Here is a 430,766-nt window from a genome sequence, read left to right as displayed (position 1 = left end):
TTGAAAAATGCTACAGAATTTTTCACTTCGATTTTTGTGATCTATCCAGCGGTGTAGTTCAGGGTATTTTTTAACACTCTGTAGAATATTTAAAATTTTGAAAAATTCCTATAAATCCTTCAGCAATAAAAGAATATGGAATAAGTTTTTTCCGATACGATGAAACCGTAGAATTTTTCGCACGTCAATCATTTTGAGCCGCAATGAAAGAAGTTGTTCACGAAATCGTCTAGAATATCAAAAATTTCCAAGTTTCTTTGTTTCCCTCGGAGATTGACAGCCACGTGAACGAACACTGCCGACTGTTTCTTCTTTTTACGATTGCATGAAGGAAGAAGTAAAGGATACGGGGCGAGGACAACCAATACTGTTTTACGAGAAGTGCGCGTATCAAGGTGGATCGTGAATTTTATTGCGGAAACCATTGGGGACAATCGATCGTTTCTTCGTGGAAATCCATGCGAAACGTCTTTGTAGTACAAAGAGTTTTTTTTTACATTGTTCTTCAATGAAATATCTCAATGTCGTGTCTGAAAATAATATATAATAAAACTTACCCCAATTTACACAAGGTTTTTATGAGAAGAATTTCTAGAACGAACGAATTCAGTTTTTGGTTGTCAAACTCATCTGTCAATTAACAGAGTTTATCTAGAGATAATTTTTGATTCTGTAATTTGGGAATTTTGCAATTTTATTTTTTTAATAATACTGGATTTAAATTAAAGATTACATTTAATAGTTAAATAAATTTTTTATTTTACTGTAAATTGTAGTCAAAAATTAAGGCTTCTAGGTGTCCACGTGTTAATTAAAAATTTTAGAATTAATTTCTAATGCACGTAACGATCGTCCCATTAATTTTGATCGATTGTTATAAGATGAAAATGGATGAAGATTGATGGAAGTGGAAAGAAAGCTTGTAAGAGTGTTTAAGTAGACAAAGAACGTATTAAAAATCCAAAAGAAATACCAAGAGGCCAGACGTCGACATAGAGAAACGACGTCCACCGAATTATCCCTCATCTACATTCCTTCATCCCATTAATGAACTTTCTACTACAGAATAAGTGTTAATATAAAGTGAAGAAATATACATCTGCCCTGAACTGTTATCTCTGAGGTAGGTTTTTAATTACATGCTGGAAAATAATTTAAATATCCGTCACTGCTTACAGTTAATATGAGTATTATCTGTATCTTCACACTGTGAGTGTTTTATGAAATTATTTTATTTTTATCTTATTTCTTCCAGGTAATTGTTTTGGTTTGGGTGGAAAATATTATTATTGCTTTATAAATTCTAATTAAAAATCATACAAAATTAATTTATTTTATTGGTGTCATAGTAATGCTATACAAAATGATACCTAATTATTAATCAATTATATTTCATTTGTCTTGCTAACCAATTGAAACAATTTTTCTTCGACAAATTTTCTAAAATATTAATTTCATAATTACTCCAATCTCTCCCTTTTCACACAGTGTCTTACTTTAAATCACCACAATAATAAAAAAATCAGTTCGATAGGTGTTGATCTCCGCCTCATTTGCTTACGACACGCAATTAATCACTGTTTTTTTTTTGCAATCTTTCTCATTACTTGAGGTATAACTTAAAAAGCGACCGAAAAGTTGGCAAGGTCAGCTATTATTCCAATGTTAATTGCTCGAGAAGAAACAAGGTTGACAGTTCAGGGTCGTGGGAATGAAAGAAGATACCGTAAAACGCATCGAATAAGACGTAGGAATCTGTTTGTATAAGTGTGTCTGTGTGTGCGCTCGCATGAGACATGATTTTATAATTAATACTTTGCCAACAGCTTAAATCAGAACCATTGTTAAACTTCGTGGTAAACAATACTTTTGATACAATAATTTATCTGTATTAATATTTATTTACACTAAATGAATGAAATTAAAATTGCAAATATTCATAAATTTTATACATAACACTTTTTTTCACAGTGATGATATTAAAAATTTCTTAAGAAATAGAGTTGCTTGATATATTGGTTGGCAAAGTGTTAATAAAGTAAGGGTAACAGATAAGAGACGAGTGAAGCTGTGTTACCTTTCCACATCCTCTCAGCATGTATTGTTTTCACACGATTCTCGACGCATTCTTGTACATAATGTTTTACTCTTGTAAATAAATTATCCATACGATCCGGACGAGTCGATTGATTCGCCGTCTATCAACAAATAATTTTATTTTATTCCATTTTGGGTAGGTAAAATGTGAAAATACCAGCTTAATCCTTTTAGCGAAAAAAGCCTTTATACACATTTCATGAAATTATAAAAGGGAAGAATTATTCGATATCCATAGAATCTCTACTAGATTGTTGATCTAGGAAAAAGCCTGAGAAGCGACCGCGAAGAAACATTCCATGAAGAGACTATTACCAGAGAAATAATTTACGCGTTTCAAGGCTTTGTTTCTAGATTTCGACTTTAAAGGCACCTCAGAGGGCCGATTGTGATTCGAAAGTAATGGGAAGTAGAGCGAAGGGGTAGGTCAGCAGGATCGATAGATATGACCTCGATGTGCTTGAACTTTTCTTATTTTTCAAGATATTGCAGGATACATACCCGAATCATCTTCGATTCAAAGTCTTTTCGTTGATGACCATAGTTATCAAATAAAGCAGGCATCATTAAAAATAAACTAAGAATTTATACTTAAACAAATATAAAATAATTTTTATATTATAACTATAGAGCCATATTTTAAAAAAATATACATTCTTTATTCCTTTTAATTAACAGTAATAGGTATTATGAATTTTTAAATGAAACTCTCATATCTACAGAATATATATCACAATGATATTTCAATAATTAATTAGACACATGACAATCAAATTTCATCTATCAATACATAATAATAAATTTTGATTTGCTCAAATATAGATACCCATTTAGTAACAGGTAATTAATTTTGAGTGATTAAATAGAAATTGTTAAATGATACTAATAGCGATTGAAGACAATAAATAATACGATATGAAAAGTACCACATAGTAGAAAAATTTTTTAGAAGAAAATTTCAAATCATTTTTACTGATATCAGGCGAAAGGTAAAAAGAAAAACAACAATATTTTAATACACATATAACGTAGAAACATTTGAAGTCAACAGCACCTTGCGTGACCCAATTCGCAACAAGGCTAGGTGAAAAAAAAAAAAGAAAGAGGAAGGGTAAAAATCGTCCAGAGGCATTTCCAGCAGCCGTGGATGCGAAACAGGCTGTCGAGAGAAGCGTTCCACGCACCGAGCACAAAACCAAACGAAAAAGCTCAACGAGCCGCGACAAGGGGGCGACAGAAGGGTGGAGGAGAAGCCGGCAATGAAATATTCTCGCGCACAATGAGCCGCCTTAATTATTCCAGCCGCGGTGGGTGCTAATTCAACATTTTCCGCGAGCTCGAAAACGCGAGACACCGCGTGCTGATTAACCCAGAAACTCGAGCCCGGTGTATCCTAAATTTTCGACACTGCAACCACCGACCTATCATTGTTTGCACCCACCCTTTACTTAATTAACGACGTTAATCAGGCCGCTTCACTTTCTCTTACTCGATCGTTCTTCCCTTCAATTTTCCATTGACAAAATAAGGTAACAATACAACTAATTGCGTTCCTTGATGGCTTGCTAATTCTAAGGATTGTATTTCTATTTGATTTTTTAATAAATCGATATGCCTATTTGGAATTTTCGAATTTCTGAATATTAGAATTACTCAATTTTCTAATTTTCTAATATTATACCTTCCCAATTTTCAAATTATCTAATATTAGAATTTTCTAATGTTTAATTTTAGAATTTCTCAATTTCCTAATTTTTTAATATCAGAATTTCGAATGTCCCAACTTTCTAATGAATTTTCCAAAAAACCCTAATGCGAAGCTTCAACTTGAATAAATCTTAAATAATGGAAACTTGCATACCCGGTTGGCTTTGAAATTTTTCAGAAACAGAAAAACACATAGTTCCATATTTTTCAAAAACACACACGCAGACAAAATATCCTATTGCAAAACATAAACGTGCAAAGAATGCGCTAGTTAATGGCCGCAATGGTCCAAAATGGAAGCAGCAAAATCCAGTGGAAACGTGTACGTGAATCTTGAGCAAACACAAACACAGCGCAACGAGGGGGTCGTTTGAATAAAGAACGATTGAATTTTTTTGTTGGTACCAACGTGTGACAAACTGTTGGTTGCTTTGCGAACCGCGTCCATCTCGTTTTCTAAGTGGACTCATGGTCGACCGGTTGCCGGACCTACGGTGAAAAAGTAAGAAAAACACGCGAGCGTGTTTTAAAATTCAACAGCCAACACGACCACCAACGACAACAATACATTTGCATGTCAAAGGCAGCATGGATAAACTATGCGGAAGGAGGTCAGAAATCTTCGGCTCGATGCACTGGAATCGTTGGAGAAATATGTATACCAAACACGAGGTACCTGGCGACTATACTTTGGTCCAAATGTGTACAAGGCCTTTGCCTTTGCCTTTGCCTTGAGAATTGAGTGAAAAATTCGTCTCGGTACACGGTTATACTTCACTTGAGATGCTAAAAATAATTTCTTTTTAGAAAATGATATTCTTCTTTGATCTAATTTAACAATTTCATAATGAATTCAGGAGTTGTGTGTTTAATGATTGATTTTGGAACATGGGAGTTTCATTTAGATTTTCATGACATAAAACTATTGCGAAATAGTTCTTGTGATATATTAAATTAAAGCTTAAAGTCTGTAGAAAATTACTGTGTAAATGCACCTTTTCTTAGTTTTGTTAATGCAAAATAGTTGAATGCAGTAAACGATTAACGTGAAAGCAATGATTTTTGATAGATTAGGTTGTTATATTTTGAATTTTCAGGCAAATTATTGCATTAATTATCTAATTAATCTATAATCCTTTGATCCAGAAAAAAGAAACATCATTGGAAAACTAGTAGAACCGTCGTGAAACTTTCAAATGGTTCACATATAGGAGCGTATCAAAGCAAACGATATTTAAGGCCATCCACAAGGTTAGTCTCGTTACGTGCTCGCAAGCATATAAAGGTGCTTAGCTAACCATGCGATTTGCCATTCGAAATCAGTAGGGAGAAGTGATCGCACAGGTTCAAAACGACCCAGACACTTTGATCGACGAACCGAGACGCACAGTGTTACGCATACCTCTTCTGATGTCTCCCTACTGGGAATTAGATTATAACGATGCCCGACAACGTTTAATTAAAGAACCAGGATCTCGCTGCGTATCATCCTGTTCCTCTCGAACCGACTTGACACGGTTCTCTAACGCTTCCGTTTCAGGGGATTTTTGGAAAGGGTGGAGAAGAAATTGTTCATATTTTGCAGTTGCAATTTAATGAACTATAATACTGGTGAGTTGTATGTGGTAAATTTAATAATAGAAAGAAAATTTTATAATAATTATGGTGCAATTATATTTGTAAAATATCTCTAATTACTGATAATATTCAAAATCATTTTCTCATAATTAATTTTACCAAATTAATTGTTTCAATCGACTGTGATGTATCCTCTATAAGTACTTTGTGAATTAACAATACAAATAAATATTTATCTTCAGTCTCAATTAAAATTTTATGGAACAGATAAATATGAGATAAGCTTTAATCACGAATATGGAAAGGAACAGTCGAAAGTTCGATTAATGAAAATAAGAAAAGGAAGAGGTAGAACTGCGTTCATCGGCACTTGCACGATTTTCCCTAAGGGCGAGGAAATCGTGAGCAGAGGCGAATTGGACTCCTTCCAATTCGCAAAGTGGAACGAACAACGGAAGTACGCCGTTTATGGAAGTGGAACGTGAAACGAGGATGGAATTGAGTTAATTCGATTTTCGGCCACGATTTTGCGACATCTGCCCGCTACTTCGAACCACGCAAGTTTCATTTCGCGAAATCGTGGTACAAACATTGCGGTATCGAGTTCGTTACATTTTCACTGATGATTTTCCAAAACTATTTAACTATTTTCTATTCTAATCAAGAACTAACAATTCCATTCATGCAATTTTCAATTATGATTTCGGTAACCGTTTAAAATTATTAATTCATAAATGAATTTATACAGAATCATTATAATACATAGTTTATAAATTCGTATAATTAATTAGACGAATATTGCTCATTGTTCTTGATAAAAAAAAATAAATATAAAATGAGAAGAGTGGAGATTTGTAAATAGAATCTCTTTTCTATCAGCTGCTTTTTTTTTAAATACATTCATTTGATTTTTGATAAAAATATCTGTATGCCAAGAAGAAATTACTTTTTCTTTCATCTTTCAACCTCACTCAGACCGAAAAACGAAGAAATATGGTTAGATTTAGAGAATCGATGATAAGATTGCTACCGACCATCGGAACTCTGAAGTGTTGAAACGAACAGGTGAAAAAAAAACGATAGAAAGGTAGAAGATTATCTGACAAAGAGATCGACTAGGTGCTGATCGTGCTCGCAGCCGATCGCCAGAGCCGGTTTCCGGTACATTCGATTTCCTGCACGCGAGTCGATAGGAAATTGATTCGAACGATGCGCCCTCATCGTCGCTGCATTTCAAAGTTTGGCTGGAAAAACGGGACCAGAGAAGGGAATAACGTTATCGAAGTCGGACGAACCGGAAATGCTCTCGTTCCTTCATATTCCGACACATTTTTATCATCTATTTAACTCTTTGAGTTAATATTCAAACGTTACTGCGATAAATCAATCACAAATTTTATTAGAATCTTCTATTTCATCTTCGGCAAGTTTAATTTTTGCCATTTTCCTTTTTGCAGTATTTAATTTTATATCGTAAAAATTTGATTCATTGACTATATGTGAAATTAAAAATTGTTAATCAAAAGTACATTTTTAACGCGAAATTAAATGTTGAATTTAAAACAGATATTAAAATTAAGGTATCTTGAAAATTAATCGCCTAAAAGCAATTGTAGAATGTTGAATAGCAGTTTATCATAGGTTTTTCTGCTTCTACACTTAATTTACCTAATTACATTTTAATGTACTTAGCTTCAATGAAAGGTTCAAAGAATTTCTCTTAAAATTAATGAAACAATAGCAATTTATTTTCTACAATCTGTTTTATTTTGTACAAATGTCTTCGACAATTTTAGCAAATTAATTCTAAATTTGTAAAATCTCCTTTTTGAAATATAACTCATGAAAGTCACATTAAATGCACCCCGTTGATCGACGAATATCACTTCTAGAAATTGCAGTAATGCGATCACATTAATTACCATCATTAAATATTGGCACGATGCAAATTATTTATTAATTGTAAACAGATATATCTCCAATACGATTCGTGATCAATGAGGATAAATTGATGATTTGCTTTCCACTGTACGAATGATTGAACAACATTGAGTAATATTCATGTTATTTACATGTACTGTAAACTAAAGTGAAGAAATAAAAATGTAACATTTTTTAATATCAAAATATTAAAAAATATTAATTTTTAATATAATTTAATTACTGCTGACAAAATTTTAAAAATATTAAATTCTCATACTTTTTAATTATTGCTAGCCACACTGATGATAAAATATTCCATTATTATTTTATAATTAATTAATTCGAAGTAAGAAGAGCTTCATTATAACTAAAAAAGATCTCATAATTTTTACACAATTTTCTGCTCTATAAATGTTTCCCTTATCACCGTGCACCCTTATTTTTTTGCCATTCTTCTCCACCTAATAACTGTACCCCTCATCTACATATCTATGACCCACCCTCCTCTCTAGCCGCGATAAAAAGTGATCAGAGGGTAGAAAATTGGCTGCAACTTGAGGGAACTTCATAAACATCGTTTTTACAAGCGTTTGAACATAATCTTATTCGTAATTCATTTTTATACCAAAACTTATCTTTCTTTAAATTTTTTCGAGAAGAAAGAAGAATCCTAATTTTATGATAGGCTATAACTATTGTATATTATCCAACCATCGTAGAGAAAATTCCATGGTGAACAAGTATAGCTTGTTTACCAAGCAATCGGTCAATCAAACCTTCCAAGTATTAATTGATGTGCAGAGAAAGCGAGATAAACAGAGTAAGACAGTTACACCTTAATGAATATTGATCCCCAAAGGTGCCCAATTCTCTATGCTAGAAGAAACTAGATCAGAATAGAGAATTTTGGTCCCTAGTGAGTGTAATGGCTCAGGCTCATCGACCACCCTCTAAGTAAGATAAATGAACCCCTAATATCGGTATTCTGATACGGATACAAATGGAACGATATAAGTACGGTATACTGTTCAATAGGGAGTCATTTTCGAAACGTAATTACCGTGGATGATTAATTCTTAAAAAAAGAAAGTTAAGTAAAGGTATTACAAAAGTTATATCCAATATTCTAAATGGAACTGTTTCCACCACTTGTTAATTTTTTATCGACACTGTACCTTGACCCTTTTTCACATAGAATACCTATTCTGAAATAAAATTCGAATTTATTTCTCTTTGTAGACATGATTCATACAAATGTTTGTTTAAATGGTCCTCGAAACAATTACATGTATTTATAAGTAAGGAAGATGATATCATCAGCATGAATTGCGAATGATGTCATCTACCTAACACGATTCAGTGACTACAGACCCAACAAGAGTGTAAGTACATGCTTTTGTTTTCAAGGAGTCTTGAATTTGTGCCTTGAAAACGGACGCCATCTGATCTATCTTAGTATAAAGATGTGAAACGCACGCATTGCACCAGTTTAACACATGTTGACGGTAACAGCAGATTACTGCGATATCAGCGACTATACCTCGCCGTTAGTCAGTAAAGTCTCGAGCTCAGCATTGCCATATTTCAGCGACAAAGGTATGTCCAGTCTTGTTGGGTGATCCAACCCTTTCTCCAACACTATATTTGGTGGCTTCACCCCCAAAAAAGGTGAAGCCGCCAGGGTCGCGGGCGTCGGGAGTGGGGGCTCCAGACGCCCTTAGGACGCGGCCTTACACGCAGCCTGAGGAAAGGCGACACCGGGTACGACTCCCGGTGTCCCAGAGCCCGTGTCGGTCGCCGTGGGGTTTTAGTCAGTAGGAATCTGACACTCCCCCGCCGTCCTCCCCCAGGGGACGGTGGGGGGTCTTATGCAAGATTTCCCCACGTTAAAAAAAAAAAAAAAAAAACACTTATTCTCTTACATCCCTACATCCTTTACATCCCTACACCTTTTACATCCCTACACCCTTTACATCCCTACACCCTTTACATCCCTACATCCCTACATCCTTTACATCCCTACATCCTTTACCTCCCTACATCCTTTACATCCCTACATCCTTTACATCCCTACATCCTTTACATCCCTACATCCTTTACATCCCTACATCCTTTACATCCCTACATCCTTTACATCCCTACATCCTTTACATCCCTACATCCTTTACATCCTTTACATCCCTACATCCTTTACATCGCTACATCCTTTATATCCTTACTAGACAGTAAAATTTGTGCAAAATTTAGTTCCTTTTTCTGGCACCAGATGGCGCTGCTTCGACGTTCGAATTTTAGTTCAAATTTTTGCCGCTAGAGGGCCAAAATTTCGGCATGATTTAGTTCCTTTTTTTAAAACCAGATGGCGCTGTTTCGACGTTCGAATTTTAGTTCGAATTTTTGCCGCTAGAGGGCCAAAATTTCGGCATGATTTAGTTCCTTTTTTTAACCCCTTCCCGTGCCATTTAGCTCGACGAAACTCGGGCCCAAGCGGTAGTCGTCAAAGCGCGCTAAACAGACAAGACGCTCGAGAACAGTCGCAATACGTGCCGAAATGTAAAGAGCTTTGATATCTGATATATAGGCATTTTTACGCGTTACCACTGTTGAACTCACGAGTCTGTTCGCGAGTCTGACTCGTGATATTCATGTTTCGCCCGACTATCTGTTCACGAGTCAGACTCGTGATATTCATGTTTGGGCCAAAATCTTCATCACGAGTCAGACTCGTTAAAGTACGGGAAGGGGTTAAAACCAGATGGCGCTGTTTCGACGTTCGAATTTTAGTTCAAATTTTTGCCGCTAGAGGGCCAAAATTTCGGCATGATTTAGTTCCTTTTTTTAAAACCAGATGGCGCTGCTTCGACTTTCGAATTTTAGTTCAAATTTTTGCCGCTAGAGGGCCAAAATTTCGGCATGATTTAGTTCCTTTTTTTAAAACCAGATGGCGCTGCTTCGACGTTCGAATTTTAGTTCGAATTTTTGCCGCTAGAGGGCCAAAATTTTAGCATGATTTAGTTCCTTTGTTTAAAACCAGATGGCGCTGTTTCGAGGTGTGATTTTTAGTTCAAATTTTTGCCGCTAGAGGGCCAAAATTTCGGCATGATTTAGTTCCTTTTTTTAAAACCAGATGGCGCTGAGAAATGCAGAAATTGCAGAGATAAAGAATTCAGGAATGTAAGGGATGCAGACATCTAAGGGATGTGAGGCTGTAAGGGATGTAAGGCTGTAAGGGATGGAACGCTGTAAGGGATGTAAGGCTGTAAAGGATGTAAGGCTGTAAGGGATATATGGCTGTGAAGGATGTAAGGCTGTGAGGGATGTAAGGCTGTAAGGGATGTAAGGCTGTAAGGAATGCAAGGAATGTAACAGAAACAGAGATGTAAGGGATGGAGGGATATAAAAGATATGGGGTTGAGCCCCGTGAGGTCCTCGAAGACAAAAAAAATAAATAAATAACTGGAAGGGATGTGCCGAGGCCCATAAAGAGAGATAAAATAATAGAAGACTTGGGAGGGTGGTTCCCGCGAAACCCACAAATAGGACTAAAATAATAAATAAAAAGATAAAATAATAGGCAAGGCAGGCAGAAGGAATAAAATCATCAATGTTCATCTCCTCAATAAGTTTATTCAATAAAAGAAGAAGATGAATACAGCAAATTATATAAACGCAGAAAATAAAATAAGGGTGTATGTATGTTTAACAGGTAGATCCGCACTCCTCGGCGGTCGCTATGAGACTGTGGAGTTTTCATCTCGCTCTAGGTCGAATGGTTGACAACGGTGCCGCAGCCAGCTACCTTTACTGAAATCAGTGTCTGCAGATTTTTTCGTTTAACGTGGGAAAATCTTGCAGAAGACTCCCCGCCGTCTCCTGGGGAAAAGTAGCAAGTTTACTAAAGTGGTCATTCCTTTTCTGTAATTAGCAATCAGTCATTTTGTATTAAAAAAACCAACGAAGCGTTTATATGTATAATTATTTTCAGGAAACTTTAAGCTTTAAACTAATATAGTACAAGTAGAATTTCGCAGTATTAATATAAATTTTTATGTTATGAAATTATTTAAAACTCTTTATAAACTTTACAACCTTCTTAAGAATCTAATAAAGTCCACAAAAAATGAACATTGTATTTTTCTTTCTTATTTCATGATATTGAAAGAACTAAAGAAATCAGAATTTTCACTCAATCGAACGAGCTATCGGTTTTTCGACCGAGAAAGTAGGAGTTATCGAGTGATTCGAGAGGGAAACGTCAAGCTCGAAGCAGCTAATGAGGCTCGTCACTCTCGTTTCCTCCGATCGTTTGCTTCGACAAGGTACAAATGAAAAACAACCTAATACCTTAGATAAAGTTCTATTTATGTAGTGGTACAGAAGAGCTAGGCACGCGAATACACAAGCACTATTTCTTCTCGTTATGAATTTGTGCGACTCGAAGGAACTGGATATCTCGAGAATGATGCCGTTCAATTCTGACCACTTTATCGAAAATTTTTAAACGGGGAAATGAAAATCGTAGACGTCAAGATGTAGATGTGAAGAAATATTTTGAAATGTTTTTAGAATCTTGGAAATGTTCATTATTTTTAAACAAATTTCAATAAAGAGGAGAATTTATTTTTAATAAATTTGTAGTATTTGTTATTTTCTTTAATCCCTTACTTTTCGATTTTTCTAACAATTAAATATTCTGAATTATTTTTATTTGGAAATTTTCCAATTTACAAATGGCATTCGGAATTTTAATTAAAATTTACTTATCCAATCATAAAGCAGAGAATATTTAAACAATTCAAAGTGAAGTTGTACTTTGTAGAATTTTCATTTTATTTAACAGAAATTCTTCGCACCATGAGTAATAGCATAAAGTTCCGTTAGAAAAAAGGAATAGAAGGGAACGAAGCAAGAACAACAGGAAATTACACGGTGAATTAATTACGTGAACAAGTGACCGGCAGTCCTAACGATCGACCGCAAAAACCACAAATTTCTGGGGTGGTGTGTGGTAATTGCGCGAGTAAAATCGCATAAAATCCACGCGTTGACCAAGAACGAAGTAACAGCATGTCGACAGTGCGGCTTGCACAGACTGTGACGATCACCAGAGATCATTTGAACCAGATCAAAATTATTTAACCCTATCTAAATACTTTTAAAATAATGCTTTCTAAATATATGCTCGATTCTGGTTCGTAGCGAAAGAGTTAAATTATTAATATTCTATGAATTCTGTAAACGTCGTCTAATTTTTTTAAATTTTATCATACTTGCAATATTATTTTGGAAATATGGTCTCAGTTTGGAATGCAAACACTCGAATACTATTTTCAGAAAAAAATTGTAACTTAGTTTATTCATTATTATAATTTCTAATTTTTCAATTTCCATACAATAATAATTTTATTGCAAATAGCGAAGTTTTATACTCAATATGTAAATCTGCCAGCAGTTTTGTACCGTTTTCAATATGAGTATAGAAAATCGTGCAACTTGGGAAATTCTAAAAGTTCCATTATTTCATGGAAAAACTGATAGACAAGATTGTAATAGAAAGAGGAGATGAATTCTTTTTAAATTGCAACGTTCCCTATCAGTTTCTATCATTCATCGTTATCTAGATTCACGGATCTAAATATTTTTCTGAAAACGAAATCTGTTAAAATTTTCAGTTTTTCGCTAGCGAACGCATTCCACTCTCTGCGCATTCAGCGAAATTTGATGCAATCTTTGCATATCGAAAACCGTGTTTCGGGAAAAAAACGAAAACGAGACGGACGTCATGACAGGAAAATACGGTATTTTCGGTAAATATTTTGAAAGGGAAATAAAAATGTGTTGAAAATTGTTTTATGGAAATTCTTTTTTCTCTAGTTTAATTTACTTCAGATAGACTTTTAATACAAACTATCTATTGATTTTGAACAATCCTCTTTTTTAATTATTCCATTAGCACAAAAACTCCTGTGAAAATGATTAAATTTTAATTAAAAATTCTATATAAATCGAACTGAACAATCTTTTGATATATCAAACTTTTAAAAAGGAAATGAAATAAATGAACACATCAAAAGGAATAAAGTGATAAATAAATTCTTTATAATCGAGATATTTTTCAAAAATAATGCACCACTGAACCATAGCATTCATCAAGCATTCATCATTCTTTGAAAATAGTTCACGACACGGTTATAAAAATTTCTATGGATTTTCTTTCGAAACACACATTTACCTGGGTAGCTTGTCCATTGTTCCACTGAACTTTTCATCATTCTATTGTTTCTATCTTTTATTTCTATACAGTAACCAAAGAAATTCTTGCAAATGTATGGATTAAAATCCATAAAAATGTGTTTCAATGAACAGAATATTTCATTAATAACAATCTTTACAATCTTAGATCTAGATTAAAATATTTTTCAGATGAATAGATCATTCAAAGTAGAATGATAATTTTTGCAGAAAATTTACAAAAGTTGCAATAATAAATTTGATAAAATTGAAATGTGTCGAATTTTATACTAGGGCTTGGATTTATAGCAGGGACTGCTGGTTTTTCTCAACCTGGTCATTTGTACCATCCTGAGTGTCCTGACTTCGGATGGTGCTCGTGATGTTAAAAAGTAAGTGACAATAGGCAGTCACCCGCTGTAAATCTAAAAGTCTAAGTGGTGTCTCAGTCACCACTTGGATACCCTGGCAGTTGACCTAGGGCCAGGTCAAAACTTTAGTTATTGAGGGTCACATTCGCCCACCCAAATGAGTCTCGTGTTCCCCTTCCAGAATGGGAACGCGCTAAGGGCGCTCAAACACTGAAATTCAGAAAAAAGGGACTTCACTTCGTTTTCTTGTTTTGTACAAATGGTTCCCAAGTTTTTTTTTTTAATTATAATTTGTATCTTTTTGAATAACTATTACAGCTGTGCTATAATCATTGCATTTATTAATAATTAATTACATACACTGCAATTTTTATAGAATTTAAGTTATTCAAAATAGAATATAGAATTTTAGTTTAGAATTATATAAAATATTAGTTATTCAAAAAGAGACAAATTATCATTAAAAAAAAAAAGAAAAAAAAGAAATGGGAACCAAGGATTTGAACCGAGAACCTTCAGATTGCGAGTCATGTGTTTAACCACGGTGCGGATCCATGACTCGCAATCTGAAGGTCCTCGGTTCAAATCCTTGCTTCCCAAAAATTTTTTTTTTATGATGCTAGCAAAAATAATTTTTGTAATTGCGAGATATTTTTATTTTTACAAATATTACCAATATTGCCAATATTATATTTTTCCAATCATTTCAATTAACGTAGAATTATGATTGGAAATTACATTATTTGCGGTTGTAACGAGGTACGCTGATGCACAGAACCATAGAAGATGGCTCTGTACATCCTGGAAAATGTACAACGCAGCAGGCTAATTATACCATAACTAGGAACACGGTGCATCGCTTGTACAAGCCGATAATACAAGCGCGTTTGTCTTTACGCGATTAAAGACAGTGTCAGTTTCCGGCCGGTTATCCTGTAGGCGAACGATAAATCAACAGTCACGACTGGGGGCAACGGTGCGAATGACGGAAACGGAAGTTTTCCCGTGGCTATTGCGATCAGAGATCAGGCAACTTTTCTTGCCAAGATACTGGCCCGGTCCTAAAGTGATTAAAGTTTTTGTTTCGACTCGAAACCCTGTTCGACGTCTACTTTTAATTAAAAGAATTGTAGAAAATTCTTTAAACTACAGTCTTTGTTACTGACAATCAAAAGAGGCTGAACTTCTTTTTCAGATGATTAAAGATTATATTAAAGTTTTGTTGATTTAGGAGTTAGTGATAGATCGATGATTATTTTTAATTGTGGAATATTCTATATTATAGAAAATACAGAAAATTTGATAAAATTTAATAATACAAAATAGCACTTATGGAACATTCATTTGAATTTTAAAAATAAATTTTAATCCTTAAGATACCAAGGTGGGTTTTTGATAATTTAATTTGAAATTAATAATTTAATTGAAATTACTATTTTTCCAATCTATGAAAATTATGGTACAAGATTAAAAGATTGCATTATCCTTTGTTTAAAAATTCTCTTTCATTTGATGTGTAGACTAGGACTAATTAACGAATCCAATCAAATTTGTTTTGTAGTTTTAGACATGTACAACTGGAATTACAAATCGTGTGACGTTTCTTCGTACGTGAACATAAATTTACATCTGCACGTCATTACTATACAAGACCAAGCACACGAGATGTATCAAGTGTAAAATTAATGGGTCGGTTTTAACATCGCTAAAAGCACCAATTTGTTCCCAAAATTCGAATGCATTTACAAAGGAAACGCATTGCTCTGCTGTTTACCTCTCTAATATGTTTACACCATGTGTCTTGATAATGAGTTATTGTATTTGATTGATTAGACATCGTTGAATATCTTTGAAATCAACTATGGATATTACACTACAGTTAATAAATTTTAGGGTACTTATTATATTTAATAAAATATAAAATTGGAATAAATTGGAGATTAACTTTGGAATAAGAAAAGAATAAATTCTAAAATTAATTACCACCTTGATTGCTAATGGATCACTGGTGCCTCAAATGTAATATAATTTAATAATCAAAAAGAGAAAAATAATTTTGAACAGCATTACTGTTACATAAAATTACACGTTCGAAACTAAAAGTTAAAAATAATTGAAATTTGTAACACAATTTCAAATAATAATTGTTACATTGCATAAATGAAATCTGGAACATTATAAACGACTGGAATTGTTTTATTCATTTCAATAATTTTAAAATACCTCTAATAATTCACTTGTAAAGTTTAAATAAATTGCTTCTAACATTTCAGACATTGTTTTCGATAACAATGACGATATTGATAATTAAATTTTTAATTAATTCTTATTCCAATTTTTATAAATTATGAACAATAACAGCATCGATTACCTTTCTAGTATATCATTTAAATCGTACAAAACTGCGATAAAGAATTCGACCTCCGACTGCGTTTACGAGATGAATATTCGTTCGATAAACGGTGCAATTTAAAAATCAACATTTACTCACAGGAAATACGTACAGTGTGAGATAATTCATTCTGTTGACGTGCAACGCGTTCATTAATACTAGAACAAACGGCGATAAATGTATGCTTATATTAAAATTGAAAAATAAATAAAGAATGAAAAATCAATTAACATCTACAATTAATTTTTATCTTAACAAAAAACAGTATACACTTCCATAAAGGCACCTTAATAAATTCTCTGATTTAAAATAAAAATTCATTATAACCAAGGGAGTTTCCCTATAATATTAAAATTGTAGAACTGAATAATTTTCAGATACAATTCGTAATTATTTTTTTCATTCTACACATGAAACATTTATTTTCACAACAAACGACTGACGTATCATAAGCACCACGTTCTTATCAATTAAGTGCTCTTATCAAACGTACACAATAAATGCGTGTAGAATTCGCAACAGTCCTCTCGATAACTATTTACTTAGATAGTATACATTCTGTTAATTAAAAGGAATGTAAAAAATATTATACGTTTGATATAAGTTTAAAACAGATAATCATTTGTTAAATGATATTATTAGCAATAAACGTATTGCAAAGGTACCTCTCCGAAAATAAATAATACAAAATAATACAGAATATAAATGATAGGATCGTATCACTTCATTTTCGATTCTGAAAATTGTACGCTTATCACTATCAATATCGTTTAAAAATTTGATTATCGTGTTCAATAATGTGCAACATGGTGCAATGTTTATATTCAAGTAATACGCATTTGATTTATCAAATTTGTGATTTACAAAAAACTATTAATATTTTATCAAACCACATATTTGCATGCACATCCACACTCTATAATATTTATTACAAACAACGAAACTAACAAAATATGAGCAATCTTTTTTTTTAGATTGTGCGCACAGATCAAACTTCACAGCTAGATCATTTTACGGGTAAAATCAGAGATGAATAAAGAAACAAAAAAATGCAATACCATTTTATTCTTCTATTCATTCGATCTACCAACGTGATAGTTAATACCTTCAGAAAAAAATTTCGATTTTTTTTAGAAGCACCTCTCCAAAAACATAGAAAACAAAATCATTATATTTTTGCAAATATGACTTCAATTTTCTTCTAAAATAAAAACGTTGGCAATGAAAATTAAATAATCTGATAAGAAATCTTGAAAAAGGAACAAATGATGTAATTAACAGAGTCGATAAAATCGCAATAATCAGAGTCGATAAGATCAATATCTGCATTAACTTAATAAAACGGAATTATATAGTACGTGAGTAAATATTCTATGAAGTAAAATTGGTGGTTAAAATAATTGCAATATCTGATCGAGGTTGATTAACCCTTTGATGGATTAAATCATTGGCATTGATGGATTAAATCACTCCCAGACCTCTAAACATCTGGTCGCCATTTTAAAACTATAAGATTCTAAGATCATAAGGTTCTGAAATTCCAAAATTCTAAAATCAGAATTAAACATTCGCCACCGCCAAAAAATCCGAATTACGCCAATGATTCCACCATGATTAAAATCACCTCAAGTAGACGACATATCGCGAGACGTCACGCCTTATCACCTGTTAACCGCAGATCACCGGTGTATCAGACACGTTGCTGCTACATAGGTGCAAATCTCACGGTTATCTCTGGTGATGCGTCGTTATCAAGGAAAAATCGTGGCGTTCGAGTCGAACAGAAGTGTGCAAAACCGATCGCAACCGGCAAAGGGGGCCACCGTCTACAAGAGAAACGAAGAAGGGAAACAAAAGAGTGACGAATGATACACGTTGAAAGGAGATGAAGATAATGTAAAGGGAGCCGGAAACGAAGGGAAGACAATAGACTGTCGAATCGTCGCGTCAAGTCAACGGTCTTTTGTCTACGTTTCACGGTGTCCACGAACGTGCCACGACGATCGAAAAGAATCATAATCACGGAAAATAAATCGTATAAACGTTTCTGAGATCCATTCACCATCAAGAATCGATGATCCATTGTGAGGAAAAGTGATCGAACGACTTAATAGTGAAATAATCTCGACGACCACATCATTTTTGTATTGTAAGTATTTCTTTTCTTTATTATTTTTCTCGCATTCTACGCTTTAGAGAATTCTTCGTGGTTATTGGAATAAAACGTATTATTGATAGTCTTTCTTTGAAAGTGTTGATCGTTCTTTTTTAATTAGAGGTTTACTTTTCAGATGGATTTCGATAATATTTTAAGGTTATTCTTTGCTTTTTAATCATTTTTAATTTTAGCCATGAGAAACTGATATGTAATATGTAATCAAACTACTATGCTATACTATGCTATTTACTTTTATAAATGAAAGTTGATGTTTGCCATAAACTGATTGCTTTTTTAATATGTTTTTATTACTATCCATATATTTTATTTTAATAAACAAAAATTTTCATTTCCTCTGAGCACTTTTCAATTTCATCAAAATTTATCCATCGTTGCAAATAAAAAAGGCGTTACTATACATAGTTTCGAAAACGATAAATTAATGGGATGTTATAGGTCGAATACAGTATGTATACGTAAGAAGGTATTTCAATGTTTCCTTTCGTTTTTTTACTCTTTCAACTTATTTTTTTATTCGAATTCCAGTCGTGTTACTTACTGTTAGATACAAAATATACACCGCAGAGTTGGCCAATATTTATTTGAATAACGAATAAAAAACGTGGTATGGAATAACTGGCTATCTGAAATAAAATGCTATTTCCCCGATCAAATAATTCACTTGAATCGAATGTTGTTTTATTTGAGAAAATAAAATATTTTACTTCAAATAATTTCTTGTTTCCAGGATTAATATCAAAGTTTTTAAAATGACAATATCATTAATAAGATAAAATAATATTTTTTTAATTGTATAAGGCAAAGATGAATATTTTGATAAAAATTGCAACCAACTTTCTTTTTTAATTTTGTGAGAATTTAATAATTATAAATAACTCTGAAATTCAAATACAATAAATAATTATTTAAAATTACAATCATAGAAATTTCAAGTCAATTATTTGAAGTTTACAGCAGATCAAAAGTTATTTTTCTACTATTCGGCTATTCGATAAGATCTAAATTTGTTATGCTAACACAATGAAATCAATGATGTCATCAGGATACAAATTCAGTCATTTTTGTCCTCGACATCAGTTCTTCGCACGTGTTCCAGTCGAATTTCGTTGTGTCAATATCTACTATCAAAAAACAGAGATGACCGAAATAGCGAAACGAAGCTCGGATATTAACCGAACGTGAAATATTTCGAGCGCGTTTTAATGTTTTTTCACTATTTGTATGGGATTTTTGCTTTGTCAGCTGTCGTAAAAAACGAAATCCGACACTAAGAGAAAGCTTTCAACGAGGTTAAAATTGTAATCGATTGCTTTTATCTTATGAAAAAATCTGTGCATTTCACGATTGTTTTTTTTTTTCTAAATTTTGACATTCAATCAATGTTACATATTTATCGTACATGGTTTATAGGAAAGTTATCATTTTTATAATACTGGACCTATTTTGATTTTTTAAACATCTAAAAATTTACAAACAATTTACGGAAAAATTAATGTTTTATTCATTCTGTTGATTTCAAATTTATAAACAATTATATAGATAGAAGTTCAATGCTAAACATTGATACGTGGAATCTATTTTCATAGCTGATTCCACATTTTATTTGCATCATCACTCTTATTAAGTCAGTAACATTTTATAATTACCAAGAAAAAAGCAGCAATAAAAAGTCAGTTTGTACATCTAATTAAAAGCTATGAAAACCAATATTTTTGTGTTAAATCCTACACCAAAATGCTTTCAAAATTCAGCTATTTTTTAACATGTCAACAGTGCAAGATATGCTCTGTTACAACAATTTTTAACCATTATATACCTTCGCACAAGCAATCAAATATATAGCTAATATTTGACGACATAAAAATATCGCAAAATAATATTTATTTTACATCGAACTAAAGCTTAAAATTTCAATAAAATATCTACACAACGTTTCCCTGATGTTTCTTAATATAAATTATCCGGCTGCTAGTTATAGGAAATAATGATCAATTTTGGAACTTATAAAATCTGATAGAATTTCATGACATAAAACTATTATAAAATAGCACTAATGGTACATTAATAGAAAAAAGCGAATTTATGACCTAAAAACTGTAATCGAAAATTACTTTATCATTTCCAAATATAGGCAACTGAAAATTGGATATTCGCGAACAGATTGTTTTATAAAGAAATAACCGCACTGGGTCAACCATGACCCGGACCTACAAAGCGAATATATTCGTTTTATAATAACATTTAAAGGACTTTAAAAACAGACTTTAAAATGAAATAACCATTATGACCGTTTCAATGGTCTATCGTTCAAGGTTTAATTAACACATTGTGACCGAGGGGTGTAGATCTACGCTCGGTGAAGAAACGTAAATCCTGATAGTATAGATCTACCGTCTTAAAAATTCAGGCACCCAAAGTACATTAAAAAAAGAACCTGTAAAACTTAATGCATTAAAACATACCCTTTGATAAATACTGTGGACCATCCCTGACCCATATGATAGTAAAAATATTGAACGGAAGTATCCTCCTTATAACCTTAAACACCCAGTCAATTTACTAGATGTAAGAACCCTGACTGCCATTAAATCAAAATAACGATCGCCTCGAATTTATTGTACGCGTGCAACATTCGCGTAATTACTGCTGCAGGATATTAATCTTAGCGGTATACATAACCCCTCCGCGTACCCGGTAAACGTACATCATAATGGGAATTTAATCGTACAAAAAATTCATTAGAAGCATAGTTGGCTCGGCCAGAGGGTTCTCGCCTTTCGGTTTTCTTCGGGTTAAACATCGCCGAGAATTTGATAAATTCCAGACAACTAGCGCGGCACAAATGCCGTGGATAAAATGAAAGAGGAAAAAAAAGAGAGAGAGAAAAGGGGGGGAAAAAAGAGGTACACCATGGCGAACGTATGACCCAGTTGAAACAATTTATCAGCGCTACAAAGCGTGCGACGCGCTCTGAAAAAGGATAAATAACAGATAACAAGAGATAAGCTGCGAGCCAATTTATCGCTACCGTCAACAATTTCGCACACTGAGAACGGAACTTTATGCAAACGCGTCGCAACAGCCGATCAGTGAATAAGAAGCACGATCGTCCGGTTTTGCTAATGAATTTTTCCGAGAGAATCGCTTATCAACGAACCCGCCTGGAAACTGTTTTATTTTTCCATTAGTGGAATTCGTGATTTTCTATTAACACTATATGTATATCAAACCGATAGACGATCTTTTCTTAATCTAATTTAATTTTAGAAATTAATAGCTTTAAATTAGTACTTTAAAACATTTTATTATTTGAACAGTATCGTTACTGTTACGATTGAAATAACGAGAAATTAATTCGTACGGTATTTCAGTCGCGTTCGATCTCCTTTAAAGGAGCTCGATATACTGTATCGATCATCGCTCTTCGAATCTCAACTTACGGCTCAACATACGCGTGGAACGATTCAAATGAATCGTTCCCCTGTTCGTCTCGTCTAACGTTCGCCAAGGATCCATGATCGATGAACTTTCGATCAAAGAGCAGCTTCGATATTCTCTAGAAACGCGAGAAACGAATAAACTACTCACACGATTCAATCGCGTACTGCATTAGACGGTCTACTAAGAGTCGCAATTGTCACGGTCTCTCCTTCACCCAACAGTGACATTAGAACCACGTGATGGTAAGATCTAACGCGCATGCGCGGTCGAGCGAGCGGGCGGTTTACTGCCAAGCTCGCACGTGCGTTCAAATGAATCTAGTTGCGTTCCAGTAGTTTCCAGTATCTACGAAGGATTTACAGTGCCGTCGTCGTCCGTTACGTCTGTCGCGGCAAGAAAAGTAACGAAAAAAAAGAAGTGGGAATTTAGCGTGAATCACGGTGAGTGATGGCGAACGTATCTAACGTTCGAACGCATAATAGTTGGGAACGAAAATACCGAAGACTGTAACCACGAATACGCGACCTACCCACGTGTGATGAGAATATCTGTTTTGCATACATGACACGATTCACCGTGCAGCGATTTGTAACGCGTGTCGCGTACACGTCACGTAATCGCAAAAATTCACGCAACATTGAATATTCTTATTGGTTGCCTTGCACCTGACGTGAAACGCGATAACCAGCTGTTAGACTGTCATTTCTTTTTTTGTTTGCACTATCGTTAGTGGCGTAACCAGTGTCTCCATAAAAAATTTTCCTCGCTGTCTATTAATATTAATAATTTTGTACAGTGTTTCTGTGTTACGTTATCTCTGATTAATATTCACCTACGTTTCACACGTTTTCCTTGTCTTTTTTTGGACACAGATACAAACGTAGGAACGGCAGTTACCGTGTGATGGTAGATACATTTTTGTACGGTGAATAATTTCTAATATAATCGTAGAAGGTAAGACGGTTATTATTAGACGTATCTTCAGCTATTAATCTTTTGTTCCCAAGTATTTGTGTACTGTATTGAATTTCAAGGTCAATCTTACCGATACACAGATAATCTTACTCTACGAACGTACCAAAATATCTCGCCCTTGTACAAAAACTCTCTGCTAAATCCAAACATTCGTTAGAGTAACGTTCAAGTTTGAAACGTAATTTACAAAAGAATTTATACGTATAAAATGTTTCGTATACGTTCTGTACTAAATATTTATTCCAATTTTAATTTTTATAAAAATATATTTCTATCAATATCTGTATTTGATGAATACCTGAAAGCATCTTTACCATTGCTTTTCTCTCTGTTGATAATAAAATAATAATATACTTTTTAATTATGTTATTAATGAAAATTTTTATACAATGTTTACAGATCAGTATTAAAAAATGGTCTCATCAACAGTAGTGGAAAATGGAAAATCCAGCCCACCAAGAAAATCCTGTGCAGCGGGTATTGGTCCAGGCAATTATCAGCTAGTTGGCTGGGATATGGATACCACGGGAAAAAGAGTTATAGATGAAATATGCCAGATAGCTGGCTACACACCTAATTCCTCGTTTTCTCAATACGTAATGCCATATAAAAATCTCAATCCTCCAGCCATGAAGAGGCATAACATGAAAGTTGTGACTATTGGCAAATACAGAGCACTCAAAGATAATAAAACTAATAAGGTATTGATAAAGTTTTGCTATGTGCTCCTGTTTTCTGTATTTCATTAAATTTCATTAATGTTTCTAGGTAATCAAAACTAAGAGTGAAGTGTTTGCGCTCACAGACTTTTTAACATGGCTAGAATCTATTAAAGGAGATGCAACAGATGGAATAATATTGGTTTACCATGAACCACGAAAAGTTATCCCTGCTATGTTAATTGAATCCTTGAAGAAATATAATTTATTGGATGGATTCAAACAAATTGTGAAGGGTTTTGCGAATGGATTCAATGTTGCTGAAATGAAGTGTACAAACAATACAGTTCATTCATTTTCTCTTAGAACATTATCTAAAACTTTACTTAATCAAGTAAGGCAATTTATTGCATAATTTTATATTTAGTATTCCAAAAATACATAGTCATTCTAACGTCGATCTTTATACTTTTTTCAGGAAAAACAATTAGATAATGCAAAAAACAGAGCATACCTGGCTTTACAAATAGTACAACACTTAAGTTCACTTGAAGGTACAAAAGAGAACGAAACGAATGGTAGTGGAGATGGTGATAGTGCCATGAAGAAAACTATAGAATTTATTAGGGAATTTGTTCAACCAGTAGAAATGGAGGAACAAGAGTATGCAGGTATATGAAATAGATTATAGAAAAATGGTATTGTTCAAGTGCGTAACACGCGTTGCCCTTGTTTCAGAATTGAAAATAGTGTTTGAACGTCAAAATAGTTTAAGACCTATCTTTGGAGTCTACCGTGAAAATCGCCGGGAACGACAACATGCTAGTCCTTTACGACGATTACTCGCCGAAGCAGGAATAGAATATACTCTGTTACAAGTTCGTATATTAGAAAACAAAGTCAAAATTCACATATTTACAGCAGTGAATCTGTGAATGATTAACGATTGATTCAAATTCCTTATGATACAGGAAGCGTGGAATAACGAGAAGAAGGAAGGTTTGGAGAAATTAATTAAAATGAATCTAACAACAGTTGATGAGAAGCAAATAGAAGATCTACTGATTATTCTAGAAGGCCATTTTGATCCTGATAAGAAGTCGAAATTAAGAATAACGGGAGACAAGAACGAAATAAAAACGGAGAATTCGAAAATTATCGCCGATAAAGAAAATAATAATAAATGTGATTCTGGTGCTGAAAGTTCAGAAACCAGTTCACCGATTAAAGCAAAAACCGAACCTCCTGAGAACAGTTCAATTTTAACCCAAGAATAAGAACTGAACAATTTAGTTTTCTCCTTCAGTGCCTTTTAACTAATTATAAGGTCAATATTGTTATCGGTAACCGAGTTTACGATCATTCCGTTCATTCTTATCATAATGTTATTCAAGTGTGATAAAAATATGAGTGTTATTTGTTGCAGTATTGTATTTAAGTTTTTATTTTCGTTATAACAAAAAATTAGATATCGTATCCTTGTAGGATACCAAACGCTAGGCTTAGTTTAACAAACATACGTACAAATAACACATTAATTATCATTCTTTTTTTTTCTAGTTAACGATAAAGAAATATTTAATGATTCGTTTTGGTTTAACGATTAATTTTATGATAGTTGATTTTTATTTAATCAGATTAACGTTGTAACAAGTGATTATTTAGAGACTGGTCGACATAGAAATATATTCAGACACCAAATAAGTTTTCGTTTTTTTCATTATTTTTGAGATTAAGTGTATTTTTGTTTTCTTTTTTTTTTTTTTTTAATTTGCTACTAATGAGCTTGCGTACAAAATACATAGTGATATTAATAAATGAGTTATATACAAATATATACTTATATATTTTTGTACCGCAAGGTTTGTTAAAACGAATAATGCACTTGTTGCATTTAAATGTTAAATTTCATTGTATTGAACAATTCGAAAATAAAGAATTGAAATTGATTTAATTTCTCGCCTCGATCTCTCGGCACAATCCTGCTGTACGTACTGTTATGAATAATATGTATGATCACGAGACTTAATTTGCAAGCGATTAAAACGTTCCATTATCCATGGAATAGGATTTTACATAAAAGATGATAACGGCACGTTTGAAGGGAAAAACAACAGAAAACTGCAGCGTGACTTCTCTCTGTCTGTTATAAGGCGTATCTGAAATCTGTGCAACCATTGAGATAAAGCGAGAAATGAATTAAATATATGAATGCCTATGCAGTGGACCGTTGTATCCGCTTATGGACTTCCATAAAGCATGCCGGACGCCTCGGAGCGTAAACAGGCTGGTGCACCGTGTAGAACTTTAAAGAAGAGTATTTACTTGCTAAGAAGAAGAGTATCGACGTAGCTCTCTTTAAAACTAGCCAAGGTTTAAGTATTCCACGAAAACTTGCCCTTAAGCGGCTTGTCGCGTTCAACGGAAATTTCTGACTATCTAACAGAGCGTGAACCCCGAGGATTTATTTCCTATCGTCCTCTTTCTATCTGTTGATTGATAATAGACTCTACTGAGAGATAGGAAACTCTATTTGTTATATTCTATTCACCTGGGATAATTATTGCTAAGAATACTACTATAATTATTGACGAGGCATATATATAATTTTTTAGAAATTTTCTGAATGGAAGAAATAATTTCTAATTAGTCCACTTCTATGATTAACAGTAATTTTTCATGGGCTATGAGAAGATGATTCTATCACTATGTTATTTGCAAGGAAATTAGAAGTTGCATTGAAGAAAAAAAGAAAAGAAATGCTGTCATTATGGCAACAACCTTTGTGTAGATTCTGAGTTATCAGACAGTAGAACTGTTTTTATTAATTTTTATTTTTTCCACGTACAACGAACCATGGAGCACAAAATACTGGCAGTGCATCACGATTACTGTAAGAGGCAGCGAAAAGGAAATTGCTGTTACTGAGAGGCTCGTTAATCGAGTGCCCATGGCCGCAAGAAAGTATAGCGATAATTAATAATCCGTTCCTAGTAGAGGTTGTCTTTTGTTGTTGGCCACAGTCGGGATTCTAATAGCAGAAATAAATTCGACTACGCGATATAATAAATATCAGTGTCCGTTAGTTGCACGTGGAACGCCAATGGTGTTTTTAATCTATCATCGTGATTCCGTATAAACTTTGAAATATATGCTTAATTAGAATAAATATATCAGTTTATAATTGAAAATACGAAATGTATTAATTTGTTGAGTATCAAAAAGTCGATTTGGGAGCACAGTAGGAAGTCTAAGACGATTTCATGACATAAAAGTATTACCAAATAAGACATATAATATATCAATTTAAAGCTTAAAGATTAATAAAAATTACTATACCGCAGTTCATCAGAGTCCATAACTACGACGCGCAAGTTGGAAGATGGTGGGGGAACGCAGCGAGCTCTCTGCCAATCGCTTTCCACTTCGTTTGGGAGTATCGCCAATCAGGGCGAAGATGCGTACTGGAGATGCGCGAAGAACGAAAATTGGTCTTTTCGTAGTTATGGACTGTGGGGAACTGCGGTATACATCAAATTTTTATACAAATTGACTGGTTATTTATTGAACATTGGATATTCGCAATGAGTTAAAAATTGGTTCATTTGTAATTTTCTTTAAGGATCAGGTTGAAACATTTACCATAGTCATTTTTGTTCATTTTTAAGCTTTCAATTGATATACTATAAGTGTTATTTTATTATACTTTTATGTGACGTTTCAGTATCAGCTGTTTGACACACAACAACGATACTATTTAAATGAGCATCGTCGCGTTATTATTCAACGAGTTCCCAGGAAGTGTTCACAATACCTAACGTCTTTTTATAACAATTTTATTACACCGTGATCCTCCATTTTTCACGAGGTCTCGGATTTCTGCGTCGACGGAATTTCCGACTTCCGAATACCTGTCGTTCAACCGTTTCAAGTTCAACATTCACGGACAGATAAATAGATAAGATTACACAGTTTCCACTGTAATTGCATATATAATAATAAAAAATCACGTAGATTCTAATCTAAATTGATTCTTTAAAAATTATACCTCCTATTAACGTTACGTTAAACGATAGAACATGTTATCAAACGGTTTAACCGTCTCTCTTCTCTGGAATTTTTCTAACGCGGTTTTCGAACATAGAAAATAAAGATAAAAGAGGAAAAAGCAGCGTTTGGAAGTACAGTTTCAGTTTCCATCGTCGACACTTTCGTAATGTACAACGTTGTAACGGATATATTTTCCGTTTTGAAGCGTAACGAACGATAACGGTGAACGATTATTGCTAAAAAGCTCTGATAAGCAAGCTCATGTAACATACATAATTACAAAGATCGCGTGTAGCCCATAATTGAACTCGATTACCCGATTAAGGGAACAAGGTACGCGTTGTAACGTGAATAAAACGATTCGAATTTTATTAATACTCTAATAAAAGATTATTACCGATAAATTTAAACGAGAAATTTGATATGCCAATCTAAAGTAACAGGGTTGCATGGGGGGTTGAAAAATTGAAGAAAATCGTAGAGGTAACATCTACCTATACCCAACACTGTAGTTTTCTTTCCTTTTCGTTTGATCTTTTTGCTTTCTTTATTTTTGCTCGTGTATTTGTTCACCTACACAATCGAACAATTATGTGACGAAAACTAACGGAGAAGCAATTTTCCCAGAAATCTCAGACACGTGACATCGCGCTTATTAGTCGTTCAGTCAGTGACATGTACAGTAACACAGCGTGAAAATGATGACGAGCAATGCACGATTGTCATTCTCACTTTTTACACAGGCATCTGGACACGACTGATGAAAGCAAGCCTCGTGAAAAATAAACTGCAAAGCAGACTGAAATTTTGCTTCGAGATCTGGCGGGATCAAAGAAGAGAATCGATCTCAAGTCGAGGTCGCAAGAAAGAAAATAGACGAGAATTTTGGCACGTTTAAAGGGGATACGATGGCGAACGCGTGAAAAGTTTACACGTTCACTATTTAATAAAAATAACTAGACCTAGTAAGACATACGATATAAGTCATAAATACCCTTTTAAATTTTCTATGTTCCTAATATAATAATAATAAAATTATTTCATTAGATAATTTTTTTAAGTAAACGTACAGAAGCAATTTCTGTCACAACGAAAGGGTTAATAGAATGATCACATATTTAAGAGGTCCATCAAAATGAAAATTGTTAAAAATAAAAATAATTATTGTAACGTTGCGCATAAGGGTTAAAAAAAGATTTGTTCATCGTTTAAACACATAGGTTTGAACGTGTTTGATCGAATACTGGCATTGACCTAAAATCAACGCACCGGAAAAGTCAGCAACCGGCTAAGCAATTCGCCTTTTATGCATGTCAGAATCACGTAATGTTTCGCGATTCCGTCAGTTCACTGAGGCTTCCTAGACGAGACTTCATCGGCGAGCAAAAGAAACCGAAATGAAATTTTGATTCTCGGTAAAAATGCTTCACGCTTAATGAACGTACTCGTTAACGAAAGAATCCTCTTCCGACATGATGAAGTAAAGAAAAATACATAAATAAAGACTCACCATTGTTGCATCCATAACTCAGTCTGCTTTCCTCGGCCAGGATGATCAACACTCCTTGATCACCTGAAAAAGAAATAAAATATGTTAGAAAAATTTAATATTTTTTAAGATCAAAAATATAATAGAAGAGTTAATTTTGAAATACATGCAATTCATAGAATATTTGAAATTAATTTAATTAAACAACATTAGCTTTTTAAAATGTAATTAAATAAATTTAATTCTTATATTAGATAATAAAGACTCTAGAAAAGGGATAATCAAGAGCTTAATAATATTTTATAATTCCTTTTATCAACTATTAGTTGTGGATCGTTGCCTTCAAACTCGATTCATATAATTTTCTATAAAACTTCCGCCTATAATATTATCTTTCTAATTGTTCTCATCACAATTTTCTATTTAAAAGATACTAACTGTAATTCAATCAATCACAGTCTTACCATAAATATTATAGTAACGATAAAAAAATTTTTAAATAATCAAATATTTTTATTGTAATAAAATAATTTTTAATAAGGAAAGCCTATCCTTGCTCTTACCTTATCGCACCAATGGTCAAATCCAACCCTTTAACAGTACTTAACCCTCGGGCAGCGAACCATGAAGAGAGTTCAAATTTTAATGTAATTCTATATTTCATATTACTTTAATTTTCTGATCTTTAAAAATGATTTTTCTAACATATGAAACGCTTTCGTTTAAAACTTATACAATTAACTTTAGGCTAATAATTAATTAATCTCTTGAAAATTGGACTTTCTTCAAAATTAATTTCTCAGAAATAAAGTATTAATACCTATTTCTGGTAAAAAGAAAAAGTAGGTGTTCAACTTATCTTGAAAAATGGAAAATAATAGAACAGTGTCCGTTCGAGGCCGTCACTGGTCGCGAAGAGGACGCGGTAAGGATGGTTGTTAGCGGAGGCAGCAAGCATGCATTAACAGTACTCTGGATGGGCCGGTGGTTCTCTGGTTCCCTGATTTCCGTTTCTCCCCTCCAGGAGACTTATACCCGTTGGAGGAACATCAACCACGGAGGGAGAATTCTTGCGTGGTACACGCGCCTCAGTTCACCGGAAATCTTCGTGAAAATTGCATCCCTCTTCGTGTGATCCCTTGCAGCCTTGCAACTGTGTTCTCGCGTGTTATCCCCCTTGCAATTAAGTGCAACGATAAGAAAGATGTGGACCGTCCTGATCGCTGGATTTTGCACGGTGAGTGATCGACTTCTAACGTTTCCTTCCTTCGTGCTTGAACGTTTTACCCTTTGACGGCGCTTTAATGATTTCTTTGATTAAAAATTGTCCGTAGAGAAGAAGACAGAAATTGTCAATAAATGGTGGAAATTTTGATAAACATAAAATTATGTGTTGCTGATTTTTGTATTATTTATTTATTTATTGTATCTTAATAAATTTCTAGAAAGTTGATTGTTATTTTTTCGCAATTCAAATGACAACGTAAAAATTTTACGAGGTTTCCAGAGGAAGGAACTGGGTATAATCTGCAGAATGCATTTCATATCGAAATGTTAACTCAAATCCCCTTAATACGCCCCATGAAAACGGTATTCTATCTAACTTTTTCAATTCCGACTTCTCTTTTAAACTATGCCTCTAGAGACCGCGGATAATTTAATCAAAAGATGAAATTACATTCTGGAATGTGAATTAAAAATTAAAAACAACATTCGTTGAATTAAGTCAATCTTTTCTAACCAGACATTTTGTTTTTCAATTTTCTTCTAGCCTTTTGAAACGAAGTAAATAATAATAAATAATTACACGAGAAAAATTAAAATCAGACGTAGAAATACGTACATAAATAGATTCTAATGATTAATAAAGGAAACAAATGAATTATTTTATTATTTTTCTAACACTTTGATGATTGCAAATTTTATAAATTTTAGGTGCCTTATAAAAAATAAATAATTCTGCTAATAGAATTTTCAAAAATGCAATTAATGTGAAAGTACCATTTTCAGATTTATTACCCCAAAATCAATTCTAATGTACCAAAAATGATCATAAATGAACAATCTCAAAGTTCCTTGACCGAAATAAAGTTTACGAAGCTATTAAATGTACAGGCTCACGCGTTTCCGATGTCGTCCAGTCGAAATGGCACTGGGAGACGAAATTTACGGCGCCGTAAACATGCGGTTGCGGTTCTTTCGTACAGAACGAAAAAAAAAAAAAAAATGTGTACGTATAGTTATCTAGGAGGCAATCTCTGAGAAGAAGCAAGCTTGGGAGGCCCGTTTCACGTAACAGATTCGGCTGTTTGTCTCTTCCCGTTAACTTTCCGCGCATCAATCAAATCGGAGCGCACCGCATGCACACGTAACACTTTGCGTAAACTCTTTCACACGTGCGTCCCTACCTGTCCTTTAATTTCTTTCATTTATAATTATGTGTAACAAAGGTATTAATTCTTCACTTACATATTTACAAATTTTCAAGTAGAGAGAAAGGAACAAGACTTCGTTGACAAATAACAAGATAGTATAATGATAAGGGATAAATATTAGGATTTATAAAATTTCAAAAATTTATTATTATTGTAACTAGAAATTTTTAATAGGAATTATTAAAGTCCTGCAGAATTAACTTTCTTCCTATTTTCAATTACCAGTGTAATTTTAATAACATTTTTTTGGTTTGCTAATTACTTGTCTGAAATTAATTTTGTAACACCTGTCACTGACGACCCCCCCATGACAGTTAATTTTCATTTACTATTATACGTGATATAAAGACTGTTTAACTCGTTATTCAAATTGTAAAGTTTATCTTAATACACCTGATAACGTAAATTAATTTGTCACTACTTGTTGCTTCATTTGTTTCGGTCAATTATATTTCAAATTTGTTGGGACTCCTCTTTAAATTTTGCATTTTATCTTGACTATTTTGAATAATGTAAATTAAAACATCGGTAACTATTCTATCTGTTCCGTACATTATACTTGTTAATGAAGAGAGCAGTTTGGTAATTAGTTTTCAGTCAATACTTCCTTGTATCAATAACTACTAATTGATGTATCATAAGTGTCATTTTATGATTATGTTATGAGATCAGTTACTGTTCACTGTAACTGGCAATCGGGCATTTTCTATTAGGAATATCAATAAAATGTTTATATAGTTATTTTTATTAAACTTTATACTTTAAATTCACATAACATAAGTGTTATTTCACGATACTTTTATGTCATGAATTTGTGTCCGACTATCAGTGTCCTGAAATATGCAACCCAACCCAACGAACTTCTTAATTATAAAATAAAAACGATCGTAAAAAAATAATAAAAAAAATGAAATAAAATACTCGAGATACCGTTACTCGGTTAACTACCCACATATTAACTTCGTAATACGATTCTCGAAAGAGTTGAAGTTAAAGAGGTCTGCTTCGATAACAAGCAATTTGTACGAAACAAACACAAACACAGTTCCTGTTATCGTCAGTGAATTTCCCGTTGCTATTACCCTCGTAATCGTTTCTATTACTATTCACAAACTAAATTGAATTTCCTGACACAAGCTGGTCGTCGAATAGTCGATCGAAAAAAGAAAAAACATTAACGTTTCGTCGAAAGTCCCAAAAAATTGAGACGGCCGATAGTTTGCCGCTCAATTTGAAGCAAGACTTGATCAAAGTTCCATTTACTTGAATTTCTCTTCAACAGCAAACACTTATTTTCTCCCTTCGAAAGAGGACCCGTTACTTCTTAACGCGAGTACTTATCGCTTAACGATTTGGAAATCATCGTCGAACGTTCCAATTTCTTCGAAATTATATCCATCTTCGCGCGAGGAAGAAGGGCTTTATATCTGACTGGTTTTATCTTTGCTCGCTTAAAGGACTGTTACAGTAACAGCATTTTGATCTTTAAGCGAATTGTAAATTCCTTGCTTCTTATTTTTATTGCTCTGTGAGATCTTGTTAAACTTTAATTATTTTAATTATCCTAATATTTCATTTTCCAATTCCCTGATTCAAAATTCCTATTTCTAATTTCTTAATTTTCTTTTTGGAATATTCGAAAATATTAATGCAGTCATTATTCTACTTCCATACAGTGCTTACATAAACTTCCCTCTTGAATTATTACATAATTATTATAGCGTTCTTAATTAGAACATGTCTGGCAAGAAATGTTCATTATCACCGGGACAGTGAGCGCGTTAATATTCAGATTTGCCGTATCTCATCGTTATCATTCAAAGACCGACCTCGAAAAACTCGAATGACCTACCTCGAAGAAATAACCATGACCTGTACCACGATTATCCGTCTGGCTGACCGTGCGATGGGCAACCAGTATGGTATATACGCATGTAACGAATAACTTAACCAACCACCAGAGCGTTTCTTTACACCGTTACTTGGTATCGAAGTTTCTTCTCCTCCCGTGTACGCCACCTTCTTTTATATCGAACTTTTCCACCCAACAGAAGCTCTCATAAACAACGAGCGTATATATATGTATCGTGGAAGAGGATCAAGATGACTCGCGTTAATTATGAAAATCCACCATGGTTCGAATGACACCGGGTCAATTAACGCGCTAACTAGACAGTTGAAGAAGAAGAGGCCGTGTCCAAGACTGTGACACGGTTGAACAAATGTTACTTCGCGACGAAATAGTTTCGAAGTTCGTTAGCGAAACACGTTAAATCGTTAATGCACCCCGATTGCACCGAGACGCTCGGTCAGCTATGAAATTTCCGCATTGTGTACCGTTTTGTTGGTACGTGACGTGCCACCTGGGTCATCGATGATCCACCGTGTTTATTAAGGGATGCACGAGTTAAAGAAGGTTTTATTGGTGTAAAGGTCGTCAGTGACTGATACCATGAATTCAAGTGATTTGAATTGGAAAATTTTTAATAAAATTCATATTTTGTTGATATGTCACGTGATATAGAAAGTCTATGGTATCGTGTGTTAATTAGTGTAAGACTTATTAATTTCACGCGTTAATAGTATTATGTTAATAATATAATATAGGTCTATGTTCATTGGAGTGAAGCTTAGCAATGACTAATCAATAACAATATTAATTTATTATTGAGAAAATATAATATTTGCAAGCATTGCTTTTAGACACGAAAATTTAAATTACCAATTTGAAAGATTGAAATTAAGAAAAAATTGATAATTTTATAAATATTGATTTTCAACATTAAATCTCAAGTACATGATCATAAATGATATATATTTTTAATCTAATTGTAAACTTTTTGAAAGCGAAGTAATAAATCAAAGATATTATTATCTGAATTAAATACTTCAAACCTACATTGTGGAAATATACGTAAAAGATAATGATACCGTGATAAATGACGTAAAAGACGATCCAAAGTGATTCATCCCTAATTAATATGATAGGTGATAAGACATCAATTATTATATATTACATCTTTGATATTCTAGAATCAATTTGACGTCATAAAAATCATTGATAAAATCTAAAACCTAAATATTTTATCAATCATACGATGATAAAATATATTGATAATAATTGAACTAGTCATACATTTTTAATTGAGCAATCGGTAAATTAATTTGCTGTTTTTGTGTCAAGAACACGATTACTGTATCAGATAACGTGTTGAAGGAAGAAAAAACGGTATGAATCCTTGATTCCATCTTATCAGTTAAGAGCTGAAGAAACCGTTCTTTAAACCAGGACACACCGCTTATTTTTGGCGTGTAAAGTTCAGATACTATGTGGAACAGGGTATGATCGCAAGCGAAACTGAACGACTTTAAATTGCCATGAAAAAAACATCGCGAATTTCAATTGTACATTAAATTACATTAAGCATAACGATTACATGATAAACTAAGCGACATACTTTTTTGCTGTTAAATTATAATAGCTTTTATATAGGCTTATTATTCTTAAGAGTATTAAATATATGATAACCATAAGTTTCTTATTTAATAAAATCAAAAATATATATAATTACACTAAATTTTATATCAACCAGTGACGTAACTAAGTGGGGACCACGATAGGGATTGGCCCTCTCCATTAGAAATTATTAGAATAATTTAAAAAATCATTTGATCTAACAAGAGCTTAATTTCTGAATTGCAATTAGCATTTGAGAGAACAAATAAAAATAAGAGAGAGAAATAGTAGACACTTGTTTCAGCCCAAGTGACTAAAGTCATCTAAAATGACGAAAACCTCGCCATCGATGAGCCATCAAAGGGTATCAAATTCTCGGTATCAAAGGGTATGACGAATAATAAGAAAGAGATCTGTGAGAAAAGGAAGATATTGTAAGAAGAAAAAAGAAATTACATACCAGACGTCTCCAAGTGTCTGTCAGGCGTGGATGAATGGCGGTGGTATTGTTTCAGGTTGCTGCCACTGTTGCACAGGATTACGAGGTCTCTGACATTCAGTGCAGCGGCGCAGGATCAGCGGCAGATCTGCTGACAGCGAAGATCAAAAGGCCAGTTGGATTTAGAGGTGCGCCGCTCTTTGCCGACGACAGATCCGCCAATCCTCTCACCGACATTCACTGCCAGATCAGGCCAGATCCCAACGATCCTCAGGAAGATAACTACTTCCTTAAGGTGACTGACTTCACCAGATGCGGCATCCTGAAGAGAAACGTGAGTCATCGATCGTGATTTCGTTTCGATTTCCACACTGATTCAGTTTCCTTGTTCTGATAAGAACTGAACCACTTGTGTTGCATTCTTGGTTCGATCAAATATTATTCCATTTAATTTAGATTGTACACTGTCTAGGTTCCCTTAGGGATGATGGATGATGTGAGAACGGAAGGAGATTCCATCAGTTGCCCCGATACTTGGAAATTACTGAGTTAGATCTGATTTGGTTTGGTATTTGTTAGAAATAACTCGAGGGGCCTAGAGCCTAAGAAAAGCTAAGGGAGAGCCAAGGAGACCTAAGGGAGACCTAAGGGAGAGCCCAGGAGACCCAAAGGAGAATCAAGGAGGAGCACAATTTAGACATTCCTTCTCCTCCACTTCCAACAGAAGTCTACTTTGCACTCTACTGTACAATCTAAACACTGGAATCTTATCTGATCGAACCAAGAGTAGATCGAGTGCCTAAACGAAACCAATTCCACTAAATTTTATATAAGATATTGGAAACGACAGTGATTCAATTATCGTTCGTTTCTCGCAATTGAAAATCATCCGGTAACACGCGATATCTACTGAATGGTCATCGATAAGATCGTGCCGATTGACCTGGTTCTGAACGATATTCATCTTGATCCTTGAATTATTTGCAATTAACATTTAGATGATCGATAACATTGAAGCGCACAAAACAGAAATTTTTATATTTTGATTTATTATCGGAAATGATTAAATCTATCGACCTGTTCAATAGATAATCGACAGCATTGATTCCAATAAAAGAAAAATGTTGAAAATGAAATTTTAATTATCATTAGGGTTTCATTCACCTGCGAATATGGTTCCCGGCGTTCCCTGGTGTTGTAATGCTGGCTGATCAAGAATTGATCCTGATGTGTCGTCCACCTGAACCAACGTTACTCCGACACAAAGCTGCTGGTTTTGCTGGAACCTTGTAAGTCATTATACCACTTCGACAAGGTCGCGTGGTATTCTAAAACACACGTATACTTGCAATTATTCAAATAGAATAGCACTAGATATTCTGAAACTAAAATAAAAAAAAGAAAAATTATAATCTCGATTATGTTTAATGATCTATGATACATTAATAAAAACTGTTTTTCAGTGATAACACATGGATTACTGTAGAACAAAAAAATGAGAACAAGTTATTAAATATCTTATTTCTGTCGAGTCACCTGCATAATTAATTAGCATTCCGTTCATCAATAAGCAGGGAACAAAAAGAAACTTTTAACATAGTGACAATTTCTTGCCACTGTAAACTTTCATTATCAATAAAACTATAGCTATTGAATTTCAATACTTGACACCTTGATGGTCTATGTCACATATTCATTATTACGATTAATGGACTTTTTAAATTTAAATTAATTATCACCTGTACCCTTAAATTTAATCGATGCATAATTATCAATTCGAGAGTTTATGATACCACAGGGTGTATACTATAATAATATTTCAATCCATAATTAGGTAGAATGATAATAAAATTTGATGAAATATACATAAGACCATCAAAGTGTTAAGTTTCACAGACAATTTCATAAATGTCAGATCGAATAGATAAAAACTGGAAATCGATTACCTCCATGACCCCAGCCTGAAACGTTTCTTTCAGTCCGCATGGAGCGAGGGTGTCAGGAGTGGTCGAAGAGACACCGGGTCGTCTGGAATACGAAGTAGCCCTTTATCGGGAGGCTACAGGCAATGTATCAGATGCATCGGGATCGCAAACGGTCGATCAAGCGGTTCCCATCGGTACAAAGCTTCAGCTGAGAGCTCGAATCAGCCCGGACAGCGCATGGGGATACATTAAGCTGTTGGAGGTGACCGTTAGCCCCGATCCCGATCAACCTCACGCACCAGGAAGTGTCGTCCTGGTGAAGGACGGCTGCAGAAATCGGGATTTCGCGTCGATAATTCCTCATCAACCGGCTCGTTACAGGGAAAGAAAGAACGAGGTTTTCTTGGATTTCGAGGCATTTCTCCTCAGCTCCATGAGGGAAAGATCCACTCTATGGATCCATTCTCAGATCAAGGCATGCATGGAACCACAGGACTGTCAACCGGTAAGGAAACAGTATTTCTATCCTTCCTCCGTCGCGTCCGGCGACTGAATGACTGGCTGTCGACTTACTCGAGCTTCTCCATGTAAATAATAACTTTTGAATTCGTCGAGCTTCCGTTAATTCTGTTACAATTTTCTTGAAGAACTAATAGAGATATTTTACAAATTATTTGTAGTTTTAATTTAACAAAAGCAACGGCGGATCTTGTTTTTTAGAAAGTTTCTTAAAAAATATTATCTTCGCTTTTATATTTGCAATTATTTTTTACTATGTAAATAAAAATTCTTCCTCGTTTGTTTCTAATAATTATTTGAAAAATAAATGTATCCTTTGAAATCAATAATTTCAAATAATTAATGTCTATAATATTACATTTTATAAATTTGAAATGATTGTTTTTAATGAATGGAGGATAGAGGTTTTTGAATATTTCAATGGATACACGTTTGCAGGATTTTTGTCTGGATCTGTTCGAGCCATCGGGACACGGGAAGAGAAGAAAAAGATTTTTAGAAGAAACATCGAACGATTTTCTTCCCAGGGTCGAACGTTTAATAAAAGAGTACAACGATTCGACCCCTTACACGAAATTTAAAGAAAACATCGAGTACACGGTGATGATGCCCGATGGTAAATTACAAAACAAATTCCATACATATATCTTTAAATATAAAATTGATAATCTAACGGTACTAAAATAAAAATTACTTAACCGTAGAACGGCGGATACTTAAAGAGTTAATATAACAAAATAATTTAACGTTGAGAAAATGAATAGAGTGTAAAATTAAATTCAAATTATCATAGTTGTCCGCCGTTCGAAAGTTAAAACTTTAATACATAAAAATACAACGTAAAACTAATTTTATAAACATTTTTTCCAGAATTGTATCAAAAAGTGGCTGCTGGATTGGACAACAGTTGCGGTAGTTTCCTTTACGTCGCGACCGGTTTAGGTGCGCTTTTAGTACTATCAGCTCTTATCATGTGCTACCTGGCTACACGTCTTCACAATATATCAACGACAATACCACAGAACAAAACGATCGACGAGTTGATACGAGATCGTGCTAGGAAATATTCTGAAACGACGCCCGGTTATACTGGCCGATCAACGGTGCAATAGTAAATTATCGCGGACGCTGCGCATTATTACGCTCAATCAAAATGATCCAGCAGGTCTAGCATAGCTAAACGAGATACCAAAATTGCTGATAACGCGAGCAAGCGAAGCACAGTAATCGCTTATCCAGTAAAATTATATTTTTACACCGGTGAATTTGTTCGTAAATTTAATTACAGAGCTCCAGTGTAATATATTTATTTTTAGAACGAATTTACTAGGATCTTGATAGATTTAGCGTATAAGCAGGCTACAAAGATGACAATAATAAATTCACACTGATTTGTAGACATTAACGAAATGATAAAACTTCACCGTTCTCTCTAATCGCTCACCTTGCACGTTTCATACAAACAATCGCACGGAAAAATTCATATTCTTTTATTTTACACAGTCAATATTTACGACTGTACTATTCTCTCTCTCTCTTTTTCTCTCACTGTCAATGTAATTGTTACTGATAAATTTATTGAACGTGCAGTGCTATTACGTGACCTGAATCAGTGCGTATGTAATCTCTAGCGGTAATAATTAGATTAATTGTAGGATAATTATCTTAGGCCCGTTGCAAATAATGACAATGTATCGGGTTTTCCGCAGGTGGTTGTATAACTTTGACTTATTGTATATACACAGTAGAATATTATTATTTATTATTTATATAACAAAACCTTGATCATTTAAGGACTTCAACTAGATACTCCTTAATTGATCAACTGAACATATAGGTAAATAAATACAATCAAGTATTTAATTATACATATGAACGCGTGCAATAATTATTCACCGCCGTATTTTTAAAGTATTTTTGCTTTGTAGAAAATACAACACTAAGTAGCATATTATATTGTTGCATTTCTATAAATACATAACGCAGCATGTTTCAGAAATGCAGCTTAAAATGATTATACATTGATCATCTTGATTAAAAATTAAAATATGAAAAGCATAATTTCTACATTAAAAGTAGCTAATGTTGCACGCATATACATATACAGTATCGAGCATGGTAGATTTGCCAGATTTTCTCTTCCCTGAGCTCCTGATACATTGATGATGTATCGTCATTTTAACAATGACAATGGCTATATCGTTATTTTCCTTCAGAAAGTCTACTTTACTCCATACTTTACAATAGAATGAAAATAAATACATGACACTATATGTACACCATATGTACGATCAAACTTTGGCTTTGGTTAATGTGATTAATTTATGCTTAAATAAGAATAATGTAATAGTAATGTTACAACACGTGGCATTTATTAATTGTTTCATATCTTTATCTTCCGTAAAAATGGTTTTTAGATAATCAAAATTAATGAATATAGAAGTTTAATTATCCTTCAAATGACTCTATAATCTGAAACATAGCATTCTTTTATCTCATAAATAATCATGAAAAATTATCGTAACTTCATTTTAATTTGTATTTTTATATTAAATATTTTATAACAAAGAAAAAGTGATGTTTTTGAAACATCACTCTGTTTATTTGTATAAAGTAAATCATATTTAGAAAATTAAGCATAATATTGCAATCAACCATTTAAAAATTAGTAATATTTACATAACTTTCGTATTTATAAACTTATTTGCAGTTTACATTACATTTTTATCTTTTACTTACTATACGTAAAGAAGCAAATTATAAATTACATTATATAAAATTTGTTGACGAAAAATTATTACGGCTTTGGTTTTAATTATTTTATAGAATATACTTGTTAATTTATAAGTTTATGAAAATTATTCTCAGCGCTAAAGTAGTAATAATTATCCGTAATTGATAAAACTTACAAAATTTGTATAATAATAAATTAAAAATATAAAATATATGAATAATATCCATATTTAAAACCACAATTTGCATGTAACATAAAAATGTAGTGTTGAAATTATTTCCTTTTAATACAAACTTTATAAGTAACAGTAATACCAAATATATAGGCGTCCGTTTATAAACACAGTAACATATCTTTTCTTAAGTCTTTCTAATTAAAAAATACTTAAGTTTACAGATATTCACAATCTTTTGTATACCTCTATCGTTGCCTTTTATCCTTCGTTGAGTTTTCGGGAGTGAAAAATAACACTTCAATGTGTCAATACTTCAGATACCACCATTACTATAAATATTTAAACCACATATATTTTTCGAATAAAATTAAATACGTAACATATCGGTGTGATATCGTATTTACAAGTGTATTCTATAAAATATGATTATCACACACTCTGAGTCTACAGAGTAAATTATTTAGTCCTTTCATTTTTCTGAGACTTCGAAAGGGCTTCGAATGCTGCCAGTTCTTTCTTCTCTTTTTTTAAATTTCTATCTTCGAATTCCAACCTGTAATTAATCACTAGATCAAAACATGATTGGTTTGTCTTAAAGACTTGGGATATGCAAATGATTTTTAAAATTTCCATTGTTATTCTAAAATTACATTTCTTACGAAATAAAAAAACATACACTTACACAGACTAAAGATAAATGAAAGTACAAGATGAATCCATGATGTGTTTTATTAGCATAAAATTGCATATCCCATTACAAAAGCATGAGTTGATGAATGATGAAAAAATTATAAAGTAAAGTAAAAAAATAAGTGTTTATTGCAGGTGAAATAGGAAATTACAAAATGCAATATGGCAAAATTGGACGGATCAACGGTTGTTCAAGTTCTTAATTATTTTATGAAGTTCGTTTGACCTAGGAAGATAAAATACTGTATACAGTATCTTTTTTGTTGTACTATTTAAAAAACGTAATTTCATACTTTAATGAGTCATGATCTCAAATGCAGATTAATGTCATTACTCAAGTTAGATTAAAAAACAAAGTAATTATGGTTTTTTGGTACTGACAGATGTAATCTAAGAAAGCAGTGGTATTCAATTCTAACATAAATGAAGATTAATAAAATTTTTACATAATCTAAGTATTATTATACATGAACACAACATACCTGTGAAGAATAATACGTTCAACAATTTTTTCTGTTGTCATGTCATTACCACTGTCCAAAAGTTTAAATTTATTTTGTCTTTTAGGTTCAGCATATGGATCTGAACCATCTTCACAAGGCATTATAGAAGTCTGACCATGACAAACAACAGATACATCAAAATGTTCCATCAGATCCTTTGTCACTTCATATGGTGCTCCAATTACTACTTCATTAACATACTATGTACAAATCAAATAACAAGCTTTAAGTATACTGTAATATATTTTACTATGATTTCAAATTAATTTCTTACCTTGCATGCTAATACACTAAGCACTCTTTCATGAAGATTCATGATTGGATGATTACCACATTTGTACCGATTAACTACTGGATCTGTATGAAGTCCAACTATAAGATAATCTCCTTCTTTCTTTGCCACTTCTAAGAAATCTAAATGACCAACATGAAAGAGATCAAATGCTCCTGCTACATAAACTATTTTATCTCCAGGTTGTGGACTTTTTCCATCGCTAAACTGAATAATTTTTTGTGTAGTAGGTAAAAACTGTGAACAGCCTGTCCATGGACTTCTAGCTGTTCTATCTTGACCCATCCTTTTGCTAGGTTCTCTATCAACAGTATATTCGCTATCTCCTTGCCTAAAGTGTTGACGTGTCATTAAAAGCATACGTCCTACTAAATCGGTTGTAGATACACCAGCAGTCCTTTGAACCTCTCTATAATAACGAAGAGTCTTTGTAATATATTTAAATTTAATTTACATAATTATCATTGGAATATTTGATGTGTACCTATAACGACCTGCTGATTTTACCAAATGATATGTATCTATACCATCTGCTGTCATAGTAATATCATCACCATGTACACAAAAGTCACAGTTGTATTTATCTAATGTCTCCAATGTTGTAACATAAGGTGCGCCTTCTACCACCTCATCTACCCATTTAATTCCACGAACCATTTTGTACCTAACACAAATATATCAAGTTATACAATAGTTACTGAATATATTATTCCAAAAGTACCATATTCTCTAATAAAATATTGTTAAAATGAAATTCTATAAAAATTTCAAATTCAAATTTCTTCTTGAAATAAAATCATACCTTTCCTGTTCCATGAACACTGGAGGTCCTTTATGTTTAGTAATTTCTTCATCTGTATGTACACCGACAACTAAGTAATCACCTAATGCTTTCGCCTGTCGCAAAGAATTCGCGTGGCCGAAATGTACCATGTCGTAGCTGTATTAAAAAATACATGTATAAAATAAAAATATTTCTACGATTAAAATACGGAATGCCGGTAAGTTTTAACAAGTTAATGCAATGGTGTAATTCACCGCTATTAAAAGTTCAAGATAGCAAGAACTCGATAAATAATCTCACGCGTGAAATAGAACATGTCATATAAGTATAAAGGACTTTTTTACTGTACATAGCACTGTATTACACATATTAAATATTAACGATCGGCACGTTATTAGCGAAAAATCAAAGTCATCCAGAATTTCGAATAAGTATTTACACGAAGTTCAAAGTAATAACGAAGCTGATTTCATCAGAACTTACCAACCATCGCACCATACTCGTACTTCCTTGCGGTCTTCTGTCATAATGAAGGTGCTGATATTTAAAAGATAACACTCCTTTTCGTTCAATAAATAACAGCAGAGGACTAGTAACCGCGCCACAACAGATCTTGGAATGTACTGCGCGCGTCACCGCCTCGCGCATCATACGTCTTCTATCAACCGCATCCCCACCACTTTCGTCCCCACCTGTATTACAATTTATCCTTGTAAATATTTGATAAATGGAACGTTGATCACTAAATTCAACCATGGGATTTGCATAAAATAAATATTTACATAACTTTACAGTTACATTTGTATATTGACTGTGTGAAATAATGTACAGTTATATGTGCAACTTGTTACCTAAAAATTAAGTACCTCATTTCATAAAAAGATTGAACTGTTTTCACTTATAACTACTTGTTATAAGTAGTATGATACATTTCACAGGTTTCATTTTATAATTAAACATAAAATCGAATGAAAATACACTAAGCATGGAATAATAATACGCAATGATACAATTATAGTATTGTTATAATGAAGATGGAATACTTCCGTTATTTATTGGACAACATTGTACAATATAAAAATATTATGATGATTTCAGATCTACAAAATTTAATCATCGACAAGACATTAATATTTTCTGTCTAGAATTTCGATTTAACAGTTTTTTCCATTTATTTAACCGACATCGAAAAATATATTCACGCAATATTATGGAACACTGAAATATACACATTAATATATTGTACGTTAAATACTATAAAAAGAAATGATGATGTTACAATGAGAATTCTACTAGTGCAAAAAGCAATCAATCAGGCACGCATAATCGCCAGTTCTAACAGGTCTAGTAATATCGCAAAATTGTAACTGTACAGAACATTTATATATGTTGGAATGAATCAATAAACTCTGACCTGATCGCATGACTTCTGATAACCACTTCAACCAATGAATGAGAAAGGTATCTCTTTTTGAAGAATAGCACTGATTACTCGTATCAGTATCGATCATCATAATGTATATTTTGCCGGCGATCAAAACGTTAGACAACTAAAGTCCCAAATAATCATATGACAATATTATTTCAACGAATAAAATGTAATTTACCATTTCTGTAATGAGATCACAATGTTAATATGCTACTTATATACGAATTTGTAATTTGAAATATTTTTAAGTCGGATTATGAATTTTAATGATTCAATTTACTTTCCTCGGAAGAAAAGCAAATTATGGTAATGAAATTTTGTATACAATTATTTAGGTTCCATACTTATACTATTTTATTAAATTTTTAATACTACAATACGCTGGGTGTCCATACCCTCTTAAGTTTAATACAGTGCAATGTATTGTACGTTTTTAAATAATGATTCATGCACTTACAACTTAATAAATTTCTATTACAAAACAATTTATTATAAATTATTTTTCAAGTTAATATAACTTTTTGCTTCTTAAAGGTGATTTACTTTAAGGAGCAAATACCAACTGGCATTGCTGTTGGATCTTGCAAAATAAAATTTCTTCTTCTTTGATGTATACAAAATAAATCGTAAGTTTTATGAGACCGATAAACAATAAATTCTGTTTTGAGCGAATAAACAGTTGCAGTTGCAAGAATCATAAATGAGAAGTTGTCATTAATAATAATCTACCTACTGTTACACTTATACATATATATTTTCTTTTTTCACTAAAAAAAAAGAGAATGCTTATGAATGTCCTTGAATCGACATAACCGAAATTGTTAATATGATCAATTATCGGCAATAATACCACATGTATTTTACTTTGTATTCAAATAAGAAGCATGTTATATTGAAAATGTTCTATTTCAAATAAGACATTGCTTCTTCTGTTTCTTTTCTTTTTTTCACTATATTACATAAAACTTTCATTTAAAATTAATTGTTTTTAAATTAATAACCATTTTGTTGCCTATAACTACTTCCACCACCTCCTCCCCCACTTCCTCCATACCCACTGCCATTCTGACTGTAACTGCTGGAGCCACCACCAGAAGCTCCACCATAACTATTTTGTGAGAAAGTTTTACTACCGTAATTGCTTCCTCCTATACCACCTAAATAAAGAAGAAATACTTAACGATGCAAGGCAAGAGATAAACAATTTTAATTAAATTATAAATATATTACAATTTTTATTTGAAGCTAAACTGCTATTATTTCCATTCCATTTATTTCCTCGGTCTCCGCCTCCGTTCGAACGATCAAACCGTCCACCTCTGTCTCCATCGCGGCCTCCTCGAGAACCTCGAGAACCTCCACCACGACCTCCGGAACCACGTCCACTACCACCTCCACTACGTCCACCATAACGACCTCCTGCAAAAAAAAAATTGTAACATACAAATTAGCGATACTGAATTAAAGAAAATAAATTATGTAATTTAAATAAAAATGAATTCGTACTTTTATAAACGCCTGGATTCCTTGATAATTCGTATAGTTTAGGATTCACAACTTGTTTTGCTTCTTCCAGAACTTGAATTAAGTCACCAGCCTTATGTGCGTTACCAGGTGTGAAAAATGCGTACGCGGTTCCTGTACGCTGTGAACGTCCCGTACGTCCGATACGATGCACATAGTCTTCAGAATTGGACGGATAATCCAAATTTATCACAAACTTAACATCCTCCACATCTGTACAATATTACAAGTTATAATCATCGAAAACGTAAATAATTTGAGTCTTTGTGGTTCAGTTAACTTACAAAGCGAATTAATTAAAGCATTAACAAATATAATACCATGTTTAATATAGATGGAATTAAATGTATAATGGGAGTTCATTTGTTCACGTACGATTGGGCCTGTTGATATACAATTTAAAATATGAACTATTATTAGAAATTTATATAAAATTCTTAATTCCATCTACAATTTTTACATGAAGCACAGAAACGAATTGACCACAAAGAGCAGGTTTATATTATTTACCTGTGGTTGCCAAAAGCTGGAAACGTAAATACATTTTTGGAAATGTAGAGGAATCAGAGCTCAGATGGTTCTCATGGAATTCTCACTTTATGCGTTAGCGAGCTGTATATTTACTCTTAGCAACTTCACACCCTTCTCTCCCGCACCAAAGTATGGATCTGTGCTGGTCTTTCAAAATTTGATCCTTGTGTATTACTTCCGTGAGGTTGTAACATTGGATGAGCACCGTGTGCATTCTCCGATCAACCCCACATGCATTCCATTATATGCGTAATTGAAACAATTGTTTTGCAATGTTGAGAATTCATTAACTTTGTATTGTAAAATTTAAAAATTTCTACGTGCTGCCAAATGCATTACGTATATGGAAATATAAACATTTGCTTTTAGTGTTTCATCACTGCAAAACAATGTAATCTCATTCCCTATCCCTCTAATCTAAGAATGTAAGTGGTAAAACATCTATCCGCTTCAGCAGTCCTTGTATGCTAGATACCCTAACTCTATGACTTCCATACTTTGGACCGTCGCAGGTACAGAGTGAGAGTGTGTTTTTTCAAGTGGCACGGGTGGGCCGAGGCACAGCGTTAGGTTAGCTTGTTGTGCGGGGACAGAGACCAGCAGTCACGCCCCATTCAATTATATATTCCAAAGCAAGCTCTCCAGAGTTCTTATCATTGATAAAACTCCGTCGCATGTGCCTCTGAAAACACATAGAACAGCACGTTAATACCAGACTGACAAGACTTTTCTCAATCAGAACAAAATTTAAAGAGCCTTCTATCATCTTACCTGTTCACCTAATCTAATTTTATACACTGAAATATTTTGACTTACTTTTAATTTTATTAGTCACATAGATTTTTAGTTGAAACATTACTAAATTTCATTAAAAATATATAAAATTTATATACTATTATAAAAAATTAAAAGTACGTCAAAATCCACCTAAGCTATAATCAAACTGAACAAATTATAAAATATCTCTACTGTTGCGCTGAAAAGATGAGAATAGCATTAATTTCTATTTTTATGTTTTGTACAATGTATCATTAAGTTCCCTACGTAATTTAACGAAAATAAATGAAAATAATATTTTAAATAAAATGAAAAAAAGCGTGGATCGCTGTGTTAATTAATTGTTCTGAAACCTATGCTTCTTTTTAAAGATAATTTCCATTCATACGAAGACTAATGTCAATAATCAGTCTGGCACATGCCGTTATCCGTTGCCACGTCACAATAATACAACTCTTACAAACGTGAAATAACCATCGCAGCCTGACCCTTACATCATACCCACTAATGTGTGAACGGATTCTTACCTAATCCTCTCGCTGCAACATCCGTAGCTACTAAAATGGCAGATCTGCTATTCCGGAATTCTGAAATAAATTCTCTGGTATTGAGCTGAATATATTTATATGTATATCTAAAAGTATTCAATTAACACTTACGATTTAATACATAATCTCTTTCTTGTTGACTTTTATCTCCATGGATGCCAATTGCTTGCCATCCGTACCTATTAATTGCACGCGTTATATCGTCCACTTTCCTCTTGGTTTCAACAAAAATAATTGTCTTATTTTCTGGCTCGTTTGAAATTTCTTCCAAAAGTTTCATAAGTTTACCCTCTTTCTCAAACTCTTCGCACACGTCGACAATTTGAAGAATGTTATGATTAGCTGCTAATTGCAGAGAACCAATGTTAATTTGTATATAGTCAGTTAAAAATTCTTCCGCAAGGTTACGAACTTCTTTTGGCCACGTCGCTGACCACATAAGAGTTTGTCTATCGGGTCTGATTTGTTCTACAATTTTCCTAATTTGGGGCTCGAAGCCCATGTCAAGCATTCTATCGGCTTCGTCTAGTACTAAATATGTACATCTACGTAAATTCGTTGTACCACGTTCTAGGAAGTCAATAAGACGTCCTGGTGTTGCTATACAAATTTCAACACCTCGCTCTAAATCCCTAGCTTGAGGACCTTTTGGAGCTCCACCGAAGATACACGTGTTTCTCACTTGAGACGAAACACCAAAGTCTGATGCAACTTGTTGAATTTGCTGTGCAAGTTCTCTCGTCGGTGCTAAAATAAGAGCTATAGGTCCATCGCCACGATTTAATCTAGGTTGCTGATTTATATGTACAATGGCTGGTAAAATGTATGCTAATGTTTTGCCAGACCCTGTCTGAGCAATTCCAACCATATCACGGCCAGACAAAGCAATAGGCCAACCTTGTGCTTGAATTGCGGTTGGCTCTCCGAAACCTTGTCTGCGAATTTCATTTAAAACATATTCTGGAAATCCACCTTCTTCAAAGAATATATTCGGACTTGGCACGTTTGTTCCTTTTACAGTAATCTCTTTATCCGAACGATAAGCTTCAACTGCATGTGTAGTTCGGGTGGATACATTAGGATGCGGCTGATAAAAATCTTTTCTAAATGGCTGTAATGTATTCATATCCCATCTTGGTTTACGAAGACGTTCACCAGGTTGACGATTTTTAAAGTTATTGTTTCCAAAACTATTATCTCTATTGGAACTGCTACCAAATCTACTACCTCCACTACTTCCATCCCGACCACCAAAACGACCACCTCCGCGTGCTCCACCTCCTCTTCTGTCACCACGTTCGCGATCACGATATGCCCTTGAAAATAAATGTACTTTTAGTTAGATACGAACAGCATATAAGTTTCTGATAATACATATATAATACTTTGGAAGTATGTTTAATTGCAAGAAATCGTATTAAATATATAATTACAGTATTCTACAAACGGTACATTACATTATTTATAACATATTATAGGTTTAAATTGTATCTAATTTTATTAATATATATTAAACACGTGCTATGCGTTTATAAAATTATAGTTATAAAATACATACATTTATGAATTTATGTAAAAATATTTTTAATATTAAAATACTCAAGTTAACTTTCAACTAATTATTTCTAATAGTAGAGATCTTTTCTATATTATGGAAGCAAAAAGTTTCGTTAGTAAAGAAGCAATATGGAGTAAAGCATAGTCAATCATAGACGTTAAAATGTCAGTAAAAAAATTCACGTAAAAGTGATAATTTCACGTAATTTTAATAAAAATCTTTTTCTACTTACATTTTCATGCAGATATGTAGTACTTTTAATTTGAAAATAGGTTGATATTCTTGAATAAATCAGTATTTTGAAGAGCAGAATTAACGAAAAGTACGTTCCACTCCTTCCACGATCTAAAAGGGATCTGCGAAACTAATGTCATGGCGTCGTGACGTATCAGGAAATAGTCCCTCTTTACGTTAAATTACTTTATACTTCTTATTACTGTCATTATTTATACATGATAATACACAAATAATATTATTTATTAATGTTTTACATTTGAACAGTTATCTCTTTTTCAAACATTAATTTTCAATATTTTGATATATGAAAAATGCCGGAAATAATGACATCGAGTAGGGGAACATTTACGGAAATACATATAACATTAAAATTAGAATTAAATTTCATCACGTTTTCATATCTTTCGACCTTTATAACTTCTATTTTATTGTATAAAAGAAAAAAAACAATTTTATTAATTGAATTTACAATAGCGAAATATTACAAAATCAATTTTCTTACAATTTCTTTATTTTTAGTGTAGATTTAATCTCTATGAACTGTATTTTTGAAGTCTTTACAAAGTAAAATAAATTGAAATGAATAAATTTTATCCCTTTTATACATTGGAAGTGACAGCACAACTTTATTAAAATTTATATAAAATCGTAACTTAATAAATTAACAATAATTGATATATATTTTTAAGAATTACCTTACTTAACATGTGTTAATTTTCAGAACAGTAGTTTCATTTTAAACGCTTTTTAAAATAAAACAAGTTTTATAATATAACATAAGATATCGAAATATATTATAAATACAACACAATATATCCATTACCATTCAGAGTTTTTAAGTATTATGTATTTAAGTAAATTTTAATCTTTATTTCTTGATTGTTTAATCATACATATACATTTAACAAATTTTATTTTGACCATTATCACACTAATTCTATATATATTCATTAATTGCATATATATTTTTTGGTTCCAATTTCATGTTCTGTGTACTTTTTATTTTATTCTATTTTATGTTTAACACAAATTTAACTAAGTGTATTACTATTAACACTGTTTAATGAAATGTTTTTTTTTTTAATACTGTTAACATAGTTTTAATACGTTGTACCTCTGTATTGATAGGTATTTCCATAACTATCTCCTCCATAACTTTGAGCCAAGCTACTTTGTCCATATGATCTTTGTGTATTGTAACCATATCCTGAGTTCTGATGAATTGTGTTGCCTTGTTTTGAATTATTATAACTACTGTAATCTGAACCTGAATAGCCATTTGAAGTAGATTGATAAGTATTTCCACTACGACCACCGGCAAGACCTCTTCCTCTTGTAGAAACGCCTCTTCCCCTATTATCATTACTACCGCGTCTACCATTACTTCTATCAGTACCCATAAACCGTTTTCCACCTTTTATATTAAAAATACACGCATTATGAAATTGTATTAAACAATAATTAGAAATAGTTTGAGAGCATACTTCTATTTCCAGGATTCCCAGATTTAGCCAATTCCGCCATTTCAGTAAGTCGAGGATTTATATTTTGTCCTGCTTCTCTTAATACTTCTATTAGGTCTCCAGCATGTTTCATATTATGGGTTGTGAAAAATGCATAAGCAGTTCCGGTCTGCCTTCTTCGTCCGGTACGACCGATTCTATGTATGTAATCCTCTGATGATGATGGATAATCAAAATTTATTACATACTTGACATCGTCCACATCTGTGACAAAACGTAAAAAACGAATGGAAGCATTCCCGTTGTTTAAAATAATACATATTATTCATATTATTTGTAATAATCATCACCCCATATGTTGGTTGCATTGAGCTCATAGAATGATCTTCAAACTTGGGAAATTACTTATATAAAATGCTTAATATTAAATGCATAAAGTGGTTGAGAACAAATTGTAAACATATTATATGTTTATATTGTACATTTTCAATAACTTTTATTAAATAGAATCTAGATTTTTACTTAAAAATAAATTTCTCTGAATATCAGGTTTGAAAACCACCCACCTTTTAGCTGGAAATTCCATTTCAAAATCAGCAAGAACAGCCCCAATTACTTTTAAATGTGGAGCTATTCAGTTGGTTTCATATGGAAATGTATTGTTGGCCTAGAGATTAGACAGACACAGCGTGGTGTCTGGTTTGGGATAAAGGCAGCATTTTAAGGTTTAAGCCTGTATGCATTAACCTTATTAGGCAATAGATAATAATTTTAAGAACTAGAGGCACTAGAAAACGCTTGAGGATCAATCATTGTACCGATAAATGAATAAATAAAAATAAAATAATTCGAGATACTTAGAATGTAGAAAGTACAGATTAAGTTATACTAAAATATACAATTATCTTATCACGAACCCTTAATAAAATAATAATTTTTTTCTCATAAAACTGAAATCTTTGTATCGAATTCTTTAGTTTCATATTAAAACTGAATTTAATGAAAATTCTCAATTTAGAAATATGCTCTTTAAAATATGTATCAAAGTTAATATTATAATTATTAATACAATACAAGCAAAGAAAAATAAAATGTTCACTGTGTCTGCCCAATACTGGCAGTACACCGCGTTCACTTAGGGTACTCTGTGCCTCTGAAAAAAAAAAGTAGACAGTCTTAGTGGTAGCTTTTGTGTGTTTTGTTAGAACCCTTTATATAAATTCAATCTTATATATTCGATTAGTATACAATATAAAAATACAAACCTGTTTAAAATATTTAACATACTATAACTTAAAAGCAAATTAAAAATATAGTCTGATCAATGTGCATTTTCAGGGCTCTGCTACATGAAACTTTTAATAAATCACACATTGCTACATACATAGCTGTCCACTGGTTTTATTAGTAACGCATCACTGGCTAATCCAATAAGTGTTGCCGATTCCCAGATTCATTCGACTTCGAAATATTTAAATACTATATATTAAAAAATAATACATACCTAAACCTCTAGCAGCAACATCTGTTGCAACTAGAATAGGAGCCCTTCCGCTTTTAAATTCTTGTAGTACGTGATCTCTTTCTTGTTGATTTTTATCACCATGAATACTCAATGCTTGCCATCCATCTCGCCTTATATTTCTCGTAATATCATCAACTTTACGTTTCGTTTCAACGAAAATGATCGTTTTGTTCTCTTTTTCGTTTCCAATTTCCTGAAGTAATCTATATAATTTTAAATCCTTTTCGAATTCTTGGCAAACGTCCACGATCTGAATAATGTTATGATTAGCTGACAGAGTCAAAGAACCAATATTAAGATGCATATAGTCAGTTAGGAAGTCCTCTGCTAAAGCTCGAACTTCTTTCGGCCATGTAGCTGACCACATTAAAACTTGTCTATCAGGTCGGATTTGTTCAATTATTTTTCTTATTTGAGGTTCAAAACCCATATCTAACATTCTATCAGCTTCATCTAGTACTAAATATGTGCACCTAAGAAAACATCAGATTTAATTGTACCTCAAAATACACGAATTACATTCGCTTTTAATTAAAATAATAATTATACCTGCGTAAATTTGTAGTTCCTCTTTCTAAGAAATCAATAAGTCTACCTGGTGTAGCAATACATATCTCAACACCTCTTTCTAGATCATGTGCCTGTGGACCTTTGGGTGCACCACCAAAAATACAAGTGTTTCTAACACCTGATGATTCTCCAAAACAGTTAGCTACTTCTTGAATCTGTTGAGCTAGTTCTCTGGTAGGAGCTAAGATTAGAGCAACTGGACCATCACCAGGACTAAGTCTTGGCTGGTGTATGATATGTACAATTGCTGGTAGAATATACTGAAATGAGAAAATTTTGAATCTTGTATACACCATAAATGGTAATTAAAGAAAGACTATATATCTCTAATCTCACTCCAAGTGTTTTTCCAGATCCAGTTTGAGCAATGGCAACTAGATCTTTGCCACTGAGTGCAATAGGCCATCCTTGTGCTTGAATTGCTGTAGGTTGAGAGTATCCTTGTTTATGTATAACTTCTAACACATAAGGTGGAAAATTTCCTTCTTCAAAATATTGGATAGGATTAGGTATATTGTCACCTTTCACAGTTATCTCAGCATTTTCTCGAAATTGGCCCACTTCTTCTTTTGATCTAACATAAATGTCATATATTAATTTTCCATTGAAAAATTAGATTTTATAATTTATACCTGTTTCTAACTGAAGGATGTTCAATATAAAAATCTTTACGTAAAGGTTCTAATGACCGTACATCCCAAATGATTTTTCTAAGAGTCCCTCCAGGTTGTTTGCCTTTTATACTACCACGAATATTATTTGTAGTCCCTCTACCACGTCCACCAAATCTACTAATACTGTTTCCACGAATATTTTCAACACCTCCTCTAATGCTACCTCTGGAAATACCACCTCTACGGCCTCTATTATGTTCTCTATCACGAGAAAACCTAAACACATAACATAATTGTAAATTTATAACAAATACAGTATATTAATTGTAAAATCCTTATTTTACTTATAAATAAAATTAGTAATCATAAACTTAATATTTGTGAAAAAGAAAAGATGTAATTTTCTAATGATGTACAAATATATTTATTCAAAGAGAAAGAAATAAAAATGATATCTATTTATATAAATAGAAGTGAAATACATTTTCAATAAATTTATTTGTTGGGATGATTTAAGAATTGTCTTTAACTATGATTTAGTCTAGTAATCATAAATTTCTCACGAATGTACAATAAAACAAATATAGGTTTAACAATGTATTAAAACACAACTTCTTTTTATCGTAAATTTTGATTATTGATTAGCACTGCCTGCAATACGATTCGGCGCTACTTAGTGCACATCAGAAAAAAAGGATTTAAATCAAATATTTCTACTTCGGACAATATATATATAAAAAAGTTCGATATAAACTTGTATTATGTAACATTAAACTTAATTGTCATGTTCCACTTACATTTTCAAATAGGAATACCTTCAAACACCAACGAGCAAATAGATTATTCTGCTTTGCAGTCACTCACGAACGCTAATCGATACTTCGGTAGAAGCAAATATTATAATAGTTAGTAATCTGGTTTTAAATGTTTCACTGAGCTTAATGAAAAGTTCGAACTTTCTTGTTGAGCGAAATATGAATACAATAATGGAAATGAATTATGTTGCTTATCTTTAAACTTGCCGGTAAATCCAGTGGATCAAATTGACAAGTGAACTTCCGAAAGTAGTTCCGTATAAACAGTTTCCATGACAGCACCGGCGTAGTAATACGCGAATGCGAAAAAATTGAAACAAAAAAATGTATAATAAAATCAAAAATTTCAATAGAAGATCATTATAAGTTTAAAGTAGAATGACAGCGATGTTTCTTGTAAAACTCAACTCATTCTATGAACATGTTACAAATCCTGTAGCTAGCTTATTAACTTTGAATAAAACTCACATTCTAATTAATAAATAATAATCTTTTAATTAAGTTTCTGTCAAAACTAAGATTAAATGAAGTCTTAGTTTTTATCAGATCAAGAAATAGTAAATAATAAGAAATGTTCATGATTAAATCTGGCGCGGATTCAGTAATCGCTGTACTTTAAAAAGATGACACTAGAGTTCAGGTTCAAAATCGAGCATGAAACTACAGCCGGCTGTGACATTAGTAAATGGCAGTTTTTGTTGCGGAAGAAGAAGGCGATCGATGAGAAGCAGCCAGTAACGTACGCGTGGTCCGGAGCGCTTATTTTTAACGAATGATTTCATCAGTTACTTAATCTTTTAACGTCATGTCAATTCGCACCTTTTACTGTTAATTTCACATTCATGTTTGTGACATATGATTGTTTAAACCACCGGCAAACTGATTACCATCGAGTAATCAATCATTTTTTTATGAAATGAACAAACATGAGTCAACAAGCAGTTACGGACCCCTCATCGGTGCAATCGATGAAGGGACAAGTAGTGCAAGATTTTTGGTACTACAATTTTACTTATTATCTGTAATAAATTTGATACTTTGTAATGCACATGACACATGTGTTAATACCTTTACCTCCTTTGGTTTCTTGTATCAGGATGTACAGCCTTCTTACATTTAAATAAATATTTTAGTAATCCATATATTATTATTGTAGGTTTTTGCTGCAAACACAGCAGAAGTATTAACATATCATCAGATTTCTATACCTCAGTTATGTCCAAAAGAGGGATGGGTTGAACAAGATCCGACAGAAATATTAAAAGCAGTCAGGGAATGCATTCGTCAAACTATATTTAATTTAAAACAACTAGCCATAGATCCTAATGATATAGTTGCAGTCGGTGTAACAAACCAAAGAGAAACCACAGTTGTATGGGATTCTGTTACTGGAGAGCCATTATATAATGCTATTGGTAACACCTGCTTTTATCTGAAAATACAATAAATAAGATAAGTAATACATTTTATAAATGGATTTTAATTTCTAGTGTGGATGGATATGAGAACTACTTCCATTGTAGATGATATATTAGACAAGATACGTAATCGAAATAAGAACTATCTGCAGCCACTTTGTGGCTTGCCTATTAGTCCTTACTTTAGTGCTTTAAAATTAAAATGGTTATTAGATAATGTGCCTTCCGTTCATGCAGCTCGGAATCAGAAACGTTGCATGTTTGGCACCATTGATTCTTGGCTGATTTGGGTCAGTTTAGTAGCAGATGTTTATTGATACATGTTCTACCAAAAGGTTTTGAAGAATTTTTTTTTTTATTATAGAACTTAACTGGAGGAACAAACTCTGGTATCCATGCGACAGATGTTACAAATGCTTCACGAACGATGTTAATGAATATCTCTACCTTGAAATGGGATCCAACATTGTTATCATTTTTCAACATACCATTAGAAATTTTACCAGAAATTCGAAGTTCGTCTGAAATATATGGTTATATACAGGATGAGATTCTCTCCGGCGTACCAATATCAGGAGTATGTTTTATTTTATAATTAATAAGTAAATGACTATTACTTCGCCTAATATATTTATTTCATAAAAATATGCGTTTATACTTAGTGTTTAGGTGATCAACAGTCAGCATTAGTAGGTCAGATGTGTTTTCAAAAGGGCCAAGCAAAGAGCACGTATGGAACTGGATGCTTCCTTTTGTATAATACTGGAACTGCTGTGAGGTCAACTTCTGTACTGGAAAAATATTTGTTCACATATTAGATATTAATAAATAGTTTTTTTAGATTGTTAAATCAACTTATGGTCTATTGACAACAGTTGCTTATCAGTTTGGGCCACACGTACCACCTGTATACGCCCTTGAGGGTTCTGTAGCAATAGCTGGAGCTGGTATTCAGTGGCTAAGGGATAATCTCGGAATAATAGAACATATAAAAGATATTGAACCTCTTGTTGAAACAATACCACTTGATAATCGTGTCACGTTTGTGCCTGCATTTTCCGGATTGTATGCTCCATATTGGAGAAAAGATGCAAGGAGGTAAATAGTATAATAATGTAATGTCACGGTCACGTTATAATAGAATTAAAGGTCTTTATTGATGTTACTTTCACATATCTCTTGCAAAGTATTGATATTTCAGCGTTATATGCGGAATTACTGAAGACACTAATAGCACAAATATTATAAAGGCAGCTTTGCAAGCTGTTTGTTTTCAGACAAGAGATATTTTAGACGCTATGAAAAAGGACACTGGATATATTTTATCTAAGCTGTTGGTAGATGGTGCTATGACTACTAATAATTTGTTAATGCAAATGCAAGCTGACATATGCGGGATTCCAGTTGGTAAACAAAATATTTTTTTTATCAAGCATTTACCATTTTATGTGTAGTAGAAATAAAATGAGTAAATCAGTAATGTAAATATCTGATCAAATGTAAAATTTCACAAGAAAGTAAGGCCTATGATGTGTGAAACTACTGCACTTGGAGCTGCGATAGCGGCCGGAAACGCAGATGGTATACGGAAATGGGATGTGAAAGTAGATTCTGCCGTTCCAAGTGATACTTTTTTACCTTCCATAAGCGAAAATGGTATCTTTAATGTGTTTTTTTTTTTCGTTTTTATATGTACGTTAATTCATGTATTAAAAATATAATGTTTTTTTGCAGAAAGAGATATAATGTACGCGCAATGGAAAATGGCTATTGAGAGAAGTTTAGGTTGGGATCTACAAACTGATACCAAGGGTAAATATAATTATAAAATGCAAATAGACTAGCAGATAATAATAACATATTATTCCAGATTATACCAGTACTGTCCACAAAGTAACTGCCCCTGGCATTTTTGTGATAAGTACAATAATTTTACTTATATTCGCGGAGTATTATTCTACGTTATGACTGAACGAGCACATGTACTGTATGTTCCACCAACAATGCATTTGGGCAGGTCCTGTTTACTTAAATTATTAATTATTGTACTAATTATTAAATTTATAAAAGTAACGTTATTTATAAATAAAGGTGCCATAATACTGTGATAATTTCGATGTGAAATGAAACTAGGAATTTATAGTTATACGATCTATTTCAGGTACACACAGTTATTATTTTGATCTATACTTAAATCGGATGATTTTCGAGCTTTAATATCAGCATGTTTGTTTGGTTTTTTATTCTTTTCATTCACTGTTATTTCACTAGCCTTTGGTAATGTATATGGAGCATTCTGTGGAAGAATATTAAATAAATATTAACAGTTAATTAAGCAAAGAAAGGTGATGTAAAATCTTACCACGAAGGTATCGCTAGTAGAAGTTTGAACTGTGACAAGCGATTCGGAAAGCCAAATATCATTTCTTATATTATCAATGTGTAACCGTGTTCGTTGCGGTACAAGTATTCGGGCGATAAGAGAACGGCAAGCTTGAGACACCTTCGGTTCTTTAGGAAATGTAATCTTATTTTGAACTTGCTAAAATAATGTAAACTAATGTAACTGTAGTTTTCCATAAACAGTAATACATTCTTCTTTCTCTTAATGTACCTGGGTACCTTTAGAAGTTGGTTGTAATTTGTGTCGTCAAATGGTAGCCGACCGTAAACCATAGCATAAAGTACTACACCCATGGACCATACATCGGCAAGTTGAGGTAAATATGGGATTCCTTTTAATATTTCAGGCGAGGCATATGCATAACTTCCACAGAAAGTTTCACTTAGTGGATTTATACCATTCTTTGGTTTCATACGACCACGCGCAAATCCAAAGTCAGACAATTTAACATTGAAGTTGGAATCCATTAGAAGGTTTTCGCATTTGACATCCCTTAAATAAAATTACAAATTATTTCATGATAAATTATTTTTATATACGCTATAAAATTTACCTATGAACTATACCGCGTCCATGACAATAATCGATTGCTTCTAATAATTGCCGAAACCATCTACGACTACGGAATTCATCGATAAAAGTATCTAGTCTTATTATGTCTAATAAGCTACCATTTTGGGCGTATTCCATGATAATATATACGCTAAATATAAAATATTTATAATTATTATGTGAGGTATATTTTTGTTTATTCGAGGAATATAATAAATTGACAGACCGATGGGTTGTTTCAATTGCTTGGAGGAAACGGATTAAATTTGGATGCCTTAAACCTTTCACTACTTCAATTTCACGGGGTAAAAATTTCTTTAAGTATTCGCCGGGTGCTTGAAACTTTGAAACTATTTTTATTGCTACATGGCAATCATGTCGACCAGATTTAGCAATCTTTTACGATAATTTTGTTCAGTATCTTTTTTTATAAATACTAATTCTTAACAAATTGTTTTCTTTTATATAACATACTTTTACGGTAGCATATGATCCGGATCCTATTGTTTTTCCAAGAGCATAACCATGCGTTTCAAGAACAGTTAATTTCTTTTCCGTTTTTTCATGTTCATTGTCTACGGTTTTTAACAATGATTTTCGGGAATTGTCTCTTATTGGAGCGCTTGACATCTTATGTATAAATGGTTATATTGGCTGTAAATTTTTAATGAATAAATATAATATATTATACATTATAGATTACATCTTTACTTTTGTTCGGTGCTTGAAGCGACATTGTATTTATTGAGTTACATGTTTCAAAGAATTTTATAAAAGTGTTGTTGATGTTGTATTAATTTGATGATTTTAATTTGAAATTGGCCATTCGAGAATCGATTGCTAACATTTGAAATACGGTTTGTGATCGATATCTCAATGCATCGAGGCCGAACTCCGAATTCCGCGTTGGTAAAACAGTCTACGTTTCATCAAAAATTAGGTCGCACAGAAACTGATTTAAGCGCCACCTCAGTTATTGTACAAATTAACGGCATGCTATATGATGCTATATACGCCACCATCCGCATAATTTACGTGCCCAAGCGGTAGTGTTTAAGGTTAGAAGAAAGCAAATATAAATTAAACTATGGCAGATGTATTAGATATTGATAATGCAGAAGAATTTGAAGTTGACGACGAAGGCGATCGTAAGTTTGTGTTTCGTTTTATTGTAATTTTACACGTTTGAAGACATATCGCTTGTTCTAATTTCCTTTACTCCATTTCTATAAGTACAATTCTTTATATGTTTGTGAGGATTCTTTCTATTTATTATTTCAGAGGGTATCGCGCGCTTGAAGGAAAAGGCGAAGAGAAGAAAAGGTAGAGGACATGGGGCAGAATTAGTTTCTACTCGTGATGACGTTGGTCATTACGAGTCGATGAATGTTGTTGAGGAAGATGATGACGAACCGGGTCCACAAAGATGTACGAATAAAAACATTTTTAATATATTTATTATCACTGCATTGGCTAAAACTTGCTTTGATACTTTTTAGCTGTTGAAGGATGGATTCTTTTCATAAACTCAGTACACGAAGAAGCACAGGAAGATGACATCCAAGATAAATTTTCAGAATTTGGACAAATTAAAAATTTGCATTTAAATTTGGACAGAAGGACAGGGTTCTTGAAAGGATATGCTTTGGTTGAATATGAAACATTTAAGGAAGCACAAGCAGCAAAAGATGCTTTAAATGGAACAGAAATCTTAGGACAACCTATTTCAGTTGATTGGTGCTTTGTTAAAGGACCAAAAAAGTAGGATTTCTTTTGTTGCAAATATGAATAAGTTGTTGGTTTATATGAAATTTTAACAAACTCAATTCTTATTGCAGGATAAAGAAGAGAAGTCATAGAAGACGATGAGAAAATTGTAATTAATAGTTAAAACTTTTACTTTCCCTATGTATAATTATTTCAACTAAGAAAGATTGTTTTTTATTTTACAAAAGTTGTAAAAAACAAATAATTAAAAATAATATAGTTTGTACCGAAAGCTGATTAACCATGTAGTGGAAAATCTATCCACTTGTAATCATAATATACGAAAATAATAAATTTATATTGATGAAAATAAAGGGTTAGACGTTCTATATGTATGTATGAGTCCTATAGTCCTAGTCCTAGAGTTTATAATAAAATTATGAACATAATTTTACATATCCATGATATGTTAATAAATCAAAAGTAATATTCAGATCAATTACTTTTTAAGGTTGAGTTACGTATTTTATAAACAATATTAGCTTTTTATTAAAACTCAATTTTGTTTGTTATCATTACAGTCTCTACTTGTATTTAGTATAGAATATATATCTTAATAAATAAATCATTGAATAAAGAACCTTAGGCATAGTAATTAAGATTTGCTTTCTTCTTCGCTTGAACTTCGTTTATAGCTTCCATTAAATCTTCATGCGTAACTGCAGTTGCGTTACGCCTTAACGCTATCATACCCTATAAAAAAAAAAATAGGAGAAATTAATTACGAATATTTCGATCAAATTGCAATTCTGAAATGTAATAGTATTATGTACCGCTTCCACACAAACGGCTTTACATTGAGCGCCATTGAAATCGTCAGTAGATCTCGACAGTTCTTCAAAATTAACATCCGGTGACATATTCATTTTTCGCGAATGAATTTGCATAATACGCGCTCTGGCTTCCTCATTTGGATGAGGGAATTCAATTTTCCTATCCAAACGACCTGACCTAAGCAAGGCCGGATCTAATATGTCTACTCTGTTTGTAGCTGCTATTACTTTGATATCAGCAGTAGAACTAAACCCATCTAATTGATTCAACAATTCTAACATAGTACGTTGTACTTCCCTGTCACCAGCTTTCTCAGAATCAAATCTTTTTGTACCAATTGCATCTAATTCATCGATGAAAATAATTGCAGGTGCTTTCTCTTTAGCAAGTGAAAACGCATCTCTGACTAATTTTGCACCATCTCCAATAAACATTTGAACAAGTTGTGGACCTGCTAGTTTTAAAAATGTGGATTTCGTTTGAGCAGCACAAGCTCTAGCCAATAATGTTTTGCCAGTTCCTGGTGGTCCATACAAGAGGACACCTTTAGGGGGTTGAATACCAAGATTCTCAAACTTCTCTTTGTGGGTCATAGGTAAAACAACAGCCTCTATTAATTCCTGGATTTGTTTGTCCAATCCACCAATATCTGAATACTGTTCTGTAGGTCTTTCATCTACCTCCATAGCCTTCACTCTTGCATCATATTCAGCAGGTAATGTTTCAAGAACAAGATAACTGTCCTTATTGACACCTACCAAATCACCTGGCTTTAATGCTTCTGCATCAACTAATCCAATTACAGGTAGGAAGTATGTCTGTCGAGTAGAGGTTTTAATAACTGCACACTTTCCTTTTCTTTGCGCATCTAAATCAACAACTGCACCATCTTCTTCTCCCATATCTTGGGGATCAACATCTAACAGCTCTATAACATTGGATACTAAATAAGGTAAAGTTTTATTTACTTTAATCTTTTCTGTATTTTCCTTGATCTTATCATTTTGTGCTTGAAGTTCATGAGAGATTCTCATTACTTCACTTTTCATTATTTTAATTTCATTGTCTAATAAACGTGTACGAGACACAATTTCATCAGTAGACATTCTTAAAACATCCTCACCCAGAGCCTCCTATAAAGAGAGATATTCCCATTATATTGTTATTAGTGATATTGTAATTATTTTATGCTTGTCATTCGATTTTAACCTATAAGAAATTGACTTGTATTTAATACCTCCACATCTTCCCAGATAGATTTATCCTCTAAGGTAGCCATTTATTTCAAAGTATTAATTATGTTTAAAATCTAAGAACTTTATATCCTTTTGTAAGCTTCTATTTATCGTAAGTTCTGTCGAGTTCAAAATTTCACTGATCCTACATTTACTGAATGAATAAATGCCTAAACTATTGACTACAGATAAACACCAAACTGCTTTTAAAATGGCTGAATGCCTGATTTCATCCGGGGTGTCAGGGACCCCGCAGTACCGGTGCCGCTCTCTTTATACCAACCTGATGTCATCTGGGGTACCCGGGACCCCGAAGTACTGGTCCCGCTCTCTGCACACCAACCTGATATCATCTGGGGTATCAAGGACCCCAAAGCTAAAATATACCATACTTTTTATAGAAAAATTGAAACCTCTGTAACTTTTGACTCCGATCACTTAGGCATACAAACGCAACGGTTTTGAGCTAGTCTCAGTGAGACCTTTCTAATGATCTTTAAATAAAAAAATTTTAACTCTTTATTTTTATTTTAGAAGAAAGTACTTACGTCCTAAAAATAATTATGCAAGGGACATATTACAGAGATCGGAACGAGGTATAAGGCTCCTGTTTCAAATGTTGAACAAAGACATACTGATGACTGAAAATTAATGCATCTTACAATAATAATTTAAACAGATCTTTTAGTTTTACGTTGCAAACTGAAAATGCATAAACCAGTATTGTTTACAAATATAATTATTTATACAGAAGTTTCTGAACAATCATATTAAATTGTACAACACTGATATAAATGAATGATGAATAAAGAGTAACAGTACAAAAAAGTTCATATACATGATCTCATGGTTATAAAAAATAATTGAACCCCTTCTTGATTTTAAATATATTTTATTTAATTATCAAAAAGCAAACGATTATTTCTCTGCTTTTTTCGATTTCGCTTGTGCTTTCATTACTTTAACGACGATCTTTTGTTCTTCGATCAAGAAAGCGCGAACGATCCTGTAAAATTGTATAAAACAATGAGAAATTTTTATAAACAAAAACGAAACAATTCTATAGAAATCAAAGGGTTAAGGTATACCTTTCTTTAACGCATTTGTGACAGAGAACACCACCGTAAACGCGTTTAACAGTTTTCTTACGTCTGCACATACGTGATCTTTCCATAGGCCTGGCAGGCTGGATACCTCTAAGTTTATCTTTGCACTGCCCACATCTGGGTATCTTTTTTGGCTTCTTAAGATACTGATATACTAATTTTCCACCAGGAGTACGCACCCTGCAAAAACAAAAGATGGTCAGTACCATTGTTGGGTACTTTACTGTAACTACAGGAATAATAGTAACATGTATAATTTTAATAAAACGATCAAATATAAATGGATATCAGATTAAACCATGTTAAAATGTAACGCAGTTACTTGAAATAATGAACTCAAATGATATTTACACTGCTGAAATGTAAACCAAAACATAACCTCAAACGATAAGAAACTTATGCACTGAACATCCGAAAAAAATTTTTCATGTCGTACAAAAATAAATAGAGAAATAGAAACGCACGATCAAAAGGTTTTTATTGCTTTTCCACGAAAGTAACACTCACACACGTCTCCTGTTGCTTTTTGTGTTGTATGACAACCGTCGTCGATAGGTTAGTCGCTGTACCATGTTGATTCTGAAATAAACGTTCCTTCGTTAGAAAAAAGGTTCGTACATATTACACTGTATTATATCGCCAAAACACCAAGTATCTGAAACGAATGTTTTAACTCCTTCACCTTTAATGATTACCGCGAATAATACCGATACTTATAAACTATACAAAATTCGAACAAACCTTTTACAGAAGCAAACGGAAAAGGAAGCGACTACCTCGAACAGGGCTTATTGTGCGCACGCGTGATCTAAAATAAATTTGCCATCTAGTAATGAACAGTTGAACTATGTTTCCGGAGGCGATTATGGTCGGATGGTATTACAGAGATCTTTTTATCCAACTGTTTTCGCGCTCCACCGTAAGGGCGGGAAACTTTGCGCAATTTTAAATTATCTTACTCGAGGCGCAACAGTGAAAATTGATGATAAAGTTTCTAAATAAATACGAGGTAAAATGATAGAGGTATTTTTACATCGTATAAGGTATATTATTTATTATATCTTATTTACATTCAACATCGTCTTGACAACACCATAGGAAAAATGTTTTTAGACACATTCCAAAATCTGTTGACATCAACTCTCTTATTGCATCTGTTGCGCTTTGTCGCTTTGTTTTATACAATGAATCGAGGACACACGGTGGCGATTCGTTGAACCAATTCTATAAAAACTCAGTTCGACGAGTATACATAAATTATGATGCGTGTACGTGATAGTAGATGAGCTATTTATAATATATACGGGACGGTACCTGTGTGCTTTGTCATCTCGCGAATTTCATATATGCTTTTCTTTCTTTTTTTTAATTCATTTTGTTTCTTTGCTTTTCGTTTTCGAAGCAGGTACTTTGACAAAGTTCGCTGTAAACAGACTGACAGAAAAGAAGAATGATTTGTGTAAAAACAAAATTAAAAAAAATTTAAAAAAAAAACGGCAGAGAAATTGAACGTGTGCACGTAGGTCGTTTATAAAAAAACGCTTAACTAATCGATAACATAGCTGCTTAGAGACTCGACGATCGTATCTATGATGTTGCGTTACGGCATTTCTTTTCTTTCCTTAGTCTCTTCTTTTTTTACACGGCGGCAGTATTTCTGGAAACTCTAAGGTTAAAGAAAACAATGCACATATCTTTTTTCCTTCCTTTCTCTCGTCCCCTTTTGCACAATTCTAACAAGGTGAATAGATAATCTACCACAATTAGAACGTTCTTTTTAATTTAGTCAGATCTCTAAACAATAAATAAGACTTTGTTTGCTTTTAATAAATAGTAATACAGAAGTGTTAATCGAATACAGGTATAAAAGTGAAGGAATGATTCGAGGAGGTACCTCGATAGAAAGAATAATGATTATTAAAAATAAAAATTAAAGAGGAGGAAAAAGAGAAAGAGATAGACAGAGAGAGAGAGAGAGAGAGAGAGAAAGATAGAAAGAGAAGAGAAATGTAATTGACGATATAAAAATACATAGTTAAGGAAAAAGGAAGACGACAGGAGGAGAAGCAGTCAACCGATGTCTGTTCGCGCGAATCGAGAAGAATTTTCATTCGATTAAGATATTTTCCTATCGTTGTTCCTTTTTTCTCGGTATTCTCGTTTCTCGGATCCCCGTCTCTTAATAAAATAAAAAGCATGGAAACAGAAGGGAAGAGACAGTGTTTCGTATGTGTGAAAAAGAGAAAGAGAGAGAACGAAAATACGTGGACATGAAGTACGATCGAAAGCTTTGAAAGTGTAAGCTGATTAGAAGTTAGAGGATGATAGGCATCGATTGGGAAAAGAGGAAAAAGGAAACAGAGGCGATTATTCGGGATAAAGAGGGTCGCCTTTAGCTGGCAGAACTCGAAAGACTAAAATGGAATCGAAAAATGTTTCTAATAAGATATCCTTTACGCTCTAACTAATTATCATCTGCTCGTTTCGTGTCTACGATCGTGTAATATCGATAGAGATCTATGAAATCTAAATATTATTTTGCTGAAACTATCGACATTCTCAAAACTTCAGGTCGCACTCGCAGGTTCGTCGCTAGACACAAACAGTTACAGCTGAAAGTTCCTGAAAAACTCTTATTCTTCTTCTTCTTTTTTTAAATCTTTTGTTCTCTTGCGGAGTCCCGGCCGAAGTCTGTCCGGTCGATCGCGGGAAATTAGAATTATAGTGCGACAATGCTGCTCTCTCTCCTCTCTTCTCATACACGCAAACATACTCTCTCATTCTTTCTCTTTCTCGCTGACTCGCATTCGATCTCTCTCGATATCTTGGCGTTCGGTTGGGACTCCACGCGAGTTCGTCGCTCCTTACGCTTTACCTTATTTCTCATTAACCTTTAATACGAACATTTAGGAAGATAGTTTTACGCTATCGATAATTAATATTTTCTGAAATTTGTTAACATTCTCTATATAAAAATCTGCATTTGCATGTATTCACTTATTGCTTCTTAAATCGTCGCCATTTTCAGTAGCTTCCGGTCTCTTTCTCCCCTAACAGAGCACTTTACGTTCGCGACGCAACCTTCCAGCCCCTCCGGTCACGAAACGCTGCGCTTCGAACGAAAGCCCCCACCTCCAGGACCTTCCTTTACATTTTTCGAACGCAAAAGGAACGACCTCCGAGGGAGGATCTCCTAATTGGCAGGCTCGTCGTACCGATCGATCGATCGAGGGTGATCAACGTTCCCTTCGTTCGCACCTTCTCCTCTCGTCTATCGGAACGTCGACCTTACCAACTGTATTCATAGCGTAATTCGTTAAATTAAGAATAAAAATTTCCCGTGGCTCGCCCGAGGTGCTTGGAAGCGTTCGAGTTGTCCGTCGATCATCGATTTCAAAGGTTCGGCCCTGTCGCGGTCAACGGGCCCTTTCCCTCCCCGATTTCAGTCTGCCTGGGAAAGCAGTCTTTGCGATCAGCGAACGTGGATGTGTAAACGAGATACAGACCATCCATCCGAACGAAACGAGTCTTCTTCCTTCCCTCAAACGAACCTAAACGTCGTCGTTGCTACACTCGCGGTACACGCTGTCTTTGCGGACGTCGCAAACTGTTCGAAAAGATACTCGATCGTTTCGAAACAGCCGTCAGAGTTTCGTTTAGCTCGTCGAGAAATTGTATCGATACGCTGGTCGCGCGTTCGAACACCCTTCCTCGCTTCGTTCGTTTCCCATTTGTCCTAAATACGCCTTGATATGTTTTACGTTACGTCGAGGGGCAACGCACGCGTTCGACGATTTCCTCGAAACCCTATTTTCTTCGCCTCACAAATTATCCACGATACAATAATCGCGATCGACGTTCGCACCATCCTAATTTCCCTCTCACGCAAACATTTCCCCTCGTTCACGCACACGTTTTCACCCTTCCCTTCGCATTATTGGCACATATTCCTGCTTCTTTATTCGTCCTTTTTTCCTTCGTTTAATCAACAGGTACCTATACTTTATTTTCTCTCTTTCTCTTATCAGTTTAATCGTGGTATATGTATACTCTAAGTTGGTAATTTCGATCGATTTCGCGCTATCGTTTCCTCGCAAAAGCCGGATCAAATTGTAACGGTGTGGGTTCCTCTGTGGCTGTGTATCTGTATCACAATCGCGTATATCAATCGTAGTTGTACATCGACTAAGCGTTATCAACAAGAACTACAAAATATTCGCTGTACGGGACGTAAAATACGGCATTAGGCTCGTTATCGGAGACTTTTCGTTTTCATCCGCTTCTCTGTTGCTCCTTCTTTCGTTCGAGTCGCTTACAAGTATTTCTCACAGGGGTTTGCGACGTTCTTTGAACAGAGTAGAGAAGCGAGACGCGTTAGGCTTTGAGAATAACTTTAGGCCGTCTATTTGTTCGCGCAATGATCTGTACCGTGAACACGTATGAAACTGTGTACGCGTGTTTGAATTAGTGAGCATATCGCGGAGAACAAGTTAGGAACGCTGCGATATTAGACTGATCTCGGTGTCAGTTTCGAGTGAAAACACAAGATGGTGTGTATATGTACGTGTGAGCAACGATTCAGTGCATGAACAGTCTCGACGGTGAGCAGGATTCGCGTTGGACTTCGTATTATCCATACTTTCGTACGTGTTAATTTAACGGCAGTGATTATACAATGGCAGTTCCATTTCTCTCGACGCGCCGACGTTCCGGACATTTCGCGAAGAAGATACGCGTTAATTTTCGCTAGGCCGCGTTCGGGTGGATCGTCGTCAGGCGCGGCAGGTTCGTCGTGTCGGAATCGATGGGGGGATGGGAAAGGCAGAATTCGAGGAGAGCACGATTGTCGCGCTGGAATGTTTTACGATACGCGTGTAGCTTTCCCGTTTCCTCGAGGCTGAGATCGCCGATGGGCGACGCGGTACTCGAGCTGAAGACGCGTACATTTCGTGCGAAAAACGGCTGGTCGTCCTGACTAGGATGCCGCTAGGATCCTAGCGTCCCTCGAACGAACGCGATCGGACGTATCGAATCCCGGCGTCGATCGCAATAGATCAAAGCTAGCTTTTTCGCGTGAAACAAGTATGTCGTTAATGATTCGCAGAGAGCGCGCGAATTAAACGAGAAATCCCTGCGACGTGGCGGACATTTGCGCTCGTAGCGCGGTCACGCTGTTCATGATCTTCTTCTGGTGTCCAACAAGCGTCACCCCGAGTGCCGTCAGCTCTTGAACGGTCACCCGCGCGGCTGCCTCCAAGGTGGTCACACCGGACCTTTCAAAGTTTTCCGCGTACCGTGACATCTTGATGGAGTTGAGCCATTCGCTGACCGAGGTCAGCTGAGTCAAGTCCACCGCGTCCGGCGCCAGTGGATTGGTGCCCCTGTTGAAAATTTAACGTTACATTAGATTTTGAATTCAAGTTAATTTACTCCTTTTACGAGGGGGTAGATTAGAAAGGGACGAAGAGAAGTACGCTACCGCGAAATCGTGGGGAGCCGATCGTTGAAAAGGGAACTACAGATCGTCGCGTCGATCGAACATCTAAGGAGAACGAAAGGAACGCAAACGCTTCGATACGTCCAAGATTGAACGTGTCCTCTCTACGTTCAAAGCACGAAGCGCTTTCGTGTCTTTCGTGGTTCAAAGATTGCAGAGAGAGAGGGTGGTTTCAAGTTCATTTTGGATTCTATTAGAGAAGTACGTCTAGCGAAAGGGGGGAAATCAGTCGCTTCGACGGTCGCTCTTCCCTCTGATCATCGATGCGACTGGACTCGTACACTGGTCCTGGATCAATGGTACACGAACAACAGCTATCTATCAAGATACGTGTACAAACGTTGTAATGTATTTACAGAAATGTTCGTTGGCTGGTAAAATGATAAAACACACATGGATATTCTCGTATAATATTCCGCTCGTAGAAAGTCCTGGGAATTCGTCGAAAAGTCGGACGATAAAATCTACAATCGCGTTCTTTACACTCACACGGAGAACTACACTGCATACACTGCAATTTTTATAAAATTTAAGTTATTCAAAATAGAATATAGAATTTTAGTTTAGAATTGTATAGAATATTAGTTATTCAAAAAGAGACAAATTATCATTTAAAAAAAATGTTGGGAACCAAGGATTTAAACCGTGGATCTCTAGATTGCGAGTTGTATGTGTGAGTTTGTCATACTTCAGAATGTAAGGAGTAACTAACTGTAATTGTTAATATCTTTTAAACAATTAGCCGTCTGCCCCCAAAAGGGACTATAGACATGTTCAGCTCGACGAGCTCTACAAGTTGGCAAAGTTTCATTAATAAGTGAGTGTAACACTTGGGTAGTTCCCCTTGTCAGAGGACGTTGTACGAGCAGATATAAAGTTGAAAGTAAAACGGGTAGCTGGTTCGGGTGAGCCACAGTGTCGGGCACCGACAGTTCACTACTATATAATTTCTAGGAGAATTTACACGGTTCTTATTCGCTTACGGAATATACACATATTTATACGGGTATTTACGGGTGTATACGATGTATAAAACGGATCTTAGCTTAAAGAGGGATACGGTAATGTATCTTTATGTACACTTTCAGGCTCGATTAATTTCCACAATTCCGCCTGAAGCCCTTTATGGTCCAATTGTGACGAGCGAACAAAAGGAAATATGATTTAACAGCAACGCGTACCGAGATGCCGCAGGCGAGATCGTAAAAATTCGAACCTTTTTTTGGATCGTTGCTAGTATTGGTGATCGATGGTGATGACGGTGAAGAGTTGCTAATGAGAATAAAACGAAAAAATTACTAATGACGGTATGATCGTGTCGACGATTCGGGTAGAGTTCGGCTGGATGTGTTACGTTGAAATTGTGAATGGATACTGGTGCGTATGAAGCAAGCAGTGCGATACGAACTAAGAGGATAAATACAAGCAGAGCAAATGCTGTCTACATGGCAGCAATACTCGTGGTGATTCCAACGAAACGACCGGAGCAAGAAGGCAAATCGAATCGTTCCGACTGATTTCTTTTTTTCGTTCCTTTGACTCGTAGGAGAAAAAACTCGCAGGACCTGGATTCTGATGCCTTATTACTCCTCGCTCGTATCGTATATTTGGTTTACTTTTGGTCGACTGATAGTTGTTCTTGATTTGTTACCTTTTCCTTAAATGCACGTTGGAGGATGTCGACGAGGCGGGTGGGGGTGGGGGCGGAGCACCCCTTTCTCTGATTCTGACAATTGTTAGCATTTGTTAGTGCGATGGAGATCACACACTCGAACGTGTGCTTGGGTGTTTCTGTGTGTACGTTTGTAGTGTGTGTGTGTCTGTTCGTGTGTCGCTTCTTTTAATTGATCTCGAGTACTCGCGTAATCAGCTCGCATCGATTCGATTTTCGCGAGGGTAACGTATCTAACAATAAGCTGATTGTCCGTTTTGATTTTTCGTCTCTGTTTCTCTCTCTCTTTTATTTTTCCTACCTTCCTCTTGGATCGATTGAAAAAGAATAAGGAAAAACCCGAAGCCCTCGTAACTTCGATCGATCATTTTTCCTACAATGGTGTGTCGCGACGTTATCTCGCGTATGCTCGATTTTCCGAAAGATTCTACGTGAAAAACGTATACTCGCGCGATGTGTCGTCGCGGTCGATTGCACGGCGTGGAAACGGCCTGTTGCACGGTTTTTCCTGTACGGTTATCCGATTTTTCCTTGCGTTCAAGTAGAAAAATACTATTCTAATATTCTGGTCGAACGATCGCTCATATCGTGTTACATGCTAATAAGTCTTTGCACAGTTTCGTCGCGGTAAAGTCGATCACGTCGTGAAATATTATCGTCGTAAATATATATATAACTATACAAACTGTACTTGTATAAATATCTATACATTTACGTAAACACTTGCGAAATGCGTCTGTATTACGTATATGAAGAATTAGAAAAAACATCTGAAAGACTATGACAACGCGTGTTGCGATTATTAAAAACCCTTTACTGCCCTAAGCTCCGAGCTCAAGTCCATCATTTTTATCCTATAATTGCTATTCGTTGGTTCGATTTATCCTCTATAAATTCTCGTTATCTCTACGAAAAAACAGCAGGGTACATATATTATTTATGTATGTATATATATATTATATGTACGTATATATATATGCTCTCTTAAAATTTTCCATTTATGTAAATCCTTCTAACTAGAACGATAAATATTTTTCTAAACGATTTCCACGTGGCAGTTAAAAATCGATAAAATCTACCGCGCCTGGCGTTCGATCGAACATCACGATAAAAAGCTTCTCTGCTTTCGATATAAATGGAAATCGAGAAAACATCTTTCCTACTTATTCGACGACTAATTCGCTACCGTTTTTACGCACATCTAAGACATTTTCAACGGAATTCGATTGCCTAAAACAACTTGACTCGACTCGCGATTCTCTAGAGAAACGCGCAAAAACGATCTACCCGATTTTTCCAACTAAAAGAGAAGAGCGTTCCCGCGAAATTTCCATCTACTTTCTCGATTAATCTACGTCGAACCAAAGCCACGCGAGGATTCGTTCGAAACCCGTCGATCCAATTCAAAAGTTTCACTTTTGCTTTTGAGAATATAACAAATACGTATTTCTGCAGTCTTTGGTTTCGTCTCGGACGAAACGACACTCGCGTGGTCTTGGAACGAGGATGCTAGGAGGAAAACGTTGGAAGCAAAGGGACTTTTGATTATCGTTAGCTCGTCGTAACGAACCGATTCAGTCGACGCTTTAAAGGTTGATCGTTTGACGATTTACAAAAGAAAGGATTAATTGTAAAACGGTTGCTTTTCGCCCTTGCGACGTTTTCCCCGTTAGAGCAATAATTGCAAGCACGAAGAACGCTCGTCTCGATAATAAGTCTAATGGTACGAAGGAGAGAAAAACGCGTGTGTCTTTTCGTTAACCGAAGTGCGTGAATGGGACCCAATTGGGGTAGGTGAGCGGTGGCTGTTGTGGCAATGCGTGTGTCGCTGCGTGTGTGTGATAGTGTAAGCTACGGCCGGCTCCTGGTGGCATTACTGGAACGGCAATCGTCGACTGGGCTTGATGGCCAACTACGTCTACGAACGGGCCGGTTGCCGCGGCTGGAATGGTTGCGGCCGCTGCCACGGCCTGTGCGGCAGCCGCGTGGCTTGTGACATAGTACGGATTGTGTGCAGGTGGCCTCACGCTGTTCTTATTGTTGTTGTTGTAGTTGTAGTTGTACGGTTGTAGAGTTGTAGTTGGTGGTAGATGGTAGTTGTCGCAGTTGCGTTGGGTTGCAGTTCGTAGTCGGGTACCAAAGACACCACAAAACCAAAACCACAAAGAATTAGCCCAGAAAAAAAGGACGTTGTCGATAGGAGAAACTGAAAATCGTTGACGGAACAAGGAAGAGAGACGGCGATGTAGATCGATTAATCGGCATCGAACGGGTCGAAAGGAAGCAGGTGTTCGTCGTCCTCGTCGTCGATGCTCGATGGATCGATCCCTGAGAGCGGGAAAGAGAAAAAAAAAAGGAAAGGCGACCTATCGGCTCCGGTGACCTGTTCCGTTTCACCGAAAACGCTTTGATCAAGGCTGCGTCTGAAACGGTGAAACAGTACACGGTCTATCCGTGTGAAATCGATCGATAATCGATCGGTCCCGTGACGCGATCCCTTCGATTCGCCTCGATTTCGAATTCCCGTTACGATTCGCTTTTTCTTCCGCTTCTTCATTTTCTTTTTTTTTTCTCTCTCTTCTTCGATCGACAGAAAATTGTGATGGTTCTTTTTCTTGAGCGCGTCTTTCCTGGATTCTCTTATTCTTCATTAACGATCGGCAAACGATAAAGTGGAACGAGGGGACGTTCGTTCGATTCTCGATTATCGTTCGATCTCGCCTTTGTACGCCTTTTTTCTTGCGTTTCCTGGATAGAAATAAGTGGAAAGGAGAAGAAAAAGAAGAGGAGGGTTTAAAGGCTGTTGGAGGATTACAGAAACGATAAGCGCTAAAGCGATAAAAGCTCAGTGAAAAGCCACCGCAGTACGATGCGCACTTTTCGCCGTTCTCTTGAAACACGCGAACGAAAAAATTGAAACGCGGCAATGATCGCGCACAGACTTTCGTCCATAAATTAATTTTCCTCCCAACAAGCAGACGGAAAGAGAAACGGTGGCTAGCGTCGTTAGATCGTTTTGCATGTTCCAAAGGGAAACTAAGCAGTATTCATGAATTAATTAACAGCGGACGGATCACGCGTGCAAAGCTATTCAGTTATCGTTGAGAACTTTTCTCGCGACGTTTTCTCGCGCCTCGTATCACAGAGAATCCCCCATAACGCGATTGCACCTCGAGATTCGTCGAAAATGTGTGCTGTAAACAAGAAAAATCCAACAGAAATGAGTTCGTATCGCGGACCTTTTCTCTTTTTACTTTGTTCCTCGCGTTTCGCGATTAACGAGATCTCGCGTTCATCCGTCTGTTTTTCTTTTTTCTTTTTTTTTCATTTTAAGTCGTTGAATTTCGAAGAGAACGAGAAGCGAGGAAGCGGATGCGCTGTACAAATTAATTTTGACAACTTTGCGCTACGGGAAACGTAAATAATCAAAGATGAAAAAAAAAAATTAAATAAAGAAATGAAGTAAAACAAAAAAAAAAAAAATATAGTAGTGATTAAACCAATGGTACAGCTTGAAAACAGAAAAATGTTATGTGTCACGAAATGAAAGGTGCGAGAAAGATCATCAGTCCAAGTACTACATTATATGCCCGTTTCCAGTAATGCCAATCAGGTCGGGGTATCAACGATGCCTCTCGGCTACAGACGTGCATACGAATCTCTCCGTCGAGTAGGCGCGCACACACACACACACACACACGTTCCTGATTATTCCTGGACTGCCAAAATTCATCGTGTGTGCGTAAACATCCTATTTTATGAATGAGCAGCAACATCAAAGCCCAGGCTAACAGCGTACGTAGATAGCGCAGAGCGTGTGAGCTTCTTTTAGTATTCAGCGAGAGAACGGAAAATAAACCTTTGGCTGTCGAGAGAAATTAATTTATGGACACGAAGTGTGATTCGCGTGGCATGCGACATGATTCGTGTTAAGAGAGATGATGAACGAACGAACGAACGAACGATTCGGTGATAATACTGCAAATGATTTCCTTTATCGTTTATCGTTTATCGTTTATCGTGTTCTACGTTCACCGAATCGTTCGTACGATGAAGGCAACGACATCGTAGGTTTCCTCTATTCGTACTACGTTAGATCGGAACAGAAACCTTAACGGTAATTGTTCCGCGAGGAAAATTCTTATCTCGATAACGTATCGGACACGAACGATTCGAAGAACGGTTGTAGCACGCGAACGACACGCGCGGAGTCGCGGCTCGGATAGATTTTTCCCGTACGAAGGTTTACCTGTTCTGCGCGATTTTCCTCAGCGTGTCCGGGCTTCGTATAAGCTTGTCCAACGTCTGAGTTAGATTGGCGAAGGTTGGACGATGGGTTCGTTCCTTTTGCCAGCAATCGAGCATCAGTTGATAAATCGCCTCCGGACAGTCCATCGGCGCCGGAAGCCTGTATCCCTTCTCGATCGACTTTATCACATCCTGATTAGACCAGTTCCAGTACGGCCTTTCGCCGTAAGACATCACCTCCCAGCAGACGATGCCCATGCTCCAAACGTCCGAGGCGCTGGTGAATTTTCGGAACGCTATCGCTTCCGGAGCTGTCCATCGTACCGGGATCTTTCCACCCTTTTTGCCGGAGTAAACACTCTTTCAAGATTCAAGTATTTGAAAGTCTAGGTTCGATCGACGAGACCGAGTCTCGTCTCGTCAACGTACGTTAAAATAATAATCAAACGACGAAAATGAAAAATTCGATGATAAATCGCTTACTTACCCTGGTCGTGTACGCTCCCTCGGTAGCGCTTTCGATTTCTCTGCTGAGGCCAAAGTCGGCGATCTTGCAGACCAGGGTGGCGTTCACCAACACGTTCCTCGCCGCTAGATCCCGGTGCACGTAGTTCATTTCAGCGAGATATTGCATACCGCTCGCGATACCGCGAAGCATGCCTACAAGCTGAAGCACCTGGAACTTGCCGTCGTTCGCTCGCAGGAACGTGTCCAGGCTACCGTTCTCCATGAATTCCGTGATTATCATCACCGGATTGCTCTTGGTCACGACACCTTGCAGGAATATCACGTTCGGGTGCTCGAACTGGCCCATGATCGAGGCCTCGGTTAGAAAATCGTTGCGTGCCTTATCCGCGGAACCTGGTTTCAGCGTCTTGATCGCCACGTCGATCTCCGTTCGACCGTCGGGCGGCAATTTCAATTTTCCACGACAAACGTCGCCAAACTCTCCGCCACCTGTTGATCAACCATATTCAAGGAAAGGAAAAACGACGGAACGAGAGAGAAAAGCGAGGAGAAGTGTAAACTCGAGAGACGGCCTAAGACCTAACAGATAGAGAGAGTGCGAGTATGTGTACCAAAAGGATGTTTACCTATGATGGCTTCTATCGTGATGTATCCCGCGTCGATCTCTCGAGCAAACTCACGCACAGCTTGATTCGGATCCTCGTAGGTGTGAGGATCGACGTAGCTCCTTGCGCCTCCACCGCCAGCACCTCCGGCACTCGCCGCCGCGACACCCACTGCAGGCGTGAACAGCGGCGTGGTCACTGCAACGTCACCAAAACAGAGTTCATTATATTAACACGAGGGCCGGTGTGTTAAATTTTGACGGAATATCTCGGAGCGTTAGAATAACGTGATTCATTCGCTCCGTGCCTGTCAACCGTTTCATCCCGTGAAAACACTCACACACCCTTCCTCTTTAAACGAGAGACTTGGAACACGTTCAAGATAGAATACAATAAAACACAATTATTTCATAATTTTGAATACTTTCAAACAAGAACGTTGAAATCTATCGTTGGGTTACTTTAACTATTTCTTATATTAAAAACAAAACGTTCAAAACTAACGACAAAAAGAAAATAACAAAATGGAATGATTTGTAACTTCGTTTAATGATTAAAGAAAAAACAAAAAAATTAAAATAAACGAGATAAACAAACAAAAGATCGCGTATAACTAATCATCATGCTAGCGTAGAAATTCTCGCATGCCTAATACGTAAAATGATCTCAATTACGATGCATCAGATTGAATGGCGTTCGTTAGTCATAATGTACGCGCAGTGCAGAGGATGCTTCGGTCAAATCGAATTACTTCGTCGCCCGTTAATTCACATCCGCAAATGCATCTGCGACTCCGCGTCGCGTCCTGCTAGTATCGTACTCTCTAAGCGAAGTTAATTCGATTTTCCACCGAAACATCCAATTTATTTCACGCGGCTCCACGATCGAAGAGATTTCGACGACTGGCTGAAAAGAAGAACGATGCAAGAGACAGGAGAACAAACGATGCAAACGATACACACGCTCTGAAAGTGAAGAAAGGAATTTTCATGCTTCTCTCGTGCTTTTCGTCTACCTAGTTGTTACGATAGAATGAAAGTGAGAAAGAAAGTGAGAGAGAAAATAAAGAGGAAAGAACGGATCGTGGTGAAAAAGATAATAGAAAAAAAAAGGATAATGTGTCGTGTGAGAGTATGAACGAGTACAGAGTTCGGTCGATCGACAACGTAGTATACACGCGTTGCACAGCTTCCACCGGAACGAATAATTTCGAACGAGCTTCATTGATTGGGACTGATTAAGGACTTACGCGAGGACTTGCTCTTGTTGTTGGTGTGGGTTGTCACAATCGGTGAACTGTCCATTTTGCAGTGCACTGTGAACAACACAACAACCAACACGCTAATTGACAAACAGCAAACAAAAAAAAGGAAACGGTGAGTGTTCGATGATGAGTTTAATGAGTCGAAGCGTTAAGAGAATAGGCTCGTGAGAAAATAATTTTAAAAAATGAATATAGAGCGACGCAGGAAACGCGTTCGACTCGTTTCCTCGATGTTCGGCGAACGGTTTCATTTCGTGTATGGATAAAAAAAAAAGATGAAATAAAATAAAATGAAATAAACGTAAAACGACACAGGGAAGATCGAACGAGTAAACTGCCAACGACAACAACAATCTAACAATAGGCATGCATATAACGTGGAAACACAGTAACGACGCAAGCATAAAGCACGTACACGCATGTCTTTCGAGTAGTATCGTGCACGCGTGAATGTATTATGTATATATTTGTTTCGACAGAGATACACGCGAGTGACGTGGAAAGACGTTGCGTGTTTGTGCGTGAAAAATTTTTGTCACGCTATGCGTCAAAGAGATGCATGTACAGGGGGTGCAAAAAGTAACTACGCAAAACCGAGTTCCTAGAAAAAAAAAAAAAAACTTGAGGTGTTGGAGAAGACTTACTGTAGGTCACAACTAGTCCTGTAGTAGCAGGCGATTGTGTACATTGTTTCATTGGGTTTTTTCATGGATTTTTCATGGAGGCAGGTTCGATAGATTAGGGGAATCGCACATGAAAAGAAAGAATCGAAAGAATTCGGTTAGAACAATGGCAGTTGGGCTACGGGCCGGATCGGTATTGAATTTTTCATCGAAAACGATCGTCTCTCATTTTCTTAATCGTTTCCTGGTCGAGTCGATCGAGACAATGATAACTTTCATTTACCACGTTTCTTTGTTCTTTCGTCCTACAATGTCTTTGAACAAACCACATTTTCAATAATCTTTCTTTCGACAACGAGAAAAGACTTCTAAAGTACTGGGTGTTTAGCGACAAGACATTATCACGGGGTACTGTATACGTGAGAAAGGCGGGGGTCGATACTTGCTGGGTCTAACGGGGTTGGTGATTTCAAAATATTAGTCACAAGACACGAGGGCGTAGTGAGACAACTATGAGAGTGACAGGGGGTAGTAGCGATAATAAATTTATAAAGAAATTAAAAAATAAAAAAAAAAAGAAGAAACGAGCCTGTTGGCATCGGGCACACGTACCTTCACCGTTTCTATACTCCAATGTGTCGCAGTCACTCGGCTGTTTCTTGTTGCATTCGTCCGAGGCCCTGCTGCATCGAAATCGTATCACATCAATCGAATGAAATAGATGGTTGAAATGAAAATTTTAATAAACGTTTCACAGTCTGCTAATAAATCTGATATCGCTATTAATTCCTTCTACGAATTGAACGCTAAGAGCGATTCGTTTACCTTCTAAGTATCAATACGGTCATGATGATGATGATCACCAGAAGAACAACCACGGCTACGATAGCTCCAGCGATGATTCTTACTTGCATATTGTCATCCTCTCCGACGTAATCTGTAACGATAACCCAGGATCTCCTTGAAACATCGTAAGCGATAGGAATTTCAAAGAGGACCGTGCCGAAGGAAAATCTGACGATTACCTAGACCCATAGCGTGCGGTGTCTTTTTATACACCACCGGCGTGTATTCGCCCCAGCCGCGCGTCGTTTTCGCTCGCACTTGTATCGCATAATCCGTCGAAGGTTTTAGCCCTTTAAAGGTGGCGGATAAATCCGACGTTTGGATGACCGTGGCGTTGGTAGCGTCGTCGTAGCGCGGATAACATCTCACTGGAAAGAAACGAAACGAAACGAGTGGTCGTAAAGATTATTGTCGAAAATGAGCCTTGCTTATACCGGCGGTGTTAAAGGGCGCAAATTGCGCTAAAAATAAATCCACACTCCAGCAGCCACCATCAGCCAGGTGGCGCGGGGTCGGTAAAATTCCACTCATGGGCTGACCAATCATCGTAAGGGTACGGAAGACCCAACACTTGACTCATTGTCTAAGGACGAACAAGCTAACCTGAGTGGGTTAGCGACTACACCCACCAGGCGCTTAGCGCCCATAAGTGGTCGTAAAGAGGAAGAAAGGATATCGTAGCAATCGAGCGGAATCCTCACCTTCGTATCTTTCGACGAGATCGCTGTCCCCGCCAACTTCGGTTACAGGAGCGTCCCAGCTGATGCTCAATTCGGAGCTCTTCACGCTCGTGATCCTGACGTTGCTGACCAAACTAGGCACGCTTGCTTCGGTGGTGACCGTGATGTCCACGTACTCGGATTTCCCAGCCAATGCCGACACTCCGTTCTCGGCGAACACTTGGAAACGATAGGTGGTCACCGCGTTTAGGCCCGTTATCGTGATCTTCGTATCGTTGAAGACCTCCTGCGGACAACGTCGAAGGATTTAGCTTCCGCTTATAATCTCGGTGAAAAGGAAACCGTGGAAAGGAACTTACGGTGTTCGGAATGTATTTTACACCCGTGCTACAAGCGTCGCAAACCACCCTGTAAGTGGTGTCCGTTCTACCACCGAGCATATGAGGCGCGTTCCAAGACAAAATCACGGTAGATTGGTCGACGAAATTCACCGTGAGATTTTGCGGTGCCGATGGTGGTTCTGTGAAATAGAACAGAAACGATTTAGATGTAGAAAGAAATATCTGAAAAATACATCGTCTACTCGATGACTCACGCGTGCAGGGCATCTTTTTCGGGTCCTTGTCGGCTCTGTAATAACCAACGTCGCAACGGCATTCCGTGAATCCGTAATCGGACGATTTGCTGTAAGCCGGGCAGGGTTCGCAGCTGTGCGATCCCGCCTCGTGTTTGAATTTCATGATCGGGCACGCGGTGCATTTTTGTTTCTCCACGTCGGCCTGATATCCAGGTTTGCAGTGGCATCCGCCGTTCGATAGGTACCATTTCCCGTCGCCTTTGCAAAGGTAAGTGGGTTGCTCGATCACCTCCGCGTTGTCGACGCAGGTGCCGATTGTTTGTTCGATCAGCGCGACTTCGCGACCCGTCGGGGTGGCCGGGAAGTGAGCAAAGTTGACGGAAATCTCCGGGCAACTGATGTAGTACACTTTAATGGCCAAGATGGATATGCATGCACCTTGATCGCGGAACGCGAAATACACGCCTTTCTTCGTCACCGGGATCGACTTGACCTCCGTGTTGATCACCACCTCGGCGTTCGTGTTGAATCTTCCCTCACCAGCGGCGATGCGACCTGCGAATCAAACGGGTCATTCGTCTCGAGTTCAAAGGGAGAAGAAAAAGTATGTTTCTGCGAATGGAAAAGCAGGAAGACGTTTGGCAAGCTCACCGATCAACTTGTAACTGTCCGTTTCCCATGGCGGTGGTTCCTTGGTGGCCGCGTCGAACTCGTAGTAAAGGAGACTGAAAGTTTCCTTGCAACTGAGCGCGTTTCCGGGGAACAACGAGCAGTCGCGGGTGGTGAATTTGATTTCTATGTACATGCGGTTCGCCGGTCCCCTCTCGATGAACGGGGTCCACAACCAATTGTTCACGTTGTTGTAAGCCACGTCGCAGACGACGTAACTCCGCCAATTGATGCCCTTGTCGAAGTTCGTGAACGACTCTTCCACCCACTGCAATCAAACCAACAGGGGACGATCTTAATTATCTGCGATGCATTCGCCAACGTTTTTTCTTTTTTAACCTACGCGCACGTTCGAATCAATTCGTGATAAGATAAAACGCGAAGATTAAATAACGCTAGGAAATCGGTTCTCCTTTGAATCTCCTTTCGGCACCCTCGAACCAGCTTTCGCTGTTTGCGTTTGGATTACGCGAGATTCCAGCGAGTCAGCATCTACGAAATCAGCTTTTCTCGAACCCCTCGTCGACGTCGACGTCGGCGTCGCCGGCGTCGCGGGTTCCTTCCAAGCAGTTCTTCCGCTCTACGCTTCAAGGTCTTCCTATTGATTTCAGCCTGCCTTGATGATATTTACAGAAACAACGAAGACGGATTACCGGGCTCTGGGTTTCGAGCTTTCTAAAGAATCCGAGGCCAGACGAGACAAAGAATTCAGGGGGTTTGCCAAACAGATTTATTTTAGCCGGATATTATTCCATTATTCTATCGGTTCCCGTCGCTAGAACGCGAACAGGGCGATGGGAAAAGAATAAGGACGAAAGAGAAGGAAGGAAAGAAAGAGGAGGAGGTTTACGCTGGTCCATGTCCGATCCAAGGAACCACTTGTCCGTCGACGTTGGACGCGGTATCCACCCTGGGCAAATGACGAGGCGGAGAGGCCAGGTCGTCGACTTGCGACAAACAGACCGCAAGGAATTACCGGCGCGCGTTACCATTAGTTTTATTGCCCCCCTCGGCTTGGGCTCGTCCCGAGAGAGACCGCAAAAAGTTCCGACCGAGCAAGAAGGACCCGTCCTCGACGTCCTCCTCGTCCTCGTCGTCCTCCTCGTCGTCATCCTCCTTCTCTTCCTCTTCGTCGACAGACTTCTCTCGTTCCCGGCTATCCTCCTTCTCTTTCGAGGCTGGCGGAGGAAGGACTAGGTAGGTAAGAAGGGGCAAAAAAACGGGCAGATCGAGAAGACCCGGGCTTCTTACTCGGCCAGAAGATTTCCTTGCGGACGTGTTTCCGGCAGGGAGGCCGCAATAAATTCAGCCGTACGGTTACTCGGTAGCACAAAGAGATTATTACGGGGAAAGATGACGGCCGAGCGGAAAGAGGAAAAAACGTTTTCGTTTCGGTAAATGGAGAGAAGAGGAGAAAGAAGAACTCGTCAACGTCCAGCGATCAGAAAAATCGACGCCAGCCAGTCGGCCAGCTCGTCGCCGGGCAACGTTAACGAACGCGTACGAGAATCGTAAGCCAATTGCAATTACGCGCGAAATGAGTCTTCGAGGAGCGTAAGGTCGAGCGACGCGGCGATCCCCTCGGCTTTTCAAGGGACAGAAGGCGTGCGTTAATATCGTCGTGGCGGCGCAAACACTATTAGAGGAAGGAAGAAAACTCCTAGAGATGTTATTTCGACGCCTACGCGGCAGCTTTATCGCCTGGGAAATTGCGTTAGGACGGTAAATTCCACCCCCGCTTTGCTCTTCTCCTACCCTCTTTCATCGTACCGGCACGCCGCTTTCTCTTCGCCGTTTTCGCTTCCATTCTTTCGCCAGAAACTTTCGAGGAAAGGGAAAAAAAGACAGAGCACGTAGAGTCGTTAACGCCGCGGAATTTAATTGAATCCCGCCGGGACGTCCTCTTTTAACGCACCGCGTCAATTTTTCGGCGTGCCGGATTTCCCAGCGGCGCGATTCTCTGCCGTGAAAATGACTCGTCGCTGGTGGATGAACGAAGGTAAAGGGTAGAGAAGGAAAGATGTGTATCGAGGTTCGAGTTACTTTCACTCTGTTCGCGCGATACCGAGATTTTAAATGAAATTAATTACGCCACTTGACGCGTTTCGCGCCTCGACTTCGTTAGCGTGCTGCATGCGAGTTTAGTACCGCCTCTTCGTGTAGAGGGGTTTCCTTTTTTTATTCCGATGCATTTCGCCTTGTGTTTCTCTCGATTAATCACGATCGATCGGTCAACGCGACCCGACGCGGATCTATCAGCCACGTCGACTCGAATCGATCCCGTCTTCGAAATCGCTCGGATAATAAAACGTTCCATCCGGGAATGATCGCGATCCGGGTTAATCGAGAGGCAAATGCGTCGCGTCGCGAATTCAGTCGAAACGCGGCCGCGAAAAAATATTTCCACTCGACGCTTTTAATTGCTCCGTGTGTAATAGCCGTGTGCCACGGCTCTCTGTCCACGACCACGGCAAAAATACCCTGCTACCGCGTCGATCGATGATTATTAGTTCCCCCGGAAATTATGTCGAACCCGAGCGTTTTCGATGGCTGTCGACGCGCCTGCTGCTACTGCTCCTCCTCGACATACCCCCTTTTCAATCGTATCGCCTCCATTCCCGATTATATGGATCAAAAATTCACCTACCACAATACGGTATATATACCGCGAGAAACGTTGACCCGACAGAAAAGCGACTAGAATAAAGAAAAAAAGAAAATTCTCTCGTTCTCGTTCTCCGATGAATAATCAATTTATTACGCGAACGAATTCATCAAAGGGTACGAACACTTCCGGCCACGGCAGCTAGGCTAGTTTCCTCTATTTTCTCTTGGATCAGCCAGGCACCACTAAATAGATACGAACTGCTGCTTTCGAAATAAAGCCAATAAGCTTTGGGAGGAAAAGGAATGTCGGGGAAACGGAGCCCTATGAACGGAGAGAAGGAACGGTACAAGAAGAAGAAGAAGATGAAACGAGAGAAGCTTCCTTCGTCTCTTGTTCTTCTCCTTGTCCCGTGGCTATGTAAGCTATGTGTACTCCGACAACGAAACAGTTACTCTCTCCCTCGTTCAACGTAATATTGCCACCATAATCGCAATTCCGATGGTGTAGCTTCGCGGGTATGGGGTTGAAAAAGGACGGAGGAATATAGAGAGAAAGGGAGATAGAGAAAGGAGGGTTGCAGAGACTCGGTGGGAAGACTTAGGGGGTTGCGTAGGGTGGACGAACTTTCAGTCTGGCAGAGGGGTTTGCGGATCTTAACCCCTTCCCGTGCCATTTAGCTCGACGAAACTCGGGCCCAAGCGGTAGTCGTCAAAGCGCGCTAAACAGACAAGACGCTCGAGAACAGTCGCAATACGTGCCGAAATGTAAAGAGCTTTGATATCTGATATATAGGCATTTTTACGCGTTACCACTGTTGAACTCACAAGTCTGTTCGCGAGTCTGACTCGTGATATTCATGTTTCGCCCGACTATCTGCTCACGAGTCAGACTCGTGATATTCATGTTTGGGCCAAAATCTTCATCACGAGTCAGACTCGTTAAAGTACGGGAAGGGGTTAATATATATTGAGCTCTCCTGGCCGACCACCCCTCGCCGTTGGGGTTGCTTGCAACCGGGCGCACGTAGCTTCTTCCTCGAGCTACGTGCATCACATTCTACCGGCTGTTTCAGGCGAACACGCGCCGCGTCGAGCCGCGAATTACGCGACTAACGGAATCGCGAAAGTTAAATTAACTCGAGGGAAAGTTGGGAACAGCGAGCTTCGATCGATCGCTGCACTTTCCTCGATTTCGCAAACTTCTTTTCAACCTCGAATTGTACAGCCCTTTTGCATGCTTTTCGCTCGATAATCGTTCGAAGGGAAGAAAGAAAATTTTCTTAACAACGTGTTTTTCCTTTTTATTTGGTAGTAACGAACGGTAGAGCTTTGGCACGTAGTCGAAGGAGGGTGGGTTTGAACAAGTGCGCGTACGTGGGTGCAAACGAGCTGACCACCCTTGGCACGATATAAGGGTGGTTACGCCGCGCACCAATCGCAAACTTTACGTAGCCGTTTATTCGGTCACCCTCGTCCCGATACAACGACGCCTCGACTGAGGAAAGTGGGTAGAAACACCATTTAAGGAACGTTTCCACGACTCTGAGGCGTTACCCGAGATTTTTTCTCTCGCTCGGTACAGCGCCGAGGCGAGAATAGGGAGGGAACGGTAGGGTGCGAATTTATTTCTGAATTATTCGTTGGGGGAATCCTGCGTCCGGAATTGGACAAATGGTCGTGCTCCTTTTCGGGGCTGGAGAAACGAGAAGCAATATTCGGCTAGTCCGGTTTTACGATCGCGGGATCAACTTCTGATCGCAAAATTCCTTTACGACTATCGTGAAATAAAAACTCTGAACTGTAAGTTTATCGAAAGAAACATAACCGTCGATTTTTCCTGACGCAAAAGGCACCGATTCGAAGGATACCTGTTCGTTACCAGCGCTATTCGTCGAAGAGAGAATCGGTATATTGGAAACTGGTCGGGAAGGGAATTTACTGGTTGTCTCGCTGTGGGGTGTCGGCGACGAGGACTCGTGTCCATCGATAGCCATCCATCCATAATCAGCCTAAGCGGCGTCGTAATATTTCGAGTTAACTCGGCGTGTCGTCAGTGTCGCGTGTCGAAAGGGCTGAACGCGCCAATGACCGTCGCCCCTGACGAGACGGCGCGGCGCGTCACGCTGTAACGAGGAGGGTTGTTCGCTCACGTGCATTCTTCAAGCTTCGACTTTTCGGCCGACTCTACTCTCTACCTTCTTTTCTGACTTTCCTCGACGAGAGGTCTGTCGATTCTCGAGACGGGAACGTTTGGGAACGCAATTTAACCCTGACGCGTCGGAACCGAGGACGACGTAGACAGACAGGTCAGGCGAATAAAACGAGCGGCGCGGCGCGGCGCGGTGCAACAAGAAGAAAACTCGGCAAGATGCAGCCGAGTTGCACGCTGTTCGGGAGTGTGAATGGAGTCTGGTCCAAAGATACACCGAGCGATATCCCGGTTCTATTTCGAGTCGGCGCGTAAGGGGCGTAGCCGGGCAATGATCGTGAAGCAGACGGTCCGGCACGTCGCTACGTTCGGCTCGTTTCAACGAGCCTCGATCGAACTCCTGGCCGAAATCATCGATTGTATAGTAGATGCAATTTTTCACCCTCGTCAACGACGAACGAATCTTATGCTAATTCGAAAAGGGAGATGAAGAGAAAATTCGTGTCCCGTTGCGTTCGTTTGTTCTCTCTGTCCGTCTGGTTCGCTGAGAGCGAGAAGAGGAGATCGTCGGCTTTATAAAATCGTCACGAATTAGCCCCGAAGGGTCAGGCCGAGGGGGGTTGGCTTTAATATCGAAGGATCTGCTCGGAACCCTCGACGCACGCCCCTGGACCTGTCAGTTTGACGTATCGCAGTCGCGGGAATCCATTATATAGTCAATTACTCGCCGTGACAGGGAACGCGCACACGAACCAGGCATCTGACGCCCTCGAATGCACTCGCTCGCGACATCGATTCTCCTACCGCAATCCACCTCGCGCTTCCATCCGCGCGAAATATCCAACCGACCTACCCTGTGCGCCTCGACCTTTTCTCACGTGTAACTCAAACGATTACGACCATCTTTCGGAACCCTTCGAGGAATTTCGATGGTCCGACTAGCCCTTCGGCTACAAGAACAGGCCATCAGCAGCCTGTACGGGATGCGTTAATTAAAATTCGTCGCTCGAGAGTCCGCCGTAAAATCGACGAAATATCGCGACAGCTTCGAAAAAGGCTGCAACAGTCGAACGATTTTCCCAACAAAGTTGCGCGACAGGTTGCGAGCCGCGAGCGGGACGCTTCCGATCGAAGCTCGGAAGTTTGAACCGGTTAACAGGGCGCGATATTTGGATAACGATCCGGTCCTCGGAATATCCCCTTGGTACACGAGCCGCATAATGGACGTCCAGATGGTACGCGGCAAAACGATCTTCACCTGTCGGCAAACGGCTTTCCAACCGACCATTGTTCCGCTCGCCTCCCTCTTTCGCCTCGCGACCTTTGACGTTCCGAAAAGTTATCCCATCGGCAGTGTATCGAAACGCGACAAGACGAGATTATTAAATTTAAAAAACAATTTCCCGCGTAAGCGACCGCAACTCGACTCGTTGGTAAAATATTTTTCTATCAGCTTAGCCGAAGAACAATGCCGTTTCGTCTTGAAAAGATAACTGAATATAAGCCGTAAAGAAACGCCGCGACCAGGATAGCGAGAATAAAGTTGAACGAAGAAGGTGGAAGTAGCAATTGGGTTTGCAAGTTCGTTTTCCTTCGGGGATGCGGTCTTCGCGATCTCTTCGACGCCTTGCTACCTTTATCGCGCTGATGAAACTGTGTTTATGATAATCCAACAATGGAACAATGCGGGTAACGCAATGGCCCGCGGCTACGCGCTCTCTCACCTAGGAAGAAGTCGAGAAGAGAAAAGGGAGAAGAAGAGGGTCCTCTCTGCTTCGAGTCTGCCGAATCTTAATTAGGAATTTCACGAGGGCACGAGCACCCTGCGCTCTAAGGAAACGGTGTAGGGTACCGGGTAAAAAAAATGTCCTCTCGGCACCCTGTTCGATCGTCGAGGAGATAAGGTTCTTTGGAGATGGCGCGATCGCGAGGGAAGAGAAAGGGTCTCCCTTACCGCCTCCGTTTTCGGTTCTTCTGCTCCGTTCGAAGCACAGTTCAGTTTCCAGCCCGTGGACAGTGGAAATAAAGTTTCGATTAAGAAACAACCGCGTGATTTATCGCGAAACGCGAGGCTCTTAATCGAGGATGGTGGTCTGTAAATTAGAGAACCTCTGTACCTCTTCGTGCTTCGAGGCGCAACTTTATGTTATGGATTCCTCGAGCACCGTTATTCGCTCGCAGCAGTTTCCCGAGGGAGCTGCAATTTCCGTCCTTCTACGGATACGAAAGTTTCAGGAAACTTTTCGACGAGATTAATTTGAAAATTTATCATCGATGCCGGGGAAGCGTTGACCGCGACCGAAATCGTTTCGCGATACGTCTATAAAAATGATCAACAGCGATACTCGACTGCACGGTTCGCTGGTAGAGGCAAGAAATCAACGACCCCTTTTGATCGATGCTTTCGAGGAAAGTTTGCGCGAGGCTTTTTCGAGATTCGAAATCATCTCCTAGCCTCCTTTTGTTCTGTATTTATCCGTCCGTTCGAGTCGATTATCGGCTGGATCTGACGGTACGAAATTCTCGGCGGAGAAGACGCGCGTGGCGCCGATCCGCACCGTCGAGATTTCAACTGGAGGAGCGTACTTTGCCGAGGAACTTTGCAGCAGGGAAAGAGGAAACGCGATCAGCCACTCGTGTCAATAAACAGAGTTCCTTCTAACGACGTGGCCTGGATGACAGATATACGGGCATCTGGAGTGGCGGGATAGAGAAAACGGGAGAGAATGCTGAGCAAAGAGAGAACGAAGAGAAGAAGAAGAAAGAAAGAGAGGGTGTAACGGGCGAGTAAGTAAGAAATGGTGGAAGAAGAACAGAGAGAACGGATTCGCAGGCAACGGCCTGCAGAAGCCCCGAAGGCCGTTCACATGAATACCAGTCTTTCCATTAGTACTCGAACGGAGGAGAGCCCTAGCCGATGCATGATCGATACTCGCAGATCCAATCTCGCTCGGGTCTCGTCCAATCGCGATCGAGGACCACCGCGAGATACAATGTAAGCGAGCTACGCGTTTCACCCCGCGTTGTTTCTTCGAAGCAGCACGATATCCTGGTGCAAAGGGATCTTTCTAGCCGTAATTTCGTTATCGCCATGGCCGATTCGCCGGTCAGAGTGCGTTGCGAACAAAAGGGACGAAGTTTAGGGATGCCGCAAGCTTCTCGTGTGCGAGCGCGAAAATCACTCGACAGCGAGTACCGTCGAGTACGCGAGGGCAAAAAAAAGCACACACACAGAGAATGGAAAAGAAAAAGGAAAAGTACGGAGAGATAGGAAAAGAGGGCAATTACGAGGCGACGAAAGCAGGCCACGGTTTCTCGAAATACCGAGTGGACAGTAGTTTCTACTTTACCGCGGTGGATTCTCGTTCCCGGTTCCGCTCTACCCACTTTCCATCCACCGGCTCTTCTCGGCAGGCACGGAATATTAATGTCCCTCATATTTTATAGAACCACTCGGAGGGCAGGCTCTCCGTGTGCGTGCCGTCCTCCTCCCCCGCTTTATAAAGGACTAAAAATATAGGTATGTACGTAGGGTGTGCGCGAGCTCGGTAGATCCTTATCCGCCGGGACAATGACAAAACGAGCAAAGGTCGAAATACCTAGAGAAGTTAATTCGGTTGTCGGCTCGCAGCTCCTCTTCCTCCTCACCCTCTCCCTTCTTCCCACCCTTTTCCTTCGCTCCCTCTCTTTTTCCCGCTCATCTGTGCCACAGCCTTATCAAGCGGGACTCTTTTCTTTTCTCCCTTATTTTTTTTTTTCTTATTTTTCACCCGATTTCTCTAACCGGGCTGCTTTCCTCGCCGGTGCCGTAGATAATTTTAACGAGCGCCACATTTTTCTCTGGGAAATGACCCCTTTGCGGATTAAAAGGACCCGCTCGAGCGGAGAAAGATGGAGAACGCGGGAGACAGGGGTATTTTCGATCTCTTTTTTTTTAGCGACCACCGACTACTACTCTTCTCTTCTTCTTTTTCCTTCGAACTCGAAACAACGCTTCGCGTCGCGTCGCGTCGCATCGCGTCGTTCCGTAGAACGCATCGAGCCGCTGCGCCGCGGATAAATCACTCTCGCTCGAGAGAAAACAATTTATGAGCAAGCGACGTATGCCGCTTTACTCCGAATCGTAGAATTAATTTCTCCCTCCCTTTCTCTTTCCCTCCGTGTAATCCTGCTGGTTAATGTTCCTCGACTACGAGCAGAGGAACGGACGCGAGTTCGAGAGGCTGCTCTCCCGTGGCGTTTTTATTAATCTTTCCACGTTCCAACAGTGACGCGTGTTTGACCGAATTTTCCGTGCCGCTCCACGAAACGTTTCTCTGCTTCCCTGCATCACGATGAAACGGCTCTGTTCGGATTCCCTGAAAATCTTGGATATCCTCGGAGAAGCCAAGGGGATGTCCTGTCTCTTAACGGGATGCCAATTTCCCGGCTGTCGTTGATTGCGTTCCTCCTGTCTCGTTCGACGCGTATCCACCCTCGAACGAGATGGAACGCGTGCCGGGATTTTCCAAATTGACTTTCGACCCTTGCGTCCCGTTGGATCGTGTTTCGTGTAGTCCGCGTAAACGTTGCTACCCGCGTCTTGTTTCGAGGGAAAACTCGGCGAACTCTTCTTATGAATCATCGAGGTCGGGTTAGAGGTGGGTAGATACGTGGATAGTTAGAAGGGATGGTTCGTCTCGGTGGTGGCGCGAGAGGTCCTTTGAGGAGGGGTTCCGACGTACCGCGGTGCCAATATAACCGGTGGTGGTTGCTCGACCCTTCGACAAATTGGCAATCCTCTCTCACGGGATACGCCGGGGCTCGAGTGTCCTCGATCGTGCTGCCGCGGATCGTTTCTTTTGTGCCAGCATCGTGCCGCTTCGAAATTTACCCGAGACCAGTTTATCGATCATCGACGAGGCTCGAGGTGGCTGTTCGCACCCCGTGCTGCGTGCACGATATCTAAGTACGGCACGAGGGTCGTGAATTTTATTAGAGTTGTTAGATACTTCCGGGTGCGAGCCGGCTCCTAATTCGGAGCGTGTCCTAAAACGATGTCCTGTTTCAAGGTAGTCGAGAGTGCGTGTTCGGTATCAATGAAGCTGGTACTTGAAATTGAATTCAAGTACAATCCCATATCTCCTTTGATACCTTTCAGATACGTAGGGCTCCTTGGTTCTCTGCGCTTTTCAAGAAACTGTCCCTTGAGTTTGATAAACACTTTGCTTTCTTGTTCGCTAGCGATCTCGCGTTGGTGAACGTGTACTTTTATTAAAACTTGATTACCCTCTTGGTAGATGGCAAGTCCGAAGCGGTGCGCTTCTATCCGAAACTCAGGTAGAATTGAATTGCGAGGAGTCTGCAACGGGTTGCTAGTTTCATTCGTTGCGCCCCGGACGTCGGAACTTTTTCGAAGGGTCTGCCGTGCTCCCACGTGACCTCACGGTTGATTTAACCGCTCTTCTCTTTTCTCGCAACCCGCTGTATCCATTTATCCCGCCACCCTTCCTTCTCGTTTTCTTCGCTAGATCGAGGGAAGAACAGGGGTTGAAAAGGGAGAGAGAGGCAGGCGGCACCGGTATTGCACCCATGACGCTCTCTTCTCTTGTTCTCTCCTTCGCGCGATCCCCTTGTCACCGTTTCTCTTTCTTTCGCCCCCGTCTTCCCTACGGGCAACGTGGTCACGTCCTAGTCGCTATGGAAACCGGGCCGAATCGAGATGGAAACTCACCCTCTTTCTATCCTCTCACCGTCACGTATTCGACTCTACTACCCCCTTCCTCTTTCCCTTCACGATCGTACTACCATCTTTCTTTAATCCACACAACCGGCAACCTGCTTTCGCCTTCTACCCTCCTTTTTCTCTCGTCTGCCTCTGATCTCTTCTCACCCCTCTCGCTTCCAGTCGCCTGGTCTCGTTAGTTTAACCCACGCGCACCGAATCGTAATGGGAAACGTACAGATGCATTAGGAGAGGCTTTGCCATCCTAGATACCTCGACACGGCAGACAGGGTGCTTTTGCCTCCTTCAAAGCTATCGCCATTCTCTCTCTTTCTCTCTTCCTCCGTTTGCTTTATCTACTCGCGTACCTTTTCGAACCCACGTGCCTGGGTCGTCTTCGATTCCGTTCGGCTCGTTTCGACGAATTTAACCCTTTGCGGTGAAAAAGGCCAACGACACCGAGAAACGAACTGTCCGCTGACGAGGCGACCGGATTATATTCAGCCGCGTCCAATCAGATCTCATAAGTCGGATTTTTACGTAGCAAACGAGCCAGCGAGGCTCGTCGACGCGGCGTTGACCGCGTTCCGCTGTAAATCTTCGAGGGGGCAGGTCCGGTCTATTTAGGTATACCCGCCAGGTCCTTCGTGCCAGGAATATCGGAGAGACGATGCACATCGACTCCGTTTCTCAACGAAATTAAATCTCCATCCGATCTATTCCGTGATGTACATACGAAAATAAAAAGTCCGGTGATTCGGCGCTACCAGACGCGGTGGTAAGCTTATTCATCGGCGGGACAACTCGCCGAGATAGCGAGCTGTTTAACTTTCGAAACGCGTTCGACCTATCCCTCGGATGAAAGAAGTCGCGCGGGCTTAATACGCGGTTGTACGATGTATCGTTCGGTCCCAGGAATATAAAGCGAAAACGTCCTTCTCGACTGCCTCGGCTAGGAAGATGCACGAGAAACGATAAGAGGATTTCGTAGCGCGGGTAAACGAACGTGAATCAAAAGGAGTTAATCCGTGAAATGCAAGCACGTGATTCCAAATTCGCGGCCGTTGCTAATTCGTCCGGCGAATTCGAGACGCGAAGGATAAAGAAAGCAAGGTAGGAGAAACGAAAATGGTAGGACGAGAAGATTCGTAAGGTTGAATTTATGCCGCCGGTGACTGGAGCTGGACCCATCCGAGATTCTCTCTACCCTTTTGTACTCGTCGGTATGCCCTCTTTCTCTTTGTAAACGGGAAAGAGGGAACACGCGGATTTTAGTATTCACGTTGGCCGTCGTTTTTACGATTTTAATTCCTGGAAATTACTTTTGAGGTCGCGCACCGTCTGGCAAAAGGGTTCGCCCTGGCGTTTCCCTTCCGGAGTTTGATCTTCTGCCGCCGCAGGGAACTTTGCTAGAATGACAGCGAAAAAGAAAGCACACAGGCTTTTCCCGATACATATATTATACACGTGTATCGAAATTTCAAAGCGTTCAGAGACGCAAAAATCGTCCGCGTTACGATTCGCGAGAGAGAGAGAAAGAGAGGAAAAAAAGAAAAGAATTTACTCGATCCAGCTTTCACAAAAGATTGCACGCGATAGAAGAGAAATATACGCGGTTGCTCGATGGAACACGAACCTCACATATGCCCTGGAGAATAGCGTAGCTCGATGTTTGCACAGGCGTGTTCGTCCTGCACGCGGAAGGTTCGAGTTTGACGCAGCTTTCATTAATCCTCGCGAAAGGGGCAACGCTCGCCGCTGGAGATTGACACGCGCGCATAATGCGCCAGCCTGCACGCGTCTGTCCCTTCGAGCGGGCTTCCACGGTGCACCGTTGTTATTCAACCAGAGACACATTCGTTTCGAGCACCGTTCTCGAGCTAGGTCAGGATCTGCCCGCAAATTGTAGAACGCACAGTGGTCTCGAATCGCAAAATCGTGGCCAAAACCTCGAAACGTGTTTCAATTTGGTTAAAATTTAGTACCTCAGAGTTTTTCCGGTCGCTAATTATGAATCTAAACTCGACATTTTTAAAAATAAAAAGGCGAATCCAATACGAGGGGTATGTATATTGAAAAATCGTTTGTTCTTCTCGAAAATTGGTATAATGGTATTTTTGAGTTGCTAAGTCAGAATTGAAACACTAAATTTTCTAATTAAAAATTTTTGAAAACCTACAATTTTAAAATAATTGATATAAATAGTAATCCGTGATGAAATTACCATCGAAAAATTCATTTTCCAGTTTTTGGCTAAAATTCTGCAATTTGGGACCATTGTGCAACGTAGAAATTCGTGAGAACTAGTTAGAACGGAGGAAAACGTTTTCCTCCTCGTTTCGCTCAATTTCCTCGGGTATTTCTAATCAACGCTCGTTTAGATAATTTTCACCGGTAACAACGAATTAATAGCAGGACGTTTTGAAAAGCCGCCGAGATTGTTCCTGTCTCGTGTAACCACCGGTGGTCTCGTTATTAAGTAGCCACACCTTCGGGTTTCTTTTAACACTTTGACGTTAAGTACACGGCAGAAACGGTTGAACTTAGATCTACTTTCTTCTAGCCAAGAATTATTCGTGCAATCGAGCAGGAAGGATAACGGTACCGGTGAAATACCTGGAGAGAAAGGCTGCTACCGCGCGAAACTTGGACGACGCGGATCGTACGGTAGCAGAATTTTCCTCGCGAAGGGTAAACGTACGGAGCGAAGAGCAGACGAATAATAAAAGGAGGACGGAAAAATCCGGGAAGAACGAGCTGGTTGATCGCAATGGCGAGAATCAAGCCCGATCTGTGAGCCACTCGAAGACGCGCGAGGGAGCAAGATCGTAATCCCTTGTCTCGTTGTATACGATACACGCTGCCAGTACATTTCAGTGAATTCGCAAACCCTTTTGCGCTTTCATTGCCAACCTCGAGCAAACGATTGATGCAGAAAACTGCAATCGGCAACGAACCGTGCCTTTCCTCCCTTAATTAAAGCACGCGTCCACCACTTAACGACGATCCAGCCTTTGAACGAAAAAAAAAGGAAAAAACAAAACGATTGCTATTTTAATAACAACCCCGGCGACGGTATAGCCAACTTTCGGTTAATTAGACGCACCGCCGATACAACCCCCTCATTATCTACCGTTAATTCGTTTACTCGGCAACTAATAAAGACCTTCGTTCGATGCCTCCACTGCCCTCGTTCACCATCGAAATCCCGATCAACTCTGCTTTTGATTATCATCGAATCGCGAGAACAGCTATCGCGACAGAGATCGCGAGATACTTAAAACTGTGTCAAAGATGTTAGGTCGATGAACTGGATTCGTAATCTACCCTTTGGGAAATAAAAAGAAAATTTATGAAATTGAACATCGTCTTTGCTTCGGAAAGAAAGCAAAGACGAAGAAGAAGAAAAAGAAGGAGCACGTGTCGCGATGCGTAAGTTCGTTGCGGCGAGTGGCCGTGATTTAAAAATTAAATGTTAATCGAGTGGAATTCGGCCCACACGCTTGGTAACGAGGACCATATTGGCCGAGCGCTGGCGTACACTGTCCGAGAACGTAATAAACGAACGCACGCGTGGATTGCTCTGAATAGGCTATAGATCCTCTTCTTCGTTCATCTCCATCGTCTCCCTCTCGGTGATTTCTTTTTCTTCCACTTCTTCTTCTCCTCCGTCTTCCTGGCTCGGTCGCTTGAAATATCTCGGCCAGTTAAAACGCTATCAGTTCTAATAAACGATCGTCGGTCCTCCCTGGTGTATCGTTAAGTTCGATGGCAGAGGTGAGGACACGTCGGAAAAGGCAGCGATCTTGGAGCGAAAGATTCGTGGAGGAACGCGGATGAAGATAGAGAAGAGGCTGGCTTTTTTCCAGCTGCACAGTCACGCGGTACGAAAGGGATCGACGAGGCTGATCCAGATGTCGAGATCGAGCGAGATTACTCGTCCGGGCCACGATGACGATGACGATGCCCCGATTCCATGTCGCTTTCAATAAAAGATAACGCGACGGAGCCTTCAAAACGTCTCGTTTCGCTAACAAACTGGGAGCTTTCTTTGGCTCGAATCTCGCTTTCTTGCTGCTCGTCTAGCCGCGTTGGTGGTCTTTGAGACCTTGAAACTACGTAGTCCTATCACGCATGGCAATTGTCACGGGTCTAGCATTACTAGTTGCTAATTGCTATCCGACAGTCCTTCGAGCATTTATCGGAAAAGTTTTCTTACGCGTGGAAACACGCTCTAACAGTATATCTATTTGTCTCGAAAAGAAAAGAGCGATGAACAATGATTCACCGAGGATGTAAAGTATTGAAAAGAGACAGAAGTAATGGGAGCAAGAAGAGGGCTACGGGATGATTAATCCCGTGAAAACGGTCCGCCGTTCGTGTGACCGATGCGATGGCGTGTCCCGCAGTAACCCACCTCTATTCTCTCGTTCGACTCGGGGGATTAATTCTAGGGGATTAGCATTAATTTCGTTTCATCGTAGGTTGGGAGAGCGTCTGCGTACCGAGAGTTATCGACGAAAGGGAAAACGAAATTCGGGAGATTTTTCGATGAACACTCGGTGCAGTTGAAAAAAAAGAAAAGAACAGCTCGTTATCCAATCAGGAAAGAAACGATCCTCGAGCTATCTAGAGATTTGTTAGGCGATCGAACGAATCGATTCGGCTACGTACGAGCTGACGAGTGGCTGGATTCGCGAGTCGTTGAACCGAGCTTATTCTTCGCTACGTACAGAACGGCGGAGTGGAGAACGGGAGGTAATTATCAGGGTAGTTCTCCTCTGGAGGTGGAGAAAATTTACGGCACCGCAAATTCCACGAGAATTTAACGACGTTCCGCGTTGAGGAAAAATAAGAGTCCAGATCTAAAGGTATCTCTCTCGGAGCTGTCTAAAATATCCGAAGGCGAACGATCGTGAGGCGAAAGAGCAACTTCCTGTCTCGTGTACGATCATGATCGAAACGCAGGAAAATGTACAGATGATGGAAAGCTGTGAGCGTTGAGTTGGTTGAGCGTGCTCACGCGCTACTTCGATGCTTCTCTCTTCCTACCTCGGCGACAAGCGGTACACGCTCGGCTAGTCACGAGGGACAGGATGAAATAAAGGACCGACGATGCAGATCACGCGACAACGATCGAGTCTTGACCGAAGACGATCGAACGATCGTACATCTATCGGAGAGCGTCTCCCGATAAAACGTCTCGGCTGATCGGACCGCGAGAAAGCCGCAGAGGGTGGGTAAGCAGGAATGTGGGAGATGGAACGAAACAGTTCGTCCTTGCTTGTCGACCGTTGAATCTTTTCTACGTTGATCCTTTCGTATCCATTAAATCTGTATCTCTTCTTTTTTCTCAACGAACATCCCGTGGCATGCCGTCCTTCGAGGGTACGCGTAAAAGAATCAATCTCGGACGTATTGCGATTAATGCCATCGTGTCACGAAGCTAGCTGCGTGTAAATCGATGGATAAGTGTAATAAACTGGCTAAGAAAAATCTAGGTAAAGAGGAGCGAAGCTGTTGGGTTCGTTTATCGGCGAGGCTCGATGGATACCGGCGACAGGAGAGCATCGTCCTTACTGGTTGCCTGGTTACAACGGATCTTTCAAAGAGAAGATGTGCATGCAGTATCGTGGAGGAGGAGGAGGAGGAGGAGGATGTGCAGAAGAAAAAGAAGATAGAAACGGGTCGGTCTACCTGCTGCCGCGGAAGGCCTTAACGACGCAATCACGGATAGCTCGAGCGCGATAAAAATCCCTTGGCGAAACGACGCCGAGCCACAAATCAGCAAACAGATGCGTAAGCGCGACTCCTGGGTCAGGCTCGGTTACCAGCATCGATCCAACTCCGGTAACGACCAGGCTCGTTGACGATTTCGGACGAGCTTCGTGTCCCAGGACACTCTCACGTAATTGCGTGTAACCCATTCCACTTTGCAGCGAGTAAAGCAGGAAACACGTTCACCACCGTAGCCACGTCTTTTCTTTCACGATTCTTTTATCGTTTCGCCTCGCCCCGTCATCTCTTTCTATTCCTCTCGCGAGTAATCGCATTTGCGCGAACCACCGCGTTAATCCGGCCTTTAATCAAGCTGCGTTTGCATTAAAAGAAAGGAAACTGGATGTTTACCCGGCTCGTTCCGCGAAACCACCTACCCACCTCGTATTTCTTTTCTTCCTGCAAAGTCGCGATCGCTAGAGTATCGTTATCCCGTGCTTTTCATACTGATAACGTCGTGCCAGTTTCCCGGATTCCCATCGAAACTTTTCTAGCCCAAGGATGCTTCGCTGCTTTCAACGGTTCGTGTTTAACTTTCGAACACCGTTTACACTTTCCGAGAGGCAACTGGCTACCTTCAGATTTTTCGACATCCGAAACTTTTCTCCCAGCCGTTTCGTGTATCGCGTTGTCGAGAAAGACGAAACGCGTTTTCGTATTCGTCGATGCGGAAAATCGCGGGAAAATCGTGTAATTCGAAGAGGTTAAAGAGAAGGAAACGAAGGAAAGGGTTGCGCGTTCATCGATCGAGTACCACTGTGATTTCTTTCCGTTCCGTTCCGTTCCGTGGGGTCTCGGTGAGAAATCTGTAATCGATACTTTCCGTTCGACTCTTGTTCCAGAGTTTCGTCCGCTTTGCCCGGGATGCTCCCATATCCGCGGACATTTTACGAGCCGAAAACACGCGTTTCGTACGCGAAGCATTCAGGAATTCGAGAAGAAGTTATCGCGATGGAATCGAAAGGGAACTTTGCCGTTTCCTGGCGATCGCGAATCTACAACTCGTTCCCCTAATTTCACGTCCGTGAACGGCGTTCCGCTTTTCCCGTTACGATCCCCTACCAAAGTAAGATCGCTCGATTTTGCACGAACGCTGCAAAGAAAACCGTACAACGAAAATACGTGGCAACAGGAAAGGAATGGCTGAGTCACGCGTACCTGGAAGAAACGGAAACTCGATTACGTTAGCGAGAACCCGATCGGTTTCGATCGACAGGATCGACGCAGCGTATCCTTTCCCGAACGAGATAAAGGGGTAACGATAAACAGGGTCAGTGACGAACAGCGAGACGCGCCACATGTCCGAGACAAGTGGTTCTCGAATTTCCGTCTCGGTAAGCCGATAAATCGTGCGGGGGGGGAAAGAAAAAAAGTCGAGGTCCGTTTGCAGGGCGCTGTTTATAACGGGTCGCGAGCAGTGATAACTCGAGAATCGTTGCCCGTTTTCGATAACGAGCTTCGAGCTTCGAGCTTCGGGTATGAGCGATCGATCTTCCGAAGCGGTCGGATTCTCGACGCACCAAATGGAATGTCAAGCAGCGACGAATTAGTTGGTTTTCTTAGCGGCTGGTAGAAGCGACGCGTCGTGTCGTTTTACGTAAGCAAACGGAGAGAGAATAAATCATCCACTTATCTGGCTAATAAATATTTAACTAATAGCCGGCTAGTTATTCTAGACACACCCCCGAAGGTAACCCGATATTTATTATTCCCGCTCGGCGCCCCGAAATGTTCACAGCTGTACGATTATTGCGCTCCACCCGGTACGCGTCCGACCCGAAAGACACACGCGTCTCTCTCCGCCCTCCTATTTATGTACTCTTTTTATGAGCTACGGGTAATTACTTAGTCGCCTCGGTTATATCGCTTTCCCAGGGCGTCACTCTTCCAAATCTCCCCGATCTAGCATTCTCGAGATACTCTATCGTTGGTAGAGATATTTAAAAAAAAAATACAAGTTTTAGGCTAGAAACAAGAATTCGTTTCGACGAAAATTTGAAAAGCGTCGAAAATGGAGGAACGATAGAGGCCTGGTTCGATGACTAATTCGTTCGAAAATTTGTGAGAATGCCGGGAGAAGCGAGCTGGCTACCGGTATGCAAAACGCGAGGATACACGCGGGGACGAGTAAAGTGGACTGGCTGGCTGACGAAGCCAAGTGTTTTCTCGCGCGTTACGTCGCATCGCTTCGCATTCCGGGAAGGCGATCCTTGACGAGCGAGAGCCCCCGAAGACGCGGTTACCCGAGTCACATATCACCACGTGACGTCCTCAGAATTTCGCATCCGAGGAGCGCATTTAGATGCAGATACGACCGGGGACGCGGCTGAAAAGAGCAACCCGCAGGATGAGAGCGAGGAGGTGGAGGGAGAAGTAGCGACGAGAGGGTGGCGAGGGTGAACAAGAGAGACGAGGATGAAGACGAAGGAAACGCGAGATGAAACGATCAGATAGAAGCCCGAGTGCCACGTGCGAGGAGAGTAAACCTTTTCGCCAGCAACCGTACACACGATTGCCACGTTTCATCGGCTCCAAGATGAACTTGCCTCTTCCCGAGGACGATCAACCGGTGATACAACGGAGGATCCTCTTTTGGAAGCCAAATTTTCTCGGTCCTGGACTTCTTTTTTACGCTCTCACATCGGGGCGGCCAGTTATCGCGAACGAGTACCGTTAACTCGCCTCTAGATTCTTGCTCTATCGAAACTGAAACGTACAACAGTTCGAATCATCCTTCGTCCGGCGTTGTTCCCGACACGGGAAACGATTTAAATATTCCGTCGAACGAATCAACGAGTGGTCGATCGAGTCCTCCTCCTCCTATTTTACGTCGAGTCCGCTCAGTTCCCCGGCCGTTCTATCGAAACTTTATCTCCGTGGAAATAAATCGCTTCGCGTACCTCTTTCCGACTGCTATCGTAGACTTTTCCCCGATGTTCCCGTAGATTGGCTGTCCCCGATCGGTACACGTCCAGTGCATACCTTCGATAATTTACATTTAACGAGACACCGAGCATAAAGTACACGGGACCAACGATCGGCGTTTCCCAAAAATCGTCCCCGTCATTGTTTATTGGACTTTCTAAACGTTCTTGGGTCTTCTCCTACGCGCCAGGATTACATTACATCGGGCAAACGAGCCGAACTGCCGCCAAACCGACGATAAATTTCCACTCGAAAAGAAGATCCGGCCATCGTAGCGAAGCTCTAACAAGGGGAACTACCCAAGTGTCGAGCTGAACATGCCTATACCCCCTTTTGGGGGCAGGCTAATTGTTTAAAAGATATTAACAATTACAGTCAGTTACTCCTTACATTCTGAAGTATGACAACAACACATACAACTTGCAATCTAGAGATCCACGGTTCAAATCCTTGGTTCCCATTTTTTTTTTAATGATAATTTGTCTCTTTTTGAATAACTAAAATTCTATATTCTATTTTGAATAACTTAAATTCTATAAAAATTGCAGTGTAATCGCCGAAAAAGGCGCCTATGGCTGATGACCCGAAGTCATGGTGCCACATGGCACGTGTAAAGAAATAAGGGTGTTTTCGAAGGATCTGGCCACAGAGTGGGGAAGATGTTTCATCTTTTGGTAAGAGATGAAACTTTTACCGAACGCGGATCGCGAAGCAATTACAGAATATACTTAACATATGTACACTAATGGTACTTGTCCCGTCTATGAAAATAAAATGAAAATAAAATAAAACGCGTTACGCGAGTGTTTGAAGGAGAAGCCCACGATTCCGTTAATAACAAGGAGAAACTTTCCCTCGGTTGTCAAAGATGGAAATGAGAAACTCGAAGGGTCGCGAAGAGCGCGATAGTCCGTCTGTGTCTTTATCGGTCGACTGGAAACTCGAGCGTTCTCAATTAATTCAAGCGGTGCTTTTTTTTCCCTCGCTCATCCCTCTTTCTTTTCCTTCTATTTTGTTTAAAATCTTTTTGCGTTCTCGATCGAGGTAGAGGGTGAAACACGGGTTTCCGCAAAGTCCTGCAGGCAAGATTAGCGGCAGGCGAGGAGGAACGGAGTAAGGAAGACGGATAGGTATCTTCGGGATCCCTTTATACTTGTACGAATTTCCAGGCTCGCCAGCAACGCCATCAACGCCATCAAAGCGACGTCTCGCTTCGCCACGCACGCCAACCCTTCTCTCCCCATCGGCTTGCTCAAATACTCCGAGCTAATTCTGTTTGGCTTGTTTGTTCTGACGCTGTTCGCCCTACGGTTCTGTATATTAATAAACCCACGCGCTGACCGTACTTATTACTCTGCAACTTTGTGGATCTTCGATGCGGAAGGGCGCAAGGTATCCTCGTTTCAGCTAACCGGACGATCGAGAGGACCTGCAGCGAATCGGAGGGCAGGGTAAGTAGCAGTATCGTTAATCTCTGTTCGGGAAAACTGATTAGGTCGACTTAGGTGTCCCTCTTTCGGCAAAGCACTCGATCTATCTCGCATTCCGTTCACGCGACACCCTTGGAAAACCATCAGTTAGAAGCGGATCAGGAAGCTGGAGCCAGCACTCTAAGAGGATTCCTCTCTGTCATTCTCAAAGCTTTGGCCGGATCCAAGGGAACGTGGAAGAGGAAAATGTCACGGAGGACGTATTCCACGAGATAAAATACAGGTGGAAATTAATTCAAGCCTATCGCGATCGACGATGAGGTAAAGAGGCTGATGGAATCCAAAATGAGAGAATGCACAGAAAGACAGAAGAGAATGTTCGACAGACTGGTCGTTGATTATTCACGTCAGCCCGTTGTAAGTTTGAGCTTTCAATCGCGATGACGTTCGGCTCCAGACATCCGACCCGATCGCGATGAGCTAAGACCTCGAAGAATTTCTGGGGTAGCCGTTTCCTTTCTTTATCGCCGTTGCGTGTCCGACCGGACCAATCCTCCTCTGTGTTATAAACATCGCTTAATAAGAGTAACCACTCGTAATTTATTCAACGAACACGTTCTTCTGTAATTACGTGAACGTTGCAAGAAATAAAATTCGGCGTACAGATAGCTAAGCACATATTTACACGCGCGTAGATTACAAGGGTACCGAAAGTTAAGGCAATCGAGAATCGAGCAACCGTTGGCCGAGATTCGTGAAAAGGGGTGTAAATTATACTTTTCGAGATGCTTGAAACGGTACGCGAGAAAGTCGAGCTGCGAGCATATAATATTTGAACGTTCCACTCGAAGAAGAGGTGCGAAGCAAACTCGAGTACTCGACAAAAGGCTTCGGGGTCTAGTTTTTCCGTTTGGTTCCAAGGAAAAAAAGATCGAGCTTCCGTGCACGAGCCGTCCTCCGGATCCTCTCGCTTCGAACGGGGCAAGCGGAGGACGTTTAGCAGCTAGAAAAATCAACAGCAAACTCAAAGAACCTTTTCAAACGAAACGTTACGCTGCTCGATTAGCGGTAGAGCACTAACGATCCACGCTGAAAGTCGACAGAGAAAAAGTAGACGAGAAGCAAACGGCCGATATCCTTTCGATCGACGTTCTAATTTCAACTTTATTTTTTCCACTCCGAACCCGCCGCGCCGCGAAATAACGAGGTTGACTGACCGATAATTCGTTCGTGCTTTTACCGCTAAAAACCATCCAAGATTAATTATCGAACGTTCTTTCGCAGAATTTTCCAAGTACGCTCCGCAACGTTCGAGTTAGCGAGTTTTACCAATATCGAACGTTAGCTAAAAGTATAATATGGTCGCGCGAAGCAGTTCGGTCGAAGCCGAGGTATCTAGCGGCTTCGACACCCACGTAGAATCCACGGCAGAAGGAGTCGTCGGGTTTCAGTTAAAATTTTCAGCGGCATCGTACGCGAACACAGATTATACGTGCACGCAGGAAACTATACGTCCTACGACGTTTAAATAAACGCATCCTCTGTCATTCTCTTTCCCTAGCGAGCACCGCGTGTTCTGTTCGTTCCTCTGCCGCCCTATCCGGCGGCCGTCTCTCTAATTTGTCCGTTCAAACAAAAAGCAATTTGTTACCCAGCGGAGCTGACTCTTGGTCCGACGCTACGCGTCCCGCTCGCGAGTACGAGCAACAAGATAGAACGAGAGAGGAAGAGAGAAATGGGGGAGGGAGAGGGTGAGCGAGAGGAAGATGGAAAACAAGGTGAAAAAGAGAGGAAGAGCAGGGAGGAACGCGGGCGCAATTGAGAGAGAAGGAGAGGAAGAGGGAGGAGGAGGAGGAGGTGGTGGCTGGTCGGCGATGAAGAAGGTGGAGGAGGAGGAGGTAGTGGCTGATTTAAACCTGTCTGGCGGCCCGCTGCGCGCTTAACAACTGAAAAACAAACATGGCGCCGAGAGAGCGCACTGGCCAGCGGGAGCCCACGTATGCCAAGCGCACCGAGACCATAAAGTGCTTCTGGTACCCCCGCCTCCCGCTCTCCATACTCTTCTATAATATCCATTTTGTCCCACTGGACACCGTGTTCCGGACCTATGCTCTTTTACCGTCCGTCCGACAGCTATCGCTCGCTTTTCCGATTTCAGATCTCGCGTGAAATATGCTGTTTCGCACGTGGAATCTTCTTACGAAGCTACTAGGATACTCTAGCGTTTCCTATCTATCGATAAGAAAACTTACCCCCGGGGTGTTAGCTTCCGGACCGAAGGGATACCTGGTCCACTCGAGCTTCTCCTCCTGTGTCGTGTCCAAGAGAACAACTGTAACCAAAAGAAAATACAGTCAGTAATAGAAAGATTACAAAGGTTCAACCTGTACACGCTGCAGTTCTCTTTTCGCTAATCCACCCCTATCGAGCGGTTCTACAGAAACATAGGAGATAAAATAAAAAGAATGGGAAACACGGGTTTCGATGTTGAACACCGGTTAAGACGATCTCCCGCCTGCTGGAAATACTCGTCGGTGTATCGAATCGCGCGGGAGAGCCCTAGCAAAGATTTCACCGTGAAAAGTCAACGTTTCGAGGGGGATGAGGGAAACGACTCCCTCTCAAAATGGCGGATCCTCGAGACTGTGCTAAAACACCTTGCTTCTCGGCAGCTCTCGTTCTCGTCGTACACGAGAAGGGTGAGAAAGCCCCAGCAGCGGTAAAGAGAGGAGAAGGGAGGAGAGGAGATGAGAGGAGGGAATAGAAGGGAAAAAGAGGGAGAAGGGTCGTCGCGCGTATCGTTGCACACGCAGCACAGCAGGTTATGCGTGGTGTCCTGCGACACGTTTGTAGTGGTGGTCGTATCGACCGGCTCTCGGCGGCTGCTGCTGCTACAACCCCACCCCCTTTCCCTTCACCCTCGCTCATCCCCCGTTTTACCTCTTTCCCTCAGCCTCGCGGCATCTCTCTCCGCTGCCTGTCTTTCACCCCCTTTCGAAATCCCTCTCTATCATTTCACCTCTACCACCACCACCACTATCGCCATCATCCCCTTGCTTGCCTTTCCTCTCTATCGCTTTACCTCCCTCCGTCCTTCTTCCACGGTGTTCACTAGCGCCGCGACGCTATCGGTCCAACCCTCTTCACTCCTTTTCTCTCTCGTTCGTGCACCCTCTCTCTGCCATCCCTCCCTTCGTCTCGTCTCACTCGTTCTTCTACGACTTCAATGCCTCTCCGTGTTTCTGCCCGTCACGGCTCTTTCCTCGTTTCGCGCCACGACCTCGCTTCCTGCTCGGCCCTCTCTTCTCTTTCTGTTTTTCTCGATTACCTTTAGTTTCTCTTCTCCTCGTCGCACGGTGTTCACCAGTGCCACGCAGCCATCAGCCGAGCCACCCCCAACGCGCGCGAGCTTCGTCGTCGTCGTCATCGTCGTCGTCGTCGTCGTCGTCGTCGTCGTCGTCTATCCCTTCCCAGACTCCGGGTCCTTGAATTCCTAGACCAAAGTACCCCGGCCGACGCGGGGGTTGCAGCCCACCACCACCCCTGCCGCCGGATGCAATCTCAAAGGTGAAAACTGCGCGCTGCAAAATCCATCCGATCCCCCTTGCGCTCCTCTCGCCACCGTTGTCCCCGTCCCCGTCGTTGACTGTTTGCCATCGTCGCGCGCTACCCCTATCTCTCTACCACCACCGTACCGACCGGTTCGACGAGCCACGCAGAATCCCAGGGGCTCTCACGCGTACCGCGATTATCCGACCTCATCGAGACACCGTCGAAACACGGGGTGTCGGTGAAAATAATTGTCCCGCCGCCACCTACCCTCTACCTGCCATTTCCACCTAGCCCCGTCGAATTCTCGCTACAGCTTTCCCGCCTCTTTCAAAGGGCATTCGCGGTCCCCCGTGAATAGCATCGCAATGCGATAATGCCGAGCCGTGGCGAAATTTTCAAATCGCTTCTCTCGATCGATTCGACGGCAAACTCGTTTTTCCTAATCCCAATGTCACTATCGGTTCCACCGATCGTCTCTACGCGCTAATACTCTAAGCTTCCTCGGTTTCGTTCGATTACGAGAGCCACGGATCGAATGAACGACGAGAGAATTTGTTCGAGATTCAAGGGGAAAGATGTTTCGCAACGGACGCGCCAAGATATCCGTGAATTCTCGCAAGTAGCTCCTCGAACCGAAGCCACTCGAGCAGCTTCTCTTATTGTGTGCGTAATGGGCTTTGCTGTACACCGGCCTAATTCGAGCCCTCTTCAAAAGTACTCCACGGATACGTTCGAGATCACGCTCGAAGGAAACTCGCAAAGTAACATCCAAGTCGCTCTCGCCGTCTCAACTACGATAAACTTTCGAGATAGCAAAGCTTCCAGATTGACCCGCTATTCTATACCGGCTAAGAGGACTTAGTCGACCAACGAATCTGGCAAGTTGACGAGATCCTGACGCTCTTGTACTTTCGAAGCGATAACCATCGAGCTAGGAGGTCGCTAAAAGCGAGCACTTTTCTTTAACGCCCCCATCGTTCGGAGTAACGAAACATTAAGAGACGGCGAGGGAGGTTGACGGGAAGATTAGCAAAGTTGGCAAAGAGAGGACGAGTGGTAGTAGGATCAGCAGCGAATTACTATACCCAAGGGTGTTTACGTAGAAACGGAAACGAACGAATGGGAGGTCGCTTGGTATCGCGGTGAAAACGGTGACGTATCCCGTCGCGTCGTCCGGTCGACCGTTCCTTACCCTCTTTCTTCGATCCCCTTCCACCCCTTACACGCACTCTCGCGAGTACGTAGGAGTGCGCACGTGTGAGTAACCGGTGTACGACGCGGTCCCATGAGACGTACCGAATTTAAATTTCAAATTTGGAGCGTGTCGCTGGGTGTGACGGTATGCATAGCGTTGCCCGCCGGCCCTAACTCACTCCACCGATCGTGCATCTTTCTTCTCTCCCGAGTTTCTATCTTCTCTTTCCCTCTCTCTTTCTCTCCTCCATATAGCTTCACCGTATATCCGTTCATCTACCGCGTTCTCTCCATTTATCCCTCTATCTATCTTCCTTCCTGCCAGCCTGCCTCCTCGGTCTCTCCTATCGAAAGGGAAGACCTCGATTTTTCATATTATTCAAATAAGAGAGCTCGGCTAGCCGGGCATCGATATGCAACGGGGAAAAAAAATTGGAAAGTCTTCGCGTAAAAAAGCAACGGGATATCGCGTTTTCCCATGGTGGAAAAAAGGAATCCGATGGAAATGTTGGTAAAACCTCGACGCTCTCGTCACTCCTCTCGATTTCCAATTATTGTTGCGCAAGGTACGAGAACTTTCTCCGTGGCTTCGTCGACGTGGATGCAGTCGGTTGTCCCGTCTCGATTCCGTTCGAGCACAATGCGTTCCTCTAATCGGAGAGGATCGGTCCGCGGCGCGCACGTATCCACCGACAGGATGAAAGAAACGAGAATGCCCGGTTCGACGATAAATCAATAGCCGGGGTCGCCGAAGGAGATGGATGAGTGACGTAACGAGCCTGTTCTTACTATACGCTGCGCTGGTAAGAGGTCGGCTCTCGCGCGTATAGAAGCCAAGACACGATTGAATCGCCCGCGCGAGGGGGAACCTGTTGCCCGATCCCGAGACGAGCGGCTACTCCAAGGCGATTAAGATTACGATTTCGCCTCCTGCGCTCACGCACACCTGCGCGGTACATCGACCATCACCTGGACTCGATCGTTCACCGTATAATATCCTTCCCGTCCTCCGTCACTGTTACGCTCCTACGGAAAACTGATCACCGACAGATTGACGAAGATTTTTAAACGTCACGGCTGTTACGATAGTCGAGCGAAGGGTGCACGGGGAGAGAAGTAGCGGTTCGAAACTTTTCGAACGGTTAAATTTCATGGATCGGGCCAATAATCTTACGACGGGCGAAACGTCGAGTCGCGCGGAGGAAGCGCAGGGGCTGCCTGTTCGAATCCTCCGGAGGATTTCAGAGGATCGGCCTCGCCGGAAATAGGTTACGAGCGATCTTATCTCCCGGCGAAATTTACGTTTCGCGTATAAGTCGAGCAAACCCGTCCCCGATTCGGATCTTATCTCTCGCCCGTGAAGACGAACTCGTCGAAATACTCGCGTTGCGTGCTTCCCTGCCGTTCCAACTATCCCATCCAGCCTGCCTACCTTTCCGCGATCCCAGTCCACGTAAATCTCTGACGATTCAATCTCTGCGGCGCGGCGGTAATGCGCTTTCCAGCTGAATACCGACAGCGGACCGCGAGAGAACGAGCGTATCGCGGTTCCACGGCTCGATCGATCACGACGGCGAATCGATTTCGGTGATCGGAGGAGAGACGAGGAGGATTTCTCGGCGAGAGGAGGACGCGTGTGCGTTCGATTATCGCCGTTTCCACGACCAGTCTCTCTCCTTCTCTCTCTCTCTCTTCAGCAGTCTCGTCCGGAGGTGCACGAGTTTCGGTGGATCGGCAAACAGAGACGATACGAAGGAAACGCGAGAGAACGAGAAAGAGAGAGGAAGATTGGCCGGTGAGAGGAGACCACCTACGATCGTGGAGCGCGCGGCCAGCGAATATGTACAACGGTATACGTTCCTCGACTTTATTTCGGCTCTAAAAATGCCGAGACCGGGGATCGTCTTGACACGAGTGTCGCGCGCGACTCGTCTTTTTCCCGGCTCACCGACCTCTTCTCGCCAAACATCGAAGCTCTTTTCTCTTTGCAACCAACGACACCTTCGTGCCTTTGCTTTCGCTTAACGGCCTTCCAATTTGTCAGCATCTCTCTTCCCCTTTTCCTTCTTCTTCCATCCTCTTCTTTTTCCTTTTCTTGTTCTTTCTCTTGATTTTTTTTTTTTTTTTTTTTTTTTATTCCTTCTGCAACCTTCTTTACCACCCTTACACCCTCCCCCCTTTCCAATTCTCTTCTTTCTCTCCGACTCCGTCTCTTTCCGCTTCTCTTCTTCTTTCCGGCGTTGTTCCCTCCTGCTCGCCCCTACGTCCCGACGTACCCTATCGCGCCACTAACCGTTCACCAGGATGTCGTTGACCCATCGCATCGGATCGGACGGGCGTGCTGGTTCGAACACGGTCGATCGGTCGCGCTCGTTTCGCTGCCAAATTCGTGAGCATCGAGGTACGATATGATAGGTGAATCCGGTCTTAATTGTCGGCTCGTCTACGGTGCCACACGGGCCGACTCGTCGACTGTTCGTTCGTTCGGTGATAATGACGGGTTTCGAGATCATTTTAATTACATTGGCGATCGGAGATCTCTCGGTATCGGTCGCATCTCGAATGCCAACCGTTTCGCGAATGCTTACCATCGAATCGATCCGAGATAAATCAGCCTCGGAGACGTCTTGATCCGGTCGTGCGCCGACGCCGAGAGACGCGGCTGACAATGAGACAGCGACGGAGACGAAGAGTTGGAGTAAAAGGATTTTCACGAGACATACTTTCGAACCAAAGGGGGAATCGTGGGAGGAATCGAATGGAGGAGAAAAGAAAAGAAACGCGCGAAAGAGGGGCGAGCCGAAGGGAAGAAGGTGGGAGGGAAAGACAGCGTCGGAGGAGAGGAAAAAATATGAGGTGCTCGGAAACTTAACCCCAGTCTCGGTTCTCTGCGGGATCCCGTGGGCACCGTGCACGATCTTTGGGTCCGACTGGGCGGCATGGGGAGCCTAAGAAGGGAACGGGCAGGAAGGGTGGAAGAGGTTTCGAAGACGTGGCTGGTCGGCCCACGCCAGGATGGGCCAGCGTGCCAGCCATCGTTGGAATTACCATTTACATAGCGTTATTATGTTTGCGCATAATGTATGTACACGTGTTAAATCAATTATTTAAACAATATGGGTCCGGACGGTGACGGAGAGGCAGCCGCGTGTGAAACGAAGCGACACAGGAGGCAAAGGGACAAAATAGCTCGGATACTGCGTGTCCACGAGATGTTGGATTACCCGGTTCTCGCGCCTCCTTTCTCTCTCTATCTCACCCTTTCTCCTCCCTCTGCGCGCCGCCCCGCTCCTCGCCAGCCTCTTTGCATATGGATCTTGAATTTCAATTGTGCTTTTCAAGTGCACCGGCCCTCTCCCTTTTGTTTCCCCCGTCCGTCCCAACAGCTACCTTCACCCTCGCCTTTATTCCCACCCCCGCTTCTCCGTTTCTTTCCTCCTCCCTTTCAATCTGTTCTCTTATTTTGCTCGTTTCGTTCCTCGTCGCTCGTATTCCGGGGGATACAGAAACGACGAGGCGAGGGAATGCGACGCGAACGATGGACGATGCGCGCCGCGGCGCTACGAAAAACAACGGGGACAGGGACCGATACAGAGGGACACAGAGGGAACGCGAGGAAGGTGAAAAGAACGGTGGCATGACGCGGCATCGATCATTCGTTGGATCGAAGCCAAGTCATCCAAGTACTTATTTGTTTCCGCGCTCGGTGATGCACGTTCCGCCGCTCCGCGTCGCTCGGATAAATAAAACTCTTTTCTGACGTTTCTCCGTTCCTCCCTCTCGCTCTTTTCCTGGCTCGTAAATTTTCTGGCCGGCGTTTAGCGCGACTATCCGGCGACGATACCCGGTCGCGCACGTTCCACCGAGCTGACTTTTAATTTATCCCACACCCTCCGCTCGAAAACGTCGTGTTTCTGCTTGCGAGGCGCGAGTCACCGTTCGCTGCATTAGCATCTAAATCACCCTGTGCTCGCGCGCCCCTACTCGCCGGACAGACTTTTCGAAAAGAATCGGAGGCGCGACGAAACAACGGTAATCAAATTTATTATCTTAAAGAGGCATTCGAAGTCCAGGGGGGGGTTTATTGGGGGAACGGGTTCCGTGTCGAACCGAAACCCGATTGTGCTCGACCGCAAAAAGAGCCCCTCGAATCTCTTTTCGAACAATTTGCAACTTCTACCTGGAGCCACTTTTCCTATTCTCTTTTCCCTCGTTCAACGTTTCCGTGCCTTTCTTCGTTCACGGTCCACGCATTAGCATGCAAATTAGCCTCTGACCAGAATAATCGAATTAATCGTTCTAAACAACCGATCGACCGTTATCATCCGAAAACGGCGTGGAACAAAAGCAACCGATCATCCTGCTCCCGTCCTTCATCTCCCTTTTATCCCTTTTCTTCTTTATTTTTTTTCATTTTTTCATTCGACCCGTGTCTTCCAAGCTCTCTCGTCAACCGCGACTATAAATTCCTCGTAATACCAACGATGAGCTCATCGATTCGTCGAAGCGATCGCGACGAAAATCGCTGGAAAATTGATGGTCCGTCGACGTACGAAACCTTTATTGGAAATTTATGCGGATCGATAATTCTGCGCGACGATACTCGGTACCGGCTGTTCGAGGATCGTTCGAGGGATACTTTGATTATTACGCGTATCGGTCCGTGGATCGTACAGGATCCGAGCGAGCGAGCTCGGTTAATTAAATAAAATGAGCGCACAACGGAGGATAAGAGAAGAAACTATTTCGATCGACGCCGCGGCGGTTAACGAGGCACGCGTTGAATGAGCGCGGAGTAGCCGTGTGTGCCGGTTTCCTCGACTCCATTTGTCGACCACCTGTCCAATCGGCAATTTATGCCGCTCGGTAATTTCACATACCGAGAATATTAGACATCGACACGTTCCTTCGCTACCAGCCAACGTGCTCGATCGCTCGCGTACAACGTCTGCGTGTACCGTGTCGCCAACAACTCGCGCACACCATCTTCTACACAGATGCAAGCGGAGAAGGTTGCGCGAGTTCCTTACACCAACCAGCACCAAAGCCTTCTCTCTCTCTCTCTCTCTCTCTCTCTCTCTCAACTTGGACGTACACACGCTATATACACCCTGCGACCGCGATTTATCTCGACCGGTTAATGCGTTCCGAGAATCTATTACTGGCCTCCCAATATTATAATTATTTTATTAACGGGTCGCGATCGGCTGCGCTCTTCTTTTTACCCTCGCTCAATGTCCACGATTATTTTTTCACCCTTCTCGGCTGCTATGCTCATCCCCCCTCAGCCATCTCCCTATCATTTGCATAAAACCGAGCTGAATCAAAAGAGTCCTTTCTTCTCGCTCGAGCAAAAGACTCGTTGCCTCGAGGGCATCGGTTTCGTTCGATTCGCGAGCGACGCGGCCCGCGTTTCCTTCGATTCGAGTAATATCCGTCGCGAACAGCTCATCGCTTTCGGCTTCGCTTTATCGTTCGGGCATTAACCGCGGCCAGTTCGACGAAACGTGAGTCATAAATGGTCCGAGGGATAAGCCCTGGTGGACAAATAATTTCGCAAAAATGCTGGTATCGAACGGAATCACCTGGAGGTAAGCCTCCGAGCTTCCAAGAAACGCGTATCGATTCGAGGGAGGTCCTTCCGCGATTCCTTCGAAGAATCGTTAATCAACTTTCGTTCGCCGTCACCACGGGCTGACGAAAGAGGGAAACTGCGAGAGAGGGAGAGTTCATTAGTAAATCCTTGGAAGAAAATATCGGATTCAACTCGCCCCGTAGCGCGAGGAATCTTTTTAATTCCAAGGTACGAGGGGTGGGCTATATTACCCTGCGCCCGTTGTTAAGCCCAACATTTTACGACACGATCCGAAATAACGAGAAACCTGAGTCATCCGCGCGCATAAGTTATCTCGTTTCGTTTCACGTTCGAGTTACCATTCAGGCTGCGAAGGTAAGCGCACCAGGCACCGCCATTCTTGCAACGTGCCCTGCACCCGAAGAAAAGTCACGATCGTAATCCCTAAACGTCGCTGTTAGATACCATATCTTCCCGTATCGTGCCTCGATTCAACAACATTTCCCTCGGTCGAATTCAAAATAATTACCGCGAACGGCCGCGCGGAACCGACCGACGCGACGACGAGACGAAATCGAACCGCACCGGCTGCTGTTGCGATCTCACGGGGATTAACAAGATTTGCAATTTGCTAACGGCCAACGACGATACCCAGACGACGCTCTCCTCTTCGCCCGAGTATTATCATAATTGAAAAATATAATCCGCCGCGACGTTCCCGAATCCTCGCCCTCTGTAATAACGTGATCCGCGCTGGTCAGCTTAAGAATTAGATGGGACAGTTGAATCGCGTCGAATGGAAAGTGGAAAACGTTCCAAGTGTCGATGGAACAGATGGCGAAGCTAATCACGGATATTCGTTTCTGCCACGTTCGACGCGTACTCCTAAACGCGGCTCCATTATGCCGCTTTAGAAACAACAAGTATCCAGGCGCACCTGCGCTCCGCGCCAGCACCCAGCGCCGATATCAAACTCGTTTTCAAAGCACCAGGCCTTCTCGCGTTCCAAGTCTGGACATTCCGCGAGCCTGAACCTTGTACAGCCTTATTACGCTCTCGCAAATCTATAACCCATTACTGCATCTCGGGAAATTCACTAGTTTTCCCTTGGATCCTTTGTTCTCTCCGTCGACCGTCATCCGACGTCCAGGAAGCGAGGAATCTCGGAAACGGTGCTCACCGTAATGACGAAACTCGTCGATTATGGTCAAGTTTTTAATTGAACGCAACGAAAACGGTACTACCGAGGGAAACAAAGAAGTCCCGAAGAATTCCATTCTCTGTAACGACGCAAACTCGAAGGAAAAGCAAAAGTAACGGTAGTTGGCGAGTCGTAAAAGCCACCGGCAGAGCTAATATACCTATTCTGACCACGAAAAGCGACGAGAAACAGAGAGAGAGAGAAAAGATGAAGGAAAATACCGCAGGGGAAAGGAAAGAAAAGAACGCTTTATCTTGGAAAAGGGAAAATTTAGGAGTTACTTTTACCGCTTCCCTTCTACCTGTATTCTTCCTGTACGACACTCCGCCATATTATCACCGACCAGGAACTCTACCTGTATTATTAATGGTGACCTCCGGGCAGAATGGCAGGAAAAACAGCCTTGGGTTATCTCGGCTCGTAAAATTCTATTGGCTACGACGTGTATAGGGAAACAGCCGTGTATTAGCTGTCCTCGGTCTCTTATCTCCTCGCTTTTCCTCGCTCGCGTACCTTTATTCCTAAATTTTCCGCCGCCTACGTAATCGTGGTGAGAGTAAAACGCGATTCGAGATCTGGATCTAAAAGTCGAATTTCAAGTGCAGTCTTTGAGTATTTGGGAAAGTTTCGGCTCGATAACGCAAGATATTCGGTCGTCTCGACGACGCGATACGTTCTCGAGAGACGTTATCCGCGCCGAGCATCGCGGCACGATAATTCCCCGGATTCGACGACGAGCGACTCGTCAGCGAAAAAAAGAATCGATAGGATCTGTTCGTGTTCCGATAAGAGATATCGGGATTCGATGAAGGGATGGTAGCTTGATGGAGAGCGGAACCGCTTCCCCGTCTCGTTGAAATTTATTTCGGGGGTAGAAGAGAAGGTGCGAGACGAGCAGACGGTAGCACTCCACGTATACGCGTTCATTTATTGCGCACGAAACTGAAACTGAAACATTGCTGGGTGAAGAAGAGACGGCGATACCACCCTCCCTTTCGTTGCTTCTTTTCGCGGATGCGGCTGTCGGATGACGGAGGGAAGTCACAAATTTTTTCATTAATATGCAGCGAGACACCCTCCTAACTCCCGGCTCGGGAAAGGTAATGTAGTAGCAGGGGTAAAAAGGGAGAAAATGCAGTGGTACAAGCAGACGTGGACGGGTGTATGCGGCGAATTCTCGTGTGAGTTCCGCCTCGTCCGTGCGAGAATGTTGGGGCACACGGCGTGGGTGTAGCAGAGAAATAATGGTCTGCTAGGAAATGTAACCAGCCGACGCTCACGCCCTCGTCGCGACGCCCCGAGAGACTTAACGGGGGAGAGAAATCGAAGAAAAGCGGCCGAGAGACAAAACTGGATAAAGGGGTGTCGGAACCGAGAGGGAAAAGAATAATCGCGTGCTGTAACGCGACGCGTTCTACCGATATCACCTCGGATATGCTCGCTAAGCATTTCGCTGGACATTCCTCGCTTCGAACTACAAGCCTTCTCTACCTCGAGCTTCTGTGTCGTTTAACCCTTTGCGGTCGAGGATTCTTTCAAGTGATTCTTTCATGTACCGAAGCATATCTTCTTTTTCCTTATTTTAGGCTTATAAAATAAGCTGTAGATAAGGAAATTATTTTTTCCCGGCTTTGCGGCGACATTCGACCTAGTAAACAGAAATACGGCATTCGAAGAACGGAATCGAAAACGAGAATGAAAGGCGCTTCGAGATCATGCAAATTCTGCCGGTTAAAAAGACTTGGAAAGCTAGAAACGCGTAATACGGGGCTCCCTTTGCATCGTTTCTCGTTTCTCGTCGCCGTATCCAAAGGCTCCGCTATTCGACGCGTCTTACTCGCCGGCATACCTAACCTCTCTATATATCTCCTATACCCGTCTCCTCCTTTCCTTATCCAGCCTCCAGGTCTCTCCGTTCCTCGCGCCCCACATTTTTCTCGGCGATTAAAATTTATGCTCACTCGTGTTCCCGGTGCGTGCGTATCGCGTTTCGTCTCGCACGATGCTCGTTTTGCGCCGGGTTACGCACACGCCTAGGCACCACCGCTCCTTTTCTAACAGCCCCGCGGACCTGCCCGTTGCCCTTCCGCAACTAAAATATCCATGTATGTGGACCTCCGACGAAATCGCGAATGGCGTAGGTATCTCCCTCGGAGACATGATAAAGAGCAAATCGCCGCAGCTTTTATCAACCAGCAACCGAGTAGTTTCCTGTGAATCGAATTGCGTCAGAGATGATTCCGTTTTGTCAAAGAGACCGCGCACCATCGATAGGACGACTCGGTTTTATCGACGGGACGATTGCGGCACTTGCGGCGGAAAGTGATCGCTATTGCCCCAGAATTCGAGTAAGATTGGCATTAAAAACAAAGGACGCGGTTATGTCCGATGCACCGGACGTACCGGGGCGAAGAGTTTTTCAGCTGAAATATTGATTTTTAATCCCGCCTCCGTTATACCGCACCTTTGTGACCCGACGCGATAGCCGAGGATAGATATTGCGAGCCGGTCCGGGGAGATGGATATCGAAAATTTAAATCGATTCGACGGATCACAGAGGCAACGAAGAGAAATGACGCGAGAACGGAAGCGAGTTTGAAAAGCGGAACGCGTGGAAACGGGCAGGAGAGACAGTTGCGAACGAAACGATTGGATCCCCCGGGATTAAGGTAACTGTACACGGTTGCGGTACCGTTTCGAAAATTCCTGCGGACGTTCGAGTTAATCGAGGATCGCGTCGTCGCGTCAAAACGAACGGAGCCAACCAGCCAGTCGGTCGGTCGGTCGACCGGCGGTTTCCTCGCGAACGACCGCGTCTCGATCGTCTCGAGATTCCTCTCTGATCTCGTCTCGTCTCCCAGTCGAGCCCGTGCTCCTCTGCAGCTCGGTCAATGAGAGTAGCCTACATTCGTCCCTGTATAATCTTTTCCTCGCCGATACTCGCGCGCGCGCACACACCTGGCGAAACCGTTCGTTCGCTCTCCTCTCGGTTCCTCTCGGGTGGCTGGGATCCGCGGGCATCGCGCACCCATAGACCCGTACAAAAGGACACGAACTCGCAAACGGGCACACGTACGTACGCGCGACCACCTTCTCACGTGAGAAGAGACAGCGGAGCGCACGCAAACGCGTCTTTCTCTCTCGAAAGAGGGACCAGCAAGACGACGAGCAGTACACGCAGCACAGAGAGAGGAGGATTTTGCTGCCTCTTGCTGGTCCCCGTTTCCTTTCCTTCTCGTACCGACGTATCCGCCGGTTCGCCGGCTCTTCGTCGCACGACTGGCAGGGGGGCAAGTTTCAGTCCGTCCTTGTCAGCTGGATAGGATGCTGCCAGGCTTGGTACGGCCGCAACCTGGACCGAAGTAGTAGGCTGTACAGGTATGCACGAGGTGGGCTGGCCGGGCATTCCTGCGGCGTTGCCGGCTCTCTTGCTCGCACCGTGGCCCCGTCGAGGAAGGATAACAGAGAAACGAGGATATACACGTTCACGGCGAGCTGAGTCGAGTCGAGTCGAGTCGAGTCGAGTCGAGTCGAGTCGAGTCGAACGGAGGGGAATCGAGAGAAAGAGGCCCTCCGAGCGAGCGCGGCACAACTCGAACGAGTCTTTCTGCCTTTTCGTGGAGGCAATCGAGTTTGTCCGAGAGAGGACTGCCTCCCTTGGCTCGACCTGCTCCCGCAGACTTCTCCTCTTGCCTGCCGTTGCTGCTGCTCCGGCTTCTGCTTCGCTTCGCTTACCTCGCGATCGCGGCCTTTGCGTTCATCGGACCCCTGACCGCGACACACCGCGACTCCCATTCCATTCGATTCGCTTTTCTCTTCTCTACCTACCGCCACGAACCGTTTCACCCGTTGCGTTCCCACAACTCGAGAAAACTCATCGTACCTGGGAGAAGTTGCGTTCGCACGTTCGCGTGGGAGGTCCGTTGTTCGAAGGGCGAAAAATTGTCACGTAGAAATTCCAGTTGGTCGGCTTCCTTTTGACTCGACGAGGATCGAACGGAACGCGTGAGCGGGAATGGTATCAGAGGATCTGTCAGTTTGGCCCCCGTTACGGTCTGCGGTTAAAGGGAAATCGAAAGGACAGCCTCTCGAGAGGGTGGAAACGCGCAAAGTAATCGAGTTCTAAGCGAGTACGCGTAACGAACGAACGAACCGTGCAGCTTTCGGTAGCTCGAGAAGGTAATAGAATTTCATTCACCGCGTTATGTGCCGTTCGTACGAATCCCGGAGGAGCCTGTCCGATTCGATGGAAGAAAGCAGAGAGGATCTGAATTAGCCGGGGCATCGTTAAAAATTGATATCGATTCGAATCTGATCGGAAACGCTCAGACCTCGTGATTCTTTGAGAACGGATCTTGCGCTAGCGAATCCGCTTTGCGGGCTGCCCTTTATCCTGGAGAAAAATCGGTGTTTACGAAGGAAGGAAGGAACGGATACCGTAATACGAGTAGCCGACCTCTCAGGGCTCTGTTGGAAGAATGAAATTCAGAGATATAACGGGAGAGAAGTTGAGAGCAGGACGCAAAGTGGAGATATCGAATAGGCAAGGATAACGAGAAGCTCGGGTTTCGTGCAAGTCGAAGGAAACGAAGTTAGCCGTCTCCGTTGCGCCGACACGGTCCACTGGGAACGCGTATCCTTGGCAAGTTCCATTAAACGCGTTACGTACAGAGGGAACTCCCAAAGGATCGTGAACCAAGAATTTGCCGCGACTCTGCGCTACACAATAAATCGGGGTAGAAGAGAAGAGAATAGAGTTTTAGGTTGCCTAAAAGTAGAATAAGATGGCATAAGAATAAGAATAAGATTGTCAAACATAAACGACAAAAAGCAAGAAAAACTCAACTACTTCTAAGCACTTTTTAATTCTTTGACAGTGCGTACTCTTATACCAGTTTATCCTAAATATTCTAGACGCGTAAACGGCGATAGATTAACATTAAAATTTGACGAAATAGCTTCGCTTGCTTTTTCGAAAATGGTAACGTCGCGTTCGTGATGAGAATCTACGAGGAAAACGAGATCCGGCCGTAACGGCCAATATCGCGAGGAACGCATCTCGCATGGAAAAAAAGGCACCAACAAGCGCAGCCTCTTGGCCTCTCGTCTAGAAATCGGCTCACGTAGAGTAAACAGGCACTGCCGAGTTTGCCGGTCAATTTCGGAGAGGCGTCCCTCTAGCCCACCTTCTTCATCGCCTCTTCCTTCCTTCCTTCCTTCCTGTCCGACCGCACCGCGTCGGAATGATCCCCTTTTAATGCCGCGCCGCGGCTCAAACTACCGGCACACCACCTTCCGAACGATCCCGCAATTCGGAAGATTGGCCCACATTACGAAATTATCGTTATTTCCGTCGACGTAGAGAGAGACGAAGAGGCGCGGAGAGTGGAGCCATCGAACAGCCCGAGGCGCCAACTTTTTTCTTCGGCATTAATATGGAAAACGTTCCGGAGAGCTTACCCCGATGCTCTTCGAGCAAACCAGGCTTCCTAAAAAGCTCCCTGTTCCCACTGGTCGAATAAATTTTCTCTCCCGACTCTACATCACGATACTCCGTAAAAAATAATTGGAACGCGTCTCCTTTGAACCGCGACACTTCCTCGAGATCTCAGGAACTACCAAGCACGAGCCACGGGTCATGGAAGACATTCTTTGCGCCAGTTTTCCCCGGGACGAGTAAATATTCGAGGGAGTAGGTCGGATCGAGTTCTCGGTAAATATCTGCTCGGCGGGCCAGGAGAATACCGATCAAGTCGCGTACGTTCGACGCTTCTATACCTAGTCTTCCGGCAACGTCGAACAACTTCCCTCGCAAGGGGTTAATTCCCGTGCATCTTGCGATGAAACGCAACGCGCATATCGATGCGTATCGATTCCCGCGAGTCGGTAAACATACGGAAAGCCGGGCTAATCCCGACGATACGCGACGATATCGGGTTATCGCGCGGAATAACGATTCGGCTCGAGCGACGATTGTCTCGGTGGGAGTAGCAAACGTTGACTCGGATAAATGGCATTCCTATTAGCCTCCGGCGCAACGTTAATTAAGTTATTTACGAGCAAACGATCGACGGTAGTGGTAATCTGTTCTCGATCGACCTCGCACCGGTCCGAATACAAAAATCCTCGCCGCGTATCTGGAGGTTCTCGCAGAAGGCAACAATTATGTCGTCGAGGGAACGAGCGGAAAGGCTGGCGTGTCGTATCGAGAAAGGCTTTCCAGCGAAATCATTCGAGATAGCAAGACGGATAGGAGCGGTGGTGAGCGTACGACTTAATCGACGGACGCGTCCAACCAGCTAGCCAGCCCAGCTGGTACGTACCTACACAGGCAAGAAAGTGGCAATCGCATTCCGCGTATCCCGTGTCCCGAGCATCGATCCGGTTTATGATACTCGCGTAGAACAAAGTGCACCGTGTACAGGACGACTCAAGAAACGTTGTTCGACTCGCGTGTAGAGTCGAAGTGAACCTGTAAGAGGATAGAAGAGGACGTAAAGAGGTTACCTTGTTCCGCGTGAGTCCCTCGCGGGTAGATCAGCAACAGCAGCAACGGCAGAAGGTGGGCAGCGGAAGCAGCAGCGGCGGCGCAGGTGGCTAGAAGGCCTGCTACGCCCGCCATATTGAAGGGGGCCATTCTTATCGCAGCCCCACCGTGGGGCCGCCGGTCCTCTCACGATCTGTGCGAGGCTGCAGCGCACCGGCAGCGTCGTCACTCTCTCCTCCGCATGCCTCCTCCACGGTTCGTCTGCTCTTTCCGCACGTCACGCGACCACGACGTGCAACAACCACCCTCGTAGCCACCACCCTCTCCTCCTCCTCCTCCTCCTCCTGTTGCCCCTCCACCTCCCGCTTCTCCAGCCACTTCCTCTTCCTCCTGCTGCCGCTCCAGGTCGTGCAACCCTTCCAGATGCACCCTGCAGCCCAACCGCGTTTTCTACCCTTCTTCTCGCCTCCTCTCGCCTCGATAAACTCCACCACCACCAGCACACCAAACTTCTATTCACCCGTTATATATACTCTCCCCTTGTTCCGTGCTCGATCGCGCCCAACCGATTCCTCTTATGCCATGAAAATCGATTATAGGCCGATTAAAAGCTCGTCGTTGATCTGGTCGCGATCAGCCTCTGGCTTCCTCCACACTTGCCGTACGAAAAACGCGACGCTTGGCCGCATCTATCCGTCTCGATGTCTATGTCGTTGTCCTACGTCGATGTTCCAACCGGAAGCCGTACAACTCGTCTGCTGTACAACAGCCAGAAAACCCGTTCGATTTTCCCTCGTCGTTTTTCGCCCACAAAGGGTTTCCCACTCTCTTAATGACGAGCCGAGATTCGTCGCATTTCCTCCTACTACTCTTCCCTCCTTTTCACCTTTGCCGCTTCCTCTCGCGCCTCCGTCGACGCCTGCCTGAATCTCTCGCAGACGCGACTCGCGCGCTCCACTCCGCCACGGGCTGCCTGCTCTGAAAGGAACAAAGATGAACCGCATTAATTAAAATCCGCGAAATATCCTTCCCCTATTCGCTTCCTTTCTACCCCTGTTACCACACCCTCCTTTTTTGCCTGACCTCAACCGACCGAATAGACCGGCGACTCTATTTCCATCTCTTTTCGCGCGGATACCGAAGCGCGCCTCTAATGACATCCCTAAATGGAAACAACGGGGCCGCTGCTTTTTACCCTCCGCTTCGCTGCTTCGTGCTTCGAGACGTTTCAACTAGCGTCGTGTCCTGTTTCCTCCTTTCCCATCCTCCCTCTATCCGGACGCTTTGTTGCTAAACTTTCGACCACGATTTAAGCGGTCCGTACGAAACTTTTTGAATTTATCAAGCCTGCTTTCGAACGATCACCGTACTTTCCCGCTTTTTCCACCGTACCTGCACACACACATACATATCGCACCGGGACAACGTATAGTCGAGAAAGTACAGGTTTAAAAGCGGGCAATGTTGTAACGCGTTCGACGATACACAGGGGGTTAAAGGTAACGGTAAAATATCCGATCGATGCGGAAAAGATAAGAGGAGCAGACGCGTTTCAACGCATACAAGTACGTAGTATCGGATGTCGAAGGTTAAGAACGACGGGCAAAGCTTCGAGATCGAGTTAAGGGCAAACGGGAAACTTTGGAGACGCTTTTGCTCGGCTTTACCGAGCGCTTTACTTTCCTCGGACCGCTGGAAGTAGTCTACCACCCCTCTGTTTCCGTCGAAGCAAGTCGAATAAACTCGTACCCCTGGACGAGCAAAGCGAGAGACCTCGCTTATACCGAGATTCATCGAGTGGAAACGAGCTTCTTTTCTGGTAAACGTGACCGAACCTTCTCCCTTCTCGGCGAGGGCAATCAAACGTTTTCCGTATCGAGCACCGAATATTGCCCTCGGACAACGATCGAGACCATCCGAACGAGCAGGATCGACGATCGTTTGGCACCTGCACCCAGTCGAGTCGAATGACCCCGGGGATCATCGTATCCGAGGATATGCCTTGTAGCGTGCCAAATGACGCGATACGAGACAGACGTACGACTGCGTGTTCAAATATCGTAAAGGTCTATCCTATCCAGAGACCGCTATCTACCCATTTTCTCGATGACTATCCATCACTCCGAGACCAGTACACATTTACCCGTTTCGCCACTGTTGGACGTATCCTTCTCTCCGTATTCGATGATAGTTGTTCGAACGGTGTAAAGGTAAAAGGTTGGAGATCGATGGAAGAAACAAGGATGCGAGAGACGTCTGCGAACGACAAAAGCATGTCTGATAGGTGTAACTTAAAGTTCAAGGTCGACTCGCATCGCACACGGGTGCATACACGGGGTGTAAGCTCGGTGAAATTCGCGCTAGTAGTCGAACCCAGTCATCCTAGCCGAGTCTAAAAGGGAGAAATGCGAAAAGCAAGAAGAAAAGGGTGAAGAGGAAGAGAGGGAGAGAGTGAACGCAAGTTTGGGGTTGTAGTGGAAGGGGTAGTAGATGGAATGGGATGAGGAGCGAGGGGTTTCGGGATCAATACCATGCGTTTATCCGTCTCTCTTTCGCCTTCGGCCTATCCTGCTCTCGGGCACACATAGAACGCGAGATGGAACGCGTGCGAGCGATAAAGAGAGAGTGAGCGAAGGGGATGAAGAAAGAGGGAATAAGGGAGACGGAGAGAAAAGCACCTTGCCACCGTCTTCGTTCGACCAAACTCTAGGTCGGTCTCTTTTGCTCTGCTAAGCAGCAGAGTCTGCTCCCTCGGCCTTCTTGCTATTCTTCCACGAAAAGATACGAAGAAGGGAAAGACGATGAGAAGGGACGTTCGGAGGAATGGAGGAAAAGGAGAAAAGAACGGAAGAGAAGAGGAGGCGATGAAAGTGTAAGAAAGGGCAGGAACACGAGAAGACGAAGAAAGAGGGACGAGGGTTGGAAGAGGAGGAGATGGAGGAAAGGGCCGAGTACAGAGGGCTGTGGAGGAAGTACGAAATTCTAGAGTACCAAAATATAGTAGTAGAGTGGGAAGGTGGACCGAGGAGGGAGATGGAGGTGGAAAGCGCGCTTTAGGAGTTCTTCTAAAGCGGGCAAAGACCTTCCTCTCCTTCCCTCTCGCGTTCTCTTGCCCTAGCCAGACCAGAGCCAAGATGCATCCGCGAAATTGCAGACTTCAGTGAAACGCTGCTGGTAACTGTGCAGCGCCTCCTACGTCTACGCGGACGGTGCTTGCCTTCTTCCGTTGCCATTGCTCTAGAGTGGTCTCGTCAAAAATTTAAGATGTCCTCCTCCCCCCTCCTCCTCTTCTCACCCTCTTCGTTTCGTCCTTCTCGTTCAACCTCCACCTCCACCTACTTCTCCTACTCCGTGGCTCGGCCAAGCTAGAAATCCGTAGTGCCTCTTTTCACCAGCCTCTCTCTTTCAAGTTTTTGACAAGACTCGGTAGCAATTGCCGAAAACAGCCTCGCGTCTCTCTCACTCTCTCGAGAGAAAGAATGAGACAAAGTGAAGACCGCTCGAGGAGCAGGAGATGCCTGACAGAAGTGTGGAGAGGGAGTAGGTATCTAGTCTTCCTTTGATAAGCCACGATTTCCCATTTTATTTTTTCCTCTCGTTTCTTCTCGTTACTTTTGCTTCCTTCGAACCAGATGTAAACACGATGAGAAGGATCGTCTGGTAGCAGGTCGTCCACTCAGGAGGTGGTTGGCCACCTTCTTCAGCGTGCAAAGGCCTCGCTCTTTTTCTATTCTTTCCCAACGTAGACTTTCTTTCCCAAGTACCTGCTTACGATGGATCCCGCATAATTGCAGATTTCGGCAACCGGAGGAGCCAGGCCTCGAGAGGCTCGTGAAAAATTTTAAGCCGTCTCTAATAGTACTCGAACAGGTGCAACCAAGACCGCGCAGCAACGTTCGCCGCTACCTCTAACGAGCACTTCTTCTTTTTCACTCGCCGTCTACACCGACAGGCATTATAAAACGTCCTTTGAACCTTGCCAGGCTTAAGCGGACGAGATGCAACACCGATATTTAAAATTTTAATCCAACCCGAAACACCAGCGTTCCCTCTACAAGGCACATTTTCTTTCGAACCTCCGAAACGTTTCGTCGAAAGCAGGATCGTTGCATCGCGCGGTACCCTCGTAAAATATAGCGCGAATATTTTAACATCTCGATCCTGATCGTAAATCAGCAAGGGTTTGTTTTCCTTTTCCTGCGAGAAAATTAAATTCCCCTTCCCTGCTTTTCCTTCGCGTTTCTCTTCGTTCGCGATGATGTTTCGAAAGGAAAGTCGGCACGTGGAAGCCTCCTGCTTCCTATTTCTCCTCCTTCGCCTCCTACGTCCTACAACTTCCAAAGTGGTTCGCACAACCTTACGGATTCCCTCGGATGCCCGCTTCTTTTTCTCTTTCTCCATTTCTCCTCTCTTCTCGAGTTTCTTTGCTCCTTTGCTCGCGCCATTGGCTTCCGTGACCGCCTCGGGACAAATTCTATTTCCGGTTGAATTTAAGACCCTCCGGAATATACGGATTTATTTCACGGCTGCACTCGTTTCGGTGGAAGAAACGCGGGAGGGATGGATCCAACAGGGTGAGCAGGGATTTTACTTCGGATCCGAGGAGGCTCGTAAACGCAACAAAGAATAGACTCGGGGACGAAGGGAAAAATTATATGAAACGAAATGGACGGCAGAAGGAACGAGGGGAGGAAAGTTCGCCGAAATTATTATATCTTGGTTGAACGCGATGCTTCGAACGAGAACCCGGTATTTTTCTCTTCCAACCTTTTCCTTTCATCGTCGCTCGATATCGCGAGAGACGGACTGCAAACAACAAGTCCTCGAGAGAAATTCTATTTTCGATAAATTTAAGGAGATCGTGAGCGAGGACGAGAGACAACGGCTGCATGGTAGTTAGATTTATTTTCCAAGGATTCCGATGCTCCACGAGTTCTCTGTCACGGTGGCTGGTACGAATTTAAAAACAGCCCTTTCAATTTAGAACGTCCCTTCTCTACTCCCTCTCGTTCCCTAAGAAACTATGAACCAGTCGACAGAACGGAGAATAATTAAATTTCTTCAACGTCGCTCCATGCTTTCATCTTGAATTTCGAAAATTTTTTATCCTCAAACACGAACGGAAGCTTATAAATCACTCTCGGCTATGACATTTATAAATATCGGGACAGGCATTTAAAATAGATTGGCGCTAGTTAATCCGCGAAGACACGAAATTTCCCATGAAAGGTGGCGTGCTATTCGCGCGATAATTCTGCACGAAGCGGGTGCAACGTGTAGGTATACGTTTTGTTCGTTCGAGTATCAGGCTGGTGGAAATAGAGGCGCGCTATCGATGCGGAGAGAACCGAGGGTATTTCGCAATCGATTACACGTTGCTCGTTTCCATCGGGTGAAAGTAAGTCGCGCGAAACTGCGCGAACGTATCGCGGACCCGAGCCTCGATTCGAAACGAAGAAGGATCGATTCGCCTTCGAGCTTAATTAAGAACGTACGAGTCATTAGAGCCGATGGAGCGTTATATCGAGGCGCACCGTGCGCGATAATTATAACTCGGCAAGCTAAGCGAATCTCACCGATCCAACTCGAACGTTTCTTTTGTCTCGATTTTGCTGATTTACCTGCCACTAACTACACTGCCTTGCAAACAGTCCTTTCAAGAAGCTTAACTAGCCGAGCTGATTTTTTTTCTTAGCTCAATTTACCAATTGCACGCGACTCGAACGGCATTCTTCGTGCCGCGCCGCGTCGCGTTGCTCTACTGCTCCCTTCTTTATGGCATTCTGCTTACAAGATTACACGAGAGATCGCGAAAATTGCCAACGTATGGGAGAAGTCGACCGTGCGAGCACGAACCCGGCCAATCGGTCGATTCACGCAAAGGAAGTAGACACTTAGGAGCAACGTGCACCGGATAAAACGACCAAACTCTACCATCTACGTTCCCCGATAATTGCCCAATCGCTTCCGCGATAACCATCTTATCTGTTGATTTTTCTCGCACCTTTCTTAGACTTTCGAATAGCGTTCGATGAATAAGACGAACGTTCTTCGGTAAAAAAAGAAAGGAATCGAGCGAATTATTTTATTTTATTTCAATAGACGGGACAAGTCCCTTTAGTGGACCCAGGAATTTATAAAAGCAGGTGACGTAGAAGGGAAAGATTACAGGTAAGATGACGAGCCTAGTCTGGTAGAAGTTTTTCAATCGAATTTCTAAAAGAAATTACGTTACTTGCAAAAAAAATCTAACAAGGGAAACTACCGAAGTGTTACACTCACTTATTAATGATAATTTGTCTCTTTTTGAATAACTATTACATAAAAATTATCATAAAAAAAAAAAATCATTTTTGGGAACCAAGGATTTGAACCGAGGACCTTCAGATTGCGAGTCATGGATCCGCTCCGTGGTTAAACACATGAATCGCAATCTAAAGGTCCTCGGTTCAAATCCTTGGTTCCGATATTTTTTTTTTTAATGATAATTCTATATAATTCTAAACTAAAATTCTATATTCTATTTTGAATAACTTAAATTCTATAAAAATTGCAGTGTATGTAATTAATTATTAATGATTTTTACCAGATGTACATATAGCGGTGCGGGTAAAAAATTGACAAAGATCTAACTGTTCTCATTTGGGCGTAGAAATTGATCAGCTCGTGAAGTCGTGAGTTTAAATAGGAAAAGTAAATTAGTCGCGGTCCTTCGAGATTCAAGCGGTATTGTTTGGTACGCTAGTCGCAGAGTCGAGGAGTCGATGATAAAGTTAATTGCGTCCTCCGGCCAGGTCGACGAGTCCATCAGGAATCAGTCACGCGATCCCGAGGAGCCCCGTCGCGTCTTCTCGTCCCTTCCGTTCGTTCGCTGTCCTCCACGCAAGCGGAACATGCCACAGCTCGGTTTATCGGGATTTCGCCACCACTACCGAACCGGAGGCGAACGGAAGAGTGGACGAGCCGATAGGCTAATGGTAATTCGGGTCTCTCCTCTTATCGTGTCGCGATGACAAACGTCAGCCAGACCGGTCAATTGCGCGCGTCAAAATAGTTTAACCATTAGCGGGCTATCGGTCTCGGTACCACCGTGTCAAAGATTACCGGTGATCCGTGGAAAAGGAAAAAGAAGAAAAAGGGAAACTAGGAAGAGAAAGCGGCGGGGAGGCGTGGGATTGCTGTTCGTAACAGTGGTCGTAATTTATACGTCTCTAATCTGGTCGATAAGCTGTTGGTCGTTCGCGCCTCGGGGCCACGTTAAATGCCAGGAACGCGTTTTTCCTCCATCGGAAAAGACAAGAGGTGGAGGAGGAGGAGGAGGAGAAAGATGGTCGCGTGGGTGATGTATTCGTGTCTTTTGCGGCAATAACGCTCTCCGCGGAGAGTCTCGCGTGCCTCGTAACTTTGCTCGCGAGGCCTAGTGGCCCTATATTTCACCGAGGGTTGCCCAAACTTCCCCCTGTTAGCGTTTCTTTCTATCTACCGGCTAGGCACGTTCCTTGTCCACAGGGCCATATGGTTTTCGTTTCCTCTCGCTCCAGTTATCCTTCCTCATCCTCCTCCGCCTCTTTTTCTTTTCCTTTTCCTTTTCCTTTTTTCTCGACGTTCGGCATTCGGCTCGCGGATCTTTTGCTCTATATTTGGAACCGGAGGATAACTTCCTCGAACGTCGAAGAGGAACGTGGACCACCCTGAGCAGTTTGCAGCGCGTCGTTACACCACTGTTTATTGCCGGTCGGATGTTTTTTCAACGAGCAACATTAATATCGCGCGAGCTGGTAGCCGGCCGACCGTGGAGGGGAATCGAATTTTAATCCTCTTAGAATCTTAAATGGCGCTTGCTTGCACGCAATTTGAATTTATAACACCGCAATAACTTACGATGCTCGCGCGTATCTTTCTTCGCGTCGTACGCCGCGTCAGCGCCATGCAAATTGACCCAATCAATTTTCCTTACCGTAATCTACCGGCGATCGCGACGATACATTCCGAAAATCGAATACTCGATCGCGAGCTTTTCAAACTTTTTGAAATCGTCGCGGAGTCGATAAACCGTGCTCGTCCCGCGCTTTTTTAATTACAGAGAATATTAATGTTTCAAGTTAAATTGCGTCTAACGAAGGATCAAGTAGGAGCGGAGGTCGTGTCTCCGCGTCTGCCCCCTCGAAACTACAATGCGCGCTTACTTTATCCAATAAATACACCGGCGAACGAAAGTTCTCGACTGGAAAGTTTCAAGCTTTTGTCGCTCTCGTCCCCTATCGCTATCTCTATCCCCGTTTCTGTTCGTCGTCAGAGTTCCTTCGGACGAAATTATGTTTCAAAGGACAGCGTTTCTGTTTTCTAGCCCCGAAGCATTATCAAAGCTCGTCTGCCGTAACGGCCCCCGCGATTTCGTACAATGCGCATCCTCCGAATTATTTTCTTCCCACGAGAAACGATCAAATTCGTCGCTCCCCGGCTTCCTTTCCTTTGTCGCAGAAAACTGCTGGAAAATAGGCTACCAACAGGAAGCGATTCGTCCTGGAATTCTACTCGTCGTTTCCGGATTATCTCTTTCTCGCCGCATTTTTTTTTTTTCGTGGATCATAGACGCGGTAACCTTCCGAGGTTCCGAGGTTAGGTCCCGTGACATATGGAGGCTCCCTGAACGCCATGTTTCCCCGAGATCCCTTTGGGAATTCGAGATGTATCCTGCTGGCTGACCGATCGGCTTTGCGTTCCTCCTCTTCAACGCGAGGGCTCCGACCTTCGAGATCCTACCGCACGGTAAACACACCCCCGAACCGTGAATAGCCGATAGTTTGATCCATTTTGACCCACCGAAAGATCGACGAAGGATTCGCAAAAGTAAACGAGATCCGTTTCCTTAAACCCGTACGTATCGCGATGTAAAAGGGGAGAACTCGTTCGAAAATTCCGGCGAATATTTCCGTGGATGAATTTTCTACGCGATAAATCCGTGCCATTGACAAAGGGACGAACCGGTTCGACTCGCTGAATTTTAATACGGCCGGTAGCGCGCGAAGCGGCGATGCAAATTCGCGTTTCCCTTCTCTTTCGCTCTATCCGTTCCCTTCTTTCTTTTTTTTTTTTTTTTCAATAAAAATTCATTTCGAATACCAGCCACGAAAGTTTTCAAAGGCCGCGGTCGATGAACCGACAACTTTGCACGAATATGCGGCCGGGAAATTGAACGGTGGTCGCGAAACAAAGGGCGGAACGAGGATAATGACGCTGCGTTTTCGACGGATCATCGATGAACTCTGGCGTCTGACGACGAGCCGTGTGTGTACAAGACACACACTCGGATACCGAGCACCCTCCGATCTCCAATCTCCAATCTTCTCGATGAGCAGAGACGGGATGTTTCCCGCAAACGACACCCAAGTGTCCACGAGAGAAGCGACAGAGGGAAGAGAGAGAGAGATTGGTGAATCGTAAAGGGGGTCCCACGGACGATCCCCGTGCGTCAAACTGATCCCAGAGGAAGCAAAGGCAGCATGGGGTTTCCGCCCGCAGCCCCATGCACGGCTCGACCAGCGCACCGATCCACAATGGGGGAATCGTCCCATTAACGAGCAACCGTTCATTAATCGTACACCACTCGCCCGGTGATGCTTACCGGTCGAGGTCAAGTTGGCTCGCATCGCTTTACGCGATACACACCTGACGCTATACGTACCGATCTATCTTTCCACCTAAAAGCTACTATATTGTCCCTGAATCTACTGGTATCGCACGGCACACGTATGTACATACGTGCATAGGTACCTTTTAGCTGCCGTGGAATGCACCGACGCGTTTCCGGCGTCCGCGAGGGGTATATCGTATCAAGGCGAACGACCAGTGACTCGCGTGCAACGAGTTTAATGCTCGTTACAGTTCTCCGAGAGAGCAATAGAGCTAGAATTTCTGCGGACTTTAACGACCACCGCTGTGTTACCAGGCTCCTATCGACGTTGCAAGTTTATCGAAACGGAATTATTACGAACAACGTTCGATTCGCTTCGAGGGGATACGAGAAAATACGATGGAACGCGTTGAAAATTGCGAAAGAAAAACAGTATGTATTCTTCGGAGAGGAACGCATCGCGATACCGTACTACGGCGGATGTTTCTGGGTCGAGAATCGTGAGAATATAAGCAAGAGTTTGTCGTCGAAGGACAAAAGCAGCGGTGCACGTGAATAGATGATTAATCCTCCGGGAATGAGAAAGAGGGACCGTGTACGGTGACGAGAAGGTAGAAGGATCTCGTACGCCGTTGGCTTTTGAAGGCCTTTCGGATTTCAATTAAACCAACCATGGACCCGGGAAGACTTTCACCTCGTGCTAGATAAGACTTGTTCGTTCGCTCGATTGCTGGTAGGAGAAAGAAGATGGAAGGAAACTTTCACTCGTCATCGATTTGTTCTTTCTCGAAGAAGACATCAATGGTTCCGGATGGTAGTTGGTATCTAAGATGGCTATGCCGAGAGATTTCCAGCTCGACGATCGTTATTCGAGTCCAGTCGGGGACGATTATAACGCAAACTGCATACCTTTTTCTACGGGTCACGAGAGAGGGCACGTTAAACTTTCCTGATGTATGTATGTACACGCGTATACGTGTTGGTATATTTCGCAATGGATATAATTTTCATCGTTGTATTCGGAGGCACGTAATCTCATCGCGCTCGTTTCCGCGTATTCGTCTGGATCTAACTATAGCATCGGGCACGTTATGTCATTTTCTGGAAAAACACGTCGACAGGCTGGACGACGCCGGGCACGAAACCATACGTGCCCGGAATTACGAATGTTTCCATAGGAGCGTCGAGACGCTGTACGGTTAGCGAGCGAACAAAGTGGCCCGCACGCCCCGTGGACCGTCTGTTCACGAGACGCCACCTGCCAGCTTCGCGGCTGCTAGTTTATATTTAGTTTCCCGAGTTTGGAAAACTCTTAATGGATTCTTAATGACCTGAACCGGGTCTGCGATGGATGCGACGAGAACACGAGCACCAGACGCGAGAGGCCAAAGAGGAAAGCAACAGCTGATACACCCTCCCAGTGTCCTCCTCCTTCTGCATCTTCGTCGTCGTCTTCGTCGCCTTCTTCTTGGTCGCATTACTCGCGCGACTGATGACGATGGCGATTACCGGCTCGTCCAGGAGTAAAGACTACTCGACGACGCGGTTCGAACGTTTCACGCTCGATTTCGAATCGCTAGACGAGTTCCCGCAGTAAATTTCTCGACTTAATCTCGCGGTGCCGAGTAAAAAGAGTTTTTCCTCGCGGACCGGTTGTTTCGTGCGGAAAAAAATGAAGAAAAGATGAACGCGATTAAGGAGATCCCTTCTTTTAGCAACGACACCGTAACTCGAAGCCAGAAAAACCTCGTATTAATTCTAATGGGGCGATATTTTATCGGGCTAAAGCTGTCATTCGAGCGGAGGATATTCGTTATAATCTCAAGACCGGAAGAGAGATTACCGTCTACTTTGCGCGCATCTTCCCAACTCGAGATCTCAACCCCTTCTTCCACCACCATATCTCAGTTGTTCGCTCTCCAACGATCCCACTTAAGACGATAATGAAGACCGACGGAATTCCCACGTAATCCTTTTCTCGTCGCCCGGATGAAAAAGAAAAAAAAAAAGAAAATAGAAAGGGGGTTTAAAAACAAAGAGAGAAAAGAATGCCCCTCCAGGACTCGACCGGCATGCCAGACAACGTAATCAATTTTTCACGACGAATTATTCCGAGAACGAGGAAGGATCGCGATCGCAATACCGTTCTATTCGACTGCCGTGCAATTTAATAGGTCTACGCCAGGCTGGAAAGCGTTTTTTCCGGCGAAACGATCGGAGCGTGATTGAAGGGGAACACAGCGACAGAAAGAGGGGGATGGAGAGTCGGAGGTTTTCCCGAGTTTATCGAGGCGTCCGATCCTCTTTTTTTTCCCCTCGATTGGCATCGATTTGCGTCCGACCGTACATACGCGCGCGACCATCGGTCCTATGGTGTCGGTGAACGATAAAAAGAGGAAAAAATTGGAGAAACGAGAGGGAGTACAACGAGACAGGAGGGAAGGGAAACGGGGTAGAAAGAGGAAAAGCGTGCACGCGGTTATAACCGCACGACTCAGCCGCTTAAATAATGTCGACCGACCGACCAAGCGTAATTCACGTCGGATGAGCTATCGGTTCCGATATTTCCTCGTCGAGGAGCCGAAAAAAAAGGGAGCTCCGGAAACCGGAAAAGGTGCAAGAGCAGAGAATCCCAGGGATCGATCACGCAATTATCGGAAATGCGAGCATCGGTACTCGAATCGCTGCCGGGCTTCCTCGCCTTTCCAGAATTCTAACTCCTTCCTCGACAAAGAAATCTACGAATTCTCTCGTTTTATACGCGAAGGAGAACCGTTGCGCGAAGCTTGGAAATAATGCAAACTGCTGAGATATAATTTACGGTCAGAAACGAGGTCACGACAGCCGAGTCCGGTTCGACTCGTTCGCGCGGTAATACACGCGTTCGATAATTGATGCTTACGATAACGAGCGATTCTTTCAACAAAATCGCGTCCAAGTTTGCCGATGCGACTACTGGCGTGGAAGCTCGAACGATCCTCGGGACATTTAAATAATTGCATCAGGGAGACGAACCAAGGATTCGGTCATCGAGCAGCGGTGAGAAAATTGGAAGATCTTCGGTAAGAAGAAGATTAACAAGGAGACGCCGGACCTCGTTCTCGAGCACTCTCCGATTCGATGAATACAGTTTCCAAGGAAACGTTGAAAAGTCGAGATCGAATCGACGAGGAGCGTTTCTATGCAAAACGAGGGGTCTCTCGCGAAGCAAATTCTGCTTCTAACGAAGGTGATCGAAAAATTGAAATTAAAAAAAAATGTCCTCTCCAGTGTCGAGTTAACCAAGGAATCATTCGATAAGCAAGATCGAGAGGATGGTTGGTGAAGGAAAGGTGGTCGGAAATCCATAATTCGAGATGGACGGAAACAGCGGCAACCTTGCGAGGCGGGAGCGTGGTGGAGCCTGGAGGACGAAGGACGTAACACGGAGAGGAAGAGAAGAGTCGGTCGTCTGCACGCTCCGTTTCTGCTGCGAGCCGACCATAGGAACGAAGGACCGAGAGAGCATGTCACGCCAATTACGAGAGACGCCGATGGAGGAAGAAGGAGACGCCGCGTCGCGGCGAGGGACGAAAAAAGTTTCGAAGGAAAGAGAAGAGACCGCGAACAGCCAGGTACGCCAAAGTCGGTTCGAGCGAGAAGGAAAGGAACGAAGCAAAGGTGGTACGAACAGATAGAGAGAGGGTAAGGTAAGGTAGGGCTTACCCTAGTAAGGTAAGGTAAGAGGGACGGAGATGGAAAGTGCTGTTGCAAGAGGCGGTGGAACGGCGGGCTTACAGGTGAGAGGGAACGAGTGAAGCAGCGAGAGTATGCGAACGGGAGGAAGAAAGAAAGAAAGAGGGATGGTCGAAGGAGAGAGAGAAAGAGAGAGGATAAAGAAGAAAGGTGGACCGGGGAAGGGTAAGAGGACGTGGAAACGAAAAAGAAACGATCGAGCTGTGCTCCCGACTCAGCGGCTCTCATATTTAATGATATACTCCAGCGTGCCAGAGTCCCGCTAATGCACGGACACTACAATATGCCAGCCTCTTTTCTCTCCTTCTACGACCGATGCTTTTTCCCCACACTCTCTTCTCCTTTCGTGCCGACGTGGGCCGATAATGCGTCGCTGAAAGTCTCGCCATTCGTGCGCGAACATTTTTTCGTATTCGCCGTCCGCGCTCGTCCGAAAACTCGGCCTCCGCCGCGACGGAGACTTCGACGAGCGCACAAGAAGGATCGCGGCGAACGTCGATCGAGAAACGAAGGAAATCGCTGCCTCGGATTCATTTCCACGATTATCAATTATTATTAAACCGCGACGAAGGAAAGGATGGATACACGGGATGGTGTACGATGGTCGAACGCGCGATGAAATTAAAGAGGAGCAGCCGGTAGAGGCGTTTTTGCTGAATTTCGCGTGTACCGGTCACGTTCGTTCGTGCCTTACGACAAGCAGAAGGTGCGAGAAGAGACCTTTCGAGTCGCCTTTTTTACACGAGCCACTTCTCCACCTCTTCTTCCTTCCCTTTTTCGGTCCTACCGCGTAATGGGCTCCACCAATGAATGATCCTGACAATGAAAGGCACTCCGGGCGATAATTAATCGAGGCCTGGGAATAGTAGCCGAACCGGTGAGATGTTCGAATTTTTAATTACTGGAAAAATAAACTATCCTTCTCTCCCGTCTCTTCCTACCTCCTTTTCTCAGCTGCGCGACCATCTAGCGTCTCCCAATTAAGGATCGCCGCTCGTGGATGTACGCTCTCGCACGGGATGCCGGAAACTATGACAAATCGGCCCTTTTAAAATTCCTACGAGACACCCGAAGTAGCGGACTTGTAAAGCACCAAACTCGTTTTCATTTCGTCCGCTCGTGTTCTCGCCGCGACTCAGCCGCAACAACGTTGAGAATATAAATTGAAACGCCCCTCTTCTTTTTACGCCAACAGGGGGAGAGAGAGAGAGAGAAAGAGAGAGTACACTGTCGGCCCTGGGCGTTATAAGGCGGCAGATGTTTGCAGATAAATTAAAAATGCACGCGCGGTCAGCGGTGTTCGCGAATCGAGCCTGCACTCTGAAACGTGTTGCAAACTTTCGCGATATTTACGAGCCCGCTTCAAGTATTTAGATACCCGGAGTCGGCGAACAGAAAAAACGAGTCTCCAAATCGCAAGAATATTCAAAGCATCGTTCGTCTGTAGAAGAAGAAGAAGAAGAAGAAGAAGAAACAGAAAAAGAAGGAGGAGGAGGAGGAACACGAGCTTCGAACGCCGATTATTTGGACGGTCCGGCCCGTTCTTTAAGGAAGAAGGTGAGCCAGCGAAAAAGGAAAGTAATTGTAACGCGTTGCGCTACACGAGAGTGCACTTTGGGGTTGGCCGAGGGGATGGAATTTCGAAAATAGACCGAGTCACCGGGGAGTGATCGCGTATACGTGGTCTGAATTGCCTCGGCTCGCAAACGCGTTCGCACCGTTCCCAGGAGCATCGTTAAAGTTACTTTTAACGCGGATCTAGAAACAGCTGCCGCGTACACGAGAGGAACGCGGGATCACCGATTACAAACGCAACCAAACACCAACCAGGACGATACGATGAAAATTCGAAACGATAAAGGGAAATAGAACATGAGGTTACTACTCTCGCGCGACATTTTCAATTCCTCTTTTTCTCGTCGACGCGACGCGGGTATTCGCGCGATTGCGGAGAAATCTCCGTTAGACGAATGGAAGAAAGGTTAAAGTTGCCGCTGGAAGAAGAAACGGAAAGCAAGAGAAGACGACCGTCTATACGTTGTCTGTAGAATATCGGTGTATCGTTTCGCTTCCACGAAATCTCCTCTTTCTTTCATTAGTCTAAGAGTGAAAGTGAAGAGGAACGAAACTGGTGTCGGAAAGGCCGCGGATATGGTGGAACAAGTCGTAACTCGTAACTCGTCGTTGCATCGCGTTGCAACGACCAAGCTGCTCGGTCTGGCTGCAGTTTTTACGACTTCACCGAGACTTTTACGAGTCGTCGTAGCTTCTCGATTTTTCTCCACGCGCACCACGCGCACCACCCGCCGTTTGTTTTCCTTGTAAATGTTCCGCGAGCCAGCACCGAGGGCCCGAACAACGCGTTACCCAAAAATCTCGATGCCATCGCCTGGCTGGCTAAAGGTGGGCGTGTTATTTATTTTTTTCCTCCCTTTTACAGTCGTTTATTTCGAATCGAGCAACGTCCGGACGTACCTTTACGACGCGCGCTCTAATAATAGCAGCCCAGAATTATTGAAGCGGTCTGGTGTAAAAGGAACTAGTACCGCGTGTCTCGGGACCTCATCTTTCCTAATTGCCTCCATAAATTCATTACGAACCGTTAGAAATTGTATTCGAATCTCGTTGCGAGACGATTAATGTCCCTGTTTGCTAAAGGGATGTGTATCAACGATTCGAACGGATAAGCGAAATACGGTGCATATTTTTCCTCGAAATCCGCGCTATTTCCCGGGGAACGCGATACGAGAAGCAAATTAGCAACCACTTGCGCGGCCCTCGACGCGCGTGCAACTTTGCTTTGGCCAGAGAGGGTGGAAAAGAGAAAGATAGAGGGAGAGAGAGATGAGCGGAGAGGAGGAAGCTCGTTAATGCGAACGGCGTTTACACTGGGAACTTGCTTCCAGGTTTATTTATTTAAACGACAAACCCACCCCTACTATTCCGATTGCACGGCTACAATGGGAACACCGAAGCGAAATGTTTGGAGAATTTCCGGGGCAATCTAGTGTACGTGTATATATGCGCGCGGACACGCGTGAAATAATATTTGCACGTTTGTTGGTTTATCCGGCAACATTAGGGCAATGGGGTGTCTCGGTAGGCGCCGGTAACATAAATATCGCGAATAACCGTGTACCAGTTTCGGCGGTGAAAAATATCACCCTAACTGGAACAGGTTTCATTATTTATTCGACCAAAACTACCCCCGCGTTTTACGTGTAATTCGATCGTTTTTCGACAAGAAATTTCTTCCTTCTGTCTCGAAGATTATAAACGTTACACCTATAACACGCGGAGGAACAAAGAGTCGTCGTTTTCCGTGGCTCGACACAGAATGAAGCTTTTATTCGTCGAGGGATGCTTCGTTTCGGGGGGTTTCAAAGTCTAGAATAAGGATAGGGTGGCGAGAGGCGGAGAGTTCACCCTCTGCGCGAGGGTAAAAAGAGAGAAGAACGGAACGACCAGTGGTCCGCGACGATGCGGAGGATTATCGCGTCCAGGGCGTCGTAGAATCGCGGTCGCCTGGGGACAGGAAGAGGGTTCGTGGACACGTAACTACGGGGACACCGGTTACAATGCTGCCTGTTTTACATACGAAATTACAGTGCAACGCGTGACACGTATATTTCTCTATGCGCGACATTGTCATTACGTTTATTAGGCTCCGCTCGTTTTGTCGGCCACGATACGCGTACAAATTATTACTTCGCACGTCGAACAACGTTCAGACAGTCCGAGGGACCCGGTTCATACACCTAGTAGAGATATCGCGTGGCAAGAACGTGGATCTCTGCGTTCCAGTCAACGATCTCATCCCGTCCCGTCGCGGCTCTCCGCATCGACTACAGCCACGATACCCATTAACCTTCCGATCGGTTTTATTCTACTTTATCGGCCCGCTGACATCTAACGAGTCGCGTGTCTAATTGGAAATCGGCAAAAATTCGATCTGCTCCGATACACGTTTCACAGTCACCGGCTGCTCGTTTCCCAGCTAAGGATAATTAGTACCCTGGCAAGAGATAATCGACGCGCCAATATTTTTTCTGTTAAACCGTTCGACCAGATAATGCCTCTCTGATACGCGATTGCAAACGAATACGAATATGTACGAATACGAAGACGGGGGAGGCGCCGAGATGAAAATGTTGTCGCGAGCGTGAATCAACTTTTCGCGCCACCGTCGTCTCAATTAGTAGCGCGAGGCAAACGAGAGAGGGACCGTTTTTCGATTGGAATTCCTCTTTCGATCTTCGCATCAGCGACACACGACTCGTGTCCGGAGTAACGCGACCCTTCTAAAAAGAAGTTGTTTCGGATGGAACAGTTATTACCGGTCGGCTCGTGACGAGGAACGGCTTGCACGTACCACTCCGGCTGATATCCGGTTGATCCGCTGGCATTGGCAGGCCTGGAAATATCCAGGGGCACTTAGCGCTATCTACAAAGGCTAATGTAGCCGCCCGATAGGAAGGTAGACGTGCCCTCTCTGTATATATCCTGCCAGGGAACGAGAAGAAGAACCAGACGAAGGGGGGGGGAATACACGCACGCGGCACACATTCTCTTATGCACGCTCCTGATTTCTCAATCTTCCCATGGACCCGTTGCTCCCGTGCTTCTCCAGCCTTTCCTGCCACCCTGTCCACCGTCCTGCTCCGATCGACTCCAACGACCTTTTCTTTCCTTTCCTCTCGTTTCGAACACAAAATTAACCCCTTTCCTCGATAAACGATAACGACGCGACGTCTCGTTTATCTATCTATCACGAAAGAGATAGCGGATCGTGTCCTATCAACTATCGGCTGTACTCGATACGAGTGAAAACTTGTACGCAGGGGGTTCGATACCCCTAACATCCCCGTCGTTAGTGGTTCGATCGTTTATTTCCATCGACGCGTTTCCGTATAAATACCGTGCGATCGGGGTATTCGAGGAATCCGAAAACGACTCCTGATTAACTCCCGGCTAACACGGGGACACGAATCTAGGAGCGACACTCTGGCGATTCTTATCGTGTATCGGTCGTTCACCGAGCGCCGATGGCTGATCGAATAATTTACAGCTTATAAATCAGTCGAAGCGTATTCCTAATTTTACTGCCGGTGTCGCAAATGAGCCACGTCCGATTTCATCCGTCTTGTTTCAAAGCAAACGAACGATATCGTAAAAACGGGCGTAAATCACGGTTAACTAAGCGCGGCACGAGTCGCTTTCGCCGCAAAACCTTGCTAGTCGATAATTATAAACAAATAGATGATCCTCGTGTACCGTTAAACGCAGACAACGAGGGACGAATGGAACGCGTGCGTGTATAAATAGCGAACGAAAGAGTTACGGATAAGCCGCGTACTTTATTTCCTTTCATCTTTTCTTCGACGTACGTCAGAGTTCGGAATCATTAACCTTTCGAGAGAGTTGCTCGCGAACGAGTGGATGTGGTATCGCGATCATCGCAGGCTCGTTCGACCTTATCGACCAGCTCTGCTCGCTAGTAGCAGCGGGAAAGGAAAGAGAGAAAAAGAAGTTGAAGAAGATGAAGAAGAAGAAGGAGTAGAAGCTCCAGTAATAGACCTTTTTAAATCGTCTTCCTTCGAACATTGACTTAACCCACTTGCCCGAAGCTATTCGCTGAGTGGAAGAAAGAAAGAAAAAAAAAAAAAAAAATGAAAACGGAGACAAAGAGGACAGGAATATGGGATTGATCCAGGTGAATCCAATTGTGCCGTACGAGATTCTTTCGCTGCTTATCTATCGCGACGTTGATAATGAATATAGATAAGAGGCTCGAGCCTGCCGTAATTGCGTTTCTAGGTATTATTAATACGCTATCAGCTGACGGAATAGAAAATTGAATCAGCTCTTCTAAGAACATCGAAACGAACAACGACCAGTCGCGATAACGATCGTCGCTAACAAAGCGGGGTGTCAAGCAGCGCGTAACAACTGCGCTGTATCGAATTAAAACGAACGCAATGGAGAAAGAGAAAGAGGAGAGGCGGTAAATGGTTTGATCGAAATTTGTGAGCGTGAAACGCGTGCACACAAAAGGATCCCCATTCTGTACGGTATTTCGAAATCGTCCGTACAAATTGACCTGCGAAGAGGCAGCACGATCTGCCTCTGTCTCTTTATTTTCCGTCGGCTTTTACACGAACAGAACGCGTAGCAACGGGTGGCTTTCAATCTGCTCGGTTGGCCAGGGGTGTCAATTGGTGAAAACCCGTACGGTAGAGTCCAGGTGTCCCGCAGCAACGTTTACGCGGACAAAAGTCCAACTTTTAGGTAGCTACTCGAGAAATGCCTACCTAAATACACACGAGCGGCGTTCATCGAGAAAATCGTTTCCGAAGAGAAGACGATACCTGTCCAACCAGCCCTTTTTCTGTTTGCCCTTACCACGTTTCTCACACTTTTCGATGCACGGATAAAACGATCCGCGGCGATTCGTTGAAATTGCCGTGAAATTTCGGTGAAATCGAGCGTACTGTGATTTCTCTGGAAGAGAAACAGCGTAACGTGTAACGTCGATGGACAACGCGAACGAATCGGGAGCCGCGATTCATTCCGTGTCGTCGGTCGAACGCGAGACCCGTGGCCGCAAATTGCTTGCAAGGTTTTCACGGTACGAACGCGATCGCGTGCCACGGAGAAATTCATTTTGCCGCCGTTAGCAGGGAACAAAGTTGCATCGAACGATCCCGCGAGGCACCCTCGTAAATCGAACTCGTATCGAGGCTTCGTTAATCGGCAAGAAGAAAAAGGGGGCGACGATGTCGCGTCGGTTGGATTTTATAACGATCCGAACGATCTGTCGCACGATTTACGGCTAAGAACAGATCGGAAATCGCGTCGCAGCTGTTCGCGGCTCAAATATTTATTCGAATACTGAAAGGTCCGGTGAGCATACAAACCTTACGCCACAATAAAGAGAAGAAAAAAAAGAAGGAGGAAGCTACCTCTCTCGATTCTTCCGAAAGTTTTCTTCGAGAAGCCGGCCCACGGGAGACGAACGACGTAGCTACCAAACCGATCCCAAGAGCAAACACGAGGAACGGAGTCGGAACCGAACGGTGCCGTGGTAGCCCCGGTTTTTCTACCGATCCTATCGGCTTCGATTAACGTGCCGCTCGATCCGTGAATTTTCAAACTTCCCTTCTCCACGCTTTAACGAGCTCGCGCGAAAAAAGAAGGAAATTGAAAAGCCAACGGATCGTTCTTTGTTGGCCAAGCGCAAATAACCGAAGGGGGATCGCCGCGCTGAATTTCGTCGAGGTATCTCGGAAAAATTTGAAAACGGAGGAAGAAGGAAAGAAAAAGATCGCGGAATTGGTATAAAAGGTAGGAAATTAATGGCAGGTGCGTCGAACGACGAGGCAGAGATTAACCTCGACCCGAATCTTTTGATCCTCTCGGTGAGATAACCGTTCGCGAGCTCGGAAAGAGAGGCAAGGAAGCACCAGTTCTAACGGTTCATTCTCCCCTGCCTTCTCGTCCGTTCACCCGTAGAATCCTTTCTGAAAACGCGTCTCCTCCGCCATCGTCCTCTTCCTTATCGGCCACCACCTTCGCGGTCTCACGGTTTTCGTCTAATTCGTTCGCGGAAATCGTCTGCCGTGTTTCCGCGCGTCGTCTCATCGGATATCGATCGAATCCGTATGGCGAGAAGCACGGGAAAATAATTAGGCTGATCCTCCGTACTGTGTAGGTAGCTCGAGCCACTCGGTTACCGTTCGAAGCGGGGGGGGGAGGAAAAGTAATGCTCGTCGACGAGGAAATCATTAATTCGAGCGTGTCGAAGGCAAGTCGAGAACTGGCTCGATACGGACCACGTAAAAGGGTCTTTCTCTTTCTCCCGATCTCTTTCGTCGTTCCTTTGATCGCGCACAAAAAATGTCCCTTTGTCTCGAGCCACAATGCGAGCGAGCCTTTCTTTCGACCGGGCCAACCTAACCTCTACTTTACGGCTTTTTCCAACGAAATTGGCCGAACCAGCCAGCCACCGTTTCGTCGTCAACGAATCTCTTACGTATCTCGAGTGTCTCTTCCAGGTGACGAGGCGATACCGTTCTCCAGGTTTCCCTATTTTCCCTTCCAAACGTCATCCTTCTCCCTCGTTTCTCGCCGTCTTTAAAAGCTCCGCGTCATCCGTTACGAGCCGGGACGAATCCGTGATTCTCGGACGCTCCAAGATTTTGTCTTTATTACAAGAAACGAAAGGAAGAAACGCGTATTCGCGCGTGCGAATGGAAGCGTGCACGCGATTACTTGTATACCGATGCACACCCGTCCACGCATACCAGCATCGGGTACATTCTTGCCGGGTATAAGAAGACGACGACGAAGAAGAAGAGGAGGAATCAGACAGGGTGGAACACAATGGGCCGAAAACCGGAAAGAGGTACGCCCACTTCCCAAAAAAATGGTCCCTCGAATGAAAACGAAAAAACGCAGCCATATGTACATCGCTAACTGCACGGCATGCAAGAAAGGTAAAGAGGAAAGGGGCACACGGGCATTGGCCAGATTCCCATGAAACTCGAGCACCGAATATAAGGCGAATCTCCATTCACGCTCGGCTGTCAACGAGAAAATAAACTCGAATCCATCGAGCGACTCGCCTGTGTGCCCGGGCATTATCGTGCGCGACCGAAATCCTGGTAATTACCAGCATTGTTCTCGCGATTCCTCGACTTGGCCGTGTGCGTCGAGCCGGCCAACTACTCCGAAACAATGAACGCATCTCGTACACCTTCTATACGTGTAGTTAACACGCTCCGAATTAGCAGCTGCAAAATCATGCGTTCGCGCGAAAAACCATCGCCGCTGCCGTCAATTCTCATTGAGTCAATTTCTCGAGAAAATCGATTTACAATTATATCGAACAGCTCCTCCATTCTATACTACATCGAGTCTACGAGCGGGCAAAAAGAAACTCCTCGAGCGGATCCAGACTACGCCCGGCCGTTCCCGCTTTTTCACCCTGTCGCAAAAAAATGATCCTTTGCCTGACCAACGATCTCTCCATCTTTTCCCCTTTCCTGGCCTGCATTACAATAATAATGCACCGTGCAATCGGCCGTGAATCGACAAACGCGACAAAACGAAGTCGCCGGATCGGCAACGATTTAAGCGAAACCATTTAACCGGATTTATCGCGGCACGAACGAGCTCCTCCTTCCATCGAGGAAAAACATCTCCTCGATCCAAACGAAGAATTCGCAGAAGCCACGTGGACGCAATGAATCAACGTCCACTTACGATGTGGGAAAATTCATGAACCGAACGATGAGGATCGTTCCTACTCCCCTTCACCCTTTTTAGTCTGGGATTTTCTGTTAAACCGGATGGTGACGAACGCGGCCAGGGTACGATTAAAATCTGCTTATCGATAAGGGGGAGGTGAAAGAAACGCGGGCCGCGATAACGTTTAAACGATAAACGAGAAACGGGGCGATAAATTTTCCACGGATTCGTTGTCATCGACGCATCTGCATCGAAATTTATGCGAGGCCCTGAACGCGATAACTTTTTCTTCGGTAAAAACACGCGGTTGTCACGTAACTAGGGCAAAAGTAGCGTCAGCCACTTCTCGATCGATATCACGTTGAAATGTTTCACGAATAATGATTAACGATAAATTTTTTCCACGATAAGCTTCGCCATAAATTTGCAACGATTTCCTCGGCTCGTCTCGCTCTCTAAATTTAAACGAACGATAAGTTTCCTTCTCGTTCCGAGACTCGTCCGATAGATAAGTGGGTCGAAAGACCTTTCACCCTCTCGCGACGCGATCTATACGCTATACGTTATTGATAATTATTATATTTTCGTTCGTTTGAACAGACTCGTTGACGATCCGGCAAGTGGGTACCGGTTGGGAGGCATCAAAATTCACGGAGCCTCGTCTCGAAGACGACGAAATAAAACTCCTATGTAAATGAAATTACGCAACGTCGTCGTTTCTCCTGGTTCGTCGCTTTTTTTTTTTTTTTATTACCGAATTAATAATGCCCAACCCACGGTGCCTTTACATTTTTCGTTCTTTACATCGAGGCATGGTACTAGTGAAATCTGATACTCATCGAGAAAGCATCCTCCTTACAGCATTTTTCTCCTTAACCCTCGACAATTTCGAACGATATTATTCTAATTTCGAGATTTTATCGCGGGTAATATGTTTCCAGCGACAAATGAAAGCCTCCTCCGTGGCCGGAACGCGGATCGTCGAGTTTATTAATTCGATTCGCGCAATTAATAATTCCGTCGTCTTTGCGGAGGAATCAATCGGGAATGCTAAACGGTATGGAAATTATCGGGCTCGTTAAACGTTCCGGTAGCGAAATTACACGCTCGGCGCGAACGACGTCGACCTTTTTCACCTCGCTACGAAACGAGGAATCAAAGGGTTAAACGCGGAGTAAACAAGGTTAGAAAGTGGAAATTGAATTTTCACGATGGAGAATCGCGGAAGTGGCGATGTTATCGTCTACGATATCCGGCTCGGTATCTCCTCGATCGGGTCAAAATGCAACCCCGTGTATAATATAATAATAGGGCCGGCGACGAGCTTGGTAGACCATGGTTACGCGTAGATCCAGGTAACCCTAGATCCTAGATGAGCCAGGAGATTAGCGAGAGCAGCAGAAAGAGACCTGTCGCCCCGTCTGCCTACCTTCGAAACGTAAAACGAGAGATTCGAATCGCCCTGTCGGCAGTTACCGACAACCGAGTCCCGAAATTTCAGGACATCCTGGGCCTACGTTCTCGAGCACCGGCTCCAGGGATATTAGGATAGGTCGAAGGGAGATGCGAAAGAACCGCTTGAAAGGGGTGGAAAGAGTTCGATTCTTGGGATACGTAACTCGATAGCGCGACGAAAGAAAGGAAGCGCGTACGGGTAAGAGGTAGGTGTACAAGTGGTTTTCAAAGGACGAGCCAGGTGGTTGCACTACTTTCACTATTTCCACGGATTACCCGCGACGCGGACTGCCTGCTGTTCGCTCGATCGAGCGACGCGACGCGTTTCCACGGGGGCCTACGAGAATCGCTTTGTAACACTTTCACGATGCAATTACGCGGCGGTAAGTATGCGCGGAACACGCTACGCCGACTAGATCGCGCGCGGCGTATCTAACAACAGGGCTAGAGGCTGGCTAGCACGCACGTACACCCGTACGCACACGCATCTATCTAATGGCGCTAGTAATCATAATTAATCGCTCGACATCCTCCGTACGAAGCGGAGATTGCTTCTCGACAACGTTTCAGCTAGGCCATCGAAACGAGCGCTCCTCCCGTGGTTCCTCGTCGATCGTTTTCGTCTAACGGTCTCCCGACGATTATCAGCCAGATCTGAGGGACCGGAGCACCGTTCTCACGTGTCTGACGAGCGCGAAAGAGAGAAAGAAATACGTGGCTGTTGGTACAGAGAACAAGAAACGTTATACCACGAATTACCGCCGCTCGGACGGAACTTCGAATTGAGGCTAATTACTGTGAACATCTCCGGCACGCGGTCGCATACTAGAAAACGAAATTAAGCCCGAACGGCGAAGACTTATCGATCCTGGCTGCTAAGTTACTCGCGTTTTAGCAGCCGTTCCAGTGCACCCTCGCCGCGAGATTATGCAAATAGAGCGCGCTCCAAATTGTTAATTGGACCATCGTTGCCCTACAGTCACCGAAACGTAGCCTTTCCCTGGACGCTTAGGCAAACTTTCCGAACAGGAACGCGTTACCTGCGCCAACAGGTAGACAAACGCACGGGCATTTTTTTTACCCATCTACCTTGTCGTAAAGTTACTACCCTACCTACCTGACCACGCCAGTGTCAACCGCGATAGCGATCAGCTACTCCGAAACCGTCGCGTCGATTCTGACCCAGGAAAATTCGTTCTCTTCCCCTGTCCCGAAACCTACCTACGATTATCGCCTTCCCATCTACCAAATGAAAATTCGATTCAAACGTCGATAATTTCGTTCAGTTCGAATTTAAGTTCGACTCGGTGGGATTACGAAAATTTCAACGGGGTTATCACGTTCTCAGCGCCTTCTTTCCGTCTACCTTGGAGGAGGGCATGATCCGTCGTGGCGAGTGTTTGCCCGCGCAAAATATTTGCACGAGAAGGCGAGCTCAAACACACCGGCTCCACCGATGGCCTGTCATTTTCCGAGTAGTACACGCACGTAGCCCGGTCGAACCGCGTTTGCCACGTTTAGACGCGTGCGAAAGCGGCTGTGTACTCGGTCGAGTGTGCATACACGCGTTACCTATGTACACATCGGCTAGCTACGTGTACGCGCGTCCGTCCGTCCTGCCTGCCTGCCTGCGTGTTCGTTCGGACTTTCAAATAGTCCGCGACCCCCAACCCTTTCAGATTTATTTGCATAATTACGGAATCGTTAATGCTGCGCGCTTACTGCCTCGACAACTTGCGGAGAGAAATGAAGAAAAAAGAGAAGAAATCGGTAAGAGATTTCGGCGCTCCGATGGGAGAATAAGCGGCTGGTACGAGCGTGTTCGAGCATCGCCGCGGCGAAGGTACGGTAACACGAATGAAACGGCAAACCTGTTCGAACGGAATCCACGCTCCTGACGCAGCGTTCCGAGCTTCGACAACGAGCCGATGCCTTTCACTGCGATCTCGTTAATATCTGGTGTGTCGCAAGTCGCAGATAACGATTTGCTTGCGAGTAACGCGAATTACCATCAGTTATCGCGCGATCGTAAACAGTATTCCACGTATAAATGATAGTTCGTTTTCTATCTAGTAACTATTACGTTAACTATCTATGATCAGTGAAAATATGTGATATATCCTTCGGTACTCACCCTTGCTCCGAAAGGACGCGTGCTCGCGTTCAGACTCCGAACTGTCCCTCCGTCCAGATCCGAAGTAGCGTCTTCTTCGAAAGTATGTTGCTCGGGAGTGAACTCGTGGCTGATGGGCAGTGCAGCGGTCAGCGGTTCGATTCGTGGACGAAAAGACGTTAAAAGCGGGCGAAACGATGCGAAGCGCCGGGGGTGGGGCGAACGGAGAACGGGGAACGGGGAACGGAGATAAACGATCTGTCGCGGTAATGTGTTCGATGCTCAAAAACGTCGCGATTGACGTCGACGCGATTCCGTCGTTAAATTGTTTGTTACGGTCGATAAAGGTACACGGTCGAAAGCAAGCGCCATTTTATCCCGTGCACTCGCGGCAACGCGAAAGGTGGACGGACGGTGCACCGCGGCGACGGCTAGGATGGTACGCTCTCCTCTGACAATCCAGCGAACAGCGTTCTAGATGGAATCGAATCGATCCGATTATCGGACCTCCGGCCGTGAACCGTGGCTGGTGCAATCGTACACGACGCGCACACTGACTTTCTTCACCACTTCTTCTTTTTTCTTTTTTCTCTTTAACACAAGTCACTGCGAAACTTTATTGCCGGTCGCGGCCGAAACACTACGCGACCTCGTGCGTCGTTTTCGCGGTACACGCGTTTCTATGTGCCTTCTAATCTACCGCGCACAGTTACCTGTTTACACGCGAACCACCGAATTACGTGTTTCACACTAGTTGCAGTGGCGGACAAACAGTTAGTTTTTTTTCTCCGAATAGAGAACGCGACGCGCGACCGAGTTCAACACGTCCGTCGTGTACAGCGGTAGGACACGAACTAAAGTGGTGAGCCGAAACGTAGCCGAGCTTGCTCGGCTGGTTTCACCGTACCGCTATTCGGCCGTTTCACACTAGCGCCACCATCGGGGCTGCACCCTCACCGTCCATTTTCTTCGATCCTTTCTTACTCCTTCGTATCTCCATATTTCCCTCTCGTCCACGACGATCGCTTCCTCGAGCCTCGATATTACCTCCTGGCGATCCTTCTTCTCACCCTCGAACTTCTTATATCGTAGAGAAAAAGACGCGAACGAACGTGCGATAGACCGGGGTCATTGATTTTTTGAGCCCGTCAAGTGTACCCGCGCGCATGCGCAATCATGCCAGCAGCATGACAGCGGTCGTTCTCACACACGTCCACGATGCTACGGACTTTTATTCTCGATGACTTTCCTCGGTACTTACTGCACCGGAATATCCTTCGATATCGGTTTCGCTTTTCTTCGCCCGTGCTTTTCTTTTCTCCTTCTGGAAAGCGCTACCTTCTACCCGTGCCCGGAGGTCATGGATTTTCAATACGCTATACACTTTAAAACACGGGAAATCTTGTTCGATTTTCTTCTCTCGTATGAGAAAACACTCGCACGCGTAAGATTCGATACGAGAAACGATACTTTGACCGAATAAAATAGAACTTTTAACACGCTCGGACACGCAACGATCTCGTTCTTTCGAAAATCGTCAACTAACTATCCTTTCGAGACCACGTGATCCTTCGCGATGCATTCTGGGTAAAATCTTGAAACTCAAAACCACGTGATCATCCCGCAAGGCATCCTGGGTAAAATCTTGCAACTCAAAACCACGTGATCCTCCCGCAATGCATTCTGGGTAAGATCTTGCAACTCAAAACCACGTGATCGATTCATATAGGATATACCCTTAGCTAAGCCAATCACGTGATCAATTTTTCAAGAGCATCATGGGTAGTTTCTTGCAAATGTCGCGTTCCTCGTCGGTCGTGGTTGCTTATAGTTTCACTGATTTTTACTGGAAAAAGTGAAATAAATTATCGCGTTTGCTTCTCGAACGTTACTTATCGGTGCAGTGTGCGCGTGTGAATGTTAGTTTGCGAATCTTTACGTTTTTAATCGAGTGATTCGTGTTAAAATCGTGACGTGTTTCACGTCTCCATTTTCTGGATGGTCGCCGGTAAAACGACCGACGAATTTTTTCAAGAAACCGATTCGATCGCTTCCAAAACTCGATCGTGATAAACGAAAACGCGTATTAATGACATTTTCGCGATCAGTGACCAGTGACCAAGGATAATCAATGTGCCAGTGCGTTGGAAGATTACGGGAGAACGAGGTGCCGTTCAAAGGGGACCCATTACCAGGTTAATCGTTATCTCTGCCATCCTGTAAACAGTTTTATCTCATCGATCGCGGACCCCCCTGGAGTTAGACGACAGCCGAAGGTACATTAAACGCGATTCGAGCATACGATTTTTACCGGTAAGTGCGATCATTTCTTTTTACGACGTTTCCCGTTTCCGCGAGCCACCGCGAGCGTCCAACCGTCCCGTAGCTTTCATCTTATCGGGTATATCGATAATTCCGTTGTCCTCGCCCGCAGCGAGGTAGGCGATTCCATTAAAAGTAAGAAATTAATTCGCGTAAGGGACGTTAACGAGGTCCCCGACGGATACGGGGATACCGGGATAGGAAATATGGGTCTCGATAATCGAACGCGATCGTAAATGACAAGAGTTATCGAAAGTCGATAGAAAGATGGCGCGGTTAAAGAGCGTAAGACATAATCGAGCGGAAAATGGGGTAGATCGTTCGCGAATGAACTTTCGCGTTCGTTGGTCGATCGGAAAGGCAAAAACGGTGTACCGTCTATCGGGGTCTCCTTGGAAGCCGAGTGAGACGAGGTAATCGGTCGAGCGATCAAGAAGACCCCTCTCGACCCTTCTACGTCCCCTTTCGCCGTTCTCGCGTCGGCAGGGAGCATAGGCAGACGGCTATTTCCGCATGACATCACACCGCCCGCATTTAGGAGCAGCACGATTTTCTATTTTCTTGTCGGTCTACATTGGTGGCCCGCGAAGACCTGCAAGGTCAGCCCCGTCGAGATGCGCCACACAACGCTTTTTATTCCTCTACTGCTTCTTCTTCTTCTTCTTCTTCTTCGTTCACGTTCCCTACGCTCTCCGTCTAGTGCCGTGTTGCTTCGTCGCGCCAACTGTTGCCCCGGCTCCCCTGTTTCTAGAAGCCATTTCGCAAAAACGTCTTATTAAAGCGGTTGTGTCGTGCCGCGAAATTTCCGCGATTAGGCTGCGGGCGGACCGCAACGCGCACGCGGTTCCCTTTTCCCCCCTGGTACATATTTCGTGCGGCACGGCAATCTGCGCCTCCGCTCTGCTCCGGTTCTTCTCGCTGGCCAACCGTTCCTTCCTAATCGAGAAATAATTGTACGAATTTGTCCGAGGTCTGGCGAACGGAACAGAAAAGAAATCTCTTCTACGAGCTGTTTTTTCCTCGATTCGTACTCTCTCGGTCTGGAACAATGGATTCGGCGAGACAAAGGAGCGGTTGCTCTTGCTCCACACAGGTACCGTTTCCTCGCGCTAACAAAGTTACCCGTTCGTTAGCGGAATTAGAAATGAACGTCATCGCCTCGAGTCGACGGCTTTGACCACGGGAACCATTACGATCAGTCGTATTCCACGCTTTGTTTAGTAGATGTTAGAAATCTTCTAGAATTAGCATATTTTAATCGTGTAACGACTTTGCGCTCGATCGATGCGTTCTCTTAATAAAGTGTACGCGAGCGAGGAAGAGGAATTCCGCGTGAATAGGTACGTAAACAGCGGCCGAGGATCGTGAGCATTACCGTGTCCCCCTAGTCTTTTATACCTTCCTATACGGGTAATTTATTTCAACGCGGAGGAACTTATCATCCGAGGTAAATTACGAGGTCGGTGCGCGGTTGATAGTCGGCTTCTTGATCTCGAGCTGTTTTCTTATTTTCTTTTTCCTCTCTGAAAAAAAGAAAAAGAGGATCTAACGTCGGAGTGAAGCTTGAACGGGAATCGATCGTTTGCTCTGTTTCGTCACAGTATCCGATCGTAGTCGGAGCAAGTTTGAGGTCGGCGCGAAGAGGAGGCTCGGATTCGAAGGTTCTCAGAAATTCTCACCAGTCATCCGTTGGAATTTCATCGAATTTCCGAGAGAGCGGACGCTCCGGTGATTAATAAGTTTTTACGCGCATTACACTTGGCCGCGTAACGAATCGATTTCTCTCCTTCTTTCTCCGCCCGTATTACCTTTGTCATTGTCTTACGCTTTCCGTTCCGTTCCATTTCTTTGCACGTTGTTTCTCGACTTTTTCTTCCATTTCCGATGCTCCTCCATTCGGGAATGGTAAAGAAATATGTAGTAGGCGATCGGGAAGACGAACAGATGGAAAAGGGATTTTTAGTGATAGGATAGAATTGAGTGGGAGGAGGCTGGGAATAAAAAGGAGAAGGGAACTCGTCGAACGTGGAACTTGGGGTCATAAAAATTCGAAGCGCAGGTATAAAGTAACGATCTACAAGTTCTCGTGCGAGGACGATCCTAATCTCGAGTCGTTGTCGAAGCTCCGAGACGGAAAGCTAAAAAGAAGCTCTCGAAGGGGATAGTTGGCCGGTTAAAATGCAGCGGCGTGAGTTTGTTAGAAAACTCGACGGAATGCAGGCTTCGTCTAACGAAAGAATCGCTAGGCGGCAATATTTTTTCTCGATCTTCGAGCTCCATTCTTAACTAACGATGTCTGTCGTTTTTCTACGCGAACGGTGTAAAAGCTGATCCGTCATACGTGTCCTCAAGAGGTAATTAATAGAGGAGAGAAGTTTGGTACGGCTCGTCCGTTCGGTAATAAATTCAACGGAAGGTCGAGAGAGCGAACGTCGCATAAATTTCAGGTGGACGCGCGATAAACGAGCGTTAGCGGTAGACGCGTACGATTTCGCGAATCGAGCCTCTCAGGAGGATCGAACGTTCGAGCTAATGGTTTCGTAATTGAATAAATGTGGCCGATTAGTCCTGCTGCTGCCTTCCAGACGGTTAACGAGCTACCGTCTAAATAACCGTCCTCCAGTTTACTGCAAATCGAATTTACAGTTAATCGGTATTTAATTTAAATACGCTCGCGTCCTAACAGACTTATCTTTCTCATCAGTAGGCGCGACGATCCGATCTATCTTCGCGTAATAATCACTGATCGTGATTACTTTCCCGCCGTGCTGGTCTCGCGGCGAATTCTCGAAACCATTCGAAAGATAAAAAATTCAAGTACGACGATATTTTGCTCGTGAAACGGTGTCGTGTAACGTTTTTACGCTTCCGTATCGAACAAGAGTTTTATTTCTTATTGCACGAATCAGCGTGCATCGCCTGGATACAACGACAATACATCTGCGACGATAACGGAAAACGAGAGAAAAGTTTCGGTGAAAAGAATGGACAGACGAAGAATTATCATTTACATAGTTCGACGGTCGTACGTTCCGTACGATGGACCGATGATTTTATTTCTTCTTGAATCTAGCCTTCTTCGACGCCATCGTTGAATTTGACGGGGACTTTGGGTTCGATTGATTCTTGTGTTTCTTACTCTCCACGTGTTGAGCGAACGTGCTCTCGGAATTTAACGATAGATTGCACGGCGCGCAATAATACTGGCCTGCAAGCAGAATATTCCTTGTAGATCGCAATTAGATCGGCAACGATACCGTTCAAATCGATACCGTCTTCTTACCCGAGGGTGTCCTATAAATTGAATAATCTATAGGTCCAGGAGTGGCGGGGGTTGTCTCGTTCTCGACGCCTGAAATATTTTTCACCTCAAATAATTCATTCGAATAACGTATTGATTTTCCATCGAAATCTTACCAGGGTCGGGAACGGGTAACCCGTTCAATCTGAGCATTCTCAGATGCCTGGCGCCACGTTTGTGCGTTTCCAATTGATCCTGCCGATTCGCTGAAACTCCGCACAAATCGCAACGCAACGGTGTCGGGTAGGTCGGTGGTGTATAAACGGTCCCCGGGGCTGCTGTAGCCGTTGGTGTCGTTCCCGGTCCTGTTCCTGTTCCTGTTCCTGTTCCGGTGGCTGCTATCGCTCCTGGGGCCGGGGTGGTCGGTGGTATCGCTTGCGTTACACCAGATTCTGGTACCACAGGTTGCTGCTGGCCAGCTGCTGGAGTCGCTTCCGTCTGAAAAGCCATTCCTATCCCGAATCGGTTGGTAGGATCTATTTGACTGTACTGATTTTGATTTTGCGACTTCTTCGACGGCCTGCAGAATTCAACGCTCTGGTATGACGAACTCGCGGCTGACACAGCTACCTATCTTTTCTACCAAATAATTAGAGACAAGTATGCATCTGTGTACCTCGATCGTCGTCCACCGTTCGCCGCTCTGATATGCTTTTTCCCGGCGTAATGTTGCGTCGCGTCCGTTTGCGACGTGAACCAAGTTTTACAAATCTGCAAAGGTTCGATTAACATCGCGAGTAAAGATCCTGTTTCATATTTGTTTAGGATATCTAGATATTTTATCAAGTTTCTTACGTCGCAATAATTTTGCCAGTCGTTGGTCGTACTAGTGATTTGTCCATCCTCGGTCTTCTGTTTCTTCACGCTCTGATTCAGAAACATCGACACCTTCTTCTGATGCGGCTTACCGTCGTAATGCAACTTTGCTTGCAACGTCGAGTTCATCTGAAATCGTTTGACCATCGCGATATTTAAACAGGAGATACGCTATTCCCGCGTCTCGCTGGATTTTTAACGGATAAAGTAATCGAGCCTTACGACTGCGTTGCATAGATCGCATTTCAGCGGTTTCATTAGTGCCGACAGTTCCCTCTGGGCGCTCGCAACTTTCTCTGCGAAATAGAAACATAAATCAATCTTTAATTAGCTAAACTGCCAGAGGAATCTGGACTCTGATATTTCTCAATGATAATTCCGATGCGAGCGCGCGCGCATCGCGTTCTTACATAAAATCTCTAGGTACACAGGGTGTTTCAGAAAATCGGATGAAACTTCGTTTTGGGGGATAAAAAATTAGTAAAATCTTGTTTTCAACCTGAAATATCCGAAAATACAAATGAAAAGTTTAGGAAACCAATGGTTTAAAAAATGCCATTTTTTGAGATTGGTGGTTCCATCACTAGTATTTTTTAAACCACTGGTTTCCTAAACTTTTAATTTGCATTTTTCAACGTTTCCGGTCGAAAACTATAAGATTTGATATTTTTGTACCCAAAAATTGTTGCTCCCCTGAGACGAAGCGCATCCGAAAATTGTGCCGCAAAGTGGCGGGAAAAGGGTAAGGGTTCTTTAATTACCTGCATCCTGGGCCGGATCTATGAACTCGTTCTTGCGTTTGTAATATTTGTTCTTCGCTTTGCCGGTCACTTGAATCGTCGGGGATGCGATCGTTGCAGCTGCCGCTTTGTAGGTGGTGTCGTACCATCGTCCGTAAAGCTCGGACGTGTCCGCCTCGGTAGGTACCCACCAGGGTGCAGCCGGTTGTCCAGGAGTTTGCGGTTGCATCGTCGTCGGGTGCATGATGTACGGTGTTGGCACAGGTAGATTTGCAAACGACGTAGGTTCCAGGCTCGTCAGATTGATCGCGGTTTCACCGCTCGATAAACCGGTCGTTGTCTCTTCTGCAGTTACCGGTTGTTGTTGTTGTTCCGTCGATGCCATCAGGCTGTTGCATTTCGGCAATGCGACTAGCGGGGTCGGCGGCGGAGGCGGGGGTGGCGGCAAAAAGCATTCCAAACCTGCGTCGCATACGATATGCTTCAACGAAAAACCGAGAAAACAACGTAAAGAATACTTTCCAAGTGTAACTCCTAGGCAGGAGTTCGCTCGAATGCTATCGTCTTCGATATCTGTGAACTTTAAACTTTCACATAGATTTCTCATCGTTAATTCGAAATTTCGCGAGCCGGCGGTGTCAACGAAACAAAATTGCAACAAGGATTTTTTTTTCAACCCGAAGAGAACAGAATCAATGGCAACGGTACGCGTTGCGCGTTAGATTTACGAAGCTAATAAAAACTGCGGATGGTTGAAGCGTGTTCGAGGCACTCGTAAGAATGCGCGGTTCGAATATAAAGAAAAAGAAAAGTGGCTCGTAAAATACGAAAGCGCGGTACCCCCAGCGGGTGATGCGAATCGATGCAATTTGCTCTGATCTCGTTTTGCTAATTTTTAAAGAGTCTCCGATAATGTCTTTCATTTTTATTGCTAACGTGCGAGGTATATTTTTGCAAACGATCAAGGACGACAGTGTGCCGCGTCTTCGTTTTACGCTTCAGGGCCGGGACAAGTTGCTTCGGTACCCCTCTGATTATCACGGAAATGTATCGAGCAATTTGAACGGAAAAATGAACGTCTTACGAAATAATAAATAAACATTATCGTACAATAATGTAATGAAACGATAGACCGGTACCATCGGTGGCCATGTTACTACACATGGCTCTGTATCTCGTGTCGTCAGCTGATTTCGACGCTCGAACTCTGAATGAAACTGGTCGGTAAGCACGAGACTGTTTGATAACAAGCTTATCTTTTCGCCTCGCGTGTCGAACGCGAGAGGTGGTAGTTGTATTCCACGAGTATTTATTTTGATAATTGGGCGGACACAGACGTATGAAAAGTGGTATCCGGTTATTTGTATCGAATATTGGTACCACAAACACGCACGGTGTTGTCCTTGCAAATTATTTCTATCGTTTGAAAAATTCTCTCGATTATGAATTCTTCGAATAACGATGCGATGATTATTACGTACTTTTGGAAAGATTAACAAGTTCGTAGATTTATGGATCTTTGGTTGAATCACTAGACCATACACAGATCCCTAACGCAACGCGAATCAATGGAAATAATTGTTTGTTAGGAAGAAAAACTCACCCGGTATTTCTGGATTTTCGATGATCTTTGCGCTCGACATTTTACAGCTCGAATATACCGAGGATCTTTGTTATCGTACAGAAATAGTTGACAGTGGAGAATAAATAACGGTCCGATAAGAAGGCTAGTTTTCGTATTCTATACACACCCGGGAATTAATTTTCTCTCCGTCGTTTTACATTTCGCACGTTTCGACGAAACGTGACACCGTTACGATCCATCGATTACGCTTCACTGTCAATTGTTTGTTGAAATGCAGAAAGTTTTGTGAGGTTAATAGGCGAGTTTGACAAGCGACCCGACGACATTACACGCGATATTGAACTGTAATGGCAAAATGGCTGCTGACACTACGTTCGTCGATCGTGAACTATCAGAAATAATAAGAATAGCCAAAGAAAATAGGATCTTTCATGGCCAAACTGTCGAGAATCGTGTAATCGTGAAGGATGGAGGAAAAGGTTGAGCTACTGAAATGTCTCGAGGAAAAAATAGACAGTGGCAAAGCGACGGTAGATCGGCTGAAACTCGTAGGAAAGATCGATGGGGTTGAGAAACTCGTACGAAAGATTCACCAAGAGATTAGATTTTTAGAAAAGGTACGTTCCTCTGAAATTCTTACTAGGAAGTCAACAATTTGTCACGTTGCGGTTTTAATAGAAGATTCTTACCTAACTATCAAGGTGTGATTATCTATATAGCTTTGAAACTTATGAAACATCTCGCTTGCATCTAGTTTTAATTGTTCTCTATTACATAGACGTCCATATGGAACGTTAAAAATATCATGGATTTATAACAATAAACTATTCTCACAAAGGTACAATCTACAGGGAATGTGAAGAAAGAACATCTGCAGAGCACAAATTTGATTCATTTGAATGCTATTGTAGCACGGCTCTTCTGTGCCAATGAACCCACCAATGTTCTGAAACCGTTCAAATATCAGAAATCACGTTTAGAAGTAGATATAGTATGCAACGGTGGTGCCTCTTGGGTAAAAGTTATCGCTAGAAATGCCAGAGCTCTTACCTTGATCTCAATGGGCAACGGAGAATACGGTCAGAAATCTGTGCTCGACCAGGCTTCTTCTTTCTTGCAATGCGCAAAATGTTATCCGTACCTTTATAGACCGCCAGAAATTGTATTCCATTTTGCTTATGGCATAGAAATACCTTTAGCCAAAAATTTGGAGCTTATGGGAGTAGCTGTTGAAGGAGATAGGATTGAATGCGAAGAAGAAAAAAGCATGGACATACATGGTATAAACTTTTTCTTGTACACGTTAGTTACAATTTTAAGAAAGATACTCATTGTTCTGTCTATTCCGGAGATAGATATAGACGAAAAATTCTCTACACGGATGTACACGTCAGAATTCAATGGAGAACCATTGGACGAATCGAAAAGGAATACAAACTCGAATCTAGACACCCTTAATGTTTCTCCTCTGGAAACTGAAATAAAGATCCTTAATTTGGATGTATCAACTTTATTAGCATACGTGACAAATATGACTAATGGGTATGATCATTTTATTTATCGTGAACCGTTGCTTACGCAACAAGCGGAAATGGAGAGAAAACGTCCAGTGAAGCCAATTTTAGAAAGCATATTTAAAGATAAAGAACTGATAGTCTGCCAGACTGCTTATGAAAATTTCATGAACATCATAGATGTTATTGGCGGACCTAAAGAGACTCTCAGGGCGAAGGAATTACTTAGTAGAGTTCGGATCGTGAACGATATACCCGCTGGCAGAATCATAGAGAAATTAAATTTGGGTGGTAAAATCAAAGACAGATCTAGATTGGTGTTTGCCACCGGTGAAAATACGAAAAGTATCACGGTATCGGCTAACGAAGGATTTGTTAGAGCAGCACGTATGCAGGTACTGGTATTTTATATTACGAATCATAGCAGTTTCAAATAATTTTAGTGAGACATTTTTACAGGGTATTGAATGCACAGTTTTCTTGCATGAACCTAGATCTCTTTCAGAGATTAAAGAGGGCTATGCTACAAAGATAAGCCCATCTTGATACCGGTCGAACGTATCCTAGATCGTTGAAAAAGAAACACACGTACTACATGAGAAATATTTCTATTCTTTACTGGTCAATTATTACATTAGGCTTGTTCGTCCACGCACCCATCCGTACCTTCTTCAAATTCTGCAAAAGGTGAATCGAGTAAAATTAAAATAGAAATGTTTCAAATGTAAAAGAATTACAAGTATATATACCGTTAATAAATTTGTTGAAGTGTGGATTTCTTTCTCTCGCTAATCGAATGTACTCTTTATATTTCATCTCGTTTCCAAGCTTTTTGTAACATTTAGCGGTATTTAAAAGGGCCTTTAAATTCGCCTCGTGTATTTTTAACGCCCATTCGCAATCGTCTAAAGCTTTTTCGTACAATCCAAGACGAATGTACGATAAAGCTCTGTTATTCCATAACACGGACGAATCTTTTCGTTGTTCCAATGCTTTGCTGTAATAAGTCACAGCTTTTTCATAATTTTCCTCCTTAAATGCTCCATTGCCGATCCTTTTCATCGTTTCCGCTCGTTCGTTTCGAATTTTTCGACTCTCCGCTCTTTCCTTCGCATCCTTCTCTACACTCGACATAAACGCTTCTGTATAAATATAAATTTTTAATTAGTACGGCAATTAGTAACAGCTGAAAGAATAATTTATACCTCGTGACATTTGTTCGTCGGTGATGTTCTCATCATTTGAATATTTGTTGATCACTGTACGATTGACCTTTACTTTCAATTCGTCATCTTCAGAGAAGTCCTTGGTCGGTTTCGTTTCTAAAATTTCGTCCGCCAATATCTGACCGTGCTTTTGTTCCTCAGGGTCGGCAGATGCTAATTTCTTCACAATTTTCTCTTGAAAAATGATAAAACATCCTAAGTTTTGTTTGCGATTCAATTAGAGATACGCACACTTACCAACTTCGTTAACGCGATGCATAAAATTTTGGAATTCTTCCTCCGTTACGTGTTTATCAGCAGTTAGATTGCTTATCATTTCTTTGCCTTCTTTTATTTTTTCGTCCAGTTCGTCGTTATTTATTGTTCCTTCCATACTTCTTGCAATATTTAATGATAATCGTAACAGAAATGATTGATCCAACTAAACCAGAGACTAGTTTCCATAGAAACGTATAATACTGTCAGAGAAATTGAACGCGTACAAAAGTAAAATGTTTGGCGCGATATTACGAATGCGGTTCACCTGTTAATTGATTAGGATAAATATTAAACGAGGACGTAATGTGTAGTTTGAATTGATTTATTACAAAAGAAACCAGATCACGTAACAAAGTAACAAGTAAGGTGACAAACTATGGGTTAATTTATGCGTGTCGTTACATTTTTTTGCAAAGTGTTTTTAATTACAGAAAAATTCGTAGTCGCTGGAAAAATTTTATTCAGTCCATTGAAAATGAAAAAGAAAAAAAAAGGAAGTTATCCCATTTGTTAACCATTAGATCCTTTTCTTGTAGGAAATTCTGGAAGACTTCCAGTATTATAATAGGTCTGCTCCATATTTGCAACAGAAAACGTTTGTGACGATCCTATTACATTTTCCGAACTATCATTTTCAATCTCCTCAACCTCCAGCGGATCCATCTCTGTATCCTCTTCCATTTCAAACGACAGATCCACTTCATCTTTTATAAAAACTCCACATTTCACTGGTTCGTTAACGTCCACCTTGCAATTTTCTTTCCTCCTGTCCAAGGGTTCGTTAGTCTTTACATTTTGAGTGATAGCCGGTGGTTTTCCAGCTGTTATTTCAACCTCATCCATTATACACAATTTCTTTAAAGGCAACGGACTGTCTTTTGAAATAGCTGATAAAATACGGGGCCAACTGATAACTGGATCGGGAATCTCTTTTCTCTTTGGGACAGACGTATTTGAAATTCCTTTACTGGTGCTCGGCATATCGTTTATGTCTACAATACTGATTCCAGATTTACCCGTCTCCAAGCGTTGACTCAATAAATTAATATTATTCTCTTTGCTTTTTTTAGTTGTTTCCAAAGGTAATTTATTCGTTATCTTATGAGGATGAGTAGAAGAAGGGAACCGCGTTGCTTGGCAGCTAGTTTTATTTTGTGCTCTGGCATTTGGATCATGATCAGGTGGTATTGTTTTGGATAAACTTTTAGATTCTTCTAGCTTTAAACGAGACACGGTTGACGCGTCGTGAGACGCGTTGTTCGATTCTCCTACCAAAACGGAGGTCTGTATGTGCCGTAATCCGGTAACTTCCAAAATTTCGGCCAACTTTAGCAATCTTCTAACCTCACTTTGTACAACTTGTATTTCACCGCAATACATGAAGTTGATAATTGTCTTCAGATCATCGGCCTCGATGTCGTGGAGTATAATCATAGGGTGAGGATGCTCGTTAGCCACCAGCAATCGACGAAAGAAGGAGCTCGAGTTGGCCAATACCATTTTGTGACACTTCAAAATCGTTCCATCTTTACACACCAAGGAAAGATCTACAAACTGTTGCTTCTCGTAACACGTATCGAGGGAAACCGCTAAATGCGACGGGAAACTGTGCCACTTTAAGTTCAACACCGTTTCTTCCCTCATTTTGAATATTGTAATTGATAGCTTTCGATTTAACGCGGACTTTTCACAGCGAGCAACTTTGGTTTATGATAACACACTCGCCATGACATGTGCTGCTGTCATCGCAACTACGTTTCAACCGCCTTTACGCTTAGACACTCGTGGATACAAAAATCTCTCGATCTTCTATCCAGCGATCATAGACAAACTTGTCGCGATATTTTAAATTTAATGTGCAGATATTCGTACGCTTCGTTTCGCCCGTACTTGCTACAAATAAATAAATTTCAATTGATCGTATAGTTTTTCGAGAAAACAGGTACGAGTGGGGGTTCTACTTTTTAAAAATAACCTGTATAGCAATCGATTTCCGCTAGCTAGATGCCAACATTATCTAGGGGGTGGCAAATAAACCATCGGATTGGAATATTACAAAACTATAATTCCTTTTTACAAATTCTAAACTATTTTTCACACGATTCATTTTCTTCTTTTAATTATCGTCCCAAGTACTTAAACTTTAGATAATTTTGAAAGAAAATGTACAATCGCAGGTATTTCTCATTGCGCGTATTATAATTATTTAGAATACCATGTATAGGATGATTAATTGATATAAAATTCATTTTGTCCACGAAGCGTTCGAGGAAAGCTTTGATTAACGCGCCCGTTCGGTCGCGCATGCGCGTTTCGTCGCCGTTGTGATTCTCGAAATATCTCGAAATCGAAATGTTGCCAGCGATCCCTCGATGCCAATTGAGTTCGATAATTGCAAATGGTCGTTTAATAACAGATGATTGAACGCGTTCCGCGGCGCGGCCTAGCATTTATCTGTCAAAACTGGTGACGGCCGGCCGACCGGCGATGAGCCGACACACGCGCGCCTCTTGATACTTTCGCGCGACGATTTTAGGTTATCGTTTCGATCGCTTTAACGAAAATACTCGTCGTGTGTACGTTTAACACGTTCAGCGGTTACATTTACCGAGCGGCATAAACGCATCGACCCCGTTAAAGTGTCTACGAAACAACCCGCCTACATTATTATGTGATGATCGTGAACTGTAAACAAACGGGACAAAGAAAGAGAGAGAGACAGTGAGAGAACGATGAGAGAAGAAGGAAGGAACAAAAGGAAAATGCAAAACATTCGAGCCGATGCATTCTGCTATCTCATCGTGGCAATGCTTTTTCTGGCGCCATTCGGTTACGCAGGTAAGCGGGAATTCTCTGAAACTGTTCGATATTTATTCGGCGTAACGTTAAACCGTCTTTCTAGCAGACGAGCTGTTGAAATTGGTTCGTTCAACCGAACCGAACCGAACCATTGGGGTCACCCCTGTAAGTCCACAATAGTCTTCTTCCGCTTTTCTCTCTTCGTCTCGTTGCTTCCCCTCTCTATCTATCTCTGTCCCTCCTTCCCTCTCTTTCTTTCTCTTTTCCCCATTCTTATTCTCTCGCTCCCGCTCCCTACGTCTCTTCTCGTCCCGGCTTTTGGTCCAGAAATCGAGTGCTGCCTCCCGGCCTGCACTTGTCCTCTGTTTTTTCGCTAATACGTCGATACGTTTCGGTTCGATCTTCCTCAGCTGCTTTGTACTTTACCATTAATCACCGAACCAGTGTTAGGTGCCACCGACGACTATGTTTTGTAATCGCGTTTATCAAGAAGACCGTGTTTTCCCGTTTCCCGTGTCGCTACGTAATTGAAGACACATTTATCCGGTACGATTTGCACTCTCGGACTTTCCTGTTACTCTGAATTTATATTTAAATCGTTGCGCACAGTTTATCGATGTCTCCTTGCCCCGGCAAACTGTTGCATTTCGTTACAAAGGGAGCTATTTCGCAATCTTGCCCCGTAAGAAACCGTATCTGGTTATGTAAGATGAAATGTGTATATTAAAAATATCCGATATTGTCTAGGGAAGAAGAACAGAGGTTATCAAACGGAGTAATCTCAGCTACGTTCTTACTTTCTGGCAAAAAAGATGCTCGCTTTGCTAGTATTAAAGAAGATGAGTCAACGCGATAACAAAGTTCACGTATGCTTAGCGCGTTGCGTTTGTTCCCATTCTTTCGCCAAACGAGTAACGAACGATAGATAAAGGCGAGCACGTATGTACGCGTGAGCACCGCGTAAATACGTGTATACGCGATTTCTAGGGTGAGTAATTAACGCGTAGTTGACGCGCGACGCTAACTCGTCGCTCTTGACGAGCGTGATTAACTTTGCGAAACAAATAATTTCCCCGTGACGATTTCGTTAATCATCCCGGCGTACTCCCGTGTCCATTGGGTGTAATTCGTTTCACCCAGGGTACGATTGTTATTCGCAGTCGCCTACTGTTGCCACGCAGGCACGCTCTTCTCGTAGAAAACACACATAGTTGCGTAATTTCGTTGTCTGACCACAGTGTGTAATATTCTACTTTGAGTCGAAGATACTTATTACGTAATATTTCAAGATCGAGTCCCGGTTTCGTCGAATGCGCGCAGAAAATTAAAAGGGAAGAATGGAAATTCAATGATTTTGCTTTTTCGAATAGAAATACGCGGGCGCATCGATGAATCCGAATGAAAGGTCCCATTGTTCGATCGAGCTATGAATTCCACGACGTTATCGGGAAAAAAAATTCATCAGCCCGCAGGAATGATGCGAATTAATTGCCGAGGATCGAGCGAGAATATCTTAAATCGAATTGCAGATGTTCGCAATCTTCTCGAAGCCGAATACGTTATCGTCAAGCTATTCCGCTTTTTCGTTTTCGTTTAAGTACTTCTTATTGTTCGAACGAACGGTACCGAATGTCCGCTTATCGAATTAAATGGAGTAGCATCGATTTAAAGCGAAAGAAAGTCCCTTAATTTGCTTGACTCAACCACCGTATAGTTAACCCCCTGTATTCTAGCTGATAAAACGAATTCGTCTCAATTAACTGATTCAGCCAATCTCGACTCACGCAGTGTCGATAGAGTCGCAAAGATACGACGCACATTCGACATCAGGCTCTTTGTGCTTTTCATTCGAGGGAAACAAAAGAATAATCGGTGGACGTCGGATGATAACAGGCAGATAAACGAGCGTAATGTCCACTCGTGATTAAGAGCTGATCACAGGTGGATGCCACTTTCATTGTTTCGTTCTTTCAGAGATAAACGTTGTTTCTCTTCTTTCGACGCGTAGGATTCAAATTTTATTCTCTGATTAATTAATTTAATATACGTACATTTCCTGATTTAACGTATACTCCTGTGAATCGATTCGCATTGTTCGCTACTGCATTTCTTTCCTAGCCGTCCGCGGCTAATGTATCCATATCTATTAACCTCTGGTTAGACGAATCAACTAGATAAACTCCTCGTATCCCCCGCTTCCAATTCCCATCGATCGAACGATCGAACAGCGTTGGTCGTTGATTTTCTCGACGCGGTGGCCCTCAAGGATTAAAGAGTAATTTAACGACGAGTCAGGGGTGACCGTAGGTAATGGAAAGAGCTGGGAAACAATTTTCGTTCGTTGCTTTCAAGGGTTGTTCTAATGTACATCGTGCCAGCAGTATAAAGAAACATGTTTTCACGTATTGATCCAGATTCTTCGTCGGAGAACAGGACGAGCGGGATGAGACGATGCGACACGCAAAAGGCATTGGATCAATGCGGTCCGAACGAAAGATGCGTTCAAAATTCGAAGGACGAGGAAGCGCAGTGCATGTGCCAGATTGGTTTTGAACTGGAGAACGGCCAGTGTATACACCTTGCCACTACCACGATGGTTAGCATCACTACCGTTCAATCGGACGTCAAAGTGGACTCAGGAGGTACATGGAAGTTCGATAGAAGTATTCCTTACAATAACAAAATTAGTAGACTCGAGTGGAGGGAAAATTTTCCACGATAGATTGCTTATAGATTAATTTTCGCCGACCGTTTGGTCGCGACCGATAACAACACGGTTGCATTAGCTTTTATTATTCATTGCTTGGCGATACGGCTCATCGTATCGCTAACGTGAAAAAGAAACGGTCAGGCAAGAAGCCAGCTGTGCGTTTAGCGCAACACGCGCTGCTCATTATGCACGGTCAATCCACTAAAACGTCATTGTTTTTTTTTTTTGAATTTTTGTTTAGGTAGTTCTGTAGCTGCTGGTTTGTTAATACCAACCTTCCTCGTAGTAATCGGCGTGCTGCTGTACCTCGGCGCGAGACGATACAAGTGGCTGCAACGATTTCGGCTCTTCCGCCCGAATCGTTACGGTAATGTGCTAGTCACGAGAGACGACGATGACGATGACGACCCGCCGATAGCGTGAGGAAACACGTAACCGTAATTAACGCGCGTGCCGTGTACCCGAGAGTGGATTTTAATCGAGAGCACGAACTTTAGCGCGAGTGACACACTTTCGTTACACGATTCGCGATTTAAAGCGACAAGCTTTGAGTTACCGTTGCCTTTCAGTTCTGAAATAAAAATCTCCTCGCTTTTCCCATTCTGTTTGTTCCTCGTTCACTTAGACGATTCTTGCACAGGCAATCCATTCGCTCGAACGTTCAAATTTTCCTCACGAAAGTCCTCTCGAAGCTTGTTACGCTTAGGGAACAATGTAATGTGTAACTATGTGTGTGTACATATCAAGGGAAAGTTTAGGTACATGGTACATGTACGAGGGGAACATCGTCGAACTGAATTAAGAGGCTAAACATGTAGCAACGTCCGTTGGAGTGGACGCGTTTTACGCTGGTAATCGAACGTCTTTCAGATCGTATGATCGATGATCTTTTCTTTCAATCGACAGTCGTACCAGGGTAAACGCTGCTACTCGCACGATCGTTCATTGCGTGTTTCTATACACGATGGTTGTAATGGATACGGGATAAGTGACTGCGTTTTCGATAGATTTTAAGAGCATACTGAAAGCATAATTTTTTACGATGTTATTAAAGTAAGAGCAGGTCAGTGAAGTTTACACGTTCTTGATATATTGTATAAAGACGGTGATTAAACGATTCGATTTTCACTCGATGTCAAATTTAGGATGTTATTAGGTAATCTGATTCGAATTGGCCCGCTGAATGACGAGCGAGATCATGATTATCCGCTAAATCTTGTATTTTTTTACATGCACCACGAACCACCGTTACTGCTTAAGTATACGAAATTTTGTATAAATTGATAAGGGCTTCTGGAGTATTCGGTCGTATCGTGTATAGATAAAGTTTTATCGTTTTCTCTGAATGTCTTGTTCTTTCGAGGATAACTCTACGAACGAATAATATCGACGACGTTTGATTTCACTTTACCAAAGAATAAAGGTTCCACGATCTAAATTAGTACATAACTTTCGGTCGTACATAGTGTCTGGCAAAGAATTCGTGGCAGGGATCTTCTTCCTACGAGCCACCAACTATACATTCCTCCAGTATTTCCGTACCGTTATTGTTCTGTAATTAATGCAATTGAACGAATTCGACTCGATGAAAAGGAAAGTGCGCGAACCAGAGTTGACGATTCCGAGTTAACTTTTAAACTGCAAGACGTTTAGGAGCTACTGCACTTATACCAAAACAATCATTACGGTTTTTACTTTGCTCGATATCGTTTGTGTAATATAACAAAATTTGTAAATATAATAACTTCCCGCTGTTCCGCGGGTGCGTATTCTTGCCAGCCAACAGTCTTTTTTTCTTTCTATATAGCGTATAATTTTAATCGTGATTCCGACAAAAATTGCATTGTCTATAAATATATATATATATATAAATATATAAATATTCCTATAATAAAGAAAGAAGAAGAGGAGCCTTCGCTCGCGAAAGATTAAGGCGTACATTTGCAAGATTTATATACAGGGTGTTCGGCTAGGGGTGGCATCCTTTGTGGAAGTGGTAGCTGAGGTGATTCTGAACAACTTTTTCTATTAACGAGTATTTTGTTCAGAATCACCCCAGCTGCCACCCCCTCAAAGAATACCCACCCCTAGCCGAACATCCTGTACGTATTTAACCTATTCTTGTACTCTATCATTTTTGTACAGAAGTATGCACGAGAAGCAAATCGTAATAATCAGACGGTGCTTGAGATTTCATATTTTTATAGTTCGCGAGTGCAAATTGAAACTGGTCGCTACTGTTACCAGCGAATTATTGTTTCCGACAACGTATCGCCGAAATTTCTCTAACATTTTGCAATGTTAACATAGCCTTTCATTTGTTACTACGGACCCATCGCTTTCTATGCAATGCAATTTGACAATTTGACTAAACGTAATCATCATTGCCCCCCCTTTTTTTCTGTGATGAATTTCGAGTTATCTTTGACGGGATATTTGCTATCGAGTTAGTCGCATTTCTCTGGCACAATTTGTTAACAGTGATATTTACTCGATTCGTAGTGCTAACGACTTTTTACTACTTGACAACGAAACATCACTTTCGAACCGTAGCGTTCGTCGTTGTGTTCTTCGAGTCTATTAATTAAGAAATTCATTTTCTTCGACATTTTCGAATATGCGTACGAAACGAATCATTCGAATTGAGGTCAGCGTTGACTGCAACGATGAATTTTGTAAATATTTCAGTATCGATAAATATGGAATAGAGAATAAAGAAAATAACAGCGAAGAGTGTTGTTCATTCGACTTACCCCTTTTAATAATCCGATTCACGTTTGATATTTTCTAGTGTCATAATTCGATTCATTGTCGCTCAATTTGAAATTGTGCATCGACAATGCATCGAACAGACAATTAAACTAATTTTTGTGGGTCTCCAAAACGTAGCAACCTCCTCGCGGTGGGACCCGGGCAATCGGTATTCTTTGAAATGCAATATTCAATACTGTATATCAAACAATATCGAGCTAATTGGCTACGAATTTATCATTTCCTTTCGGCCTTGAGAAAAAGCATGCTGTTTGTAAAGAATTCAAAATTGAAACGAAACATTTTACTCGTTTGGTGAAAAATAAACTTGTACCACTTTATTTTCACTCTTTAATATCGTACGTCATTGTTGGTATAATTTACAATTATACGCGGGGGAAAAACTTATTAGCTATTAATATCGAAGAAGAAAAAATAAGGTAATAATAATCGAGACGACGAAATTGTGCTTTCGTGAACAATCGTTTGCACGTGCGTGTATCACGCGATAGAATAATAATTTAATTCGCAAGAATGGTATAATCGTGCGCGTATTTACAAGTTTTACCGAAAATAGAAACAATTGCAGGATGATTTATACCTTCGACCCAATTTTTTATTCGTTCTATAAACGTACCACTGTGATAATATTGAAGATGCATGATAGGATAACAACGTAGCCTTAGAGAAGAAGTAAAATAGGAAAGAATCAGCTTATCATCGATAATAATTATTATATTATTACTAGAGTATTGTTTCAGATATCCGTATCTTTCGATCGTTGCCTTTAGAGATGTCAAGTTTCAAGTATTAAAGATTGAACGGTTGAATTTCTTCATTTAAGTAACCTCGATTCCAAAGATTTCCATTTCAATTTCCTATTTACTCGGATCTTGTTTCGTACTACGTGTCGACGTTCGTTTGTATCGTGGTTAATCGTTTGATTGTTTTAGGAGACGAAACGCGTGCTCGTGTCTCCTCGTAGGATATGAAAGACATCGAATAGTGTCGACCACGCGACCGTGGTGGTTCGAATTCGTAGAGGAGATCCTCCAAGTAATCGATAGCTCTTAATGGAATCGAATTTCATTTAGTTTACGATGAAATTCGCGGTTTTTCAAAGCTTAACGAAACCAGGCTGGTTACTCTCCAGGCTGATTCCTTGGATGTTCCCGAAGCTTGTTTGTTATCGAGTCTCGAATTGAATAATTCAATAACCAGTGTAATCGTGCCACGGTCCTCTTTGAGCTCTGTATTGTGCTCCGCTAATTTGAACCGTCTCGGGTGTTCTGTAATAAACCGTCCTTAGTCTGTCGTTATTATTGTTATTGACTGCTGGCAGAAATTGAGGACTAGGCACGAATGGTTTCTGTTGCTGGCTGACGGGTCTGGAAACCTTGTAATTATTTTCAGACGATTGGAGAACCGTGTCCCTTCCGATTTGTCTGTGGAGAGGCAGAACGAATCCGCTGGGTAAGTTAGCTTCCTGATTCAGAGTGGGTGTTAAAGCATCGTTCAACGTGACATCGTACTCGCTCTCTGGAATATCTTGCAATGGATGCGTCACTTCGTTGATCCTTTGTTTCACGCGGAAGTTCTGAGGACCCGTCGGGTGTTCCTGAACTTCGTAGACATTCGAATTCTCGTTTGTAGTTATTCTTCCTTTGTTACGAGCCGGAGAACTTTGCGAGCTTCCTTCGTTATCCCGCGAAGGGTTTGAAAACTGTTCATCGTGCCATTTACCTAATCCCTCCTCGAAATTCGGAGAATCCTCTGGCTGTTCCTGTTTAGCTTCTGTGACAAATTCGTGTTCCAGCTGAGATTTCTGCGTTTCTTCCTCCCGTTGTCTATCACCGGGTTTGCGAGTCGCAGGTCTGCCTAAAGACGTATCATATTCACTGCGTTCGTGTTGGTTCTCGATTTGAATGCTTTTATACGGATCGTAAGGTTCTTTCTCGCGTTGTTCCGCTTTAGTTTCTCGGCTCGATTCGCGGAGATTCTCTTGCGCAGCCGACTGCTGGTGCGCGAAGTAGTTTTTCCCTCGATCTTGAACGGGAGTTCGTTCGGTTGGCTTGTCCTCGTCGCGTTTTGGCGTGGTTGCTTTCGCGCCGACCGGCGATAAACCTCGAGGATTCGGATTGCCGCCTCTGGACGGCAAGAACGGTCGTTTCACGATGCGAACAGCCGTTCGCGGGGGTGGAGCCGGAGTGTCCTCCGGCTCGTCGTAATATTCCTGCGAGTATTCTTCCATCGACGCGGTTTGATAGTGACCGTCTTCCCGTCTTTCCTCTTGATCCTTATCCTGATAATCCGCCTGTTGCTGCTGGTTCGTTCTACGAGGCTCTTCGTCTTGCGCCGGTTTCGATGCCGGTCTCTCGGTGTAAGTTAATTTCTCCGAGCGATCGTTCGCGGGTTCCTTCGAGGTTGTTTCCATTTTGTGAATCAGCTGCTCGGGCAGACAGGTGGTCGCCGTTGCCGGGGTAGTTGTTCTTTCCGTACGATCGTAACCACTGGCTCTTCTAACCGATGCATCCGTCGTATCTTGCAGATCCTTCGATCTTGATCCTGTTCTAGGTCTATCGGTTTCCCTCTCCCTGTCCACTGGTCGGGTCGAGTACGGTCTTTCTTGCTTCTCAGTGTCTTGCGTTCTTCCTCGATCACGATCCAGCGATCTGTCCACGGTGCGATCCTTTCCACGATCGAGGGATCGATCTCTTCCGCGATCCGCGCCTCGTTCCCTCTCTCGATCGTAGTAGCGATCTCTAGAACGATCCGGGTGTTTTCTGGGTCGCAAATCCTCCTCGTCGTCCCGATATCGAGGTCTAGAATCAACGATTCAGTTAACGATCTTACACCATTGATATTACTCTTCTATGGTTTTTGTGTCAGTACCATGTGGTTATGCGATGTTCCGTTGTTAGACAGTAACAACGTGATTGTTATCTTTTTGTTACGTGCGATCGGTTGAATCGAATTAATTGGTTACCACGTACGAATATAATCGTTTCAGTGTTGTGTACGTACGTTACCTTACCTGAAGGGTCGGTCCCTTTCCCGGTCTCTGACGTCGTAAAAGTCCCTGTCCCTGTCTCTGTAAGACGGTCTTCTTCTCAGCGGTCTTCGAATCGGTCGAACTTCCTCCAGTTCGTCGTCGTAGTAATCGTCCTCCGCGACGTCTGCCGGTCTTCTTCGAGGTTCTTCTGCAACATTACCACGCGCAACGCGTTTACACAAGCACAACGAAAAAATCGTTTCAAGTTTCCTTCAGCGCAGATTTACCTGTTGGTTGAACAGCAGTCGCTTTGTAAGCGTATTTGTCCTGTTCAGAAAGTGGCACCGGTCTTCGAATTTTCGGAGGAGCCCTCGGTCTTGAATAAACTGACGCGATGGGTGCTGCTGGTTTCACTAAACTATCTGCATTCCCGGGAGTTACGGCAGACGCAAAACTGAGATCTTTATCGTCGTATTCGTCTCTGTACCTGCAAAGTAATCAATCCCAATTAATCGTAAACTTTCATCGAACAATTTGCAATCAATTTTTACCTTTTGTCCGAGTATCGACGATCGTCGGTGTCTCTGACCCTAGATTCAGTTCTTCGATCATCCAACTCGGCGTCGTCGACTTCTCTGGAAGCGGATCTTGCCTCTTGATCAGGATCCCTCGATCTAACCCTGGCGTCTTCTTCCAGAGGGTCCCTCAGTCTGGTAGAATCTCTCCTATTGTTTCTACCCGCGTATCTATCCCTGTCCTCCCTGGCCGCTCCTTCGCGAGTCCTCGGGGTATCCCTGTCCCGAAAGTCACGATCGCGATCTCTGAATTCACGATCCCGGTCCCTTCTGTACTTTCTATCGTCGTAATCGTAATCGTCCCTGCTGTAGCCACGCGGACGACTGTAGTCCTCGTCGTAGTACTCTTCGTCGTAGTAATCGTACGCTGGGCGTCGTCTGAACGGTCTTCTTCGTCTCGGTGGGTCTCTGTCTCTCGACGATTGTCGTCCAGTAGCGATTGTCACCGGCGCCGGTGTCGTCGTCGTCGTCGAGGTAGACGTGGTGGTTGTCGTGGCCGCCTTGTAAAGGGCATCGTTCCTGTGCCAGTACTTCTTCGAGTTGGCACAGTCCACTTCGGAGACGAAGTGGCAGATGAAGGTCTTCTGATCGAACGCCGTGAAATTCGCGCAGAGGAAGTCGTATCGGGTACCGAACAGGCAATGGTGGTACACCTTGAAGAAAAGAAACGATAATTATTTTTCAGTGAAAAGCAGGTGGACTGTTAAATCCCATGGGATTTTCGCCAAAGTTTCATATTTAACAGACACTCTTAGCACACTTTTCAGCGAAGACAGATGCTCGATATTGGTAGACGCAACCGTGGTAGCTTTCACACCACGACTACGTGCGCGCGAGTAATTGCTTAGAGAGTACACGAATATGTATATCGTGCTATTGTACGTACAGGCAAGTTGTCTTTGTAAAAGTATCTACGACTGTCTGACACGTATAACCATGTCGGATTATCTAGAGGAATCATCTGGAATCATTCAGAGCACGTCCTGGCTCGTTCGTTCGGAGGTTCGATTTCGTTTCTTCGAGTTAGCAGCGGTTTACTCTCGTAACGCTGTTGTTTGCTCTTTCCTCTTCGTCGATCATTTCTTTTCGTTTCGTATATATGCTTACTACGCGTCAGGGACAAGGAGTTTCTCTATGCTTTAGTAATTTTATTGGAAAGTGGATGTCCTCAGTGAGCTAGATTGCAGGAAGTTGCTTGTCGCTTATTTGCATGTCGAGAACGCGCGTCGGGTTGAAACTTACTTGAAACTGTTGTTCCAAAAGCAGCGTCTCGAGTTGGCTCGGTTCGCCGATTTCTCGATAATGGATCGTCATGATTGCTCAACTTTTGCCCGGTAAATGTCAGAGCAACGTTGACCGCCGGGTTCGGCAATCGATCGGACAAGCCGGATCGAGAGAAGGATTTTCGCGATCGTAGATTCGATGGAGCGGAACGCGTGTCAAACTGTATAATTTGGTTTCCTGTCGCCGTACAAGGCGGCGGTACAGGTCTCGCGGGTTATTTCCTCGATGAATGTTAGATTCAGAGGAAGCTGGTTTGCAAACATTTGCATGACAATGGCCCGTTCGCTCGGTACGTTGGCCGAAACAATCGATAAGGAACGTTGGAAAAGGGATGCGTTGCAATAGCTTTCACAATCGTAAGATCGAGACGCGTGGATCTCGAAACGGTCAGGGACAGGAAGTGTATCGTACCGCGAAACTCTTCTCCTCCTTCTATTCTTTCAGTTTTTTCATCGCAGATTCATTCGCATCATTTTTCACGCTTTTTTTTTCCATTTACTGACCGATTCTCGCAGCCGGTCTCGCGAATCCGATGGAAGAAATCGGAAAGGCCAGACGTTGTTCGGCTTCGATCGCGATCGACGTCTGTTCCGATGATAGAGAACCGGGGGAACCGCAGTCATGGATCGTTAACGCCCGTTCATTACGCGAGTGGACGATACACCTTGTCAGAAAATCTTTCTCCGGCATTCATCCAGATGACACTGACTTTCCTTTTCACTAGAACGGTCACGATACCCACTTTTACTCTTGCGTTGCTCCCGATCCGTTCCGAGTTTCTTCGTGTATATACGCGATTGCGAACGGGTTTTCAGAACGGTCGTATACGCACGTTCTTCTCTTTTTTCAATTCTAAAGTAGCCAGTTACGAAATATCATTGATTTTTATGTTATTTGTTTAGCTCATACTGAGGGGACAAGAAGAAATAACTGGTATTAGGTAAACATATGTTGAAACATTCACTGCCTGCTTTCTGTTTCTAAGGAACTCTGCGTTCAAAGGGTTAAGGTAAGGATGTAAATGAACATTGCCTGGACAAACACAGTTTTCTGATAAATGGCTACCTTCTCTTTTCGCAGACGGTTCGTGTTTATTGCGCAAAGCAGACAGACATTGATAGCAGCGGTGCAGAGAATGCGCCGATATAGGCTGATCGAACTCGAGAAACTGGACCTTATTAGATCGAGTCTAAAATGGTTGCTGATCAGCGCGTGAAACGTGTCCGGTCCACTGGCAACAGGTACTTTCCCAGCGCGGATCCGTTCGTCCTTCGTCTTACAATTTTTCACGGATCTCTTGTTCCTTATGGCTTTTCAACTGGTCATTTTGTTCCAGCAAGGTCTCTCGAAACGAGAAACATCGAAGCTGGTTTAATTAAGAAGCCTGCCAGTTCCGAATGTCAAAGAGGAGGAAAGAAAAGTGGATCGCCGAACGCGATCTCCTTTCTCCTTCGACGATCGACGAAAACACAGCCGCAACGATCGTGTCGCGAAAACAAGGCGTCAGGTAGGATAATTATTAAGTAGCGCTAACTTCTCACCTGACATTTGTGAGGCACGCTCGCGTAGAAGCCGTCGTGCAAGCCGTCGCATTTGAAGTCGATGTCCTCCGGTATACTGTTATAAAACGGGTAGTCGCTCAGGTTGTAACCGTTCAGTTCGCGCGGTAAATTTGGATCCCAGATATAATCGATCTGCGGAATCCCAGTGAGAACGTGACCCGTTGTCCCGTTCGTTTCGCTGGCCGCCGTGGTAGTCACCTGAGGGGAAATTCTTCGTTAGTCAATCAGTTGATAGAAATACCGTGGCTCTCTCGGTAACGGTCAGCGATGAGCACTCGTCTAATGATGTCACGGTGCCGTTTATGCGCGAAGGTAAACCTGTATCGCACCGATGTTTTAACTCGACTTTAATTAATTCAACATCATCAGCGCGCGTCGCGGTGTAATCAGAGAATATCAAGATGAGGATTACGGATGTATTAGAAAAAACTAGAAAACAATCCCGCGTAATGGTTGCATCTTTGCCACCGTATCGTAATCAGTTAGGAGAAGATGCAACTGGGAAGCGTGTAGGATGAGACGCGTGGTATAACCCGAGCAGTGCATCATCGGCATTTGCATAATCGACGCTGTTCTATTCCTGTACCGGTAAACGCTGGAATCGAGATGCAACCGTGATCGATGCACGCGGTCTCGCTTTAACACGGTGCACGTTCGCCGATGCAACGTGTCACGATTCGATTAAACGCCTTCGCAAAAACAGCCTCTATAGTTCTTATAGGACGTAAAATCGAGCCATACCTCTGCATCCTCGTTCTCGTTTTCGCGTACGTGACTCTCCTCGGTGGTGCTCGTTGTCGTCGTGGTCGAAGTGGTGGCGATTTTGAATTTCGGTCGCGTAGCCTTGAGCGCGGCCGAAACTGCATCAGCCAAAAGGATTCCTGGAATTTTCAAAGAATATTTAAAAACCGGTCGCAAATTTTTCTCGTCGTGGTCGCGAAGTTTCCCGATTAAGGGCAACGGTAGAGGTTCGATCGTTGGAATAGAGAAACGTGCTAGCCGGAGGATAAATAATCAAAGCCTGCTACGCATCCAAGGATTGCGCAAACCACGAAGAAGAGTCGCTGTTGCGAAAGCTGCGCACGAGAAGAGTAGCGAGTACTCGGCGTCAAAGTGTTGCAATTTTCGCGGTGCAAGTGAACGCGTTCGGTTGGGTAATTGTTTTAGCAAGCGGATCAAGGCTGCCTATCGATCGTTGTCATTCAACCACTTTCGTTGATTTATCGCTCTCGCAAATGATACTAGCAATTGTTTCGTATCTTTTCCTTCGCCTTTTTTCCTCGTTAACGCGCGGTTAATTGACGAGGATCGTTTGGCTGGAGGGCGCGTGTAATTGATTGGAAACCGGTTCAAGGTCGACGAATCGACGAGAACTGGTGTCAGACAGGATCATCCGAAGTGAAACAACGAAATGCTTTCGCCGTTTCTCGCTTTCCAAACGGAACTTTAATGATTTCGGTGCGAGGATCTGTTCACGGGCCTTCTGTGAGAGTAGTCGTCCCGGTTGCTGAAAAACACGTAGCCGAAGAACGGTTTTACACGCGTTCGTAACGGGATCGTTGTTCTCCAAGGAAGGATCGATAACGAGCGTACAGGAGGTTGCATAAAAATGAACGATGGGAACGAGTTCGCGTTCCTCTGGTGGGAAACGTTAGCGGGGGCACACCCTTGCTGGAAACGTAACGTTTTCGTGACGAAACAACGCCGATTCGTGCGGCCGACGTAAACAAATTGCTTCATCCCGATTGTGTATCGCCAGCCAACGATTGTCTTGCTCGATTCCCATTGGAATGGGAATGTCTTGACATTTTCATTAAAAATGGGCGTGGCGACATTGGCTTCGTTTTGCAACGATCACGATCACCAGCGGCGCACGGTTCTCCTGGATTTCTTCTCGTCTCGTATGAATCGCGGATGAACGTGGCGAAGGTTAGGATCGTTTTCGGCGCGTATCGTACGTCATAAGGTTTGTCGCGATGGAAATTTTTCAGATTCAAAAGAGTCGAGGCAGCGGTAGAGGATACCGTACCGTTCGATAGCTTTCAAACGAGTTTTCGAAGGCCTCGAATGTCTCTCGGACGTAAAGAACGAACACTCGTCGAACGGGTGAAAATGTCAGGAACCGCTGTTTAAGTTGCCGTCACGTTGGTTGCATGTTTTTAAAATGCCTCGCCGTGCCGTTGCGATTGCAATCGCGTCTAAGCGGTTTTGCTTTCCGCGATAATATTATGAAAGTTTAGCAGAAAGTACATGTCCTTCGAAGTTGTTTACTCGAAACGGTCCGTTCCGATCGGAGAATTTCGGAGCCCGCGCTACGGAACAGGACAAAGGAAGCGACCTCGTTGACATGCGCGACGGGTTACCCCTTTTCCTTCGTGGAATCTTTTTGTCAAGCTTGTTTCGCGCGTCACACGCAACCACCGTCTTCGTCCCGCGCGCGGTGAATACGAAGCGTAGGATTTTCAGCGTTCGTCCGCGGTGTGAACGAACCGCCATGCCAGCGGCGAAATGCAAAACGCTTGGATGGAAGGTCGACCGCTGTCTTCGACATTCCTCTCCTGATATGGAAAAACGAAAAATGCTGACTCCGCGGCTAGTCGACGAAAGATTTCTACCTCCGTTCAAAAGTTTTGCATCGCGATTCCAGTTTAAACTTACCACACAGAGCGAGCAGAAGCCACCTTTTCTCCCGCATATTGGGTGCTACTGTAACAGACAGAAAGGTTTTCTATTAATTTCTACGGCTGTTTCGTAACGCCTTGAAAATATTCCTTCGTAATTACACGTTATTTTACTATCTAAACTCTCGATATTGACTCGTTACGAGCATAATCGAGACGTATAGTCGAACCGGCGAGAAGGTAGAGACCGGTACAGAGGCTCGAGCATATGGGAATGGATAGGAACTTTCTCTGTGCTGTCACCACTGCTAACCATATAATGCAAGGATAATGTGGGTGTTATATAAATGTACGATCACGTAATACCGGGTGTGACTTTGTCGTCATTGGTGCGCGTCTCGGTTCTATTAATTATTAAAACAAAGAGAACGTTGCCACGAAACCACCGTCTACCTTTTCCTCGGCGAATATTCCTTGAAAAGAAACCCCTTGGACGGCGCGCGATCTCCGTCCTTGTGCGGAGCAAATAGTATGCCAAGAACGGAGAACGCGGTACAGGTTGCTGGTAAAAATATTTCATCTGGGTGTATCCCGATGGATTTACCAGCCAGTCGACCTTCGACGTTCGATTTCGCTTATTTTCACAACGAAACAGGACAAAGTATCCTTGCTTCGCTTTGGTGATAACTTTTTCACTGGAAATCCTTTGAAACGTTTTAGAAAGGCGAATTGTATGGATGATAGGAATTTTTTCAGTGCCGTCTCGGTTTCCGCTCAAAAATGTAGACCACTCGGTGCAGGATCGTTCTCGGTCCGCGGGATATTTTCGCATTAATTAAGCGCTCTATCGCGCTCCAGTTCGCAGACAGATCGTTACCGTCCGCGTAAAAGCGGCAGGAAAAGGAGGAGGATCTAAGCCACTCGCAGAAACGGAGAATCGTTGTTTCGGTTACACAAGTTTCGTTATTGCTTTCCTCGTTGGCGTCACAACGGGCGTACAAATTCTCAGGCGTGCTGGGAATTTTAGTCAGCTAATTCCTTTCGTTACCGTTCCGGAAATCGTACGAAGAAGTCGCGATTGCGCGGATCGCGCTTTCAAAAAAATATCCTTCGTCGATGGTTCCCGCTTTTCCCATAGAATCGTGGAGGTTTCTAAGAGGATCACGATGGTATGCAAAGAAAGTTTGCTCGAACCGAGGATTCCTTTTTATTATCGACTCGCGCGCACGGAACACGACACTCGTAACGTTACCTTACGGTAAATTACGTTACGTTACAACACACGTAACGGTCATCCTGCGCCCGGTAAAGGTCACCGGAAACGAGTGCCTGCCACGAGCACTCGAGCTTCTCGATCGATTCGATTTCTTAAACGCATCGCAACCGAACACGCTTCTCTTCGAAACCGTTTCTCTCCAGACTTTCTGATCGTTTCGTGAATTTCATCGTCCTCGAAACGAGAATTCTCTCTCTTTAACTCGAGAAAATGTGCCATCGAATTTGGAGAAAAAAAATGTCGTATTGCGAAACGATTTCTCGAGACATTGAGGATTTTTCAGATCGATAATCCGCGAAGGCGTGGTTACGAAACTCGATAGCCTTCAAAAGCGATACAGGTTGGCGCAATAAGCTTTCATTTCCTCGTGCTTGCTGCTCCAACACCTCCGTCGATATTGCGTTATCGAATGAATTCGTCGCGGAAGAAGCGCGACCCGACGATGACGCGAGCCGAGTTCCGCGTTTTTCCATTCCTTTTCTTCGGTCAACCGTTTCTTTGTTCGTTCACAGAAACTCTCGGTCGATGGAGCACAATCACTTTTAAAAGCAGAACGTGAGAATTGTCTAGCGGTCGAGTCTCGTTGCATCGCTCGATTCGGTTGAACACGCGAGGGAACGAAGCTCGCGTTCACCGGAAACTTGAATCACCGATCGGTAGGCGATGGAAAAAGTCGACAGAAGTCAGAGACACGGACGTTTATCGATACGTTCGAAGTAGATTCCACTGGTCGCGAACAGACATTCCGTGGCTCAGTTTTTCGCAGCGAGGCCATTTACTTTCTCGCCGCGCTGCGCCGTCGAGCTGATTTTCAGATTATCCTTCGATAAGCTTGCTAGCTAATCGCGTAGGATAGTTATTATTGAATCGGACGAGGTCAAGGCATAGGGCAGTGCAGTTGGATAGTAAAAACGAAACGTATCCGTGTTGGTGGATGAAAGGAAACGAGGAAAATGAGGGAAACTCGTCGCGTTTCACACGCTTGCCAGATGGTCTACGGATAAGCGCGATCTTCATCATAATCCACGTTCCGTGTAGAACTCGTTCTCGTTGCATTTCCAGCGTACAGCTACGTAATTGAGCCGAGTTCGTCTGTCGCGTTTGTTGCGAGAAATGTAGACAATATTTCGTAAGGGTACCGTGGCTATGACGTGCTGGATTATGAACGTAGTTTTCCTTCGCATCGTTAATCTTTCGCGTCGTCTAACAACAGAAGGATCGCTGCTTTGTATGTAGAAAGCGTCCGATTGTGCAGGCGAACGTGTTCGCCACGAGCCACCGATACTTGCTCGAAGAATATGGAAGACGATTGCATCGCGATCGCTTTTATTCGATGGTTCGAAATTAGGCTAACGCGACGTTTTTCGCGGATACAGGCCTTGACAGAAAAATCGCGTATCGTAACGCGGAGGTGCGCCTTTAATGCTGGCTGCTTTTTTGTGTCAAGGTGCCAGAATTAGGTGCTAGATAAAGTTGACAGTTGTTTGGCGGGAAAACAATGGCCATTGGATCACGAGAACGGGAAGCTACTTTAGCTATCAACCGATTTCTCTTATTAGGATTTCGAAATTCTTGTTTCTCGTCGCGTAATTCGACTCGTCTTCCACTTAGGATGCTGTTCGATCGCTCGCATCACGCTCGGATGCTTAGTTTCTCCGTGTAAACACGCTGAGAGAATCTTTCGGTAAACACAATCGGGGTAAAAGCGGTCGACTTACGTAATCGCGCGCAACGCTCATTCATCGACGATAATCGTTGTTTCGATCGTCTCGGCTCGTTTTTATAAATTCGCCGGTTTTCCGGTCGAGTTCGTTCAACCAGGAATCAAAGTTCCCTTTAAACGAGATAAGCTCGATAACGTTTTCTGCAGAGTTGCCGAGCGTTTTCCTTTTCCCTCAGCCGCGACTGAGAACCGGCTTCAGAATAAATGATTTCACTCTCCGCCGCGAATCAAATTTATTCGAGCGTAACCGTTCTCGACGTTTTATCGGTACATTGTGTAAGCTTACCGAAGTTACAGTTTGACAAAATCCAAGAATCTCTGAGTAAAAGTTGCTAAGTTTTTTCTTCGTCGGAGAAATGAACGATATCGGTGACAAGATATCCGCGCTTTCCATTCGGTTCGATGGTGGTTCGACGATTTAGAATCCAATTTCGTCATCGTTTCTGGGACTGTTTTGTAATCGATCGTTCGATGTAATTCCGAAACCGCAGAAAAGAAAACTGGCCGGAATCGGAAATCGAACGATTCTTCTTCTTCTCGTTCCACGAATTTCTTCCTCGAGAAGGAAATACTTCCATGTATAATTAGAGCAATTAATGTGTCGTGAAGTTGTTACGCTTGTCTTCTCGTCTTTCTCTGCCGCAGCAGCAACAATTGTCCGATGCTGTGTCGTACAACAGATACTTTACCGTTGCTTCCTACCGGCATCGTAAATTACAGCCAGGTCTATAAATTACACCGCCGCGCGAACTGTATCGAGATGGAGAGTTTTAAGCCGTTCCTTTTACATTCTCTCTATTTTTCTTCTGAATCTCACGAAAGGTTTCGCGTGAAATCTTTGTCGCGATTCGTCCGAGGTATCGGTGATGATTATTCCCGAAGGAAAGTCAATGATCGGTGCAGATCGAGCGGACATCATCGAAAGTGGACATCGGGCAATATTCACGCGTGCCTCGTAGAACAGGCTGTGACACACTTTGTGTCAAGTTTCGAAAGCGACGATGCTCAAATTTCGCTCTATCCTTAGGCGAAGTATAACACCCAGGACGAACGTGTCTTTCACCTATCTCTGCTCGTTACGCTCGCGATTATCACGCGAAATAATCGCATTCCATCGTCTTCGAAAATCCAACAGGAAACGATAGGCTCGTTAAGCTATAATAGTTTTGCTTTTCGTTCCAGAATAGAACAGAATAGAATTTCGAAACTGCTTGTCTGTAGATTCGATTGACAGTTGATTAGAGGCACCGATAGAATTCATTTCCAAGTCGCGGTTTCACGGTCCCGAGTAACCGCAGAAACGACACATAGAACCCTTCAATTATCCTCGTATACCGTGTAAGCGTTGTTAACCTTTCGGTAACGGAGATTGAACGCGGAGGAAAATGAATTTAAAGGAAACCGCGTGTGACGAAACTTTTCTTCGCGGCTAGTCTGTCCAATTACGCGTTCCTCGTGAAAAGTGTACGCTCCTTCGGAATCCGGCTGAGTTTTACTTCCAGTCAGAGGATAGAAAATCGTTCGAATTTCGCGGCGAATCGACGACCCTCGATTCACGATCGGATCTATTCCGGCTGTTCGATTACGAGCAAGTAGCTCGTTTATTTTTCCGACGGCGTATAGCGGGAGAAAGCAGACCGCGGCCGAACTACGCTCGTTCTCGTGTCGTAACGTTGCTCGCGCTCTATCGTTTATTGAAAAAGATCCGTTTGAATATAAAACGACGGGTGAACAGAGTCCGCGAATCACGCAACGATCTTTCACGAAGCTATTTTGTCAGCGACGTCGAGGGTGAAAGAATTTTCTCGGTGATTTTTAGGGAGCGGTGCCGCGAGTAATTAGGCCGACTAGGCGTGTCACGACTCTGGTCGACTCTGCTCGCGAATGAAATTCACTTTCGAGCATGTGCAGCACAATCGGCCACGGAATCCGTCGATCGAAAGTGAACGTGGACGCGTTAGAATGCAATAAAGAGGAAGGAGAGAAGGAAAGAAAGGGAGACAGAAGGAGAATGGTGATTGCTCGAAACACTGTCGAGGTTACGGATAATCGCGATAGATAAACCGACACAGAGAGGCTGATAGGTTCGTTAATTTTCCTAGATCGATAATAAAAATCCGTCTCTAGGAGCTGGCTGACGCGCGTGGCTCGATTAACGACTAAATTACGCTCGCCTCTTTACCGGAGCTGGTGTTGTAAGCCGCGTAACTTGTCGACGATGTTACGTTACGGGCTGTATGGAAGCGTAAATTCATTTTATGTGCCACGGTTCGAACGTGAGAATGCGATCGAGTAACGAGAACTCTATCCTTTAGACATTCGATCTTTTAAACGGCCAACGAGAATCTATGCCGATTCGAATCGCGCTTTTTCCTGATTCGCCGGTGCGTGCGCTGTTATCACGCGCACCGACCGTGCGTTTCCTAAAACGAAACTCTCCGCTCATTAGAGCGGCGGAATAGAAATTCTTTGATTCCTGAGGATTCACGAAAATACCTTTAGTATCGTTTTTTTCCCCTTTCACTCGATTAAAAAACGCGTAGCGAGCAGAGAGCGCGTGTAGGAGGTGGACTGCTTACTTCCCGAGAAATAAGAAAACGAATGGAAAGTAGAATTCGACGATAGAACCAGTTCACCGTCTTTGTCGTGCGAAAGGATAAAACGAAAGGGAAGAGGAGGAGGATGCGATAGCCAGCGAAAGTCCTGAAAGTTCTTTTATCTTCATTTTTAAATTGCCACTCTGCTCGGCTCTCGTCCTTTCACGAATTCGTGCGTGTTACATTTGTCAGCGATGATTGCTCGATAATTCGAAATCCAGTCCAGCGCGAATTTCTTTTCTTTCGCGCGAATTTCATTGGCCGTCGCGAGGATCGAGAACCCGAGGGAAAAGCGTTTGGATACGTCGCGTTGGCAGAGGTGCACGTGTGCACGCTCGTAGTTTTCTCTTCTTACGAAAATTTCGCGCGTCTAAATACCAGAGCGTTGCGTTACGGCTTACAATCTGCTCCTTTTTTTTTCTTTTTTCGACTATATCGGGCGGAGTGAGTTCTTTCGAGCGGTTTCACTAGCCGCGAGGTACGATTCCGCGAGTCGGCTGGAACGCTCACGTGCGGGGATTGTCGCAAGAAAAACGTTCCGCTGACATTCTGCTCGAGAGCAGAAGCCGCCGACATTTTTTCCCGCGGATTTAAACACCGTGATTACCCTGTCGCTTGAGTAATCGAAATTTCGCTCGCGTCGATTCGTCTGGTCTAGATTCGACGGCAGGAAAGACAGGTAACGTTTCGCGAGTATAAATAGCGAAGGAATTGCCGCTACTTTCGCCGATGCTAATCCGTCAGAAACAATCGAATCGTTACCTGGACATTTCAGGCTCGTAGAAATCGGTGATCCGGTAACGAAAGCGTTAGTTTAGGCAGAAGAAACAAAAAAAAAAATGAAACAGACCTGTCTCTCGGCTCCGCTGATTCTTCGTTAATTCCTCATGAAAGCACGGTCCTCACATCGAGACGCACTCGAAGTATAATGTATATATCTCGCACCTGTACACCTCGAGTAGCCGCGTTTGCCAGTGGTACGATCGCGTTTAAAGACACGAATGGAAGTACAGGTAAACGTGGACGGGGGTGGATCGATCGTGGAATTTTCGAGAGGTATCACCGGTTTAATCGGCGCGTTCGGAGGTTCAGGGCAAGACCGCGGCGTCCGGTCCGGCGAGGAGACTGCGCGATGGAAGTGGAAAAGCCAGCGGCAGGAGCGTTGTGCTCCGGCCAACGTCGTCTGATCGAGCTTTCTACGAGCGTGGATAAGGTCGAAGAGGGGGCTGAAACGGGCATTGGCGTCCCTGATGTCCTCGCATCGGCGTAGAACCACAGGTGAAAAATCAGGCCCCACCGAGGGAAAGGCGAATCCAGGTCTCTTTGTTGCGAGAAGGCACCTGCGTCGCCACCTGATAGCCAAAGCGAATGCAACTCGAAACGAACCGGTGCTCGCTGCTAAACCTTTCAAACTTGACTCTCGAACGAGGTATTTAGAAGGCCATTAGATTCTTTGGACAACGCGTTCATCCGGCGTTGTTACCTTTACACAGAGGGATCGTTCGATTTAACAAAAGGGTGGTCGCTGACATATTTCGAGCGGTACGAAAGCAAAGGTCTCGAGTCGCCTTCAGGGGATTCCAATTGGCGCATCCTCCTTCGACGATCAAACCCACTCGACAAATTATCCGCGTATCCTTCAAACTTTTCGAAAGATCGTGCGGCAGAAATCGGGGTGAAAGCGAATCGACGAGGACAAAAGTCGCGAATCAGCGCGAGTTTATCGCGCCTCGAAGATCCTCCGATGATATCGATCAAGATCTACCGCGCGTTGTTCCCTCGGCTCTGAAGAAATAGGAAGTTCCTCATCCCGTGACGCTTGCGAGACGATCGTCTTTCGAAATCGAACACGCCATGCCACCGAGTCGATTGGACTTTTCAATAAATCACCTTCAGGGTCGAAGGCGTCCGGCGAATAGAGTTGTTGCTACCGAAGAAAGCATTCTTTCCTCTTATTCGAGGAAATCCGTGATGAAACAGTTTGTTTAAAGGAATTAACGAGAAGAACGTTTATCACGTCCGCTTCTCCCAAGTTCATCGCTTTCCCTAAGGACGTCGAGTCCTTTCTTTCTCGATACTCAAGGTCGACTCATGCGGCGCTCTTCTGTTTTTTTTTCTTTCATATTTTTCTTCTGGAAATGAGGTCGCGTCCACGCGGAGGTTGTTGTCCAGCCAGCAAGACGAGACTCTCGTTCGATTTGGTTCGAAGCAAAGTTGCAAAATTCAACTCGCGTTGCCCCGAAGGTGTCCCGCTTCAGCGACAGGTTCGCGTCACGCCTGTTGATCTTTCGAACAGGATCGTCGAGAATTTCAGGACGGGGCGTAAGGTAGGACCGTGATATTTGCGCCGATGATCCACTCGAGGTGCGTCTCGACGCGGCTCTTCAACGCGTTAGACGAGTTTGCTAGAAGGTTCTATGCAAATTTGAATGCCCGAGAGACGCGTCGCGATTACCACGGAAGCAGAAGCGACGACGATGCAATCGATATATTTTCTTTATTATGCCCGCATCGTCGCCGCAGTGGGACGCAGTTGGAATAACGGCGCCACCCGGTGACTTTGGCCTTGCTGCTCCAAAAATGTGTCCTCTAATCGAAAGTCGAAGTTTCGTAAATGGGCGCGTCAAATTTCTACTCATTTACGTAATGACCCATCGATTGAAATTTCCCCTTCTCTTGGATTTCGTTCCTCGATCCTCTAACGATTTCGAATGCGATCGAAAAGCAGAGAGGAAAAAATAGAGATGCATGCAAAACATAGAAGAGTTGATTTCGAAGGCAAGGTTTGACGGAGAAAAGGTAGGGAAGGTAGTAGCCGTTCGCGACGACCACTCACTTTCTATTGTCCAATCATGCCAAGAAATTGTTCGATGCGATTTCGACTCGTGCGAGTGATCGTTTGCACGAACCTTCTTTTTACTCGCTCCAAACACGCTTCTCATTTAGCATGTTTTTACGGGGGACGAAGAAAGGTAGTCGCTGATGAAATGAAATATCTGATCGAACACGGTCTTGTTACACAGTAGGAAATTAATGCATCTGTTATTCTTTATTGAAGAATCGAATTCAGTTGTATATATAAGGCGATTAATGTTAAATTTCGATTGTCTGTCGTATGGAGGAGATTTCGCGGTTGAATTTGAACGATTCTATGGAAATGGTCGGCACGCGTGATGGATCCTGTTGAGAGTCTATCTGGATCGTCGCTCGTGTAATTTAGCATCAGAGAGTATTGCAGCGCGCTGCTTCGACGCTGTCTCCGCCGGCAAGCTAGGAACTCACGATCAGTTCAACGATTCTCGCTTCTTCTAAAGTTATCTCTCCTTTCTCAAACTGATTGTACAGGAATGTCCTCTTTAACGGGCGTTTAAATGTTCACTGGATACTGCGACTAGCGTTAGATCTTGTTCCCGTTCACGTCCCTGTACAGGTCATCGTTGATGCCGTACAATCTTGGCGAGTCGTTGCAATCGACCTGCAGGTATAAGAAAAAGATCGGTTGAATAGCATTTGAATAACGAGGGATAAATAAGGAAGAAACGAGGATTGATTATACTTTGAACCACCAGTCACAGACGCGTGCCGACTGGCTGAAAACCGTGCCGTTTGGACAGAGGAAGCTAAATTGACGTCCATTTGGCAAACACCAATGCCAAACCTGAAACAATATCGGTAAAAGGATTGAAATGTTGGTTCGTTCTTTGTTACAGGTAAAGCTGGATCAATGTTGAAGACTGTTTGTCGGGTGAACTCACCTGACATCTCGCTTCGGGATCGGCGTAATAGCCAGGTAACTTGCCTCCGCAGGTAAACGTAAGGCCGAAAGGTACGGAATCGTAGATCGGGTAATCTACGCCAGGCGTGTAACCGTCTACTTGCTGAAACGTGTCGGTAAAGGTTGCTGCTTAACTTAGTAATAATTTCATTAATATTAATTACTCGGTAGAAATTAGTTACAGCCCCGGCGTAACGCGTTTCCCGCGTTCGAGGAGATTAAGATCTACGCTGGATTCGGGACGATCGAATTATCATTTTATGAAAATTCATAGGAGCAAACAGTTGTGTGAATTACTTCTCGATTTCACTCGGAAACAAAGGCAATTAGCCGAGAAGTGCAACTGAGAAGAAACTTGTTATTTGCATTGCAATTCTCTTGTAACTCTGTCGAAAGAGTATAGCTTTCGTCATGTATCGTTCACAATAGAACGTGGACCAAAGGAGGATGCACGCTTTGAGTCGCGTTTCCTTTGGCTTGCAAACCATCGGCTACTAATTAGCTCGTTAACACTTCGACCAACGCGTTTAACGATGAATATTGATCCTTTTAACAGCGAACCAAAGTCAACCGGACGAATGCATTTCCGGTGTGAGAAATAAACAGTTCTACGGTTTAAACTGATGATTTTGTTTCTTGTACGGTGGCTAACGATCCGAAGAGCTCCTAAACAACGTGTAAACCTTAGAGAGGCTACCGTCCAAGGGGATCTCTCCGTGAGATCTTTTTCGCAATTGGCGATCGGTCAAAATGAGAAGAAGAAGAAGAAAAAAAAAATGAGGCCGTTGCGACACACGAAACGAGCGAGTTGGATCGAGCCAGTCCGGTGCGTGTACGTGCCGATGTCTGACCGGAAGTCGGGTTACATTGTTCCCCGCAAGCGGATGCGCATCTCTCTGCCTTTGTATTCGATCTCCCGTCCACTGGTAGGCGCGCGCGACCGCAAAACACGGCCTCCACCCTCTCGACACGACTGGTAATTTTGATTAAAAAAAAAAGTAGAAAGTTAAATACGTCGCTCATCGATAGTCGAAGCGCAATTAAGATAGGTCAGGGTTTTCTTCAGTCTTTCGAGATACATCGTTGAAAAGAAGGGGCGGGTTTAGTGCATTGAAAAGTCGGAGACTTTTATGTTTAAAAAGAGAATTTCCGGAGGCGCGTACCGTGAACGTTACCCACGATAATAATCGTCAGATTAATTAATCATTTTCAATTATCTGGCCGCTGCCTCGACGGCATTGAAAATTTGCTTCCCTTCCATCCCCGTTCACGGTCATCGTTTCCGGTGAAAATGAATACGCTTGCAAATTCGATGATCACGGGGATCGTCCGCGTCGCATCCATCGAACGGTTTCGTCATTTCGGGAATCAAACGCGAATGGTGTTTGCAAATTGTGTTTCGTTTGAATTGCTCAATCTCGTCGTAACACAATCGGACAGATGAAAGACGGAAACTTGAATTAATGCTCCCTGGACGAGTATGTGTAACGAAGCGCAGATTGCGCGCGAGAAAGCACTTACTACACGAGTCTGCGCAACACGGGTTAATTAATGAATTACTTAACTCCGCCACCTGATGAAGATGACGCGAGAAGATAGCCTCCTCCCTGTGTCGTTGTTGCACGTGAGAAAACGCGATGAATATAATAATTTCTCATTTTAATTCAACACTGCTTTCGTAAAGGTATTGTGTCCCGGTTAACGTTGCGCAATCGCAATAACTTTGCGATCCTAAAGTTTTTCGGAGCAAAACTTCCGATGTGACACTTACCGCCATCGCTTGGTACAGCATAATCGCGCCGAACGTCAAGAGCGCGCACAAAATTTGGTATCGCGAAATCATCTAAAAAAAAAAATGATCAAAATTTACATTAAACGAACGAAGGAAAAATTTGAAAGTTTTCCTACTATGTTCATTTGCAGCAGTTAGAAGTTTAATTAAATTCAATTTTCTTTTCTTCTTTTTGAAGTTTCAAGGAGGAAATCGAGTTACCTTTTCGTAGGAAATCCAATCACCTTAATCCGCAGTATCCTTCCACGTGGTGATCATTTATCTCAGGGTGATCGTTGGTCTTGGATCGCACAATGCACTCAACGCTCCTGACCCAATGGACCTACTCCTACGAATTTCGTCTTCACGATGCGACGGACAAGGTTTTTCGTTCTCGGAGGATGCTACCACGAAGTGGTGGTATATATATGGCTTTAGAGATCGGGCAAGAACAAGGGGGGGTTCTTGAGAGCCCCTCTTTCCTGGGGCTCCCACACCGGACGAACGGAGAAAGAGAAGATCCCAAGGAGGTAGGGGAGGGATCCATTTCTGCGATGCCGAAGATTCTTCTCTTACGCAATCCTTCTTGTGCTCTTACACCCGTGAAAACACTGGTAACGATCGTACTTGAATCAGGGTTCATCATTTTTTTTTCTCCCTTGCCTCTTTTATCAATTGAATTCATCGTGGCGAGGGGGTAGCTTCTGATAACGATATTAGAAATTAGCAGATAAGACAGAAGGATCGAGGGAAGAATTTTACTAAATTTTACTAAAAAATTCGCGTGTACCTCGAATTTCTCAGAGAAGTTTTTCTGTTTATCGAATTCGATAGGTTTCGTAAATTGTACGTGATCGTATCGATTAATTACACTTTTGTCTGTTGTATTCTAGGAAGATGTTCAGGATTATTTCACCGATACTATCGATCAGATAGGTAGGTGTTTTCGTGGGATTCTGCGGTAGAACGGAAAATCCTCATCACGAACGGCCGATTACCAACGCTTCGGTAAAGAGGTAAGAATTAAGGCTTCTACCTGTCCATCCAAACTTACTCGATTGCAACGTTTACTTTGTTCCTTCGTGATATTTCTACAGGGTCAGCGATGGAAATTCGGGTATCCTTTGTGTCTCGTTCCTTTCGAAATCGTTCGAGATCTTGCGCGATACAGGAAACGAGGATTCTTTTTTTTTGTCTGCGATAGTCCGCTCGAGGACGTTGTTATTAAATTAGGGCCATGAAAAGGGGAAGTTTTGCGGGTACCACCTCCTGTCTTCCGATTCGAATAAATCGGCGGAAAACGCGAATCTCGTGCCGTTGTCTGCTCGATCTTGCTCTCGGTACCCCTCTAATTTTCGATGCCCGGTTCACTGCCAATTACCGCGCCACATAATTGCCCTCCGCGAACTTTTCGAGATTGACATGCAAATTCCGTGGAATCAGATGGATGGTTTTAGCGACCGTGCGCTCGCCTCTGTTTCGAATTAGGTAACAAAGTTGTGCATCCTTTTTCGTACCTCAGTTTCTGTATAATACCCTGAACAACCATCAGCGAGTATAAGTGTCGTTGTTGAATAGAATTATCTTTAATTACATATCGGGTAGTTTACAAAATCCGCGCAATACTCGTGGGAAGGTCTGGCCGTTTCTTCTGCGATCGAGAATAACACGGATTCCTCGCGATACTGCGAACAAACTGTCACTGTTGATGACGAAGAAATCGTGTCTCTTCTTTATTAAACAACCTATTATTAAGAATGGTACGATGGCGTTAGAAAGTTATCCCCCCTGCTGAGCCAGCTAATACGAGGTTGCTTCAATTGAAGATTCTTCTTATCGCGCGTGTTGTATCTTAATGTCCCCGTTCCGAATCGTACGATGTATAAGTGAGGGTGTTGCGACCGATTGTGGCGATGGCATAGAATGAACGAATGGTTTTTTCTTATTTTTCCATCGGGAAGGTAATCAAAAGGAGAGCATCCGTTTTAATGGACACTTTCGTCAGATGCTTACCTCTGTATTCCGAATCTTCACACGCTCGGCAATGTTCAGTCGCCATAAGCGCTTTCGTAATTTCATAACTACTCGACTTCCGAGCATCTTTCCTGTCCCGTACAAAAGCGACACGAAAGTCTTTCTCACGTTTCTACCGTTGTTTGGTCGATTAAATATTTAATTACGATACCGAGTTTAGCAATTCGATCGTCCTCCCCGATTACCACTACGACAAACTCTTTCTCTCTCTCTCTCTCTCTCTCTGTAACTATATCTACCTAGGATCGATCGATCCTCCAAGTTATTTCGAATTCATCTTTGGAAATTTTGATCGATTTCGTTCCACGTCCGCCGATTGTCTAATTATTTTAATTGATACCTCGATTTTTATCCGCATCCTCGTACCGAATACCGCCTACACACGATCAAATCTGTGCTATCTTCCTTACGTAACACTGCATCGCGTGGATTTTTATTGTATCCATAGTTACGTAAGTAATATAGCATCAATTATAATGAATCGTAAAATACACGTTTTGATTTTTTTCTTTCGCGCGTTACTAAATTGTCGATAGAGGAGCGCGATATCATGGCGATCTTGAAACGTTTATCGTATCGTCTGATCGTTTATAAATTGTTTCGTCCACGTTGAACAACGATGCTCGTAATTGGCCCACATTCGGATTGCGCGATCCGTGATTGTCCAACAGCAGCAAATTCATAAGTACCTGCCAGTGTTCACGGGCAAAGCGAATTCTTCGTTTCGGTCGATCAAAGGTATTTTTGGCGAAGGAAACGTTCGCGAGACCTAGTTTTCAAAATTTCTTTTCTTTTCGAGAAAGATTTTTTCGTAAGGTTTTATCAGAGTGTCGCGATAACAAAGGCGTAGACGCACGCGTGCGTGGTGGCATAGCGTTTATGGTGGCAACTGGCGTCGCGTCGCGTTTTATCAGTCGACGCGAGTCGAACCGAGCTACGGTGTCCCAGATTTTCAGTCGCACCAGTACACGCGACAGTGCATAGCACGCAGCTGGCTGTCGATCGACCGCCGATCCTAGATCGGTCCATCCTCAGAACGGTTTCGCGGTTGAACGAGCGCGGATCGATCGAACCGGTAGCCACGTACACGACCATGTTTCCGGATACTTGGAACAGATAGCCGCGATTATCTTTCTATCAAGATCATCCGGGATAACACCTGTCTATTGGCTAGGAACGTGATATCGTTAAGTGGTGTCCTCTTCTGTGATGTCGATGATCGTCGAACGTGCGAAAAGCGCGAAGGTAATCGAAACGACAGAATCGAGTAGCATTCCAAAGGTATTTCGTGAAATTTTTCTCGGATTCTTCTCGACGAGACAGTAGCGTATCAGATACAATAACGTCTCGTTATCATGGACGGTATTTATCGAAGATAAGCGCTCGACTATTCCCGACTTTTTCTCTCGCGAATTTAAACAACGCTCCAATTTTTCCTAGTCGCAAGGTGGGTTTCGTGTTTCCTTATCTTCCAACAATTTCTTCCGTGTTTTTCCAGAGTATCGTGATATCGTGAGAAAGCGAGGCAGGGAACGAGGATGAATTACGAGGTGCCTAGCTTTGTTCGAGTTGTTCGTCTATCGAGTGATCTATATGTAGCAGCGTTAATTAATTCGAATACGCGATGGGGTTAACTTGTAATTAAAATAAAGGAAACATTGTTGCGACCAAGTAGAGTAAAGAGCTTCGAGGAAGGTTTAAATTCCAGCGACGCGAGACGCGCGCCGCGCCGTTGCAGTTCGTTCGTGACACAAGCATAATGGTTTCCGGTCAGACACCCGTCTACCGACCGTTTCCGGTATCGTTGTTACCCTCCCGTGAGCCCGAGACGAAAAGTCCTTCTATTTGCTCGTTGCTCGAAACGGACGGACGTTTAATCGTCACCGTGGCGATATTTTCGCATCGATAACGTTCCGTTGTGCTCGATACGTCGGCGAACTTTGGTATTCCAAGGTGTAACGGAAACGTTGGAAAACCGTAATAACGATCAGCGAATACTTGTAGCTCCATTTCATCCTCGAACGATACCGTTACCGCTAACGCTTAACCTTTTTCTTCATTGTGCATAGATGTCCTTTCAATTATCCGACAAATCGGCTCGCACTTTCCTCATTCGTGTTACGCACGTCGATTTTTCTTAGGACACCCGTTACGTAGATACGCGCGCGTTAACAGTTCAGCATTGTACGCGGGTGTAATTGGACGACAGGTGCACAAACGCCGCGCCTATACAGGGTGTTCGAAAATAAATCTATTTATTTATTTCGCCTTTCGTTTACTATAATAAATTTTGTACTATAATAAATAGAGAGGCGGAGTAGAATTTCACGGGATGACCGTTCGTTTCGCTCAACTTCCTTCGTCCTTCGTTCTTGAATTTCTGCGCCCTTCTCGCCGAGTGGAGGGAAACTGGTGCAGCTTTTCGAAACGGTAACTGCACACAACCAGGATTCACCGCGCGGAGCCGACCAACGGACGGAATACGTTAATGAATCCCTTTTCACCTGACGATCGGTCACCTGACTCGTTTCCTGTTCGCTCAAAGACCAAGCCCCCGTGTACGCGTTCACGATTCCCGATGCTATCTCTCCGTGTGCCGCGACGGTATCCGTTTCGTTCGATTAAATCGCGCGTTCGCTTTTGTTCGAACAGGAACACGGAAACAGCGAGATGTCGCCGGGCATCGGAGTTTGTCGAACACAATTTGACGTGTATATTTTGTAAGGAAACGATCGTTGAAACGAACAGACGAGGGAAGAAAGAGAGAAGGAAACGATCGAGCGGAGCGCAAGGTGCAACACGTGCTGCGCGACAGCTGTTTTCCGGTTCGGCTTCAGACGGTTTAAGGTTGTTTTTAATTTCGCGGCTGAACGCGTTTCGGGATACAACGATGACGAGAATAACGCCCACGAGGGCCTTTATGCCATTAAAAACTCTCGAATAGGAGAGGGTATTTTTCATTTTTATTCCACTTGATGTTTATAGTCGAAAGTTTTGGTATTTTTGCAAGTAAAGGAAGGAGGGAAAGCGACGCTCTGATCAGGTGAAAACAGAAAGGATCCAGGTATCATCATGGAGGACGAGGATTTTGGTTTCACCAAGAGAAACGATAATATTCTGAAGAACACCGACGATTACGATGCTAAGAAGAACGATAAGGGTAGCAACCCTTCTAATACCAAGGTTCGTTTCCCAAGGAAAGTGCTTTCTGAAATTGTTGGCAAAATATTATTAGAAAATGTTCGAATTGTATATTGTACGAAGAAGGTAGAAGGTTTACGGTTCAAGGAAGGAAATGAGAAATTTTTGAAATTTGTTAGACAGGAGAGACGGTTGGCGGACATAGGCTGGTGATGACAGCGCCGTTATCCGGGGCGACAGGGGCCGGAAACACCGTCCCTGAGCGGCCAGCTATCGCCTCTTCGTCCTCTCCGGCTTCCTCAGTCGTTTCCAACCCGCCGAACATACCGAACGTGGTCGAGTATCATCTGAAAGTGAAGCCTGGACAAACGCAAAAGGTTTCCAGCCACGATAACACTCCAGTGAGTTACCGCTTCAACGTTCTAAAATCTCTTGGAAACAACGTTAGATCATTTTCTTTGATTTTCCCAGTCATTATCGAACAACAAAGAAGCTGCTTCGTAGTTTCATCGTACCGACCGGCGTTATTGTTTCACGAGTCACGCTCGACTGTTGTCTGCTCTTCGGTTTGTCAAGGAATGCATCTGTCTGATCGTGAAATATTTTTGTTACAGGGAAGTCCATCCGTAGAGGAGATGAAGAAAGAAACGAAAAGTTGTACGCCCCCGAACGACAACAAGAAAGATCTCGTGTCAAAGTTATCTCGTCTATCGATCGACAACAACGTCTTCGAGGGTTCCACGGATCTACCTCAGGTGTTTCAGGTATATATCTTCCTGTGTTTACCTTTACCTCTCCTCTTTTGCTAGCAGGTTTAAAGAAGGCTACTCCGCGCGTCGTAAGAATTTAACTGAAAATAAAATTCTTGTTGCGATCTTTTAAAATCCTTCATTCGTATGTCAATCACGTTACACCTTCGGCGTCTCGCCGAAGCGGGTATAATTTAAATCCCTTTCAAAATACTCTGGCCCGTAGCCGTTCGAAGGGCCCAAGAATACGTTGGGCGCTCAAGGTCTGGGCGGCCAACGGAGATTTAATTGCTAGTCGAGTGGGTCTACGCGTGGGAGACTTAAAGGGGAACGTTTTCAGGTGAAATATCTGGGCTCCCATGACGCGAGGGGCCTGTGGGGCATCAAGCACACCAGAAGACCCGTCGATAACATGGTGGCCGCTGCCAAGGCTTTACCAACCAACACGATGCTCCCTCTGATCAAGCTGATCGTGTCTCCGGAAGGCGTTGCTCTGCTGCCATTCGAGAAACGGAAACAGGAGCCGAACTTTGTCAGGATGTACTCGATCGAGACGATCTCGTACGGTGTCCAGGACCTCGTCTACACCAGGGTTTTCTCCATGATCGTGGTGCGGGAAACGGAGAACTTTCGAAGAGTATCACCGTTCGAGTGCCACGGTTTTGTATGCGAGTCGAAGCATCACGCTAGACAGTTAACTTACGCGTTGGCCGCGGCATTCGAACTTTACTCGAGAACCGTCAGAGCTCAGGATAAGATGGCAGAGGTTGCAGGCAAGAACCCGAAGAAGAGATTCGCCATCGATCTTAGAAGCCCCGAGGAAATGGAGGCAGATCTTGCCGCGGATTCCGAGGCTTAGACAGCTCTTTTCCTCTTCTTCCTATCTTTTTGTTGTCACGGCAAGGTTGATGAGGAAAAGTGTCAGGCAAGATTGTTGGAATGCGAGGACAATACAGGGTACGCATCGCCTGCGATGCTTAGTGTACATAGATTCTCTTCCCAGAGCAGGCATGCAAACTCGTTTAAGAGGAAAGTATTGATTTTTCATTTGCTGCTAAGAGATTTGTTTTACGTATAGATTAGGTACACTTTCCAATTGAATAAACGTGAAATGATTTTAAGCGATGAACGTTACGTTTCCATAGGTATTATTTTGTATTCGATAGGCTCAGAAGAAAGAAACACTCTTTTCTTCCATTAAAATGTACTTAAGTTCAAGGTGCAGATGTGTGTTTTAGGATTCTTTGAAAGAACTGTTTACGAGCAGGAGTGTTGGTGTAATTGTTGATCGTTAATTACTTTATCGGCATTTACGAACGGAGGAATAGGTGCTGCCTATCCACAACATAATGGCTAGTTATCCAAAGATACGAAATAGAAGAAAAAAGAGGCCGAAGATTACCGATTTCATTTCGGTGATTTTTGCAATTTCATGAAAACTACGGATGTCACTTGTTGAATTAACGGAAAAGAGAAAAAAAAAATATAGATTGGATTTAATTCTAGCCGCTTTTCGTGTGTTTGCGTGTGTGTTTTTCTTTTCGTCTTGCAGATATTTCTTGCAGTGTACAGTAATTTTCATCTGCAAAATCTCTTCTTTTTGTTATTATTATTTAATTTATTTCCGATTTAGTATTAAGTCACAGAACCAATATCGACACACATATCAGTTGTAAATAAACGATTAACGAAAGCGTTGCTAATGATGCTGTTTTAGTGTACCACACTAATCATTCGTATTGTTTTTCTTTTAGCAATTAAGTTACGTTCTTGCACAGATCTCGTTCGCGTTTCCACGTTTAGGCTTGGGACATTTGTGTAACTCTTTTCGCGCACCAGACGATCGCTTAAGGCGATGCAAGCATTGAAAACTTTACTAACAGTCCATAAAAAAATCCTTAGAAACGTGTTCAGGAGGCCCTAAAGAATCTTTATATTACCCAAATCATCAAAAAATTATAAAATATTGATACTGGTGTCTGTCCACGGTCAGGAAAATAGCGGATCGGACTCACCTGCGTCTAATTTACTTATAATATAAACATTTTTGCGAATCGATGCTTGCATCGTCTTAAATAGTATTAAAATATTATATTAAATTGTGTATTAGGTATCAAAAATACAAAAAACAGAAGACAAAGTTGAAGAGAAGATCGGATTCATGATTTTTGACATCATTTCCACATTGTCTTCAGAAATGTGTAAGCTAAATACCCTATTTTGTCGATATACATAGATACAAATTAAAATAACATATTTCTCATTTATTCTGCTTTTATGATGATAATTTATTAAATACCATTAACATCTTATGTTTTTTCTATTTTCCTTTCTATATTTCGGTGCGTTAAATTGAAAAAAGTAATCTTGATTTTATTTCAATATGGTCTCGATAATTTTCAATGAACCTTTTTCTTATTTTAGTATTAGAAGTTTCTACCAATGGCTGTGATTGGTCGTCCGTTATTACATCTTCCCATTTAGACCAATCAGATTCATCGTTGGAACTCGCGGTACGCGGACTGTGGTGGAGTGCATCATTCCTCTTCGAAGCTTCGTCCGTTTGGCACGTGTCTGCAACAGGTAAGATTAAATTATCTTCAAATATTAAATTAAATTGCTGATCGGGTATTAAAAGTACAAAAAACAGAAAGAAACATCGAAGAGAAGTCTAGATTCTTGATCTTTGACATTAATTCCGCGTTTCCTTCAATAATACGTGAGTTGAAAATTTTTGCTCTTGCTGCGAGTACAGAATGAGGTTGGAATAGCAGAATCTCAATCATTTTCCCTTTTATATCGTTTATTTCGTGAATATTATTACATTTTTTCATGTTTTTAATACATTTTTCCCATAATTTGTTATTATAAATTGTAATGATCGATTTCGATGTTCTTGACTAAGTATTCTGCCGATATAAATACGAATTAAAATAATATTTTCTTCATTTATTCTGCTTTTATGGCGATGATTTATTAAAAATCACTAATATCTTATGTTTTTTCCTACATTCTTTCCTATATCTTGGTGTTTTGGGTTGAAAAAAATAATCGAGATTTTATTTCAATATGGCGTTAATAATTTTTAACGAACCTTTCCCTTATTTTACTGTTAAAGCTTCGAAGCAATATTAAATTTCTATCAAAGGCTGTGATTGGTCATCCATTATGGCGTCCTCTCTTTTCGACCAATCAGATTCGTCGGTTACAGGTTGAAGTGTGCAGAGTGTGGCGCAGTGCATCATTCCTCTTCGAAGCTTCGACTACTTTCCACGCGTCTGCAACAGGTAAGATTAAATTATCTTCAAATATTAAATTAAACTGTCTTTCGGGTGTTAGAAGTACAAAAAATAGAAAGAATAGCTGGGGAGAAGTCTAGATTCCTGATTTTTGATATTAATTCGAGGTTATCCTTAAAAATACAAGAGTTGAAAGTTTGTGCTCTTGCCGCGATTGTACAAGAGGTTGGAACAGCAGAATTTGAATTACTTTCCCTTTTATATCGTTAATTTCCTAACCAATATTGAACGTTTTTAATATTCTTTCATACAATTTACTGTTTGATATTTAATAACGTTCTTTCTCGAGCATCGTAATATTATGAGATCTGTTCGTCTACCGGCTTCGGTTCAGCTGGGGACGAACATTACCGAATAATACCGAAGCGGTGTCGACCGGTCTTCGTCGGGAAGGAAGGTCTCGCCATTTCTCTCGCGAACGTCGAAGTGACAAGACGTGTTGAGACCATCCTTCCGTATAAGTAATAAGTGAGCATTGTATCTATTAAAATATTGTGCATAAATTATAGTTCGATCGTTTATTATTGTTGATTACATTTTATGTACATAAATTCGTATTTCTTTTTTGTTACAGATATTTGATGGATATTGAAAGGACGCCATGATATGGGTTTGAAATAGAATTTCGTAAGAATTTATTGGTTTAATTTATTCTAATCAATTATTAACATTTATTATTACTTGTCTTTTATTGAGTCGTTGTTAATTGTAAGCATTTTTGATAATTACTTGCTACCAAAGTCAAGAAAGAAAAAATTAGAGACATTTTTTTTCTTTAACCAATTCATAGAAACAGAATAATTAATTTTTCATTTTATTAAATAATTTCGTCCAGTATTTTAATACATTTGTTTTAAACTAGAACAAAATTGAAATAATTCGTATTCTACTGCAAATGATAGCTTCTCTTCTGCAATTATTAATTATTTTAAACAATCTATTTTTGTTAAATCATAGTAATTATATTATAATATCCAGTTTTCGATGCAAGTTTAAATTAAAATAGAATCACGTTTTTAAATCACATGCCGTTTAAGCATGATTAATTATTGGATTTTGCTTATTGAAAAGAATTAGATAATTTATAAATTACTACGTAATAGAATTTCCAACAATTTTTAATATGCTTACAATTTTAACAACAAAAATCCACTGCTTTAATAAAATGGTTTATTATATGTATTTAACAATGATTTTTTATCCTTGTAATATTCATTGGAATAATTATCAGCAATTATTTAATGCATTTCGTTATTACGAGATAATCTAGGATCAATATTCAACTTCAATAATATTCGTGTTCGTTGATATTTCCATTTACATATAATAGTATTTCCTTAACGAACGTTCAATAAGAAGAATGTTGGTTTTGTTTTGTATATTTCCACCCATCCCCAACCTCCTCACTAATCTTTCCTTCCAGGAATTGTTGTGGCCGCGCGCAAGGCGGTCGGTAGAGTCAGTGTTTGTACGAACATATTTCCAATGTTTTGATTTTTTCAAGGGTGAACTGGCCCTGAATAGAGTTGCGTTTGTACAACTAGGAATCACGCGAAAGTAGAGTCAGTGTTTGCTGCGTATTATAATATATTTTCTAGAGTATCGGGGCTCTGCTTTTTCCTTTTTCATCGTGAAAGTAGAGTCACTACAATTGTTCGCCGAAAATTATTCACAGTCGCGTTATTAGTATTTCATATCTATATTTTTATTTTTAATTTTTTTTTTTAATTGCTCGTTATATCCGGTATTAGAGTCACTGCACCACTGAAGAGGAGTCTTGGGCGTTGCTCCATAAGGAAAGAGTGTAAGTATCTTATTACTTTATTTAATTAATTTTAATTCAAATAGAATAATTTACAATTTGCAAAATTAACCGTAATTCTTTTTTATTTCGTTACAGATGAATTTTTTTATTTTGCCGAGTTCCTGGATATCCTGATGATGGCTTTCTTCACGACTTCCGTCTTGGTACGTCACTTAATTGCTTTTGATTAAAATTGAATAATTTACAATTTCAACTTGATAATTGAGATTTCTTTTTAATTGCTAATATTTTATAAAATCAAACTTTACATATAATTTTATTACAATAAGAATTGATAATCTTCCAAATTAACCGTAATTCTTCTTTTTTTGTTACAGATGAATCTTCTCCTACAGCCTCCTACCTGGTGTTGTCCATCCTCCTACTTGACTGTCGGAAGAAGAGTATATCTGCGAACGGTGAGTCGCATGTTTTATGATTCCTCTGGTGCCCAATCATGTCGTAGGACGAATGGTCCGAATCGACACGGGCTACTGGTTGTATATGTGCTTGGCAAACATAGTGACCATGGGTATGATTATACCCATGAGTAGTAACATATTTATTGTTTCATTTCATTTAGTTTAGGCTAGGTCTTCTTGTACTCCGCGTTTTAGTATCATTTCAATTCCACATATTTCAGTAGATATTTATGAAATACATGAATGCTTTTAAATGTTCTTAACTGTGGAATTAGAATATTTTATTACCGAAACAATTTTATTTAGTTTGTCTGTAATAGAGAAGTCAAATACTATCTGACTTAGTTATTGCGATGGTTCAAAGGAATATAATATTGATAGTATTATGTAATATGTATACTGGATATACATATTAATGATGCTATTACATTGATTTAATTTTGTACATTATAAATTCAAATACAATTTGAGAATTTTTTCCGAGTAGTTTAACTTATTTACACGTTCATGAAAACATGAACAATTTATGTGCAAGAAGACAATTCGTGACGGGTAGACTTCCAAGTCAGAGTGATCTATTTCAACAGATTTTGCGTATTCTTGAAAAGTTACTCTGAGGAGGGAGTCGCCCGAGGATGTTTACTTTTTTACTAATTTTCATAACAAATTCTTTTTTCATTGTAAAGAATTCTTAATTAGTGATTTTGCTTTTAATAAAATATCAAATTCAATTTTGACATTAAATTCCTTTTTATTAGAGTTTTGCCTTTATTAAATTAGTGTTGCGAGAAATTTCCGACGCGAGAGTAAATGTGACGATGCACTGACTAGTATTCGGTGGGAATCCTTTTGGTTTTTAAACTCAATCCTTTTTATTATTTAATTGATCAAATTAGTTACAAGGATTCCGCGGCCTGAGACCGTGAACACCATCTCATGGGAGACAAACCTATGCATTACTAGGCCTTTGCAGGCGCAGTTTTAGAATATGGAACATGTGAAAATATGTTACCATATTCTAAACTGCAGTCCTTTTGTCTATACTATGGGCGTCCGTCAATCTGACACCGTTGGATGCAACGTGTTGGACGGGCGGGTAGCGCTCTTAGCGAAGGGGTGCACTCTGTCCTGGCGTTACGACGTCCAGGCGGGGTGGGTGGTATGTAGCGTCTGGCGTAAGACTAGGGGGCGTGAGACCCTTCGTTGCCAGCTGATATTAGCAGTGCACCATGTTTGCGTCATAGTTGCTCTATTATACTTCTCAGTATTTGTTCTTAAAGCTTTATATTTACAAAGTCGAGTCACTTTTATTAAAATAGTGAAATATTAGCCCGTTAGATGTTTATGTACTAATCATGTTTGTAGATCAGGATTTTCAGGTTTAACCCCTTCCGTGTTTATTGCCAAAGCCCATTCACGTGCCCAGGTGCTACTTGGATGGGTAGAGGCAATGGGCACGATGACCTAGTTCATAAGAATAATAATTAATAAGCGGCTGGCATTGTGTTAGTATATCGTGCACGACGTAATCTCCACATATGGTGTGTGTGTTTTTAGGCTGTGGGATTGCGTCGGTTTAATAACTTTTTCATTTACTTTTAATTTGAAATAATATTTTATTCAACAAGATGTACGATGAACGTATAAACCAAATACTATTGTTATCATTACTATTACCATGATTATTACCATTACTATGAAATATTCTATATCAAAGTAGTTAATTAAATTTTGTAATTATCATTATACGCAATGATTGCTAGCCTTGCCAGACGATTTCAGTGAAAAATGGTACGTACCGTAGAGTGTGATGTGAGATGAAACTCGGGTGTCGGAGGCGTCCCGGGACGTTCTCTCTAGTGTAGGTCTTGCGCCCGGGTGGAGTGTATGGGGGTCGTGGAATGAATTTTTGTGAGAATGTGATTTTGCCTTTTTTAAATATAGCGTTAGGTAGGTAGGTAGTATACCTTCTGGTATGTGTGATAGATTGTAAGTAGGTAGGGCCGGGACAGGTTGTCACAGTCTCTTGGTCGGGTAGGCACGATTTCGCGTGATCAACCTGTACCTGGAATATATTTGAAGAATTGACGATATGATCGATACGAACGGAGTATGCCGTTCGCCTTCTATCTATCTGTACAATTTTTCAAATTTTTGGCGACTTCATAAGTCGTCATACGCGATCGCGATGGCACGAAACGCACAAGTTCTGCTCGAGCACGGCACGTGTGCACGAACAACGACTTATATAAAGTACTTTTTCGTCCACGTGTCAATTAGAGTTTCGCGATTTTTCTTTTTTGTTGATCGTTTTTTTTTGTTTTGCGAATTTGCAAGTCTCGAGCTTTAGATATAAGTTTCAGGTGGGTGGACCGCCCGAAGAAAGAAAAGGCTATATGCCGAAGCGCCCCGACAAACTGTCTTTCAAGAGGGGAACTACTAATGATTTTGCATCCTTTTGCAAAAAAGGATGGGAAATCATTATCGTTACTACTTTGTCACTGTGTTTGCCTGTAGTTGTAGTTTTGTAATTTCAGGACAAGAGGGGGCTCGTGACCCCCACGATTTTGGGCAAATCGCGTTTTCAATTTAGTGTTGCGAATATTGACCACGGTTCAATTTAGCGTTGCGAATGAATATCGATCACGGTTCAATTTAATGTTGCGTGTGCATGATTATCGTGATTTTCATTTAGTGTTGCGAACTTAAAATATCGCGTTTCTTTCTTGCATTGCTTTAAAATAAAATTTAACTTTTTAATGTTGATTGCTTTAAGATTTTTGAGAGTTTTGCTTTTTAATGATCATTGCTTTAGTGTTGCGAGTAAAAGATTCACGGTTTGAGAATTCCTTTTTTTTGCATTTTAATTGCATGTCTGTTAAAGATAGCGTTGCGAATGACATTAGCGCGATTGTTTCCCAGTGTTGCGACTTATAAATACGCGATTGCTTTGCATTAGTTTATAGAGTTCCCTGCTAATTAGTGTTGCGGTAATGAATATTCGCGTTTTGCATTAGAGTTGCGATATATGATGAAATGCCCAGAAACGATCCAGTGGAGTTGCCATGGTCCATAAGGCAGCTATGGACCAGCTGCCGTGATACAGCCTTGGATTGGCTGTACCCCTTTTTTAGATTAGTGTTGCGTCTTACAAAATTCGGTAGATTTGAGTAGTGTTGCGTTACAGTTCGCGTTTTCTCTTTTTTTCTTTTTTTCAGCTTAGTGTCGCGCAAAATGGAGCAGCCTTCACGCGTACGCTTTTGTGCATATTATATAATTAATGAAATTAGTGTTGCGATTAAAAAATTCACGGTTTGAGAATCCCCTTTTTCTGCATTTTAATTGCATGTCTGTTAAAGATAGTGTTGCGAATGACATTAGCGCGATTGTTTCCCAGTGTTGCGACTTATAAATACGCGATTGCTTTGCATTAGTTTATAGAGTTCCCTGCTAATTAGTGTTGCGGTAATGAATATTCGCGTTTTGCATTAGAAATGCCCAAAAACGATCCAGTGGAGTTGCCATGGTCCATAAGGCAGCTATGGACCGGCTGCCGTGGTACAGCCTTGGATTGGCTGTACCCCTTTTTTAGATTAGTGTTGCGTTACAGTTCGCGTTTTCTCTTTTTTTCTTTTTTTTCAGCTTAGCGTTGCGCATACTGAAGCAGCCTTCACGCGTACGCTTTTGTACATATTATATAATTAATGAAATTAGTGTTGCGAATGAATTCGCGATTGTTAATTAGTGGAAGTAACTATGACTCACATTCGGTGGGAGTCCTTTTAAGGATTCCGCGGCCTGAGACCGTGAACACCATCTCTGGGAGATATACCCATGCATTACTAGGCCTTTGCAGGCGCAGTTTTAGAATACGGAACATGTGAAAATATGTTACCATATTCTAAACTGCAGTCCTTTTGTCTATACTATGGGCGTCCGTCAATCTGACACCGTTGGATGCAACGTGTTGGACGGGCGGGTAGCGCTCTTAGCGAAGGGGTGCACTCTGTCCTGGCGTTACGACGTCCAGGCGGGGTGGGTGGTATGTAGCGTCTGGCGTAAGACTAGGGGGCGTGAAACCCTTCGTTGCCAGCCGGTGTTTTGTCATAGTTCAGAATGTTTGCAATTTTGAAATTAGTGTCGCGTGTGATTTCGGTTTGTTTTATAGGGTTTGCTTAGGGATTGCTCTTATGGGCAGTCAAACTTTTCTTTTCAGGTTCCCCTGTACCCTCCCCCCCACTGCCCCGCCCCATTCTTTTTTCTTCTCTTTTTTAATTTTGAAAATTTTGAGCATTCGGGTATTGGAAATATTGTTAAATAATATATGAATTTAATGTTTTCAGAATATTATTAAATATGATAAAGTTTTAAATAGAACTTTATTCAAAGTTTTATTTAAAATGAAAGCTCATTTTATTTTGTGATGATTGGTGATAAATTATTTCAAGGAATATTTATTCATTTGAGATAGCTTATTAAATTTTAATTTCACTTTATTTAAACAAAAGTAGTGGATAATTGTTGTTCGAGTTGTTTAGTTTTAATTTTGGATCGCGATGTTTTGTTTCAAGCTTACGGAGAAGCTAATTAGATTATTTTTATAAATTTTCAAATTCTTTTCCTGAAAAGCAAAGTCCACTCGTGATTTGTTTTTCAGTTTTTCCATTTACAATAAATTTGCATTGAAAGGTGTATTGAATAATATAATGCAATTAAGTCGAGTAGAGTCGTGGTTGTACGTATTATATATTGCAGTAAAAGGCAGTTGTTTCAATTAAAATATTGTGTGCTATTTGTCGCGAAATGAACGAATATTAAATACAATAAAATGAAATAATTAATGTTCTTAACTCAAATCATTTTATTCAAATATATATTTTTCTAAATCTTTTTCTCTTTATTTTGGTACTAAAATTTGTTTTTAATTCATATTTCGTATCAAATTGATTTTGAGTTATTAACAACCACTCTGATTTTTGTAAAATTTTATTGCTAATAATGTATCTTCTTTCCAGCCATTAAATTTTTTTTGTCTTTGTATGGATTCAATTAATGAGTTTCTGTTACAGAGAAGTACCTTTATAGGAAGTGTGAATTGGTAATTTGAACTGGAAGCAGTTTAATATAAAATCTAAGATCGAAAGATGAAATTCAGTGAATCCAATTAAGATGGTGTGAAAACGATTGAAAAAGGAAAAACTGATTATTTTTGAAAATTTTCTAATTCTTTTTATTTTATTTCAGGAAGTATCTTGATAAGGATAAGGAAACCAACAAATTTGTTATAGGTATTCATTTATATCCCTTTAGATTTTTATCTATATAATAAGTAGCCTTAAGCACTGCAGTGTTTAATTAGATTTAAGTTTTATATTTAAGTGTATTTTTAAGATAATTACGAGCGCTCGTATAAATAGGTATTCTTAGTATTTATAAGTATGTAGGACAAATATGCAATTGCATATTTATTAATTACAGATCTGTAATCAATATAAAAAAATGTTGAAGTAGGATTGAAAAATAAAAATATAAGTAGATAGGCAGGTAGTGAGTAAAAATAATGCTCCTTTTGTTGTTCGTTTGCACAACAGTCGTTTTGCAAATCTACAACAAGAGGATGATGCTATTCAATAAAAGTAAAAATTTGCATAAATGGAGGGTGGATGGGACGAGGTAGGGCGGGTCTCCACCCGCAGCAACCTCCCCGTGGTGAGACCTGGGCAATCGTTATTATTTGATGACTAATTAATAACTGTATCATTATTTCTATGGTACATTTATTAATTATGCAGCAAATAATACGAGCGAATTGGCTGCGAAATTTATACTTTTTTTTCTATTTAATTTCTGTTATATTTTTTCAGGAACTATGCCTTTGAGATTTTGAAGTGTATCACATTGCAAATACAATTTACCGAAAGAAAATTAATAATAATAAATGAATGGTTAGTATTGATTAATTATGTACTTATATAATGCCGTAGAATATGATACTGTTGTACCAAAAACCATGTCGTGTTTGGTATCATTTTAATCAGGAGATTTTCACAAGTTTGGTAAAAATTTCATAGAATATGAACCAAAAATAAAAAAGTTTTAATCTTAAATTTTGACGTGGTATAGCATGCTATTATCATTGATGTGGCGCTTAAATCAGTTTCTGTTTTCGATCAAACGTGGGCTGTTTTACCGACACGGAATTCGGAATTCGGAGTTCGGTCTCGACACTTGCATTGCCTTAATCATAGATACTTTTATTATCAGTATTACAGATGTGTACTGCTACTATGTACAATAAATTCACACGTTGCCACAGATTTACAATGATACTCGGAACTTTTAAGCGTTTAAGCTAACTTAATTTAGGTAAGGAGACACAACTGATCTTTTCTCCGACAGTTCACAAGTTTCCAAAACTATTCCTCGCACTATCCATTATCGAATGGAAAGAATCACTGTTGTCGCGACGTCTTCTTCCGTTTCAAAATCCTCGATGTCCTTGCTGGTGGTTTGTTAGAGATAACTTCCACGGTATCCGATTCCTTCGTCGATTGCTCCATATCGCTTTCCTCCTCTTCCACTTCCTTGCCTATCGCCTCGTTCAATTCGTAAAACTTTTCAGATTCCTCGCACGGTATCGAATTCTCCGTTCTCATGCAAACGAACGTAGCCTAACAAAATGATATTGCGTAGTTAGAAATGAAATAGATAGGAAATAGACAGGTATCGCACCTGATTGAACACAGTTTCCGCTGGGCAAATGAAGCTCCACCTGGTCGCGCCTCTAGCTTGCGGCATGCAAACGTGGAAAATTTGGCAATCGTTGTCTATATCGGCATAGTAACCGTAAATCCTATCCTGACAAGAAAAGTTATCCACGATGTTCTCCCGAATCATCGTCGCGTTAGCCGGAAGTTCTAAGCCGCCGGTCTTGTTCTGTATTGTCAAAGAAAATCGATAAGTATCAAGAAACAGATGTAATGAAAATACAAAGACGGGACAAACCTTGAACTCTGGAACGGGCCTTCTGCTTAATTTCGGTTGTTGTGGAAAAGTCCAAACGATAGCAAACACAGCGATCAAGAGGGTGATTAGATACGTTCGTCGAATCATAATTGATCGGGATCGATGTTTCGTTGCGAACGATCGGTTAGAGCTGTGGACAAAAGGTTGTATCGAGCTTTGTCGTCGAGGATCCTGTAAAGACTGATGATTCGATCCGTAGAAGGGTGTTATATAGTGACCTGTGCGTAAGGATCTTGAATATTGTATGAATGGCCGATTCTTGGTAGCCAGAAATTAGTAAGTTCGTCACGTTTGGTCTGCCAATGACCATCCAGACGTCCACATCATCCTCGAAGGCCCGATGCAAATTTGTCCGCTGATGGGCCGCGCGATACGCTCCCCCGTGCTACCACCATGAATTATTTCGCCCAGCTTCATCGCGTAATATTTATCGTTCGATCATTCCAGGATGCTCGTTCGTATCGTCGAGCATCGAAAACTTCCTGAAGGATAGTTTCATTCATTCGTTCTTTTTTCCGTTCGAGTTGAACAAAGGGACATTAATATGCCCTTAAGAGTTCGAGGAGGGTGCACCGAGGTTCTACGCGTCGAAGAAAAGATATTCCTGAAAGGAATCGAAATTTTCTATGAATATCGCGAAGGACGGATGGAAATTTCGTTGGAATGAAAATAAGTCTCCTTTCGCTAAGGATCGAGATTTAGTTTCGTCAGCTGATTAAGAAAAGTTCGACGTAGCCTCGCGTCGACGACGAAATTCTATAAATGATCGGCGGAAGGATGTTTAAGCGTATCTTCTCACGAATTTCGATGATTCCGATGCGACACGGTGGTCCGGTTGGCCGCGGTCCAATCGGACCCATGAAAAAGAGGTTCGCAGTCGTGGTTCGTGGTCAAAATTCGAGGGCGAGGTGGAGAATCGTGCCTCGTGCGTTTGGTAAAGGCCGCGATCGCCGATTCTTCGGCATGTGAATACTTAACAGGGTAGCCAGCCGGTTGTTACGAAATCCTGCACGCTTCTCTGGTCATTGACCATGAGATTCACGAAAAATATTCATCGTGACATATCCGTTCGAGACGCGCATCGATAATCTATATCCTCCGTTGCAGATTACGTAATTTAGTTACACTGATCTGATCAAAGAAATGATCGGCAGAAATTCCGTGGATCTATCGTGGATTTATTTGAAAGTGTCATTCGAGAAATCCTCGATTCGATGGGAAAAGATAAATAACAGGGTGCTTATCGTTCGATCGCACTGGCGACAAAAAGGTAAACGAACAGGTCCAAAGTATCGAGACTCTTTGAAAATTCCGACCACATTTTCTTCCGAGCAATCGCGAGGAATACAAAGGAAACGATGCTTCAAGCTCCGCGGAGAAAGAGGCTGAAACTTTCCCGGTACACCTGGCGAACACGGTGGTTTCTTATTCACCGTCGATAAATCGACGATCTACGATTCCTCTCGAACGATCTGATATCGAGTTCCGTTCGAATTGAAATTCTCGACGTGGTTCGAGGCAGCAATGTTTTCACGCGATGGATTATTATCAAAATAATTTATTGCTTGCACGTTTCTTACAGGTGTTGTTAACAAATAACTTAACAATGTTTGGCAGGTAAAGAGAATACGTACGAGAACAGGTACGCAAAGTGGACTTTGGTTACGAGAAGAGGGATCTCGCTGGAACGCTTTGCGAGTCGAGGGTAAGAAGGGGTGTAAAACATTCTTTTTTAAACGCTCACGATACGGCAACAATCGTGATAAATAAATAACATAATAAATAATTTAACATAAATATATAAATTACAGAAGATCGGCGATTAACTAGAGACCTGAGCATGAAGAAATTAATCGCAGCTAGATTCTTCTACTTCGCTACGATTTTGTCATGATCGACACGAGGGATCATCCGTTGCCTTGATCCTGGATCAGTTTTGCTTGGTATAGGCAGAGTAAGCGAGATCTTGAGGAGAGTCGTTCGTTGATCGTCCCCAGTAACCGTGTTCTTGATCGTCGTGATCGTAATGATGCTGGTGTTGAGCGTGTTCGTAATAAATGACCTTAGGTGGATGTAACTTTTTCAGGTCCAACCAAAACTTGACGGCGTTGATGACCAAGCTGATGAACGCGATGGCGAAGACTTTCACTTGGAAGTGTGTGGAGATCAACTGAAGCAGCAGGCTCAGTTTTGCCTTGAACAGCATGGCTAAGCCCAACAATTTTTGCAAGTGCTTCTTCTTCTTTCTCATTTTTTTCCCACGTCCTTCCTCTGTAATTAAAATTTTATAAGAGATTTACTTGCTACTTACTTTGATTCTACAATGATGTGTATACAGTGGGCTGCAAAAGTATTCGCACACCGTTTAAGCCAGAATATCTCATTTAAAATTGGACCAAATGACTTGAGGTTTCTAGAGAAGCTATACAAATTAATTTACTAAGATATGTGCTTTTGTCGTTTTAAAGAATTACAATTTGTTGAAATCGTGAGAAAAAATAGTGAAGGGTAATTTGGTAATTTGGTCTAATTTTAAATGAGATATTCTGTTTTAAACGGTGTGCGAACACCTTTGCGACCCACTGTATACATGTACGTCACTCGCAATGAAAGGATTAACGTTCCCGTCAAGGTAATGAACCTGACACTGCAAGAATCATTAGATACTAGCCGGTAACACGGTTAATTATTCAAGGGACAATTCTAAACCCGATGGCACTGATTTTTCTCTTCTTCCTCATTGCTCGTCTGGCGCATATATTAATGAGCGAATCGACACAGAAACTAGGGGAACAGTTGACGCGCTTCTTAACGCAAAGTCACTATCTTCGGTCGATTAAATGACCGTGATCTCAAAAGGTCCAAAAGGTGATTAGTTCTTTTTTTAATAAGATTTGTATTAAGACAGTGACATTCAGGAATGGGAACAATGTTATGGCATTTTATAGCAAGATTTTCTTGAATGGCCTTAGTGCCTGTCAAATTATTCAATTTTCTAGTAGAGAAGAAGACATGCTCGAAAAGATAACAAAGGTAACGAGCGTAGAACCGTTATAGCAAATTTGTCCAAGTTGCAACATTAACTGAGAAATCGGTGACATATCGGATAGCGTATTACAAACGATCATCGTTGACCTAAAGACACGTATTCGTTTGGTTGTGTAACGTCTTCTAACGTTTCCGTGTTAATTGTACTGTTTTAATCACTCTCTTGACATGTTGGAGAATCCTACTGACAACAGACCAGTCATTCATAAAAATGAAACGAAATAATCGTGAAGCATTGTGTAGCACCATTTACGTCATCTAAATAAACTATAACGAAAGTGAAAATAGTAGAAAAAATTTGAGCAAGATTGAAGAAGTTAGACGAGTTTAAGGTCGGTAAAAGTTAACCGACTTTTTTGAACAGACACGAAGGAAAGTTCACGGTTGATTTTATCATGCGCTCCACGTGCTGATGAATCAATTAAATATTCTAGTTGTAGTGGTTCGATTCGTTTCGTCTTTCTTCATTTATAATTATTTTCGATAGATTTATACTCCAAGTTTCGATGGTAGTCCTCACTGTGTATGAAACACGCAAACCTTCATTAATATTTCTTGCAATTTTAACCCTTTCGTTACGTACGATGCGTACAAACACCTCGGGTCTGCATCCTCCTAAGGATTAACGAATTTCCCATTTCTTCTCACCTTGTTCACCATCGTTCTCCACATCTTCCTCGACTTCTTCAGCGTCTTCTGGGTTCTGGATATCGTCGATGACTTCCGCGACGAAATTACCAGCTTGCTCGATCACAGCACTCATTGGCACCTCGCTCTTCTTTCCGGTCACTTGTACCTCGATCTGATCGATGTCTCTGGCCAGCCTCGTCCTCATACATCCTATCGTGTTATCCTCCAGCACGCAGTTCAAAAAACTACCCTCCTCTTCCTTGTTTTCGATCGCTTCACCCCGAGCGTAGAGGGCAATACCCAGAAGCAAGACGAACACTGGTATCCTCATGATTTCGATAGGTTCACACGGTTTGCGGTCGGTGAAAAATCTCGGAAAGGCACTGTCACCACGCGAAATCACCGAACAGGTGGTATACTTTCTGACCTTAACCCTCCCGCGGTTTTTCTTCCGATTGTTCGCCGACCTTAGGCTTTTTATATCCTTGGACCTCGTGTCACGGGCGCATAGTGGTCGTGAAAGGTGTGTGTTCGAACATATACGACAGTGTAACCCCTTCCTTCTGGGACTTGCGCCAATCAAGTTGGTCCTGTTTCAGGTGAGACCAGACTGGCATCCCCCCACTGCGATGCTTTTCGTGGGCACATGTCGTTGAAACCTAGCTACGACTGGCTCTCCTTAAGGAATTCTGGCCGTTTCGTGGGGTCGAGACACTGCCGTGAATCGAAAAGAATCTTACGATTTTTCGACGAATATTCATAGGGGAGAGAAAGAGGAAGAGAGATGGACCACCCAAAATATTTTTAGTCGTCGCGATCTGTGGTACTTTCGTTAATGAATTATTTCTTTTTTTTCTTCGGTATTAGTAGAATTTTATTTTTAACCCTGGTTCGACGGTTCCTGCAAATTAACCGGGTTTGCCAGTTGCATTCCCGCAAAACCGGTACAAGCTCGAAATCCGTGTTCTGTTCGAAATGAATTTTTTATAGCGCGTTAGCGATCTTTTCTGGTTGCTGAAAAGCGTTGTGGATTTAGGATTGTCAACCTTGTTAGCTTGGCACGCGTGTGAGTCACGTACGTGGACCGAGGCGAGCACAGAAATTCCGCTTGGAACTATACCGGGATGTTAATTCAACCTAATTTCCACCAATCTTTATCGCTATTTAAAGTGAAATCGTTACTTTCGAAAAGATGTGCTATCAAAAAATAAATTGCATTTTATTTATCCGTTTTTCATTACTTCTTCAGTGGCTTTTGATTGTTACGAAACAGAGTATTTATTGATAGATCTTGTTGAACGTTTGAACAATCTTCAGCTCGGTTAGATTACCATAATAGAAACGTTTCGCGTGTCGGACGCATAATGTCGCGTGTTCGTAGCGTAACAGAGAGCTGCTGTCATAACATCTCATGAATTATTATTCGGAAGGTTTATCACGAACAGTCAGCTTAATCAATTACTTCTTTTTTTCCCTCGGCTAATTGACTTGTACCATTTCTCAAGGGTATAATTGATATTAAATTTCATTAAGACGACATTACTTTCTCGAGTAACGCAGCGAGTTCATAATCAATTAATTAATTCTCCAGGAAGGCTTTGAATTTTCCAAGAGTTTTCGCAAAAAGGAATGTCTCGTGGCGTCGTTCGGACGGCTAATTAGAAACTCGACTATGCATTTCTGAAAACGCTAAATACTTTCACGTCGACAAGTCGAGCGAGGACGATCTATGCGTCAACTGGTCGAGAGATTAGTCCGGGTTCGGTTCCGATTTGCCACGTATACGTTGTGCATCCTGCATTTTGTAGTTTAGAAAACGGTATAGCGTTACTACGATTCGGTATGGCTAGCTGTCGATATAGGATCGATGACGGTGGCATACTAAACAATACAATATACAAACGGAAGGTGGGTTTCTGGCACGTATACGCACCGCGAATATCGAGGCCTTGGAAAATAAATTCGACATTGACAGGACTTTCGGTACGTGCCCTAAACATTCGTCCATATCCGCCTATAACGATTCACAGTCAGCACGCGACGTTACGTCTGCACCTTTCATAGAAAAAAGTAGAACTCATTTTTCTAACGTTATTCCATCTATTCCAACGTTGAACCATCCTGGGTTTCCTGAAATGTTTCTATCTCCCCGGAAGCGATTCGATCTTGTCTCGTCATGTCGAGATGATCGTGTTGTTTATTGAAAACGATCGGTGATGTTGTATTAATTTCGATTTCGATGTATATTTAACGGTAGAGAAAAGGGAAAACCAGCGCGCCGTAGGAGTCAAAGGCTTGAGAATCTGGACCGAAATGCCGTTACGTGAGGCATTAAGTAGGTCAGCTCGAGTATCCTGCCATTGGTGGTCTCACAGAACGTTCCCTCGAGTTACCATTTAAATTTCATTTTAGAGTTTAACGAGTGCCGTTCGATTACACGGGAAGTCATAACGATCTCGATTAAATCTTATATTTTCGTAAAAAGAAAAAAAGAAACGTTACAATTTATACAGAAATAATGTCTTCTTTAGCGTCGTCACAGCACAGTTTCACGCACTTTGTCGATAAGAAAACAGGTAGAGAAACGATAATGCATTGTTCATGATGCGCTCGAAGATGTTTTATTCGAAGAACTTGCGTTTTCTTCATCTTCCCACCCAGCCTTCGTCGTCGTCTTCCGGTTGATGATAAGAATTGTAATAGTGTTCGTGATACTCAGGTCTGTGGACCAATACCACCTCTGATTTTTGCGAATTCCTCAGCGCATTGAAGAGTATCACAATTAGTGCTATTTTTCCTACCAATAAACTTCGTAACAAACTCATTTTGATGGACGCTAGGGCAGCCGGTAAGGTGATTAACTAGAAAACAATGAAAATTTAATATTCATTCGACTGTTCCTCGCTAATTCTCTAAAGAACGTATCGAACCTGTATTATCATCGGAATCATCATCATCGTCATACCAATTCTCTTCAGAATACCATTTTTAAAGCCTAATCTGCCCACGTTTCTCTGTTCTATATCGTTTTCTAAAAGCAAAGAGGCACAACATTAATGAGAACAAGTAAAGATTTTCTCGATAGATTTTTTAAAATACTTACTCTTGAGCAGAGTCGACATTCTGATAACTATGCTCGTTGTATTGTTTGCGACGTGCAACGTAACTCCTCGAGATATATCAAGTCGTAGATTTTCATTCAGGTCGTTCGATTCTTCAGCATGAACAACACTCTCCAATATGATCACGAAGCAGAAATAGCAGAAAATTGATCGCATTCCATTCATGGCTTCCTTCCTCCTAGAAAGGAAATTTCAGCTAGCCAAATTAATAGAAATATTTCATTTCATTCGACACCATTCGTCACTCGCTTTCTACCTTTTCTTTATCCTCAGCAACGCCAATTAGCTTTCAAAGCAGAAACATCTTATTGTATGAAGAATGGCTCGGTTTTCTTTAGAATATTTCATAACCGGAGTATGAAACGCGTGTTACTTGCATCCGATCAGCGAACAGACTACTGCTAGCTGATCTAGTAAGTGGAGAACATTTTCTTTTTTTTTGCGCTATGTGGCTACCCCACTAGAAAACCAGGAAACTGGGTCTCTTCAGTGTCTGTCGGTGCAATTGAAGTCATAGAAGGTGTAATACGCACGCTTAGCCAACCTTGAACCGCGGAAAATTCAATTCGAGTTCATCGTCCGACGGTTATGAAATGATAGAAAAATCGAATAGAATTGATGAAAAGTTTAATAAATACATTCTAAAACGATACATGCTAACTTGTAAATAGGTAGAAAGCGGTTGCTTTACAAATAAATTAAATCGTTACTGCTAACGTGAGGTAAAAATGAGGTGGTCGCTTAAACTCAAGCATTTGTAATTTTGGTTTTACAATTTGGATTCGGAATGACGTATCAGACGTCAGTCTTGTCTTTCTAAAGCCTACTTACGATCTACGAGCGGTAAAGCATCACTGAATTAAATAAAAACGAATCTAAAGTACTCGTTACTAATTCGAGAGTTCCTTTGGTACGCAGGAAAATTCTTTGCTAACTAAATTCATAAATCGTTCTATCGGCGTTTCTTGTCCCAGTTAAGGAGCAATTATTCTCAATTATCCTTTGTAATAATAATGGTCATCGTCTTCTGGACCACTGTGCGGCATCCAGCCACTGTAGGCTTGCTGATGAGCCGTAGGTAGACTATTGTGAACGTGCACGTGGATCGGTTGAGCAGACCAGGTCGGTGCATGGTGCTGCCAACCAGAGGAAAACTTGGCTATTAACGTGCTCAGTTTGAGTATCAGTAGAATGGCACCTGAAATAAAATCCTCTCGTAAATTCGATCCATTTTCAGAACGATGATGAATTAGAAAAGGAATTTCATTAGGTAGGTGTGCCCAACGTGTTAAATTTGGTTCTATGACGTTATCGATAAATAGGTCGACGATGTCTCCTGATTTCGTATGCACACGGTGTACAGTATCAAAGCTAAACCGTTATGTATTTGTAGGAAGAGCGATCTATAAGCGAAGCTTACCAATGAGCAATCCCTTCAGCGAGATCACTGTTAACACAGTCAGCATGGTCATCATCGCTCCCATTTTATACATCATCGGCATCAGCATAAACTGGATGCGTTTATGACCGAACGTTCGCGCCTGTCTGCTCGTCCTTGCCTCTAATCGGACATTTCAATGGGATTAATACACCAGTCCTTTGATGATTCACGATATAGGTATTAAAAACTCACCTTGAACGTTGCTCTCGTTGCCGAAGATGCCGCGCAAGAATTCTTGAAGCTGCTGCACACGAAGATCCAGCACGGCGTCCTTGGAAATCGGTCGCGACAGTTCGTCGAGTTTCGCGCGTTCGGACTCTTCATGTTCGTTGCTCGTGTGGACACCAACACACTCGACGCTCGGTAGGATTGCGCTTTTTGGAAAAGTGGTAGCGAGCAGCGCGCACGTTAGCGTCCAGCCAATCGGTCGCATCATCGAACCGGTTGCGATCACGTGATCCTCTTCATCGACACCGCGGATTCACTCGAGAGGAGGAAAACGCTTATCTTTCTTTTTTTTTTTCTTCTTTTTTTCACCGTATAGGATCGCGTGGATGGTCGCACGATCGGTCACGAGTACAGGAACCACGAAATACAACGTGTTAATCGAGTCCGTACGTGTCGGCGTATGATTCGGACGAACGAGCACGACGCCGTTCGAAGTCAAAAGAGGATCGGTCGTCGCGTGCGCGGTAGATCTGCGCGGTGGCTCGAATTTCTTGCTGGCCGGCAATTTCGTGGACGCGGCTCGCTTGAAACACTTTTCGAGAATGCCATCGAGACCGTACACTGGTTGCGTTATGACCGCGCAACTTTTCACGCTTCTATTGCTCGTTAACGGTTGCTTCTATTATCCTCTTTGTTCGCGAACACGTCGAAGAAAGAAAAATAATTTCTTCGAACAGTGGACTTTGATTTTTCGTCCGTTCAGTGTACACCACGTCCCACTTTCAATATCACCTGTCCCGGTCACTGTCCCGTAATCATCCGTGTACATTCCTCGCTTCGAATGACGTTGTTCGAGAATGGAAAGGCTTGATCATAGACGCTTAGTGTCAACGATGACACGCATTAGATCCGTCGCGTCGAGTCGTCTTTCCAGCGTAGTTTCAATTTACGTAATCGAGTAGCCGCTCTGCGTCTTCGCTCGTTTCCCAGAGTCTGCGGGTAATCACAGAGATTGGCAATTTCGATGAAATTACAGACGCAGATGACTTCTCCGGCCGGTCGATGTCGATTTCTTTCGCTCGATAAAATTCACCGCGGTCAGCAATATTTCGTAAACAATCGGTTGACGCAACGCGCAGACGAGAGGCGTGAAAGTTTCCAACGAGAAAAATGGTAAAAACGAGCGAGCGAAAGCAGTGATTTGCGAGACGGTGGTAAAGTTAGCGAGGAAGGTAATAAAATCAAGGCGTTGTGGAAACACCTTAAGAGCAGGCTGCTGCAGCACGGATAAAAGGAAGAGAAGCGGTACAGGTTTACTGCATCGGCTTTGCACACTGAATCCGGCATGGAAAGAAAGACAGAAGAGAAAAGAGAATCCGAAGAAGGAAACGAAGGAGGTGGCTATCGCGGAAAATAATGCTGCTCGTAAAAATTCCTTACCCTTCCATATTCTTTACCCTCCCCTTTCCTCCCTTCTGTTCTCGATCCCTTCAAGGACTAAAAATCCAACCCCTTGCGCCAGAACCAGAAAGGCTCTGTATTAAAGATGGACTTGAAACCTGGCCTGCACTCTATTCGTGCAGTATCCTTCAGCCTCCGCGACCACTTCTTCCCCCGATACGCGCTTTTTACTCCTTTTCTCTTCCTTCCCATTCGAGCCTTGCGTTTCGCGTTCGATCCCCACTGCGACCTTGCGAAACTTTGTACGTACGCTTTGAAAATACTTTTCATCCTCCGCGAGACCGCTTTGTTCGCAAACCTCACTGTAAAAAGAATACGAAATACTGGATACTCTGTTTCTTTTAACTTAACGCGCACGCTGACCTAAGAGAATTGCAAATGAAAAGAGACGCTTGGTTGAACCGTGGTACCGAATACGAGGTGCAAGTCACCGAGTAACCAAGCGCGAGCGTAAATCTCGCAGCGAGAAGTCTGCCATTTTATTTTCCAAGCACCATTGCCTCAAGGCTAATCGGTTCATTACCGTTCTGGTCCCACGAAGAAACAGAACTGGATAGACGTAGCGGTCAGCAGCTGAAGCAACTAACCCGTTGTTCTACGAAATGAATTAAAAAATTAGATCGCGTTCGATACCTAATTTCTGCTAAGCTTTCGAGCGTGTTTTTCATTCGTTATCTCGGGAAGATGGCCATTATTCGTGAAAAGAATTCCGCGAATGTTTATTCCCCGTGGAGAGAAGGTTGTAAGAAGCAAAGAGGTAAAATGCGTTTACAGCAGTTGGATCGGGAACTCGATTGCCTCGCAACCCCGAGGGGAGGGCTCGTAGAGGGGCAACGGTAAAAATGGAAATTCTCGGCACTGTTGCCTATCTACGCCGACTGGCGAATCTGCGCGTCTCGTTGGCCGAGCCTGTACGTACACTCTCGCGAGCATCTTCGTCGAATACAGGCTGGACGATGGTGTGTATGTATTAACCATACCTCTGCTCCATGGCTGACCATAGGCCGGCACAGAAGTGGCCGAGACATTCGCCTCTCGACCGCGACCATGAGAGCACTCAACCCGCGAAGCCTACAGCTACCAACAATCTTCCGTCTCTTCCCTCCTTCCTTCCTTTGTCTTTTCCTTCTGTTACTCGTTGTTCGAGCTGGGGAAGCTCGCAGTGTGCACCACGATGAAGAGGACCAGGGTCAAACCGGGACGAAGGTTTCGTCGATCGAAAGCAAAGGCGGCGCGCAGCTAACTCCGGAGAAGACGGAAGCGATTAGTGTACCGGAACAAGTACGAGGAAAGGTGGTACCCTCTGGGAGCCATGGAATCGAAGGAGGGCAGAATTCAGGGTCGGAAGTTGGACACGGATTGGACGTCCGCGATCTCGAGAAAGGAGAAGCGAAGGAGATCGACGAGGTTCGCGCGGAAGGAAGTCAGGTATTGAACGAAGACGAAGAGGCTAGCGTGGCGAAGAAACGGAGACGAAACGATGTGGCGCTGACCGGTAAGCCCGAGTTTCGCGAAGGCGAAGGCAATCCCGTCGACGAGATTAGGGACGAAGGGATCAGACGGTTCGATGTTCGAGTGGACGCTGACGGTGTTGCTTCTTCCCCTTCGAAGGAAGAACCAAAGCCCTCCGAGAGTCGTGTTCGCATTCAAGAGGTGAAAGACGAAATTCCTAGCTCTTTTCGAAAATCAATCAAGCTAAACGAGGAGAATATCATTAAGAATAAAAAAGAAATTGGCTCGAGCGGACGTTCGAATATCGAAGAGAACGAGGAATCGCTGGAGAACAGGGGATACAGATCGTTGAGCGAATCCCAGGGTAAATCCAGACACAAAAGTTCAACCGTTTATCTGAGCGCCGAAGAGAAGAAGATATCGGACGGACAACAGCAGTCGATCGTCGAGGGACAGATAAAAAAGTTGATATCGATTCGCGACGATGTTTTGGATGCTCAGAAAACGGAGAAGACGGAGAGCTCGAAGATCGCCGGTTCGAAACGGGAGATCGGAATGGACGAGGTTGCCTTCATGGAGCAGGAGGTTGAAGGGGAACACGGAGGCAAGGTAAAAAACATTAAATCGATAATCGACGATAAATTACCGGTAGGAGGGATTAGTATTCTCGAGAAATGGAAAGACCAGGCTGCGACGCTTCAAAGTCAGATTAGAGACAGAAATTTCTTGGCGAATTTGAAAAAGCAAGCGATCGAGGTGCTTCCGGAAGTGCCGAAGTTCACGGAGGACCAGTTGCTGAACGTGCTGGAGCGGATCGTGTCCTCGAAGAGATTGCCGCCTTTGAACGAATCTTACGCGATCAGCGTGAAAGGTGTCGCGTTGACCGAGAACCAGTTGCGGATAATCAAATGTGCCGAGCAATTGGTAGCCGTGAGAGAGCGACAATCGTTCGTCAGCAACTTGGTGGAATGCATTCAAGGGCTGAGCGTGTTGAATTGCATGCGAATCTTTGTCTGGCCGATCGTGCTGGACAATCTTCCAGAATCTGTCAGTCAAAATTTGCCGAATTTCCCGATCGAGATAAACGTGTTTGACTTGTTTCAGGGTAACGGGCAAAAGTCCGGTAGGGCCCAAGATCTTCACCGGGTCAGATTGATCACTCCGGACGCCGTGGTGTACAATATCCTTCAGGATGCTCTGGAATCGTATCCCAGCGACCAGACGCTGGTATCCTACATCGATCCCAAGAACGAGACGCTGAAGAAATTGTTGACCTCTAATCAGCTGAGCATCCTTCAGATGGCCGAGAAATTCTTGCCGGAAACGTTGCGAAGAGAGTACTCGGACAGAATGTTCTCCTGCGTCAGAAGATTCGAATATTTCAGCTGCGTTAAATACTTTGCTTGGCCTCTCATCAAACAATATTTCCCAGCGCTGCCTGCTTTCCCGGATTACCAAAGTTGGTACCCGATCATCGATCTGACACCGCAATATCCGATCTTGCCGTTCCCCGGCTTCTCGGAGGACGTCGGAGAGCTACCAGAGGTGGTGGACGCCGATGCCACCAGGACGAGGCGACCCAGACCGGAAGCGATAATCATTCAGGTCCTTCAGAACACTTTGAAAGAACAACCGCGTATATCGAGCTCGCCATCTTTCTTGGATCAGTCGACGGATTACGTTCCTCTCTTACCTCAGGATCAACTCTTGACCATCAACATGGCCGAGCAATTGATTCCGATCTCTTATCGACCGGAGTTTGTTCAAAAGACCGTCAGATGCATGAAGGAGTACAACTATCTGACTTGTATCAAATACTCGGCCTGGCCTACCGTCAGACAATTTATACCCACCTTGCCGGATATTTCCAGTCTGTTGCCCGATTTTCACGTTCCAGCATTGTCGGATATCGGCAGCTACGTGCCGGAAATTCCAACTTATCCAGATTTGAGCTTCTACTGGCCCATTAGCGGCGCTTCCGTTGAAAACCCCACCAACGCGCCAACTTATTACACCTTGAAGAATCGAGAAGGTGCACCGCAGTCTTCTGACGAATTAGAGATCTTGATCCTGGATATCCTGCTGAATCTACGGATCTCCATCGATAAATCTTCGGAAAGTTCGCCGATTATCTTAACGGGAAACACGATAACGTTCACGACGTTCACCAAGAGACAGATCGATATTTTGCGTTTAGCCGAGTGTCTTGTACCGCCTTCCGCTCGTGCAACGTTGATCACGGATGTTCTTACTTATCTCCAGAAGAACAACAACTTTATAGATTGCGCCAGGTACGTAATTTGGCCGACGATCGGCAGGTACCTGCAGAATTTACCCGAATTTCCGAGTTTGGAGAACGCGAGGAACCCGATTAGTTCGACGAACGCTCAGAATTTATTGGAAATCAGGGAAACGGTGACGAACACCGGCGAATTGGTGCAGGAACGGGTCATCCCGGAGACAGAGGAGAAGAAAATTGCTATCCCTTTCCAGGACAAGGAATCACGAAACAGGGTAACGAACGTTCCAGTGATCAGTGTGTCTGGGACAAGATTCGTTCCCATATTCACGGAACAGCCAGAGACGGTGATATGTAACATTCTTCGATCCGTTCAGATCCAGTCGTTCAAAACTAACGCGAGACCTCCGTCGACCATCAAGAATCAACAATTTCTCGATTTGCTTAACGACCAGCAAGGAAACATCGTGAGCATCGTGGACACTCTGCTTCCCGAGAACGTTCGACCGGACTTTGCCAACAAGATGATCGAATGTCTTCGAGTGAACAACTTCCTGCTATGCACCCGAGACATTATCTGGCCAACTTTGACGCAATACTTCCCTTGGCTGCCCAGTTTCCCGAACTTTGGGATAGGCAGCGTTGTTATCGACAACTCGACCATTTCGATCCCTGGCCAAAACATAACAGAACCCGGTGCCAGTTCGGACACTCGGCTTTCGGAGACCGACGTGAAGACTGGCCAACACGGAGACACCACGGTGACCATAACCGATACCAGATTTTTCCCGATTTACAACGAGCTGCCGGAAACGATTATTCTGAATATTTTGAAGGCTGTGCAATTGTCGTTGCCGAACTTGCCAGGCTCTCCAGTTGCGGCGAGGATCGGGGAACTGTCTCGGTATCTGACCGAACAGCAGATCAACATCGTGCAAATCGCGGAAAATTTATTACCGATCCCATCGCGAGCGAACTTCATCGAAAACATCGTGCCATGCTTCAGAGACAGAAATTTCTTGACGTGTACCAGGGACATCATTTGGCCAACGCTCGCGCAATCTTATCCCTGGATGCCTAGCTTCCCAAATTTCGGAAGCTTGTCTCAGCTGCCCGCCACCGGTTCCGGTTCCATCAGGTTCCAAGTGTTCCTGGCAGAAAATCCATCAGCTAGCCTGGAAGCTCAGACTTCGAGGAACAACGTGAATCAAAAGGCTACGGAATTAGCGTTCGAGGATGTCGAACAAAAGATAGAGAACATTCTGTTGGATGCTCTGAAAAAATCGAACGCACAGCTCGAGAAAAGTTACTTGAACAACAGTGACACTGCTGCTTCTCACCTGAACAAACGGCAGATAGATATAATTAATCTAGCCGGGAGGATAATACCGGCTTCGAATCGTGCACCGTACGTCGCTAGAATGTTGGACTGCACGAAGCGTTACAATTACTTGGCTTGTACGAACAACGTTACGTGGCCGATCTTGAAGCAATTTATACCATCCTTGCCGGACTTAGTCAGTCTTAGCGAGCTGTTGATTCAGTTCCCCAGCATCGTTCAGATTCCTGAGTATATCGGTATTCCAGCTGCTGATTCTCTGGCTAATTATTTTCTAGGCACCTCTCAAATTCCGACCGGAATTTCTCAACTGCCAACCGTCATCCCTCAGTCACCCGCTAATCCAGGCTCGGGGGGATCCGAATCGAACCAGAACTCTTCGGCTTCGGTGATTCCCTCTCGTTCAGGAACAGAAGAAACTCAAGCGACTAAAACATCATCGATCACGCCGTCAGTAGGTGAATCTACCGTCTGATTATATACGCTGACCTCGTCAGCATCATTTCTGATTCGTGTTTCGTTTGCAGGTAACGAAGGAGTCATCCCCGAGTACGCAGGGCAACCGACAGGAATCCTCTTAGACATTTCGAACGAGAAAGTTAATTTACCCGGTAACGCTTCGCAATTAGGAACAACAGATTCGTCGAAAGTTAAAAGCAGGAAACGTAGAAGTAGCTCAGAAATTTTCAACACTTATTACGAGACCGAAAACGCATCAGATAGTTCTACGTCCACGCCTAACACGTTTCCAAACATCACGGAATCCGAATACCTTCAGCTTCTCATTCGAATTAGAGAAAATAGAGAAAACGCGAAACAGACTGGCACGGGTTTTCAAAAATCGAAACAGTACCTCGTGGACGGTTTAAATTCTACGATCAGGAACTCGTTGACCGCTGATCAATACGAAATTCTGAAGATAGTCGAGGATCTGGATGATAGAGGATCAAGCAAAGGAATCGGCTCGCAAGTGATACAATGTCTTTTGAGTCTCAGCTTCATCAGATGCGTGGGTATATTCGTTTGGCCTTTGATCGTCAGCAATTTACCTTCCTTGCTTCCCAGCCTCCCGAGTTTCGGTATCTTTGGACGTTCGATAGAGACGGAAAATCAGGTGCAGCAATTTTTCGACATGTCCACCGAGGACTTCGAGAAGGAGCTGTTGAAGAGAAAGAATTCTATCGAACAGCTTCTGCTCGATTGGTACAGGAAACTAGCCGAGGACGAGTATCAGGTGAACGTGGGTTTCCTGAAGATCAAAGGCTATGGAAACAACGAGGTCGGGATTAGCGTGACAGGTTTCAGAGAAGGTAGAGCTGCAAAGATCAAAGACAACAAAAATTTGCCTAGTATATTGACCATCATCAGCGATATCATGGAGGAGGTTTTGGATCAACGTCCCGAAGGCGAGAAACCGAAAAAGGAGAAAGATAAGAAAGAAAGAAGCATAGACGATCTCGAGCATAGAGACATTGATATTCAATTCCTGAAGGACAGCGAGGAATACCTGGACATTAAAAGATCCATGAACGACGACGAGATCATCGCCATGTTTCTGAATAAAATCAAATCGAGCGATCCCGGGGTAGACGACGATAACGTGAAGTACTTCGATCTCGAGGACGCGTACAACGCTTTTGGAGTGCTTTTCGGTACGAAATTACACGAAAAGCTTACGCGCAACGCAGACTCGCAGCTCGGGTCTTTGGACGAGAACGTAGAATCGCGAAAGGAAGTGGATATCGTGTCTTTGGAGTCTCAAAAGGACTTCGTGTTGCCTCTGAGCCAAGTAACCTATGACTTTGAAAAAGAGTCCCCCGGGGACCAAGAAGAAAAGCAACGACAGAAACGAGCCAAGAATCTTTTTAAATCTTTCCTGGAAAAACACTCGGACAATTATCTGAGAGACTCTGACGCGGAAAAGGTGGAAGATGTCGATGAGAATAAAATCATCGTGGAAGAGCCAGAAGAAAAGAGTAGAAGATCAGGGTTGATTATCCGATTGCCACAATTGGACGATCAGATTATATCGAAGAAGATGACGAACTCCATGACGGAGCTGGCTAGGGGGATGAAAATGAAGATGGGCCAGATGTTACCAGGGTTCGGGATGGTTTTATCATTTCTCATACAAATAGGTCTGGCTCATGCACGCGCGGCTGCCTCGATGGCTGGCATGATCAGTAACATGGCGTTGGGTTCGGCTATCATTGGAATGATACGAGACTCGTTTTTCGGCGGCAACAGTCATCCACAAATCAAATACGTTTACGATAACCACAAGACTGGACCGGGTATCACTTGGCCCTCTCAATACGGACATCGTCATGGGTACTAGAACGATTTTTAGAGTAGAGTTTTATAGTGATTAGAGTAGGGAAAGCATAGGCTGAGGCGGATATCGAATGTTTGGAAATTTCAAGGCGTTTAATTGCATACGATTTCGAATATCACCGAGGGTTCTAGGGTAACAGATAGCGATTATTCTCTCGTAGGATTATAGATAACGGCACGGCATTTGATTTACTATGCGTTTAGACGTAACTTCTAGGTTTCGTCGTGTTTCCATTAAAGGCTGAATAACAATGAACGTTGTATTGGGCTAGCTTTAATTTTCTTCCGTACGCGGCTGATGACAGTCGTTTAACTTTCTCAGTCTTCCTCAATGTAATCGTCTAACTTTAATAGATATTCTCGTAGCACGGACTTCGAAGACTCGGTTTTTAGGTAAGAAAGTATAACGCTCTGACATTCCTTTATTTCGATTAAGTCTCTTAACGTAAATCTCGCAATAAATCGACTCTCGTCTATTTCACCCCACGGGGTTTTCGCGGTGACGGGTAAGAAAATCCTTCGTTACACTGTTCTTTTATCGATCTCCATGTAATCAATGTGCTCAATGATGAAATACAAGAATTGTAAAGGCTTTAGTTTGTAAGACTGTCTGCGATTCTCGCCAGTGTTACGTTCGCGATAATAAACGTCTGAGAATCCATCTATCCTACTACTTTTTTCCTAATTCGTTTCCTCCGAATGTTCAACTAGATTTTTCGTATTTTTCGTTAAAACTAAAAATGAAAAGAAAGGACTACGATCAAGAGATCTCAAGGATTTCAAACAGTCTCCTTGCACATTTGCTTTTTTATTTTTCTTCTTTTTATAACCTTGCATTCTCGATAGGAACAAGATTGCTTAGGTACATCGAACCCTTTCAGGATTGAAAGGTATTGTAACAAAAGGAAGACATCTTCACAGATATTTTATTAGTTTATTTATTGCTTCTATTTTACAGTGTATCGCGTTGATTTTCAAGACACAAATAGTTAAAAAAATTTGAAATTGTATATTTCACTGTCACGATAACAAGAGAGGTAATACCGAAGGCACTTCTTTCTCTTGCGATTTCGAGCTCTCTTCTTTTTTCTCCTTCGACTTTGCATCGTCTTCTTCGTTCACTTCCATAGAATACGGCAACTCGTTCAAATAGAACCTAAAGAAAAATCATGTCTGTGAGATTTCTGAAAGATAATTTAAATTAATTGCAATCAGAAATACCATTCGTCCGCGTGTTCGCAGTCGACCGGTTCTTTGTCGGTACAGATTCGTTCCCTTTGATCAAACAATGAATTATTTGGACAAATGACGGGAAAACCTTTTCCAGAATCGTCGCAGGCATGAAAAATTCGACAATCGTAGTCCAAATCCGCGTACAAACCGGTCTGTTTTCCTTCGCAAGAGAATCGGAACGTCAAATTCGCAAAGAGATCGAAATCGTTTGATTCTTCGGACAGATTCTCGTAAGTTTCCAAACGGTGTCGGTCCTGTTACACAAATCGCTTAAAAAATTCTTTCTTAAATATTATTCTTCAAAGGAGAATGATTCTTACCACGTAACCAAGAGTTGGTAAAGCGGCGATTGCGAGCAACGTTCCTGTAGAGCAAAGTTCAATTATCTTTTTGAAAATTGTTAGAGAATTTCTTTTACTTACGAAGCGGAAGAAGCAGCAGTGGTATAGAATAAATCATGATCTTAAAAATCCTGATTTATTTTCAGTTTGGAGCTTGAATAGCGATACTCTGCTGATGCAGCAGCTGTCTTCACTGACACTCCCGATGTTTCAACGAAACTAAGAGAATTTAACGAGCATGTAATTTCTCGAAAAGCGTGACGCTCTTTCTCGTTATCATTTAAACGATGGTTAACTGGAATATCCGGCTAGAATATCGCAAGTCATAAAAAATACTTGCAGTTACATCGGTAGTGACATTCCGACGAGTCTAAATCTTCTAGACAAAAAACTAAGACGAATCGTGCCATTGTGAAAATAAAGAAAATTTTATTTATTTCAAATTATTTAAACGATAAGATCGATCGAAAATCTCGGTAGGATTATCGACAGGTACCAAGAGATGTCACTGGTACCTAAAGAAGACAGGTAACCAGGTTCTAAGTCCTACGTGACTTTCACCTGCATCGACCAATAGCGATCGTGGTTCTCCAGTTAACTTTCTTTTATCGTAGGCGCGCCTTCCAGAAACGATTATCCATCAAGAGAAATCACTCAATTATAACGACGTATTATTTCTGGAATAATAATTGACAATGGTAATTTTTGACAGGGATAGAAATTAGGGTAAGAAAAGGAGATCTCGGATGAAATGAAATCTGTTTCGATCGGGAACGAAAAATTTTGCTTCGATACGTCCCTGAGAGCCAATGAACCAATGAAGCGCAACCTTAAAGTGGCCGTCTGTTAGAGATATTCTTAGTTCGGTGTCAGAGAGTCGCGTGTCCACGAAAGGACAGAGTATATCAACTGCGAATGAGGGAGGCCTCGGTTCTCAAGCTGCCTTTCTCTTCAGCTCCGAGCCGTGGCTCAGTTTTCACGTCAGCCTCATCCAGGAACCACTCGCAGAATGTCTCGAAAACAGAAATGTGGTGAAACGTTATCGTGAACATTCCTTTCTTTCTCTTTCTCTTCTTCTCCTTTCGACATTGCTGGTAAACAGGAGACACGAGTTTGACGAACGTCGAATATGTGACTCGAAGACAAAGTTCTAATTAACACAACCGACTGTCATCGTGATTTCAGAGTCGTATTCGGGCGAAGTGCAATAACAAGGTATTTTATTCACGATAAAAATACAATTTTACAGGTATTAATTTATTTTCATTAGCTTGAATCAGTTTCGAATTAATTTTAAAAATTGTTCGTACGCTAATTAAGGTGATATCGTTGAAGTTTTGGTAAATCCATGTAGAAACGCGATCGAATTTTCTGTCACCGTTCCACGTGCGTTCGTACGTCATCCGGCAGCCTCGGTGAGTGGTGATTTCAATGCGCCGTCAGAGATATACTTTACTTCTCTTAACACTGGTAAACATGCTTTTTCGGCTGTCATTGTTCCCTTTCAGTTACAAATTCTCATTCTCATTTTACGCTTCCAATTTATGAAAAAAACATTTTATTCATACATCAGTAACTTCAGAGTAAAATTTCATCGATTGCAACAATCGGCGTCGCGTTTCAAAAAGTATCTAATTTTTGTTCTAATCCTACCTGGCAAAAAGCAACGCAAGGACAACTGGTGAAACGAAATATCCTTGAACGCGGTTCACGTAGGAGAAAGAAGAAACAAAACCACATCTGATTGTCAGCCTCGCGAACACATTTCCTTCTCGCGAAAAATTGAAATTTCATCGACCTAACAATTGATATTATTCCAGGCATTTCGAACTTTCCTTCGCCACGCTATCGTGACAATATTAATTGGCCACGAAAAGTGGAGCATGGTTTATTGTTTATTTTCTTCGCGCATCAATTATTCTTCTTTCCTCGATCGGAGAACGGAAACGGTGTTTCTCACGAGCATAGATCTCTTCTTAACGATTCGCAGAGACGCGTGTTCGATTCCGTGTCAAGCAAGGTGTACTTTCGATAGTCCTCGCCGGATTTCTCTTGCTCCATCGTAATCGAACTACGGGAAATAGTGGGTATCGAACAGCCAAGTTACGTCAACAGAACCGGTGCAACATAATTTTTTCGGTGGCAGCTTGAAATCCGAGTGATTCGGTTCATTGCTTTCGCCGCGGCGCCGTTAAGGTCGGCTCAAAATAAGTGAAAGGACTTCAGTGTTTTCATTCTACGTACGATTCTATTTTGCATCCACTCGTTATTTCGTCTTAAGTTATACAACACGCGTATTAATCCATTAATAACTTGAGTTGCATAATTTCATTAAAAAAATTCCTTATACTTCCCGATTCTAGTCGTTTGTTTGGTAAACGATGTATTTACGGTTGTCCGTCATGGAAGGTTCGTGCAGTGTTTCAAACGTTGCATAAACGAGCAGCGAAACTAGATCACCGCACTTTTCTTTTTACCTTCTCGCTCGCTGAATTACTAGATTACTGGAACCGCAATAAAGCATGGCTGGTACGTTGTTGTTTCTCAGGTCAGTGGGCCTCGCGAACTTTCGATCATTAGCTACTTCGTTTGCGAAACTTAGTCTATTCCCGCCAAAATTTTAACTTATTCTTTCTCCTCAATCGCGACACGCCTCGTTGACCTCTTTATAAACAAAGCGCCTTAATTACGCATCGATCTTTGTGAAATCATCGTTGTCCCACGCTTTTTTTCAAGGATCTTCTTTGCCCACGATCTAGAATTATTCAAATTTGAAGCGATAGAAATTGGTTAATTTTATTCCGAATCTTTGATTTATCATTCAGATCTCGCGGGTTGAATAGTCAGCTAGAGTCGCTTAAACAGATACACGGAAGATAACAGTGGTTGCACGCAATTCCCCGTAAACGCGGTGGTACGGCAAGGAAGTAGCAACAACGAGGTCATTCGTCTCTTCATGACTTCTTTGTTTCAGCTCGCGTCTGCCTCGCGGCGATCGCCGGTCCGCGAACAAATTAGTCGCGCCTCGATATCAACGTTACGCCCACGAAATCTTTCTCATTTTTCTACGCGAAGAAGGGATCCTCGTTGAAGTAATCGTTCGCGTAGGAAGTTTGTCGTATGCGACAAGGGAATAGAAGTAAGGCTAGAAGTTTCCAGAGTTAACGCGTCACGGTTTCAGGAAGGAACGAAGAGAATGGAAATAAACGATCGCGTAGGGCCGCGTTTCGAATCGAGGGAAATTTTTAATTGGCTCGCGTAGGTATCTATAAGCGCGTTATCGAGGCGCGAATCTAACGCGGGATCAACCGAGCGCAGGGAAAACTTTCTCACGTTTCGCGATTACAACAGAACAGTTGTGACTAATCAAACCTCTATCAAGTTTGAGCGATTGTTTCAGCTAACGCGTGTTTTTCCATCGTCAGGGAACTTTGCGCGAACTTAGCCCGAGAGTAATGAAACGTTAATTGAAACGATCCTATTGTTTCGTTGCACAGACGATGATACTCTTGCCGTTGTTATGGCTTTTGTTGGTGCTGTCCGCGATGGGTGGATACGTGCCACCCGGGCCACGGTTCAGGTGTCCAAAGGAAGCCAAATACGTCTATCCATGCGTGTGCGTTCGAGGCAGCGACAGGGGACTTTACGTCCACTGCGAGAACACGAATCTGGCCAGTTTGAGCTTGGCCTTCTCGAATCTGGGCAACGAGGGTATGCCCATCGAGGAACTCGTTTTGTATAGATGTAACATAGGTGAGTGTAATGTCCTTCTTCTGCTCTCCCATTTCCTGTTTTACTATATACAACCACGGTCAGTCGTCGTTAGCACCTCAACTGTTTGATCTAACGATAATTTAAACACTATGTTTATCGTGTTTAATTGGAAGGACGGTTCTACGGGCCGGCACTTTATCCTTTGGACGTTCGAGTGCTGAGATTCATCGACACTCCATTGAGATTGATCGAAGAACACAGCTTTCTGGGTGTCAACAGAACGCTCCAGGAGCTGTACGTGGTGAACAGTACCCTGGAGAAATTTCCTCGTCAAGCGTTGCAGATTTTAGGAAACCTGAGCATCCTCAGCATCGCCGGACATCGAATCTCCACTTTGCCGGTGGATAGTTTCGCCGATAGCGCGGCAGCCGCAAAAATCGAGAAACTGGAGATTACTAACGGTACAGTGGGTTCTTTAAAAAGGAAATAGAATCCATTGGAGATTTCTAACTTTCTATAATTTTTTATACAGGGACTCTTACATCTCTACCCGTGGAAGCGCTGGCACCTCTGAAGAAACTGAAGAGGTTGGATCTTCACAAAAATGAAATCAAAGAGTTGAAAAGAAATCAATTTAAAGGTCTGAGGGATACGGAATTTTTGGATCTCTCTCACAATTTGATTAACAAACTAGACGGTTCACATTTGGCCGATCTCACGAAAATGGGCTGGTGCAATCTGTCTCACAACGCGATCGCAGATCTGAAGAGGTAACAGGTGTATCAATTAATATTCGGTGAATCGTATCAACTGGTATCTCGATTGTTCGCAGAGGAACGTTCGCGAGAAATTCTTTGCTGAAAGTGCTCAATCTGAGCCACAATAAAATCAGGAAACTCGACTCGAACACTTTCCGCGGGATGCGATTTTTGGTAAGATTGTACCTGAGTGACAATCAGATCAACGATGTGGGTAGAGGAACTTTCGGACCGATCACTAGGATAGGCACCATAGACCTGGCCAGGAATTTCATCAAGAAGATCGATTTCCAGATGTTCAATCAACTCCAGTTCGTAGAGGTACTATTCGCACAGCCAGAAGAAGGCTGAGCTTCATCGAACTAAAAAGTCGATCTATTAGAAGAGCATTGGGCGGTGCGAACGTCTTTTTAGCTTGGTGGAGCACGGCCTTCTTTTGGTGCGCGGACAGTACAAATTATGTCTTCTTTCGAAATTAAAAGAAGATTCGTTGGAAATTATCTTTCGTTTCTCTTCGTAGGTACTGGACGTTTCTGAGAACTTTGTCACGGTCATAGAGAAATTGTCTTTCAAGGATCTCTATCTGACGAAAATCAACCTGTCGCATAATGAGATTTCGAAGATAGAGCCGGGAGCGTTTGAGAACTGCGTAAACATGACGATGCTGGATTTGAGTTACAATAAACTGGAGAACATTTCCAGGTATTCGTTCGACAGCTCGACCTACGCCACGGAATTGCAATTGAGTTACAATCAATTCACCGCGCTGAACCAGGTGTCGTTGAACGTCGAATAAAACGATGAATCGAGTGCATAAGAATCTCGCAGCGATACGATTATTGTAATAATAATTGCAGGTGCCGTTGCACAACATGACCGGTCTGAAAGTTCTGAACGTGTCGCACAATTTGATACAGTCGGTGCCTCGTCAGACGTTCCCGAAACTCTACGAGCTCCACACGATCGATCTGTCGCATAACAACTTGTCCGAAATACATAATGCGATCTTTCAGACTCTGTTCAGCCTTCGATTTCTGAATTTGTCCTACAATTCTCTGGAAAAGATCAAACCGTCCACGTTTGGCCCGTTACCGACATTACTGGATCTGGACATGAGTTATAATAAATTGAACGACGTCGCTCGCGGTAGTTTGACCAGGTTACCGAGTTGCAGGTAATTCGAACGTTTCGTTAAAAGTTTAATTATCGAATAAAAAGAAACTGATTCGTTCAAAGGAAAATTCTGTTCGCATCGCAGGACTCTGACGGTGAGGAACAATCGACTGACAAAGATCTTTCAGCTACCGATTTCCTTGGGTTCGTTGGACTTTTCTGAAAATCTGCTGGAGGAGATACCCACGATGGACGTGTGGCCGTCGATGAACGCTCTGCTTTATTTGGACCTAGCTGGAAATCGACTGGGGGATAATCTTAAGCAAGGAAGCTTTGAAAACCTGTTAACCTTGAGGAGTTTGAACCTGCGCTCGAACAACATGACCAGGCCACCTTGGGAGGCACTTAGCACCCTGACCAGCTTGCAGTATCTTTACATGCAGGTTCAACGATCGCTTCGCAACCAATTACAACGCGTTTTATCGAACATAAGAAAATAATATATGGGAATAATGATTTCAGGACAATCAGCTGACGGAACTGAGTAAGGCAGCGTTTGGACGTCTTCCAATCGTGTTCGAATTGAATCTGGCAAATAATAAGATACGAAACGTGACCACACGAGCATTCGAAGGGTTGTTGCAGTTGTTGACACTGAATCTGACAGACAACGAACTAAGTTACATTCCAAATGGAGCGTTCCAAGGTCTCGTCTCCCTTAGGACACTAGATCTTTCTCATAACAAGCTGGAGAAGCTGGATAATAAAACTCATGGACTTTTGGACGATTGTCTATCTCTGGAGAGGGTCAATCTAAGTCACAATAGTATCTCTTTCGTCACTAGAAAAACTTTCCCAAATGATCCATGGATTCCTTATAGATTGAAAGAGATCGATCTGTCTTATAACACAATGCCTGTGCTCAATTTTGAACTCACTGTTGGAGCAAAGAAGGTTCAGTATTTGAACGTCAGTCACAATAATCTCAATGAAATTCGAAGATGTAAGTAAGAAGCGAGTTAAGTATATCCTTAGTATGAAATTTATATGATTGCATTGTTAGATGTGATTGGGAATTTGACGGCTATGGAAACGTTGGATCTATCCTACAACGATATCAACGATCTCTCCGAACCGGATATCTTCGAACTACCTACGAATCTGACTAATCTCTATCTGAGTCACAACCAATTGACTTACGTTCCCTTGAACAAAATCCTGCCGTTGACGAAATTGAAGGTCCTCGATTTGGAATCGAACGCAATCGGTGTTTTCAATGACGCCTTTATGAAAATCATAAAAAACGGCACGATACTTCGATATTCCGGTAACGAAGACAGGCGTTTGCGAGTATTCGATAGGAGGATGAAATATGCAATATAAAATTCATTTTTCTAGGAAATCAATTACAGTGTGATTGTTACGTGAGGCCTCTGAAGAGGTGGCTCAGCACCCACACGGAAATTCCAGAGGAATGGTCGAACGTCACCTGTGATTCACCGAATTACCTTGCAAAGAAACGGATAGTCGAAGTGACGGAAGATTTGATGGGCTGCGGGGAGAGGGATGTGAAAGAGTATCCGGAATTCGACATTACTCCAGACGTGAAGTATCGAGACATCGAGTAGTACGTGTTCGGAAAGCTCGAATGTTTTAATAGTCGAATGGAATTGTTGAAAAAAACGTTTGATTGTTTCAGCAACGAAGAGGAGAAGAGCTGGAAGGCAACGTGGTACGTGACATCGAGAGAAGACATCGGTGATTTCTACGTGGTGGTGCGGGAATCTGGGAGCAGCAAGTCCGCTATCGAGAAGGATCTCGTCTACAGCGAGAGGTCTTTTAAAATTCAGGACCTGCAGGATTCCGGGAGCAAGTACGAGCTGTGCGTACTCGCGAGGGACTCCGAGGGGAACGTGAAACACTTTCGTAATTCGCAGTGTCAGATTTTAACGCAGCACGTGGCCGACTCGTCGGCGAGGTTCGCGGTGAACGCGTTCCTGATCCTAATCGCAATGTCCTTTGGCATTCTAGCGTGACGGGAGAAGAAAAGAGCGTCGCGACGTCGTAACGAATATTTATCATGATTCTTGCCCGTGTTCCACGACTAACGATGTAAATAAGAATAATGTAATCGACGTCACGAGGTGGATCGTGGTTGTAAATAGGTTGCGTTTCATAGCAGTGCGTGTCGCAAGGGCGTTGATCGTCGTGTATTTATTTTTGTAAAATATACATTGAACGGTTCCATTACTCTTTTATCGTTTCCTTTAGCTGGTAATCGCTAGAGAAAAGAGAGAAATCAATGAGCTGGGAAAAGAATGATCGAGGGGAGGAGCCGCGATAGAGAAACGCGAGGGATCGTTAAGTTGCCGGGAGGTCGAGACGATTAGCGAACAATTTGTCTTAATAACTTTGGTCGACTAATCCCACGTAGCTAATTCGTTGGAATTTGTTGTCCCGCTTGCTAATAAAACCGTATCTCTCGAAGCTCGAGCGAAAAAGTTCTCAAGGAAGTCAACGAGTTCGCGAGCAACGCGCGCGGTAAGATGATTTCATTATTCCACGCTTTATAATTAGCATCCACGCTGATCCCGGAGGAAGAAGAACGGCTCGGAGGCTTTCTAATGAGGCCGAAGTCCCGTGGAAGTTGTCGCTTCCGCAAAACGATCCGACAACAAGATTAATGCTGTCGGCGACGATCGCAATCATCCACGCGACACCGAGAATTTCTCTATCCATTTCAAAAACCGATCATTTTCCATTTTATCTTCTTAATTTTTCCTAGGGAAAATCGACCCGATTAGTTTGGTGACCGGGCCGATCGCAACGAAGCCGAACGATTTCTCGTCGCGAAAGTAATCGGTATTGGTGGCTCGTTACGAAACCCTTGGACACTTTCACCTGGAGTCTTGGTAATAGCCTGCTTCGTCCAAGTTTGCACGATCGTGTACGAGGAGGCACGAACAGCCACGAAGACGGTGTTGCGGTCTGCGTGTACGAGAAGCAGACATCCGTTTGTCTGGCCTCGGTCCGACCATAAGGCCCCAAGGCTGTTTAGATTGAATAAATGTACTCGCCTACCTTCCTCCCGCTCCAGACGCGACGTGTCTCGGTTTCGTTGACCCGAACTACCATTTCCTTCGCCACCATCCATGCATAATTAATTATGGATCGAGCCTGGTATAATTATTTCTGATTTTTATTAAAAACCCTCCTCGCTTTGATGCTCCGTGCTCATCCTCTAAACCGACGATCACTGGAGTCACTCGAATAATGAATTAAAGGGTTAAATAACCGAAACGTGTGATAATTTAGCAAGTTCATATAAGCATTCTAATCAGTCTGTTAAACATCGACGCGTTCAGTCGATGTACGAAAAGTCTCGTTCACGTTTGATCGAGTCTCGTCCCAGCCGCGATGGTAAGCGTCTTATATAAATAGAAGTAAAAAAGCATCTTGCTTGAAGATTTAACGTGGTAAACAGACGACCAGTTCTCTACAGGCTTGCCGAACGCATTTGCATAGTCCAGTTTGGCCAGTGACTCAGACGAGCTCCATGTAAGGCCCATCGATGAACGTCTGTTGGGCCAGCACGCCTACGGCCACGGCGAACGTCGTCCGCCTCTGCCTTTCCGAGATAAAAAGGTAAAAGAAGGAACCTCGAAAATGTTCGGGCCCGCCATCGATTTTGTAGCCACCATAAATACTTCGACGCGGAGGTTGAAATATTGGACCGTACGTCGAATCGAAGGGGGACTTGTGGGACTTGTTAATTCTGGAACAGCTTCTCGCGTAGAATATTGGTAGGTGGAGGAAGAAATTCTTCCCATCGATCTTGTCGCGTCGATCGATCCAGAAAGCAATCAGGGTGAAACTGTTGCAGTCTCCGACTCCATCGCGCCCACTTTTCATCCCCGATTATCTGCGTTCTTTGTTTCAAAGAAATAAACCGCGAAGAACGTCTTGCGAATTTTTGGGAAGAATGAATATAACAACCGGTATACATCCGTTAAGATTTCTATGATATCGTAACTGTATTTTCGGCTGTTTTCGAGAGACCGAACCGAGATGGTTGATTATTCGAAAAATGCTGGTATCAGCAGCAACTAAGGGTACCTGTTGTACGGGGTACCATCGGACGGATCTCACGTGCGCGCCGTTAAAAAGATATTGCCCCGTTCCTCGTCCACGTCCCCGGCTCGCTATTCCCGGGCCCGATGCGTGTCGGTGTGCGGTTCGAACGCTCCCGCCACTGGCCAGGCCCGTCAGTGTCTCTCGCGTTCTCGCACGGGGAACATCTCCGGCTCGATCGCGTTCCCTTCTCGCTGTATCTTCGTTTCTTCCTCCTTCGTTTTCTCCCGTTTCCCAGTACGCATCGTACAACAAAGCGTCGAGTTTGCCCAGCCGGTGGACGCGCAAGGACGCTGAGGAAACTGGTCCTCGAGGAGCGCCCGGCAATCCGACTAAATGATACTTTCCTACGGAACCAGCGAAAACTCTCGTATTTGTCCCTTCTTTCCCACCTTCCTTCTCCTTCTTCTTCCCCGTTTCTTCCTTCCTTCGGCTTCCCTTCTCATTCGTTGAATTTCCGATTCGCGGCCCTGAAGTGTCGTCGTGATCGATCGTATAGAAATGGAGACCGGATCGCGCTGGATACCGCTTCTGTGCTGGATATTTATTGTCGGTGTGGTGCAAGCAAACGGTGAGCTCAACTTTCCACCATGGTGAAATGTTTTTCATAATTTCTCCGAGAGAGAACTGGACGTGTCGTGAATGTTAAAATGTTGAAACGTCACGTGGTCAGTGGATGTACTCAAGGACGACAGACGTTCACTCGTCCATGGCGCGACTCGCGATCGTTCCGTCGACCTCGCCGCGATGCATCTCCTATTCCGATGTCTTTCGTTCTCCTTTTCTAGAAATTAGCGGTGAAAATTGTGCGAACCGTGGACGTTCCTCGTTCACAACGATTAGAGTTATTTCTGCTCGTCTATGCGAATGATTAAGAAACGAGAATTTATTTTCAACACACCAGAGGAGATTCAATCTCCAGCTCGACGAGATGTTGCTCGTTTGCCGAACGGATCGGTAGGAGGGCATAGAACGCGTTCACGCGAACTGCTGCACTTTCACGAACGGAAAAGCAGCAAGGAATTGCGTAAAAATTCTAATAACTCATTGTACGGGAGGGACGCGGTGATTTACGCGCGAACAATAACGTTACACGATGAATCACGCGAACTGTGTAAATCCCATTATTCGAGTCTCATTGCGTCTATCGACTCCGAACGTGCTGTTATTCGCTCACCGATTCATAGGATTAAATTAATTTCCTTCTACGCCGAGTCGAGTGCATTAATAAAAAGAACCGGTTTCGCGAAATTAAATGGGAAACGCGTTGTTACTGCGTAAACTTAATTAGTCGCGTTATCCAGGCCGATCGATCATCGCGCTTATTACCAACTGCTATGAATCGCCATGGATCCTTGTTTTCGATAAAATCGATTGTTTAAATTTCGTTCCATTCGTGCGACGAACGAGGAAATTCTTTCCGTCCGAGAAGAAAGGGAACGCAAGAAGGAAAGTGATTTTCCACGCTCGATTCTTTCTTTTCTATCTGTCAGCACCCCTGTGGGTCGGGGGTTAGAATTCGCCCACAGTATCCCCTGCTTGTCGTAAGAGGCGACTAAAAGGGGTTGATTAACGGAAAGACAGAGAAACGGTATCTCGGATGCAACAATGTTAGAAATCGCTTTCAACGCGGTGTTTCGATGTCTTTTCGTTTGCGGTTGCATACCGTAGCGAAGGAAATGAAAAAGCATAGATCGGGCGCGAGGCAAGAAACGCTTTCGATCGCGAGAGGGAATCGAGTTGCTCGATTAAAATAAAGTGGCCAGGCCGCAACAGTTCGTGGCAAGGTGAAGTAATAATCGGTCGCGGTTTCGAAGAATGGCCGCCGTGCCGTTTCGAAAAATCGCGAGATCGGCTGCAATCGATCGCGGCTAAAGTGAAATGCAGCTCGCGGAGATAGGCAGCAGAGTTCTCGCGAGTTTCGCGATCGGCTGAAACACGTGGCAAGGAATGAGGAATAACGAGAGTACCAAGGGTCGGTCACTGACGTACCCGTAGAACCAGAAGCTCCGCTTTTGCTACCAGTCAAAGAGGTTACGAATATTATAGACGAGCGAGCCTCGAGAAGCTCGCGTGACGTCGTTCATAAGCGTCACAATAATTCAGCATAATATTATGCAAAAGTTACAAGAGACTCGCCTTTCTATCGGCGATCAAAATGATCACGTATTCGCGCGATTGCGCGAGAGCAGATTGCATCTATATCCGGCGAATTGTACGACCGTTATTTTATTACGGCTTATTGGAGAAATTCTAGGTGTAATAGTTTTATCTCTGATCCGTGGGATAGAGCGGTAGCTTCGTATCCGGTGGACGGCTGTCTGTAAGCGAGTTCTCGCGAATCGAACGCTGCTTCGACAGGCGTTTCGAGGTCGCAGCGCATTTAATTGCGCGACGCTCGCCTTGTATGCAAAACGAGCGTTCGCGGAAAAGCGAATCGCGTGGGTGGAGCGGCAGTGTCGTGGACGTGTTCCCCGAAACGAGCACGTTACGAGAATTCGCGACACGGCAAGCTAACATCCGGCATAACAGGCGGCTTTCTTTTCTTCCGGCGCGGCGATACGGCGGAACAATCGGCGAAAAGAACGAGGGGAGGAGAAAGAAAGGGTCGCTGAGAGATAACGCGGACCTGAAAGAGAGGAGAACGCGAGAGGATCTTGCGGAATGGGAATCGAAGGTGGGAGTGAGAGTTGGAGTGAGGAATCGGTTGGGAGAGGCCATAGGAAAACCGGTTGCCAATCTGCGCGGACGTTGGACACCGTCGTCCAAGGGAGCTGGTGCAAAGACTAAAAAGACAGGGCCACTCCGGTTTTCAGCAAACCGAGCTAAGAAATGACAAGAAAAATAATTATGAGACGATCGGGGGGATGGACTGTCGTCGAGCCAGTCTGAAATCGAAACGATCTCAGTCCACGGGCTTTGTAAACGAATCGAGTCAGGATTCCAGATCGGAAATCCGATTCTGGAGCTACTTAGAAAGTTTACATGTCGGTCAATCTTGCAGGATATTTTCTAGCATAGAGAAGAATTAATAATTTTCCCCATTTTGTTCAGTCATCTAAACTTCAACGTTTTACGACGCGTTTGAGATTGGTTTTTCTTTAAAAATGTCCTCTCCTCGATGGACAATCTGTACAGTTACTGTGTCGTGTGTTGGGAGAGACGATCACCGGAGAGGATCGTGATCTTTGACACGAAATCCTTTACGTCAGCCAAGCATGAATGGTAATCCGTTGATGGAAGAAACGGGCTATCCATTCTTCGTCGCATCTTTAACGATCCACGGCACACCATCGGCTATGTTATTTCCTCGTAAACCTTATCCACCGTGAACACTTTTTCCACCAGCAACCAGCCATTAGAACATTGAAACTTTGAAGATTCTTTCCAACGCTCGAACTTCTGCGAAGCGATTTACATAATTAGCCTAAAGTTGCATCGACAAGAAAGCATCATCGCGAATTAACGAGCCATCAGAAGTCCTCGAAGGCTCATCAGAGGAGACGATAAATTGAATTTCTACCCAAATGGAGGGTAGAAGATTTATTTCGCTTTCAAATCGTTCCGGTGGGAATATAAAGGATGGTCTGTTCGCGAAAGCGACACGAAAAGGCTTACCCTGGTGGGCGATAGCATGGCTGACCTCTTCCCCTGTTGAATTTCAGCCTCTCTTTAGTTCACGCGGCTGTTTGCCCGGCCAAATATGGCGGATACCGGTCGAACCACTCGGCGTACACGCGTGTCACCGTGGGCTGCGAGGGCACGCGTGCCTGTGCGTGTGGAGACGAAGAACAGACAGCAGCACCCACGGGCGAATTCCTGACGTCCGACGATCGCGATCGTCCCACCATCTCGCCGTATAAGCTTCTTTCTCGAAGAAGAAGACGTTGGTCGTGAAAATTGTCCACCGGTACCTGGCCTCCATTTTAGGAGGTCGACGTCTTTTTACGGCCACGATCGTCACTGGTACGTGTCGATTGACACGTAAACAACACGTTGAACTCTTCTGTCAGGTAGAAGAGTGGACGAGGATGATGAGTCGTAGGCGAGGTTCGGTAGTTCAGCTTCAAGGATTTCCACCTACCGGATTTACGCATCTGGTACGTAACTTCAAGATGGCCTCGTGTCGCGTCCAGGGTAGTAATTTGCAGAAAAGGATTGTAATCATTTCACTGAATCGTTCTTCCCTTCAAACGATCCTCTTCCACGTCCGCCAGCCTAATTTGCCTGGCTAGCCTCGACGATCCGATCCAATGGTAAAGTACAAATTACGTGGGCGATCGTTAATCATTCGCGAGTCGTTTTCGACGGTACAGCGATCCTCGAAAGTTGCCAGTCATTCGTAATTCATTTACAAAGTTCGCGTTTCTCATTGAAGAAGCATAGCCTCGAGCAACCGATCGGGTTAGATTTCACGATTCATCCGCAGCTCCTCGAACGACCTGTCAGGCTTCTGAATTCAATCGTTTGATTACGAATTGAAATATTTTTCATTCAGTTTTATTCTTTGTGTAAATAATGTGTAATCTCCTGAACTTTGCGCTCGATCTCGACCGTTTCATTAAGGATACGGTGGAATTAATAGCAAGGCAATCGAGGAAAGCTTAAGCGATTCCCCGAGATCGAGCGTGAAGCGCAACTCGCCGTTGAAATGGGAAATTAAACGAAAAATTAATGCTAACGAACGTAATAATCGCGTCGGCTCTCGAAAGGAAGTGCCATAATCCCGAGTAGGAATAGGCAGACTTAATGGTAGAGGGGTAGAAATATAGTGGCGAAAGTCCTGCCTGCAAGGACTTCTCCAAGGAGATCCATTAGCGAACTGAAGAAAAGGGGGGAAAAAAGTATACGAGGATTTCCTCGATCAGATAGCGAAGTTGCTATAAAAAGATGCGACACCGGCTATAAAATAACGGCAGCGAAACGGCCGTTCAACGAAACTCACCCGCGGTGGTCGATCGTTTTCTATCTCCAACATTGAATTAACGAGGAATTATCAGAATAATTATAACGGTCGTTAACGATCCGCGTTTGCGCGAATTCTCGGTCGGCTCGATACGCAACTCCTCTTCCCGAGCAATTAAGAATCGAATCGCGAGCAACTCGGAGCGTACGCTTATGATCCGTGACCGATTTGCTTACGCCATTTTTACGCGATTAACGTGTAGTTGTTTTGCGAAAGTCAAGGTTCGCGGAGCGTACGAGTTCTGGTTGGATTTTAATCCTTGTTTTATCCGGCGAGAAATAGATTAGTCGTCGAAAACTTCCAGCCTTGGAAGAATTTTAGCTTAACTGAAGATCTAAGGATTAAATTAATCCTTCTCTCCGCGTTCTCATTCAAATTTAACGAGTCGTCACCTGACAAGCTTTCTTCAGGAAAATAAGATCACGAGGCTTGTTGTCGAATGATTTATACCATCCAACGAATTGGATTCTCCAAACAATTCCAGCAGTTTACGAGCAGCATATTTGTAAGGATTTAAAAAGTTGTTTCCTCAGGGAAGCGTGTCGAGTGTAGTTCGTTCTCCGGCGAACTAGCGAACGTACAAACGCATTATCGTCGTTGAATCTCTCGTATGGATGTTCCCAGACGAACTTCGTTCGTGCGTGTCTCTCCGGAGAGTGTATCAGAAAGCTTTTTATTTTCCACCAACGATCGTTACTTCGACTATCGAACGCGATAAATCTGTGTTTGCTCACGCTTTGCTCCAAACTGCACGCGCTAACTTTCGTAAATAAATTAATCGCGCGTGAAAGCGAGGCTGTTTTTTCTCAGCCTCTCGGAGCAAACGCGAGATCAAGATAAAACAACAGGCATATTCATATTAAATGTGAAAAGTGCTGATGAGTTGGCGTAATTCGAAATGTGATTCGAGAATTCACGCGTTATTTCCTCCCCCGTGAGGGACGAGAAAAGGACGGACTCGAGGAAACAATTAAACTCCGTGATCAGATAAGCGCGCGAGTATCCTCTGGAAAATGTATTCCGTACCTCGAGTCGTGAGCTACAAAGTCTGGATAATAAAGCGTGCCGGAAGTCGCCTGGAGATGCCTCTAGACCGATTCGATGTCTCGACGATGACAGGACGAGCCGTAGTCTCTTGTCCTTCGAACGACAAAGCGTCCTGTCCCTCCTCGAATAATTTTTCCATAAATTATTTCGTTGTTCACGACGCGAAACCTCCTCGTTCTTCGCTTCGTGCAACGAGTTAATAAGTTAACCGGTCGACTGCTACCAGCCTCGTCAATGACTCGCGATACGTGTTTAATTCGACCGTGTAATTTGGCTGAATTAAATTAAAATTATTCCAATTATTTTAAATAGCAAACTGAAGCGTTAGATCAACATACGCTACTATCGTAGAAAATGAATTTTCTCAGAACGGAAAGTTCGTTTTCACCTCTTCTTTTCTCGTAGAATCATCAGCGCGATAATTTCGCGACAGTTGTCGTACGAAGGTGCGATAGATCGGAAGAATGCGATCCGAAAAAATGGCGCGTCGAACGGCCGCGTAACGACGCGTGTGAACGTTTTATGCACCAGCGAGCCGAGGCGTAAAATTGTTTAAATAATCACATCAGCCCCGTACTGTACAAGAGCGGCGATTTAATCGTTCCCGAGATTACCGAAAATGTGCATAACGGTAATCGTTGGCTACGCGCATAATTCGTGCACGGATCGCCGACGCGATAAATTATTCATTCTGCATTTGGCGCGCGCAACCGATGCACCTTGCTCCTTGTGCCGCGTGCGTTTCGTGACTAGATCTGACCCTTCGCAACACCGCACCGTTGTCATTTGCATCCTTGCACCGCGACAATTTCTTCAGCTCGAGCAAAAACATCTCGGTAGCTTCGAGCAAATCCTATCGATCCAAGATCGACACGTTTTCGAAGTACAAGCAGGAGATTTCGAATAATAAAAAAGATCAGCTGTTCTCTGGGGAAATTGAAAGTATTTAACGTACTTTCAGCTTCGCGTTTTACATCGGCTCGCGAATGATTTACTCGAAGGCTCGTACGATTCCAGGTGTAGGCTCGTTATGCGACGCACGATCGATCGCTTCCGTGCTATCAATTACGCGCGACAGAGGCGTACAGTAGCGACGATATATCGGTTTTCGATTACGTATATACGCGTCATCCTAGGCGAAAGGGTTAACAGGTGGTTCTCGAAGACATCGAATCAAATTGAGCCTCGTATCTAGTGACATAATAATAGAAAAAAAAAAAAGAAAGCACAGCGTTCGTTCGATTTCCCGCGGTCCTATCTGGAGAATCCTGAACCGCTAATGATCATCGATGATCAGTGATTTACCGCTGACAGGAACGGTCGTAATCGGGGTCGGCGTGTAACCAAAGGAACCGGAATGAAATCACCGTTACGAAGTGTGTTCACTACCGCTCCTCTTTTATCACTCTCGCGGCCAACCTGCCTCGCATCGATTACCAACTTTCGATCCTGTTACGTTACGCATTCGCCTATATATAATACGATACATTCACGCGTCGATAGAACGGTTAAACGGATTCCTCGTTGCAATTTCCACACGGTGATATTCGCGAATAGGCAGCTGGTAATAACGGATTAATATCGTGGATCGGTAAAAAGGAGCGAACGGTTTACGTCAACGCGTTCGAGGAGGATCATTTGCAACAGGAAGTAGATAAATTTCCTTCAAACTGATCGTGTTGATCCTTCGCAAACGAACCGAGCGTCGCGTCAGTTGATTTATCATTTACCGATTACCATTTTCTTGGAATTTTGAAAGTTATACGGACTAAAGCTTGTTCGAATGGAATTTTTACCGGATTTCTTCTTACACGGAGATGTCAGCGTGTAAAATTGAGACGCTACTCGACTGCAGACGTCGAACTCGAGGCGATCCTCGAGGGCAGAGAGGATCTGTCGCGTGTTTTTGCATGTAACTCGCGCCGTGCAAACGTAGCATTGTTAGAGGGGAAAATAACTCATGCTCGCGCGTGCAGATCGAGGAACGCCGACGTACGCGAGGAGTAATTGAATTACGCGGAGAGACGGCGTTTGAATTAGTGGGGTCGCGTTGATGGTCGTTGGTGGAACGCGAGCGGCGAATTTATTTGCATAACTACGAAATCGTAGACCGTCGTTTAATTAACGTCCCGCGTAACGAGCCTCGCCGAGTATACGAGTGGACACGGCTTGGCTGGAAAATTGTCGCAATTAATATCGCGCCTTCTTAATTACGATCTCGATGTAGCGTGCCATGTAACAATTAAGAGCGAACCGATCTTTTTCGCTGTTCGATCATCGCGATCGTCGACCGCTGTAGATTCTGAACTTTGATACTCGGATAAATCGTTCTATGAAAATTAATGCTCGAAGGGATTTGGTATCGTCATCAGTATATATAAATGTCAAAAGAATCAATCGCGTGTCTTCCGCTTGGCAAATGTCCGAGTCATTTGTAGTCGAAGCGATCACCTTCGGAGAATATCGTGTCTCCAAACTGATCTTTCGATCGTTAGAGATCCACAGGGGTTCGGCACCCCTGCCGGCACTCGATCGGTTAGCCAGGAACAGCTGCTGGCAATGAAAAGGCAATAACGATCGTTATTATTCGACGTCGATGCAAATCGCGAACCGGTCAATTGCTTTCCTGGCTAATTAGTCGTCGACGAAAGCGTTCCCCTTCGCTTCTCGCTGCCTACAATGTTTCTAATTGCAAGGTGCGATCGATTTCTCACGCGGACTGCTCCACATCCACGCAAAAAGGGGTAACATCGCGCGAGGACACGCCTACGTTCGAGCTTCCTGTTCGACCGATATCCTGGGATGCGATGCGTTCAATTACCAGCTCGAGGATTAACCGGCTCTGCCCTTCTCCAATCGTACGTCTGCTGTATGTACAGTTAACGTTACGACAGACGAAGGATGGATTACGAATGCCCATTGCGTACTCTTCATCGTCATTGTCGTCATCGTCATTGCACCGGATTTCCACCTTTTCGATGCGTTACGTGTCTTACAAGGAAACCGACGTCGAATGCGCTATTTGTCATCGGAAGATTGATCGTTTCCACGATTCCACTCAGGAAGAATCTATGCAACAAACAGGAAGGAATTTCCTTGGATGCCGATATCCTTGATCTATGACAGGGTAATCGAAATCGGTGGAACAGAGAGCAGGTTACGGCACTATAACGCGTAATTACGAGCTTCTGCTCCTCTTTTAACACTCGGTTAGTAATGACCTGGAATTACTGTAATGCCAAGGAACGTACGTTACGGCAATTTACATCGATTCCTCTCTGTTCCCCGTGGCTTTACGAGACAGTTGGCGAAAAGATAGCGCGATAGGTGTAAAGGAGAAAGAAAGCGGAAATGGAGAACGGTCGATGAGGGAACACGATGTAAATTCGAGGTAAAAACATTATCGACGGTGAAAAGGATCGCGTTGAAAACGAACGGAAGAAACGTGAGAAACGAAGGGACGGGATGAAAAGCAAGGGTCACGGACCTCCTCGAAGATCTATGGATTTGCTTCGGTATCGCGGCGTTATCCGATGCAGTAATCTCGAAACGAAACAAAGATCGTCACGAAGATCCTAGCCGCTGAACCAAAGGGAATTAGAATCGCTTCGAAAAATGATGGAGGGGTAAGGGTGGAGCATCGCGATCGCGAAAATGGCGCGATGGAATTGCGAATTGGTAAAACGAGATGGAAAGGGAGAGGCGTAAGGTCGCAGGGCGGGAACAGGTCGGCATCGAGCTCTTGGTAAACTTCCTGAGATCTTAATCTCCGTGAAGCGAGCATAGGCGCAGAGGGACGAGAGGGAAAGTGGGAGAGAAGAGGAAGCGAAGGGAAAAGTAGAGAGCGGAGGAACGGAATTCTCAGAGGCAGGATGGTGCGTGCTTCGCGGATTTAATGGCGGAAAAGAGGAAACTCGGATAAGGATTGCGAGGATCTTGTAGCTCGTAGCAACGTTCACGGAACGAACACGATCACTCTCGAACGAAACGATTACTCGATAACGAAAACGGCTGTCCATCGACGGCATAAATTACAAAGACAATGGTCGGATGCCATTGTCGAAAAAACTGCGCTCTGCTCGTTGACGTTGAAAAAGCGAAACAGGAAATCGTCCACGCATCTGACAGCGGGCTAAATGAATGATACGGTGGACGGGAAGAAAAGGATCTGTCGCGGTAACCATCGTGTAAGGAGGACGGTGCGGATCGAAATGCGAAAAGAAGAGCTACCAGAGGGAAGAGAGAAAAAAAAAGGAAGAAACACGAACGATTCTCGGCATGGCAGTGGTCGGGGACCGAGGCTCTTTGAATCTGCTAGCCGAGAAAGAACGAGTCGCGAAGGCTTCGAGGGTAGTGTAAAAAGATGTGGACGTCGAGAATGGTAAAAAGAGCAAAGAGAAGGAAAAAGGAAGGAAAGAATAAGTTCAAGGTCATGGACCTATCTGTAAGGATAACTGCGTTCTGTAACGTCAAATTGTACGCGTAACAATGATACTTCGTTCGGATACCTAGAACGAAGATTGCGTCAATCGTGTTCGATCGATTCGACCGGTCCCAATTATCGGTACTTAAACTTTTTCCCGGATTACTCGAGCCATTTAACCGGCGTCGATTTAATGCACATACCGATGGCGAACGAGTTTATTCCTGGCTCGAGATCCACCGTTCGAAATTCAATTATCCACGGAGGAGGTAAACGATCTGTATAGGTTGCCAGGCGATTTCTCTTGGGCTTTTCGATTTTAACCGGCACTCGCCGCGACCACGCCGGATCGAGGGTTCTTGCATCGCGATAATGTAAATCGCTGGTTTTCGTGTATCATGCGGACATTACTCGCGAACGGTGAAAGTATCTATCATCGAGTTCCGCGAATAAACAGGCAACGATCCTGCTGAGACGTACACGAGTGCTGCTTTTCTCGAGTGCTCGATGTCGAGATGTTCGCTTTTCAAGGTCGAGACGTTTACGACTTTATGGGGCAATTACCGTGGTATACTGCAAGTTAGTTTGCGGCTACGCTCGACTTCTTCTTCCTTCTTTTTACTCATCTTTATCTTTTTCCCCGTCGACGTCCATCCAGATGGAGCGTCACGTTCGACTTTCTTCGGGACCGTTTTTCTCTACCTTTCAAATCGTCTCAGGTACTTTGACGATTATCGTTTTGCCACCGCGAACGTGATAAGATCTCTCTGTACCATCTTCGATCGCGTTTCCGCGCTGATGGATCGAGTGCTAATTAAAGGCTGTGCTTTCGATTAATTGCAGTGCAAAGCAAGGTGAGATGTTCCGAGCAATGGATGGAGGTCGACATCGTGAGGAGTAGTCCGCAGGCGAGGATATATCTGCAGCAGATGAAAGACTTTCCAGGTAAACGTCTGCGAAAAGGTTGCGTGTCATCGACGCGGCCATGAAATACACGAACAGGAAGCGATGCTTACCTGTGAATTTTACACGCTGAAACGTGTCTTCTTTTGCAGACGAAGCTTGCAAACCGCAACTGAACAATGGCGTCGCCACTTTTCGATTACCTCTTCTGGAACAAGACATGTTACGATGCGGTATCACCAGGGTCGTTAACAAAGTCACGGTACGATTCTTCGAAACATCAAAATTCATGTTCATCCTAATCTTTGCCATCGATTACTTCGTCTAACGCGACGAACCTTCGTGACTTCTTCTTTCGTTCTTTCCACCCCATTGAAATTATACCCGCACAATGTTCCATACAGGGTCAAAAGGTGTACTTTCATCGTATAATAGTGGAGGAGCCAGCGGATTCCAGTAAACACACGTTCACGGTAAAGTGTGTTATCACCGAGGTGGTTGTGAAACCTGGAATTTCGATCGTCGCCAATCATACCGCGGTTCGACGAAGCGTCCTTCCAGCAGGATTTCAGGAACCCGAGTGAGTACACCTGCCTCTTTATTTCCCATTCTCTTAGTGTTCATTGGCCCTGGTCAATGCAACAGCTGTTGAACGCGGCTAAGTGAACGTCGACGGGCTAACGCTTATTACATATTCTCATTGAGAGCAACTTTGTCCGACAGGTGTTGAATGCTTTTCACGAGTAATAATCGTGATTATCCTCGAAGCTTTCAGTCTTACCCATCGTCGCTGTCCGACATCGTAAAACATTATCCGTGCTCTCCGGAACGAAATAAAATGATTACCATTTCGATGGTACGGATTATTAATAAGAAAATATTCATCGTCTCTTCAAACGATCCCTGTTGCACCAATAATTATCGTTCGTTCACCCTTTAAACGGGACAAGCCGAGCTCGTTGCTGATAAAATTATACTTTCGCAAGTGATTCGTTCGGTTGGCCAGAGTTTCATTAAACGTAACCTCCGATTTCGAAATAATTGCAAGCCGAGAGGTATCAATTTATAGAACTCGGTAACGCTGCAAGAACAACGAGGCTAAAGTGTGGTTTGTAAACAGTAGAGATAGAAATTGGAATCGCAATGAGCTAACTGGATAGCCGGCTTGGTCGCTTTATTCATCGACTCCGCGGTACACGCAGCTGCCCGAACATGCGAAATGTAATTTTAGATGCGAACTCGACGCGTCACGGTTGTTCAACGCATTTGCATATCAGTTTGTCGTAGATAGATGGTAGACAGATCGCAACATAATTTTAGCTTGCAACCAAGTTGGATATGTCCGATAAACCAGTGGTCCTCTTCCTGCTTCCCGTCGCGTCGTCGAAACTACATTCTTCTCAAGTTCTCAGACATTAGTCTGCCAGCCAAAGACTTCATTTTTCCCTCGCGTTAATTTATCGACGTTAATCAATCGTAGCTCGCGACGCTCGTTACCGAGAATTCTTGGAAGCTCGGGATGTCGCGTACCAAGCAGAAAGCCGGAAAATCTTCGATTGTTGAATTATCACGCGGTATTTCGCGCGTATGCTCCTCGGTCTCGGGCATTCACGCACCAGGAGAAAATTCTTTCTCGATCTTGATAACTGTTTCTGCTTCCACGAAGTCGATGCAATTGCATGCCTATTCGATTCGATGCGTCCGTCGCGATCGAGGATATCGAAGGACGATCGATCGGCTGAGAATTCTTCGGATGCCCCTTTGAAAGATTCTTCTAAATTACATTATTTTTCTACTATTCGCTTTTATCTTTTACCGTCAACGTACTGCCGTTGACCCGTTCCTGTTCTTTCCATCTTGATCATCCTCTTCTGACAATAATACCGTTTGCAGCCTGCTGTTTTACGGAAACAGCGGATGAGTGTGCAGAAAGAGAAACGCGCGATTCGGGTCGGCAAAAGGATTCGATGACTGTCGATGTAGCCCAGGTCGTACGGTTCGTTAATACGTTTTCTTGTTTTTACCACTAGCAAACAGGTTAATTCGATCGAAACGCGTTCATCATCGTAATCTTACGATTCCATGTCGCGATGTGCCGTTTGTTCCCTGCTTTTTATTCGGAAGTTGCATTCGAACGCGTGTTTCTCAAGATCGATCGGTCCGTTTGCCAGATGCTCGCGTTTTCTTGAAAAAGAATTTACGACGACTTTGTCACATGAGAGAGGGTTTTAATCGTTTTCATTTCTCGTATCAGCGTGATCGACATCAGGGATGAAATCTCCGAGTCGGCACCGGTACCGATTTTGGGAGTCGGTGTCAGACAAGGAGGAAATCTGGTCACCGGAGAATTAAACGTCAGTCCAGGAACACCTTTGCAAATGGAAATCTTTCTGGACAATGGATCCGCGCCAGTGTACGGATTACTGGTTACCTACATGTTGGTCACCGACACTAAATCTCAGGAAGAAACTATAATCATTAACGGGTAATTGGATTCATTTGATCGTTGAGTATGTTAAAGGAAACAAAGAGCCTAGTTCGATCTGTCTTCAGCTGCTCCGTGGATCCGTATCTCTTCGAGAACTTCAACACGGTGGACGGCGACTTCCTGACGGCGAAATTCCGTGCTTTCAAATTCCCGGAAAGCACTTACGTTCAGTTTCGCGGTACCGTTAACGTCTGTTTGGACAAGTGCCAAGGGGTACGTCATCGTTCTCGACATGAACCGAGGAATCGTTAAAAGCAACGTTGATTACAGCTTATAAATCTTCGTCGCCTTTTCATTTCAATGACTCTTCGACTTCGTATTACAGATCGAGTGCAGCAACAATCAAATAGGATTTGGGAGGAAAAGAAGAGCCATAAACGTGTCGAATACCGATAAGAACAAATTGTTCGAAGTGACAATGTCCGCTTTGATCAAAGTCGATTTCGAAGAGGACGCTGTGGTGGACAAAGGTATGTCTCTCGAAGGTAATTTTCTTCGACTTGTGACATCGTTTATGATTAATTATTTCCCGGGTAGCCTTGTCTGAAATGTACATCAGAAGAGGAAAGAACAGGACGAAAGCGAGAGCTGTTATCGCCGAAGAAGTCCGAGAACAACCGGCTCCGACGACCATCAGGACCGAAGAGAGAGCTTTCATAGCGCAAGAAGTCAAAGAACATTTCAAGTACAAGCTTACAGAGACGGAGACGAGTGGTTCGTCGTGTAGAACGGTGACCTTATCCCTTCTTTTCCTCCTCCTCTGCCTCCGCAATTTTCTGTAAGTTTCAGGAGGAACGGTCCAGGAGCTGACAAACGATCGCTAATTGTAAATAGAACGCAGAGCTTGAGAAGCCGGGGAAATTCGGGACGCAAGGAGAAGAATCGGCCGAATTTCTCGCCGGAAGTTAGTATAATTCTTACTCTGTTTACTTAAAAAGAAACGGTGACTATCGAACACCTTAACGTCATCCACTTTGTGTGATATCACGACATGACCGACTGCCTCTTTCGCTTAACATTGTTCGAAGCTTTCTTAAAAAGTTTCGAACAATGTTAACTTCCAAGCCTCGATAATGTCAGTGGAGTTTTTTAAAAAATACAAGAAAGATCAATTTTGCAAAGAGAGATGGCTCGTGAGATTTCTCCGCTCTGCGACCGCCAGATTTTCACTCGTTCCCTTTCTTTTATCTCTATTCCGTATCATTTTTCGTACTATTACGCCCCTTAGTTGTAATGCTCGCGAATAACTATACAATATAACAGAGCCGTTATGCTGCCAGAAGAAAATTGGCCTTTGCGAGCGGAGAATACCGAAGAGACCTAGTCGCGCGACGAGGTGTAACAATGCTATGTGACTTAAGCAACTTAGACAATTACGAGGTAATTAATCGCTGCTACGATCCCAATATAATTATAACGGAACGCGCAAGTGTAAAATAACTCTTAATAAAGCGACAACGAACGCGTGGAGGACGCGTACTAATTACTCCGCCTCTGTGAAGAGGTATCTTAATTTTATAATCGCCTATGGAGAGAAAGAAAGAAAGAAGGTTAATAAAGAAAATGCATAGAAACGTACACGATATGCATACACTTGGAATGTTTAATGCTCATGTATACACAATAATCCCGTATAAAAAAAAATATATATACATATATAAATCTTTGATATAAAACAGCAATAGACAAAGAATAACGGATCAGAGAAAACCTGATTATACTTTCATCGTTTCAGATCATTGACATTATAATATTAAACGTATATTACATTCTAAAAATTCCAAAATTGCTTTCGGGTATGGGCGCGTTCAGTGCAGCGGATAAACTGAGACCGAGTACCACTCTGGTATCGATAGGATCGATCACGCCATCGTCCCATAGTCTAAAAAATAATTGAAGTGCACAGATATGCAAACTTTCTGGTTACAATTAAACTTACACCTACCTGGCACTAGAATAGTACGGGTTGCTTTCGTTTTCAAACTGATTGATAATCGTGTTCTTCAATTTCTCTTCCTCTTCCGTGGTATACTGTTCGACGTATCAAAATTTAACGTTGAATCGAAAGCAAAGAATTATAAATAATTAGTACCTCTTTTCCTTCCCGTGCACGTTGATCCTTCGTAATTTGTGCCATCACTCCGGCAGCTTGTTCCCCTCCCATCACGGATATTCTGGCGTTAGGCCACGAATAGACGAATCTCGGAGAGTAGGATCTTCCACACATGCCTGTATTAAAAAAGGGATATCAAAGAATGTGTAAAAATTCGAATAATCATTCAGCAGCGCGAGTGGTACCATAATTTCCAGCTCCATAGGAGCCTCCGATCATCACCGTAATTTTCGGTACTTTGGCACAGGCCACGGCGTTCACCATTTTCGCTCCGTTTTTTGCGATGCCCCCAGCTTCCGCCTCCTTACCCACCATAAACCCTGTGATCTTAAGATGTATCAATCAGGATTACAATGCCATAGTATCAACGAAACGTACCTGTAATGTTTTGTAAGAAAATAAGTGGTATCTTCCTTTGAGCGCAAAGTTGCACGAAATGTGCACCCTTCAACGCGCTCTCGGAAAACAGCACCCCATTGTTCGCGACTATTCCTACGGGATAGCCGTAAATCCTCGCGAATCCTGTAACCAAGGTTTCCCCGTACAGAGCTTTGAATTCGCGAAACTTGGAGCCGTCAACGATCCTCGCGATCACTTCTCTCACGTCGTAAGGTCGCTTCAGATTGGTACCAACGATACCATAAATTTCATCGATAGCATGTACGGGTATCTCGATCTGTTTCTCTAAATTCACGTGCATAGGTCTCTGTCTGTTCAAATCTTTGACGACCTGGCGAGTTAGATACAGGGCATGGTTGTCGTCTTTGGCTTGATGATCGGTAACACCGGACTTCCTGGAATTATACCTCTGCGATTTTAGTTGTGAAAGAGATTATACGTTCAAGTGTATTCCCTAAATTACCGGCAATGAAGCGCGGCACCACCCAATTCTTCGGCGGAAACGTCCTCACCAGTCGATGCTTTCACCAACGGTGGTCCCGCTAAAAAGATGGTACCCTGCTTCGCCACGATCACGTTCTCATCCGCCATAGCTGGCACGTACGCGCCTCCTAATGAAAATTAAATAGAATAAAGGCAAAGTATTTCTTCGTTATACGAGCAAATGAAATGCAGACCTGCTGTACAACTTCCCATGACCACAGCGATCTGAGCGATCCCCTTTGCGCTCATGTTTGCCTGATTGTAAAACGCTCTACCGAAATGCATTTTATCTGGAAAAACGTCTGTTTGTCTGGGCAAATTTGCTCCACCGCTATCTACTAAATATATACAGGGCAAATCATTCTCTTCTGCGATTTCCTGCGCTCTTAGATGCTTTTTTATAGTGATTGGGTAGTAAGAGCCACCTTTCACGGTCGCATCGTTTGCAATTATCACGCATTCGGTTCTAACAGGTAAAGGTCCTTTTTCTTTTAAGGGTATCTTTTTTTTTATTTTTTGCATCGAAAGTAGATGATACTTACCCTTCTATTCTACCAATGCCTGTGATAATTCCACCTGCTGGTACTTCTTCTTTCTCGTACATTTCGTAACCTGCTAATTGAGAGAATTCGAGAAAAGGGGATGTTGGATCAAGAAGCTTGTTAATTCTATCTCGTGGTAATAGTTTTCCTTTTTTCGTGTGTCTTTCCTTTGCCTTGTGTCCTCCACCTTCTACGATTTTTCCGACCGTCTCTTTTAACGTGTCCACCACAGCTTTCATTTGAATATAATTTTCCTACAAATTTCATTCGATTCAGTGAGGGAAAGAAGTTTTCAAACTTTTCGCGCTCATCGCGACCAGTCGCGCCACCACAAGTGGGAATGGGTTTTAATAAAAAGTTTCTATTTTATCTCGCTCTAATGATAACGGAGGTCGCTCTATTAATAGAGCAACATTTCTCGTATCGCTTTTGAAACAGTATGGTAGCGTTGATCGAAAATGAAAATTCGAATGTATAAGTTCCAGAAATCTTGTTTTAGGAATGAAATACATGCCTATTGTATTATCATTCTAACCTGGTATTCTGACGAGTTGGCGTCGTGCGTACTGCCGATAACAGTACCTTCATCGTGAAACCCTCTTGCGATGTAGCGCAAGTTTTTTGTTAAAAAATTACAATTTCGTAGCATATTTTATCGAAGGTGTTTTAATTCAACTATCTACTTTGTCGCACTTTACTCACAACAATTTATACACGTGCCGTATTGGAGTGCACAACAATATCATTCATTTTTTTTTGGAGTGAACCGCAGTGCCATCTCATCGTCAGTGAAATCATTCATTGTTGAATGAGCCATTCACTGAGGAATAGCATTCATTTTTTGGCGCTATTAATTTAAAATCGTGGCTAATTATTTATCGAAAGATTAGAATGAAGCAAAGTTTTCATTGTAAGGAGTATTGTACGGTAATTAGAAGAAGTCGAAGTTTTGTGGGTAAAATATCAATCGCCATTGATATTGTAGAATGTGACATAAAGATGGTAAAAGTACTCTAAAGGCATAAGGAGGTTGGTCCTATCTCGTCTAATGTGTAATACCACCATATTTGCGGTAGATGTCATTGCGCATGCATTAGTACGCAGGCATCAGTGCGCATGCATCAGTGCGCAGTAGTCATCTTGTGTTGCATCGATGGAACGTTTCGAAGGAGGAGTTTCAGAAGGTTTTTGATAAACGTGATTAGAATAATAGGCGTGTCTCGATTAATAATATTCGACAACAATTGTCATAAAAGTAAAGGGTCGGAAGTAGTTTTGCATTGAGTCTTAATAGTATTTCAAAGCTTTAGAAATGCCGGACACGTCCAGTATATCTCATTATCCCTTAAAGGTAAATATCGTTAAACGTTGTTATCTTTCAGAACTTGGAAAGTTTCTATTAAAAAACTATGCCATTTTCTACAAATTTTAATCAGCTGCACGTTGTAATTTCTTGTTCTTCTATATTTCACTTTCTTATCGCTTTTCCCTCATCGCGTTTGCGTACGGGTATTTCTGTCTGACATTTAGCGTGACCGATTACCGGAACATATGTCAGATAATCCCCTAAAATTATAATTACACTTTGTAAGATTGTTTACGTAATTCTTTCGATGATTAACGCTTTAAAAAATGAAATGTAGTTATGTGAAGGCATCCTGCAAAGGAATTCCATAACCTGCTTGACAAGTTTCTCATATTATCAAGGTGGCTTGTTGTGTATTACCACAAATGTATTATCACGAATTGTAACTTAGATAACTTACTGACTTTATGCTTTGAGATCATTTTTTATGATCTTGTCGGATTTTTTCAGGTGATATTTGCAATTCATTTAGTGCTAGTAACATGGTAAGGATAAATTATATGTATACTGTATGTTATCTTATAATTACAAACACTACAAAGTACTATGATAAGTGGAATGTGATATGTGCATTATATAGTTAAAAACTCAATTTTTAGGGGTATTCAGGGACATTGGTGTCCTAAATCGGTAATGTTTTATAATTTTCTTTTCTTCATTTGCTTAATGTGGGCTGTTCACACTATAGAATCGGATGAACCACTACAATTTGTAAGCAAATAGTATTTATTATCTATTACTTATCTACTTTGTATGTCTCTGTAATAGAGTTCTATATTTTAGGCACTGTTTATAAATGTACTTTCCATATTTTTTGATGTTGTAACGTTAGCAGTCTACTTTCCACCGACATGTAAGTTGGCTGTAAATATTATTTGATTTGCAACTAACACTTATAGCCTCAAATATTACATGATCGATTAACCTCCCTAAACAGAAGATGTATCTATCTGATCGCACAAACTTGTAGATGCATCTGAGAAGTTTAGCGCAGCAATTATGATCATAAACATGATTGTGCGCATTATCACGAGCGTATATATTCTTCGAATAGGCCAAGCAAGAGGCGGATGTTTAGCCACAATGTTTACTACAAGTCCTGCGATGGGTCAGTAAAGCATTGGGTACAAATCCATGTTTTGTAGAGCTGCTACATTGCTTCTTCAAGGTTTTGCTTTATGTAGGTGCATGAAATTCTTTTAAATATGCGCATTACGTTTTATTTCTATGCCGCTTTAACTATTATAAGCAGCATATGGATGCAATCGTTTTATGTTCAAATACTGTGAACTGTCCAGTGTATTGTCCCATCTATGTGGTTTATGATTTTGAGAACAGGTGACAGACGTTTATCTACGTTTTTGTATTTTAGGCCTTGGCCGACAGGATTACGAGGACATATCGCACCCGATCGCACAAAATTCTGATTTTCTTGGAGTATAAAGCTATAACGCGACGCTTTTTAAAATCTGATACGTCCAAAATTACGCGATATAACGATTATATTTAGTTTAACTCGTACGAGGTACGCGCACGCATAGTCTCGACACACTAAGTCAGTTTCTAATACCTCTATATTTTTAAATTTAACAACAATTGCATTCGTTGCAATATGAAAGCAAATTTTTACTAATATCTGTGTCTGAACACACCATGACGAGAAGTTCTATTATTGTACTATAATAAACTTTATCTCAAACGTTTTTTAAGTTAACTTGATATATTTATTCTATGATTGTATTTATAACATACGAATAAAAATTTTCGCTAGAATATAATGTTTATGTTCCCTAGGCTTTTATAAACCGTTTCTATTTGAAACACGAAGAAATTTTATTGATTATTTTAATGAAGTTTGAGAATTATTATTGTAGTTTATTAAACGATCGATGCACGTTTGTTTTTTAAAGGTGCTGAAAGAGCGAGGAACGATATTCAAAACGACCGCGTAGCGACAGTGGCGCGAATCATCGGAAAGGAGGGTGGCGCCACTGATGGACTATAAGGGCCGCATCGGTGAGGCGGTGTGGTTCAGTAGTGTGCGTGACCGTTCTGGGAGGAGGGTGGCTCCACGCGCGGCCACACCGCGAAACCGTGCCCACTCGCCTCAACCACGGACGTCCACTCGTTTTCTCGTCTCGTGAAAACATGGCGGCCAGCGACGACGAGCCGATGCATCTCTACGAGGTCTTTCAAAACTGCTTCAATAAGATCGCCAACAAGCACCCCGGTGAGTGCCGTCAGTAATGAAACAGTTATTTAACCGTATCGAAATCGCGTGAATTTTGTGCTGTGCGTGTGCCGTGTGAAAATAGAGCGACGAAGGAGTCTCTTGTGTCTAGTGTCTCTCGCTAAGCACCGTACATTCAATCTTGCCAGCGTTCCTTTGGTGTTTCCTCTGTGTCAACTGTTAATCTTTGCAAGGTGCAAGCTGACCCTAGTGTTGTGCATCGCACGATTAATCTCTCTCAATTTTCTCGAGGACCGTGCCGGATGAATCTCTCGACTGACTCGTTCCGTCCTGTGTTTTGGTTTGCTTGTCAGTGCTTTGGACAGTGCTGCCCCGTCGTAGTGAACTAACCCCCGGGAAAGATCTGTTCTTCCTTGTGTTGCTTGCATCCTTATTATCATTCTTTCATTCGGTATTCCTCGGAAAACGCGTTTATTTCGCTCGACTGGCGTACTCGTCGCTGAAAATATAGTCGACATAACCTAGATATCAGAGACTCGTCGCTCTCTCACTCCTGTCATGTGCAACAGCTTTTCGGTGACTATTGCGACACTTGAAGGGTTGAAACTGTGAAAAAGAAGTTTCAAGATTATCGAATATAGTCTCTTACATATTTTTTCAAATGGTTTTATTAGTTTTAACATCGTGTATCATTGAAGGGAGACTCAAGTTAAAATCTGGTCGATGATTGGGCGAGCTTCGCTCGTGTACCACGTGTCCCCGCGGCGGCGGCGACGACGCTGGAATCGTTAGAGGTTAATCGTTCGAACGTAATGTAAGAGACCATAAATTCGACTCTTTTTCTTGGCAGATAGCCCTGGAAGGTCTCTTGGAGAATGGACTTTGCGTGTTATTTTTCCTTTTATTTCTCTCTTTATATACACCTGTCCAAGAGAGAGAGAGAAAGAAAAACGTTACCCAGTAAAGAGATTCGCCATAACCGCTATACGAATCGTATCAAAGCGGTTCTCATTTGTTTTCCGCGACAATTTAAACACGTCAGTTTCAGGCACGTGTCTATAATATATTTTTCGTCGGTGCGATTATCGACGCTCGTGGTGTGTCGAATATTCTTATCTGTTTTCGAAAAACGATGTTATCTGGCGCCGTGGCATTGGCGAGCTTTGATTTATCTGCGATAACGTCGATAAGTTTTGTTAATATTTTACTGGCCGGTGTACGATCAAATCCCCGTGTAATTCCCGATCAAAGGGAATCGATTATTCGCATGTTTTAGGATAGTTAGCCAATCGAGTTTCAGGTGTTTGTTTACTTTGAGAATGTTTGGAGAACAGTAGAAGGGGTTGCTTTCCTATCCTACCCTTTAACGATCATTAAGCAATAAAAATCATTAATAGTTTAATAGATACAAGAGTCTAGATTATCGAGCGATAGTGCTTGTAATTAATATACAAACAGGGTGTAGATTTTAGCGAGATGTTTACTCAACGGATAAAACGATTTGAAAAATATTGTATCAGTTGTACAAGATCGATCGCGATCTTACTCATTTTATATTTCAATGTTTGAAACGCGCGGTGTCGGGTTCGTTAAGCGTCAATTGTCCCGACGAGGCGGTCGCCAATTGCCGGCAGTCCGGTTGATTCTTTGCTCGTTTCGGCCGGTTAATTTCAACGATTGCCACTCTCGGCGAAAACGCGGTGTACACAACTGTCTGTCTGATAGTTGCTCTGCTTTCCTCGAATCGTAACCCAGACCTCGTCCCCGTTCATTGTCCAATTTCCAAAGGGTCAGGGGTGATCGTTCAAGTCCAAGGGTATCTAAGAATACGGGCTCGCAAGGTAATTTGTTCGCACCTCGATTGGAGAATCGAGGAAAATCTGGTAGATTGAAACAATATTCGGATGAAAATGCAGGGGAACACGAGGAGCTATGAATTTCCTGGGTGTTCGTACGATTGCGTAGAAACCTATTACGATTCCCGGTGCGGTCGACGGGCAAACGAGCGACCGAATCGAAATTACGTGTAATGCGAGCGTAAAACACGAGCGTAAGATTTTAATGGCCGATTCGATCTAAAATTATCGGACGGTGACTCACGAGTAAATCTACCTGAAGCGGGAAGCACTTGTATCGCGAAGCAGCGGCCAGGCCGTAACAGGTTCCTCAAGAAAACAGTTAGTTAACTTTCGTTGGTGTTAATTAATTCTACGTAGAAATAGAAATCAATCGATGGAATTCGATAGATAGCCAATTTCTTTGCCTCCGCGGGAATCGAATGATCGCATCGATAGAAAAGCTCGTAAACAGGAGGGTGGCGATGGATCCTCGCGACTTGTAGGTATTCCGAAGACTAACCTGGTCTCGCTGGGAAATGCGAGCGATTCGATCTGACCCCGAGGAACCATTTCTGAAACTCTCGTTCCCTGTAGCGAGAGTTTCAACGAACAACCATAAACGAGCTCCAGACACAACACTCGTGACTTGCTTCTCCTTCTTTTCTTCCTCCCTTCATCTCTACTTCAGCTCATAATTTTCTCTCTGTTTCCCTTCTTACATCGGCTTTCTCTCTTTCTCCGAAGAGTTATCGAGGGAGTGTCACCGTGATGCACCTGCCTCTTGCTCTCTCTCTCTTTTTTTCTCACTCCCACTATATCCCTCTCTTCCTGTCCTCCTCTTCTTTACCCACCCCTCTACTTCGTTTCTCTTTCACTCGTCTCGATTTTTGGCCGTACACGCGCCTCGCACACGACTTCGGATCGAAATGGTCTTATGAAAATTCCACGTCGTCCTCTTCGATATAATGTACATGGATTTAACGATCCCTTAGTAATTGCTAACTGGGTGGTGAAGTTTAGCCTCGTTTCTTCGACGTCTCGGAAGATTCAACCCTTTGCCGTTGCGAGTAAAGGGTAAAATTGAATGTTGTTCAAAGGTAGACCTAGTATACTGTCGGGAATAAATGGACGTGCATGTCCTACAGTTTCGCTCGAAGAGACGCATCCCGGAAGTTGGAAGTAAATCAGGAAGAACGTTTCCCGTGTCCGAGTACTTTTCGATTGTCTGTTTAGGAAAGGCCAAGTCCGAAGCGCGTTGCACGTAGGGACGTGTGGTGTGGCACACACAAATCAAGGATGAGCATAATCTACATTTACAGCAGGGGCCCGATGAGCATCTGCTTCCACCCCTCTCGGCCTCGACCCCTCATCCCTCGACGCCCTAACTCGAGTCCCTTTCTCCAACAACCAGCATCCTCCCACTGTGCATTCTCCTTCTTCCGATCACGATCCTCTATTCCTTTCCTTCTCTGCCCGCGATTCTACACGCTTTCCATCTCGTTTCCTCTAACGAACGTACGCGTGTACGCCTCGGTGTCGATAGGTCATGCCGCGATCTCGGCGCATTATCACGCGTCTTATTATGTCCGATACGCCGGCGAAAAATTCGTAATCGTTCCTCCGTCGAGGTTTTCAATTCCCCCCTCTGTCTGTTTTTTCATCACTCTCGTTTATTGCGTCTCGCATCTTTTTGCGTTCTTCGCAAATTCTGCGCCAAAGATCTTTTTATTGTGTTGGGAATAAAAATCCGTCCGATAAGGAGACTAATGAGTCGGCGTTGGAATAAAGAAACTATCTTCGACGTTTCTATGCTTTGTGCGGAAAACGATGATAGTAGGTAGCTCCGGCGAAATCTTTCGCGCATCAAACTAACGCGGTGAAGTTTGAAAATCGCGTATATCTCTCGGGACAACACGAGCAGCATAGAAATTCACTATTGAAATGGAAGAGTCGTTGGATGGTTGAGAGTAGACTAGTCGGAGCAAAAGGGGTTGCCTGAAGTTGGCGAAACGATACGACTCGAATTCCTGACTAATGCAAGTCCCTCGTTACCGAACGCTCGCCGCCATTCGCCGCGCTCCCGTTATGGTCGATATGAATTTGCCATACCGTGAAACACCATCGCCCTGAAACTATCCTCTTCTCTTTCTCTGCCCCTGCATGCTTTTCTCTCGCGCGACCGTATTGTCGTACGTTTGGTACCGATAAATCCACGGGGAAGAGCAAAAGTCCATTAGCCGGCGCGAGAACTGGGTTACCGATAAGACAGAGACTTGCAATCGATAAGAAAAAAATGTTTCTCAATGATTCGATATTGGACGCGTGTCGAGTTTGCTGCAGGCGCATGGCTGACAAAAACGAGTAGACGCGTGTGTCTCTTGCTCGGGAATGCTGGCAGTATGGTTCACCGGAAAGAGAAGCATCCATCGTCCTAGAAAGAGAGTCTGTTGGTAGTCGAACCGAAAGTCACCACCCTACGAAGTACCATATCCTGCTATCCCTGCACCTCATTGGCGTAGACGTTGCTGTTCTCAACTTGCTGCATCCGCTATCGCGGCGCGGTTTTGAAGAGTGCTCGGTAAAAGTAGGCTTTTCCGTATCCACGCTTCGCTCGTTCGAGGACGAATATTTTCGTCCCCGCGCTGTTCAGAAATAACCGATCAGCCTTTCGAAAAGAAGCGAAAGCGATCGATCGATCGATCGGCATCTGATCGCGAGGCCGCGTAATCGGGCGAAAAGCTGACGGATCAAGGTAGACCGCGTGTGCTGGGGCATTTACGCGCGTGCACAAGTGCACGCAAGTGCGGCAAAGTGTGGCACGCACTTGGTGGGTCTGTTTGTCTGTCCGTGGCGCCGACCTGCACCACGTTCCGAATAGACATCTGGCCAGATTTCGTTAAGTCTGGCCCACGTGTGCACCTATACAACGGTGCGTTCGTTCGTTTATACGTGTAGAGGAGTACACGCGACACACACCGGCTCTCTTTCGAACAAATGTGCATTCGTCTGCTGGCGCCAGCCGAAAAGGGGGCTCTGATTTTTTGGCAGGTGCCACTGTCCTCGACCAGCGTCACCTTCCGACGTTCAATGGCCTGTTCTCGAGCTAAACAATTCCAAGGAATCTCGATTCTAATTGCACCACAGATTCTTCTCGATCCTCAAACTCCGACTATAGCCTCTCCTGTAATTTCTTTCCGATCTTCTTCAAGCTTTCTTCGATTCTAACCACGTATCTCCCCCCTGTGTTTTCGCTTACGAAGCTGGTGTCGCTTTCGAAATTGACGAGGCAAAAATAAAGGGTTTCGAGTCGCGTTAGAATCGCTGGTCCGACGCGTGAGAACGCGTGCCGGTGAAACGTGGAGGCGAAAATGGCGGCAGCCTCTCACCTGTTGAACGCATCCCCGAGGCGATCCAGAAGATTTGCTCTGCTTCTGCTTCGAACCTTCGTCCTGCCGGTGGTCCTGACACGCCGCGCGATGCTTCTCGTGAACCTGTGTGTGAATGAAAACGCGTGTTAACTTGCTCGTGCAAAAGGGGACGGAGGAAGAGAGAAATAGAGAGAGAGAGAGGATGGAAAATTGTAGCACGTGTACGCCACGTGCCATGGGCGGCACGAGAGCACGCGCGCACGCACACGCGTATCCGCGTTTATCACCTTTTTCGAATACGATTTAGTAGCTAGTTTCCAACGATTCCTAGAGAATCACCACCGTATCACCTGTTCGTTTTTACTCGTGTTCGATCCGAATCGTGAATGTCGAAACTCGAACGTACAAAATGCACCATCGGGTCTCGTATTTCATTCGGGGTATCTTTGAACGGACCGAGGTAAAGCAGGGAAAGCAGCAGGTATCATTAGCACTCTCCCGGTGCAGTGAAATTTTCAGAACTATGTTGCTCGCGTGTATCGCCGCTGTTCGTTCGGAGACACCGAGTTGGACTCGTTCCAAAGAAGACGAGCAAAACGTCCAGAACGTATAACCCTTTTCGAGAGCATTTCTGATCGTTTCCAATGGACCGTCTTCTTGGTTCGTGTTTCCTCGTTCCTCAGTTGACCTGGAAATCTTGGAAAAGCTAACAGTTTGGGTGGAAATCGGTTGGAAAACGATTCGGGAATGGAAAGAATTGAGAACCACTGGAGTCCCCGTGGCCTGCGCCACTGTCCTCCGGTGGGCCCCTTCTAGGGTAACACGAAGGGGGGCACTGACAGCGACAGCTGCCGCTGCTGCTGCTGCATTCCCCTCTCTCTCCTCTCTCACTCTCTCTCTGTTCTCTCTACTTTTCGCGTCTCACCGCTGCTGCTCAAAGACCCTTTTGCCGAGCCCTCTCGGTCCCGCGGGGCCCCTTGGCACCACGGCATCCCCACCATGGGGCCCCATGGTCGCGTGGCAGCCAGCCAGCCAGCCAAGCCAACCTTCTCCTCCACAAAATACACCTTCGCTGTTCCGTTTACTCCCAAACGCCCAACGGACGCGGACTTATCCTTCTATCTTTCTTCTTCTTTCCATCGGCCGCCGCGAGCGTCACGCTCCAAGAACCAGCTTCGTTCCTCGCGGATCCTTCATTCTGCGAGCTCGATTCTGCTCCTCGCGTGCACACGCGTTTCGAATGGCCCGGTGTTTCTTTCTTGTCGGTGAATCTCCTCGATCCTCCACGATCCTCCTCCCGTCTTTCGTCCCGAGAACTAACGGTTTCGAAACGTTTGCTCTTCTCTTTTATTTACCATCCTTCTCTTCGTCCGAGCTGCATCCATACAGATTCCATGGATTTTTACACTTGCACTTGTAATCTGTACAGGCATTCGAATTCGACGCAATCTACTGTGTTTGCTTTGAATAAAAGAATCGCTCCTGAAAGCGGAGTCTAAATTGATTATCGTTCGTCGCGATCTCTGGATCCTCTGGTTCGTGTCGAGCTTCGTGGGTCCTTTGTAGGTTCCCAGTATACGTATAATGACCTGCGGTTTTAGGCCCAGCGATCCCTACCGTCCACGAAAAAGGTGGGATATTATATTTGGAAACGTAGCGTGCACGCTGTTCCGATTATTCTCAGTCGATTGCTTTCACTGCACTTTTATGCGCAAGCTTTCGAGTTTCTGCCTCCTCGGATGACTCGATTTACCTTTCTAATAGATAGACACTTATTTTCATTCTATTTCATATAACGCAGCATTCATTCATTAGATCGCAATTCTTTCTAAATGATAATTCAACAGAATTGTTATAAAATTGAAGAAAATGTAAGAAAAAATGTATCGATCAAATTGATCGGAGATCGAGACAGAGTGGAAGTTAAGTTGAGCACCATTGGCTACCTGAGTTCTTTTTCACATTTTTTTCGTCTTTCTCCGCTGGTTCTCTTCTATTCTTCCTCCCTCTGGTAGAGAGGTGCGCGTACCCCCTCTACCATTGGGGTCGAAGGCCCCAAGGGTGGCAAACCTTCCCCTTCTCTTTTCCTTTCCCTATTCTCCGCTTGGCCGCTAGTTTCTTTTTTCTCTCTTCTTTTCTTTTTCCCTCCGCTCCCCCTCTCCTGTCTCTTTACGTCTCGTTCTTACCTGCGAAATGCTGGAACACCCTTTTGGGTCGCGTGGCACCGTGCACCGGCACGGTGCACACGCGAATTCTCCCATAGAAATGGCTCGTTGGGGTGCGTGGGTCTGCACACGGTGACGGTCCACGTATCGGGTGTCTCGTAAATATGAATAAAAAACATGCACCGTAGCGATGCGAAGGGGATCGTGTTTTGTGCTCGTTTGATTCTTCAGGTTTCGGGCCGAAGAATCCTTTACAGCCGAGAATACATAGTTCGAACGTGTTTCGTCGAAAATCTTAACGCGTTCCGGCTCGTTTCGATCCGCTATAAAACACGGTGAATTACTATTAACATCGACACACAAGCATATCGAATTAATCGAATTAAGCCTTTCGAACGGAAAGCAGGTGTTCGATGATTTCTTTCGTCGTTTAACGGATCTCTGTTTTGTCGCAACTCGTTATCTCCGATTTTTCTTGGCATTCGACTCGATTCGACGCGACGCCGCGCGCCGCTCTCGGCAGGTGGTGATTCGTCGTTTTAGAAATTCAGTAGACGGCTGGATATAACGAGGTACATATACGCGCTCTACTTGCTGCTTAATATTCGCTTTTTCTCTTCGATGAAATTCGTCAGACTCTCTGGGAACGAAAAGGATCCTTCGGTCTAAGTTTCAGGGTACCAGGCTGCGAGAGGTACCCACGCAGATCAGACGTCTGATCGTTTTTCGAAAAAGGGGCAAAAATTGCCGGGGCAAGGTGGGCCATAGGAATCCGGGGTCAAAGCACAGACGAGCGGTCATCCAATCCTGCTGCGTGTTAAGCACGTTCGATCGAGCGCGTAATCGCGTGTGTTTTAACCTATCCCTCGGTTGTTCACGAATTTCCTATAACTCGGTTATATTTAACGTTGCTAACAATTCGAACGATTCGAGGAAATCTCGTTTTCCGCGCGTCGGGAAAGTATTTAACCGAAGGGTTAATTGTAGATCGTTTTCCCACTCGGGAACACGACGGAGAGGGGGAAATAATTTTCGGTAATTCTAATTCGATGGCGTCGGGGCTGATATACGACGGCGAGCGGAGCTGACCACGAAATCGCGGTCGTGTCTCGTGCGTTGAAAATCGCTGCCCGCCGAGCGCGGTTTTCGAGGTTGTGTCCCGCGTTTCGCGAGCTGTAATGCCGAATTGATGCCAGCCGAAATCCGTGTCGATGGTATCGTGGCTACCAGCAGCCGGCTGTAGCGCGTAATTCGCCACCGGTGTTCGATGTACTCCTCTTTCTCGAACCCGGTTTTATTATCACGATTTCGTTAACGCGCCGGACGTTCACCGGTCAGAGGAAAATGGGTACCAGGAGTCTGTGATAATTCTTCATCGGGTAATATTCGATAGAGGTGACGCGGACAGGAGGCAAGATGGAAGACGAACTAGTCGTGACACGGAGCGGACCGGTGCTCAACACTACGTCATAACGGTCGAGCTGGCTTGCACCGGCTCTGAGGATGACACGATGGACCATGGTTTAGCTTGTCCTTTGATGCATGATATTGCAGACTCGGTAGTGCGCGCTTCGGCAAACATGTCACGAGCAAGCCGAAACTGTTAGGATTCATAGTTATCTCGACCGATCGTGGCATACTCGGACGCTCGCCCTATCGTCCACGCACGACTATATCCCTTCTCTGTAATATCCTCTGCTCCTTTTATACTGCCCTTTACTCGGGCTACTTATCAACCAGCTGGACTCTATACTCTTACAATTGCGATAAGCGGAATCGCTTATTCGAATTCATCTCTGTGAATCGCCAGCTGAGTTACTTGGAATAATTAATCCTTTCTTCGTTGATCATCGTATATATCAATCGTTGGAAATTAACTGTACATGGCAAAAAGTTATCTTCTTTTTTATATCGAAGATGGGATCGAAAGGAATATCGTGTCTTTGGAAGGAGATAAAAATCAGCTGGCAAAGAGTCGTCGTTCGTTTTTGCCAATTGGAACAGTTCATTTTAGAAAAGGGGGATAAAGTTGAAACACGACGGTAAATAGAGGGTGTGGCGATAAAATATCGTCGAGTTAAAATTAATCTCGAATTCTTCCGCTGCGGTTTTCGAGAGCTACCGGTAAATCCAGCCGATCCTCATAAATCGTCGGCAAGACGCGTGCACGTAGTTTCAAACTTCTCTCTCTCTCCCTATCTCTCTCTCTCTCTCTCTCTCTCTCACTCTGGTCTCTTTGCACGCGTATATACCCGTACGTATACGGGGTGGGCATTAATAACGGATGAAGCCTCGACTGCGGCAACCTCGTAATGTTTATCTGCTTGTTTATTCCGCGTGCGTACCGACCGCAACGCGGAAAACGCGTACGTATTCAACCGGATTCTTAACGCGATCGCAGTTTTGATTTATAAACACGCCGCGAGAATTTATGAGCCGCATTAATTTTGCATCGACTTGCTGCTTTTCGGTTAGAAACGCGAATCTTCCTCGCTTTTCTACTCCCTTTTTTCCTTGAAACATGCCAGCTTCGTTTATCGTGAAAATATCAGGAAAATAAGAGTAATTTTCTACTGTATTAAATTAGAACTGCTTGTTCAATACGAATGCAATTTCCAATCAATGAAAGGAACAGTTGGTTTTACGGTAGCAAGTATAAAACAAAAACAGGTATGAGTGAAAGCTCTGTTGCTGCAACAAGATTAGAATAAAAGTGAATGAATGCGTTAATTGGTATTGCAAAATCGCCAATCACGGTAGCAGAATTCTTGTTTCTTCAAAAAACTAGAAACTGCACGTAACGATCTCTATCGTTTCTTTTCTAATCCTTGATCATTTTTTTGTTGCAGAAAAGTTAGGCTTCCAGTCGCCGTATGGCCCCACGATGGACAATGGAATGGTGAGTCTATTCACTCGTAAAAATATTTATACTTCTCGTTTAATTACGTACGCGTTGATAAGGAAAGATGATTATTCGCGGAGCATCAAATTCGAGGGTGAATTCGGGATCTTTTCTTCCCCTTGGTTGACCAGCTCGAATCTCAAGATAAGGCAGGATTACGTAAGAAACAGGAGCGTAATAATTATTGCAGTCGTGGAAGTAAATTTATCCGAGAAAAAGTTACTCCCTTCTTTGCTTCCTCTCGCGTCGTCGCACCCTCGACCACCCTCCGCGTAATCCGAAAACTTTAGTCCAAGTAATATTTTTCGAGGCAAGTGGCTCTCATCTTCCACGAAATTTTTCCTTTAAATATCTCGCGAATCTTGTCTAGATCGAAACAAACATTTCTTGATAATTTCGATACGAAAAAGAAACTGTAACGTTCACGTTCCCGACAGATTTCCCTTCCTTTAAAACTTCAGCTAGCCATTAAGAACTCGTTCGTTTCGTTGATAACGCAATTAGACGGTGTTCCAGAAGCGAATGTCGCGTTGCTCCGCGATTTCCTCTCGCAAATTACAGGTCTTCGTAAGAAAGAGATTAATTCGAAGGATCTAGCAAGCATCGCGATGCTTCTTTTACCGTAGGAAATAAGAACCGACCAATTTCACGATGGTTGAGCATCGTCAACCTCCAGCTTTAATATCACTTACGCCTCTTCTTCGTTCGCGATAGTATACGTATACATATGAACGAAAATGTACATGTACGTATTAATATATACATTGTGGAAGAAAAGAACCGTGGAGGGTTGCAGTGGGTGGAGTAAATTCGAATGAAAAGTTATCTAGAAACGCGGATAAAGTCCCTCGTATTTCGTTCTTTCACGGCACCTTTCTCATCCATTTCTTCCGCTTCCTCGCAACCCCCATAGTAATTATTGCTAATTAGTTGGGTCTTTTAAAGAACGCTACGGTTGAAATATTTTCAATTTGACCGGAGCTGAAACTCTATTAGTAGTTCCATAATTGAGTAAAGTTTACAGGTGTAATAGAAAAGAAGCCTTGAGCCCGCATTCGCCCGTTTAATTGTCGCATCTCGACAACCTTGTTTCTATTATTCTCTGTTTGATAGAAAATTGACTAGTTTAAATCGTGATCATTTTTATCTAACGTGTGAAACACTCTTACGAAGAGACGATAGTAGAGATTTTTGAACGATGCCAGAGACCAGTATCTAATCTGCAGTCGTTAAACCACGACTGATAAGAAGTATTGATTTCGATGGGTGATTTATCCAAGTCGTTCTAGCATTCGATTCCTATTAGCCGGCATAATTAACGTTAAAAAAGGGGATTTTCAAGAAAAGAACATTAGGAAATAAATTTTCTTTATTGAGAAGCAACGTACAGGATTTGTTAATTGAATGGGACACTTGATGTACCGTTGTTGGTCAAACAGCGAGAGGGAAAAAAAGGGAAAAAATTTTGTTTACAGACGTACGGTGGCGGAACGTACGGTCCAACGGCAGGAGGGCCAGGCGGGGGGCCAGGTGGAGGTGGAGGCGGTGGTGGAGGCGGAGGTGGCGGTGGCGGTGGCGGCGGAAATGGCAGCGGTGGAGGCGGAGGAGGTGTCGAGGGCGCCACTTATCCCCCGGATTCTCCGTACTTCCCGTTCGGGACCAGGGCTGTTCCACCGTCCGTGGGGACGCCCACCCCCGCTGCTAACCCTGCCGCAGCAGCCACCGGCACCAACGGAGCACGGTTACCAAGTTCCACAGCCGGTTAGTGTTTCTTTCCATCCCCTTTCCCCCTTTCTTTTTCTCTTTTCTAATCTTCCAGAGAATTTGTCGATGATAAAGGGCTGTCTCCTTCGAATGTTTCAGGCGCCGCAGCTGCAAAGAGAAAGAAAGACGTAAGTGTCTTCTTAATTCTTTGATTTCTTTCCGTTTTACGTTAATTATTTCGTTATTTGTTGACTGTAGTCAAGCATTTTTACAAAATCCAGACACACACATACACACACCCAGGAGTCTGATCTTGTGCTCGTTTATTTAGCAGGCCCTCGACGGAGCGGATGGCGAAGTGGTGACGACGCAGCACTGGGTGAGTGAATGAAAAGCATTTGATAAACGCATGATAGTTGTTAACGTTTCCTACTCCGATCATATTCGATAACGAGTATCGAGATAGCATGATTCCAGCGGCTGATGATTGTTAAAAGCCACCGACAGAAGGAGATGAAAAAACGATAGAATTAGGTTGGCTCGTAAATTACGTCTCACGTTTTTTTTTCCTCTTTGCTAGTTTCTCGAGCAAAGCACGAGGAAGAGCAGTGTGGGATGATCTCAGGGATCGGTCATGATCGTAATCTTTACGAGCAGAGTTACGGAGCATAATGATTTTACCAAGAGTCTAGCACCGGATAAAACTGCTCGTGGATCTCGAGTAGTTTTCTCGCGGGTGTAATCCACGCTGCTCGCACGCCCCTCTCGTTTTTCATCCATCGAAATTACTGTTTTACTCTTCACCGCGATTTTTATACTCGGCTACTTTTTATTTAACTCGCTCGTTGATAAACCGCCGGTAGCCCGTACAATTTTGTCACAAAAGAATTCGAAGAGGATTAAATATGAACGATAGAGCTCTCGGTAAATGGAATATATAATATCGATCGATAGGAGAACGTTAAATATTTGTCGTTCGCGTTTGTGACTCTCTCTCTCTGTCGAATGGAGAAGAAAAAAGGCGAAAACAAATTGCCTTTCGATGACCGAATACGCTGTCGCACCTGTTTAAATTCCCCTTTTCCGCGTGCATCGCCTAACCGATTTATTGGAGGATAAAAATATCGAGGAATATTCGAGGTTTATAATTTTGTTTCCTGTAGTTCGTTTGTTCGATTCCAGCTACGTCTTCGGGTATCGATAAACAACCACCTCCGTGATTATTCTTCGTGCACAGGGGTGGTAGAATTGCTTTCACGTTTCGTGTTTTCTCGCTCTCCCTCGTCGTATTATTATATAACATATATCGGTCTCGCAACAATTTTTCTGTGCTCCAAAAATAGAGAAAAAGTTTCGTATTCAAACACACGGGGTATCTGTCGAACAGACACGACGTTCGAAATTTCACGAATTCTCTCGAAAGGATTCAGGGTCGACGGGTGATTAAAAATAACCGTGTGGCGTGATTGGACGTTTCCCTAGAAATTAATTCGATAACGCCTTCGATCAGACAGAGATAGACTGATTTGATAAGATTAATTACAACGATTCCTTGTTTTCATTTTCGGCTACGGGTGACTTAATTAATTAATCGAACGTTAACGTTATCTGTTCCCGATTCCTCGTGATAATTTTTCGAGCGAACAAATGTATGCCCATTTCGTGGTAACCGTTCAATGAAATCGTATCGAAATTATCCACTAGGCGATTTAATCTGTCTGCGATCTTGGAACTGGTGTACAGCATTGACAATAGAAGTGCATCATTTGTCATGATAATACACGTTATCTGGACGTATCGGACAGAATCTGTGTCGCTTTTTATCCGTTTATATAAACAATCAATAGGTTACTTAATTTCGATCGTGGTTACCACAACTTATGCGATCATAATTTCCTCCCTTCGACGTATCCAGATGAGAGTAGCGGATCGTGGGTCGAAAAATCGTGAAGTAATAACCGGTAATATGTAATGGGGCCAAAACAATAATAAATAAGCGTGGAGAGTCACGAGCAAATAAATCCTCGACTATCCCACGGTGCGGATCGTCGTTAATCCAAGCGATATGGCGTGTTACACGAACACCCCCTCGGCCATACCGTAAGCCTGCTAATAATTTATTCAGCGTACAGGAGTACGCGATTACGTTTCTATTAGGATATGGGCGTTCTAGTGTCCTCGAGGGTGCTGTAACCGTATTCCCGTTTGCCTCCGCTGGGAGTTTCACTTATCGTTGCCACCGTCCTTGTTCGACACCCTTCGTCTTTTTTTTTTCCCCCCTTGGCCTGGCCTCTCGACCGTGTCCAGTGGCATGGTGCCACCGTAAGAAAACACAGCACACCCCATTTCTTTCTCAAAACATAAATATTGCCCGGTGGACGGAAATCGAGCAACGATGATCGACATGGGAATAGGTTCTCTAAATTGATCACCGAAATTCTCCCATCGCATCCCGGGATCGTTCAATTTTTAACCGAGATTTGATCGAGATGGTAGTTTGATGGCGGAAAGGAACGCGTCTTTTTTTTCTTTTTTTTTTGTCGCGTCGAGTGATAAATGGTAAACGAAGCAGCAGTGGAGGATTGCTTGCGATTGAAAAAAAAAATATCTTGAACTCGTTATATGGTTGGTTCTTTTGTTTATTTCGGTTAAGAAATCGTGGATCGTTTATTCGAGAGCAGCAGAGGAAAGCGTGTTTGTGCATAGGGGGGTCATGGGTATCGGGAGACCATATGGTGTCGCGTGCTACGTTCGCCAGACCGTGGAGCCCTTTCTTCCACTTCGTTTCCATGGCTTGCGCTATGGCTGCCTGAATGGCTTCTCGCTAATTCGTGGCTTGCAGGAATTTCCTACTCGTCGCGGACCAGCAAAGATCCAGCTACTTGCCGAGCAAGTGGCAGGCATTTGCACGGATCAACGAGCGTGCACCTTCTGCGAATGGACCACCTTAAACTTTCGATGGATTACGTTCCTTTACTCCTCGTTCAGGTTTTTATCGTCTGCCCGGACCGCAGCAGATGCGACACGTTCGAATTCACGATTCACCGCGTTCTTGAGCATAGTCGAGTCGAGAATTTTTGTCGACCTTGTCACCCTTTCGAAAATCGAACAGCGAAATCACGGGACACGGGAAAGCGATTTTATTGATTTTTGGTAGGAACGATAGTTGTCTGATAGGTGCAGTGACTGGTGCATCGGTCTGGTCGACTTTGATTGACGGATAAATTGGTAACGCAGCCGAGCCGGAGCCGAGTTTACGATGTCAGCAACGCAGGTGTTTTCTCGAAGAAATTAAACTGCAGGCACTTTTGAGGCTCCGTTTTTAATTGCCTCGTAATATCTTCTTGGCCGTGGAGGGTTTACAGCGGCGACCATTAAGGTCGCTATTTTTGTACCGTGGTATTTCGTAAGACCCCGTTTCGTAAAAATGACCGCTCGAACAATTTCAGATTTCCTTTCTTTCTCCGTTACCATTCCTCCCGCGCTACCTCCGGGTTTAATTAGATAATTCATTCGCGTTATTAGATATCTTGCCTTATGACACGTTTAATTGGCCGTGGAGAATCTACGAACCGGCGTGCAACTTTTACAGAACTTCGTCAAACAGAGTAACAGCTTTACGAGCAATTTTCACCATTCATTTGTCTCGTTTGACGTTTATCGTCCATGTAGTAGCTCGTGAGCTAGCCGAGCGTTACTCGAGTGAATGCAAACGAGAAATTCTCGATATACCTTTACTTTTGCCATCACGTTTACGAGTTCCTCGTCGCGAGTGAAACTTTTTTCAGATGGGTTTTTGATGGGTTCGGTAGTAGATTAAGGGTAGCCTTTAATCCTTATTCCCGGAGGACGAATATATACGTTCTCGAACACCAACTGTTATTCGTAAAAAATGCACATCTACGGCCACAGATCAAACTGTCGTAGAGAAACGGGATAGGACAAAGATTAAGTAGATTCTTTATCAAGTTTTAGCGATCAGCTTGCGAATATCGAAGGGGTTAAATCGCAACGTTATTCCAATCTGACGTGGAGGATCAGTCGATGAACGGGTCTCTGGTTGAACAGGGAGTACAGGCTGTCTCGTCAACGAATCAATTACTGGGGATTGCGTGAGATAGAGAGGGAGGGAAAAGAAAAAGGGAGGAAGGTCAGTCACGGGAGGGAGAAAGAGACGGTTTGCTAGAGACGTTGAACGTTGTTTGACGGGCACCTGTTGCTGGTAGCACACGAGCCAATGCCTCTTTGGCTTGCACTCTCTTTCTCTCTGTGCTTCCCTCGTGCCCTCCCTCTTTCTGTTACTTTCGCCCCTTCCTTCCCTCGTTCCCGCACTATCTGTTTCACTTTGTCGCACCTTTTCCTCCCTGTTTCGCGTTCCAGCGACGTTTCGAGGTCGAGAAGTAGCCTGGAAAGGCTCTTGTAATTTCCTCCGCAGCTTGGCGACGTCGATCGATTCCGAGCGGAAACTCGCCGCACTCGCGGCTGATCTCGCGGGACATCTCGTTCTATTTAGACGCGATCGAGCTGGTTGGCCGGCTCTTGACCAGCGAATATGTCGAGAATTTTGCGTAATTTCGCGACCGCCGCGTTCGAGAACGCGGCTATTATTGGACACGCACCGGCTGACGTAACGAGCACCATTCGACGTGCTAGCACTCGAACAAATCTAGGATTTTTCGCGGATGCGTTCTGCTCGTAAACCGAGGTGTCCGAACGGCGATTACGACCACTTCTGAGGTCTACCTCTTATCGGGCTCGCAGAGTGCTCCCACCCGTATTTAGACCCTTTCCATTGCTTTTATCCGCCTGCAATTTCACCTTATTGTCTAGCTTACTGTTCCGTTTACCAGCTTTATTAACTTAAACTGATCGTAAATCAATGCGTCAGACGCTGCAAGTTTTCCCTCTAAAGAGTTCATAAATTCAAAGATAAATTTAGGGTGCTGTCCGAAAGGACATCGCGACGTTTTCGACACGGTGTCCCAAAGGCAGCCTGAACGTAGAAGAGCAATCATGGTATTATCGCTGTTATCGTATTTATCCCCCTTCCCTTTCTTTATCGTCTTTCTTCCTTCCCTTCCTCCACCTCTTATTTCAACCCTCAGCCACGCTCTCTGTGTATCCCCGCGTCTCTCGCTCGGCGTGCAAACTCGCCGCAGTGTACAGAGTACACAGAGCACGCCGTGGCATGGGTTTATGGAGTGAGTTGTCGACTTACAACGGGTAAACCACCCGTCGCCGATGCGGGGAACAGAGGGAGTAGCGAGGTTGTGTTGGCGAGAAGGGTGGGTTGTATCGGATAAAGCGGCGAGAGAGAGGATAGATATGATCTATACACATATTTTCTGGCTTCGAACGATACGGCAACTACACAGAGCGTACGCACGCTCGACTATTGTTCGCCTCGGCACTTTAATTTGTTACATCGAGTGTCGTTAAGCCGTGTAATTGAAACGGAGAACGAGATTTTCACCTTAGTCATCGCCTACGCCCTGTTCCCCTTTTTTTCCATGAATTATTCGATTAAATATACTCGACTAAAATATTCCAATTTTTTATCGCAAACGGTTAATTTATTAATTTCTTAGACAAAAATCGAACCTCGAGTATTTTTCGTTAAACGTTTATCGTTTTGCGTTTGATTACCACTAGTGTAGTATAGTCGGGTGGATGTGGAAGACACGGAACGTATACATATATCTGGCGTGCGATCGGCCGAAAATGCACGCGTGAGCGATAGTTTACGGTCATTGTGGGATTATCGCGATAAATTATTGGGTGTATCGCAACTGCGCCTATCGGTATGTCGATAGTATTAATTGGGTCGTCGAGATTATTACAGGGGAATGTATCAATAATAATTACCAGTGTATCGATACAGACTGGGATCTTCGTCGAAATTGTAATGATAAAATATTAGTCTGTTCTGAAAATTGTTTATATTTTGTTGAGAGGAAGAAGCATCGCGGAAACTTAACGAATAGTTATTTAAATCGTACTCGATTGTCAGGAAAGAATTTCGAGCAAGGGGTTTCGACTCTTCCTTTTATCTGGCCGGTGATGAACAAAAGGAAGACGCGGTAATTACACGGACGAGATGACGCGGTTTGTCTCGCGAAGGGTTGAAAACCGGCCCATACGGCGGATCCCATGGATGGTTGAGTTTTCTATGGCGTGTACAGGATATTTAACGATCCGTACGTCTCTCCTGTCGTCCGATTGGCCGTCGAGGCACGAGATTAATCTATTACCTTCGACCGGCAGGAAATTTCGAGTGGCCACTATCTGGTTCACCCTCTGGCCCAGGGTCACGTGGCCCGTCAGGGGTTTTATACTCGAGTGGGTACTTCACGTGTACACCGTGATCGTTTTCATGGGGGATTAACGAGCGCGGTGAGAACTGCACGTCAATTAACATATCAATCGCTGTAAATGGATTCATTTTAATTTATCGTCTGCAAGTATCGGTTCTCGTTTCTCCTACGTCAAAGGAGCATGGCCATTTTTCGAAGATGGAATAAATCGGTTAGATTCCGATAACTTGGGCGATGGTTTCTGATAGTATTTTTTATGCTAAACAAAAAATTATAAAGGTCTTGTAGGGTTGACTATTTTAGTTTTCGAGATATACAGTATTAAAGCTAAAAATAAGATATTTATATAGAATATGAGCCTCGCTTTGGATTTCGACGAGATTAGGCTTATTTGACCCGTTTTTGCAAGTCAAACAACTTTTCTATTTGGAAAAATAATCGTTAAAGTTGACCACTATTCCACGCAAAGTGTGGTCTACCCCACCCCAATGTTACGTATATCGCTAAAAATGTCTTCGGAAATATTTTTTTATATTATGGCATTAAAGTTATCGGAATCTTACCCGATAGCATATATCAAGGTGTTAATATTTACTTTTATTTTTATTTTTAATATAGTATATCTCGAAAACCAAAGCAGTTAGCCCTATATAATTTTTTGTTCAGCATAAAAGATACTACATATCAGACACCATCATCAAATCAAGGTGCTCTAATTATCGGAATCGTGTCAACAAATCAATTTCTTTTTATTTGGTTTACCTAGAATTTCTAGATCCCTTTCGTTCGTACAATTTTAACCGCAAAGATAACGGTCGCGATAAATTCCCCTCTCTTTCGTATGTTAAGTCGAGCGAATGCGTGTGTGTTTGGACGTCCTGCTGGTGGTTTGTTACGTGGACGATTGCGTAAGATAATGGAAGGGCTCGATTTTAGCGAGGATGATACGCGTGCTCCAGCACGTGAAGCTAATCGTATGTTGCGACCATCTACTCCCTCTGTTTGTTTGAACAAGTTAAAATAACAATGTTTGCGCAAATTTTTGTTGCGGTTCTTCTGTTGTACCGAGGCTGCGCGATATTCTTCCAGCGTATTTCAGTTGTTCAATTTTGAGATTCTAGTATCTGGGTCTCGATTCCGAGGCAGCGTATGTATCTATAATTCCCTGAAATTACACGTGTACCGTGCATAGAGAGGGCGTGTGTGTATTTGCTCTACGTACGTGGCAGTGTTTGCACGATGCGTGCAGCCTCGGCTAAGGGTGCGGGATGATACGAGGTAAATCGAGCACCACCCAAGTGTGCTTCATTTGTGGCGTACCGGCCTGTGAAATTTCGGGGGTGCTTCTTTGCCACCCCATCCTCTGCGTTATCGTTTACCCTTCGGCTCGCGAGATGATTTGTCGAATATCGGGGGTGGCTGTCGTGCGAACGAGTGCTTTCATTGCTGTCGAAATTTTATTAATTCAACTTCATCTTTGCAAATTTCCCTCGAACGGGTTAATTGCGTAAGAATTTCGGTCGAATTTATTTTCGACGAGAATAACGTTACAGCGGGGTCGTTAAACTAATTTTTTTCCAGTCATCTAGACCTAAGAAAATGGTAATCGTTTTCAGACTTCGTCATACTCCTCGAAGGAACCTTTTTTTTTTATTTTTATGGTCTCCGTTCATTCCCTCGGATGGTTAATGCGAGCTTCGATTTATGGTAATTGCGGCGGGACTGGAAGTTTGCTGGACTCGAAAATCGTTTTGGTCCTTTCTTTCTTTCTTTTTTTTTCTCTGTTCTCTTTTCTGCTTCCTATTCGAGATTGACCCTGTTCGAGGCCTTTTCTTTCCTACGTTCCGCCCTCGAGGATCTTGAGAAACTATCGAGGGCGTACAGCGTATCCAGGCTGATTAGAATTTTATTATCGCGAAGGTGGAGTGAAAAAAGAAGCAGGGAAGAGGTTTTCGAAGGGTGGCATATGGCGCGACTTCTCCGGCCTTTTGAAGTTTTCAAGGATGAAAGAGGCCGACGTTCTCGAGTTTACTTGACTCTCCTCCCTCTCCCCGTAGGGATTCTCCACCCCTCGCTGCTTCTTTTCCTCTTTACTTGTTGACGAAACGAGCCACGCTACGATTCCCTCGTTTCAACTAGCCCCGACTTGTCTTTCAAACTGTCTAAACGACTACCGACCACGGGAAATCCTGGCCAAACATCCGACTGAATCCTGCCCGACGCGAGGGCTAACTCGTCGTCAAACTACTCTGATCGCCCTGGAAAAGTTTCTTCTCCTTTACCAATAGAAACGGTAATGCGATCTAAAGAGTTACGTTTCAGCTCCGCGAAATTTCGGTAAAGATTTATATGAAAGAACAAAGGAGATCCTTAAAAAATATAGCGGTTAGTAAAATCGATGGAATCCGTGAGAGACTGAGAAAGCAGCCTCGAAGATTCTTTTACGTTTCTCCCCTATGGAAGCGAAGAGGTCCCATTTCGTGAAGTGGTTCTCTGCCGTGGAACTAATAGAAATTTCGGAGCTTGGTACCTTACGTATCCGGGTAATGTACCCTAAGTACAGCCATATAAGATAAGAGTAAGGGGAGAGAAGCAGGATGGATAACGCCATCGTTTCTACCACGACTCAGTCACCACGGGGGTTCGCGTGTACCCAACTTTCCTAGTAAATTTATTACGATCGACCTTGTTATCCCTCTCGAACAACCATCTTGCCCTTTTTTTTTTTTTTAATCTAGTTAATAAATATTCTCCTCTCGCAGTATCGTTTCAACTTTGCGGGTGCGCAACTTGTAACGCGGTCAAATTAATTCCTTATACATCGGCGTAACTTTGTCCCGGTAATGCCATGAGAATTGATTTCTCGAGTCGAGTTTAATCCTTTCGGATAAACGACACTTCCGGATGGGTCAACGTTGCATCGAGGTTATTTCGAAAGTTTCGCTTCGTCGAGAGCTAAGTCGGTCGCGATCGAAGGGGATGTCGCTGACGAAGGAAAATCGGAGTACCGATCAATTTCAGGGACAATATTTTGCAGTAGTTTGATATTTCTCATGAGTATCGACTATGTATAGTTCGGGACGTACACTATAGCCAGGATGGGTAGACTAAGCGGCGGAGGTTGGTACTAAATCTCACCCTAAAGCATCCCTACCGAGCCACCCCTAACTACGCTACTAGTGCTCCTGCCACCCCTCGTTCAGCGTCTCGCATTGGCGTAGCTATCGCTCCAAGGAATGTCTACACTTTTGTACATTCACTCGAATGTTCATCAAAGAATTTCTGAACATATTTTATCGGAAATTTGAAACCCTTATTTTATGTGTTATTTTCAACTTCCAAATGAAGGGCGCACAGTAAAGGAATCTTGCTAACTAAATCGAACAGGCAACGTTCGTTTCTTTTTCCCTTCGAAGCAGAACGATCGATAAGACCGAGGTATCTAGAGAAACAGGAGAGTTAGCGTTGTCGATAAAGGAGGCTTTTTTAATGAAAATAGAATAGCACGCGTAGCGGGCAAACGAGAGACACGTCTTTTCTCGATATGGTGGTTGGCTTTCGTCTCCTTTTTAGGAGACTAGGCCTCATCGCGCGTATATAAACGCGTACATATGCTCGTGTTACGTGCGTTTCACTCGGTCCGGGTACGCGCAAACGAGGATCAAGGGATCGACGTGCCCCGTCGGGATACATCGTGCGCTGGCTCGCGATCGAGATTCGTTAGGTCGATCTATATTTGGACGAATCGATCGGAACGTAGAAGGGCGGAGGGGAACGTACACTGTTACCGGAGCCTCGATTAAGGCTAATCGGGATTAATCTCGCGGATCTCACAATGAGAGACCGCTTGTGTTCTTCTGCGTGTCCGCCGCGTACCGGCTTGCTCGACCGGCAGCGAGCGAATTAAAAAAAAAAAAAAAAAAAAAAAGAATTAATTAGAGATTAGTTATCGAAGCTTGCTAACGACGAGGCTAGCTATGTAACTCTTCCAAGGAGTCACGCGTCGATTCTTTTCTACGTAGTACTCGTACAGAATGCATAAATCTATCGAAAATTGATCCTTCGTTAGTGGCTTAATTAACCGGGGATAAGCAAGAATGGAACGCGGAACGCGGTTCTCCTCGACTAGCCCGAGATTTATTTCCTCTTTCAGCGAGCTTTGTAAATCCCATTCCGATCTTCGCGATCTACGCGAGTTCGAATCATGGAAATTTCGACGATGAAAATAGAATACACGATAAGTTTTTTCTTTTCTTGATAATCTTCTGCCGTCTCGAGGTTGAGAAGCCGGCTGCGGGCGGCCGCGTTTGGTGACTCGCGAGAAAGGTCAGATTAAGCCCTTTTCCTTGCTACGCTCTCGAGCAATCCCGTTTTCCATTGAGCTTACGCCAGTGGCGTCGCCCCCAACCCATCTCTATATACCCCGTCGCCCTGCAGTTAATGTGTTCCAGGGTGGAACCCTGCCCGCCCCCTTGGCTCCCCTGTTCCCAGACCGCCCCCAATTTCAGCCCTCTTTCCACATCTACCCTTACCGTTTCCCTCTCTCCTGGCTCCTCTGCCTCTGCCTCTGCTCTACCCACCCAACTTGCGATCTCGGGTTTGCCTCAACCAGAGAATATTTCGCTTTCTCTCTTACACCTATCCCTTTCCTTCTCTCCGTTCAGCTTGTTCCTTTCGCTCCTCTGCCGTATTCTCCACTCAGCCTTTCGTCTTTCTTTCTCTTCTCTCAGCTACTCTCTCACCCTCTTGTAACTTCTCTCTTTGTTTTAGAAATTAGAAGCGGATTACCGAATCCCCTTTTCAGCTGTGTGCTGTTATTAACTATTACCTTTTAGCCGTTCACCCTACCGCTCTCGAACGAGTTGTACCTGAAAATTAAATCACTTTTATGGAACTTGGTATTCGCGACGATTCTTTCTGCCCACTGTGTAACCAGGGCTGCTGTATAACGGATGAATTATCGAGGTCATAGGTTGATCCTCTTTTTTTACTCGTTCGTCTAATCGACAATCGTAATTAACCGAAGACTAATATAGTCGCGTCGATAACATTGTCCTACACGTTCAGTTGTTTATACGTACTCGATTCAGTAGTCGTGTAATCCTGTCCACAGTACTTGCACTGTTTCAATCGTCGTACGTGTAAACACGTTCGTAGCACTTAAAGGGTTAATTAGATCAGCGAGTCCGGGAGGCTCCGTTCATAATGGCACTAGGTACTACGGAGTTCCGTTTTCTTGCCTGAGACCCGGCTTTTTGTCGGATCCTCCGGGAACGATGCTCGTCGAGGAGCATCTTACGATTTTTCTTCTTTTTTTTTCCTTCTTTCTTTCTTTTCGCACGAACAAGGAACTGTACCGACGGCGACGAAGAAGGAGAAAGATGAGGCGTCCGGGTCGACGACTCTCCACCTTTCTTTCTCGTCTCGGCTTCTTCCTCTGCTCGTTCGTTGGGCGAGAGTCTCTCCTCTTCCTTCGATATCTTTACCCGTACGAGACGAGACGACGAGAGAGAACAGTTTACACAGTTGGCCTGGCGAGGTTACCTAATTATTTGTTGCCCGCTCCCAATGACGAAACGTTTCCCGGCCGCCAGGTTACACCGTGTCGTTTTCCCTTTCGCCTTGCTTTTCACTCCCGCGCGATTTTTCCGATACGCCGATCGTAGGTCCGGTAGGTAAAGGGAACCGTTAGGTGTTCCGTGTTTTTTTTTCTTTTCTCCTCCCCCCGATGCATGGACGGTGCAATTACTATGTTTCTGGGACCGGGCACTACTGCGAGAGGGCAGAAGGTAAGGTGGTTCGAAATGATATTCGAGAACACCATATGCCAGTGATCTCGAGGTAGTATAGTAGTGCGACAAGTACCTTTCGAGATTTACAGCGGCCATATTAATGCCAGCAAGTGCGCTGCAGGAGTCCAGGGAATAATCCCTTGGCCCTTGGTTATACGAGGTGAAATTCTTCTCGATGGACACACGTCCACGGTAATCCGTAGTTGAAGCGGGATTCCGCATTTTTTTTCCTCCAAACTTATCAACTGAATCAACGAATCGAGTGTTACGTAACTGTTTATTTGAACAACGCCGTTATTTATCTTACAACTTGACGAACATTCTCGCTGTGAACGCGATGCTGATTTCTAAATTCTATGTTCTCGAGTAGGTATCGGTCTGATACGAGCACGAAACTATGTCTCAGTGATAAGGAGTTTAGTTTCTAATTTTCGTAGGATTCTTTTATCTTCTTCAGGTCGTTTCTCTAGTGAATATACCTCTTTTTACAGCTCAATCGACATGTATTTGACCGTGGCACATAAATGGTTAACACGCGAAATAAAAGACACAATTGTCCGAAAATTTAGTTTAATTGAACGCTAGTATCCCTGTAGAAAGTTGCTTTTGTCGGAGAACAACGGATCTTTTTTTTTTTTAATAAATGCATATAGTGGTAAAATAAAGGTTCGGAGATTGTAGGGTTCCGGACCCTTGGAATTGTAGCGTTGGGAAACTGGTAGGTTCTCCTCGCCTTACCTTGAGAGGTAGACACCTATGGGCTCAGGTACGAAAATCTCTGTAACTGTACATTGCTGGTGCCCCATTGTACTTGTAGCTTATTTTCATTCGGGTTTGGTGTGTCGGTACCTGTCAGTTTTAATTATTTTACTGCCAGCACCAGCTAGCCCAGCACTTTCCGCGTTTCTTTGCACCTGACGAGACGAACCTTTCCACGAGACACGGTCATTTATTTTGACTTCGGAGTCGTTTTATTGCCGGTACCGTCGAATTTGCGAACGTTGCATTGTGCCTAATTGAAAAAAGCGTTTGGGTCGGGTGCAAGTTCCTTGTCTTTCCCATCGACCGAAACGCATCAGGTTGTACCTGTGCTTGTACCCATTTTAAATTTACCTAGATGCTCGATCGATTCGTTCGAAACGTGTTTGATGAAAAAAAAAAAAAAATGGAACAAGGATCTCGGAGGACGAGTTTAAGAAGTTGAGGTTCGATTCGTGTATCGAGAGCCGATTTTATCCAGCAATTAGCGGTCAAAGACTCTTCGTCGATGGCCGCGATTTCGTTGAAACTTTTTTTTTTTTCTTTCTCGCTGAGGTTCGTTGGCCATATCCGGATTTCGGTCGGGAAAACTGGAACTCTCGTTCGTCTGCCAAGTGGGTTAGATTGGGTCGGGTGAGGTTAGGTAATTATATACCTTCGGCCAGTCGCGTGGGTACGACACTAAAATTACTCACGAATTTCCAACTAACGAGCTCTACCTTTGGCGCCACGAGGTGTCCCGTTTGTCTCCCGCGACAGATTTTCCGAAACCGCGCCACTCTTCCGTCCGTCGAATAAAGATATTTTCACCCAGCGAGATCGGTTTAACGACGTTTCCGAACGCGTTGGCAATATCGTTCGACCGTTTACTCAAGCGGTAATTACGCGTTTCCCTTTCGGTGCTCTTTCTCTTTCTCCTCTTTGAATATTCCGAAACGACAAACGCTTTCTTCCCGAGAAATTCTCGAAATCTTACGTATCACCTACGACCGCGAGGTGGATGTTTTCACGCTGCATCGAGAGAATCGATGCTGTTTTTCAACGAAGTAAAGGAAAGAGAGGAATTTCGCGAAAGGGGAAAGCGACGTCCTTCCTCGGAATAATCGTTTCGTGGTCGTCCCGTGTCCCATACACGGCACGGTTGTTTCGTTTCCCGTGTACACCTTTGTCCCCCGGGCAGATCTCGCCTCGTAACAGCTTTTGTCTCCAGAAACAGGAGCGGCACTTTCGCGCGGTGCATTCAAGAGAAGATTTCGCGTCGCGTCGTTCTTGATCTCCTTCGCTCTCTTTTCGACTCAACAAGTGGACCGATGTTTTCGGCGCGGTACATAGCCGGCAGAGAGCCAGAGAATCATCCACCCACGCTAGTAGCCTCGGCTTGTCGTCGTAGTCGTCGTTGTTGCTGCAAGAGTGCCGGCTTGTACGGGCAAAAACGCCGGCCCTTCGCGCTAGGGGTTGCTTCCTGTGAGCGGCGAGCAACCGGGGACGAGACGAGGGGAGCCTAAACCGAAATGCTACAGACCCGACTATATGTCGCGGGTTGAAGGGAGGGAAAGGTTCCTGCTCTCTTTCGCTCCCTCAGGGATCGGGAGAGAGACCTGCCTAGCGATGGCTTCGAGTCGTTTCGATTTTTATTTTCTTCCATCGAGTATCGGGTTAGGAAAATAGGTTTATAAAATCAATCCTGTCAGCTGTTAGTAGTTGTTTATTATAGAAATAATAGTTACAATTATTTATCGAATCGTAACAGTGGACGCGACATAATTGTTTCCATCACTGATACTTAAATACTAACATATATCTGTTTTTTTTTTAAATATTTTAATGGTAGCTCTTTTCACAATCGCAAATTTTCGATATTACCAGAATAAAATAAATTGTTTGAAAAATGGAAAGAAAGAAACTGGGATAGCCATTGCTAGCATTTCGTCGAGGTAGAAGTGGGGATACGTTTGTCGGTGTGGTGGGGGTACGGTGTACAGTAGGGGAGGGGTGGGGCGGCCGCTTCCCCTCGCGGAGCGTCAGTCTCGTCGTGTAACCCGTACCGGAAGGAGCTTCGGTGGATGATCTCCGTCTGTTCCTTCTTCGCTCATTTTCCTCCGTTTTTTTCCAAATTTTTTCTATTTTCCAAATTCGTACGAGTCGGGTTGCAAAGGAGGGAAGAAAGTTTGTGAGATCGGTACAGTGCATCGAGTGTTCGCGTGGACTCGAGTGCGGGTTACGCGTGTGGACGATACGAAGAAAGCTTGGGTCGGAGCCGTGTGTGTCGCGAGGATTGTACGATTCGCGACACGTATATTTCCAAAGTAACGTCAAGTGGTTCCGGAGTGGACCCGAATCTCGCGGTTCTATCAAACAGGTGTTTCAAAAGTCGATCGTTAAGGAAGGACGCGTGTACGATGGTGCGGGGGCGGTCCAGTGAATCGTCGTAGTCCGTAGCGAGGTTACGCGATGCGTCCTCGTGGCACGCGGTGACGTCGGTCACTACTCCAGTGTTCTTCTTGGCCGTTAAAAAAATCGCGTGACCCTGTTTTTCCCTCTTGGTGAACCGCTCGATGACTATTCCGTCCGTTGGTGTCCAAAGGACCGATGGTGCGTGATACGTTTCCAAGGAATTCTATCATTCTCGATCACCCGTATTTCTCCATCCGTCGCTGAATATGTTTCCTCGGATTTCTACGTGACCCGGGGTGTTACTGTCGCACCAGTAGTGGAAAAAGTCTCGTAGGTAGGCAGTTCTATCGTTTTCTGGCTACGATAGAGAGCGTGGGACGCGTGTGAAACGCGTATTTCGATATTGGCCGAGGTCGATCGGCTCGAATTGATCGGACGATGAGACGGATAAACCGATCGTATCGAGACGCGATCCTCGTCGAGATTTGATAAGGGAAACGGTAAGCCGCGGTGGCTTCGTTTGCGTTGCCGAAAGTTGTTCGTTAGCGCAGAATGCAGTCAAACGCGATAGTGCGCGACATATCCAGCACGGAAAAGCTGATAGGCAACAACAACAACAATCTGAACAACAACGGCTCTCCGGGCACGGACATAATGTTCCAGATGGAGGATGACAGTCTCACGCAGTTAGGAAGCGTCTTTCAATCAGCCTATCAGTCGATCGTCGGCGGTGGTGGTCAGGTAAGAGTGAAATTTACTCGAAGGAAAGAGGAACCGAGGGAGATCAACCCTGTTTCGTATCGCGAAACGATTCTCCTAGAATCCCGTCGCGTTGTGTATCGAAGTTGCGTCGCTTTCGAAAGAAAGTTTGTTCGATTTCGAGCTGGTGGTGTACTAGTTGGGAAAGAGTTTGTTGCCCGTCGTGTTCGGTATGTGCCCGGTCGCTCATGCTGTTGGAACGGGCAGGACCGGATGCGCCAGTTGGAAACGAGTTCCTTTTCAATCTGCAAGTTGTTTCGGTTCGCATAGGGACTGCCAGCAAATCGGATTGCGCGTCGATTGAAAATAGGGGCACGTTTACGATTTTCTCCGTGTATCCGACGCGAGGCGACGCGAGGCGACGCGACGGAACGAACGGGAGCGTGCTCCGCACGCCATCGGCCCGCTCACGTCACGGTTACGTCACGAACATGGCCGTCGTCACGTGGGCGGGCACGACGTCGCTAGTTCGCTCTTTTTCTGCCGTGGCACCCTTCCTTCTTTATCCCTGCTCGGGGTGGCCCAGCGCTTCTTTCGAACTCCGAACTCGGAGGGTGCGAGAGGAGATCTTTGTCGGGACGCTTTGCGATTCTTTCCCCTCTTTCTGACAAAGTTTCTTTCTTTTCATTTTTTCTTCTTTTGTCTTCCGCGGAGTTCGATGGGATTCTCATGGGAAACGAGGGAATTTCGAGGGTATACGCGTGGCAACTGGTTTGATTATCTTGGCAAATGCAGCGCGCGTAATAAGGCGTCCAGGAATATATGAGAAACTAGCGAGGGACGTCTATTTCGACTCGCACGGCACCAGTGACTCATCATCATCCCTGCATTGTTTCGTTAAATGGAATTTCTATCTAATTTAAATGCGGCTTAGCCAGAAATAATGCGATTATGCGTTAGCTTATTCTGTTTGTTAATCTCCTTTGCACACCATTGTCACCCTGACGCCGAGCGAGGCGGAGGCAGAGCAGAGGGAGAGACACGGAGAGCCTCGATGTTCCGTGTACCTCTCCTCTCTCTCTCTCTCTCTCTCTCTCTCTCTCTCTCCTTCCTACACTTCCCTCAGCTTTGCCGTTTTGTACGGCACTGTACATTATTTCAGTACAGTCCACGGGCAGCCACTAGATCCTCTCTGGCTTATGGACTGGTCGCAGAGGTTCTCCGTTTCCGAAAGTTGCAGCTTTAATTTCTCCTTAATCGCGCCGCTCGAACTCCTGCAACCTTTCGATGAATCTTTCCTCGACATAGGGGGCGCTTAAAGGGATCGTCTCTTCCACGTCCAGACGTGCCTTTCCGTCCTTCGTTGTCTCTTCGATTCGGAGTCGGATATTGCGCAGTTTATCGCGACAATGAATTTTCTGTTTTTCCATCGGTTTTCAAGCGATACGTTCATCCAGGGTTGCGTTACAAAAGCGTCGCAATTACAAAAGGTCCAACGTCACAGAGCGAAACAACAGGTTGGCTAGAGGCGAGGTCTCTTACACTCGAACGCAACGATCCACAGCTGTCGGTCCATTATGCGAGAAGCTTTTTGTACACGGTTTCTTGGAATCCTTAATTGCGAGAACACGAATTTGTCAATGAAAAATCTATCCGATATGTTTCGTAATAATCGTAAATCGATATCCGATACTTGATGAATAATCGAGAAACGTTGAAGCTGATTTTCGTCGTAATAAAACGAAGGCGGCAAGCTCGTTTGGAAGCAAGTATTTATCGTGCGTCGACGGGAAGAAAGTTTTCTATCTTGGTGATCTCGATTTCGAGCGTCTGGCGAAACCAGTTTTTGATCGGGCCGAGGTAAGGCCAGCCATTTCCGGTCCGTGCACCTCCCTCCGTTCGTGGTTCATATCCGGTACGGCACTTGCAACGTTTGAAACTGCTCCGCTTCGGTCTGCTCTGCCCGTTCCTGTACGTCGCTGCTCCGAGATGCTTTTTTCCCCTAGCTTTGTCAGGCGTAAAATCTTAGCCGAGTCATCGTCGATGGGAGAAGAAGACGGTGGTCGTTGAAAAACGGGAGAAGAAAAAACGGGACGCGTTCGTTATGAAAGCGTTATCTCTCTTTCGAGCTTAATTAGCCGCGAGCCTGTTCATTTTTCCGCTAAAAGCGTAGAGTCGCGATCGAGCGTTTAAACGGCAGGCGGAGCGTGGTTTCGTAACTCGACAACTGCTTCTTCTCTTAGTTTCGATTCTCGATCATTCGCCACCGTTTCGATGCTTTATCTCAACTTGGTCGACGAAATATAAATAGTTTCTTTGATAAATTAGCTCTGTTATCCGTCGGCACCGTGTTTTTTCCTTAGGATTCTTTTGGTAAAAGCTGAAACGAGGATAGGGCGGAGAATGAGAGAGACGAGAAAGCGAAAGTACTGATCGGTGTGGTCCTTGCTGTTTGCTCCGTTTCAATTAAGACGAAAAATTCGTGGGCGATACGGCGCGCGCGCCGATCGTGAAAGCCGTCGTGGAATCGAAGCGGTTTTACGACCGATCGACGATCGATCGTTGCCGAGAAATACGACGTCGTTCGATTTCCAGAAGGTCGACGGTAATTGCCGTTGAAAACAGGGGGGGAATTGAATGAAACCGATAGGGCCCCGTTACGTCGCCTCATTTCACCTGTCCGTCCGCTCGACTAACGACCGAGTCGCTCCGAGACTAGAATTTTATGCAAATCGTCTCGCAATCGCGACGCGTATGCCAACGTCCGATTTAAGAACCCGAACGACCGGCACACCGATAGCGTCCACGACGATGATCCGTCGGGAGGTGTATATTGAAATCGCAGTATCGAAAGGGAGTTAGGTTGAAGGATATGGAAGTAGAGGCGGAGTGAGAGCCACTGTAGCGACGCCGAGGGCTAGGTTAAAAGCGGCAATGAATAGAATTGATATAAATGGGACGGCGACCTGGCTTCGGGTCTCGAAGCTGATTGTTTTTTTCTTTCCCCTATCGTCGAATTGGCCGACAAGTGCCACTTTATTAACTGCAACCAGTACGTTTTCGATGCTGTCTAGCAAAGGAAACGCTCCTCGAGACTTAAATGGTGCACGAAATTGCGCCACGAAGAAGCATCGATAAATTTCCTCCTCGTAATTATCAACCCCGCTGTCCCGTGTCGATCGAGCAGCTTTTGAAAGCCGAGATAAATATCCAAACCGGGCAGACGTCACGGAACGTATGCGCACTAGGAAGCGACAGAAGTCAAAAGGATCTTCGAATTTCCTCTCGTAACAGCATCACGGTTTCCGGTTGATCGTCGCTGTTCCTCTCGTAATCTATGCTTGGGATTAGCATTAGTACTTGGCCGCGTATGTGTAACCCATATGATCGCGCTTGTAGCTACATACGCGTGCGAGTCCACTCCACAATTTGCAGGCGGACGTGTACACACGCGTAAACAGATACTCCGGTAAGGAATATATTTGCCCCGTGTGCGCGCGTGAGCTCCTAGCCGAGTACACGATCGCGCGCGCGTAATTAGACACACGCACGATACCTGCACAGCAACCAGCTCGAACACCACTTAGCCGCGTGACAACGGGCTATCCGTGTGCCTGGAGCTCTACTAATAGCGCTATCCTAGGATCCAATGCTCGCCGACTGATATATCCATTCCTCGTAACCATTATCCCTCGCTTCTGTTTGCACGGATACACCTAACTGCGGGACACGCGTATTCCGTAAACCCGCGTGCACCGGCTAGTTAGCGACTCTTAACGCTCTTCCATAATCGCACCATTTCGTTTTCTCTATCTTTGCCCGACTGGTATCGTCACACGTGACTTGAAAATATCGAATCGAAAGATTCTAAAGGAAAGCTCGTCGAGGTGTACCGGTTTAATCGGGTGAAAATTAATAAAGTTTATACGCCGTGAAAATTTCTTGGAAAATCACCTCGTTTCGTTCTAATTGGCCCTGTATACCGGCGCTCACCTGTGTTTAGCCTCGTCTATGTTTCCCTTGACAAGATGTACACCTATATCAGCTCGCAGATGTGTGCGAGTATGTGTGCCACGCTTACTAGTCTAACGCGAGCATAGACGTAACTTGACAGGAATGTGTGTTACGTATATAAACGGCTACACCCGCGCCCCTCTATGTATACACGTGTGCCCGGAGCCACTGTATAGACACCATATATACGTCCGATTATTAGTGTGTCACACACGCTTGATTTGGTAGCGGGCTTATAACGGCCGCCATAGCGCCGAGAGGCGCCAGCTGGATGTGTTTCGGAACGCACCCCTTCCAACCCTCTCCGCACACTCCTGGCAGTATTGCTATCCCCTTCTCGTACGCGATACACGTTGACGTTGATGACAATGATGATCATGAGGCCAATAGTACTCTGTAGCGTCGAAATTTTCCGGGAAATTCGGCTATCCCTTGAACCGTAATTCTACCGGTTTATTAAGGGTGGGATTTTTCAATTTTTCCCTCCTTCTCTCTTAACGCGCTGATATCTTTAGCATATCGTAAATGACATATTTATTTAACCTCGAGAACGTAAGAAGTCGGCAACGGGAGGAAACTTTGCACTCTTTGTCCTCCGGTTTAATCTGCTTACATGGTAATTACGCGTCGTTAGGCGCAACGTTTCTGTCAGAGGTGCAAACAAACAACGGTTATTACTATCGATACTAGTCGCATTAGTCGAGGCGCGTACCAGCGATTTATTAACGCGGTGTAAGTGGGCGTAGCCCGTATACAGAATGGTCTATTACTATGATAGATCAGATCTGAAATCTGTCTGCGAAGGCGATTCTCTTTAACCCTCGCCTCGGGGTCAATAATAATTCGGACGCACACGAAACGCGATGGTCCTTCGATTACAATTAGGCAGCGTTCTTTTTAAACGAGACTTTCGTGTATTGGAAAATTGAAAATGGAAAAGGGTCTAAATGAAATTTAAGTTATCGCTGTCTGAGCGGCGATCCCCCAACCCCGGGGGTTAATTACGCGCGTTGAAACCCGGAAGATTTATTTCCCCGCTAACGATTCCTTTTTTTCTTTCTGTTTCAGGTGAGTTAACTGGTTACCTTCTGTAGGTTGTCGGTTAAGTGGAGCTAGACACATCGTTGGTGAGAGATTTTTCTTTTTATTTGCCATCTCCTGTTCCTTTTCCGCCGACGAATACGCGATCGTTCGAGGAGCAAACGGTGTTCCTCGAAGAATTGTTAATTTTCTTGATCGAACAAAGAAACGCACGTTAAGTTTTAACGAGAGTCGGGGTATATCTTAACGAGGAGGAACGGAGAGGGAAGCGGCGTGGAAAAAAAAATGAGGGACGTTGGGTCCGCTGCCGAGACTAAAGAAAACGAAGGAAACATGGCGACTTTCGGGCCATATGGCGTTTACGGATACCCAAGCACCGTAAAACTTTCATGGACATAACCTGACCTCCCCATTTCTCTCTCTCTCTCTTCCTTCGTCTCTTTTTCTCTGTGGTTCGCGCCGTCCCTTTGCTCGAACAGGAGCCTTAATCAACAACCGTCAGGCCCTTAAAGGACGAATGGTTTCGGGTCTAAAGTCACGAAACGAAGCGCTTTCGGTCGCGCTACTAGAACGATTCTTTTAAAATTCTCTTCTATCCGTGTCATTAAATTTTTCTCTATCAGCGTTGATCAATTTCGAAAGATGGCCCTTTGGTCGAGGGAAGTCGGATGATTCGACTACCGGTTATTAAGCCCTTCAGACATTTCGTATCCGAAATTCCACACGGTATAATGCATTGGAGGCCGGCACGGAATACCAATATACGCAGGCGTGCACACAGACGCGTTCTTGCGACCGAAACGGGCTTCACCTTCGACTCCAGGGATCGATCTGCATAGCGGTAGCTCGCATAATCGCGCAAAACGCGTGTACGATCCTGTGTGTTTGTGTATACGCGAGCGGATAGAGTAATCGTGTGCACATGTAGGACAGAGTCGATTCGAGTTCGTGTGCCTGTCCAGTGTGCAAGCAGCTCCATAACGCGTCGAACGTGCAAGCAAGCAAAGCCAAGCTAGGTGTCTCGGGGGGTTGGATCGAGCTTAGATTAGGTTGGCTCGAGCCAGTTCCGATTTCCGTCGAGATCTCATGCTAGATCGTGCCTACCTCGGTGCCTGTCTCTAGATTTCTGCGTCTCTCCGATCCTCCCTACCGTCCTTTCCTCTTTCTATATCTCCTCCTCTCTTCTTCACTTTTCTTCATGCTCTACCGTGCAATTTGCTCTTCCCTGCAACGCTCGAGTACTCCGGCCTTTTGTAATTCAATTACACGCAACGCTCCCACAGATTACGTTATTTCATGCCTCTAGTCTTATCTGAATCGAGTTCGATGCCTTTCCATAGCGTTGCATGAAAACCTGTATAAAATGTATCAATAAATGTCGTTGATTCCATGAAATCCATACTATCCGTACTTGGCCGACAAGTACCTGGCGTGTAGGTATAGCACGAGCATTTCGATCAAGACGATTCATTCTTCGAAACGAAAGAAGGAAAGTTGCTTTCGAACGAAATATCGTTTTTCGGTGGAAACTTTAATTGAACCTACACGGCGAGGCCGGTGGCTGAAAATAATTGAGAACCCAACAACGGGCGTGTACGTAGCGTATCAGGTTCGGATTAGGGTTGCTTCGAGCCAGTTCCGATTTCCGTGCAGATCTCACGGTAGATGGTGCCTACCTCGGTACCAGCCTCCAGATTATATCCTGCCTGGTTGATCCTCCGGCAACTTTACGTCCCTACGTGCTTCTTGCTATTGTTGTTGCTTCGCACCACCGCCACCCTCTCCGGCAAAGCTACACCGCGTTGCATTTACCTCCGAAACTTTTCTCGATTTCACCCCACGAACTCTAACCCAGCTCTGATAATCGCTGAAGTAAAACTTTCTGTTTTCGAAGATAATCAACCCCTTCAATTTCTCACTTTATTGGCTACCCGAATGGTATCCACGATTTTCCAAGCCGCGTTCCTTTCTTTTTTTTTCTTCTTCATCTTCTTCTTCTCTTTATTGCCGGCATTTTCCTTGAGTTACGAGTCAGACTGTGTTTCGAAATACTCTCGTATTCTAGACTATTTGGTGAGAAAACACAGCCTCGATTCCTGTGGAAAACAATATTTATTACGAACGTTCCTGGCGATAAACGACACGGACTGATTTTTCCCTCGCGTTCGACTGGAGAATTTCAGTGATATAATTCGAGCCGGAGATTATTCAACGTTTACCTTTGACAAACGACGCTCGTCGAACGTGTATATACGAGTTCAACGTTGTATCATGGCGTCGAGTGTGACGTAATCGATATCAGGATTAATGCGGAAAACCGTCTCAGATAAACGATCATTTTATTACGGGGAAAATTACACAGGCGGGTTAACGAAATCGTGCGTGTACCATGCTAATTTTCTCGCTGCGAATTAAAGTCGATCGCGGATAATCACGCGCAGCCAAAGTGTGGCTTTCGAAAAAAATTAAAAAAAAAAAAAATATATAAAAAATAAAATAATTCAACTCGCGAGGGCGAGTACTGTGGATTAAAGAGACACGTGTACCTTCGCCATGACAAGCTTGGTCGATTCGAATTAACTTATAGACGATACGTTATCCTCGGGCCGAGTAACATCTTGAATTTCTGACGAGCTGGTAATCGTCATCGATGAAGCAATTTCGTGCGGTGGAAAGTCATTCTTGAAAATGTTTTCCGTGAGGGAAACTTTTTTTACAAGGCTGAAGATTAGATGCACTTTCGTGCGAGCAGCGTCGAATCTGTTCTCACACGGTATTATTTAAGGGACAGGAGTTGGATTTTAATTCGAGCCTCGTGACCGGTCCTGAAATTCGATCCAAAATTACGAGGACGGTCCCGGTGAGTTCCGGAGCAGCAGAAACACGAGAGTATTCCCGATGCGGTCTCAAGGGAATTATAGTTTCGACGGTCAGAATTATGGTTTTGCTACGCCAATGGGTGGGTCATTTCCTGAGTGTCGGGGGTTCTTGCTCGCCCCTCTCTTTCTCTCCTTCGTCGCCTTCTTTCCCTTCGTCTTACTTTCTTTTCTTCCTCTCTTCTTTTTTCCCCTCTCCTTTTTATCCCTTCTTAACCGCACTTAACCGTGGATACCTTCTTCCTCCTCGTTCGACTAAGGATGGTTACGTACGTTTCACGAAGAGGGAAAATTACAGATGTAAAGAAAAAAGTAGCTGGAGAAAGGAAAAAAAAAAACAAAAAAACATTGTAACCCTCCTTTTCATTCGGGATCTCGATGATGTACAGGGTCTAGACCAAAATGACAGTCCATCGCAGCGAGAAAGGAATGGTTTTTCGAGAGATGGCGGTGATTCGCTTCGAAACTAGCCAATATGTGGATTCCGACGAGAAGATTGCGTCGAAAAGTTGAACTAGACGATAGGAGATCGATAGGACTTCTCGTTTCTTAGATTCTTTTTATTTATTTTTTTTTTCTGTCCAACCTTTCGAAGAAATCAATTTCTTCGTCGCAAAACTTTTTAACGTCGATCGTATATCGCGTTTTTTTTTGTCTTTACCGAGATTAACGTGTAATAAGCCGTAGATATGGAAAACATTGTAAACGTTTCAGACTCGATGCGTCGATCTCTTTGCACAGGTGTACCTAATCTGGACTTCTTTTCAACTATCGTCGATTAAATTGTGCAATCGTTGATAGCCGTTCGATCGAGAGGTTCCCTCGTCATTGTTAATTCACCTTCGTTCAACGTTTCTCGACTCCACCCTTGCGATGGTGGGGCGACGGGAAAAGAAAAAGAAAAGAAAAGAAAAGAAAAAATAAGAAAACCTTGCCTCGATTTCACGTCGCCGCGGAGGGGCAAGGAAAGGAGAGTCGAGTAACTACAGCGCGGTAGATTTACGAACTCGCTAAAATTTTCTGTCGGTCCTCCTGTAATTTCCTTCTCTCGTTCTATTTCTTTCTCGCATCCCTCGGTGGTACGACCGATCCGTGGAAAATCTATCTTCACCGATCTTTTCCCCGGTGACCCGGGCCAGTACGCGGAGATTCGAAGCCGATGATTTAGGTTTTCGAGGGTTCCTAATCCAGGTACCCTCGTCTCCTTGCACAACGTCGTTATTGCTGTTCCGTGTGTAAAACAATGAGATTAGCGCTGCTGGAATACTGGTCGCGCGCTTTTAAAACCCATAATCCTGCCTCGAGAAGACCTGCTAAGAGGACAGTGCTACTGCCTGCACCCGGTCCCCTCTACACCTCCTTCTTTCACAGGTTTTGCAACCGTGCTTTTCATTCTGTTGCCGGTGCATACCGTGCCCTCTTCACCCTCTACCTGTTTCTCTTCCAACGATCTTCGTGCCGTCCCTTGGAAATCGCACCAAACTGTACCTAAGTGTGGTGAAGATTTTTACACTCTTCAACCCTTTAACGACCACGGGATTGCTCGTAATTTGTTGCGCCTATTTATACAGAAATATAGCTTCGTGACCGGCTATTATATCGAATGATTCATCGCGAAAGGGTCGGCTCGACGTTAGTAATAGTTTGCGTGTTCGGTTGGATTCAATTTCGAAGCATCGTCGCGGCAATTCTTACATCCGTACCGTTGTCATTCAGTCGCAGGAAGGTTTAATCGAATTTCATTATTATTTTTTTTTTTTTTACATTCGATCGAAAGAAAATTTACACCCGTTCGCGCGGACGTTGAAACGCGCGGTGATCTGCGTGTTGACAACGATCCGGAGCAGATAGTGCGCATGTGCGTGTGCATTCACACGTACTCGCTTGTAACGGCGCTGACGCATGCGCGTACGTCGTCCCGTAGCAGCTGTCCGCCAGGTGCGTGCCTCTTTCGACCAATCAGGGGCCTCCCCTTGACCGGGGGGTGCTCAACCTTCGCTGCCCTCAATTTACCTGCGCCCTTTCCCGTAGCTTCTTGTAACCTGCGACCAGTAACTATCACGATATTATTTCTGCTTCTCCAATATCTTTTCACCCTCGCGAAATATTACTCTTGTTCCCTATTAAAATCTACAATTTTTTCCATTTATATTACATCAATTCTCGTGAACTTTCTTGAATCTTGACGAATAGCTTCGTTTCGACGATAGAATCGGTCGAGTTCTATTCGACCCACTCGATGTACGGCCGCGTTACTTTATCTCGAGGCCGAGTCATTATCTTATCCGGTCAGAATTCGCGCAGCTGGACGAAAACAGAAGAATTTCGCGCACTCTCGTCCACGTGGGTCCGCGTTGCGAAACGGGGCGGCGGACAGCTCGAAACGGAGCGCAAAGTTAATACGGCTAGGCTAAGAGCCAAAGAATCGAAACGTACGAGCGATCCATTAAAGGCGATCGGCTTCAGCTGGCCGATCCGGCTAACTTTATCCATGGCGAATTGTCCCGGCTACGCCGACAATGGACGCCACTCCGTCTTATTGTTCGAACGGGGAAGAAGAAAGATAGACACCATAGTGTGGGAGAGGGAGCACGATAGCAGCGAAAAAAGATTCAACAATTCTCATTGCACGTAATCGCTTATTGTCCGCCCGGCTTTACAGTCACTTTGGTTATTATTATTATTCAGCGATAGGTGTGTAACCGTGTAGAACATAAAAGGGTACAAATGCAGGTTTATTCTCGAGAAATAAGCTAAGCGTTACGTGCACGAAACAGCGCTAGGTAATCACGCTTTTAATTTCGGTCTAATTGATTCGAGTTTGCGAGGAGAAAGAGGGAGAGAAAGAATGAAAGCGGGGAAATATATTTTCTTCCATTCTAGAACAGCGCAACGAACGCGAGGCTAACCGTTTAGGGAAAACGTCGGCTCCTTTGAAACGCCCGCGCAAGATCGCCGCTGATTTGCCCGAAGAAACGTTGGGGAAATGTCCTGCGCACACGTGCACGTGCAACGCGTGCACCGAGTTTAGGCCCGGGACGATTGATGGCGACAGTGGAAAACAGAAGGGTGAGGTAACCGGGAACAGAGAGAAAAGACAGCCAGGAAATGACATTTTCTTGCCGGGTGGTTTTGCTACTCGAGTAAATGCAAATTGTGGGAACACCGGGGATCGCGATTGCGAAACTAGAGTTGTTGTCTTTCGATCTTTCTTTACGCACCTCGATCGGGCTTCACCGGGTTAGATTAAGCGTGGATCTTCTCGTCGAAGTGGAAACAGTAAAATCCACAAGATCTGGCAAGGTGTATTTTCGAACGCACTGTCAGACAATCGCGCTGTTAACAACAGAGAACGATTGTGCATCTCTGGATGCAATCGACGCATTGTGAAATCGTCTGCCTTTACTATCGAACGATCAAACGTTTCGCGCATCGTCGGGCATGTTAGTGAGATTAATGAGAGGCTTTGATGCGTGCCAGTAATCATTAATTACACACATTACGCGACGCTTGCCGACCACAACGTCTCTTCTCCGTAACGTACAGAGCGATGCCCGACCGTGTTAACTGTTTGCCTCTCGATGTACCAGGAAATGGACTTGCCTTAAGCGTTCACGTGGCTTCCGTTTATCGTTCGCGTAATCGCCCTCTCTCGACGATGTTTGTGCGTGGCATTGCAATAATTTGGTCCGGCAGCGATTCGCCTGAAACATCATTTCGTTGCTTAGTCCTTTTTTTTTTTTCTCGTATGCACAATTTAATCAAATGAGTCCGACAGATGTAAGAAAAAAAAAGTGTATATACGGTGCAATATCGTGGTACAAACGAGTGGCGAATTATTCAACGCGTTCTCGCTTAATTGGTCTTTAATTAGTCTCCGATAATTTGCCCGGCGAATAACCGGACTCGATTGCCGCGGCTGGATGAAATCGCTCGATGAATTATTTATTGTACCCTCCCCCGTTAGATAGGTCAAGGGTGCTCTGCGAAGAGGTCTCCTTCGTGCCAAAAGCCATTAGCTCGAGAAGCCTGCAATCGTTTCTCTCGCCCCGGCTCGACGCGAGACTTGTACTTTTATTTCGCCTTCCTTTCTCGGCTTTCACTTTTTCATACTTAATTTCGCGACGGGACCACCGTCTTTCTCGAGTCTGCCAATTCTCTCGGAGTGGTCGATTCTATCGGTTCCTAAGAAAGTTCCTCCAGTTTCTCGCTGGTCCGTGAAATTCATCGACATCGTTCGTTTCGTCCATGTAATTTCGTTCTCTCTCTTCTCGTCGCTTTGCTAATCGGAATCGGTATTATTCTTGACTCGATCGGCCGCGAAATCCTATCAGGATTTTCGTTGCTTCTTCCCCGATACCGTTGGTCCCCGGAGATTTGGCTAACAGCGACGGAAAAGGATGCAAGACTGCCTCCAGGGGATTGCCACCGACTACTTGACTGACAACCAATTATACGTCCCGCTTCCTAAGACAGACGCCGTTTATATCGAGCAAATCCTCGGGGTCTTTTTCGGTTAATCTCGGCGAGGGGCTAGAAAACGTCTTAAGAAGGATTAGGTAGCGAATAGAAGGAAAATCGCCGATGCCGTGGGAGGAAATCAAACTGAAACATCCGGCGATACCGTGAAAAATGTTCTCGTTGATTCGTTTACGCAGTTGCGTTTACTTCCCCTTCATCTTCGTTCTCCTTCTATCAACATCAACGAGATTCTTTTCTTTAAATCATCGTAAGAGATTTCGAAAATCCGTCTTTGTATACCTAACGTCGATTCCCTCCTCCGGCTCGTACGTAATTTATTACGCACTCGTGTAGATTGCATTGTTAATTTATCGGTGAAAAATTCATTATCTCGTATAGCAACCCCAACGTGACACGCGAGTCGGGTAAAAAAACGAGCCGGTAATTAGTAATAACGCAGAAGACGGTGTCGTCACTTCCAAGAAACACGGGCAGCCATTTTTCTCTAAGATGCTCCTCCACCTCGTCCCTTTACCCGCTCGTATCTCCTATGCTTCGCAACGGAGAGAAGTCAGAGACGGATAGAAGGAACGAGGACAAAGGAGAAAAATTAGATAACCCCGGGGTGCGGGAAGATAAAGGTTGTCGGCCGTTTATTTTAATCAGAAGCAACCGATAGTCGTGGATCACCGAGGAGCGCCATGTTGTCTGCCCGCTTATCGCCACCTCATTGGTCGTCGTGATTGACGTTCGACGAGGAAGAGCAAGCTCGCGCTGACGATGACGATGAAAGAAGCTTGTTCTAGCCTGGTCATGATCGCGATCCAGAATTTTTTCAATGATACCAGTGAACACTCTGTATCGGTTTCCCCATTCCATCAGCTTTTTTTCCCTTTGATTTTTTTTCGATTACTGTTTATTCGTTGTTCGCCAAAGTAGCTTGAGTCTTCGATTAAAATAAATCGTTGCACAACGTTCACCGCGATACATTAAACACTCCTTTTTGACCTGAACGATCGAAATCGCGATAAGCTTTTCACGAGAATGAAAATAAAATTCGTCGAAACGTTTGTGCTGTATTTTTATTTTTTTATTTTTTTATTTTTTTTTTTGCACGGTCGCGTGAAAGCAATTTTTTCCCCCGAAACGTTTTCGAATCGCGGTTTTTGAGATACGACTTTCGGCCCCAAGGGGATGAGGGTTCGAAAAATTCATTTGTCGCGGCAGAATGAAATTTTCAATTTATCCTGCCGCGGATGTGTCGCGCGATTTTCGCCGCTGGATATTTATATTCTCTCTCTGTCCCTTTTTCGCTCTCTTTCCCGGTCGAGCTGGTGAAATTATTACATAATTGTTATTCACACCGGGCGTGGAAAATTAAAGCGGAATATCGCGAGGATAAAGCAGACGCGAGCCGACCGAAGTGGGCCAATAACGAGGCGGTCACTCGTTCGCGGGGGGGCTATCGCTCGTAATTTTCCTATCCGGCAAAACATCATTTTTACCCGGTGAATTGTTTTACCGTGATCCTCAACTCCCCATTTTCTCGAGCTGCAAAGCGACAGCATAAATAACAATCGGTTTATGATCACGTATTCCAAGGCTGCGGTCATTTTTCTAGGTATAAACGATAGAGAAAGGGAACGATCTATAATGATGGCTATAATAGAAAAATTTTCTTTTATCGAATTTGCATAGAATTCTATATACTTGCGTATTGTGTTTCGGAAAAAGAAAAAATGAAAAATTGATTATCAAGGTATCGTGGATAATTGTATATGATTACGTTTGTCCAGGAATGATTGTAGCATTTAATTTAACGTAAATTCTGTGGTTTCAGTATTATTCGAGTCGGTTGGAACGGATCGATCGACCTCGCGTTTTCGCGATAAATCCCGTGGAGAAGCGATAATAGGTTTGCAACTAGCATTTTTCCTGTTCGCGATCGACGTGCATAGCATCAAAGGCGTTTTCCTCACAGGTCGAACCTAATTCTAATTATTATTATCATCGTCGAAGAACAAAGTGCAGGTTCCCTTCCCGTGATCATCGTCATTATCTCCTTATCGTCTCTGGCATCGCATTACCACTCTCGTTTACATCCGATTCATGCCCGTCATTATTCCTCCCGCTGATAAGCATCTTTCTTATCGACTCCTGGTGAATATCGCCCTGGGACACCTACGCATGTATCAGCGAACAATTGAAATATCTCTTCGTTCTTTTTTACGTTCATTATCGCGACTGTATTTGGGAAAGTATTACGTTGACAACCATTTCGATATAAAAATTACTTTTATATCAATTTTTCATTAAAGAACTATTAATCGATACTCCAATAAAAAATTTTCTGACATTTAAATATCACTTTGATCCCCTTTAAATTAGCTCCATTTCGTTTAATCGAAGGGGAATCAAAATTAGTCCCGCCGTTCGAATAGAATTAAGGAGTTGAGAATTCTGAATTAAACATGACGAAAGTTGGAGCTCTGCTATAACAGCTCCTGCTTTCTTCTATTCGGTCGGCTATAGTCACCCTTGGTATACACTCGATAACGACCGACTATAGTCACCTTTAGTGGCGAAAGGGTTAAGGGATGGAAATGTTGTTCGGTCGGTTGCAAACGTTCATCCAACTAGCTTGTATCGTTCGACGAGTGGAAAACTCCATCGCTCCTCTCTCTTTCTCTCTCTCGTTTCTCTCCTGATTCTCTCTTGGAGTCGGTTGTTCTGTTTCTCTGGTTTAGCTGGTACACACGCGCATCGCGACGAGTATCACGGAGCCCGCCGAGCGATTTACATATTCCGGCGTGCGTTTGACCGATAATAATGTTTCGTCCGGTTTTCGACGAATGGCTCCATTACCGGGACCGAAGCATCGTCGAGCTGATTTTTCGTTATTATGCGCTTTGAAAAATCAACCACCCACTCGTACACGCGTACGCGAGTGTGTGTATTGTGTATCGTTGACAATACGATCGGGCGCAACACGGCCGGGCACACGGAATTCCTTTGTGTGATTTAACGTGCACGAACGCGGATCAGGGGACACGAATGTAACTTTTCATAGGAACGGAGGCTATACGAGCCAAGCCATTGATCATCGTTCTGCTAGCCAGGCAAGGGAGACGATCCCCGGGATTTCGCCAGTTTTTTCACGGGATTAAAATCCGTTTAAATGTTTACCGACGTAGCTTTGTATCGGTCTCATCTTTCCATCAGACTACCGATCACCCGGTTAATTCGTTCGATTCGAACAGATCACGGTGTATACGAGTGTTTTCGTACTTTATAGTTCGAGGAACGATTGACTGCTCGCCATTCTTTCGTTTAATAAGTTGCGGGGATGAAAGGTTCGCCGAATTGCCGCGGGATGTTCTCGCGGAAGGAGGGTGTAAGGAAGAGGAATAGCGAGGAACTCGCTCACTTTGGTTAAATATTTAAGTAACAGAGCATTTCACTCCGGAGAGAACGTCGCAGGACCGCGAAGACGTCGAGCAAAGACATTTCGAAGCATCCCTTATCTTTATTCGTGAGATATCTCGCGGTGGCGAAGACAGGGGGAGAGGGTCCAATCGCGGTTTTATTGGCTCTCTTAGAAACTGGCTTAAGTACGTTTCTGTGTCCCGCGGAAATTCAGCGAGCAAGGAAATGCCTTTCGAAAATTCCAACCCCTGCTTTCCAGCTTTTATTCTTGCCGTTCCCTTTTCTTCACCCCCCCACGCCTCTTCCACCAGTCTTTTCTTTACTGAAATTTTCTTCTTTCCTTCGTGGACCAAGCCTCGAAAGACATTTTCCGTGGATAGTAGCGTTAAGTGCATGTACGACGAACTGGTTAATGGACCAAATTTCCTCGTCGCTGTCGAATTAATCGAATCGATGGCACTCGTAGGAATTACGAAACAGTTGTCGTTTGTCGAGGGTCGTCGACGTTTCAAAAATGATATTCCACTCGATGATGGCAGGGAGGGATAATCGAAAAATTAGTAAAGTACCCTCGACTGTTGGCTGACGGTCGTCGAAAAACTCACCCTCCGTTCGAAAAAGAGGGAGAAAGAGAATTCGAGTGTCCTCGAGGCTCGTTCGATACTGCGAAACGTTTTCGTGCCTCGGTGCACGCCTCTCTCGGTGTTTCCATTTCGCACTTTTCGCGAGAGAACCTATCGCGAATCTAAATTGATCCTCTAGCAATCGACCATCGATCCTTTATTTTCGTTACCTGATTTCCCTGTCGCGTTCGATCGTTCAAAAAATAGAGCGAGAAATAAAAAATACTTTGAGAGACGAAAGCGTCGTTTCTCGTGTAATTAATTATCCACTCTATATGCTAATTAGTCGGCTAGTATAGCGGTCTCTGTACCATTGTACCAAACGATAAAAATCGAAGAAAAAGAAAATCTACCCGTTTACGGCCTCGCTGCTCGTTTCTCTTTGTGGTCTCATTAATTGCCGCAAAAATGTGCCTATGCAGACACTCTCCTTCGATGCAAATCCTCGCTAGTGCTGGGGTCGCCGCGCGATCCATAACGCGTCGGGGATGATGTACGCGAGCGAACCGAGCGTAAAAGAAATTATTTACAGGTGTGCAGCGTGTTTATGCAAACACCTAACGCAGCCACGGGCCGCTGTTCGCTGTTTGTCCCGGTCAGTTATACAATATCGTTCAAAAGTCTTCGTATCTATTAAATAGTATGGATATTTGAAGACTTTCCATCGATAGTGTACCTGATGTATCGCAACGGGATCGTTGACACGTCGCTCCTCCTATCTAATAAAGTTCTGCACTCGTACTTTTACGTTATCTCTAATGAAAGAGTCACGGATTAAACGATCGAAGTCGATGAAAAGATACCGACCGGAGGGCGGACTGTATTCGTGGAAAATATTATCGCCGGGGGGGAGGGTAAAATTGATCGAAAGCGCGCTTTATAATCGCGCAATTGCCACAGGTGCGGCTACAATTTCGCGCGTCATAATTATTTGTTATCATTTAATTAATCGTGCCAACGAGCATTTATTTATTTACCGGCCGACAGGACGGACGGTGTGCATCGATCTCGCGGAGTCGTGTAGGCGGCGCACCGCGCCGCTGAAAAGCCGAGAATCACTCGCTATTCAATTAATTGCAATTATGCGACGTCGTCCGCTCTGTCTCTCTCTCTCTCCACTCTCGGTTTCGTTCAACGATTGACTCTGTGTTTCTTGCGTTTAATAATCAGAGAACATGGTACTCGATTCGATGCTTTCTTTTCCTACGGGCATTCGAATTTGCACGAGGCCTGATTTAATAAAGGCGAGGCTCGATTAACCCTGTCGGTAGACGGTCATTGAACTTGAAGAGTAACTAAAAGGAAGCGATAAACAGTAGAAGCTAAACCATGCGATGTTTCTTCGTTTGAAAGCAGTCAGCATAAATCTGTAATATCTGCGTTTATAGTTTTTGCCTGCATCGAGTACATAAGATACACCTCAACAGTTCATTGTCCTCGAAGGGTTGTTAATGTACACGTAATTCAAGGGCGGTTTGTAAGAAGTCAAGTAAAAACCTGGGTGCTTTTTAAAAATGCCCAGTAATCGTTTATTAGAAACACGGTTTTCGCCCCCTTTCGATTTTTCACCTTTCGTTTGTTACTTCCTTCTCGAGTTTACACGAGCATAGTTCACCTGTGCATGTCGAGCACGCCGCGAGTTTCTTGCGCGAAGTAGCATTGTGACGAGGAGGAACGTTCAAAGGGAAGAAGAGGGAAATAGAGACGGGCAAAGCAGCTTGCCACGGCGTACAACGATCGCGGAAGAAGCGAAGGGAAAAAGGGAGAGACAGGAAAGCCGTTACCTCAAATTACACGGCTCGTTTTATTATTTATCACCAGCAATTTCTACTTGCACGAGGTGTCGCATCTCTGAGCACCGATCGAAGCATGATTTGTGCTGCCGCCTCTCGAATTCGTCGTAGATCAATCGACCGGCATAGATCATCCTCGTTCGCAATTTTCGCGTTCGAGCTTTGAAGCGAAGAAAAAATGAAAAAATCCTCCTTGTTTCGTCTTCCTTTTTCTCTTGTAACACTGTCTTTCGTTGCCCGGTTTAATTCCAAAGTCGCGTACGACAAAGCGTTATAGAAAATCGAGTCCGGAAGGGTTGATCGAAAGGTGCGGCGAATAGGGGTCGAGAGAAGCGTATACTCGACCCTTTGGCCCTCCCCGTTCGGAATTGATCCATCGATTTCGCAGTCCGAGTCGGCGTTACTCGCGTATTTCGCATTCAGCCACGGCGATTCTTGCCGATCAACCGCACGCAGCATTCCGAAAGCAAGCCACACATCGATATGCATATACCCTATAGCCGGTCGTGTCTCTGCGAACGCATGCAAATGCCCGCGTATCGATACGAATACGCGTACCATACCATACCATACCATACCATACCGCGCTCTCTACTTTATGTATGTATGTATGTATATATCGCCAGTCCGAGAGAGCGATTTATTACGTTTTTGCGGCGGGCCCGGCCCCGTTCCGCCGCAATATCTTGTGTCGCGGTAATAGAATATCTGAAAATGTCAGGAAGCGTATAAGACGGCTGGGAAGGAAGGTTGTTCGCGTACGAGAAAAGAGCGAAACGACGATGGAAATCGAAGCGGAAAAATTGCGCGTTATCAATTTAGAAACAATCGGGAGAATTTATCCTTTGAACAGAGTACCAAGGTACATTTACGGTCCGAATGTTTCAGGCTTTGAATTCTGCTCCAAAGTGGTAGGCATCGTGAATTTAATATTCCTCGAAGTTATGGTGAAAATTTTAGTAATCGTTCGCGCGAGTATCAACACGCTCGCAATGGTATTCCGCTCGAAGTACGCTCGCGAGGGTCAGAGGACGCGGGCCGACGCGGGCCGACGCGGCGTACCGAGCCGTAAGATATTTATCTGGTACTCGCACGCGCCTCGTAAATTCGCGCGCCGCTGAACTTTTATACTTTGCCTTTAATACACTTTGCCGAAGCGAGAGTTTGCCCTCTTCTAGCTACGCGCTGGCAAAAAGAGTCGAGCACGAAATAATACTTACGACGTCTGAAACGATTCTCGAAGATCCGCGCGACGCGCGGCGGCACTAGCTCCACCGGCTAGGCTCCTCGACGTGTCGCAGCTTTCCTCCTATCGGCGATCGATCCACCCGCGGGGATAAAGCTGTAACCCGGCACCGTTCCGAACCTGCACGCAGCCCTGGCGAAGATGAAAACCAGTCACCGGGGTTGAAATAGAATTTCCTGAAAATCAGATTTACCGTTTCGCGGTGTCCATCGCTTTTCTTCTTTTCTTTCAATTTCTCGCTTTTGTTTATAGCCCACCTTCGGTCAGCTGTATTCTTTCTCTCGGTATTTACTGTTCGTTCCTTGAATTCTCCCCCAAATCCGGAATTTATTTGGAAAATTATCGACGCGTATACGTGTTCCCTTTTTGGGGCGGAAGTACTAGGCGAGAGTTAGAGTTGTACAGGTTATCGATGAACGCGCGTTTGAGCCGTTAAAAAATCGGCTCGCATGGGGGGTTGATAACGAACTAGCCATTAATTACCAGCATCGAAGCTGCTCTTCCAATTAGCTCGAAAACCGGGTTTCCTTTCTCTCCTCGTTCTTCTCTCTTTATCTCTGGCGAACTTGTAATTTATGAATCTAACGAGCGACGAAAAGAAGAATCGCCAACAACGAATCGATTAATTTAATTTTATTTTATTTAGTATACACCGGTGGGTACCCGTTACATTTAACGGGGGTGTGTGTTACAAATTACAGTGTGTGATCGCAATTAATTGAAATTCTTGTCTCGAATCGGAAAGAAAATTGTCGCGATAATCCGGCGACGAAACCGCGACAGACTTACTTTTCAACGCGGTGTATAATCTTCTGTTCGAAGCTTTGCGCGTTGCTTTGTGATCGGCTTTGTGCTTTGTTCCCCCCTGGAAAAAATATTTTTTTCGTTGCTCCCCTTCGTCCCCTCTGCTGTACACCCCGTCGACCAAATCAAATCCGCTTGCACTTTTATAATTCTATCGGTCGATCAAATAATTGAAACGCTTTGATACCTTCTCTTATTTCTTTGCGTCTATCCCTAACAATATCTTGAATTCTCTGCTGGAACGTGTTCGATGAACCAGCAGCATTCGCTTCGTTATCGGATAATTTCGAACACTTGCAAAATCGAATCACGCGAAAAACTGCGGGCGAATCGTAGGAAATTCAGCCCCCCCGAGGCATTTTCGACACGCAGAGAACCTATAACCCTCCGTACCGCGGCTCTAATCCTCCCTAAAATGTATTTTCGACGCAAACTGCCACAAACTCGATAACGATGCGAATTATCCGCGTGATTGTACCCCTCGGCAACGGCGAATTCTCTTGACTACGATGAAAGTGCAATTAACACAGAGTGGCACGATTCTGTGTTATACCAAAACAGGAAAAATACGCTTGAAAATTATTATAAAAATATTTCCATCAAAAGGAAGAGAAAAAGCATAGAACATATACCGTCTCGGTGGGTGAATCGTTCTCTCCGTCTTTCGTTCGTGCTTCGTAACCCTCTTTCGAGTCTCTTGCTCCCTGTTTTTCAACGGAAAACGGTGCTACGTGTTGCTACACCGGCCAAGGGCCGAGAAGGGTGGATTCGGTGCGTGTTTCACACAGTCGTATCGCCTGCGTGTTCTCTACTTCCCGTCTACACTTGTGTTGGTAGATGGGAGACGTTGAGGAGGGTGGGACGCGAGAGGGTGAGTCAGGGTGCCGGGTAGTTGAGGCATTATAGTGCCGCTACAAATCATAGGGCAGACCCCCCGACTGTCCGTGGGTGTGCGTTCGTTCGTGTGGCTTTGTGTGTGCCCCGAGCCGTTTGTGTTAAGGGTGGAACGGTCGGCTGACAGTGGGACGTTACACGCTCTACGTACTGTATATTCCGTTGGTGCAGGCAGGGGTGGCGCACCCCCGAAAACTACCGCCCCACGAGAGGACCCCTTGGGATTGGTGTACACGTCGTTACTACGTGTCCCCTTTCTTTTGCCTCTCTCTTTCTCTTCCTTTTTTCCCTGCGTATATATATATTTGTTTTCTTTCTCAGCTCGGTGCTTGTGCATCGAAGCTTCACGAATTTTCTGACATCATCGAGCCGGACGTTGTTTGAAAGAATCTGTTGAAGATTGAAATTGATCGAGGGTCAAACCGACGCGTCTTTTCCCTGATCCGTTCGCTAATTCGAGATCTCAACGTTTCGATGTCTTATTTACGAGCGAATCATCATTCCTGTTTCCGAGTAGGATCGCGAACCTTGTACTTTCGTACAGATCGAACGATACGCATCGGCGAATTTATGAAACAGCTGACCGTTATCTCTGCGTGTAACAAATTCATACGCGTTCAGGATGGTATTTAACTCCGTGGCGCGGGGAGTTAATTAAACCGAGGTCGCAGGCGTTAATGGATTCGCCGATGCGCTTAATCGTGCAACAATTTAGCGGTACAGAGAGTGGAGGAAAATTTGTTTCGAATGTCTTCGACCTGTTCAGGAATGTTACTGGATAGGGGATGAGAATTGAAAGCCACCCACTGTGTTGGCAGACTTGTGGATTTAGAGAGATCCATCCGATCCCTCACGGTGGCTAGCTAGCTGTTTTAGCAAAACCGACTCGACCGAGGCGAGTTATTAAATTTTTAATGTGTCCAAGTTGGTACAGGGTGGCCGACAAGTCCCGTCCTCTCTTTCTCTCCCCTGGCACACCGATTTTCCCCCCTCGAGGCCACTCGAGTCGACGATTCAACCCCTCTCCGCCGCTGGAAACGAGTATCCGAGTAACGGAGGGTCGACGGTGAGGAACTTGAACGACGAGGGTGAGCGAGAAAGGGGAGCTTTACCGGGAAGACTCTCTTGTGTGTTGTCTGTCGCAATAAATTTATGAATTGTTCCCAATTACACGGAAGCTCGTGGCCAATCGCGTTAACTCCCTCTTCTTCGGCTAACGGAAATTCACCCTCGTCTTTTTTTCTTCTCTCCTGGCCACTTACCGGAGCCACGTAAACGCGTCTTCGAAATTGACGAGCCAGATCAACGGGAAGAAAGGACACGTCCGTTGTCCTATGGAATTTCTATGGTATAGAATCAACGAAAGAAAAGACGACGCGGCACAGTAGAAATAACGAAATTTAGTCAGACGCAAGGACTTTAGCGTAATTATTTGTCGTAAATGAAATTCGGCTCGGATGCTTGCGATACGAGGCTGTCGACACGTTTTTCTCTTGTTCTCGTCTCCCGTTGCACACCGATCTCTGGGTGTTCGACGAATTTTTATCCGACATTATTTCAGATTACAAACACGTGACTCACGTAACTCGATAGACGGGAGATAGTTGGCTGATGACCGTGCGTTCTCATTAAACACTTGACGCGGTGTCAAGTGACACGGCTGTCAAGGATTGTTTGCATGTCGTGTGTCGGTCGCGGAGAACACCTTTCCTGAAAAAATCCCGACTATTTTAACCCGTCGATTGATATATCTCTATCGTCGATCGTCTCGCGAAACTACCCGAAACGTTCTATTTTTTTCAATTGTTCCTTTACACGAGTCGGTGTCGGTGAAAGGGTTAAATCAACGATCGAACGAGAAATTTCATCGAAACGGTCGGGTGTTTATTGTTCCTGCTAATCGAACAAGTAAGCGACAAGGAAATGGAAGCATTATCGGTTCGCGATGGCCTTTCCGTCAGATATTTCGAGCGCTATCCTTCCTCCCACGTAACGATCGCTACTTAGGCGTACGCCTGCCGTCGCGACGCGAAAAATCACGTGTCGGAGGTGTGCGGCGGCGGTTCGCGAAGAATGACGTCAACCGTCAGCAAGAGTGTCGTATAACTGCAGACGAAATTTCATGGAAAGACTGCTGCACATTATTCCCAAGGATCCTCGTTGCTCGCGATTAAACTTGTCCCATTAGAAGTTTTTCTTTCGAATTTTGTTCGATCGACGAAAGGATGAGATTTTTTCGAGAACGCAAAGCGGACGCGCGACGCTTTTAATTGCAGTTTAACGAGCCTTTGATGAAAACGCGGATCGCGCGATGGTTAATCTTCGTTTGGCCAGGCCGGGAAATTTATCGTTCTCTCGACGATGATGGTACAAACCACTGTTAAATAACAATTACAACGGGACGAGGGAAAGCAGCCACCGAAATGCCCGTGTAACGTCAACCGGCGGTAATTTAACTGCCGCCTCCATAAACAATCGTAGCCAGGACCATAATTATTATTGTACAGGTCGGCCAGAGAGAGCACATTGTACGCGCGCCACGCTGCGACAGTTAAATCGCCATCGTTAAATGTCCGGCTTTACGAGTGTCGTTGAATCGACGTTCTCTCTTCGTTATCACAAACTCCTCCTCCCAAACTCCGGCTCTCCTATATCTTTCTCTCTTTACTTCACTCGATTTTTCTCTCTCTCTCTCTCTCTCTCCTTTACTACGTTATCGAACTCGTGCGTCATCCGATGCGTGGGGGACTTCCGGTGACTGTGTCCGAGAATCGCGGAAGCATTCTGCGAACGTGGCTTTAGATTAACCGCGAGTATCGTACGGTCGATCGAAAATCAACCGCGATTTCCGTTCGGCGAGCTCCTCCTCTTCTTCATCGAATCTTGAGACAAGGAACGCAACGTTAGGAAGATGTACCCAACGAATAAGTTTTCGTAATTGCGCGGCTGTTGCAATCGTAATCGATTGTCTTCTCTGTACGCTAATAGTTTATTGCTTCAACGATGCATTTTAGTACACTTTAATTGCTTAACACTCGTCGAACGTCGCTTGTCAACAGACTTACGCATTCTTTTCTTCAACATAAAAGCAAAGCGATTAGAAACGCGACCTCGAGTCCTCGTTTAGGAAAAAGAACCATCTGCGGGAATAGATAATAATCGTTCGTCCTTGGGATTGCGGGAGGGCGACGGTGATGATTTCTTTCGCCTCGAGAAGCGACGCGACCATGCTCGAGGACTTTCCATGAAAATCGCTCGCCCGTTACTTCCGGTTACCTTGAGCGTCACCGCTAGTAATTAGCTTGTCCTACGCGCAATTACATTCCCTCGACCCAGTCTGTCTTTTCTTTTTCACGACTGCTTGCTAATTAAAATTCCTTGCTTTTGTTTCAGGTAAGTGATCGAGCAAGAAAAGAACGATTTTCATTTCCTCCTCGCGCGGCTCCACGGATTCCGAAGAATTTCTCGACTCGTTCAGTTTTTTCCGATTCCTTTGTTCGACCCTTTAGCGACGCAGGCGAGAATCGATACAGAAAATTGGTTTCGATTCGCCCTTCGTTTCCGCGACGAGCCGATCCGCGTTCTATTCGTTGAACAACGGAATCGATGGAGAACGTTCGCGCGTTTCAGAGCTCTCTCCGTGGAACTAGTCGAGCGAGGGTCGAACAAAGAGAAGATTGCATCGAAGGAAAAGATCGGTAGGAGAAGGTAAGAAGGGCCAATGAAGAAGCTTGCGTGGAATCGAAATAAGCGAGGGAAGCACGTGGGTAGTCGGGTAACAATCATAAACAGGCGTGCTTAATTCATTCAACTTTCTAGCACCGCGCCTACCTATCCTACCTCGTTATTTGCCGTGATATTTTCCACGTTCCCCGCGGAAATGTTTGTCATTCGCGTTCCCGTGCAGTTTCTTTATTCAGCTGCCGCGGAATGCGCAATCATTTCATATGTTTACATAGTGTAGGATCGTTAATCTTTGACCGCGCCTCGCGGAACGATCTGTAAATCCAACCTGGAAATCGGTTACGCGGGGGAGTCGCGTAAGTGAAACTTTTATAATTACGTCAATGATGGCTTGAGAACCAGTACAAAGCCGATCTTTCTTTTACAACCACGGATCCATACACGGGTTCACACTTTGATTTTGTAACCTCGACGATCGACGTTCTTTTCGCTGTTCGATCGCTTAGAATTCAAGAAGCTTCCGATCGTCGAATCACGGCGAACGGGTTAACGGTACAGAAACACTGTTAGAGATGGCACACTCCTAGATTGGCTTCTAATTGACCGAGCCAGCTTTTATCTATCGTCGAGATCTCTTCTTCCGGAGTGTCACGCGAGATCGGCGAAATCAGAGCCGTTAGAATCGAGGGCTGGTGTAATAGACAGTCGAGGCGAAAAATTTGATCAATTCAATGCGAAAAACGTGAGTGCAATAATTTTAAATTGATAGTAATATAAAATCGATAAGCACGACAGTGTAGGTACGCGTCGCTTGTGGAGAAAGGGTTAATTTAGGGCTGGGTGGATACAACGAGACTGTTACAATGGCCAATATCGTATCAGTTTATTTAAGAACGATCAACTTGATACAGGGATACAGAATAGAATATAGGAAATGAAATATTATCAAAGGTGTTGCGTGGCTTCGATTGTTACGCGCGAATGATCGATGTTTATGCAATCAGGCGTCGTACGAGTTTTCCAGCGAGCCGATCAGCAGGTTGCTTTCCAGAAACCGTCTTCGATTCGTTCCCAATAGATTTCTAATTTCGTCGAATAAGGTCAGAAAAGGTGTCCACGTCAGTCGGATCGTTTTAGTAGCAGCCGTTCTCCTCCTGCTTCCTCTGGCCACTTTTATTGGCACTTGTACCACGATCCCAAAGGCGACAGGCAGTCTGCGGCCAATTTACTGTTCGCTGATTAATTCTTTCGGTGAACGAACTAAAGGAGTTCCGTTAATCGATTCACCGTTGTCTCTTGTGGATCAGCATCCAAAATTACCACGAACCTTCCTACTTTGTGATATTCTAGAATCTTATTTAGCTCCAAAATAGACTCTACATTGTTCCACTGTTAACCCTTCAAAAAGGTGGAAGCCCAAATTAAGTATAGAAATGATCTAAAATTAATTTACAACTAAATTGAGTTAACAATGACTCGGCCTCGTTGTTCGATGAATAAATAACTCGATGAAAATAGATGTCACCCTATTTGCATCCAGTTCACCGATTGATTCTCAAAACTTTCAGCGCGACCGGAGTCGGTAGCAGCGGGTTTCTAGAAAATAATCACTGTCGAATGTTCGTTAGACTCAACAGTACGCTCTCGTTTTCTCGTTGAATATTATTTTACATCCAGTGGTTGGCTGTTTGTCCGATTGCTCTCCTCGCACGTTCCCCTACCAGCAGCTACCAAGTGCTGTCTCTGGCCTGAAGAACGGTGTTACGTTGTCGACGGCGGCAGGCAGTCTGGCCAGTTTGCTCTTCAGTGGCTAGTCCACCTCTCTTCTCCTTCACTCGTGTTCCTCGCATCCGTTCAGCTCTCGCTTCTCTCTCTCTTTCCTTCTTTCTTCCTCTATCGTCTATTCCCGAGCTCGCGTACCACGATCGTCTCTCTCTCTCTCTCTCTCGATCATTGTCCTTGTCGCGCACCTTTCAGGTACGCGAATCGTACCTGTGCTGCACGCGTGTGCGATCCGTGTCGCTCGTTCCTATCGCGTTTCTCTTGTACTCCTTCAGAGTCCTTTAAAACCGGTACAGTACCGGTAGAAAGCATCGACTCGACACGCCCTTCTTCGTCCTCCGTTTCCTTCCACTTTGCTTTCTCCTCTTCCTGCTCCTACCTGCTCCTCGTTCGTTGGATATCGTCGTTGATTAACCAGAGGAGCATTTCACCACGGTGAAGGGTTAAAACCGCGTTAGTCGCCCGTGCACGGTTCTGCGAACGATCGCGATTCGAAAGGGTACGTTGTCGCGCAAAACATGGACGGATATGTAGGTGAAGGTGTACGATTAGGCAGCTCGCGGGCCGTGGTACGGTTACTAGTCTCGTTGAGCAACCGCGAGTCGATTCTGGAGCGCGTTGGCTGCTCGATTACGCATACCGATTCGCCTTCTCGCATCGATGGTGTATCGTTTTCCACGCGAAATCGAAATCGAAATCGTTCGATTCTTCCTTCTCGATGCTTTATCGGCTGACAAGCAACGATATTACCGATTCTTTTCCTTTTTTTTTTTTGAAGCTCTTTCTCTCCTCGAAAGAATGTAAGTCGAACGACGCGTCATCATCGGGTATTGAAATTCTGTTTGGACAGTTGCGGGGACCAAGGTTATCGCGATTGGAAAACTCCTGGATCATCGGGCCGGGAGCGTTGGTAGGTCGAAAATGACAAAATATTCGGCGCGATCGTAGAGGAAAGAAGAAAGAAAACAGAGGGACGATTTTAGCCGGCGGAAGGTCGATACGCGTCGATATTTTCGGCCGCCGAGGCGAAACCTCGACTGGCTCCTCCGTTTCGTCGATATTCCACGCTCTGCTTGGACTTGCACTGGCCTCTGCATTCGCTTTCCTACCTGTTGCACGTCCGCCAGGCTAGTTTTTCCTCCAGTTTAACTCCTCGGAAGCTGTACTCCGCTTCTCGTCCTCGGGGAGGAATGCAAGCTTCGACTTTCATTTCCATTGTGTTTCGATGAATTTTTAATCGTACGATCTGTGTAATATAACACGTGAATCGTATCAATAATTTGTGAATCCAGAGTCGATGTCAAATCGCAAAATGTTAAAATATTACAAGTGTTTCGTTGCTTATCTCGAAATCAGAATAACAGATTGGGAGTTGAACGCACACCGTGGCGGGAATAAAATTTGATTAATGGAATCGTTCGATTGATACCTCGGAGTATTCGATTTTTTCGTATTTTATACGATTTCGTGGAGGGAAGGTTAAGGCGGTGGTTGCCGAGTGGGAAGAATCGATTGGCCGGCGCATGGAGCACGGAAGTCGGGACAAAGGAGCCGATTCACCAGTGGCGGCCTCCTCCTAATCCTCAGAAAAGCGTCTCGCGTCGCCACCAAGTCGAAGTTTACTTTTCGTGCTCAAACATAACTCCGTGCCTTTCGGAAGTGGGGGGGTTAAACACACATAATCCACCGTTTTCCGTCGTAACTCGTAACTCCCGCTCGTATTTTCTCTCGTTCATCTCTTTTCTTCTTCCTCTCGGCCGGCTCCGTCGCCCCGTGCCAAAGCTCCCTCTGCTCCGTCGATGAACTATTTCTGGTAGCTCTGCACCGCGTTGCATCTCCCGTTGCAACGATGCGTGCACCGAGAGAACTCTCGGATCGACTGCTCCCCTAATAAAATGTTTCGTTAATGGAAATCTTTCTGAGAGTAGATACCGACGAATTCGTTCTCGTTGACGTTTCAACCAGTTCCGCTTTCCAATCGGCGAAGATTCGAACCGTCGAGGTAATCGACCTCCTCCTCCGGGGAAAATATAAGAAAATGGAAGTAACGAACGATTAAGATACCACGATTAATACGTTCGAGTCGAAGAGAGTTGGAGATAGTGGCGGCAAAACAACAGCCGCCTCCATGAATCAATATACACTTCTCTTTTTGACGATGCCCAGCGCGTACTCGGAATAAATCTCGCCATGGGAGCGGCACAAGTCCCTTTTCTCTCCCCGGGACAAACTGGAACGTCTGTTATGTTGATCTCTCGGTTGTTGGAAAAGAACGAGACGGGACGAGAGTGAAACGCTTTGGTGATACTCGCGCGCGACCACCCACTCGCTCCGTTCGCTGACTTCTAGGAAGCCTTGTCGCGCGCTCTTCGAATGAAAAAAAAAAAAAAAAAGAAAAAGAAAAAACGATACTATCTGTACGATTACTCGAACGCAGCGCGAGTAAGAGGAGCGGTGTGCCACTTGTCCCGTTGCTAGTGTGGTGTTACATGAAATCAGGAATTGGAGTAATGATCGATCGCGCGGCGTGCATCGTTCAAAGTTCGATCGATGGATTTTTCCGATGAACCGATCGGGAAGAAAAGCGTGCGAGCGATTCGATGTTCCGCGAACTTGGAGAAACTTTGCGGCGCGGCGAACATAGCGTAGTGCAACGAACGAACACGAACGAGACGAGTGGAACGTAGAAGCGAAGGAGCACGAGAGAGGGCCGCGTCCAGCAGCACGCTCTCGCCATCGTGGAGGGGTTTTGCTGCTGGACCCCAGGCTCCCCGTGGCTCGTATGGCTTATGAGTAACAAAACCAGTCGTCTCTCCACTGGCTGACCAGCAGCCCGTCGTTCGCCTTCTAATCCTCTCGCGATTGTTTTCCCTCGCAACAATCTTCCTCTTCGAAACTGTTCGCGTCGAACTTCCCGTCCGATTTTCGTGAAAACAGAATCCTCGGAACGTTTCATTTACAACGGGCGTGTTTTTAAACGCGCGTGAAAGTCTCGTGCGGGAAACGCGAGCAGAAAACGCGGCAGTGTTGCGAGAACGCATTGTTCAAAAATAGTCGGCTGTGTTTCGGAGCGGCGCGGAGTCCCGCCGGGTTCGCGGCCTCCGCTTCGACGAAAGACTCGAACGATTCGAGGAATTCGAATTAAAGGAGGCCGAGAAGGCGCGCGGGTTCGTTGATTAATGAATCTTGTTACGCGTGCGAATTTAACCGCGTAACGAGGAAGACCGAGAGGGACGAGAGAATATCGTTCGTCTCGTTAGAATTTTTCCTCGATATTCTTGGACGAAGCCGAGTTTCGTTGACCGTACTCTTGGAAAACGTTCAAGCGGGATCTAGGCAGGACTCCGAAGAGGATCAACGATGTCGAATTCGTGTCAAGGCTTCGAGCGATCGTTCGACCGTCGAGACCGTTCCTCCGATCGAATCGCAGTCGACGACGATCAGCAAACGGGATGCACCGAATCGCGTCATCTACGAACGTGCTGCACTTTACGTTCTTAGGTAGAACGTCGAACGAGTGTTGGCGGATTTGATATAGAGACCGAACCGGAAACCATCCTGCCCCGTTGACCCGATTCCGCGGAAAACTCGACTCGCGTAGAACGCGGAAAGTCGGCAAACATGGATCGAAGTTTCAAGAACAACGCGGACTTCAAGATGAATCAGCAGAACTTCAAGCTGAGCGACTTTGGGATCGAGACAAAGTCCATCCACGCGTGTGAACACTCGAAAGCTAAGTACACTCAGATCGGGAGCGTGCAGAAGTCGCGACAGATGCAAATCGGAGCCGGAAGACACGGTACCTCTCCTTTGCAGCTGATCGTCTCTAATCGTTCTCAGTTAACTTCTAATGGTTCCGCGTTAACGTGCAACGTTGTTCAGATGCAGAACGTAACCGGTGATCGATTTCAAGCCTCCAGTCCGAGCAGTTTGACCGGAAACGGTTCGATGTTACAGCCGATCGTTTCCTCGGTACCATCGCCTGGTTACTGGAATCAATACGGAGGACAGGAGAGCGGGGTAAACTCATCAGAATCGTTTTAACTCGTCTAATAATTTCTTTCGCGATTATGCTTGCCGACTCCGTAACGCCAAAGGGTTAAGTTCCGCAATCCTATCGGTCAGGCTTGAATCGCATTGTTTGCGCTTTCCGTACACGTGTCGTAAACTCGTGCGAATTTCGTATTCGCGTTCAGACAGATATGACAGTTTTACGGTTCGTAGGAAAGCCTGGCGGAGACCAAGATCGGTCGATTAGTTCCAGACTGTGTATAGGGACCGGTTTAGTACCTGTACGTGACTATGCGCCGACTCCAGGCTTTTATTGCACGCTGCGCATACCACGTTTCTACTCTGCACTTGCCCCTCGTTTATTTGCAGACAACTGTAACTGTGCCCGGTTACCCTGAGGGACGATCGGATGATGCTTCTTCAATTTCTGACTCTTTCGAGGGGTAATTTGGCTCGTCCAATTCTTCGAACCCCTGCCTTTAACCCCTTCGGAAGTTAGCGAATCGGTATCGGAAGTAAAAGATACGTTTTCTTCGGTAAGCACGGATTGATTGTAAAATAATTCAGCAGGAAGTGGTTCTCTAGTCGGAGCTTTTAGCCTCGACCTAACCTCAAGTGGTGCGGCTCGTATCTAATGTTTGTCCCTCCACGTGGAGTCGTATTCACGGCGCGTTTCGCTCGCACAGCTAATTAGTATGTGCCGTGGTGGCACGTATTAGGCAGCAGTCACACTTGCATACGAAAAGCACGCGCGTGCACCGAGAGCTGCTATCGTTTGAAAAAAGAGCTTCGTGGAATTTAATCCCTCGATCCGTACCGTGTCCTATCAATCGTCTCCAGCAGCGGAAGGGTTAACAGTGGTACACCGATAATCGCGAATCGTTCGAGGACAATTATATCAATTAGCCGGCGGGATCGTTACGGATGCCTTTGATTCTTCAACGCGTTTCTCTCTCCTCGCGATTTATATCCGTCGAGATAGTTTCTTTCTCGATCTCGATCTTTCTCGTAAATCCGCGTCGAACCGCGAATCGAAAACTAACGATGGATTTATCGCTCGGTGATTCGCGGAACGTTGAAATCGCGGACGGATTCCGGGAAAAAATTAGAGGCTTCCGAAATATACTCGGGAGCGTATAATTGCGGGCGTTCGAAAGGTGCGGCGTAAAAATAACCCGTTAAAGTTCGAGTGTCGTTGAGTGTTCGGCTAATCAGGCGAGGGTTGAAACGAGTCTCGACACTCGACGATTGCGGTAATAACTCGGAGACGAAGAGAAAAAAGAATAAAATATTCCGGATCGGGTGTGGTGCACGTCCCACACGAATAGAGTCTTGCCTGTCTCTCGCCTTTCTATCCTCTGTCCGCGTTATTCCAACATTAATATCTCTCGATTCTTTAAAGTCGTTCAATTGCTGATTTTATGAATCGAAAAGGAGATCGGTAATTATCAACGATAAGCATTTATTAACCCTTTCACAATCCGGTGTACCGTTGATCGTGCAATAGTTGCAAATCGATCGTTAAAACTTGAATAGCTGTGAAGAATCGTTTTGCGAAAAGTATGAAAGAGAATTCGCGATGCGAAAGAATAAACTTGAACGCTTCGTTACCGCGGGTTACAATTACGAAACCTTTTTTCCACGAAGCCGAGGAACGTAGAAAAACGGTGTATCTGCTCCGGTGAAAAATGTAGGCTACCCTATTCTCTGCACCGCTCGAAATGACAGAAAAGTATCTTCTTACGAGGCGAGAGTAGCTACCGGTGCTCGTTGCGCCCGATGATCCTTGGGTCGCGAGAATTGCGTTCGTCCAACCGCGATTTCTTGCTCCGACTCCGAACGGACGAGGCTTAATTGCCCGTTAAATGCGAACAAATATCGTCGACGGTCACTCGGACATCGTCTGTTCGTTTTTCTTGCGTAGCCAGACCGAGAATAGATTTTCGGTCCGTTGAAATCTGCGGTCGGTGCGTTAAAAGGTATAAAGGAAAATAGAAAGGAATCGGGCATGTCTGGAGGGAATCGCTTTATTTTTCAGGAAAATCTTTCCCCTTTTGGGATTCTTGAAAAGGGACGACTACTCCCTTGACCGTTCGAACGCGATAACCGATCGTTCGGTATTCCGCTCGCGCGGTGACAAGAGAGGAAAGTTCCTCGGCGTATATCGACGAGCGGAACTGCATGCCTCTTGTAATTCTGCACGGTCGTCGTCTTTTATGCAGACTTAAATCACATTCTCGAAGAATGAGTCGACCCTTCGAGAAGAGAAACCAGCACGGTTCGCGTTCAATTTCGATTCTACCGGGTGATTCGCGTAAAATCTTGCCCGATCGAGGGGAGGAGGTCTCTTCTCTTCAGACTTCTCGATCTGCCATCGATTTGATCCTTTTGCGGGTACGCTGACTTTACATGGCTCTCGGTCGCATTCTGATCCAGTGAGTCAATGCTGGAAGCCGAGAAAGAAATTCTCTCGCGTTTACGTCTCGCTACTTGTTTTTTTTATTACCGACCAGGGAAAAACCGCGGTCCGTTTTTAAGTCGGCGTCAGGAGATTTACTGCGAAATTGATTCGACCGGAACAGGAGTCGCGCGCGATGGCGAATGCAGTGTTTTCGTGCCAAGCGAGCCACTGATTTAGCATCCGCACGAAATTTCCTCTGCCCCGAGCTAGGCTTACCATTAGTTCGACGCATTGTAACCCACATTCTCCGTAGACCGAATACAACGTAACGTAGATTAGAATTGTCTAGGATATAGCGTACCAAATGACTCGAGATTTTTTTCAAAGGCTATAAAAATTAATACATCAGGTGACGTGCTTTCGTCGTTTTAATGAAATTATAGTTTGACGCAGTCGCGACAAAAATACTGAAGGACATTTTTTATAATTCTTTCTTCTGGATTTCTAATGAAAATCACTAGTATGAATTGCTTATAAGTTTTAGACGCGTTGACCGATCTCGATGAAGTTTTCAGCATGCATATAGCTTTGATCTATAAAATGTATGTTTTTAATTTTCATTACAAGTCCCCTGAAAAAAAGAATTATAAAAAGTGTCTTTCAGTATTTCACCATAAAACTCATCATCTAGTGTATTAATTTTTATAGCTTCATAAAAAATGTCGAGTCATTTGGTCCAATTTTAAATATGAACGGCAATGTAGATCACGCGTTCCGTGGCTCCAGCAGATTTTCCATAAACCAGTACCTCGTCCCGCATCCCGACGTAACGATATCGAGATTTTCTATCATTTCGTCGGATAATATCCGTGTAGACTCTAGTTTGCTAGACTCTAGTTAGCTTTTGGAATATTTTCAGTATCGGTATCTTGGAAAACTCGTCTCTTGATCTATCTAGAAAATTGTCCCTTCTTTAAGTATCAATCGAACAGAGCGGGGACACAAAGCGAGAAGACGCGTGTTAACGGTGGAGTGAACGCGTCCCTCGTTAAAAACCGATCACGTAGTTCGTATCAACCGACTAATTGTTGATTATGCAGCCGTTTGTCTTGGCTCTCGCTATATACGCGATGACGATACGCCTAATAAATAATGTAGAGACGCGGTGGATCTCTAGTCTCTTTTCACGTGCTGGTCTGCTAGTCGAGGCACCCATTCGGAATTACATATGCACACCTGCGCTGTGTGTTTGAACGTTGTAAACCGACGTACACCTTACGCAGACGGTTGTATTGGTACCGTTGCCACCGGATCCTCCATCCCGTGTAAACGGCCTTAAGCCTCTTACGTCAGGTTTCCACGAGTGGGTACGCCTGATAATTACCAATTAGGGGGGGAGAGGGGTGCCAATTAAAACGAGAAGCTTTCGATCCTCCATCTCTCTCTTTCGCTACCACCACCACCGAAGATTTACTCATCGCGATGAATTCCAGGTCTCCAGACTCGTGTTTGCACTACGTATCACCGTCGACACCGCTTCTTTGTTTAACCACGGACTCGGGGAAATTTACTTGGAAGCCAAGTTTAGTCATCCGCCACCGCGTACACGTACGCAATAATTTAACCGCGAGCTTAGCTTGTAATTGCGCGATATGTATATACCTGTTTCCCGTTCGATATACACGCGTCTCGTCGATCATTCGCTAGAGGTGTAAAATAAGAGGGCGATTCGTAAACTTTGTCACCGGCTGTCAGCAAAACACACGATCGGATGTCGGATAGAATATCGTCCACTAATGAAATCTCAAATATTAGGTGGCATCGTATCTCGTGTTTTGCAAAACTTTTCCCCCTCCTCGTCGTCTCCTCTACAGTTTGCATCGTTGTTTCTTGCCGCGATACGATAAAAGCGATTCCGCGAAATCGAAGCCGTGGAACGGGAGAACAGATACCGTCAAAACGGCAAGGGGACTAAAGTTCGATCGTTCGACCTCGAATCCTTAAACGTCTCGTCAACGAAGCAACCAGTTAATTCGTTCGTTTACTTTCTTATTAATTATGCAAAACGAGGAAGCGAGTAGTAGAGGATGAAAAGGGAGGTAAAATTGAAGGTGGAGGAGGTTGTTTCAATTTCTATTCGTCGCATAGCCGTTTCGAAATGGCACACAACCGGAAGTCGTCCTGTGTCGGAACATGCCTGTTCCATCTACGGGTATTTCCTTTATGGCCGGCCGTTCCCTCCACCATGGGAACCCATCGGGACCTCGTCTTACACGAGCCGAAGAAACATAAATTCTGAAAAAGAAAAATACAAGAATTACCATGACGTTCTGTCGCTTCCAACGATCCTTCGACTCGCGTTCCCACATTCTTACGCTTTGTACGCATGAAATTTTACCTTCTTTCTCTTCATCATTTCCATGCGGAGTAATTCAGGGAAAGTTTACGGTCATGCTCGATCGGGGAATCACCCGAGGGTGTTTAGATCTGCGTGACGCGAGCAATTTGCGCGAAGGCAAACAATTTCATAGGGGTGCGTGCATCGAAGCTCGTTTAGAAATTACCTGATTTTTATCTGCGACACGGTAGTTGTTTAGATTAAAGACCGTTGCTTCTAGTCTTTTTACAAATTGCCAAGCGTTGATGGAAAGAAACGACAAATATTTCATTAGTCTGACTGGTTTATTCTAAAAGAAAATATACATCTATGAAAGTGGTATGTTTAATTAAAATTTAATTAAATCGATAAAAGAGATACGATATCAAATTATCTATCGATAGTGATTAAACGGGTAGAAAACAATTCAGTTTTTACGACGGCCGAGACAATTAGGAAACGATCGAAGTTTCTAAACTCTCGATACGATTACAATTTCTGGAGGATTATAAAAACGATAAGAAGAGATAAATTCAATAAACACGTGGCACTAAACCCGTGCTTGAAAATTTTGATCGTTTCAGAAAAATAGGACACCGAGGAGTCGTTTATTTCTTCGGTATCTAATTGGGGGAACTGTTTTCTCAGTTATAATTGTATGCAGGTAGAAAATAAGTGCGCAGTAGATCCTGGTGGAATTCTCACGGGACCGAGGAGACACCTGGTTTCGTCGGGTTGGCTCCTCGACAGAGGCAATAGTCTCTCTCTCGGTGTAGTAATTAATAAGGGGATAATCGACGATCCATTATACTCGGGAGCGGTGACTTTCCGAGTCGCGTAGTTCTCCCCTCGGCTCTTAAACTCATTTCCGCCCACGTGTAGTCGATAACGAAGACCGACCTCGAAGAAGATGTTCATCGATTACCGTCTCCAATATTTTCCACCCTTCTTCCATTAAGTATTTCGAAGATTTTCTTCTTTCAGATGTAAGCGGTGTGTCTAGTTCAGGAGAATGTTACGCGACACCGATCCTCGTCACGTTTCGTGAATTTTCTCGACGAAATTTTCTTCCGATTACTAAAGGGTGACGTAAGAGAAATAAGATGAGCGAAGGGTGTGCAGAGAGGTTGGCGAATGGTTGGGAATAATTTTCTAAGACGACAAAACACGATAAAACAGCCGGTACGAGAACGTGAGACGGACATCACGTGCTCAATTTTCCGAAGGCGTCACGTAACACGCGTAGCTCTCTCGATGGTAGCGAGAGACCGACCCTTCTGTCCTATTTCAAACCTTCGGAAGCTAATTTCCCTGACAGAGACGTTTCCATTACGTTTCCCCTCCTTTAGCCGCCGGTTGGTCGTTGGCCGCAAAGGCGAGAGCTACGACAGAAGTAAATCAATGTAGGACATTTATATTGGCTGGAAATCGCTGACTCTCGCCACCGTAGACATCCCACCAGGACATATTAAGATTTCTGATCGGCCGCTTGCCGGACATCGGACATTTTTATTATTGCGTATCCCCATACCTCGACCCCCTGCCTGGTCGCGGTGATATAAAACGTGAATTATCGTCCACCCGGTGTCTTCTCTCCTTTCCCCATCGGTTTCCTCTCGTCGCCGATCAATTTGTTAATTATTATCTAATATCGGGAACGAAAATTCCAGCGAGAAATCAAAGCAACAAAGGGGCAAAAGAGAGAGAGAGAGAGAGAGAGAGAGAGAGAGAGAGAAGGAACGCGCGTGTATCGACGAAGCCACATCGATGTCAAAGCAATTCATTTAAATTAATAGGTCCAGAGGCCGCAGCGTTTATCGCGCGATTAGTAGCAGCTTTTTAAATGCCTTTCTCTCTCTCTCTATCTCTCTCGCTGTTCGGCCGTTCGTATTTGTACATCCGTTATCGACTGGTGCCACGATAAACTCGATGCTTTTATCGCGTACAATTATGTGTCCCGTTCCTCCCTCGCGTTCGACGGATGCGTTCTGAACGCTCTCCAACATCTTTTGTTCTTACTAGTCAGATTTTGTGCAGTGCCTTCATTTTTTAACCGCGAGTACTCCCAATTTCAATCGAAGATCGATCCGCTTTGTAGCCTACGACATCCTCATCGATCCTCACCAAAAACGTATTTTCGAATCGAAAGAGATAATTATATAAATTCTTTTATCTATAAGAAGATTAGTATCAGACGGTCGTATTTGAACGCATCTTGAATTCTCGCTGGCGAACCGTTCCCCTATTGGTTCCCGACAACCCCACTCCTTCGACCGGTCAATCGGCGCGGTGACACGCGACCAGCCTGCTCGCAGTCTCGTGTCGTCTTTCCTCCGGTGTGTATCGGTGCTTCCCCTCTTCTTATTTACGTTTCACCTGAATCGCAATCTTCTGGGATACGATTCGAACCGAACGCAACCGTTGATTCATAGCTGAATGAAAAAGAAAGCGCGCGTACACAAAAGGGGTGATTCCACGAAAAGTTGGGAAAGTTCTGGTCCGGGGGGGTGTATAAGTTGCTGGGATTCTTTCATGGCCCCCTCGTAGCCGTTAAATTCGAGCTTGCTGGCCATAATCCTCGCGTTAGTCGAAACTTGGTCGTGTCCCGCTCGTTTCGAGGCACTTTTCGTCGTTGCTCGCTGGCAGCAGGTGGAGGAAGGTGGTGGAAAAGTGGCGGGGTGAAAGGAGAGGAGAGAGGAGAGAGCAGGGACAAAAGTTTGCGGCTGTGACGGGAGGGGTAGAGTCTCGTCGAGAGGATAAGGGAAGCGGTGTGGAATATTTTAACATATATCACGGTGAAATTGGAACGAGGGTATGCTACCGCGAATCTCCCCTTCCCTGCCACTTTCCACCCCCGTGTTCACCCCTTCGGTCGGATCGCCGGTTCCGTGCTCCGCTCTACTCGCGTCCTATCGCCGCGCGATCTGACTTTCTTCTTTACCAAGCTTCCCGTGTTTGGCCGATATGTTTGTCTCTCCTGCCGACTACGCCAGCTATAAAATGGTAAGAACGAGGTGTACCATTCGCTGGACCATTCCGTGTCTGCGTTCGTATCGTTGGAAATCACGTTTCTCTGTCGGTGTTCTTTATCGGTAGTCAGGAATGTTTATGCGGCAGGTAGCGAGATATGAAAATTATTTTTAAGATTGCGTTAATGAGATTGTAGTCGAAACAGGTGCCTCCTTATTGCACCACGTTACGATATGCAAATACGGAGCGCGTGTCAATAGTTCATGATTCACTCGGTGACGTTTCTCGCAATCTCGTCGACGATTCAGGATGTTCCTGTTTATTAATAACATCGATGCTTTTGTTTGTTACAGTATGGCTCGGACGAATTTGGCCAGGACTCCCCTAGATACACCTCCCCCAAAGCTGCGACCCTCTACGCAGACCCTTATTATATCGGTGAGTTAACGAGATTATTAAACTGTTAGAATCTCTTCGTGAAAAGTTGCCATTGAGTTACTAGTCATCGTCAAAGTATTTTTAGACTCGGTAATCGTTAATGATATATGAATTGCGATGATAAAAGTACGCGATTGAATGAAAGAAAATAAGGAGACAAAGAAGAAAAAGTGTTACAGAGAAAAAAAAGTAAATGGCGTTCTAGCAACATTTATGTACCGTGTTCTCTTTAAACTAGTATCGTAAGTCGAAAATCTAGGCCGCTCGTTACCGGACGCAACTAAAAGTAACATCGAGCCAGTTCTTATGGATCGATCGATCGCTGTCTAACGATCCAACGTCGAGGTTGAACCGGCGCGCAGCGTGTTGGTAGCTCATTCGTGAACGTCGATCCCGCGTGTGCGCATCTATATCTGCTGGAAATCGCGTAACGATTCGAACGAACGATAAAAGGGACTTTACGATCGCAGTAATATTCAACTGTTTAACGCTTGCTCGTAAAATTCGCCGCTCTGCCTGTCGCGCGTAAAAACAATAACAATCTCTCGTTATTTGTTCGAGCTTCGGCGACGCCGGCGCATCGGAGTTGCCCCGTTGAAATTCGCGACTGCACCCACACGTACAGGGACAATGGAAAAAAAGAGAAAGAAAAAGAGGGAAAAAAAAAACGAGCGCGGAAAAGCCGCGTCGACGCGTTTCCCGTTGCACTATAAAGTTTATATCGCGGCTCGCCGTGTTCCTATTTTATGCCGATATAATTTAATCGCGTTTGCGAAACCGACGTCGCGATGCTATTTCGCTTCTCTCGCTATATTTGCGATGTTCTGTTTTGTTCGTGGCGCAGGATGCTTTTGAAACCGCGTCGATAAATTTACATGTTTTCGAAACTCGAAGAGTAATGGGAGGGAATAAACTCAAGTTCAACGGGATTCGAATTAGATTAATGATTAAGTTCTGTTGAATTCACGACAGAAGCGGTCTTGAGCCTTTGCCGGCGCAAGTTACGATTTAGAGTGTTGCTTTAGATAATATTTTTCCGAGGTATCAGACACCTTTCGTTTAGAAATCTTGCTGTTCCGCGGCGATGAGTCACGATCGATTCGAATCGTATTGGAGCTGATTAAGAGGAATACTCTTTAAATTATCATCCGCGTAGGATTTCAAGGGGTTAAAAAAAATACAAACAAAGATTTCACACCGTGTTCTCTAGAGATCGCGTAATCGAGTACGAAAGCGTACGAAACAGGTGGAAAAGTTTTCCCGGATGGATTACCGGGGTGGTAAATCAATAAAATCGGTAAAGTTTCCGGGTAAAGTTGTTATTAAAGATCAGAGGGTAAGGAGGACTGGTCGGGGCCAGCTTTTCGAATACATTCTCGGCTCGTGACACTCGGTAAGCGAGCGGAATACCTTATAAATGGTAGAAGGGACGGGGTAGGATGGGCGAAAAAGTTTTATCAGACATCGAATGCCGGTAGTTGGTAGAAACGGACGAGTAGTTTGGCTTAGTTTCCGTTCGTTCGTCGGGGAAACCTATGGCGGTGGAATTATATCAAGCAAAAGTATCAAGAAATACGTTCCCAGAGGCTTATTGCTGTTGTTTTCAACTGAAATAATGGCTCGCGTCGTTTACCACCCCTCTCGCTATATACCGGGTGTCTCGAGCGAATCAATGGAATCAGCAGTCTGGCGAAATTCCAACCAACTTCCCAGTCGATGGAACGTAATTACGCGCTGCAACTCGGAAATCGAATTTCCAAACGATTTTATTTGACACATTTAACGACATGTTTTTTTCTTTATACATTTCACCGTACTAAACAACATGGCGCAAAAATATTCGCACACCTTTGACTAGTCACGTTCTTAAATGAAAAGTCGCGATTTTCGGAAATTTTAATTACTTGTTAATGATCTCGATGAAATTTTCAGCTTACTCATAACTTATCTGAATCTACGAAAGACATTTTAAATTTTCATTATAGGCTCACATAAAAAAGTTGAAAAATTACTCTTCACTACTTTTTTTCCGATTTCAACAAATTGTAATTTTTTAAAACGACAGAAGCACATATCTTAGTAAATTAATTTGTATAGCTTCTCGAGAAACCGCAAGTCATTTGGTCCAATTTTAAATCAGGTATTTTATTTTAAACGATGTGCGAATATTTTTACGACCCACTGTATATACGTATCTATTTAATAATATTCGGTGAATAGCATTGTTAGAGCACGTGTACGATATTCTCTCTGGTCAGTGATCGCCACGTGCTACTATTTGTTGCTTTATCCTCCAACAACGCAAACATTCTCTCGCGGATTCTGTGCAGTAGAAAATGGATTACATTCTCGACTTTTCACAATAATTTAACCTGCTTCTGATTTCTATATTCTGTATGTTTTAGATGGGAACGCGGCAGGAACGGGTCCCGGTGATCCATGGACAGGAGGCGGTGGCGGCGTTCAGCCCCCGTACAGCGGATACGCACCCCCTCACCTGGCCCAACCAGCTTACCCTATGCACCTACCCCACGACCCCATGGTAAGCGACTCCTTTCTATCCCAGCTACCTTTCTTTCTTTCTTTCTCTCCTTTCTCTACACGCACCCTCGTCGCTCGCGCGACGCACAACGATTAATCACTCGTGACTACGCTCGTTTCTTCGGACTCGACGCTCCGGCAAGTTCGTGATAGACACGAGGAACCTCCCTCGAAATTCTGTCGTTGGTCGGCCAGCTGGCGACCTAGCTTGTTCGATTAAATCCTTTCCCTCTAATCTTCGTCGGTCCGAAAGATCGATGCCATCGAAAACTGTCCCTTCGTTTTCTGAAACGTCTCCTCGGACTTCGAACGATCAGTTGCACGAAAGCTGCGAGTCTTGAGCTCGGTACAAGGTTTACACCGATGTTTACCAGAAAATTAACCAGGTAGAGTCGAGTCAATCTCGTCGAACTACTTTCTGTCCATCAGGTCGATTGAAATCATCAAAGTTAAGGAGGTTGAGAGACACTGTTGACAGTGCTTGGTGTACTCGGAGCAACGTCAAATGACTCACTGGCTTCTATATATAGAACGACCCTCCCGCGCTACTCCGTGTTTCTAGTCAAGTGCAGCCTTCGTTTGATTTACACCGTTCATGGTTACCACGAAATCCTCCGGTTCACGGCACCCTGCCGGAGCCTCTTTTCTCGCGTTCGCCGGAGTCAGCAAACCGATCATCCATTCGTACCCATCGAATCCCATTCGTTCGATGGATCTTTAATTGATCCAAACGGGCGACGAGAAAAAGAAAAGATGCGAATTCCCGGATGAAATGAAAAGAAAGAAGGAAAAACTGGACCATCCGGTGGTTAGGTTCTTTTTTCGATCGCCCAAAGTGCCATTCGGTTTTAGTGTGGAATCCATGGATCGGTAGGAAAGGAGCATCTTAAAAGGAGATCGTGAGTAGGGAGAGGCTGGTCGCATTATGCATAATGGAGGTGAACGGTCTACAAAAGACGCAGCGTTCGGAGAGCAACCGAGAGCCCTCCGGTCGAAAGGTTAAACATTTACGATCCTGTGGTTTAATGACCCCACTTCCGAGAAAGCTCTGGTGTACCCTCCGCCACCTCGTCGTCGATGAAAACTCCCTTTTGTTGGACTGCGCGTTCCTCGTCGCTGTTCCCTCCAGATTTCCGACGTCTGTCCGGTCGAAAAACACCCTGGCGACAGAAGGGTAAAGGTGCTCTCTCCGGTTTAGTTATCGCTTCGTTCTTCCGTTCGTAAAACGAACAATTAACGATGCTTCACGGTCGTGAAATCGAGCGAGGGCCGCGGTCGCGTGCAACCTCTCTCCCTCTAATTTGTTGATAAATACTCTTAGCTGGCTTCGGGACGAGACGATGCTTTAAAATTAGACGTTTTACGAGCATGCTTCAGTAGGTGCGAGCGACGGCTACACGCCACTAAAACGTATCCGATATCAAAGCCGTTCTGGACTCTGGTCCATTATGAACCGGGCACGGTCGAATTTAAAAGGTCGTACGAGTCGTCAGTCAGTCGAGAGCCATTTCGCGTCGAGTACGAGTTGCGTTAAAGAAAATCTTTCCTTGCATCTTTCGACGGAATCTTATCTTTTTACCTCTTTCCTTTTAGCATCTTTGTCGTCGATGTTGCGACACGCGTAGACACTGTTGCAGATTCTTTTCTTCCAGCTATTTTGTTTCTTTTAAATGGACGGAGTGGATAACTGGGTGAGACCAGCTGTAATTTTTGAACGATTTCAGGCGTATTCGGCCATGTCGCCGAACGGAGAACCTGCGGCACCGATTCTGGGCTCGGCGGTGACCAGTGCGGCCTCACTGCCACCGATGTCGACATTCCGGGGTAGCGGTGCGGTTGCGGCGAACAGTGGTACCGGTGCACCGTCCCCGGCATCCTTGCAATATAGTCATAGTCCTGGAGCACCGACCACCGCACCCTCCGCGCCCAATCCTCCACCTACGACCAATCAACCACCCGCGACGGGGGATAACCTTGGCAAAACGCTCGCGTCTGTAGTAAGCACCAGAGTAAGTATCCGTTTGTTTATCAAACTTTGAAGCTAAGATAGATTTCAACAGGAAATGCTTCCAATCCGATATACTCGACGGCTAACTTATCTACTTCTCGATCACACAGATCTACCCCACGGACCAATCAGTATCGAGTTACAGCAGTAACCCATCGACACCAGTCAGTTCGCCTCCACCTTTGACGGGTTCGGCGCCAGGCTGGGCACCAGGTGCCGCGCCGGTATCCCCGCACTTCACGGCGGATCCCAATCGTGGAACCATTCACATGGTATGCATCTATGCTTCCCAGCCAACGATTCGTTCCATTCGTCCTTACGATTTTACTTACCGATCATTGTCCGGCTCGTTGCAAAGCGATCGATGTATATTCGAACGCAGACACGCTTCGTTCACCTCTCTTACGATATTTCATCGTTTGCACCGTGGTGACACTCGTTGAGATAGAGAGAGTACCGTTTGTTATACACACGCACTGATTTTGTATTTCGTTCCGGGGAGGATCGGGATCGTTGAGAGATCGAACAACGGCAACGTGAATTACACCCGCAGGAAGATACAGAAATCATCAGCTTCGGAGTATCGCACTTTTGCACTTGTATCTGGAATTCGGACTAAAAGATTGATCTCTAAACTCCAGCTTTTGGATAATGCACAAAGTAGCATGTACTCGATGCACCGATAATTCACCGTCTACTGTGTTCGTCCACGTTGCAAGTTACTTTGCTCCCGTCCTCCCCTTGCTCAATTATTCAAATCGATCATCTCACCTTCATTTTACATAATTGTTTTTTTTTTTCTTTTTCACCATTCGCCCCTTGTTTGTTGTGAACGTTGTGTTGACTTGGTTGTTTTCTCTTTTTTTTTGGTTTTGTTGTTGCGTTGGTGTTGTGTGTGAAGCCGGCGCCTGAACAGCAGAGGCTAGACGATGCCATCGGCTTCCTTCGCGACCATGCCGAGGTGAGGATTGCCGATTTTCAGTTCTTCTTTTCTCGCCATCTTACATTTGTTTCTTGTTCAATCCCTCTCACTCCACTCTCATAACCACTCAACGCATGCTCTTTCATTCCATACGAACTACATATGGATAAACTGCCGTTGATATCTATGTTTTTTACTAACAACTGTGACATTTTCAGCGCGCTCTTTGGAACAGATCTAACTATTTCTCCTTCCACTCTAACGTTACTTCCTTGCAGATGCTAATAATCTTGCTATTTATAAGCCTGTATAGTCTACGCATTTCTATTTTCCAACTTCCATGATATCCACTTTCTTTCACTCTATGAACAGTTGTACCAGTCTGAAAGAAATACTCTTCGAGAACGTATCTTTCGCGCTGGTACACCTGCCAAACTGAAAAACTGTTTCGAACTGTTGTGTAATCGAGTCGAATTTCTGGTATTCTGTTGGTACAGGGAACGCGGATGGAGGAACGACTGGACGATGCCATAAACGTTCTAAGGAACCACGCGGAGAGCCAACTGGGCCTTCACCTGGGCCCCGTTGGTCCACACGGTTCCATCTACTCTCACACATCACCACCGCAATTGGACCATTTGGTAAGTCGATGATTCTTTTGAATCTCAAGCCTGATATAAGGAGGAATAGTCTACGATGATTTTCATCCTTGCAGACGAGTCCACATCCTGCGGTAACAGTGACGCAACCTCAGGGCTTTTATTCTGGTCTCACGCCAACGCCCGACACGGACGGTTCCATCAAAATAGAAAAGTTACCTGTGACGAATGCCAGTAAGTTGAAAATGATCCTTCCCTCCTTCGCAGGATCATCGAAGGATTCATGGAATAGAGGAAATGTCTTCGACAAAGTTCGATAGTTAGCAAACGGGATTCGTTGAAAAAGACTATAGTGGACTACAAAAGGTAGAAGTGTCAATGAGCCTTGACAAAGTAGTTAATCGGAATGGCGTTGTTCTATTCCTGGCGTCGCATCATCAGGTAAACACTTTTTCCCATGAGCAGGCATAAGGCAGAGAAAGAGAGAGAAAGAGAGAGGAAAAAAGAAAGAGGAGTTCCCAGGTGTTCTACGGTAAAGTTAGAGCCCGATAAGGAAACATTAGATAAATCACGACCGAGTAGCTACTACTCTTGCACCGTTGTCGTGCCTTTATTATTCCTCGAGACCTCTGTCTTCGACTCTCCCTCTGCTCCCTGTCTCAGTTTCTCTTTGTTTCCCTCTCTGTCACGTGTGCGCCCCTTAACAGTGAACGTTCGTAATCCTTCTCTAGTTGTCTAATGGAATGCGCAAGTTTTCCGTGGACCCTTTTGCAAAGAAGCGCTCTTTTCTCTCCTCGGTCGAACCATTTTTGGCGACTGGCATTCAGAGCGTACGATTTTTCTTCGCTTCGACCGAGAATCGTATTAGAACTTACTGCTCGACAGTAGGTCCTTGATGCTCGATCCATATAATTACACTTTTTCCTATCCTTCTTTCTCCTCTTTTCCTTTCGTCGAGGGAAAACACATTGGCCCGACTTTCGCTGATACATCGATAGAGCCACGGACGTTTGCACACAATCGCGAGACTTTTAGGGAAACTCGAGTTAACAGAGTCGCGAAACGCGGTGAATTATCAGGCGAACGGAGTGCGTTTAAGGAAAACGCTTGAATCGGTGTATCAGCTAGTTCGTAATACGCTTCCTGATCGTAATTGGACGCTTTTCACGGTTTCGTGACTAATCAGCCTGCCCAAAGTGCGAGGATAATATCTACCGTGTTCGGTGAAGGACGTAGCGCTTCCGGTACGGACACTTGGCCTCATTCTTTCTCGTTGATCTCTCGCGACAGTTGGATGACGACGATTTTTCTCTCTATTCCATGAATGCTAATCGATGTTAGATGTAATCGACGCTTGGCGATGATGTTAAATAGCAGTATTAATAATGAACAGAATACGTCTCTTTAGAAAAGAGAAAGGAACCACCGGATAGTAGCGGCGGTGAAACGAAACCTTCGAGCAGCGAGTTGGCGGCAGCAGGTGTGATCGGCGCGGCCACGGTCAATTCTACGTCGCAAGGAAAAGGGACGAAGAGATCGCGTAGATAGTAAGTATATCCTGGATGTTTCTTCTGTCCGGGATCGAAGCGTGTATCATCGTTCGTTAAACGACAGTAGTGAAATCGCGTCGATGAAGCGATAAAAAAGCTTACAAGGTGTGGTAACTTAGAGGATGCAGATGTAACATTCTCATCCTCTGTTGTCTGTCTTGTATTGTATTTCCGTCGACGAAATCGTTGTTTCTCCTTGTGTTTGTACATTGAAGACTTTGACTAACCGATTTTATTCAAACTACCGTTGTTCGAGCGCTGATGAAGATTGCGACGATCCCAGCACTAAAGCGGTGCGCGAAAAGGAACGTCGCCAGGCCAACAACGTGCGTGAAAGGTTAGTGAACACACGCAGTACGCATTCCAGTTGTATTATTCGAGAGTCCCTTCGATATTTCCTTCCAAATAAATCCACGACTTGGTATCCCTCGTCGTACGCATGCCCGATCCAGACGCGTCAAAATCGAACACGAACAATTTCAGTAAAAACACTCGTATCACCTTAGTCGATTCGTGTTCTTGACGAGCCAAGTGGCATGCTTACGTTCCCTTCACCACAAGGCCCGTATTTTAGCGTGAAAATTAAAATGTTTCTGGTTCAGGATAGAAAATGATGCGAGAGCAAGCGAAACGTCGACACCTATCGCGTGCTCGCCTTCCCAATCAGTTTCATTTTAATTCTACCCGCGATCCGTTCCCTAGGCATGCTACAATTTAATAAATCTTATAAATCTCTTTGTGTCACCGAAAACATTATTGCATCGAAACTCTAGACCATCCTCCACTATCATCCTTCTCACCACTCTCGTCAATTCCTTTCTATTACTAATTGCTGTCTTGATTTCTCGTGCAACCATGTGTCGAAGATGGTAACCGAACATTCCTCTTGTGTATAATAAAGATACGTTTCTTTCAGAATTGATCACCATTCAAGGACTATTTCCTTCCCCCTTTTTGTTTTGTTTTTAATAGGTCCTGATATACATGTCCCGAATCATTCATTCGCCGTTCCTTAGAGATCACCCTAAAAACGATCAGTGTTCTAGGTAACAGCACGAAATCGGCTCTCTTATTATCGTTCGTTTTTCTTCTCTGTGCAAAGAATACGGGCCTTCGAGCGTGGAAAACCACCCGATTTCTCTCCATAACACAACCACAAGTCGATCGATCGGATGGTCTGCGTGTGTTCAGTCAAACAAGAGATTCTCTTCTTCTCCTTCATCTCGTTCGCTCTCTAGCGTCTGCCGGTTTTTCTTTGCTAATTTCCTCGACGCGATATCGATTTCACTGCTGTCGAGTCATTGCACGTTTCGATCCTTGGGCAAAGTGTATCGGCTGCGTCAGGTGATTAATCGAGTATTGTTATTGCGCAACTGTTGTTCGAGCGCCGAGGACGAGGATGACGATCCCGACGTGAAGGCGCAAAGGGAAAAAGAAAGGCGACAGGCGAACAATGCTAGGGAAAGGTAAGACGAGAAGAAGCAGTGAATTGATCGGGAAAATTCACGATCCTGGTGTCCATCAGCCGATTCGAGGGGGAGTTTTTGGCCCGTATTCTATGTATATCGCGAGAAATAAAGCTCGCGCTTTTACCTTTGTTTTCGATCTCTTTTGTGAACGGTGATCAGCTTTCTCCTGCTATTACGTAGAGTGATATTTTGCTTAATCGAAGCATTTCGATTCGATATTTTGCGATCGCGAGGTGGTAACCGAATTTTCTCCCTCCAGGATACGTATCAGAGACATCAACGAGGCTCTGAAAGAGCTTGGAAGAATGTGTATGACCCACCTGAAAACGGACAAGCCTCAAACGAAGCTCGGTATCCTAAACATGGCCGTCGAAGTGATCATGACGTTGGAACAACAAGTTAGAGGTAAACGAATCATTCTTTTAACGCTTTTCACTTTTATCTCCCGTTCTAAAGATAGCTTTCAGAGCAACCTCTTCCGAATATTCTCCAGTAAAGTTGTTATCGCGTTGTTTCGCAGAACGAAACCTGAATCCAAAGGCAGCATGCTTGAAGAGGAGGGAAGAAGAAAAAGCAGAAGATGGTCCTAAACTACCCGGACATCTCGCAGCGCACATAGCTCACCCACATCCTCATCCCCACGCGCATTCTCAGCCACCTTTCTCCGCGATGCCTGTAAGTAATTGCGTCGTTCGAGGAGAGGAACGATTACAGGAGTGATTGCTTTGTTTATTGACCAGTGGGAATCGTTTGTTTCAGGGTCCACCACCGCCGCTTCAGCACAATCCGTCGCAGCCGCAGTAGCAGCGGCTCAGTGGCGGTGTGATCCTGTGTTAAAGGGGTAGATACGGCTTAAAGTTGTCATAGTTTTTTGGAACTTTCGCGGGACTTGCACATACAGATAGGACATTTTTTTCCCCCTCCCCCTACCCTGTCGATCGTACACCGATGGTGTACGAGAGAAAATCGTGAGGGGTATTAACGCGGCGTTATACAGAGACACAGGTGCGCGCGCGCGTGTAAACACTACTCGGAACGTAATTCTACTTACGTTGAATCGTGGCGACGATGAATCGCCGATGAAAAGGTATCGAAAAGATGATGCCGTTTAGAAATATTGCTGTGCGCCAAGTGCAGCGCAGAACACTGTGTGCCGTATATGATTCAGATGCGAGAGAATCGCGATAATATCCTAGAGTTCTCCTTTAGCGAGCCTCTCGTACAGGCCGTACGAGGCAAACGGAGAATAATTTCTGTATGTCTATTGCGAGCGTCAAACGAGATAATGAGTGAGGAAACGAGCGAATGAAACGAGAGTACGAGATTGGAACGGGTGCTTTTTAAGAGGTATCTACCCCATCCCACTCCCCGAAGGCGGCTTCAAATTATTTTTATAAATAGCGAGAAGACAAAGGAATACGTGTAGGAGATGTTTGCAGTAATTCCTACTCGACGGGTTCTGATTGAAATTCAAGACATTTTTAAGAGATCGTTTGGTGCATCCGTTATCGCTCGATGTTCCTCCTCCTTTATTAACGTCCATTCTGAATATCATTCACACCTGTCATTTTATTCTTTTTCTAGTATAGTACCTCTTTATTGCCACGAGATCGTTCTTGCGGTAATTTTGGCCCTCCAGAAAGAGAACCCACCTCGCCATCCTTACGTACAACCTCCCCGTTGTTAAAATGCACGACAATCCGTTATCGTTACAAACGGAATCCCTCTAAGGTAAGTCTGAAATTAAATTCGAGTACCTCGATTGCCGCGAGAACTTTCAACTCGTTAATTGTATATTTTTCTGTTCGACTGTTGTTTCACTGTTCTTCGTGATATTATATCGAATTTGCAATTTTATCGTGTCGAGAAGATTTGGTTTGATAAGTTCTGACTGATGGGTAAACTGTACCCTACTGTTAATTGAATAAGCAATTAATTATTCTTTGTTGATAATCGTAGTCGTGAACTTAGTTCATTATAATGTCCTATTTATCAAAATCGAGTTGCTTCTTGATACATTACCTTTTTATGTACATATGTTTACTTGTGACGCCGTACAGCTGCTCCGTTTTCCTCGTGACTCGTCAAGTTTTTATTTATAAAATTTATTTAAATAAATTAAAATACAAGGGCAACTGCATGCACGTCGAATCGAACTGCGTTTTTGTTTAAGAACAAAATATCCCTTTTGACTTTTAATCGATCAGAGGTACGTTACATGTTGGTACGTACACGCGATATTAACTTTTTTTTTTATATTTCTCTCCGTTTCCGTTCCACTTTTCCACTTACATTTTAATTTCACGAATGAAAAGTATATCGCAGCCTGTTGCGATCTCAGAATTTTAACAAAATTTTCGTACTCTTAGAATGAAACGTTGCATATCAAAAATAAAAAGGAATGGATGAACATTTCGTGTGCGTGTAAGACCGATCTCAGGAACACAGTCAGAATCTTCTAATTAGATATAAAAGCGCGTAAGAAAAGTCATGAAATCGTGCATTCAATATTATCTTTTAACGAAGCTTTGATTTTGATGTGAACCGGTTGAACAGAGATTGCTACAAATGTCTCCTACAATAATAACGACAATAAATAGCTCGTAAGCCCGTCTAAGCTAGGCACACCTGTCTATAGTCTTAGATAGTCAAAAGTGGAAAAGCGAAATAAGGTGAAGAGAGTGCGCCAACAGTTCGGTTCGAGTTGTAATCGACGATCGCGATTATATATAAAAGAAAAAAATGAAATAAGGTGTTTTTACGCGAACGTGTTATATGTGACATTTTTTCGGTCACCAATTATTTATATATGGTATTAGTTACGTTTAAGACTTTCGAAATCGTTCTTGAATTTTAGTTTAATCCTTTTTCTTTTCGACTATTCAGGCATACTTTTCCGTTTTTTCTCTTTACTATTTTCCTCCCTCTTCTTAAAGCGTATTATACAGATTGTTGCGGGAGTCGAGACCGGTTGTCTTTTTTGTTGATTCTCGTTATAGAACGACAAGATCGCATCGATCGTTTGAATTGAAAATTATATTATATATACGCGATCCACGAGTTGCAGAGTTTTCATCTTTTTTTCCCCCCTCGCACCCCCGTCAGAACTCTGAAACTCGCGGTTCCTATTTGGATCGATGCGATCTTCTCGCATCGATCGTGTATCACGCGTTGCGTTAAATAAAAAGAAAAAAAAAAGAAGCATATCGTTGAAAACTTGGCTAAGCAGAATGCCGCTAGGTTTATTAAATTGACAATTAATGATCGCGCGGTCGAACGACGACGCTGATGAGAGAGCCCAGGTTTGCCCGGGACACGATTGTCGACGAGTGAAATCACACGTGTATATTAGATCTAACGACATTATTGTATAATATGTAATTAAACGAGAAGTGTACGTAGGTCTGGCGTGGCTAGTTCGCGTGACACCGGGCCTTAAATGAAAACAGAAGAAAAGAAAGGAAGAAAGGTGAAGAAAGGATAATCGAGAACGATCGATCTTTCTGACAAGCAAGCGATTGTTAACAGAACAAGACGCGACTCTATCAACATCGATGAAGCACGAGCTGAATATTATACATATATTTGAAAGAAAGAAAGGAGAGAGTGGGTGAGTGAATGCGAGAGAAAAAGAGAGATAATGTGTGCGTCGAGAGAGCGTTTCGTTTGAGAAAGAAAAAAATGTATAATTATCACTAGTAATATTATTATCACTAATAATATAATAAATGTGCCATTTTTTCCATAATCACGGCGTTGCCTGATTGTAGCTTTCGTTCATCATTATTATTTTTCTTTTTTTTTTTTTTTTAATTTTTGTTTCGTTTTCGTACAAGCTGTTCACAAATTTTTCTTTCACTTCTCTTCTCGGTTGATTTTCCTTTTATTTTTTTTTTTTCTTTCTCACTCGAGCTTCCGTTTGTACATTACACGCTCCCCAGTATTAGACGATACACGAAGAAGAAGCACCAATATCTTACGTTTTGTCTTTTTACTTTTTAGATTGCGTCTCGGTGTAAGTTTTGTTCTTCAGCCGCCTAATTATGCTTAGATACGAACGTATACATAGTGTAGATACGTTTAGTGTTTAAGACATACTTTTAATTGCCGGACAAGTACAGTGTTAGCTGACTGTATTCGCCCTGGTCGCTTCTAACCATTCAGCTGTAAAAGCTAATACAAATGTCGACCTATCAAGGTTTGTAATACAGATTTTCAACGTTTTCAGGAAGCGTGCTTTTCATAATTTCCTTTATCGTTATTTTTTCTAGTTTGTTTACAGACACTCGATAGTCGAAGGTATAACTTCATTCGACGAACTGCTCATTTGCAACCAACTGCTGAATAATTTAACACGTTTCATCATTGCATTACGAATTTCACACGAACCTGTTTCACCTTCGACCTTGTCACTTGCGTCAACCGCTCAATTTCGCTCTAGAAACAGTCTATTGTTTAAACGTCGACGAAAAATGGAGATTGGGTGGTAAGGAGGTAAGATAAATTATCAAAGAAAGTTTGTTGAGAATTCGTTTAATGTTTCTCTGGTACAAAATAATCGATAAAAACCACTTGGATCGCGAGGTTCGATTAGATATTTCAGACATAAGTACATTCGTTTAATTGATAATTCCAATCAAATTCACGCTCATTTCTATTCGCACAATCATTTTTATCCAGTCACCTTTAGGTGATAATTGTCACGAGTCTGAATCCACACACACACACACACACGCACACGTTGTTTCATACATAATTTTTAGTCAATGTCTCTTTTCAAGCCGATGAAAGCTTTCTTTTTAACGTGCAGTACGCTGCGAATCTGAATAAGACGTAATTGCTAATCAATACGACTATGTCGATCCAATACTTGCCGTCTGCCAATGTCAGGTCTGTCATCATCAACTCGGGCACTCGATAGTGGCAGTAGTTCTTCGGGCAGAGCAGTTTCTCGCGACCGAAACCGTACACAGAGTGCACGAAAGCGTGCATACCGTATTTAAAGTAACTCAGGTAACTGACATAATAAAGTACGATAGGCATGTGGCTGTAATGTGCCAAGAATCCAGCCAGAGTCAGCATTGTGCAAATGATAATCGCTCCTATAAAGGTGCCATTTATAGGATTCGTTAGGCTTCCTATCAAAAGTCCGAAACTGTCGGATATCATCGTCATCAGGATCGATACTGTAAGGAACATAAGGAACCTGTTCATGTCCAAAGGTTGTCTACTGAGAAAATAAGACGGGGACGTATATATAAAAGCAAACGCCACTTGTATAGGCAGGCTACATATCAGCGATGCAGCATAGTAGGTCCTCAACTGGTACCAATTGTTGAACCTTTCCTTCTTCAAGGTCGAAAATTCCGAAGGGAATTTCAGTACCGCCGGCATCATACTCGTGTAGCATAGATAAACAGTGGTGACTAGGAAGAATCCGACGTTCATGATCGTCTTACTGCCGTTATCGCCAGAATCGGTGTACAAGACACCGAGTAAAATACCCACTAGTAGATGAAGAACCATCTTCAGGTGAGTGGTGGTCCAGTCTCGCGACAGTTGAACGACGCAACGATGCAGCAGAACGAAGAATTTCTCCGTTTCCGAAGGTGGTTGAATCAACACCGTCGCTTTGTTTTCGTTTATCTGCATCGTCGTTTCTTTCTTCAATGTCTGCGACGTGTCTGATCGCCAGGATCGATCGTTGCTACTCGCTAGTTTGGCTAACTGATCGTTGTAGTCACCGTACTCTTTGCTCACTGCCTCTATCATGTAATCGGCAGGATTGTGATACCTGGGACAGTTGAGACCGATGCTGGCGAAATAGGCTATCGTGTTCTTGGTCGCCCCTTCGTACATGCATTTACCTTCAGCTAGGAGGTAGACGTTGTCGAAGAGCTCGTAAACGACGGCGCTCGGTTGATGGATCGTGCAAACGATCGTTCTACCAGCTTTCGCCAGACTTTGCAATAATCTGATGCACTGATGGGAGGAAAGGGCATCGAGACCTGTCGTTGGTTCGTCGAGGAACATCACCGGTGGATTGTCGACCAGTTCCAATGCTATGCTTAGCCTCTTCTTCTGTCCACCGCTCAACTGGCCGCACCTGGTCTCCTTCGTTTTGCTTAAATCCAAGTTCTCCAGAACCTCGTCGATCACCATCTCTTTCCCTTTTCGACTGAGACTTCGTCCGATCTTCAGTTCGATCGCCGTCCACATCGTCTCGTAGACGGTGAACAAAGGACGCAGTTTGTCGTCTTGTTGGATATAACAAGACTGTTTCCTGTACTCGTTCCACGTGTGTTGACCTTCCGTTCCGATGTAATTGATCTGTCCTTTCCATTTACTTTTCTCGAAGCCTGTCAGGATGTTCAGCAAAGTGGATTTACCGGCTCCCGAAGGTCCCATGATCGCTGTCAGTTCGCCGGACTTGAAGGAACCGCTGACACCTTTAAGGATCTTTTTCATTGGTCCTCGGAAACCGGGTCGCGCCTCGTACGTGATGTTAGAGAATTCAATGTCGATCGATTGAGCCTTCGGCAGGCTCAACAGTACCACTCGTTGATACATCTCGACCCGAATGAACTGTCTGACCCAGTAAAGACTAAGATCACTAGCCGCGGACGGATCACTTGCTCTCTCGCTGACGAAACGTCACTTAAATCGCGCGTTATCTGCACTTATATATTATCGGTCGGTTGCAAACGATTCTCGACGAGCTTTCAAACGGGGTCAGTTGTTCGCGCAACAGAAATCATCGATCCTCGTCAATTCTCCAACTTTGCTTTTATCCGTCAGCTTCTCGTTTCCAATCGAACGTATCGCTTATCACTTTACAGTCGACGATCTTCGTTTGTCCATGTCTCGTTTGTTCAATCGCAAAGTTTTCGATAATTAGAAATGAAAGAGCCTCGATAGAGTTAACCCGAGTGACATGCGTACGCATACACTCGCGACTCTTATCACGGATTTTTGTCAAATCGACAAAATCGTTAACCTACTTTATATTCTGATAGATACCGGTAGACCAAACAAATCGCGACATTTTTCCGCCGATTTCTTCGATTCGCTTGCTTCTCGTCAATCTTCCGTCAGGATTGGAAATCGATCTTCCCGTGACACTTATCCGATCTGCAAAAAGAATTGAGACGTTCTTTATATTTATAGTTGTATGTTTTTCATGTAAGTAAAGATGATCTTAATGGCGGTAGATAATCAGTAGTCTGATCGACATATTAATTGGTTGTTTATTGTCACATTTCTGTTGGATCGTTGCAATTTTCTAGATTCTCTGCTTATTCAACGAGCAATTTTAAGATATCTTGTTTTCTATCGCAATCGTGTAGAGACAGAATTCCCTGAATTCTTATCGGTATGTCTATTATTCGCTGCACGATAGCCCAAATTCGTTCGAAAGTTGAACAACACATCGCTTTTAATAAACGTAATTAATTAAATTCTTAACAGCAGTGAATAAATGCTCGCGAGAATTGATAAAGAACGATGCGGAGAACAAAAAATTGACTATACGGTATTGATAGTGTCGAGGAATGGAAAAAACAAGGCGTTGATCGGTTTGCAACACAGGAAGCATAAATTTTTATTTGTTCGATAAACGGCAACCATTTCATGACCCCAATATAATAGCGATTCTGTTGAAAAATTTTCTATCTCCTTTCCTTTTGTTTTTTTCCAATCGCTCGTTGAAAAACTTTGTTTCGTAAGTGTCTCGTAATAGATCAAGAAACGAGCAATACGGTAAGCTATAAAGATAAAATTGTGCAAATGATATTTACCGTTGCGTTAATGCAATTCGTAAAAACTAATCAATTGATTCATTGGTGACACGAATTTGCGAGTCACCGCGATTACAGCGTCGGCGTTGGCTGAACCGATAAATTTAATTAAAATCAAATGAACGCTAATGAGTATAATTCATAGTGATAAAGATTCCATTCGTTAACCGTTACGAGTATAAAATATTCAACGTACGAAATGATGAATTAGCGAAGAAAAAAGATTTTATCGACAATACTGATCAATTAAATCATGATTCAATATTGAAACGGCAATAACATGTCTTTTCTATTATCCAATCGTTAGAAAATGAGTTGGCGTAGCAAAAAAAAAATTGTAATAGTCGTTAAATTCATTAAAGTCGTATTATTATCGTTTCTAGGTAATCAACTGTTCTTCGTAGTTCTATTTCCGTTCTGTTCGAGTTACGCGTTTGTATACTTCATAAACGAATTCATGGAACATTCCTCGCTAATTTATTTCTGTCTTGTTATCATTCGGCAAACATTTTGTCAACTTACGCGACATGCTTTATTGCTCTTTTATTTTATTATTCGCGCGTTCCGTAAACCGTACAGGTTTTATATACGGATGGTCTTGAAACGAGAACAATAGTTTGCCTTGAATCAAACAGAGTTTACTAGAAATTAACTTTTTTAACTTTCACTACTCGTTGTGCCGTGAGAATTGCTAGAGCGATTTCACAGATTTAATGCGGTCTTTACGTTAATAAGACAAGATACCGAATGTTTAAATTGAATTATAATATTTATTATATAAATATCTTGCTATTTACGATTAATTTCATTGCGAAAACTCATTAATCTGTTGTTTTTTACTTTTCTCTTATCATTTTCTGCAACGTTTGTATTTTTTTCGTTAACCTTCCGATTCCTTGGATCTGTCTCATTCCCACATTAAGAAAATTGCTTTTCCTACGTAAACGTGAATTGCATCGTTCGTTACGCAATATTGGTATAATGACTACAATCATTTGTTATATGCGATAGTTAATTTAGTTGAACCGTTGCAAAATCAATCGCGTTGTATAACATCTGTCACAGTTTCTTCTTCTCCATATAATTGCTGTTATTGTTAAACAATACAATCAACTACCAGCCAACGATATTTTTATCCAAAGATAGAAACACATTCGCCGACGCGCAACCTTGATGTAAATTTGAAATTCTACAGGAAGAAGGAACTCGGTTACTCGACCAACAGGAGGAAAAAAGAGGAAATGAGGTATGAGATACTTGTCCGTCGTTCTTTTTTTTTCTCAGTAGAAACAAAAACGAGCAAGGGTAATTGCATTTTGCAATTGTAATGGACAAACAACAGTCGTGATTACACGAGCTTACGTGTGTTTATCGCAGACTGCTTACGTCGAAATTCACGTAAATTTCCATATGTAATTGCGTTAATTGTGGTTATGAAGTGCTTACGAAAAAAGGCAACATAGGAATACGAAAAAAAAAGCAATGTAAAGAGTAAAAAATGTTTGCACATCGAGCATTTTAACACCATGAATTACAATAAACGTTTATTGAGTCAGAGTAATAAAAAATGGTTGCATGTACTTCGACAAGTAATTAAATCATTTTCTGCGTACCAGGTATAATTTGGTCGGCTAACAAATTATTGTAATTGTAGCAAGTTGCGGTGCACATTGACGTCTTCACTATGATAGTTTATGTTAATTGCAAACTTTTAGCGTATATAAACGCAATTAATCTGAGATCACTATTTGCCAGAGGTATCATTTAACTACAAATTAGTCTGCTAACAAGTTGCTTTTTCCTTCAACTAATTTTACAGCTGGAGGAAAAAAAACAGGTTCTTTCGGTTTTTTCAACACGGATCAATTGAAACAGAGAAATCGTGTAGTTGTAATTGATGTTCAAGTTTTATTAAAAGATATTAACATTGTACTACGTTTGCCTTTGCGCGTCACTGCGTACCCTGTGTTTTGAAGAAATTTCCTTTCCTCAACTCTATTTCGTGAGTCGAATCTCGTTATTCCATCTCGGATGCCCGACACGAGAGGAACGGTCGTAAGTACTTTGCTTGGGTTCTGTTATTATTTCGTCATCGTCGTATAAAATTTTCGTGAAAGCATACTCTTTTCGGGTCAGCTGTTAACTCGGCATTGAGGTGCTTCTTGTTTGGCTACTTCACCTTTTTAGTTCCTAACAGCAGGAAGAGAAGATGTGTCGTTTACCTTGAACTATCAAATTATCATTTGACAATCCTTTTCTAGAATTTAATTTCATTTAGAATTATTCACGAGTTCTTTTTATTCTTTTTCACGTTAATCTTTGTCTGTTCTAATTGATTATCATTCTCGACCTAGTTTTGAAGTTGACCAACATTTGGTCACGATAGATATTACACTTATTACATCTTTTTTTCTGAAATCTTGCAGTCATGATTATTCTAATTAATAAAACATATTTCGAACATGTTTCGTTATTGAATCGATTCTTCTGTCATTAATTATAGTTGAATGTCTTTTTTTTTTTCTTTTCATTCTCTAATTGATATTTGTAAATCAAAGCCGATGCCAACGATGGTTGTTTACTTAGTGTGTACAAAACACGTCTATTGATATCAAGATTGCAATTACTGTTATTAGTTTCATCCATTTAACACTCGTTAATTGCGTTTTTCTTCGTTATCGCTGTTATCGTTAATCTGCAGTGAACTGTTTTGCAACAAACAGCTGAGCTATGATTACGTTATGCTTGTAAGTGTTATAATTTGCACATAGTTGCAGTTTTTGCAATGACACGTTTATGTCACGTGTCGCTTCTCTTATTAAAAATTGATCTCAGTGAATTTTATTCAAATAATTATTTTATTTCGCATAGCGTTTTTCGAGTGGCGCTATTTCTAATTTCCCGCAAGAATTATACGAAAATTTGAAGTTCGATCGCGATCGACTTTAGGAACTAAATCCAGTTTACTCATTCGCAATTAACACGCCTGTAGGTTAAGATCAATCGTTCCAGTTTCCTCGAGTTAACCTTCAGTTTATAAATAAATTATTGTACATATAATTAAGTTATACATTTTTCAGGAGAAATGACGTTAATTTTCCTTTTACCCGCTGAGGAAAAATTCCTTTGCCTCCTCCGCCTCATTAACATTCGAAACCATATATTAAACTTCATTTATATTCACCGCTAAGACATTGAACGTATATGCATACATATATACGCTCTCTTCCGTGTTGTATCATCGTGTTTTTATTTTCGTCAATCGCTTTTAAGTAAACATAAATTAATTTCAAAACATAAGATAACTTTTATTAATACGTGTCATTCCTTGTTGATCTTTGTATCAGGAACGTACGCGAGATTAAGGTGAAATACTTATCGATTTTCTTCTTTGCTCGAGGATACGAATTTGGGAGGAATTAATTTGGTACGCAAATCAGATGACTGATTATTTTAGGCCTTGATAAAAATTCCGATAACAATATCGTCGAGATGCTTTAATAGATATACCAGACGTTTCGACTCTCGTTTTTGATATAGTAGACAGGAATTACTATACATGATAATGAACCGTCGTCTCAACATTTTATTATTTTTCCAAGGAAGTTGATAACTTCGATGATCCGTTAACACGATCACCGACACGGTGAACTACACTGCGTCTTGCACTGCATCTTGCAATATTAATTATTATTTTCTAGCTCATTTTCGAGGTAAAAATTTCAAAGGATTTCGGTATTGTTATTAAATTGTCTAGTTGATATGTAGAAATAAAGTGAAAATTAATAACACGAAGAAAAGATGTCAAAGTCCTATTAACGATACTTACGGTTTTAGTCAATAATTAACACGTCTTTAGCACAAGCACACGAATTAATTAATAGTCCATTTAATCGATTACTCGTCGAAATTGAACACCAACTTTTGCCGATTGAAAATTTTTGAACGATTCGGAAGGATCGCGGAACCGAGAGATCGCTAACGCGCCTGCTCGATGACACCGCGCGAACGAGAATGCGAATCGCGTCGCGAGTTCTTGAAAGAAGCACGCGTTCCTCCGATGTACCCCGCTCGAATCCGCTTGCACTAGCTCGCAAGTTGCAGCTCCCGCTCGTCATCAACCCTGCGGACGATCGCCGACGATCTTCTACTATCCTTGCTCGACCGCTAAAGCCGGTTCTGAATCTCGTTCATTGCCCCGCTTCTTTATTATATCCTTGTCCTTCGCCTCCCTTTTTTCCTTTATCGTCATTGCAGGCTGCTGCTATTTCTGGATTCGAGAACTCAACCTGTAGATCTTTAAAGGTTCATTCGTCCTTAAAGTTTGCAAGACAAAGAATTTATTTCATTAGTCGATTAATGAAAGTCTGCTCAAAAGTCCAGTAAAGGAAAAGAAGAAAGTTTAATAACAGATACGCGCGAGGAAAAGTCATTTGCAGTTATCAGCGGGTTAAGCTGCTCTGACTTTATTTATCATTTAATGCGGTTTGATAATAATTTTTGTGGTTCGACACTTTTGATTGTAATTTCGTTAAGATATCTTCGAATTTTGATTGATTGATTTTAACTGTTCAAAGTGCCTTTTTTATTTAATTTCAATTAAAAGCAATTGATTTGAGGCATTAATAATTGAGCAGGAAGATATCGGTCTTCTCGAATCGCAAAATTTCAGTGCAATTCTTTTTAATCGTCTCGCAAAATGAATACATGAATAAAGAATAGGTATATTAACTCTCGCGTATTAACTCCTTGTACAAATACAGTAATTTATAGAGAAAAAACTGACCAGCTCGAAAGATGTATTTTACTTTACGTTGCTAATCCGATCAGATTGCAGCTGAATACAGAAAACGAGACTACTTAACAAAATCCGCGACGCAAAAGTTGATCTATTAGTCGGTTCTTTCTACGTTACGTTCATCATTCATGTTAAATATCATTGCAATCCACTTTTTATTTGTACGTAATTCTAACCAATGGTTAGGCAGTTATACAAAGAAATAGCTAAAGTTCTTCGAAACTTCTGAGAATGCATGCCAGTGTAAAAGTAATGGTAATTAATTATACTCATTTAGCATGTAAATTCCCCTTTGACAAAAACTATGTCAGAAGTGATTAAATGTAAAAATGATTAAAAGCAGAAAAGAAACTGTTGAATATCACTAAAATTGCATGAGACAGAAAATGAATTCCATTATGTCGAATGATTATTTCTTCTTATTTTTGGTACATGCCTAATAGATGTCTCATTTAAATGGTGCTCTTACAACAGCCCACACACGTCGTTCCTTTACGATCCTGTACGTACGCATGCAAATGCGTGCATTTCGTTTTTTTCACAAAAATTCCTGCTTTTCCTTCTCTTTTCCTCTTTCACAACGCATGATGCACTAAGGATACGCCATTTCGTCGCATTTCAATCTTTCCTTATTCTCTTGCATTCTTTTCGCTTTTGATTCGATTCATTATCACTTCTTCGCTCGTTGCCGAACCGGTTTCCGATGAATTGCGACCTTTCAGTCAAGCCCATCTCGATAAAATAAAAAATCTGAATTCAATCATCCCGGAAGCGAAGAACAGATGTTCAGGTTAACAAGATTTCGAGAAAGAAATTTTATCCGCCTTTTGTTTCACGAGGCCCGTGGACGATCCTTTGGTTAATTTATAAAAATACGTCGAGCGCAATTATGCAACAGGTAAAATTAATTTATTCAGGAACTCGTGTCGTAAATGAGAAGGCAGACTTCCGTGCCTATTTCAGTTTAACGAAAGATCTTTTTGTCCACGACCAGTCGAGAATATTCTAAACGAGCAACAACGATTTTGTTTCTCTTTCCTTCCTATTTCGCAAGAAAAACAAGTTTACCTGTCACCCGCCAGGACAGGCTCACCTTCGCCGATTAAAAACTCTTGGATAAGAGAAGATTTAAACGGATATCGTCGAAATGGTAATTCCCTCTAAACTGGATTAATTCCATGACATCAACGGACGTTTTTTGGCAGCACGCTTATTAAAAGTTCGAGTATACGATGATTCGAGTAACAATTCTTCCAGACGATTCTCGTTCTTGGTAAATAAAAGTTGAAAACCGCAGAAATTCCCACGCGTAGTTTTATCGATATAAATAGAAATGTTAAAATTACATGGTACGTAGTGTCGTAAATTAAGACAGACATTGAACATCTGTTGAAATCTGTGTCTCCACGTGTTGAATCTTATCTTTTAATCTGTTTAATTCAAAATATACCTACGACGATTTAATCAGTTTTGTTCAACAATAAAATTATAGGCTCAAGTTTAGAAGTATGATTTGCATAAAACAACGTCGTTTGACTGGAAAATTAATTTGCCAGCAGCCTTGCTATTTTTTATCATCGTTGGTTTTGCGTAGTGTCCAGCTGTTTCTGGATAATTGACTCGACATTCTATTACACTTTAATGATTTTAACAACGTTTGATTTTGCATTTTATTGTTTATTCTGTTGACCTCAAGGGGGCTCCTATTGTCTTCTGCTCTTGTGTTGAACTTTGCTATTCCACCTCCGACCTTTGCGTCGATAAAGTATGTTGTAAAGAAACCAAATAAATGGATAATATGTAGTTATTATATAATTTAGAATTTTTCCTTTCTTCACATGAAATAGATATAAAAAGGAATATCATATTACAGTCATAGTTCTTTGACGCCACTCTATGTACAAGGAGATGCAGAAGGAAAATCAAACCACCATTCATTGTTAATATTGCTTTTATTCAAATTCAGTAGTCAGTTTGCGATTACAGGCTTCGATCATTACTCGCTTGATTCCTTTTATTACAGATATATCCTTGAATTTCCATTCACTTATTCATTTATTTGAAAAAAGATGGAAAGAGCATGATATCGCGGTCAACGAGATCGATCAATGTTCCTTCATAATTTTTCCTTTTTTGTGAGAGAAAAAGAGAAAGAAAAGGAAAAACGATTTATACAAGTGCGATCTGAAGAATTGATCGAATACAACAACTAATTTCTCAATAAAATTGAGAAATAATAATAAGCGCATAAATATCAATTAAAATTTCTTCGCACAAATGTTTGTATGCGAGTGGTGGGGGATCACAGACCTATATGTATATATGGGACTCTCTTCTGCATCGTCATTCTCTCCAGAAACGTCTAAGGAGAAGGTCGCGAATTCCAGACGTCATAATATAATTATCTTTCCTTTCTTAATTATTTCTTTAACTTCCTTCAGTAATTCCTTATTTATTTATTCGGTTTATTTAACTTTTCTTTTTAACTATTTATTTAATGTATTTAACTTTCCTTCATTTTTACATAAAATCTTCCGTCATCCACGCACGTCAATTCTCGTTAATATTCCTCCATTTTCGTACATACATTCCCTTACTTTTCCTCCATTCTCGCACATAATTCTTTGCCCGAGATGGGCACTTGCGTGCCAGGCGTGGAGGGCTCCGGGGTAATACACATAAGTTCCAGGAGCTCTCTTTTAGCGCCAGTGTTGGCCGCCGTGGGGTTTTAGTCAGTAAGAATCTGACACTCCCCTGCCGCCCTCCTCCAGAGGACGGTGGGGGGTCTTATGCAAGATTTCCCCACGTTAAAAAAAAAAAAAAAAAAAAATATTTACAGCCACTGATTCGAGTAAAGATAGTTGATCGCGGCGGCGAAGAGGAACGTCATGGGCACTGTTGTCAACCGAACAGCAAAGCGAAACACGCTCAGTCGTATAGCGACCGCCGAGGGGTGCGGATCTACTTGGTAAGCATACATATACTTCCAATTTATATCACTGCATCCCTTACATCTTTGCATCCCTTATGTCCCTGCGTTCCTTATAGCCCCGTACTTCTTACATGTCTGCTTCCTTTATATCCGTGCATTTCTTACATCTCTGCATCCATTATAGCCCTACTTCTTTTAAATCCCCGCATTCCATTAACCCTTGCTGTCCTTATATTCCTACAATTCTTACACCCCTTTTTTCTTTATCCTTTAAACCTTTCTATTCCTTACACCCTTCAATCCTTTACATCTCGCTATCCCTTAAATGTCTGTTCCTCTTATATCCCTTTATCATTTACATCATTGAAATAACGCTTTTGGCGTTCGTAAAAGCGCCCCCTGGCGGTAGAAAAAGGAACTAAAGTACGAATAAATTTAGCGCCCTCTGGTTTTGGAAAAAGGAACTAAATCTAGCTCAATTTTTGGCCCTCTAGCGGGAAAAATGTGAACTAAAATTTCGATGTCGAATCAGCGCCATCTGGTTTTGGAAAAAGGAACTAAATCTTGCTCAATTTTTGGCCCTCTAGCGGCAAAAATGTGAACTAAAATTTCGATGTCGAATCAGCGCCATCTGGTTTTGGAAAAAGGAACTAAATCTTGCTCAATTTTTGGCCCTCTAGCGGCAAAAATGTGAACTAAAATTTCGATGTCGAATCAGCGCCATCTGGTTTTGGAAAAAGGAACTAAATCTTGCTCAATTTTTGGCCCTCTAGCGGGAAAAATGTGAACTAAAATTTCGATGTCGAATCAGCGCCATCTGGTTTTGGAAAAAGGAACTAAATCTTGCTCAATTTTTGGCCCTCTAGCGGGAAAAATGTGAACTAAAATTTCGATGTCGAATCAGCGCCATCTGGTTTTGGAAAAAGGAACTAAATCTTGCTCAATTTTTGGCCCTCTAGCGGCAAAAATGTGAACTAAAATTTCAATGTCGAATCAGCGCCATCTGGTTTTGGAAAAAGGAACTAAATTTTGCATGATTTTTCTCCCTGTGGTGCAGGGATACAAGAGATGCAGGGATGTTAGGGGCTCAGGGATATAAAGAAAGCAGGAATATAGGTAATGAAGAGATGTAAGGGATGCAGGGATGTAAGGGCTGTAGGGATGTAAGGGATGTAAGGGATGTAAGGGATGTATGGGATGTAGGAAGGTAAGGAATGCAGAGATGTAAGGGAAGCAGAGATGTAAGGAAAGCAGCGATGTAAAGGATGTAGTGATATAAGGGTGCAAAGATGTAAAGGGAGTAGGGATTTAAAGAATGTACGGATGTAAGGAATACAGGGATGGAAGGCATTATGGCATCAGGGGTATGAGAAACCCCGAAACGGCGATGACGCTCTCTGGATACTGACCTGATATCATCATGGGGTGTTAGAGACCCCGAAGTACCGCTGGTGTTCTTTGCATACCGACATTATAGCATCCGGGGTGTCAGGGACACCGAAACGCCTATGATGGTATCTGGATACCGACCTGAAATCGGCATGGGGTGCAGAATTAATTGCAGAATTAATTGCAGAATTAAATCACCCGGAAAAGGTAGTCCCAACTTCGACCATCACGCCATCGATATAAAAACTACGGAGACTACTTGACAAATTACCAGTCGATTTTCTGGAACTAGTATAGTGGACATTGACGTTGGTAAAGAAGGGAGATCGATAAGGAAGGTCGCCGCTGTTAATCAAGAAGATATCTCGACCAAGAATCAACCATTCATAATTTATTTAATTCATATTTATTCAATTTTATCTAACAAAATAATTATAAATAAAATATCTGTAAAGTCGAATTCAATAAATTAATTTACAATTATTTCCTCTAAAGATTAATTACTAATTCCCATACGTACCCACAGTCGGTAAAATAGTATAAAAACTACTTGTCGATAAGCATTGACTACAGGAAGCATGATTGATAAGTTATCGAGTCGGTAACTCGACTGATAAGAGGACAAGTGGTGTTCATTATTTTTTAATAAATGTCGCTAGAGGTTTTTGCAATTAAATTGTTATTAACATTTTAATTTGTGCACTAATCGTAAAATGTAACAATAAATAATACCTGACAAAATCCGTATACAAGAGAGGAACAAGACCAAGGTCCTGCCTCTTCGATGTCCAAGGACAGACTGACGCGAAGCGAACGTCTGTACGAGTTAAATAGGGATCATTAACTTTGAACTATATTGAATTCCATGAAATAACAATCCCACTTAATTTGAAAATAAATAATAGTCATTTGTTATATTATTGATGGTGTGTAAGCGTTATTCACAATTTAATTGCAAAATCAAATATAAAGTATATATAAATTTTTAGCTGCCTGCCTGTTGCATTTGAACTCTATACATATCTGGCTTCAAAAAAATATTATTAACATAAATTTGCATCTACTGCGCAAATGATAAAGGAAACGTCAAATTCTAAGTACACAAGAAGTAATTATGTGACATAGAAGGTACATTCAGCTATTGTTCTATGCAGCATCGTTTTATTACTTCTACATTACTGCATCGTTATATCGTCGAGCAAAATATTGTTACAAGTACGTTCTAATTCCCTTGCACTTTGAATTGCACGTCCTTATAAATTCACGTGGTTCGTGGAGGTAAAAGGAGCGAGTGGTTTTAAGGTACCTCTATGAAACAAGTATCTGAATTGATATACACAAAAGATCGTAATTATTAAAAATTATTAAAAATTTTTACAAACTATACCTATTGTAAATTTAATTTAATTATCAATCTCGATGAATGAACAAAAAAGGACTTTTGAGAAAGTATTGTCATTAAAACCGAAATTTTTGTTCACGAAATTTACATAAATATTACTCCGCAGCTGTTAAAAAATATTGAACAAATTATATACCGGAAGAAATATCGAAGCTTCTTCTTTAAAATGAATTTTGTTGGGCGTCAATGCGACTTTCCATTGCGGAGGAATTGCCGCTCGAAGCTATCCCTAAAATTTAAAAAACTAGTTTGATTTGTCGCAGACTCGAATCTGTCACTACTATTCACTGACCTGCCCTATGTCCATTCAGTCGCGGTCACTACTGGCGCTGAGAAACCGGTTTTTTCTACTACGGCGCGAGTACGCATTTCCAGGAAAAAAAGTCGGTCACGGCGCTTCTTGGAATTTCGACCATTCATAAATTTTAAAAATCCTATGTAATTCTTTAAAGCCCCGTGTCTCGGGAACCGCTGAGCGTATCAACTTGAAACCAAATGCGTTTTCAAGTGCAACGTCTGCTCTATCTCGTCACCTAACTGTCGTTAAAAATAGACTAATTTTTCACAAAATTATTCTGTAGGTCTTTATGGAAAATAGAAGCTGTCAAGAAACCTAAGCACTTCACTTCGTCCCCTATAATTAATAAATAGTATTTTCTTAATCGATACGCTGGGAATACAGGTTCCTGTTTCGAAGCTTACTTCGCGACCAATGGTAAAAGCTTTGAAGAGAGAGAGTTGACATTTAGAAGGGGAAGCTTCTTGTTTTTATCAGGGGTTGTTAATACGTGACTTTATCAAGGGTGAAGTCTCGCTATTTAGATTTTAATTCTACTGGAAATCTATTCAATATAACGCGTTCAAAATAGCTACCATTCTGATTGCTCCAATCAAATTCTATCTACTTTAACATTAATTGAGTTTAATAGACCTTCGTAGAAGTAATGAAAATCCCTCGAGGAATCGCTTTATTTCAATGGACGAAAGAGGTAGAAGAAGTATTTATCGATCCCAGGGTTTTCTTTCTTCTCACCCTGGAGGCCAAAGCCTTAGCTCGTTTACGCTGGTGGGTGGATGGAGAAGGAATTAAAGATGGCGGTACTTTTTCCATTGTTTTAACCCCTCAGAGTGAGTCTCTCAACAACCCTCGGTCTTCTTAAGACCGCGTTGGTGGGGCGAAAAATGGCTGGAAATATTTTCGATGGATATCGAAGTGGGGGTGAGTACTCTCGTCCACTCCCCTGAACCAGTTCGAACCGTTGAACGATGGCAGTGGCCAGTTGAAATGTCTGCCATTATGTCTGTAAATAGAAAGAAAGAAATTAGTTATATATTTAGACGATATAATTGTAAGTAATTCATGAATGAAACTAGAAATAACCATGCCCAGTATGAAGATAGATCTTCTAATCTAAGTTTTCTAATGTTGAGCATCTAAAATTTTCCTTCCTGTTTCATTATTTAAAAATACGGATCACTAAAAACATTAATTTTCTAATCTAACACTTCTAAAAGTGTTCCCCTCTATTAATACTTGGATTCATTAAAAATTCTAAGTTAAACTAATTCTACTCTTTTCTGATGAGAGCTCGCCGAGCTGCTGTCTCTATCGCGAAACCACCCGTACGTTTATACCTTCCCATTCGTCAGCCGAAATTCCCTCTTCCTCTTTTTTCTGCAATTGCACGAAGCTAGCTGGCTATTGACCGACCAGCATCATAGTATTTTCCTCGAAGCTTTCTCGAGAAAGCTCGCCTTTGTTTTTATTGCTCGAACGCGGAAGGCGGCGAGGCAGCCGTACGTAAAGGATGGAAAAAGAAGATTCCGCGAGCAAAGAGAGCGAGAGACGGCGAGAAGGAACGAAGGGAATGGGTAAACTGGAGAGGAAAAGCAAATGAGACTCGATGCTCCGTAGCTGAAAGGATGAGGCCAGTTACGCGAATGGTATGCAAGAAATCGCCAGTCGTTTTCTGTTTTTCCCTTTCGTAACGAGATACTTTTACCTTCCTGCAAAAACTCGTCGGGCATGTACCGCGGCTTTTAAAAGAAACCGATCGAAAATGAAAGGAACCCTCGCGATCGAACTCGTTCGACCTTATACATCCGTGTCTTTTGAATCTTTTCAAATCTTCCACGCCGTCTAGCCTTCAAACGACCGACGTTTCAATTCCTCCTAGCTGTTTCACGATTTTAAAAGGTTTGCCGAGACTGTCGGAAGTTCTGGCAACAATCGGACGCTTCGAAATTAATGCTCTGGAGAGAATTCACACTGCAGACACTCGCGGGACGCACAGATACATTAATTACGCGCGTTAAGCGGCCGTCTGGTGATTAAACGCAACCCTCGAAAGGAGCAGACAACACTGAAGCCGAGTACGCCGCGAGTACGGTATAAATATGCGTATGCGTAACGCGCGTCCTATGACCTTACAAACGCGTTTGACCGGTATGCAAAACACGGCCCGCTGACCATCGTCCCTTGAAAAAGACCCACTTCCGAAAATCTTTGCCGAGGGTTGAATTTCGAGCAGCTGCTGCTTCGCCCCTCTTTCACCCCTTGCCCATAATCCCTGTCCATGATCTCTGCGTTTTCCTCGCCGGATAGAATTAACTTTGGATAAAATTTACCAACAGTTAACCCCGTGGATAAACGACGTTACTTGAGAATCATACGAAACCCTTTGTAAATGTAATCGTTTCAGTTTCGAATTTTTATACGTATTTTTCTGAATGGTTTTAACGATGTAGCGACAAAGTAATTGGAAGTTACACGAGACAGGACATAAAATTGTAGAGGGTACTGGGTGGGGGATGATACGAGGTCAGCAAGCGCGACAGTTTATTGATTTAATTGCACGGCAATTAGTTGGCCGTTTGTCGTTAAATTTCAACCGGAACGAGAGAATCGTCGATTCGCTTATTTAACTGATGATTAATAGTAGCCAGTTTTATCTGCAGCTAACAAATGACGCTAATGGGTAACCAGAAATGCCATAGCCACGAAATATCGAGCAGCACCGCGTCGACATTAGCGGTTACTCGCGCGAATCCCCGCAACTTCGATGCTCCTTCATTCCGTGCCGATCGAGATAGTTTTTCAATTTTCACGGACGATTGGTCACCCTCCGTTCGCAATTTTCCCGTCGCTTGGCTTTTCGATTATCCGCCGATCGCGTTGAAACGATCACGCTGAACTAACGCGTCGAAAATCATCCACGATCTGTCTTACCTCGCTCGATTATGCTGATTGCTCTCGCAAATGAGCGTTTCCCTAACTGTACACCGATCCAGTCAACCCGTTATATAATTCTAATTTTTAAAACGGGGGAATAATCTCGGGAAAGAACAATAGACAGAAAAAGAAGGATGAAAAACACAAGAGAATCACGTTGGATAAATCGCGACGCGATAAGGAAAGGCGAGCAGCAAAAACAAAAGGTGATGGCTAGATTGCGAAAATAATAAAGACTTTTTGATTCTACTATAAATTTAAGAGGCTTTGTCTTCGAGACGGGAACATCCAATCGTTGCGACTATATCATTTTTCTTTTCTAAGGGATGAATTGTTTCTCGAGAGACTGTTAATTCGTGGAAGGAAGGTTAGTGGGGCAGGAGAACGAAGGGGTAGAACAAGGGGTTGGGGACGGAAGACTACCGGCTTGAAAACTCGTGTATCGTTAAACTGGTTTCGGACACCCGGAAGCCCTTTGGTCAGCTCTTTTTTCGAGCGTCTCTAACCCTTTTTCAGGGCTGTCCAAAATGAGATCCTTTTGCTTTCGGACTTGCACACTTAGTGATAAAATACGAAGGAAGAAACGGTTCTAATTATATTAGAACTTCTTAAGTGCGTTAATTATGAAAGAGAAATATGGGGTCTTGAAGTTATATGGGTCACCTATAATAGGAAAAATGTTGAAACTGTGCATACCGAAATTTGATAAGTAAAACAAAATTGTCGAGAACGCTAGGAAAATTTCAACGAAGCTCGGACGTTCTTAATTAAAGAAAAGTCGAGGATCATTAAACGGGAGACCTTTTGCGAGAAACCATCCTTGCGAGTGTAGGGCAGCATATAGATGCCGTTGATCGCGGGACCACTAAAAACTCCAACGTTTTAAACGTCGTTCGGCTCTTTTACGCGCTTGTAAAAAGTACCGGGCAGGGTGATAAAGAATGACCCTGCGGGGTGGCCTCGTAAATTCGGTGAAAATACAAAGGACCCTGGCCTAGTCGTAAAAAGGAGCATCTAAAAATCTTTAAACTCTCCTCAAAGATTATCCATTCCTTTCTCTCTCCCTTCACCATTTTTCTCCAACGAAAGGAAAGAGAGAGAGAGAAATTAAAGATCCACCCCTTATAACCGTAGGCTCCCCACCAACGAGGTCATCCCCTCCTTTCTTTCGTTTCTTTCCCAGCTTTTTCCTCGTTTCGAGGAGCGTAGAAAACCACCCCGGCGGAGGAGTCTGAAAGAAGAAAGGAGTAGGAGAGTTGAGGGTGGCGGAGGGTTAGAAAGGCAGGAAGAAAGAGCGAGGGTACCTCTTGTCGGCCACCTTCGCCGTTCCAGTATTTCAGATAAGAATAAAGTAAACGGCGAATGGGGTTGTTGGAGGGGTGGCTGCAATAACGGCCAGGCTGGGGTGACGACGATGGGGGAGGGTGATGCTACTCCGACTGGGCCGTATCAAAGCGAAAGGGGTGAAGCAAAAAGTACGACGATCGATGCTACCGGCCACACGGAATACAATGAAGACGCTGCGCGTTACTTTTCATCTTTGCTCGTTGCTTTCTCTTTTGAAATCGGATCTTTCGCAATTTTCATCGAGTTCCCGCGATACCATGCAATTATCGAGCTATTGATACGGCTTGCTTTATTGCAATCACTTTACGAAAATGAAGCAGATACCGTGACTTTAATTTCCTACTAATTATTTCTGAACGCAAAAAGGTCAGCTCGTGTCTACTAGCCGCCATTCAATGAGCTGTTAACACGTTTACAGCTGCGAGTGTTCGTAAGAAAAACTACAACCGACTAAACGACATCCCCTTTGTTCGTTGTTCGGTAATAGCCCCGTACAAACAATATTTCCTCGACGAGAAGTTCGTGTTTTAATACTCGTTAGAAGTTCGCTACAATTTTCCTCGGTGTTAACTGAAAAACGACGATCGTTACCCCTTTTTTCACCGCCCGTCCGTTCAGCAGCCTGTCTTCGGGGCGAGCTCGAGCGTAATAGAGGCGAATGGGGCGGCGGGATGAATTTCCTAATTAAAACTCGCGGGAAACTATTTAAAACTTAAAAAGGAACCAGGCTAGACCCAAAGCAACCCCGGGCCCCATTATCGCCCTCGCCACGAGTAACTTTGGCAAATTATAAATTTCATCGGACTCGACTCACCCCTTCTTCTACGAACCAACCCACTCTTCTAGCTTGTTTTATTTTTCTTCGTCTCTTCGCTACCTCCTCGTCCCTCTTCTTTTTCGTTTCGTACAGGGAAAATTGCGGCTCACCAGTGAATTTCCTCTTTGCAAATTGCTTTAATACACCGTTTCTTTTCTTCTTAGGGGTAATTTATACGTTTTACCCCGTTTCAATATGAAATCTCTTTTGATACGTAACGCCTGAAATCGAGAGGATTAAATTAAAGAGGGGGTGGTTCGTGAAAAACTCGTGGCTGGTGCAATTAATCGCATCAAGGGTTTACGTTTCGCTCGCTCGTTTTCTGGGAAATGCAGAATCCAGGAAATACCTCGAACCCACCCTTCTCTTATTGTTCTTTTTATTTCCAGGAACGCTTGCATCCCTTTTAGAGACTTACTTTAACTGCCTTTAACGTGGCGGGCAATTAGAAGCGGCGCCTTTTAAGCCGGGTCATAGATTTTTCCGCGCAGCTACCTCGCTTAAAGCAAGGAAATTTAAGGGCAGTTTACAAGCCACTTGATGCATGTGGTCGAAAATGCATTCAATTTCCTCGCCGTTTTCTCAACGACTATCTTTTAAAGTAATTATACAATTCATTTTTCTTTAATTAATTCATTAATAATCACCTAAAATTGTTGATGAGTATCTAAGTACAAGAGTGACGACAGAATTTTTGCTCCACACTGTTCGATCATTTTAGGGGTAGTTCTCGAGGGGTGGGTTTTGGAGAATAGAAAAGGCAACTGCATTATCGGCTTTGGAAACTATACACCCTGCCATCTGCGTTCTTTCTAGGAACTATGCATAGAGTTTTCTCTCCGTCGATCAGGGAAAAAGCTTTTCCTCCAGTTGAAAAGCTCTGATAAAGAGTAGAAGACAGAGGGCGGCAGGATAAAAGAATTTGATAAAAAACCGAATACTTTGGCGTTAGAAATTTTTAGAAAAATTAAATGTTCAATAAAGAAAAATTAATAACGAATAACTAAAATGATAATTGAACAAAGTTAAAATAAATTTCCATCTCACCTTGCGTTTTCAATACAAACGGTTTAATTAGAAGCGCAAAGCCGAAGTGAGTAGGCAGCCGGAAAGGTCGACGAATCTTCTATTTGTACACGTTAATTAATTTCTAAGTAGCGTGTCACGGGTGCTTGATTCTAGCCTCGGTAAATTCGTAACAAGTCCAGCCACGCAGGAGCCCTTTGAATAAATAAAATCGGCTACGGATCGATGGTGCACGCTCCGCTCCGGCAAAAATGTGTACTCGCCGACGGTGCCTAAACGTCATACAGCCGGGAAACGCTAATGAACTTTATAATTAACGCGACAGACGAGCTCGCAACGCGACCGGATTACATCGTGTCAAACGAATCGCGGCAAATGAAACGATTACCGTCTGGCCAGTACCGTGAAATTCGACGACAGGGAACGTGTGCAGCAGGATCGGCTACGAAATTAATCAACCGATCGCGTTTCCTGTCATACGCTTTACATCACCGCTAGATCGTTCTATCATCGATCTCGACTTTCTATCATTCCAACATATTCGACCTCTTAACACGTTGCCATTCACCGATCGTTATTAATATTTCAGTGGTAGAAAAATTTTAGTAACTTTGATAAATTACATTATCGTTAACAAATGGAATAAGTAACTTGAATCGCTTTCTAATTCGATAGCAATTAAAAATTGATATGAGTAACCAGTCAATAATTGTTAGTATATCGATAGACCTCGAGTCAGCAAGGTGTTAACAGGTTGGCATGGTAGAATCAGGCATGCGTAGTACGGCAAACTATAATTGCAATTATTCAGGATACGATAGTTTCATTTTTCACTTGGAGCCTTCCACGTGCTACCTTGCGTAATTAATATAATTTAATTAGAGAGGAGAATACATCGCGTTGGCATATATTGCATACGGGATAAATTAATTTCATCGTGGTTAAACGTATTTTATGAGACTCTAGTTTTTGTTTTTAATTTGCAATAAAGATAAAGGGAATGTTTGCAATTCGATTCATCGATCGAATTGCGTTGATGAAAGGTTTAAAAATTCAGGGAATAAATCGCGTAAGTATCTCTTTCGCGTGCGGAGAATAAAATGAATTTTTTATTCGCTGAAACGCGGGTAATTTCGCGGAACAATGTGACTTTTTGTCTGCATAAAATCGAAGCCTATTCGATGGAGCGTCGATATGGCGCAATTATGATAAAATCATTCGCGAGCGTGGTTCGACGCGGGCCCCGAATTTCCGTGGGAAATTAAATACGCGCAATTATACGCTTCCCCGTCCGGTTAATTATTCAGTCGATCGGCCAATTAATTTTTGTAAGCGTCTCCGGTCCCCGCTTGTAATTCGATACGCGTGTATTGGCGGTCCTGATAATCCATTTTCGCTGGCGTGTCCCATGTATCAGCGTGAAATTAAATGACTGCTAACGAGCCTGGTAAAAAGTCTACGACCTAATTTCACTGATCACGCGGCCGTAGATCGTTTCACGGCACTCGCTGATTTCCCGATTTATTCAGTGTAAATACACGCTGCCGTCGGCTTTTAATTTTACCCGCGAGCGTTAATACCTCACTTGTTCAAGCTTGTTAATTTGCTTCTCGCGCGAATCTTTGACACTGAAAAATTTTTCTAGAAGCGTAAAAGGATTTTGAAATATTTAAAAAGTATTAGAAAGAAGAAAATGCCAAGGGTATATTCGCGTCTGAAGTGGTTAGAAGGGTCTGCGATCTTTTTCCGCAAAAGCGGAAGCTTAGGGGTTCGTTTAGAAGGGTAAAAGTGCGTTTAGAGTTTCGTGTCGAAGGGACAGAAAGGTGGAGGAGCGAAGCAACCATTGCTAAGGGTTGCCTAAAAATTTCATCCACCTCCCAGCCTGATCTCATCCTTTCGCCAGTAGGAGCACGTCTTTTTTCACCCTTTGCGAACAGCCTTTCTATCTTGCTCGCTCTCTAAGCACGGCTAATTCAAAATGGCGTCCCAGCCCCTATATCATTCGCAGCCCTGCCTGCCCTCCCCGCACCCTCCTGCCGCTCCTACGATCCTCGACCCTAGCCGAAGCAACGCGTCAGGGGTGGGGCCACCGAACTATGGCGCCCCGTACACCCTCCGACCTACACCCTAGATCCTCACGCTCTCCGCGTCTCGGAACTCGACCAACAAATTGAAATCCCGCATTTTCCACGAGCCTAAGCCTAGCTAGCTTCCTGTCTGCTTTGGCTACGATTTCTCGCGGGGCTTCTTGTAAACCTTCCAATATACCGCATGCTTTTTCTTTCCTCTATCAAAAGAATACTCTTGAAATTTTATTGTGCTGCGCGAAAATAGAGTCAGTAGAATATTTTTCACGATGAGAAAAGTGGTGAAAAAATTGCACGCGTTTCAAGAAAGAATATCATAAAAATATAATGGATGACTAACTTTCACTTACTTTCGCAATTATTTTCTTCAACTTTTTTTCATTTCAATCGAGGAATATAGAAGAGGATTGAAATTTTATTCGAAACTTTTCGCTGCACCGACTGGTTGATCGTTTCGTCGAAAGCAGGAAACGTGGGGTCGGTGTTGCAACGAGGGTGGCAAAAGAGGGGATGGTTTGGTGTGTTGGAATGCGAATTCGGACATCGTAGCGGAACGGGCGTTCAGAAGGGGAGAGGGAGGGCCGCGTCCGTCCCGCAAATTTCGACGACCGCCGAGATTTCGCTGTCCTGTCCATATAATCACCGTGCTCCGAATTCCTGCAGCTAGATAGTTAGGGCACTTGTGGCGTCCGCGCGGCACTTTCGCACTTTCTTCCGCTTTTTTTCACCCCGTTCGGCCCCGAATTGCCGACGAAATTGCACCGGCCCCGTCGCATAATCGTCGTTCGTCGCAAACCGCATAATCGAGTGCCAGTTCGATGACGGGCACCGCGTCGCGCCTTGCGTACAATTTGGCATTCGGAAAAAACAAATCATACGTCCACCTGAGCATTTCCCGTCGCTCATGTGTCAGCCAGGAATTCGATTAACCGTTTCGCGTGACAATTTCACTCGACGATCGTCGGTATGATATTTTATTTCTTTATTAAGTACTACGTCAAAAAGTTGAAAGACAAGTTGTTCTCCACTTAAGAAATGAATTCCGAGTTAGAATAATTTATTTTTCAAATTGATTTGTTCACCCTTAAATTATCACTAATTACCAATCACGACTCGTTTACTACCAGGCAACTGAATTATTCTCAGATCTACCACAAATCGCGTGAAGAAGAAGTTTGCTCTCGAAGCGGTGGTTCGTTGGAAGCTTAAAAAGTAGGCCGAGTATTCGCGAGGAATTGCGTGGATTTTTCCACGGCCCGCGTCCAACTGACCTCGCCCTTATTTTTCGCCCCTATTCCTTGTTCCCTACCGCTCCCTTCTCGTCTCCAACCACTCCTTCCAGCCGCTGTGGATTTTTACGATTCTGCGCGTGGAAAAATCGCCTTTTTCCACCGACGGAGCCTGCGCGTTCGTTCGTTCGCAAAGTTTTTTCAAACTTTCGAACAGAAGAGTTACGGAATTTATACTGACCTACAATTCGCTATAAATCATACGCCGTAAGCAACGAAAACTTTCAGACGAGAAGCACGTTGACGCGCGTATCTGGATTATTATTTAAGCGTAGTTAAAAATTGTTAGACGAGGTATGGAATGTGAGAATCGCGTATCCCTACAGGGCTCCAATCTCAAGGGCCACTGTCGTGGAATAAATCCAGCAAAAGCCCCTGGATTGTCGAGTCGTTGGTGGATGGGTTGGCGAGCACGGAAGCAGGCAACTATTATTCAAGAAGATCGGTCGGGGTAGCGGGTATCGGATAAGGGTGCCGTCTGAAGCCGGACGAAGTCTAAAGGAATAGCCAGAGACGAGACGTGGCCGAGGGTGGGTTGAAGGTGGCTGAGAATCGAGCCTCGCGAGACCATAAATTCGCTGCTGGTTCCGAAATTCTCGCACACCTACGCGCACGTGGTTGGAAAGAGAGACACGGATGCACAACACGTTTCGACAAGGTGTTCGTTCGCACGTATACACGTACAGACGAAGAGAAAGAGGGTGAACATATAAATTCGCTTCGCGGAATAAGGATCGGCCCCTTTCAGACGTCGGCTGGGTGGCGTAGTGGCAAGGGGGTGGCGTGAGTTCTAACCGGGGGTAGGTCGAGGCGAGGTAGGAGGGTGAGTGCCACCTTCTTGGATCAATAAATGATTTAACATTCACAAAATGGCGGGTGAGCCCCCGGCGGGGGCGGAGAAATAATATAATCTACCTTAGACTCTCTCTGCCGGCTTCCTCCACCCTCTTCGTGGCCGTGGTATCGTCGTTCAGGGGTTGACGGAGGGGTAAGGCAAGACGTAAGGGGGCTCTCGACGGGTAGCAGTTAGAGAGGGTGGGCGCGTCCCCCTTTTCCAACTACCCCCGAACCACCGCACCGGTCCTACACCCCTTCCCCCGCCTTGTCAGCAGACTAGAGACCCTGAGAACTCTGGCAATACCTACGTTTCTGCTTGCACACCGCGTTTACCACCTAAGAGCGAGCGTACCAAGGGTTCGAAAAGGCGGACTCCGACTGCGAATTTTGACTTTTCACGTTCCGCGAATAGTTTCGCGAACCGATTCGAATCCGCACACCCTCCTTACCGCCGAACGTGCAAGGATATTGCTGAAATTCGAGACGGGGGAGGAAGGGTTCGAAGAAAGAACAAATTTTAAGATAAATCCTATTAGTAATATAAATGCCATTTCGCATGTTTTTAGAATTATAGATAACCTGTTCTTTAAAAGGAGATACAAAGTAAGCCTCGAATGTATTTAACCGTAAGAGTAAAGTGGATTTTAAGAGGGTGCAGGGTAAAAGTGTCGGTCGTATGGCTTCGAGGCGGGCGGGACACGCTAGATCCCTAAATATTAAGGGGGCATTAACGTGGTCGGCCATTTTGCAAGGCCACAGAGCTGCGCGTATGCGAACCTTCTCCGGCGAATATTATTATATTATAAGGGAGGGCTATAGAGGCTCCCAAGATTACAGAAATCGCGATGGGTATTAAAGGAGGGTGGAGTAAACGGTGGAAAGGGATCGCAAAGGAACGCGGAACGCAACCCCTTACCATCCTCCGTCCGCCAATTCCTTCGAGATTAAAAGCGATAATTGATCTTACAACTTGATAATAACTGTTTCTTATCGATAAAGATGGTTCAAAGGGTAGGTACATTCCAAGAAACATCTAAGAAATTAGAGGTGGAGAATGTTTGAAGGAGGGTGGAGCGGCGAGATTCGTACGGTGGTTGGTTCTGTCACATATCTTCATTAAGGGGGTGGTAACCGGTAGGACAGGAGGGTACTTAGTTCGCGGAGGGTGGCTGAGGGTGGAACGGGAAGGAGGCAGTAACTACTGTCGGAGAACCAGCTTCGGAGTTCCTCCAAGTTTGTTGTGTGAGAAAACAGGGACTGATTTGAATTTATATTACTTGGCCTCCCCTCTGAATACGGCGCTGGCTAAGGAAATTTCCATATATCTGAGAAAGCCCGGCCGAGTCGAGTTCGCCGCGAAATGAATACCCGTGGCAAATTCGAATTTTGAACGTCGCCGAACTACCGCAAATCTCAATTCGTCGATCGGTTCGGTACGGTTCGATTCGGTTCGGTACGCAGTCTGATTCCTACCACCTTCGTTATCGACTAAACGCCAGGCCACCTGTGTTGCCAGAAATTGCAGCCAAAAATCGAGGGGACAATAATTTCAATATCAGCAATTTCTCAACGCGAACGAATCGATTCGAGGACGCGTAAACAGGGAGATCGAAATAGGCTCGTTTAATTCACTTCAACCGGTTTTCCATGTCGGCTCTTAATTCTCGCTTAACCTGCGGCTTTTTACGCTAAATTTTCACCGGTCTCACCCTTGTTACCGCAAACAGGGGTAGGTTAGGTGGCCAGCTATGCGTTTAAGCACTTTTTAAACGTCCCGTATATTTATACCACCCCCATAGCCAGAACTCGTACGAGCAGCCCCGCTTTTCTCTTCCTCTTTCTCTTCTACCTTCTCGCGCCACGAACACGAAACAATTAAAACGTCGAAACGAGGGTCCGACTGTTTCACGGAGAACCGTGTTTTCGCACCACCATTTTCCACCACCCCCGGCCCGTCATCTCGCACCCTCTCGGTTACATAATCCGGAATGAGAAAGAAGGTGTCTGCTGGCAGCTCTCCATTTTCCACCGGTTCCCCCCTTTTCCTACGAGCAACCAGTATCGCGGAAAATGATTTAATTCTCGCACGTCCAGTTGCATTACCGCGGATCGATTAACCTTCTCTTCGACTTCACTCCGCGAACATCAATCGCGCGATTATATGTTCGAATAATTTTGCGCGCGTATTCGATAAGAGTTCTAAAAATTTTGATTTTCTATTTTATTGAAAATTACTCGTCAACGAAGTTTGGATTCCGGGGAGGTCGCGAATTTTTTACCGAGGGTATTTCTCGAGGATAAATAGAAAATCGCGATGTTCCTTCGGCCAGAAACGATACAACACTGTCAAGTTTCGTATCTGAGATCGCCGGCGTCGACGTCTCGTCCACTTCCGAAGATAAACCTGTTGGACACCCGTTGCTGACCAGTCACGTGAGAATCGCAACGCGGTGGCCCGATGAACATTGTGAAAACAGACTCGCTTTCCGTGGCCCACGAATGTGGGACAGCTCTACCAGAATTCCCACAGGACTGGTCCTAGTAACCTGTTATCGTTGTTTCTACTTGCATGCACAGCAAATAGATACTGACCAGTCGGCGACTGGTCAAGTTGGCTCGTCAAGCTACCAAGGAAACGACGTCTACGAACTTCCCCTTTGACAATCCAGGGAAGCTTACGACATTGGCGACTTTTACGTGACAACAAGTTTCGCACATTTCTTTAGAATATAACAAATTGAACGTTGGAATTGTTTTTCATCAAAAATAAGAACTGTTTCGATAAATTAACAGTGTAAATTAACAGTAAGTGTGAATAAAATAAAGATACATTTTTTGATTAAATGGAACTGGAATAAAACCTTAATTATGAGACTCAGCCATTTTCCCGACGGCTCGCTTACGTCGCGACGCTTGCAACAAAAATCTAGAAAATTAGCTACATTAAAAACTTTTGTTATTAAAAAAAGTATCACTGTTTTTCTTTAAAAAAATTTACATATTTTCTTGAACTGCTTTAATTGTGACTCACGTACTTGAAAGTTTCGACAGTGTTACGAATTCTTCGTATAGCGAACGTCTAATGAAAAAGTTCTAATTGGTTAATTAAAACACTAAGGTCGTGCATTGTTTTCGATCCTTTTTTCGGCATGGTTCATGTAAATCGCGATTGGCAGCGGGTCCGGTGTACGACATTGCGAACAACAGTGCGTCCACAAAGGCCGACAATGCTCATTGTCGTAGCCCGCAGGAGAAACTTAAGTTCTCAAAGGCGACAAGTGTACAATTAAGTCGTTAGGGGGACTTCCGGGAACTTGGACCGTGCAAGTTTTCGCACGAGAATGGACCTAAGCGGCCGTTAAATGGTTTGCAAATTGCAATTTCACCGCTCTTCCGTGCCCGCCGTAGAGATTGATCGCTGGTCCCGCCTGCTCCGTTTCCGGTAAACAGATCAAAACACCCCGAAAGCGTCCCGATAAAAACATACTTCCCTGCCGCGTTTTATAAATAAACTTATCCTATTAATAAATGAAAATTAATAACCTGATTCGAATAGGAATAACCGGAGCTGGTAGATACTATTTTTAAACAGAAATCTCAATGAGGAAATGAGAGAAAATTGTTGAATCGAAGCTTCGAAAGCTATTTCATTCGTCGAATGGAAGATTCTTTGGGCAAAAAGCGGCTTCCTCGGCCGTGTCTCGATAGCCCTCGAGGAAATCGAGCGGACGTGTTTTCAGAGGGGTGGGTGGTGATCGAAGTAGGTACCCTCGCGGGAAGCGTAGAGACGTGGTCGGTAGATTCGTAAGACCGACAAAGAGAAAGGTGGAAAGCGAAGGTCGTAGCTCGCTCGAGTCTGTTCGTTCGATTCGATATTCATCTCGAGATTGAATTCAATTTCCCTGTAGGTATCCCGGCGACGTCGGTGTCGAGAATCGCGAGTCATTGGGCAGGGTTGAGAGAGAGAGAGAGATATGGTCTCGTTGGAGAAGCTGGAAAATAGGAAGGTGAAAGGGTGGGCCACAGGATGCAGCATTGAAAACCACCGCCTACCACCTCGCCGTGTCTAAGAGGAGATAAAACGAGTCTCGTGAACTACCCCTCGCGAACAACACCCCCTCTGATGAGGCTGACACCCCCGTGGTACCCAGCCTCCTCGTCACCCAACTCTCTCACGATGCCAGAAGGTACTACGCCGTCTCGAGAAACTCTCGTCGAGAGTACGAGGGTGGTTGGGGGTTGCAACGAGGCAAGGACGGGGTTGGAAACTGTTTTCCACTCGGTCTTACTGTACTAACTGTACCTAACCTACGCTCGTATCATTAATTATCTAAATTGAAGCTGCCACGGCGCACCCGAGTGTCTTACATCGAAATTCTCAAAGGAACGCTCCACCCCTCGCATCCCCCGTCTCTCTCTCTCGATATCTTTCCCTCTTATGGGAAAATGGCGGATGTTCGCGGGTAGACTATAAGGTTTCGTCTTTGCGTCGTTTCGACCCCTCCGAGATGGATAGTTTCAATTAATTCAGGCCCTGGGAAAACGATACGAAGCTGTTGCTCTATGAAAGCTCTTTAAGGGTACTGATGGTCCTCCGGTAAAGGAGACCGGATCTAGCAAGAAGGAAAATTGATCCGACGAAAGTGCTTAGAAAAATTAGGCAAATTAACTGTATAAAAAATAACGTAATACTATCGTTAAATTTTTTTAAATTAAATGCATAATTTTGAATAAACTACTTGCAAAGTTTTTGATCGACGGTGTGTATAAACTTTCCGGTGGAATGGTGATTAAAAAATAGACAGAAAATTTAATTAATCGTCCCTGAAGTATCAGATTGAAAGCAAGTTTGTTCTGTCCCCTTGGAATAACGTTCAGAGTAATCAGGACCCTCGTATAAACCTCAGAGAAGTTCCGAGTAAACCCCCATGAAATTTTGCTTTCGCTCAAAGAAAGCTGTCCGTGGTATGGAGGACGGCGGAGCGAAGACGGGCTTCCTCAGGTTGCCTCATATCGACGTATTTTAGGCGTTTTCCCCGGGATCGTCTTGCTTGAACCTAGACGGAGGGTCGTGTGTGACTCTGTGTGTGTGTGTGTGTGTGTGTGTGTGTGTGTGTGTGTGTGTGTGTGTGTGTGCGTGTATGCATGGCCGTGAGTGCGCACGAATCTCCCTCTTTCAAGCCCCAGAGTCTCTACGCTCCCCTACGCCCTCGCTCTACCCTCTCAACCCTCGACTTCCCCGCGACTAGTGAGTAACGATTTTCCTCCATCTTACCCCGATTCCGGAACACACCCTTGGGGCACCATCCCTCTCCGTGCACCGCCGTCAACCCCTTTCCACTGCCGCCATCCCTGATTCCTGCAAGCTGCTGCTCTCGCGTGAGCTGAATTCGGATGAAACCAAACGAGCCAGGAAACTCATTTTTCTTTTCCTTAATAAAGTTATAGACAATTTTTTTTTTTCTTTTTTTTTTCCCACCCAATTTCGGCTGAACGTTATATCCGATCCTGTTCGTTTCCTCTGGTATTCTCCTTCAATCGCCAGCAACCTGAAAAGAAAACGATTGGTTAGCGAAGTCCTGCAACGATTATGAAAAACGTATTTTCGAAAGAAGGTGGGAGGTGGCCAGTATAAAATCTCGTGACGAGTACAGGTGGATTTTTAGCGGAATCGCGCGCACGCTTCCAAGGGTAGTTTTATCCCGCGCCGCACTTTACCACTCTCTGCGGCGCGAAGCAGTGGTAGGGTGAAATGCGAGGAAAAAACGGGGATTCGTCGGTGGAAAACGAAAAGTCACACCCACTGGGTCGCGGAGACATCGATGCAGGGTGCAAGAATATTCTTTTCTCCGGTAACACATTCATTTTTTCGTGCAGCCTACTGTATCCCGCTTAACCGTCCTAATTAACTCTCTGAAAATGTGAAAAATATTTCTCGGACCGTAATTAGTAAATCTTCGTTCCGTCAAAATATTGATAATTAAGTGATAAAACTCGGTATATGAAATGTTCAGTTTTGCTAAGAGTAACGCGTTAAGATGAGTGTATAGGGGGTGAGGAATGATTCGAATCTAGTCCCTAGACATCCTGCGAGTCGAGCCATTAAGTAAATACGCAGATACGTCATCAGTGATGCGCGTATACTACAGCTAAGCGGATCCTTTTCCAGCTTCCTTGAAGAGGAAAGGGGGACGAAATGGAACGAGGTGCTCTAAGCAGTAACAACGGTTCCAGAAGGAGGTGTAGCGGAGGATGACGCTTCAGCAAGGAAAATCAGACGCGTCTTCGTTGATTACACGAGACGAGCCTCGCGGGTGGTGTTGTCTTGCCTGTTACCATGAAACGTTCCTCGCAAATTCCGTCGTGTTTCGTCTTAGCGCGTTTTCAAAGAGTTGCTCCTCGTCAAAGTACCAACGAACTTCGAACAGGTTCGTTTATTCTGAAAACAGCTGACAGCTATTAACAGCGATTTATGAAATAATTATTCTACTTTGTATAGGGTTAATCAGATTCCCAGGATCCCTGTTTGAATGTTCGACAAGAAAGTTCCATTGCTGGAAGCACGGTTACCAAGGGGTGATTCTTTCCCCGTCGTGGCAAGCCCCATGAAGCAGCTTGCAGAATCTTGTAAAATGTATAATCAGATGCAAATGGAATCGGGAGTTGGTGGCGGCCATATTCGAGGAAACGAAGCGGGTGTTCCCAAGACAGTGGGTGGTTTTAGTAACGAGTCGGAGGTGCACAGGCATCGAGGAATGTACGCCAGTGTCACGGAAAGAGAGGGAGAGGTTGGAGGGCGGTGGTGGATGGGGGAGTAAGACAAGGAGACAGACAAGGTGCACCCCTTCCTCGAGCGGTGTCTTAAGTCTTACAGGGTGGCTCGGTACGCCTGACAAGCGACGTTAATGTATGTATGAGATCCAAGAGCGCGAAGCCCGTACCCCATCCATCGTTTCATCCCCGTTTTCATTCGGCAACCACCTCGTGGGGGGGCATCGCAACCCTCTCCCCCTCTCGGTTCGTCCTTCCAACGTCCTCCTGCCGTGATCCATCTGTACGTGTAGCAGCGCCTTTGGGATTCTAAGGGGGGCTTGCACAATGAAACGAGAAACATGAGAGACCAAGTAGAGAGTCGAGATGTATCCCCCGACCATTCCGTCTTATTCGAAGCTATCCCTCGTCAGACGTCGCGTATACTCATCCGTTGGAGACGAATAACCCCGGGAAGGCGCGCCAAAGCCGATGCGCGTAGCCTCGTTTCCAAGGAATCTTCCTATTTGAATGACAAAGTGACACGACGCGTTGCTTGCGTCTTGCGTAATCAGAAACGAGGCGATGCGGCGCGACGCTTCGCTGGAATGCCAGCGTTTGCCGGAAATTCCTTTGCCCTTCCGAGTAAGAACTGATTTGCCTGCAATCTCTACGCTCTGCTATCACTGATCGTGTTCGTCTGATTTTTTCATATGGAAACTTTGTAGGTGAATTTTCAATTGCAAGGAAGGCGGAAGGTTTTGAAAAGTCGAGGTTATCGAGTCGAAGAAGCATCGTTAGGACGAAGGAAGAGGGCTAGATTCGGGTAGAAAGAGGAAAGGATGGAGGGGTGTGCAAAGGTTGTGCTGGGGTTTACAGTACAGCATAATATAAGGGTAGTTTGTGTAGGAACAGCTAGTGGTAGTGCGGAGCGCACGTGTCTCCCCCTTCGTCGACACCCGCCACCCCCCCAAGACGCCCGAGCGGGGCTTCTGATTGGTCGACATTATTCAAAATGGCGTCTTCGCCACATAAGATCCGTTTTATTAGCATACCGGGAAAGGAGACGTCGCCCGTTCTCCTGATGACGGGTGAAAAATTGTCGAGCGAAGCAAAGTCTTTCGCCGGTCGATCGTTTTTCGCGAATCAATCGCGGTCCGCGCCGTCTATGTTGCTTTATGGTCGATCGGTGAACGGTTCGAGGTCATCGATGCTGACCTTGAAGGAAGTACGATAACTCGGAGGAGCTTTCCACGGACAACACTTTCCAGAGGAGGGTTTTAAGCTGGCAGCTCTGTCTAGGGGGCCAAGGGAGGCAGAGGATCATAATGTTGGATCCCAGGAGCCTTGGATGTTCGGAGGGAAACTTTCATTACTATACCGGAGCTATATATTTATCGCTATGTACTTGGCGCTAGGCAGCGCGCGGTCGGCTGGGTAACGTAAATCCTATATTAGCGTCCTCTGTCTGAAGTCCGTTGCAAGGAAATTTCGTTACGTTCTACTTCCTCTCGTATCATCAATTACGCCAAGGCGGAATTAAATTGGAATCCCCTAGCTGGCTCCGAGCAATCCTCGCAAGTATTCGTCCTGCCGATAAAGGGAGAACTTGAAAATTGAACGGCGAATTCTGCGGATTCTGTAATTTCCGGTCGAACAAAGAGTCCTCCTCCTCCCCCCCTCGCCCGTTGGTGAAGCTTGCCGAAGCAAGAATCGAGGATTCTTGTTCGACCGGTAGAAAGGACAAGCCTGTCTCTGATTAGGCGAACGTGGGATTTGCAAGAATTTTGAAAAGAAGTCTACCGCGACCGGTTCCTTTTCACCCCCAGATTTTCGAGCGTCCTCGAAGGACGAGCCACAAAGGCAACTTTTGCTCGCCCTTCGCAAACTCGTCCGACCAACGAGTTGCTTTCGGGTTCGACGCGTACTCTTGCTAGTTATTGTATCCACCGTCACGAACTCGAGCTGCTACATCTTTTCCTCCGATTTCCAAGGTGGCCGACCACCTCGAAGGAAACCAGTTCACCTTCTACCCAACTTTCAGTCGCTCGAGAATCGCGTGAAAATTTGATCGAAACAAGTTTATCGAGATACGAAGCGGACAGTGGGAAAGAAACGGAACTGGAAGTCGATGATCCTGATTTCGTGAGAAACTTCCCCGGCGACTGGTATCGTCAGACAGGATTATAATTAATAATATCAAACTGGAAAGAACATAATCGCATCTGGGATATCGTTTGAATTTAATCAAGCTATTCCGAGCGGTTTCCCGGCGATATTATGACAATTATCGCGCGACGGAAATCGAAGTCTGTCAAAAGTAAATCAAGAATTCTGATGATATTCTTTGAAAGGTTCGTTAAGAAGTAACAACATTCTCGAAGGAGATTATACGAGTCAGTTTCGTGAATAATTTACACGCGTTATTTTAAATAATTTCTTGACATTTGAAATTTAGCGTAATGAGAAACGATACATGTTTCTTACGAGTATTCGATAGAAAATTCTACAAGTCTCAGGGATCTATTCGAAACTAGTAATACCGGTAGAGTTTCTGCAAGCATACGGCACTTTCCCACCGCTGACCAGCGGTCAAGCAACACCGGAGACCCTTGAACTGTCACGTACTAGCCGATACCGAGCGAATACGGAGAAACAATTACCCCAGGTATCGAGCTACGTCAGAACGAGATTATTTCAAGGATAAGGGGTCAGCTAACAGGCTGTACAAGTATCCTTTAAATCAACCAGTCTAAACATTCCTCAAGATCCTGTCTTATAATTCATTGTAAAAATCCCTGTGAAAATTTCCAGCAAGATTCAACGACACGAAGAACCAGTGCAGGTAGCGCGGTGAACTCGGAGAGAGAAATTTCCGGCAAAGCCGGTGATCTTTCATCGATCTTGCTTGTGTACAACGTGTCCAGACAGCGAGACGGATTGTCAGAGGCTAGTTGCAATCCGAAAATCCCATTCGGACATTAGGAAAGTTCGAGACGCGCGCACGGTCTGGAACAACAAACTCTAATTACCGTAATTAATCCCGTTTAACTCGGTAAATCGGATTTTTCAGTTAGCAGTTGCGGCGGTCGTGTCGCGGGCCGAGTTCCTCGACTGACGTCGCTCGGACATCGAGAAACATCTCCGAGACAATTAGCGAAGACCGAAGGACCAGAGGAAACGCTGATGAAGACGGTTCCTTCAAAATTGTCTCCTTGTTTCCCTAACTGGCCCCTTTGTTTCGTCGTATCGCCATGACAGAATGGATAGCGAGTACTGTTTCTGTGTATCTTTGAAAGAATAAAGAGATCTTGCAAAAATTTTGAATCCAGTCAATTATAAATGAGCTCTTTCCTTGATATAATTTCAAAAATTTCGATTAAGAGATTTCTCGGGAAAGAAGACGATCAATTTGATAGAGAATTTAAGAGGCAAGATCTCAGGCTGTTGCAGCAAGACACCGATCACATATTCTTCCTACGACACCGTCATAATCCATCTCTGTAGGAACTACTTCGCTAACTACCTCCGCAGACTTGCCCGGGGTGGGTTCTTTCAGGCTAGGACGATCATACTGGCGCGACGTAAGGAGGGAGGGTGAGGGTGGTGAAGCTGCTTTCGGGGCACATTAACGTCAATTTCCATCCAGGCTCTCGAGAACTTACTTCCAGTCCAAGTTGCTCGCAACCAAGGCAGCCGTAAAGTCTAAGCAGGTGGAGGCGGAACAGGGGGACGAATGGGTGGCTGGGTGGGTACGTGGCAGTTCCCTCTTCGCTCGCATTATTAATGTTACGAGACACGCGAGCGTACGATAGAGGAACAGAGAACGCGTACCCGTTTCCGGATAAGACGGATTTAGGAAGAGAGGCGCGCTAAGGCACTGTAAGAGCAGCGAACGGAGGAAGATCAGCGTATCCAGTTGAAGGAACTACCCTTCTGCCGCTTCTGCTTGTGCTTCTGTTGCTGCTCCAGCAACCCTGCACCACTCGCCTGTCCTTTAGTATTTGCTAATTGTCTCACGGATGTTTCCCGGGGCTACTTCGCGTTCGAGTTTAGCCGAACAGTAACGAGGGAAATGTTGCGAACGACGAAGAATATTTTCTATAATTTTTCAACTTCGCCTGGTGAAACGTCTTTTCGGAGAAGGAATGATACTTTTCGAGGGACAGCACGAACTTACCCCAGCAAGGGGCAGTAAATTTTGGTGCAGAATTAAGTTGATTAACCGTTCCTGGGAATTAGAGACGATTAACCGTGATTGAAGCGTCCCTCGACCAAGGGACTTGAGTTTCTCGTGAAAAGTAGGGTTACACCGAGAGCAGACGGGAGTCTCGTTTCTTGAATCGAGGGTTGCCTCGCTCGGAATACAGTTCGAGAGACATAAATTTAGCTGGAAACCGGATTACCCTAGTAATTGCGTAATCGAGTAAAATATCGTCTTTCGAGAGGAGGCTGCGAATCGAAGGACAGAGGGACGCTTTCCTGTAAAGGAGGCGACGTTAGGAGCGTACGAACAATTCTGAGAGTCAAACTTATCGATTTCTCGGCTTCTCCTTTCGTTACGGATCCGGATGTGCCATTGGTCCCTGTTAAAGGTTCGCGTAAAACGAAGAAAAAGTATGGCGGGACCAATGGCCGTGCCGTTTGCCTCGGTTTTCTCTTTTTCCGGCTGATTTTTCCGCCGCGGCGGCGCCTCTAAGAAAACGGAATGCAGCGAATCGCAGCGGCGCAAAATCGACCGGTGGCTTCGCGATTGGCGGAGCTGCAGCGTCTTGACGCCGCCCCTCGAGGAACAACCCGGGAAAACAGAGCTCTCGCCGCTTCGTTCCCTCTCTCTTCCAGGCTTTTGCTTCCTCCGTCGGGCCGCGCGTTCGTTTTCTCTCGCTTTCGCCTCGGTTTCTTCTCCGTTCCCTCTTTCTCGGCCACCTGGCGCGTCTCTTATCGTCCTTTTCCCTTCCCCACCGACCAGACACGTTCGCAAACCACGTTCACCGCGTCTTTCATCTCTTTCTCTCGCTCGTTCCACCCCTGTCTTCCGCGATCCTAGCTTCCTTCTTTCCCCCTTTCGGTCTTTCCAACACCGCCTCCCCGTCGCTTCTACCCGGAACGAACACGTTTCGTTTCCTTCTTGCGCCCGCCGCTACGTCTACGCGTTTGCTCGGGGTGCTACGCGACGAACCAGAGCCTTCCTACGAGCTGGAACAGACGTGGAGGAAGGGGTAGAGGAGCAAGAGGGCCAACTACTCCGACTAGCGGTACGACGTCGCTTCCTCAGATATTAGATTTTACAAGGAGCGTGCTGGGATTTTAGAGGGGTTATGAAGAGGCAAGGAGGGTACCGTCGGCTCGTACACAGACCCGTCGGCGGGGGGGTGGGAGGGTGGGATAAATATTAATTACGTTCCTAAGGGTTGCCTGCGGCTACCGACCGTTATACTTCCCGGTGTATCGGTGTACGAGCAGTCTTACCTCCTACGAATCTACCGGATTACCTTGCTCGCTTGCTTTCTTATTGATCATCTTATCGCGGTTTCTAGGAACTCGTTACGTCAGACCGGAGAAAATTGTTCCTTAGCTGAGCCTGTGTTTGTTGCTAGATTCAACACGGAGAACGGCGGTCGTTAACCCTTTGATTAGGGAAACAGTTGAATAGCCAGCAATTACAAATCGTTCCGAAAAATTAATTTATAAAATTAATATAGCGGCACAGGGTACCTTAAGAGTACCTTAAGGGTTACATCAATTATCCTAATACATTTGAGAAGAGATCGAAACAGTATTTTGTTCGAAAGCAACGCGTGAAGGTAATTTTAAGTAGTACGAGTCAGCGAATAGTCAGACGCGTGTGATACCTAAGGACAGTGTTACTCTGAACCGTCTCGCTGGAGAGCGACGTTTATTGGAGAGGAAAAAATACTCGATAGCAGTGGGTAGAAGAACAAAAAGTGGATCGCTGTGTCGTTCGATCGAATTCCACAGCCGGTCCATTATCTCTCCCGCGGGTAAATTGATTCCCATTATTAAACGCAGCCTGAATTGGCCGCGAAAGTTTTTCAATTTCCCTGCCACTGTCTCCGGCCGTAAATTACATTGATAAATTACACAATGCCGCTATTGGGAGAAAGCTGCGTTCGAAGACACGTACCTGGACGTCTAGACGCGTTTGTGTATCTCGGACGAGACGAAAATTTCATTTGCGAATGAAACGCGGAGAATCGACGAGAATCGAAGCAAACAAAAGAGAATTTTTTTAAAGGAAAGAGAAATCAATTCCTACATACTTTTTTTATTTATCCCCTAAAAGGTGTTCACTCCTTTTTCGTTACGATGGAGATTGATAGGACACGATTAAATCACTTATCGTCGCCCGAGGCATCCGATAGTTGATCCATCGAATCTGCGGGTAATTATACGGAGTGGCGATGGTTGAAATGGAACGAACGCATGATTTCGTGTTACACGTGGTTGGTGATCGCGTGCGATTACCCGTCGAGCACTCTTCCGCTCGCTGGGTAACGAAGCAAATAGCTGTGACTGGTTGGGAACACGGTAGGGAATTGAATTCAAGGGGTAGTTGGTTCGAAACCAGGCTAAGATAGTCGGTGCTGCCACGTCGTGGACGTTTTGACAATTTAGGGGTAGGTAACCCTGCCACCCTTTCACATACAACATATATTTAACAAACAGAAAATCCTTGCTAGTGTAACGTTTCTATCAAGTTCAAGGTTTCGATGTGTAACGTCAGTTTAACACGTTACGTTTCGACAAACTATGTTTCCAACAAACGTAAATGATTTTCAAAGACAGTTGTTTATCAGATACATGTAGAAGATACTTTCCGTAGCAAAGTACTTGAAATTTTCTGAAGATCGTTAATGGGAATTGCCAGAGGCAAGGGGTTAACGATCGATCGATCGATTCGCAAGATCATCAGCTAGCCTGGACGCAACGCGTTATGGCAATCGAACTCCGCCATTAACCACAAATGACGTGCTTAGGCGGAGGTGATTTCCCGCTGATTCGATCTGACCGTCAATGCTCTGTTCCTTCGGACAATGATTCCGGCCCCTTGGGAGTACACGCGTAGGTTCATGCCCCCTTCTTCGTTCACCCTATTGATTTTCCATTCGCAAGAGGTTCGCTGTTCGAGGCGGCAAACGTCCGTGCGAGCCACTCCGCCGATTGACCGACATTCGATTATCAATCAACGCGTCTCCATCGATCGCCTCGTAACAATTAGCAAAACACCCTTGTTACACCTCACGCTTCGAGTGGACCATCGGTATCTAGCGAAGCTAGTCTTGGAATTTTTCTTCTTCACCTTTCATTTTATTATTTTATGTATCATTCGTTTGATCGAAGAAAAAAACAACCCCCGAATATTATAACGTAAACAGGCGGTGTGATGAAAGGGAAAGACGACGCCGGTAATTAGTCGTGATGTTTGATTTGGACGTCGCGGAAGATTCGCGAGTCTGATTGGGTGGCTTTCCAGTGCGTCTCGCTTTTCGAAGGAAAGAACAGCCCGAGGCCTTTTCCTTTGGGATACGAGACGAGACGGAGGCTAGAGGAGACGTCGGTAGAACGCGACTTAACAGCCGACGAAGTCGTCGAGGTCGGATGAGATGCAACGCGACGCAACGCGACTCGACGCGGCTACAGGCACCCGCGATGAGACAAGATGAGAAACGCCGGAATGAGATACGCTGAGATGATAAGGGTGTACAAAGCTGGCCCGCGAGGCTGTCTCTTCTACTTGCAATAACAACACCGAACCCCTCTGTTATCGGTCCAACCCCTTCTTTTTCCAATTTCAAATAATGTATTTTTTAATTCAACATCGTATAAGTAGAAGAGGAAGAAATTTGATACTAAGATCGTAGAAATTCTTAGACTAAAAATATGGAAAGAGTTTCGGAAAGGATATCTGGTATTCAAGAGTTGAAATCTCCGATTCTATTTTTCTATTCTCGAAACAGCCCTCAATTTTAAAAGAGAAAATGAAGAAATTGAATCACTGAAAGACTGAATCTACTACTATCTTTGAAACGAAGAATCTGATACGGTGTACAGAGGAGGATTGGAAATTACATTTTTTTTACGTTGAGAAATAAAAATGTTAAATAACAATGTTAATATATGGATGATATTTAACAGGATTCTTCAGAGGTTTTCCTAGCTCGCGGGTATTTACTTCGCCAGTCGTGAGGCGGATTTTCCGGGGGCGAGGATGAAGGCAGCGAAGAGGGTGGAAAAGCGAAAGGAAAGGAAGGCAGAGGGGGACGGGGTGAGGAAGAGGGTGCTGGATGTAAGACGAAGGAGGCGTGGCCTCGGCATTGATCCAGAACCCCCACTCCCGTGCTTAAAAGTACGGCCCTGGTTGCTCCGTACCGTACTCACCCCCGTGTCGACCTCCTGTAAGAAACCGGCAAGAAATGAATATTCATGAGCAACCGGCTTCGTCGTCTCTGCCTTCTTGATTCGACCCGGATCAACGGGGAAAAAACGGGATATTCCACGGGAAGATATGAGGACCTTTATTAAATTTCGTGTCCAAACTTTGTGTAACAATCAGTTTAATCTTTGCTCCCAACACCGTTGCTTCTTCTTTATTGTATCTGCATTATATTTGTAAAACATTATTTGAATAAAGCTGTTGTAATCTTGAAATTCTGTGTCGTTTATTTATTTGTTTCCTTGCACTAGCAAGCAGTTGAGTATATTTTACGGCGAAGCTCCTTCTGTCGAGAATTGTGCGCGATCGATTAATCGAGCTCTAAAATCTCGATAAATTGGCACATTCTTAAGGCGGGTAAAGTTAGATTTGATTAACAGAGGCTAGAATTTGCGTAACAGTTTCCGCTGGAAATATCCAGCCTCGGATGTATTTAGATTAATTATAGCAATCCTATTTCTATTTACTGTCACAGGATATTGCTTTATCTAATTATCGGTGAGAAGCGAAAGGGAGGAAACGTAGATCTGTCGATGGATCGGTGGCAACGGGATAGAAAGTTTCAACTACCTCGTTTCACGGATAACATTGAAATTCGACAAGTTTTCATAGGAAGCATTTCATATAAAAGAATTCCTTTCATTTTCAAGGATCGTACACTTGCGGATCTACCGACCCCCAGGCTCCTTATCGCGGGATTTAACGTTCCCTCGTCAAAACGGTCCCTCGTTTTCCAAGCTTTTCAGTCTCTCATTAAAAAGAACCTTTATCGTGCCGTTACAGAAAACCGCAAGGATCATTTTCAGAAATTTTGCAAAATTACTAGATCCTACGTGGAAGGACAATTATAATTAACTCTGCGTACTTTCGACCCTCTTGCTGCGGCGTCCGTAGCGAGATAACTGTGAATCTATTATTAAATTCGACGATCAGAGAAAATATCTGTGCTTGCGTTTAATTCGGCCTACCTTAAAATGCAACCGTATTTTTTCGCGACGGCCACGGACTAAGGCGATCCCCGTTTCTAGATCGACCGCGGACGATGTTATTTTATCCAATTTCGGAGATGCTCGTGATAGACGAAGAGAGAAACGAGCGCGTCCAGAAGGAGAGGGTGAAAGAGGGTGGTACGCCGGTGGATTGGTTGCCGGCTACGACGTTCCCAGAGTACACTGGGAGTTTGTTCTAACTTGCAGTCGGTGCCAGTTCTCCTCAAACAGGATAGATTATATTCCACGTCTCTCCATTTCGTTCCCGCCTAGCTCGCGAATCGCTCGCGCGCACCGATTGCTCGTGTTTGTTCAATCTAACTCCACTTCGCCACCGCCATTTCGCTGATTGCGAAAAATTGCCACATGATGACTGCTCTCAGTCAAAGGCTTCCCGAAGACAACGCTCCCGGGAGACAGACGGCGATAGACCTTGCTTTCCAATTTAGAATCTTAGGCTATAAACTTTCTGTCCCACCCTTGCTTGATATTTTATATTAGGATCAAGGAGTTTTTAAAATAATTTAATTCAGATTTACATAGTCCAGTACCGGTATTAAACCCTAAATAGATCCAAGAAGGGTTGATTTACGAAGTAGTTAAGGTATCCGATAAAATAGGAGCATCAATTTTAATGCGGCCATTCCGAGACGAGGAGTTCTCGTGACGGAACGCGTCTCCGTTCGTCCCCTTTCACCTAGTCCGCGTCTTGATCGCGGTAATTTCAATTGGCCGTAACGAGCGCGTTACCCTTGCTGGTATATTTTTGGAGGGTGACACGGGAAGGGAGAAAGGGAGGATAGAGTCGCGCATACCTCTCCCCATCCCCGCGATTTAATTCACTTTGATCGCGCGGACCGAGTCGGCCGCGAGTGTATAACAGAAAGCTCGAATTCAGATCCGAAAGATAGGATTAACTGGGCTTCGCGGAATATATTGTTCGTGCCGTACCCTGGCAAACGCTCTTTTCTCGTTGAATCGTTGAATCGTCGGTGTCCAAGATTTTTCTTCAGCCTGGATTGTGCTGAAAGATCGATGAAACTCGTAGCCTGGTTCATCCGTGTCAACTTGCAGCGAGGAAACACCGTTCAAATCGAATTATCGAAGATCGTGTCCGCGTGCTGTGGTCAAAGTAGTCTGCAACATCAAATTAAAATGTCAGCTCACAGGTTAATTACGGTCACTTTAAGGGCCCTTTGAACGCGACGACGTTAAAGGGCGACTGCACACAGGATCCAACCGGTGCGGTGATCGGAGACGGTTCGAAGAAGGGATATTAATATCGATGGGGGATGCAGTTTTCCAACGATTCAGCTACAACATCTTTAAACTAAAACGTTAGCAGCATCGCGGACAAACTCATAAACTACATTCTCGCGATCCTTTAAAATATTTAGAGGATCTAGCGGAGGAACGGGGAGGACAGAGGGGTGGCGACCGGCAGGCGGTGTAGGTGTAGCTGGCGGAGGAGAGACTCATCCAAGTTGGCAACTTTCGGTCGTATTAGCTTTTGTATATATATTACCTCATTTGCGAGAGGAAAGCTTATACTTCTACCCCCTGTAGACACTATATAGATATATGTGCACTCACCTACCGCCTCCCTTTACAATATACTCGTGCACGTGTTCCGGCTCCGCTGCAGCGTTGTCGCGACCGAGCCGGTTATCGTACCCCAGTCGATCGTCGAGAAGATTTTTTTCTTTTCTTTCGAGCTTAAAATTTCTTTGGAAAAAATCTCGACCGAAAGGGTAGTTTCGTGATCGATAACTCGTGTGTAAGTATAGAGATGGTAAACGATGGACGATAAAGGATTGATTGCAATGTTGCGAACGGGCTTTCAAAGAGTCGAAGAAGGGAAGAGGAGTTTCGAAGCGAGAGAGGGTAAGAGAAAAATCGCGAGACGGGAAGCAAACGAGGCGAGAGGAGCAACGAAGGGTATACGGGTGCATGGGTGCAAGTATTGGCCGGTTGTCAGATGGTAGGTAGTAGATAGAAGGTTGGTAGAAGGAAGGTACCTACGCGAAGGTTAGGTCGGAATATAGTTTAAGCTAGACGAATGGGCTGGTGGGTGGTTCTGGAGGCAGAAGAGTGAGCCGAGGCGGGTAGTTTTGCCTGGGTACCTCCACTCCACCTCGCCAACCTCCAGCCCCGCTCCTTCCCGTCTCCCCTCTCGAGCCTTCACCCCCCTTTCAGTTACTACTCCACCACCTTCTCCACCTCCTCGACGACGCCATACCCTCGTTCATAATATCCTGCACGTCAGACTTTGAAAACTCCAACAATTTCCTCCTGCCGCCTGGTTGGGGAACCGAAAGAGGAGGAGGCCGGAGGAGGAAGGGGATGGCCGGGGCTCAGGGGGGTGGTTCTACCCGCTACGCGGAGATGGTTCCATGCTGCTGATGCCGGTGCTAGCTCGTCGTGGTGGTAGTGGCGGTAGTGGTGGCGAACCGACGGTGCGAGGGAGACGAGTTTCGAGTTTATATAAAGTTCGGGCCACATCAATAATTATAAGTAGAGAGCCGAGGCAAGATGGCGCGCCCGACTGGCAAACCCCCCATCCCCCCCGCGTGCCAACCGAGTCATTATTCAAACCATCTCTTACTTCCTCTTGTTTCCTCCTCTGTATCGTCCTTCGCCGCTTCTCCTTCCTTGCTCGGATGATCGACGATCGATCTCTCTCCGATCAACATCTGCCATCTTTTACGCAACGTATCACTAGCTTCCTTGATCCGTCGCGTTCAATCGAAACGCGTGCCACCTGAAAACAAGTTGAATGAGTTAGTACATTGACCCTTTCCACCTTTTTCACACTCCAAGAACATAGCACCACGTCGACTGTTCTCGATTCCATAACTGTATCTATCCGTTCGATTCGTCCTTCTTCCAAACACCGTCTTCCTCTCGACTCTTGACCCTTGACCCTTCATCCGAACTCGTTTCAAGGGACATTGGCAAAGTTTCGTCTAACCGCAGGAGACCGAAGGTCACGACGGATCGCTTTCGGTATTTGCAATCGCAAATATTCCTCGAATTTGATCGCTTTCGCTCGACAAGGTCCATTCTCAAGAACCATTCTCACGATCGTTTACAAATTCGACCAACAACAAACGACTGTACAAAGACGAGTAATACTCGTTCGACTTGCTCAAAGATTCAACGAAGCATAGAATTATTAAGGGGACTAAAAACACGCGAGGGAAGGCGATAGGAGAACGCTCGGTTTCCTGCAAAGATGACGGTTGATTAATGTTGGGGGTAGTTTCTTACTCACCCCCAGCGGTTCGGGATATTCGGTTACAATGGCGGCCGCCACCTTAGATAACGCCGAGAATTAATATCGCGCGTACACCGAGTCAGCTACAGTTCCACCCTGTTCAATTTATAATTTTAAAGATCTCTCTCGGTTGTTGCCTCAACATGGCCGGGATAATAAATATCGAACAATTATTCTACTAGCAATCCCTGACAGATGCTGAAGTATGAAAACTGCATAATTTTTTTATAAACGATCGAAAGTTTTCCTCGAAGGTCCCAGTAAAGGTGACAGCGGGGAAGCTCGATTTGCCGAAGGAAAAGCGAATTTTTCAACCGGTGGATCGGTTTCCTCGAGTTGGTCGCTACTTCCGGCGCCAAAGGGCGTCCGTCTACAACCGGCCACGTAGATACACAGCGGTCCGTTGGCCAGGGGATCGGTTCGAATCTGTCCCTAACGTAGTTTCCAGTTGAAACGCAGATTTGGTGTTACCCTAACTCGGCTGGGGAAACTCAGAAATCTAATGCCAGGAGGACACACACAGGCCGCGCCAACCAGCCAGCCAGCCCGACGTTAACTTTTAATGCACGGGATTAGTAGCGCGGGTGCACGCGGGGCCGCTGCCCAAACTTTGCGCTAATTTGTTCGTCTATTAATCTCGTACTTCCAACAACCGGTCGTGAACTAGTGGCGGAAAGAACGAGTATAGTTCAGCCATACCACGTTTTTCGTTTACACCCTCTGCGCGTTATTTATGCCTTTTTATTCCTTGCATCGCGAACTCCCTCGCGAAACGCGTAGAATTGAATTTCGAAAGAAAGAGAAGGTATTTCAAGTGAAAAAAAAAAGAATACTGGACAGGAAAAGTAGGAAAGCAATCAGGGATAATTGTGCGGGTGAGCGAGGAATCTGGGTCGAACGGTTCGTGCGGCGACCGGACAGTGTAAAAAGAGAAGAAAATTGGGGTATCGGGGGTTGCAGAAGCGACGAGTGGAAAAAAAGAGGAAAAAAGGTGGTTCGTGTGTAACCGGCGCCGCAATGGGATGGGACAGAGGAAAGAGGGTCTGCGCTCAATTTACCAGCCGCGGAAAAAAGGAACGCGGGAAAAGACGGGAAACAGCTTAACGGGGTTAAAACCAGCCCTTCGGGAGCTACGAGGTAGGAGGTAAAAAAGCTAAGCGGCGTTTTATAGACCCAACAAGCAGCCCGCGTACACCGACCCGAGTGGCAACCCCGTTTTTACACCCTCGTTGGAAATTAGAGGCTTTTTGTGCTAAATATACCCCCCTCCTCTTTATCCTCTTCTTTTACTTCCACCCCGTCTCTTTTTCTCTTACGCTTCCGGTCCGGCTCCACCAGTGAATCTCATATTAATTTCAATTCCACGCGAATCTGACCGTGCCATAAATTACTGAATGACACTCTCTTTAATCGTTTTCCAGTAAAAGACCGGCTTTACAGGCGATAACGAGGGTTGTTGTTTTTCATTCTCTTTGAATGAAACTTAATTGAAATATAGCTGGTTAAAAGAAAAAGATGTTGGAAAAATGTTGAATGTGTTAAACACGAAGCGAAAAGAGAGGAAGAAAAGGAAGTTTGAGGAGAATCTCGTACGAAGGTCTAAGTGAAAATAAAACGCTCGAGCTAGCGGGTAAGAGGGTGTGAAACGAGGGTGGCGTTTCTCTCACATAAATTAGCCCGCAGGAGTAAAATGCAAAACATTCGTTCAAACCGCAGTTTAACACGGACGAGATTGGTCACGTTGTGGCTTTGTCTGTCCGAATTTGCTAGGGGGTGACCTCGTCCCTTTCCCCTCTCGTACTTGATCTTCCCACTGACCGCGATCTCCCAGATTTCCCCATTTCATATTCTGTGTTTTTATATTTTCTCATGACAAAAATCTTCCACCTATCGTTAAATTTTTTACCAAAACAAAAATTGTGTCTTGAAAAATCTTTCGATTCGAACGAAGAAAATGCAACCAAACTGCAATCAGTTGCATCAAGAGCCGTAGTTTGCAAGAGCGAAACGACAGAGGAAACGGTGACCATAGTCGAGGCAACATCCGGTCCAAGAAGTCGTAAACGGAACGGAGCCAAAGGGGTGTCCTTAACGGGGTCATTTTTAGCCGTGCGTTATCAGCGATTACGGGGAACGCAAATACCCAGGGGTTCCATCGAAGATGCAGCTAGCTGAAAATTCATGGGTCGCACGAAGGAATCGAATATCGCCGGTGCATCGGAACCGATGCATCTCTGCCCCGTTATTCCCCCGGGGGTGGAATCGGAACGGCGAAGGTTGCTACTCGAAGGTGAAACGTTTCTCTAGGCATTGGAACGGGCTATATGGGGGGGGTGTGTGTGGGCCCAGATAGCGGCCGATTCTAGAAACGACTACGAGAGGTTATAGGTACCGACAGAAAGGTGCAGTAGAAGAGAAGGAGGGACGAGGCATCGGCGAGGAAGAGAGGTGAGAAGGGTATAGAAGAGCGAAGAGACGATGGAGAAGGAGGAAGGTGGTATAGCTGAAGTGGCTCTCTCTTACTCTCTCTTTCTGCCCTTCTCTCCTCTCCTCTCTGCCGCTTCTGGCTTTCGAGGCAATATAACTCGAAAATGGTGGCTGGCTTGCGAGTGCCGTTATCATTTCTTAGCCCGGTATCAGCCCGCCCTCCCGGTTATTACTGCACCCCCGGGGCTACGCCATGGACTCTTAGATAAGCCACCCACCGCGAAGGTGTATTGTCTGTTTCACCTACCCGCTCGCCTTTCTATACAATCCTCCTTCTCCTTTACTCGTGCCCTTCTTGCTTACCGTTCCCTATGACACCATCTCGCTCTTTCTACGCCTCTCCTCTTACTATCCTCCCCCGCTCACCAGCCACTTCCGACACTCGGGAGATGTATAGAATTGTTTGAGAATCGCCCGAAGCGCCGCGAGATTACTTGGGAAAACGGATATGTCGTTCGTTTGCTGCCGGCCGATATCATCGATAAGGATGTCCTTTAACGATTCTTTGTCTGTATACCGGGAGATCCGGCGGGAAACCCTTCGACGTCTTATTCGCATCGAGCTGATAATCCGCCGAAGAATACTCGATATCGCGCGTTGGAATTCCTGTCGCGTGACTGAGCGCGATAAGGCGATTAGCAGAATTCATTTCTACGATCTTTCTTAGAAGAGTTATTTATCCTAAGAGCGCGGAATCTTCGTTATATTTTAGAGTAAATAAATTTTTCAAAGTACGAGTTTTAATTCGAGACGTAGCTTTGGTCTTGACCAAAGCTCACCTCGGGATGAGGTGTGAAAATAGCTTTCGCAGGGATGGAAGGTGTAAGCGTCGAGCGATCAGAGATGGAGATTCGCCTGGGACAGGAAATAAATTCGCAAAAGGAGGCGGGTATCCGCGAGCGGCGATGGCGATGGCGAAGAAAGGATTTCCATGATGGTTCGAGAGCGAAAGCGCGGGATGGCTTCGAGAGTGCGAACGATTCCAAATGAGGTCGGGCCGACTGACTGATGACGTCATTACTGTCAGGCTTAATGAAAATTTCCGGAAAGTTACCGCTCGCCTCGACTGCTGACGCCATGTTACCTTCGCCAGGGCACAGGAGGCAGCAGTCGGGAGGGGGGGGGGGCGTGGGAGAACGGGGGGCGCAGAAGAAGGGGTGGGCTGGCGCCCGCGAGCGAACGAGAAATTTTACGAGAATTTCCGAGACTAATTTCTCCGGCGCTTTGCGCTCGAGGCAGGCGGGCGTCGTTAATTTCTGACGTTAATTGCTAAACCTGAAGTTTCTAGAAATTTCCTGGGCGCCCCTAACCTCGCCTCCACCCAGTCCGTCTCTATCCTCTCCGAAACGTTTCGTCCTCTCTCTTTCGCCGCTACTTCTATCAGTGTACGTGTACCGATCCTCCCGGCTCGGTATCCTCTTTCTACCGACCCGTTTCGCCCGCTTTTCTGATATGAAGATTAAGCATCATTTATTCAGACGAAAGCCTGGCCCGCGTACTTCTTCACGCGGCCTCCGAGACACACGGTCATTTTGCGTTCTTCGCTGTGTTGCTTTTGTCCTTCGTGAAAAATTCACGAGGAGATTCCAGCAGGGTATATTCCGCTGAAATTAACTCGGAAGACCGTTCGATAGCTCTTTAATTTTCACAACCCTTTTGTCATTTATTTCAACGAAAATGATCTTCTTTAACGGAGGGAAGAAATCGTTCGTTGCGGGTAAGGTCTCGCGGGAAACCACAACAAAACCTCTAGTTCTCTCCTTGGAACGTCGAAAGGGGTCAACGTAGGACGGCGACGGAAAGGGTTACGTCCCTTGGTCGGACTCGTGTGCCAGCACGGGAACGGCGTGAGAAGGAGGCGCGGGGTTGTCGAATTGGTCGCGATAAAAGATGGAAAGAGGAAGCGAGAGGGGAATTGTTCCTTGCGCCCTTGCCTAGTTGTTTAGTTTTCCGCCATCTTTGTTCGCGCTTAGACGAAAGGGGGTGCAACGGGCGACGAAGGGGGGCCTTGCGGGAGGAGCAGAAGGGAAAGGAGCGGGTTAATAGCGGGCTCCAGCGGTTCTGCAGCCCCGTCGAGGCTTTCCGTCGAGGCAAAGAGAGAGAGAAAACGTGGCGAAAACGGGTGAGAGCGCGGAGGGTGGCCGACGGGGGGTCGACGGGAGGCTAACGAAAGAGGAGCTTGCATGGAAAAGGAAAGAGACAGAGTAGAAAGCGTTTCTAGAGAGGGTGGAAAGAAAGATAGAGAGAGAGCGAGTGAGAAACGAGTAGAAACAGCAAAAGAGAGAGATGAACGGAGGGTGAAAGAGGGGAGTGAGAGACTTTACTTACTTACACCCTCGCCGAGCTCTCTGTCCGTGGCGAGACGAAACGATGCGAGGTTGGATGCGAAGGAAAAGGAACACCGGAGGTAGGTATTTCCCGTAGCGCGCGCGCAAAAGGCACCGTAACGATTTTCTGCTCCTTCGAAGGAATATGAAAGGCGATATTTGCGCGAACCCAGGACCAGAACACGTTCGCCTGGGACGAGACGGGGGCGGGCAGGGAGGGTAGTACGCGAACCGAAGAGGGAGAAGACACGCCGAGCTTCTTCCTCCCTTGCTCCGTTTCACCCTTTCTTTCTCTCTCGCTAATGATGGAAAGCGAGGGAGGCTGGGTCGCCCTGGCAAATACCACTCGGGTGGGATTTAAGGGATGAAAAGGGGCAGGAAGCCTTCTTTGCTGCCTCCGGCAGAGAGAGCTCTTTGATGTCACTCGACCTGCTGCCTAATTTTCACTCCGGCTCGGCGACCTACTCGAAAGACGCGCGAAAAATTATTAATGCTTCCTTGGACGGATTATTAATGCGAGAATTGAACGCGACGAAAGTTCGGGGGCGTCTTCTGGAAAATTTATACGGGACCCTTCGTCTACCTTTCGGCCGGGATCGAGCAGAAACTATCTAAATGATTTATTCAATCTTTTCGTACCTTTGCGAACGATCGCAGAACTCGAATTCTAAGAACCGAACGGAAGACTGTTGAATTTGGAACGAGATCTTGTATGTCTTGATTACCTTGATTAAAAATTACCCGATGAAAAATCAGCAGAAAATACTCTCTATCCTTTTTCAGTAGAAAATCTCACATTATTTTATCTCAATTTCTTACAACGAAAGCTTCTACTAAAGAATCAGTAGAAAGATTCCATTACGATCAGACGTTCCAAGACGTCCCGCGTTCTTTCTAATGGGAAAATTTTCTTTAGCCAGAAAGGATAACTAGACTCGAGCCGCGACGAGAAAACAAGAGTGCGGAGGAATTCCAGGAGTCGTTTAAAGCAAAAGCACGGCGAGGTTGGCATTCGGAAGAAGAGACGTGGGGGAGAAGGTTGCGGGCGCAGAAACGGGGCTCGAGGGTGGTTGTGGATGGTGGCGAAGAAGAGGTGTGCCCGGGTGGAAGCTCCCTCATTCCCGACTGGAGACTTAGAGTTGGTAATTAAATACAAGGAACCTTGCTTCGCCTCGTCTCGCATGGAGTCAGCTCGTGCTCACCGTCTCTTTCCCTTCCCGCCCCCCGTCTTCTTGCATCCCCTTTCGGTATGCCCGGAATACAGAGAGGGCTGTATTTAATTCGAGACTTCATTCGATTTACTTCGACTCGCGGATTAGGCGCTGTCGAACTTCGAGCAAACGACCGACTGACGCCATATCCGCGATTGCTTGGAAAACTGGTATCAACATCTGTCGTGAGACACAGATTTCCAGGCTACCACTTTTCCTTTTCTATTTACGAAGATCCAAGCTCGAGAAACTCCACGAGAAATTCCAAACTATTCGAGGACTAATTATCCTCTAAATTGAAATAAAAATTAGACAGAGACAGTTTTCTTGCGAAACTGTTGAGAAATGTTCAAAATAAGGACAGAAGAGACAGAAGGTGTATTGAGAAGCTGGAAAATCGCAGGGCGGACCAGATAATTCTTTTCGTAAATCAATTTCTCGATCAACCAGCGAAGCATGTACGCGCATAGTCGTGCCATTATTGGCAATAACAGTGTTACAGCAGCCCATCCAGCCAGCCAGAGGCCTCTCTCTCCTCTTCCCTCGTCGCGGAACCGAGCTTTCTCCTCGTCTCGTAGGAGCGGCTCCTCTCCGCGCCAGTCTCCTCGCTCTCTCATGAGGCGAAACTCAATTCCCTAGAGCGTGCGGAACGAAGAGGGTGCGCGTACACTTTGCTTGCTCCCGCTACACAAGACGAAATTTCATTCCCGCCCGCGCCCATCCTGTGCCCGGTAATTGTGCACGCGAAGCAACCTGAAACCTGCATTTGCCCTGTAGGTTCGCAAAGGAGCGCCACCTCCTGTCCCCGCCGTCACCCCCTGCCCCCAAGATTCCAGCTACGACCCCGCTTTGGCCGTCTGCCCCCAAGACGATATCGTTCCCAGCACCATCCTACCGTGATTCATCGTCGACCAAAACAAATTGGAAGAAAATCGTTCGATGCTATACAAGAACAAATTTAATTTTCTACAACGTTTCTTCATAAACATACACGCGTTGATTCGGAAGATTCTGAACTAACAACTCTCGAAGGAATTTTCGTAAGCGCGAACGCGTTCTATGAAAAATTGATTTTCCTTCGAGGACGATTATCGTGGAGGAGGTTGCGGCGCAACAATCCTCCACCCACGGGATTTGTGGGGTAATCTGAGCTCGCGAGAAGAAGGAACAAGGAGCCGTTCGTACGACCTTCTATTCGATGAGAAAGGCGGTGGGTGCGGAGGGTGAAAGAGGGAGTTCGGCCGGAAAGGCAAAAGCTGAGGAAAGGAAAACAGCGGACGTAGGGAAACAGAGCCGCTAACGTCGTTGGAAACTTGAAGCGAGACCGGCACAATAAGACGGCTCAATGAAAAGCGTCCTTTACTGCGGCTGCATCGTGAATGCTTATATGCCGTTCTCCAACGGCTTCTCTCTTTCCCTCTTCACTCGAATCCCTGCTGTTTCGCTCTGTTTCTCTCTTTCTCTCTTTCTCGCTCCACGTGGCTCGTCGTTTCGTCGTCGCTATTTGCGCGATATCTCGCTCGTTGGGTGCCGGCTCAGCCAATGAAAGCGCGAGGAGGCGAGCTTTTACGGCGTTCTTACGGTATGGCGGGGATTGCAGGGGGTTGGGACCGCTGCCTCCGCAACGTTCTTATTGTTTCAGCCACCCGAGCCACCCTCGGCAACCACCCCACAGCCTCGCAACCATCCTCCCGGCACCGCTACGCCGGTTTACTCCCTCTTCCCTGGCTGCCGCGGCACTGTGCTTAGAATTTTAATGGACCGGCTTAGAAATTGTTGGCGGAATTAGATTTTAGGACGAGATTAGGCGGGGCTGCTCTCGAAATTACTGCAAGGAGCACGGGAGAAAACGGAACGGGTGGCTGGCCGGGCGGTGCTCGCGCGAAAGAGGCCTCTCCATGGATTTATGCCATTGTGGAAAGAGCACGCGGTCCTACTCGTGAATCTCGGCTTGCTTCGTTGAATTTCCAAGGGGTTGCGAATTTTACGATCGACCCCTTTGCCTTCGGCTTCGCGCCCTTTCTCGCTCCGCAGCCTCCGTTCCCAAGGAGACTCGAGGATTTTCTGTTCCAACACCCACCGTAAATCGGCAAGGAACTCTTCTGTTCCTGTGTAAATTCTAATTAACGAAGAACGTATTGGTGGCTAATTCGAAACATGATAATTGTAAGAAATCCGTAAGAAGCGTTAGGGTTAAGGGAATCGTAAGCAGATCATCACCCTTGAAAATCTCAGTCGTCCTAGGCGCGAGAAGAACGGAGAGACGGGAAGCTGGGGATGAGTCGGCCCCCGGTGGTGTTTGAGTTTGAAATTACGAAGCGAGAGAATTTATATGCCTGTGCCGGCTGTTCTTGCGCGGCGCGGTAGAAGTTTCATTTATTTAAGGCATCTTGCGCGAAAGCGAGAACGAGAGGCAACCCCTTGAGAAGAGGGCGAGTAAAGCTAGGGTTTCGTCGGCTCACTCTCACCCCCGTTGACTTTCTTCCGACACGTCTGAATTCAACTTGCCATGGGAACGCGAGTGGTCGTTCGCCTTATGTTACTGTCAGCCAACTGCTTCTTCCCCCCAAGAACGAGGAAAATTGAATCGTCGGAAAAGCGAGCAAGACGAGGGGTTAATTGAAAAATATAGAGGCATCCGTTTCGTTCGCGGCTGATATTCAAAACCATCCGGTTAGCGAACGATGTTCCTTCGCGAAGTTTCAGAATTTCGCAGAGAATCAAACGAAACGATGCGATGGATGAAACGGCAGGGGGTCGAAGCGACTTTGAGCTGGCTGCGCGAGAGGTGCCCCAAAGTTCTGTAGGTATCTGGTGCCAGCCTCTCGTACCCGTTGGTTCCTTCGTTTCAACGGAATGCTTCCACCTCCCCTTGCCCATCCTAGCCTGCAGCCGGTGTCCTCTGCCTCGCCGGCTTTGTCTGCAACTTCAGAGCCGGGGTGTTTCGCGATTATAATTTAACGACGCCGGCAACGAAGCGAAGTTGGCCCCAGAAATCAATGCGCGCACCGAGACAAAAGCCAGCGACGACAGAAAGTCGGTGACAGAGTGAGAGGAGGAGAAAGAGGGAGGACAGGCAGTCGAATGAAGGAGGACGAAGACAGAACGCGAGAGTTGAGGACCGCGCGGGGCTGTTTTCAGAGAATATAAGGGAGTCGCGTCTCGAAAGGGAACACCGAATGCTTCGAATGTCTGGATCGAATTGTGTACGAATAGGTTCGAAGTATCTTTTGAAACAAGAGAAAGATCCGGAGGCTCCGTTATCTCGATCCTTGGTCAAGGTTTTATAATGAAATACGAAACAATAAGAGGATACCCGTTGTTTGAACGTTATGCAATGGTACGAGACAAGTTTCGTCCGTGGAGGCACGTGAACGTTTATGGTATCGTTAGAGCATTGCACCCTCTTCCGATCCAGCGCGCGACAGAGACCACCCCCGATTCCTGAACGACGCGGGCACAGACGCCAAGCATTTGCGGCGGGTATTAAGAAATCTCTGCGGACGTTTGGCGGTCCGCCAACATTCCCGACGAATTAAAATACCGTGCCGAACGTGCGGGGTAGTATCCTCGCATTGCCGAGGTTTTCCTAGCTGCCGCAAAAGTGCCGGACGATTTGTCTTTCTAAAGAGGGAAGCCACGTTTCGATAAATTCAGGGAAAAAACCTTGCGATATTTCCCCGTTTCCTTTCACCGCAAACACATTCGTCTCGGAGCGTGTTTCAAACGTCGCTTTAAACGAAGTAACTTGTCGGCTGTTCTCGAAGAAACGTAATCATTGATAAGAGAGAAATTATTTCAACGGCTGACAGAAACAGAAACGGTTGGCGAACGAATAGCGAACAGGCGGTAAGGGCGTTAAGGAAACGGCAGAGACGACGTTTTCAAGGTATTCCAAAGGGGTACGAAGGGGGGGCATAGTACCTGACAGTCACGGACTGGAGCGTTTGCAGACGCGTGTACCCGGCGTACAAAGTCGTAGCTTGCGGCCCTTTCATTTGTAAACGAAATTACAGAATAAGGCTAGCGAGGAGAAGCTGCAGGGCTGAAGAAAGAGAGGAATAGAGAGCTGGCGTCAGCATCGAGCCGACGACGGTTATGCGACGAAGCCGGCGAGGCTAGGCTAGGCGAGGCAAGACGAGGGGGTCTGTTAGAAAAGCGGAGGAAGGGCGGACAGAAGGGGGTGGATTTTACTCCGGAGCAAACGGCTCAAAGGAAATTAAGGAGCATTCACTCTGCGAGAAGCTCCTACGGAGAAATATCTTCTCTCTGAAGAGAGGCAGAGAGAGAGAGAGAAAAGGAAAGGGAGAGAGAACTGAAAGCTATGGACTGGTTTGGAATACGAGAGAATCCGGTCTGAATCTTTCCTTGCAAAGGGCAAGACTTCCCTTTCTGTCTTTAGCGGCACAACACCCTACGCGAAGACGGAGAAGCATGCTTTTGATAAATAGTAAACAGCATCTCTTGCTCTTGAGAAGGTCTCCGTATTTCTTGGAGAAAGGTCTGGATGAATTCTAAAAACGATTCATTTTTTATGAACACTCGATCAAGTTATTCTTCATCGATCCAAATGTCGGCCAGTAAACAGATCAAAAGCATTCATAAATAATTTCGCGAAAGCTTTCTACGTTGCACGAATAATTTGCGTAAAATGAAATAGGAATTTGTTTGTAAAATCAAGTCACACTCGTTTCAGAGATTTTCGCGAGACGCAATTTCTAACGGTAGGAAAAGCAATAAAGGCGACGGGTGGAAGGGTGAATTCCCGATGAAGCTTCGCAAGCAAGGCGGTATGCTTGAGAGCGCTTCCAGAAGCACCATTGCCCTCATCCTGTTTTTCATCCCTTATTTTGCCAGCGGGGGTAGAAGAGGGTCGGTAAGACGGGGGTGGCAGTATGGCCGCTTTACTCCGGGACTCCGCCCTCGAGTGGCTTCCCTCGAAAGGGGAGAGAACTTGGAAAACCTGACTATCCTACAGGGTAGCACAAAGTACGTACTTACGGCGTAGCACGAAACGAAATGGGGGGTGAAGCATTCTATGCCAGGCGGGGGTGGAACGTCGTTTCCTGCGTGCCATATACCAAGCGTGCGACGTGCTACGTTTATTTTTATCGCCTCGCTAACTGCGATACGCGCTACATTGACCAATGTTTCAACGAGAATAACGTTTATTTTCAAACGAGAAGAAGCAAGAATTATTCGAAGAAATTTCATTTTCAACGGAACTACAAAGAAGACATTGTATCGATTTACTTAAGAACTACCTGCAATACTTAATCCTTTCGAAAACAGGTAACACTTTAAAATCTCGACTAACCACCGGGTGCACAGGATTTAACTATTTAACATACGGAAGAAATAATAAGAGTGGTTGAGAAAAATGAAAGTAATACCTGAATTATCCAGTTTCTCGTCAGAGAATTTCAACAGTCGAAAGAAAGAGGCACCGTCGATCACGGGACAAAATCGTAAACTGACCAAAGGACGGGAACGCATCCAGGAACTGGTCACTTCTGGTGCCCCACTCTTCCTGTTCCCCCTGAGTGACCGGTCAGGCCCGTAGATATGTGGGAAAGAAAACCAGTTTCCGTACGGGATAGCTGGCCAAGGAAGATGGACAATCGACCGAAAGGTCAATCTGATTCGGACACTACAAGGAGTAGCGAGGAGAAGAAAAAAATGTGAAGCGAAGGAGACAAGAAGGAAACCTGTTCCGGGTCAGTCCGTGGCCCTTGTGACCCAGAGAAGGGTTTCGAACTTTTACCCTCCCCCCATTCACCTTAAATCTGACCGGGCAGAGCGGTGGGAAAGCGACAAAGTAACAAGTTCAGTTCAAGATTTGTATCAAAGAAAATTTTGGAAGTAGCAAATATTGAAAAATCATCGCGCGATTTTCAAACACGCTTTGCAGGATATTTTCTATTATTTCGAACGTGATACTGTTTCTGTAGCGAATCCAACGTGGATTTGAAGCGAAACAAGAGTGACCGGATTTGCAGCCGGCCAATTGGGACCAGTTCCAACGAATCGGTTTCGTGGCGCCTATTCGGCAGAGCGTCTAGTTCGACCAGTTTTCAAATATTTCTGGGACAGGACAATGTCCAGTGAAACGGCAGATGCGGGGCTCGATGAAAGAGCCGCACACCCCGAATGAAATTTACTTTTTGATTCAAATGTCTCGCAACGAAAAGGATTTATCGCGAGCCGTGGATCGAGACTTCCTTTTTCCCTTCTTCGATCTTCTTTCTTTACGTCTTACAATCGTCGAAAAACACCGGTCCGCGACGGAAGATCCGTGAAAATAATGGAGAGCAGTTTCTCCGTGAGTTTCGTGTGCCGATACGCCGGAAGGTAATGACGGCTGCAGCAGCGACGTTCATTAAGAAACTTTAATTAAGTTCCATCAAGTTCGGGCGAAACGACGGACGAATAAGAAGTCCTTCTGGCGTGTTAAAATCGACGTCAGACGCGAACCTCCGTCGTCCTGACGTGGATTACTCTAATCGTGACGAAGGATCTAAACGAAGATTCGTGGAAATATGAATACTAATTAAAGGTACCTAATATAGCAATCAATTGTTGAATAAAAAGGGTTGCATTCTGCGCCGTTCGATTCAGAATCACTGCGTGGCGTGCAAGGGACCGGTGCATACATTGCTCGATCAAAGGGGTGCATATAACACAGAAGAAAAGAAGAAAAAAATAATAAAATTGAGCTTCGGAGTAACAGTGTGACCAGTGGTCAAGCTGCCTTTCTTCGTGGCATCATTAGCCCAGCAGTTGCGTCAATAGGCAACAATAAGGCCGAATCTCTCGCGTGCGGTCAGTTGATCATTAATAAGCAATTATTCAACGGCTCATTAGATCGCGCGGACGCATAAGATCGCGACAAAAGGGCTGGATGGTTGGAAGAAGAGGGACGCGTGTGTGCTGACCACGTAGGTAGACGCGATGCACACGGTCAACTTGTGTGTGACTTTCTATTAGAGCAAGCATCGCCCCAAGGCATAGGCACCCCTCTGTCCGGTCCTTCTGCCGAACTGCCACTGAACTAGTTCCTGGTCATTGGTCACTCCGAGTCAGATTAACACTGAGAGCTATTAATCCATCGAAACTGAATGATCATCGCTAAATCCCGTTTCCTTCTGATCGGACAGTAAAACGATAGTTGTAATCGCGATACTAATAGAGAAATAATTTTTCAAACAAAAATCTTTAAAAATATTCGTTCGACTTCGATGCCCGAGAAGGAGTTGCCAGCTTCTTTATTCCCCTCGTCGGGTATCTTATTAGCGAATGATGCGCAGTCTTCGAGTCTCTTCGAGTCAAGTTAATGAATAGGTCGAGCAAGAGGAGCAGAGACGACATAGAAGGAACGAAGGGAAACAGAAAGGGGGTCTCTGACGATGCAAAAGGCAGGGGGAGGGTAACATGCCAGGAGGAAGATAGAAGAGCTAAAGAGAGCAAGAGAGAAAGAGGAACGCGGGGCCAGAAGTGGGCGCATGCGGATGGTAGTGCCGAGCATATAAGTAAAGTTTGTTCGCAACTTATAATAGGGACGTCCCCCCTTGCCGCATCGCGAGAAGGATAAGGTAGCAAGGTTTCAGGCTACGTTACTCTCTCGCAGACGAACTTGCACGGTAATAGACCGTGCAGGTGCAATCTACGGGAGCAGGCAAATTGCAAAGAGGACTAGTGCAGCCAGGACGTGGTTATCGATGCTTTGTGCGCGGCCCTCTGTTGCGCTTCTGCTCGCTACCTCTTGTCTCTACGTGCATCGTTACACGCGCTTGAAAACGCGAGACGTTTCGTAACGACCAATCTCCTACGAAAATATAACAGGTACGCGTCTATATCCTGATGCAAAAAATTCAAAACGTTCGCAAAGAATCTCCGCAGCATCTCTGAAACGCTAAACGCAGCTGCACTTGCATACAACTGCATATTGCATTCATAATTACGTGGGCGTACTTAGAAATAATGAAATTGAAGTTTTTTCGGGTAGATAAGGAATTTTAGTGGGGTTAAACGGAGGGTAGAAAAATTATCTGTAAATTCATCTACAGCTAGAAAGGTACCGCCCCTAATGCAAGGGGTACTGTTTGATGCCAGGCCCACAGGGGTACCGAGGCGGGGCCTATTCCAACCCCCCGACTCGAACGAATCGTTGGAAATATGGACGACTAGAAGTGCTGAGAAGAATTCTTCCGAAAGGATTTAATAATCTAAGTTCTGATTAAATCAATTAATTGAAAGTCTCTGCAATCAACAAATGCATCTATTGTAAATTATTCTATGAAAAGTTACTAATAATAAAAAGTATTAGTGAATAAAACGAGAGGAACTTGATTAGAGACATTCATAAATACTCTTTAGAAATAATATGGCACAAATTTTACGTTCTAATAAAAAAATCAAATAATTTTGTATCTAGATTTTCAGTTCATAGTTTTAGTACGGGGTAGAAAAGTTTCGTGCACGCAGTCGATAGGAAAAAATAGAATGGTCTTTCTATTTCCACTGCAGAGGACGGGGTAGTATAATTCCAGACGGTAATACAGGGTTGGAAAGTTTCCTGTAGGACCAGCAGATGTCGGGACGATTGCGACAGAAAAAACCGAGCTAAAGGGGTGGCATAGGAATTTTTTTCTGTTTTGAAACCGACCCCTCGAGGGTACAAAAAAATGCTCTCATAGGAAATCTATCCCCTACTTAATCTAACACCTGTAAAATGGATTTTTCTTCTCTATACTCGCTTCATTACATCAAATGAATATTTTAATTGCAGTTTGACGCGTAAACTAAAATTTCATCAGAGTGCTAATGCATACAGGAGCAGTTTAAATAATGAAGGAAACATTAAGGAAAGATTATGTTGATCATTGAGAGAATGCTGGAACCAGTCACTGACAGACGTTCCTGGAAAATATAAAACACACCCTCTCTCCACCCTCCGGCAATTATTCGCAACCCTCGCAGGCATGGCGAATTCTTCGGTTCGCTCGTGCGTCCATCCCCAGACACGGGGAATTATTAAAATCCAGATTGAGACGAGAGCGATCGCTCGCGAAAATCCCGCTCGCAGCCACGAAACAAAACCCGGCGGACCCCTTTCTGGCTGCTAATCGGAATAATCTAGCGGAGAGTAGAGGCCGACCCGAACCCCTTTCCGCGAGCTCGTTTTCTTTTCCAAACGGCAGAAGATGCTTACGATAACTTCCACTCGGAGAACAATGCTTCTAATTCTAAGGAAACAACCGCGTCCATCCTTAATTGCCAACTTATTCAAAGACGATTTCTACCCCAATATCATCGTTTCGCTTGGAAATCCAACCATGAAATTCGAGTGTGTTTAAATAAATACGAAGAGCGTAAATTAAGGTTTTCTCGAAGGTTTCCTGGTCGAATGTTCGCTTTTCAAGGGCGCTTCCGTCGGTGGCCAGGCGGCTGGAAAGGGCAACAAAAGGAGGATACCCCGGGCAGCTCGCTCGCGCAGTTATAAAACGCTTGTTACCGCTGCTGGCTCTCGCAATGTTTAATAATTACAACGGTCGAAGAGGTAAGGTCGGATGGAGCGGACCCGACGGTGAAAGAAACGAGCTGGCTGAACCGGAGAAACTAAGGAAACGATAAAGAAAGACGGAAGGCGCGCGCGGCAACGGCCAGAGGGTGGTTCGAGGGGGGCTTGAAAGCAGGACGAAAGGAACGGACGGTAGCGCGAGGGTGGCTGGCAGGTTGAACAAGAGGGAAAGAAGGCGAGAAAGAGAAGAAGAAATAGAAGAAGAAGAAGAAGAAGAGCCGGGACGAGGTAAAGTGAAAGAAAGAGAGAGGACCTTGGTAGACTGGAGGTTGGAGGTGGCGAAGAAGGTTCGTGGAAGAGGCAACGCAATGAACGGAACGATGGGCGAGAGCGAGATACAAAGAGGGAGAAAGAAGCGATCTCCGTGGATGTTGGGAGATCTCGTGGCGCGAGAGAGCAGCAGGGAAGGAAAAAGGGGGGAAAATAAATTGAAAGCAAAATTGTACTCGCACAAGAAAATGGAATTATTCCTCGACGCTGTTTCAGCGAGATACGAAGAAAAAGAAGGGTGGCGGCAACGGCGGAGAGTCGAAGGAGAAGCCGGGTAAGGAGGGTAAGGTTGTCCGAGATGGATTCGGGCTCCATTGTGCTCGCAGGAAGAACCGGAAGAGGAGGTGAGGCGGAGGTGGTGTAGCTGGTAGGCAAGCTTGGTCGACGGTGGGTGGCTTGGAGGAGGGGGAGGGCCGGCAACGATGCCGGGGGTGGGAAACTGAAGAAGGCTGCGAGGAAGGTCGGGAGGTACCGTCCGTGTTTCGAGAAATTTTCACCCTCCAGAAAAAAGTGAACTCTGATCCGAGAAACGCATCTTGGAAACTGGTACACTTTACAACCCTTTCGCGGTTCCACGCGAAAGGACCACGAGAACAGGCCAAGAAAGTCAACGAGATCTCTCGATCCTACCAAACAGCTGATTTCCTGTCTATTAATGCATCAAAGAATCTGCCATTAAAAATATTTCTCACTCAGAGAGTTTGAATTCTCTGTAATGGAAAGTGTGTTGCAATAAAATTACAACGTCCACCGTGAAATCAAAATGAAATTGTGTATCGCGAGCGGGAAAAGAGTGGAGGAGACTAAGGACGGAAGTAGGAAGCGATAAAGAGAGAGTGTCCGTTCTTAAAGGTCTTGCCAGGAGGACGGTCTGAAACGCAAGCCCTAACTAAGTTCCACCGATAATGGCAATTAACGGAAAACACACGACTGGGGTAATGATATTCCCACGCGCGTACGTCGTCTCGGTGTGTATCGTCGTTTCGACGCAAACGCTCGCGTATACAAACGCGCCGGTTAAAGAGGGTGCGCTGAAGGGTTGAGAGGGGTGGTATCTGTGTACGCGCGAGCCTACCACCCAATAAGGTCGCCCGCTCTTGGTCTTTTGAACGCGACCTCTGTGCAGCTGCCTCGTACGTTACCTATCTATCTATCCATCCATTTATTGGAAGACAGAATGGAAGCTGAAGGAAGAAGAGGGAGAGGGTGAACGGTGGCGGCAGAGGTGGATGCTAGAGTACTTAGGTCCTCTCAACATCGCTAATTACCCAACGCGATACCGGTAGGCGTCTGTGTGCACGCGTTGCGGGGAATAGCCACCCTCCTCTCGATCGACCATGCCGAACGTCTAGCTGCCGGTTACGCGGAAAAATACCGCTCCCAGCCTATTTTCTACGATGCTCTTTCATGGAACGCGCGAATGGCCAGAGACGCGAGAAAACGCTTCGATGGTCGGGTTGAAAGGAGAACCGTTCCGAACGAACTTGCATTTTTTGCTGCTTTTCTTTGCCTCGTATCGATAAGTGCCTCGCGCTTTTAATTGGAAATGCGCGAGCGAGGATGGAGTGCTGCATAGGCAACAGAATGATAAACTGTACGCGTGGGCGATTGGTAATCTTACGATAAGACGTAACAATTAAACGTTTGCGCATTGTAAAAATAACTTAGGAGAAATGTGCTTTCTTGTTGCTTAAAAATAAAATTAGTGCAACGCAAATTTTGCACTCTGCTATTGTACCAACTAATTTATCGGTAAACATCGCCAATAGAAATTCCAAAATTTTGGCATACCTCATACAGTGAGTAATTGGATTTCCTGGTACGTTCGTGTAGATCGAAGTCAAGTCAATGGCGCATCATTGCCAAAAGCTCTTCCCTTTCTCCGATCACTTTCACAACACGCACGTCTAGTCAGCAGTCACTGAACGCTTTCACATCACCAAAATTCGATCGGAAACCGAATAGAAATCGAACTGAACGTTTCGCGATGTGAATTCCGAAGAGACAGACGTACGTTAAATCAGACGCGTCGACACGCAAAGACAACAGCGCGGTGACTGAACCTGTGTTTATCATTTGTCGAGGAATACAGAAGCCGGTTCTATTATTGTAGGTCAATCGGCACTTAGCTCGGAAATCGTCGAAGCGAGTATTGTATACATTTGTTGGCCTTGAATGCAAAGTGGAACGCGCGCGACTCTTAAACATATACCGACTAGTTGAGAATGTATAATTTTTACAAACAAGTTGACAATTAATTTATACGCAATATATGTAGGTAGATAATGGTTTTCCCTATAGAAAAGACATACAAACTTTGATCTATTTTCATTATTCTCTGTAAACCATACCCTTTCGATCTCTAAAAGATGGAACGCAACCATCGACACACATACGTGCCATTCACAAATTCCTCCCCCAAAGAGCTATTCAGAAGACAAATTTAGTTTATCTCGTCTCCGAAAACTGCGAAGTAAGCATAGAATTACAGACGCGTATTTACCAGAAGTTTCATTATTCATCGGAGAAGAACGATCCGAGGTAAAAAGCGTGTCGCGAAAACGATTCTCGCGATGAGAAGGCACGAGTGCTAAGGAGGATGAGATGGGGGTGGAGGTGGGTGTCGTTGGGGAAGGACGTTAATATTTTCGCAGGGGTTGGTGGCACGGTGACACGGCCAGAAAGAAGAGGAAGGAGCTTTAGCGAGCGAGCAAAGAAGCGATTCGAAAAGGTGGACGTGGAGAGAGGCGAGGGGGGGCGAACGAACGGAGAAAGGAAGACGGAGTGTCGAGAAGCAAGAACGAAAACCGCAGGGGTAGGAATCCCTTAAAACATTCGTGCAGCTTCCATCTTGCCGATATTATTGACGTTTTTTGCCACCCCTATTTTTCCACCACCCTCCTTCACCACCCATCGTCACGGTGGGGTTGACGGGGTGGTTCAGGGACGAAGAAGTAGGAGGAGGACGAAACGAGGGTGCGAGGGGGTACGTTGCTAGCTCGAACGAAAAGGGGGATGAGGTTGGCTGAGGCGGGCGGAAAGGAGTAAGAGGAAGTAAGACGGCTCTTATTCGCGCGGGGTTTTTAGAATACTTTATTGACTGAGCCTTCCTGGAACGAGGGGTGCCGGGCGAGTGGGTGGCCGAGTGGGTGGCTGGTTGGTACTGTTGAAGGAGAGCGGTTTAGGGGGCTTGCCGGGTGAGCTTCGAGAGAAGGATGAGAAACGAGAGAAAAACATTAGGAAAGTCCTTCGGCGGGAGGAGGATACAGTGAGAGAAAAGGAAGCTGAGAGTTGGCTCGCTCTCGTTTTTGAATTTAAATACCAGAGCGGAGACTCGGGTCCCCAGGAGCCCCTGCTGCCGGAAAACCCCCGTGACTCTGACACTGTCTTTGCGAGAAATTAATGAAGCGAAATGGGTACCATGGCCGAGATGCCGGCAACAGCCTCTCCTTCATCTCTTTCTTCCTCTTTATTCCGACCTCTTCCATTCGCTTTGCGTGCCCCGTCCTCCCTTAAGAACGCCGTCTCTTCGTTCTTCTTTTTTTCTTTTGCTCTGCTCGAAACGCGCATTGTGAGCAAAATGCTTTGCGTCCGGCCATTCTTGCAGTCTGACGAAAAACATCAGCCTGAATCCTGACTCACCGACTTCTTATCCTCGTGGCCTCCTTCGTTATCCATCGCCTTTGATCAAAGACGTTTGCATCGAATTCCTTTGATCCTCGAGTGGAACACGTACTAAGCGTTCCATATTTTAAGTAGGAAGCATTTAAACTCGTACACAGGCGAAATATTGAAAGTAAAATGAATTCGCCGTGTTGCTTGAGCGTGATACCGTAGAGAAAAAGGGAGGCGGGTATGGAGAATTGTCCGAAATCAGGAGGGGATCGAATTCGTACAGCGTAATGACTGCTTGGCCCAGGATTTGGGCCATATGTCGAGTGACCCTCGCCGCTGACCCTACAGCCTTCCTCCGAAACGGCTCGTTTGGTACTTTCAATAGATTCTCGGTACAGTCCTGGATACAATTTTACCCTTTCCATCGACAATGTATTCCACTTTTTTTTCAACTCATTTTCAACCAGTTCACGGTATGTAGATTTGCTACCCTTCGAACAGAAGTTTTGCAAACAATTTGATTACTTTGTGTAGTTCTATTGGATTTCGTAAACATTCGCGATGACAAGAATCAGTTTCGGAGAAAGCTTGATCGAGAATAAGTACGAAGGGTGATGGCGAAACATCCTTCAAAGTCAATTTTGATATCCATCCACGTTGTGCCGGTCGACGGGGAGGGAAAGAAGAGAAAAATGCCGATGGAACGGCAAAGGGTTGGCCGAAACGAAGGATGACCCGTACGCTTCTCTTGGAGAGCAGGCTGAGAAGGAAAACTTTCTAATCGAGAATTATGAAAGTTATTTGCTATGCCGGGGCTTCGCGATGAGGGTGGTTTCGACGAGCAGTGTGTCGACGGACCAAAGGGCGACGAAAGAAGAAGAACGAGCTCGCTGGCTCGCTCGCGACGGAGAAAGATGAGAAGCTTGGAATCGGAAAAAAGGAAGGAACGCCCAAGGCAAATCGGTAATTTCGTTCTGCGCGTGCGGCTATGATATTTCCAACCGTTTGGCCCCTTCTTCTTCGTCCCCCTGCTCGCCATCCCTCTTACTTTCCTTCTTCCACCCCTCTGGAGAAAGTAGCTAGGCTCTCCGGAGCTCTGCAAAAGACAAGGGCGGCTGGGTGGCGAGCGAGACGGAAGGTGGCTGCGGGGGAACGGGGATGCAAATTAAAATCCTCGCCGTTTTCCCGTTTCTTATTTTCCACGGTGGTTCTCAACCGGACCGACCATCGCCAGCTACTTTCCTCTTCTTTCTGCGACTGTTTATTCTATTAATATCATCGTTCCTAAGTTGCTGTTTTCATTTCTTCGCTCAACTTTACCTGTGCGCCCAATAATTCGAGTTACGACCTACAAAATAAAGTATTTCTGTAATTGAAACGAGAATGCAATTAAAAGCGACAGATCTAAAACGTAGACTACCCTTTAAGGATCTCGCTTGATTCTTCAACATGTAAGGGCTGCTTGTTTGGCGGAAAAGGCATCGTTAAGGGAGTATCAGGGGTAGAAAGGAACGCGGTCCGTCGTTGCGTGTTTCTTGGGACGAGAAGGCAGCGATCGTCGTCCCGGAACAACAGTTGCATTTGACAACCTCGCGCGGCTCTGGACTAAGACAGATTAAGTATTTTAAATTGAACAGAGGAAGGAGAGGTTCCGTGGCCGGGAAGGCCGTCAGGATGGGGTGGGTGGCAGTCGTTGGAGTCGGGGGCTTTTTCCCTCCTTATCTGCTTCTCTCTTCGTTCTCTCCTGGCCGGAGGGAGTTCAGTTTTTATAATAAAAGACCGTAATTAATGCCGCCCTCCTTCTACCTCGCCCGCCAGCCCCGTCTTCCTTCTTACTTACCCCCGTTGCTCACCCTCCTACGCCCGACCCTTTTCTCTTCGTTGCCTTCTCTGTCCGATTCTCCGGCAAGAGGGGGGTGCGAGAACCGCCCTGAGCTTTGCTTTCTTCTTTTCTCCTTTTTTCAATCCCTCGGACCCGGAGCAGAACGACTCCCGCTTTCGAATTTCTTTTCACGTGAAACTCTGCACCGTCGTTGATCGCCTTTCAAACGGACGATGCAACTTTATTTTTCAGTCGGACACTCTGGGGAACTCGGTATCGGGGCTAAAAGATTCGGGGTCATCGTTTGTTTGCCGGCAAGCGAACCCGGCTATCGAGAAGTCATTAAGCAAATTGGTCTGTTAGAGGGAAGACCGCCGGTCAAAGGAAAAGAGACCTGTTCAAAGCGATTTCGTTTTCCGTCCTGGCTACATCGTCGCCAGAGTCTACTGTCTCTCGCTCCCTTTCTCTCTCTCTCTCTCTCTCTCGGGAGATTCCTGAAGTTTCCAACTCGCTTTTCTGTCGCTCGAAATTAACGTTTGGACGCGTTCGATACGTCTTGCTCGCGATTTATCGCGGTCTACGCTCGACCGTCTTTTCTCCTCGTGGATCAACCGGTGAAACGCTAAATGTGGACGAGAATTAACTTTCCAGAGTAACAACTCCGTATGCTTACGTTAGGTACCTCGAAGGCCGCTCTCAAAGTATTCCATGCCTGAAACAAAGAAATCTTTAAACGTGGGCGCAAAAGTTACAAATCACCGTGTGATCGATGAATGGATGACCAGTGGAAGACAGGGTTGCGTCGACGGCAAAGGAACACGTGTCGTCGAATACGAGGAACATCGACCGATGGTTGTTGGCACTTTTACCTGAAGGTACGACTCGTTGCAGCCGTTCCCATCCGGGTGACCGTTAAACGTCCGAAAAATCCCGTGGGCCAGGCTGGAAACCGGTTCGGCAATTTTTATGGGGTCATCCGGTCGGTCTAGAGGGGAGGTCATCTCTCATTGAGGTCAGATCTCCCCTTTACGCAAGCCGCCAGGCCAGCACGGGCATCTGGTCATCGGGAATTAAAAAGTGCGAAAAAACTTACCTGACCAGTTCTCGAAGCCCCCTGGCATACCGGTGCACACGTGGACAGCTCTCGCAAGGGTTATGCTAATGTGGAAAGGGCCGTTTGGAAGCTGTTCCTCTACTTCTCTCTCTCTCTCTTTCTCTCTCTTTCACCATTCTCTTATGCTCTTCTCCTCCCCTCACATGTTCGATCCTTCTACAAAGGCCACGCACACGCCAGGTAGGGTCACTTTTGAGGAACGGGTTTCTGGATTTTTTCGCGCCGATCAAAGGGTCCCTACTTAAGGGTGGGGGTTGGCCAGCGCGATCTCCGACACGAAACCGAGTTAAACGGCTTGCTGGACACGGGCGAACAACCACTTCCAGATTTCACCTACGATTTCTGTGCTTTTCTTCATTCTACGCGGATGGAATCTGGGAAAGAACATTTCCGGCGGAACAGTTTCGGCTGAGAATAGTGCGTTTTAATTGTGATAGTCAGCTGGGAGGATTTCTTCATACGTCGTCTGCCACGGTGTTAACAGATAAGTTTAGTGAAATTCTTTTTCGTTTTTTGAGTGTTTTGTTTTGGTGACCACCGTGGCAGTCAGCGTGTTCAATGGGAAATTCATGAAAAATCGAAACACGTGGATACTTTTTAGTTTGGGGTTGTTTCTCTTTGAAGATCAATCGAAATTTGTGCAGTTCAGTGACAAGTGTCCGAAAAAGAAAAATTTGCGAGGAAGATTGATGGAAACTGTACCGTCTAGTTGCACGCGCGATCGACTTTAAAGTTTCATCCCAAGGCAGCGCCGCTTTAAGTTCCCTTCGGAATCGCTTTGATTCCAGCGTGTCGTTGCTAAGATTGTCGAAACGCTAGAAGCATAGTTAACAACTACCATTATTGCCATAACAATGCTGACTTTTTTCATAACGTTTTGATAATGTGACTTGCAGCTCGTTTCGTTCACGATTTTTTCTCGTTTATCATCTGAATCCTATAATCGAAGATTTTTCCCGGCTCGAACGAGCGATTAAAACGAAATTAAAACTGCAAGTTTCGCCAAAGCTTCGTTAATCTGCAAGTAAAACGGAACTTTCGAAAAGGGCTACTCTCTGATGAAGCTCTATCTCGAATATCGCGATTTTAAATCAAGCCTGGAACAAAAGTTTTCCCCCGTTCTAGTCTCATTTTTCCAGATACTCCTTCTCGAACGAAAAGTCATCATAAATTCACAGGATAAAATCGTTTGTACGGCTTGCAAAGTGTTCCAAAGTTCTCAGTTTCGAAACTTGTTTGTTCTTCTCGACTATGCTCGCACGTGTTTCCCCGAGACTAAACAGATCCTGAAAGTAACCAAGGTTGAAACGTTAGATTACAGACTTCTCCTTTAAACATAACATTTCTCGTGCGAAAGGGGGTGGTCGAAAAATTACGACGACGATCGATTGTCTTCTATTTGTACGGTTTTGTTTTACAGCAAAACGCGAGAACAAAGTGACTCGCCTGTCCTTCGAGGCTGATAAGAGAGGCAGAGAAGAAAAACGAGGCAAGTCGACGGGGCTCGGCGGCGAAGTAACGACGAGACGAGAAATGGAAAGAAGGATAAAAGGAATCTGCCACGGCCATTTTACTTCGGAGTTTCTTTTTCCAAGCAATCCCCTCGTCGACTGGCTGCCAGTGGTCCGCAATGGCGAAAGGGGATGGAAGAAAACTCGGGGGAAGGAAGGGTGGCTCAATTGGACGGGGGTGGTTTTTCTGACGTCAACCCACCCTCGAGAACTCTGTCTACCCGCCTCACCCTCGGTTTTCGGCTACGAATGAAAGACGAATAACATGGCCGATAGGTTGCTTAATACCCGCAATGTGCGCGACAGAAGCAAGATTGTTTCGCAACGCGACTATGTCATACGGAAAAGGACCTTGATCCTTGATAGACGCGTTGATAATGAAGGAATAGTAACGAAAGAAATGCCTCCTTTCTCAGTTTTCTTTTCTTCTTTCATCGATTCTATAAACAGCTCAAGCAAATACTTGATTTATGTTTCGCCAAGAAAGTTTTATTATTTGAAAAAATAATAGATACTAATGAGATTGCTTTACAAGGATCGTTGCAAAAAATGTTGTCGAGTAAATTTTTGAAATTGAAAGCAAGTTAAAACGCGGCCGGAAAATGTGTTCCATTACATTCGATCGTGCAAACAAGCCGAAATCGAATTCAGCGTCTTTCCGCGAGCAAGCAAAGTACCAAACCAAGTTTCCATATTGAGTTTCCGATTAGAGAAACCCTGCCACGAGATTTGCTCGTACTAACATCGTTATCGTTTAATTTCCCGATAGTTATAGCTCGCGTAGCCTCGAAGAATCGTTTCAGACTTTTCCTCGGAAAAACTGCCTACGAATTCCACTGAAGAGCTTTAATCGTACCGATTCGTCCGCGAGCCAGCCAACCGGCGGGGGAGGTATTTTTTGTTGGCGGATAAGGGTAATTAAAGTTAGAAACACGACTGCATATCGAAGAAACGGTCAGGGGGTGCGAAAGGGGATGAATCTCGGTACTTGGAAGAGGGACGCTTTTTGTCACTTGAAATATGTCGAGCGACGAGGGGTGCGTTTGCGTTCGCTGCGGGGGCGAAGAATGATAAAATGGCGTCACCGAGACAAAGGGTCTTAGGATTTTTACCCCTAACCAGCTTTCTCGCCATCCCTTTTATACTGCTTCTTTAATGCGACGCCGAGTCAACTCTCGGTCGATCGACCATCTCGCGGCGACTCTCAACAATAATCCCTGTTGACCTACGTGAACCATTGCTCAAAGTTCTTGCAACTTCTTCCTCTTTCCTTTTTTCAACGCGAACCTTTCAATTTTCTTTACCGAAGAACAAACTTCCCTCGCATTTTTCCATTTCCAAATGTTTTGATATCCCTTTATTAACTTTTCCGCGTATTGTCGGAACGTTACAACCTGTTGTTTTAGCGGCGAGCAACATTGTAAAAGCAAGGTGTCGATTGCATTAAACGTAATACCTTGTTTTCTCCCTTTTTCAGCTTCGCTCGACACTGGAAACGATCGAAACAAACGACAACCGTTAGCCTGGCCGGTATCCTTGCTTTGCATTTTAACGCAGTATTTATAAGCGACGCTCGAGGGTTTTAAACAGGCGTTCACGAAGCTCCTCGAGTACCGCGACCGTACCCTTCCATCCCGAAGAAAATCTTTCGCGGCACGAAGAAGGAACAAAAGAACGTAGCCCCGGATGATTTGCCGGATCGCGGGGGTGTAGGAGGGGCGCGAAGGAACGAGGGTAAAAGAAGCGGGGGATGCCAGCCAGTCTTCGAAGGGGTTGTATTTTAAGATTCACCCTCGGCTATCTCTGCCGCTCTATCGAGAAGGGGTGGATTTTTCCTTCGACTCAGCCGCCCGGAGAAAGGGACGGGTGCACACCACGATTACCCTACTCGACTCGATACCAAAATATTTATTCCTTATTATTTGTTGCAACAAACATTTTTTTCCATCTTTCATGGATAAACAAAATTCCTATATATTCATTCTGACAATGAGAAAGTTAAGTAGAATAAGGCAATGTATAGTCAGACATTGACGAATATTACGCAATTACGTTCTACATGTAGGAAAACAACCCTGGAACCCTTTAATAGGGTTTCTACACGATGATGTAAAGACTCGATATACTGAAATTTATTCCTTATGTACGCTTATCGTAACAAACTTCTCTCATTATCAAATTATATAAAGCTTTCGTAGTCAAAGGAGGTACCTTCGTACTCGCTTCGATGAAGTTAAGTGGAAAGGGACAGCGTATGATCAGACATTATCGAATACGATGCAAGGGAACAATGCTGATTTCTCGGAAAAAGTTTCTCCCTAACCATGTGAATAATTAATGCTTCTTTAGAAGGGAATAAAAAATGTTTGGCGGGTTTGGAACGTTTGCGTTATAGGCGTGAAGCGTCGGTCAAACATTTGCCAGCTTCTTCGAGGAGCGCTTTGCCTTACGAGCACCCTCGACTCTCGAAGGCACTTTGCCACGATCCAGGAACGAGGTGAGGCTAGTTCGAGGGACGCGACAAGGTTCAAGTGCCGCCAGCGGCGCAAAACACATGCCATCACACTTGTAAGCGCGGCAGGAACGCGATGCTATGCTCTACGTTCAAGAAGACCATGTGCGTTAATTTGCAACTAAGTCGAGAAATAACATTCTGCGACATTTTTGTAAATAAAAGATTGAATAAAGATGAAAAATTGCAATTTTTCTTGTTGTTTTATTTTCCCTGAAAATGCATGTCCCTCTGCGTTTTCCCGAATCCTTATTCTTTTTTCCGAAATTTTTAAACAGTTTCGTGCTGGCTTCGCAAACGCACGTTTCAGCCGACAGTTGGCCAGTACCCGAAGAAACACTTTCGTATTTTTATTGATTTGCCTCGTAAGGGGTAGTTAAGGGGCGCCAACCACCAGTCTTACCCCCACCGTTGGTCCAGCGACCCGGCCACCCCTTTTTCAGAGAAGCCGAAGGGGATGGATTCTCCTTACCTCCCTCCTGCTTCTTTTCCTTTCAAACACCCCCCACCCGGTCCGCGGACTAACTCTCTCCATCCTTGGCTTTTCCGTCGGACGCCGTTAAAGAAAAGTACCCACGAAAAAGAAAGAACTTTTCCCTCCGTTCTCCCTTCTATGCCCGCGTCTTTTTCCGCCGTTGCAAAAGGAAATTTCAGGATGGGGGAGCTAGAACTATCGCAGGCGGCAGAAAGATTTCCGGTTCCACCATGGGGCCAATGCAGCGAGAAAAGTGAAAAGTTTCCGTTGATCTCATTGGCCGGCCGGCGGAGAGAGCGCGAGAAAAGAAACAGAAGAAAAGGAGAAGTTTTACCGCGGTTTCTCGCCCCGCGGAAAAACTTCGCGGCTGAGATTTCATTTTGCCCAGGCAGCTGCAATCTCCTTTGCAGTTTCAATCTAATGGGATTCGTTCTCTGGCTGCTCCTTTTTCACCCTCGACCCGACGTTAAAAGAAGAAATCGCCGGGCTTCTAACGTTTGTAGTAATCGTTCGACTTTGTTTGAGAGGTAAAGAAGGTGCTTTTGCCAACTTTGCCGCGGGTATTCGATTAAAATTTCTTCCGTAAATCCTGCCGGCTGATAGAAAAAGAAAAACTCGACGGTACACTGAACCGTGCAGACGTAGAATTTTAAATCTCCTTCGTTCCAATTATCATTCCAATTCGAAGATCAACATTACGGTCGAAGAAAACGTAGGACCGTTTCGGTGACGCAAATTACACAGCCAAGTATCTCGGCTCGTTTTCACTGCACGCTAATTAACTCTTCACCCCGTGTAATGTCCTGAATGTGTAAAACCGTCCAACGAGGAGACAAAGAGAGCTACGAGGGTTGGCGGAGGGAAAAAATAGCGGCGCTGCGAAGCAATTTGCGGAGCGTGAAAGGAAAAAGACACCGTTCCCGGCATTTTCCCCTGCTATCTTTCTTTCTCTCTTTTTTTTTCCCGTGTCCGCGCAAAGCGAACGGGGCAGCAGTTTATGACCTCTAATTAAGTGAAAAAGCGTCGAGCAAGTGGCCACTCTGGTCTGCGGTGAATGAATAGGACACCGATGCGAAAGCGGAACCGGGGATAATGGGTGCACCTGTAAAAAAAAAAAAAAAAAAAAGAAACAGACAGGGTGGAACGCGAAAGAAACAGGGAGAAAAAAAACTGCGCCGCTGTGGGCCACCACCTGTTAGAAAAAGTACCCTCCCCTGGAGGATCACGAGCCGGGGGATGAGGGAAAAAAACGAGAGAGCCGGGAACGAGCCCGCACACGTACACACGAGTACACGTGGGCCGACCAGAGGAAATCTGGGGTGGCGAAGCGTGCCACGTGCCGACAGTCAACCAACCAACACCGACAAACTTGCACCAGAGGATAAAAGCTCGAACTTTCATCTCGTTTTAAATTCCTGAGATTTTTTTTCTGAAAAAGTGTTTGGCTAGGTTCAAGATTCTACAAAAATTACTTCTTCCTTCTCTTGTCACGTTTTCGTAACACTTTACGGAGACAAGGTTTCTCGAGGCCTCTGAAAAATGCAGACAACGGTTTCTTAACGCAGCTGCTTTCTAATTTCTTTCGCTATTAAACGCTTTTCGTTAAAGCGAAGTTGCGAGGAGGAAAGATAAAAACCGTGGAAAGAAAGGCGGAAGATAAAGGGTGGACGGCACTTTGCCAGTGAAGAGGGTAAAACACGAGCGGTCGTAAAGTTCCGTGGAAATTGGCTGATAAATTTAAAACACCGTTAAAACAATCCTAATGAAATCTGCACGGTGGATAAGTTCGAATTTTTCTGTAAAAATACTGTATACAAATTAAAAATCAAGGAAAAATAATATATGTGCTCGATATCGAAATGTGTAAATTGTTAAAGACAGTCTAATCTTCTATGTAGAGTTCGATAAATTTCAATACAGCGGGGACGCGAACCAGCGAGGGTAGAACAACCCCGCTGTTGCCATCTAACGTCAGGGTGGTGCACTTTGTGGCAACAGTGCTACCCTACACGAGCAACTACTCGTATTTTTTCAACCCTCTGAGAAACATCCAAAACCTACCCTAAGAAAAAATATAATAAACAATAATTTTGGACCTATTAATAACCACACATACATCCTATCAAATGATATATTTTCAAATCGATATCGAAATTGCACCTGAAACTCTGATCAACCCCTTGGTTCGCGATAAATTTTCCCAAAACGATCAAGCAGTAAATTCTTGTACGTTATAGCACGCGTTGTTGGAGTATCGATGTCCCGATATTCTAAGGGTAAACCACGAAATGAAATATCCTCTGTAAATAGAAAGGGGGTGAGTCTGTAGCGTGGCGCGACACTCGCGAGGAATAAGCGTCGCGGCGTTAAATCTTCATGGAAGTCTGGAAGACCGCGTTAATGTTCGGCTAACCATGTAAAACCGTACTTACTTATCTCGAGGACTGCACCAGCCCCTTGACTGAGGCGGCGAGAGGGTGGCAACTAGAAAAGAGGAGGGCGAACGTAGGAGACAGCGGGTCTTTTGCCTAGCGTTTGCTTTTTAACGAAAATTAACGGCCACGAACCGAGATTCTGCAGATGCTCCTCGTAATCTAATAGCCGGCAAAGTTACCGCGCCAAGGGTGGCGGGTTCGGGCCAAGACGGGGTAGCCCGTGGCTTTTTCTAATTTATTATATCGCCCACGCAGACCAGACCGCCTCTGGACCCCTCCATCTCCTCCCTTGCTTCCTTTCCTTTCACGCTCAGATTCCACCTACGCCGACAAGTTATTTCTACGATATTACTTGCTCGTAGCCGGTGGAACTCGGGCTACCAGCAGAGTTTTCCACAAATTTATTCCGCGAATCATGTCGATAAGCGTCTGCCTTTCTATGCTTTCGTTTTACAACAGTCCCGTGAATTTTCCTTGCGCGAGGAATTCCGTGGGCGCGGGATTATAGACTATGGTACGTGGTCAAATAATTTGCAACAAATTTTCAATTATGCGGGATGGTTTGTTCATGGAAGTAAACGTAGAGGAAACTTGAGGATCAATTGTAATTTGATTTTTATAATTCTAAAAACTTTCAGGGAGCTATAATAAATAATTCACGTAATTTTATTATAATCTCGTTGCAACAAATACATTATAGCTTCCATGAAAATTTATATATTAATCATCTTAAATGAAAGCACTTTGTATAATGTTTACCCTCGTGAATATAAAATAATTACACGTTTATCCAGTTCCGATGGGACGAGAAACGGGGACGGTTTTATGGCGAAACGTAAAAATCCCAGCTCGGAAGAAATAATCGCAACGCTTGGCCCAGGGTAGCTTTCTAAATTCACATCCGGGGAATTGTATCAAGTAGGAGAATTTTCGGTGGTCCAGCAAAGGGTAACGTGGGTCAAGGGTAGGAACCCTCTTCGGGGCCGGTGCTTTTTGCACGGTAGCAACGAAGACAGTATGTTTTCACTTAAAGGGCGGTTTAGTCACGATATTCCCAGTGCCACGGAGACGCGACGAGTCCGAGGCAATTTTTCACTCGGCCCGAGCCCCAACGTTGCGAGCGGACGTCGCCGACCACTTCATAAAATTACTTTATTACTTGTCCGGCCCTTGCGGTGGCCCCTGCTGTCCCTTTTCCGAGACCATTTTTTACCGCGACATATGTCGACGAGGGTTTCGCCCTCTGAGGAGTTTACGGCCCGTACCGAGCACACTTTTTCCTTCACCGATTCCTCCCGTCCTGGAAACTCCCATTGGATATGGAACTACCCTTTGATCCTTCTTATCGAATGACTAGCGCGACTACAGATGTTGAGTGACAGAGTGACACAGTAAAATAGCATGAATTACTAAAGGTATTCAAAGAATTCATGAAAAATCATCCAGCTAAATTCAGTGTATACACGTATGGTGAGAGGATGATCGCAAGCGTCGCGTTTATGTCCGAGTAACGTCGGGTAAGATTTTTCTTACCGGTTAATTGACTGAGGGGTAATATCGAGCGAACGATGGATATAATTAAAGTTACGGGAGAGAACGCGGGAGCATTATGGTGGACAAGCATGGTGATTCGATCGATAGCAACGCATCCCTATGGATGAACAGGCTATTGTTGATGAAATTATCAACGAACCGCAGCGTCACGAGTCACTTGACAAATGAACTGTAAGTTTCCAACGTTTTCGCGTATCCTCGACTGAATGAATTTACCTGAAACGTTCAGTAACTATGTGAAAACGTAAATACACCGAGGACTTTTTTCAAAAGATTCCCTTATTATTCTCTCGGAACAATTATGAGAGGCTGCCCGTGAAACTTTATTTTAAAGATCTAAAGAACAGAGAAATGAACGAAGAAGCATTGCCGTTTAATCGATCCTCGAGATTGCGTTACTGGAGACAGCCTTCTGTAATCTATCCACGCAGCAAACCGACCTGCGACACATTTCCCGCGATGTACACCAATCTAGTCGAGTAGCAAGACGCTGCGGAGATGTAATTTCATTGCATCCAGTCCAATGATACGTTGCCCTGATGGCATCGGTATTACGCACACCGACGTCAACCCTACGTACCAGCACTTTCCCTTCCTCCGCTCCTCCATGTCGTCGAGCTTTCGCATCCTCTCGCTCTTTGCTTTCCTCGCGTTCCTACGCGTCGCATATTAGGGCCATTTTTTACCTGTTCATCTTGTATAGTTGGGTGAAAAATTAGGTGGTTACGAGCGGAGAGGAAGGAAAAGGAGCGATCCGGGCACCGGATATAAATCCAAAACGGATACGGGACACGTTCGCACGGGGAACAGGCTGGATTCTCACGTTTTAAGCGCGCCTTGCAGACAAAGTTGGCGACTTAGCTGAACATTTTTCGGGGTTATCTTAATCTCGCCGGGATTAGATGGCTGCGACATCTATGGAAAGGAGCGGGCGTACACGCGCACAGAGAAAGGGTTGAGACCAAACGTGAGTGCAAACCCTCGGTTCCACGAGCCGTACACACACCACTGGCCGGCACGTCGTTGCACATGCAGTTGCAATGTGTGCGCGCGAAAGAACACGTTATTGTGTACGTTTCCGGACGAAAAGTTTGCCGCCGTGGATACGCCAACTTCATCGCGATAGCCTTTCCGAAATTTGTCGCCGGTACATGCGGCAAATCGAATTGGGAATAAAAACCGGACGATGATTTCTCGATATATATAAAATAGAGGAACATTCGGAGTGGCATTGAATTGCATCGGTAATTCGAAATGGCAAATTGCATTATTGGATTCGGGAATTAATCCTTAATGCTCTTAATAATCCGAATTATTGTATGACGTAGCGTGCATGGTTATTTCTACAGTCAATATGTCAACAATGATTCCGTGAACGATGGTGCGTTATAAAACGAAAAGAATATTAATATTTGTCGGAGATCCTTCGGAGCAGCGTGTCGTCGCGTTGTCGATTTTTCTCGATAAGGGAAAACGCGAAAAACGCTTCGACGGAGAGGAGGATGGGAGAAAGGGGACGCAAAAGGATACAGGATACACGGCAGAGTCCCGTATCCTCTCGTTGGCGGCTTGTGGTTACAAGCAACAACCTCCTTCCCCGTTTCGTGCCGCGAACACCACCCCCGCTCGACGAGCGAATGAGCACCACCGGTAGAAGGAGGGTGGCGTGTAGGTGCGGGTGGCCGCTCGTTATTTTTATTGGCCGCGTTTATCGAAGGGCTCACGGGGCGAGAAAAAGAGAAGGGAGGAAAAAAAAGCGCGAAGCAGGCGAGAAAAAGCAGGGCGTCGAGTGAGTCAATCCGGTGATTTTTTCCGCTCTGATTTCACGGGGGATGAGCGGTTCTCGACCCGAGGGGTGAAAAACACAGAGCCGAGTTTTTTTGTCGTGGTTTTTTCTGACGATCACTTTTTTTCTCTGTCACCGATCCAGTCTAATTCAACGTGATTTTTAAGACTCGAATCATCCCTTACCGCTGTTGAATATTTAACTAATTAAGCTGTATAATTTCTCTGCCTGCCTTCAGCTTCCGTAATATAAATCCTCGATCAGGGAAACGCGCAATAGAGCAAGATGAATAAAAGAAACGTTAAATTTTACACAACAGACAAATGTATTCCACGGTGGAAGCCATCTTGCCCTCGGAAGAGGCAACGTAGGGTTTTTCCGGTAGCTTTCCTGGCCATTTTCCGCGGACTATGCGGAAGCACTAAATAATGCGGATGCTAGTGGCGTCCTGAAGGGGCGGCAAGAAGGGAGATGGCTCTACTTTAGGCCACGGGGAAACAGGCGGAACGGGGGTTGGGTAAGGAAAGAGGGGATAGCAGGACGAGCTGGAGATTTTGCGCGCAGAGTTATAGTGAAACTTTCGAGCATTTATTTCACGAATCTGCATACTACGTCCGCCGTCGTGGCTGCCGCGCGAAAGAGGCTACTACCTCTAGCAGCGGGGAGGTGGGTGCACCGAGTAGACGAGTGTCCTCGACTTAGTAAGTACATGCACCGCGAAGAAGAAGGGGTCTTGTGTGTTTTGCTGGCGTCCAGAAAGGGGTTGCGAGAGACGGCCGACTTTGTGACTCCAAACCACGTCCGACGTGGACGCGAAACCCTTTCAGAAATCGCTCTGATTTGCGGCTCGATCCTAATCTCACCCCTTTCATTTTTCATTCCTGCAGAGAATTTCTACTCGTAGACAAAGTCCAGCGCGTAGAAGCTCTCTGACAGGAAGGTTCTACAACGAATTTATCTCGACGGCGATTTTTCAGCCCGCCCTTGCTGCATTATCGCGGTGCACAAGTTCGCGGTAAGTTTCACGAGGGAATTATTGATAGAAGATGGTGGAAAGATATGTGGCGGAGGCGAGCGTTCGCGTTTGCCCGCGGCCCTTAACTCCACCCCCTCCTCCACCCCCGGTAACCCTCCCCGCCGTCGGGACCGGGAGAAAATTTACGGCCACGCGAACTACCCTCTTAAACTCCGCGAGACCAGCACCCGCCCCCTTCGACGCCCCCAGTACGCCGCCATTACAGGGAACTTTCAAAATTCGGCCCATAAAACTTTTCGAGAAACTACCGTTTCGTGCTCGGCCACCCGCTTTCTCGATTTACCGAAATTCGTGATCGGCTTTCCAACCTTTCCATCTACGGCGAACGTTTCCCCGTGCTAACATCCCCTTCTTATCTCGAGTATAGCTACGAAAAGAACGCTCGAACGTTTCGACAGAGAATTTCAACCGGGAGTTGAAAATAAAGTTACAAGCGCAACGCGATAGTCGCACGTCATCAGACGCGTGTCATTTTCGCAGCGTTTCAGGTGGCGCGCGAGTTTCCCGTTACTACGTTGGAAGAAAATTTCTCAACCCTTTGGCAAAGTGGACTGCCGACGTAAATATTGGTCTCGCGTAAGGTTCACGACAACGACGACGACGACGGCCTCTCGAGAGCGTTAAGCGATCCGACGGAGCCTCGTTTTAAGAGGCGACATTTTTGAAGAGGCCATTAGCGCACACGTGTAGATGCGTGTCCGCTCGCCACCTTTCTCTTTGCCTCTTTTTGGAGTGGAAACGATTACGTTACAGGGGTGTACAGCCAGCCACGAAGCAGAGTAACGCGTACGTTCGCGTTTCAGCCAAGTAACACGAGTGGCTGAGAGCGAAACGGAGACGGTGAATCGGGTTGGAGAGGGAAAGCAAGCGGAACGAGAAGGATGAGAGACTTTGCGGGGGCGTGAGGAAAGGGGACGGAAGGGTGGCTGAGCTGCATCCCTGTCTGAACGAACACGAGGGGTGGGTTAAGAGGGTGTATCACTTGTTTACTACCCGGCCGCAAACCGCCGACAAAAACATTAATGTCGAACGTTAGCGGCGATAATGCAGCCGACCCAAAGTCCCTCTCTTTCTCTTCTACCCTGAGTACGCTTCAGTCGTCAGACGACCCATTTATCGAATTTGATGCTGAATAAACGTACAGGTGATCTCTTCTGCTTCGTTTACGAATAAAGAGCACGATTACGGTTCACCGTACCAGCGACGTTAGAACCCGCGATTTTACAGAAACACGTGGATCGATGATCATTGAAGTAGACGATAGTTTTTCTAACGGGAAACCCCTTCCGAGATCATGGAAACGTCTTCGCTGCTGATGGCGGACATAATTCCGAAGAAAATGGCCTCGTTTATCTGAAAATTCTCCGGTGTGGCGTGCTCTAGGCTGAAGAGGATTGGACGAAACTTTATCCATTTTTGCCCCTGCCGGTTCTCTTCTACCCCGACAACCGTCTCATCCACCACCATCCTACCCCTACCCATAGCGGCCCTTCGGAAGCTCGAACCACTTTGCCAGTCTACGAGTGTTAGCATCTACAGCAACCGCTTCGCTAACCGCCCGAAGGCTGCTCTTGCGACTCTTCCAGCTAGCATCGCGAGCACAAAGAAAGAGAAACGCCGCTGTTGCTCGGCGGGGGTGCGACGAGGAGAGAAATCGGGAAGGCAAAGTTGGGCGGTTAGGAAGCGTGGCAAGATGATATTTTCTTATCTTCTCGTTACTTAATTTTACGATTGTCCCTGATACCGGGTCCGTCGCTATGGTTACTCCACTTAAGTGGTCCATAAAAAGATGAATTGCAAGGCAAGCATATTTCCCAACGAGCAGAACCGGAACTCGCTTTCTTCCAGACTGCGTTTGGGAATCGTGCGTTCGCGGTAGACAACGAAATCGATTGGGTGTTTAAAGGAATATCAGGCACCGGTCTAGCGAAACATCGTTCGTATTTCAAGGACGAGCGATCGTCTCCAGTATTTTATCGGCGACCGCGGCATGGGCTAAAGTTCGCTTCGAAGAAGGGACGAAATTGATCGCGGCGGTGCCGAGCGATTACACAGCGGCGTGCTGGAAATCTTCCGCGCGATCAAGTCCTCTTCTGAGCTATTTCTTGCTGATCGTCGGAGCCAGCCGGGCCAGCTCGAACCCGTTCCGCAGTCTTCTCTCCTCATCACCGTCGTCACGGCTGCCTTCCTCCGAGCTCCTTTATCCTGCAGTATCTATCTTCATTTTCTTAATCGCTTCCAGCCACCCCCTCCCGCTTCCTAGCCACCTCTCAACCCCCTCTCGACCCCTCGTAGCTGGCCAAGATGGCGTCGTTGACGAAGACGTATTACCCGGCACGGCAACGGCTGAAAGGGATCGGCTGCGGATTTCTAAGAGATTGGACTTGCTTCCCGAACGAGTAAGATTCTTTGCCAGTCCAATCGCTGGTAATCCCGGCGTCTTAGGAGGACGGGATTAAGTCGCGAGTTTGCGACGATATTGGCTGAGCAGTTGACGATTTAACGGCGAACAGGATTGTTTGTTTAGCCCCTTCGAGAAACGCCGGGCAAAGTTTTTGGAACCGAAATCCGATTAGAATCACGTAGCTGGTAATGGAAGAGTAACGAGTACCATCCCCCTCCCACCCGTGCGAACGTTAATGATCAAAGATAAATTAAAAAATGAAAAGCTGATTTAGCGGTTACGAGATCGCGTAACTTTCATCTGGATCGACGAGTGTACTAATTCGACTGGTTTCGTTAATCTCAGTGAGCGCGCGTATACGCACCGGCTGCGCCACGTGTTCCAGCTTTCTCTCTCGAGGTAATCCGTAGACGGGTAAACGTACGCGTGTACGCACATACTCACACACCCCCGAGCCCCGTTCAGCCGGAAGCCGGGAGCACGGAGGAAGCCCGAATGTGGGACAAACTCATACTCCATTCATCCGAACCACGCTAGCCGCGTTTGCCTTTCGGAGAAAGTCGAGAAACCTGTCTCTATCGTTCCGTCTCTTGTACTCCAGCTGTTTCTGTCGTTAATTTTCATTTTCTTCTATCGAATTTAATTTCAAAAATGAAAGAAAAAAGATTTTTCAAATTGGAACATCGAGAATTTTGCAATAACTCGTTGCTATCCGAAAAAGGATGAAACCAAGACGGCCTCGAATATTTACAAAGCCGAAATGAAGAAGAAGAAGAAGGCGATGGTGGTGGATGGCTGAAGGAAGTTGCCGGCGAGAAAACGAGTTTCTGCACGGAAAGTCTGGCTGCAGCCCCTTCGCGGAGGCAGGGTGCACTCCCACCCCTAGTGCCGGTGGCAGTATCAACCCCTGTGCCCAGCGGTGGCGTCCTGTAACTCCGTAGGTGTGCAAGAACCAAGTTGCCGGTGTCGGAAAGCGGCGAAAGACTGAGGGGATGAGGAGACGCTGAGACAGAAGGTTGAAGAGAAGCGCAGAAAGAGTGAGAGAAGGAGAGTAGGAAGAAGAAGAAGAAGAAGAAGAAGAAGAAGAAGAAGAAGAAGAAGAAGAAGGGTGCGAGACGATGGAACGGAGCTTTTCCTTAGCTCGCGAGTGGGGGCGGCCATTTTCCCGAGTTCTTAATATTTTCATGATGGCGGCCGGTGCTGGCGGAGCCGCTTGGAAATGGGGAGTGGGTGGCGGTGGGTATCTCGAGGGTGGTTAGGTGTGGGGTGGATGAAAGAGGGTGGGCAAGCGGAACGGAGTAGCAGAGGCGGGCTAAGGGGGGCCAGGCGCGGCGAGAGGGGAGAAATTAGAAAAGGGGAGATTTAAATATCAAGCTCCGAGGGGCGGATCGCGCTCTCTTTCTCTCTTCGTTCACCGCTTCTACTCGCTCTTTCCACCCTCGCTTTCTCGTCTCCGCTTCTTCTCTTTCCCACCCCCTGCCCGTTCGCCCCGCATTACCGTTCTTCGCTTATGCACCCACACTAACCTGTCGCGGACCTATATACCTACAGAGAACAAGTACGCTCACGCACACACGCCTATATCGATCCTCGGCCAGAGAAAAGGAGTCTTAGAACAGTTCGACGTCGGAGAGGACACTGCTAAGGCGATGCAACGTGCTAATTGGGCGGCCCCTGCCGACGCTTTTGTTCTTCCTGGACCCGACACCAACTTTGTCGATATAACGACACCCTCTGCCGACCACCGTATGCGCGGCACCAACTCCTATCGCGTGCCCACCTATCTCTCTCCCTCTACCTCATCGCAATACACCGGCTGAATATTGACTCGCGCAATTTGGAAAAACTAGAAGACTCCCCCGTGTCACTGAAATCACGCGACACTCTATTGTCTGCTCTCGGAGAATTCTCCAGCGACACCTTCAATTCTCCTCGTCCAAGGAACTTTGCTCTCGCCTTTCGCACCAGTCGCACCCTTATATCCTTGCTTTCCAACTTGCAACGCGTGTTAAACAGAAATTATTAGTTTCGCTTGCGAAACATCTTCTACGCGTAATCGTATAGCAGATTTTCCTAATTGACCGATGAACGAAAAATTTCACGAAGAAAGGGGTAAGTTTCACGCGGGAGCCGGAATTGCTCTGTGTTCGAAACGCACGTGTGCCGTATCACGTGTGCGGTGTCACGTGTTTGATGTAGGTCAATGTCTTCGGCATCGGACAACGTTCCAAACGCGTTGCCACAAATCAAATAACTGTGTACTTGCTCTCAAATATAGTGGCCATTTCCAGCGCGTTGAGGATTCGGCGGGATAATTTCCAGCCGGCCGCAACCACCCTACCGTTCGATCGAAAGATCGAGCGAGCAATCGTCGACCCGACCAGACGCCATCGACTCCAACTGTACACACAGCGAATAAGTTCTTTTGATAATTCAACGTTTGCAGCGAAGCGAAATACCAATTACTCGCTCAGACTCGAGGGAGACTCTAGTAGAATTATTCACCGTGGCATTATTTCTTCGTTGCTGCGCGAACGAAGGGGCCTGATACGGAAGTAAGGAAACTTATGAAAATCTATATAAGGAAAATTCTCAAGAGTAAGATCGCGGAGTGTGGGAGGCGACCTGTGGGGGGGGGGGGGGGGGCTGAAAGGATGGAAGAAGGTGAAAGGGAAGAGGGCGCGAAGAAGGAAGAAGGCGAAGCGAGGGGCAAGGAATAGGTAGGGAACTCGAATTCGTCCTTTGAGAGGCCGACAGCAGGCGCCAGCCGGAGGAAACAGAGTAAAATGTCCTGGAAACAACGAAGTCTTTCGCTACCCCGACCCTTTACCCTTCTCTTTCTCACTCTATCTCTCTCTTTCCTTCTTTCCTGCGCAGGTATAATACCCCCTCGTTCCAAGAAGCTTACCCGCCCTATATTTTCCGTATCTGGAATAAGTGTGCAGGGGTTTGCAAGACTGTGTTACGCCCCCTTCTTTAATTACGTTCAGCCGCCCCTCGCCAGCAACTACTCCACGAGGTACCCCTTCCGAGCAAACCACCCTCGAGCGCCCGACTCGAACACGCCACCCCCGCGCTCACAGTCCGCTTCGTTTTATCTATTCATCCTCCGGTATCTTCTGTTTTTAGAGAAGAAAATTTTAATTGGAATTTAGACAGTATTCTCCCCCCCCCCGAGATCTCTCTCGGTCCTTACCGTCTCCCGGTTCGCAAGGCAACAGAGCTCTCTCGCGCAACCCCCGCGACTTCGAACAGAACCGATAATCCAATAATCGTCGTCTTCTCCGCAGGGTGGTAGATGGATGCATATTAAACGAAGCCTACGATGGCATCGATCCCTCTCTTCGTGGTAGAATGAGATTCAGAGAAAATATCTGCTCGTTTTTCCAACCAACCCCCCGGTTTCGCTGAAACTTCTCGCAATTAGACGCGCTTTTCTTCGGGCGTCGATCGCATCGCGAAGGGATCCAGGATAGAAAGGGACAAGAGGTTGAGAATTACTTTCTTACTAATTGCAAAATCGATAGAAGACGACGGGGCGAAGAAGACGGCTGGTTCGGTCGGCAGACGAGCGTCGGAGACGAGAAAAAATGAAGCCCGGGGTAGGAAAAATTGAAAGCCGCTTAATTAAAAATAGCGGGCCGCGCGTGAAGCGACGCATCACCACCTCCCTATTTGTGACAGCTCAGGAGACGTAGGTGTACGCGTGTATGTGTGTGCCGAAGCAAAGCACCGTGTGTTTGCTGCCGAAATAAAGGACGGTTGATTACCCTGACTTTCGCTCCGCTGCCTTTCGGCTACCTGCCTCCACCGGCACGTGTTTCTTACGAATTCGTTGAAAATTTTGGCCAAATTGAAAATAGGAGAATTACGTCGAAGAATTTCGCCGAAGAATCGAAGAACAATAGATCCAAAGAGAAACGAAACGACAATCAATGACCGATTGTCTCGGCTCCTTTCGAAGAAGAAAATGAACACGAAGAAGAAGAAGAGAAACGCGACGGCAGAAAATAGCAGGTTCTGAAAACATTTCCGGCCGACTGAAACGCACAGATTGGCCCCGGCGAAAGAACGAGAAAGGGATAGAGAGGAAAGGATGGCGAACAGAGAGACGAGGAGAACGAAGCCGGAGATAGAACCGCTCGATTGAGTCCACTGAAACAGTTTGTGTCTGCGGTCCACCGAAATTGATCCGGCAACACCGCGGCAACTGTCTCCAACACTCTCCAACCCTACGCCCACGCTCCTCTCTTCTCTTTCGATCCCTCTTTCTCCCTTTCCGCCGCCATCGGTAACCGCCACCACATCCTCTCGTTCTGGCCACGTGGACACCTGTGGTACGCGTCCTCCAAGGATCTTGACCTTCTGCGACAATTTTATCTCGCATCTCGACGATTCCAGACTATCACGATCGAGAAATTCGATCTTTCTACCATCACTTCGGCTTCACGAGCCGCCAAGTTTCTTTGCTCGCAAAGCTGTTCTTGGCATTTAGTCTCTGAACGTCTACGAATTCTTTCGGAACTAAAAGCTTCTTTGCATCGAACTTCCGTTAAGGCTCTTTACCGTCTCCCCGGCTGATCCTGAAGCGCGATGGTATTCGGATCGATTCGGCTCGGCGAGTACCTCGTCAGCTCGAAAAGTGGTCGATCATCTTCGAGAAGATTCAAACAATGACTTCCAACTATCGCGAGAGACCCCGCGCGTTTCCCTGTGCTTTCCTCGTTACCAGCCTTACCTCCTCTAGACGATGGCATAGAGAAGAGAAAAGGAGAGCGCGGCTCGGATGGAAAGCGGTTGGAAGAAGTAGCGGAGGAGGGTGGATGCAAGAATAAGAAGACGTGGAAAGACACGGTTCGAGGGTTCTGGTTTCCTAAAGGTCGAGCTGGCACGCGTGCAAGAGCGACGAGGAGGTACGGCGAGAGAATGGTGAAAGAAGGAGAAGCGAAGAGAGAAAGAGATGGCAAGAGTTTGGGGGAGGAAAAAGAGGGTGAGCTTGGCGAGGCAAGACGGATGGAGGTCGTAGGACCTAGCCCGGAGAAGATGGAGGAGACGAAAGGAGGAGGTGGAGGAGTAGAGGGTCGAGGTGGAGGGTAGGAGAGAAATAAAGATGGCCGCTCGTGCCTCCGGGGCCGAACTACCCACTCGAGCCACCTTACTGCTCACGGTAATAAAAGGAAAAAGGGGAGAAAACTGAGGAGCAGAGCTGAAGGTGGTAGGTTGGCCTGTGGGGGTGCCACGGAACGAACAGCGACGAACGGGGGGGCATCTGCGGGGGAAACAGTTCTTATTGATTCAGAGGAGCCACCCTCACGGAGGAGCAAAAGCCTGGTGGACCCGCTCCTGGACTTCTCTCCTTCTCGGTCTTCCCTCGCCTCATCCCCCGCGTCAGCCTCTGCCTTTTACGAACCATACTCTACTCGCGATCTCCGTCGTTTCTACTCCACCTTTTCTTACTCCACTCGACATATTCCTTCGACCATCGTTTCCTTTTTTTTCTTTCCCTCCTTAATTTACCTCGCCCCGAATTTCCATCTTCTTTCCTTTCAAATTTCATCCCTCTATCCTAACAGGTACGCGTCCCGAGTCTCAAAGAATCTGGGCCACCGGTCAATATTTACCCGCGGTTAAAAAGTAACGAAGACCGATTAAAAAGTAAAGTGGCGTCACGTACAAAGTTTACAAAGTTTACCCTGATTATTAAAGACCCGGCCGGGCTAACAACTTTTGCCAGATTGAAACGAGTACATAATTGCCGTCTACCTTTTTTCCTTTACCCCTGTGTACGTACGTATCATCCTCCACGGTCCGGCCACGTTTGCGTTAACTGCCGGCATGGCCCACGGGTCAAATTGACTCGAGCGGACTTTTTAGCTGTACCGCGTAACGCTCTCGTAAGAGTAGCCGGAGTTTACGAAGGGAAAAGCGATTTCAACCACTTTTTCCGGAGGGCAACCGCCGTCTGTTTACGTTGCCGACACACGGCTTGTACGATCGCAGGTGTGCGTTTACTCGCCACTGATGCGTCGTCAAATATAAAACGAGTTCGTTTAAAAAGCTTCCTCGTGTCTCTATATCGTAGCTCAGTTTGCCTGTCCCATAGCCAAAGTGAAGTCGAATCGTGAAAACGTTTTCCAGAAATTTTCTTCGATTGCAGCTCGAATAGAAACGCGTAGGACCTCGATGAAAATTCTCGAAGCGATATTCCTCGAAAGGAAGGTAACGCGAAAGGAGAAAGGCAACGTCGTAATTTTGCAGGACTTTTCCGTGAGGCAGCAGCTCGGCAGAATCGCCCGCCCCTTTGCCACCCCCCTTTTCTCTTTCTCCGTACCTCTCTCGCCCGTTCGCCCGGCTCTCTGGGCAAATTGACTTTTCCTAATAAACCAACTCGCGAGGCAACTTCGGCGAAAATCATTTAAAACTTTGCCAGACTCGAATTCGCCTCTCGTTTTAATGCGGAGGCCCGCAGAAAGCTCGCACACGATGCGTGCATCCTCGTCTCATCCCGTCGCCGCTTCACGCTCCTTCCTCCTTTCTTCCGCTCTTTCCGCGCCGCTTACACGCTCCTCTCGCTTCCGTTCATCGTTTTCTCGTTTCGCATTGTGCCGCTTCGCCTTTGTACGCTAATAGCCGCCGCGTCTAACCGCGGACCCGCTTTTCTCACCGCGTCTCGTGGAAAAACTGACGGAAAATTGAAGAGAACCAGCGCCGACGATCCTTCCGTATAATCTTCGCGCGAGATATCTTGGAATTTTCGTTCGCCGATCGACTGTTCGAATAGAAACGTCTCTAAAATTGCCTGCTCCTTTTGAAGAGCGAGCCTAGATCGAAGAATACGATATTGACTACGCGGCTCGATCCCTTACCGCATTAAACTTGCACACGATTCTCGCTTCAACATTATTTCATCCTGGTGAATAATTCAGCAACCGCTTTAACCTGGCTGGCACGCGAGAGCGTCGTAAAACCATGCAGAAGAAATGACGAAGAAGCGGAAGGAGTAGCTGTCGTTGAAGAATTGTCGATGGTAATCGAGTTTTCTCTTAGACGGAGCAACGAAAAAATACCAGAAAGAATGAGCCAGTATTTAATGAACTCGAAGGAAAAGTTTGCTCGATTTCTACCCCCCGAAAGGGATGGAAAGATCTCGTTCTTCTTTCGAAATGTGTTGGAATTTCAATCTCTGATTAGTTGCATAAACATTAATGCAACGTATGAAAGTTTTTCGCGGATGGAAATCCGGTATATCCGAGAAATTGCGGCTGGTACCTCGTCTCTGAGCTTGTTATTCCTGGTTTATGGGTTCTCGCGTCGTGCTGCAACGACGTCGCTGGTCGTTGGGGGGTGGCTCGTACGTAGAGGATTCCGTTACTATTTATTTCATGGCACACGCCCTGCACATGATCGCTTTGAAGACGGGACAAACAACGGTACATCGCGAACGCCTACACAAAACGAACGACGCGTTTCGATTAAAAATAACTCGGGAATTTCGATTCGTTTCGCGGCGGGCACGAGCGATCTCTTGAAGGGTGGATAACGCGTATTCAATTCTTAGAAAAAAAAAATGCAATTAAATAAGAAGATACAATGAATATAAAAATCATTCTTGAACAGCTGTGGATCTCGTTTAAAATTCAAGCCCTCGTTAGGCAGGGGATGACGGAGGGAAGAGTATCTCGAGATAATAACGAGTCCTTCCTTTCGTTTCCTCTTTTTCTCGGCGATGATACACGGGGAACGGGTGCGCGCGGTCTCGAAAAATTAATTATATCTCGAAAGTTAAAATCGAGTTTGGGGGGAGGAAAGGGGGTGGAGCGGCGCGCGTTTGTTTTTGTTCGGCGTCGACCCCCGGCCGCTTCCCAGGGAACGGCAGAAATTTTAAACGAAAGTTTACTAATGAAGGCGACTTCCCTTCCCTCCCCTTACCACCCTCAGGCCACCCTGTACCGCCAACGTTGCAACGGAGACCGCGAGAAGAGAAGCGATGAGAAGGGAAGAGAGAAAATCGTGGTACGCTTTTCCCGCGGTAGTTTTCCCCGCGTTTCATCGTTCCCGTACGATGCAGACTTTTCTCGAGTATCCTCTTTTTTCACGGACGTCGTCTGTTTCAATGGAGCCGCGCGTCGTCGTCGGGACGCGGCGTGAAGACACCGGTAGCCAGAGGAAATGCGTTTTTCCTGCGCGTTCCACGTTTTCAATGCGCTCTTGTTTTACACGCTACGCGATTCTGTCCGCTTCTACACAACGTTTTGTGCTTGCTATTCGTTCAGCTGCTCGTTCTTTTCCATCGTCAATTTTCCATGTGGATTTATACGCTTCGAACTAGCATCGTTCTTCGATTATTTGCAAATAAGATCAATTTGAAATCGTTTTTAATTATTGATATTATTTCATGAAAGAGTATCCTTCGAGTATCGACGTTACGAAGTGAATCCTTCGTGGCACGAATCAGTGACCACGAATCAGGACCAAGCGGTCAGACGATCAATTGAAAAGGTGGAAATCATTTTAACGCTCAATGAGACATTAACCCTTTCGCTACGCCAGAGTTCGGTCACACGGATCACTAAATCAGAGCAAAGACTACGGTACAATTTTGAACATCGTTTCGATTCACTTTCATACTGAAACTCTTAGTTTTGGGCAACAGAAATGAAATTTTAATCAAGTCTACGAAGAGAAGGGTTAATCGGTGAGTTGTGCCGAAGATAAAAGGTTGGCGATCCGCGAGAGAAGAGGTCGAGAAAAAATTCATCGAGCGTGGAATCGTTCGTCAAGTCGACGATCAAAGAGCCTGGCAAACAGCCGTTTTCTCCGTCGGATGTCCCGTTTTTCGAAGATCGATAAGGGAGGAGTTCTTCGAAGCGTGGAGAGAAGCCGAGGGACCAGGCATAATAGAAAGAGATCCCTCCATTTTGCCAGCCATCTTTCGCGCAGGGCCGTCTAACCCACCCTCTCTCGTTCTACTAGCTTTTCTTTCCCCTCGCCGTATCTCTTTCTCTCGTCGTACACCCGGCCGAAACAAACCACCCCCCCCTGAACCCCACGCAGCCTTTCGCCACGGGTAAAAGCTACGAGGATAGCTCGCGAGAGAACCAAGGGTTCCTGCCGAAAGTAAGGGCTTAAAAATGCCCCTCCACGCCTTCCTTCACCCGCCACGAGAAAGCCTGCCTTTCCTGGCAACCCCCAAAAATCATTAAAACCATCCCTCGGCGAGTACTCCCTTACCAGAGACGGTAATTCCATCCTCTAGAATGATACTTCGGCAGATTCTTTCCGCGGCAAAGTAGTCCGATTAAACGAGTCTCTGAATTTACGACCGGCTATGTCGGGAAATTTCTATGAATATCAAAGAATAGGTGAGTCAGTCGCTCGATCGAAAGGGAAGGGAAATTACGAGGAAGAAAATAACCGGTTAGCCGACAAAGCGCAATAATTTCCTTGCCGTATCCAAGCTAGCGACGTCCACAAAAATGGTGGTACTAGCGAGGGTGGCACGCGAAGGATCCTCCCCCTCGATACGACAAACGCCAGCATCGGTTACCACCCCTCGTTCATCGAAGAAAATTACGGAATCGCTTTCTCCATTGTAATTTATTTACTGTGGGAGCCGCGACACTCGTGATATCCAGAAGAAGGTGGTTGCGTAAGTGTGCCGGAAGAAGGTAGTATCGTTAAAAAAATCCAAGAACTGGGTGAAAAAATCACGATGCCGGCCAGATGCCGCGTCATGTGCTCTTCCCTAACCAATTATACACCCCGTGGAAACGACACACGGAACGCTGTGTATTCACTTTCTACTGAAACTTTCTCTCGGAACTTACTCTAACAACAATGCGTATAAGTTTTCCAGGTTTGAAAAAAGAAGCTCGTCCGCACGAAAGCACGAAAACGCGATTTCTGTCGCACAAAGATCGATGTTCGGGTGTCACTTTTCTCCGATCGCTGAATCGCAGGGGTGTGCGATATAAATTCGTTCAATCTAAATCGAGCGGACTTCAATTCCCTAGATCTCGTTCGAGCCTCGTTGTCGTCTCCTTTTCGCTTAGCTAGTCGCCGAAGATCCTCTGCCTCGTTGCACCTTGTATTCTAGATGTACGCTTTCTCTCTCTCTCTCTCTCTCTGCCTTCGTCCTTGGTGTTCGCGAGCGAGCGAGTCCTGTTATTCCAGGATTCCAGTTGCCTAAGACGCCTTCGCCGACCGCAGAGTAAAGTATGGGGCCATACTTCACCCACGGGGGTTTCCTCGCTTTCCTAGCCGACTCCCTGCTCGCTCTATCTAATGAAACTTTGAAAAATCACCGGAATTAACCGAATTTGAATTACACCGAGTTTCCCGGTGAACCTGGGGAGGGTTGAAAAGTGACGCAACGATCGCTTAAAGGGGCTTCGACATTCCTCGAAGCATTTTCCTCCCTTTCGGGTTGCGTCTCCGCCGTCACGAGCCCGTCTTTTCTTAGCTTATTGATATCGATCCTAATCCCACCGTCGAAACGCACTAGATGACCGTTTCCGTAAAGCGTTGTTGCCTAAGAAACCGACGCGTATGCGAGTGAAAACTGTCCGGGATGGAGCGTCCAGTGACGACGACTGGAACGGACTGGACTGCCGTTTGAAAAAGTGACCGTCGCAATGGTGTCCCCCGTGGGCCGGCTGGACTTGCTTCTTTTGGGTCCACTCGCGGCCGGCCAACCCCACTGCAGTCGAATAAAGAGGCGAAAACTGGACAAACCAGTTTGCCGTTTACGAAATTAGGCTCCCCCGGCGAACGGGACCTGGACTGGCCGATGTCCACTGTCCGAGGGGTGCACCTATGCCACCGGGCGTTCGAAGCGTTCATGAATAACCAGCAACAATGTCCTGCCTGCGACCGGTTACTCTTTCTTTCCCATTGTCGCCTACCAAGGAGTGTTTTCTATTGAAACCGCGACGCGAACGAGTCATTCGACTGGTCGGTTTGCGTCCGTATGCCGATCGCATCGCGATAAGCGTAGGAAACGAAAAATCGAAAAGAGATCTCGTGAGAGAAAAACAGTGTCCGTTCGACGGGAAAGCGAAGAAGAAAAGTTGAAAAAGAAAAACGATTCCGTGGACGATCAAGTTCTTGCGGGTCGAGTTTATCAGAGGGGGTGTGCAGCCGTGGAACGAAAGGGGTGACATGGCTCGCGCGTCACGAGGATTGCGAAGAACGCAAAGTGGCAGCCGAGGGGGGTAGGGAGGATAGGAGGGATTAGCGTAGACGAGAGGAAGAACGCGAGGTGGACGAGAGAGGCGTGAAGGGGGTGAGAAGAAGGTGGTTCGGCGAACGAAGCAAAAAGGGGGCCGCAGCATCCAGAAGCCTCGGCCGGGGCTCGTAAACACAGCGACAGAGTCTCTTGTTTTCTTATCTACGACGGCAACAATGGGCCCCCAAGAAACAAAAGACGAAAGACGGGCTATTTATTTCGGTCCATTGTTTCGCAGTAGCTCGCAGTCAGGCTTGCTCGGTTGCTTGGCGTACACGAAGAGAGCGGCAGCGAGATCTGCGAAGGGAGGAGGGTAATGTGGAGAGAAGAGCTACCTCGAGATGGCTGCAGAACCACACGCCATAAAGACTAAACGCTATGAAACGTTCCGCGGGTCCTCCTACCAAGCCGTACATTGCCTCTCACCCGGAGCCAAGGGTCTATCCTACCTTTTGCGGAGATAACGAGCTTACGAGCTTAATACGACGATGAAATACTTACAGCTATAAGTATCGCGAGCTCGTGTAATTATGCCCGTGCATCGTTTCAAATTAACAAATCCCATTTATAGAAAGTAGACCCGCGGTGTGTATGCGTCGCTCGAGAGCATACAAAGGGGTGGTGCAGAATCGCAACCTGAATCGGAACCTTTGCCAGCCTTCAACAGCCACGATATGCAATCTTCCCGTGCGCCTTCTGTCGGAGAATCGCAATCCTCTTCCTGTCCCGCGTTTCCTAGATAAACGGTGGAAAAAATATCGATCGAAAGCAACTAATTGACTGAAGATTATCTTAGAGGGATCAAATCGCGTTCCCGATCGCGAACAGGAAATCGTTTCGCTACCTATCGCCGCTAGTGGTTCTTGTCCCTAGCCGTTCAGGGGGTACCTGGGGTGTTGGTTGAATTAATTAAAATTTTCACCGACGAGACGAGACGACGGTGGGCGGCGAGAGGCTAATTTTCTAGCAAGAAAATTCTGATTCTAATTTCATGCAAATGGCCGCTTGTGCCGGGGCACCGAGCCGTTGGAAGAGGGTTACGAGCGAGTAGAACGGAGAGTAGAGGGTTGCGTGACGAGGGTGGGGGCTAGGGTGGCCCCCCCGACGACTCAACGACAACGAAGCCTTTCTTCACGGGGGTGGGCCAAGAGGGGCGTAAGAAGAGCGACAAAACAATGGAACGAAATTTAAATTATGCTCCCCGCAAAATGGCGATCGTATGCAAAACCGATGCTTATCCAACGATGTAGAAAGTGAAGAGGCGCCGACTTTGCAGATGCCGGCAACCGCTTCCATGATTCTTCTTTTCTGTCGTTCCCTGTTTCCTCTTAATCTTGTCCCCTTTTCTTCGGAGACGACCGGCTCGTTGCGCGCACCTTGCATGTCGCTTCTGCACGCGATTCTATCCGGCCTTTCGTGCATCGATACCTATACTTATTTATCTGCTCCGACCACGGGGGAGGCTACCGAACAAGGCTATCGATAATTCAACGGATATAAATAATCAATAGCGAAGCGATTCAAAAGTTCCTTCCTATCCTATAACCCGATCATCGTTTTACTTTCAAATATAATTATAACTTAAACGAGCTGTTAGTAATTAAAACGAATCACAATGTAATATAATTTATCTCGTACCAAGGGCTATTTTAAAACCGTGGAAGAAACATCAACGATGTAAAGCAATTACCCCTGGAGATAATTCTATTCGTTAGCTTCTTTCCTCGGGAAAATGGCAGCGATTTACGAACCGCCAGGACGGAAAGCAGCCGAGTCGCTATTCTTGTTGCGGCTGATTTTCTCTTCTCTTGCGAAAGTGGGTGGTGGGTGAAGAGGGGCGAACGAAGAGAGACAGCAACGGCGGCGGGGGTAAGAGGATGGATTCATTTATCTTTCCCGTAGATCTAGCTTATATTTCACCGCCCCCTGAGGCAGATACTAAGACGAATGGTCTCTCGAGCAGATCTTGCAAAACATCACCCTCCCCCCCGCGTTTCCTCCATGCCCCGTTCTGGCCCACCCACCGGTGACTTGCCATCGAATGCAAATGTAAAACACTGAAGAGGCGAGCTGAACTCCTTCAACCTACCGTCAACCTATGTCGCGGGTATACGCGACCGGTAAAATTACACGAGAATTATTTTTTAACGATCGTGCTTGTTACTTTAACCTTCAGAATAACTGTGAATTACGAAGCGGCAACGGTTCGATCGAGAAGGGATCCGGAAGCAGAGGGAGGGAGGGAGGGTTAAGAATGATCCGAACCAGGGTGGTCAGGAAGTGACCACCTGGACTTACGTACGTTTAGCTGACCGGTCAAACGGGTTCGCGATAAAAATTCGATGGAAAAATCCTTGCCGTGGTACGGTATACGCGTACGAAAAACCGGTTCCCATAATGCCGAAAGCCAGGGGTTCGCTGACCGTTGGTCGACCCTGAAGGGTAGCTCGCGGCCAGTAGGGTAGCGTAAGAAAGGACCAGGTCACGATAAAAAGGCCGACGCGTCGTTCAAGAAGCCTAAGCTTTCCCACGAGTGCATCCGTTGGACTTTTTCTCATTCACAAACGTGCTTCGAATCATTTTCCCCGAGCAGATGCAACCAGAATGCAATGTTTTCTTCTTTTTTTTTTAAAATAAGTATCAAGATGGTAGGATTGAAATTGAAGGAAAAATATCAAGGTTAATTGGCAATTTTCTTCGAGAAACAAATCGTTTCTTATAAGGCAAGCTTCAGACCAGGAGGGTTGAACGAAGCTGAAGGGGCAAGAGAGATGGTATAACGGGTTCAAATTGGTAACTCTAGAAGATCAAGATGAAAAACGAGCTAAACACCTCTTACTCCTCTCCTGGCGTGGTCTTTCAACCCCCGCCTACGTTCGCCGTACCTCCAGAGAAGCGAGCACAGTCTGGTATACAGCAGCACCCCTCTTTGAAACAGCCCTCGCGAGGCCACGCTACCGTTTTAATATTAATGGAAAGGCTGATGGGAAAGCTGAAAGGAAGGAAATTGAAGGAAAATAAAAGGAGAAGCGTCCTAATATCTACGTCATACTGAAACACTGACTCTCGTCCATCCTTCAACTCCTTCGAACTCGAAATTTTCGTTCACCATTGAAAATTTCTATACCCGATTGGAGGATTATTTTTAATAAACCTCGAAAGGTTTGTCGACCACGTGGATCGAGGGTGCCGTCTTCCTGGTCGACAGGAAATGACTGCGCACCAAGGACTGCTCGATAATTCACGGTTCAGCTGACGTACACCGAACCGAGTAACGCAAAAAGGGCGCGAGACTAATCTCGAAGGCCAACAACGATCGTAAAACAAAGCGGAAGGACAAGAGACGGGACACGGCTGTTGAACGACTCGATTAGACACGATTCTTTTCTACTCTGTCCAAGTTTGTTGGAACGTCATCGCGGCATCTGCGATGGAAAAAGAAGGGAACGAGAAAGTGACACGAGAATGGACATACGAGGGATAATTAAGTTTAAACAAGCCTCGTTTGGGACGGTCAACTTTTTCGACGAGTGACCTGTACACACTTCTGGCAGGAAGAAGTTCAGAGGAAAGATGGATCGATTCTCGATGATTCGTCCGAAAATTAAAATTTCTATACGAAACTCGACGAAGCTGACGTTAATTCGATGAGCATAAATTACGAGCTGCTTGGTACACGAAGAAAAACATTAAATCAAATTTTGATTTAATAAACATAGTACGTAGCAATTTTCAGTTGAACTCGGAAAAAGGTAAAAGAACCCTTAAACATATTCCACGTGCTATTTTCTAGCGAGAAAAGTAGAAGAAGCAAACGAAAAGGACACCGGTCGTTATCCTTTGTAACGAGAGGATTCAGGAGGACTAGGTAGCGCGGTCCACGTAAATCCTGGAAGGTTTCATGAAAATTATAGAACGCGGGGTGGATGGTCCCGCGGTTCGTCTCCAGGAACGGCTTTCGTCCTTTTATCTGGAACTGCGGTGCCGCTCTCTCGCGCCGGGCAAGCCGGGCGTCTTGGAGCGGGCGTCTCCTGGACGACGCCTCGGATCAATACCGACGCCCAGCGTCTCATTGGCCCCTTCTCTTAGGTGCCGTGGAAAATCGCCCAGGAGATGACGGCCAGGAAGAGGCAGGAGGGTGCCTGTGCGAGGGCGGACGGAGGGGGTGCTTCTAAGGGGGTGAACCGAGCGGACCTTCCTTCCTCCATCCTTCCACAGCCTCCAGCCATTCTTTGCAGCCGCTTCACCCTCCGACGCCTCCCCCCTTCCATCTTCTTTTCTGGCCATCGCTCGTTTTCCATAACGCGCCTCTACGACGCTCGCTGACGTCTACGTCCTCTCGTTCCACCGAGAATACCTCTTTCCTTATTCAACGTCGTTTTCCAAAGAGAAACTGTCTCCGCCATTCAAGTTATTACGTAGAAAAATTCAATGTTTCAAACTGAAATAGCTGCTCCTTTGTACCTCGGTAAAGTATTTCAATTCAAAAATGGATCCTTTCTGTATATTTCATAAAGAAAACTCGCATAATAGCCTCTTCCTTTTTCCAACGCAGCGTCGAGTTAAGCATGGTCTAGTAGCTCGTCGAGTAAAACCTCGAGCAAACTCACCCTCTTTCCATCGATCCAGGTGACCAAAGTCACGAAGCTTTCCATTCACTTTTTTCCAACCTTTAATCGAACGGGGATGAGAGTCGAGGGAGGTTCATTAGGGCGGGCGAGTAAACTACACGACCACGAGCCAGCACCGGGCGGATTCGCTTTAAAAGCGGGAATCGTCTTTTTCTTGCGTAAACTTTCGCGGTTATCGGGAAACGAGGGGGATGGAATCAATGAGAGAGGATCGAGGCGACAACACATACGCGTGGCCAAGTGATTTTTTGCCCGGTCAGCCCCTTTTTTCCGTATCCTCTTTACACCCTCTTGCCCCGTTCCCTTGCTCCTTTTCACCGTCCACCTTTTTTCTCCCTGTTCCTGGCGAACGCAACGCGCGCCACGGGACACATTATTAGCTTAATAACTCCGAGGGACCTTTTTTAATCCCGCCACCGTTTTCGGCAGAAGCTGTGCCCGCGGAAGACTTTAATTAAAAAATAAACAAGCAGAGAGCCGGTAAACGCGAGTGCGGGAAAAAGATTTAAAGCTCGCCCGGACCGAGGACCGCCT

At 44.1% G+C, this 430,766-nt stretch overlaps 30 protein-coding genes and 4 long non-coding RNA genes across 89 annotated transcripts; 12 read left to right on the top strand and 22 right to left on the bottom strand.

Annotated features, from left to right (window-relative positions):
• Window positions 1–10,912: 10,912 nt before the first annotated feature.
• LOC114871262 lies at window positions 10,913–33,556 on the bottom strand. Its single transcript, XR_003788548.2, has 4 exons — window positions 33,380–33,556; window positions 29,656–30,391; window positions 29,114–29,176; window positions 10,913–11,178 (listed from the first exon to the last, which is right to left on the bottom strand). It is a non-coding gene; the product is annotated as an uncharacterized LOC114871262 (long non-coding RNA).
• LOC114871261 lies at window positions 13,383–22,108 on the bottom strand. The gene is made up of 2 exons (XR_003788547.2): window positions 21,919–22,108; window positions 13,383–14,117 (listed from the first exon to the last, which is right to left on the bottom strand). It is a non-coding gene; the product is annotated as an uncharacterized LOC114871261 (long non-coding RNA).
• LOC114871259 (maternal protein exuperantia-1) lies at window positions 17,942–25,507 on the top strand. 3 transcript variants are annotated; one of them, XM_029176935.2, is made up of 6 exons: window positions 17,942–18,448; window positions 23,294–23,595; window positions 23,663–23,947; window positions 24,032–24,224; window positions 24,292–24,431; window positions 24,525–25,507. In XM_029176935.2, exons 2-6 carry the CDS (start codon window positions 23,308–23,310, stop codon window positions 24,828–24,830), a joined length of 1,212 nt encoding a protein of 403 aa, XP_029032768.1. In that variant the 5' UTR covers window positions 17,942–18,448; window positions 23,294–23,307; the 3' UTR covers window positions 24,831–25,507. The 3 variants fall into 3 exon arrangements, with proteins under 3 accessions (XP_029032768.1, XP_029032767.1, XP_029032769.1); XM_029176934.2 differs by lacking the exon at window positions 17,942–18,448 and adding an exon at window positions 22,247–22,359; XM_029176936.2 differs by lacking the exon at window positions 17,942–18,448 and adding an exon at window positions 22,988–23,072.
• Window positions 30,251–39,054, top strand: LOC114871258. Of its 2 annotated transcripts, none has more exons than XM_046287393.1 (6): window positions 30,251–30,329; window positions 35,500–35,718; window positions 36,576–36,712; window positions 37,403–37,853; window positions 38,306–38,483; window positions 38,738–39,054. In XM_046287393.1, the coding sequence occupies exons 1-6, from the start codon at window positions 30,297–30,299 to the stop codon at window positions 38,977–38,979; spliced, it is 1,260 nt and encodes a 419-aa protein (XP_046143349.1). In that variant the 5' UTR covers window positions 30,251–30,296; the 3' UTR covers window positions 38,980–39,054. The 2 variants fall into 2 exon arrangements, with proteins under 2 accessions (XP_046143349.1, XP_029032766.1); XM_029176933.2 differs by having other exon boundaries at window positions 35,500–35,757.
• Window positions 39,055–39,605: 551 nt separating this feature from the next.
• LOC114871260 (ethanolamine-phosphate cytidylyltransferase) lies at window positions 39,606–43,688 on the bottom strand. 2 transcript variants are annotated; one of them, XM_029176937.2, is made up of 6 exons: window positions 43,529–43,688; window positions 43,064–43,201; window positions 42,746–42,925; window positions 42,244–42,670; window positions 41,949–42,169; window positions 39,606–41,329 (listed from the first exon to the last, which is right to left on the bottom strand). In XM_029176937.2, exons 1-6 carry the CDS (start codon window positions 43,570–43,572, stop codon window positions 41,233–41,235), a joined length of 1,107 nt encoding a protein of 368 aa, XP_029032770.1. In that variant the 5' UTR covers window positions 43,573–43,688; the 3' UTR covers window positions 39,606–41,232. The 2 variants fall into 2 exon arrangements, with proteins under 2 accessions (XP_029032770.1, XP_029032771.1); XM_029176938.2 differs by having other exon boundaries at window positions 41,256–41,342.
• A 144-nt stretch (window positions 43,689–43,832) lies between these two features.
• Window positions 43,833–49,783, bottom strand: LOC114871257 (probable ATP-dependent RNA helicase DDX5). Of its 2 annotated transcripts, XM_029176930.2 has the most exons (6): window positions 49,645–49,783; window positions 47,966–49,170; window positions 47,834–47,893; window positions 45,981–46,211; window positions 45,705–45,893; window positions 43,833–45,631 (listed from the first exon to the last, which is right to left on the bottom strand). In XM_029176930.2, the coding sequence occupies exons 1-6, from the start codon at window positions 49,650–49,652 to the stop codon at window positions 45,468–45,470; spliced, it is 1,857 nt and encodes a 618-aa protein (XP_029032763.1). In that variant the 5' UTR covers window positions 49,653–49,783; the 3' UTR covers window positions 43,833–45,467. The 2 variants fall into 2 exon arrangements, with proteins under 2 accessions (XP_029032763.1, XP_029032764.1); XM_029176931.2 differs by lacking the exons at window positions 43,833–45,631; window positions 45,705–45,893; window positions 45,981–46,211 and adding an exon at window positions 46,540–47,211.
• An 852-nt stretch (window positions 49,784–50,635) lies between these two features.
• Window positions 50,636–54,879, bottom strand: LOC114871219 (ATP-dependent RNA helicase dbp2-like). Of its 3 annotated transcripts, none has more exons than XM_029176853.2 (7): window positions 54,619–54,879; window positions 53,840–54,097; window positions 53,544–53,781; window positions 53,187–53,467; window positions 52,617–53,110; window positions 51,134–51,376; window positions 50,636–51,063 (listed from the first exon to the last, which is right to left on the bottom strand). In XM_029176853.2, coding segments are annotated over exons 1-7 (1,830 nt in total). In that variant the 5' UTR covers window positions 54,621–54,879; the 3' UTR covers window positions 50,636–50,749. The 3 variants fall into 3 exon arrangements, 2 of the variants coding, with proteins under 2 accessions (XP_029032686.1, XP_029032685.1); XM_029176852.2 differs by lacking the exon at window positions 54,619–54,879 and adding an exon at window positions 54,304–54,532; XR_006829769.1 differs by lacking the exons at window positions 50,636–51,063; window positions 54,619–54,879 and adding exons at window positions 51,679–52,265; window positions 54,304–54,532 and having other exon boundaries at window positions 51,284–51,376.
• Window positions 54,880–55,320: 441 nt separating this feature from the next.
• LOC114871220 (glycerol kinase-like) lies at window positions 55,321–58,165 on the top strand. 2 transcript variants are annotated; one of them, XM_029176855.2, is made up of 10 exons: window positions 55,323–55,633; window positions 55,793–56,051; window positions 56,127–56,344; window positions 56,419–56,631; window positions 56,717–56,827; window positions 56,896–57,152; window positions 57,256–57,461; window positions 57,573–57,710; window positions 57,789–57,866; window positions 57,925–58,165. In XM_029176855.2, the coding sequence occupies exons 1-10, from the start codon at window positions 55,553–55,555 to the stop codon at window positions 58,020–58,022; spliced, it is 1,659 nt and encodes a 552-aa protein (XP_029032688.1). In that variant the 5' UTR covers window positions 55,323–55,552; the 3' UTR covers window positions 58,023–58,165. The 2 variants fall into 2 exon arrangements, with proteins under 2 accessions (XP_029032689.1, XP_029032688.1); XM_029176856.2 differs by lacking the exons at window positions 57,789–57,866; window positions 57,925–58,165 and having other exon boundaries at window positions 55,321–55,633; window positions 57,569–57,692.
• Window positions 58,166–58,206: 41 nt separating this feature from the next.
• Window positions 58,207–59,745, bottom strand: LOC114871224 (testis-specific serine/threonine-protein kinase 1-like). The gene is made up of 6 exons (XM_046287394.1): window positions 59,722–59,745; window positions 59,485–59,664; window positions 59,012–59,161; window positions 58,677–58,950; window positions 58,417–58,596; window positions 58,207–58,350 (listed from the first exon to the last, which is right to left on the bottom strand). Exons 3-6 carry the CDS (start codon window positions 59,146–59,148, stop codon window positions 58,207–58,209), a joined length of 735 nt encoding a protein of 244 aa, XP_046143350.1. The 5' UTR covers window positions 59,149–59,161; window positions 59,485–59,664; window positions 59,722–59,745.
• A 237-nt stretch (window positions 59,746–59,982) lies between these two features.
• Window positions 59,983–61,104, top strand: LOC114871222 (RNA-binding protein 8A). The gene is made up of 4 exons (XM_029176858.2): window positions 59,983–60,158; window positions 60,292–60,438; window positions 60,510–60,771; window positions 60,849–61,104. Exons 1-4 carry the CDS (start codon window positions 60,098–60,100, stop codon window positions 60,877–60,879), a joined length of 501 nt encoding a protein of 166 aa, XP_029032691.1. The 5' UTR covers window positions 59,983–60,097; the 3' UTR covers window positions 60,880–61,104.
• Window positions 61,105–61,239: 135 nt separating this feature from the next.
• On the bottom strand, window positions 61,240–63,013 carry LOC114871221 (26S proteasome regulatory subunit 6A-B). Its single transcript, XM_029176857.2, has 3 exons — window positions 62,789–63,013; window positions 61,551–62,684; window positions 61,240–61,470 (listed from the first exon to the last, which is right to left on the bottom strand). Exons 1-3 carry the CDS (start codon window positions 62,828–62,830, stop codon window positions 61,360–61,362), a joined length of 1,287 nt encoding a protein of 428 aa, XP_029032690.1. The 5' UTR covers window positions 62,831–63,013; the 3' UTR covers window positions 61,240–61,359.
• Window positions 63,014–63,661: 648 nt separating this feature from the next.
• LOC114871223 (60S ribosomal protein L34-like) lies at window positions 63,662–64,711 on the bottom strand. Of its 2 annotated transcripts, none has more exons than XM_029176859.2 (4): window positions 64,634–64,711; window positions 64,400–64,471; window positions 63,875–64,072; window positions 63,662–63,792 (listed from the first exon to the last, which is right to left on the bottom strand). In XM_029176859.2, the coding sequence occupies exons 2-4, from the start codon at window positions 64,462–64,464 to the stop codon at window positions 63,705–63,707; spliced, it is 351 nt and encodes a 116-aa protein (XP_029032692.1). In that variant the 5' UTR covers window positions 64,465–64,471; window positions 64,634–64,711; the 3' UTR covers window positions 63,662–63,704. The 2 variants fall into 2 exon arrangements, with proteins under 2 accessions (XP_029032692.1, XP_029032693.1); XM_029176860.2 differs by having other exon boundaries at window positions 64,575–64,666.
• A 239-nt stretch (window positions 64,712–64,950) lies between these two features.
• LOC114871227 (ephrin type-B receptor 1-B) lies at window positions 64,951–147,467 on the bottom strand. 14 transcript variants are annotated; one of them, XM_029176866.2, is made up of 16 exons: window positions 145,851–147,466; window positions 119,664–120,621; window positions 103,887–103,966; window positions 81,024–81,309; window positions 80,391–80,927; window positions 80,155–80,315; window positions 79,817–80,081; window positions 79,295–79,483; window positions 79,095–79,206; window positions 78,882–78,952; window positions 78,291–78,308; window positions 77,632–77,697; window positions 76,404–76,580; window positions 75,797–76,266; window positions 75,311–75,669; window positions 64,951–69,273 (listed from the first exon to the last, which is right to left on the bottom strand). In XM_029176866.2, the coding sequence occupies exons 2-16, from the start codon at window positions 119,791–119,793 to the stop codon at window positions 69,009–69,011; spliced, it is 3,186 nt and encodes a 1,061-aa protein (XP_029032699.1). In that variant the 5' UTR covers window positions 119,794–120,621; window positions 145,851–147,466; the 3' UTR covers window positions 64,951–69,008. The 14 variants fall into 14 exon arrangements, with proteins under 14 accessions (XP_029032699.1, XP_029032704.1, XP_029032712.1 ...); XM_029176871.2 differs by having other exon boundaries at window positions 75,311–75,648; window positions 145,851–147,465; XM_029176864.2 differs by lacking the exon at window positions 64,951–69,273 and adding an exon at window positions 71,148–73,089 and having other exon boundaries at window positions 145,851–147,467.
• Window positions 147,468–151,022: 3,555 nt separating this feature from the next.
• Window positions 151,023–154,699, bottom strand: LOC114871215 (zinc finger protein 385A-like). 5 transcript variants are annotated; one of them, XM_029176841.2, is made up of 9 exons: window positions 154,612–154,697; window positions 153,531–153,581; window positions 153,030–153,470; window positions 152,491–152,564; window positions 152,248–152,397; window positions 152,069–152,163; window positions 151,569–151,972; window positions 151,435–151,503; window positions 151,023–151,359 (listed from the first exon to the last, which is right to left on the bottom strand). In XM_029176841.2, the coding sequence occupies exons 1-9, from the start codon at window positions 154,649–154,651 to the stop codon at window positions 151,205–151,207; spliced, it is 1,479 nt and encodes a 492-aa protein (XP_029032674.2). In that variant the 5' UTR covers window positions 154,652–154,697; the 3' UTR covers window positions 151,023–151,204. The 5 variants fall into 5 exon arrangements, with proteins under 5 accessions (XP_029032674.2, XP_046143275.1, XP_029032676.2 ...); XM_046287319.1 differs by lacking the exon at window positions 154,612–154,697 and adding an exon at window positions 154,119–154,273 and having other exon boundaries at window positions 153,531–153,588; XM_029176843.2 differs by lacking the exon at window positions 153,531–153,581 and having other exon boundaries at window positions 154,612–154,699.
• Window positions 154,649–156,899, top strand: LOC114871216 (UPF0415 protein C7orf25 homolog). 2 transcript variants are annotated; one of them, XM_029176848.2, is made up of 4 exons: window positions 154,649–155,210; window positions 155,432–155,873; window positions 155,949–156,502; window positions 156,551–156,632. In XM_029176848.2, exons 1-4 carry the CDS (start codon window positions 155,061–155,063, stop codon window positions 156,551–156,553), a joined length of 1,149 nt encoding a protein of 382 aa, XP_029032681.1. In that variant the 5' UTR covers window positions 154,649–155,060; the 3' UTR covers window positions 156,554–156,632. The 2 variants fall into 2 exon arrangements, with proteins under 2 accessions (XP_029032681.1, XP_029032680.1); XM_029176847.2 differs by having other exon boundaries at window positions 154,653–155,210; window positions 156,567–156,899.
• On the bottom strand, window positions 156,696–157,804 carry LOC114871218 (tetratricopeptide repeat protein 12-like). Of its 2 annotated transcripts, XM_029176851.2 has the most exons (4): window positions 157,571–157,804; window positions 157,313–157,507; window positions 156,857–157,249; window positions 156,696–156,785 (listed from the first exon to the last, which is right to left on the bottom strand). In XM_029176851.2, the coding sequence occupies exons 1-4, from the start codon at window positions 157,704–157,706 to the stop codon at window positions 156,742–156,744; spliced, it is 768 nt and encodes a 255-aa protein (XP_029032684.2). In that variant the 5' UTR covers window positions 157,707–157,804; the 3' UTR covers window positions 156,696–156,741. The 2 variants fall into 2 exon arrangements, with proteins under 2 accessions (XP_029032684.2, XP_046143277.1); XM_046287321.1 differs by lacking the exon at window positions 156,696–156,785 and having other exon boundaries at window positions 156,809–157,249.
• Window positions 157,805–157,897: 93 nt separating this feature from the next.
• LOC114871217 (protein bric-a-brac 2-like) lies at window positions 157,898–159,468 on the bottom strand. Its single transcript, XM_029176850.2, has one exon. It carries the CDS (start codon window positions 159,233–159,235, stop codon window positions 158,102–158,104), a length of 1,134 nt encoding a protein of 377 aa, XP_029032683.2. The 5' UTR covers window positions 159,236–159,468; the 3' UTR covers window positions 157,898–158,101.
• A 560-nt stretch (window positions 159,469–160,028) lies between these two features.
• Window positions 160,029–165,831, top strand: LOC123988189. Its single transcript, XM_046287322.1, has 3 exons — window positions 160,029–160,429; window positions 162,805–163,032; window positions 163,342–165,831. Exons 1-3 carry the CDS (start codon window positions 160,324–160,326, stop codon window positions 163,521–163,523), a joined length of 516 nt encoding a protein of 171 aa, XP_046143278.1. The 5' UTR covers window positions 160,029–160,323; the 3' UTR covers window positions 163,524–165,831.
• A 424-nt stretch (window positions 165,832–166,255) lies between these two features.
• Window positions 166,256–181,648, bottom strand: LOC114871288 (zinc finger CCCH domain-containing protein 13). Of its 2 annotated transcripts, none has more exons than XM_029176988.2 (8): window positions 181,332–181,648; window positions 174,923–174,970; window positions 173,006–173,145; window positions 172,244–172,462; window positions 169,395–170,071; window positions 169,131–169,330; window positions 168,886–169,051; window positions 166,256–168,673 (listed from the first exon to the last, which is right to left on the bottom strand). In XM_029176988.2, exons 2-8 carry the CDS (start codon window positions 174,957–174,959, stop codon window positions 167,062–167,064), a joined length of 3,051 nt encoding a protein of 1,016 aa, XP_029032821.2. In that variant the 5' UTR covers window positions 174,960–174,970; window positions 181,332–181,648; the 3' UTR covers window positions 166,256–167,061. The 2 variants fall into 2 exon arrangements, with proteins under 2 accessions (XP_029032821.2, XP_029032822.2); XM_029176989.2 differs by having other exon boundaries at window positions 174,923–174,967.
• A 1,863-nt stretch (window positions 181,649–183,511) lies between these two features.
• On the bottom strand, window positions 183,512–186,342 carry LOC114871292 (U-scoloptoxin(01)-Cw1a-like). Its single transcript, XM_029177001.2, has 5 exons — window positions 186,250–186,342; window positions 186,028–186,099; window positions 184,237–184,359; window positions 184,038–184,139; window positions 183,512–183,956 (listed from the first exon to the last, which is right to left on the bottom strand). The coding sequence occupies exons 2-5, from the start codon at window positions 186,097–186,099 to the stop codon at window positions 183,879–183,881; spliced, it is 375 nt and encodes a 124-aa protein (XP_029032834.1). The 5' UTR covers window positions 186,250–186,342; the 3' UTR covers window positions 183,512–183,878.
• Window positions 186,343–186,466: 124 nt separating this feature from the next.
• Window positions 186,467–193,657, top strand: LOC114871291. 10 transcript variants are annotated; one of them, XM_046287643.1, is made up of 7 exons: window positions 186,467–186,557; window positions 186,921–187,043; window positions 190,714–191,011; window positions 191,077–191,244; window positions 191,382–191,603; window positions 191,817–191,966; window positions 192,292–193,657. In XM_046287643.1, exons 4-7 carry the CDS (start codon window positions 191,134–191,136, stop codon window positions 192,808–192,810), a joined length of 1,002 nt encoding a protein of 333 aa, XP_046143599.1. In that variant the 5' UTR covers window positions 186,467–186,557; window positions 186,921–187,043; window positions 190,714–191,011; window positions 191,077–191,133; the 3' UTR covers window positions 192,811–193,657. The 10 variants fall into 10 exon arrangements, with proteins under 10 accessions (XP_046143599.1, XP_029032825.2, XP_029032827.2 ...); XM_029176992.2 differs by lacking the exon at window positions 190,714–191,011; XM_029176994.2 differs by lacking the exon at window positions 190,714–191,011 and having other exon boundaries at window positions 191,072–191,244.
• A 3,313-nt stretch (window positions 193,658–196,970) lies between these two features.
• On the top strand, window positions 196,971–197,476 carry LOC123988269. Its single transcript, XR_006829818.1, has 3 exons — window positions 196,971–197,054; window positions 197,151–197,218; window positions 197,393–197,476. It is a non-coding gene; the product is annotated as an uncharacterized LOC123988269 (long non-coding RNA).
• A 6,452-nt stretch (window positions 197,477–203,928) lies between these two features.
• LOC114880376 (U-scoloptoxin(01)-Er1a-like) lies at window positions 203,929–204,589 on the bottom strand. The gene is made up of 3 exons (XM_029196314.2): window positions 204,482–204,589; window positions 204,209–204,412; window positions 203,929–204,147 (listed from the first exon to the last, which is right to left on the bottom strand). The coding sequence occupies exons 1-3, from the start codon at window positions 204,587–204,589 to the stop codon at window positions 203,929–203,931; spliced, it is 531 nt and encodes a 176-aa protein (XP_029052147.1).
• Window positions 204,590–206,432: 1,843 nt separating this feature from the next.
• On the bottom strand, window positions 206,433–208,511 carry LOC114880377. The gene is made up of 2 exons (XM_029196315.2): window positions 208,199–208,511; window positions 206,433–206,773 (listed from the first exon to the last, which is right to left on the bottom strand). Exons 1-2 carry the CDS (start codon window positions 208,509–208,511, stop codon window positions 206,433–206,435), a joined length of 654 nt encoding a protein of 217 aa, XP_029052148.1.
• A 2,304-nt stretch (window positions 208,512–210,815) lies between these two features.
• On the bottom strand, window positions 210,816–211,467 carry LOC114880379. The gene is made up of 3 exons (XM_029196318.2): window positions 211,284–211,467; window positions 211,111–211,211; window positions 210,816–211,041 (listed from the first exon to the last, which is right to left on the bottom strand). Exons 1-3 carry the CDS (start codon window positions 211,465–211,467, stop codon window positions 210,826–210,828), a joined length of 501 nt encoding a protein of 166 aa, XP_029052151.1. The 3' UTR covers window positions 210,816–210,825.
• Window positions 211,468–211,961: 494 nt separating this feature from the next.
• LOC114880375 lies at window positions 211,962–213,751 on the bottom strand. The gene is made up of 3 exons (XM_029196313.2): window positions 212,936–213,751; window positions 212,723–212,863; window positions 211,962–212,500 (listed from the first exon to the last, which is right to left on the bottom strand). The coding sequence occupies exons 1-3, from the start codon at window positions 213,177–213,179 to the stop codon at window positions 212,298–212,300; spliced, it is 588 nt and encodes a 195-aa protein (XP_029052146.1). The 5' UTR covers window positions 213,180–213,751; the 3' UTR covers window positions 211,962–212,297.
• Window positions 213,752–215,419: 1,668 nt separating this feature from the next.
• LOC123988274 lies at window positions 215,420–222,227 on the top strand. Its single transcript, XM_046287580.1, has 3 exons — window positions 215,420–216,433; window positions 216,929–219,860; window positions 219,930–222,227. The coding sequence occupies exons 1-3, from the start codon at window positions 215,420–215,422 to the stop codon at window positions 221,738–221,740; spliced, it is 5,757 nt and encodes a 1,918-aa protein (XP_046143536.1). The 3' UTR covers window positions 221,741–222,227.
• Window positions 222,228–222,660: 433 nt separating this feature from the next.
• On the bottom strand, window positions 222,661–223,560 carry LOC114880378. The gene is made up of 4 exons (XM_029196317.2): window positions 223,392–223,560; window positions 223,290–223,333; window positions 222,958–223,223; window positions 222,661–222,892 (listed from the first exon to the last, which is right to left on the bottom strand). The coding sequence occupies exons 1-4, from the start codon at window positions 223,426–223,428 to the stop codon at window positions 222,757–222,759; spliced, it is 483 nt and encodes a 160-aa protein (XP_029052150.1). The 5' UTR covers window positions 223,429–223,560; the 3' UTR covers window positions 222,661–222,756.
• A 3,144-nt stretch (window positions 223,561–226,704) lies between these two features.
• Window positions 226,705–231,145, top strand: LOC114880385 (insulin-like growth factor-binding protein complex acid labile subunit). The gene is made up of 11 exons (XM_029196339.2): window positions 226,705–227,063; window positions 227,198–227,485; window positions 227,557–227,794; window positions 227,857–228,103; window positions 228,303–228,557; window positions 228,640–228,956; window positions 229,041–229,338; window positions 229,418–229,898; window positions 229,959–230,222; window positions 230,294–230,522; window positions 230,595–231,145. Exons 1-11 carry the CDS (start codon window positions 226,811–226,813, stop codon window positions 230,929–230,931), a joined length of 3,207 nt encoding a protein of 1,068 aa, XP_029052172.2. The 5' UTR covers window positions 226,705–226,810; the 3' UTR covers window positions 230,932–231,145.
• A 2,012-nt stretch (window positions 231,146–233,157) lies between these two features.
• LOC114880384 lies at window positions 233,158–248,446 on the top strand. Of its 5 annotated transcripts, none has more exons than XM_029196334.2 (9): window positions 234,283–237,126; window positions 241,736–243,389; window positions 244,306–244,407; window positions 244,518–244,627; window positions 244,770–244,945; window positions 246,620–246,850; window positions 246,919–247,066; window positions 247,179–247,323; window positions 247,391–248,446. In XM_029196334.2, exons 2-9 carry the CDS (start codon window positions 243,176–243,178, stop codon window positions 247,633–247,635), a joined length of 1,371 nt encoding a protein of 456 aa, XP_029052167.1. In that variant the 5' UTR covers window positions 234,283–237,126; window positions 241,736–243,175; the 3' UTR covers window positions 247,636–248,446. The 5 variants fall into 5 exon arrangements, with proteins under 5 accessions (XP_029052169.1, XP_029052167.1, XP_029052171.1 ...); XM_029196337.2 differs by lacking the exons at window positions 234,283–237,126; window positions 241,736–243,389 and adding exons at window positions 243,401–244,030; window positions 244,121–244,181; XM_029196336.2 differs by lacking the exons at window positions 234,283–237,126; window positions 241,736–243,389 and adding an exon at window positions 233,158–233,597.
• On the top strand, window positions 247,671–334,043 carry LOC114880380 (transcription factor 12). 13 transcript variants are annotated; one of them, XM_029196320.2, is made up of 19 exons: window positions 247,671–247,757; window positions 253,667–253,986; window positions 264,168–264,217; window positions 265,696–265,981; window positions 266,084–266,112; window positions 266,256–266,303; window positions 281,847–281,924; window positions 320,639–320,723; window positions 323,129–323,265; window positions 324,989–325,273; window positions 325,383–325,544; window positions 326,174–326,233; window positions 326,683–326,835; window positions 326,910–327,027; window positions 328,187–328,340; window positions 328,591–328,680; window positions 330,072–330,217; window positions 330,333–330,487; window positions 330,572–334,043. In XM_029196320.2, exons 2-19 carry the CDS (start codon window positions 253,905–253,907, stop codon window positions 330,614–330,616), a joined length of 2,163 nt encoding a protein of 720 aa, XP_029052153.1. In that variant the 5' UTR covers window positions 247,671–247,757; window positions 253,667–253,904; the 3' UTR covers window positions 330,617–334,043. The 13 variants fall into 13 exon arrangements, with proteins under 13 accessions (XP_029052153.1, XP_029052155.1, XP_029052158.1 ...); XM_029196322.2 differs by lacking the exon at window positions 247,671–247,757 and adding an exon at window positions 251,653–251,741 and having other exon boundaries at window positions 266,259–266,303; XM_029196325.2 differs by lacking the exon at window positions 247,671–247,757 and adding an exon at window positions 251,653–251,741 and having other exon boundaries at window positions 326,692–326,835.
• Window positions 248,439–251,140, bottom strand: LOC114880383 (methylcrotonoyl-CoA carboxylase beta chain, mitochondrial). The gene is made up of 9 exons (XM_029196333.2): window positions 250,926–251,140; window positions 250,391–250,644; window positions 250,043–250,314; window positions 249,829–249,976; window positions 249,345–249,760; window positions 249,152–249,286; window positions 248,946–249,082; window positions 248,799–248,884; window positions 248,439–248,735 (listed from the first exon to the last, which is right to left on the bottom strand). Exons 1-9 carry the CDS (start codon window positions 251,037–251,039, stop codon window positions 248,618–248,620), a joined length of 1,680 nt encoding a protein of 559 aa, XP_029052166.1. The 5' UTR covers window positions 251,040–251,140; the 3' UTR covers window positions 248,439–248,617.
• Window positions 334,044–334,329: 286 nt separating the features above from the next.
• On the bottom strand, window positions 334,330–341,649 carry LOC114880382 (ATP-binding cassette subfamily G member 4). Its single transcript, XM_046287546.1, has 2 exons — window positions 341,438–341,649; window positions 334,330–336,943 (listed from the first exon to the last, which is right to left on the bottom strand). The coding sequence occupies exon 2, from the start codon at window positions 336,380–336,382 to the stop codon at window positions 334,589–334,591; it is 1,794 nt and encodes a 597-aa protein (XP_046143502.1). The 5' UTR covers window positions 336,383–336,943; window positions 341,438–341,649; the 3' UTR covers window positions 334,330–334,588.
• Window positions 341,650–347,235: 5,586 nt separating this feature from the next.
• LOC114880012 lies at window positions 347,236–396,172 on the bottom strand. Of its 2 annotated transcripts, XR_006829786.1 has the most exons (6): window positions 395,902–396,172; window positions 377,564–377,719; window positions 375,910–376,095; window positions 364,040–364,313; window positions 353,523–353,746; window positions 347,236–349,430 (listed from the first exon to the last, which is right to left on the bottom strand). It is a non-coding gene; the product is annotated as an uncharacterized LOC114880012 (long non-coding RNA). The 2 variants fall into 2 exon arrangements; XR_003790015.2 differs by lacking the exon at window positions 353,523–353,746.
• Between the last annotated feature and the right edge of the window lie 34,594 nt (window positions 396,173–430,766).

Source organism: Osmia bicornis, chromosome 10 (genome assembly GCF_907164935.1).
Source record: "Osmia bicornis bicornis chromosome 10, iOsmBic2.1, whole genome shotgun sequence".
NCBI classification, from domain to species: Eukaryota; Metazoa; Arthropoda; class Insecta; order Hymenoptera; family Megachilidae; genus Osmia; species Osmia bicornis.
This window is presented reverse-complemented; position numbering and strand designations above follow the sequence as displayed.

Bases quoted from the DNA above. Each gene is read 5' to 3' on its own strand.
- LOC114880380 (XM_029196320.2), top strand. From the start codon at position 253,905: ATGGCGGCCAGCGACGACGAGCCGATGCATCTCTACGAGGTCTTTCAA. The intron at 326,836-326,909 runs GTAAGTCGATGA...TCATCCTTGCAG, and splicing joins CACCGCAATTGGACCATTTG to ACGAGTCCACATCCTGCGGT. The intron at 328,681-330,071 runs GTTAGTGAACAC...TTCTCCCTCCAG, and splicing joins GCCAACAACGTGCGTGAAAG to GATACGTATCAGAGACATCA.
- LOC114871215 (XM_046287319.1), bottom strand. From the start codon at position 154,172: ATGTGTAGTAACATGGCCACCGATGGTACCGGTCTATCGTTTCATTAC. The intron at 153,471-153,530 runs GAAAGTATTCTT...TATGCGACGCAG, and splicing joins CTGCCTAGGAGTTACACTTG to GTTTGGAATGCTTTTTGCCG. The intron at 151,504-151,568 runs GTAAGATTTCGA...AAAATATTTCAG, and splicing joins GTTACCCGTTCCCGACCCTG to GCGTCGAGAACGAGACAACC.
- LOC123988274 (XM_046287580.1), top strand. From the start codon at position 215,420: ATGAGAGCACTCAACCCGCGAAGCCTACAGCTACCAACAATCTTCCGT. The intron at 216,434-216,928 runs GTAAAAAACATT...GACTTGTTTCAG, and splicing joins AAGGGGAACACGGAGGCAAG to GGTAACGGGCAAAAGTCCGG. The intron at 219,861-219,929 runs GTGAATCTACCG...TTTCGTTTGCAG, and splicing joins ATCGATCACGCCGTCAGTAG to GTAACGAAGGAGTCATCCCC.
- LOC114880375 (XM_029196313.2), bottom strand. From the start codon at position 213,179: ATGATGCGACCGATTGGCTGGACGCTAACGTGCGCGCTGCTCGCTACC. The intron at 212,864-212,935 runs GTGAGTTTTTAA...ATGTCCGATTAG, and splicing joins CAACGAGAGCAACGTTCAAG to AGGCAAGGACGAGCAGACAG. The intron at 212,501-212,722 runs GTAAGCTTCGCT...ATTTTATTTCAG, and splicing joins GCTGAAGGGATTGCTCATTG to GTGCCATTCTACTGATACTC.
- LOC114871217 (XM_029176850.2), bottom strand. From the start codon at position 159,235: ATGAGGGAAGAAACGGTGTTGAACTTAAAGTGGCACAGTTTCCCGTCG.
- LOC114880382 (XM_046287546.1), bottom strand. From the start codon at position 336,382: ATGTATCAACGAGTGGTACTGTTGAGCCTGCCGAAGGCTCAATCGATC.
- LOC114871227 (XM_029176864.2), bottom strand. From the start codon at position 119,793: ATGGCCCCCTTCAATATGGCGGGCGTAGCAGGCCTTCTAGCCACCTGC. The intron at 79,207-79,294 runs GTAATCGTCAGA...TTATCGTTACAG, and splicing joins ACCGCACGCTATGGGTCTAG to ATTACGTCGGAGAGGATGAC. The intron at 75,670-75,796 runs GTAAGTAAGCGA...GAATCTTGAAAG, and splicing joins AGGGAGCGTACACGACCAGG to AGTGTTTACTCCGGCAAAAA.
- LOC114871260 (XM_029176937.2), bottom strand. From the start codon at position 43,572: ATGACAGAAGACCGCAAGGAAGTACGAGTATGGTGCGATGGTTG. The intron at 42,926-43,063 runs GTATGATTTTAT...TATTTGTGTTAG, and splicing joins GTGTTCATGGAACAGGAAAG to GTACAAAATGGTTCGTGGAA. The intron at 41,330-41,948 runs GTATGTTGTGTT...GATTAATTACAG, and splicing joins GAACGTATTATTCTTCACAG to GTTGGAATTCGAAGATAGAA.
- LOC114871257 (XM_029176930.2), bottom strand. The intron at 47,894-47,965 runs GTAAGTGTTAAT...AATTTATTTCAG, and splicing joins AAGAGATTATGTATTAAATC to AATTCCGGAATAGCAGATCT. The intron at 45,894-45,980 runs GTACGAATTCAT...TTTTTTTTGCAG, and splicing joins GAATCCAGGCGTTTATAAAA to GAGGTCGTTATGGTGGACGT.
- LOC114880379 (XM_029196318.2), bottom strand. From the start codon at position 211,467: ATGAATGGAATGCGATCAATTTTCTGCTATTTCTGCTTCGTGATCATA. The intron at 211,212-211,283 runs GTAAGTATTTTA...CTTTGCTTTTAG, and splicing joins AATGTCGACTCTGCTCAAGA to AAAACGATATAGAACAGAGA. The intron at 211,042-211,110 runs GTTCGATACGTT...ATTGTTTTCTAG, and splicing joins TGATTCCGATGATAATACAG to TTAATCACCTTACCGGCTGC.
- LOC114871222 (XM_029176858.2), top strand. From the start codon at position 60,098: ATGGCAGATGTATTAGATATTGATAATGCAGAAGAATTTGAAGTTGAC. The intron at 60,159-60,291 runs GTAAGTTTGTGT...TTATTATTTCAG, and splicing joins AGTTGACGACGAAGGCGATC to AGGGTATCGCGCGCTTGAAG. The intron at 60,772-60,848 runs GTAGGATTTCTT...TTCTTATTGCAG, and splicing joins TTTGTTAAAGGACCAAAAAA to GATAAAGAAGAGAAGTCATA.
- LOC114871220 (XM_029176855.2), top strand. From the start codon at position 55,553: ATGAACAAACATGAGTCAACAAGCAGTTACGGACCCCTCATCGGTGCA. The intron at 55,634-55,792 runs GTACTACAATTT...TTATTATTGTAG, and splicing joins CAAGTAGTGCAAGATTTTTG to GTTTTTGCTGCAAACACAGC. The intron at 57,153-57,255 runs GTAAATAGTATA...TTGATATTTCAG, and splicing joins TGGAGAAAAGATGCAAGGAG to CGTTATATGCGGAATTACTG.
- LOC114880384 (XM_029196334.2), top strand. From the start codon at position 243,176: ATGAATGATACGGTGGACGGGAAGAAAAGGATCTGTCGCGGTAACCAT. The intron at 244,628-244,769 runs GTACGATTCTTC...TGTTCCATACAG, and splicing joins GGGTCGTTAACAAAGTCACG to GGTCAAAAGGTGTACTTTCA. The intron at 246,851-246,918 runs GTAATTGGATTC...ATCTGTCTTCAG, and splicing joins GAAACTATAATCATTAACGG to CTGCTCCGTGGATCCGTATC.
- LOC114871259 (XM_029176935.2), top strand. From the start codon at position 23,308: ATGGTCTCATCAACAGTAGTGGAAAATGGAAAATCCAGCCCACCAAGA. The intron at 23,948-24,031 runs GTAAGGCAATTT...TACTTTTTTCAG, and splicing joins CTAAAACTTTACTTAATCAA to GAAAAACAATTAGATAATGC. The intron at 24,432-24,524 runs GTTCGTATATTA...CTTATGATACAG, and splicing joins TAGAATATACTCTGTTACAA to GAAGCGTGGAATAACGAGAA.
- LOC114871218 (XM_046287321.1), bottom strand. From the start codon at position 157,706: ATGGAAGGAACAATAAATAACGACGAACTGGACGAAAAAATAAAAGAA. The intron at 157,508-157,570 runs GTAAGTGTGCGT...TCATTTTTCAAG, and splicing joins GCATCGCGTTAACGAAGTTG to AGAAAATTGTGAAGAAATTA. The intron at 157,250-157,312 runs GTATAAATTATT...ATATTTATACAG, and splicing joins CGACGAACAAATGTCACGAG to AAGCGTTTATGTCGAGTGTA.
- LOC123988189 (XM_046287322.1), top strand. From the start codon at position 160,324: ATGAGAGAAGAAGGAAGGAACAAAAGGAAAATGCAAAACATTCGAGCC. The intron at 160,430-162,804 runs GTAAGCGGGAAT...GTATTGATCCAG, and splicing joins GGCGCCATTCGGTTACGCAG to ATTCTTCGTCGGAGAACAGG. The intron at 163,033-163,341 runs GTACATGGAAGT...ATTTTTGTTTAG, and splicing joins CGTCAAAGTGGACTCAGGAG to GTAGTTCTGTAGCTGCTGGT.
- LOC114871219 (XM_029176853.2), bottom strand. The intron at 53,468-53,543 runs GTGAGATTAGAG...TTCTCATTTCAG, and splicing joins GATCTGGAAAAACACTTGGA to TATATTCTACCAGCAATTGT. The intron at 51,064-51,133 runs GTATGCTCTCAA...TTAATATAAAAG, and splicing joins TGGGAATCCTGGAAATAGAA to GTGGAAAACGGTTTATGGGT.
- LOC114880377 (XM_029196315.2), bottom strand. From the start codon at position 208,511: ATGAGGATACCAGTGTTCGTCTTGCTTCTGGGTATTGCCCTCTACGCT. The intron at 206,774-208,198 runs GTGAGAAGAAAT...TTTTAATTACAG, and splicing joins GGAGAACGATGGTGAACAAG to AGGAAGGACGTGGGAAAAAA.
- LOC114871258 (XM_029176933.2), top strand. From the start codon at position 30,297: ATGTGGACCGTCCTGATCGCTGGATTTTGCACG. The intron at 30,330-35,499 runs GTGAGTGATCGA...GTATTGTTTCAG, and splicing joins TGATCGCTGGATTTTGCACG to GTTGCTGCCACTGTTGCACA. The intron at 38,484-38,737 runs GTAAATTACAAA...CATTTTTTCCAG, and splicing joins CACGGTGATGATGCCCGATG to AATTGTATCAAAAAGTGGCT.
- LOC114871223 (XM_029176859.2), bottom strand. From the start codon at position 64,464: ATGGTACAGCGACTAACCTATCGACGACGGTTGTCATACAACACAAAA. The intron at 64,073-64,399 runs GTGAGTGTTACT...TTGTTTTTGCAG, and splicing joins AAAAGCAACAGGAGACGTGT to GGTGCGTACTCCTGGTGGAA. The intron at 63,793-63,874 runs GTATACCTTAAC...ACAATTTTACAG, and splicing joins CACAAATGCGTTAAAGAAAG to GATCGTTCGCGCTTTCTTGA.
- LOC114871216 (XM_029176847.2), top strand. From the start codon at position 155,061: ATGGAGGAAAAGGTTGAGCTACTGAAATGTCTCGAGGAAAAAATAGAC. The intron at 155,211-155,431 runs GTACGTTCCTCT...ATTCTCACAAAG, and splicing joins AGATTAGATTTTTAGAAAAG to GTACAATCTACAGGGAATGT. The intron at 155,874-155,948 runs GTATAAACTTTT...TTCCGGAGATAG, and splicing joins AAAAAGCATGGACATACATG to ATATAGACGAAAAATTCTCT.
- LOC114880385 (XM_029196339.2), top strand. From the start codon at position 226,811: ATGATACTCTTGCCGTTGTTATGGCTTTTGTTGGTGCTGTCCGCGATG. The intron at 227,064-227,197 runs GTGAGTGTAATG...TTTAATTGGAAG, and splicing joins TTTGTATAGATGTAACATAG to GACGGTTCTACGGGCCGGCA. The intron at 228,957-229,040 runs GTAATTCGAACG...TTCGCATCGCAG, and splicing joins ACCAGGTTACCGAGTTGCAG to GACTCTGACGGTGAGGAACA.
- LOC114871224 (XM_046287394.1), bottom strand. From the start codon at position 59,148: ATGGAATACGCCCAAAATGGTAGCTTATTAGACATAATAAGACTAGAT. The intron at 58,597-58,676 runs GTACCCAGGTAC...ACATTATTTTAG, and splicing joins ATTACAACCAACTTCTAAAG to CAAGTTCAAAATAAGATTAC. The intron at 58,351-58,416 runs GTAAGATTTTAC...ATTCTTCCACAG, and splicing joins CTACTAGCGATACCTTCGTG to AATGCTCCATATACATTACC.
- LOC114880378 (XM_029196317.2), bottom strand. From the start codon at position 223,428: ATGATTTATTCTATACCACTGCTGCTTCTTCCGCTTC. The intron at 223,224-223,289 runs GTAAGAATCATT...TTTGTGTAACAG, and splicing joins TACCAACTCTTGGTTACGTG to GACCGACACCGTTTGGAAAC. The intron at 222,893-222,957 runs GTATTTCTGATT...ATTTTTCTTTAG, and splicing joins TGCGAACACGCGGACGAATG to GTTCTATTTGAACGAGTTGC.
- LOC114871291 (XM_029176992.2), top strand. From the start codon at position 191,134: ATGGAGGACGAGGATTTTGGTTTCACCAAGAGAAACGATAATATTCTG. The intron at 191,604-191,816 runs GTGAGTTACCGC...TTTTTGTTACAG, and splicing joins CCAGCCACGATAACACTCCA to GGAAGTCCATCCGTAGAGGA. The intron at 191,967-192,291 runs GTATATATCTTC...GAACGTTTTCAG, and splicing joins ATCTACCTCAGGTGTTTCAG to GTGAAATATCTGGGCTCCCA.
- LOC114871221 (XM_029176857.2), bottom strand. From the start codon at position 62,830: ATGGCTACCTTAGAGGATAAATCTATCTGGGAAGATGTGGAG. The intron at 62,685-62,788 runs GTATTAAATACA...CTCTCTTTATAG, and splicing joins CTATCTGGGAAGATGTGGAG to GAGGCTCTGGGTGAGGATGT. The intron at 61,471-61,550 runs GTACATAATACT...TTTTTTTTATAG, and splicing joins AAGCCGTTTGTGTGGAAGCG to GGTATGATAGCGTTAAGGCG.
- LOC114871292 (XM_029177001.2), bottom strand. From the start codon at position 186,099: ATGATTTCGCGATACCAAATTTTGTGCGCGCTCTTGACGTTCGGCGCG. The intron at 184,360-186,027 runs GTAAGTGTCACA...GACACGTTTCAG, and splicing joins TGCTGTACCAAGCGATGGCG to CAAGTAGACGGTTACACGCC. The intron at 183,957-184,037 runs GTATAATCAATC...TTATACCTGCAG, and splicing joins TCTGTGACTGGTGGTTCAAA to GTCGATTGCAACGACTCGCC.
- LOC114880376 (XM_029196314.2), bottom strand. From the start codon at position 204,589: ATGATTCGACGAACGTATCTAATCACCCTCTTGATCGCTGTGTTTGCT. The intron at 204,413-204,481 runs GTTTGTCCCGTC...TTGACAATACAG, and splicing joins GGCCCGTTCCAGAGTTCAAG to AACAAGACCGGCGGCTTAGA. The intron at 204,148-204,208 runs GTGCGATACCTG...TCATTTTGTTAG, and splicing joins CGGAAACTGTGTTCAATCAG to GCTACGTTCGTTTGCATGAG.
- LOC114880383 (XM_029196333.2), bottom strand. From the start codon at position 251,039: ATGCTACGAAATTGTAATTTTTTAACAAAAAACTTGCGCTACATCGCA. The intron at 249,761-249,828 runs GTAATTTAGGGA...GTATAATTCCAG, and splicing joins GGTGCCGCGCTTCATTGCCG to GAAGTCCGGTGTTACCGATC. The intron at 249,287-249,344 runs GTACGTTTCGTT...TTAAGATCACAG, and splicing joins TTTCTTACAAAACATTACAG to GGTTTATGGTGGGTAAGGAG.
- LOC114871288 (XM_029176988.2), bottom strand. From the start codon at position 174,959: ATGCGGGAGAAAAGGTGGCTTCTGCTCGCTCTGTGTG. The intron at 170,072-172,243 runs GTGAGAAGTTAG...CTTTTCTTCAAG, and splicing joins GCGTGCCTCACAAATGTCAG to GTGTACCACCATTGCCTGTT. The intron at 169,331-169,394 runs GTAAAAATTGAT...ATTACTTTGCAG, and splicing joins CGTCGATACTCGGACAAAAG to GTACAGAGACGAATACGACG.